The sequence below is a fragment of the Molothrus ater genome, chromosome 4, assembly GCF_012460135.2.
Source record: "Molothrus ater isolate BHLD 08-10-18 breed brown headed cowbird chromosome 4, BPBGC_Mater_1.1, whole genome shotgun sequence".
Classification (NCBI taxonomy): Eukaryota; Metazoa; Chordata; class Aves; order Passeriformes; family Icteridae; genus Molothrus; species Molothrus ater.
The window spans coordinates 33,199,201-33,710,824 of record NC_050481.2 but is presented as its reverse complement, the minus strand read 5'-3'; the positions used below and the strand labels follow the sequence as shown (position 1 = coordinate 33,710,824).

Genomic DNA, 511,624 nt, shown 5'->3' with positions numbered 1-511,624 from the left:
GGAAGCTGAGGGGCTTTGTACACTCTTTGCATATAGATCCTGCAAGTAGGTAGGCAGCTGCAGATTCTGCAGATTCCGCTCCGTGCTCACACGGCAGAACTGTTTAGTGACGTTGCTGTTGTGGTTTAACTCCAGGCAGCCACTCACTCACTCACTCCCCCAACAGTAGGATTGGGAACAAAATCAGAAGGCTAAAAGGCAGAGAACTCATGGGTTGAGATTAAGGCAGTTTAACAGGGAAAGCAGAAGCTGCATACACAAGCAAAGCAAATCAAGGAATGAATTCACTGCTTCCCATGGGAAGGCAGGTGTTTGGCCATCCAGGAGAGCAGGGCCCCATCACATGTAAGGGTTACTTGGGCAAACAAACACCATCACTCCAAATATCCTCCCCTTCCTCCTTCTTCTCCCCACTTTATATGCTGAGCATGATGTCACATGGCGTGGGATGTCCCTTTGGTCAGTTGGGGTCACCTGTCCTGGCTGTGTCTCCTTCCAACTTCCCATGCACCCTCAAATTCCCCACTAGCCTGGCCATAGAGAGCAGAAACGGCCTTGGCTCTGTGCAATCCCTGCTCAGCAATAACAAGAACACCTCTGTTATCAACTCTGTTCAGCACAGATCCAAAACACAACCCCATACCAGTCACTGTGAAGAAAATTAACTCTACCCCAGCCGAAACCAGTACAAACATTTATTCTTAACATTAAACATTTCCAACCTGTGACTTCTCTCATTTTCTTGCAGTGTTGTTTTGGCTTCAGAGACAAATGTTCAACATTAGTTCAGTTAATTTCTGTGATGCAGAGCATGAGAAAGAAACAACTAGGGCAAGGTTCAGGGTTTTTTTTCTGAAAATTATATCTTTGTAGTTCAGTAATTTCAAGAAGAATAGAAGCAAAAACAACTTCATCCAAAATACATTATGTAGTTATGACAAAACAACCTGTATCTCTAACCATGAGAAAACACATCCTTTAAATACAATGCCTAGATTTTTATGGGATTCTGCTTGATCCAATACCTCTTCTTAGAAAAGAACTTTCAGAGAAAAAATTTATTTATATATGTCTGTGGGTGTATGTATGTAGTTTTGAAAGGAAATGGGGTATGTATCTTATCTATGATGAAACAGCTGTCATTTTTGTTTATGCTGCAGCAATTCAAATTACTGCATTTACTGAGAAAATTCCCTGTCATGTTTCAGGCTGTTCCTGTAATAATTCTTAGCACTTTCCCACTTGTTTTAGTGAGTTACAAAGATTGTGGCCAATGCTTACTTAGGATCACACGGTTCTTCAGATCTATTGACACTAGAAATACTTTACTCATACAGAAACCCCATACTATCCATCAATGAATTGCATCCAGTGAAAATGAAGTTATGCTAGCAGAGCTCTGCTTGCTAACAAGATAGTCCCACAAGTTACACAGCCCTACAAAGAGAATAACAATGCTGGTAAAAGTCAATGTGACTGCATACATACCTGGTGATTTTTTAGCATGTTTAAGGGATCATGCTCTATGCTGACATGGTCACCTTAGAAGAAATCTGGTTTAGGTTTAGCCACAGAGGACACTGATATAAGTTCTTACTTATTTTTAAATGACAAATATAGGTTAGGAAGACATCTCCAAGAAAGGACAAAATATAAGGTGGTAAGAACATTTGCTCTTGTTTAAGATGTTAGAAGTCATCATTCCTGAAGGATTTGGGTGAGGACATGCTATGAGGCTGGGATTCTCTCATGAACAGGGGAGAGGAAAGGAAGGGCTCTGGAACTAAATACTTAAGTACCTCTCAGTACTCCTATTACTTCAAACAGAAAAATAATGTGCTTCTTCACTTGTTAGCTTTTAGATTATCCATTATATTTGTATCCTACTGAATTGAGTTGAGAGTAAATTATGTACAAAAATCTATGTAAAGATAAGTATGCATTTATCCAAAATACATGGGGGCACACCTGCATTTTTTTCCCATGCATTTCACCCTCAATAACTCAACCATCCAGCAGCAGACCTTTACGCAATCCAGGCACCTGTATCTAAACAAATCAACAAGGACCTTTGTGGAATTCATGGAAGGACTTGAGTTCAACACAGACACCAGCTACTACTACATTCTTTTGTCTAAGACACCAGCACTAATATCAGCATTAATCCAGCATTGCCTAATCTTAAAAAGCCTCACTCTAGTGGAAGACATTCCTTTTTCTTGCTTCAGAAGCATGGAATATTTAAAGTTTCAGGGAACCATTGAGCTAAGGACATCAATGCAGTTGAGAAGAATTACACTGAAACGTAATGTGAAAAGGAAATGCAAGAAAGTGCATGCAGCAGAATGAGAAAGAGACCAGATTGCAGAGAATATGTACTGGAGAGTAGGCAGAGAGAGAAAAAATAAAACATGTAAATTGGGATTGTGAAATAAGGAATAGCAAAGCAGCTGCTATTGAAGAGAAATTGTACTGTGACCAAAATCAGTGAAATACAATTAAGCATGGATTAAAATATTTTGTCTTTTCTAGCATTTATTTTCTTATGTGAACAATTGCTGAAGCACTAAGAGTAACACATACTTAATGAAAATAGGTGAAGGGATAAGATTTATTCTGTAAAATTCATGGACCTTATAATGATGATGATAAAAATTAGTAACTATGAACTGTTTTTTTCAGTGTTCAAAACCAGATATAGTGTAATTTCTAAAAGGACTTGATATGATACACAGTCTAGTAAACAGATCTAATCCTATTTCTGGAAAAGAAGGCCACATAAAAAGCAAATGATATGACACTTTTGAATTCGACTTGATGGAGAAGCCAAGTCCCTCTGGTCAGTGCTGTGCTCCTTCTAGATTACAGCTTCCAAAGGAAGTCCTAGCTGAAATAAGAGTTACAAATGGAAGCAAATGTAGGTCATAGCCATGATTCATATTTGAACTGCAAACTACAAAGATTCCAAGTAGATATCTTGTTGAGTAGATCTAAAGCCCAATGCTGCAAAGCTATATATATTTCACATATAGTGTATTCCTGAGATAACTGTGAAAGAGATGGAGCAACTCCTGCTCTCATATCTGCAGACTTGTGTTGTTTCCTGTATACTGAATAATGCAGTCAGGTCTCTATACTGAGTGGGTTCCATTCACCAAACCAGAAGAAAGCCCATTAAAAATTACCAGATTTCACCTTGTAGCCACATTACCACTTAGACATGATGCAAAGGCAGCAGCAGAAACCTGCAGCAAGGATGTTTTGGGAAAAGTTGGACCATCCCAATCAGGTATGTGCAAAGCTGATGAGGAGTTTCACCCTTAACACAGAATTATAAGTTACTGAAATAAGTTATGCACCATTTTTGTGTACAGCCTACATCAGAAAAAAAAAAAATTGCAACACTTAGTTTTTAGCAAACAATGCATCATAAGCAGTCATTGGAGGTTTTTCCTGATTATTTTACTTTGTAAGAGTGTAGAAAAGACTTTTGTTTATTGTTGTGTTCTGTCATACCTGTTTAACTCGTCAAAACATTGTTTACTTGAAAATGAAGCAAAAGTCATTTTCTTCATAGATAATAACTGTAAGGTACCTATTACATGCAAGCCCATCAAAGTCTCTGTCCTTCTCCTCCATCATGTTCCCACTCGAACAGCAATGTTGTGAGATAGTGCTAACCAGGTCAATCAACCAACACACCCCTTTCTCAGAAGAAAACGGTTACAGCTCATAAATTAAAATCACACTTAAACAACTGATGTACTGCCATCTAGTGCTTCCTGAATGCACGACGAGACAGAGAGATAGACTCGTTTAGGTAGCCCTGGGTATCCAGGATTGGCCAAATGCAAACCGATAGTAAAATCATCACTTTCCTCCAATCGTGCTCATTGTGAGCTTACCTAAGAGCAGTAATTGGGAGCAATTTACACTGTGAAAAGCAGCATAGTATGCTAAAGTAATCAACCTGATTATTTACTGCTTCATATCTATATAAACAAGACAGGAGGAGCAGTATTTGCAGAGTCTGCATCATTTGAGGGGACATTCAGTGAAAATGAAAAATGCTGCAGACTCGGAAAAAGCAAGCGGGATATATCTCACACATTGTACAGATTCTTTTGTTGTACAAAGAGGCAATGAAAACAAAGACATTAAAATACTAAAATGTTATATTCAGGGAGGTATAGCAATTACAATCACATAGGTCTAGTTACTGCACATAATTTTGCAGAGAGGTTGTTTATAGAAAGTGAAAAGCATATCATGCTGCTGTTCCAGAAATTTAGTTTATCTTCATTTGGAATAACCTTTTCTGTGTAAGAGAGACTAGAAGTATTTATACTTCTAGTATTTATAAGCATATATTCATTGTTTAATAAAATGGCTCAGGATCAGTACTTGTAGCTATACAGAATGTCTATTAAAATTGGACTCCTAGTAAACTGAAAAAAAATAAGGGGAAATTTAAGTCAAAGATAAAGATATGAAAAGGTTTAGTCCAATAATTCTGGTATAAGGAGGTACTCACAGAATAAGTAGCTTATTATGGTGTTTCTGGAGTGGAATTTTCACTGGTATCAAGGATAGTCCCTTGCCAGTATTTCTATGCAAAAGAAGATTGGGATCTGGATTAATATACTGAGGTAAAAAAATAGGTAACTTCAGAACTTAAAATATTCAAAAGAATATTTGTTGCAATGTTAATATTTAACCATACAGCCTAAAAAGTTAGTTTACACAAACTAGTTCTTGACAAGTTAATTTTAAGATTTTCAGACAAACTATACAGAAAACTGAGAAAAAAAAACAGTGGGAAAAAAAATAAACTGATTTTTCCTTGAAATTTTATCTTCTCTCTTTATTTCAATTTTATCAGTAGTTTTCCCAAGGTAATTATCTCAAACATACCTCATTTTTAAGGAAATCACCCTAGAGAGTATATAATCTAAACTGAAATATTTTTAGAAAAAGCTCTCTGTTTCCCTTTATATAGTTCAAATAAATGCTTGCCATATTGTGATCGCTTTATAACAGAATGTAAACAGAAATGTGATTTTGAAAAATCAGAAGAAAATGAAAAAATTAGTCTGCAGAGGGAGTACTTTTCACCCTGCAAATTAGGCATTTGCTTAAGTGCTAAACCATTTAAAACTCAAACTCATCTTTAGCACAAAGTAAGATACATTGTGATAGTTAATTCTGAACTTTTATACTTCTAGTGTGTATTTCTAGAAGTAGATATGAAATTGAAAAGTTGTGTCCTTTCTTTTACCCCAATTTATTTGCTTTTTAACATATCTAGGAAATCAGTAATTTTTTTTAAGTAATCAAGAGTGCCCGTTCTGTTTTTCACACTTTTTCTCTTTGCTATTATTTCGCTCTTTGTCTCATCTGCATAAAGCAGTCCAAATTCTTTCTCTCTACAGCCATATTATCTACCCTTTTTCATCAGTCCTAACTCTGGAATTCATTATGGACATTTTGCAAGATCATTTTGCAAAATCATTTGTACTAATAGATTAGCTGAAGTAACCCCTGGCCACACTAAGCCTCCAGCATTCAAATTTGTATATTAATCTGTGAAAGACTGAAAGAGTTTTTATCAATACCAGTGAAACGCTCTTCTCTTCTCAATAGCTTGCATTTAGAGGCCACAGAATTTTTAATGGACATTTTACTTAGGAAGCAAAATCTGCATAGCAAGTGGCAGTTTTTGATTACATGATTACCATGCATAAATAGCCCCGTGCTGCTCAACACAAAAAGTTGACACTTACATGATGTGAAAATTTGAAGCTATACATGGAGTGAAAGTTCCTTTGTATTAACATATTCAGCAGTGAACTGTTTTTTTAACCTCCACAGGACCCAAAAAATTTACAGGAGCTTGAAATAAAGTCAGTACTTCTGAAGTGTCTGCAATATGAGGCTAGAATATAGACTGCACATACTACAGTATGGCTTTCAGGATTATTACAGCCAATTCATGCAAATAAAATTTTCTACTATTATTTTTACCTTTTCACTTCCCATTTGTATTTTAAGTAATGTTGGGATCTGTCACAACCCCATATTCTCAGAGCAGAGACTGTATTCTTTACATAGAACTGAATACAGTTTAAGTACTAATTGTAGTATGAAAAAAGAAACAGTAATGATAATTATATCTTATAGCTGAATGTGAAGAAGTTTGTGAGCTCAATCCTGTTTCCATTCATGCCAAATTTTACATGGAACTGAGAGGAAGAAAAGTAGATATTACGTCTCTTTGTGAGGATACAGTTGTGACAGCCAGTCCCCAAATATTGTAATTATTACTGATATGGCAAAGGTAATGCCTAAGAAGAGCATTTACTCCTGTGCATCTAATGCCTAAGTAGAGCTTTCTCTAAGGGCAGCATAGCATTGTTGGGCCATACTATATCTTTTTATCTTAGCCTTAGCAGATACTTTCATCATTACTGATGGTGTTGCAGTGGAAATAATTTAGGACCAGGCCGTATCGTTGTCTGTTTTAGACTGCCCAGCATTAGATCATGCTTCAGGAGCCAGACTTGCAAGTTTGTGTACACTTAAATTACAATGTCTGCAAAATTTGATGGAAAATGGAACAGGAATGGAGCAGAAGAGAATGTTACTTTATTAAAACCTATCTTCATCACTAAAACCTCTCACTATAAAAAATACTGTGAATCTAGTAATTAAAATGATAGATCAAAACCAAAACAAAGATTGAGTGATCTGGGAAGAACAAGAGCAGACTACTACTATAGAGATTACATACATGTTTTACATAAACCAGTTGAAACTGGCAATCACATACTTCTGAATATGTTAACTGGTGTTGTATGCAGTAAATATTTATGCACTTCAAATATTTAAACTTGCAATTTTTTCCCTAACTGCACTCTTCAATAGTCCATTGAGAACTCTTCATTTCCCATTCAGTATAAACAATGTTTGCAATTATATATAAAGTTATAGCTATTCAAATGAGTGATAATAAATGTAAACTTACTGGGGCATTAGGATTTTAAAATTACAGCTAGAAGAATAGAAGAATTAGTTCTTTTGATTTTATCTTAAACACTTGTCTGATGGCATGTCTTACACACACTACATATATGTATGCAAATTGTGGCCTCACTTCACTGTCACTGAAAACTTTTGCTTGCTGATCAGTAGGATCTGGGTTCTTGTCAGGAATGAAAAAAAAAAGAGGAAGCACAATAAGGAGGAGGGAAAAGGAACATTTAGGCTGATAAACCGGAACAGAGCATGCTCTTATCACAGGAGCTGGACTTTATCTGAGTCAAACCAGCAAGTTTAAAGCTTCTTTTTAATTTAAGATAGTTGTCCAGTTCATTAAATGTGTGTATCTGTATTAAACAAGAACAAATGAATGCAAGTGATGAATGTAAATGCTCCAGGTGGGAGGTTTCAGTTGAGAATTTTTTTCTAGAAAAAGCCAGGAAAAGTCACAGAAACTGAGATAAAAAACTTGGAACTTCTTCTCTGAAGAAGCTCATACCTCAAGAGCAGTTTTCACCCCTTGGCACTTCAACATGCTTTCAAGAGAGATAGAGCCACTGCAGCTGTTCAGGGTGACAGTCCTGGCTTCTCTTGAATCGTACACATAGAACAATTACAACCTGGAGAGGATACAATCTTACTTGTCTTTCAGTCCCCTCTAACAGCTTTGATACTGTTCAGAGTCCTCACTAGCATTAACTGAAGCTTAAGGGAGGCTCATAAAGAACAAACAGAAGGTTAAGAAACATTAGCAGAGGAAGAGAGCACATAGATAACAAATACGATACTTTGGAAGTTCATACTTTGCACATGCTTGAACAGTGTGTCATTCTAATCCTTCTCATTTCAGAGAGGCTAGCAAAAATTACCAAATAATAACTGAAGCGTAACTAAGTGGTTGAGGAGTATGCAGAATACACAAGGCTGTCAATGCCAATAAGACAGAGATCCATAAGGGAGTAGCCTGGACACTGTCAGTGGCCACAGTCTGTCTCAGTGTGATCACAAAGGGTTAGAAAATGAAATTACCAAGCACACGTTTTAAAGAAAATGTGTTTCTTCTCAAAATATACAACAGGGCCAAAAATAACTTAGAAAATGTATAAAGTGCCTCATGAATGCTAAAACTTTTCGTGATCCGAAGGGGCAACCAGATCCACTGGAAACAGTAACTAGCTGCATAAGCGCCATGCTTTCCCGCAAGACCAATCGGAGGTGAGAAAACACTCTTCACTGCAAGCTGGCACCAGCACTAGACTGCCTTTACCCCACACTTCGGCCAACCACCTGCTACTGGGGCACTTTCCCCTCCCAGCGCTGCCTCCCGAGCCGTGGCCCCGCAGGGACACCAGCCCGGAGCCTGCTCTAAGTGGTCTCCGTTTGGAATTCAGGCGCGGGCTGAGAGAGAACTGCACCGAGCACGGCCACGGGGCAGCGCCGCACCCCAGGGCGGGCTGGGGGCACGCACCTGTACCGGAGCGGCGGGCCGAGAGCTCAGCCCGAGACCGAGACCGAGACCGAGACCGAGACCGAGACCGAGACCGAGACCGAGACCGAGACCGAGACCCAGACCGAGACCCAGACCGAGACCGAGACCCAGACCCGGCCCCAGACCCGGCCCCAGACCCTCCGCCGGCCGGGCCGCGCCCTGGGGCGGTGCTGGCGCGGCGCGGGCCCAATGGCGGCCGGGGGCGCTGCTGGCGGGGCGGGGCGGGGCGGGGCGGCGGCGCTGCCCGTGGCCGGCCCGTGGCGGCAGGGCCGCACCGGGGGCGCCCATTAAACACCGCCGGGGCGGCTGTGGTGGGAGGCGGCCATGGCGCTGACGGCGGGGAGGCGGCGGCAGGACCTGGACAACGTGAGCGCGGCGGGCGGGAGTGGGGCCGCGGCCGCGGGTACCCCGCCCGGGTGAGCGGCCGGGCTGCCGCTGAGGGTGGGCACCGCCAGGCGAGCGCCTTGTGTTCCGTGCCGTCTCTTCCTTCCGCCTCCTCTTGGCTGTTTTCCGTCCGGGAGCCCGAGGCTTTATCTGTTTCTTCCGGGGCCATCCGCCGGCCCAGGCGTGTCCCCAGGAGCCCTGTCCGGAGGGCGGAGGCCGCCGCGGCCCCTCGCTCCCCGCGTTGTGCCTCCCCAGCCGGGCTTGAAATATCCCCGAGGCATTTGGGCCTGAGCTTGTTTTTAATCGAGGTTTTTAGCCTCTAATCGGGGCTGCTCGTGTGGTTCCTTCAGGTTTTCTGGGTTATTTTTCCACAGGCGGATCCTGTCTGTGCCATCTCTGGATTATGTGTTGTTGACTGGCATGACCACGGCGTTTCTGTGTTTGTTTGAATATTTGTCCCCGCCCCAGCTGGAAGCCTGCGTGGGCAAGGCTTGCTGGCTGTGGCTTGTTCCTGCCTGCCCTCCTCCTCCTGCTGGCGCTGGGCTGCTGTGGAAGCGGTCACATGCTGGAAGTGGATCAGGGAGCCAGGAGGCCAAAGCTTTAACCTGTACTCAGCAGCAGTGCCAAGCAAGTCTAGATTTAAGGCTTTTTGGCTTTTGATAACTGTGGCTTTGGCTCATCTTAATGAAATAAAACCAGTGTTTCCTCCAGTAAGGAAGGACACTTACTGGATTTTCTTTGTCATATTGACTGCATGGGATCATCATGTTCCATGGTTTAATTCCCCTCCTCTCCATGTTGTCTGTAATAAAATCTTTTTTAATAGATTATGTAATCTAGTGCTTCCTAATGCTAGCTGTATTTTAGGGTACAAAGATGAACTGTAGCCAGTCTTGTGAGAAAGTAGCATGGTCAAAGCTCTGATAAAGCTTTGTCTGTGAAGGAGTGCCCTGATCCGTCATGGAAATGAGGGAATGGTGAAATGCAGAAATGGTGAATCGTTTGTTCCCATGAGACAAAGGTTGTTGTCCTAAGAATTGCTGGGTTTGTGGGAGATGCGAGCTGTTAACCCCACTATTGATTCTGTGATCATAAAATGGTTTGGGTTCAAGGTTCTTTAAAGATCTATTTCCAACCCCCCCCTGCCATGGGCAGGGACACTTTCCACTAGACCAGCTTGTTCAAAGCCCCCGCTTGGCCTTGAACACTTCTAGGAATGGGCCATCTTAGCTTCACTAGGCAACTGTTCCAGTGTCTCTCCACCCTCATAGTAATTGATTTTTTACTGATGTGAGGTCTAAAGAATTAGTTGAGATGCCTTGGCTGCTGGAGTGTTGGTCCTTGCTCTCAGAGCTTAAAGTTACACCTGGCCTGTGAAAATAGGCAAAGGAGGGCTAGAAGGCATCTTTGCTCTCATGCTTCTGGATTTTATATCTGTGCCATAAGAGGAGTGCCATTTGTAAACATTTAGGTGTGCAGTCATTTTACCAGGCAGGTATTTCAGTAGGGGTCATTTTCAGTCAAAGACTGGGCTAATTAAAAGGTGTTAAATAGCTGAGGCTGGTCTGTTCACACTCCTCTGTGGCAGGGCAGGTGTAGTGTTCACAGTTCTAAAATAAAACTGATTGTTGACTGAAATAACTCTTGATGACGATTTCCTTCACTGTAGGCAGTTGTCTGCAGGTGAAATAACTCTGAGGAGACAATCACATTGTCCTCATTGACATGAGGTATAAACCTAGGTGTAATCCCTCTCTTCCCATGCTAGTGTCTAGAAGGATGGCATGTTTCATTTGTATTGAGGCTTATGCTGCTTTTTCTCATGGCAGAGGGTCCTCAGTTTATAGAAAAGTCCTCAGTTTATTAATCAGTAAATGGCCTAGTCAAACATGGCACATCAGAAGTCTGGAGTGGGATAGGGTTTGCCCTTGTCTTCTTGTTCTGGGCTGTGGTTGGTATTATGAAGAACAGCAGTCAAAACTTGAGTGGAAATCTTGAGCTGTTTTATCTTCTGAGGCAAGGGATGTAACAGGATGCTTAGGGAGAAACTCTATCAGTTTTGGCCATCATAGTACCTCGTGTATGTTCCACTTAATATGTATTGAATGACCTTGTCCTGGCCTGAAAGGAGGAGGGATGATTAGCTGCTGGGCAAGTTCTTTGTCCAAAGTTTATCCCTCCACTCATGCTTAGTTTTACCTTCTACTTAGTAAAAGACACTATATTTGAGCTGATTGTGAAGTCAAATAACTAATGCTTGGCTCTAACGTGGCACAGGCAGGCTGCATTCTCTCTAGTGTAGGTGAGAATGTCTTGCTCAGCACTTGGTAGCACCTTCTTCCCTCTGTGAGCTGCTGCTTCTTTCCTGCCTGAGTTCAGCTCTGTTACTGGTGCTGGTGTTTGGGCATGTCAGTAGGATCAGAGGGTTTTGCAGTACCTGTATAAAGCATGTGAGAGAGACTTTGTCACCTTTTCCCCATCAGTATACTGATGCTTCTGACATCTCAGGGTTGAAGCTCAGGTACTTGTAATACATTTTAAAAACTGAAATTCCTGAAGGCTAAGTGTGATACTAGAAAGTGGATTAGTGTTGAATTCCTCAGGGATGTGAGTTCTCACATAAAGATGGGATGAGAGTTTACCTGGAGTGTAAGAGCTTTTTGGGGATATTAACCTAGTGGGGTTTTTCCCCCTCAAGGCTTGATTTGCTAAGAGGAAATTCCTGAACCTTGGTACTTTACTTTTAGAGCTTACCTGTTGCTATTGTTTGCCTTCCCCTTCTGTTCCAGGGCTCCTTGGAAATAACACAGAGTTTGGAAGATGATCCTCTACTGGATGCACCACTCATTTCATCTCATACATTGCATTCCCAGTTGAGGCCAAGATTTCATGCTATCCCAGCAGTTCTCCTTGCCAATTTCCTGTTGTTAATACATGTAAGTTTAAGAAGCATGATTTCCCTAAGATACTTGCTATCTCTCTTCTGAATCCTTCAGAATCCACTGTTCATGTGACAGATTCTGATGATATAACAGTGAATTGCATACACTGGCTGTTCTTCCAAACCAATGAGGTCCACTTTGCCAATCAATTTTGATGGTGTATATGCTATTAAATACATTCTGCCTTCTTGTTGTTGTTGCTGCCTTGTTGTTGGTGCTGTGATACGTCTTGTTAGGAGGAAGGGCATTTTAAATAGTAGCTCTTCTATGCTGTTGGAAATGTAATTTAAAAATTATATTATTGCTGTTTGTAATTTAAAAATAATATTAAATTACAATATTATTGTAATTTAAAAATAATGTTATTTTAAAATAATATATTGAAGTGCTATGCTAGTTATAGAGGGCTGAGATAATTTTCATGCTGTGCCTTCTGAGAGCAAACCTAATTTCAGAGAGAAGGTAACTAAACAATTAAAGCTGGACTTGGTTAGGGGGTGTTGGATAGTAGTGGATGGAGAAAGAAAGTAATCCGAATGTTACTTCCTGCTCTCACTTCTGGAGGTTAAGAGCAAAAAGCACAAATAGATACTGGTCAGTATCTAGGCATTTATGGAGGCTGGTAGACAGAAGCAGAGTCCTGCCTAGTAATGAGTTTTTCCTTGATAAGCTGAAGAGGCTTGTTGTTCCTTGTGAGTATGTGGCGACCAGATATGAAGAAGGAAGGCTGAAGAGCTCTGAGCCTAAGATCTGGCTGAAATGTCACTCTCATGTGTTTTAGGGACATGGGTTAGTGATGGATATGGTAGTTTTAAGTAAAGGGTGGACTTGGTGATCTTAAGTGTTTTTTCCAACCTAGATTCTATAATTCTATAGTACCAGTGACACAAGCTGTTTTACAGCTTCATTAGATCTCAAACACAAAATGCAATGCCCAGTGCTCTTGAAAACATGATCTCTGCCAGGACTTTGAAAGCACATACCAGCCTCTAAGGTCTCTCTTTGAGCAGTTGTTCAATGTGCTTTAGCCTTCTAATTTTAAGAGTAGCTGTTTTGTGGGCCTTGTAGTAGTATCAAGAAATGCTCCTCCTACTACCATAACTAATGCAGCCAAATGTCAGTCACCCAGATCCTAGGAAACTGCTGCTTATTATCCTCCTACTTTTCCCTCTCTCCTGTAAATGGAGAGAAGGTGGTTAGGTGAAATGGGAAAACTTCTGTGGCATCTGTCCACATGTATTTTTACAGGTTAAGTCTTGCTGCTGAACCTGCTTCAGTGACCAGTTGGTCCTTGGAGCAAAATGGAGAAGTATCCTTTTCTGTTGGCAAAACAGCATTGTAATTGCTACCTTGAGTGGCACTGTCTCTCTCACTGAAAAGATGGATGGGCAAAAGCAAGCTTATTGGATATCCTTCCCCTGTGCTTCTGTAAATGTGCATTAATCTTGTGGAATGTGGAGAGACGCCAGGGTTCTGATGCACAGCCTGCCAAAGGGGTAAATGTCCTGGAGAAGTTAAGCCATCATGGTATTATGTGGGAGAGCTGTAATGCATCTCTAAAGCAATTTTTTTATAACTTGGAGTATTTCTTTCCCACCTTCCTGTGCCAAGAAATGGAGTTAGGTAGCAAAATAGCTGCTGTGATGCAGCTGCCTAGTTAGATACAATTCTGGAAAGTGGATAGGATGTGCTGGACTGTGGTAGGACTGGGTTTTTGAGTGCCTTTCCTTTTGCCAAGCCTTGCTTTTCTGAAGGCTTCCCATCAAGAGACTGGAAAGCAATGTGAAGTGTACAGGCTAGAAATAATTTAATTATATTAATCCTTTCTTTCCTTTATCTTCTCTGTGTGTGCACATACACAAAATTGAACTTAAATACTACTCTTTATAAGAATAACTTTTTGTATGTAAAAATATGTATGGGGTGAAACACCTATTATTAAACTGCCCAACAATGCAAGCAAAACATATTTAATAAATACCACTCTAATTGCCTGCTTCCTGTTTCCTCTTGTATACACTGCTGTAGTAGTTTAGTAGAGATGCAATGCCAGGTCATTCCTGCTTGCATCAGTTTAACAGAGCCATTTTCTTTACTGAAATTTATTCTTAACACCTGGAAGGAGCAGAACTAATTGTATCACTATTGTAAAATGGCAAACCAAACAGCAAACAGATCAAATAAAATAGCTGAATTATTCTTAACTTTGTAAGAAAAGAAGATGGTAAAAGAATAGATTAAACAAATGATAAACCTGCCTCTTAATTTAACTTCTTAATCCAGCAACTTAACCTATCTCAAGATAATATGGTATTTAATTTGTATTTGAAGTAATGGTCTTATGGATAATGTAGGGTACACTCCTATTTTGGTTTGAGTTTCTTTCCTTCCACCTTCTATTCTATCTGTCCTCTGTAAAGTCTTTTTTAGGTATTGACAATTGTGTGGAAATTATTCCCCTTTCTTGCTCCCTTCCCAATTACCTAACTCTGGTCACAGCCTGAGCCAGCTAAGGGCAGCTTGTCTCAAGAGTAATTAAATGGTTCTGAAAAGTTAATTTCTGTGAAGAGTGTTGCTTGAGGAAAGTACAAAAATAGGAATTATAAGTTCAAGAGGGTTAAAAGGGGGTAGTGGGATCTTAAATACTCATAGAACTAAGTAGGGAGACCAAGGCAGCAAAGGAAAATTGGGTGCTTTCATCTGTCTTCAGTTCTGATGTGCTGCTTCTGTCTGTTATGGCATGCAGAACATCTGACACTTTTTTTTAAGCTAAGTGTATTAGAAATCATTTGTAGACTTGAGATAAATTGATTTTGTGTTTTGTATATTAGTAGCTCTCCATTTATTTCTGTATTGGTTGGAGTTGTTCTTCTTTACAGTTCTGTTTTAAAAATATTTCTGTTCTGTAGAATGAACCAGGATGAGAAAGTGTAATATTGTTCTTGTTCATTGAATGATCACAGTAGAGAAAATATTTTCTGTGACAAGAACTGTATAAATATTAAGAAAGCCCTGTGTGTATACATACACTACAGGTAATATGCATCCTCAGCTTTGCTTTCTAATTGGGCAAAATATTGCTAATGTTCACTGCTGATGCTGAAAATTTGGAAAGGAATCTAGAAGTCAGGAAAAGTTATGGCATAATGGCAGTAGTCTGAAGGATAGTATATACACAGTCTGGCTATATATGCACTCTGACAATCTGTCTGTTTTTTCTGACATAAGTAAAAAGGTAAAATGGAAAAATATGATGGTAAATATACTAAGGAATGATTACCAGTTGGCAAAAATGCCTACCCAGTGCTAATAATTCGCTTTAAGTTACTCTGATGATTTACTTTTCTAAAGTCAATGTGGAGATGATCTTCAGTGGCTGTAGGAAAGCGTTGATTTTCACTTAGGAAATGTCAATTTCCAGAAATGTCAGTTTCAGGAAATATAGAGTGTACCGATAAGATAATACTGCTCTGTGGGACAGGCTCTTCAGTGTAATTGAATGAGTCTAAAAAGATGTGATTTCTCTTTTCTAGGAGCATAAATCAAGTTTTCTTTAAAGTAAAAAGGCATAGTAAGGAGGGTCCAGAAATAAAATAAATTCACTACGAAGACTCAAGGAACAGTGAAATTGATTCAGTAAAAATTCTTGGATGGGTGACAATTACCAGCTCTGTTCTGCTGGAGGCTGCTTGCCCTGCTGGAATTCAATCTTACTACTTAGCAATTTCAGTCATCTGTATGTTCCCAGAGTGACATGTAGTGGTTGTAGCAAGTGTCTAATGTTTTATATGTTACCTCAACTCTAATAAAATCAATTCAGAAAGTAATGCATAATGAATTAACTACATAATCCTGGTTTTGTGTTTCAGGGTTTTTTTCATATATATAGCTAAATGTTGACTTTAAAGATTTTTCTCTCTTCCTTTCTCTTCCAGGTTGCTTTTGTTGTTCTAGCATTTTTAGCAGCTATGTTTTGTTCTTACCCCAATCCAAACCAAGATAAGTGCCCTGGAAACTACACTCACCCACTTAAAGTGCAGACTGTTATAATAATTGCAAAAGTAGTTCTGTGGGTTCTGCATGCCTGTTTTGAACGATACGTGCAGCACCACCACAGCAGAGTCAGAAGAAGAGGTTACTTCTCCATATATCGATCAACAAGGCATCTGAAAAGGCTTCCACTGCTGATACATGCCACAGGTGAAGTGAACTTGGGTTTTTTTCCATCTAAAGCTTTAAGCTGTTGACACAATAAAAGACTGAGCAGGTTATATATGATTGTGTATTCTATATTATGAACTTTTATGAACCTGCCTATGAGCACTTAGAAATTATCCTTTAGTCAGATGATCCTCTGTACTAATCTTTCTGGTCTGCCAGGTGCAGGTTGTAGTGCAAAAATGCTCACGACTGTGAGTTGAGTAAAACTGTTGAGTAAAACATTTAGTCATTAGCGTTTAGTCTTCAGCCATGGAGTGTTCAGCCAGCAAGGTCTGTGTTTGACTGCTAGTGATTTGATTTGCATATTCATTTGTCTGGTTGGATATGTGGTAAGCCTTCTAGTCCTTTCAGGAAGTGTGCTACTCTTCTCTTTTCAAGCTCAGCAATCCACATAGAAACAGATGATTTGCTTGTTGCCCAACAGCTCTCTGAATTCAGTGAAATAACCAATTTTCTGACCTTCACACCGGATGTGTAACATTCAGCTTTGTATCTGACTACCTTTCTCTACTCTCTATGGACAAAAGGTTGTGTATAGAAGTGATTTAACTATATTTTTAAGTTACATCTCTGGCAAGTTTAGCTGTAAAGTGTTGGTGCACCTAACTGGTGAAGCTTTTCTACAAATCACTTGCAAATCTGAAATCCATCTAACTTAAGGGGATTTTCCCTACAAATAGCAGTGGAAAAGGGCAGAGCAATGCCTTCTACAGTATTTTTGCCTCATATAATCCCACCTCCCTCCTGGAGTAGATCTTTTTTTCACCAGAATTAATAAGTGAATATGTTCTATACAGGAATCTAGCTTTCTTTCCTCACAGTCTCTAAAAGAGGTAGTCAGCTTGATAAATGTGCAACACTTCAGGTTCTGGCCGCTAGATAGAGCTCTGAAGATGCAGAAGTGTTTGGAGTGCAGTGACAAAAGCAGGCTACAGGAGGCTTAATGATGTAAAAGGATTATTTCTGCTTGTTGCAGCATAATTGGCAATGCTTTGCCCTGCTTTCAGTCTTAGATGGAGCCCACTTCTCCCCTACTAGACAAACTCTGGGCATTTATGAATGTTCAGATGCAGTCAGGTGTGTGCTGTAGAATTTTGATCATCTGTTGTTCAGAAGGTAGTTCTTCCATTATTGCAAGCTTCCTGCCATGGTAATGACTGCTGATACCACTTCCTTCACTTGACTGATGCAGCAGGAAAGAGAACTGCACAGTTCCCCAGTTACATTAATGGTCTTTATAAATTTAGTTCTTTATCCAGACACTGGTCTGACACATTTTTACAGGAAGGAAGAAAACACTTCACACTCAGTATCAGAAAAGATTTTTAGACCTGTAACTCAGTATTTTTTCTCCTTGACTAATTGTACTAATTTCAATTAAACTTTCAGTTATGTTCAAGTATTAAGATAATAGCAAGTGGAAGCCTATGCAAGTTGGCTTTGAAAAGAAGGTATTAAGGTTTTTGGGTTTTTTTGCTCTGTTAGCCTAATTTAAATATATTTTAAATCCACTACTTGAAGGAAAATACTCCCTCATTTTCAGCTGACTTACATGATCTCTTAGGAATTGAAAGAATGAGTAAGATGAATAGCATCAAATTCAGAAACACTTTAGGCCCATGTACTTATTTTAGGTATTTCTAGTGTGTTTCTTCCACTCTTGTTTTTTAAATCAGAACAATCTATAAGAAAACCCTAATTGTCTACCATTACAAGCACGTTCTGAAATGAAACCTCATTTTGCTACCAGCAGGTATAAGCTTGCATGTTAAGGAAATTAGCTGAAGGGGCAAGCATGGTATGAAATGGAAAAGCATTACTGAAGTGTTGCAGCCTAATGCAGATACTGGGCATGAGAAAGCATTAATTAATTTTCAATAGCTAATAAAATTAGTAAATCTTTAAAATATAACATTTGTTTTCTAGGTAATACAGCCTTGCTCTTGATTCTGTCGGTGCAGCATTCCTTTCCTGATCACAGCAGAGTGTACCTGTATCTTATCCTGGGAGTCCTGAGCCTGGAGATGATTAGTTCCCTGACATGCTTAGTGATTTACACAGGTGAGAGAGGCAAGCTTAGCCTTCTTGTGTGACATTCATTATAGCTGGTACTCAACTGTTTGTTTGCCCTCACCAGTAGTTCACTTGTGGTACCCTGAGGCATTTAACTACCATTATAAATACAAAACGATTCTGTGCTTGTAGAAGGAGAACTAAGGCAAATCCAAAACAAATTGGGAAAGGTTGTCAGGCTTGATTTGGTTCCAAGGGCTGCTAAATAAAAGCTCCATGTTATCTCAAAGCTGTTAATCCAGTGAAGTGGTGATAAATGCCTAATTAATTCAAAAAGTGTCCCGTGAACAGGTTTGTCTGTTTATCAGTGTTTCTCAAATGCATGCACCACAAGCTGTGAAGCAGTAAGAGCTAGCTGGCTTTGTCAGAACTGTGTCTGAGATTTACATGTGGGGTTGGCATATCTGATTGTGTGATTGTGCCTTTTCCAGCCTCTTCCTCTTTCCCTGGTCCCACCCCAAAGGCTTCAGTTTCTCTTTGACACTAAAATTGAATTCCTTCTAATGAATATTTAAAAGAATGCATGGGTTTTGGAAGCTGTGATCATATCTAAACACTGTAGTTCTTTATAAAACTGTGAGGCTTTGCTTTGTGCTGTCACTGTTGTCTGCTTCAGGTTTGGTATAACTTAGGAAGACTTGATAAAACACTTGCCTTTAAACTTCTCAAAACTATCTAAAATGCTGATAAATTACTGCTTAAAAAAAAAAAAAACAAACTTTGGTGTGTTCATAGTAATGCAATGGCACACAGAGAAATACTGCCAAGTAGCTTGTTCATCTGGGAAATAAAACCTATTCTGACTCTCCTGCAAAAGCATCAAAAATGTGCCAAGTAATCCAGTCCCAGCCCTGAACTATGTCTTTGTCTTCCAAGTGTCAGAAGCCTGAATGCTGCAGGCTTGTCAGGCTTTCCCCTCAATGGCCCAGCATGGCTCAAATAGACTGACTGTCCTCTGGAAGAATAAAGGCAGTGATGAGGGAAAGCAATCATGGCAGTGCTGGAAAACTATTCCAAGAATGCTGGAGATCATCCCTTCTTTGCATACGCATACTTTCCTGGGAAACTCGGGAAATAAGAGATAAATTGTAAAACTTTAATAGAATGTCAGGAATTCCAGAGAAATGCTGTTTCTAGCCCTGAGGCCTCCTGGAGCTCAAAGAACTGCATTGTGTGACTCTCACCTTGACCAAAAAGGATAGGTGCAAGAAAGATGACCTGCATAGTGGTAAGGTCTGAGCTTGTGCTTCTCTAAAAACTCTCAAACTATTTTTCTGCTTATTTGTCACCAAAAGGGTATTGTTTCCTGACTTGTACTTATGCCAGTTCCTGTGACCTTCAAATTCATTAACCATGTTTGTGCTATCACTGTTGGTTTGTAAGGTTGTCTGCTTTAGGTTTGGTGTAACTTACAACGATTTGATAAAACACTTGCCTTTAAACTTTGCAAAACTATCTAATATGTTGATAAATAGATGCATATACAAGGAAGTTGTGAGGTGCAGTGTTGTGCTTTGCAGCTCAAAGAGGCTTGGAGAAGGGCAGTGTGTTCTACCAACAGCTGCGTTATCTCTTGAGCAGCCCAAAATCAACGTAAAATTCATTCTCTAAAGCTTGCTGTACAAAGCTAGGGTTAATTTTTATGTGACTTTACACATGTTGCAAGATGAGGAAGACTTCCAGTCACCCTAAGTTGCTTTTTCCAGTGGGTAATGTAGTTTGTTTTCTTGTTTTCCATACCAATGCTTGTTGAAGTAAGCTGAGAGACTGCTTGCATGTCTGTCTTATCTGTACTGGTGGGTTTTAAGGTAACATTTAAACAACATTTAAAATTTCAACTTTTAAAATTTCAACATTTTAATATCAAGTTAAGGCTGTACTGAGGCAAAACAAATGTATCTGGACAATTTTGAAAATACCCTGAGAATCTGTAGTAATAATGATATTCAGATGGGTTTTTTCTCTTAGAGCAGAGTATGTGACGGGTGGAAGCATGAAGCTTCTTTAATGGGATAGTTTTAAGGGCAGCTGTCTGCTGAGGTTTAGAATTCCCCTCTTCAAGGCAAGCATTTAGCAGATACTCCTAAGATAGTATCAGCTGAGCAACAATGGGGAGACTAAATTTACACTAAAAACTACTGGCCCACCCTTTTTTGTATTAGTTTTGTATAATTTTGGAGAGAAGGCAGCACCGTTTTACATATTGTTTCTTCATAGTGAGGTACTTATTTAATTATGAGAATGAGACATAAATGCTTATCTGTAGAAGGTTCATGTACCTGACTTATTTTCTGTTAAATAATTCTGTCTCATAAATCAGGAATGCCTGACTGTAATTCTAGGTACTTCTCTTGCTTGTTGGACCTGTTTATGAATTGTATGATAGACAATGTCCTGTGAAGGACTACTGCCTTCCTTAAAATTATCTCCATGCAGCAGTGTGTATATATAGCTGTAGGATGCAGAGAGATTCAGAAATCTACAAGGAATTGCTGTGATTGACCTATAATAGACTTGACATATATAAATCGTTCAAGTGAGGTAAAAGTGCATGGAATGAAGTACGATACAGACAGCTCTAAATGTCAGCTTACTATTCTAAGTTTTTTACTGCTAGGATAGGGAGTAAAGCTTTAAATGACTTACTAAATATATGTATTTAATTACTTTCTCACATACTTCTAATATCACTTGAATAAAAGACCAACATTCCCACAAATAACATGTTGAGAATTCCACGTCCATTCCTTTGTGGTTTTATTTGTAGAGAAATACCATCACAGAAATAACTAACCTTTGAGCCTAACTCGTAGTTAACCTCTGGAGGGTCTTAGCATTGTTTTAGCAGGGTGGCCTGTAATAAACCCCATCACAGTACTGACTTGTAAGGACACTCCTCTGTTACCGTGGTATGGATTTCTCACAGAGCTGCACTGTAATGGTTTTTGTGGCATTAGATGCATTGTTTCACAAGCAGCCCTAACTGCACAGTCCCAAATGCATACTCTGGATATTTTGATATTTTCTCTGAATCAGTATCTGACATTGAATGGCTTTAAATATTTTCAGCTTCCTTTTCGAAATAATGCAGAGGGTGCCTACAACTTTTCCCACCCATACATCTGTTAAATTTAGCCTTAAACTTTATTCACAGGTGCCCAGGAATGACTTCTGGGTTTGATAGCCAAGGCTGCTTGGTTCACAATGGCTTTCTGTAGCAAGTCTGCCCTCGTCTGAGCAGGCAAACAAGCTGCTGCTTCACTGCAGCTACTCTAGTTAAAGTGGTATTTATTGAAGAGCTTAAGCTGTAAGTTCTGAACCAGCTACCAGTACAAAACTTACAATTTTTTATGGCATGTTACTTAGTTCTCTCTATGTTCTCTCCTGAACTTGGAGACTGAATCTTGGTACCCTGTAAAAGGCAACTAAGGTTTCACTCTCTCTTAGGTGGCAGATTAAACTTTGCAGATGTTAGGCAGTATGCTCAAGCTTCCCCATTCAGGTCTGCTTTTGCTTTCCCATTTCTCAAATTCCATTATTGTCTTTTTGTCTTTCCATCTCCTATCTTACAATAATCTTAGGATCATCTGTTACAGATTGTTATAACTTGGACTCTGGTGTTAAAGCTTCTTTTTTTTTCCCACTTTCCAACTAATTTATAAAGCTTTCTTGCAGTGAAAGTAAGCAACTTCAATCGTGCCAAGCCAAGACCTGACATAATTGAAGAAGAAAAGATGTATGCCTACCCTAGTCAAATTACCTCAGAAGTTGGATTCAGGTAAGAATTCTGTATTCATGTTGTGCTATGTTCAGCCGTGGTATATAGGTAACATGAATGGAATTGCATGATTTCCTGTAGACTTCCATGCAATCTTAAACTTGTCAGTTAAACCAGATGTGGGAATAACAGTTCTGAAGGAACTATGCATAAGCCTCCCATTTTAGATGCACAGATGAGATGCAGCAGTCTTGTACTTCCTCCATAGTAAATGACAATTTACTATGGTACAGAAATCCTCAAACATAAGGATGGAGGTGATTTGACCATTTATGGCTGGTTACATTAATCTTTAATATAAATAGCTGTGCTTAATCTAGTTTAGTTAATTTTATATGGGGTTTAAGGAAAGATACTGTTGTCTTACACTGTTACTTAAAGCAGGCCTACAGAAGCCTAGCTGCTTCAGCTAGTTTTTTCAGGGAAGGAGATATATTGTGGGCAGTTGATAGACAAAGAAGAAAACTGAGCAGCTCTGTTCTGTGCCAGAAGTTGGACATGATGTTTTAGCAATGGATTTGAAATGCATTTTGAGTTTCGGAAGGAACTTTTAAGGTGTGGAGGGCACTTAAGGAGTAAAGAAGGTCTCAGTGAGAGTAGAAGCTATCCAACAGTAACTGAGACTGTCCCAGGCACTGAGACTTATTTTTCATTTGTTCTTTGTGTACCTGCCACCTGCTCAATCATTTTCCAGTTGCTGAAATCAGCCTGGTATGGCTTAAAAACTAGTAATTGAAAATTATCATGGATTTCTGTAAAAGAATTGGAGATTTTCTAATATACTATGACTTGCTTCTATATGTGCTGCCTTCCTGAAAGGTTGACTAATGAGAGATGACTAATACTTTGGGACTTTCCCTGGTATCACAAATGCAGCATGCACATGCTTTTATGGAAGTTGGAAGTAGGTGTCCAGGATACAGGAAGGATTTAGAATTGTCTTGAATTTTGATACCATGTCTGGCTTCCATTTTGATATAAAAACCATGGTGATTGCATGGTGGACCTCATTTCTTTCTCATTCATCTTCTCCCCTGAGAAATTCTGAAATGCCCAGGGAATGTGTCTGCAACAATGACCAGCTGAGGAAAAGACTGTGCTCATTTTTGATTAAAGAGTGCAAACTTCCTGTGAGAACTGATTGCAAAACCGTTATTTTAATTTAGCTCTATACAACTCTGACTCTCTTTCCCTTGGGAGTTAACATCTATTGAAAAGTGAATCCTGTCAGCCCTTCAGTTGACCTTGTTATAAGAATGTTTTTTGAATATCATGACCTCTGCAACCTAAGCTACTGATCAGGAGCCTTCAGTTGGCAGTGCATGTTACTGGTTAATGTTGCAAGTTTTCTGTTTACAAAACTTGTGTGCTTTACTTTGCCCAGTTTATCTACAGTAGGTTTTTAATTGGACCTAAGCTTTCTTCCACTCAATATCCTTCTCAACAATTTCTAAGAACTATGAAATGGGCAGTGTTCCTCTACAAAACGCTGTAAGGCTGAGGAACAACTTTCTCAGCACTAAGAGGCTCACAAGTGTACTAGGAGGGCAGATTCTCAAGTCAGCTGAGAAAAAATATGTAAGGAAAGAGTCGGCTACACTCAGGTATTGGTACTTCATCTTGCTGTATCTTAAAAATTCCTAATTAGATTTGACAAAATTCTCTACTTTTCCCCCCTCAATTAAGGGAGCTTTATTTAAATGTTTCAGTGTTTCTATTTGAGTCAAAATGAGAGATATCTGAAAACTGGATATATTTTAAGGGAGGACAGTAGTTGTACACGAGGTTGTGGATCTGAAGTAGCACAACTTTTTGGTACTGATGCTGTCATGGTATGTGACAGATATTGCTGTATATAGTAGCATAAAATGTATGCTACTCCAGGTTAATCAATTTCTATCTTAAACAGCTTATGATCTCCCACAGCTGAACAACAACATTATGCCTGCTCAAAACAAGCTTCCTAATGTGTGTGGGAAAGGTCCCATATTCCTTACTACAATTCTAGCATATTGTCTGTCTTGGTTCCTTAAACAGTAAGATCCTCACTCTGTAACTGTCTAGCAGGAAATATGTAACTCAGTTGTGTATACATGGCATGAAGTTCAGCCAGACTTTCACTTCCTACCTTCTCATGCAAAATAGAGTTAGACATATTGGTGTTGTAGATTGCCTCTTCCCTCAAAAATTAGTTGATCCCAGTAAAAGTGAAACTAAAGGAAACAACAAGTATGTGTTAATTAGCTCTGATATTTCACATATTAGAAGGCTGCTGTCATTTACTGAAACCCATATTTACTTTTGTTCCTTCAAGGGAAAATTCCAGTTTAGAAGAGATAGTTGAGAAGCAAGGAGATGTAATAGAGTATCTTCAGCGACACAATGCACTGCTCAGCAAGAGACTGTTGGCGTTAACATCTCAGCAAATCAAAACTTAACAGCATTTGGGAAACTCCTGCTGGAGCTCTGGAGGGGAATGTGAAGTAATGTAATGTCCAGACTGGTTTGTACAGATGTGACTCTTCAATCATCTTTCACAGTTTGAAGTACAAGTTAAGCTGGAAGGATAAGGTCTGCATACATTATAAACCTATTACGACTGGACACTCTGTCTCTTCAAATCATCAGTTCTGGAAAAAAGTTCTGCAGCTTCAAAGATTTTAAAATTCCTCATAAGTTAAAGTTGGACCTGAGTTAATGGTTTAACTTTGCCCAGTTGTTGCTATTATTTTGTACTGCTATGTAACCATTAAGCTTCAGGCTACCAAAGTATTTTATATTTCTGGAATACAAATTTGTTCTCTAGAAAAATCTGACTTTCCAAGGGATGTATATGCAGTTTCTATTGCTGAAGCTGAGACTAGATGTGTTCTGTCACTGATTCCCTTTACTTCCAGGGATAGAGGTGGATTACTTCCAATACAGGTACTTGTTTTCTAGATGTCTTCTTTTCTCCTTTGTCAGGTAAGTGGAGAAATTTGGTATCTAACTTGGGATTATAAAAACGTGGTGGGTGCCCTAAAACCGTAAATGTCACATACAAGTTCATGGTACAAAAACCATGCCGTGATAAGCAATTGTTCAGAATTCTGGCTTTAAAGCTCTTAAGAGGGATCCTCAGGGCTGATGACTATCCCATTACCACAAGATTGTGTTAGTAACAAGACTCCTACTCTGCCATCTGAACTAACAAAGCAAAAATACTTGAGCACGAGCTTTTCCATTGATCTGGTAACTAACTTGTGTTGAATGCTTTTAAAGATGCCGTCAAAAATGCTTGTTACATACTTGCTCTTCACTTTGGCCCTTCAAGGAAGTCAGCATTTTGATTCAAAAGTTGAAGTGGTGTATGTGGGGAAGTGGAAAGCAGCAGAAGACAGAAAGGTCTTTTAGAAGTTGAAGAAACAAGAATTCTTGGTTTTAATTTATGGTGAATTAAGGCTGGTGAAAGAAACTTTTTTTTTCTGGGTACTATTTTTGTCTACCAATGTAGACAAAGAATTATTTTAGAAGCCAATACCTCTCTGGGGATAGGATAATCACTAATCAAAACTGGGAAGAAGACTCTTAAGAGGAGTGGTCTTGTAGTTTAATATAAGAAAGGAAAATTAATTCATCCTACTTTGGTGTTAGGGCACAACTTTAAAAGTACCTAGACAGTTTAGTGTGCAACAAATATGGGGGTTGTCTCATTCAAAGGAAAACAAACATTGGAGGCTTTGCTGCTATCCAACATTAGACTGTTCTTCTTAGCTGTTGTTTCTTGAAAATGCAGCCAGAATTTTATAGTATACATGTATGGAATAAAGTTATTTGTTTTTAGAACTCAGGTTTTGATGTGACTCTGTATGTCAATTTATATAATTTCTATGAAAAGCAGTAAAATGTGACTGTGAAATTCATGCACAATAAATGCAACCAAGGAAGAGTGTGAATTCTGTTATTTCCAAGCTCTTGTACATCTGGTTCCAACAGGCAATCTGTGCAGACTTTTCTGTTATGCTGAAGTTCTCACAGCAGTGTTGGCACGTAAAACTAGTCATACAAGGATAGCTGTACACTTGTTTTGGAACTTTAAGTTTAGTTTTATTCCCCTTTCTGAGTAATGTTTCTTTCCATCATGCTTCAGACTTCCTCTGCCACTCGTGTTTCTTTCCAATGTTGAGAAGGATGCTGCATAGTCAGAACAGCTTTCCTTTGTCCTTCATTACTCAAACCTTCCTCTTCTCTCTGACTGCTCAAGGTAAACCTTGGATTAACCAGTAGTGTTGCTTTCTGTGGAACATGGTAGCTGGAAAAAAAGGCAAGTATGGCTTGCTGTGCACACACATGTACATCTTCTGCCCTTTAAATATTACCTTTCCTAAGTACACAAGTGATAACAAATGATAACAACCACCCACCTCTTGCCCCAGTTTTATATCTTTATCATACTCCCAACTCTATCTTATTTTCTTAGTATCTTTAAGCTTTTTCTTTGCGCAGGGTGGAGGCTTTTGACATTTGTATGGGCTCCAACCAGAAGCTGGTAATCTTTACTACCCACCCTGCACACTTGAACCTCTGGCCATGGCAGAGCTACAGTGAATTGTCAAGTAGGAGCTGCTGCTGTGTGTGGCAGCCCCAAGTCCCTTGTCTGCAGCAGATGGGCCAAGGCCAGCCTTGTTTGGAGGCAGAAATACTCCCCAGCCCCCAGGTTCCCCTGTGCTGCCTGCCCCAGTACATGGTGTGGTGTTGCTGGGTTCTGTGGGCCTGGGCATCAGAACCTGTGTTCTGGTTCTGTGGGCACCTGCCTCCTGGCCGCCACAGTGGCCAAGCTTACTGCTCTGCAGAAGGTGCTCAGGGGACCTGTGTGCCATTGGCTGCTTGATAGGCCTCATGGAAGGGGTGAATAGCTGCTGCTGTGCCAGGGAGATGAAGCTCAGCTGTGACCTTGCTGTGTCTGACATTCCACAGTGCTAAATTGAACTCCTAATTGTGCTGGATCTGCTCTATCCTGTGTAGCAGACACCTCTCTGCTGCTGCAAGGCTGGGTGCTGGGCTGGCCAGTGCTGTCCATGCCCAGTGTGGCAGCCTGGGTGCCTGTCCCTGCAGTGCCAGCACCTGCTCCTGGGCTGGATTGTACTGTCTGAAGTGAAATCCACGGTATGCTGTGCATGCAACAAGCACTGGAGCATTGGGCCCAAGTTTCAGGGGGGCAAAAAGGTGCTGCTTTGTGAGCACAGGGGTTTGCACGTGCTCTGCTGCAAAGCAGTGCTTTGCTAACCACCAACACAGCCCTGCTCTGGTGAGGTGTGGCAAAGCCACAAAGCTGTTACTCTGAGCAGCTGAAGTGATACTCTTTATGTAACTGCAACTGCTGAAATCCATTGGTATTTGCAGGTTTGGTAAGAGCTACCTGATTACAACTGAGGCAGCAGGAAGATAACAAATGGGAAGGAATGTTTCCTAATCTATGCTAAAACTGTACCTTAAAATAAAAATTAAAATAATGTATCATAATTTTATCCTCCTTTATATTATTCAGTGCTACTCCAGTAGCTTTTTATTTCTGTAGAAAACAAATACATATGGTTTTTAGGTCTGAGAAAAGAAGTATTTTGTGCCACCTGAGGAATATATTGGGTTGCCTGAAAAAATGTTCCCATTGTGAGGTTTTAATAATTTTTAGATGAAATGCTGAACTGTGCTAAATATTCTGTTCACAGGAAAGAAAAGATGTGATGATCTCTTGTGATGCATATCTTGCATGAGGGAAAACTCTCAATCGGTATTTCTATTTTGTCTTTCTGAATTGCTCATTGTGGATATTCTATATAAACACTTCAGTATTTCACTCCTTGAGGGAAATCACTGATTGTAAAAGATTTTAACAGGGTTTTTCTGCTATAAGGTTCTACACTAACATGTAAGTAACTAACATGGATTTAAGCAGGCTTGATCTACGGGAAGTCCTTAATCTAAAAAACAAGGTTGCAGCAAGGACCAGAGACTTGGGCAGACAGCAATCTGAACAGGTAACTCAAGACATGGAAAAGCAGCTTCAGCCTTGGAATGAGTTAGGCTTTCTTTGTAAAAGCCATGTTGCCCTGTTTGTGCTGTTGGAGTGTTTCCTGCTTCACACAAATATTTTGCAGCTGATCACTAGCAAGAAAGAGAAAGGCCAGTAGAAGAGCAAGTAGTGAGAGGTCAATGGGCTAATTGTACTCTGATAGCCAACATTTGAAACTTGTTTGCCATACCAATGTTTCTCCTGATAGATGTCAATTTAAATATTTTGTGACCCTTGGCAAAATTTGGCTTTGTGTAGACACTGAGATATTTATAGCATGCGTATGTGGCGTAAGGGAAATATTTCCAGTCTTTATTCTCCTATAATTTCCTTTTTTCCATACTGGAAAGGGAAGAGGTGAATTGTTTATTATCCTTTGGGAACATGCTAAACTGTTGTTTCTCACCGAAGCCTTGCATTTACCTCCGTTTCCTGCTGACCTGCTATTACCAGACTTAATGAAATGTACTTTCAAATTAAGTTTTCATTTTTCCCATATTACAACTATCTACAAGACAAGGAGTTAATTCAATGTTTTAGAAACTCACGTTTTGCCTTCCAGAATTTGAGGTCTTACTCTATCTTGGGATCAAGTCTTGCTAGATTACATCCATGCAAACATCAGTTCTGACTTTGAATAGAGAGCAATTTGTACCGGTGCAAGCTGCCTTCAAATGTACACTGGTATATGCACAGGGAGAGATCAGTCAGTTTGGCTGTTGCAGCACTGTGTCCAAATTATTCAAATTTAAAGATGTGATCACACTGTTATCATGCAAAGCCATTCTTCCCACAAGCCTTATGTTTTGCACATCAAATGGAAACAGATAGTCTCAACAAAGTCAAATGCAAATCTAACTTGAACCAGAATTTTGCATTTTTAGAAAGACAGAAGATGTCACAGAAAATTTTTCCATTATTAGTTATCATTTATTTGTGTCAGAAATTGAGTGAAAAATTTTCAAACACTGATTCAGGGAAAATAGGCAAGTTCTCAATTTTCTTTAGATGCACTGCCTTTGACAGCTGAAGAATACAGACTTTGAGGAGTGTACAAAATTTATTTCAAATAAGATATTATATGAAATGCATACTATCTTTTTACAAAATATACAATCAACCAGCTAGTTGATAAACATATCTATTGAAGCTCACAATTAATGCATTTTTCAAAGCAGATTTGATGGTATCAGAATGCCTTTAAAGAACAGATACTACAGATACTTAGAATAATTTTGTAGACTGACAGCGGGCATCCTAGGGTGCTGTTTTGTTTTTACTTCTGTAAAGGAACATGTATTTATAGCTTTTTGATAGATAAATCATGTATTTTTTTACCATTTTAGCAAAGTTAATTGAATAATTGTGGTTATATAAAAGATCCAGTGCCACAATAGATCCATATACTCATTCATAAGACTGTAAAATAGCTACTCTTCACCTTTCTTGCTTTCCCATACTCTTTACCTGTAGTTCTAAACAGAGTTAGCCAAGGATATATATCAAAACCAAGTTAAAAAATAATTTAAAAAAATATATAAGTGGTAGAATACCTATTTGGGAAACTGCTTTTTTTTTTTTTTTTTCAAGATTTCAAAGGTTTACCTGCAGGACTGCTTGTTGTTTTAGATAAGTTTGACCACCTTAGTATGATGGTTTTACACAACTCCAGAACTGGGTCTGAAGTTACATTTTATTTTTTTTTTTTTTTCATGGAGAGAAATTTGTAACTCCTGGTAAACTCTGCCAGTATTAATTCAAGTAAAGTTTCAGGTTCTTAGAGATAAGGGGTTACATATACACACACTGATTAGAAAGTTTCAGCTATCCAGTTTTTTTGATTGCTGTTCTTTCAATTATTAGAAACTATGTGTTGTAAGAAAAAAATAGTAATACCAGATTTAAACCACAGCACTTCTGATCTTTGATCATCTTCATGTATTTTGTAAAAAATGTTGGCATTTCAAGTCTAATGCAATGACTTAAAAATATGGGTATGTTTTATTTTCAGGTTGTTTTAGTTATGCTAATGAAAGGGCTACCACCTTATCCTTTATATCCTTTATATCCTTCTGCTAATATAGAAGGCATATGTGAAGCATGTATTTTTAAGACCAAAACTCAGACTAAAAGCGCAATGTGTTCTTGACCTCCAGTGCTGAAAAGAACAGCCTGTTTTCTGTTTGAAGTCTTCATTCATTGTAGTGCTATGTTCAAATATCCCATTCATTTAAATTACAGGAATAGAGTGCTATGCAACACTAGGGCTGACCAAACAAAGGATGCTTTTCAATGGTCTATTTTTATGCTCTATTTATAATACTGTAGCTGGTATTTTAGGAAAACTACTATTAAGCAAATAGCTCTGTAGTACTGAATTTTCAAGCATGTTTAAACTGTCTGGTTTGGCAGCCCACTTTAAGAAAACAAGTGATGGGCTTTGCAGTAACAGCTCATTAGACAGGAGGATGGGCTTGACCTTAAGGCCTGGCTTGAGAGATCTGAGTTATCAGTTTTGCATGACCCTTGGCTAATCTCTTATCTCGGTGTGCTTCAATTCTCTCTCTAGAATGAGGGATAACACTCTCTTTGCTTTCTTATATTGTAAACTCTTTCTATGCTTTCTATACATGAAGCCAGTAGGACCACTGGTGTGATGCTGGCTTTGGTGCTATTACAGTAAAGCATTCTATGTTATTATAAAGGTAGTTCCATAAAAATGTAATGTTAGATGTTAAAACATAAATGTATATATTATTAAATATAAAATTATAAACAAAAAATGGACTTTCAGAATTCCATACTGGAGTCTGATACTATTTCATCCTAAACACAGCCTGAACTGAGTAGTCAACAGCACTTTCAATTTCACTCAGTCTGAATATTATGTATCACCAAGAGTGGCCTTGGACAGATCCTTCCTTCTTACTGCCACTGGAAATCTAGCTCAGATCAAAATCTACCTGATATTTGATTTGATCTTTAACTTTCACTAGTGATTGTGAAAGCCAAATCATTTGCAGGGAATGATTCCACCAGGTAAGTTCATGTACGTCCCCCATCACCCACTTCCCCCCCTCTGCCACTTTTTAGGGTGTGAGACAGGCGCCTTTAGTCCAGGTCCAGTGCAATGTGACAGACAGGACTGCTGAAGATGGCACTGTGGTGGCTGTCAGGTCAGCTGTTGATGATCTGCACTTTTGGCAAACTTCTCTTATGGTTTAACTGTTGCTCCTTTAAAACACTGAAAAGTCCAGTATGAAGTTGCTGGGGGGAAAAAGAAAAAAGGAGATTAAATATTAATGAGAGATTTAGTAGTCTAAATAAGTTTTGTACAAAACAGAATACATTATTTGTGAAACAAATGGATGAAATGTGGAATAATACTTCTTAATTTGGAAATTTCAGCTAGAAAGTTGAAGAAAAAAAAAGACAAAAGCAAGAAGGCTGCTAATATAAAATTTTCTTCCTTTTTTTGTCCCGTGCTTTGTGTTTGGAACTGATGAAAAATCAAATTCAATCTACTAATTTCAAATGCTGCAAGAGGCTGCTGTGCTCATTTAGTTTCCAACCACTAGTTGAAATTCAGGCTTAAGGCTGCATCCTGTTTGCATCTGCAAATGGCTCTATCCATATGTACAACTCCACTGAGATCAATAAGATTACTCATGTGAGTCAAGCAACCCAGGCATGTCAATATTTGCTGAATTTGGACTAAAACTGGAAGGGAATGTAAACATAGGTGGTAAATCTACTTAAGATAAAGGATAGCACCCACAATGACTGAAGTTTAGAGAGTTGGTTCAGGTGCCTGTCTCCCCTAACTCCCAGGTAGAGGTTTACTGAGTTCTTTATAAAGTGGAAGGATCTTCAGCTACATGTCTACAAAATTTATTGAGAATTAGTAAGTACACTGTTTTGTTTGGTCATTGACTTTTGTTACAAGAAATCAGCTCCCCAAAGAAAAGGAGATAACATTGAAAATACCTTTTATCTTCATATTCTGTGAGGAAAGGAATTCCCCACAGAATATGGGGGGTGTATGCAGCTACTGCAGTCTCAAGCAAAATGCATTCATTATATGAGGCTTCAGAGCACATTACAGAAAGTGTAGGTGCTTTCTACACAATTTCCAGACATGGATGTTGAATGGGAGGAAATGTACTCTTCTTAGGAACTGAAGCAAATAATTCTGAATTGATTCTCGAAGCAACTGGGCCTAAATTCCTCTGTCCCTCTGTCCATTCAGTCTCTGCCTGCTGAGTGAATCGATACAATGCTTATCTTTTTAGGTTCAAGCTTAAACTGATGATGTAGTATCATTTAATCTGTCTCTTGTTTAAATGTAGCAGTGAGACATGGCACTCAGTAGTAAAGCATCCTTCTGGCATGTCCTTTCTACTTGCATCTCAATTCTGCCACTCTTTATGCAGCCCATCTGAGATTCACTTTAAGATACAGCAATCTTTCTTTTCAACCTTACAAACTTGCCAGTTTGCCATCCCATATGCACATTCCATGTGTTTATGGGCCAGCCCTATAGAGTGGAATGGTACCCTTTTTGCATGGCTGTTTTGGGAGTGGTGTAGGTTCTTTTCACCAGGGCAGTTTATGCATTGACAAGCTGTTTGGTATAGGGCTGTTAAGAGTTTTACTTCAGCCTCCTTTTCACTGTTAACCTCTTAGTAAATCAAAACAGCTTGGCTCCAGTGTGCAGATTCTGCCACCGTTTATTTGGGATGCTGACATGCCTGGGGCTACAACATTATTTTAATATATAATGAGTTTCAAAGATGCAATGACTGCATGTTTTATTCATTCTTAAATTGCAAAGAGAGCCCGGTTTCCTTTTGATGCCTACCCTATTAGCATATGCTACCTGTGTGCTTCTGCAGTCACTTAGTATTTGAATGTATCTGCCCTCATCGGCTATAAAGCATTAATGTTTTGCACTTGTATAGCCTTTCATCCAAGGAGCTGAAAGTCTTTTGCTGACAATGATTAAGAATTACAGTCCCCTTTGAAGTGGGTTGAGTGCTGCTACCTTCATGTTACTGACGGGCAGAGTGAGGTGGCTTTGCCCTGCATCCAGCACGGGGGAAGTGTCAGCGCTTGCAGCCCGGAGCATCCTCTGCTAGAGCCGCTTTACCCCGCCTTTGCACCAGTGACACTCTGTCCCGCAACTTTGCCAACAGCCTCGGAGGGCAGCGTTCGGCCCGATTAGCGGGATCAGATGTTTTTCACTGCCTCAAGAAGGCATTTGGCAGGGGGGGTGGCCTGGGAGGGGGACAAAGCGGCAGCGATCGGCGGGACCCGCGCCCCAGCCCCGGGACAGCGACCGCAACTTTGCCAACTCCCAAGCCCCGTTTGCGAACCAAGCGAGGGGAGCCCGTGTGCAGCCACGCCTCGCGCACTGCTCCAAAGCAGGAGCGCACTCCCAGAGGGGCTCCCTCCCTGCGGCCCCACACGCGCGGGTTTACCTGGCCGCGCTCCGGCGGGGCTCAGGGGAAGGGCACCCTGGAGTGGAGCGGCATGCAGCGCCGGTGGGAGCAGCCGTGCCGGTGCAGCTTCCTGCGCAGCGCCAGGTTGGCTGCGGACACAGAGAGGGACGGGAGGGAGAGAGGGAAGCGAGGCGTGAGAGGGACCGTCGGCAGTGCCTCTCCCCGGGACGGGCCGGCCCCGGCGCTCCCCGGTGCTTCCCGGTGCCCGTGGCCGTGCCCTCCCGTGCCGCCGGTGTTTCGCCGGTAGCAAGTCTGCAACACTTGCCCACCTTGGGTCCCTATTTATCTCTGTTCCTCCTCCGCACCATCCCACCTCCGCTAAAGTTGCCAGACTCCTGGGATAGGCGAAGCATCCTCTCCCGCTGCCGCTAGAAGTAGGGATGAAGCGCAGAGATGGATGCGCCAGGTCCAAACCCGTCCCGGAGGTCACAAACCGCGTGTGGGACGCGGCCGGACGAACACGCCGGAGGTGCCCGTGGCAGGCACGAACCCCCAGCTCCCTGCCCGGCACAAGCATCACGCTGAGGCATGGCCTACCTGGCCGCTGTCCGCTGGCTGGGAGGAGGCTCGCCAGGAGCACCGCCACGATCCAAAGCAGCAGCTGGAGCCTCATGTCTGCAGTCAAGGCGGAGGTGTGTGTGTATGTGTGTGCGTGTGAGTGCTGGCGAGGAAATGCCCGCAGAGCCGCCCGCGGGGCCGTGAGGGGCCGGCAGCGCCCGCAGCCCCAGCGCTCACATGCCCGTGACAGGCCGGGCAGCCAGGCCCAGCCCTGGCGGGGTTAATGATCAGGCAGCGACGAGGCTCCCGGGCTGCGCTGCGCTCCGGGCCTCCCTCCCTTCCCTTCTCCCTTTCTCCCTTTTTCTGTCACTCCCCCTTATTTTCCATAAGCAAATAGCGCAGGAATGAAAAGCCCGTGTAAACAGCAGCTCCTGTCAATGCGTAGGGGCGAGGAGCCTCTCGAACAATGCGGCCACTCCACTTTAAATTCAGCCCGGCCAGGAAAAAAACATATGTAAAACAAGCCCCGATGTTCCCTCCCCCATTTGCAACTGTTTAAACTTTGCATTGCCCATATTGGTCCCACATGCAGACACCAATGGCAGGGGCAGGAAATGCCCCCCCGACCTTTGTTCCCCCTCCCCGAAAGCGGGGGCAGGGAAGCCCCCCAAGCATGGCCCTTGTCCCAGCTCAAATGCTCTCTCTCTTCTCCAAAATACCTGCGAAGTTGTGGCCATTCAAAGTGAAACTGGCAGTACTTAAGGCTAATGGGTGTCTTTTGTATCGTCAACTATTTTTAAAGGATCAGAATATTCAGAAATTAATTTGTGATTTTTTTTTTTTTTTACCGTGTAGGGTAAAATAGATATATCTGTTCTAGCAGTGCCAGTTTGAGACCAGCAGTTTTGAATGGGACATCCATTTGCATAGCCCACCTGTACATTGCATTATATTTATACTTGATTGTGATGAGAGCTCGCTTTAGCAAGCCACTGAAACCAACTGGTGCAGATACCCATGCCTGAAGAGAAAAAAGGCGAAACCTGTGGAATTTGGGAGCAGCACTGATGGCTTTGAAATCTAATGAATTACTGGCATCAGTTGAAATTCGACTGGTCCTTTTCTTTTTTCCAACTTGCTGATTTCTTGTGATGAAGTAGCACCTAGTTATTTGGAAAAGCAAACCATTAAAATTTGTTCCTTTCTGGGAAAAATTTCTGTTCTAAAACATGCAGGAAAGAGTACATTTTTATATAAGATAAGCAAAGCACTACTATTATTACTAGGTAATTGTTATTGAAAGTTGGATAAAGTTGTTATTTGCCTATTTCCTAAAAGAGTGGAATATATAGTTGGTTTGTTGGGGAGGGTTTTTTTGATTTTTTTGGGAGTTTTTTTGTTGTTTTGCTTTGTTTTGTTGATTTGTTTTGTTTTAATTCAGTCACCCGTGTATTGCTTTCCCTTATCAAGGGCTTTCCCATTTTGTTTAAAAACCTGTTTAACTCAATAGTGCATGCTACTCCCTCCTGGTAGAGTTATACATCATTACTTGATTTGTCTAGGTAAAGTATGCCCCTATCAATTAAAAGACAAATTTCAGCTTGAATACATGGAGGAAATGGTTATTAAATATTGTTTTAAAATTATACCAAGACTACTGAGGAAGGTGTCTCAGACAAAACAGAAAAACAAAAGGAAAATCCTCTGCTGGTTGATCTGATTTATCTGTTAGAGGAGACACATCCCCCTGTTCTTTAGAGCTTGGTGGTCATTAAGTTTTCTCTTTGTGATTTCTGGCCTTTAAAGTGAACTATTTTTTAACATTATTGCTACTAGCTCAGCTGAAATCAGGGTCCTGTGGTGGCAGGGTCAGAATTTTCTTAAGGGGGTTATAAATTCAAGTACAAATGTGGTGGAGTAGGAGAGGAGTGCTGTGCCCAGATTACCCAACAAATTTGTAACACAGCCAGGGTTACATCCTCAGTATCCTAAATGTCATTCTGTCTCCACTAGGACAGGTTTAAGGGTGTGTTCTCTTGCCCACCATGAATGAGAACACACTGGCCACCTCATTCATACAGCCCTGCAAATGACCATCACTTTCATTCAGCAGGTGAGGTTCAGGCTCATAACCTTAAGGTGGAAAGTAGTATAGACTTCAAAGTGATAGGGACTCTGCAGAAAGCTAAAAGGCAGAGAGAATGCATAGACTATTGCCAGTCCCTCGGGCTACCCAGGCCTCTTCTGCACCTGAATGTGGTGAAGTTTACAGACGTTCTGAGGTCACATTAAATTTAGGGGACTTGAGATAGATGCAATCATTAAGTGCAATATTTATTGTTTTGTTTTTTCCCAGTTTTGTATACTATAATCTTTTAATTCCACTGCTAGCTCTGTGACAAAGTTTACAAATGTTTATTTGACTAATAAAATCCAAGTCACTATAACATGAGCATGACAGTGTTATGATAATTTTCATGTAAGATACAAGTAATAATTCTATGCTTCCCCACTGAAAAAATTTCTAAAATGTAATACCGCCCCACTCTAGAGTTTGTAGTTCTTTTGCAAGCAGTTTTCCTTCAGGTACTTACTTTCATGTGCTACTTGAAATTAGGCAAATAACAACTCGGTAGAATTTAGTGATGTAATAGTTCTGCCTTTTTCACAGTGTTTGCTGGTGGGGTTTGTGCTGGCTTGAGAGGAGAGAGAATGTAAAGTGCGTAGGAAAGCTGCAAGTCTGTAGAGAACACTTTATGAGCTAGAAGAATTGGTTATTGGAATCAAAAGCTTTCCTTCTCTTATAATCTGGAAGGAACATAATAAAGGAATGATGATTTCAGCATTTATTATCTATATCATTGCTGCTTCTCCAACAGACATTTTCTTCCCTATTTCCTCCTTGATAGGATCAAATAGTCAGATTATCTGTTTACATCCAGAAAGTGAAAAAAATAGTTAGCATATTACAGAAACAATTTTGAAAGTGTTGAATAGGAAGTGCCTTTCCTGAATATCAAACATTACCTGTAAGTAACACAAAATATTATCTTTTGCTTAACACATTTCAGTAAGTACTGTATCACTTCACTGGTTATTAATTGTTCTGGGTGACACTTTCAGTACAGTTGCTGCTACAGTCTTATTTGGGGAAAAGATTTTGAAAACATGGTGCCATTTCTAATAATAATATTGGAAGAAATAAGGGAAAAGTGGCTGAGGGAATATCAGATCATTTTGTGACATATAGAAGAGTAAAAAATACCTCAATAATGAAAGAGCAAGTCACTGGAAGAACAAAAGATGAAATAAATGTGAGAAAGCAGTAAAATGCACAGTATTAAGAAATAGAATAAGCTTGGATGATTACAACAGAACAGAAAGATACTTGGGCACCTCCTAGTATGAAGTAAGAGATTAATTAGCATTCCCTATTGCTCTGCTGTTCAGAAATTGAATACTACCTTTGGTTTGAAGGCCAACACATAATTATCAATTCTAGCATTTATCGTTAATATTTAAAAACAGTTTTCAAATACTATCAGTATAAAATGTTAAGTGATGATTCTAAAGTACAGAAATTAATTGCTATATATGTCAATACTGGTTTCAATCCTGGTATCTCAGATAACCCTTGGATAATAACTCTTCCCCTCTTAGAAGCCTGTAAAAATACGTAGATCATTGTGGGTCTCCAGTGTTTCATAAGAAACCATGCTGAATGCTCAGCAGTGATAGTCACTGATAATAAGTGAAAATTCTTGTTTATTTTGACTTGAAGCTGTCAGATAAGATAAAACACCAGAGTTTTTAGTCAGATTTTTTAACTTGGTTTTCCCCAAATTGATCCATCCTGCTGATCCAGGGGAATTATTTCACTAACCAGACAAGATCTGGGATAAACACATTTATGGGTCAAAAGAATTTTGTGAAGCATATCTTCAAGTCAAATTGCAAGTGTCACGAGGGAAAGTTCTCAGGTTTTCCTTGCTCCTTTCTATTACATTGCAAGATGGTAAGTGGGCTATGCAAAAACCAAAATTTTAAAAATGCAAAAAGATCATGTGAGTAACCACTTGAAAGAAAAAAGTTGGCCAAGAAATGCTCACAGGGATAAATTTTGAAATGTTGTTTAGGTGTCTGTGATTTTTTTTTTTAACCACAAATTTCACTGGGATTATTATCTCATGGTTTTATAGGGTCTATGTGCCTACCATGAATATAAAGGATGTTTTTTCTTCAGCCCAGGGTACAGCACCAGATGCCAAATACCATGTTTGCCTTCTTCGTTGACTGTAATCATGAAGACTACTTTTTCTAGGCAAAACTCATTAGCTCAAAAATTATGATTTCAGGAGAAAATTATGCACTCTGTCCTGAATTTTATCTGCTCTTGGAAATGAAAATCTACCCAGAAACAAAACTCTATTCCTCCTGTTTACCTTTTTATGGTTTTTTCTGGAGGAAAAAAAATCCACTTCCCTCCCTATTAGTGCTCACTGCCTTTCCTGCCTGAGGGGAGACAGTGCTCTGGAAGAAAACGGTAGTCAGCAAGCAGAAGGAATGTGCACTAGTAATCTGACACTGGAGACAGATGTGCTCAAGGAAAGGAAATGGGGATGGCTCAGACCAGGCTGAACCTTGCATAACTTTTTTTTTAATGTTTTCTATGTGTGTTGCAGAGATGCACTACCTAGAAAGTACATTTTCTTTAATTTTAATCTGGGAAGAAAGTATGCTGTGTTCCTGCCATCATTTCTAGGTTCTTACTGCAATATAAGCCATAATTACAATTATTAGAATAATGATAGAAGTAAAACATGCTCTGGTAGCCTTAGTCTGTCTTACTTCTGTGACCCTACAATCTGTACGGCTGATTTTTTAAAATACAATGAAATACCAGCCCTGCTCCTAAATAATCATGAATTATGAAGTTCCTCCTAGAGGGACAATTTCATCAGAGACAATTTTTTCATTTTTCAAAAGACAATTTCATCAGTTACCTACTGAACTGTATTGATGAATTTTCTTTTTTACTTAAGGAAAATACATTTTTATGAGCTTCAAGGCACACTTATTTTTCTGTTTCCTTCCATCTCTTAGAAGTAAATTTGATTCTAAGATTCATCTAGGAAATACATACGCATATTTCTTCCTAATAGGAAAACAAAGAGGTCAGCTCTGGAGCAGCAGTGCCTGTGATCCCCACCAGTGTGACCGCATGTTCCATTTCAGGCAGCCCATTTGGGATCAGATTCTTCTCTGGCACTGGCCATAATTTCAGAGCTTTTTAATTTAAAGAGTCATTTATATTGTCTTGAATAAATGATGTTCAAGAAAAACCCCACAATTCTTGCAAAGCACAAGATTCTACAATAAATTTTTATTTGCTGGTTGACTTTCAAATATCTAACCCCCTTGCATATCCAGACCCTTCATGCCCTAGGTTTCAGCAGGGAAAGTATTTTTAAAAGTATGTTTTTCATGTTATTAAGAAAACTCTGAGAAGTTATCACGTAAATAAAGCAAATATATTTGTACTTTTCTCTGCAGCTAGAACACACACATGTAGGAAAAAGAGATGCTTACTGTAGTATTTAACATTGAAGTTACTGTTTATATTTACTAGGGAAATTTCAGGAAGGAAATACAGACATATTTTTGTCCTAAACTCCAGGTTTTAGAGCTTCGCATGCAGTCAGGAAATTATTAGTCTTACTTAAAGCTATCCATTTAGTTGTACAAATTTCTGTAAGCTTTTCAGACAGAAAGAGTTAACTTCCCGGAGATAATTTGCTACATAACTGATCTTCTGTTTTGGATTTGGGCAGCCACTAGCCACAGTAAAATTTTAATGCAGGAGGTGTTAGGACAGGCTTGGCAAATTTCTGTAAAGATTGGTTGAGTGATTACTTGAAAGGGAATTTCAAATTAATCTCCAGCTTTTTGCATATTTATACTTTTTACTTCAGGTAGTAAATTTAGGTTGCAGCTTTAGCAGATCCTTTTTCTATGTTGCTTGCATGTTAGCATTAGGGATATGGTGTCTCATGAAGCAGCTCTGTAGCAAGAGTGAGGACAAGTTCCCATCAGGGAGTCTAGTGTGATGTAATGTTTTAATATCCCACAGTTGTCACCATTAATGTTAACCCCCTGCAAGCCTGGTCACCAACTTGAAACCAGGTGAAATGTGTGCTTTATGTAAGGGTTTTCTTACTAGGGTTTGGACCTGTTTAGTACAGTCCTCTGAACTTTGCCTCCTGGCAAAAAGATTGCAGATCTGCCTTGCTCTTTATCAGTGTCTGGGCTGTAACACTGCCTTTTCAATGTTTCCTATCTGAATTATTTCTTTATCTGCTGTGATCAGGAAGGTCAGCCTTGCTGTGGCCAACACAGCTGGTGAGAGGTGCAAAAGAAGAGAAGGTATCTATGATTTCTCTGCTTTTCTGACCATCAATCTGAAAAGAAGGAATTGCAAGCTTATGTTCAAATAAAATATATGAACACAAGAAAAATAATGGAGGCAAGAAAGTCAAGCTTATATTTAGGGAAATGTGGACTTTCATTGAATTCCTATGTTGTTTGTGTGGGAAAGACTAATGTTTTCTGATTGCATTATATATAGTTTTGCTTATTTGAAAAGTTTTGTGGTGTTTACTCTTAGGATAACAGCATCTATGTAATAACTAGCCTTTTTGCTGGCTGTTCTAGATGTTGCATGCTTCTAACTAATAACAGATTTTTCAAAGTATAAGCTTTACAATGTAGACTTGTGAGATCTTTCTATGCCAGCACCTTTTTTTTTGATTACATAGGCTCGCTGACTGTGTAATGTGCTGTGGTAACAAGTCTGCCAAACTGAAGAGATTGCCTTGGAGAAGATCTCAGTGCTTTAACCTGCTGCACTTGCTGGGTGCCTGCTGTGATCAGTGCTCACTCTGGATCTCACACACTAATGATCTTACCTTTTCTCCCCCTGTTGAAGCTGCACTGATAGGAAAGGTGGGAAATTTTGAGGAAAAAAGCCTACTACAAGACAGAGCACTGTAATCTGTCACCCCCTGTACTAATCCAGTAAGGTGATTACTGGCTGTACAGCACTTATAGCTATACCAAAAAAGGTCCTGGCTGGTTTTTTTTTTTTTTTGGTAGAAAAGTTCTTTATCAATGGAAAGACCAAAGACTAAATTAGCAGGGATGATGTAATGGAAATACGTGCAAAACCTGACAGTAGGTACAGGATATGGCAAAAGAATATCCTTTAGAAGCTGAAGCAGCAAAGCATTGGTCTTGCTTCTCTAATGTATATATATTAAATAATAATAATGTCTAGCATGAATAAAAGGCACAAAGCTCAAAAGTTAATTTTGTTGATCTCAATGTTTACCACAAGAATTATTGTGTTAAACCCTCAAAGAAGATCTTAAGACTACAGACTCATCAAAGTTTTGTAATAGATACCGTGCTCCCTTAAAAATAGCTGAATCCAGGAAACAAAACAGCAGCCCAAACCATCAACCCTCAGACAAAATACATGCTTCATGGAAGAGAGGTTATGTTAGGTTATGTGCATAACTTAGCTGTTGTCAGGAAGTGCAGTTCATGAGATGTGTTGCATCATTGACTTAGAAACCCTCAGTTGAAATTGGCAGTGTTTTTATTTGCTTTCAAGGCTAGTAAATATTTTCAGCTTGCAAATGTATACAAAATAGTAATAAGTGTCTGTTACCAGAGACCCTGATGAACATTCCTTTTGAAATGTGCTATTTAACAAAATATGTTGTTCTGTCTCTATTCAACTTTTTTCTCATTGCAGCATTTCAATCTGTTAAAAGCACAAAGATGCAGAGGTGAAGATGCTAATGTATCAGATCTGCAAAATTTTGTTCATTTTGAACAGTCCTTCCATTATGTAATAATTGCTAATTTCCCCCCTTTTTTTTAGTATGGTTTGATGGAGGTTTTGTTTGTTTGTTTGTAGGATTTTGTTGTTGGTTTTTGTCATTGTTGTTTTGCTTGTTTGTTTGTCTTTGTGGTGGATTTTTTTGGGTCTTTTTTTTGGTTGGTTGGGTTTTTTTACTTTTTTCTTTTTGTTTTTAATGGGCCACCAAGGTGAGTAGTAGATTACTAGCACCAGATATACTTGGAGCCAAAGTGATTTGTACCTTGTAGTTGAATAAATTGTCTTAATGGTTTTCTGGCATGATACATGGATAGAAAAATCACAGTGTGAATGTCATGCTTCAAGCATATATTGTGATGCTGATAGGTAGTAAATCAGGTTTTTAATTTTCACAAAATATAAAGGAAAGTTTCCTTTGGCCAGTCCATAGCCCTTCCCAGCAAGCAGCATGTGGTAGCTGTGCAGTGTCCTGTCTGTCAGAGCTGTGTGGGGCTGCTTTAGCAAAAGTGGCCACAAATGTGTGCCACCACTGTCCAGGCATCTCATGCAGCCTTTTCCTAGCTGTCTTCACTCTTGGAAGGATCAGGATGGAGAATACCAGCTGAATGAATTAGTTTTGTGTCCGCAGTGTCTTGCTTCTGCTTTCTTGAGAGGCCCTTTGGTTTTCCATCTGTTGTGTGTGGTTGTACAGCTCTCACAGAGTGTGGAAAGGGTATTGTGGCCTGAAGACTGGGAGAAGCTGAGAACCGGCTACAAGCTCCACAGCTTGTTCTGGCAGACAGAAAATGTCATGTGGGCTGTTCCTTGGATAACTTGCAGATGGCATTTCAACTGGAAATCCCAGTGAAGAATGGTTTTATAGAATGAGCTTCTTCACAAGGCTCTTATCACTGCAGGGGTTTACCCATGGCAGGTCTCAATGTGCTAATCCAGGTAACCATAGCAGTGTAACAGTGAAATAACCATGCTCCTGAGTGTTTGCTCACGTCCTCTGATGAGTTTACAACTGTTCCTAGGGCCATGGTGCTGCCATGGTGACAGGGGTAGCCTTCCTGAGCTAACTGATTTAAGGCTGTCATTCAACTGGTACTAATTTCAGCCTGAAACCCCAAAATTAAATACTATCTACTTAGAGAAATAAAAAATAAATAGCGTGAAGAGTATCTACATTAAGGTATAAGTGCATTCACTTGAAGATCAGCAGCTTACATCTGTTGTCCATCACTGGCATGTAGCAAAATAAATAGACCATGATCTACCCTTGTATGATACTTCACATTTCTCTATAGCAACAGCAGGGTTTTCTGGTTCTAAATACTTACAATACAGTACTAGGCATATGGAAACTGTTTCAGAATTCAAACAGAAATTGACTGCAGTCACCTTTGTAAGGCACCAACAAATTTGCTATTCCTTGTCCTGTTTTTCAAAGGATTAATATGTATTTACTTGGACCTTTATCATAGTATAATCCCAGATGGCCACTAAGCCCACACACAGCTCCCTCACGCTCCCATGGCTGGATGTGGGAGAGGATCTAAAGAGTAAAAGTGAGAGAATTTATAGGTTGAGATAAAGACAGTTTAATAGGTAAAGCAAAAGCTGGGCATGCAAGCAAAGCAAAGCTAGGAATTCATTCACTACTTCCCATGGACAGGCAGGTATTCAGTAATTCCCAGGAAAGCTGAGCTCCATCACACATAATGGTTACTTGGGAATACAAATATCATCACTCCAAGTGTCCCACTGTCCTTCTTCCTTGAGCTGTATATGCTGAGCATGATGGCTTATGGTCTGGAATACCCCTTTGGTCACTGGGGGTCAGCTGTCCCAGCTGTGTCCCCTCCCAGCTCCTTGAGCACCCTCAGCCTCCTTGCTGGTGGGGTGGGATGAGGTGCAGAAACGGCCTTGGATCTGTGCAAGCTCTGCTCAGAAGTAACAAAAACATCTCTGAATTATCAACACTCTGTTCAGTACAAATCCAAAACACAGCCCCACACCAGCTCGTTTGAAGAAAATGAACTCTACCCCAGCCTAAACCAATCCAATCTTTTATTTGAATCTCAACAGCAACAAAATTGGTTCACAGTTTTATAGATGAAGAAAATACTGTATAATTTTCTCAGTGTGTGTCAGTAGTAATCTTAGGTAATGGTAAGGTAAGGTAACCTTTCTACTGCAGATATATTCTTTCCTGTTTGGTTTGTATGAGAAGACCTGAGAAGAACCCAAATAAAAATTCAAGGTTTATTAAACTCTAAATTACATTTAAATGACTTATGGTGTCATATTTATAGAACTGTGACTACACCTTTTATATAGAATTTTTGTAGGGATTTTAAATAGATCTCAGAGATTTACAGCTGTCTTCTTGAAATACATTATTTTCAGGGTTTGTTGCAGTTGTTACACATTAACTTACAGTGTGCTAACAGCTAAGTAAATGTTTGGCAGCTGATCAGAAGCCCTAAATGAGGTCATAACATATGGAGAGGTGCTGAGAGGTTACAAGTCCTGTGTGTCTCAATTAATACTGTAGCTAGTAAGCATTCTTTGCAGCTCATAGGCTCTGATCCAGCAGTGTGCTGGTGTGGAAGTGGATATTTAAGCCAACAACCCAATAAGTAGATCTGTCAGCTTCACTGAGGGTGCTCATATACTTGGAAGTATGTTCAGGAATGAGTTCTTTGCAGGGTCAATGTATCTTGGAATAAATATTTGTTGGGAAAGTTTCAGTACAACACGCTGAAAAACTTGAAAAACATCCTTTTCCTGAATGCTACGTTGCATCTCATCAGTGCATGTGAGCAGCAATAGATTTCCTTTATGAGAGTGTTATTTTCTATCTGATTGCAGCTCATTTAAGCATAAATACATTTAATGTACTCTTGCTTTATCCTTACCTGGAAGCTATCATTGTAGCTGACACGATGAAAGCACAACTGTAGTAGTTTAGGCTAATAGGCATATTTCTTATGATGTCAGGCTTTATTGAAAGGCAGCTATTCAGCCCAGTATTTCAGAGGGATTAGTTTATGTTCCTTTCACATCATCTCTTATTGTTTTGGTATCATTTGGATTGATGGATTGACCATATTGCAGTGTTTGCTAACTGACATAAGTACAAATGCATAAAAAAGGAAGCATCTTCATTTATTTTTCCTATAAAATACTTAGGTATTCTATAGGACAACATTGTCTGAAGTATTTCATTGTAAGCAGAGAATATCTCAGTCTTTGCAGTTTGCAGTGGAAAGCTGGTGACCAATTCTTAAGATAGAGCAAACCTAAGAGAAATGAAAATGTAATTTGTATTTGGACATTTGTATGAGATGCCTCTCTGACTGTTGTAGAGACAACAAAAAAAACTGCTAAAAACACAGAAAAGGAGAAGTATTTTCTTGAATTTTTGCTGTCATAGTATCAGTTAATTCAGAGTTTCATTATCTCTTCTGTTATCAAACAGGAAATCCTTTCTTTGCTTTTACTGCCCCTGAAAGGTAGCCTTATCAACCAACCATTCTTCACATGTGGCTCCCCAAACTTTTTTCCACTTCTAGTATCTCACAGAGCGATTAGCTCTGACAGAAGCATGCAGAGCCAGCCTGTGTTTAGCACTTGTACACAACACTGGGTATTTTATTTGTGTGAAGATAGAAAAGATTAGTCTTGACTCACTGAGGCTGGTTAAAGTAGTGGCCTGATTTTCAGTTTGTTCGGGATCCCACTTACTGAAAATATAATCATTACTCAGAAGGGACCTTGCCTTCAGAGAGGTCAGAGCTGTGTTAACACTATCAGTTTTATTGTAGTGATCTACCTATGGTATTAGCTATAAAAAACCTACTTACCTGAAGATACACATCTTGAACTGTAATGATTTTGAGAATGTGGTTCAGTTTTTGTTGGGTTTTGAGTTTGGTTTGGGGTGTTTTTCTGGTGGTGGTGGTGGTTTTCTTGAGGTGGTGTCTTTTTGGTGACAGGAAAAAAATTGTCTTAAATGTAGGGTACTCTTTGAGTCCCTTTTTTCATAGATCTTATTCCAACTGAGATTTTGTTTCGTCATGAAGATCCAGAAAATGTTTTGAGGGTTTTTTTAAATATTATTGTTTTTTTAAACCAAATTTAAGAAAATTTCCATTGACTTAAAAGTGATTTTTTTCCAACAATATAATTTAAATGAAAATCTCAGTAACCTTTATTCATAACTAATTTCTCCCTGAATCAATACATAGATATAATCCTATACTAAATAGCAACCATGAGCAGTGGAGACTTGAAGGATGAAGATGAAGCTAAATCCTCATAATAATTTCCTCAGGGGTTTTAATAGGTAATGCTTATATTTTTTTTAGTCTGTTTTATCTCCCTCCTTCACGTAGAAAAGCCAGCAGAAATAGAAAATCAATCAAATGTGAGATAGACCTTATAGTTATTGACTGCATTAAGACTGTCCCTTTACCTGAAGGAATATGTGGTATTGTGATTTTACCAATAAATACATATTCTACTTTATACTTGAAAATTGCAAAGTATCTTATTTCTGTAAGATAGCATAGTTGTGCACCCGTTATCTTGGCATTTAAGAACCAGCTTGTTACGGATTTCAAACAAACAGCAAAGCTCCAATTCTTTTCTTGATTTCCCCCACTCTCCTTGGTGCTCTCGTTGTCTATCCATATGCCCAGTGGGTATATTCAGATAGGATAACAAGTTTGCTTCTTGTTTATCCTGTAGATGTTTCCAGGTGATGAAAGGAGACCTTTTGAAAATTGCATGTTCCTTTCTTTTTTCTGTAGTGATGAAAAGCACACCATGATGCTGACAGAGACTGCTTTTGTCTCGTTGACATGTACGCATAATTTATACAGCCTTATAAATCTTGGCTTTATGGGACCATGTGTCTTATAAATGAGATGAAGGGTGTCTCTTTCACAATGGGTTTGTCAAAGCTGAGGGAGAGCTGAGGTTGTTCTCTCTCTCTAACCTCTTGGCCACCCCTTGGTAAAATAGCATAGCTTTAGAGTTAATGGACTAATTGCATGTACAGCAAACATCTTCATTTTCAAAGTCAGTGCAAGCTGACAGCTGTATTGTCCTGTATTAAAAAAAATAGAAAAAATAACCAAAAAGGTGGTATTTCAGAGAAAATAAATGGAGAGGAAAACACTAATAGGGTAACCTATACAGGAAAGCATAATATCTTCAACAGAGCTTTGAAAGGCCTCGTCTGTGTTCATATCTGTTATCATATTTATCGAAGATTATGGGCATAGTAGATATGAGACAATTATATCCCTTCTAAAATATTTAAGAACTTTTTAGAAAGTTCTTAAGTAAGAAACTTTTAGAAAGTTCTTAGAAAGTATCCATTTCTTGATAATTTTTTTAGGTAGTTTTGATCCCTAGTATTTTGGAACTGTTCTTCCCAAAACTAGCTATAATATTTTAATTTTGATTTTATTCAGATAAATTTAGATCAACTTAACAAACATTCACTGAGGAGACAAAATTTGTACAAATGACAATGTATTTTTTCCCCTCTATTTTTCTGGAAAACTGAAAGAACTGGGGTATCCATTTGTTTTAGTATTTCACAGTTTTCTTTTTCTTTTGTCCAGAATTATCTTTAACAAAACTGGGAGATCCTAGCATAGCATATTGAGGAGAGTTTCCCAGTTAATTAAAGACAACTGTTTTCAATTCAAAATGTATATATTTATTTTTATATTAAAAGAGATTTGACATTAATATGTTCAATTTCCCTCTGAACATATACACACTGAAAAACATAGTAAAAGATTTGTCCAGTATTCTTTACTAAATCATCAAAAAACTGCTAGAGGTCAGCTACCTACAAAAAAGTAAACATAAGTGAATATTTGATGTCCTGTGTAAATGGAAAGTTAGAAAGAAACAAAAACATTAAATACAGGTCTTCTATTGAGAAGAAAATACTCCAAACCTAATTAAGTAGTCAAATTCTAATTATGTATTAAAGGTGAAGATTAATTGGAAAAAAGACACCTTTGATTCCTTTTTCTCTATCGGCTTTTAAAAATCAGTTTGCTATAGTACTGCTTCAATTGGCTTGAATTACTCACACAGAGCTAGAGAATATGTTCATCTGTGATCCTTGTTTATATGCAGGAATTGTGCCAATTTAATTCATTTAGATTCTGCTGTAAATTGTCACTGCTTTTTATAACAATAACAGATGATTTAATGTTTTCTCATAACATCTTAATACCAATTAGTTACTAATTTTTCTAATGCAATTCCATGTGTTTTGCATTAGATTATACTTTGATGGTTTTTTTGTTGGTCCTTGGCTGCACAAACCCAAAAAGCTCTCATTTTTAGAAGGTGCAACAAATTCTTTAAGAACTCTACCTCTTGACTGCAGTGGTCCATCTAGTCCTAAGTTCATCAGAAGTTTATCCTGAATCTGGAAGATGAATAAGTAGGAAACAAGTGATCAATGTAAAAGTTTTGTGTGTATAAAAAGGAGAGTGCCTGAAAATATTCAGTGAGCATCATACTTACTCTGGTGTAGCAGTTATGCAAGCTGGGACAAAGACAGCTGAGGAGGTTTTTATACTGTGACAAAACCTCACTCAGAGCAAGAGCTCCCATCAAGGTCAAAATTTCTGATATTAGCAGCCTAATACATCTTCAGCTTAATATTTTATTACTGGATATTGAAATGTGGCTCCTAACCTCTCTAGGTAGATGCAGTGCTGCTCTGTAAGTAAATGATATTAGAGAGGCTGGTGCAGCTGCTTGGGTCGGTCCTTCATACAGCTCACCTGGGGCTGCTTACACCTCCAGCCACCGGGCTGAAGTGCCCTCCGGGAAAGAGGTAAGGGAGTTCAAACTTCCCTGGCTTCCAGACGAGCGCATTCTCTCTTGAATAGATAAGGCCTCTGCCTAATCTGTCCTCACTATCTCTAATTCAAGTCTCTCCTGTTACAGATTTTTCGCAAAGTACTCTTTGCTGCCTCCTTCGTTGTCCTTTTTTGCTTGCTGTTTCTGAACTGCTCCAGGCAACAGTAAGATAACAGTAAAATGTAGGCATTGGTAAATTTTAGCAGTATCTGCTGAACAGCCCTCTAAACAGCTCCTACAAAGTGGTTTCTAAGTACCTGAGATATTAAAAATTTGTGGGGGAAACTGCTGTATAAAGCAGCCTTGCCAATATTGCCATCATCCATGCCAATATGTGAAATGCATTCTCTGAAATTTTTTTTCAAGTATGGTGGGAATTTGTGGCTGTGTTGTGAACTTTTCTATATGTGTCTGATTGGATGTTTTAAACTTTGAATTTTCAGTCTAAGCATTTTTTTTGGTGGTGGCTGGCAGATAAGAAGAAGAAAAAAAAAAAGAATTGTGAGAACAAATTGTATTTACAGGTTTTTAGACTTTTAGTTAACCAGAATAGAATACAATAGTTCTGCATGCTGTCTTCTCTATATTTTATCTGACTGGACACAGGCCTGAAATGTTTTGGATGCTTTTATTCCTACTCCACACAACTGGTATGTATTGGAGAACACAGTTTAATATAGAGATATATGAGTCTATTAGTAAACACAAAATTGGGATGGGAGCTTGTTGTCATGCAAATGAATATAAAAACTAAATTTCTACCACCAAGTGGTTTTCAATATATTTAATATATGCTTGAGTAGTCAAAGAAATAGTGATACATGAGAAAAAAACCCATTTGTAATGTAAAACATTATACATTAGTATAATGACTGGATATTTTAAGGAGATGAAAAATGTTAAAATGCACAGCCAGAAGGGCAGAGCAGAAGTAAAACTTATTTCAGAATAATCTGTGATCATTTGTTCAGGAATAACTGGACATAACTGTTACAGTCCAGCAGTTGTGGTCTTTAACACAGAAAAGAGAGGCTTTTTCAGCTTGTGGTATGCAAACAAATGACAAGATGTTGGAAATACTGTTTTGTTGTAAAACAAAGGACAACACCAGTTGATAAACTGTATTAGGATCCTTTGAGGACTTGCCCCAGATAGTCACTTAATGATCCCCAGCCATGAAAAAAAAACCCAAAAGAAACCTGAGCTAGTGAGAAAATAAAGTCACCCTAAGGTCTGGAAGTCTACAATTCCAAGTCTATGTACACCAGCACACCAGAATAAGCCAGAGAATCAAGAGCAGAATTCTAGTTAATCCCATTTTTTGGTTACTGTTTCATCATGAATTGTTACATTCTCATCATTGAGGTGATGGAAGGCATTGAAGCAAAACACTATGACCTATTTTTTTTTTCTGTTTCTGGAGCACTGTGATTATCTTAGATTCCTTTTTAAAATATTGTTAATAATTCCCATAAGCAATGCATATATATACTTTGTGAATATGCACGGAGACAATGTCTTTATCCTGAAATTTTTGGTCTGTTACAACTAGAAGTTGCAGTTCAGCATGTTTAAAAATTCAATGTCTTTAAGGCAACCCTTAAAAACTCATTAGGTTCACAAATAAATGATTCTTTGAACTGAATGTTTGCAAATGGAAGAGGTATAAAATAACCTGTTTGTAGCAAAGAGAAGTAGAACTTGGCTAAAAGTAAAATGCATACATTTTCAGAAGTACCTCAGTAAGTGCTGAATCACTCAGACACTGAACTATATTTTGTCCCTGCAGACAGTCTATAAGCATCACTTTTTGGTAAAAGTCACTGCATTAAATTTTTTAAAATGTAATTACATATTCTCTATTTTACATCCTACCAAACTTTTTGTGGTTGATTTTGCTTGTTGTTGGTTTTTAGGGATTTTTTAAATGTTCAACATAGACAACCAGTTCAGACTAAAGAACAATAGTAGATGAAAGTCAATGACACTTCAAAAAGAGTCTAAAGGTAGGAAAACGATTTCAACCAAGAAAGTTAACCACTGAAAATCTAAGACTTCTGGAAATCAGCACACTTTCAGTTATGGAGGTGCAATATTGTCATTGCTATAAGAAATGTCCAGCTATGGTTGCTCTCAGCTTCCTTTCAGTGAGCTGTCCTTGCTCAGTAAGGCACCTATGGCATATATTCAAGGGCTGGTTGCTGAAGAGAAATCAGCTTAAGCACTTTCTTAACACCTATCTTGTATGAGGCCTTTCAGTCTGGGTTTGCATTTACTGACCTGGCTTCCTTTGCAAGGTTTTGGCCAGTCCTAATTCCCTCAAAGTTAAGGAGGTGTTGTATGAACTTGTCAAAGTCAAGCAGGTGATGCAGGTTCTTGTGGAAGACCTCTTAAGGTCTGTGCACCATTCAGGTGGTCACTCTCCTGGTTAGTAATCCTTTCAAGTAAGGGAGCAGAGTTCTGTGAAAAGAAACAGTGACAGAGGAGCTTAAATTGGGAAAGCTGTGTCACAGACTGCATGAGCCTTAACTCCTTTCTGAGCAAAGAAGGGACTGGTCAGTGTGTTTGTTATCTACAGCCAGCTAAGCAAATAAGTAATAATGCTTTAGTGGGACCACCTGTCACCAAAACACCAAAAGCTACCTTCCTGAAATAGTACTGCTTTTTAGATAGTCACCTGAACAAAACCAAGTACTTTAAAAGCAAACCACACACAAATATGAATTGCTCACAGTGGGAGGCATGGACAACTACTTTCTGTACAACAGGGTCATTGATAAAGGCACATAATGTAAGAAAACTGGTTGAGAGTTCCATTCATATTCCCCTTGCACTTTTTATGTCCTTTCCTACTAACAAAATCAGTAAAAGATACTTGGGAAGAGGAAGAGAAGTGTAATAAAAATATTTTGAATGCAAAAGACAAAAAAATTGATGAAATGAGGTAACTACATAGGCTTTTTTTTTTTTTGCCAAAATAAGGGGAAAATAAATAATAAAAAAAATTAGAGATTTTGGTGACTGCTAAAGAATGAAGGGATGATTTACTTTCTTCAAGCACTGAGCTTCCTATGCTATTAATGAGCAGCAGTGGATGCTGATGTCTACACCAGATGTTCCTGACCATGTACAATGTGTCCATAAATTGCTTTTTGGGAGGGATATTGTATCTTCTTCTGCCTCAATTTTTCTTTCTTTTTATAGAGATTTTTTTCTTCTGCTAGAATTTCTTCCTCCATGTTTTCTAGTATTGCTGAGTGTGTATTCTTGGACTTGTTTGGTTTTGTTCATGTGACAAAAAAAGAAGCTATTGTACTTGCTGGTGGTGCCTTCTGGCAGTGTCAGCAAGGAAATGTTATGCCTGGCTGAAATTCACTTATGAATAGCACACCAAAGTGGCACAAAATTTTTCCTCTACATGTATTTAAAGGCAACTGTTTAGCCAAGGATGGTAGTACAAAATATTTCACTGAGGCCTTTAACTAAAAAAGAATTCCAAGAACTTAGGGATACAGATTATGAGCCAAGTTGGGAAGAAAAAGTCTTAAAGAATCATATCAAGAGTCATTTAAGTGACAAAATTTGAAAGAAAGGTAGTTCTTTTACTAAGCAATTAAAAGAGCTTCAATATAACAGCTCCTTTTATAGTACAAGATCAGGAGTAACTGATTAAAGAGATACAATTGAGTAAAACCTGATCAAAATCTATTTCTTTCTTGCTTTTTTGCTTTTTTCTTCATTGTGTATTTTTCTTCCTTTACTAATCTCTCTATCTATGATTCTTTCTATATTTTTCTCTTACTCTTCCTCTGTTTTCCTCGTTTTGTGTCCCTAACTCTAACCCTCCTTCCAGATCCCATTCTTTTAGTCAGGCCCTTGTCTTCTTACCATTTTCTGTGACTGGTTCCAGTGTGCCAAGGCGACAGAGACTACAGGGATACCAGCTTATGTCATCTCCAGTAATTCAGCTTCAGGTCTTAAAAGGAGAAGTAAACCCAAATCTGTAACTTTGTGTCAGTTTTGGGCATGTGGCTGGGCAGAGGTTTGTTCTTCATTTGGTGTTCATTTTTTAAGTTCAAGTGTTATCATTCAGAGATAAGCAGTGTTGAATCTATCAGGGAGGAGGGGAGCTTAAAGAATGTTCAGGAAGAGCCAGCTTTGGAGTTTTTGTTTTGAACTCAAGTAATCTTTGACTTTTTGCTTTCAAGTTTACAACCAAAAAGTGCTCAAACACAAAAAACAGTTTAAATCAAATAAATGCTGACTGAAAGCTAGTTACATAAATTTCTACTAATTTTCTTCTAAACCATAAATTAATCAGATGTAATTTATTACAATTTGAAACATCTTAATAAATATGGTAGTTGTAACAACTCTAAAACTTATGATTTTTTTTCTTATACAAAAAATACAGAAATTAATTTGCTTTCACTACCATTTTGGATCTTAAAAGCATAAGGTTACTATCATTTAAACTATGCAACTAGTGTTAACTCAGGGATCTGAATGCTTTTCCGAGGCAGGGGTAGAAAAAAAAGATGCTGTTAAAAGAGGGAAGTATTTTCCTGTAGAAAGTTAGAGATTCATAGGTGGTCACAGAGCCTCTGAGGGGGATTGAGATGGGTAGCTTTGACATCTACAACTACAAATGTATCTGACTGAAGACATCAAGTCTGAAAAGGAATTTCTGCATGTGCATGCATAAGTGGTTCAGCACATTACAATGTCAATAGAGCTGTTCTTAAACAGGTGGTAATGGGCAATTTTAAAAGGAGCTAGATGTTCTGGGATGGTAAATGTGTAGTGCAGAAAAAAACATGAGTATTTGCTGTAAAGAAAGCTTTGTTTCAAATACCAAAAATCTAACACTAGAAGTTATAAATCTTGCATACAATAATTCAGGGAATGGCAAGAAAATCCATGCATTTTACTTAAGAGCTCTAAAAAAATACATTTGCAAGACTGGAGTAGTAATTAAAGGCTGATAAAATTATATAAAAGTGTCATTTTGGCAAAGTAAATATTTTATATTAAATATATAACAAATCAAAAAACCACTGCAGTCTTTCAAATCAGCCCTGGGAATAGTGAAAATTTTAGTTAATGATAAATAAGATACATCCTTGTTGATTGGAAGGGGAGGAGGAGCAAAAAGTGGAAAGGAAGAGGAAGAAGAGGGGGAAGGAAGAGGGGACGAATTACGGGGTGCCCAAAAGTACTGACCCACATCATGACCCTTAATACCTTTGTAAATATGTTTTTGTTACCTTCGTGTTCCTTGCAAGCAGCCCCCAACATGCTGTGCTGTGCCATTAGCGCTGCACTTTCATCTCTGTGGGCCCAGAGCAACAACATCACAGAATTTATATCTGTATCACTGTTCCTCAGGTCTGCTAATCTTCCTCAGCAGGGCTGTAAATAGCACCACTCAGATTCCCTTTCAAATAAAAAACTCAATGAAAAAGAGAGAGGGAAGATCTGCAAATAACCCCTCCCAAGGCCATGACCTCCTCCATCTCCATCTGTCAGGACCAGAGCAGGTAGATAAGGGGGTTTGCTAGGAAAGCACCCTTTCTGAGTGACCACATGTTAAATCAACCTGCAGATGAAGCTTTGACAGGTGCTGATAGGAAGGGCTGGCAGAGGCCACGTGAGAGCTGTGTGGTACTTATCCATTATTCTCCTGCTTCCCGAGGGTATTTGGAGAAAGCAGAAAAGATTAAAATCTTCCATCTCTGTAAGAAGTTATTCATTCCTCTCTCACTGAGGTCTGTTCAGCTCTTCTGAAGCATTATATTGTTCTGAAGCAATATTTCACTCCAAATCTTTTGCTTGAGAAAAGAAAGACACAGGGACATGCAGCTAACATTTGAAGAGCTATATTTTTATCAATTATAATTCCAGTTATTATTTTAGGCTTGCATCCAGGTGTAAATTGCTAACATTTTATGCAGTTTTCACAGAACAGATAGTTAAATGTTACATCTAATAAATCAAAGATAAAATTATTAAATTTATAACTTCATTTCTTTGATGTACAGTACAAAATTTTCTATATGTTTTTATGCTATATTGAGCCAATATGACCTTTATCACAGTCATCATCCCATTACTAATACGAGCAACGTGGGTAGTAATAAAGGAAATTTCTTATCAACAAACTCTGCCATCCAGAAAAAATGTCACATTTTACATCTGTTTCACTCAGTTGAAGAGATCATACCTTGGAATCTGATATATTATGTCTTTGTAGAAAACTTTTATGAAGAAGGTTATGGGTAGATTAAAAACATAGGAAATATACATCAAAGAGTAATCTTAAAGTCTAAATTCACAGTAGTAGCCCAAATGGAATATGCAAATAGAGTTTTAAGCTTCCAGCATGACTGCTTCCAGGACTAATTTGAATTCAATGCTTTAGAGTCAGAACATGTGAAGCAGAGTAAAATGTCAAATTTTAGGGCTGAGTACTTTCCTGAATTCTAACAAAACAAGTAAGAATATTAAACTTCAAGTTTTTGTGCCACAGCACTAGTTTGTACATTCATAAAATTGTACCCTCTCCAAGCACTTGCTCAATTTGGGATTTTTATCAGGAGTGCACTTTTAAAGTGGATATCCCAGTCATTCTGAATTAGTGTACTTAGTGTCATGAAGAGGTATCAGAAATTGCTAACTGGATTCTTTTTGATCTAATTGTGAATTGAAGATGAGTACAATAGATGCAGTCCAATTGTTAAAGGGTGTTCCATCCACAGAAGCTGATTATCAACTAGTCTGAGTAAACACACCTGAAATACAGAGTTTGGATGTTGCATTCTTGGTACAAACGTTTGCTCTACAAGCTTTCTCCTGTGGGACTGTACTACTTGCTTATGCAGAGATAACTTCAGCCTTCTGAGTTAGAACTTGGTCTTTTTGCAGTCAGCCTGGCTGTTGGGATTTAAAGATAAAGTGGGCATACTCCCTTACAGTCCATGGCAGCTCATGAGTGAGCCTCAAAGAAAATTAGAGAATAACAAGGAGCCCAAGTACATTGTAGAATGAGATAAGAAAATCCAAGACAGGATATATATATATATATATATTTAATACAGTACTCATTTTGTGATTGGTCTGTCTTGAACAATCTCAAAAAATTGTACAGGTTGTAAAGTTTGAGCTAAAGTTTGGCCCATATGTGCATATATTGCATGGCTTCAGTATCACTTTGAGTACTTTGAGTGTTACTAGGAAAGCAATGAGAATACATCTTGAATTTCTTAATTAAAAAAAATAAGTGAATGCTATTTTAGCACTTTTATATGACCTTTTTTGACTATATAACCATATAGCCCCATGAATTTACATCTGTCAATTATCTTTTAATAAATACAAGATTTACATGTAACATATAAAATGGAGAAAAAGACTACAGTGTGTAGCTAAATCTTCCAAATCTTCTCACTCAGACCAACATACAAAGTTTGGTTCTTAGCTGAATTAGAGATACTATTTATGTCTATCTGCTTTCTTCTTTTGTGGCTTTTCCTTCTGTGTTCAATTACAACGTCATCTTTGAAGATGTTATTGCTGGAATTAATTACTTTGCCATATACCAGAGCAGTGGCATCCTGAATTTGTTACATCAAAGGATATTGGCTGAGAAGACAAATAATTAAATGACCCGTAACACAGGTAAATGATACTCCTGGGATCAAAGGGATCCCCTAGGAATACCGTGTGCTGCTTGGTGCAGCCAGTCATGGAAAATGTCCTTGCAAGGGCTGTAGTGAGGTAGCTTTTGTCAGTCCTTCAAAGTAAGGGATTTCCAAACAGGATCTTCCTGTTTGTTTTCCTTGTTTGCCACTTGTTCAGAAAATAGGAAGATGAATGTCAGACTTGGTCAAATATCAATTCATATGACATGGGTACTTAGTACTTGGGGGCCAGGCTTCTGAGCCATTTCCAGTGAAGTGGAAGACAGTCAACAGTAGTCTGTCATGTAAATGGGTGGGGATTGCTGACTAAAAATTTTTTGGTGCAAGAGGTATTACCTTTAAATCTTAAATTAAGCCATTGGTTTTAGTCCTATAAATTCTATACTGCTGCAGTGATAATCTGGTATGATAAATTACACACAATTTCATGTAAAACAATTGCTCACACAACTTTTTTCTTATTCTTAGTGTTTTTTTATTACCTCATTACCTTATTTTTATTACCTTTAAGCTCATGGCTTAGATCTGCACTTTTGGTGACGTACTTTCCATTGCTTTCCAAAATTAACTTTTTAAACTAATGGTACTCTTTTTTTTTTTGCTTCTTACTGTTAAAAACCAACTAAAACTCAATAAGGAGGACAACAGTCAGGAGGAACTAGATTTCTCTGTCAGTGCAGAAATAGTACACTAAGGAGCAGTAACCACTAAATTTTAAAACAAGAAAAAAATTACTGTACCTCTATGGTGTCTCTTGGAAAGGATTTCTTGCCCTGTGGAGAAGTCACTCTTATGGGAATTTTTGATAAAATACTAATTTACTTCAGCCCTGAGGATGTGGCCATTAAGCTGAACAAGTCACTTCCAAAATTACAGGTCCTCTTCTCTAAGTAGTGCCATGAACAGGAATGGGCTAGTAAATCCAAGTTCTTCCCTAACTGAATTCAGCTGTAAACATTTTCTGACTTCAACAAAATCAGATTCACATTAATGAAAGACTTACCTTAAACCAGGATCTTTACTTGGGTCCACTACAGCTGGAAAACTTTGCCATGTGTCACACAAGTAATGGTTTTAATATGGCAGGAGAAGGAGGATATTTGGGAAGAGCAGAAATTGCCTGCAGGGAAGTTTACAGCTTCAGTGTGGTAGATGACATATTTTGTCCTCTTACAGAGCAAAATGCCTTTTACAGCAGCATATTTAGAACAGCATCTTCAAATTGTGCATAGTAACAGAAGACAGCACAGAATTTTAATCAGGCAAAGTGCAACTGCATGTTCCTAATAAAACATCTGCCTCTTTACTGTGTATGCATAGCTGCTTCCTGTTTCTTAATATTAGACAAGTAATTAGGTGAGGATTCTATGGTACATTCGATGTTCCAATGTTTATACCTACAAATCATTAAAATTAGGTTTGTTATGACTGGACATTAATATAAGAAGTGATTTTATCTCCATATTTGGGATTTGCCAATGTGTCCGTGAAAGACTCATCTTTGCCTGTATAAGAAGGCTGAGTTGGTTTACAATGAAAAGTTTTTCAAGTGATACAGCTCCTGTGTCGACATTCTTATTTCAAAGTGGTTTCTGTACTGTTCATCTTAAATGGGTTTGCAATCAGACTCTTAACTAAGTGTATGATGATCTGTTCAGAGGATCTCTTCATCTGGAGAGAAGTTTCTTTGTAGTATTTAATCCTAATTTTTGTCTTAAGAGAGTCTCCAAGATGAAGCTGAAAATCATCTCCGTCATCTCCATAATGTCGGCTTCTCTTTGCAATAGCCGTTTAGTGACAAGAAGGGCACAGTATTTTTTCACACTTAAAACTCTTTTCATTGAATTCATGTCCCATTATGCTGTCCCCTTTTAAAGTGGAATTTTACATGTTCTTAAAGCCATGACTCACTTAGCATGTAAAACAGGAACACAGGCCACTGAAAACATGGATTGAGATTTTAAAAGAATAATTTAATACTATAATTTCATTAGTACACATGACATTTTCTAATACATTTACTGTACTGGGTGGTTGGTCCCGTACAGCTTTTATTAGTTAAAAGAAAATTCTCTTTAGTTTTTCCCAGAATGTATGCAAAAGCTTGCACTGTAATTCTCAAGAAGGACTGTACATTCATGCTTCCAAGTCATGATTCTAAGTGCCCTCTTATCTTTGTGTCAACACTGAAGTTTTCTTTCCCGATGTATCTCCCTAAAAACATGAGTTGTTTTGAATGAGAACATTGGATGAGAAACAGTGGTTTCTTTTTAATCAAAATAACTAATTTGTAGATTAAATGTCATCAAAACAGTAATTAAAAATTAATTAAACCCCAAATAAACTAGGTTTACAGATAAATACACTTTACTGTAGTTCTTAAATAAAAAGAATTAGAATATGTATGTGTTAGGTTCATTCATCCTAGAATGACTTGAAATCAACTCATGCCAAAGGTCTATTAGAGCAGTTTCTCTTAGAAAGTTTTGTTTACATAGAGATCTCCCATTAAGTATGTTTATATGACATCTTAATGAAGAGAAAAACAATTATTTCTTTTGTTATGTTTTATGTCCAGACTTACTGAAGTAGTTTTGGGTTGGAGGAAATTATTAAAAGAGCGGGCCTTTAAAACATTATTTGCCTGGTCTGTGGGTGGTTTATTCAGTATGTTGTTTAGGTTTTTTGATTACATATTTGCAAAAATAATTTGGTGTTTACACAAGGCAGATGGTATTTGCAGCAAACACTATTTCAATAATTTAAAAATTTTGCTACTTTATATAAAACTTTATGTTTTATTTTTTCACTAGTTTGACCATGTTTTCAATACCAGTGGCATTTAATGAGCTCTAGAAAAGTTAAATCAAAAAAACAAGCCAATGAAATAATGAAGACAAACCTGAACTTGTCTTAACAATGGTGTGTATGCTAGCAGAGACAGTTTCAGGGATTGTTGTTACCAAGACATTTAACACAGTGTAAAGCACTTTTTTTTTTTTTTTAATTGAGAAAACTTAGCTATAATAAAGCAGTTTAGTATTTCAACTGCTATTTAGGCTATGGAAAAAGTATTATAATACAATAATTCTATGAGCAACTTCCCTTGAAAGACAATGACTCCCAATGAGGTCCTGCAAATACCACAGACATTTCCATGCGCAAGTGCAAAATGGAGTCTTATTTCTGAATGGTGGCTTTCTTCCAGTTCAGATTTAAAGAGGCACCAGCTGCTGAGATGTCTTTGCTTGATATAAAACCAGGGGAATATTGTTTTTTACTATGGGAGGCTTTGACAAGGGCTATGCTCGACAAGGATTCCTGGGAGTGTCTACTATTGCCAAAAAGCAATTGTAACATAGATATCAGTTTTGTTAGCGAATTGATTTGTTTTGCAAAAGAATTTTTGTTCTAGTATACACATCAGACTTTGGCTGACCAATGATGTCTTAAGAAAATACATGTATTCTTCCAGAAAGTGGCTCTAGCATTTACTTGGTCATGGATTATTGAGCAGATTGATTATTTTTTAAATTAGTGGTTAACATCAGAAGAAGGTATTCTCTTTACTTTCCTGAAGAACACTGACAATCTGAAAGCGCCATAATTAGGCTGCTCAGCTATTGCCATCTGAAGCTTTGGGTCAGGGTCAAATTTGTGATATTTAGGGTCAACAGGGTCAATTTCATGATATTTTTATTCATGTCACTGTGGTGAGGAAAATAATTACTTCTTTCCTCTGCATATTACACCTTGTAGCCCAGCCCAGAGCTCTTCCAGTCATCTCCTAGTATGCAAAGGGGAGTTTTCTAACAATTAGTCCATGAGCTACTTTGTCCTTCCCTTTGCTTCTTTTTGCATGCGGATGGAAGAAGCAGTGTGGGTGTAGCACTGGTTGAGACCTAAGGGAATGAATAGGATCCAAAAACTGCAGAAATGCTTTGTCCATAAGGCAAGAAGGATCAGTTCCAACCTCCGCCTTAGAAGTTCAGCAGATCTTCTGGACTTCAGGGAGGAAGAGGTATTGCTTCATTAGTTATATCTGCTCTGTGAAGAAACTGAGGACTTCAGTACCAAGGCTGACTGAGGCACTCTGCAAAAGCAGTAAATCAACCTGATTTTTGTAAGGCACTCTATTTCTAAGTATTTAAAACCAAAGGCAATACTTGGATGTAGATGCCATGGTACTGGAGAAATTAAAAAAAACACATTTGCCTGGTACTTTTTAGTCAGCCTGAGCAGCTTCTAATGCTAATGCAAGCTAAATAACTATTATAATAATATTGTTTTATTGTAAAAAATTATCTTTGAATTCTGATATTCTGTTGACTGAATAGGTAGAAAAGTAAATACACTGCTGTTAAATATTCTATATAAATGACTGAAAAGTGGTGAAGAAACAAAAAATAACTTCTGAATGCAAGTTTCTCCTTTGGGAATTTAGAGCAGATGTGCTCTGTAAAATAAGCCCTGGTACTTTTATGAAGGCCATGAAGTGGGGCTGTAAAAAGGCGCTGAAGCAGCTTCATGGGTTGTGGTTCATTAACTCTAATTGTCACGTCTGGATCCCATCTGATGGATGACCAGGTCCTTCCTTTCTCACATCCGCTTTCTCACTGTCTTCAGGTGACCGGCATCCACAGATACCTCTTTCACAAGTGTTTCCAACAGTGGAGTTGGGTCATTTTCTAAACTACTTCAGTCATATTTGAATGCTTCTTTTTCTTGTTGGATTTTCTCCTTTTCTTGTTTTCTTCCTGTGTGTAGGTTTCCTCTGGCAAGAATAAAGCCACCATTAATGAAAAGCATTTTAGATGTTGAGGCATTATGTTACAGAAAGGTTTTCCTAATTGACAAGACTTTTTCTGAAGGTCACTAAGTTTTTACACACATTGAAAATGGAGAATGTAAAAAAGCCTTATCAAGCACCATGTGCCTTCTGATTTCAGGCTTGCTGTAAGGGAGTGAAGAAGCAATGTTTTACATACCGCCCACGTAAGACAACCACATAATTTATAGTGTGGGGCCATCTGTGTATTTCCCAAGTTCTGGGTTTTTTATTAGAATTAGCTCTGAGCCAAAAGCAGAACATTAACTCTAAGGGAGAAGAAAAGATGTGAAATAAGTAAAGAATGTTCCTCCCTTTACTTCACGCTATTTGTGACTGAAAATTGTGTCATGATTGTTTGCAAGAGGAAGGAAAATCAGTTAATTGAGTTAATGAAATAAACTAAAGTAATTAATGCTTTCAGACCAATGTCAAATAGCATTTCTTTAGCAGTGAATATATTTCATTTGTACATAGAACTATCTGTTTTCCCCACTAAAAATAGCCGAAAATTTTCAGAACTTGGAAATTTTTTGGCAAGTCTAATTCCAAAGCATAACCAAAACCTCATGTCATGGTAACAGAAAGAATAATCTTTCATTATTATAGGAGATCACAATTTGGATTTCAGTGCAGTTTAAGAACTTAAAATAAGTAAATAAATAATGATGTGGTTTTAAGGGATAATTTCATTAGCATGATTGGTAGAAGGAAATTTTCTGAAATCAAGAAATCAAGAAAAAAGATCTGTAAATCTGAACAGATTTTCTGAGTTTACAAAATCAAAGTCTAACATTTCATAAGGTTGTACTTTCTTGGCTGTTAATATTGTCGTAAGTATTCAAACCATCTTTAATTTATAACCCTGATAAACTGTGCCAAAAAAATCAATAAACTTTAAGCATGTGAAAGAGTTGAAACACTTCATATATTACTTTTAAATGTATCAATTAGCTACATGTATAAACATTGTTTATACATGTAGCTAAAGTTTTGAAAATAAATCTTACAAATCCACTTCACAATTAATAGCACACTAATAACTTTCTAGAACTTGCCAATATTAAATATCTGTAAGTGGGTTTTTTTTTGAGTACATTCAATTTTTTGTTAATGATTTTTTCCTCCTCAGAATGCCACCATCCTAGGGTATGTCTATCAGTACTGTCTGATACTGATTTTTCAAAATACTTTCAGCATTTATATTTCTTTTAAAGTATTTCCTGTATTTTAAAATAGGAAGAAATATCACAGATAAACTGAGTATCCAATTTCCCACTTCTGTTAACTTGTTAAAAGTTCACTTCAGTTATTGATAAATGCACTTGCTGTCAATGTAATTTATAAGTGTTACCACAGTATTATTCACTTTTTTGGGGTGTATTACCTGAGCAGATTTTTAATGCTTTTAGTTACAATCCTAAAAAAATATAATATGCCTAACAAAATAAAACCAGCCTCTCTTACCTCTATTTCAGTATATCTTGTGACTTTTATTAAAAGAACTTTTTGTTTTCTAAAACAGTCTGGTTCCACTCTACAGTATAAAGTCCCTACTTCACTCTGGGCTCTGTATACTTATTTAATTATTTTACAGCTCCACTTTTTCATTATTTATTGCAAGTTGGGATCAAACTAATCCTGGTTCAGCCATGGCATGCTAAGCTCATTAATTTTTAAGTCTGCAGTTTTCTCCAAAGTGTCCGTGTGCCAGAGGGCATTAAACAGAGATGAAAGCTGGTGGCTTATTCAACAGCATCTCTGGTCTTTAGTCTCACCATACTTTTGTATTTTTACTGCCTGAAAATTGACTTTTTTTTCTCCTGCATTTTATCTATACGTAAGGATCTTGATGACTGTTTTCACACTGCAATATTTAAACTTCAGCCTGTTGTGGGCCTTTTGAATTTTCTTTAATAACATAAGGAAATGAGAGGTTCTTAAATGTACACATAAATTATTTTTGTGCAGAGGTCTCACTTCTTCAATCTCCAGTGTTAACTTATTTCTTTGGTTTCCACTTTTCCTATGGGAAGCTCTACTACTCTGCTTCACTTTACTGTTTCATATGCATCTCAGTCATGTTTTCAGATGTTTGACCTTTACTAGTTGAAGAAAAAAGAATATAGTTTCTGCTTTGATAGCATTCAAACCCTGAAATTTATCATTAGGGAGTTACTCAATTTCCAGCTCTTTTCCATTGGACCACCTCTAGTGGTTTTAAAATTGCAGTCATTGCATAGGCTTAACATTCTTTGATATCTGATCTATACAATCTGCCATCAAAGAAAACAAGGCAAACATATATATTTGACCTGTTGCATAAATTTGCAGCAAGGAAAAATATTATATTTCCTGAGAAGACTGTTAGTGCCTTTAGATGCTGTGACATCTAGTTTGAATTTCTTTCTTTTCTTTTTTTTTTTTGTTATTCTCTCCTCTCCATCTACTTCTCTGTACTTTCTCCATGACTGATTTGTCCTGAAGTCCTTAGGCATCTGTGTTCTTGCCTTTAAAGGATGCACTTTTGTTTTTGCAGCCTTCCAAAGAACAGTTATTCAACACTCAAAGTATTTGTCTAACCTGTTCTTTAATTATGTCCTCCTATATTTGAACTGTTACTAGATGGAGGCCTTTGCTCTGGCCTTGGTAGCACACCCTTTTAGAGTTATTCTGTCTGGATGGCTCACAAGTCTCATTTGTCTTGTTTATACTGTGGCCTGAATCAAACACTGCCGATTTATGTGAGCAAAACAAGCTCCAGATGAGCCATCCTACCTGCTCGTGTACAAAGGGAGTGCTTGGGGTTGCCTGATCACTGCTAACTTCCAATGCCTCTGTTATTAATTGTCTCACAATGTTTCCATTTTTTATAAAATATTTTTGATATGAAGAGGTCACTGAAAAACAGCTATGCTTTCACCTTAAGTTTGCCTGTTTATGCCTTATTACTTTTAATTCTGCCTCACTGAGGGCTAGTATTTTCTCTTTCTGTTTCACCTCCTGATCCTTAGGTTATCTTCCATTGAAATCACAATAGCAATCTCTTAGTGTTGTTGTTGATTTGGGTTTTTTTACAACTTTGTCAGCTTCCCCCAGGTTGAAAAGTTTTCTTGAGGTTCTGGAAGTCAGGAGCATCCTTTTACATGGAGCAGAGAGCACAGAAATCTTTAACTTAGAGGTTAGTGGATTCCTCCCTCTATTTCAGTGCAAGTTGCACGAAATTCAACCATAATGAAGAAATATATTGCTTTTTATTTAAAATATTTTCATATTTTAAAAACATGTTTTATAAGTAATTTTTTTCTACTTAACCTTAGGTATCAGTCTTAGTAGCATAATTATCTAGAAGGAGAGAGATTTTATTTTTAAGCAACGCAACAAAGCTTATCTTTGTAATAAACCAGTCTGAGGACAGATCCATCACTTTTTTGCAAAAATCTGCCCCCACCTTTTCTTCACATTCCATCACCCACAAACAAAATGTCTCTCAAATTGAAGGCTGTAGAGTGAAGAATACAGGAGACTAAAGAAAACAAATTTTATTTTGAGATATGTTAGCAAGATTCCAGCTGGGTCTGGCAAAAGCCTGCCTAAGGTCACTTATCTGTGTTTCTACAATTGTCTCTCCTTCACAGGTGCAGTTAAGCACTGGCCTGAGAGAGCTGTGTGGGGTCAGTGGAGACAAGGGCAGAGTTCAGAAAAATAGAGAATAGAACATGGAAGCTAAGCAGACGCATCAACTAATTTCAAATTTCACTCACATTTCAAACGTTTCTAGCTCCAAGATGAGTCTGAGTGCATGCTCACACTTGTGGCTTTGCCATCTTTGAAGAATGTTCTAGGGCACAAAACCAGCAGAACTCCCTGAGATTGGTGAGCCCTTCCTTTCTATATTCTTTTAGATATGAATGCTCCCACAGGCAGAGAACTACTTGTAAAACATAGTCCTCAAAAAGTCTTTTCTAGAGACCACTTACATATATGGGGTGCAAGAGTATCATATTTTTAAGGGGAAAATAGAATTAGTAGACAGAGAACAGGAGCTGGTGGAGTAATCTTATTTATTGCCTTCTTTGAACCCAAACTGTTATTTTTTTAATCTGAGAAGGACTACTTAACCTCTCTCGGCACTTACTTTGTTATAGATATTATATATATATATATATCAACAATGTTTACCTCCCAGGGAAAGAAAAACTGTTGTATACTTCTGAGTTTAGTAAGAATGTCATCCAATCCATGAGTGTTACTCAACATTTCAAAAGCAATCCTATGACAGCAATATGGACTGAATTTAGTCCTAAAATAATATATGCCAGTTCCTTAGGGATTCCTGGGAAAGTCTTAGTCTTCACTCTTACTCCCACATTATTAGATTGAAAACAGAGCTGTTTTTTTCTTTCTTTTTTATCCTCCCCTGTAGGGCTTTTCAAAGGTGACTTATTTTCACTGAGTTTTGCCACTGAAGGGAGTTATTGAACTTTAAACTTTATATGCTGGGAGGCAAAGGACTGACAGGAAAGCACCCTGGCAATATTTTTGTATGTGGGAAGACTTGCCGTAGGCCTATTAGGTTTCTCAAAAAGTTTTCTCAAAGAAAAAAAAACAACAAAAAACCCAAACCAACAAAAAACAAGACAATAAAACTATCTTGCTCATAAAGACCTCGACCCCTTGGATTTGGTGTTTGATGTTGATACTACTGTCTTTAAATACCTCAGTTTTGTTTTGATCAGCACATGGCATCTCATGGTCCACTTATCATGGCTTTTTTGAGTTGAAATCATGAATTCAATCTGCACTTGAAGGAGCAGTAGCAGATGATGTTTATGAATGAAAACATCTCCCTGGTCCTTACACTGAGTGAATGGGAGGCAGGGAGGAAAAGCACTTGTTGCTATAGGGTGTTCTTCTTGCCAGCCAAATTATAGAATTTTCACTTTCATCCACCTCTTCCTCTTCTGGCCTGTAGACCATTAAGTACTTTCACACTCCTAGCAACTAAAATTGTTTATAAAATACCTTCAAAGGAGTCGCTATAATTATTTCAGATTAAATACATTCTTTTATTTAATTATTCAGCAATTACCTGCAAGTTTTCACCTCTAGGACCATGCCTGTGTTGCCATACAGATGGTTGTGCTTCAGCATTTCCTGTAGTTCCATCCAGCCAAGGTGCTACTGTCATTAAATCTGTACACCATAGGTGGCCCTATACAGATTTTTTCATCAGAGTACAAGGCCCTATATTTTCATTACACAGTGATAGTCTGGTTTTAGTAGTACATCTGAAAATTCTGCTGTAAGCTATATTCTTTCCCCCAGACCCCCATGATTCTTAAAAGAAATTTATATATGATACAGAGAAGAATATTAAATATAAAAATCCTCCCACAGGATTTAATTCTCTACAATTTTAAAATACTTCACTTTAAATAAAATTTGGAACAGAATTATATCATCTCCCACTTTCAGTGTCTTCTGAGCTGAAGAAGAGCTGAATATTTGGGTTACTTATATTTTTAGAATGTTCTCCTCTTGCATTGATCTTCTATTAGGTGTAACAATAGCCTTAATACATGGTTGCTATTTTGTCTTTAGGGCTAAAAGTTGTTTCTTTGAGCCTAAATCACACACAAATATTACTGATTTGTGAAAGGGATATTCAGATCAACACAAGCTGTCTCTCAACTTGAGAAATTGTAAAATGTATCCCAGGCTTTTTAAAAACTACTTCAAATGGAAATTCATAAGGAACCTTTAAATTATAAAGCAAGAAATGAGGAAAAGCTGGAATGTGCCTCCATCTTCTCATATATCTAAGGATGCCATTGCTACTTCCTTGATGCTCTGATAATATTTTTAGGTGACACATGTTGTGATTGTGGTCACACATAAACATGGTTCTGAAGAGATTCTGATTCTGAAGCCCAAGTGAGTCTTTCCCACTGTGAACGTCATTTCTAAGTACTGCAAGCAGTAAAAGGAACATATGGTACATACTAAGGGATCTTAAGTGTTGTGGTGATTTCATTCAATTTAAAAACCTTGATTAAAATATCTGCTGTGACACCCAAGTAGTACTTCTGAAGTCCATAATGCAGTGTAAAAAGCAGCAGAGTTTAAAGCAGTTACTGAAAAATACCTTTCTTTTTTTAGTACAGTATCAAACAGGGTGGTAAGGAGCTCACATTTATGGCTGATTTTAAACCCAGGAATATAAATTCCAAATTCTCTTTCATCAAATGAACTGAAATTTTACTGTAATCTCACTTAAGTAGGTAGAATACTTCTGAATAATTTATAATAGAAATAAACTTTTGACCTCTTATTAAAGAGATACTCAAAATATTTCAAAGAGTTTTCACAGGGCAAGATCAAACACTAATGACAGAAGGAACATAGGTGTTAAAGGAAAGTGCTGATTGTAGCAAAGCTTGAAAAATACTAATTACATTATTCTAAGCATCTTATTAATCTTTAATAAGATGTGAAATTAACCTGAGAACAGTTAGGCAGCAGAGAAAAAAAATCTTTAAGTGACTGTGTAATCTCACAGTCTTTAATGTTATTAAATATGCCAATGGGGTGAACAAAAAGCCCCAAGCTAAAGAGCCTAAATCTGACTATTTTACTGGTTTAGAATTTGAAAATATTGACCTCTAGAGCAGAATGCATCAAGCATGTGAATTGTGCTTTTGGAATGTGCATGGAATGAAACTGGTACTAAGTTGTCAAATCAATGCAGGCCACTAAGGACTGTCCCAAGGATGGTGAAAGGTATCTCTTTGTGACTAATGTAAGGTTAAATGTTAATTCTCCAGGTTTCCTCCTGCAGATCTAACACTGTTGTTATGTGCTTTAATTTTCCCTAATAAGAATGGATGCATGGCCAAGGCTCTTTATTCCTGAAATTGTGCTTTGTAGGTAACATACAGGTGAAGTTTGATTCAGCTGGGAATGAAAAAGTGTAGAAAACTTTATCATGTCATGCAAAGTTTTTTTTTATTCAAAATTATTCAGGAATTCCTAGTAATCAGTTACAAAAAAAATGTGTTACGTGATTAGATATTTCCTTTTGTATGATATTTTATTCTCCAGTGTAATCAGATTTATTGACTAGTAGGAAACAATGTTACTCTCTTTCTTGCAGTTCTCAGGACTTGCCCATACTCATTTCATTCTGTGAAATAGTGGCTGATGTACAACATTTATTTTTCCCTTTGGTGTGATTTTGAAGGTTTTAGCTGATGTAATTTTCCTAGACATAACCTGTTATTTGTAAATGTATGATCACTAAGTTTGCTTAGTGAGCCTTTATTTTTATAAGAAAATAGAGCCTTTATTTTTATAAGAAAAAGAAACAGAAGGGGCTTTGTCTACAAATTTGTGTGCTTGAAGCATTCTGTATGAATCCATGGCCTCACAAGGCTCACCAGCAGTGTGTAAACAAAAGAAATTATCTATAGAGAAATCATGGAAATATTAAACTTTTCTAATACACAACATACCAAAAATATTAGAAGTTGAACATCAGAGGATGCATTTCGTGTGTGCATTTACTGTTTGTACTTCTCACTGCTTAGTATGGCAGCACTCAAATCATTATAAGTGTAGTCTTCAAAGTCAGGTCAGACACCTCAGTCTGACACTTTTAGGGTCACTATTCTTAAACATGGAAAATTTTAATATAAGTAAATTTTTAAAATAGTGGTTTAGTGTAGGCAATACTTCATTTCCATTATATGTATATAGGTTTCTTTGTGTGGTTTTTTTTTTTTTGGTTGGTTGGTTGGTTGATTTTTCCTTTAAAAAAGAATATAGATAAGGAGAAATAAATTTTTTGGGTATCTTCCTTGCTGTCTTACCATTTGGATTATGCTGTGTAAGTGGAGAAAAACAGTAAATTTCTTCCACTGAAATTCAATTAGTGCATATGAAGTTGAATTTCCCTGAGGCAAAAATCTGCTAAGTAAATAGAAGAACTCCCTTGCTGCACCTGTGTTTGGAATAGCTTGTCATACAATGGAGATATGAATGGCAAAACAGGCATTTTAATCTTCAGACTTGAGATTTCAATTCTAGCAGACACTGCTGAAAGCAAAGCTTCCAGGGATTCATGAATTGTTTCTGGTCTTTGCAAGATAATTCTCCTCCAAGTAGCAGAGCTAGTGGCTCACAGTGACTAGACATCTCCCTCCAGTGGGAGATTTATTGCATAGACTCTGCTTGGAACTGTTCTTCTCATGACTGTCTGTTCTTGGCAGCAAATGCATCACAAATTCTTAAAATCTCGCTCTCTTTTACCTTTTCACAATAAATCTGTCATCTTTTATATTCCTTAGAACAAAACTCTGTGAAGCACATTGCACTTTGCCTCAAGGAGCTGTTGTTTGGTTCCTGACAGGGATACTGGTCAAATAGGGAAAAGAATTAAAGTCAAGGCTTACCTCCTACACAGAAGAAAGGATCCTAGAAAATCAGAAGACTGCTTTCTCACAGCTATTCCTTATATAAAAGGCACTGGGCCATGAAAATTATGTTCCATGGAAGTTGTGACAGTGGCTTTAGCCTCTTCTAAAAGGGCAGCAGGAAACACGTGCTGCAGCCTCCATCAGAACATCACACCACTACAGATTTCCAAATTTTACTTCAATCCATGTCCTGCAGATTGTGCCAGATGCCAGCCTGTTGGCATCTAACTGTAAAGAACAACGTGTAATGCCAGCAAAAAAAGCTTTAGAACACAGGCAATGGGTATATTCTTGATTTTACATTTAGGCTTTCTGTAAGCTTCTGTACTACTTCCAGTAGCTACTGTTATGCATAACGATGCATGCCTTATTTTAAATTTAGTTTTCTGAGTTAAGTTTCCTTATGACAAACCTAGTGAAACATTCCTGCATTTTCCCAGAATGTTCTTCTACTTGTTCAGTGCCCTTCCTCAAGCATCTCAGTTGTCATGTTATGAGGACTTTCTCTTACTTCCACCCCAGTTAATGAATAAATGCTCTCAGATTTCTTATTTTTCTTCCCTGAACAAAGAACATTGTTCCAAATATTCTCCTTCTCTTTTTCAGGTAGATACAGACTCTTGAAGGATGACATTCTTTACATTTGCATGAGTTACTGCATTTGCTCAAAGGTAGAATAATCTTATAGAACATACCCTCATTTTTCTGAGGGAGGAAAAAAACACTTATCTTCTAATAGAAGGTAAGCATACTTCTCACTTCCTAATTACTCTATTTGATATGTCTAGTTTGCCACACTTAGCCATGCACACTCCTCTTTCCCAGTCCCTTTTCTCCACTGAAGTGGCAAATCTGAGCACTGGCTTTTGAGCTAGAACAGGAATAGCTGATTTGCACTGTATTCCCCGCTATAGAGTTCCATGATAAAATACTGTAATATGTGGTGAGATTGGTTTTTTAGAACAATTTCCCTCAAAGCTTGCCTTAGAAGCTTGAGAAATACAGGATAATATTTCAATTTCTCATTTCCCTAACCTAAATAAATATCTGAAAAATACACACTATGTTTGGTGTTGTGGGAAAAGCAAATGATGTGCGAAGTTCTGGCCACAGGAGAAAATAAAACAAGCACAGCCATATTCCCCCAAAAAAGTACAACTATCTCCTCTTAAATAACTGAACTGGAATATAAATTAGAATCCTCCTGTAGCCCTCCTTGTCTGTTCAGATAACATGCAAGAGGGAAATCAAAGGATACTTCTTCCAGCTGTGAGTAGAATGTACTGGCCCAGTGCTGTATGAGTGTGCTAAAAGGCTGAGGAAGGACAGCACCCCATTGAAACACATTTCACTTAGCTCTTCTAACCAGGAATCTGTCAATGTTAGTGCAAAGAGGGTGTAGGGTTTTCATTCTCCTGCTGCCACTGTAACTTAGGCAAAAGGCTTTTTGTATATTCCCTGCTTGCTGGTCTTTCCTCTAAATGGAGATTTTGAAAAACATCGTAGGAGAAAGGCATAAACATGGTTACAAAGCTCTGGTATTGCAGAAGGACTTAGCCTGAATTCAGGGGGTTATTTAACTAGAATAGTAAGCATGAATTGTTCTCACGACAGTTCTGTCCAAAATCATTGCATACAAAGTTCTTTGAATATAGCTCTATTTAGGAAAGTGAGAACTAGGCCTGCTGAGGGAACATCAAGGTTTTTGAGATATTTGGCATCTATGAGCTCTTAAATCAAGATTCTGCTCTTATACAGTGCTCAGCAGAAGATTCAGCTTTCTCTTTGAAAGTGTGGTTGTGCTGATATAAACAGGTCAAGTGAGGAGTTTGCATGTGGTTTTGACACTAAGGAGGTGCTGTCACAAGCAGTTACTCTACAACTCTGTAGTGAGTTATTGTGAAAGCTGAGGACAAGAAAGGGGACCTAACTTGTCTTTGCTCAATAGCAGGCATAAGTTAAAAATCAATATGCTTCTGTTAACTTTCTTTTTTGATCTCATAAGACATATCTCAGCTATAGACTGGTGAAACAGGGTCTCATTTCCAAGCTCCTGCCTCTGCAGAATTTGTTGGTTGCCACAAGGACTGCATGCCTTGCAGCACATGCTTCCCCCATCCTCCTCTTGCCATGTCAGTACAACAGACTTCTCCCAGGAAAAACTGCTTGTGTCCACGCAGTCTGAATGAGGTCAGTTCTCATGGCAACCACACTTTATGCACAGAAATGTGCATTGTTTTCAGGCACTTTCCCCTTCTGTGTAGTAATGATGTAAGATCTGAGGGAGCAGAAGAGCAAGAAAGAAACCTAATTGACATGCAGGCGGCAAGCGCTGCGATACTTCCTTACCTTTCATGCTGTTAGCTATTGTTTCACAGGTTACTAGGCAGGCCGGAGTTTTGCAATATGAGACATACATTAAGAGCACTCCATTAGGGTTGCTCAAAAAATGTCCATAAAATAAATATCTTATTTTCGGCAGAAATTGAGATAACACAGGATTAGTTTCTGTCAGATATGGCAGAAACCAACAGCTATATTGCTGTGTGCCTCAGAAGTTTATTGCAGTCTCTTTCTCCCTACCTCCTTTCCTTCCCCCCTTCTCCAGTTTGAGGAAGCTTGGCAGGGGTAGGGTGATCCAATGGGAGGCTGGGAAGAAGAGAGGAACTCCTTTACTGGTAGGGATGGCCAGAGCTCCCTGCTCCCACTCCACTCCAGCAGCCTCGCTGATACTCCTGCCATCAAGAGATTAGATGGCATGAAGGTGGCTGTGACAGCACTACTGTGACACGGGAATTCTCTGCCGATGGTGTAAGGCTATGTTAAATCTTCTTTATAGAACTAGCAGGGGATGTGGTTGGGGTTTTATTCAGATTTCAAAATCTTTTGAAAGGGAGAAAGACACCCCCGCCCGTTCTTTTAACGGCATTTTCACTCTCCTAAAAGGCAGCAAATTCTTGGCTTCAGCCTCATGAAAACAAACATTTACCTTGATTACAAGAACATCCTTAGTTTTGCCAGCCTAAGCACTTTATAACTCCTCAGACCATGAAGCAGAACTGCTGCCAGGAGAAAATCCTCCCCTGCTGAGAGCAGAGGTTGCTCACAGCGCTGATCTCGGCTGTGCGGCACAGCTCCGGCCAAGTGGGCAGACCCGGCTCTAAAGAGTCTCCTTCTCAGACCTTACACAATTTCTATGCTAGTGACTTTTACTGATGCCTTAAGCAATTACTCTCTGCCCCTTCGAATGGTATTTCTAAAGCTGGTGTCGGGTACTGTAAGTCTATCAGCAAGATAAACCACAAAACATGTAGTTAGAGTATTAGTTAGTAAAACCTGTTAAGTACTGCATTGATTTTAGATCATTACCTTCTTTGTTGTCATGGGAGTCACTGTAGATAGAAGCCAGGGTAAACAAGGTGAAAATGACAAAAGCCAGCAAGATGAAAGCTACTTCAAGGTTTGTGAAGGGCAGCTCCATGAACTGCTACTGCTTCGCCTAGGAAAAGAGTGTAAAAGCGTTTACTCATCTGACTGGCTGTGGGAATGACTGCTCTCAATGGAGCAGTTAAGTCTTTACTCAGGAGGATACTAGATCCTGGTCAAACTGGTTAAGTCACTTCGCTGGGCAAAAGGGAAACAATGCTGCTGGCTCATACAAGAATGTAAGCCCAAACCTTTTGCCGAGGATTCAGAATGCGCTGTTGCTCTAGGGGACACTTTGAGCAGCTGCACTTAACTGTATGTGCAAATACATCTATATGCTATATTTATTTTTATATGTTTTTGTGTGCAAGGTATTTAATAACAGAAACATACCTGGACTCTGAAAGAATATTAAACCCCATTTATTAAAACAAAAATTATCTATAATGATGTGTAGGAAAGCATAGATTTTTCTTAATAGAAAAACTGCCGGAATATACCTCCCCCCCTTGCCTTCTGTGTAGTGGAAAGTTTAAAATGTATGAGAGGAAGTCCGAACATTACCACCAAATTGCTAATCAAATTCCAGTCAATAGTCCAGGAATTCTGAAGTCAGTGGAAGTTTAAAGTGCTCAGTTGCCCATATGATTTAGCTCTAAAAACACTCTCCCAGAAATCTTAAAACCAAGGAGTCCGATACAGTTTTACAGAATTTTGTGGGGGAGGGGGAAATAAAAAAAAGAGAAAAAAAAGACAACGACTTGAGCAGTAAGTAAAGAGAAGCTGGCACTTACTGACTGCCAGCGATTTGCGTACATATTCCATTGGGTTCTCGTCAAAAGCGTCCCAGTTCTATGAAAGGGACCGAGTTAATCACCCGAAGCTGGGAGGACCTAAAACGTAACGTGATTCCCTGATGCTTTCCAGCCGCTGCCTTGCTCTCCGCAGGTACAGCCCACTTCAGACCAGAGGGCTGTGAAAGTGGCAGGAGAGGCACAGCTCCACAGGACACTTGTTTCTCCTGTACCTGCCTCCAGGATGCTGGCATGTGAAAGCAAAGTGAAAGCACAGAAATTGTAGCAATGCCTTTGGGGCAGGCAAGACTGAAGATTGCACCTTGTAAATCGTGTTGGATTTTAAGCCCTAGTGAAATATTAACATGATTGTAAACAAGACTAACAAGTATAAGAAAGAAACCCAGCTCAGAAAATGTATCAGCTTTGAAATTCAGGTCTCTACTGATATAAGCAATAATTATTAGAATGATATCACTATGTCAGCAAAACCCAAACCCGCATAGGTTCAATTTATATGAAAAAATCCCTTTGAAGGACCTTTCTGGTCAATCTGTGAGGTTTTTCCCTTTTGAGCCTTGGTTTGAAAAACACAAACACTGTTTATACAAACTAAACTATAAAGCATAAGCCACCTTGGATTGCATTAGCTACATGTAAATTAAAAGGGATCTCTAAACTGTATTTTTTAATATTCTGATTATTCTATTTAAAAATATAAAATATTTTGACATTGCTCTTTCTGATCTTTTGTATAGTGATCTAAGCAGGAATATTTCCATTGCAGGAAAAGGAATGATGCTTATGAAAACCCATGTCAATACATAAGAATAGATCATATAAAATAGAACCACTCTTAAATTGTGGACATGATTTAAACATTGTCACATCCAATGTGTCTTTTGCTGGATCACCTTGCAACAAATGTTTCATTAGCATTCATTATTATAAATAATTATTTCATTAGCATTGATTATTATAAAATCTCTCTTTATTATTTCTAGTAGTGAAATAGTAGTTGCACATACTCAGCTTCTTTGTCTACATGATGGTTGTCCCATTTTATTAAATAAACTAAGGATTAGCTGTTTCAGCCAGAGGAAAACTTACATCTTGAAACTTACACCACATTGAAAAATCTTTGATTGACTGTATTTATACTTTCTTGCTCTTTGTAACAGATATTTATATATCTGCCTGAAATTAGATGTGAATTCAAAATTTACAGCTTTTCCCATAAAGAGAGTCAAATTCTTCCACTTCCCTTATCTCAATAAAGCTGCTGAATCTTTCACGCTCTGCTTAACGGATAGAGATAAATTTATGTGCAGTTAAAGAAGGGGCCTGTTTCCTGAAATCATGCTACAGTTGATGAGAGGTTTTTTTATATAATAGCTTGCAATTTCTTTAAGCAAAACGGATGTATTTTGTATTGCTGGGGATATGTGTAATACATTCATTTACATAAATGAATATTTTACCTGTACGTCATTAAATAGTTAAATATCAGTCTGTTGTGGGTTAATCCCAGCCAGCAGCCAAGCCCCAAGCAGTTGCTTCCTCACTTTACCATCAGTGGGACTGGGAATAGAGCCAGAAGGATAAAAGGTAGAAAATTCACTGAGATTAAGACAGTTTAACAGGAAAAGCAAAAGCAGCACACATAAGCAAAGCAAAACAAGGAATGAATTCACTGCTTCCCAGGGCAGGCAGGTGTTCAGCCATGTCCAGGAGAGCAGGGCCCCACCACAGGTAACAGTGACCTGGGGAGACAGGCGCCACCACTCCAAATATCCTCTCCTTCCCCCCCTTTTATATACTAAGTATGATGTCACATGGCATGGGATAGCCCCTTTGGTCAGCTGGGATCACCCATCCTGGCTGTTATAAATTAGCGTAATTTGCTTACTTAAAGCTGCTGGAGGACCTGAGGAGCTGCTTCTTCAGGGAATTATAACCCGATCAGTCATATGCTGTAGAAATAAAGGAGATATTTTATTTAAAACTTCTTAGCTATTTGTGCAGCATAGGTATGTGCCTGCTCATTAGCTCCAGAGTGAACTGAAACAGAAAAAAAATAAATTAGATGGTGTGAGAAAAGTGAGAGAAGGGATGTGGAAGAAACAGCCAGAGAAGTACCAGTAGAAAAAAGTTGCCAAATGAATAAATTACAACATGTATAGAGTGTGTATGTCAAAGAGAACACAGCCTTTGGACTTACATATCTGTAGCTTCCTAGTTTTCTCAGTATATCCTAAGTTCATAATGGGTATCGTCTAGATTCTCATTTGTTGACTCTGCTCATTTTGTTTCCTTGTGTTTTAATCTTATCAAGGCACAACTTAAGTCAGTTATGTTAGCTGTGAGGAATGCAATAAGGTATAACTTTAATATGGTATACTGAAAAATAGCCAGTGCCATGTGAAGTAAGACATTTATTCACTTCATAGGATCTATCTTTATTAAAAATTATGTATAAATGGTATTATAGAGATAAATTTGGCTTTCTCCCCAGGCCTTGCTCCTCCTATGGTTAATGATTTGGGAAAGCTCCACTGAGAGCATACATCCTTCTTTGTTATCTCAGTAAAGAAGTGAGCCAACATTGTTAGTGGATCAGCAAGGAACATAAAAAAGCTCTTGGTAAATAATAATAATAAAAAAATAATGATAAAGGCAGTTGTATAGTCATAATGCTATTACAGAAATAATGTTGATGTTTCTCTAAGTCTGCCTTTTTCTTAGCTATGTTTGCAGCTAGACTGTGTTCAGTTCAGGGGCATTTTCTATTTGTAGAAATTGCCAGTGACAGTAGTTTTTCTAGCTACCCTTTTGTGGATTTTTTGTTGGGTTGGTTTATTGGTTTTCTTTTGGTTTGGTGTTTTTTTGTTGTTGTTGTTTAGGTCGGTTGATTGGTTTGGGTTTTTTGTTCTCTGGATGTTGTGGCCAATGTCTTTAATATTAAATAACCTGTGTGACTTTGCTGTCCACGTGTTCCATGTTTTTGCCTGCCTAAGGAACTAGCACAGTTTAAAAAGTGAAAGATCCTGCTGTATTTTGTATTTGTTTCTGTGATATTGATGACTTCGTCACAGCAGTGGAATGAAATTTTGTTTGTAAAACTGAACCTAAGCTGCTGATTTACAGGAACAATTCTAAATATGAGTGATTATTTTTATTATTTTTTGTTAATAACAACTTGAAATCCTCATAGGTCAGAATGCAGATGAGTTCAATGTAAAATTTGGTTACTTTTGTTCTGTCTCATGTGACAGCTGTACATGTAGTGCTAAGCACATCTTTATAATTTCTTTCATAATGCTTGAAGATATTTTCTGTGCAAGAATATAACAATGAATAATTGATACATATTCTATCACAAAGGAAAGACATGTTCAGTGTGAAACGTGAACATGTGGCAAAACTTCTGGAGTGGGGGCAGGGCTTCCCTTTAACCAGCATAGGCTTGAAATTGTTGGGGTTTAAGCCATTTGAAAGAAAAGATTTGTCAAAATGGAGTTTATGAGTTTCTATATCCCATTGACAGTCACATATTACATAAAAATTTGGGAGGAGCTTGTACATGCAGAGGATAGAACAGCTCAGGGCATCTCAGCTCCAGAGGCCAGGAGGGTGCAGCCCATCCCTGTGCATTTCTTTCCAGAGCACCTCGTGGTAAGCCGGTGCCAAACTGAGACTGTCATCATAGCCTGGGATGTTCTGCTGGTTTTACTCCAGGAAGAGTCAGTCTGCCAAGCTCTGCAACAAATATGTGTGCAGGGGGAAGGGAAGGGTTTCTTTGCCCTCTGTAACACATAAAATTGTAATATTGTAATAGTATATGTTTTAACCAAAGTGAACAGTGGGACTGTTACTTTGTGTGCTGTTATATTGAATTTGTAGGGAGTGGTATTTCCAAAAGTATGTATACCAAATATTATTTCCTTTAAAATACTATGAACAAAATAGCAGATAGAAGACATCTCTTTCAGGGAAACTTTATCTTTCAAACTTAATTAGGGTTAATTGTCAGACTTTTCCCTTTTTTTTTTTAATTGGCACTAGCAACAAGGATATATAAATATGTTATTATTTGGCAAAATAATAACTTTAGATTAAATGAACTATCGGGAAAGAATGGACTAAAAATGTTAATCAAAATGCTATTAAAACACAATATTTTGCCTTCACTCAGAATCTTAACTTGAAAAAAAGTGGCTAAAAATGTTTTCAAAATCTCTTGGTTTTATGTTGTTTCTTTTTCCCTTTTAGCAATGACTAGAAAAACTGCCCATATGTCTAAGCATCTGGATGGCTCTACTTCAGTGGAGGTTCTTAGTGACTCAGACAGCTTTTCTAAAGAAGATTTTTGATAAGCTGAATTGTGAGATGCAGGATATACCAACAACTGAAACTCAGCAATTTGCCCATTGTGATATTGTTGAAGCATCCTCTCTCCAGTGTCCATTTCCTTGGTCTAGCTTTTTTTAGGGTGTATGTATCATCCTTAGCCCAGTACAATAGTCACATGCTTTCCACTGAACAGCAGGACTGCAGCTCACCCTCTGCCCCTCCCTTGATTAGAGGTGAATTGCATGTGCAGCAGAGCCTGGGTAGGGCTTCGGTTTGTCCCTTTTCTCCGTAGACATGTTGTTGCACATTTCTCTTTAGAAAATTTGTATTAAATACGTGATTCTAGCTTGTTCCTTGGGCAAAACTTTATATGCTCTAGTGTAGTACACACGATCTCTTGGACTTCAGTAGAGTGACTGAACTGAAAAATTTGCAACTGCATAAGGACAGCTTTCTGAATTCCCTTCAAGATCCTTTTTGTTGGGATTTTAGGTTTATATTTTCTTTTTTAATAGAGAGAGTGAACTGAGGCCATATCAGAAAGTATGCATATCCTATCTTGTGAGATATTAGCAGCCATAAAGGGGAACTACAAAATTTTCCATTCCATGTCACTGCTAATTACTCAATCCTTTCAATATAAAAGTTAAAGAAGACAGAATTATTACCTCATTTCTCAGTATAGGGCACTTCCAGCTTAAGTTGTATGAAATGAAGTTGTGGTGGGGTGGGCAGTTGGCTTTGTCTCCCCAGCAAGTAGCAATAGGCCAAGGGGAAATGGCCTCAAATTGCACCAGGGGAAGTTCAAGTTAGTTATTAGGGAAAATGTTTTCACTGGAAGAGTGATTAAATATTGAAACAAGCTCTCCAGGGAACTGGCGGAATGACCATCTTTGGAAGTGCTCAAAACTATGCGTAGACGTAGCACTCGATTATATGGTTTAGTGGCCGTGGTGCTGTTTGGTAAAGGATGGACCCAATGGCCTTGAAGGTCTTTTTCAACCACAGTGATTCTGTGAATCTGTAATAAGAGCTGGTGTTCATCATTTTATGGGAAGCATGACTCACTTTCCAGTAAACATTTTTTTTTCAACATAACTCATCTGGATATGAAGTTTTATGGCCCGTACTATCAACAGATAATCTTTACTTTGCCAAACCAGGTGATTGCCTCTCTACTGACATGACTAGAAAGATTATGTTTAATTTTCCATGGCCAGATTACTTATTTGTGCAGTACATCTTGTCTCTTCAGTGGTTTCCTGTTTAAAGCCACAGCTAAAATGAAGTTAGGACTTGGTAACAGCAAGTTGCACTTGGGTTCCTTTTTTACCATTTCTGTTTTCTCACAGTTGTTTAAAATTTGATTTTGTCTCACTAAGATTTGGAACTGAGAACACTTCACAGCATGAAGAGCTCTGCAAGTATTTAACCACTTGGAATACACATTTATGGATCCATGTGCATATTCACAAGCATATCCATATGCAAAGCAAGTGATGGGTGTGTAGTACATAAAAACAATAAATGAGTTAGTAAGATGATGTGTGTCAGCTTTCAAGCTCATTGTATCACTAAAATAATGAAGTAGAAAAAAAAAAGCCTTGAAGGTGATTTTTCTTTAGAATTAGAGGCTGAGGTTCAGTTTGACTCATCTGCTTATCTCAGGGGTGTGGAGAAGATGTAAAGTAGCTGGATATGGCCAGTAATGAAGCCTTCTATGCTGTCAAAATGCAGTGGAAATAACATATCTAATTCCATTATTTGAATAACCAATAATGGGATATTCATACTGTTTTGATATTACAGTCCGACAATGATTTCTTCAGTTGAATCCCTCCTTTATAAAAACATTGTTATACCTGTCAACACTTTGATACCTTGTAACTAGCTCCAGTTCTGTAAAAGTTTAAAGGAAAAATTTTGGAAACTTGTTTTATGCCTTGTACCATCTGGATTCTGTAGATTTCACCTTTCTGACTATTTTAATGGTGGTGTTTTGCTGGTAAATGAATATGAAGGGGACATTGTAATTTATCTGCTTCTCTGGGTGCTTAAAATATACAAGGATATGAATTAACATGCTGGATTATCAACTCTCCTTCATTTATTGCCATTATCCTAGGAACAATAGGTAAAGTAATATTTGACATAAACATGTACTTTATAGTTTTCTCAGAATGTTAAAGTCTGTAATTCCTGGTATAACTCAGTCTTGTGTTTTATCCATATTTTGGTACCTCAAAAGGAAGTCAGTCTGCCATTTCCCCCAGCTAAAAGTTTCCTCCTATATCAGTCAATGGCACTTGAATACAAATACATGGTATTTGTTTCTAAGGAGTTTGGGACAGCCTATCACTTTGGACTCCTTGCTAAGCTAGGCATCCTAATGTTAATATGCACATTGAAATCAGTGAAGTAAAAAGAGAAGCAGCACTAATTATTTTCATATTCCAGTTTCCCTTTCTTACCTCTTTATATTGCATATAGCCTGTTGTGACCAAAATGCTTGCCCAAGGTCTTCCTGGAGTGAAACTTTGCTGCCATAAGAAACATGATTGAGATAGCTGGGCTTCAGATTGGCTCCTCTTTTAGCTCTGCTGTGGAATCTCAGATGGCAAATTTGTTTGGAGGTGTTTGCCCTCTTTTGCATCTGAGCAGATCCTACATATCCTACATACCTTGTACAAAAATACATAGCTGTTGATGTTTTATGGAAAAATTACTACAGCCAAGTACACTTCCAAGGCATTTTTTAGAAAAATCTGTTTCCATTTGACCCACTTTATGGATAATTCTTGGTGCAGTCATAAATTTGTAGCTATAGCTATAGAAAGTGATACCAAATAAGCCTCAAGAAGGAGTGGTAGTAGGATATATATGTTGGAGGAATAAACACCTTCATATTTCTGTTGTGAGAAATAACTATCTGGATCTGATGAAAGCTGTTCTTTTCCTTGAAGACAGCGTAGTCCCAGTGTTAGCTCATTTGAGGGAGGCAAATCGATAATGACACAATGTAAGGACACTTACATTTCACGCAGCCAGCTATTAAATTTAGATATTATTTTAAAAACACACTATGGTATGCAAAGCTTCTTGACACTGACTACTTCATTCAAGTTACTCTGAGCTGCCTGTATGCATCTTTTCAGTCTGGCTTTCATACTAATACCTTAGAGTTTACATCACATGCAGTACCTATAATTGCAAATGACCAAGTCAGAATTGAAAGGGATAATAAACTTTGTATTCCTGCAGTATTGACAGGCCCTAATCAGCTGAAAGAGCAGCGTGTATTCGAGTAACCTTCTGCCTGCAGTATGTAATTTCCATTTTCAATTAGTTTACATTTCAGGCAGCGGGTGAAATTTGGTTTTGCAGATGTCTACTAGAGATCTAGTTTTATTTCTTGGTTTTGACCTCTGAGAGGAGAAAGTATGTAATACTAGAAGAAATGTTTATTTAGGAGTCTCAAGTTTCCTCATGCTCACAGACATTACTGATTTTGTTTTCCATTATATTTACTTAGGGAATTAAATTAACTTAAACCAATATAGCAATATTTTTCCATTTGCTGAAATCAGAAAATGGTATTTAATTATTTTTAAAGGGGAAAGAGACAATTTGGTATTAATTAAAGGATGTATTTATTGAAAACTTAGTAGAAATCATTTGGGTAGGTGTATGAAAAGATAATTGAATTTAAAGAGAAGCAGTTGTTTAAGACCTCTGTCCATACATAGACACTTTGGAAAAATTCTAAACAAAGATACTGTCATTAATAAACCTTCATAACTACAATTTTACATATTTATTAAAACATTAATGTTATTGATAGCAGGCTGTTTTAATTTACAGCCTTCTGACTTTAATGATCAGATTTTTATTTATATTAGATAATTATTTAATAAAGGTAGAGGACTCTCATAAATTCTTGTAAAAATCCATATTTATGTGAACAGTCATGTCATTGCATGTGTTTTTCTTCCTAGCTTCCATGTTCTCTGCATTTTTGAATAGTTAGGAGGATTGTACACATCTCCAACTTCCAGGACACAATCCACTGAGATTCCCTAACTGCTTATTGAAGCATTTGCACTCATAAAGTAATGGTCCAGTCTAATGTCTCAGAATTAATCCAACTTCAGTACAATATCACAAGAGGGAGCCCTTGTTAACTCCAAAAATTCGCTACCTGATTTTGCAGAGCTGCATGAATCACTTTCCAAGAGAAATGTGGGTTCTGTGCACTTGTAATGAAAATATCACTAGAAGAGAACCTTCTAAGACAGGTTATATACAAACTGATTTTTACATATGAAAAAAGCCAGGAAATTATGGTTGAGCATATAAATAGCATATGAATTTGAATTGTGATTTTGAAATTGCTACATTTTCTATTTTTGGATAGCAAGGGACATGAAGCTAGAGCTATTATCACTGGTTTATTTTAAAGACTGTTACTTTTATTCTTGTGAAAATTCAATATTCCTCTGTTGTCACTTGCAAACTATCAATGGGCATCTAATCTGTCAGTTTAAGGTATTAATACATTCTTAATTACATTTCTTAAAAAAAAATTAATTATTTTTTTCCCTATTTTAGGCAATGCTTTGTAGGCAAAGTATCTAGTCTGGTTTAAGTTCAATTGTTTGGCTTTGAGTGAAAAAATTTTAGGTCTTACAGTGTTATGGTGCTATCATGGTGAAATTCTATATGATGACTGGAGAATAACCTGAAAATAGAAAAAGATAGATAGTTTTAATATGCATGTTTCCTAAACATGTGTATCTAACCACTTTAATAAAAGAGGTCTTATACTAAAGATTTCAGGTCGAACCCAGGCTAAATTAGTAACAATTCTGTGTCTCCTCTCTGTCTGTCAGTAATATTTCCTCACCATTGAAGAAACGCTATTTTTCTTCAGGAACTTAAGGTGAGATTCCTAAAGGAAAGAGTGCTTTATCTTTTTGAATATTTTAATGCACTGTCTGTGTAAAAATGAACAGAATGACAGGGAAAAAAAAGGAAATATTCTCCATAAGTCCAGAGTTTTGGTGGTTGTCATTGTTTGTCTGTTTGTTTTCGATAACATTTCATTTAGGGTATCTGATGAAATTATTTTCTTACCTAGACACATTTCAAAATCACTGTAATGGTGAATGGAACAAAATGTTGGTGCAAAAATAATTGATAATGGAGCACACTGGCACAGTCTGAAACTGATGCATTGCAGCAACTCCTGAGAAGACATTATGCTGCTTTTTTCTCTGTTTGAGGAAATGATGATGTTAATATGGCTACAGCCTACAATATAAATTTAAATAAATTGAAGTGTTACCCTGTATATACAGTAGAAAATTTAGTTTTAAAACATTGATGACATAGCAACTTCATTTTTCTTTTCACACTTTCACACAATACAAGCAAGTTTAGTGTTGACTTTAGTATTAAACATTCATTTTGAGGCAATGAGATTTAGTGATAGAATTTCTTTTGCTATTTATGGGAGATCATGCGGTTAACCCCTGTTCAGGTGTCATGATTAATTCACTTTTGTCTTTCTGAAAGGATCATTTTTATTCTAGGAGAGTTAAAGACTACAATTCATTGAATTGAAAAGAAAAGAAATTACAGGTGACTTCGCTTAGGGATAAAAAAACATTTTGAGAAAAAAATTGTTTTGACATTTTCAAGGAAAAGCTGAAGCCAAGTAAATATTAAATAATAGACAATTTTAGCTAAGCTTCTTGTGTGCAATTTTGTATTTTCTCCTTCTTTTCCAGAAAACATGTACATTTCCCCACCAGTTTTTTTAAGATAGCACTGTTTGGATGTAGAATATGATTCTTTGAGGTGATTGTTTGAGGTTGAATAGCAAAATTAAAATTCTTTCAGCTAATTTTTTTGAATTCTCCTCAATGACAAATTTATTACAAAGATATAGAGCAGAGACAGATATGGACTAGGCATGTGCTACTGGTAAATCTTTTGCTTCTTCCCTCCCTTTCTCAGGCATGGATTTTGTAATGTGCATGACTTTTCCACCGAAGATTTGCATGCTTTGGAACCCAAACATTACCTAAGTGTCTACTTCCCTGGTTTCAGATGGGATAAAGCTGATTTTCCTTCTAGTAGCTGGCACAGTGCTGTGTTTTGGATATAGGATGAGAATAATGTTGATAACACACTGCTGTTCTAGTTGGCACTGAGCAGTGCTTACTCTAAGTCAAGGATTTTTCAGCTTTTCACACTGCCCTGCCAGCAGAGCGGGTGGGGGACACAAGAAGCCGGGAGGGGGCACAGCCAAGACCCCCAGTGACTAAAGGCATATTCTAGATCATATGTCATTGTTCTGAATGATAAAACTGGGGGGAATTGGCCAGGAGTTGGGGGCTGCCTGCTCATTGGTCAGCAGGTGGTGAAGAATTGTGTTGTGCATCACTAATTTTGCATATTCTTTCATCACTCGTATTATTTTCATATCCTTTTCTGTTCCGCTACGTTGCCTTTCTCTCAATACACGAGTTTTATCTTTTTTTTTTTTCCAATTCTTTCCTGCCTTGCACTGTGGGGAGTGAGTGAGCGAGCAGCTGTGTGGTGATTGACTCCCTGCTGGATTAAACTGCACCAGCAGATTCAGTAGAGCACAGGCTGGCTTTTAGCTGTATTTTATGTCTTCTTACCAAGAGGGACAGAGACTGCCCTAACTCCACTGGAGGGCCATATCCATCAGACATGGTTTGTTCATAGCACAGGCTGAATGGAGCAGGGACAAGTCCTCCTTTCCTCAGCACCAGGCAACTGGGAGCAGCTCTGTCACCAAGCAAAGCAGTGACTGGGGGGGACTCATTGAGGAAGTGGGTCTCAGCCATCCTCCGTTTGGCTCAATGGCCCTGTGGCCTTCTTGTCTGGAAGTTTATGATTGAAAAATATATATGAGGGAAACTGGCTCTGTGTGCTCAAATCGAGCTCATGATGTCAGAAGCTGGGCTATGCACTGTAACAGAGGAGAGCTGTTTGCCTTGGCTCACAGGATTTGATGGGAACCATGCAGAAGGACAGGAGGACTCACACAATCTGTGCCTCTGACTCAGCTTCTTTCTCCACTAGAGAAATGTAAACTTGAGCAGGAGGAATCAAGAGGTTGAGCTGATAACTTCTAAGCTGCCTAAGCTCTCTGCTTATCTCTTACTCCCACATGACATGATGGTATTTAAAGGAACAGAGGTCTGTGGTATTTTCAGGGTCCCCTGTGGCAGGAAGGAAATGATGACTCTATGATGACTCTGACTCCATGTTCTTAGAAGGCTAATTTATTATTTTATGTACTTCTATTATATTAAAGAATGCTATACTAAAACTATACTAAAGAATAGAGAAAGGATACCTACAGAAGGCTTAACAAGATACTAATTAAAACCCCGTGACTCTCCAGAGCCTTGACACAGCTGGCTGTGATTGGTCATTAAGTAAAAAATTCACATGTTGGATAAACAATGTCCAACCACATTCCAAAGCAGCAAAACACAAGAAGCAATCAGATAATTATTGTTTTCATTTTTCTCTGAGGCTTCTCAGCTTCCTAGGAGAAGAAATCCTGGCAAAGGGATTTTTTCAGAAAATATGACAGTGACATTAGTCTACACTGTGTTCTTAAAAGTTACCAATATTTTTCATGAAGGGTACAAATTTTTAATTTGCTGCAATTGCTGGAGTAATGAAACCATACTATGCTATCTTATGTGCACAAGAAAAAAGAGAATGAAAAGTGGTGAGGTTCCTAACAGAAATATTTTATATTTCTTCTTTATATCTGTGCCTCTGTGAAGGAATTCTGCATGTGTGGGAGATGACAGAAGTATAATATAGATGTTCAGCTGAAGAGCCATGACCAAACAAAAGGAACATCACAGAAATAAAATACAAAGATTAATAGTAGCAGAAGGATGGAAAGGTCTAACTATTGTTATTATAGTTAAACATGAAACATTTTTCTCTCAGGTTTCTGTTTTCTGAAGACAGGGATGGTAACTCATTCCCTAGCCACTGTCACACTGGATAAAATGTTCTTTTTATCAACTTCAGATCCAGCCAGTATATCTCTTGTAAACTTGCTTCTTATTTGTGCTCTGCACAAAATTATTTTCCAAAAGAATGACTTCTGGGAAGATCAAGTAGGAGTTGCTTTTTTGCAAGCAAGTATCAATTCAGCTATCTTTTTGTAAGCTAGTTCAAAGTCATACTGTGAAAAGCATTCCTTTAGAAAACTTAATTTTTCTTTGGATAAAGACAGTAGTTCAAATTTTAAATGAGGTGGCTTGAACAGGCTTACAAAGTACTCGTCAGAAAAAGGCAGAATTAGCAACACTGTAGGCCATCTTTTCCATTTGATTTCATTTGTGAATTCCATGTTGTGTATTTACCTGAAATGATGGAGTAAGTTAGATTTGTCCCAAAAGCTGTTGATTAAAACTCTTCCAAAATACATACATATAAGCCATACATTTCAGTTTATTTTTGGAAAATTGTTTCCAGTTTTATGAGCACATCAACTCCAACAGAGGAGCCTGAATAGTGTCTCAGTATTCCTATGTAAATCAGAAGGCCATGCCACAAAATTCTATCATTTGGTTGCATATGGTAGCTGGTAAAACAATTCAGATTAAATAAATTTTTTACTTTTCTTAAATTTTTTCTTGGTTTTACTAATACAGATTTTTCAACCTTCCTAATTTTTACTATTACACAAAGACATGAAACTTCTCTAACACTGATTAATTTAATTGAAGGATTACAAGCACCTTAGGCACCAGAGAGAGATTTCAATCTCTTAAACTCTTTGGATGCTTAGTTCTATTTGATTTTATGGCCTCTACCACTGCAATACCATTCACATCCCATACTAATGTAGCTCCAATTATCTGATTCATTACAAAAGGGGGATTCTAGTAGCTGAGGATGAAACTCTTAACTCTGTAAACAGAAAAGTAAATTTAAAATTTTTCATGCCACCATGTTCAGTTGTATTTTCACTGTAGATTCCAACTATAGGAAAGCAGACAATCTTTATCACAATAAAGATAATGGCTGCCATTTCAGGCTCAACATGAGGCAGGCCTATAGAAAAGTCTTTTTGTTTCTTGAAAAATGGGAAGTCAAAATGACATTTACTGTATAATCTTTTAAAAAATTTTATATTTGGGGAGGATTACAAAAATGAGTCTTAAGAAGTGGTACCTAAGCTTTTACACTAATCTCCAATGATAAATGTATGTTACCATGTCAGGTCTAAATGGCAGGGTGCACATTGCCAGGTGATCCTTATACCCCATGGTAAATAGAACTCTAAGAGATGATCTTAAAACTCTCCTCTGGCACTAAAATATGAGTCTCTAAATTATATATGAGTCTCTAAATCTCCCTCAAAATGTCATGAGCATCTGACTGTACCCACCATCTACTAGTGGAACAGAAATACATTGTATACCTAGGCTTAGATATCAAAAGAAATGCACACAATAGAACAGAACATAATTTCTTTCATTTGATTCTCCCCAAATTGTGACTGTAGCAACTCAGAACTTCTCCTTCTAGTGAGTATGCTCAAATGTCTCTGGTTTCCAAAACACTGTTTTAAAAATAAATAGTAAGGGGGAAAAAAGGAATAAAGATCTGTTGAGTAAGACATTAAACAAAAAATGATTGAGGATAAATCTCCCTGCCCACTGAGTCCCTGCAAGTTGGTGCTTGTCCTCAGTCCAGCAGCTTTTCAGTGGCTTCATGAGCTGCACAACCCTCACACAATGCTCCATAGGTGTTAGAGAGAGCTTCTTTGCACTTATTCTGGTTTGTGAGTCTTTTCCCTGCCAAAATTAAGCCTATTTCCTGTCAGGAGGATCCCAGGCCCAGCTCTTGTTGCAGGTACCCATTCGTCTCTGCTCCACATGCCAGAAGTGTCTCCAAGTTGTGTGTACTTTTTGTTTGGTTGTCTTGTTGAGTAACCCTGTTAATATATTGGGTACTACACAGAAATCAATTGAATTATTGCACAACAAGATGGATTCTGTAGATACCGGTGTGAGATTTGAAAAAAACATTTAGAAAACTGTAAATTCAGTTATTCCATATCCTGTGATTACCTAGAAAGGAAGGTACATAGATTAGGTAGGTTAAGGCCAAATGAATGGTTAAAGTATTTAATTCCTTAACTGAGATAATATCTTAGCCACTCTTTTAAATGTACAAGGACAAATGTAGCACTTTTGGCAATTGAAGAGGAGTTATCTCTTCCTTAACAGGAATCATAGCAGAAAATAATGCTTTTCGACAGATGACAAAGGGCTTCTGAGAGACAAATACAGAACATAGTCCAGATTCCTTCCAACCATTTAAAAAAGGAAAAAAAAGAAAATCTCTGTAAGAGAGAAACTTTCAGTATTATATTCTCTTTCTACCTAACATAAGGGAGGGGGTATGCACAACCTTCCCCTTTCAGCATTTTCTTTGCTGTTTGTGTCAAATCATTCAAAGAAACAGAAAAAAACCACATGAAACACCTTTCAGAAGAAAAGATACTTTAAATCTTGTATTGTGCTGATTCTTTTCCTTGATTTACTTTTCCCATCTGCCTCTAAAGGTTTGGGACAATCCTAGCATGTAAGAGGTCAACTTTGGAAACATTTCTAACTCTAATGCACCTGGATGCTCGTTGTTACCATGGAAGCACATAAAACCATTGACTGAGAATATCAGCAGTTAGCAGTGCAACTACCAGCCCAACACGATAGTTAGATAAAACAGCCAGTAAAACCAAACAGCAACGCTGTGTGATGCTGCAATAACTGATATCTGATTTCCCCCCTTTGTCTCAGGTGCTGTAACAGGTTTCAGGGAGTTTTTTCAAACTGAAAAATTATCTCTTGCAAAGTCAGTTGTTGTAAGTAGTGGCCCTTTGCTTCTGAGGACATATGGTCCTGTCTTCCACGGAACTCCTAATTCCTGATGGTAGCCTGGATTATGTAATCTGAGGTCAGATTAAAGGAGCAGTGAAGATGTTGTTACTGTACCATATAGACACCACCAGAATCCTTCTTGGGTTCTTGTCAATACCGAAATGCTAAACAAAACAGATGTGTGGGGTGTTGGGGTTGAGATATCTGAGGACAGGTAAATACATATGTTGTAACAAAATAGTTTTAGATTGTGTTGTGCACATGTACAGGCAAACATGACCCAAGCCACACAGACACTATGGTTAATATAAGCACCTGGTCTTGAGAGGTGAAAATATTTTATTAAGATTAGTGATGGTTTTCAGGGTTTTTCAGGGCAGGAATCCAAGGTAGGCACATCTGGATTTCTTCATTAAACCCTGAGTGAGGTTAGTGCTAGGAGGTCATTATGGTGTGCCATAATTTATGTTTTAGTATGACTTTGCTGTCTTGAACAGTTAATTCAAAATTTATCAGTAAAAAAATCTCTGAGGAAAGCAATATTGGAAAGAGGAAATTGAATAAAGTAGAAGAAAAGAAGTTTGAATTTTAAATAAAGACACTCTCATACTGCTGTCTTAGCTTCTCATTTCTTGTTTGTAAGATAATGAAGATGTCAAAACTTTCCCTTAAAGATAAAATGTTCTTTCTTTCTCATAGAAGTTATAAAAATGTCAAGAAAAATCAGAAACTGCTCAGAGCCCATAAAATAGGACCTGTTATAAACTCCTTGACACATTTATGAAGAGAATTATTTATTTAAAATATTTATTTTGGCTCTAACAGACCAGTTTTTACTCTGCATGTGATATTATAGCTATTTTTTGACGATTTCTCCCCTAGCCTCGGATAGTAAGGTTCGGAAAAGCAGCTAACTTTTACCAATGGGCAGCTTTTAGAAACAGGAATTCAGTGACCTGAGCAGGTCAGGATTTCATATCACAACATGCTGCTAACATGGTAATGGTACAGTGTAAAATGAGATTTCCCCCAGCTGCAGATTCAACCTCTAAATTATTCTCCATCTGAGTTGACACTTGTGTTGGGTTGGAACACAGCTAGATGCCAGGATGTCCACCAAATCTGTTCTGGTTCTCCCCTTCCTAGTTGGACAAGGGAATAAAAATACAATGAAAGGCTCAAGCTGAGATAAGGGCACTCACCAATGATTGTTATGAGTAAAGCAGACTTGACTTGAGGAAATAAGGTTAATTTATTACCAACCAAATCAGAGTAGGGTAATGAGAAACAAAACCAAATCTGGCAAACACCTTCCCCTCAGCCTTGTCTTCTTCCAAGACTTCACTCACAATTTCTCCATCTCCTCCTCATCAGTGGTGCAGGGGGATAGTGAATAGGGGCTGCAGTCAGTTCATCACACACTGTCTCCTCTGCTCCTTCCTCCTCAAGCAGTCCTCACACTCCTACCCTGTTCCAGCATGAGGTCTCTCCCACAGGAGACAGTCCCCTACAAACCTCTCAAACACAAGTCCTTCCCACAGGATTCTCCACAGATTGCTTCAGCATTGGTCTCTTCCAGGAACAGGCTGCTCCAGCATGTAACACCACGGGCTGCAAGGGCACAGCTGCCTCACCAGGAGCTGCAGAGGAATCTCTGCTCTGGCACCTGGAACTCCTCCTGCCTCTCCTTATTCACTGACATCAGCGCCTGCAGGGCTGTTTCATTCCTCTCTTCACTGGCTCAAAGTGCCATTTGTGCTGCTTGCTTCCCCCTCCTTAGATCTGTTATCCCATTGTTGATGGGCCCAGCCTTGGCCAGCAGTGGGTCCATCTTGGAACTGGCTGCCATTCCAAGGGGAACCTTCCGGCAGTTTCTCACAGAAGCCACCCCTGTAGCCCCCCTGCTACCAAACTCATGCCACATAAACCCCATAGAACTCTTTTGGTTTTAAGCTAGCCAGCTGATACCTCTTTAGCTGTTAGGTTTCTCATTAAGCTGGATTTTATTAACAGTGTCTCATCACCTCTGGGAGATTCTGTTCTGAGACCACTTTTAATTGTTTGGGATGTGTAAGTGGAACATCAGTGACATCCTGTGGCAGCACACAGACAAGCTGTGTTCTGGACACCTTGAGGGATGAGTTTCATGAATTTGCCTCTAGTTTCTTATGATTTGGTTCAATGTCTGCTTCTGGAGAGCTCAGCCACATTTTGGCAGATTAATGTTTTCTGGCTTAAATAGTAGGCGAGCAAGCTGTTACTGCACCATACTTTAACAAAGAGTAAAGGATGAACAAGACCAATCTCAATTATCACATACCAACTCAAAGAATAAGTCATTTCACATATAGTGTTATCCTGGGGGATTTTTTTTTAATACTTGAGCAGAATTTACTAGAATTGTCAAACAATACAGAAATGAGTTTCATGGGAGTGTGTAGAAGAAATTATGAGCTATATTAAAGCTAAAACATTATTTGGCAATACCATTTTCACAATATTTTTTGTTTATTTTTTTTAAGGTGACAGAGACTTGAATGTAGAGTATGATAGTGTGTTATTTGAAAAAGTGCTACTTTCTATGTCCTTCACCAGACCATGGAGGCTATTGTAAACATTATAAATCAGTCATTGAAATTATCTTCTAAAATAAGAAAGGCACAAAAAATGTGGCACCAAGCATTCAGGTATGTACCCTGTTGTGTCTGCCTTTGAAGAAGAACTGATTATCGACCATGCAACTAAAATGCAGTTATGCTGCCTTGTTTTCATAAGGAGATGTATCAGTATGGACAGTAATGTCCATAGTGCAGGTAGCAAGTCAGGACTATCAAATTTTCTTTCTCAATAATTTAATCTGAATATTGTCACTTGGACTTGATTTCTCTACTTTCATTATGAATTATTTTAAAATATTTTTAATTCTGTAAGAGTAAGTAAAAACAAAGTGGAATATGCCTGGTTATTTTCCTCCTAAATTGTTCTATTTTCTGCAAATAGGGAAATATAACACATTCATTGTACTATGCCCAAATACTTTATTTTCAGTTTTTATAACTACATATTTATCAATATATAAATTTATCAATACTACTGTTGTCATTACATCGCAAAGGTTCCATATCGTTGTCTCCTTAGTGCTAGAGTTTCATACCTCCTTGATGTTTCTTATGGGCAGCTCCTCTAGGCCCAGACTCTTCTTTCTTCTCGCAGCAGCCAACTGACTCCAGTTCCCCTCAACCAACCAATCCACCCTTTTGTAACACTCTTCTTCTCATTGGTTACAGCTGTGGCCTTTAAAGTCAGGCCTGCTCCTAATCTTTAATAATTGGCCCAGCTGCAACTCTTTAGGGGGTAAGATTACTTTCTATACTACCTGTATTTATTTCTATTCTATCCCCCTACATACTACAGCAAATTCAGACGGAGTAAGATTAATATTTCTTTTTATTTCGTTAAAGAACACCTACTGCTTAATTGAGACAATGCAAGTTTTTAATATCAACATAAACAAGGAGAAATCCTCTGACATCAACACTAGATTAATGAAAGTGAGACTTAGAGTTAGAAGAAAACAGAGAACACTATTTAACTAGCATAATTTTTTCTTCAGGAACAGTGTTCTAGCTCAGAAACAGTTTGTTCAACAGAAAAGATCAAGGGATATTCCTGGTACCTAGAGGCTGTTTCTCCTCTCAGTGATGGAAAATGGCTTCCACACATCATGCACTAAATATTCTCTTTCCAGGGGGATCTCAATAATTCAAAGTTTTTGCTGTTCCAGTTGGGAGAAAAAAATAAAAATATATAGTTTTACGATGATCAAAAAGTGGGTAAACTAGACTATTTTTATGTTGCCAGAACCTCTTGCAGACTCTAAAATAATGTGTAAGATACTTCATAGGTTAATAAAATGTTTAGAATAAATTGTGCTGTGTTGGCAAAAAACCTGTTTGGCTGACATTTTTCTTACTGTGCTTGCACGTGGCAATGATGCAAACAGTGACGTTTGAGTGGGAAAAAAATAAAACTGGTGAATTGAATATAAATTAGTATCTTTTTAGATATGAGAGTATCAGAACAGAGATAAAGAAAAAAGCCTGCCTAGGAAGGGAAGAGTAAGAATGAAACACATGTTTTTTCTGTTCACTGTTTATATTGCAAAAACAAGTAGAAGGCAAATCTAAGGAACCAGCTCCATTTTGCTAGAGAGGTTCAAGCTGATACAAAAGATGGCTGCAGCGTGGAAGATAACTAACAGAATGTGATCACAAAAATGGACAGAATAATTCTACAATACCTTTTTAATATGAGCGGCACCATAAAGGAAATAAGCCCAAGGAAATTACTTTCCGATTTCTCAAGAGAATTCATGGTCAGATTTGTTCCATGTGTTAGGAAGATAAACTCTTTCTGTGACAAATTACTGTTTCTGTTTATAAGAAAGGGATGCAGTCAGAAGAAAAATTCTGTGTTACAGCTGCATTTGACAGGCTCCTTGTTTTACTCAGATTTATTTGGAAGAGTGAGGAAATAATACCTGATAAATCCATCCAAACATGATATTATGATAGTAGGATCCAGAAGGGAAAAATAGAAACAAAATCTAAACAAAACCTCCAAGCAACAATCAAGTATGATGCAGAGGGTGGTAGAAGTTTTTTTCAGGGAGTGAGAAGTTCATAAAAATATTTACTAAAATCATTATGCATCTGTATTTATTTCACTAAACCAAGGAAGTACCTTTTTATTTTCTTGCATGTAAGGGGAAAATCTTTGAAACACACCTGTCACATCTGCTTTCCCAACTGATTTATATCTTTTACTACAAATGCTTAGCTTCTGATATTGTAAATTTTAGACTGTCACGGTAATTTCCCTGTTTTTTTGGTCCTCTACCCTCTGCTGAACCAACCTATATATATTTATATATATACATATATGCAAAAGTTAATTTTGAAGGGTTCATTATCAATACAGCTTTGTTGCTCACTATATAAGAATTCAACTTCTAGAATTTGTATCTCCTATTTTGCCAGAGAGGTTGCCCAGAGATGCTGTGGACTCCCCATCCCTGGAGATGTTTGGGGCCAAGCTGGATGAGCATCTGAGCAATCCAGTCTAGTAAAAGTGTCCCTGCCTATGGCAGGGTTGGAACTAGAGAACATTTAAGTCACCTTAAAACCAAACCATTATGTGATTCTGTATATTTTTTTTAAATTCCCACATTTTTTCAGGTTCAGAGCATGACTTCCAAAATCCATTTTTGAACATTTTGAAACACTTTGTTTCTGCAGCCATGAGTTCCTTTGGACCTTGTGACAAAAGACTGGTATTGGTCATTTCTTCATAGAAAGCATTAAACTTCCTTACTGACACAGCAGAATTGAATTCCCTACATTTTCCTAGGTGAATTCTTTACAGCTGTTACTCATGAGGGCACCTCACTATATATATACAAGTGGAAACCACATTTTAACTCTTTGCTTTTTTTTAGGTGTATTTATATTTTTCCGATGAGTGCTGTCAATCTGTTTCTGATATGTAGATTGTCACAGCCAGAAGTGCTCCTGTCCTCTGTTCCAACAATATGAAAGCTGTGATATCAGAGCCATTTTTATTCAAAGTTTGTTATAATGAGGCTTAATCTAGGTGAATTATTGGTGTTACCACAGCATTCTGGAAAACATGACTGTGGAAGATGTTTTCAGCCTGAAACTCTTTCTGTTAATTGTGGTGGTTCTGCAATCACGTTCATCTCTCTAGAGGTGCAATTTCTTGGAGACTATGAAATTTGGCCTTATTAAATACACCTGCCATGAAGTTAGCTGGAGGTGTGAAAAAAACAGCAAAATCCCATTTGAATCTTCCTATGCCATGTCTTAAGTAATCAAAGGCAAATCATCACACCTGGGATGTAAGAAGAATATTTTGCTTCCAGTAGATGCTCTTCAGGTAAGAAAAAAAACCCTCTGGATATTTAATAGCACAGTGTCATGTGATTTTTGCATTATCCAGGTTCTACCCTCATGTTTAGACATGGGCTGTCAAAGTTATTTTATAAGCTTGAAGTATAGTACAGGCAAATATTTGCACTTTGTAAAAATAATGACAGACTCTTTGTCCTGAAAATTGGCAAATATTCCTTATATATATAAATTCCAGCTTCTGAGGTGTTGTGACCTATTTCTGCTAATCTTGAGAGATAGTGTCCCTACAGGGATAGTCTCCCTGTGGGTAAAAGAAAATACTTTTGTTTGTATATAGTCAATTAGATGGCTGAAAAATAGAGGTCAGAGTGAATTGGAAAGCAACTATAAACTCTTTGAGAAGTCTCTTGATTTATACTTGATTATGGCTCCTTTCTTTCAAAGATTTAAGTAGATAATGGATTGGACAACTTGTTTTCATTTTAATCCACCTAGCTTCCATCTGTTTGTGCGTATTTTTGGTGAAAGATCATTTCTTTGCACGAATCTGTAAAACTACTGCTCTGCTGTATTTCATAAGCCTGACATTTAAGGGATTATTCTGCAAATTACTTTCTTCCTTCTAATGTTAAGTCTTTCAAAAATAGCCTTTCAGTCTAAAAATAACCTTTTTGAAACATATTCATCAAAAATGTGTTGAATGTTAGAAGAATGATTGCAATAGTGAACAAGCTCTTGTTCAAGAATGTAAGTGCTGAGCAAGATTTCTATCAAAGTTGTTTCTTCTGATAGCTGTGGCAAATCCTGGTATTGAACACTTGAAAACAGGGAGGTGTATTCCCTTTTTTTTCCCTTTACTCATCTCCTTAAGTTTCACTAGAGAGAAGGCCCTCTTATCATGCTGCCAAAAGGAAGAAAAGAGCAAAACAGGTGAGAAAGAAAGTTTTACTTGATAAAAACACCATGGTATGTTAATGGTTTAGTGCAAAACAGGTCCTGTAAGTAGCCTGAACTAGGAAGAGAGGCGCATGAGATGCTTAGCTTTGGAAGCAGGAAGGGCAGAGGCTAGATGTCCAGATTCAGAGATGGAAAGGAGAGGTGCTGAGACTGGAGTAAGGAATCAGCAAAGGAAAACATGTTCAGAAAGGCCAGAGTCTGGGCTAAAAGCAGTAGAAAGGCTCATTACTGCATTCAGTATTCACATCCAAAATCCATAGTATGTACCCTGAATTTTCAGTTGTCATTTATTTGCTCCAAGAGAGTATTTTATTATATAAAGAAGTAGTTCCCCATCTCCTTTTTATGACTGGTTTATAGTAAATAGTCAACTACTGTAAAACCAATAAAATTGACTACTATTACAAGTTGTTGGATTAAGTAGGAAAGGTCTGTGCAGTGTTTTAAAAGCTACAAAGTAGTAGTAATGAAACATAGAAACATATAGATGTCAATGTGATACTCGAAAGAATCTGAACTTTCAGTATAGTGCTTTGCAACATACATGACTGAGGACAAACTTCTTTTAAAGAACACATCAAGACTGCAAAGTCAAACACTGGAAAGCTTTGAAATGCAGAACCCAGCATGAATGTTTATTTTCCTCTCCCACTTTAATTACAATTACATAGCTTCTCCTCAAGTATCCTTCCCTCCTTTACTGGTAGGAAGGTTGCATCTGATTATAATTCATAGCTGCCTTTGTGAAAAGAAAATGTGCACTAAATCACACATTTATTGCAGAAAAGGTATACTATCATCTTACTGCAAAAGTTCCATACCTTCTTGGTGAGCTCTCATGGGCAGCTCTTCACAGCACCGACACCTTTTTCTTCACAGTACAGGTAACAAACTCCCTTTTCACCCAGCTAACCCACTCTTTTATAGCACTCATCTTCTTATTGGACACAGCTGTGGCCTATTAAGGGCTTAAACCATTTAAAATAACTTTCCTCTGCTTAGCATGAGCCCTATTCTCGTCCCATCAAAGCATGGCAAAATCTTGACAACTTCAGCGTCATCAAGAGTAAGATCTGCATATGGCTTTAAAACCCATATTAGTACTATCTTGAACCTATATGGCATAAAGATTCCCCAGATCCCACAGAGCTTTTCTGAAAAAAACCTGTTTTTAAATACAAGTTTGAACAGGACCATATGATACATAAGCTGCAGAGCTGAATAGAACAGAACTTTATGTGGTCGTGCTAGTATAATGGTGTTCACAGCTTGCAATTTGCAGCAGATACTGCTACTCCAATAAATAAACAGTGCTTTTCTCTTCAGAGAGTACAGCATCAGCACAGAACAGGAGGCTGCCACACAGTCCTCCTGCAAGCTGCAGGGATGCTGCCGCTGAACAAATCCAGGAGCCACAGGTACCTCGGTAGTCGTGCTGTGAGCAGGGGCATTGCCTCTCAGCCAGGATCATCCATCTACACCTGCCATCATCTCCTCAGGAACCACAGTGCATTTGAAAGATCATGATTTTGTGGTGCAATATATTCGGAGAAGATGAAAATTCCTAATGCTCTGCAAAACTTTGAGGGAAATGTATGTGGTGACTTTCACTGAGAAAGAGAGGTTTAGTGTCTCAGCTAAAATAAAATGGTGAAAAGTAATAGAAAAATCTCATAGAAGGAATCTCCCAAGTTTAATAGTTTTTCAGTATAAATAGAATTTTGGCGGGATTGCAGAAGGGAAGTGTAAATTTCTTAAACTTTCTAGTATATTAACACTCAATTTTTTTTCTATTTATCCATCATATGAAGAGATGAAATATAGGTATACGAACCCAGCCACTTCATAAGTGTGTGTATACATATAAAAATGAAAAAAAAAGATAAGTATATACATATATGGCCAAGTATTAAGTAAAAGTTTGATGTAGTGTGAAATCATAAATAAGAGACAAAATAAAAAGTAACTGGTCAAAATATTCATTTAATGACTTTGGTTGTTTACAATACCCATGAAAACACATTCAGGGTTAAAATTTCTGGAGTCAGATTAGAACTCCTCTGCCCTTGTTTTATTTTGTTCTGTGGCAGATTTTCCAAATGCAGAGCATGGAAACAGAAAGGGATGATTATCTATACTGATGACTTGGACCTATCAAGGTGCAGACACAGGGATTTTCTATGGGATGAACCTGACAGATAAAACTGTTTCAGTTTCCACTGCAGGCTCTCTTTCAGGGAGTTGTAATGACTTTGAAATAACAGGGACTTTGGGTAGAGTTTTCAAAACAAGGTATTATTTATTGATCTTTAGGAACATAATAAGCCTGGAAGATGGTTGAATAAGAAAAGCTGATGTATGAATTGTCTGAATTAAATTGCAGCAGGTTGGCTAATATTAAGTATATTTGAGCAACCAGCAGTGGGATTTAGAGACATCTTTTTCTCTGCTGCACATTGCTGCACACTGACTTCCTGTTTGGAACTTTGTATAAATCCATCTCTTTTGAGCATGTTTTATCTATCTCAAGGTCTTTTCCAGAAGGTTTTTTAAGATTCTGATGAGGAATTTTAAAGATGATCAGACTGTTTTACACAATTGATCCAGATGGGATATAAAAATCTCATGGTAAATATTCTTTTTGGCAAGCTGGATAGCACACACTTTAAATAGTCACTGCTAGTTTTCTGCATAATCTAATCTTCAGATTAAATTCTGGAGTGCAACATTTGGATTCACAGAGCTAGCTGAACAGAAACATTCATCACACTAGTTTGAATTCAAACCATCTTATAGAAAAAAATAATAACTATTATTCACTCAGAGTCCTAATCCTGTTCCTCACTGAGCTGAGACATAGCCCTGAGAAAAACTTTTCATAGAAGATATGTGGAGTGTAGGGGGATAGAATATAAGAAAATAAAGATAGTGTAGAAAGTAATCTTACCCCTAAGGAGTTGCAGCTGGGCCAATTATCAAAGATTAGGAACAGGTGTGACTTTAACAGGCCACAGCTGTAACCAATGAGAAGAAGAGTGCTATAAAAGAGTGGGGTGGCTGGGTGAGAAGAGAACTGGAGTCAGTTGGCTGCTTTGTGAAGAAGAAAGAGTCAGTGCTTGGAGGAGCAGCCCACGAGAGACACCAAGAAGGTATGAAACTTTTGTGGTAGGAGGCAACACTATGGAACCCCTGCAATAAGATGATAACAGTGGAGAGGACATGCTTGTGTTATTGCTTTGGTGGATCTTTCTGAATCAGTTATCTCCATGGGGTCAGATTGTCTAACTAATGGCATTACAGCCTAGCTTTGCATCCTGCTTCCTTTCCTTGGGAAGCTGGGAACAACATTTCACTGTAGCAGTGTATTTCTGAGCCTGAGAAGGAGGCAGATACGTCTGCGTTAAAGTAAGAATTACTTTGAAAAAATTAAGTCTCATATCTTAATGGATTTTAGTGTCAGAATCATATTAATGACTGAATAGTGAGACATTTAGTTCACAGAGTGACTTGAAATCACCTTGGTAAGGAAAATGATTTTTATATGCTTTTTTTGAGAGAGAGAATCCCTAACATGAAAAAGCAACAACTAGCAACAGAGTAGTAAAGCATCAGTTAAAACTTTCCTTAGAAAAAGGCTGAGAGAAACTTACTGAAAAAACAAATATTGCTGTTGGCTCAAACTTGTCCCAGAGGACTCTGGCTAAAATAACAGAGCTGTTTAATTATTCTGAAATTGATTTATACACAGATTTATGCAGCTGGGAATTTTGCAGGGCTCTGCACCATGACAAGTAGTTGAATTCTGAGGAATTATTTCTCTATAACTAGCTTTCTGAAAGAATTGGGTTAATTTCTCCTCAGTCTTAAATACATGTTTATACACGTATATCTAATATTTGAGATTTAATTCCCATTTTTAAAATGGAAGACCAGAAATATTTGGAAAATGCTTTCAGTAACATGGTGTGACTCTTGAGGTGTCCCGTGCAGGGCCAAGAGTTGGACTTGATGTGGGTCCCTTCTAACTCAGCATATTCTGTGACCAGAATCAAATCAAATTTGAAGAGTTGATGTCCTTTATTTTTTACTGTATTACTGTAATGAACTATATCTTCATCCCTAAAGTTAAAACAGAAATATGTTTTTACCATATAAACTAGGATAGAATAATCTTGTTATGTGTAACATGATCCTACCTTTTATATTTAACATATCCTGCAATAAATTGCCATCAAAATCTGTAAAAATTAGCTTGTAATGAAGAGCAGCTTTCATGAGTAGGTTAATTCTAAGTGTAAGCATACACTGATCCATAGTCAGTAGAGCTTTTTCTCTGCAAGCCCAACACTTAAGTCTGTTAAGTTCAACACACACCTCAGCAGCAGTTTGCTTAAAAATACACAGGTGGAAGACAGACCAACAAAGGTCAAACAAATTGAAGCTCTTCAACTGAGGCGTTAAGGACAAGAAAATAAATGTTGCTCTTCAATATGGCAGCAAAGTAAAGCAATGTAGAGAAGCCAAGATTATCCAAAAGGGCACCTGTGGTGGGTTGCTCTTATGTCAGTGCATAGCTTGTTTTCACATTATACTTAGTTGATCAATAACATAAGACCTACAAACCGTTACAGTGTATTTAATGGATTATATAATGCTGAAAACACCACAGTTTTGCATAAAAAATGTTAGCTATAATGCCAGAGCAATGAAGAATTAGAAGTTGACCGGGCATATCTTAGAATACAAATGAAAAGAGATTACTTATTACAAATCCTATCAATAATACAACACTATTTAAGTCAATTTCAGGGACAATGTTTAATTAATTAAAAAGAACACTTGGTTATCTTGAGAAATGAATAGACTTAGGGTTTGACCTGTATAATCATAACTAATTGTTTTGACAACCCATAATGTCACCAGAGGAACACAGTATGTTTATGCTCATCACATTTAATAGATGAAGATGTATGTGGCCATTCATTTGGAGTTGTATTATTCCTTCATTTTGATTATCATTTTCCCAAGTACCATTCAAATTTGACGCATACAGACTTTAATGTGCACATCTGTGGTAGTGAATATAATTTATGTAAAAGTCATAGAAGGTGAGTTTGGTTTAAATACTGAATACATTACCTGAACAACCCCAGGAGACATTAATAGAGTATTTAACAGAAGCATGGTTTGGTAAGCAGAGGAGAATCTGCCTTGTCTATTTCCTCTTCTTTTGAATGCAGAGAATAGTCTGTTCTTACAAAACTTGAAACATAAATCTTGGCACACTGTTACAGAAAAAGGGATCATTCACTGTGCATTTGATTGAAGTAGCCCTCCTGTTATCTCTTGTGTGAAATCCCTTATATCCACTCAGATATAAACACATTAGTTTAGTCTGCATCTATCCTGCTAGACAGAAAAAAGGTGACAACAAAAAGAAAAGAAAGCAACAGAGAAGGTACAGAAGTCTAAAGCAAAATCTGAAATCGAGCTGAGGACCATCCTGCTCTATCTGTTACCACTAGCATTTTTATTAGTCCCCTACACACTCTTCTCTCTCTCTCTCTTTTTTAACTTGACTGCTCCCTTAGGTATCTATTACCCTTCCATAGTCTCTGCATCTCTATCCTGCCTCCTCTACCCATCTTGGTCATTGCTCTTCTCTCATTCATACTCATAGCCTATTTCCCTGTCCACTCCCCTCATTCCTTCCTGTCTCTTTTTTACACCAATCTTTCCCTGCCTTCCTGGTATCACCAACCTATGCTGCCCACTCTATTTCCAACTGCTCTTTTCTGTTGCCTCTCAGTTTTCTCATTTCCTTTTCTTCCTGGACTTTGTACTTTCTTCCTCACTCTGATTTTTCATTCTCTGTTTTTTGTATTGTGTCTTTATTGCTTGTCTAACTTCTTCATCAAGTTTCTGCCTGCTATCTTCCTTTTACCTCCTCTATCAACCCTTTTTGTTTTTATTCCCTGTTGCCCTACCATTCTCTACCAATAACCATGCTGCTCATTTTCCTCTTTTCCCTGTTATCTTCGTTCTTTAGTAGAAAACATCATTGAAATAAAGGGCAGTTTTTATCAGCACAGTTATGTTGCAGACCTGGTCTGCTCTGTAATACAGTAATTTCCATTTCAGTGTATGTAGCCTTTTACTACTAATTCCTTTGAAGTGTGAAATCTATTGTTCTGCTAAAATATTGGAATAATGCATTGTGGGGGGAAAAACCTATCTGTAATGAAATTTTAACTCTCTAAATCAACATCACAATGTCAGACAGGTATGTAAATAATGAGCTATTTGTACTACCTGTCACTCTACCTTATCTAGAAAATAATTCAGTAGTTCTTACACACAATTGTGCCTGGTATGTATTATGATGTGTGATAACTGTAAAACATTATCAGTGTCAGGAACTGTGCATACTTACATCATTTTTCACTTTAATGGAGCTGAAAGTGCTGAGAGCAAAGCCTCACAACTGATGCAAATCTTGTGATTAACACGAAGTTTGAAGGATGCTGTGCATAGGAGAGTCTGCCCAGCCTTGTTTCAGAGCCTTGTTTCTGTAAGCATCTGAAAATGAGAAGGAAAAAATATCTTTAGTGTTTTGGAATTGATTAGGCCTGTATCCAGCTGGTTGCAGGGGTTCTTTGTGTGCATTAAAACTGAGCATTCAGAGAATGATAAATACATTGCAGGAGTTTGCTAAATATTTGTTGTAACTACATTTTCTTTCCTTCTATTTAAAAAACTCACCCTAAGCTAGACATTCTGACTCATTTTATATGTTCACAGAGACTAAGAGGTTCCTGCGTTCTTGGAACATATGCTCAAACAGTTTTATCATCTACCCCTGGTTTTCTTCTTTCCCATGTCCATTTGATTACAAAAGTTGTCTATGCTAGGAAACCTAGTTAAACAGGCCACGGGAAATTATAATACCAACTTTCAAACTGTAACTACATAGTTAGGAAGAGATCTTTATGTCAGCCTGTGCAAAGAATACAGGCTAACTTGGGTCATTTTGCATTTTAACATGAGATGAAGTAATAAGGAGAGGAGTTTGTGCTGTGGAAGGATGTGCCTGGATGAATTCCACATCCACTCGCTGGCATGGGCTGCAAAGCCCGCTCCACATTTCCTCTCCTCCACACTTGCTGGATGCAGTTACTTTTCTCCAACGTGCACCCATAAGAAAAAGACTGATCAGGATGTGAAGAGGTAATGCAACATCAGGGCTGCAGATTTCTGCTCAAATTTAACAGTAAGCTAAATGTTGAGTGGAATGGCAGAACAGCATTCCCACATGTTGTCATCTGGTGCAGGTCATCTCTTCTTGCACTGCCCATTTTAGCTGTCCATTTAGAAATGTCCAAATAGAATCTCAGGAATGCTGTATCTCAGGGGATATGTGGCATACATGCAGAATCTTGGAAACGCCACATATCCCAGGGAGCCAGGATGGAGCTGGTCCAAAATGCTCTAAATCCTGTGAGGTTTTTTAGGTGCATTCTAATACTGATTTATAGAGGTAATTAGAAAGTAATTATACAGTACTTTAAGCATCCTGATTGGATTTCTTCCATCATCCTAACTACAGTGCTAAAGGTATAAGCAAGCCAAAGAATCTAACCTGGAAAAAGATAATAGACAGGATATTGAAATTATAGTTCTCCTGAACAGCAACAGAAATTGTTGGCTTCAGTAAGACAATTTAATCCACACTCCTTATTTTGAAATACACTTCTAAGCTTGTCTGTGGCCTTCAATTAGAAAAGTTGAAATATTTACTGTGCCAAAATTATTCAACAAAAAATTTTCTCTTAAACTTCTTTCTATTATAATGGGAATGTAACTTGTGCAAGCTCTCTACAGAGGTGTATTAAAACGAAATTTTCTGATATATGAAGCATTTTTGAGATTTTGAAGACTTGTTGATTTGCCTTCATGCTCTTTCTCAAGAGAGATAAGAATGTCATTTTACATGAATGAAATTAGTGACATGGCAGGTTCCCAGTATCTCAGCTACCTATGGAAGAATCAGAGTGGAGAAAAGATTTATGGAATTTACTGGAACACATTTGGGCCTTTAGTGTAAGGGTAGCTTGTGAACAAAAAAAATTATTTTTTGGAATTAGTATTTTGTTTCCCAAGGTCTAGTCTTGATTCTAGCCTGCCTTTACTTGAGTAGGTGTGTAATCCTTTTCCTGTAGGTATGCAATCCTGCTTGGCCCAAGACAGTGAGGAACTTGCGGAGTGCACAGGGTCATTCTTCTTTCCCTTTAAGTATCTTGTGTCTTTTTTTGCCTCCAGTCCAACAAAGCTCCATGAGAATACTTCTGTAGATAACTAGTGTAAGTTTGAGTGTCATTGTTTTAATTTTTACAAGATGGGCTTTTTCAAAAAAATACTTGAGTCAGATCTTTTTCACGCTGTTTTCACACTCATGCAGCAAAATTAAACTGTCACAAAATGTTTCTCTGCTTTCCCTGCTCTGAAATGGAGGACTACATCTATTTCTCCTTTCATCTGTTGTAAAGATACAAAACGCCCTGAGGTTCAATATAGAGATTTAAAACCATAAGGAGTTTCCTGTGAGCTCAGAAGTGGTTCTTATGTGTGTGAATATATGCATGCATGTGTGTAGGTGCATCCTGTGAGAAATGAACCTGAAGGAAAAAATCTTAGCCTGGGATTTTCTGGGTTAGCATCTGCTTTGCACAAAAGGGCTGTTTTATGCACCATATTTCTTGTTTTACCCAGATGCCTGTATGAGTTCCCATGCTCCCTGTGGAACAAGGTTGTGATGTCAGTCAGTTCCTTGTCAGTAAAAACTCATCACCTCACATTTTCACCTTCTTTTGCAATCCTGCCCTCGTGTTTTTCAAGTGCCTTCTGCTATGCACTAGATAACACACAGCATTAAAGGCAATCATTTTGAACTCAATGACTTCTTCCTACCATTCTGCTCTGCTTGAGATAGGAGACAGAACTGTTTTCATATTTTTCTGACTTATTGTCAGCTGAAGTTGAAGTTATTATTGGCACCTCAGTAAATGTACAAATGTCACTGCTCTATTCTCTTTGAACACACAAAGAACCAAAAACTAGATATCCTGGGAGCAATACTTTTGTTTGTACCTATTTAGAGTGATTAAGAATTAGGATGGTTGGCTTAAGTAACACTAATTAGGAAAAATGTGTGTGAAAAGTCATCTACTGTTTTTTTCATCTATGCAGGATGAACTCTGCTTTCCATGATGAATCATTATGTTGCTTTGCAATTTTTTTCCCATATCTCACAAGATCCCACGCAAGCTTTAAAAAACTCACCAAGAAGAAAAAAAAGCCAATTTAAATAACATACCCAAGGCTTATTTTCCTCCTCCATTTGCTATGAAATCCCAGCAAAAACATTATGTATGAGCAGTTTTCTATAGATCTTCTGCTAACTAGCTGTTAAACAAGAGGATGAAATTCCCAAGGATGAGAACATGCAAATACCCTAAAGAAACTACTTTTTTCTGAGGGATTTTATGAAGTTCAAGGGAACTTTCTAAAGTTCCAAAGTACTTTGAGACAGAATATCTTCTTGAAGTATCCATGCTGCTGCTAGGCAGCAATCATAAATTGCAGAAGGCATAGATTTTCAGTTCTCACACCATTTTTATGTCTGACAGAATAACTCTATCTCTTATATCTTGTTGCTACCCAAGAAGATTTACTGAGGTGAAAAGCATTGTATCCTTACTGAAAGAACACAGAATGCACTTACTATATATATGTCCTATCTAAAGCAGTTTATATTTTTGCAGGAAGCTTATACAGAGTATTTTGTCCTGACTTGAGTGATAAATTTTTGCAAGTTCTCAGGAATAATGAACTGGGAAATGTATTTTCCCTGCAAGGCTCTAATATTTTTTTAGCAGGTGGTTTCAGGATTCTATAAATAATACACATTTTTAGCAGGTATAAAGCAGTTTTGGAGACTGACTGCTAATGGCAAGCTAATCCATGCACCAAAAGAAGAGGCAAAAAAATCCTACCTACTTTTTCCCTAGACTTATAGCATTGTGATATTTTGCCAGAGGGTCAGGAAACAGTTTGGACCACAGTGCCTTAGAATATAAGCATGCCTTAGAATTTTAATGCCTTAGAATAGGGATATGTGCCTTGGATAATCATAATTTTGATGACAATAATCTGCACCAAGATAAGTTTCTAGGAAAGAATTGGTTAATCCCCTTGTGCATTGCAATATGCTATGAATAAAATTATTGTTCCCCACTGTACCTACTCCTGCCCTTTTCCTGTCCCAGTAAAGGTGACTAGAACAATACATTTTGGGAGGTAAAAATAACTAGGACTAACTTTTGATTAAAATGTACTGTTTATAGCTTGTGTTGGCATTGAGGTAGTTAATACAGTTAACTCACAAATAAGAACTGTGACTTTTTTGATTAAACTGTTTTATCTGAAAAAGTGAAGGGAGATATTTCCCTACATTTTGCAAGTTTTCCTACTGTCTTTTCCAAGCAAATAAACATCTCTTGTCTAGGAGCAAATCCTCTTGTGTAGCAGCTATTTAGCATGAACTAAAAAGAAATAGAGAAAAGTCATTGACCAAGAAAATAAAAGTTTTTTTAGCTTTACTACAGTTGTCTTAACTACTAATGTAGATCTGTCACCATCTCTGGAGGTATTTAAAAGTTGTGTAGAGCTGGTGCTTAGGGACAGTATAGTGGTGGTCTTGGCAGTATTGTTTATGGTTGTACTTGATTTCCAAGGTCTTCTAAAACCTAAACGATCCTATGGTTGTGTAGAACTTCTTTCAATAAATATTTTGTTTGTTTTTTTCTCTGCATGCACCCCCAAAAATCACTCAGTTGCTGCGATTAAAATGCAGCATTTTAATTTTTATGTCTTCTTCAACACCTGCTTGCTTTCATTGCCAAAAATACATATTTTGTTATATGAAGCACAATTTTATAGGAAATGCTTAAAAAAAGCTAAATGCCAAAATGGTCTTGAAGGGAGGACAGTTTTTCAGCTAGACAAATGTGCTTTCTGTATTTTTCCATGTACCTCTCTTCTGGAAAATGAGAATGTTAAGCAGCAGTAAGAAAAAGGCCATATGGAATAGCTGCCTTGAGAATTAGTCTTGAATAGTTTTGCCCCGATGAGGTCTTTCTTCAATACATCAACAAAATGCATTTTCCCTGAGGCAGTTGCTTTTCACCAAATGATGCATTTCAGGAAGTAATATCTGCTTGGTTGCAACTTTATGATTTGGGGAGTAGGATGTTAGTAGGTAGGCTACAGAATTGTCCAAAATTAATTTTTATAAATATGGTTAATAAGGCAGCTTTTTGAATTTCAGACACAGTCCAAGAAAAAGCATATAAAATTTGGATGATTAAATAATTTTTTCATATTTACTAAACTGCACTCTGCACACATTACTCCAACATAAGTTATAGTGAGATGAAGCCAAAGATAGATCTTTACAAGCAAGTTATTGCTTGAAGAATGATGTGAAATAGTCCCTGAAAAAAAAACCTACCTGGCCTTATAAATATCTTATAATCGAAACATAAATAGATTTTAATACTTCTAGTAAAACTCAGGCTGCATTTCAAATGGCATATTTTACTGTGTCCCAAAAGAGGCTCTGGCTGACAGAGGTAATTAATACAGGTTTGCTCAAAGCAACATGAGGTAGTCCTGATGTTTTAATTTATAAATGTCTTAATTTTATAGCATAAACCAGATGCAATGGTGGCTTTACTTACAACCAATTACTTGCAAGTAATCTCTTTTTGATCTCTCATGCTTTTCTTCTTCCATATGCACACTTTTCCCCTTACTTGCCTTTTCCACCAAATTAATGCCAATTCTATCCCAGGCATGACCTCTGTTTCTATTCTTCTAGCAATTCCACCTTCCTGCATGCAGCTAGAAATTCCCACACCACATCACAACCAACACCTAAGAACAGTCAGGATGTTTCTGAACTTTCTTGGTTTAGGTGATTGGTTTATCAAACAAAGATGCTTGATTAGTCTGCCATAATATAGTAATGAAAAAGTGATGCAATATTTAATCCTTTTTTCCTATTTACTTTTATATCTAAAATTAATGCTACTGCACACAATATATCTGAGATTTGACTACTACTAAGGTCACATTCCAAGACATGCAGCTGTCTGGATCACATTTCCTTTTTCAGCTATAATGTCTATGCTTGTTGTTCATTAGTTCTATACCTAGTTCCTGATTTGGTAGATTTATTGTTAGCCTTAATAGATGATTTCAAATTACAGTGGATTCATTTATTGTCTTGAAATGGAGAGTCTATGGTGTAGTCAGGAGACATAAAATCCTCTTCAGTTTGATTTTACTGTATTATAATTTTGTTTTCAGCGTCATTAAACTATTTGCCCTTACACCTTTGACACTTCATTGGACACCATCATCCCTATGAAAAACTGATGTGAAGTTTTCATTTCAATCCAAATCAAAAACCTCAATTAACTTCAGGTTCTAGGCTGTCTTTACTGAAAAATGCCCCAGTTCTTTTTTTATTATTTTCTTTAGTAAATTGACCATTTTCTTTTGGCATTTCTCACACAGTCCAATTGAGCTTTTTCTATAGTTATTTTCACTTTTCATGTTCAGCCTTCATGTCACACCCCTTTTTACTTTTTTTAGTGTTCTTTTTTCCTTTACAATACATTTCACTGTCTGTTTGTTGAGATTTTCAGTCTTCATTTAAACAATTTTTGGTTTTTAAAATTTATACTTTGCAAATGGAGATGTTTAACTGGTAATTTTTTTCACTCTTTACTAGTGTTGATGATCCCATACATCTTTTCAATATAGTGCAAAGTTCTCTTTGACTACGTACATTCTTGAAATGAAGCGTTTTCTCTCTCTTTCTCCATGGCTTAATGGCAAAACAGGATGTCAGTATAAGAGCCAGGGAACAATATATATGTTTGTATATTTTCAGGTGTAGTAGGAATATAAAACAAATAACTGAAGAATGTGTATTTTCCAGATGCATAGTAGTGGGTAAAAAGATTAAAATTATTAAAAAATAACTTTGTCTTCATTACTTCAGTAACTGCTTGCTTTTTTTTTTTTTTCCCATGAATAATATATTGATGATACTTGACACCATCATGGGAGAGAAAATTCAAATGCTTTAGATCTATAAAATTTGTTCTGTTCTACAAGTGCCCAGAAAAGTATTAACACTGAGTACTATTATTACTCTGCATGTTGACACTAGGAATCTTTTACCTCCCCTAGGTCCAAACAACTTACAAATAATGTAATGAAATTACTTAATCATTTGCCACTGAAATAAAGATAATGGAGACACACCAGGGAATTTTTAGTATTAATGTCTGGGCTTGGATCAGGAGTGTGCTTTTGATATGCATCTCTTGCTCATTCTCCCCCGTTCAGCCTTGGCTCACATCTTACAGCAATCTTGGACCACATGCAGTGAACCTCTTTGGGAAAAAATCAAACTGGAAGTTGTGATCTGTGAGTGCATGCAAGCACTCCAGCTACAAGTGGGCATGCAATTCATTGCATGATGTCCAAGATAAAGCAGCTCTGGTGTGCAGAGAGCACAGACCTCAGCTCTTCAGCTCCACTGCTCTCTTCCTACTGGCCTGTATTACCAACTAAGGTAGGCAGAGCTGCTGATCCTTTGGAAATCAGAAGTACAAGGCTTAGTTTAAAAAATTCATGAAGGAGATGTTTTATAGGAGACTAAAATGCTCAGTGTTACCCTCATGGCCATATTTCTGTTCTTCCAGAACACTAAGCAGTTTTCTAAGGAGTGCTATAGGACTTCCAGAATCATTACTTTAATTCTGGTCTTGTATGAGAAAAATGAAACTTTTCCCTATTCAGTTGAATAAAAACATTGACCACTGAAGTATTCTGTATATCTGCAGTATTTTCAACATTGGATTTAATGGGCAGACACCAGTATTTAATTTTATGTTTTTCAAGTAAAAATGCTTTTTCAAATTCTTCAGGTCAGAGAAAGTGTAGAAGTGAATAGAAGAAGGTAAGTGCAGGAAGGGAAACGAAATCTGTAAGTGATATGTTATGTTTAAAACAATCCCTGCATTCTAAATTCTCTGTAGCAATGTATTAGCTTGAAAATGGAATCTTAGAAACTGTCTAATCATCAAATTAAGTTAGTTAATTGAATTAAATTGCATGATAGTCCAGTTATAAATGGATGCAGACCAGTACCATCCCCTCTGAAAGGCATTTGAAGCCTGAATACAAATATTTGCAGTTCTGTATTAACTGAAGTGTGAGGTAAGTACAAAAATCCAGTAAAAACATGGTCAGGAACAGAAAGATTTATTTTTTATATAAGATATTTTCTAGATTACCAGCTTTATTCTTTTCTAAATGAAGGATTGGCAGCCAGGAAATATTGCCTGAACTTGAAAGAGTACACAGATTCTTTCACAGCCTAGGTGAAATCTTGATTATATTGCTATCTTGTCCACATTATTCACCTATGTCTGCATCAGTGGCATGCATGCTGTGAAAAAAAAATCGCCACAGACTAGAACTGTGACCTGTTGCAGGGAATAGATTGCTTTCTGAATTTTTGAGATGTATTACTTTGGGGAAATTCTATGACATTATTGACTGACCTTCTGTAGGACTACTGAGAAATGTACTGCAAGATCAAAGCAAATTAACTTTTATACTTTGATTGAAGCTTTTAATTCTTCAGAATAATTTGCCCTTTGATTGGGAGTTGTGCTTTTCTTTCTGTCATGGGTTTCTTAGGTTTACTAGTAATGGCTGAAAAAAGTGTACAAAAAAACCTTGTGAAGTTGCAGCGATTATTTACAATATAAGGTCTTCAGTGATTATTTACAAAGCCTTCAATTGTCCAAATGTACGCATAGTGTAATATTTATCATTTCTGTTGCTCCTCTGAATGATCAACCATCTTCCTTACTGACCACCATTTATCAATGATCCTCCACTTAATTTTTGCAAACTTCTAGATAATGAAAAGCAGGTTTTAAACTTCCAGGATGAAACACAGCACAGTCAAGGCCTCCCACTGCCATTATGGGGCAAAGGTGAGTTGGACAGCATGCCCATGGAGCTGCCCAGGCAGGGAGCAGCTGCCAGAGAACATGGGGATCTCCAAGGGAGTATTTGTGGATGGGAGAGGCTGTTTGGCATAGCTGGAGGGTCGGTGGGAGACAGGGTGTGTGGAGGGAAAGCTGGAGGCCTGTGACTTGTGATGGAACAGGGGCAGCTGCCTGTCTGCCCACAGACCTGGGCCTGCAGGGTGGGCTTGGGGACAGCCAAGGGCCAGGGGTGCTGGAAAGGCATGTCGAGATTGGAGCTGTGCACCAACACAGGGAGCCCTCACTCCTGGTTGTAGGACTGGGACCTGGACCTGCAGGGGACCTATGGTCCTCTGTAGCCCTGACCATGTCATCCTCAGAGGTATTTTTCTGGGCAGGGGCTCAGACCCAGCACTCTGAACAGTGCTGCCAAGGTTTGCAGCACTCGGACTTCATTCTCCTCTGTGTCTGTGGGCACCAATGATAGTGCCTGGGGAGAGCTCAGGCTTACCAAGAGTGACTGTAAAGGTCTGGGGAATGCAGAGAGCTTGGGGGGGAATCTGTTTTGTTCAGCCTGGAGAAGAGGAGGCTTTGGGGGGAGGAGTAACACCTAATAGCAATTGCCTGGACAACAAGGAGGCCATCATGATGGAGCCAGGCCCCTCACAGCTGGGCAAGGTGGGAGGATGTGAGATCAGACTGTAAATTGAACTTGGGTAGAATAGATAGAAAACCTATCCCCTCATGGTGAAAAGTCAAGCATTGGAATCAGTTGGCACAGAGGTTGTGCAGTCTCTGCTCTCAGAAGATTTCAAGACCTGAATGTGTAGAGAAAGCCCTGAGCAAAGCTGTCTGACCATGTAGTTCACCCTTTGTGAGCAGAAGGTTGGACTGGAGAGGTCCTGAGGATCCTTCCAACCTTGCAAGCCTAGGATTGATTCATGATCCTATGCACTGTGTAGGAGTAAAAGCTAAAATAAAATTTCTGAAATGCAACAGGATAGAGATGATCTGGTATGCCAAGTGCTGTTAGCTTAATCTGTCGTGTGTTGTCATATCACAATGAGCCATAATGCAATATGACTAAAGCAATCCAAAGGTACCTACAAGTCACCTCCCAAGGTGACAGATTTGAAGGAAAGTATGAAAACCTGATTGGTTTTCTGCCAAGTGAAAAGCACCTTTAAATAGTATCACCTATTCTAAACACTTTAAGAATATATTTACTGTGATAAAGAGTTAAGGCTGTAAGCTTTTGTGTTTTCTGCAGGATTTAAGTTGCAGCCCTCCCCAGTGCTGGTTTAGCTACTATGGACCTTCTGTCACCAAAATTTCTGCTCAGCTATTAAGGATGTTTTTAGCTGAGTGTTTTGTTCTGGCAGCAAAAAAGAGACACTTCTCACAAAGTAAAAGGTTTCTCCCAACTCTGTGAGCAGCAAAGCATTACATAGGTCAATATTTGGGCTCCTGATGGGAAAAAAAGCCCCACCCAATTTCCCTGGTTTTACAGGAATAGTTTGCTTTTAGTGTTCCTGTTGAATCAGTATTGTTCTGTCACCAGAGTTGCAAAGAACAGACCCAGTACACCACCTGAAAGTTATCATAAATATGTAGTGTTGAATTTTTTTTTCTTGCACTAAATAAAAGTTAAGAAGATGAATTCAGGTTCCACATTCATGTTTAATTTTGCTTTGTTTGGGGAACTGAAATCCTGAGCAACCTAGTAGAGTTTGTGTGTCACTTTTGGGATCTGTGAGGACCAGTTTAAGACCAAAGCATGGAATTTTGATGTACGGATGATTTAAGCTTACCTCTAGATAGACTAGAGTGCGCATATCTGCCTAAATGATAAATTCAACAGCTACAAACCAACTGGCCAGTTACAGTGTATGCTCACAGCATGCCCACCTTCTTCTTTTCATTAAATGAATGGGAGAGACTGGATTTAAAAGATGTAAAGATCTTCTGTGCCCGTCCCTTATGGACAATGGAAATTGAGTTTTTGTGCATTCTTGAATGAGTAAAGGGCTAATCAAAATATTCCATGGTCTTGTGTGTTTCTAGATGGTAGAACAAACTAACTGAAGTTACCATGAGTTATGATAACATGGAACTTACCCCAGTAAGTTTTACTTTTTGTGATGGTAGATGGATGTATGTATCACCTGCATATTATAACTCAGATATAATAGAGAAATTACCCAGATAGGGTTATGCATACAGTAGTCAGACTTATCTGTTTCTTCAGGAAATAGTTTAGTTGATTTAGAGAATCATCAAGGGCCCTATATAGGCATGCTGTAACCCAAGCACTCAGAGGTTTACTCCAGAGTGTTAGCTAAAACAATTAGTGTACACATAGTTTTCTTGTATGTATGGGCAGAAGATAGTATAAGAGTCCTGGAAGTTTTCCAAGCTACTTGTGCTCAGAATTTTATTCACTCTTTACTGATTCCACTATACATATTTTAAACACCCAAAACAGGAACTTGTAGTTATTTAACCTCCCTTGATTTCTAAGTTTCTAGGGAGTGCCTTACTCAGAAATTCAGATTGGACTTAGCAAGAACATGCCATACATTATATAGGTATGATGGGTGTGCGGGATATATATGTTTTTCTTACTTTTGGAATTCCAGTAGTCTCATGTAATTCTTTGACAATCTCAGACCACCCAGTCCCCTTTCACAAAACCACATGAATAAAAAATATTATTACTCAGTAGTTGTTTAGTGTAATCACCAGAAATGTTAATATTTTCTTCTTTCCTAGATAGCTGTAACATGCTAGGAAGACCAGCTATTTTTGTGACTTGAATGTCTAAACTGGCTGGATCATTAATAAAATGTAAGGTCACCATAGACTCCACTTCTATGTTTCTCCTTCAGTTAGATGTGCATTAATTTTTCAAAGAGTGGTTAAGAAACCATATGTGCTTATTGATTTACAAGACTTTATTTTAATATTTATAGAGATATGCAGAGACGTTCACATAATATTATTCAGAGAAATTGATAACTTGGCATTTGTTTTGCATTTTACTCAATCAAAAAAGTTACTTAGAGAATTGCTTAAAAAATTTTTGGACATGAAATGGTGGGTTAAAAATATTTTCCTACTGCTGGGCATGTGATAGACAATTTCAGAGATAGCATGGCTGATGACATATGCATATACACATTACTATGGCAGACACAGTTACTAAGGCATAGGTGTGATGGCTTTTGCCAGTACTTCACATAGCAATCAGAAGATGTACTGGAAAAGGATTTGGTATCCAGCATGTAAGTGCCCATGCTCCATGGATTACTGTCTAGTACTTGGGGTTTACGGCATTTTTACTGTGTATTATGGGATGGCAGCAGAGTAGTGAAGGAAATAGGATGACCCAGGGATTAGTCATCAACCATGGTGTTTTTTTAACTCTATCTCATTCATTTGTTTATTGTTTAATTCTCTCAAAAAATTAATCCCAAGAAAACACCTAATACTTTGCCAGCAATTGGTTATGTTTTAGTTAAAATGAAATTAAAAATGCAGGATGCTATTTAGCCATCCAAGTGTTTTATTTAGTGAGTGGCTCCACCTGTGGTAAAATGGTGTTTCTAATGGACAGTCCTATGCTCCTGAACATTTGGAAAATCAGAACGTGATGCAGCTTGTGGCTAAAAGAGTATGCCACAATTTCTGCTGGAGTCCCTTGTTCATTTAGAGCAACAGCTCTGTCCTGTGACAGCTGGTGACTGTGCTCTGAAATCTCAAAATCACATTAGGCCTTAGTCAGTGGCCAACCTGTTGGGACAGTACAAGGCAAAAATGGTTGTCCTACAGTTGTGCCCTCCACTGTGATGCACAGAAATAGGAATCTGAAAAATGTGCAGGGCTTGAGGGATATAAAGCAGCAAATCTCCCCTAGGGTACATAATCAATTTTTCCTCTCCTCCCTGTTCTCTCTTTTAGTACTGACCAGAACAGAATGCTTTTAAATCACTCTGTCAATCCTGACAAATACTGGAGTTGGTCTGTCAATGTTAACATTGACTGGGAAAGGATTTGATGCTTGCAATGTCATGAACACTAGATTTCTTGCAAATATATAATCAAGAAAGGTTTTTCCAAAACTGTGTATTCACATTAGTGAACACGAAGTGTTCTGATTAAAGCCAGTTTAGAATGACACTGAAGAAATACTTTCAAAGAACCCTGAAAACATTGGACATGCTGTTGTTATGACACTGGAAGGGGAAATTTAAGTCTCTCAAATCCCTACATTTTTGCTCCTAAAACTTCCTGAATGCATGCAAATCTTGATACAGAGCTATATGATTATTAACAACTTGAAGAAAACTGTAGGCCATTTTTAAAGTTTGTATTTGGAAAGCATTAGGGGAGGAGAATTTTGCATATTCTTGAGGCAGTATATGAGGTTTGTTCAGTAAATGTTGTCATTATTATGAAGGAGAGTGTGAGATTTTAATCACTAAAATTCCTGAACAATATAGCTGAAAACTGTAAAGAGGAGGAGGACAAGAATACTGCGGGACACTTGAAGAAGGGTCATTGTTTGAAATATTTTCTATAACACTAAAAACATGGTACTTCTCAACTCTTCCACTCCTAAAGCCCATAGTTCATGAAAGCATTATTTTAACTTTGAGTTAATTAAAGATTTTAATTTCTTGTTTATTTGTGATCCTTTTAAGTCCTTATAAGTTGTAAGATTTGCTTTACTGAAAAGTTATATTGCTTCTTGATGACTCCATGTGATAGAAAGAAACTAGGCTGGCTAGTTTCTAGCTGAAACTAGCCTAGCTGAAGTCTCAATTTAACTGCTAAAATCCAAAAGTCTTTGTAAAAGAACCTGTCAAAAAGACATCTTCACATTTTTTTCTTGTTACGAAATGCAAACAGAAAATATCTGTGGGTGTTTAAATGGAGGATTTATCAGGATTTACTTTTTAGTTAAAAGCAGAACAAGGACCTCAGAGGGAAAAAATAACTGCTAGGATGCCTACACAGGGATTACCAGAGTTAAGGTACTCTGAATAAACATTTTAAGAATAAATTTCCCATTTTTCAGGTAAGTGTGGTTATCATATTGTCCTGTTGGCTTTTTTCCTAATGAAGGGGTTTTGGAAGGGCACTCTTGTTTTGGTGTGGAACAAATTATAAATCGGCTCAGCTGGACTTAAGAAAAAGGTTCTGTACTTTGACTGTAACTCCTCACTGAAAAATACCCAATGCCTGAGCTGCCCCTGTGCACCCTGGAGGCCTTTCAGTGCACCTTGACTCAGATGTTTCCAGCACTCCTCTTTTCCCTTTCAGCCCACACCTGAGATGCTGGGAGTCCCCTGCTTCCATGTTCCCTGTGCTGTTACTGGGCAGAGCTGGGCTGATGAAAGCTGTTCTCTGGCTAGTGGCCATCAGGCCAGCCAGTGACTGCAATCTCAGGGCTCAGGCAGTGCCTCCCCAGGCTGTGCCATGCCCTGATGGCAAGTGCCCAAATTTCAATCTTTTGCAGTTGAAGCACTAACAGTGAACTTTATGAAATTTGTGGGAAACCAGAATTGGTGGGACCTCTGGACCTGATGAAATTTGAATGTGACTGGTCAGTGGATTTAACAGGTTTGTGGATTTTTATGAAAAACGTTTCTGAGATGTTTCCAAGCAAAATGTTTGGGATCAAGTAAGATATCTTTGCCAATTAAGATGATTAGGGGATTGGAGCATCTCTCTTATGAGGACAGACTGAGAAAGCTGGGCCTGTTCAGCCTCAAAAAGAGACAACTGAGAGGAGACCTCATCAATGTCTGTCAGGGTCTGAAGAGGGCTGCCAAGACGATGGACCAGGCTCTGCTTGGTAGGGCCAAGCAATAGGACAAGAGGCAGTTGGCAGAAACTGATGCATAGAAAGTTCCACCTGGACATAAGGAACAACTTCTTTATTATGTGGGTGACCGAGCACTGGAGCAGGTTGCCCAGAGAGGCTGTGGAGTCTCCCTCACTGGAGATAATCAAGAACTGTCTGTATGTAATCCTGTGCCATGTGCTCTGGATGACCCTGCTTGAGTAGGGAGGCTGGACCACATGACAGACTGTGGTCCCTTCCAACCTGAGCCATTCTGTGATTCTATGGTCCTGCCTCTTGTTTATGCTAACAATAAATGTGAAATGGTCACAGCTGAAGAGCTGATGAAAGAGCAGGCATGGTTCTTCACACACGTATGCACTAACATTCAGTTTGTGGGGGAAGCTTGCTGTGTTGGGAGGAGGAAAGAGGAAATACTGTTTTCCAGTGTGTAGGCTTGTAGCACCTGAAAAGCAACAGTTTATTGTAAAGGGTGATTCAATGGACCTTCTCTAGAGCAGTAGCCATGGAAACCCCTTTGCACTGGACTAGTAGCTCTAAAAATTGTGAGAGCTGAATGAATTTATACAGGACATTTGTATGCGTTTGCTAAATACATGAAGATTTCATTTCATGTTTCAAAATTAAGTTTCTAGTATTAGTATTTAAACACAGTCAATCATATAAATATAGGGACATAATGTATTTTTAATCTTATAAATCTAGCTCTAACACTCTTTTTCCAGCAATGTATATTCTGGTATTTGTTAAGTCAGACTCTGTTATTAACTGAATCTGCATTCAATCTGTCAAGCAATTGAAAAAGGAATCCAACTTATAATTTTCTCAACCCACTTGTCTGCGTATGACTCCTTGTGAAACTGTCTCAGGATGTTACTTACTGGCAGTCACCATTCAGTATTGTCCACGACTTCTGTAATGTGAAGCCCTTATTCATCCTTATGAACCCCTGCCATATGAAAAGAAAATTACATTACCATTGATGCATGCAGCCAACCTGCATAAAATCTGCCTTATTCCTGATTACTAGAGCTGTCATTAAAAAAGGAGCCATGAAGTGAATGAACAGAAAGAAGTTTTATTTCTCCTACTGTTGTAAATGTAGTGTGAACAAGGGACCAGAAATTTTCTGAATGTATTTGTTCTGATAATCCATTTCTTTTACATTCTATTTCTAGGGTTTTCTGCTTTGTGCAGGAGGTAATCAGCAAAACACTTCTGTATTTTGTTTAATACTGCTCCAACTGAATTTTGTTTAATAATCTCCAGTCCTTGAGATAGGATTGTTATTTTTGAGACATTTTTAATCTTTTATTCTCCTAGGGCTAAAGAATCTTTAACACACAACAACCTTTATCATCCAAAAGTAATTTATATTTAGCAGGAATATTTAATTACTTTATTGCTTAAAAAATAAAACCCCAAATCAAATACAGTGATTTATGCCTAATCTGCCTGAAAATTTTGCTTGTTCCCTCTTATGAGCTAGACAACAACCACTGTTTGAAATTCTTAGTTTCTGATTCATTTTTTATTTTCCTAACAGTCTTCAATGGTTTCTACTGTAATCAAGAAATATAAAACAATTGAAAATATTTAACGGTGGAAACCCCTTTAGTTAGAGGTAAAAAAATGGAACTTTCAGAATTTTTCATCTTGCATCTGAAGTAAATATCTAACAAAGCTTTTAACTTCAGATAATTTTTCTATACTTATGTAATATCTCATTTATGTTTCTATTTTACTTCCATGGAAATGTCGATGTTTTGCCTTCAGAAAGGTGCGTTCCCCACTTGTGCATTCAAGTGATAGTTTCATGGAGCGATGATTTGGAAATGTAAGATTGCAGTTGTCAGCAGAAATAAAAAGTCAGTTTTTGTTTTGTGAAGCAGGATTTTGAGGGCTAAAGATGTCTGGGGTGGATATCAGGCTGTGTTTCCTTGTTTGTTAGAGCTTATGTAATGTGAATTCACTTGCTTTGGCTGCTCCTTAGATGCTCTGTGTGACAGTGATGTTGATCGTAAAACCTTCCAGGATATATAGGAGAGGAAAATGGCCAGGGAGGCATGCAGAAAGCTTCTGCTGATTGTGCTCCTTCACCAGTCAGCATCTGTTAAAAATAAATCAGCCCAAAAAAAAGCAAACTTGAAATGGGATTCTAAGTCATAAACAAACTAATCTGTTTGTGTGTGCTCATGTGCATACCAAGTAGGGATACCAAGTTCTCCTTGAATCTGAAAAACACCATGAATTGGCATGCACAGGAAGTTGACAAGTAATTCTTTTAGCTGATATTTGTCTTACAATAGCATAGAAGACTCCCACATAGGAATTACTGGCGGATAATACAATGGAATTACTATCCAAGCATTTTATGGACTAAGTACCAGCTTGTGGGATAGCTCCATACCTCCTGAATTAGAAATTCTGCATAGAAAGCTTTGTGCTAATAAAAAGCATATGCATGTAGGGTCTGTGGCTTTGCATGTGATAAAAGTCAAATCCATCCTCCACGTGTCCCACCTGCATATCAGGGCCTGACAGGATTGTCCTACAGGACCACCAACATGGCATGTTTGCTTCAAATTTGGACTGTAACAGCTCCTGTGACCACAGTAGCTATAATTATGCTGCTTTTATTTTGAGTTTTTGTTGCAGGAAGCTGCAATATACTTGAGTGTGTATTGTGGTAATGCAAGTCACATTTTCTTAGCATCAAAATTATTTACGTATTCCTTTTTGACCTAACCTGGCTTTGCTTTTTATTGCATGCGAATGAGACATTTTGATGTAAAGCATGGTAATACATTGGAGAGGCTATGCTGAATAAACTATTTTACATAGAGTTAAACCCCAGCAGGTTTAAGGCTTTTGTCACTTTGGTTTTGATAAAAAATAATTATGTATGTCTTCCTTGATTTTTCTGTCACAATGAAGAACATAGATCTTGAATTTGCTAGCTGGACCCTTTAGTCAGACTGTGTCAAAGATTTTATTTACCACTGTGATTGAAAACTCTTTCTTTTCTGCCTTAGGGCTTCTGTGCATAATTTTGACAACTTGCTCTTTGTTAAACAAATTGTGTCCATCTTTAAAACTGCTGTTTTCCTTATTTACTTGCAAGGCTTGAATATCCAGCTCCAAGAGGAAAGGAAAAGCCACATGAAAGAAAAATGCCAAGGTAATTTAAAACCAAAGGGAAGAGGTTTATCTTTTCCAGGTCTTTAAAAGCTTTGCTCTGCACTCGTGTTTTGCTTTTCAGCTACAGCCCTTTGTGTTTCCTTTGGGCTGTGTTGTGCAATATTCTCAGTGCTCTACCTCATGTTCCACTTGTTTCCACCAAAGCAAGAGGAAATCATTGTGTTTCATATGCATATAATTTCAAATCCATCAGATAAGCTCCTTATTTAGTGGGCTTTCTCACCACTTTCTCTCCTTGCTCAGGACTCCTTGTCTGCCTCATTGCAAAGTTTCCAGTGAAGCTAAGAGTAATATTTTTGATCCTAAAAAATCTTACTTGGCCTGGAACCCCATGCACAGGGTTCTGTATACTGACATTTGTATAATTAATGAGTAACTGGGTGGTTATTCTGTGGTGAAAACTGAGGAAAATAAGTGTATAATGATCCTTAAGTTGAGATATTTGAGAAAGCATTGATTTATGCACTGACCTTTCATGGATTTTATTGGAGAATTCCCTTTTGAAGTAAGGATGTGTTCCTGAACCGGGGTGGCTCCTGTTCTGAAATTGTTCAAGATCTGGCAACCTGCAGCACCGGTGATATATTGAGTTATCTGTAAAAAGAAGATAGGTTGGCTACAACAAGTATTCTCAGTCACAAATTAGCCGTGGCTTGTGTGAGCTAGTTCACTGTATATTTGAGAGCACAAGCATTGCATAGTAAATTAGCTTGTATGGAGATGTAATCTGCCACAGACTTCCTGCTTCTGATGCCCAAACCTGTGGTTTAGGTATGCTCCCTGTAAGTCCTTGTCCTTCAAGCTGTACTTCAAAAGCAGTTTAATGGGGAGGCATTTGTGGGAGGCCAAAAATGCAGAAGAAGTGTTCTTTGAGGAAGCAATTTGGTGTTTTTTATTGCATCTTTTTGGTAGTGTTCCTGTCTTATGAAAGATCTGAAACAACATTGCATGGTAATCGGATTTGGTTTTGTAGCTAAGAAATGATTTCAAGATGTTAGATCACTCTTGGAATTTTAAACATAAATTTTGAAACATAAATAAAACTGAAATCAGTATAAGGGAGAACCAACAGTTAAATGGCAATAACAACTTTCCTCTGTTTATTGGAGTAACACTAGAAAGTATATAATGAATTTTATATACATCCAGAACTAGTAGCATCAAAGATCATTCTGTGTATGAATGGTGATACAGAATGTATCACCTTGTCTTAAAAATGCGCTAACAAAAGGAAGTAAGTGCAGAAGGCAGCTGTAGAAGTAGTGCAACTCTTCTTCCTTTTGCCAGATAACAATGCATGGAAACTTAAGAGACTGACTCAAAGGCAAATACTTGAACAGAGTGCTGCTGATTATGAAAGTTTTTAAAGTCTGTGCTTAAAATTGCCACTTTCCCTTAGGCATGTACCTGTCAAATTCTAAACCTATTGAGGAGTATATTATAAACCAATAAAAACCTGTAATTCTCTTTCATTTTGCAGTTTTCCTCTAAGACTAATTTTTTATAAAGACTAAATATATAATATATATAATTCATAAAGACAAAAACTAATATTATGCTATATATATTAAAACTAATAAAACCTAAATATTTTTCTGTTGAAGGAGAAGGTATAGGAAAGAAAATGAAGGCATCAGTGATACTAGGTACAGTCTTAGAAAAACTTATTTTAAGCTTTACTACCTTTAAAGTACCATCAAATTAGAACCCATATCTTGATGTTCACACCATGAACCAAAATATCCTATCCTTGCATCATCAGAGTGATCTCAAGAAGCTCTAGAATTTTCTGTAACCTGAGTCTGCTCATGCAGTTATATTCAGGTGTTTCCTTATTTCTCTGCATGTCTGAGTGCGTGTGTGCATGCTCATGAATGTTTCTCAGTTTTTCATCCTGGTGTCAGCTCTAAGAAAATTTTAAGAGCTAATACCTGCTCTTGTGGAAAAGAAAGCTTTTCTGTTTTTTTTCCCCTAGTTCAAGTGAAAATTTCACATTAATATTGGATGAAATTCTGAATATGTTGTTTTAGTTTATTTTCCTCTTCTCATAGTCACTATTTGGTACCCCCTGCATTATCTAACTGCATGCACTGAATCTTCTTCTCATTGCTATTTATCACTGTTGATTTATTAGAAGAAATTCAAGGTTAGTCATTAGCAAACACAGCCATACTTTCTTGCTGATACAGAATGTAGTTTTCAGCAGTGGGAGGAAAATTCCCTGACAGAATTGTCTGCTCTTTGAATGCTGCCCATAGAGAGGCAAGAAGGAGAGAGAGATTCTCTGAACAAAAGAAGCAAATCTGCTTTGACAGCTGCCAGTGCAGCAGTGCAGACCACACCACTTCAAAGCAGTGATGCTCTCTCCCATCAGCGTCACTATCGGTGCTGCTGGGCTTTCTCTGGTCACTCTGCAGGGATAGGATAAGTACCTGAATTCTCAAGTATTTTATATTATTCTCATTTCTCCTGGCTCAGGTGAAGACATGGTGCAGAACTGTTATCTGCAGTCCTCCCTCACTGACAGAGGCAGGTAAATTTGTAAGCCTGGTCTGTCAGCTCGTGATAAAGACTGTCTCTGGGCAGGCAAATAAATGACAGGACATGAACACTAATAATGAAAACATTTTTAACCAATATAGCTGATGTCAATAATAATCTATATTCAGCTATCTAATAGAAAACATTATTTTTACTGTGAAATAGTCGTAATTTCTATTCTTCCCTTTTCTGCCTTGTGTGAGGAGAAGAAATGTTTACTGGCAATTAATTCTTTGACTGACTCTCACAGTCTTCATAGTTGTGTAAGGTAAGAAACTACAACACAAGCTGCCAAAATTGTGCAGTGAGCCATGTCTACTGGCTCTTTATGTCCTTGTAGTGAAGTTATCAAGGCAGAAATGAAAAACAACCTAATGTCTTCTGAGGTGCAAACACTGCAATAGGTTCACATTACGTCACTGTCATGCTTATGAAATATAAGAGAGACACAGAGCATTTGTCTCTTTCATCAACTAACTCAGCTCTCTCAACATTGCTGGTGGCATGAAAGCAGGTTGAAAAAGAAAAAGGAAAAAGAGCTATGACTGAATTTTAACTATCTGTGTGGCTGAGCCTATTTCTGATCTTTGCCAGGCCCTGGTATTTTCCAGTATACTTTTTCAGTATTTTAAACACTGTTGTGGATGGGTTGGTTATCCCAGAAAACAGAGAGCAATATGGAGAGGCAAAAATAAGGGAGGGCAAGGCTCTGATTCAGAGTTTGTTATTACTATGTATACATATGTAAAAGCGGGGTAGGTTTAACTGGCATATTTACTCAGACTGCAGAGGGCAAAAATGACACTCATTCTTCTTGTGACAATGGCTAAGGAAATCCAAGGTGATCTGAATTACCTTCTGTGAGATATGCTAGTAAGTAGAATAAATATTTAAAAATCCACACATCACTGCACGCAATGTAAACAGAATCTTGGGTTGGAAGGGACCTTTAAAGGCCATCTCTTGTCCAATGTCCCTACAATGAGCAGGAACATCTTCAACTGGAACAGGTTGCTCAGAGCTCCATCCAGCCTGACCTTGAAGTAAATATGAATAATGTGAACAGCTTGAAATTGTCAGTACCTAGTGTCTTTCACTGTAGTGATAGGCTGCATAGCAAGGCTCTTCTGCTTGGTGCTTGAGACTCTCATGCTACCAGAGTTTGTAAATCTCAGTTTGTAAATATCAGTTTGTAAATCTCCATGTATCAGCTTGCACTGGATCCACCAGTATATCCTTGTTTTGCATGTGGGCTTTGGTATTCCTGCACCATGTTCCTCCCACCCTTTCAGTTCTAGTGTTAGTGGCAACACCTTCTGTCTGTGTACACACTAAATCAATATATGTCTCTACAACCAAGAGGCTGACAGGAAAATGTAACTACACTTGACAGAGCCTTCCTGTGTTCCACTGCTCAGAGGTGTTACTTGGAATATGGACCATAGTTAATTTTTTGTTTGATGTTAATAATGACTTGGAAATAGATTGTCACATGCAATTTATTATAAACAAAAATGTTTTTTCCAGTGTTAGTGTTATCCATGTTTTCTAGATCATGAACATAGGAAAAAATATTTGATAAGGAAAAAGAGAGTGGTTTCCTGTAGAAAAATGGAATATCTAAGGCAAAGCTTTTTCTTAGCTTGATCTGAGGGGTACAGTGCAGTTTGTTTCTGTATAAAATGGTTGTGTTTTTGTTGTGGTTTAAGTGTGTTTTGAATTGGGTTTAATATATGACACTCAGTTCAGAGTTGTGCTGTATGTAATATCAAAGTGACCTCTCTGTGCAGGAATACTGCCTGCTTATTGTAACACACCTGGGACTCTCTTGGGGCTTAGAAAATATTTTGCATTTCTGGATTTATTCTTTCAAGAAAGTTAGCATTTTTCTGCACTTCGCATGCTTAAATGTGTAGAAAGAATATTTAGTGTTTCATGTGTAACATAAATAGCATGTATTGTTAGTAGATATCAGGATAGTGTGATACAGATTACAATGGAAACTGAAAAGTTATACCTTGATGCTCCTTTTTTTGCCTTGGGATTCAGGAGATGTAGGTAAGCTTGGGGTTTTTTTGTTTGGGCTTTTGTTTTTCTGTTTTTTCTATTTCATATATTATCTGTGTGCCTGAGTGCTGCTTTTGAATCCAGGACTTGTTTTAATACCACCAAGATAAATGCAAGTGTTCATGTTACCCTGGCAGGGCTTTGTGCTTAAGCTTTTTATCTGTGAAACAAAGATGTTGAATAATGGCTCACCTTGTCGGCATTATAAGGACAAATTCTCTAGACTTTGTGAGGTAGAGGTACAGGGATAACTTCAGGTTTTGGTTTGTAAGCATTTTTTAATGTTATGTATAATGAAAAGTTGTTTGTCTTAAACTGTGTTCTTTGGGGAAAATATTAGTGGTTAAGAGCACAGAGACAATCTTCATTTACATCACCCTTGTATTAAAATTCCAAGGAATCTGCAGCTACAAAGTGTACCATGATTATTCACTGTGCTGTGATCAAAACATAGACTTGGGACCAGGCACACAAGATGTGCTGGCAGGGTGTGTGATTAAACACAGGAACAGAGATGGGGTAGGTCTGAATTGCCTCTGGTCAGCTGTCATCAGGGACAACTCTCAGTCCTTCCCCAAGCATAGTTATCTGTGCTACCTCTTTCTTGGGACCAAAAGGGTACAATGGATTGTTTTAGCTTCAGCAAATATGCCATGCAAAGCTCCCCACTGAGACTGCACTAAGTGTATTTAGAGTACATTTCCAGCTGTGTGTTTTGATTACTATTGACTGAATCACAAACCTCACGTGGTTAGTGGCTGAGGCAGGCTTATCATGGAAAGTGATAATCTTTGGATTGTGCCCCACAGTACAGACACAAATAAACCCTCCCTTCACCCCATCACATGTGCAATTTCCATGAATATATATTTTTATCTTTCTAGACTTTCTGCATCTTGACATATGAAGAGAGAACACAAATCTCATCTCTGAAAATTGTATGCCAAGAGAAACAGCAATACACTCTACCTCCTGTTTCTAGCCCAAGTTTGCCATGATTATTTCAAAAGATCAGATTCATCCAGAAAACAAAATAGAGATCTATCTTGTGAGGAAAAGAAAACATCATCAGTTTTCTTTCAAAGCAAAGGACAGCATAAGAGTTAAGTCACAACTGCATTTTCTTACTTGTTTAGAGCTTTCATTTTCACTATTTAGATTCCTTTCTATGGTAGTAGAACGTTACTGTTCATTAATCAAATTCTAGTTGTGGCTGTGGTACAATTACTCAGTAGCTGGAGATAAAATAATTGCATATTTCTGATTTTCCTAATTTGTTAGAGCACTTTTGGCAGTTACTGTTAGCTGAGCAAGAGCTGTGTTCTCAGAAATTATTCACTGGGGTATATTCCAGTTACAAAGCTGCAGTTCTGGGTCATCTAAAGGGTGTGCTGAAAGGAAGTGAGGGAAGCGTATGAAAGTTGCTGCTGAAAAAAAAACTTACCGAACCAAAATTAATGTGGTGTTCAGAAGAAGGATTTTTTTAATGTCTAGCTTCAAACATTACTTTCCCATGGATCAATGACTGTTTTCATGATATCTCATGAAATAACATCAGCTATTTTTTGTTTATTATTTCATAAAAAGAATTACTTCACAGAAATACTGAAATTAATTTTATGAGGCACCCTATTTTTTCAATTTGTAAACTTTACTGAACAATATTGATATTAAAATTATATAAATCCAATTTCATTAATCTACTAAAATGTGGAGATCACCTCTCTTATTTGTGTAAAAAATTCTGTTAATCATTAGTAAGATTTTGCTGTGAATTTGATGATATATATTAGGTGTATGTATCAAATATGGAAAGGATCCTCCAGAGAAAGGATCTATGAACCTTCCTCTCCAAAGATTTCATAATGCTGACAAAACAGGTTTTTTGTTATTTTATAGTTTTTTTGTTTGTTTGTTTTTCTTTTATTTTCTCCCTGGATCCTCATTTGAAATAGGTTATATCAGTGTTACGATTACTTGATAACTTTTAGAGCCAGATTTTAAGGAGTACAAGATTCTAGAAATCTTTGCTTTTAAGAATGTGAAGGCAGAAGGACTTAAAAATTCCTGCAAAAGAAATTCTATACTTGTGTAAATAATTCTGACTGCTTGTTTGCTAAAGGAGAACCACTATAAAGTTTCATTTCTTTCACTTTGCTGTCTATTTTCATAGCTGTAACTTGTTGCTAACTCCCTTTGTGTGGCAACATCTTCTTTTTGTGGTACAGGAAGAAAATAATTTGCTACAGTTGAAAAGCATCTTAAAACACTGTACAAACTTCCAGCTTCACATAGAACTCTGTGCATTAAGCAGTTACATCAGATTTTAATCTTTGTCCCTTGCCATGACTTCTGAGGAAATGGCAATAATTCATGCCCAGTGTGCCATGCCATTCAGTGGAGTGCAGAACATCTGATAATTCTCTTTCTGTGTTCTGCATGGATATATTCTGAATAGATATTGCAGTAAGATTAGTGGCCTTATTACTGCAATCCACACATGATGATTGCTGTGCTTCCTTCTTTCGTAGAGCTGTCCGCAATTTTCACAAGTCCTTTGGAAGTGCCTGAATATAGTGTAATATTCATGAGGTAAGGCAATTTTAGTTACTACATCTGTAGTATGAAAGAGAAGTTCTTTATTTGGAGAACTAAAAAACTGGTGTTTGTGTTGGGCAAGATGTTTTCTCCAAAGAAGTTTGATTTCAATCTCGATATCCTAAAAAACAAACTCTCTGGGATTTTGAGGTGATTCCCAAAGTCTCACTCAACCACTTGTTGAGGAAATAAATATTGATTCCAAAACAGTGCATAAATACTTGTAAGGAAAATGTGAGTGGGGTATTGCACAGATTGGAAAGCACTGAATGCAAGCACAGAATCTGGAGGACTCTAAATTTGGGTGATCATGTGAATTATTTTATTCAAAAATGTGCAGCTCCTGCTGCACTTTGTGGATCAGCATACCTTGCTGATCTGTATTATTTTGCCCTAAACCGCACCAAAAGAAACAGATTCTAAAACTAGAATGTTTTTAAGTAATGTACTAATGTGGAAATATCAGTTTTGCAGGCTGAAGGTCCTAGGTCTTACTTGTGATATGAATACTTGAAAAAAGTAAGATCCTCATGATAGTATCCTCTCTTGTTTCAGATCCTAAAGATTTCTAGACAAATGATACTACATCTATAAAAATTTTGTGCTTCACTTATGCAAATACTTTATGCATTTGTTGCATTAAAAAGGCATGGACGTTACAAAGGTATTTGAAGATAGCTCATATTAGGTTGATTTCACAGGTTCTAATGCAATTACTGAAGGTTTGTCTTTGACAGAACTTATGCTAATTCTTTGTGCTGTTTCTTTTTTGCCCCGTGTGGCTATCACATTCAGATTTATTCAAAGCAGTTTTTTTCTCCCCTTCACTTACAGTGAGTGAGTTTACAGGTTTTGCAACTTGACTTTTATAGAGATATTAACAACTGGACATATTTATTACCACTGTTGGCACTGTGTAGGAATTTTGGAAGCAAAACTTTGTGTATGCATTTCTGTCTTATATTTTTACATAGATTCCCCTTCAGTTTGGAGGGAAGAATATTCTTGTAAAGTCTCAGGCTCTGCTACAATCTTTGCCTTTAAATTCTTTAAAGAAGTATTACTGAACAAACTTCAATTAGTCTACATGGATGAAAGACAAGTGACAGCTTCCAGCAACGATCTAGGATATATGATAATTATGCTGTATATTTTATCCAGTAATACTAAGGCTGTATAACTCAGTAAGTATTGTAACAGGAATAAGATCAAGCCATTTCTTTCTGGCCCAAAGCAGAGCAAAAATCAAGCAAATATTTACATTCTCATGTTCTTTTTCTACAAGACAAAAATTATTATTTTTTCATAAACAAGAAAAAAATGTTCTTTTTTGACAAATATCTGGTGTCCTATATGTACTTTTAAAAACAGCTTCCAGATTACCATATAACATAAAAAGTCAAGTTTATTTAAACTAGCAAAGCAGTTCATCACAGTAAGAAAGAATGCTTGTAAGGAATATTAAAAGCAAGACAATTTTCAAAACAACCTTTATGAAAAGTTCGTACCAAAAGCATACCAAAACACACCTGGATTCCCTGGATCCTGTTGAACTGATTGAGACAGCTCTGAGGGATCCTAAAAAGGAATGAGATTTTTTTTTTCTCCGATATAATGGATGAGATAGAAACAAAGGAGGGAGAAGAAGCTTACAAGCGGGAAGCATTCCTTCTTGACAGGAGTCAGGCTGTCTGAGAGCCAGCATTCAGGCTTCTATCTTAAATGCCCTGGTGTCTTGGGAATGCAAGACATGGCAAAACCTGGCATTTCCTGTGTTTTTCTGTTCTCACAGATAAGACACTCTTCTGTGAGGAATTCCATCTCCTGTATATTTCCTGCTTGGGAGATGTGATCTAAATGTCTGTACAAAAAATAAGTGCTGTAGATATCCACATGCACTGAATGCACAAGATGAACTGGAATAATTTTTTAAACTAATCTAAGATAATGTCTGGACATCTTTGTATCTGGTCTGCTAACAAAAGCTTTAGAGTCTAATGCAATGGTTTTGATTCTGTTCCCATTTGTTGTTTGTCACACTAGGTTTATGACACCCTTGGCATACACATTACCATCAGTTAAGTAAATTTTTTTCTTACACAGATGTAACATAGTTCAATCTTCATTTTCATGGTCTCATTTTTAAGGGATTATCTATCCCCGTGCTGATTCAGTTATCTGAAGACCCCTGTGTTGAGGCCATTATGGATAACAAGTGTGCTTTCATCTGTTGAATCAAGTCCTTCTCAACCCATATTTAGTAGGAAAATCATAGGCAGAGATCAGAGCAACAAACTATAGCAAGTGTCATTTAGTAACAAAGCCAGAAAGAAATTTCAGCAATTAAAGCTAGAGGTGTACAACACTAAAACCCTCACAGTAAAACATCACTTGGTTCTTCAGCCTGCTGAAAAGCAGGGTTATATTTCACTTGTCTTTGAGAAGAAATTAAAATATTTATCTTTATTTATTTGGATATTAATGGACATAGGGCACTGACAAAAATGCCTCTTTCTATTAGAATTTTAAAATTCATACAGGTAACAGATCATGAAGTGCATTCCCTTGATGTGTAGATTTATGGTAAGGAAAACATATAAATGATATCTTACATGGCTAGTGGTCTTTTTCTTTTTTTTTTTTTTTGAAAGCACCTACTATATTTAATGTCTTTGACTGTTCATTGTTCTTTTAGGTTAATGTTTTTTAGAACAACCACAGTTAGACTGTTGGCATCTACACTCCAAGTTCCATGTAGCATGGGTGAACAATTTTCAGCTAGTGCTTAGGTAATTTTTTTTTTTTTACTTGCCAAATGGTCCTACTTTGATTTTAGTTAGCTATTTGGCAGAGAGATTTTATCAGCTATGAACCTACCATCATAACTTGTGTCAGTAATGAAAGGCTTGCCAGGGCTTTAATACAACTGATTCCTGTATTTTAGAATTTACTGGATGGCAGCTGTCCTAAAGGATGTTCCAGAATCTTGCAAGGGAATTATTTTGATTTGCCATCTTGGCTTAGTGCAGATGATGCTTACTATGTGGGAACTGGCAGATGTATGTGAGAAGGCATAACTTGGCTTGCCAAACAGTTTAGAGCTCTTTACTGGCTAGAGATACAGGATGTCTGTGTGTGCCACCCAGCCTAGAAACCAGGCTAGAAATCAGATAGTGCCCTTAGGAGCAGTCTATGTATGACACAAGTGGATTTCATTCAGATAAACCTGTTGTTCACTTCAAAAACCTTTGATCAGTTTTCATTCCTGGCTTAAAATGGTATTACCAGAGACTTTGGAGTAGGATGGATTTATTATAAATGTTTTTGTTGTTAATTTTGTTGTTAACGGGGAGATAAACATCTCTTAGATATTGATCTGGAGATGGACAAGATTTCCAGAATGTGATGTTATCAAGTTAATTTCCAGATCCTTCAGTAGTCTTGGGCTATGAGTTTTCTCATATTATGAGCAATTTTACCTAGAAGTCCCTTCTGGCAAAGTGCTTACAAGTAGTTAATATTTAAATACACATCCTCCAGCGTATTTAACACCTTTGGAAGGTAGTGGGCCAGAGTGTTCCATCCAGGCATCCCTTCTTTGTGTGCAAATGACTGGTAGTATCTGCATCACTATGAAACAATTTTGGCTGCAATGAGCCAATTTGTAACCACCTCATTATACAGCATTTTTGTCTCAACTTCCATGAAGTTATTCCTACATGTTGGATTGGGGGCTAAGATATTAGTCTACGTGGCTTGGGCAGAAGAGAGGGAGGTGTTACCAGTGCTGCTATCAACTACCACATTCTACTGCTTAGATCTGCACTACCATTTTGGCCAAATCTATCTGGAAATACGTTCAACTTTGGCAGATGGAAGCTGATGCATTCTCAGCTCTGCTGCAGATACTCATGGTGGGAATTTCATCCTTGACCAAATATTTGTCAAAAACAGTCTGGCAAAAATGAGGAATTCTAAGCAAACAATAGGTCAAAAAGTCCCTATGATTTTGGGAATGGGAAGGCTGTTTTTTGCTTTTTACTAGAAGATGTAAAATTTGTAACCAAATGCACATTTGGTTTTACAGCCATGCATGGTAGCATTCCAATTTAATATTGCAGTCACCGAAGATTAAGTTTGAAGTTGACGCGAAATAAACACTCTTGGGTTATATGCAGACTCCTATTAAAAAAACCCATTTATTAAAATATACATTTTATTAATTCTTTAAGAGTGACCATAGGAGACAAGGAGTACCTTCCAACATTCCCTATTCCTTGAATTTTTCATACAGCTGAAATAGAAAGTTTTTCCCTACTTATCAAAAGAATACAAAATTCAAATTTCTGACATGTTTCAAGAGAAACGAACCACAGAAACAATAGTTGTTTTGTATAAATTTGTTATGTTATTGCTTTAAAATTATGTGATATTCATGCAGGAGTGATTTTTATTTTGAGGTCGGATAGAACAGCTGCTGCAACAAAGTTTAATTTGGTTTCGCATGTAGCATTTGGTTTCATGTGTAGCATTTGGTTTTACATGTAGCATTTTTAAAGTCTTCTACACTAATAGTATGGAGTTATAAAAGTGCTTGAAAACCAAAGTTATCGCTTAGCTTGTAAACAGCTCAACTGGCAAAGTGTTTTGAAGATACCTCACTTGATATAACCATCAAGCTCAAGATTGAACTTAGGTTCCAGCCCACCATGGGTTCATGAGACATCAAATAAAGTACAAGGTACAAAAGTTGGCTTTTAGAGGATTTAACATATAGGTCAAGAGCTGAAGGTCTGAAGTTGTTGGAGGACAGAAATAATCTGTGTCTGTGGGTTAGAAAGTCATAATAGTACTCTTCTTTTCTTGGGTGTATATTAATAATTTGCCACTCAGTATCACTACTGTCAGTGTTCTGGCTGCAAATTTTCTGTCAACTTGCATAAAGAGAAACCAAGGAAAAGTTCCTAAACAGCTTCTCTTCCACCAGCTGCAATATGCATTGGGTTGAAGAATTTTTTTCCTCATAAAGATACATGGTGGTGGCTATAAAATCCTGGCAACTTTATGTGAGTTAGACCATTGCATTTAACACATGCAGCATCTGCCTTCCTTTGCCTTGGATAAGAGCATTCAACAACTGTGTTTTCTAGTTGTGTATGCCATGTATTGTTTTTTCAGAAGGGGTACTTAAAGATAGTTTGTATTTCCCAAGATGGTCTGTACCATCAGAAAACCAGCTGTCAGCATTGATCATAATTCTGGTGAGGTTTGTTATGTTGGTGGCTTTTTTTTTTAAACTCTGATAAAATGTCAGTAGTGATGCATATCCTGAGTAAGCTGGCTGTATGAGTATATGCACCTATGTATCTATTTCTCTCAAGAATGCCTTGCAAGAAAAAGATTTTCTGTCATCTGTGGTTGCTCAGCAAAATTGTCAGAGGGTCGCGCGAAGTTGGTTACAAATTACTTAAAAGTAAATAATATAAAGGTTGCAGAATCCAATCAGTAAATGTCAAAACCTAAGGACCAGTTTGAAATGAGATAAATAAAGTTAATTACCAACCTCATTAATTCAGGTGATTTTAGGAGGATTGTCTCCATGGCGATGCAGTTTGCGAATAATTATTATGATTAATAGATTTGATGAAAATACAATGTTTTGCCTACTTTTATTGGCTACTGCAGTAGTGGTGTCACTCTGTGGTTTTAAACTGATCTGTGGGTTAACCGTCAAGCAATTAATAATTCTCTTAGGTATTTATCACTTTTATTAGATTCAAGACTTTTAAATGAAAACAAAATCTCACCAGTTTCAAGGGAAAAGAAGGTAGTACAAAACTTTTGCCATGGTGTCCACTGAGTTTTCAAAGCTCGGGTAACATTATGACAGGGAGAACAGAGAAGCACGTTGAGGAGTGGTGGGGTTGTGTTTGACATGAAATACAGCTGAATGACTGTCACATGGCTGACAATCTGATGGGTTGGTTTAGGATTTTTCTAGTTACCTTGATATCCTCTTTATTCTTTTCATTACTGCCTGAAATCCTAGTTCTGGCAGTATCAAAAGCACTGGATGCTAACCTTGTATGCCTGTGCTTTGGGGATAAAGCTGGCTGTACTTCAGCAAGAAATCCAGTAATGATGGCCTCTCTGTGGAGACTGATGGAGTGTCTGTCTGTCATTCTGTGACCCTCTGCATTCTCTCTGAATGACAGCCCTTTGTTCATCCTCTCTGCTAGAGTCATTCCCAAGGGAAAACCCTTGCACACTCACACCCACACTATAGTGGGCTAAAAAAGGGAAGAACAAGGACAGAGCGGTAGCCTCAAGAGTCTTGTGCCATCACTTGATTATGTGATTATGCTAGAGGGGGAAAAAAAGGATTAAATGTGATTCTGTAGCCAAAACGATCCTTCTACTCCTCCATACCATCTGCATCATCTGAGAGCCAGGCTGTTTTGAGTTACAGAAATTTGAATTAACTATCACAGATAGTACTTGTTTTGAGCCTTCTAAATTGTGACAAAATTTCTCACTTTAGCAGGCAAAAATGATAAAAAGAAGCACAAATATCTGGCTTCCAATATGTCAAAGAAAGGGAGCAAATACTCTGCTAGGATTTCAGTTGGTTGAAATGAAAATAGTAAATTCATTGGAGTAGTCAATATTTTTTGTAGGAATTTTTTCTCACAGCCCATGTATTTGTCTCATTCAACTCTTGCTAGTAAAGGTAAACAAGATGATATGAAGTCATTTGCCCAGATGGGGATAATATTTACTTAATGTAGAGTAATCTTCTGAGTTAACTATCAGCAGTAGGTACCTGCATGCATGTGTGTTCCTCCTTTAAAAAAAGAAAAGATGGCTGCGCATTTTAACACATTTAATGTGGTCTTGGGTTTTTGGTGTTTTTTTGTTTGTTTGTTTGTTTTTGTATTGCCAGATGTTTACACTGGCTGGACTGACTGGGGCTTTTTTTTGGTGTTGGGGCCGTTGTGGTTATTTGCAGCCTTGGGGAATCCTCTCCCTCTTTCCCTCCACATTGCATTCCCCATCCCCCTCCCCCACAGGCTCAATGTCATTCATTGCATTTTTATGTATGTTTTATATATATATATATATATATATGCATACAAAAAGATGAAGCCATGGGTCTGTGGAATGGTACTGTGAAATTTCTTCCTGTTTTTTTTTTTTCCCCCTGAAAAATGCCATTAAAATAAGTATTTTTAAAAGGTTTAATCTTGCCCTGTTCCAATCTCAGAAATTATCTTGTGGTGGAAAATATTTTGGGGTATTATCACAGGACAAGCTTTCAAACAAGAACTTTTTGCAGGTGTCCTCCTGTACTTGTGGAGTTTCATAAAGTCATGATTAGTCCAATAAGAGAACACATATTTAGTTTGGTGTCATATGTTGCAGAGATTTGAATATAACAAGGAATTGTGTTTTAAACAGAATATGAGTGCCCATGACAGTAGCCAGCACAAGCCAAGTAGAGCATTAATGAATATAAGTGATGGCAGTGATATAATATAATGGCAGCAGTACTGATCACTGATAAGAATTGGAAAGTAATGGCTGCTTTTCACATTACAGAATGTAAAAGGTGCTCTTAAAGCTCTGCATAGGCAATGGCAGTCCTTAAAATATCTCTGTTTAAGATGTATCTGGAAGCAGAGATATTTCTGTCCATGTGGCAGTAACTATCAGTCCTAGACTGTATAGTCCAAGAAGGAAAAAAAAAAAAAACTATCAAATTTTCTGTAGGGAACTCTGAGTTAGAAAATCTGTTATCTAAAGAGAATGACTAAAGAAAACAGACTAGTTTGACATAGGGCCCTCTATAACCCTCTATACAGTGATCTCCTACATATAATAGTAAGTAAGGGAAATGGAGCCTATAGAATATTGTTTCTAAAGTAACACCTTGAAAAGTTCCCTCTGTGATACTTGGAGTACTTTCATGAAAAGGTATCTAGTAGATAGGTAGGTAGATGCAAACTCTGGATGTCATAGGCTGTAATATACTCCAGAAGAGTGCTAAAGACTAATCAGAAGTCTGATGTATTCTAAATTATTTTATAATGTGATAAATCATCCCCAGTTTCCCTGCAGAATGCTACTATCCTAATTAGGCAATTTAATACAAGAGACTAAATTTATTCACATCTGGTTCAGCTGCTAAAAATGTAACTGAGATCTTTTGATGACTGGGAAAATATTCTGGCTGTTTACAGGAGGATCTGATTCACTTCAGTCTCTCCAAAACATAAATACTTTTTGAATATGAGAAATATCACAACCTCATTCTGTGTCTAGAAAACTTTAATCAATGTCTAAAAATTAGGTTAAGAAGTATAACTAAAAATGTGCTAATTGCCAAATGGATGCCATGTAAAAATATGAAGTGACTTTTTCTGAGGGAGAAGGTGAACTGTAACTTTGGTTGAACACCTACAGGGTACTCAGGTGTTCAAGGATACAGCTGGAGATCATGATAACATTTCTGCTGGACTTTAATCCTTTTCTCTTGCCACTGTCTGTGTTATGCTGTGATACAGATTAGCTACAAATCAATGTTGAGGCTGAAAATTCGTGTTAGTGTGTGTACACATGGTTTAGGTACCAAGGGGACTGCACTGTTATGATGGCAGTCATTGCACCGTGGAACTGAAGCACAGTGTGGAAGACAGAGGCAAAAATGCTCTAACTCTTGACATATTTTCATCTGGGTAGAAGCAGCCAAGGAAAAAACTCAAAAGACTATTTTAGCATTCATATCTCCCATCCCACATTCCTTCAGAATGTTGGGTAGAGAGCCACAGTGTTGGAAAAGTAATCTCTGCAATAGCTGAGGTATAAAACTTTGCATATAGCAAAACCTTGCAGTCCAACATTCTGATCTGTAGTGAAATAAAATATTATTTGCATTGGTACAAATATTTGGCAGTGTAAAAGATGTCTATAACACTAAAAAAAAAGATAAAAATCCAGCAAATTGAGTTCAAGATGGTATGATGATATCAGCGTTTGATGTAATGAGCAAAAATAAAGTGCCTATAGCATTAGCAATCCAGATACTCTAATAGAAATCCCAGAAATATAACAGTATTTATAATTGATTTTATTATATTACTAGATAAAAATCTATTAATACATCTATATACTGATACTTATACATATTTAACAATAATGTATTTATATTCATAATTATTTTTATATCTAGAAGAAATACATTGCTTAAAATCTGTAATAAAGGAAAACATCTGAAAATGCAACATGCAAAAAAAAAAGCTTTTGTTGAATTTAGAAACAATAAAGAAAAGTGGAAATTAATAATCTCATAATCATGCTATTTTCCACCTATTATGCTCTCCATAATGACTGTGATGAGCACTTATAATATTCCAGTGTCCAGAAGCCAGTCTGAGCAGACTGGATTTATCCATCACCATTTTGTGGTTCATTAGATTTTTATATACTGTAGTAGCCAATAAGGAAGCATTGGGAACTCTTCTAGGAGTCATATCAGTGCTTTGTTAGTCTAATGGCCACCTTTCAGCCTTACGCTTACTTGTTAAAGAAAAAAAAAAAATCCTTATTCTCTGTGGAGTAATGAAAGAAAAAAACCTCTTATCTTTACGACGTTGTATTTTGTTTTTTTTCCAATAGTATATTATCTTCTGACTGAAACGTACAGAAAATTGTGGCTGGCTGGAATTCTACATGTCCAGGTTATGGCCTTAAATATAATGGGCATTCACGTAATTGACATGTTGATATGAAACTATCAGAGACAAACTTACATCGAGAAATGTGAGTGGCATTATAAAAGTCGCTATTCTTGATGCACAGTTAATGGTATTACAACTCACTGAGAAAACATTCACAAGTGAGATGCTCACTGTCTGTGAGCACTGTGCACACCTTCATTGGAAAGGAAATGGATGATTCCCCTTCAGCAAACTACCGTGGGGTGCATGATCCTCCCTGCTTCCCCCTTCTCTACCTCTGGGCTGCTCTGCTCTTCCTCCCCAGTTTCAATAACCTGTTATCAGGCCTTGTGCAAGAGTTTGGTGGTGTTGATCATATGGGGAGCTCCTGCAAGGCTGAGGTGCCAGCAGCACTGACAGTAGCAGGACAGCAGTACGTGCTGCTTGGACAAAATGGGACAGGAGAGGAGGAATGGTGGAAGTCATCCCCTGAGAGCTTTGGAACATTCCTTTTCTGAATTGGAAGGGACCACAGTGGGTCATGTAGGGTCATGTAGAAGGGTTATCCCAGCGCAGAAGGCACAGCACTGCATCCAGCTGGTTCTTGAATATCTCCAGTGAGGGAGACTCCACAACATTTCTGGGCAATTTGTTCCAGTGCTCGCTCACCCCCATAGTAAAGAAGTTCTTCCTCATGTTCAGATGGAACTTCCTGTGCATCAATTTCTGCCCATTGCCTCTTGTTCCATTGCTCAGCACCACTGAGCAGGGCATGTGCCATCCTCTTGCCAGCCTCTCTTCAGACACTGATAGGCATCAGTGACGTCTCCCTTCAGCTGTCTCTTTTTGAGGCTGAACAGGCCCAGTTCTCTCAGGCTTTCCTCATAAGAGAGATGCTCCAGTTCCGTAACCACCCTCATTGCCCTCCCTGGACCTGCTCCAGAAGCTCCATATCCCTCTTTTACTGAGGAGCCCAGAAGTGCACACAGCACTCCAGATGTGGTGTCATTATGGCTGAGCTGAGCGGGATCCCCTGACTGATCAGTCACCTGAGAGGAGCTGTACAGGTCCTAGAATGAACTCTGGCTCAGAGTCTTTTGGACTCTGAATGGGCACTCTCTCCCCCCAACTCCTAAGTATGTGACAATGTCCACTACCATTTGTTAAAAGTAATTTTGAACAGGAAATAACCATTCTGAAATCCCCTTTCCCTAGTTTTTTTTCTTTCCAGTGCTTTGGAAAAAGAAAACCTGGACTAGCAATTCCCTTCATTCTAGGGAAAATTGTGAAAGAAAACCAGGCAAAAAATTTAAAGGCTTTAAATATTGAGTTCCGCTCTGAAATCCAAATATCAGAGTAAAAACTCTGGAGAACAGCAGTTTCCACCCAGTGCATCCCTAGTGTACTTTTTGCCCTTAAAATTCACCTTAATTTTGCAAGCATAATTAAATGTTATTATCTCTCTGAAAAATCTAATCTTTAAATAATCTTTGCTTAGGTTTACTGAAATTGTCAGTGACATAGTGCTGAAATACTTAAATAGGGAGTAAGAGTTTTGCACACATGCCTCACAGTATATTCTATCAAATAGGAGAAAGATAATCATGATGATTAGTCATGTCTGGGTACAGCATTTTTCTGATAGCTAATCATGTCAGAAATATTTCACCATGACTTGAGTATAACTGTCAACTATAATTTCCATTTTGCTTCATGTATTTTCCTCTGAAACAGTGATATAACCATTTCATCTCTTTATTTGGCCAACTCTGAAGAACCCCCATGGATACCAAGAGGTATCACAAAGTGCTTTAAATTCATCTTTGCATCCAAAGAGTGAAGATCATTCTGGTGGCAGATCAAAACAGCATTGCTCTGATATTTTCTCTCACAATGGATGAAAAGTTGCTCTCTTTACTTCACTGCAGTTCACCTCTTTGACTGAGTTTCACTGGAAAAATTGTGAATAGCAACACAGAAACCCCCAAGTTTTTATAGAAATAGCATAGAGTGTAACAGCCTTCTGCTTCTTTTAATATGGGGTCTGTCTCTCACTGCCAACATACAGGCTTATAAACGTTATTCATTCATATGTGTTTTGACTATTCTGTTAGAGAATTTTTTTCTGATGATGCTCATTTTAACCTTCTGAACTTATCTTTCTAGCCAGCATAGGTATAACATTTTGTTCCAGATGAGTTTTCACCACATCATTTGATTTTGCTGAAAGTGCCTGTAAGATTAAAGCCAAAGGTACCATTTGTCTTTAAACAAACACACATGCACACCTCAGGATTTTGTTTTACAGGTGAAGATTTCACTTCCCATCGACAGGAGGTTTTCTTACTTATTTTGCTGTTTTCTATTCAGAAGCTAACACTTAATACTGGTAGTTAGATACTGTAATTCTGGATAATGTCTGTTTTCTTGGTGAGATGGGTCATATTTGGCAGGCCTGTGCATGGGTTAATGTTGACTGTAGAATGCAGTTGCTTACCTACCTATGCCTGTCAAACAATTAATGAATATTTAATAGTGTTTTAACAGGTGTGAAATGTTCTGTAAAACAGTACATTTTCCATTCTATATGATGGGAGTGATTCCCACTACATACTGTTGAAATATTGCCATCTGCATCATGCAAAGAATATACCACACTTGAAACTGGTGTCAGAATTAGTTGTGCTGTACTGCTTAACTTCCCAAACCTCAAGATGCTGCTCTTATTACTAAGCTTCCTACAGTGAGATTGATGCTCTGGAGCCTTTTAACAGCCAGGCACCTGCACTTGTGTTCCTGATGCCAGGCCAACTGAGAGCACAGGCAGAATTCAACACCAAGTATCAACCTCTTTAATTCTCTGTGTGCAATGTCTTCAGACCATGCTGAAGATTTTCTTTGCCTTTTCTCAGCCCCTTTTTTACCACAGATTTTAGCTCTCTTTTTTGCCTCAGCTCCCACTTCTCCTGTGTTTATCATTAATGTAGTACTACCTTACAAAAAATGGAAATATAATCAAAATATTTATATATATATATATATATATATATATATATGTGGAGTAACAGACACTTAAGACTATTTCCTGTGCCAAGACAATGCTACTTTTCAGGAATTCACCCTACTTTTTGAGACTATGCTGCAATACTCCTGGTTGTATTCTCATTCTCTGAGCTGTCTTCCCAATTTTCCTAGATATGTTATTTTCTTCTGTAAGTATACAATCCTCTTTGGCAAAATGATACTTATAGTATTATATGCAGACCATTATACAGCCTTGTTACAAATTTGCCAGTTTTTGTTTATAATTAAAGGCATTTACATTTAACACCATTGAAAACTGAGCTCCTACAAAGCTCACATACCAGTTCACTTATAGACATAGCATCCAAATAGAATAAATCATACAAATTGCCCCACTTCTAATCTTCAGAAAAGAATTTAATGTAAAATGTAGCTCAAAAAGAATGTGAGGTGCCTCTGGTTCTCTCTCTAAATGTTTTACTTTCTTATTTTCAAAGATCATGAGCAGGCTTTTTATTTCAAAGTAAAACTTAGGAATTTAAATTTGACTATGTGCTGCATATCAAACAGCAATGTAACACTTGCTAATTTCTCGCATGTTGGAAGATTTGTACAGTTTTCCACTGCTCTTAAGTTGCAAGTATTTGCATTACAAATAATGCACTGAAAGCACACTAAGCAAGAGCTTCTCAGAACAGAGACCCTTCAAAATGCAGTTTTACAAAGGGAATTAATTGGCTTTTGTCACTACTGTGTTCTACAATATGAAGACACATTGCTAGAGAGGATTGAAAGGGTCAAGGAAGTTTTCCTTCACAGGCAAAGCATTATGTTTCTCTGACCATAGATGATGCTTTCCTTATTGATAAGATTTAATTCAGATCTTCAGGAGGTGGCAGTTTTGCTTTAATTTAACATGAGACATTTGAAATCACTTCCTAGAAAACAACCATGGTTTGGCAATTACATGGATAAGTAAAAAGACAGTTGCTGCCTCTGTAATTGAACCAATATAGTAGTTGTCAGTTTTCATGCTTTCAACTGTTTTCTTTTTAGATCTGCAAAAAGGAAGCTCATGTTTTTCAAAATGTGGCCTTGAGTTATGCACATTTTGATTCAGAAATATACTAATTTGAATCGTTCCCTATGGTGTAATCTCTTTGTGCAATATACTGAAAGCAACAAGTAGTTGCTTTCTATAGATTTGATTGTTTATATTTACAAGAAATAATGCTACAAAAAAGTTTCAAACAAACAAAAGTGCAAATATTTTTACCAAGAATCTTATTTGCATACAATTACATGCCAGTTCCTTTCAAAAAGATGTCTTTTATGAGGCAGTGTTACTTTTCAGCATCAATAATTTCTTAGCTCATTTAATAGATTGTGTTCCACTCAAAAAATATAGAAAAGTGTCCAGTTAGAGTAGCATATTATCAGATTTTTTCCTTAGGCTTCTTCACTAGAAGAGAAATAGCATAATATCCATATTTAATAAATGATTGACCTAAATGTTTACAAGATAGAAATTTCATGCTGTGCATTCACTTATTTGTATAACCCCCTGGCCTTTTTAATCAATACATGGTATGGCCATTTGGAATCCAAGGAGATTTCTTGATTTAGATTTGCAGTCCAGCTTTTTATATTTACCACTTGTGATAATCCTGGTTTATTCAGGCACATTTAGGTAGCATTTGGCAAGGTGAGAAACGTGTGGAGCACATAAGGTATCTCTCAGATGGGGTAAGTACAGTAGTTTTCTGGACCTCCTGTGGTAAATTTTCAGACTTGCTACAGAGCTGCCTTTAGCTGGTGGTGAATTGATCAGGCTGATTGAGAAAACCATGAGCTGGACCCCTCAGTTATCTTGCATCTGGCTCAAGAAAGGCTGGACAATGGGATGCTGTCTAGAGGGAAATGGAGGTCTCACAGCCCAGTGTTGGTTCAGTGAGGCACAGTGGAGCACCCATGGCTCGGTACCAGCCACTGGCCTCGCCCTTCCTTCATCCTGAAAAGCAAGACTTGTTCCAAATCTGATCCTTTAAGAAGACAGGGATGTGCACAAAGACTCTGGTGAGGCAGCCTTTACAGATGTCTCAGTGAGTGGAGGAGGACCAAAGTGTTTATTTTACCTCTTATATCAGCTATAAATTCAGACTTAAAGTAACCAAGACCATCACTAAGGCCTATCTGCATATTGAATTTCACACCCTTCCCAGTGCAAACAAGGAATAAAATAAGACATGTAAAACATGTTTGACCAAAGTCATCAAACCCCACCTATACCATGCGGTTGTTCCATCCAGTTGGGAAGGGCCAAAAAAATCTGTAGTAGAAAAAGAAGGGAGGTTGCAGGGCAAAAAAGCGAGATGAGGAAATGTCTGTTTTCTCAGGATCAGTAGGACTCAGGACTGTGTCTGTCCTCCTCCACTGTAGGAACACCTTTAGGTGAGCTTTGCATATCAATGGCATTGGAGTAGACCTGGGAATATTCATTTATACATATATAGCACAATAGATGACTGTTACTATACCTCCCACTACAATACATATTAGCACTCTATAAAATGTAGTGCAATAGAATATAAGAAAATGAAGATAGTGTAGAAAGTAATATCACCCCTAAGGAGTTGCAGCTGGGCCAATTAGCAAAGATTAGGATCAGGCCTGACTTTAACAGGCCACAGCTGTAACCAATGAGAAGAAGAGTGCTATAAAAGAGTGGGGTGGCTGGGTGGGAAGGGAACTGGAGTTAGTTGGCTGCTTTGTGAAGAAGAAAGAGTCAGTGCTCTAAGGAGGTGCCCACGAGAAACATCAAGAAGGTGTGAAACTTTTGCGATAGGAGACAACAGTATGGAACCCCTGCAGTAAGATGACAACAATTGGATTCTTTCCCCCCCCCCCCCCTCTAATTAGCACATTTATCACTAGCAATCCTGAATCTGCTTTCCTGTTTCTTCAATAAACCATTCCTTTTTATGAATCTAGAGGGTGTAAGTTCTTACTGACCTTAGCCAGACCAGTGCCAGATTGGTAAAATGCATGTGCAGGTTTTGGCTGGGGTAGAGTTAAGTGCATGTGCAGGTTTGGCTGGGTTTTCTTCACAGTAGCTGGTTAGGGGCTGTGTTTTGGGTTTTTTCTGGAAACACTGTTGATAGTATGCACATGTTTTTGGTTATACTGAGCAGGGCTTGTACCGATCCAAGGCCCTTTCTGCTTCTTGTACTGTCCACCAGTAGGGGGTTGGTGTGCACAAGATGATGGGAGAGGACACATTTGGGACAGCTGACCCCATCTGACCAAAGGGATATTCCATACCATATGGCATCATGCTCAGGCTATAAACACAGGAAAAGAAGGATGGAAGAGGGAGAGGTTCGAAATGATAGTTTTTGTCCTCTCCAGTAATCGTTACACAATGGGAAATGGAGAATGAATTGCTTGTTTTGCTTACATGCCCAGCTTTTGCTTGACCTTAAATTGCCTTTATCTCAACCCACAGGTTTTCCTACTTTCCAGGTCTCTCTCTCATCCCACTGGTGAGGGAGTGAGCAAGTGGCTGTGTGGTGCTTGCTTGCCTGCTGGGACTGAGCCACAACACCACACTGTTTGTTAATCAGCACTTGTGCAACTTCTTACTGAACTCATCCAGGCTGATAAAGTAGAATTGACCAAAAATAGAAATGAAGCCAAGCCACATGCAGCCCTTCTCATGTCTGAGCACAGCTGGAATGCTCAGGGGTTTATTTTCTGGCAGAATTTAGCAGCCTTAATGCAGCAAGTCCCCTGGGTGCACTTTAGAGTGTCTGTTGTAACAGAGGGACTACTGGGCTACATAAACTGCTGTGGCCCACCCTGCACAGTGGGAAGGCTGATGTTTCCCATCAGCTAAATGTCTTTTCCCCAGGGTTTATGGCTTCAGTTATTCAGAAATTTTGATATGAAATGTGAAATGCAAAGCATTAGGAAAACTGCTTATGCCTAATGTAAAGAACATTTAATCAGTCTAATTAGTCAAAAAAAAAAAAAAACAGTCTTTGTTTAAAAAAACAGAAAAAAGAGAAAAAACCCCCAACAATCCAGTATTTGGAGGTTCAAAAAGGATCCTTTCTTGTAAATGAAGGAATCTGATTGACAAATATGGGTAGTGTAACCAGAAATTAAATTAGTTTAAGATTCAGAGAACAGATTCAATCATCTCAGACAGTCCACAGGCTGAAAATACCCGTGATATTTTGTAATGAAGGGTTTGTTAAACATCTGGTCTTTCTTTTTAATATTAGTGCTCATGTTGTTATATTATGGTATCTTAGCGCTGTTCTTGACAAAATGTAGGTGGTGCAAATGGATAATAACGTTGTAAGTTAGTAACAATTTAGTTGGAAGGTAGGGAAATAAATCGGCAAAGCAAAAAATACAGCTAACGTTAACTTTTCAAAATAAAAAAATGTTCATCTTGGGTTTGAATCATGATTGAACCTGTTCTTATACTTTTTAAAAAAACAACTGTTTTCTATTCACCAGTTTTACACAAAAGGGAAAAAGATTTTCTGTGATGAAGTGTAGAAAATCTTCCATATTATTAATTGAATTTATAGTACATTAAAGGGAAGATGTTCTAATGAAAATCATTTATTTGCTTTGAAGCTAGTGTTCAAGCTGATACTGGAAATAGATGGCAATAAACAGGGAAAACTTATCACTTTATCACTTTATTCATGAAAGAACTAATTTATCTTAGCAATTAGTAATTTCAGGGGGTGGTTGTAACTCATATATCTTAAAGTAGTTTTATTTAAATATAAATTGGTTGGAGGACGATAAGAGCTTTTTTCTCCACACTATTATATCCCTTATTCATAGTTAATATACAAACATAGGAATTTGGTTTTTTCTTACTTTCTTTTTGAGCAGACTTTGGAATTGACACAGGGTTTTGACATAAAAATGGCCAATTTCAGCTAAAAAGAACTGTTGTGAGTTGATCCCAGCAGCAGCTGGGCATCCACACAGCTGTTCACTTCCCCAATCCCAGCAGTGGGTGGGGAGGAAGAAGGAAGAGGAAACTCAATAAAACTCCTGGGTCAAAATACAATCAGTTAAATAAGAGCCTTACCAAGAGTTATAAGTTCTTCCTAACAAGATTGTGGTACTGGTCCCCAGCTGGACTGTGCTCTGAAGTTTTGTGGTAGCTGTACTATCATTCCTGAATTTTTAAAACTTAAGAAGCGTTGTAAGTGAAAAAACAGCTCTTGATTTTAGATATAGATTAATGACAAGGCATTTATTTTGATATTGTTTTCCATAAGGGGGCAAGAGAGAGTTTCTGTGAGGCTTGTAAGACAGCATATGAAGTGGAGGCTGGAAATAAAGTGCTGGACATTGCTTGCATGCCAAGAGATCAGCTATACATTTTCCAAATGAAACGTGAACTTAACTGGCACTTCTGACATTAATTTTTTTTTCCTTATCATGTACCTCATAGAATGGAGCAGCATGGACGTGCTTGAAGCAAAGTTCAGCATAAAGAACAAAGACAAACGTACAGAATAAAGTCTAGAACTGTAAATCAAAACTCTTCTCTCCTTCTCATGCCCCTTAAATTCTGATACTTTAAATGCTTGCCTTTTTTTTCTACTTTTAAGATCACAGGCTAAAAAGAATATCACCCCACTGAAAACAGTTTGCCTTACCTCCAGCAAAGATCGCGATAGTAAGTGACCCTCTTACTTGAGTGTTGATACAGCTCATCCTTTTCAACACAAATGCTGTGAGTGGGGAATTATTTTAAGTGGAAAGGAGAGCCTGGGGTTCAAGGCTTGCCCCCAGATACAGCAATTCAAACTTGCTTTTCAACATGGTCAGAGGCAACTTTGGGCTGAGACACTTCTTAGCACTGGATTTGAAGTACAGCAATTCTCTAGTCTCTCGTTGGGGGACAGTGAAATCCCAGACTGTGACTTCTGCCTCTAGAGCTGTTCTATGTATCAGACACGTGAATAAAATGTGTGCTTGAGCCTGGCATCAAGATTCTGTGGTTTACAGCAGTTTGGTAATCAGATGATTCATGTCAGCATTTGTTTTATTACTAAATCTCTGTTGTTTCAGTTTAATTGTAGATCTGTTGAGTTTTGGTTTTAAATTTTTCATCCAAGTTTCAGTTTCATTATAGGCCAGTTTAACATCAACAATAAAACTTCCTCTGCAGACAGGAGAGGTAGGAATTTTGTGTGAAGAAGCTATGCTCTGGCCAGGCTGCACAACAACCCACCTACTTCTGTTTGGATTTAAACCATAGCTCTCATGCTGGATTCCTCATCCAGTGGTTTTCCAAGACAGAATGAGCTCTGTCCTCAGGAATTTATTTTGGAGCATGCAAAAAAGGCATGTGTTTCATCTTTGCCTGTGAAAATGAAGTTCTCCCTCTGCTCATTATCTGAACAAGAAGCTCTCATCTTCTTGGGCTATTATATACTACATGTGTTAAGCATGGAAATGCATTCTTACCAGCCTTTACTGGACGCATGGAGAGCAGTTTTACTTTTGCATCTTATAGAAAGCAAATGAGATTGACTAAAAGTACAGTACTGTATGCATAATTCTTATTTTCCTTATTATTTGTGTGCCTTGTTTTGATTTTGTAGAGTGTTTTCTGCTAAAGGACTGTGGTATTAAATATTACTCAAGGTAAATACAGATTTGAGAAAATGCTTTAACATTGGAATATAGTTTATCTGAAAAGTTCCCACATAGTTTAACACTGTTTTGGTTTTTTTTAATGACTGTAGAAGCTCCCACTCCTTATAAAATGCTCGTTACATTAATTTTGGGGTCTGTTAGACAACTGATTTCCCCCATCAAAACAAAGGAAATACTCCTGGGAACATGAGACAGTTTCTGAAAATCAGTATCTGTGCATATCAGTTGCCATGCAAACTAGTACTATCGTACTCTGACAAAATCAACAAGCAATTAACTAATTAGTGTTTGTTTCTCAATATGTATGAAGCACGAGGACAGGAAGAAAACTGGCTACAAAACATTCAAAACAGCATGTGCTATGTAATAGAAAACACGCTTTAAAAGGTCTACTAGTCCAGAGAAAGAAAAATGCTTTAATTCATGCCATGGCTAACTCTTTCAGGTTTGTTTCTACACAGCCCTTTTCAGAGAAAAACTGATTTTATTAATCCTTCTGTCATTTGCTCTTTATACTTTTTGTCATAATGTTATTCGCATATCAGTTTTTTTCTCCATATACTTTCAGTAATTCTCCAAGATGAAGCTTCCCTTTGTTGTATATGCTTCAGGCAATAATAAAACTAAATATACTTAAATTAGATTAAATATATTAATTGAACATTATATTAAATATAATTAAATTAAATTTCTCAAATTAGATCTTTTTGGTGAGAATGGTACGCATGGAAGTTGCTTACTGTGAGAGAGCAGCTATATTTCTGCTCATTAGTAATATATTTGGTGGAAAGAAGATTCAAAATTTCCCCTACACACATAGGTGATGGATTGGCATGTCTTTTAAATTAGAGTTCTGTTGGGCATAGGCTTAGTTTTGCATGCCCAAGAGTAATTATATGTAAACACCCCACCACAGTGAAATTGTGAACAGAAATGCAATGAGCATTAACAAGTAAACACTCTATGCAGTTTTAAAAAGTTTTAACCTTGTAGTGTGGAACATAGAACCATGATGGATGAACTGGATCCAATATGCTGTCATATTAAACAAAAGAAAAAAACAAAAAAACAAAAGAGAAAATACTTATGGGAAAGTATGGATGCAGTGATACATGTTTTTAACTGATACACATGAATTATAGTTCCCTTTGAATCAACTGAAGAAAAAGAATAGTTGTGGTTCTAAGAAGCACAAATTATGTATCTGCATCTTTTGAGTTGACTGTTTCTTTATAGAATGTATCTTTTGATGACTTTTTGAATTATCATTAATACATTAAGAAAAAACTGTAGAACTTTAAACTGAGTCTAACTTTGGATCCCATTAAAAACCATATCTTTCTGTCTGAGCCCTATTTCCTAGAAAATGTAAGAGTTACTGCTCTTTCCCACAATTCTGCAAGATGGGTAATAGCTCTGCTCTTACATCACCTTTTTTGTAACCTGCTGTTCACAATGCCTTCCACATCATTAATCTCAACAACTTTTTGGGACCTGGATTCTGGAGCAGGTTCTCTTCTAAGGAGCCTTCCTGTGGTGAGTAAATAAGTTAAAAGATCTCAGTGTACTCCAACAGGTTTTTGACTTGGGGAGGAAAGGAAAGGTTGAAGAAAATGTTTCCTCAAAAGCAGTAACTCACATCCTTTAGTAATTTCTAATGATTGGAATGAAGAGGGAAATGGACTTGTATACAGTGAGGATATGTTTTGTGTTCTCTGCATGAATTATTAACTATAATGATACTTCTAAGAATACCTACAATGTTGCCAAAATAACAATAAAAATGCCTTATTAAAGAAGCTACAAAATTGAACAGTGAAATATTTATTTGAGGATTGTTGCTCTAGCTTTCAAAGACTTGAATGTAAACCAATTCAAATATGTGAAAAATTCAACATCCTCCCAGTGGTCTTCAATAAAATTCAGGTGTGGTAGACCAAGTAATTAAAGCATGAAGATGCTGCTCACATAATCTTTATTCCATTCTGTTTGAGCAATGCTTTCTATGTCCAGAAGTATTAGTCTCCCAGTCTTTGATCTACAGGGACAAAAACACCTTTGAAAGAGTAAAATACAATAGCCACTGCCCAAATGGGTCTGTTCACCTTTTTCTACCAAAAACTTTTGCTTGCCCCTCAAATCCTAAGGACTTTCACCACTGCTGGAACACCATGTGCCATTGAATAATCTTTCTCTCAGCTGCTGAGGTTATCTGTTTCCATGTGGGCATGGAAATGGAGTGAGGATTGATGTGTTCTACTTGAGAAGAGGGTTTTGGTTGGTTTGTTTGTTTTTACTGAGTTGTATAAGTCGGCAAAGTTGGAAACTACTGGACAGTAATTTTCCTGAGGGTTTTGACTTCCTCTTTGATTAACTGTCAGTGTGTATTGAAATAATACGTATTTGTAGTGGCTAACAGTGGGACTGTGAGAAAGAACATTCACACAGCTTCTTTTCTAAAACCTGGATTCTTGTTATGTGATATTTGTATTACCCAGAAGATGCTGTGTGTCTGCACAAAATTGAACCTAAAACGAGGAAGATAATTTTTTTTGTCAGCCATGTACCTAAATCTTAATAAGGCACTAGATCTCTTGGGGACTTAGTGAACAAAGGTTTCTCCTGGGTACAAACACCTTCCAAGCTTGAACTTTGTTTTCAGGACTTTGGAGAAAAGGAAGAATGCAAAAGATTGGGGATCTATGTTATCTATTTTTCATGAAAACAAACTGTTACTAACTTATTCCTCTAAGGAATAAAGCACTAAGGTAATGATAATAGCAATTATAGAGTCATTAAGAACATCAGAAGTGACAGCTACAGCAAAATTGTTTTGAAAGCTAACCAGTTTTTAACTAGGTAATGCCAGTACATGCTTGTCCCTATAAGCAAAGCCTGATATATGAATGTTGGTTTGTGGGTATCCAAAGCCACAGATGCCGTATTTAGACTTTGTGAAATAACTCCTCTGTCAGTGCATTCTGTGTAAAATAAAGCTACATTTCATCAGTCTTAATAACCAGCACAACTCAATTACAGCTTTTGTTTTGATTTATAGGGTGATCCTATAGCATTTGTTCTTTAGCATGAGAGTATGTAGTTTCATAGAGTTACTTGTGTGAGTGATATTGCAGCAATCAAAGCAATGAATGTGTGGCAGGTTCACTCTTCAGATAAATTGTTATTATAGATTTTTTTATAGGTTTCATTGTGGTTTGAAAATTATTGTCTTCCACTGCCTAAACAGTGGATGAGTCTTGTCAAGTGTGGGAAGAAAACTGATCTTTACACATTAATGCTCACTACAGGCAGACCTCAATGAAAATACACATCTGAGCATATTTAAATGAGTTATTGACTGACCTTTCCTTTCTTTTCTGTATCAAAACAGATAACTTCGGTAGGGAGTGCTTTTTCATGTAGTATTGTGTTGTCAAGCTTGGTTACATTTTCACCCCCATGTAAAGATGGATGCCATACTTTTAAAATTAAGACTTGAACCTCAATTATATTTAATCAATTTGGAAGAAATTGATGAATTGATTTTCAAGACCCCCATCCATAGAATATCCTGAATTGGAAGGGATCCTAAAGATCATCGAGTCCAGCTCCTGGCCCAGGACATACAATATTGTAATAATTATATCTAAAATAGTCATAGTAACATGAAACAAAAAGTGATTCCTGATATATCTTTCAGTTCTGGAGTTGTGAGCAAGTCAGACCTACGAATTCTGGGTGATTAGGCTACTAGGCTTCAATAAGTTATATAAGTTATTAGGCTTCAATTATTACCTTTCTTAAAATGAAATGAAAACAAGGTATAAAGGAAAATATTACTCAAGTTATCTGATATACATGAAAGACTGAAGGGGTTTCTGTTGCCAAAAAGATCCTTTTAACTAAGGAAATCAAATCTAATGAGAATCCAGCAATTTCTAGTATTGAATCATAATGAAATGCAGTCAAAGAGACAATTTGGCTCCTGTAGATCTAATAGTATTCAAGTTAAGAGAAAGGAAAACATCACAATCTGTGAATGCAGCAGCATTCAACAGTTTAAATAAGAACAGCCCACTGCCAGGGTAGTTAAACCTACCTACTTTATGGGATATTTATGCATCTTCAGCTCAAGTACAAATGTGAAAACTAGAAACCAACGAAGTGAACTACTCCAGAGGTGTGTAGCCCATCTATTCACAGGACAGTAATTCCAAATTAAATAAAGTTCAGTGGCCAGAATTATACCGTGGAATTGGTCTTCCACATCTGAATGAGTGGGAAACTGGAGTATCCAAATAGAGACTTAATCCTGATAATGAAAGTGCCTGAGAGAGCAAGGTAGATATGACATTTGCAGATGAAATTTGGGCATGTAAGCGTTTAGCAGCTCCAGCATAATGACAGCCTATAACGACTTATGAAGGTCCTGTAGAGCATTAATTTATTGTCTCAACAAAAGAACTGCTGTTGATGAATTCTAGAATAAGATGTGGTTGTAAAACACACTTTTTATAGGGACTGGAAATACTTGCTCTGATTTAATATGAAGAATGAAACCAATAGAGCTGCTGTGGTAGTCTACAGTTCAGCATTAGAGAATACACAAGCTGCCACATCCTTGATAGTTCGGGTGTGGGACAATGCCTCCTTCCCCATGCATGGATGGCAACGTGGGCCAAGGGCTGTCTGGAATGATGACCTAGATGTCTTGTTGGTATGCATATCTGATTGTAAATCATTCTCTTTTACTCCTGAATAGTGGAGCCCATGGCCTCCTGAGCTGCTCTGCATGGTGGTGTGCTGTAGAACAGGAACTCCCCTTGAGCACAAATGACTCCCAAGGTGCTCCTTGAGGCTGAGGGATTCCTTGCTGCAACAGAGTCTTGGTAAGGGATTATTAGTGTGCTAAACTTCTTAGAAATCTTAGCTAAGTGATAAAAAGGATAAATTGTGCATATACAATCCTTTAGTCATAAATCGCTGACCAAGTCTGGGATTAGCAGTGGATCCATCTGCACCTAGACTCCATAAAGGCATTTGGAACTCAAAGGGGTCCCTTCTGAACCTCATGACCCAACAGAAGGGTCTCAGCTTTGTCTGAGCCTGTCCTCTATGCAGGAAATAATCCAGCTTGCTGTTGAATCTTGTTCAACCACTGCCACATTTATTACTGAACTTCATTAACTCTGTTTCAAATCAGTGCATTCAGAAATCCTGATAATTAAAACTTTCTACTTATACAAAAAATAAAATGACGGACTAGACAATACCCCTCAATCTGTTGCATTAATTGAGGCCACTCTTCTGAATCATAGTTCAACTCTGCTAAATATGATGTAGAGGAGAAACAACACCATGGGCAAAAATCAGTACAGGATATTTGATATCTACCTTACCAAGAAACCAAGACATGAAAACACCAGTAGCTTTGATAATACCTCATTTATCCTTTCTATTAGATCATAAGTGTTGCTCAGGAACAGAACATTCATCCTGGATTGTCATGATAACTAATTTTTTTTTCAGTTTTGTAAAATCTGTTCATTTTTATTTGCTGTTTATTTTCTTTGTGAAGAAAAGAAACATTAGGATGTGTATTATAGAGTGAAAGTTCACAAGATGGAAAACAGCACACCAAAGTGTGCTTACCTCATAGCAATGTTTTGCTCAGTCTCTTTTTATAAAATAAATTTTAGTACTTGTTTTTGGTGGGAGGCAGCTTTTTTATACCTTTTTGCTGAAATGTTCAGTGTTTTCATAGAGTGAGCTACCAAAACACCATTATATTTGCAATCTGGCAGTAAAAGCTCAGAGAAGAAAACACTTGGTGTAATATTTGTAATGAGAATTCTGGAAGGAGAGCAGAGAACAAACTGGCAGCAGAGGGCTAAGGAGGTCTCATGCCTTCTTAAATGGGAGCAACAGATATTCCACACACTGGTTAGTGGGGAGCCAGTGCAACATCTTCACATCACGTGTAGAACATGAAGATATGTAGGTCTGAGTTAAAGTCATATGAGAGGCAATTTGAAGTGCAGTGCTTGTAGGCACAGTATTTCAAGGATAAAAGAGGAGGGCAGCTAGCAGGAGACGTGATATTTCACGCTCATGATTCTACATTACCAAGACAGTTTTCCTGTTAGAAAATCCTTACATATGTGGATTTATGTGTGATGTGTTCCAGTAGTAAGTTAATATTCATACTGTATCCTCTTATTGAAATGCTTTTCAAATTGCTTATAAGGACACTTCAGCAGGTAACACCTTCACCTATAGAACTACATGAGGTACAGGTTTTATATTAGCACAACAAAGATGACTCAGTCCTCTTCAGAGCGGACCTTGAATTACTACACGTCAAATATTTCCTTACAGCCAGATATCCTCTAGTCCTCAGTTTGAAGTGACTTATTTCTCAACAAAGCAATGGTTTTTTGCATTTTGGCCCTTAGGCTCTCAGCAGACATTTGTAGAATGAGGGAAAACAAATGTCTGGGTTATACAAAGTTAATAAAACCAGATGCTATTAAGAGCTCACTGTATCACTATTCCATGTAGCAACATGAGCACCGGTTTATATTGTTTCAAGAAAAGGGAAAAGGAAGGAGTTAGTGTTAGGATGAAACAGAAAAAAACCCACATAACTGGACATAACATTTAGAAAATTTATTTATGAAAAAGATGATTAATTAATTCTTTGTATTAAAAACACATTGTGTAGAGATGTCTCTATTCCAAGAAGACTTGTGAAGAAACCCATCAATCCCTCACAGGCATAGGGCTATGATGGTGATCACACACATGAGGACAGCACTTGCATAATTTGTCAAAGTAAAACTCGCTCATTAATGATCAGTAATCAAGGTCAAAGTGAGAAACCAGAGTTATGCCTTAATATTATCATCCAGGTAATTGGACATTGCCTGTTAACATGGTGAGCTCAGGCAATGGGCAATATGCTTTTCTGTTGGTGAATGTGTAGCAGGAAACATGACATGAATTTGGATGTGCAACAGCTCTACCTTTCTGCCTTCTCTTGTACCTCCTTCTTCTTCTGAATACATGTAAACTCACGCTTTAAAGACCCTCAGCATGGCAAACAGCAGGCTAGGTGAGCAATCCAGTAAAGCTGGAATAAGTGGCTGGCTTCTAGGTTGAGAGTTTTTAGTTTAACAAACACCTTTTTCCTGGTCTCGGGGATACGGATTTCTAGCACTGTTTCACTGTGTTTAGCTTTTATCCCAAGTCCAGTGAGACCTTCAACATGAACAAATGACAATTTTTTTATTTAATCTTGAAGAAAATCTTCAATGCAAAAGTAATTACAATGGAAATGAGACTTTATTTTTCTAAAAGCAAATTCTAAATTTTTCTAAATTACAAAGTAATGAAAATGATGATGTTGCAGAGTTGTTGTATGTTCACTAAACATCAGGATGACTTTTTCTGTCTTTTTATCTGTTATCTCTGTGACTAACATGCTTGTCCAATCTAAACGTTAAATTTCAATTCCTTTTTCTGCCTGAAGGGATTAAAAGCTGTGTTTCTCATTTTAGCCTAACTATACCAGGGTGTGGTCAGCTCTGAGAAAGCATTAGCTTACTCCTTCCCATTTTGAGATGTTCTCCTGGAAAGTAGACCTGGTTACAAAGACAGCTGTTTTCAACTCAGTGAAACAAGAATAAATGGAAATCAAGAGGACTCTAAATCTTTGCCTGTGGGGTAACTGCTTCACTCTCTGTATTTTGGAGCTGGCTTGAGTTAGTGTTGCCATATCTCTGCTAGAGGGTTTCTCCCTCATTTTCTCTCCTCCAGACTGAGCTCAGCCCCTGCTACTCTTGTGAGGACAGCAGTGATTGGTGACAGCTGGAGAAGGGGGTATACATAAAAATTTATTGAACATCCAGATTTGTTGGCACTCTAATAACTAAACTGATCTTGCTCACCACATCAGTCATATATTTATTAATGCTGGGAGGCTTGGGAATACCTGAAAGAAGAGTCACTTTTGGTGAGCACATCTTACTGGGCTGTGAACTGGCAGCATACCATATTCTGCGAGTATGGCAACAGCTCTCACCATGGTGTTTGTTATTTTCACACCATGGAGTTTGTTATTTTTTAAAAGAAGAATGTTTTTGTTGCTGTCTTTCATTTCATGAATCAAGCCTTTTGAGATCTGACTCAAATTTATTACTATCTTTGGGAAAGCTAATGGCATATTGTTATGTAAATTTGAATTCTATTGCAAAAATTGTAATTAACTGCTCATTGTAACTTTTCCTACTTCAATTCCATAATTTTATATTTTACCTTAAATAATGTGCACGCCATGATTTATTCTTTCTTCTCTTTTGCTTACCACGTCCTCATAGAAACATAGAAAATGTTTGTAAATACAGTATTAATTTTAACATTTGAAAGGATTAAACCAGAAAAGTTTACTCTTGTATTTAAACTCTATGGTTCTGAACTCATAGAACTGCTTTCAGGACCTTCTTCTGCACAAATTATTCCTCAACTTTAATATCTCTTTAAAACTCTATATACACTGGCTTCAAATAGACAGCATATTGATGTCCAAGGAGAAAATTCTAGGTATGGTAACCAAAGAAGTCAGACATGTTTGGTCATAATCAATTACTCTGGTGTGTGGTTCTTGGTTGTTTTAGCCATATGGAATCACAGCAGCTGTAGTTACAGAGTTGCTAATGCACTTAAGATTTGAAGGAGCCTAAAAATTTTGCTAGAGAAAGCTGCAGCACCCTGTAAACAAGTATTTCTACTGCTGTTAAGTGATACAGGAGCAGCAATTGCAACTCCAACTGACAGACTGATGCTCTGCTTTCCTGAGGCATTCACTCTGAAGAAACTGCTCTGCAATGGCAAACTGAGCTCATCTTTTTATATTAACTTCTCTGAATTAATTGCCTACTATGCATCTTCTCTTTGGTGCACATCTTCTTTCCAGTTAAACATTACTGTTCAAATGTCAGCCTGCCCCTTGGTTTTCAGTTGGTAGCAGCCTCATTATTCACTCAGTATCAATTATCTGTGTAAGTTTGAGGTGTTTTTTGTCTTTTAAATTTTGTGTTCCACTGGACTCGTGAGATCAGTAGCCTTTACTAGACTGGCCTTTACTACCTGACCAATCTACTTAGGCAGAGCAATGAGCAAAGGTTTCAAACTACTGCTCCTGCCTGGGACTTCGGGGTCCTAGGTGGGTGGAAGCCTTTTGTGGAAGGAGAGTCTACATTCCTGCATATGTGTTCTTACTGTGATGCAGTTTTATCAAAAATCATTCTGCAGGTAACAAGAAACAACACCCAAATACTTTCTTTGGAAGGGAGGAAGGGATGAAATTTTGATGTGGTAAGCAGGCATGAAAGTGTGTTAAGATGGTGAGGCAAAACAGCAGTAATTGAGGCTGCTCTAACTCCATTTTCAATTTTATTTTCAGAATAAAGAAATTGTTGTTAGAAGCCTGAATAGGTGAAATCTCAGTAAGGAAAAAAAAATGAATAAGGCAAGATAAAAATTACAACGAGCGAATGTACCTGTGTATGGCTGAGAATTAAGAGAATTTTTAAACTAGTGCCAGAAGGTGAGAGAATTTTGAGCAGTTTTTTTTTCCCTTTTAATTATTTATCAGAAAAGAAGAAATACATAACAAGCAGACATAACTTTAGAAAACCTCTCACATTTTGATCTGCAGGTCATAAATCATGACCCAGAAAAAGAGAAAAAGTAGTTTAATCTGCTTGAGAGAGCTCCATAACACAGAGGTATCTGCTTAATGTTTTGATAATGATGAAGGTGATGCTTGTTTACACACCTGCCCTTACAGAAGGACTTGATGGTCTTCAATCTTTATAGTGGACCTGTCTGGAGAAGCCTGAGGTTTGTACTACCACTCCCTCCACACTGCAGCTCAGGCTGAGATTTTCTTTAATTTCAAGATGTGTCAATTGAGTACAGCTAGTTTAAAAAAAAAAAAAAGTCTTTGTGTCCTATTTCTGCTCTTTCTGTCTCCTAAGACATTGAAGCATTATTATAATCAACCTGGAATGGTTGATTTAATGATGACGCCTGTATCAAGATATGTAAATAGCCAGATGTATTGTGGAAATTTGGTCTGTACTGATTGTTTCATTTTGTTTTATTTTGACAACCCCACTCTGGACTGCTGCCTCAGCACCTTAGTTTGTTAGCTGTCTAATAGGTTCAAACTCAGACTTCTTTTCAAACGTGAAATGAGAATCGGGGCACAGCGTGGATTCTAAGCAATGGAGATACATGTTGTCCTGTGCCCCCTCCCGTCCCCCGCCCGATTCTCCGCGCTGAACCAAAGGCTGAGAGATGCCATTTCTGCACAGCTCTTCCAGGGGAAGGGGAGACCACTCCGCTTTTTAATGCGGAGAGAAATAAACACGCAAATAAGCCCTTTGCCTCCCCTCGCCCGGGGATTCCACCGGGCGAGGGGAGGCACCGTTTCTATACTCGCAACAAACTGATATTTAAGGAAAAGCAGAAAGCGGGAGAGAGTCGAGGAGGGGGCGGATGCTCCGCCGTGGCACGCTCCGATGGCGCGGCTGCCCCGCACGCTGCGGTTCTGCTGCGGTTCTGCTGCGGTTCCGCCGCGGCCCGAGCGGGTCCGGAGCGGTACCGGGGGCGCGGCGCCGCCGCTGTCCGCACGGGGGGCGTGGCCTCGGGGTGACGTCATGGGGCGTGTCGGGGGCGTGTCGCGGCGGCGGTGCCGCGCCGGGCGGGCGCGGGATGGGGCGGGGGGCGCGGCCGGACCCGCCGGGCCGGCAGCCGGCTGGCTCCCTGCGGCACCCGGGCTCGCCCCGACACCGGTGAGAGCGGGGGCGGCTCCTCTCGGCTCCGGCCGGCTTGGCACCTGCGGGGTCCCGGCGGGGACGGGCGCTGCCCTTTTTTTCTTTTTAATTTTCTTTTTTTAAAATAATTTCTTTTTTTTTTTTTTTTTTGGTGGATTTGCTTTGGTTGTTCGTTTGTTTGGTTTGTTGATTTTTTTTTTGTGTTGTTCTTGTTGTTTCGGGGTTTTTCGCGGGAGAAGCGCATCGCGGGAGACGGCGCTGCTGCCGCCGTCCCCTCGGCTGGTGCCGGCTGCGGGCACCGGGTAAAGGTTCCCGGCTGCTCCGTGGGGCTGGCGCTTGGACAGCAGCGGCCCCGGCTAGCCCGGTCTCTCAGGGGCGATTTCACACCCTCCTTCACTTGGCACCACCCTAAATGCCGCTTTAAGGATCAGGGATTTCCGAGTAAGTGTGGCATGTCGCGACAAGAGGGAACCCAGGTTAGAAAACCCTGGCATGGGAGCGCATGCCAACTTGGTCTTTGTTTGTAATCGTGTTTTAAGTAATTTCTTGTTTAGGTGATGCTCGGTGTGTGTGAAGGAGGATAGAAGTACCAGTCCTTGCAAAACGAGACAGTAAAAGCTGTGGAAATGTGTAGGGAGTTCAGGTTCCCACCGCTGTTGGCATATCTTGCTGAGACTATCTAGACAAGGTTCCTCTTCATCTGGCAGTTCTCACTTTTCCTCTATCCCATGCATTTTGTCCAGACTTCTTGAGAGCACAAGCGTCAAATGCCTTCTCTCACTTCTTCCCCGTCTTATTCTTTCTTGTATTTGCAAGTTGTGGCCAGGAACGAATTGAGAAGAAGGAAATGCAATCTTACTCTTTAATGCAATTTAAATTGTCTTCATTGCCTAGCAGAAAGGTAATGAACTGCCTCGTGTTTCTCCTTCTCAGTTTTAAATCCTGCAAAGTTCATTTATCTTAGTGTGTATGGAGATGTGTAAATCTGATAGTTATTGTTGTGTGTTTTCTTAAATCCCTCTGACTGTGCATGGACTGAAGTAAGTAGACAAACCGATGTACTACCTGAGAGTATGAGCTTATCTTGCAAAGCATTTCCTTTTTAATACTGATCAGCTAATATGTACTCTGCCACAGCACTTCATTAAAAAGTTGGGAGCTAATTAGCTGTTTCTTACAGCTAGAGTTCCCGATTTTAATTAGAGTTCCTGTCTTTAAGTTTAAACTGATTAAAGCAATGCCAAAGCCAGTCTGGTTATTTTCAGTGTTTGTTTTAAAAAAAAGGGGAAAATGAGTAATTTTAAGCTCTTTGTACTTCATGTTGAAAAACAAACACTTCTGTTTGGGGTTCTGTTCCTGATTTTGTAGGGTGTGGGGGATGAGATGATTATGTTTATCTTGTATTAGAGCGAGGAAATAAACTAACTAATGGCAATGAAACTCACATGTTTGTTGTTCAGGGTCGTTGGTTTCAATGGGAAAATCACAATTTGAGAAGGAAGCTCGAATGTGTTAACTAAAGATGTGGATAACGTGTGAGTACTCAGGTGGATTTCTCAGTGCTCCAGCCATGTATAGGGCTCTGTTTGGTGATTCCTGTGATGGTGACAGCTCTGCTGCTGTCAAATGTTAGTGACCAAAAGTCTCATCCAAACTTACATAAAGCTGTCATGGTGGTTAAATATCATCCTCCATTATGTCCTCTGTTAATCTCATGTGTATACTTCAGACTTCATTCTGCTGAAGAACAGTTACTAGCCTTTGACTTAAAAAAAAAAGAAGGGTCAATCTATGGCTCATACATGAGTACCCTGCTATATTTTAGACAACATTTTAAAACCCTGTTAGGGGCTTGAGAGATTTGCAAATTAGTAATTCCTGAGGGAGTTGTTATGCTGGTAAGACTTCCAGTGTCTTTATTCTGAATATTTCACAGCATTCTTGACACCCTCTTTAAGGGAAGAGTTTAATATTTGTTGTACACTGCTAAGCACTTGTGACAAGATTTAGTAATGGGTGCTTTAAAGTACAAAAAATGAAGTTCTGGAAAATGCAAAGCTAAATGAATGACACCCTTTTAAGGTGCATGGATGGGGCAAACTTGAGTGCTCAGAACTCTCCTGTAGACTGACAGCTGACCTTGACTTTAACTCTATGAACTTGTTTGCTTTTGGTATTTGGCCGAGTCAGCACTGTGATAATACTTGTGTTATGACAGGAAGTTTTCTTCTCTCTTCTGACATTTAAAGGATATTGCTGTTATTATTATTCCATAGGGACTGAATTCTGTGCAAAAAAACTCAAATTAACACGAAAGATTGTTTGCAAAATCTTTGGTGTTAATTTGCCATCACTAGATATTTGCATTCAAGATACTTGACTGCCCTGGTGTCAGGTATGCTGCCATTGGAACCTTGTAGTCAAATCTCTAGGTAATTGTGACCAAATTTTCCATATTATGATTTTCCATATGTTTGTTAACGACAGAGCACATGAACTAATATGATGCCAGCATGGATAATGAGGTGAACCATCATCTGTGTTTTTATATTTGATGTGGGATGTTGATATGTGGCTGCTGCAGTTTTTAATGTTCTCAGAATAACTGTCTGACTTAGACAATTGGCTTTTCTCTTGTGGGCGAAGCAAGTTTCCTTACTAGGAATACCTATTTGCAAAATTTAAAGCATTTCATAAATTTTTAGAAGACTTCACTGACTAGACAGCTATCTATACAACCTAAGAACAAAATGCCCCAAACATGTGTTGTTACATGGAAGTATGGAATCATGGAGGGATTTGGGTTGGAAGGGATCTTATATTTCATGTAGTTTAAAACCCTCTGCCATGGTGATGGACATCATGGGAATTGGAAGTGTCCTTTAGTCTGTGTAGTCTTACAGCTAGGAGTAGATTCATCTGCTGGTAGTCTTTTCCCAAGCCATATGCACCTCCTTGTAATTTTGGTTCTCTTCTCCCTTTTCAGTTCTCTTTGGTTTCTGCTGCCACAGCCATGCTGCTGCCAGATGCCTGTTTGCTGTTTTTGCTGCCTGTTTGCATTGCTGCCCTTACCCTTTCTAGTTTTTCAGTTTTGATTTTGTTTGGAGTTTTTTTGTACGTATGTAATACATTTCTTAGTCCAGTAGATGTGCTGGTTGTGTTCCTGCCCATGGCATGGGGTTGGAACTAGAGGATGCATATCATTCCAACCTAGCTCATTCTGTGATTCAGTGTAGCATACAAGACAATGAAATTATATGCTTTGACTTGAAAAAAAAGTTAGGATCTGTAAAGAGAAACATCTTGTTATATGAAATTAAATCCAGAACAGTCTCATCATCTTAATAGCAGTGCAAATTCAAATAAGGACTTAATAGAGGAACTTAAACCTTTAATGTGATGAGAATAACCTTGTTAATTATCAGGGTTAATGAGGTGCATTTCTTTGAAGTGAACGGAGTGATCACAGGCCAGAAAAAAAGATCTCTCGTCTGCTGGGTAGTATTTTTCCAATTCATTGGTAATTGAAAAGGAGATTTTTGTTCCAGGCAAGTGTGTGATATTACAGCAATTTATATCAGACTCTTCAGAAAAGAGGGATAAACACCTATTTAAAAAGTAGACTTAATGATACAGTTAAAGCAATAATGAGTAGTAAGCTAACTTTAGGTTATTTTCTGTGCCATTTTGATGGTTCAATGCCTTTCCCCCCAAAAAATTCATTGGCAGCCAGGCATACACTGAAACTTAAATCTCACAGAGTTTCATAATTTAGAAATAGTGGGGAGTTTGATAATATTGAATTATTCAGTGTAATTTCATTGCTCCTTTGGGTATTTCCATACAGCTTATAACTTTTCTTATATGGAATGATTTTTGGGATGCAGAGGCACTAAAGGTGCTTGGGGTGATTGTACTGCCACAGTGCTCTCCTCTTGGTTTTGGGACAGGTGTACAAGACACGTCTTGTTCTGTATTGTGAGGCTTTCACAGTGCTGAGCTGTGGATGGCTGTAAAGTTAATTTCAGACTACGTGACTATTGAAAAACAAAGTTTCTAATTTTGCAGTGAAGATGATAATATATTTATGGCTCTGTTATAATCTTATAAAATGAATGTTTTTTCATGGGGTGTGTGGTTTTCAAGGCGTTGAAAGCTTTCTAGTACCTCGTGTCCTCGTTTTTAGGAAGACTTCTAATGTTCCTGCCTGGATTTTGTCCCATTAAGTTTGCTTGTCCATTACGAGATTTCTTCACAAGAATGACTTCTGGAACTGACCCATCTATACCTGTCCCTCTGGTGTGTGAGCCTGCCTGCTTTGGGGCAGTGGTGGGAGGTACAGCACAGTGGGAAACCTCAGCTTGTCAGCTGCTACCCTGTACTGGCTTGGGTGAACCCTTTATGCTTTGGGGTGAGGTAGAACTTCATCTTAGTCACATCTGAGTGCATTTTTGCAAAGGCAAACTGCATGATATCAAGATTGACTTTGTTTCATTGGTAGCAGCATGGTTGTGCTTTGTTGACAAAGAATGGTAGTCCAAACCCTCAGATTTCAGTAGAATAAAATACATAACTTAAGTCTGGAAGGTCAGGAAGGGTTTGATGTACTGGGAATGTTTCTCCAGTTGCCCACCAGCAACTGAAATCCAAGTTTGGTCCATTTGTACCTCCAAGTCGACTTTCAGGTAGACAAAATTAAATGTCAAACGTGGTTTCTGCAAAAATGCTATGTTCAATTTGATTGTATCAAAATAGTGGGCAGTGTACTTCAAAAACTACTTTAGAACACTGAGAAGTTTAATTACTTCTAACCTATTCAGCAGGAGAGTTTCCCAGTCTGAAAACCAGAGGCTTGTTTCATTTGCCATTTGGAACAACATTTGTCCTTGCCTGTTTATCTTCATTGCTAAATGAAGTTCTTTAAACAAGGTAGTGGTCACTGACTGATTTCCTTTAAGGCTTTCTGGTTTTCTTATAGGAACAGTTTCTCTATTTTTTTTACATCTTTAGAAGTGTTACAATTAACTGCTCCCTCGTATTACGTTATTTTTTTTACTTCACGCTGTGTTACACAGCTCTTGGGGGGCACCCACTGCAGAAGGGAAATGGCACCAAGTTCTGCAGGAACTTGTAGAAATGTAATCCTTGTGGCATTCTATGGTTAGATCTGCCTCAGAGGAAACGCAGGGGGCAGCTTCTGTGCCTGTCAGAGTTCTTTTGGTTACGCTGGGTCATTGAGTGAAAGTGCTTTTGACGTCAGTAGCTCACTAATCCCAGTTTTCCAGTTTCTGCCTGTTGGCTCTCTAAAGCAGAGAAGACATTCCAAACAAAAGCACAGTGAGGGAGAACCAGGCCATCTTTGCTATTATGGGAGCAGCTTCCTTGGCCTCCATGGAGTGGAGCTGACACTGTGATGGTTTGTTGACTGCAGGTCTCATAGAAGATAGGTTTCTCTCTCCTTTTCCCAGGGTTGTCTTCTCTGAAGTCTTTTCCAGGTGGAAAAAAAAAAACTACTAATGATGTTAAGGAACAAAGGACTTGTTTAGCATGGAGGAAAAGTTTGAAGCAGAAGCCAATTATTAATAACTTGCTTCAGAAGTTAAACTGATCTAATATGACCCAAGTTAAACACATACCTAACCTAAGGGATAAAATTTTGGCATGAGATAAGGTAGTAATAAAATAGGGACTATCTTAAGATTTCTAACCAGTAGGGAAGTGAACTTTTGGAGCTATTTTCTGCCAGGACAGGGGTGTGCATGTGTTACATGCTTTCTAAAACTTCCTCATTATAGGAAGCAGAGTGAGGGTCAGGCATTGGTCTCTTCTCTTTGGATGACAGAGACCTGGAGGAATGGCTTACAGCTGTGTCAGAGGAGGTTTAGGTTGGATATTAGTGTAGTGGGATAGAATATAAGAAAGTAAAGATAGTGTAGAAAGTAATCTCACCCCTAAGGAGTTGCAGCTGGGTCAATTAGCAAAGATTAGGATCAGGCCTGACTTTAACAGGCCACAGCTGTAACCAATGAGAAGAAGAGTGCTATAAAAGAGTGGGGTGGCTGGTTGGGAAGGGAACTGGAGTCAGTTGGCTGCTTTGTGAAGAAGAAGAGTCAGTGCTCTGAGGGGCTGCCCACGAGAAGCAGCAAGAAGGTATGGAACTTTTGTGATAGGAGTCAACAGTATGGAACCCTTGCAGTAAGATGACAGTGTATTAGGAGAAGATGTTTTCACCCAGATGGTGGTTGGACACTGGAATATGCTTCCCAGGAAAGCTCTCCCAGCCCCAAGCCTGCCAGGGCTTTTAGGCACACAGTGTGACTCTTGGGGTGTCCTGTGCAGAGACAGAAGTTGGACTCCATCATCCTGATGGGTCCCTTCCACTTCAGGATATTCTATGATTCTATGTGGCCAAAGTTTTGTTTGGTGTAAGACATTGTAGGACTTATTTAAGTGTGATGAAAGGAGACTGGAAGAATAACATGGAATGCAGCTTTAATCCTGGTGTTTTGCTGGAAACTGTGAGTTGGTACCTTTTTCTGTAGCACAAGGGTGGGCTGAGCTCCAGATCTCTGATTTTTGGGGTTGGCTGAGTACAGAGGCAGCTACTGACTGGAGTAAAGGAGGAAAAGCCCTTGCTCAGAGGCAGGCTGAAGAGTGGAATTCTGCATGCTAGCACAAAGCAGTATGTCACAGGATGAAATCTAATCATGCTTCCCTGGTGTTGGGTCATCATCAGGAAGAAATTATTATGCTTCCCAAGGGAAGACCCTCTACTTCAACATTTCTAGTACGTGAAACTGGCATCAGTTCTTGCTGTGTAATCTATGAATGCAGGCACACTGCTCTCCTGGCCTCTGGTGACAAATGTGCTACTTTACCTCATGGCTGCTTTAGGCTCAGAGGGTCTGTGCTGCTTCTTTGGAGAGAAACCTAAAGCACAGCTTCTGAGTGCTGACTTCAAAAGGTGTCCACTGTCTCCTCGCAGTGGTGTGACCTATTTAAGGTCTCTCTGCCAAGCGCAGCCAAGCACAGGTCAGCTGATGCTACCGAGTTGTTTCTCTGGTGAGTACTAATAATTTCAGTGTCCTGTAGAAAATTTATTTATGTATGACAGTATCAAATTGTCCTTGTCTATGCTGGCTCTCTGTGTGGGTAAATGGCCATTAAAGAGCCAGCTGATGGGTATGGGTTTTTGTGGAGATAGATGCTTTTCCATAAAGCTGAGAAACATAACTCAAGAGGATTGAAAATGTTTACTGTGAAATTTCCTTGTTTGTGTAGTACTTCCTTAGAAATCAAACAGTAACATCAGTGCCTTAGGTTAGTGGAAGTCCCTAAAAGATGATATGAGGTGTTGGCTGGAAGATGGCATACCTGCAAAAAGGCCAAATTAATTCCACCTTCAAAAGTTTCTCAAATGCTGTTCTTCACAGCTGGTGGGATGCAGTATTCTGTGGAGCTGGGAGGGACTGACTGTCCACTGGAGGCAAAATGCATCAAAAAGATAAAAGCTTTTTGATAAAGTCCTGCTAGAGTGAAGAACTTAATTCAACCCTGAAATTTTATAAGGATATGCTGAAGTTGGTAAGGTGGGCAACTTAAGGTAGAGCAAAGCCTGAGAAATTAAATTCTGTCATTTTTCTGTTCTTCTGGAACCTCACAGAGGGGAGGAGGAAACAGGATCTAGATAAACTGAGTGCTTTCTTGCTAAGTTTCTTACATGAACAGTCCCTTGCACTTTGTGAGTAACTTTTTTTCCTTTTGTTTTTTTGTGCCTTTGAGCAGCATTCATAGTAATAGTCTGCTTATTCTATTCTGTCCTCCTGTGAAAAAGTCCTAATGCAAACCCTGTTCAGTCTGTAAGTGTTTGAAAATAGCTGTGTTTAATTTAACTATGAACAAGAGGACTTCAAATGCATGTGTTTTGCTTTGAAAGAGAGTGGAAGGCAATGTAACACAGAAGGAGTTTGGCAAGCAGAAAGAATGCTGAAAAGAAGTGGCAGAATGTGCAAGGGGCAGATTTTATCCCTACTGAAAGGGTGGTTGAGGAATTTAAAGAGGAAGGGTAAAAAAATGTGGAGGGGAAGACAGAGGTAAGGTTTTTGGAAATGGAGAAAGATCTAAGCAAGCTAAAGGAAAACCAACTGCTAAAATCTGTGATGGTATGGGGTAGAAGTGAAAAGGAGGAGAGAAAATATTTATAAGAAGAGAAGATGGATGTAAGTGGGTGAAATGACCAGAGTGGAAAAAGGAATAAAATGGAAATATGGAATGAAGGATGACAATCATTGTGTGTGGAACAGGAAAAGAAAATTTGTTTTAAATATGTGCTGTGTTGAAATTTTCAAAACACTTTTCTTCCCTTCTGCTAAGGGAAAATGTCAGGCTGGTTCTGCAGGCTGAGGGAGGTGAGACTGCCACAGGTCCATGCCCCAGTTCCAGCCAGCAGCCAGGCAGGGCACACCCTCCCAGTACACAGGCACAGGGGATGGGCTCCCACGCCTGCTCCATGTGCTGCCCTGCACACAGCTGTTCCCGTGGCCCAGCTCAGCCTGGCACCTTCAGCCACTCACCCCAGTCTCTCTGCTGGTTGGCAGTCAGAAGTTGCTGCACTCACACCCCTGTGCACATATGCAGAGTGAGCAGAGCCAGAAAAGAGCTGGAAAGCGTTTAATAAGCATACAGGACAGACTAAGCTGATCAGGGCAGTGCACAACCAGGCAGTTGAACCAGCAACCAGAATGTTTGCATGCAACTGGCCCTTTTTATCCACTTACTCCTCTGTTACCTCATGCTTGCTCTTTCCCAAATCCTTTAAATCCATTCCTGCCTTTGGTTTCCCCTGTAAACATTTCATAGCAAGTCCTGTGCAATCCCCAAATGCCCCTCCCTTACATCCTGTAGTATGTCCCACATCTGTGATCACTCATGATGGGTTTCAAAGCTGAACAGTGTGACTGAGGTCCTCCTTGAAGCTGCCCTGAGAAGAGTCTGGATGGGGCCTCCCCCCTTTCATTCAAGTCCCTTAATTTGTGTCCCTGCCTTTTTTCCATGCTTTTTTGTCCCCTAATTTGTGCCATTCTGCAGCCCTGTGGTCCTCTGGCCTCGTTGAGAGAGCCCCTTAATGGGCTGATTGCTCTTGTGGTGGGCCTGGAAGAAGATGGGCAAAGTGTAATTTGTGCTTCCCCACTTGCCACTGTCTCACTGTGCTCTGTTGTTGGGTGTAAATGAGCTTTTATCATATAGTCTTAACCATATAAAACCATCTTCATTTGCTATGGAAATTTTAAAGAGTAAAATTGGGATGAAAATGCTTTGTTAAATAACATATAGGAATGAAAAAAATGTAATGTTATAAAGCACATGCTTCTTGCCTCCTTGTTTGGCTTTATGCTGTGGAATGCTAAATATAATGCATGACCTGTGAAATCTAGTCAAGTTAAATGTTTGTTTTAAAACTTGAAAGGGTATATTGTTTAGCTAAAGGGACTAGTCAGTAGCTGTGAGCTACAGCACGGGTTACAACACTACTTAAACATCTGTGAGGAATCCAGGTAAAGGTAGTTGTTACAAAACAAATCTGAGGAAGTGCTTTTGATTGCCTGTGGTGATGTTGCACCTAATGGAATAGAACTAATTTTTTTCCCCAGAATTGCCACCAGCATTCCTGAATATGCCTTTCAGAGCTTAGATGACTTCTAAAGTCTATACTATAATTACTTCTTTTTGAACCATGATTAAACATATGTGTGTTCTGAAAAGCTACCATTAAGATACACTTGAGTTCATGAAAGAATGATTGTGTTCCTCATTGCAACAGGATTTTTCAGTGCCTTAGGACTGAAGACAGGCACAGAGGAACTGTCAAGCTGAGTTAAACCCTGTGAAGAATATTGGGGACAGGAGCACAAAGTTCATCAGAGGTGTTTCCCAGAGTGGGAATGGGAAACACTAAAAGTCTAGGTTTGTCTAAAACCTTAATTGAGTGCCATGTTTTGCACCAAGTGATTCCTCTTGCCTACAGGAAAAGGAATAGATATATGGAAATTAACATGGAGCTTGAGTGCAGATTGGCTGTGAAGTGAGGTGTCTAACTAATTAGGCATTAACAGGGAATTGTGCTTTTTTTCTTTAAAGGGGCAAAAACTAATCCAAGGAACTGCAGGATTATGGTTTTGACGTCAGTGTTAATCAAGTTCTTAAACTGCTTTTGTAGGAAGGGATATTTCTGTGCATAATGGTAAAAGAATATTAGAAAAAGGCATTAGGAGTTTACCAAGGAGAGTGGTACTATAGGGAAATGTGACAGATCAAAGGTGCCTTTGCCTCAGCTGTGCTTATATAGCTGTTTTCATCTCTAAACTCTAAATAAGATAAATTTTATTTTTAAGAAACAAAATACACTGTCAACCTTTTTTGTCTTGCACCATTATTTTGAAGCTTGACTTCTTTGGCAAGATGAATTTTTTAGAGTAAGTACTCTGTAAATGTGTAGAGATAATCACAAGGAAAGTATTACCTGGAATTTGCTATCCTATCAGTATAATAATACTGATAGGAGAGCAAATAAGCATGTGTATAAATTCTAGAAATTGGAGTAGGGTTTCTAATCAATAGAATAACCTCCCAATTGAAGGAATTCAATATATCAAGCCGTATCTTACTGCATTAAAATAACGTCTAGGAGATTTCTGAGGAAGGTTCCATAAAGATAATAAGATGCCTGTCAGAGTAAGAAACTAAATTCATGGAGCATGGGCACTACTTTCTATAGTTGTTTTCCTAAAACAATGTTAAAAAAAAGTGAATGCACCAATATCATGAAAGTATATTTGACAGCAGGTGTGTGTCTCTCTCCATGGTGGTATGGAGAAAGGTTTTTCAAACAGAAGCAACCAGTTTCAACAACTACAACAAAGTGAAAACAATTGGGACATAGTGGCATTTTCCCTATGCAGGTGATTTCAACACGTAGAAATTTTAAATTGCTAAAAAAGCTAGAAAGGAGTTTTCTTGGATAAAAGTTCTGAAATAGATAGTTGAAATGATAGTTGAAGAGTGTGGTGTGCTAAATTATGAATACCCTTCTTTTACTCTTTTACTAATCATCTATTTAAAGTAAGTTTGTCTTGATATATGACATTGGTCATTGTTACTTACACTTTGCTGGGCTTTAAACTCCCTCTGTGATGTCTGTCAGCCTTTTGAGTAGAAATTTTTGAAGGTTTTAGCAAGGTTAGAGAGCTGAGCTGGCCGGCGGAAGATAACTGTCAAATGCTTTTGCAAACTCACAGACTCTGATGCTTCAGTCTAGGGGCCTTGAAATAAAATAGATTGATTCTTGTCCAAGGAATGATTTTCTCCCCTTCCTCAGAAGATTTATTTGCTTGTGGAAAATAGTAGACCTCAAAAACACCTGTTCTTGTGCTAGGAAGACTTAGACATTATTGGCTGAAGCTTCTGTAACATTTAATGGCTGGACCAAAAGAGGATTACTCTGAAATCACAAATGTGAGTCGTTCAGGCTGTGGGAGATGAGGGTGTGAGCAGCCAAACTGATACTGCCTGCTCCTCAGGAGCTCTGGGGGAGAAAGCTGCTTGGAAGTAAAAGTCCTGAGGAAGCAAAACAAGGAGGAGAAGATGATATGGAAGGGAACAAACCCAAAGAGATGCATGCTTGAAACCTGAGAAGTCAGGTTGTACAATGGGGAGGTGATATTCACAGTCTAGGCTAGAAAAGTGTGGTGCTAAGAAATAAAATAAGAAATAATCTGGCAGGATGTGAGTCAGATGAGGATACTAATGAGAGAGGGAGGACAAGGAGCTGGTTAAGAAGAACAGCACCTCCTCTGTGATTTGAGATGTGAAGGCAGACAGGCAGGTGTGCCCAGCTGAAGCCAGGCTGAGGTGCTAGTGTGACAACAGTGTAGACAAAATGTCCATTTGATTTGAGTTCTCGATCACAGGGGTAGTAACACCTTGGCACTGTTCCCTAATATGGCTATTACAGCAGACCCCATTTACTCTGCAGTTTCTTTGGTGTATGTATGTATTACAGCTGCATATAATACCTTTTTCTATACTTTTCTGTCCTCTTTCCATAGAACCATTGCTCAGAATTCTAATGTGCTGGGGATAAATCAGAGATGTATGACATTTTTATCTGTAGAGCTCTAACCTGCATGCTGAATGCACAATGGGGGAAAGTGTTTTTTGTAGGGTTTGTTTTGTAGGGTGTGTTTTGTGTGTTTGTTAGGCAGCTAAATGTTACCCTGGAGATATGGCTTACATGGCTTATGGCTTCTTTACCCACATAGATCATGTTTGAAGCTGGAGCTAGTTTTTTATAAGATCTTATTTCTTTTTATCAATATTTTCTATTTTTCTAGATTTTATTTATTTATTTATTTATTTATTTATTTATTTATTATTTATTTGAAGATGAATATTTTTGTGGTGTCATTCTCTCCTTTTCTGCCCAATCTGGAAATCAGGAACTAATCTGTAGAAGAACTGGATGATTGCTTCTGAAGCCAAAGGCCTTTTAGTGCTTGCTTGCTGTCGAGACCATACCAGCTCTACCTGCTAGTGTCTGGGGATATTTCTGAGCCAGGTGTCCTGTCTATGTTTAGTAACATTCAGTATTATTCAGGAAATAATGTTATATTACAATAAGTACCTTTTGGTTTAGCAGGTTCAAAAAGAGAATTCTGCTCTCACCTGTAATAATTTAGCCCCAGATCCATCTTCCTACTTAAATATTGCTGGGGAGTAGTGCAAAGCTTACTCCAGCTCCCTTTCTGCTTCACTCTGTGCTGTTGTGCTCTGTGCAGGACTGCAGCTGTACGAGTTCTGCTGTTTTTCCCTTGGAGCAGTCATTCCAGAGCTGGAAGTTGGTCCATGCTTTGCTGCTGTGTTGGCTGTGCAGTTCCATCATGGTGCTTCATGCTTTACAGTAGCTGCAGTTCCTTGTGCAAGTGTCACAGTTCTTGCTGCATTAATTCCAACGTGCAGAGGCAACGCAGGCGCTTTACTGGAAACGGAAAAACAAAAAAACAGTTTCTTTGTTCTTTTCCAGATATTGCTTTTCCATTTCACTTTTAGTTAAATAAGAATTGAAGCCTGTTTTGGATCTCTAAATTACAGGTTTTTGCCCCACCATCTCTACAATAGTATTGTTGTAGTGTAGAAAACTTCATTACTGCAAGGCCACTCTTCTGTGCTGACAACCTTGTAAGAATTGTGACAGGCCATGTTGCTTTTTATGCTAATAATAGGATAGTTTCTCTGTTTCATGAAGGAACAAACAAAATAAGAGACATCTGAGAACATGATCATTAAAATTCTGAGGGAAAGGTTTCCTTTCTCAATGCTAAAAAAATAAAAATGGGAATAGAAATGCTGTTCAAAGTGTAATTATTATCCTGTGTGTTATGTGGATCTTGGGATAATTTAAATCACTTGCCAAGGGGGGAATGCCAGGAAATAAAACAGATGATGGCTTGCAAAATTGACAGACAAAGTAGGCAACTTCTGGTAGTGTTTAAGTGGTAGTATTCTGGGAGAGCAGCAGTAAACCTGACAGGATCCCTCATCTTCACAGAAAGTCAAATGGAGTCACTGTTAACATCTCAACACCTAAAAGTTGCTCATAGTTAAGACCTTTTATCTTTATTGCTTTGCAACACAAAGAGATTCATATTTTTTTGTGATGACAAAGTATGTTATAGAAATAAATTAATTTATAGTAAGTTGTTGTGGAAAAGCATATCCTGGACTTTCTCAAGCTACTTGTAAAGTAATTTAAGGGAAATTTTTGAAAATAATTGAATAAGATTATGGGAAAGAGAATATAGGGATAATGTGAGCTTATTTGCCTAGGCTACAAGATGAAACAAGATGCATCTTCCCTAATCAGGCGCATTTAATTTAGAATTCATGTTCTTTTTTCCCTTTGATATTGCCAACCCCTCTTCCCCTTCCCAACTGCAATTATTCACATCTCATGCATCTTTTTTCTCCCCTTGGTAGGATGATTTCTGCAGCGTGTGTTGCATAAAATAGTGTTAAGCGATGCTTATTATAAGCCAGGAAGCTTAATGAAATATTTACATGAACACTTAACTAAGAGACATAACTTTTAAGATTTAAGGGACCACCTGCTCAGCAACTGAAATAGAGCAATGCTGTTTTCAAAACCAGTTAGTTATTCATGGCCAAGGAAGCATCCTGGGTAGAGCTCCCAGAAAGCTGTTTTCTCATCCCATTAATTCTTCTAAGACTTAAAAACCCTCAACCAAACAACAAGCAATCCTCAGAAAAACTTGATGAATCATAAGGCTTGCAGAGAAAAAAGAAGAATGGAGGTAGGGAGGAGAAGAAAGAGGAAGAGAACCTGGTGAAGATTTAGAGTTTTAACATCCAAGAGTGCATTCTCTTAACAAGGTCAAATCTTTCAGGTCTCTGCCTTATTTTAATACCTGGCTAGTTTAACACATTTCCCTCCTCCCCATGTTCAGAGCTGTCTGTGCTCTGCCTTAAGTCCAGAAGCTATATAATGCTCTGTTACTTTAAGCATGACTTAATTGTTGGTTCTTTTTCACAGGCCTGATGAGATGAAACACAGCTAGTGCTGGTTCTGGAGCAGTTTGGGTGTACTTGTCTATGCAGATGTCTTTTGCGTAATGGAGAGGCACGTGCTGAAGTGAAGTAAACCTCAGCCATTGCTGTGATCAGAAATATCACTGGTTTAACTGCTGGAATTTTTCTCCCAGCTGCAGAAATCTAGGAGTAGACAGGCATATCAAAATATTTGTGACTATATCTGTTCCAGCAAGGACTTTATCTGAGTGAAAAATATGCATGTTTCAAGTATAAAATCAGATAGCAATTAAATGCAACATTTTGCCTTGCAGGGGTGAGGGTTCCTTGTCAAACACAGTTGCTACACTTCCATTTTTGCATTTTAAATGGTTATCAAGTTTGTTCAGTCTGTGACAGGGGCATAGCCTATCCTCTGTGCTTCTATCTAGAATGAGATGAGATACATGGAGTTACAAGTCAATGGTGTCTCCACAGCTTTCCTAAAACACATACCTGTTTCTTTGTAAGTTCACCTGCTCAGACAGACAACCAGTGAGGAGAAGATTGCAAAGGAGCCTCAAAATCTGAATAGTCATATAAGTATAATGAATTCAAAGAATTAAATATCCAGATATACACCATTGACAAATCTACTGTTAAGTAGTAGGTGCGGGATTACAAACAAACATACAAATTACCTTCACTTGTACTAGCCATTTTGGTTGTGAAATGAACATTTTTTTTTTCCCCCTGACAAAATGAAAGTAATTGTTCTCAACTAGACCTGGGAGGGTTGGTCTTTCTCATAGGCAGGAAACATAAAATAACTTCATAGTAGATAATATATTTTTAATGCTGAAACAACAAAGAACATGTTTTCTTTTTTTTTCGTTTAGGTGACAATTATACCTTCTGTCATACAGCTACTGTGTCAGTACCACATATAACAGAAATTATAGGATGGTAGGTAACAAATGGGGCAAGGGTGTGATACTCCACAGGAGTGTACAAGTCTCAGTCAGTGCTATAAGTGGTTACTTTCTCTTGGTAGAGAAATGTAGCATCCTCACCAGACAAACACCTACCTCAGCTTTGAGTCTGGAAGAAACACACACAAGCACCTCAGGACATGATTTGAATGTTTCCCGTCTCAAACTTTGTAGTGATAGAAAGTGAATATTCCGCCACAGCTCTCATTATTACAATGTTAAGCAGGATTTGGTTTTGACAGTGTTAAAGTTGAGCTAAGTGACTGATTATTTTTGGCATAATATTCAGACTGTTAGAAATCAAGCCATTTTCTCTGGCTTTCAGTCCACATTTTAAGCTGAAGCTTTGTGGTTTGTCCTGTGACAAATGTTATAAGGATTGCAGAACTGCCGGGTACTGCAAATACTTGAAAATGACAGAGGCCATTTCAGGATGCAAAATGTGACAATTGTGAGCATTTCTGCCTGGAAATATTGCTTGATTCCCACTAGGGAATGTTCTGTAACAAAAAGAATGCCTTGAATAGTTTTATGTTTAGGTTGGAAATATTTTGATTGACACCATACCTTGTAAAGGAAGTAAATAGAAATGGTTAACTTAAAACTTTTTTGAAAGGCCTAACTAGAAGTGGTCTAATCCGCTTTCTGCACATCAATGTTTATTTTCTTATGAGAGGATTTTGGAATCAATTTGATGTTCATTGAGACTTACCTACTTGTGCCTTCATTTTCTATTTCATCTTTCTCCAATTACTTTGGAAAACATCTTCCTTCATAGTAAGTCCTCTTTCCTAATTTTCTTAGTTATGTACTGTATAGTAGAGAATTGTATTTGTTGAGAACTTGAGTTCTCAGTGGAAAGCATTAAGCCTCTTAGCTGTAGGAAGTATGTGCAGTTGCTAAACAGTTGTTGCACAGATGCCAAAACCATTTTCTTTACTGAAGAGGAGGATTCAGTACCTGCATATCTGTCTTGATATTGTGGAAAGTTCTGAGCACATGGTGTACTCTCTGGTCCATGGCCAAAATCAAGACAGAGGAGACAAATGCTCTAAAGGCAGGAAGTAAAAGTATTATGAGGAAAAAATTTCCTTTATGAAGAAAAATGTAAGCTATTATCCATAAAGATACTGTATGTTGGTATTTAATTATCCTTTGGAACCTTCCCATATGGTACCTTGTCATTATGAAAGACTAAAATCTATGATTTACTGGATAATGGGGAATGGTCTTTGCTGATGGCCATTTAGAAAACAGAATTTAAACAAACCTGCACAGGACACCCCCAAGAATCACATCATGTACCTGAGAGCATTGTCCAGATACTTTTGATACTCATCAGCTTTTGGCTTCATTGCTGTGATTGCCAGGAACAACAATTGTGGCTGTTTGTGATGACTTGGCTTAACTTTGTTAATATTTTCTGGAGAGCTGTAAAAGCAATATTAGGGTTGGTATGAATGAAGTAGAAATAATGTCTTTAACAACAGAAACAGCAAAGGGTTAAAAAAAAGGCTGGTGGTAATGAAGATCAGCTCTTCAAGAATGCAGCTCAGGGGACAGCATTGTCCGGAGTAAGACTGAGGAGTGCTTATGTCAAGACCAGGATGCCTGCTGTCTGAAAGAGCTGATAATTTGTCAGTGAAAACTTATTATGTGCTAATACTTCTCTTACATGCCCAACAAATTAAGGAAAACAGCCTGGCTTAAGGTTTATGGAGACTGAGATAAGTAAGGTTCTGGTGTGGAGGACCACAATGGCTCCTAGAATCTATGTAGGTCTGTAGTTTATTGTTGCCATTTGAGAAGAAACCTAGAAAGTGCAATAGAAGAAAGGCAGTCCTCCAATAGTGAGGACTTGGTAGCTGGTGCCCCTTGTCCTTTTTGTCACATGCAGGTGATCCTGGCAAGACCACTTGGACAGATGTGTCACTTGTGTGTAGGTGAGTTTGGGATTGGGAATGAATGAAATTTCTGGAAGGATGAGCATGAGTGGGATATTTTCAAGATCTGATGTAGATTTTTGCTGCAGTAACTTCCCCTATTACCAGTTTCATGCTGACGTGAAACCACTGTCCAGTTATAGACTGGAACAGCCTTCAATTTAATTGTCAACGTGAGAACTGTTGGTAGTGTTAGAAGGTGTCAAAGGAAGAAACATGTTGAACTAATTTACAGTTTAGAAAAATCTTCCGTATCACCAGAGTGCTAAAATTTAAACCATAAATGAAGAATGGGTCAGAAGGGAAGGAAAAAGACTGGACAGTGTTTATTACTAAACTTCACATATTACTTAGACAATTTCTTTTTAATATAAATATTTTTATTTTTTCACGTACATATATATCTCAACATTATCAATAATAGTAAATTAAGAAAAATTAATTTTAATACAAGCATTTTTGGATGGGTGTACAGGATCTTTAAAGGTACCAGCATCTTTTGATGTCATTAAGAAACCTGGGGAGTGCAGGAGGCAGTTTGACCTTTTTTTATCCTTGGCTATTTCAGCACTGATGTGTGGCATTATCACTGTCGGGTTCCCTTTTTTCTTAAAAGATGTGTTATCACTGCTGTTACCTTCAGGGGAGATAATAAGTAGAAAATGCAGAGAACAAATAGGAGGCAGCAAGAGGAAACTATTTTTATATAAAGAGTTCAGGCAGTTACGTCAGGTACAAGCTTGTAAGCAAGAGGTATTTTGCCAGAGCCAGAAGATTATCTGTGTGGTATGTGCTGTAATTTTGGGAACTGCCTTTTCAGACTGAGAAATGTAGGCATCAAGATGAGCATTTGTAGTTCAGTGCTTGAGCACATGTTACATTCGGTGTGTGTCGGAGTGAGCGCAGCACACCAGTGGGAAAGACTGCATAGGGGACAGACAGACTGCCTAGCAGTTCTGTTTGGGTTGTTTGTGGGATGTAGTGCAGTTTACATGTTCTGTTTGGATCTTTTTTTAATGTTCAGTAGACTGTAAAATGGTACTTTTTGTGCCTGGAACCACGTTGTTTTCCAAGGCCTTGTCTGTAGTGTAATTAACTCCCGAGAGTGAAGGTGGGGAGGGAAATTCTTGGATGTGTTACTTGGTAAGAGCTATGCACACCTGTATGGAGAGCAAAAGGAGAAACAGCAAAGTACCTGATTGCTTCCATGTGTCCCTACTGCTTTGCTAGGGAAGAAAAATACTATTAAAACAAACCTCCAAACTTCCCTTATCTTGTTCTCTTGGAAGTCTTTAAAGTAATGATGGCATTTTGTTTTTTGGGAAAAAAATCATAATTCATTAAACTTCATGGATAATGATACTTGGTTTCTCAGTGTTTTTTTAAGATGTCTTTTCCTACATGTTGATGTAGCAAACCTGTGGCTTGCTCTGTTTGCTCTTTTTGAAATTGCACAACTGGAGTCCATGCAGTAATTTCACTATAATAATACATTTTTGGATTTAATTGGTATAGAGATGGTTTGGATTTCTTAATTTCTAAGGGGGAGGGCAACTGAATCAATGAGCTGGGAGTAGCAAGAGAATAATGCCTTATTTCATGCTGATAGAAGTGAAACTCTTGTCTTTAATTTGCCTGTTGAAAGAAGTGGTGTGTTAGAAGCCTTGACCTTTGACTTGAACCTAGAACTAAAGTCTGTGTAATGACAAAGCTGTGAGAAATGAAAGGTTATACAAAATGTGATGAGTTTTTTAACTGCTCAAGAACGTGTACTCTAATTCCCTACTGATTTGCCCAGCCAAAGCAGCTTTGCTGTCACTGTTCACTGAACACCATTATACTTTTACTCATCTGCATGCAAATATAAAAAATCTAAAAGCAGAATATGGAAACAGTCCAGCCTAAACAAACAGTATATTTGATTCCTTAGGAAATATGTCAGTTTGGGTCAAAAATGTTATAAGCCTGAATCAATTCAGTAATAGCTGACCTTGGCTGTATGATTTTACTTCCTGTTTCTTAGCAACAGGAAACTTTTCTGCAGGATGGTTGTTTAATATCCTCATCTGTTTTAGAAGCTTTTATACCTAAAGAGGAACAGATGGTCTAAGGAAATGTTATTTGTTGCAATCAAGATAGGGAATATCTATGGATTCTTTGTTTTTTCTCATTTTATTGTCCTGCACTTATATATAGTATTTCTTTGATGGTTTCAAAAAAACTTCTTTTAGGATCAAAGAATAAAGGAGTCTTCAGATCCTACAGGTTTCTATTTTTTTTTTTGGTGCATGATGCAGGAAAGCATCATGCATAAAAATGTTTGCTCTTACATCTGTGTGTTTCTAATACAAAGTGAGAAAATTCCTATAATTGTGTTCCTGTAAGTGTTGAATTGTACTTGAATGAATGAAGAAAGCACTATCTACAATGAGATTTTGTTCACTGGCACTTGCCTACTCTCCCACTCTCAAATCTATCATGTGAATTGGCTTCCTTTCTCCTTTTTGATAGATTCCAAAGGTTCTTTATACTGCAGTGTAAAGAGTCTTTTTTGAAAGGTTACTTCTATATGACTTAGTGTTCACATAAATATAATGAATCTGTAGCTTTCAAGCACTGTGTTGGGGCTATTGAGGGCCTGATGAAGAAATGATCTGGTTGGTTTTTCTATGGTGTCAAATTCCTTACTTCCAAAGAAGCAGGTTGAATGCTTGTAGGAGATTGGACAATCTAGATATTTTCTACATTAATTTAAAATTAGTATAGAAACCTTGATTATGATGCCTTTATTACAGCCACCTGTAAAGGATCGGTAACAAGACCTTTCCTCTTCTAATTCTTTCCCAAAGTGCTATGTAGTTCTTTTCCTTCCTTGTTCCTGAAGATCTCATGCAAATAAAAGTACCTTCCCTACATTGCTTAGTTACTGTCTTAAGAATCATCCTGTAATGATGCTCATAAATACCTGACAATGAAAGTGTCTGATTTTCTGTGATTTTGGTTTCTCATGGAGACATTTTTGACATGCAAATTCCAGTTAGAAGGGAGAGAGCTTTTAGCTGCAAAGTGGGATATGAGGTTCTCTCATCATGGAAACTCTTGCCATCTTTTGCCCCTGTTGTGATATTTGTATGTTTTTGTCGTAGTTGTCATCCAGATCACTGGGAGGGGGCATGGCTGAGACATTGTGTTATTCGATACCATCCTACATTGTGGTGAGGGGTGGGGAAAGAGAAGGAAATGCATGGATTGTGGTTGGGAGCAAGTGTGGTGGGTGGAGTGGTTGGGGTGGGGTGCTGCCATGTCATGTCAGGTCAGGTTTTGCTGAAATGTTTGCATGTGACCAGAGGCTCACCTGACTGGCAGCTAAAACCTTTTGAGACATCTTGCAGCTCTAGAGTTGGAGTTGAGAATTGAAGACACAAAAAGGTAAAGATTATGGGTTGAAATACAAACAATTTACTGAAAATAACAAGATAGGAAAATAAATAGCAGCAGCAACAATACAATTAGCAAAAGCGTGCAAAGAGAGGGAGATTTATATGCAGAAATGCTCACCAAAGCCTGACAAGATGTGCTCTATCCACAGCCAGTGGCAGCACGCCCCATGCTTGCTCCCAGCTGGAAACCTTTCTTCCCTTTCCCTTGCCCCTGGCCATAACATAACATGGCATTGAACAACACAGTGTCTTGGCCGTGCCCCCTCCCACTGATTTGGGCTGCCACTAGGACCCTGGTGTGCTTCCTTATTTTAAGAGTTAGCCTAGAAATACTTCTGCTTGCACCTTTTCCTTGTTACAAGAGAAGACAATGTCATCTTTGTTTAGTTCCACTTAAGTTTTTCTGACTGCTCACATTTTCACATGAAGTATTTAGAAATGAAACTGAAGTGTGGAACTTAACAGCCTCTTTTTCACCTTCAGAGAGTAGCTCTTCCATTTTGTTGTGCCTCTTTTACTGGTATTTTAATTAATTGGTTGGGCTGAATGGGCTGAAATCTGGAGGTTTATGTTTTGACGCAATGACACCCTATCCTCTCCCTTACTCCCAGATTTGACATAAAAACTAATTTGAAGACTAAAACAGGCTTGCTCTCTAAAAACATCAAAACTCTTTGCTTAGGAATGTTTGTGCATCCCAGTGAGACCTTCCATGCAGTGAGTCTGTTCTAAGTCATACATCTGGATGGCATGCTCAGTCCAGAGAAGAAAGAGGTATGTTTTGAAAAATCTTTGATGGCTGCAGGGAGTCTCCCAAGAGAAGCACAAAAGAAGGCAAGACAAGGTGAAAGTTGGAAATATTTTGTTTCCTTTTTTTTTCTTCTTTCTGTCATATTTCCCATTATCTTTCAAAAGGAATGATAGTAAAAGAGAAGAGAGCATGACTTTTAATATGTACCTAATTTAATGTTAAAACTAAGTTATGGTTCCTGAAATCTTTCATGGAAAATGACCCTGTGTAGCTGCCTGAATAAGTGAAATGCCTATTACGTTATCTTGCTTTTCTGTGGTTTTGGCTTTGTGAGAGTTTGCTCATTAATGAGAGAAAAGGTAGTGAATCTCTAGACTCTGTTATTATATCTGACTTATGCAGGAATTTCAGCCCTTCATCAACAAATGGTTGGTATATTCTGGTCTTTGTACAACTAGAAAGATCAGTCTAAGAAGGAAGAACTCTTCAGTCTTAATAGAGTATTGTCACAAAGCACATATGTGAAATTGAAAGCACTGAAAAAGTAAAAATTAAAGGGTTTTTTTAGGAAAAAGGTGTCTCCTATTTTTTCTTTTTTTTTTTTTCCAGGAAAAAAGCACCCCCTGTTGCTTTCCCCCCCCCTTAATTAAAGCTTTTATGAATTTTTTATTGTGTACTATTTAAGCACATCTGGATAGTAGAAATGGTAGAGAATGCCTGCTCATCTGTGATGTTCATTAATAGACCACCATATTGTTTAACCAAATCTCAATAGTTGCTGAAGGAGTTAAGGATTTTGAGAGACTCAAGTCACATAGTAGTTGAGAATTTAATTTGATCTCTGTGAGCATTGGTAGAACCACCTACTAATGAAATAAAGTCTATAATTGTCTTTTTCAAAAATGATTTGTTGCCAGGACAGGTGTGGTAGGGTTTGGGTTTGTTTTTTTTTCTAATTTTTAAGTAAGGCAGCAAATTTGAGCTGTTTTGAAAGACTTGACAAAAGGTCTGAGTGAACTCAAGTTCTGAGCTATGTAGGAGGACAAAGTCACATCACTAAACCTGTCCAACACAGATTACTACTTAGTCTTGCATCCATCTCTACTCGTGTGTCTTTTTCTGAGGCACGAGTCTTTCATTGGCATGAGGTGACCATTTCACTGTGACAAGTGATGTACAGGCTCTCACCTGTTGGTTCACTGAATTTTAGTTCCTCCTTTTCCTTTCCTGTTCCACCTTTTCCTGGTCTTGCTGAGTCAATAAAAAGAACAACCAGAAAAGCCCATCAACAAGCAAACAAAAAAAACCTGAAAAACCCCACAACCCCCACCCCTCAAACAGAACACAACCCAACCAAGTACAGCTCCCTGTAAGAAAAGAAAATAAACCTTAAGAGCTTATTAGAAGTTTTGCCCTTTGGCATTATGACAAATTCAAAATTAAGAGAGAGCTATTGCATTACGTTTATATCAATGCATAAACTCAAAAACACCAGATCAAAATGCTAAAGTAAGGGAGAACATGGATTGCTATCACAATCTAGAGCACAGCTAGTATCTAGAGCACAGTATTTTTCTTTTCATGCATTATATTTCTCTTTAAACATGTTAATTCCTAAGGTGACCCATTCTTTCTTTGCTTATTTTAGATTTCATAGTCAGGAATATAACCTACTCCCACTGCCCTCTATAAAAATAGCCTGATGGTGTCACAGTTGACTTTTTAGTTTGAAAAGCTGAATACCATATGTAATCCATTGTAATGTAACTCATTTGTCACATCCACTCTGACTAACATACCTTGGCATCTGTTAATGGGGTCTTGGTAGATATGATCATTAATGGAATTTAGGATTCTTAATTCATGTTTCGTTTTTCTGTATCAAGCAGACAAAGCTTAGGTTGGTTTTGTCCAGAAGAGCAAATCTAATAATAGTAATATCAACAGTTATGAAAAAAAAGCCCACTTTATTGATGCAGGTAAATTTCTTTTTCTGAATTTGTATTTGTGATTTGTCTTAAAAACCACATGTGGCAATGTAAATCTGCAAGCATTTGATTTTCTACAGATGTCTGTGAGCAAGGCTGTCAGGTATTGATAAGCAGCATTTTCCTGCTATAAAATTAGATCATAATGTTGGTAGCGTATGGTGATCTGTTGGAAAGAAGTTTTATAATCCAAGAGCCCTCAAAAGCCTGTCTGGAGAATGTTGTAAATTAAGTAAATGTACCTGTGTTGTCCACTGCTGCCTATACTTTCAAACCTTCTGCAGCACACAAATGTGAACGCAGCATGTCTGTCAAACTCTGTAAAATAAACATGCTTGTTAAAGTTTTTTTTAGTTTTCACACATCCTATTCTAGGTCTGAGAAAACAGTCTGAGGCATTTGTAGCAGCTCATTAGGCTTTTCAGAACCAATGAGACACTGTACACCCTTGTTTTCACCCCTGCATGAGATAAAATAGGTTGTTGGCTATAAATAACTAACAGAGGAAAAGAGTCACCACAATTCTTCCAGTCTAAACCAAAAAAAACCCCAACCCCCTTAATCTTAACCATCAAACCTTGTGATTTATCTTAATGGCTTATTCTTCAATTACTTGCCTTGAGGTTTTTTTTCTTCCTTGGGAGGATAGCAAATCCAGTGCATCTGACAACTTTTTTTACTTCAGTTTTTATTTTACAACAGTTGCTCAGATATCTTCCATGAACTCCCACAACAGTAAAAATGCTTTAAATTTTTTAAATATGTCAGAATTCACACATACCCACGTAGAAACTTGGAGTATGGTGTGTCATCTAATCATTCTTCTCAGTTTCGCTCCATCTTCCTAAGGATTTTTTCTCTCTCCTTTCACTTTTGAGTGAATATTGATGGGAGAGATAGGAAGATAAATGATTCTTGACTTGTAGCAGTTGATCTGTGGCTCTCCTGGGATATTAGCCAGTACTGAATTTGTCATAGTTTTCACATAAAAAATACAAAAGAACCCAAACAAATCTTGAGAAAATTTGGGACAGTCCAAAATTTTAACAACTTTTTTCTCATAGCATTATGAAGTGCTTTTTGACACCTGTACTATATATGAGAAACATATATGAAGAAATATCACAGAATCATTCAAGTGGAAGGGCATCCAACAGCCAAACTCCACCCCAGCATCTTGCTCACCCCCATCTTCTGTGGGAGGAAATAGATGGGTTGAGATAATGACAGTTTAACAGGAAAAGCAAAAGCATGACGCTTAAGCAAAGCAAAATAAAAACAATAATTGACTAATTTGTGTAGGCAGGCAGGTGTCCAACTGCTTCTTGGGAAGCAGGGTCTCTGCATGCTTTGTGAGTGCCATAACCATGACTATTCCCCCTCTTTCTGGCTTCCCCTGAGCTTTTATATCTGAGCATGACTCCATACGGTATGGTCTGCGTGTGACAGCTGTCCTGCTCGTGTCCTCTCAGCCTCTAGCTTACCCTTGGCAGACTGACTGTGCTGGCACAGCTCAGCAATAGGGAGAACACTGGTGTGTTACCAACACTATTTCAGCCACAAATAAAAACCAGAACATCCTAAGGGCTGCCCTGAAAAAAACTAATTCCATCTCAACCAGACCCAATGCAATCCTTATTCCATACCATTTCTGTATCATCTGGAATTGGTCTGTCTTCCTGCCTGCTTGGACTAGGGATGGCTTTGAAGGTATGTGGGTTACTCTGGGCCTTGCCTGCTTGTTCTGGATTTTTTCAGGAGTGAATATTCCTCAGTTTTTCTGGGCAACCTGTTTCAGGTTTTGATCATCTTTACTATGAATTTATTTTTTTTCCTTTTATCTAATCTGAATTTCCCTTGCTTCAGTTTATATTCGTTGCTTCTTACCTTTTTGCTGTGCAATTTCCAGCAACTCTGGCTCTGTTTTTAAATAGTTGGGTATAGTGCCATGATCTCCCCTTAGATTTTCCTGTAGAGGTTGAAGAGACACAGTTCTCTCAGGTCCTCCTTGTACAGCTCATACTCCAGCCCCAAACCATCTTGTTGGCTTTCCATAAAAGATGTGAACCAGTATGTCATATACCAGGGAGCATAAAGTGAAATACAGTATTCAAGATGTAGGCTGGCAGGTGTGGATTAGAATAATAATAATTTCCCTTTACTTGCTGGTTCTTCTGTAGTGAGTGCAGCCTAGTGTGCCCTTAGCATTCAGTTTCTGCAAGGGTGCATTTTTGACTTACATTCAAATTGTCCATCAGACCCTGCATGTCCTCTTGTGCAGGGCTGGTTTCTGCTGTTAGCTCCCATGCTGGACTGTTGTATGGGGCTTTTCTATCACAGTTACAGTATTGTGCATTGGTTTTTGCTGTTTTTTCTCAAGGTTTGGCAGCCTATTTCTCAGGTCAGTTGCGATCTCCCTGAAGCACAGCCATTTACCCTGGTGTGTGAACCCCTCCCCTCAATCACCAGTGAACTTGATGAGATGCATTCATCCCGTCATCTATCTGTCCATCCCATCATCACCCATTATGAAGGTGTTAAATAGAGAATTATGTAATCACAGAATATCTCAAATTGGAAGAGACTCATAAGAACCATCATGTTCAACTCCCAGCTCCTCACAGGATTGTCTAAAACTAAACCATATGACTATGACATCTTTATATGCTTCTTGAGCTCTGCCAGACTTGGGTCCCTGGAGAGCCTGTTACAGTGATGGATCACCCTCTCAGTGAAGAACCTTTTCCTAATGTCCAGTCTGAAGTTACCCTGATGCTGCTTCATTCCATTTCTTCGTGTCCTGTCACTGCTCACCCGAAAGGAGATGATTTTGAAGGATGGTTTTCATCTTGTGCTCATAGGGTCAACAAATTGAAGAGATTGTGGGGAAGTTGATGGTTGAGGCCTGCAGACTGTAATTTGTGTTGCTGCTAGAATTCAGTCTGTTACAAAGCAAATGGTGACTTAAAGTTTCAAATGTCACTTGGGTTTCATTTGTAATTCTATGGTTAGAATTTCTAAGCTGTCAGTACTTACTCTTTTGGTAGATATTGAACAATGGGGAAAGGGCTTAATGATAGTTATGTGGAGGAAATATAATAATACTAGTAGGAGGAAAAAGGAGGCTGTGAAAACCTGACAACAATGTAACATTTCCCTGGGACAAGGGAATATTTTAGGTTTTTGGATATATTTCTCATTTGTAACCCAAGCACTGGCAAATCTCAGTGTTTAGAATAATTCTGGTGCATTTCTTTTATTCATTTTTTCCAGCTTCCACAGAGGTAAAAGCATTTCTGCAAAATACCTAGGCTTTACCTGAATGGATTCAATGTATACCTGGATAAGATAACAAGAGATAGCACTTGTTTTGCTGATTCCAAATAGGATAAAACAATAGATAAGATGGCTACAGTAAAATACTTGCAAGATTTAATTTCCTAAATGTTACATTCATTTTGAGCTAATCAATGGCAAAATCCACTAAGCTTTGGGGATGCTCTTTTAAGTGCTACTTTCTGTTTTTCATGCTGGTTTTTTTTTTCCTTTTTGCTTACCTTTATATACCAGTACAGAAAACATTGTTTGAAATTTCTTCAATGTTTTTATTAAGTTATATATAAGTATTTTTCCTTCTGTAAGTTCTATCATTTAAGCAGTAATATTGGATGTATTTAATGACTTAGCTGGTCTTTGAAATAACAAGTATAACAAAAAATTGATCAGTAGAGAGGTGGTATTTCTTTATTCTGAAAATTGGTTATTGTATATTTCAACACTTCGTCATTTGTAGTTCATGTTTATTCATCTCATTCCCTTTTTGTAATTTCGGTTCCTAAAGCAGACTGGCTTTTTCTCTTAGTAGTTCAAGCAGTTTTTCAGTAGATTTTCTCTTCTCTCAGCCTCTTGGAGAACCTTACTGAAGGCATCAAGAGAGATATTTTTTTTCAGAAGTACCAAAGCTGAATAGAAGCACAGAGGTGTAGTCACACAGCTTGTGGTCATTGGGAGTGGGGCTGTGGCCGAGCCTCATCCCCAGGGGGCTGCAGCTGTGAGCAGCAGGTGAGCAGCATTGACAGCAATGAGCCATGGAGTGCCCAGGGGCACTGACCAACCACCAAAGGGAGCAGAGGGCACACAGGTGCAGTGCATCAACGTGAGGGTATAGAAGGTTGGGCTGAAGAACAAGAAGGGCAGACACTTGCAGCCTTTTGGAGTGGAATGGTGTTACCTGTGTATGGGCAGATGCTAGAAGCCTTCAGATGAGGTATGGTGTTACTCTGTTTGGGTGAATGTTTAAAGCCTTCTGAAATTGTAAGGTGATAATCTGTGTATTGTGGTCCTCTCAACTGTGACACAGAGGCAGTTTAAAATTGATGGGCATTTTCCTAAATCAAGATAATTTTGATGCTCGCTTGACTTCTGTTTCTAATATATGGCTGAAAATTCCACAAAGACTTGGTTAGCATAAGTGCTATATAATGAGTGGAATTCTTGGGAAGAATTAATACTGGTAGATATTTTGTAGAGTCTACAAGATTTTTGTAGCAGAAGCTTAACTAAGTAGGAAGTAGTGGAAAGATTTTCAGCCAAAATGTTATCTGTAAATGTCTCAATATTTCATTACTTGCTGTGAAATACCTTCATGGGAATCTGTTGAATACAGTGTTGCTATTTTTAGTTAACTTAAGGATATTTTGCACTCTGAGATAAAACACTCATTTTAATTTTGAGTTACATAGCTGTGAAATGTAAGGTTTACTGTTCGTGGGGATATTTTGCTTTCCTTAGAAATGGTTTAGAATCTCAACACTAAGTCATGATTGGCCTGATGTGTTCTTTCATTGCTGTCATGGAGCAAATGGGAAGAGCACACGTTGGCTTTGACGTCACCCCGCTCGAGCACAAGCTTGAGGAACATCTGCTCTTAAGGCTGTTGATCGCTGTGACACTTCATTGAAAGATTGAGAACTTTTTTCTCCCCACCTTATTTTTAAACTAGAAATGTCTTCTTAAAGCTACAAATTACCACATTGTAGCAATAGCATTAAGTTGCTGCATGCAATTCATTTTTGATATAATTTGGTTTTTGAATGGTTGGTCAGTGAATACTGTAATCATGCTTCAAATGCTTGGTGAATGATCAGAAACTTTCATGCCTCCCTTGCATATGCATCCTAAATTATTGAGTAAATATCTTTCTGGTCCATCTGTTGCTAAATGACTGCTGAGTCTGAGAATTCAGAATTTAGCAGAAGCGCACGTAAAAAATAATGATATCATGTATTTTTGTTTACGTATGTACAACGTTTTTGACTCAAAAAACTACCAGCTACCGATTTTTGACTCAAAAAACTACCAGCTTTTCCAAAATCTTGTAAATTTGATGTAAGCTTTATTTTCTGAAAGCTTGTCACAATCTTTAGGTGTTTCCCTGTATTGCCACTATCTTTTCATTAAACACCTAAATTGGGAGGGGAAGGGAAAAACCCCCACAACCTCATGACAAAGAAAACCTGCAAAAACCTTTCCAGGTCTAGTTAGGTTTTTTTCTTGTCTTTGTTCTGTACTTATTTCTTTTCTTACATGCTTTCAGAAGTGAAAACTATTGCACTTTAGATTTTTCTTTCCCTTCTGTCTTGAGCCTCTACCTTGCAGTCTGTTAAGTTATAGAGTACAAGCTTGTTTCCTCACTGTGTAATTTCCATTCCCCAACATTTTATTGGCTTTTCATTGGTACCGTTAGGCTTTATTCCACTTTCTTCTGTGTTTTTTCCTCAGGATGGAGTTACTTTATTTATTCAAAGTTATTTGGTGCCTTTAGTTATGAAACCATACATCTTTTGTTCAGTAAATGTATCAAATGTTTTTCCTGTGTGGAATTTTTTTTTTTTTCTTTATGCTTAATATATTGTAGGATTTTCTGCAAAGAAAATTCTTTCTTGTTTGTTCTTTGTCTGTTGGGAAACATTTCAATGACTCCCTTCACACTTCCTAGCTTTCCGAGCACTTGTGCCAAAGCCTGCTGTAATTTCTGTGAAGAGCACTATTTGAATATAGAGTTGTCAAACATATGACTAATCTTTGCTTGCAACATTTCTGTTGTGTCTTGGCATTCAGACAGACTTAATTTTCATATGCATCTAACACTGTATATCCAACTCTGCAGTATTGTTAATTTGCAGCAACCTTGATTTTGGAATAGTTTGGATTTCCTGTTTGTAAAACTCATAACACAGTTGTCTGACTTGTATTGTTTAATTTTTTTTTTTGCCTCTGCCTCCTAGGTAACTTTATCAAGTACGGTTTCCCAAAATCTCAATGTTGCAGTTTGAATACCTGGACATGTTTTGCATGTGTTTTTCACAACATTAGGCAGTGTGAAGCATAAAATCATGCAAAGCAAAATGAAATAAGTATACTCCAGTATTCACCAGAATGATTCCACCAGATTTGGGAAAAGGGCAGGGCTTTGAAGAAAGTTATCTATCTTTGGGATTGCAAAAGAATTTGAAGGCTGATGTTCATGTAAATGGAAGATGCCTATTTACCTTCCCAACTGCAAGCTCCTGAACTTATTCATATATACTGCTAGAAAATACTGATATAATACCTGAGTTTCACATAATTATGTAAGCCATTTGCTTTATTAGAAAACTGAAATGCATTTTTACCAGTTGAGAAATTGTAGTCCGTTCCCTCAGAAACGCTTAATTAATTTCTCCAGATATGTAGCAGCTCTCCTTCCCCTCTGAAGATGAATATTCACTGCTGCTTTAGGGGTGACAAGGTATATTTTAGGTGGATTACCTAGAGGCAGGGAACTCTACCGGGAGGGGATGGGATTTTTGTCTCCAAGATATATCTAGGGGGAAAGTTACTGTTGTTGCTCTGATTAGTAGCATTCACAATGCTTTTTGATATAACCAGAAAAAAACAAGGTTTAGTTTAGGTGAATTTAGGAATACCTTCCTGAGTAAAATGAAATATGAATACTTTTCTCCCAATTAAAAGTACACTTTGAGGTAATTTTGAATTTGTTTTTAATCATAGATAACCTGTAGAGTGCAAGCTCAAGTAGAAAACTTTTATAAGCCATGTGTCCCATTATGTTTTGAGCATCCCCAAGGATAGAGACTCCACAACCAGCCTGGATTTTGCTGTATTTCAGTTTGTCTGTTGAACTTGGGACTGGTCACAACTGACAAGAGCCTGCTTCTGTCTTCTTTAGTTCCCGGCATCACATTTGTAGATGGATTGAATCCCTGAGCCTTCTTTTCACCAGGCTGAACAATAACAGCTCTTTCAGCCTCTCCCAAAATGAGTGGGTTTTAAACCAGTCCTGTCAGGTCTTAAGATAATCCTGAACAAACTCTACAGTAAGTGACTCTGAGAGTTACAGAAGAAAGGGGCCATGACCCTTAATTTGGGTGATGGGAGGATATGAAGGTGTAATGTGTAAACATAAGGTAGGACTTTTGAGAAGATGCTCTGCTACTGCATGCACTGATGCACTGACTTTTCTTCAGTTCAGCCTGGAGTGTGCTTGAGATCTCCGGTATGTAAATAAATTCAAGTAAGAATTTGAGCAAAAGGATTGCACTTTTTGTTAAGTTACAGTTGAAGCTCTGTGAAATAGAAAAAAGTATAATCTGGTCTTTGTGGAGCTAGTTTATTTACTTCAAAGGCGGGAAAAAAGAAGAATAAAAATTGGTCCATCCAGCTCTTTTATTTTTTCTTTAAATTGTGTGTGTTGTTATTTCAAACATCCTTTTTTTTTTTTTTTCCATTGTGTATTTGTTTGTTCTATGAGTGGCTTGTATTTTTAATATTGTAATGTAGTTTCTGGTTAGATAACAGTCTGCTTTTTGGCTTTGGTTAAAAGTTGCTTAAAATTCCAGTTTGGAATGACCACTTGTAAAGTATGTAACAGGCAAATTAGGCTGTATCCAATTCCCATCCTTATTCAATGGCTTCTGTAGGGTTTCTTTTTGGTCACAGTATTCATGAGGTTTGACTTCTTCATTCAATTCCAAAATACCATTGGAAAACTTATCTTTTTTTATACTCTAAGACATTCAAGCTTCTTGGCAATGTTAATACAGTGAGAATTAAATGGAAGTCCTCTGCCTTCGTGTACTTAATGGTGTGTTCTAAGCAGACCAAAAAAAAACCACCAAAAGCTGCATTCTGGGGAAGATCAAGTATTATATTATATTATATAATATATTTGACACTCTACCATGCTGCATGACTCTCCCTCTTTCACCTGTATTTCTGTAAAGCTTTCTGGTAAATAGTATATTGATTTTACCTTATGGGAACAAAGTGCATGAATGGCTGTAGAGTGCTTCAGCCCTGTCCCATATGAACATCTCTTCTGTAACAATCTGTTGTAAAATAATGCAGTTATACTTGATCCTCTGTATACTGTCCAAGGAAAAGGTCGAAACCTCTTTAATATTCTTTCTTTTTATGCTGCAATAAATCAATTTATTAATTTTGTGAACATTTAAAATTTCTTTTATTTGCCTTTTTCCTTTCTTTTCCCTCCCCCTCACATCTTCCTTGTCAGTGTTGAAACATGAAGAACATAAAGTTGGTAAAATTTGGGTGGGTGATGGAGTGGAGAGTAAGATCCTGCGCAAGAGTGCATCAATAGTAGCAAGCTGTCTTTCCTTGCCCAAAGTTTGCTAGAAACTTGACCTGAGGTGTGTTTGTCTATTTCAACTGTCTTGAAAAATACACTTTCATAGTCTCAAGACTCCAATAATATGTGGGAGTAGTTCTGTGCATTATGTGCATGGAGGTACCTTGCCTGATTTTTAGTCATGTTTAACCCAAAAACCCCACTAATCTCTTTGGTTGCTTTGCTAGTGAAAGGAGGCTTAGAGTTGAGGAAGATGGCAGTGCTTTCTGCCAAAGAGTTATTTTGTATTTTCTGTTACAGACAGTGATTCCCTTAGAGTTGAGAGAAACTCTTTAAAACTGTTCTGTGGATAGAGCAAACCAAGGAGATGAAATAATGCACTCTTGCCCTTTAATATAATCTAACAAGAAGCTCTCTGCAGGCAATATATTGTGTTCATATAATCAGTGCATGGAGCTGTGGAAGAATAAATTGCTGTCTGATTACCTAATGCTACAGAAGGAGAACACAGAGACATGAAGAGCTTATTCTTCTAATTTACCTTGTGTTTTTGGATGGAAAACCTGCTGTACTTGTTACCAGTACGTGATAGTTCAGAACAGAGGAAAATTCTCTTGGTATGATGACTTATTGTTATCCACCAGTTAATTCAAAATGGGAAATTTTTAGAGGTCAGTGAACTGTCAGGGACAATATGCTTTTTTAGGGTATAATTGTGTTGACTAGTTGTTGTTTGCCACCACCAAATCTATGTTCAGCATTTTTTTTTTCTATTCAATCCTGTTCCAATTTATTTTGTTTGGCCACGCTGCTTTCCACAAAGAAGTTGTCTCCTTGTTGAAGGAAGGAATAGTTTATAGAGAACATGTGAAGCTCCAGAAGCTGCTGAAAAAACCTACTGTGTGAGTTAAAAAATCCTCATGCCCTGTGTAGCCAAGCAGTTTTTCAGTATCCAAGTGTTTGATACATCTCAGTTTGATTCCTTTTTTCTTGTGTCTGTAGCTTTGTATTTTTGAAATGCTGTTGTAGGCGAAAGAAATTCTTACCAATTGATTTCTAAACATTTTTAAATACTAAAATTAGAGGCTTTCTGATGTATGTATAAATTAGATTTCAAGTTGGTTTCAAGCTGGTGTATAGTTTTCAGGAGATAAAGTAGTAATATTTTTCAGAACTTTTGAGTATTAGTGGGTTAGCAGAAACCACATATCTAGCTTTGGTATTTAATTTAGAATTTGTCTTTCTGCAGACTTTTTATGTTAATGGGCAGTCTCATTCAAAAATTAGTTCAGAACAGGCACTTATCTTTAAACCTAAGGTTTGGGAAGAGCCTGTCTTTCAACTCTTCATATGTAGATGGGTTGTTTCTGAGTCTCTTCTGCATCACTGGGAGGAAAATCAGGCGTCTGATTGCCTCAAGTGGAGGAAGGGGTAGGGAAGAGGCGAAAGCACCACTGAACTCTGTGGGTATTGGTAATTAGGTGGGCAGCAGACTCTGCCTGGGGCAGTGCTCACAGCTGATGAATCACAGACACACCGAGAGGGGCAGGTACTTCTGGGGGGCCCAAGGGCAGCCTCAGTCGAACATGAGAGGCCAGAGAAGGTGCTCTTCCAGGCGAGTTTTGTGTGTCCTCTTTGGATGGAGTTATGAAGCCTCCCTGAGAGAGTTCTGTGAACTCTCAGCTGTCTGGCAAGGAGGAGGTTAACTGCTACTAATCATCAGATTTGCAACAAAAACAAAGAACAGTGTGATTTGCTCCACTGTGTTTAGCCTTGAAGGGCTGTTTAGAAGAAGTTGTGTTTTCATTCTGTTAACTGTTGCATTTCCTAGAACAAGACCAGGTAATTACATGGAAGAGTAACTTTATCATAGAGGTTCCCCATGACACAATAAAGTAGCTGTCCTGCTGCTTTGCTTTTGTTATATTTCTAGTCTTCTGTGCTTTTTGGTTGCCATGCCTAGCCTAGACTGGCGGTGCTTGTCCTATTCCAAGTTATTTCCAGTAGTTGGGGATGACTGGTAAGATTCCAGTCTCCATACAGTTGCCTTATTCTGCTTTACACAATTCACATACACTCAGGTATGAAATTCAGTCAACTAGGTGTGGATTACTCCTGATTTCTTGGTGTGATAAATAACATAAGTTAGAACTTGCTGTCAGGAGCCTCTGTTACGTGACCAGTGTGAAATGTTTGTCTAAATAAAGTTATAGAGCCCTTCACAGCTGTTGTGTGTACTGGTAGAAGAGTGTTCTTGCTGTGTTCAGTAATAAAGCAGTGAAAGTCAGGCACATGTGACTGCACAAATCAGCTACTGCACAGTTGTGAACATAGATAAAACTTGGTACAACAACGTGTCAGCCCATAATGGAGCACTTCAAGGGCTCAATAAATCTACATGGGTTAGTGGCTTTGATAAACCAGCATGATGCTTCTTTGAATTCACATCTTTTAAGCTGAGTTGCCCAATTTTTATGCCTATTTGAGAAACATCAGTGTCTGCCTCCTGTTGAAACTGTACTTGAAAGGTACAGTAAATTCTCTGGAACAGAAAATACCAAGTGTTTCAGGTTGCTGCTTAATGGTAACAGCAGCAAAAATTGTTAGAATTCCTGATCTATATATATCTACACATCTAGATATATAGAGATCAGGAATTCTATATATATAGATATCTATATTATCTACATATCGATATCTATCTACATATTACAGGGTTTTTTGGTTTGGGTTTTTTTTTCTGGTTTCTTGGAATTTGTCATTTGTGATAGTCAGCTCTCAATGTAATTCTCACAGCCTCTGTGGAGTGGTTTGTATTAAAAAAGTGGTTTATTAGAGCACTGTAATCAGCTGGCTAAAGTGTTCACAGGGATTGGCTGGCCTGTTTTAGCTTACTTACTGGTAGGAACTGTCTGGTTTAGCTATTAAACAAATATATGCAGACTTAGAAGTTGCAGTTCTCTAGGAATCCCTTTATAGGTAAGCAGATATTCTCTTAAGAATAAAAATATTGTGGGAAAGGATTGGGAAGACACTTGGAAATTTTACTTTCTGGATGGCTATGTGTAAGATGCTGGTAAATGAAAAAAGTCCATTTCTCCATCTTCCTATTTGGGCAGCCATTAACAATGGAAAGGTTTGGATTTTTTTTTTTTTTAATAGAAAAAACAAATGCTAGGGGTCTGTCTCTCTTTTCAGTAGTATCAAACATGTCTAAGGATTCAATTTCCTTTCTTCTCCACTGATAAACTTTATTCAAAGAATTGGTTCTTTCTGAGCCAACAAAGGTCCTGTGAAATAGGTGCTTGTAGCCTTGATTACTCCATCAGCCCTATTATTCATCTCTGGACATGTTGAGATGGATTCTGTAGCTAGCTCCATATTCAGCTGCGGGAACTCTTTTCTGTCCTGTCTCCTGCTGTTCTTCATGGGCACTGCTGTTGCCTCAGAATGTCACAAATCCCCTATTGCAGTCACTAGGGAAAAATAAAAGTATTTATGGAAAATTCCAGTGACTTTTTAGAGGCTTCAGGTTGATAGTCAGTTTTAGACAATATTCCTAGGGACTGTAAATGGCATCCTTTGTGTTTGTTTGTTCTTGGCAGGCAGGGGCAGGTAGCACCAGTATTAACCTAGCAGCATTTCAGCCGTATGTACTGCAATTTGTGAGTGCCACAGAACAGTGTTAGGACATGCTTAGACTCATTGAGAAGACTTACAGCTGTAAGCCATGAATTCTTTAGTGTAATGACTTTTTCTTTAGAATTATTTTGTTACTTGGAAACATCCCAAAGTAACCATAATGCATTGTTTTTTGTAATAATCCGGTTTGCCATTAAAATTGGAGTGTTCAAAAGGTGTTTAAAAAAAAAACAAACAAACAACACAGTATCTAAAAAGAATTGAAAACTGGAAGAACTGTTTTTGGACTGAAAATGTTCCAGTAATTTAGTAGTATTTTATTCCAAATTAATGTGATTTTATTTATCATCATGTGAGAAGAGGATTCTGAGGAATATGGCTTTAGAGACATTGATTTTGACACATCCAAATCAAATCAGTAAGTTGGCTGACACCCTGGTCTTCCCTATGGAGGTAGGAGCAACTAGAAGCCTTTGGAGCCTCATTTTAAAGTACTTTAGAGAAGTTGTGCAGAGAGAAAAATGTGACAGGATTATACCACAGAAATCCATTTGTTATCTCCTTGGACTGAGTGTGGAAAGTGGATGGCAGGCAAGGCAAGCTAATGAAAAACTTCTAAAAACTATAGCTGGGGAAGCAGCTGAAGGGAGGAGTTTTGGATGAAACACAGAAAGCAAGCCAGGTGGAAAATGTCTTTTTCAGGAGGGGCTGACAGAGAGGGATGAGTATTTTAGCAGAAAGAATGATAAAGGAGGATAGACTTACAAGCAGTAGAGTTTAGTGAGAGTGTTTGCAGAGGAAGAAAGAAAGGTGATGAAAGATGAGACAGCCTGAGGAATTGGGTAGTGCTGTCATGGAAGATGGCGGAGTTGCCTCCAGAGAATGTGTAGATGGAAATATTTAAGATTTCAAATAAATATTACATGCTTAGGCAGCTGACAGAAATCCCTGATTTTTATTTTTGGCACTACTGCCTCTGGGGAAAACTGCTAAAAAGTTCATGCTGAGCATTCTCTTGATGAACTGTGCTGCAGAAAGATGCTGGTAAACTTTCAAGCTTCTGACCTATAACTGAGCACAGATAACCTGTTTTTCAGAGCATTCAGTCAGTGGGGGAACTGATTCTTCTGCCATTTTAACTGCATGTGCTAAAAATATTAACTCTATTGCTATACAGTTCAGTAGCTAGAATCAAAACAGTAATGACATCAGATCCAGGATAAATATTGTTTGTTTATACCACTGGAAGCAGTAGAGTGACTTGAAGTTGCCAGGCTGTCTGGTCCTATTTTGCCTAACAGTTCCTTACATCCACAGATATTCCCCCTCCTTGTAAATATTCTTTCTTTTTGTCTGGTTTCACTTGATTGTTGTGCCTGACTCTTAGCTCTATGTTGTTCTGTATAGAATTCAGTGGAGGTGTACAGTAAGATACCAATATGTGTTTATCACCTTGCACAAGGTCAATTTTGTTCTCTCTATTATTGAAACTATACATAAAACCCAGTTAGCACTTGTAAGTTTTATTAGTATTTATAAACTAGATACTTTCTCACCACAAGCTTTAAAATTCTAAGCCTAGACTTGGTCATCTCTTTAAAAAACAGCTATGGACAACTGAGCAATTTGCATACCTGTCTGGATGTTCTATGGAAGAAAAATGAGAAGTAAATGAAGCAACAAAAAATTAATTCAGGAAAACTGGGGTTTTTTTGTTATGAAATGAAAAATGATAGTTTTCAGGAAAAAAATTTATAACCTTCTAAATTTAAGTATGATAGTTTTTAAACAAAGAGATAGTTGGATATGATGAACTGATGTGTAAAATTTATAATGCACACAATATTTTTTTAGGGCAGCGGCTTGCAATTTGTTTCAGATATTTTGATTTTTGAAAAATCTCTACACTGTTATGCAAAAGTTTTTGATAGAAGTTCTTGTGAAAATATGCTTAACTAATAGCAACTGAATCTGAGCATGCATACTGCAAGTTAATCAGTTATTTTCATCAATAGAAACAGGGAGAAGAAGTGAGCCTGCATCCCAGTCATGAATTTTGTTATCTTTTTAAGGTCCTGCAACTGGCCAGCGTCTGCCATTTTCAAGTTCTGCAAAATGTGCTTTTTGAATTTTTGGTACCTGATAAATTCCATTTGTATATTTTCTATATACCCTCATATAATGATGATTGTATTTAAAACATTGCGAAGTTGGAAGGTCTAATAAAGATTAGGAAAGTAGGAATGTGCATAATAGCGATTTTTAATTTCCATGACATATGTAATTCAAAATGATCTAGAGTTCAGTTGTAATATCAGTCTAATTCAAATAGAGTAGATTAATATTAGTAAATTTTGCATCAAGTAATAATGCCAAGGGAATGATTGATGTTGCAAATTGGAAGTGTGGGCTGTTAATTGCTGATTGTCTAGCTCCTGAGGTGAACATTAAGTATGTATTGAAAAAATGTATTTGTAAGTCTATCCTAAGAGCAGAGATCACTTGAAATTGAGGCTGTTTCTTTACAAATTAGGCAACTTACATTCTTCAAGTTTCTGCTTTGTGAAATATTTATGAGTGCCTCTTAAAGACAGGAATCAAAATCTTGCTTTTGTTCTAGCTAGTTAATCTTGATAATGCCCTCAGGCTCATGGTGTGATCCTTGGGGTGTCCTCTGTAGGGCCCGGAGTGGGACTCTATCATCCTGATGGATCCCTTCCAACCCAGCATATTCTGTGATTCTGTTCTGTAAGGAAAAAAAATGGATATTTACAGGCCATTTTAATCTAAAGGATTCAAGTGATAGAGACTTTTTGATAAGAGGAGTGATGGTAAAAGAAGATACTGATACAAATAGAAGGCTGTAGTGTATTTGAGAAAGCATATCTAAAAATCTGTTGTAGGGGCAAAACAAAGCAAAATAAGCTGGAAGAATGTTACATCATGTAATTTTTTTAATAGTGAAAGTGATGAATTTATATACTGTAGAAAGTGGTATATTTGAGGAATGTTTGATTTTTCTGAATTGCATCCAGAGGGCCATTATGCATAAAAAAGAAATGAATTTTTCCTGTGAGAATATTAAATACCTATGAATTCTGCATAAACTATGATTACCAAGACTGCCATTCTAAAATAATGATAATTGCATATGCAAATCCAGATAGCCTTTGGGATAAGGTTCAAACAGATGACTTTTTCAAGATGGTTACAATTTGGATTTTGTTTTCATCTATGTATCAAACCATCACTTTAATGACAAGTTTCACTTGGCAGAGATGCTTCATCAGATCTAGTAGTGAGATGCTTGTTTCAAAAAACGAAGTGCTTTGTCTTTTAAAGACATTCCCGTGTGAGTTGAATATTGGTTACTATGAGGCACATTCTGTATATGTCTATAAATGAATTTGGAGAAGTATATTCAAAGCTCATCAATTTTCAGCTAGTTTAACTGAGGTGGGAAATTTTTCCAAGCATGTTCTACTAATCACTTGGCTTCCTAGGAAAACCTGACATTTAATATAGTTAGTACTTTATGGAGGTAAATTCCTGTTCCATCTTCCTTTTGTGTGTCTGTGCCCATAAAACATTAAAGACTTCTGAGTGTTGTAAATGGCCATTCTGATAAGGATACTATTTATGACTTCTTTGAGAATAAATTACAATGTTTCTAAAATTGATGGGAGACTGCATACTGGTGTAGTTGTAGATTAACTGAAATATATGTTTGGCTGCTTTTTCATTATTGAGCTTTGTTGTGTTTCATTTGGAGGGCCAGTCAACTCATTTCAAGATTACAATAATGAAAACAAATCACAGTAAGCCTTGATATATGCCATCTCCTAAATTTGCACCGAAGACTAGAGCTGAATTATTCAGGTGTTTTGAAGGTAATGAAGTTAGTGTGTGGTCTCATTCATATTAGTATTATAATGAGATGCTGTATACACTCACAGAAGGCAAATAGCAGGAGTATAAATGTTTACAGCAACACCATCACTTTCAATTTTGATTCTCCAGCTCAAATTGTTTAGTTTTTTCACTGAAGGAAATTAATTCAATTGCTGGTCCATAACAGTTCTATTTCATTTGTAGGTAAGGTATTTAGAAGACACAAGAAATTATCTTGGCATATAGGATTGTATTTTGATTTCACTGACTAACAAAACTGATATTTTTTAGCCTCTGGAGGGAAAAACACTGTATGAAAGAAAATATTTTAGTCATTGAACAATGTTGTTGTGATAGAGTTTTTACTTTTTACAGTCATTCTTTTCAGAGTAACTTAAAACCTGCTTGTGTGTGTGTTGCCATGATAAACATCTTCAAGATAACCCATGTTTTAAAAGAGTGTTTGGTATTTGTTTGGCATTGTTCCTTTTTCCAAGGGACAATGCTAGCCAGGTAAAATAATGGGTTGTTTAAGAGCTTAAACAAAATGTGTCTGAAAAATTTTCCTGTTTCTCAAGTATTAAGAGACAGTTAGTAATGAAAATTTACGAGAGTAAATTTTGTGTTTACTGTTGCTGTCATGCCTCTAAACCCAGTAACTTTTATCTATACTTTGTGTTGCACACATTCCCAGCCCCTCCTCCCCCAGTACAGAGAGTATGTGTTCACTTTTTTTTTTTAACTCAAAGGACACACTACAAATCTTTGCTATTAAGAGATGAGGGCATAGCACAGTGGAACACATACCATGGTAGCGCTGGGTTTGGTGGCAATGCTGCTGGCACAATTCAAACCTCAGTAAATTTTGCCAAATGTTGTTGGTTGAGTGAACCTCTGCTCTGGGCTTAGGGTGGGAATTATTTCTGCCTTATGATTTGTGTTCCTGTAATACAGAAGCTTTGAAGAAAAATGATTTTGAAAAGTCATGACAAAGAACATCTATAGTGTGGTTTCAGGATGGTTGGGGTGCTGTGAGTGAATTGTGAAGGGCTTCAAAATATTTGACCATTTATTCCTCATGGATAATTTCTTCTGGGGAATTGATGATGTACCTTCAAAGTAGGATGACTACATACCTACTGTATTGTAGATATGGCTGACAGGTGTGAGGGAATACTACCAGGAAAAGGGTTTCTGCTTCTGGCATGTGATGAAAAAGTCATGGCAAACTGGGATATAGTGGCTCTTTCAAATGTGGGCAAGTATGTATATTTTAAATGGAATACATGTAATGCTGTGACAAATTCTGTTTTAATATTCATAGTATCACTTATGTAATTAATTGTTTTAAGTGCAGTTAAAATATGTAAAAATCTGTGACTTGGTATTTGAGGAAAAACATTACTTGGAGGAAGAAAATGGGATAAAGTAGGTAGCAAAGGCTAGTTTTTGCATGGCAATATTAAATGTGAGTATGTTATCTAACTGTCAAAGGTTTTCATCAGTCTAGAATCAAAATTAAGTTTTGTCAAGTTGGAAATTGAGAAGGAAACAAAAAGGATGAATCAAAAACTTACTCTGCCCAAGAAATGGTCTATTTTAGCATCAACAATAGTCTACTTAAGGTATTGCTTGACTTCATTCCACTGAATCATAATGTGCTCATGAAGTAAGTGAGTCTCCATTAATGACTCACTTGGGTACTTTGTGAAAGCAGCTGATTTTCATGGTGGCATTGTAGGCATATTCTCCACATGTTCATAGCTTGTGTTGCTCAACCAGCAAGAGTGGACAGATTTTAAATTCTTACCAAGGAGTTGAAAGTAGGAGACATTACGAATACTGGTGTGTTATTGATTTAGGTCCTCTAATTTTGTTATTTTCTTACAAAATCATGTTTTCTTCATCCTTTATTGCAGTTCTGAATTTTGGATTGAAGTACACTGTATATGAAGCCTGTGTGCTCGCTTTATTTGTACAATAATATAAAAATTCTCGATTATAGAGGCATCTCCCAACTTGCAAAATATGTCTTCCCAAAAGATTGGATGTTAGGTGAGTTAACACATCTGGAATTGAATTGCATCTGCCCTACTGCCTTTGTTCAGTTCATTTGACATCACAGAGATGTGTGGTAGAGGTTTAGCTTCTTGCAGTAACAAGTAGACGTTTTGTAGAGTTTCTGTAATGATTAGTGAGGTTCTTTTATTTGAGATGGCTGAAGGCAAAAGTGTTGAGTATAATCACGTAAAGGGAATTAAACTTTTCTACTGTAATTAATATTCCAACCCATGAAACAGAAATTTCTGCTCTTCCAATGCTTGGGTTTAGAGCAGCTGTCTCCAAAGAGTGAAAAACCAGAGGAAACATCCATCCACTCTTGCTGGAGTGTGTGCCTTAGTGACACTGCCTCCATTTGTCATTTGGTCCCAGGAGAACTGACAGCCATAGCAGTCACAGCAGGGCTGTGAATTAAAGCTTCTGACCACCCGCTCACCGTAATTTTTATCTCTGTGTGGTTCCCAGGCTATGTGCAGGATGAAACAGGACCTGAACAAAGAACAAAAGCAGATTTTGGGGCCATGCAGTCTTTATCTAAGAGGGGACTTTCCTAAAGTCCCTCATAGCTGTACCAGTGTATGGAATGCTGTAAAAGCTAGAAAGCTGGATAAAAAATTTAAATCTTGACCATTACTCAAGCATTCCAATTTGATTTACGTGTAAATATGACCTTTGAACAAGAGGTCAACAAGAAATATGTTTAAAAATATTGGAGATGAAAAGTCCCATTCTGCCATGAATTGCCTACATATAAAACCTTTTTAAAATGGTAAATTTCCTTTCCATATGAAACTGATAACTAAAAAAAATAACTTGAGGTTATTTAAACTAATTTTTTAGCAAATCTGACTCAGAACATTTTCCTAATATTTTCTGTTTTTAAGTGTGCATGTTGTTAGTTTTTTTGATTGATGTTCCTACTTAGAGTATATACAACAATAGGAATACTCTTAAGAGGTTTTTCAGTATTTGATAAGCGTATGTCTGTCAGTATCTGAAGTGAGGTTGACAAGGGGATATTTCCAGGCTCTGCTCAGTGGTGCTGAGCAATAGGAAAAGAGGCAATGGGCAGAGACTGATGCCCAGGAAATTCCTCCTGAACATGAGGAAGAACTTCTTTACTGTGGAGTGACCAAGCACTGGAACAGGTTGTCTAAATAGGCTGTGGAGTCTCCCTCACTGGAGATATTCCAGAACTGTCTGGATGCAATCCTGTGCCTTGTGCTGTGGGATGACCCTGCATGAGCAGGGCATTCAAACAAAGTGATGCCCTGTGCTTGCTTCCAGCATTACCCATTCTGTGGTCCTGTGACTTGCACAGTTTTCTGACAGAATTATGTGTTTTGGAAGGAGGAGTTTCATCTTTTCCCATAAAAATGTATGCTGGATTATCAGTAGATTGTTCATCTTCTACTTCAGTTTCTAACATGTTGAGAAGTCTTGGTGCTTCTAGTGTTTCTGATTAGTTCTGTGTAATAGAATTATATCAGCCCTCAGTTCTGAGAAGGTGGCAATCCATGGCTAGCAGGAATAGGACATTATCATCTCTCTAATAACATTTTCTATTTTTTTTGTGAAGAATGTTTCTTGATTCATATTCACAAGCTGTTTGTTATGTTTCAAACATGAAAATTGCTAGTGGGTGGCATACTCTCTCTTATTGTGCATGTGTATCAGAAATAATCTGTCATCTGATTTAAACTTCAATTTAGTCAGCAGAGCATCTCAATTTGTAGAAAATTGGACTCCATTATAAAACACAATTGTGATAGGATTATGTTTTTATGGTAATGCATGTAATTTTTTGCTCTTATTATCATGCAACAGATTTAGAGTAATGTTTTGACTTACTCCTTTAAAAATGCTTTGGAGTATGAACATTATAACATTAGTCTTATGTGGTTTATTTTCTCTTTTTTTTTTTAACTTTAGGGAGGCATACATCAGCCTGACTTTCATGGATAACATTATAAGGAGTTTTCAAAAGGTATTTGGTTCTATGAGACAAGTAAATAAGGGATAGAACATTATTTACCATAATCTTGTATTTTGCCTCATGCACTTGGGTGATAGCTTGTCTCTGAGCAGATTAAGTGCTAAAGTTGTGAATACACAGTAGTTAAATCAAACAACCTTCCTTTCCTGGGAGGAACTTCATAACACTTTTGCAAATACTGAGCTATAACAGCAATTCCAATTTCATAAAAACTTCTAGTTGAACCTACTGGCCAAATTCATGTAATCTCTGGGAGGCTGAATTCTGTCATTTTGGATTTTCTCTTCTTTCTTGAAACAGGAGGACTTGTGCTGGTCAGCAAATTCTTCTGTTGCAGAAGTGTAAGGTCTGAATCTCTTGTGGCTCTTGGTCAACTGACAGTTCCCCAGCAAAAGGGAGAGCTTCTTTCTATCCAGAAATGTACTTGATAAGGGATGACAATCCTAGGAGACCTCTCTGCTATTTGTAATTATCAATTTTAATTTGTATGCCCAATCTATTCTATGATTAGAACACAAGAGATACTCACATACTCAAAATTGCATGTAGCTTAGGTTTTTTTTAAGAGGATAGGAACAGTATGCATTACTTTCCTGACAGAAGAAAAATAATATTGTGTTTTTGGAAATGCAAAAATATCCTGAGTCAGGATATTTTATCCTGAGTTATTCAGTAGACAGCTATGAAAAAGTGTGTCTGTGTAGCACATGCATTCAGTGTCACCCCATGTTTTTGTTTTATTACAATGGGATACAGTCCAGACTAGGACTTTCAAATCTCAAAACTTAATTTTTAGTGTGATTTGTAAATGCTTTGTTCTCAATACTGTTACTAGAAGATAATCAGGGAATTTCAAATTATTAAAAAAAAATAAAAGTAACTGAGTTTGAAACAGTGATTATTTGAGCCACTGACAAATTTACTTTTTCTTCTATATATGGGGAACAGGGGGAACTTCAGGAGTTTTGTATGGACAAAACTTAAGTCTGATTTATGCAAATTCATTCTTAAAATTGTATGTTAATTATTTTCCATAGTTGTTGGCACCTTCAGAGTTGTTGCTGATATTCATGCAGTTCTGTGTATTGTCCTAAAGTTGGTGGGTGAATGACTAAATTATGTGAAATGTTGTGGTCTTTAATCTTCATAGAGCAAAATCTGTGATGTTGTTGATAAGGCTATTCATTTATTTGGAGTTTTTTTCATGATGTGGAGTAGTTCAAGCAGATCCGTATGTGAGCTCTGCTCATCCTGGAGGGCAATGCTGCTTTGTCACCCTGCTTTGTCATTACCTTGTGAAGGTGGGAGATCAGATAGGACTCTTGAGAAATGTACAGTGTGATGGTAACATTGTACACGGGGGCATCATCAGTAGGGGAGAACAGTTGTCAAGTTTGGGGTTTTTTTAATAGTAGCATTTTTTGAATTATTTGACAGACAGAAAGGGAAGCTACTGCTAAACTGTTTCTCAGAAAACTCTTTTCTTTGTTCTAAAGACTAAACTTTAAATTCAGGTTTAATCATTTTCTTGATTGTTTTTAATCTTTCTTCTTAATATGTGCTTTTCAGAATACAGTCCCAGAGAATACTTTTGGTAGGGATTCAGTATTGTTGTTGTCCTTCCCTTTACAATCCACAAGTATGTCTGCATTTTCAGCTTACCTCGCAATTAACATTACTGGTCTTTTTCTGTTTATAGAATGTTTATTCTCTCAAAAATGCTTCATTCTGTTCTTTGCTATAATAAATGTTGCTTCTACCAGATAGCAAAGTGAATGGACACAAGGAGTGAGATCTTTACTGAGATAGCTAAAATTAATTTTAGATTAGCAGAGGTGAGCCACATAATGGGGTGCAATGCATGCCTTTTGTACTGCAGTGAAGCATTTGGGCAGTATGATGTTGGAGCCATTTTCTTGCTCAGTAATTTACTTAATTATCAAGTCTCTCCTTCTTTAACAAAGTGAAACTCTGATTTTCTTTGCCAAAAGGAAACTCAGATTTTTGTTGCCAATCTTTTTTTTATTAGCTTGCAATAATTAAATTTATACAGGTTGTTCTGTTCAGATATTCTGCCTTTTTTGTAAGTCCAATTATTTATCGCTTCATTGCTTTGCAAGTTTTTCCTGCTGTAAGCATTTTTCCCAAACAAGGAGATGTAACTACTGCCTTAATAATGTCTTTCAGTGTAATGGATTATAAAAGATTCTGAAGAAATTGGTACAAGGAAAGTTATAATTCTTTGTGCTATTTTTCTTTGCTTATTTAATGACAGCTTTTCCTGCAGAATAGACAGTCTTTTATGTCCTTCTACAGCTTTATCATGTGACTGCCTTGCTATGAGCATATTTCTTGATAAATTCTCAATATTAGGGAACAGCCTTTGGTCTAGAATAAAGGACTAAAGACTGCATAAATGGCAAGCCAATTTACTGAGGATTTTTCCTTGTCTACATCCTGCCTTTTTAACCCAAATATGATTTTTTTTTTTTTGTCATAGGCATTTCATTTTGTGGTTTTGAATTGAATTTCTTCTGAGGCTTCTCTGCCTTCATGATGCCAGGACCTTAAAAAAAAGGTATAGGAAACCAACCCAGAGCAGTAGTAGCAACAACAAAAATAAAGCCAGGAACAGAGAAAGTTTTCTGTCTGTAAACTTTGCAAACTAAATGAAAGATGAACTGATAAATACAGACAGGTAAGAATGAACAAAGACAGGATGAAAATATTGATATAAAGAGGGGTCAAAAATTGGTTCAGGTATTTGTTGCAACCTTTTACATTCTCTTATTCTTAGTGTGGTTTTATTTGCTCAGTAAAGCATGTAGCATTAAATGAAATCTGTTTTGCATTTACACAAGAGAGATCTGGTGCTTATAGGAAAAAATATCTCCCAGGGGAAGGACTATGTCTTCAAACCTTTTGGTTTTCCTCCTAAGGTCGTATCATTCATGGTTCACTTGTGCTCAAATCATTCTAATGCCTCTTTCTTCTAATTTCACTTGTTTTTTGGAGAATATGGATCAAGGTAAAAAGACATCACTGTGATCATACAGACTGTGACAATGAGGAGGAAGAAGCCTGAACTGAGAGTGAAGCGTGCATGAAAGTGGTTCTCAGCTGAGCATTTACTGAATCATAGGAAATCAAAGTCTGTTGGAAAGGATTTCGGGTTATCCAGATTTCGGGTTAACCTTGGGGTGGCCTAAACCCCTGAAAGAGTGGGGCTATGGCCATCCCTGGGTCAGATCTCTCAGGGCTCTGGTCTTGGACGCTTCCAAGTATGTGGAGACTCCATAGCCTCCATGAACAACAAATCAAGAGCAGCACTACTTTTCTAGGGAAATGTTGACTCAGTAATATTCAGCCTGAAGCTCTCAAATGTCAGTTTGTGGCTGTTTCCCCTTGCTTAATTCTCAGCTAAATTCTCAGCTGTCTGCCACTGCTGAGAATTTGGCTTCCTTGTCTTTATGGTTCCCCTTCCCATCAGCTTGCCCCTCTAGCCTGCCAATCACCACACTGAATAAGGCCAGCATCCTCAACCTCTCCTCATGTCATGGTCCCCTGACCATTGTGACAGTCCTCTGCTGGCCCTCTCCACACTGCTCTTGTGAGGCTGCATAAACCAGCTCTGTAGGATGTCAGTCTCATCACTGCAAAGTGCAGGATGGCGATAAATTGTTCCTTGGGCCCTGTTTAATGATGCTCAGGGTGCAGTTTGCCTCATTCATGACAAGAGGGTACTGCTGGCCATTCCTCAGTCATTCACCTCAGTGTCCTCTGTAAGTGCTGAGGCCTTGACTGCTGGTCTGCACTGCAGAGTGCTGAAGGTGTAAAACTGAGTACTGTCTGTGTTAAATTTCATGAGGTACATGATGCCCAGTTCTCAAGTTTGCTGAGGTTTCTCTCAGTTGGAGTTCTGCTGCTTGTGTCAGCCATTTCATCTGCTTCAGTGTCATCCACAGGTTTGCTAAGGATACAGTCTTACAGATCCTTTACAGATCTGTATATAGTGTTATACAATGATTTTAAAGGATGTAAGAGACCAGCAAGAGCAAAAAGATGATAATTTCAGCATTAATATAGTGTGACTTTGATGAGACCTATTGAGATTGCCTTCTGAGTGTACAGGAGAATAGCTGCTACTACTTTTTTCCAGACACTGAACTTTTCAAAAATTAGCCTGGGTCTGCTTAAGAAAATGTTTATTGTAGGGAAGATGCTAAAGATCCTGTTTCCTATTAATAGGTTCTGATATGGTTTATTGTGTTTCAGAGAAACACAAACTAAGTCTTGGGAAAGTATTCCTTGGTGAGATCTGTCCCAAAGAGCTCACTAATCTTCAGAGCCACCCCTAAGTCCTGTTTTCTCTGATTTATGCTCTACCCAGTCTAGATAGCCATGTTCTTGCTATTCTGCCTCAATTTCCCTATGTTTTTTTAACTCTTACCATTTCCAGAAGCTTGATGAGTAACACAGTCCACTAGGACAATGAAGGATGTGATTAACATGGGCTTGTCTTCTCAAGTTCAGGAGGCAGTTCAGTGTTCGCTTGCAAGTCAGACAAATTGTGCTTCCAAGTTGTTATATGAAATGAGGGTCTTCAGTCTTCTAGTAGTTTTAAAAATGGGAGTGGTTGCCCCTATTCAACAGTATGGATTCATGGGTGCATAAAGCAACTTGCTGCACTCTTGAGGAATGTGCCTAAATTTGTAGATGTTAAGATGTAAAACTGCACTCCTGCCCCTCTTGATATTTTAAATAGAGTGAGGTAAATGAATTAAGAATTATGTTGAAGTTATTTTATAATTTCAGAAATAGGAAGTCTGTTAAATCTTTTCAAACTTGGTCAGGTGCCCTTGAGTTAGCATTATGTTCTCATGTTCTCTTCCATTAAAATGTGTTAAAACTTACAGCTGACAATGTAATGGTAATTTAGCAGTTACCATGCAGGTAAGAATCTTGTTTTCAAGCTTAAATTTTAAACCTGTGAAAACTCAAGAAAAGAAGTAGTTATCTATACAACTTTTCAACATTTCAGCCCTATTTCTGAGTGGAGGCTATTCTATGATGGTCAGAATAGGATAATTAAGTAACCAATATGTATTTGCACTGTAATTGTTGAAATGAAAGAACTTTTTCTGTTGGCTATCATTGAAGCATTTAGCTCTCAGTGGGGGGGAATTAGTAGCTAGTTGTGTACCAGAGGTACAACTTTTGATTGCCAGAGTACTTGTGAAACAAGCCTGCGTTTCACATCTTTTCTTGACAAAGGCGATGCCTTCAGAGTAGATGCCAATTGGAGTACTTTTGTTATAAACGATTGAAATTCTAGTGTAAGCTACATAGATTGTTACCTTCCTCAGAAACTTGAATTATTATTTTCTGTTCCTGTGTAGCTTTAAATGTTTGCAAATTAACTGCACTTTTCTTCTAGTGAAGCACTGTCATTTGTTCTCTTTTTCTGATGCAGGGCCAGAATTTTCTCTGCAGGCTCACTTGCTATCAGCTGGCTTAACAAAAATGGTCTCTTCAAACTTTTCTTCTTTATAAAACATTTTATTTGTTTTTCTATGTTAGTCCTTCAGTGGCATTATAGTATAAATTGTTGTAGTGCCACAGCAGACAGTGAGCAGATGAAAGTTTTGAGTGTGTGCAGTTAATTAGATGAAATGTATTTTGACAGACACCTAGTAATTAGACTTTAAAATTGATTTTCTTTTTTGCATTTAATTATGTTTTATTTCAGCTCTTTGCTGAGAAGCTTTTCATTAGCTGTTAGGAGGTTGTTTCTGAATTCCACTGACTTTCATGAAGTGATGTAAGTAATTATGAGCTTATATGTGCAAAGCTGTCAGTGTGTTTTTTCTGAAATTTTTTTCAGGTTTAGGATGCTACATGTTTATGGAGTGACTGGTTTTAAGAGCCATTTTAAGCACAGGGAAGAAATTGAGATAACATGTGTAGCTAACCATGCTGCTCTACTATGATTTATGCTGCCAGTGCTATTTGGCACATGACTTGGGTTGAAATAAATAAAGAAATATAGTAAGTGTTCTACTACATCCACCTTAAGTTAGAGTAAACCCTTCCACTGAAGTATAATACTTAAATGTGTTTCCTAAGTTAGACAAAATTGTTTTATAGGGGAGATCAATAAACTTCTGTTGTTGCTGTTCCTTTTCCTTCCCAAATTCTTTTGTGAACTTGGTACCGAAGCTGTTCAGTTACAATAATGGCATAATTTTTCCTACTTAATGCACTTTATTTAAAACCAAAAAACCGTACTGTGTGTAGGACTTGCTCTTATTACCTGCTTTCCCTTAACTCCTGACCTGAAAATCACCTGCGTGAAGACTATTTTTACTCTGAAAGAATTGATTTATAAGCCTGTTCTCAGACAACATGTATCTTCCCATGTTGTTTCCCAGAAAGTGTTGTGGGATGTTTATCTTAATTTCCTCTCTCAAGCTGCAGCGTAGCTTTTGAGAATGTGAGTTTTCTTCTGTGAGTACACACTGTGTAATATTTTACTATATTGATGGATAAATGAGAGAGACAAAATAGGAGGTATGTAGCAAAGCTTTTAACCTTGAACTCATTCCTAGAAATTCCAAGTTTTCTTGCACACTTACTCTGTCAGCGTCATTAAGCTCACGTGTATGGTTTAGCCTGGCTTTATGCTTTTGTGAACACTAAACACAAATGGAAATTTGATGACTAATGGATTAAAAGATAGTTAAGGAGCTACATGCTAAACTACTTCTTCACTCTAACCAGCCTCCTGCCCATCTTCTCTCTCCACTTCACTTTGGAGCACTGAAGGACCAGTGCTCATGAGACTTGTCTCTCATGCCTCAGGCTCTTGTGTTGGATCAGCTGGCTTTTCTGCTGTGATCCAAATCTTTTTGTCATGTCTTTCATGTGTACTTTTTGTTTTTTTTAATTTTTTGATCAGAAATTGTAGTAGTTAGAGTATATAATAAATTTAAGGTTTGAGATAATTGGAAAAACTCTTTTAGTAGATCTTAGAGCAAAACAAAACAAATTGCCTGTAAATGCACAGTATTTCTTTTGAGTTGCTGTGGGAGCTGAGCAAAAGGACTGGTAAAGAGCAGTGCTGGCAGAGAAACAGCTCTTCTGGGGAGTGAAAGTAATGCTAGGCTTTACTTAAAAAACTGCCTGAAAATCTTTCTGAGATTTTTGTAGTGAGCTTGTCCTGAACAAGCTGAATCAGTGAAGCTGGAAAAATCCTCATCATGTTTCTATTTCTAGGGAAGAATGAGCACAGAATATGTTGTCTGGGCCCTAATGCCTGCATGGAGGTGAAAACCTGTGACATTGTTAAAATATCCCAACACAGAGATTTGAGTGTTAGTACTGCTCTTGATATTGGTGAGGTGGTTTTTTGTTTGTTTGTTGAGGTTTTTTTTGTTTGAGTTTTTTGTTTGTTGGTTGATTTACTTTGTTTTGGTTTTGTTTTCTTCTGGGACCCCAAGTAATTTGTTTGGTTATATGAAGTGCTCATTTTGAGAGTTTTGGTCAGTAATTTTTGGGGTTTTTTTCTTGTTGTTGTGTTTTGTCCTCTCTGATAGTTATTTCTTTTTGTTACTCATATCCAGACACAAAACCAGTATAGCAATGGGAGACACTTCTATGTGTACATGTGGTAATAACCTACATTTGTTTCTTCATTATTTTTTCACCATTTTTGACTCTGTCACTGGGGGAAACCTGAGCCAAATAAAGGAAGTGCACAGAAAACATACTTCATTGTACACTTAGAAATCAGCAACCTTTTTGTGACAGACATGTTATGAGCACCAGGATTGCATCTATGTCAGGGTTTCTTGAGATACTGTCCTTGCTGACATATCTCAGTTCTGATAGGAGAGAGGTAATTCAGATGTTAGCCATTGAAAAATAGAACACAGTTGATGACATCATAGTATTGTTGTCATAACCAATGCATTTACAGCATTTATTCAGTAAACCCTCAGTTTTGTGTAGGTCAACACTGTTATTTTTATATAAAAATGCAAATTAGAAGAATGTAACTAGGAAAATAATAAAGACATAGCTGCCGACAGGAGACGTTGTTATCTGACAGTATATATCACCTAACTGTAAGGGTAAGATAGGTGTGTGATTTAATTTAGGCCCTTAGATGTCAAATTTTTCCAGTTTTTGTTGCAACAGGAACAGAAAGCCATGACAAAATTACTCGAAAGCTGGCAGCCACATGAGGCTGACATAAACGTTCATTTTTCAAGCACAATAGTCTTTGAAGAAATACACCAATGCAACCAATTTTGCATTTGCTTTTCCTTGAAACAAACAGAAATTTCATGGAGACAGTTTGTCTCTGTTTCTACCTTCTGCATAAAAGCAGTTTTACAGCTTGCCGTATTTCTTAATTAGATTTTAGAACTAAGATCTTTGCCAGCCATTCTTTCTTTTCCACATTCTGTGTTTCAGCAAAACAAGGTACTATCTGAATTTTTGCTGACAAATGTTTTCAAGAGTAAAACCACCAGATGCTACTGTATGTCTTGATAGGTAACATTTAGGAATGTGATAAAAGAGCAAGCAATATGTTTCTAAAAGAAAAAGCTCTGGATGGGGTTGTATTTAGTGTGTACCTTTGATTTCTGAGTTACTACTCAGACTTTTTTCTTTACCTGTTTTTATTTTTTTAATCCACCAAGGTGTATGATTCTTTCTACCTTAATCTGGGATTAACTTTAGCTTTTCAATGAATCAAGTTTTTGTTGTTTTGTTGTTTCTGAAAGCTGCTCTCAGCCTGTTTCTCTACCTCAGTTTCCTTTTACCTTTTAATAAATTATTTCTTAAGGAGTGATGTCTGCTGGCACTGTTTTCAGTGTGGTCTCTTTCAGTGAGGGACATGATTGTCTCTGGGATTTAATTCTTTTAGCAGTTCTATCTTCTTTTTAATAGGCTACCTCATTTCTATGTCCTTTTCCTTTTGTAAGTCACGTACAGCTGTGGTGGATTTTTTGGCTTTTTTAACTCCTGTAGGGGTATTGAGTCTGAATGCATTATTAGTGTGCCTTTCAATAGAAAAAAATTGAACAAGATCCTGCACACACTCTGGGACTGTGTCTCTAATGGTTTCCCTAACCAGCTCTCCATGAAATGATTATTGTAGTGCTGAAAGTTTCATCTTTGCTTTGTGTCCCAGTATGGTGCTTGCCTGATACTCCTGGGTATCTGCCATTACAATTGTGTTTCCTTCCCTCATTGCCTCTCTGATTTCTCTTAGTGCATCATTGGTGGTCAGTGCTGTCAGTCCATGAAGGCAGTTGCTAATACAAAGCTGCCTTGAGCTCTTACACTTGAATCCAGGAACACTGAAATGCTCCTTCTTATAAAAAAATTGGTCAAAGGCAGACTACTCCCCTGGACTCTCACTGAGGACAGCTGAGGGCTGAGATTTTCTACTTAGAACACTTCATTCTACCTAATACCCTTTTGTCTACCATTGAGAGACAAATGTATCAAGCTCCAAGCCTTTTATAACTGGTCCACAAGATCTGGCATTTCACAGGAACAGGACATAATTGCAGAATACTTCAAGTGTGTCCTTATTCCTTCTTGATTATTCCTTTATCTGAATATGAGCTCATGCTTTGGTGGGGAAAAAATGTACATGCTGTGGGCATCTCCAGAGCTCTTCTCTACTATAATCATGTGTTTGTTGGTTTTTATCATGATGCTGGCATAGTACAGATATCCAAAGGGTATACAAGGTAAGAGTGAATTGCATCACTAATTGAAATTAACAGGAATCCCTGTCTCTTTTTATTCAGCCATCTGTTGGCCTCCATGCTCTGGTTAACTCTGCATGTATTTGTTCAGAGTGTTGTCCATTCAGATTGCTGTAGTATGGTTAGTAATAATTGACTGGTATTTTAATGCTAATCTGCACTATTCAGCTCCTGGGTCCAACTGCTTATTGTGGAACAGATAGAGAATCAATGGTGATTTTTCACCACCTCTCCCCTGGATTATACGTACTACATTGTAGCTATTTGAATAAAAAAATTTACACAGTTCTAAGAATATGATGCTATTATTCTGCTGTCAGCTACTGACTCTCAATATAGGGTTTTTGTAATGGAATAGAACACTTTTTTTTGGGAGCCTGGTACTTTTCATAGCTTTTGTTGTTTAGCCTCAGTTTAAAGTGATAGTATTTATAGCAACAGCAAAAGAAATTCAAATAATCTATTTTGCTAAGAAACTTCCCTCTTTCATATGTAGGTAGAATTTTACCTATAATTAAAATCAGCTCTTTGGCATATTTTTTTCCCCTTGGTGGAATTCACAAGGTTTAATCATAAAAATATTTTTCCCATCTAGATTTGTAGATGAGTTTTATGAAGTGCTGGTTAGTAAATACGTAATTCAGGAAGAAGTCTGTTGAATTAATATTACTTGGAATTAGACAGCTAATTCTACTTATTGTGCTGATAAGTTGTCACATTGAATGGTAGAATTGTTTTGCTGTCTTCCATGGGGGAAAAGTAATCTTAAAATAAGACAGAGGAACACTGATTTTATGTATAAGATCTTTGAGTCTTTGTTATATGATAAATGAAAACAGTAATACTTGGCTTTTATGTGGTCCTTTATCAGTAGTTTTGATAACAAGGAGATTTAGCTATTAAGTGATTATAATAACATAATCCAACTGTAGGCAAACCACAGATGGAAATACCCTTGTTAGAGTGAGAAGAACCAGGTGGGACAGAGGGAGGAAGGGAAATTTCAGAATTTTGTCAGTAGTCTGTGTAATATTAAATATATTTCTTGATTTACATTTTTATTCCATGTAGTTGCATGGCTGAATTTTGACTTCATAGCTCTAAAGTATATTATTCCTAGTAGATTAAGAGAATTCTAGGAATGAGGAATGCAACAAAGCAGCAGTAAGTTCTGTGTGGAACAGTGACATTGCTTGCAAGTCAGGCTTGTTTTCACAGAAATGTTATAACAAACTGAAGTTTTGGCATTACAAATAATCATGGAGTGGGAAAATTTGTTAAAGATGTAAGGATATATGGTGAAACTTGGACAGTTTAAACTTGTCATAGAATGATGAACAACTAATTTCTCCTGTTATAGTTATGGTTTGCTGCTGGTATAGTTAGGTACTGCTGCTATTATGGAATATCTGTTTGATGCGCCTGAAACTTGTACAGACAGAAGAAAAATTTCTAGAGCTAAAACTAAAGCTGGAACTTCTATTTTTTGTATTTTAAATCTTTATAGTTACTTTTATAATAATTACATGGTTTTATTTTCAAAAGGATATCACATTCTGTTATTGGACTGTTTCAAATGCTAAAACTCTGCCCAAGTAGTATGCATTTGAGTATGATAAGTGTTCCTGCATTTTCCCAGGGCAGGGGTGTTATTCATAACTTTCTGAATACTGATGAGTTAAATACTGATTTATTGTTTAGTGGAATGAGGAAATATTTTGGTTATTTTCTTTTCAAATATTTACTTCAGTAAAAAATGATGGAAAAATAGATATTAAAGGTATAAAATACACTTAGTAAGCTGTAATTTGCACTTTCATGAGTATGGCAAAAAGTACCTTGTATATAGTTTGTTACACTGTAAATTCCTCACTGTTTCAGCTACATACTTTTTAGCAGGTTTTTTTATAGCCTAATAAATATCAACATACAAAAGCTTTCTTTGGCATCCCATTTATTCTTTGTTCTAACCTCAGACTATTATTTCTAATAATTGTTATGTCCTGAATAACACACCATGTTTCTTTGTATAGAAGGAAATAATAATTTTCTTCTATAATAATTTCTCTTTCTTCTTTAAGATAGGGGATTTTTTTGGGCTACTTCCTTTTATCGTTTTCTGATGACTAAAGAACTAAGTTCTTGCTTCATTTATTAATTAGTGAAACTCTGAGAAGCTAAAGATACCTACTATGTGGGTCCTGTAGTGAAATACCATCATTACTTATGGAGGCTTTTGGGGGCTCACGTTGGACGTGTTGGTTATTTGGTGCTGGATTCACCCTGCTTGCATTTCAAGTTGTGGTTGTGAAATAGAAGGCTTTTGGAAGGTGTATCCTATTTAAGGAGGATTTTCTCTTCGTGAATATACTACAGTTAAAAAAAAAAAAAATGAGATTGTGGACTTCCAGTAGTAATAATCTGTCCCTGAATCATTGGGCTAATCACATGCATGCAATGGTTTTGGATGCTGGTGCAATAGCATTTGTGGAAGAGCAGAATTTTTCACTGGCAAAGCTTGAATTTTTTCATAATTGTATGTCTTCTGGGAAATTTTTTCACGACTTGAAAAACAGCTGAGGTCTCCTCTAGCCTAGGTGCTTTGTACAAGTCTGAATGGTAGGGCTAAAGGAACCTTGGATCATGAACTATCTATTTATTGCAAGAAAGCAGATTTTATTTTTCTGAATTAGCCCTTTACCGTGAACCTTTGTTTTAAACAACCCTCAGCACTTTAATAACCTGAGCAACAAGCTCCCTCAGCAGGTTGCTCTCCAACCAATTTGACATGATTGTTACAAAATCATCGAATCACATAACCATATAGCTTCACTTTCTTTTATTCTGAAATGTAAAGTCAAAATCTACATCCCCAAACTGAGACTATTTCATAGCATAAATTTTTTTTCTTTAGTTGATAAGTGCAATGGTAAATATGTGAGTAAAGTAATAGGCCACCATGCTTTTGGAAAGCAATTAAAAAAAATCTCTGTGTAAGTATTTTACTCTTCTGTGAACATTGTAACCCTCTATTAAAACCAAAAAGCATAACTGTTCCCTGAAACAGCACATGAGATTTGCAGTTACTTTGAGAACTATTGATTTTAAAGTTCTCGAGGAGTGCCTGTAATCAGCATGGCTGATGGCTTGTTAATTAGACTAGTCCTGGGAGAATTTGGCTCCCCACACAGTATGTTTATGAATCTAATCAACCAGGCAGTGAAAAAAACAATTATAGATACTATCTTTATTTTTTTATTCACAAAGGAGCAAGAATTGCAATACTGGAGCTCTTGCTTCTGTGATAATTAAAACATGGATCTGAATGAATAGAAATAAAAAAATGAATAAAAAAAATACTGCTGTGAAGAAGTCTATTCATCACAAAGAGAGGAACTTGGGAGCAAATAGAAGCAGTAGAAGGACATAAACTCTTGGACCGTGCCATAAAATCCAAGCTACCTGCTGCACTAGTGTGCATCAAATTTAATTTTTTGCTGGGGGAGGGGTTTCTCAAGGTACAACAGCTCTTATATCAGAGATTTTGGTTTTGTTGTGGCAGGTCAGTCAGTCTGTTGTCTAGATTAAAAGAAGATAAATATTGTCTATATCAATTCATGTCCTTGGATTTGTCTTGTTTCTCATTGACAAATGTGTTACGAATTTGTCATTAGTGTTCCTTTGTGCTTTAAATGATTTGTAGTGCAAATACCTAGAAACAGTAGTTAGATTCAACATTACCCAGACTTCTTATTTCTTCCATTTGTTTTTTTAATCGGTTAATTTTTCATTCACCATCCATTTCTGACTCCCAAGATTTCGAGCCCTGTGCTTGCTATTCCAGCTGCATTGGCAATTGGATGGTGTGTTGTATTCTGTGAGCACCTCGCTATAGTAGTTGGGGATGTTAGTCTGCCTGTGGATAGCATCTGTCTGGGGTTTAATTATTGCCTTTTCTTTCCTTAAGGAAGAGGTTTGTGCATGGATTTTTTTTCTTGTCCTTGATAGAAAAGACTTGGGTTTGGTTTTGCACTACAGTTATGTGGAAAGGTTTAAGTTCATTAAATGCCTTTGAGAGAGTTCTGATGAGCCTAGGTAGGTCAGAAGCTAGAGGCTTTTGCAACTAGAAAACTTTGGTTTTGCACAAGTAAATATATCCCATGGGGGAGGCAGTTCTACTTCACTTATGGAGTGGAGTAGTTCTGTTCTTTTATTCCAGCCTCTTTTACAGCCTTGTAGCTCTCTTTAGGCTAGACCACTCACTGGTTGCCTAAAGCTGTGGACTGAAACCTGGCACTCAGTAGTATTCTGGCAGAGCAGAAGAGACAAAATGTTCATCCTTATAGACATCATTTACCTTAGTGTAAATAGCCATAATCCACCTATGAATCTTGCCTATGAGTGGTTTTCTATTCTGTATATGTATATATAAATTACTAATAAATCAGTAAAAGCAGAGCAGTAGGAATTTATGTCAGAAGGTCACCTGGGGCTTTCAAATGTGAAGGTATTTATTACCTTTTTCCCTGGTTTACATCTTCTGGTTTCCCTTTCCTGATTTAGCAGTGATTTATGTGAGGGGCTATTGGCAGTTTTGGGAAGGGCCCACCAGAACATCAGTTGTGGTTATATTAAACTCTTTGCCAAATTCAAAGCAGTTTAATAGTTACATGCTGTCATTCTTTTTCTGGATTACATGAAAAGAATTTGGGTGAAATAAGGATTTTCCTCATAATAGTTGGAGAGAGACTTCAGAGTTGGTTACTGTGAGGAAAAGTATTTAGGGTTAACTAAAAGACACCTAGTGGCAGCTCTGAGAATTAGAGGTATTTTCTTAATTTGACAAGATCTACCAATATATGGTGTTAGGTAAGATGCAGCCAAAGGATCATGAAAAAGACATCCATGAGGACATGATTCCCTGCCATGCTTGCTCATGCCTGCTCTTGTTGATTGGACTCTCTCCTGGAGGGCAGAAGCATGTTTTTGTACACAGACTGCAGAGGCCTTTCTGATTGGCACTCTGGGTAGCTTTGCTTTAGTGCTAGCTATGTTAGTAGGTAGGATGTTGTGGTTTTTTTGGTTTTTTTTTTTTTTGGTTTTTTGGGTGTTTTTGGGGTTTTTTTTTGTTTGTTTGCTGGGTTTGGTTGTTGGTTTTCTTTTCCTTTTCTGAAGGATCTACTTTGTTTTTTCTCTGAGGCTTTACATCACAGCAGGGACCTGGAAGATGATGATAGTTTTCTTTCTCAATTTGGTTCCATTTTAAGTGAACTGTAATAGAAGGACCATTTTCAGCCTTTACAGATGACGTGGAAAATATGCTTGATGATGTATCTTGGGGATATTTCCCTAAGTGCAGTACAGTGATTGAGTTTTGAGATGATGAGCTTCGAGTTGCAGAACTTGATGTCTGAAGTAATTAATGACAAAAAAATGGGATCCTTAAGTGTATTTTAGCCAGCATGTAGTGCTTCAATGAGGCAGAATGTATTGGAAAAACATGCATAAGCAGCAGAGAACAAATGCTGTTTTGATGGCAAAAAGGAATCTACATAAGTATGTTTCTCATATGAACTTTACCTCAAATCATTCCAAATTAGTACATCTGTTGAGTTGTTATCTACCTGATCACTTAAGAATCTGCACAGATGTGTGATGGTTGCTCTGTGCAGTTTGTTTGCAGTTTATGACCTGCTCTGTATCTGCTTCTCCTGAAAGGGACATAGCTGGAGCATGGTAGAAGAGGGCTGCCATCCTTCAGATGCTAAGAAATGTTTTTTGAAGAAATCTTGGCGATGAAGGGGTGACTGTTCCTTGCCAGCAAGCAGCTCCCTATTTTTGCCTGGAGAATGGCTTTGTTAGGCTGGGTGGAGCGGGGAGTCAGAGACTCACTCAGCTGCTAGAAAGGCTAAAAAAAGGCAGTAAGATGGGCTTTGGAGGAGCAGTCTGGCTTCTGCGAGTTCGGTTTTTAAAGATGGTTAGAAAGATTCTGGAGGATTGAAAAAGAACTGCCTGGAGTTTGTTACAAACCAGACTCTGCTGGAATTTCAGGCTTGATTTGAGACTAGTACCCAGAAACTTGCAGTGCAGGGATGGGAGAGATGACTATGTGCAAAACTTCATTCTGGTTACCCTTTAGAACCAAATTCCTTACTCCAAGATTTCATTTTGCATTCAAATTTATTTGCAAGAAAAAGGTGCTGCATCAATTTATCAGAATTTACTGTAATTGATGAATTAAGTTGATGACTAAAGTAGTAGTGCAGAAAATCCACTGAATGCATTTGGGATTGTGGTAAATTTGAGTGACCGTTGCAGTGTGCAGCAACTCACAGAAGAAGCAGAAGCAAATTCCAGCTGCTGTTTAAATTACAGAACTTGCCTTTCTTATCTTTTTTTATCCCCCTCCTTAAGATCTTAGCACCCTTTTTCAATTGTATCCAAAAATGCTTTTGGTCCTGTGGCAGTTTTTAAATTAAGATTTTTCTTAACACTAGCCATTCACTCTAGGAATTTAGGGTATACATGTTGTCTGGAAAAGTATGTTGCACAATTTTTCTAGACCAATTTTAGTATTGTGGTTTGGTTTAATTAATGTCAGGGTATAATACTGCACTCTCCCTAGCGGAGAAGAGAGGTAATGCAGTGGAGATTTTGTGAATATAGTATCCAGAATTGTGGGCTGAAAATGTTGAGTGAGGCTGGTACCGGTCAGACGGTGCCTTGAGTGTTTCTCCTGTTCCAGAAATTGCATTGCCTGAGGCATGAACTTAAATGTTTTGCTCCAAGTTCAGGACAGCATTTTCATTGTATTGCATCTTAGATATGCAGGAGCTGTGGTTGTACTTCCTCTAGCTTGTTAAGTAAGACTTTGTTAATTTAGCAAAGCGACACACTACGAGAGGCAGTGTCCTAAATGCTGCTTCAGGGTGGCACCATCTGGGATAGCAAATCTTATTTCCTCCTTAAAGAAATCATAGTACAGAAGCAAAAGGCTGTGTTATGACATCTCTCTTACTTCTAAGTCATCCTCAGAATATTTTATTGTCACGAGGAAGCAAGTACCAGATTCTCTGTGACCTAGTGAAGTTTATGCACCCTGTAACTGGTTGCGTACCTTTCACCCTGTGTTATACTTTCTTTTGGTTTCTGCAGATGTAGATTCATAAACAGTTGCAACTCAGTAATAGCTCAAAAATCCTCTATTTTTTTTCTTCTGCTTTTACTTCCTTCCTTGGTTTTAGGAAAAGGGTCATCTTAGCAGCCTCCTGTTAACTAAGCTTGGAAGACGTTTAGGTTTAAATGAACTCCGCATAAAAAAAATAAGCTAGTGATGATTTTAATTTAGGAAAAAATTCTAGCTGGATATGTAGGTGGGAAAGATTGTTTCAGGGCAAGGTAAAATGACTCCCTGTTGCTGTGTTAGGAATGAAGGTCTGTAATAGAAGCCAGCATTTGGGGACAGGAAGGTAGGTATGTGTAGTACTTCTTCCTCATGACAGCTTGCTGAATATCACTTGACAACTAGGTACTATAAATTCTCAAATTCATGAACTGAGAGAACTTTGTTTTCTTCAGTTAAGTACTAATTTAAATGATAGATTAATATTCTATTCACAAAGTGTTGAAATAGAACATAAAAGAAGGTTATGGATGAGTTGACATAACATTTAAATTGTAAAACAGTTGTCTGATAAGTATGAAATGCAAAATGAGAGATACAGCTCACTTCATAGAGAATTTCAAACTTGGAGAATTTTTTTTCATATTTTGAGTGATATGCAATGCCTATTTTGTATGGTGAATGAGGATGGCAGGGATTTAGATTTATTAATGGCAAAATCTATGAGGACTTGAAAAACAGATGGTACTTTGAAAAATCTGCACAATGAAATCCAAGTGTTCACATTATGAAAAAATAATACTGTAAGGCAATTGAAAAAAATCACAGAACACTCATTCCTGTAAATACTTTTTCCTAGTTTAAGATTTTTTTTTATTTTTTCAAATAATTGAGCACTAATGTTGCTGATCAATATGAGAATAATTACTTTCAAAGCAACAGACAGACATAATGAGAATGTAGTGGTTTAGTTCTGCATGCAGTTGACTCTATGCAAGAACATAGTGTGGATCATAACAGAACACTGTGCAGACACTCTTAACTCTCAGTGTGGGTGAGAAGCCTCACCTGGGTTCCCTATTTTAAAACCAGAAATGTTTGTTCTTAAGAGACTCACAGAATAGTTGAGTTTGGAAGAGACTGCAGGGCTGTATCAAGTCAAATTTTGAGTTTATACAAAAATGAAGACTCCGCAATCCACCTTGGTGACATTTTTGCAGTGTTTGCCCAATGTGACAATAAGAAAGGCTTTCTTGATGTTTCACTGCAATTTCCTGTATTTGTTTGTGTCCTGTTCCCTCTGTCCTGTGACTTACTGGTCACCACTGGCAAACCCAAGTCTCTCTCTTTCTTTGGTGTGTCCCATCCCTGAGACATCTCTTCGCCATGCTGAGTGCCTTTATCTCTGTCAGCTTCTCATAAAAAAAGATGATTTTGTCCCTTAATCATCTTTGTTGCCCTTCACTGAATTTCCTTCACTGTGCTCTTTTTTACTAGGGAGCTTGAGGCTGGAGTGAGCCTTCCAGATGTTTGTCACTGGTACTGAACAGAGGGAAAGAAGCACCAGTTTTGACCTCCTGGAGAGGCCAAGTTGCTCTGAGCCATCTTTGATGTTAGGGCACACTGCTGGCTCATGGTCAGCTTGTGTACCAGGACTGTCAGGTCCCACTTGGCAAAGCTGCTTCCCTGTGATTTGGCCCCCAGTCCATACTGGTGCCTGGTGTTCCTCCACAAGAACAGGACTTTGCACTTCCTCTTGGTTGCATTTCATGTCTTTTGCTCTTTTCTCAGCCTGTCAAGGTTCCTCTTAATAGCAGAACAACCCTCTGAGGTATTGACTGCTTCTGGTTTTGCACTGTCTGTGAACTTGCTGAAGGGGCACTCTGTCTCACCTTGCAACTTACTGATGGAGGTATTGAACAATATTGGCTCTCCTGTTGACTCCTGGGGTGTGTCTTTGATGACTGGCCTACAGCTGGACTTGGTGCTTCTGATCCACAGTGCTCTGAGCTGTACACTGTGGACAGTTTTCATTGTTGATCACTCTTGATTTTAGATGGAAAATTTGATTAATACTAGCTGTTGGTGTGAGCAAGGATTTTTAAATATACATGGAAATGCAGTAGTCTGTGCACAGACACCAATAATTAATCTAAAAAGTCAATCAACAAGTACAGAAATCTGTTTTCCTGATTTCTGAGGTTCATGGGAAGCATTAACATCTACTTCATCCAGCTCAAGATAATCCACCGATTTTCCAGTGTCCTCTCGTTTTCATGTCAGGACATAGTAGAAAGACAAGAACCCTTCTTCTAGTTGCTCTGTCTGCATGGGGAAACCTGAGATCAGCGGGGTTAGTGTCAGCAGAAGAGTAATTTAAAAAAATCTGGTGACATTATAAGTGAGAAAGATGCCAAAGATGCCAAGCAGGGAAATAAATGCATCTATGGCAAAGTGCTGGGCTGTCACAGATGGCTTTTAGTCATTGTTATTCTAAGGTTAAAGCCAGTGCAGAATCTTCAAGTGTGTTCATAGAAGAGTGGAGTTTTGAGAGATAAGGAACAGGGTGATGCTGCTTTGCATATGAAAGATCACAGGATGAATATGAAAATAACCTTCTCTCACATTTGATCCTTAGTGTTAACTGTTGAGCTAGAGATGCTCTGTGACAAAAATTTCTGATTTAAAAGTTTTATGTATGCTAATAAGTGGATGGGTATGATGTTTTCATAATTCCATTAGGTCCCTTTCCCTGTTAGTATCATATTCATGTAATCCGTATGGGTTCTTTTCATCTCATCAGGTTCTCTTTTGATTTGGGGTGTAGGAAACACAAAAGTTGAGTGGCATGTAAGGCATCTGATCTAACAGAATAGAACAAACTGAATGGGATGTAGTTTATTATAATTTATTAAAAGAAAGTATTGCAAGTTATTCAATCTTTACCTTATATTTATTGTGGCAATCCCATATTTGGAAGGTAGGACAGTTTCCATAATCATGTGTGTGCTTTTCATCTGCAGGAAAAGTGGGGAGAAGAGGTTTTTCTTTGGAAGCTTCTAGCAGGGTCCAAGGTCTGCTTCTTGGAGAGATGTAATTTGTACCTGAATTTTATATATCAGTCAATAGTAATCTGTATCATGTTAAAGATTTCAAACACAGCACAGAATTCCTCTAAGAAGAGTTCTTTATATTCCTATTCCTTAAGGGCTGTGGAACCTCATGCAGAAACCCAATATATCTGCTTTTGTTTATGATGAGACTAGTTAAGTGACTTATCTGTTAAGGTCATGACATGGTTTGCTTTTGCCATCTGTCAAGCTCAAGAGAAAGGTTTCTGATTGTGTCTTTTGTGTTCGTGGTAGCTGTGATGAAAGTATCTATGGAAGGTTTATCCATAAATGCTTTAACTCGGGTCCTGTTTACTAACTTCTGGTTTAGGAATTTTAAAGGATTTTTCTTTGTCATTTTTGGAATTTGGAAAGAGGATACCTGATTCCACTTGGGACACCTTCCTTATTTAAAACTTTTTGAATCATAATGAAAATTGCACATTGAAATTCTTAGAATATATTTAATGACTTTTTCTGTGATTCTGGTTCCTATACCTTCATTCACTTCCTATATTCTCATTGTGGCTGAAAGTTTGCAAATACAATATACAGTCTTCAAAAAGAGAGATTTGTTTGAAAGTGCCTTGGCACTTGCCAGTGTTTTAGTGAAAATTCATGGCAAAATTTCTGCACAAACCTTGAAATATTTTGCAAACTTTGAGCCTTTGGGGATTTATTGAATGTGAGGTCACCACTCACAGTGTGGTCATGCAAAATGGTAACTATGGCAACTGCAGATGCTGGAATGGAGAGTAAGCGGGGAGGTTTATGTGAAAGAAGTGATATCCTTGGACATAGAAAACATCTCTAGAGAGCCTCCTCAGATGGAGGTGACATATGGGCATTTTTATGGTGTGAAGTTCCTTTGTTTTCTACTGCCAAACAAAATAAAACTTCCAATGACCAGTTCTCTTCCAAGTTTATTTTAATAGGTACTTCAGGTTTTAAAGATAGGTTTGGCTTGTATTTCCTCATAACTTAAAACTTCTGGATTATTCTTAGCTCTTGAAATCCAGGAAAAACCAAAGCTATGAAAATATGCACCCTAAAATTTTGGTGTCTCTCTTAATTTAATGAGAAAAGGAAGGAAAAATGGCTTTTGAATTTTGACAAAAAATTTTATGGAGTAATTGTAGGTGAATGTTAAAGTTACCTAAACAGGCACATACACAGACAATGCTGTGCAGTATTTTGATTTAAAGCCTGTGGGAACAGAAAATTATTGGTGTTTTTCAAGGCATTCTAAGCTGTGTTACTTGCAAAAGCTTTCATTGGATTCTGCAACACTTGCAAGTCTGCTGGGAGCACCTACACGTCTTTATGCTCTATGCAATCTCCAGCTTTTCTGATTTGTTGTGGTTGCAGCTTTTGGTTGGTTGGTTTTTGGTTTTGTTTTGGGGCTCTTTTGGTAATTTTATTTTTCTGAATACTGTTCAGGGCTGAATTTGATTTCCTGTGATTTTTACCATCAGTGCTGCTTCCTGTTATGAGTTTTTGCATCAGAAGACTGGGTGGAAAAAGGAAAGGACCTGCATATCTTCTCCAAAGATTGCAGTTCATAGAGTATTCTACCAATATACACAGAAGTACTTTGTTCTGTAGCTGATTGGATGAAATTGTGCAGTCACTGCTAATGACAAAGAGTCTCTTGTCAAAATGTTCTGTCTTTCTCGGTATGCTCATAGTGTTTTGAAGTAAAGGTGAGCCTCTGTCAGTTCTTCTTTGAAAGGCAGAACCAAGAATACTTGGAAAGAAGTATTCTATGCATTTTTCTTTGAGAGTTGAACTCCTGGAAACTGTTAGTGTTGTTTACGCTGTGACTTCTAGAAAGTGCTGTCATTCTGATGTAGATCAGGGCTAGGCTGATGATCACAGAATCCTTGGACAAGCTAGGTGTAGGAACCATGATGATGTGACTTTGTCCTCTGCTGTAGTGACAGGGAAAGCATGACCTTTAATCCTCTCTTGTGTCGTCCTTGTCATTAAATATACATGGGGTGAAATCTTTGCTCTAGTGAAATGGCAGTTGTGCTGTTAACTTCAGTGAAGTCAGGGCTTTACAAGTTGTGTAATATAGGGAAAAAGCAGAAAGTTTAGATTCAGATAACTCATGAAGTTTATTTTTTTAAATTCTATTGAATGCAAGTATGAGTTCATTTTGCAATTTTTGTGATCTCTTAAAAGTAATCCTGCAGTCTTTCTTTACCCTATACAACCACAGCCTTGCCATTCTTTCTTGATGCTTGTTACAAGAAGGGCTATGGCAGGATATGAAGCTAGAATGCAGAAATAAAATGCCATTATGGATAATTTTCTCTTATTAGGGGATATCCTCCCCTTCCCCAGCCCAAATATGCACACTCTTGCCATGGCAGATTTTTATCTTTGAATCATGTTTGATTCTAATATAATGCAGAAGCAAATGGAATTTGAGCAATCAGCAGAGGATGAACTAACAGTAAAATAGCTGAGGAGGCAATGAAAATTTTCAGTTAAGGAATATGGTATCCAGTGCAAAGACTCAAGGAATTTATTTTTAAATTAATGGTTAGTGGAATAGGTTCCAACACTTTCAAAATCCAGCTGTGGAGTATATACCAATTGCTTGCAGAAAATGTGCCTCCTCTTGGTTACCAAGTGTACCTTCTTGTAATTAGGATTCAAGCAAGCAGTGACATTGACATTAGTTTAGTTTATCTGTAAGCCAGTGCCAGGACTGAGCTGGCATTTGAAGGTGTTTAGTGCTGTTGTGACTAAAAACAACACACAAATAGGATGCAGGATAGAGCTTATCCTAGTCTTCTGAACTATCTGGTTTGAGGAAATAGTTTGTAATTCCTGATGGTAACCTAATTTTAAAATTAATTTTGAATTTATCTTTTGATGTCCTTTTAATCTTTTGGTTTCTTTTGCTGTTGTGTATAAAGCATAGATATGCAGAAATTGCTTTTAAAAGAAATGCTTGTCACCAACAATCTTTTTCTTAATCACGATTTTTTTTTTCATCTTTGGCTTTGATTATGGTAGTATTGAATCCCAGATTGAAACCAGCTAATGGATTTTGCAGAGAAAAAGCATAGTTACTATGGCTACACAGCACCCTGAAAGCGTAAAAGGACAAAGCATAAATGAACATGGTCCTGGCTGCTTAGCCATTTGCAGAATAGATTGTAATAACTTAAAGTCTTTATTATAGCCTTTCAGATTTTCAGAAAAAGCAGGATGTTAGTCCTCTAAGAATTTTTACTTTATTTTTAGACTAAATAATAACTTTTGAAGTAGCATATTTGAAAAATATTTTGCAAAACATGCTTTGCTTGTAGCCAGTTCATCAGACATGTACCACAGGCTGTAGCATGTGATGAAATTTACTATTACTGGTCATTTCATCACTGATGTTTTTACTGTGGTATTTTAAAATGAGTCAAAATCGAATCCTCCTATGGACAGGTAAACACAAATATGTGTGGTTTGATGAAAACTTAATGTTTTTTTTTGTAGCTTTCACTGTAAGTTTGGCTGAAATATTTTTAACTTTGATTTTCTTACCAACCAGGGAAACCAACCTACATATTTAAGAGAAGCACTTTGTGTAGAGTAAAGAATAATAAAACACATTCATGTGTTTTCACATTCATGTTAGGCTTATACAATTAAGGATTGAATTAGCAGTTTTTAGGATGACCCTAGTGACTGATGGAATCAGTTCTACTACCTGTCTTTGCTTGGAAAATAAAATGCATGAGAATCAAAAACGTGTCACTCATAAATCCACAGGCTTATTTCAATGGCCTAGTTAAAATGCAGAATAAAAGTTTTTAGAGTGGAATGATAAAATGCATTTATTGTTCATGTCAGTACAGGGATAATTGTGGGCAATGTACTTTGGCTGTTGGATAGTAAACCACAGGAAAGGTAGCAGCTGAGCATACAGGTGGTTTTGTAAAGGCATATTTATCTGCTCTTATTTGCAGACAGAGGGCCCTTGTTATTTGTATTTTGGTTTATCCCTCCAGCAATATTTGCATATATTCATGAAGTGGACTGACTTGGTGCATACGCAACAGACCAGCTGAATTCTACTCCTGTTGTAGATCTGCCCTGTGCTCTGTAGAAATGCCACATTTTGCTTCCTTAGTCCATGGTGTCATTTGTGTCTAAAACATGTAAAGAAGCCTTTCTAACTAAAAATAGCAGAATCATTGTACAGAATTTCACCATAGAGACCAGAAATCTAGGCTAATCTGCAAAACATGTTTGGGCCAAATTCCAAGGTGAGCAGATGACTGTGCCTGGAAAACCCAAGAATAACCCAAGGAAATTATAGGGAAAGGTAGAGTGATTTCATTCCAGCTGGCAACTGAGTGTCAGGCAGCCACTCACCCACTCCCTGCCACTACCCTCCAGTGGGGAGGAGAATCAGGAAAAAAAAGTAGGGTTTACGGATTAAGGGTTTGTGAGTTTAATAATTGAAACAAAATAATATATAAATAATCCTAATTATACTGATAGTAATGAAAAAGAGGGAGAGGACTGATTCTATGAAGAAAACCCAAGAGAGACAAGTGATGCGCACTGCAACTTCTCACCCCCTGCTCATGGATGCCCAGCCCTTCTGAAAGCAGTGATCAGCCCCTTCCAGCCAGCTTCCCCCAGTTTATATGCTGGGTGTGACATTCTGGGGTACGGAATATCCCTTTGGCCATTTGGGGTCAGCTGTCCCAGCTGTGCTCCCTCACAGCTTCATGTGCCACCTCCTCACTGGCAGAGCCTGAGGCAGTGAGAAGTCCTTGATTTGGGGTGAGCACTGCTGGGCAGCAACCAAAACCAGGAGCGTGTCAGAAGCATTATCCCTGCACTGAATCCAGAACACAGCACTGTGCCAGCTACTAGGGACACTGTTAACTTGATCCCAGCCATAGCCAGGACAGGAGGGGATGCTGATGGGAAATTATTGTGGGAATTTAATCCTTTTTTTACTGTGGATCTGAGATTGCTCAATTGTAGTAGTTCTTGAAGTAGCTGTAGGCTATAAACTACCATAAACTAAAGTGTTGTGGTGTAGGAATGATCCAGAATGTCTGATTATTTTTCAGATCTCCACAGGGCTCGTACCTAGCTGATCTTGGTTTTGGTCAGACAAATCTAAAATAAAAGATATCAGACTGAGAAATTCAGTAGGCTAGTTTTCCTAATCTGAACATTTCTTCTTTAATGTGCACCTTGAACAACACTTTTGTTGCAATTTCACACAGAATCAGTGTGCTCAGGACTAAGGTGATATTTACTGAAGAGTTTGGGATTTTTTGATGGTTACTTTAAGAGAGTTTTTCAGAAGAACATCACTTAAAAATATATGTTTCTTCCATGTCTTAATTCAGGGAGAACAGGTTCTCAAGATAGAATCCCAGGTAAAATATGAGTTACTTTCATGGAATCGATGTTACTAGTTTATCTTGAATGAGAATGTATTGAGAAATTTTTCTCTTTATTTACATTTCTTTGGTCATTATAAATATAAGGATGTAAAAATTAGAGGGGGCTGGCTAGTAATATATTCTAGGTGATGATGTCTATCAGAAGTTGTCCCACAGTAAGCAGCCATTGTGGTTTTTTCATTCCAAAATCACATTTCAACATATTATTTCCTTATTCTTTAAAATTTTTGCACAATTTGTTTTGCTACGTGCAAAGTAATGATTTCGAAATTTTAATTAAGTAAAGACTACCATCATATTGACAGGGTTTTTAAATAACCTGTATCTCCCACCTTGCTTTAGATGATTTAAATGTAATGCTCTTGAAAAATGAAATTATTAAAACAACAAAATAAAAAATAAATGCCTGAAGAGAGGAGCTTATTCATGGGTACTTATTTCATTCATGTGGGTTTTTTTTTGCTTGAAGAAGTACTCCATTTATTGTTTACTTAAATACTGCAGAAAAATATGCTGTTTGAATTCAGGAGTGGATCAGTTAGAAGGGCTTTGACAGAAGACTGAGACTGTGTGATATTTGGTGTTGCCATGGGAAACTGCTTTGCAAGAACATTTGGATAGCAGATGGACCAAGATAAATAAAACAGATACAGGTATTGAATAGAGATTGTTTAATGCTCTGTGAAAAAATAGGAAAACAGGAACTTAAATCTATATAACATAGTTCTTTGATTTGCCCTTTTTTAAATGTGTATGCTGTTTGATATGAGTAGTTCCACAATGAAAGTTTCCTATAAATTTTGTTTCCAAGAAATCAGAGAAAATGCCAGGTTTATCTGCCTCATCTTCTGTATAATGGGAAATCAGTGGTGTCCTTACTTTATGCCATAATCTACTGCTGTTTTGGGCTAGTCTCTGAAGTTGCATTTAAGTACACAAACACTATGAAATGAAAAAATCTTTGTATTTAAGATGTTATAATTTTGTTGGCTTCACATGAAGCTACTGGCAGCTCTTCTATAACCTTATAAACCAGCTTTCATCCTTGATTTAAGAAATAAAAAAATATAAGACTCATACTCTGTTTAAGAGCTGGAATGTCTTTGTAATCATGTTTGGTTACACACAAGTTTGTTTCCATAGCAACATGAACACAAAAGATGCCCATGTGACTGTCTACATATAGCATGCCTTTTTATGAGTACCTGTGTGCAGAAATACACTGTATTTCTGTTTAACTTGTATTCTTTGTTTTGCCTGGCGACCAATATATAGCAATAATAGATAGGTCATTAGAAAACTTGAAATTTAAATAGTAATCATATCTTTTCAACAACTCAAATTCAAACTTGCATAAGGAAAAAACTTATGGAAAAATAAAAGCTTTATCTGATCCCTTGAAGATGTATGATTGATCCAAGGGGTTTTTTTCCCCTCTGAGTAATATGTTGATTATAGAGTATTTCTTTGGATTTTGTACAGTCTATTTGTGCTTGTGTTCTTCATGACTTATAAAACTTATTCCACAGGTTGATGTCTCCACATGAGTGGAACAATTCTTTGGGAGATGCTGTCATAAATCTATTAATGCTTATGTAGGTGTTGGTGTTTGCATTTAGTATAATATGCCATGAAATTCTATTCCACTGAACACCATGCAGGTGATTCACATTTTTAGAGTGCATGTTAGCCAACTATTTTGAGTGGTCAGAGCAAAGTTTGTTTACTTTTCAGTATATCTTTCCATTAGGAGAGGAAATATATTTGATGCATTTGTTGTTAATCAATTTTAAATATTGGATGTGAATACTTACCTGAAGTTCTATGTTTATTTATGTTCTTCTTTCTCATGAGAAACTAGGAGTGTTAGCAGCAGGAATTATTGGGGAAAATTTTTATCTTTCACAATGACAGAATCACAGAATTGTTAGGGTTGAAAGCGACCTCTGGAGATCATCTGGTCCAACCCCTGTGCCAAGGCAGAGTCAGCTAGAGCAGCTTACACAGAAACACATCCAGCTGGGCTTTGAATATCTGCAGACAGAGAGACAATTAATTGGATCAGAGCATCTGAATTTCTCCTGTTGCTTTTAATCTATGGTTTTAAAATCTTGCCATCGATATCCAGGAGTCCAAAAGACATGTTGACATTCATTAGCGTCAGGGTTCCTGTGTATTTCTAGCTTTCAGCTATAACCTTTTAAAGCCTTTTATGCTAGCTGTATTGTACTAGTATTGTACTACAGCTAGTGTATTTACACTAGCTGATTGTACTTTTTATTCCCCCATGCATTGTGGAGAAGAGATTTCATGGGTGATTAATTTAACCTCTTTTCAATTTATTTTAAGTGAGTCCAGTTAAATAAATTGCTTTCCAGAATCATAGAAATGTTGTGGTTGGGAGATCTCTGAGACTGGCTAGTCCTTTGGTCAGAGCAGGGTCACGGGGTCACCTAGCACACATTGCCCAGGACTGTGCCCAGTGGGCTTTTGAATATCTGCAAGGATGGAGGTGCATCTTGGGCATCCTGTGCCATTGGTTGACCACCCCCATAGAAAAAAAAAATCATTATGTTATTTAAATGGGATATCTTGTGTTTAATTTGTGCCTGCTGTCTCTTGTCCTTTCACTTGATACCACTGAGAAAAGTTCTGCCTTCCTTATTCTGCCACTGATAGGTGTCTGTAAGTGTAGGACAGATCCTGTTGAGCCTTCTCTTCTCAAGGCCCCCACCTCTCACAGCCTCTCCTCATACAAAAAGTGCTCCAATCCTTTACTTACCTCCTTTAGCTGGCCTTGCTGCAGTAACTCTTTGTCTCTCTTGGGCCCAGTTCTGGGCTGGCCACTGCAGCATTCAGGATGGCTGAGCAGTGCTGAGCAGAGGGGAGGGATGTTCTCCCTCAGTGTGCTGGTGATGCTCTTCCTCGTGCAGTGAGGGTTGCTGTGGAGCTTCTTTGCTGCAAGAGCACACTGCTGGCTCACAGCCAGCTTGTTGTCCCTCAGGTCCTTTTCTGCCAGCATCCATGGATTATTCCTGCCAAGTGCAGCACTTCACCTTTTCCCTGTACTGAAGCTCATGAGGTCACTCTTGGCCCATTCCTCAGCCTGTCAAGGTTTTTCTGAATGCCAGGACAACCTGCCATGTATCAGCTACTCTTAGTTTTGTATTATCCATGAATTCTGTCTCAACTTGTGAGTTATTGATGAGTTGCTGAGCAGTATTGGCTTTTGTATTGACACTTGGTGTGTGCCTTTGATGACTGTCCTCCAGTGAACTTGGTGGTGCTGATCCACAACCTTTTTTGGCCAGCAATTCAGTCACTTTTCTGTTTGCCTTACTCTCCATTCATCTGTTTTGTGTTTCATCAGTTTTTCAGGCAGAAGACAATGCAAGGCTGTGACAGAAACATTATTAAAGTCAAGATAAGCAATGTTCAGTGTTCTGTCCTTGTCCACTGGATCAGCTTTCTCATTGTGAAAGGCTATCAGGTTGATCAGGCACAATTTCCCCTCCATGTATTCATGCTTACCATGTCCAAATACATTCTTATCCCTCCTCTGTTTTGCAATGGCTTTCAGGTTTATTTTCTCCATTCCTTTCCTAGGAGTTGAGGTGAGGCTGGGACTAAGTTCTTGAAAGTGGAGGTGATATTTATTCTCTTCCAGTTCTCAGAGTTTCTTCCCCTCACCTTGATCTCTGTTATCCTTTTTGATCTTTCAGTGTTTGAGTGCTCTCACAATGACATCAGCCAACCCTCGATATGTGTGGTGCATCTCATTATGGCCCATGGATCTGTGTGTGTCCATTTGGTTTAAATGCTTCCTAACCTGTCTCTCCTCCACTGAGAGGAAATCTGCCTTGCTCTAGGCTTTCCTATGGTTTTCAGGGACCTGAGATAGCTGAGGGATGGTTTTATCAGTAAAGAGTGAGATGAACAGGGCATTTAGTGTATTGGCCTTCTTCATAGCTTTTGTGACAGTCTCCATCAGGAGATATCTTTTCATTATATCTTGTGACAGGGAGACCATTGCCCATAGCCTTCCTTATGCTGCACAGCACCAGCTGAAACTACCCATGTCTGTGATCCCAGTAAAGTTGAAATTCTTCTACTGCATGCAGACCTCTTAATTTGTCCTGTTTGCTCTGCTGTGTGCATTAGCAAACAGGCTGTTTGAAGAGGCACAAAAGCATGATTTTTCCCCAGAAAAGATAGAATACCTTTACCATAATTCTGCCTGGAAGGCATTTCCCTATCTACATGTACACAGTTGGGGTGGGACCCCTACAGCCCTGGTTTTTTGCTTACAAATTTCTTCCTGTTGACATTACCCCATACTCTTTGCTTGCCAGCCTGGCACTTTACTTCCTCTCTTGATTGCTGCTCATGCTTTCCTACTCCTGCTATTCCTAGTTTGAATTCTCATTACTGGATTGGCCAGCCTGTTGTCAAAATGTTTTTCTCCGCTTATGTGGACAACCATCCTCTGTCCTTGTAGAATATCCCGTGATTGTTTAAAATCTAAAGCCCCATAGCCCACACCAGCTGCGCAACAAATTCTTATGGGATCTGTTACTTCCTTTTTCACCCTTCTGCCTTTCTGGAAAGATTGAGGGGAAAACTGCCTGGAGTCTCCATGCACTTGACCCCAACCCCCCCACATAATCAGCAGCATAATCAATGCTCAGTGCTTTCTTCATTGCCTCTGGTGTAATTTTTGGTGCTCGTATGGAGGAGCAGCACAGGATCATAGTCTGCAGCAGCCCTTTGCAATGTCCTGACCTGAGTCTCCAGCAGGCTGCAAACCTCCCCAAGCAGCAGCTGTGGGATTCACCTCCCCTCAGCAGGGAGCTTCCTGCTGCAAATGCCCACCAGAGGTGTCTCTGCACCTCCATTCTTTTGCTGGCTAACGTCCCTTGTAGGACAGCGCTTGTATTTGCTATTCTTATGAGAAACTATTTCAGTTAAGTGTTTTATGTATTTTACTCTTTGTTTTGTGAACAAATATGTATAAAAACATTGCTGGAGAACTAATCACACATTTTGGCTTTTTTTTGTTTTGTTTTATTAAGCTTTGTTTATTTTTGAATGTTATCCTACCAATGCCATATGGGTTAGCTGGCTATGCAAAGGCTTTTTGCACCAGTGTGATGAATAGAGGAAAGATCATGTGTGGTTTCCCTGTGCTCAGGAAGGTCAAGGAGTGATCTCAAATCAGTCTGAAAGTCTACAGAAAGATAATGGATATCAGTATTTGGTACAGGATTTGATGAAAATTATTTAAGATTACCTTTCAAGTCCAGAATTTTTACTTTAGGTTATGCCTTTTGGAAGACACCAGCCTACAAAGTTCTCCCAAACCTTGCTTCGTAACCTGTTTTAAGGCAATGAAATAAACACTATTTTAACATTGCAACTGGTTTCATGTGTGTCTTGTTTCTATTTCTTCTAGGAAATGAACCCAGGAAGTAATGTGAAAGGTCATGTGAAGCTCTGTCATAGCAGAAACTTTCTAAAAGATTGCTTTACCTGTAAGTTCTTCTTTTCTGTTGTTAAATGTTATACTGTGGTGGGAAAAAAAGACTTTATTTTAGCATTTTGACTTGCAGCTTAATTGTGAAGAAAACCTTTCCAAGTGCATTATGTGGTAACATGTGCTATTATTCACTTTCTCTATTTTAGTAAAGCCCAAACAAACATTTTACTCTAAGTAAATAACTAAATCTCCCATTTTCTGTAAAACCTGTTAAGGTTTAGAGTCCAACAAGCAAGATTTTCGTGCTGTTTCATTACAGATTTTGCATCCACTGGGATGCATTCTAAACTGCAATTACTTGTTTTTCAGAAATTATTTTAAAAGTAAAGGGTAAAAATTATTCAAACTTGTATGAGAGTGTGAAACTACCACTAAAAGCTCTTTGCAAAGATTTCATATGCAGGTGCCTGCTGTGACTGAGACATCTTTGGGATTCAGAGTTATTAAGTTATATGATAGTGCCCTTTACAATTGTGTCACTTGTAGCAAAGAATTTTCTTCAAGCTAAAATGAACTCATTTAATTTTGTATGTATTTCACAACAAACTCCACCTATGAATTTAAACTGTGGCTTTCATCCTGAGTCTAATTATCTACATCAAAATATTTAAATTGGGAGATGTGAACTTGCTCTCCTAGCAAAATTGCAAGAAAAATATTAAAAGATCCATTTTACACAAGGAACCAAAACCATTAAGCTTGATTTTTGACAGATTCATGTGGGTTGTGTCAGAGCTTAGAACAGAATACAGAAGTTCTTAGTCCCTGTCAAAAGATATAATTTGAAAATATGTAAATATGCCAAAAAAGTATAGCCTGAAGGAGATTGGGAGTTTGCAAGCTACAATTTCAGCAATGTGTTAATTTTTTCCCTTTTGTATGTAATTATCATAGTTGAACTATGCATCACCTAGATAGCAAGTTCTTGAAAATTATAAGGGGGAAAGCACTACTGAAAAACGTTTCAAAACTGATAAGTAGGGGTTTAATCCTTTAAAAGTAATAATTTCAGATTATTTTTGTTATCTAGCACTCTATTTTAAAGTAGCAGCAACGCCTGTACAAGGGCAGCATAGGTAATTTAGTTTGACATAAAATCTTCAACCTAATAAAAGCTTGCAAACACTAGCCCTCCACGTTTCAAGCTCCTTATGAAGCTTCAGAAAACCTGCTCATATTTATTTGATTTTCTTCAAAATGTGCTTCTTTGTCTCTTTACCACTCTGATGTAACTTGAGACAACCATAAAATAAGTACCAATATAAGCAAATCTGTTAGAAATTAAAATCTGAATTCTGCACTTTGGGTTGTAAAGTAGAAACAGAATGTCTTTGTTATGTAAATATTCACAAAGTACTGGTGCAGCTTCAGCAATTGACCTGTGTTATCCTAAGTTCATTAAAATTACTCCAACATTGGAGCATTTATTTAGGTTTGTTGAAGAATCCAGATGGGCTATTTCAGGATAATTCAAGGAGACTTCTACAATTAGTCAAGGAAGAGAGAAGAAAAAGTGCTCCTCTGATAATGCTGTCTTAATAACTGAATTAGTCAGATTTTCAGTATTATTTGAGAGGTTTAATTACTTAGCATTAGTCAGGTGGATTTGCAGTATCATAACAGTAGCCTTAAAAGAACACAAATGATAAGAGATAAGATTGAGGTAGAATAGGCTAAATTATTTCAGTTTTGTCTTCTCTTTCAATTAATTGCTCTTGTTATTTTCTTCATATCTCCCTGAGAGATCCTAGTATTTTATTTTTATATGTGTGCATGTGGGTGGATGTGTATCCATTAGAGATATTTATATTCAGTGAAGATAAGACAACAGTTGGGACAAAAGTGCTTGGAAGTGACTTTGAAAAATCATAGGTGAGAACATGGAGAAAAGTCCCTGACAGGATGCAAATGCTAAGTGTTGTATTGCACACTGAGCAATAAAGTACATTTACAGCTTCCCAGACAAAAAATGCATTGTTTGAAATGCTGCAAACATGCTGGTTTTAATAGTGTGACTGCATTTGAGGACAAAATAGCAGAAAAGTGTATTTTTTCCTGATCTAAAATATTTGAAACATTGTCTATTACTGTATATAGAGAATTCTGAAGTCTGGTTAAAGAGCTGGCAATATCCAATAATATTTCTTACTGTAGACTGCAATTGATTTTGTAATTCATATACTCAACCATTGTATTGGTGTAAACAGAAAAAAACATCATAGGGAGGAAAGGGATGTTGTTGTTGTTATTATAATTATTTTATGAGTACAGGTTGCTACAAGACAGAGAAATCTAGCATTTTTAACCATTACATAGTTCTAACTTATTTGTCTTTTTGCTAGAAATAATTCCATACTTCTAATTTTTATATGGATTAGAAGCTTCTCTGTTATACATTTAATGAACCTGCCAGTATTCTGAATTAATTAACTAGTATTGTAAGATTGGCTGTCATGATGTACAGACAAGCAACAACATAACTCATTGAGATTTGTAGATTGTGACAGCAATTAAGTATGAACAGTTTTGTAATTGTTATATTTTAATTTCAAAAGGAGTTTCCATGTATTATTTCTATTAATATTAGCTGGCTGACAAATCATAGCATCATAAAATGGTTTGGGTTGGAAGAGACCATAAAGGTCATCCCATTCCAGTTCCCCTGCCAGAGACAGCTTCCACTGGACCAGGTTTCTCAGAGCCCCATCCAACCTGGGCTTGAACACCTCCAGGGATGGGGCAGCCACAGCTTCTCTGTGCAACCTGTTCCAGTGCCTTCCTAGCTCTGAAGAAAGAATTTCTTCCTAACATCCAATCAAAATCTCCCCTCTTTTAGTTTAAAACTCTTCCCACTTGTCTTATTTCCCACTTGTGTAAAAAGTTACTCTTCCTCTCTTTTATAAGCTCCCTTTAAGTACTGAAAAGCCACAAATAAATAAGAATCTTTTTCTACCTTCCCCCTGCAATTGGATTCTTCTATGTTCAGCTAGTCACAATCAAAGTAATATTTCAGTCCCGTGCCTAAAGATCAAAATTATACACATCATATGTTCTGTGTAAAATAAGGAGTAGCACAAAGTCAACTGCTGTATGTTTATAGAAGAACTGGAAGTTCTAAATATGAACCAGAAGTTCTTAATATGATAGCCATTCACCTTGACAGAAATGTAAGAGTAGAAATATTCTGTTTGCACAATAAATTATTCCCATTTAGGAAAGGCATGTTTGTTGATGCACAGCATCAAGTGTTCCTCATTTTCTTTGAGTAATTCCCTTTGAGAAGGGAATCTTTGAGAACTTAGCTTTTTCTCCTATTCTTCTCATGCCCTCTCGGGGAAAAAATACATATGGAATACCTTCTCTTCATTCACAGCTACAAGGTTGGGTCAATTATATGGAGATCCTGGTGAGAGTCCAGTGAAAGTGCAGCAAAAGAAAAGACTAAAAAAAACCCCAAAAGACACTACCAAAATCAGTAGTAAGAATTGAAGTACTGTCTATGGAAACCGGTGAACACTAACACAGGCTTTTTTTGCTGTAGAAAATTCCAGTACCTTAAGAGCACATTAATTTTCAAGGAGTGTCATGCACAGCTCTAATTAAGGTTTCACTGATCACCAGGGAGTGAATCTTCCCTGCTCTCCCTATGCCTACCTCTTGTCATTCTGAACTGAACTTAGATTTGAAATTTAATATCAGGTGTTAGCTGGCATATGTGTTCATGTCAGCTTCTGTCATTACATTCAGGGAAATACAAGTTTTAATTGTAGCATTTCTGCATACTATAAGCATCTTCCTGATCATAAGTGTGTACAAACCTAAATTGCAGAGTAAGGAGAATAGAATTATTGCAAAGGTCTTTCATGTTTTGCTTCATTACTTATTATGTAGATTTTTTTAATAAGGGGTATACTGAGGAATATAAATAGATATATCTGAAATGATGACAACAAGAAATACAACAGCTGTCCCTGTTGTTGCTTGTTAATTTGCTGTGCTGAGGTGTAATTTCATGCTTTGTTAAAATCAGACCTATTAACTATGATTTGCTGAAGGTGAAATAAGGGGACAGGCTCCATGAAGTTTCTTTGTTTTAAAAAGTATGTGGTACCTAATATTCACTGAAAGTAGTGGTCAGGGAAAAGCGTCCTGTAAGTTAAATATGTTGACACAGTAAAGAGCATTGATTAAACTAAACCATAATATTTTATTCTTTACAGTCAATATACAGTTAATATTTTCTCTAGGCATAAACTTCCTAAATCTCAGGTCAAAATGCATGTGTAGACAGCAAGATGGTGCTGTAGATATCAACACAGGTGCACAGACAGCATTCGTAGTCCACCAGGCATGGCTTCGTTAGCTGCTGAACTTAAGGAAAGCAGGAGAGTTCTCTGAGATGCCTTAAAAATTAAGAGTTTGGTGGGTCCTCATGACCTAAGCAGTGCTAAAGTTGAAAAAGAGCTGATGGGGAAAAAAACACAAACAAAAGAAAAAAAATATTGGAAAGAATTCTCAGGAAGGGAAGATAAGATAGTCTGTTTCAATAAATAAAAAAATTGAGGTCCAGGGGGAGGAAAGAAAGAAAATGATACAAGATGTGAGTACCTCTGAACAATAGTTGTTATTTTTGATTGGTTTAAAGTTTTTCAAATTCAGTAGAAGAAACTTATTAGTTTATTTTCAGTGTTGTGCAAATATATATTAATTCTATATATTTTATCATTAGTAGGTTTCTGGGTAATTATGTGTAGGTTTAGAGAATGGATGGGTAAAGTTATAAATGTTTTGATTCCCTCATTTGGCACAGTGTGGGTACAGTATATGCTTCCAAATAGTGCAACAAGATTTGGCTTCTCAGCCTCTCTCAAGACTGAATTTGCATCTATTCCTCTTGACTGTCTTGACCATGCTGCAGAAGTAGCTTGGGAGGAAAGGAATGAGCTTTGATGTGTAGCCTGTCATTTTTAGCCTGCTTGTTACACTCATTGAATATTACTCCACACTTAGTCCTTTGACAGGAAAGGTTACCTGGGAATGAGAGCCCATGAAATTTTTTTTCTGAGTCTGCAAGTAATTGTCCTGCAAAGAATAATGCACTTTAGAATGAGATTCTTAATGATACCAGAAAAAGTACAAAGAAAATTCTTTATTTTAACAAATTTAACAAATACACCAGTTTTAGGTGAGATGTGGTATTATGTTGTATGTCTACATCTCATATTATCTGGCTTCAAGTAGAAAACTTTATTCAGCTTCCCAGCAGACAAAAGGCTCAACTCCAGTACCAATAATTTACAGTGTGGAAAGGTTGTGTTGTCACAGAGGTGCAAGGGGGGCGTCAGGACCTCCAGAGTGCCCACAGAAGCACACTTCTTTCTGGGGAGCTCCTTTGGACCCACTGAACGCAGAGCACTCCTGAGAAACCTCACATTGGTAGAGAAGCAACTTCCATTTATTTCCTTCATGTTGCCTAAAAATTGATGACAACAACACTGAGTGTTGTGTCTTCCTCCTCTGAAGGCAGGTTTTAGGTGATTGTCTCAGGAAATGTCATTCTGCGGGATTACTCTTGTTTTAGACCACTGATAGTGTTGGAAGGACTGTCATGATTGTGGCCTTCTTGTGCCTTCCACGGAGCTAGAGGATAATTATTGATTAATGTAATGGACCAAAGACAGCTCTGTTTTTATGGGCTGATTCATGTGAGAATGGGTTAAGGATTCACTGTTTCCTGGAAAAAAATGTGTAAGCTCTTGCCTCTAAACTTGAATGGGAGAGGCAAATTCATACTTCTGTAATTACTTTGATTGCAGTTTCTTGTTGTAGTCTATTTCAGGTAAACCTACACTGCATGAATCATAAGAAATTGCTAGCTAGAAAATAGTTAGAATGTCAAGAGGTGCTTTGCTCCTCAATTAACTAGTTTAGCATTAATGTCAGGTCTGTGTAGCTGCAAGATTGAGCTGTTTTTGTTTCCTTTTTTAAATCATGTGTGCATTGTGAGAGCATTGACTTCCAGCTGTGCAGTAATCTCTGATAGCTTGTTTGTATGTTTTAGATTTTATATGATTTTTGTACCCCCCACTCTTCAAGATACCCTCTTTGTACAGCTCTTGGTTTGTGGCTGTGACTATTAGCAGAGGGTTTGTTTAACAGAAGACAACCTGAAGAGTGACATTAGAAATTACTGTCAAACAGACAGGGAGGCAGTAGGAATACTGATGTGTTTCTGCTTTTGTGATCAATCAGTGAAAAAGCCTATATTCTAAAAGTAAATAAACAAGCAAAACTTGTCTGCTTGTGTTGCTATCTGCAGCTTTCTGTTGTCTAGGAGCTGGGGGGGCATCAGCAGCTTGTGGGTTTTTTTGGTTGAATAGCCTAGCAGTGTACATAATTTGCATCATACAGAGCTGGCTAGAAGATCTTGAGAAAACAAGGTTTTGTGCACTATTGCCACCTCTCATTACTATTGCATACGTGTTGCTGCAATCCTTGGCCTTTCCATGTTCAATTGTCTTGTTATTAGTGATACAATTGGAAAAATAGTCCTGATAGGTGGTACTTTTTGTGTATAAATAGCTAAAACTCACAGTTGCAACTGTAGTTAAGGCTATAATTTCTTAGCAGGTACACCCTGCAACATGTCTTGGTCATCTTGTTAGAGGTTGGAGACATGGCTGGACTTAGAGGTGTGTGTGATTCCTCATGTGTGTGGGGATTTCCTGCTGAGCCATCTGGCACTGCAAAAGTCAGAGAGGAATGATGAGTATTAATGTTATATTCATTTGGAAAATACCGTTCCTGGAATGTTTTGCAGAAGTCATTCCTGCTAAAGTGAAAACTTCCTTTGATAAACTCATTTGTGTTAAGTGTCCAGAAAGTTAATTCCTGAGGCTGTTAGCACTGACAGCACTAATTTTCTCTGTTGATTTCAGAGCATGAAATTTGTCCAGACATCTAGCTTTGCAGAGGCGAGTTGTTGCTTTGGAAAGTAGACTGTACACACTTTATATGGCTAAGGGTTAGATTGTGTATATACACTATTTCTCCAGTGTATATACATCAAAGAAACAGGATAGCAACAACTTCCATTTTGAAATAAACTTGGCTTTCATATTGAAATGATCCCTTGAAGAGGTGAGAGCAGTGTGCATGTTAAAGAAGTAGATTAATTATCTATAATGACTCACTTTGGCTCAGTTGACAGTGGGCAGGAAGATCCTGGAGTGACCCTTACAGCCTGGGTTCCCTGGGTGCTCCCATCAGGAGTGTCTCCTGGTTCCTCCAGCTCAGTAACAGGCTGGCTGCCATCTACTCACACACGAACAGCTGAGCCTTCTCCTGTGGTGGAGGAGCCCAGCTGTAGCACTGGAAGGCTGGGGCTGAGGAGGGCTCTGCCCTCACGTGTACTGACTTGGCAGTGGCAGTGCTGGTGTGTCAGACTGGAGCTGTCTTTGTGTGAGGTGATATAATGAAGACATTTCCTGAGAGCTGACAAAATCTAACTGCATTGCTCACAAAGGGAGATTGAAAGCTGATGTTCAGCTCTTGGGAAAGCAAAATCACAGCAATTCTTTTCTGACCATAGACTGAGATTTTTTTTGTTTTGGAAGAGATTGAGTATCTTTTAAATTATGTTGCTTTTTTTTTCTTTTTTCCCCCTAAGTAAATCATACTGTATTTTAATGGAGCTAAATATACAAAATAGAGAAGACCTATGCATAAGCAGAATTATGAGACAAAAATATATAAAAGGAAGCTATTATTATTTTTTTTTCCTGGAAGACTTCTCTGATGCGCAATGTTTTTAATTGTGCACATAAATAAGTTTTCAAAGATGCCACCATGAATAAGAATTTTGTTCTATTTGGGAAATGCATTTAAGTACAGCTATGCTACTCCTACTAGTATTGTTATTATTAAGTGAACGATGGTGTGTTGAACACTTTGAAGCAGACAGATGTCAACTCATCTAGAGAGATGTATTCTTAACCAGTAAAAACTAAAAATTATCTTATTAGCTCTTATAAGTCTCATCTGAGACCTAAATTTGTATTTTGCTAATGTATACGATAAACAATTTCATCAACAAAGTGTCTAAGCATCTTCTGATTCTTAATGTAATTATGACTTTAACTAAAGCTGTAATCTGACTTAACTAAGCTGTACTGATTTTAGGCTATGAGAATGCCAGCCTTTTACAATTCATGAAATGTATTCCTTACAATTTCATTTAATAGGGTCTTGCTTCCTGTTTCTGACCTACTTCTTCTGTGCATCTTTTATTACTTTATTCACTTTTCTTCTTCATCCTTCATCTCCTCCAGCTGGCTGATCTGTCTTTTTCATCAATATTTTTGCAGGTGGAAGTTTTGTAGATTTCATACTGCTTAAGTGAACCTGCTGGGTGGGAGTCTCATAGTGACTGTTCATGACCTTGCAGCATTGTTAGGCTGCACCTATGTAAGTGTATAAATGTGTGTAGATATGTGTGTGTGTATATATATATTCTTACTTGATGTTAGAATAAGCCATAGCAATAGTCTCCTTTGCTTGTTGCAGGAAAAATACCCCAATACCCATGCTTAGATGTTTTCAGAATTGTTATCCCTGAATGGAAGAAGAGGTGGTATTTACAGACCTAGGTTGAGCACTGGTAATATTGCAAGGAGTGTGAGGTGGAAAGGGTTGCAATCATTCTTTGAAATAAGAGAATTTTTATCCTTTCTATTGTTTTTAACAAATGTAATTTTATGTTAATACAGCCTGAAAGTTTTAATTTTATTTAGACTGGGTTTCTAATTTTCTAGACATGGCACACATATAAAGAAATATTTTTTCCTGTAGGAGTGCCTGACATCTAAATATACAAAGAACATGTGGGTTGAAAATAGAGTTTTACAGTAGTAGCTTTTTTCTTTAAACACAGCTGAGTAGTTCTGTCCTTTATCCCCTATTTTCTGGTTGAAAGTTGCCTGTCAAGAAGCTGACAAGGAAAGTCACTTAAAACAAACAAACAAAAACAAACAAAAGAGGAGTGTTGGTGAAATGGAGAAATTGCACCCGTAGCTGAGCAGACAGCATAGAAAGCAGATGCTCCTGCCTGCGTCATGCCCGTAGTCATCCTCTGCCTTGAGTAAACTGGGCTCTGCAATTCAGAGAAGGGCAGCTCTCAGCTTTTTGTTACTCATGTGCTACCAGGGACTCATGCTCAGGCAACAATGGGAAATTTCAACGCTTTTCTAAAGCAAACAGTTCCAAAAATTGCAACTGTAGGGCACTTGATCTAAAAAGGGATTTGTACCTGCTATTAATTGGATCCAGGGTGGGCTGCACAGTGTGCAGCAGTAAGGGAAAATTTTTCCTTTGCGTCACAAATGCAATGAAACTCTTGACCCAGTGCCACTAATAGCTGTGGCTTAGTTGACACAGTCTTGTAGCTTTTTTAAGCTAGTGGGACTGCAACAGCTCAGGGCTGTGGGAAGTATTTCATTCTTAGCTGAGTAATAGGAGAGAACAAAACTGCTTCATTCATTGCTTTGTGTCTTACAGACAGCAGCTTTTTAGTCTTTCTGGTAAATGAACGTTACAGTATTGTAATTATAGGTCTTATTCTGTTTTGTGTCACTTCAGTTTTCCTTACTGCCAGCGAAGGAAAATCATCTAGCAAGGGGTCATTTTTAACTGCGTTTTCTATCTGAAATGAGAATTTCGCTGAGATAAGAAAGCTCTGCGTTTCGATTAAGTTGGTTTAAGTTTACTGCTTAAGCTGGAAAAGTCCAGTGGGATGAGATTTAGGTGATAAAATACCTTGTCAGGCAGCTGAAGAATATAGGAGGGAGGGAGCAAAAGCCAAGTAGGAGGAAATTCTACAATCTGTTTATGAGATAGAATATTATTCTAAGGTAAATTATTCTTAAAATACTAGTATCTACAAAGTGTTTATCAATACACAATGTTAGAAAAAAGGGCCTCAATAATTTTTATGAATATTTTAAGGTACAGACTTTGTTCAAGGTGCTTTGAGACTCATCCTTCTGGGAACCATGGAAATGGTACCTTTGCAAGATTCCCTGAAGGAATTTTTAAAATCTCCCTCCAAAAATGTTTGGCTAAAATGGAGATTCTGCTAACTTCAGAAAATACTAAGTTTCTGCTTCAAAAATATTTTCTGTTTCTAGATTTCTCTTATTTTAATCTAAACCAATTTGTTAATGTCATGAAGCATGTTTGATATCCAGTGTATCTTTTTTCTGGTAATTCTCTCTGAAGAAGCAAAGGACAAATCAAGAAAATTTTCAAAGATATTCAGTGTAGATTAAATTCATCACTAGAGTGAAAAGGATAGTTTTTTAATAAGATCATAGTAGATTTTCTGGCAGTGATTTTGCTCCTGTGTTTAATGGTTGCTTTTAAATCCCAGAAGCAGATAGGTGGGAGTGGTTTCACATCTTGGAGGTGTTACAGTATAATCCTGACTTTCAGATCTGGGATATCTTTGCTGCTTAGAGGATGGGAGATGAAGACTCTTACTTTCATGAAGCTGAGCTTTATGAAATTGGGTTTTCCTTTGCAGAGTATAAATGGCATGGGAGCTGTTGCTAGTGTTTGGAAGTCACTCCCAGGGAGTCTTAAACTGTTGCACTATAAAAATGTGTCTGACAATTGATAATGTAATGGTAATCAGTAAGATGCTCAGCAGTACAAAGTAAACTTTTAATCAGTATGTGATGTGAAGAAACTACATTTATTTATAGTGCAAGGGGGATGGGTAGTAAATCTTATTTCAATCCTGAAAATGAATTTATTAGATGTTTTTCATCAGGAAATTGACAAATCTGACCCTTTGTTAATTTAGGCTCTTAATAACTACTTCTGACTCTCTTAAAAAATGCAGTTTTTCAGTGAGAAAAACAAGAAAAAAGTTACTTATATCTGAAAATATTCCTGGAAAAGATTACTTCAGAAAGTGTACTAGAGAGCAATTGTAACTTTTTTCCCTGATTGTTTTTGATTGCTATGGGCAAATGATGAAAAATCACGCTCACCAAAGGTGAAATAGCTGTGTGGAGGAGGTGGGCACTCTCAAGTGCTTAGTGGAACTTAAAAGAACTATAACTGGTATTGGATCTTCTTAGGCTGGATTTTCTTCCAGTGGTTAAGTAGGAGTGTGATTACAGAACAAGTGCTTTTCATGGTATCCTCACGTTTCTTGGGACTTAACTCCAAAAAGTACTACTTTTATGTGGTATTGGTAAAAATTCAGTTTTTTATTGAAGCCTGAAAGAAGAGATAAATCAAATAGCACATTACATTTAATCTTATCTTCCAAAGCAAGGCATGCAGGCAGAGGTAAGATAAAAGTACGATCAAATTAATCTTGCAATGTTTAGAAAGCTGGTAGTGGGAGTAACACAAATATAGAATTAAATCTGTGGAAGAGGTGTGTTAATTTATAAGGAATATTATTATAATAATCTTCAGAAATACATAGGGAGAGTTGCAATGATAAGCCTGGGAGTTTATGTTGGAGGGTGCTTTTCCTTTAGGAAATAATTTTATTGACTTTTTTCTCCTGCATGTGCCCTGCTCAATTAACCACTCTTAGATGTTGAGATTCATGGAAAAGTAACAGACAAAATTACCTCCTGCTCTCCTGATTCCTTGGTCAATAAGCAAAAATCTGAATAAGTTTATTTCAGTATTGCTTTTCAAAAATGTTCTCAAGTTTGAAAGTAAGCATTGGATCCTTCAGAACAGGAAGTTGAGGGATTTGTTTTCTGAACTGCTACAATTTAAAATGAGAAAACTGTATTGTGATAATAAACTCTAAGTTAGTATGGCAATATCCATCCAAGTATAATAACTGATTACAGAAGTAGGTAAGCATCGTAATGCCGAACTGTATTTGACTGGAAATTAATATCTTTGAACTAGTTATGTGACTCTGCTTTTGGTATACTTTCACAATTTTAAGATTCAATTGCAAAGTTAGTCCTTTTGTTTTTTTTTGGTCTTTAGTTTAATAAGACTTTGACGTTCTTATCTGGATAAAACAAAGATGGATGAATAAAAGTCTTGTGCTTGTTTAGAAGAATGCTGTATCACAGATTTCTAAACTTAATTATCTTTATTTAATCTGAAATACATTCCATGTTTGTTAAAGAAATAACTTTTTCTGATTTCATTAGCTTCTCAGGTATGTAGAGTTTCAGCCAGGGAATGTGCTTTGTTTTGAACTCAGTGACCCCTGTAAAGATGTTTAATTAACTTTTGCCAATGTCAATATAGTTCTATTATACTCAGCAGGCTGGATGAGCTCCCTCTGGTGGCTCATTTACATTGAGGTTCTGTTCTTCATAGCTGTTTACTCAGGAAAACAAGGCTGCTGACCCCAGCTATCAGTCAGGCATCAGTTCCTTCTGGGCTTACACTTTAATTGAAAAACATCAATAATTTCCTTACAGAATGAAACCAAAGGCATTTAAATGCACAGGACGTTCAATTCGTTAGCAAAATAGATAAAGAGCTACTGGGTAACAAAGTAAGCAAATACGACCAAATTACTTCCTTCTAAGTCAAAATCACACAATAGGTGGATGGCAGTAATTTAGCAGTGTCACCCACTTAGAATAGTGCTTATTTTTAAACTTAGGAAAAATTTTGTTATATTAAACAAAATATTTAGACCTTGACCATGAAATTGTTGAGTTTAGTATTAGCATGGAGGAAGTAGGGTAGAAAGTAAGATCACAAACATGGGCTTCAGGAGAGCAAATTTTGGCCTCTTAAGGGATATTCTTGGAAGAACCCCATGGGAACAGGCCCTGCAGGAAAGAGGAGTCTGACAGATTTGGCTGATATTCAAAGATCACTTCCTCTAGGCTCAAGAATGATGCATCCCAATGAGCAAAGTTGGGCATAGGCAGCAAGAGATATGTATGGATGAATAACTCCTGTTATTCAACTCCTTGAGCTTAGGCCCGAGCCTAAGCAGAGAACACAGAAGCCATGGAAACAGGGTCAGGCTGCTTGAATGAATATAGAGAGGTTATCGAAGTAGAAATGAGACAAGGAAAGTCAAGGCCCATCTGAAATTAAATCTGGCCAAGGATGTCAGGGAAAGCAAAAAGGGCTTCTTCAAATACATCAATAATAAAAGGAAAAATAAGGGTAATGTGGGCCTGTTACTAAATGGATGGGGGGCGCTGGTAACAGAGGACACAGAGGAGGCTGAGTTACAGAATTCCAGCTTTCCATGGGCCTTCACTGGCAAGACCAGCCCTCTGGAATGTCTGACTCAGGAGACTGGGATAAAGGCATGTTGTAAGAAGGATTTTCCCTTAGTCAAGGAGGATTGGGATAGAGAACACCTAGTGGTGAAGACTTGACATCCACAAGTCCGTGGGCCCTGATGGTTGCATCTGTGAGTGCTGAGAGAGCTGGACGGCATAGCTAGACTGCTCTTGATCGTCTTTGAAAGGTCTTGGTGATGAGGAGAGGAGCCTGAGGATTAGAAAAAAACACGTCACCCCAGTCTTCCTAGAGGGCAAGAAGGAGGACCCAAGGAACTGCTGGACAATCAGCCCCACCTCATTCCCTGATAACATGATGGAACACTCATCCTGGGGCCATCTCCACCCACATGGAGGAAAAGGAGGTGTCAGGAGTAGTCAGCGTGGATTCACTAGAGGTAAATCAAAGATGGTGAAGGGACTGGAGCATCTGTCTTATAAGAAAAAGCTGAGGGAGCTGGACCTGTAAAGCCTCAACAAAAGACAGTTGAGAGTAGACCTCATCAATGTCCGTCAGTATCTGAAGAGAGGTTGCCAAGAGAGTGGAGCCAAGCTCTGCTCAGTGGTGCTGAACCACAGGACAAGAGGCAATGGGCAGAAACTGATGCACTGAACACAGGGAAGAACTTCTTTACTGTGTGAGTGACTAGAACAGGTTGCCCAGAGAAGGTGCAGAGTCTCCCTCACTGAAGATACTCAAGAACTGTCTGGGCTCATGTTGATGAGCCTGCCTGAGCATGGAGGTTGGACCAGATGACCCACTGTGGTCCCTTCCAACCTTTCCATTCTATGATACTGTGAAGAAAATCAACCAAGAAGGTGAAATCTGTGGTTTTAAAGTGGGTTAATCCTGTAGATGAACTGCGAGTTAAAATGAATCTGGATATCAAAATTCATTTAAGCTATTTCATACCATATAGAGAAGCATAATCTCACATTTTATAGTCATCTTAAAATTAAGAAGCCAGGGGAATTTCTGGGTCAAAACCACCAGCAAATTTAAAATGAGTTTTCCACCTCTGTAATGTTAGTTTCTACAGATACTTTCTAATTTCATGCTGCTGTAATTTAATGACATCCTTATCATCCTGGCATTGAGACCTCCTCTCTCTGAAGCAGTGAGAGAAGTTTTGAAGACAGACAAGATGCAAATTGGACATAAGGTTGAATAATTGTTCGATAGAGAAGTTTTTTAAAGTTAAGTTATTGTCAATAAAGCAGGTTACAGAATAAAATACTCAAAAATCAGAAATTACAGTTTTTGAAATATGAGTATTTAGACAAAGATAAAATTTTGCTTGGAGAAGGAGAAAGGGGTCACAGCAGATGAGATTAGGAGAGATATAGCAATGTTTATAAGGAGATCAGATAGCCATGTGAAATAAAGGGAAAAATAGAGTATAATCAAGAATAGACACCTGTAGGAAGTTGAGAAGAAATATTTTTAAAAAGTGGTTTGAATATTTGTGTGTTTAAATTATGTCTTACATTTTTTTATATTAAACATTCTAGCAGCTGAGATTCACAGAACAAATAATTGAGCATGGCTTATCAAGCATGGCAAATCTCTAAATTGAAAGTCTGTACACTTTCAATATTCACACAAATGGATTTTTAATTTTTTGATCACAAATTGTTAATCTGTCTTTTTTTCTTCGTCAAATAACAGTTGAGAACACAGTTTGTCGCATAATACTGTGTGCCTGAATATCTGCATTAAAAATAAACAATCCTGGTCTTCCAGTATAATTATATGTGACTAGTAACAGGAGCAGGTGGGTTAGGAAATAATTTTCTTTTATGCAGGTTTTTTTGAACAGTTTCCCACTGTGTTCAAATTCAGGATCTCTTTGACATTGGTAATCAGACTATGAAAAAAAGAAGGTCTAGTTTTTGAGGAAAATTACTGGTGTACTTGGTACAGGACTAAGAAGAATTGAAATAACTTAGTTGGTGCTCCCTGGGGCGATGTTTATGTTTTTGCTGATGATAACTATCATTTTCCAGTTATCCTTTCATAAAGGAATATGCTGATCCAGACTGATCCTTAAATCAGTCTGTGCTCCTGGCTGCTGCCCAATTTCTTTTTCCTGTTCTACCAGTGCTGTAACTGGGTTGCTTGTACTGTTGAACTTCATTCTGTTTCTCATGCTCTCATCTAGAAGGTTGTCTAAGTCTTCCAGGATTGTGCCCCCATCCTCCTGTGCTGACTGACAGCTGTTTTTATACTTTGTAATACTTTGAAGTAGTTTTGTTTCGTATCCCCATATTTTTCCCAAATGGTTTATCCCAGACTGTACCCCCCTCCCTTTACCTGTGTTATCCCTCTCCTGGGATGAGATCATCCCCAAACCCCCACCCTGGCTCTCTGTCAATCACTCAGCATCCCATCCCCTCCATCCAGAAGTTTCGGTCCAGGTCTGTCGAGTGATTAGCCAGAGGCAGGGAGTCAGCCCCCCAAGCCTTGCCCCATACGCTGTCCTAAATGTCTATCCCCCAGCATCCATCCCTTAGGGTCACTCATTGGTTGGTAAAATGTTACCTACTTTTGGTTTCCACCTCCCTTTAAATGGAACCTTGGCCCATCTCCCGGGGCTCTCGGCAGGAGGCCCCTGAGGTGCAGGAGCTCCTTTGGGACTCCTAATAAAACCTTGGATTGACCTCTGCCAAGAGTCGGCCCTTTCTCTTCTACTGATGTCTCTGGTGTCTCTTGTGCTGCACAGGCGCCCAGCCCAGGTGCCCTCAGTACCCTCGGGGCACAGAGAGTGTCTCACCCCAGCCCAGGTGCCCTCAGCACCCTCGGGGCACACACAGAGAGTGTCTCCATGCCAGCCCAGGTGCCCTCAGCACCCTCGGGGCACACACAGACAGTGTCTCCCCGCCAGCCCAGGTGCCCTCAGCACCCTCGGGGCACACACAGACAGTGTCTCCCCGCCAGCCCAGGTGCCCTCAGCACCCTCGGGGCACACACAGACAGTGTCTCCCCGCCAGCCCAGGTGCCCTCAGCACCCTCGGGGCACACACAGAGCCCTCGGGGCACACACAGAGAGTGTCTCCCCCCAGCCCAGGTGCCCTCAGCACCCTCGGGGCACAGAGAGTGTCTCCCTGCTGCCAGCCCAGGTGCCCTCAGCACCCTCGGGGCACACACAGAGAGTGTCTCCCCCCAGCCCAGGTGCCCTCAGCACCCTCGGGGCACACACACAGAGTGTCTCCCCGCTGTCAGCCCAGGTGCTCTCAGCACCCTCGGGGCACACACACAGAGTGTCCCCCTGCCAGCCCAGGTGCCCTCAGCACCCTCGGGGCACACACACAGAGTGTCTCCCCGCTGTCGGCCGACTCGGGACTGGCCCAGGGCTCCTGAGAGGCTCGCAGAGGGACCGAGACAGCTGGCTTTGAAAGCTGGCCAAGACCTTGAGTCCGTTCTTACTAAGCAGTGCTGGAACTCTTTAAGATTAATGGATTCGGGTTTGCAGCATTTAACCCAAAATTGAACACTGCTTGCTAAATTTTGATGCTTCTGTCATAAAGACTGTGAACCACTTTATGTTAGAGAGCTATTCAAATCCCTTTTTTGTGTATGTCCTTTAGAACTGGGAAATAATATTTTGTGTGGCAGTGTCTTTATTTACCTTTTACTCTGAAGAGGCACATGGACAATACCATTTAAATTTTGTGTGCTGGTGGAAATGAGCAGCTAGGCAGCATGGTGTGCAGATTACTTTCTCTACTACAAATGCAGGAACACAATTTTATGTATTATAAATACATATATCAATATATATTGTTATGAAATTATACTGTCTTTACTTTGCTAAAAGTCAGAAACATTTGTAAGCAGAGGGGTGCCTGAAAGTTCTTTGTGAAGGTAGATTTTCCTCACATCTGAACTACAGAGGTAATAGGACCTCCTAGTACATGTGGGCATTCACACAAATTGGGTATTGCAAGTTAGAATAAACATAATAGAAATCTTGTCTGTGTAGTGAATAGCTAAGTGTCACTGTAGTATAAATAATTTCTTCAGTGGACATTTTAACAACATAATTTCAGTTCTTTTTTGTGTAAATTGGTTAAATACATAGTCTGCCCATTCTGCCTAAAAGTTGTTAATTTACTTTTTCTGATCATTTTTATAAGTTTAGTTACATTTAAACAAAAATTGTAAATGAGCTGTTCAAGTTACTGGCAGTTTTTAGAACTTTACAAGTCTTCCCTTGTTCCCTGTTTCATGGGGACACTCTAGTCTGATGAGGGAATAGTATGCTTGGTTTAATTTAAATAAAGTAAGCTTAATGCAAACATTACACTGAAGGTATCTGTGAAGGTCTTTGTGTTTGGCGGTGAAAATCAGTTGGTTTTACTTCTCTTTGCTTGGACATAGCATAGCTAATTGATTTTAATAGCTGGGGACAACATTTTATCTGTTTTATCACCATTCTGTCATTTCATATCTCACTGATGAATTTAAGTTTTGGCTGGGTAAACTTTTATTTGAGGTACCAGTCATATTTTAATTCAGTCTCAGCTATTACTTTTTGATCTTTAACTCGATTTTTGACTTTTACCATTCCATGACCTTGGATTTTCAGATGTTTTAGAAACATTCTAAGATGTTCTACTTAGGTAATATATCTGCACAGAATATACAAGTGGCAAATAGATTCCTCTGTGTTTGCACTGACTTCTGTTAGTCTCTCAGTGGAGGGGAAGATTACCTGTGCTTAGTGATGCTGTTGATGAAATGATGTGTAATAACGTCCAATATCCTGTGAATGGCAACGTAGGAAAAATATCCAAAGATATTAGTTTGAAATTTTCAGTTGATTGCCTCCTTAATACCTTTAATACACCTCTATTGCTCTAATGCACCGTATTACATCGTGTGGTACTTCTCAGCAGTTCAGTCAATTGCAAAGCTGAAGGAGGCAAGGCAAAAAGCTGCCAAAACCTCCCTAAGGATCTAGTAACATGATGGCTGCATTCCAGTCTGTACCAACTTCATGGGGCATTTAAAAGGCAAATTCTAATACGGTATCTCACAGCCATTCATTCTTATTTGTGAAGAATGCAAATTCTATTCAAGTTTTTAAAATAACTTTTAAAATTTTCTTCTGCTGAGGACTTACTTGAACATGACTTCTGCTGAAAACTTGCATTCCTGATGCTCCTCCATGTGAAGCCAGCACACAGTGCAGAACAGTATTTAAGACATACTTATTCAGATAGCAGAGAACAACAGGTTTTCCCATTCCCATCTGGAATCTGCTGCTTTGGAATATTTGTGCTTGGCCAAAGATGTGTTTCATGATTTCCCTAATTCCATGACTAACTTTGTACTCCTGTAGGCTTAAGGCTTGAGAGAAAATCTAAAGGAATTTTTCATTTATCTGACAACTTTATTTGGTTCTAGTGTCAGCTTCAGGATGCTTTGGAAGCCCAAGGGATTGGTTTACAGCAGTCCTATTTGGTGTGCATTAGACTACTGCTCATTGCACTTTTAATTTAGGTTAGCTTCTGCTGGATGAAGTGACTGTACTCATGCCAGTTGATTACCTCCTAGTATCCATCTGCTTCCAGAGCTGCTGTAGAGTTCAGACTTTTGTCTCTGTACCTAAGTTGTGATTATGAGAGAAGCAATACCTGTTGGTAAAAGGAGCATACCATGCACAGTGTTTCTAACTCTGTTTAATTTTTGGGGAAAGTGAAAGCCATTCCTAAATCTCAAGACTATAGACTATTTGTCTATACCTTTTCGTATATTGTGTATTCGTAGTTAGTGTGTCTTTTTTACAAATAATGTGAAGTCCAAACAACCACCTTCTAAGTATTTTATGTCCACGATATTACTTCAATACAGCTTTTTGCTGAAAGATCATATAAAAGCTGAAGTACATCTTATCCAAACATGATTTTGTGTGAGTAAAAAAGAGCTAGAATTATCTGTTTCTGATAGTGTTATTTATGCAGGTAAACTTAGGGTTTTTTTCAATTCAAGAGTCTTGTACAAATTTTTCTGTAAGCAATGGCAGGGCTATTATATATAAGCAGAGCTATTGTATACAAGCTGCCAGTGAGCTTCTGGTACACTAGTACATTGTTTCCTTGCAATTGTATTACAAAATAATTGTATTGCTGTCTTTCATTCTCTCATTGGCACTTGCATCACCATGGCTGAACCAGTAACCATAGCTGATCAGATTGTCTTCATAGTTCAAAGCAGTGGTCTTGTGTAAATGGGTATGCTGAGAAGATGATGTGCTCCTTATGAAATTAAACTAAAAACATAGTGTGTGTGTATGTAGGGTTATAATTCTGATCCCTTTTTGCTGTTAGATTGTTATGGAAGTGGCTCTAGGCATGTTTTGTGCAGGGAATGTATGGGTCCTGAGTACCAAGGGGAATGTTTTGGGCGACTGAAAATAAAGATTTGGATTCCTTGGCTTTTCTGAATTGGGATTAGTAGGGTTTTGAGCAATAAGCAAGAGGAGAGAGGAATGGTAGTTCTCTTTTCTGTAGTTACTTGCTTCAAGACCTGTGAATTGTATTAATGAAAATCAATTACTAACGCACACCCAACACATACTCCTTTTCTCTGCCAATGTCACTTTCGCCTGCTCCAGGTGAGCAGTTCTCTTTTGTTATTGTTGCCCTCCTGAGGTTGAAACCCTATCATGCTGCTTTGCACAGCAGCTTCATACTTCACTGAGCAGCTGGCGCACTGTCCTTCAGGTGAGGCATGGCTCTGAAATTACGACTCTTTGGGTGGTACATTTGCCAAAATTAGTGTTCTTTAAATAGGACACCACAGCCTGTTCACCATGGAGGATGAGTGGGAGTAGATACATTTTCTAACAAGAAGGGTTGTGTGTGTATATATTAAATTACTTTGTTTATAACTTAGGGACTCTGGGAGCTAAAAACAATTGTAAATTGAAATCAATAGTTTTGTTTAAGATGTGCTCTGGTGTTCTGAGATCATAGGTGTATTAATACCTGTGCAAAAGTTTTATGTTTTATAATTCTATCAGAGTAAACTTGAAAAAGCAAAGACAGAAAACTGAACTTAATGCTAATGAAAAATGATCCCAGCCACACCTCTACCACTGACTTTTACAATATGCATCTGGATATGTCCTGTATTTTCTAACAGCTTCCTTACTATGGAGCAGTGGTGATCTCTGTATTTCTGGGTATAGCAGCATGAGGCTTGGTTGTTCTGCCACTTAGGCTGGGAAGAGCCATGTTCAGCATATGTACAGGGAAGGCAATTGCACGTGAATTTGAAGTCTCCCCATGGTTAAGAAATGTAATTAGTGAAATAGTTAAGCAGAATGCAAGCATGGAGCTACCTAATGTTAAAATATAGCCCTTGTTTGGAACTAGGGAGTTTTGTTATATACATATTGATGTCATAGGTTCACTGTGGGGGAAGAAAGGGGCCATGCATCATTTTAGAAAGAACTGAGTACATCACGCCCTGTAAGGTCTTTATTCTGGCTAAAACAGATGGGATTAAAGAGATTGCTGGTTAACCCAGAAATCTCTGATTTAAATCTCAAGTATATATGATTTCAAATGCAGAATTATTGGCACAGTATCAAAAGGTAGGTTGACTTTTTTAAGCTTTACTAGACATGAAAGCACATTTACAGGAAGGTTCCATTTTAATACCAGAAACCTTCTACTTTTCTATCAATATTTTTATCAAAGAGGTAAGTGATTATCATGACAAAGCAGAGTCAGGTTTAGGAGTTCTTAATCTGGTTGTGCCTCAGAGGAAGGAGAAGAGTTTTTCTGTAGCTTTAAAACATTCTATTGAACTAAAAAGGAATTTCCTTTGCATTATCATCAAGTTAAAATTGAAGTAAAACTTTACTAGCCTAGTATATAACATTTCTTGTCTTTGAATATTTCTGGAATGAATTTTTGGTTTACCAATGTCTTGGTGAAGCTGGAGCTTGTCTTTTTTTTTCCTTTATATTCAGAATCTCCCTGTGTATATGGAAAGTTATTTAAACTTACATTCAAACTGATTTTGGAATATTGGAAATTAAAAATGGAATTACCATGTAAAATATAACAAAAAATGTGTAAAAGGAAACGTGTAAATGTCAATAGACTTAATTTTACTCTTTGTAAATCTGTTCCATGACTATAGATATATAGAATATATATGTTATAAAGATGTGCACCTATACTCAAATCTTGCAGCATCTCTAAACTCCTAGCACAGATTATATTTCTTTGTTAATGCATCGATGAACTCTTCTCTTACAGCCTGTCAATATACCTTAGTTTAAATCAGTGATGTAAAACCAGGATGTCAACCTGAACCAGATCTCAATTTATCTCAGGCTAGTCCCTTGTAAGCTCTATTAACTTAGACGGAGAAATAGTAACTAAAGTAGTGGAGTAGTGAATCAACAGTATTTTAAATCCTCCCCACTGGCTTTGTAAGAGAATCCAGGCTGTTTATAATGCTATTATTTCTTGTCAGAATTCTAAGTGCTGTTCTGTACAGCTGGAAATAAAGATGATGTATTTCAGGGCTTAGGTAATATTTTTTTTTCTTTAATTGACAGCATATTAAAACACTGTTGGTGCCTGTTGGGGGATTTTTTTTCTTATTCCTGCATTATTTATGCAGAATAATTTATACAGCTAAGAACTTGGCTTCTGATCTAATAATTTCTTTACTGTTTTTAATCAAAACCAGTTTTCCTGGCATTCCTAATACTTATGAAGAATAATAATTATTTTAAGAAGTAGAAACAACAGGAGTTTCCTTTCTTCAAATCCATTTTTGTAATACAACACCTGTGACTTTGTTCTGCTGTTTTGCATTTTAAGGTGAGGGGAGATGCTGAAACATTTTTCCTGAGTGTTTTGCTCCACAGTGACTGAGAGCAGTGAAGCTGTTGGGAGGGAGAAGCTCACATAAGTGACATTCTCAGGGTGTGTGTGACTACTGTAAAGGCACGTGTGTGTCTGCCTCTGCTCATCCTGCAGAGCTGGCTTCTGGGCAAGTCTCGGGAAAAGAGGAGCGCAGCAAAGGGTTAACTTTTTACTATCAACCTCAGGAAGGCACATTTGCAATCCTTCCCAGTCTTGTCTTCCTTTTTACACCTCGATTGCTCACTGCTACTCCTCACTTCAAGGCAGATCCCTTGACCTAAGCAGATTATTGTAGACGCATGAAGGACACAGCAAGCTCTCCTGTGCTTTTAAAGGAGGAGATTTTGCCTCCAAAATAGGACACTAAGCTTTTCAGCCTTCTGCTGCTGCACCTAGCGGGCACGAGGCAGTGTCTGGGGGTGCTCAGTGGGCTCCTGTGGAATCGGATGGGAGACAAAAGCAGAAGTGGCAGCTGCTGCAAATGTGGGAGCCGGTGCCGTTAGCGGGAAGCGATCGCTAACCAGGGCCTGTGAGACCTGGGTTTCCTTGGTTTCCATGACAGTTATTAGGTAACACAGAAATTGAATTGTCTCCCACAGTGCTCTTGGGGGATAGTGGTATGGCGGGGTGCTCCAGGGACACAGACTTGCAGCAACTCATCACTCTAAGCATGTGAAACTCCCTGGATTGTTGTGCCTCACTTCTTTGTTTGCTGTGTCTCGCCTGTGTTTGCAATTTGCTCTGCTTTGTTGATTTTTTTTTTTTCTTTTGATGGAAGACCCTGGCTTCACCGTTTCTCAAATAATATTTTCCCCTTTTTATTTAGAGCTGAGCTTGGCAAAGAGAGGATATGAACAATTATACAGGTGGGCTACTCGGGGGGAGTGAAGATATAAGGCATCCAAACAGGTACTGGCAACGTGCAGCTCTGTAAGAATGCCACTCCAGCAGATTTCTGTAGTGCCAGCGCGGGAGACTGCCAGCAATGGGAGAAGTTCAATGGGCACAAACAAAGAGAAGAGCAAGGAGGTGGAGGTAAGAGGAAGGTTTCAGTTTGCTGGGACAGGGTGATGTGCCTGTGGTAGGCAGTGGGTTTGGATGTGGGATGCAGGATGCGGCGTGGCTGGAGCGCTGCAGAGCGCTCAGGGGTGCAGCTGTAGCACACTGCAGGGGATGCTGTGAGAGCAGCGCCTCAGCCTTGCAGGGACAGGGAGCCTGCTTCAAAAGTCAGATAAATTGCTGAAGAGAGTTACAAACTGCATCGGGGGTTTTAATGCTTTCATTTAAATGAGTGCAGCCTGCTTGTACTGGCAGTTATTGTTCCCTGTAAGCTGTCAAGTAGCAGTTTCTTTACAATAGGTTGGATGGAAAAGTAGTTTTAGTAAAATTGCTGTCTTTGTTTAAAACCAACAAAAATACCGTACTAAAGCCTGTTTTTCTAATGTGAGCGTCCTGGTATAAGGACACTCACATTAGGCATAAGCTTAGTCTTTTTACCATTTAAAAGGCAGCAGTGTTTTGTTTTTTATCTCTTGACTTTCTTTGATTTGTAAACATACACAAGTGTTGTTTCATCAGTAAAAACTGTATCCTGTTATCTCCCAGTTAAAAAGAAACTGTAGGTTCATATTACGTTAATGGTTAGTACAAAAAGAAATACAGAAAATCTGTGCAATTTTAATGGTGTTTTTACCTGTAGGAATCTCTTTTGCCCTGTATAGGTTAAGTATGCATTGTGCAAGCCCAAAAAAAAAAGCATTCCTTACAAACCCAAAACATAAGTAGTCTGTTGATAGATATAGCAGTAAATGTATGTAACATAGACATCTGCTTTTTACAGACATGTTTCTCTGTCTCTGTGCTTTTCTTTTCCTATTGCTGTATGGAAACCAAGGAACTATTGCGAAAACAAACACGATGTCTTTTAAGTGTTGTCTGAGAGACTGTGACAAACTGTGTCCCTGAAAGAAGTCTTTCTTCTGGTGGATTGTGTGGCATAGTTTTCCAGAAATTGTTAAGTTCAACAGGTGGTTGATATTCATCATAAGAGGTCTGTGAGACTGTGGACAAGTATTGTTTGGGGTTTTTTTTATTTTTTATTTTTTAAATTAAAGATAATATTTTTTCTTAATATTTGGCTATGACAAGTTCACTGAAAATGATTATTCTGTTTTTTGTTTAAGCACTTTGGTATAAGTAGCATCCTTCCTTGGAAGTAGTCTCCAGTTGTTAACTGGTAGCACAGTCATAAGAGTCATAATATTTTGGGATTTCTGTCCTGAAATGGAAAATTTTGGTTTGGTTTTTTCTTCCATAAATTGGTTCAACGTGAAGGTTCAGGTGAAAACCATTCTGTGTATTAAGGCTCAGGGTGTGAAAAGCAAAAATATATCATGTTACCTGGCTTAAATTGTCCTCTTGAATTCTTGTTTTAATTTGATCCTTCAGTTAACTGAAGAATACATGCAATATTCATACAGGAGTCAGATAAATGTGAGACTTAGTGGGGAGGGGGAATTGTAGAGAATCTGAGTTGTGAGAATCATCTCATGCACTTTGCTGTTTTGTTTTTTTTTTTTCCCTGTGAGGGCTGGGCTGGGTCATTTCAGCAAGACTCCAGTATCTCAGAAAACAGTTTCTTCTTGAATGTTGTGGAAGTTATGTATCAGAAAAGAGTAAAATGACATGTATAACTAAGTTCATTAAAGTTCTCTTCTAAACTTAATAGAAAAAGTACCAAACACCAACCCTACAAAACTCCAAACCAAACTTAAAGTACATCTCTATACTCACTGAAATGTATTTGCCAAACTGCTCTCTGCTGGTCAGAGCCTAATCATTCTGCTCAAACTGCTGCTTATCCTATAAGGCTTATGGCTGGAATTCATACAGTGTAAAAACTCCCTAGTGCTATTGATGGAGATAGTAGTCCAAGCACTGAAAACTGCTTTCCCTAAAATATGTACTTATGTAAATTGTGATGATGTTCAGGTTTGTTTTGTGGGTGTAATTTGAGAGTAGTGAACCAGCTTTTTTATTGTCTAGACAGAGATTGCTCAGACGTATGTAGATGGTGGTCTACCCCTGCATGGTATGGTTCTCACAAAGGGAAACTCCCCTAGCTGGTCCTCAGTGTTTGTATTCGTGAGGGTCTTCTGGGTTCATGGTATTCTGATATTGTTTCTGCAAGTACCTGCTTCCTCTGTCTTTCCATCAGCAGGCTTTTTGAGGTGGAAGCTAAGTAAAGTAGTTAAATGGGCTTCTAGCTGAGAGCATCAAGCTGGTTCAGGAAGACATGGAAAAAAGAAATGTCCAAAAGGTCTTCCAGTTGCTAGGGTTAACTACTGTTAGGATTGTATGCCAGATCCTGTTATTGCTGAAGAATTTTATGTTATGTTCATACAACAGCATTAAAATTTATGAAGAAGAATTCATCTTCTGTCTAATTGCAGAGCTGGATGCAGTGGACTGTTTCAAAGTTCATGGTGAATTCGTAAATCTGCCTTAGTCATGCACAACTGAGGTTCTTAATGATGAAACTCGTTCTATAATGCTTTTCTGTGATTGTTGGATGCTCATACACATGCTTTATCTGAAAGTTTTAATATGTGTCTGCACACACTTACAGATGATTGCCTAACACTGATCTATCAGTAAGGATGTTGAGTGCAGTATCACTTCAGAGCCCCAAGTGCCCACAGTGGACCTCTGGCCAATATTGGGAGTAGAGGTGTGATAACAATGCCTACAGGGAGTGTTTGCAGGCAGACTTTCTCTGCGGTGTCCTTTGTGGAAGTAAAAACTTTAGTGCAGGCCATTCCTGCAGTCCTTCAGTGATTTGCCTCAATAATAATTAGCAGAAGATGTAGCTAACAATGGAATTTGCATCAAATTTAGCTATAGAGCCTCTTTAAATGTAGCCTAAAGATGGAGTAGGTTTTTTTCCATAATGAAGCAGTGAAGATGCTTAGATGTTGAATAACCTGTTGCAGCAGCTGTACACTATATTTCCATACACAGGTATAATCTTCTGCTAGTTTCTTTCTCTGATTTTAGGAAAGTTCACCAGTCATTATTGCCACTGGCTTTGCCCCAAACATTTAAGTGTACAAACTGTCTTTCTTACTCTTTTACTAATGCAGTTGGAAAAGTTTGTTGCAGAAATGAAGACTAAAGTATAAAGTGCATTCACAACATGATGTGGGCTTTTTTTTTTTAATTAAATAGTTAATTCAGCTTTCTTCGATATTTGAGAAATATCTTAAGTTTATAATGAAGTGTGGAATTGGGTTTCTGTGACAGAGAAAAACCCTTGGGTGTCTGTTTTCAGTAGAGTTTACTAAGAGAACTGTTGTTCAAAGTGAATTAAATCAGTAACCTAAAGATCAAATTATGTCATCAGGACTCCAAAATTAGTTAGTTTTTTTAATACATAGGTTTCAGTGTCCTGGGACCAATGTCATGGTGACATACGACCCCCATTTTATATGTATGTAATATTTCAACAGTTACTTTGAACATCTGGTTGATTTTCTCTGCTGTAATAAAAAAGGTAAAAGAAATGTATATGTTTCCTAAAGAACATGGTTGAGGAAATGCCTACTCTGGCTCATAATTTTATTATTTTGTTGTGAATATACACTGTGAAGTTCATAAAGTAGTCTCAGTTTACATTGGCTTTTGTACAGGCATGAATTATTCTAAAGTAAGTTAAATACAGAAAGAAAATTTCATCCAGTGAGAAAACTGGACAGGCCAAGTGAGTGAAAACACTCACACTAACGAAGAGTTTGCAAGGGTCATTGGATAAACTGCCATGACTACTGTGGAAAGCCAGACTTGAATGTTGTACACTTAGAGTGGTAGGAGCAAGTATGTAAAAGTCAAAAATGTTGTGGTAGAGAAGACATTTCTTGATGCCAAACTAAATGTGTACATACTGCACCTCTTCAGCCTGAGCAGTTTTCAATACATGGTACTGAAAATTTATGAGTTACCTGCAGGTAAAAATTTCAGAGTAGAAAATAACCTAAATGAAGAATGCAGTGGCAGGTGTCAGTCAATCTTGATTCGGTTACTTTCAAAACTTTGATTTAAATAAAAGAGCCCCAACCAAATAACCTTTGTAGTATGGTTTTTGGACACATTCAGATGCTAGTATAACTTGCTTGTTATAGAGATGAGTCTTACTCTGTTGCCCCAAAACCTAACCCAATATCCTAAAGAAGTTACGAAGTTTGATAGTCTGTAGTTAACAAGTAACAAATTAGCCATGCTATTGTTGATTTATTTTTAGTTTTGATTTTTTGCTCATAACTGGTAAATGGTTTTCTTATGCCTACTGTGTTTCTCTGATCTTAATATTCTGGCAGAGGTGATGATGACTATCATCACCTGAAGTTCACAAAATGCAATAAATTGCAGGGAGGAATCCTCACTCCACTGTGTATTGTACTTTGGCATGAAATTTAGTTCTGCACCCTGCACAGTTCTGTGCTTTGAAGGAAACTTGGGACCTCTCTGTTCTTCAGCAGAGTTTTCATATTCTGCCTTCTCAGAAGCAATAAGACAGAACAAGACCTGTTACCTTGGAGGCTTTAAATGCTACCTGGGAAATACTTGGCATTTATGAAGGAGTATAGTAAATTGAATTTGAACTTGGTTTTTCTGTACAGTTTGTACCTTAAAGGAAAAAAAAGAATATGTTGCTTGAAATTATGTACACTCATTTATTGTGTAGAGCATGCATTTTTTGGTAAGGAGATCTTCAAGTCAGAATTGAGACTGAAACCTAAGGGGTCTTGTGAATGGCACTTGTGAGTAACTGCTAATGTTTATTTTAAGCACTAGACTAGAGTAACTGCTAATGTTTGCCTTAAAGCTTGTAAGTAGTTTAGGAGAAATTGACAGGTTTTTTAAAGGAGGAAGCAGTACCTAAATGTTATTGATGGGAATTAATTGTTTTACATTTATCTGTGTTATCTCACTTATTACCTACTTAATTTTAAGTAGATGTAATGATAGACAAAATATGTTTCAAGGCTTAGACTTCCTTACATGCTATAAAGAAAGTGCTTTTACATTTCTTTTAAAAGATTTTCATGGCAGTTGTGAAGTACATACTGAGATAATTGATACTTGAAACATCTGTAATTAAGGAAAAAAGGCAAAGGCCTTACATATTGATGTTGTTTTATTGTCTTACAGCCTTAAGTCAAGTGATGTATTGGGTTTTGTTGTGGGTTTTTTTGTCTGGTTGTTTTGTTTTTGGGATTTTGCCTTTACATAGGGAAGTGTAATCTTTAGTGTACTTAAATTTGTTGGTGGCTTTGGTCACTTTATCAAAGGTTGAGAATAGGGCAACTCCTAATATGTGACAATTTCATTTATACCAGTACTAATAAAATTGCTTAAGGCATATAATGCAAGGAATAAAAGTCTTAGAATTGCAAGATATTGGTGAAATAATTCATAAGCCAGATAGATGGTTTTGGTTTTGTGGCTGATTATCTCACATTCTAAAAATTTCTTAGGTAAATTTCTAACTTAACAGATAGAGATGGTCATTCATTACCTAAAATACACTGGGATTTTTTTTCTACAGGAAGGGTAGGGATGTTTCTTTTCAATGACAGCTGACTGGGAAGAGTCATGTAATTCCAGTCTTGTTAGGAGGTATGATTTTTAACTCAGCAAGAAATGTGGGGGTGGGAGAATGGGGAGGGGAAGCTCTGGCATATGAATCAGATTACTGATGTGTTCTGACATGTATTGCTTTCCTTTCATAGTTTTTCTTAATGTAAAGCTCATGTTGAACATGATATCATACACAATTTATGACAAAATTGCTAATACTGTTTATCATCAATATTATATGGTATTTCTTCTTTTCTTGACATGACCATTGTTTGTACTTCAGTGCTATGTTTGCATGGAAATCCAACTGCATCTGCAGTTGAAGAGACTTCCTAGTGAAATTTGTCTGTATATTTGTGGTGATAGATTGCTTCTGTGATCAATGGTTGAAGTGCTCCCAAAGTACACCCATAAATCAGCCTGTGGCGTGCTTAGTTATCTTTAGGATGCTTTAGAAAATTGTTTATCAGTAAGTCTTATCGTCCTTGTTTGGGAATTGTTACTCTTTTGGTCTGCCATGTGGGGCTTATGACAAGCAATTTCATGACAGTGAAAGAAATGGGAAAAGTTAACATGCTGGGTTTGTTATAATAATTTTGAGACATTATTTCTTTTTTATATTTCTGTGAATAAAAACATTACTGTGCTACCAGTAAGAAAATAAGAGATTCCTTGCTGTGCTTTTATTAGCATGCTTTGCGATAATGCAATTCTTTATAGGCTGCTTTTCCTGATAAGATCACGCAAAGGCTACTGGCTGCATGGTCATTTTTTTTTGATCAAGTTTGTTATGAAAAGTCCGTAAAAGCATATTTCTCCAATTTGCTGTGTATTGACTAAGCATCCAATATTAATATTGATTTAAAAATTGATCTTTTCACTGATGAAGGATTTGAAGCTCAAGATTCCATATTGGAGTAGCCTTCTGCCTCTTTATGTTTGTAGCCAGTGCTTACAATCTGCTGGCATGTGTCTTTTGTTGCTGCTGAAGTCTGACTACAAGTTTTATGAAGAAAGCTTTTATAATTCCTTATATCTCTGGAACTCCCAGTTCAAATAAATTGAATTGGGCTTGTGTGTGTAGTTCCCCCCCGCCCCCAGTCTAAAACGTCTCTGAGAATAAAATATTAGGCTTCAGATTTTATTTAATTTGGATTTCTCTCTAAAGTTAATCTGACTTTTTACAGAGGAAGACTTTCCATATTAAAATTAATTGTAGAATTTTCCTGCTAAATGGTGTTTTTTAAAAATAAATGCAAAACCCCAAGAATCCAAAACCATGAACACGAAAGTATTCCATCTTTAATTGATGGTTGTTTTGTCTTCAGCTGTAAGCTTCTATACTTTAGTTTAATGACTTCCTTGGGTCCTGATTTATCTTGAAGCAATGTCTGTAACTGAGACAGTTTGCAGAATGTGTTGTAGTGTCTAAACCTGGTAGCTGAATAGGGTACCAGGAACTGGATACAGTTCAGGAAGCTGAAAAACAGATTATTTTCTCTAGATACCTTTCACAATATGAACAGTTCTGTGAGCTGTTTGCCCTGGTGGAGATGCTTTTCTTCTGGGGGGTTGGTGTGTTACAAATAAAGTTCAAGTACAAGTTATTGAAGGCGTCAGCAGAGTCTGTGTCCCAAGACTCATTTTAGAGAAGTATTTTTGAATTTAGTCAGCATTTTTAAAAATAGCTTCCATGGTCACATACACCCCAGCATATTTTGTTCTGTTTAAAGATGACTCTCAGGCATTGAAATCTGGTTGTTGGCAACTATTTGATTAGTTAAGAAACAATACAATAGAGGCTCAAATTGCTTGAATAAACTGCCAGCATTGCAAAACTGATGCTAGCCTAATAGGTTCCTCCAGTTTCATCTGCATCTAGCTATCTGAACAAGAAATTTTAAAATCCTGTGTATTCAGGCATATAGAATTCTATAAAATTATTACTAGTAATACTAAAATCGCTTTTATTGACAGTAATATTTAGTTCTTCTTCATAACCATGAACAAAATAATGCTGAGTTTGGTATGATTTTTTTTTTCTAAGGCAGAGAACACTTGCCTAACTTGAGGGTCTTTCTCAAAGACACTGCGAATGTTCATCAATCTTACCATGAAAGGGAAAGATTATTTTCTGTCTAGTTGAGACACTTTCAGCTCATATCACCAGCTCTGGAAGCTTCCTGGCTTCAGAATCATAAGCTTATTAGAAATACAGTTCTATTTTCTGCAATGTGCACATGTGTAAACTACTCAAATTGCAGGAGGCTTGTTGATTCTTGTTCTTTAAAATGAGGTGCTTATTGCAGATCTGCTGAATTCTGTACTTAGAGATGAAGGCATTGTTCTGCCACAGCAGAGATCACCTAGGGTTTGTCACAGCCCCTGGCCTTCTCTCTGCTGCAAAGGCTTTTCCTATGTCTAGAAACAATTTTCATAAAATACACACATCTCTTACCTCCTATTTATATGTATGTTTGTAACTTTATGATTTTGAGGTTTTCTTCTTTGTCTTTTTTTCCCTGTTTTGTTTGGTTTTGTTTTCAATAAAAAGGCAAGATTTTGTATTGGAGAGTGTAATTTGACAGTGTCACCTTACTTTTAATGGGAGTACAAACATCAGCAGGTTTACATTTCAGGGTGGCATAATTTGACTTTGATAAGAAGATGGAGGTTGGCTCTCAGCCTACTTTGAAGTATCAGTAGATCTTTCAACTCTTCTCCTGGACTTTGAATATGTGAGATTCAGGACTTCATTTCTGTATCAGTGCTGCCTTTTAAAATTGTGGCAGCAGGAGCAGTATGTGTAGACAGTGGAAGCATTTCCTTGTTCAGATTAGGTTTCTTAGGACTATCCATGTTGTGGAATGAAATTTTTCAGTAGTTAGCATGTCTGTACCTTCACTGATCTCAGTTATTAGCCAAGTGTGTTCAGCTATGCAGTCACAGGATTTTGTGAATATAGGAGGTTGAATTATTTTAGTGTCAATAATAAGGAAACTGTCTCCTGGAGTGATTAGGTGTATGTCTTAACCCCTTGACATGTGATCCTAAGGAAACCCTTTTAGTTTACTCACTAAATATATTTGAGATTATAGCTGTATTTTACAGTACCATCATGCTGGAAAAGTTCAAAGTAGTTACAGACATGTCTTATTGACTTTAAAGAAATGCTTGTCTTATTAGAGAGATTTGTTGTCTTGTGGCAGCCCAAATAGAAACCCCCCACACTGTAATTTCTCTTAAAATAATCATGCTTGCAGATGCTTAAAGGGAGGCTTTTCCATCCTGTACTCTACCATTACTGCAGTAGCCTGTTGCAATGGCTTTGTTGTCGTGAGAGGGATAAAGATGCAGCAAACACTTCCCCTCTTAGTACTCCCTGTGCTTCTGGGCAAGAAATCAGGAACCTTAATGTCAGTATAGGACACAAATGTCAAGTATTCAGTGCAAGAACAAAATGAAGTGAGGGTAAGAGTCTCACAGCAATGCCATGTTAGTATCTGTAAGTTTTAGCTATTCCTTCCCTTTTACTTCAGACACTCTTTCTTTGAGAGGGAAACAAAATCCTTCTGATCACTTGACTTTTCCAGTGGTAGGCAAGACATTAACACAGGGCAAATGGTTAATTGGTCAAACCTTGTGAAAGTAGGTGAAATTTCACCTGTGTTGGTGAAATACATGTTTGCTTTTTGGCAGTGAACCCTGCAGTGCTGGTGAGTAGGCACCAGGATGTCTGAGTATGCTGTATCACATGCTGGGTGCAGCTGGAGAGTGCTGTGGTTTGGCAGTGTACATGGCCCAGAGAGGAGTCAGTTGGGTAACTGTGAACACTGTGTGCATGGAATGACACTGAATCTGCAATTTTCTGAGCACTTCCAGACTTCTGCTCTGAATACAAGAGCTCAGACACAGGTGGGAATGTGAATTGGTTTTCCTGAATTGACAGTGCTGTCTCACTGTTACAGATGGGCAGTGACAGGAATGCCTGTTAAGACCCTCTAATGCTGCTGCAGTCTCCTCCAGTGAGGAAAGGAGGTCACAGCGTGCACAGGGCAGTGCTGCTGCGAGCTCAGCCTATCCACATGCTGTGCCTGAAATCTGTTTCAAGTCTCATTAGTGAGGAATGGCCGCTGTAGCCCCTGTCTGCAGGTAGTGTGCAGGTTTGGCCCTCCTGAGCCACTGAATGCTGGTTTGCTGACAGTCCTCTTCACAGGATCCATGGGCAACCATTTAATGCAGAAAATAGCGTAATTTTTGATGGAAGTTTTTCTGCTGTATTTCTTCCTGCTCCCTTTATTATCTATGAATGCTGTTCTTTGACAATTTGATGGACTACATTTGATGGACACCTTGCAGTGCTCTGACTTTGGTTCTAATTCCAGATGTAATTTTCTGTGCTTTCATTTTTCTCCTCTGAAGTGTGGCACTGCTCCTTCTGCTTTCATAGAACATTATGAAATCCCCCAGTGAAGTCCATTTTCTCAGGGATGTGGATGTGTTGTGTAGTTTCCTGTGGGTGGATCCTGCAGGTAAAAAGTTTCCATGGAAACAATAAGCCCTTACACTTTTACCGTTCCCACATAATCATGGAAGTTCTGTGCATACGACACAGTTTGGATCTACCTATTTCTTATGTGGAGACTCCATGTTTTTGCCATTTTAAGCTTTGTTTAAAAAACAAATGTTAGTCACTTATCTCTTGTGCATGTCTTGAGTGTAGTTGAGAATTTGGACTACTTGTTTCACTGTCCATTTAAAATTTCTGAATATTAACGCACAAGAACAAAAATCATAAATTATAAAACATTGGAAGACTAATAGTAGATAAAGTTGAGAAGGTTAAAAGGTGATACCAAATGTGCAAGGAGTTAAAAAGAAACCTTTTAAAAAGATGGTGAACTGGAACATCATCATTCAGAATTGCCTTCTTCAAAACATTTCAAATGCAAGGAAAAGCCAAACCGTTCAGAATACCTTTTGCATATTTTCACAGACTGTAGTATCAAACTTTTTCTCTGCAATCTTAAATGCAAGGCAATGGTTTGTAAGAGAGATTTGGCATTCTTGCTTAATAATACAACTCTAAGAACGCATTGCTCTTTTTTTACTTCCAGAGATTTCATGGTTTCTGCATCTGCCACCAGCTAACCTGGACAGAAGATTTTGAGTTCATTTAAGATCTTAATATAGAACTCTCTACTTTTGAATTGCTGCTGTCCAGCTGTTTTAGGAGAAATATGACAGAATCAGTTTTCTCTCTGAAGCTAATGTAACCTTTATTGTCAAACAGCTAAGCTTAAACAAATAGATTATGGCATGACTGGGAACAGCTACTCTGCTGTCACACTTCACAACACTGCTGTGACACAAGTGACCGACCTGCTCTTTAAAACTTTGAGGTATCACTTTTGTGTCTGTTCTGAAAAATGGTAAACCTGCAGCATTTTGCTAAACACAATTTATTGTGAATTAGGGAAAAAATTTAAACATCTGATCATTGGGTTGTTGATTCATATAATGTTTTTTGCTGAAATGATTACCCCAGTTAATATAGATGTCTCTGTGTGGTAACGTAACATACAGATAGGATGAGTGCAGGTGAAGTGTGTCTGACTGATGTTAAACTAAGCTCTTCAATGTGACATCTGCTTTGTTGTTGTTTGTTTTTTTTTTCCTTTGGAAACCCTACATTAAGACTTGATACTCTCTGGTGTGCAGGAGCATATTCTGTTTGCCATTCACTTTCTGGCAGAATAGTGTTTGGCACTGAGTAGAATCAGAAGGGTAGAATGTTAAAGGTACAAATGCTGTACCTCTGCTACTAGTGGACTATTACTCTGCTCAAAATAGAACAAATAAATAACATACTTGATAGTAATAAATACTATTTATTTAGTAGTCAAAGTAGACTAAGCCTTGAAATCAAAAATTTTGACTGCAAAATAGGTTTTATGTCTTCTTACATTACTGATAATGAAAATTTTACTGAAAATAATAATGTAATATTATGTGTCACCTAAGTTTAAGTGGCATTCTAAGCCATAATAGCATGTCTGAGTTCTTACATCTGCAGTGCAAATAACTGTTCCTAATTTTATGCTACTTCAGTTTAATGAGAGAAAAACCCAATGATATTTCTTTGGTCTTTACTCTGCCTGAATTGCTGCTAAAATATTTAATGTTGAACTATCACTTCAGATGTAGTTTGTAGAAGCAGATTCACTTGCTCTCCTTCCCATGATGAAGAAGAAGAAACCAACTTTTATTACTATTCATCTATATGTTTTCTTTCATTATTTGCTTTACATGTTGGTCTATGTGCGGGGGTCTTCTCAGTTGTTAATTGTGCTGTCTTTTATGGTCTAAGTTGGCTGCTGAAGCTATGTTCAATATATTATCTCAATAATTAGCCATTTTTTAAACAAAGATTTTTTGGGGTCATGTGGTGTTTGGAGGTTTTTGTTTGTATGTTTTGGTTGGTTTGGTTTTAGTTTTTTTTTTCTTTTTCACATGATGGGCTTTGGCTGTTTTGCATCATTGGTAGCTTTGCTTTATCTAATGGGCTTGTTTATTTCTGCTTATTGAGTACTGTATGTAGGAGTCATTTTGGTTTAAAAATTGGTTCTATAAGGAATGGTAAATCTGTTCTATGCCAGTGTATGGATTGTTTTCCTGTCTCTTCCAGCAATTTGTAGGGTGTTGTTTTTCATGGCAGTTCCAAAGAGGGTTTTTATGCCTCATGCAGCTACCTATGATATAATTTCTCTAAAATTGTAACAAATTGAAGCCATCAGATATGGGCTGAAAGTACTGTTAAGATAATCATGAAAAGTATTTACTTGTGATTGACATAGAATCAAGTTTTGAAAAACTTGAACCTTGGGCAAAGACTTGCCCAAATTTACTCCTTTTTTAATGAAAAGGGCTGGTTTTGAAAAAGGTGGAGGAAGTGTGGTAGTTTCAGGGTAAAGAACACATCTATTTTATGCACAAAGCAACAGGGAACGTTTAGCTGGCATCCTCATAAAGTCAGTTACATTTGGTATGATGTTAGGGCCACCAAAAACCAAGTTATAAAACATTGGTCTTCACTTCTGCACCCGAAAATACATGTCTGAATAGCAATTATTTGTCATGCATGTAAAATTGTGGATATAAAAACTGCAGAGCGTGTCACTAGGAAAATCAATTCTAAACACTTTGTGCACTGAGTAGATGCTCCATAAAATTTATATACACAAAAGGAAATAAATACATGGACTGTAAAGACCTGTGCAGCACAAATACCAACTGTAGTTTTGTGGATTTTTTTTTTTCTGTGTAAGAACTACGGGTTTAAAGGAAAAGAAGGTATCAAAAAATCTCCGCTTCTCAGAGCTGAGCAGCTGGTAGAAGGTACCTCTTGACAAAGCTAGCCACACTGCTCCTGTTATTACTATGAATTTGTACAATTTTCATGACTGAGAGCAGCAGTCAGCAACTGGAAGATGCCAGGTGTATGTGCCTGCAAGTCTGTAGTCTGACTTCTGTGTGCAGGAGTCTGGCATGCCTCAGGGGATATAGTAGTACTCTGACATAATTACTTTTCCCCGGTGTAAAGGGCATCTGAAGCTATTTCTGTAATTACATTTGAACTTTTTTGGGGTATTGTTTGTTTTAATAGGGAACTTTATTGAAGAAAGACTGAAATTATGCATAAAAGAAGAAGCGATAACTCGTTAAATAATTAAAGATGGATTGAAAACTCCCATTTCAAACAGAAAAAAATATTGACATTCATGATCAAGCATTTATAATATCTGTATTATTTTTACCTAGTGTATGTGGATTTGATGAGTGGGAAATTGTTTTCAAATATTTCTGAGCATCAATAATTAATCTTTGTGCATTCTCTTAAGTATTGTTCGTGATCGCATAAAGTCAATACCTATTTTCTTATATGACATTTAGAAATGAAGCCTAGTGATGCATATTGTTTTCTTAGCTTTCAAATTTTGGAGTAGTTGTTAAATGCAGAGCTGTATTACAGCATGAGGTGTTTGCAGAATTTTCAGCTAATACTAAATGCCACCTAATCAGTGTCAGATATGTTTTAATTCGCTCAACTTTAAATACAAAACATATTATTTTAATTTAATAAATTAAAACATTATTTGATGATCCAGTAGGTCCCACCTCTCGGTAATATATTTAAAATTTGGTGATGGCAAAATGTATTTAACCTGAGTGATTTTTGAAGTACATGTTATTGCATTTTGAGGTCCCCCAGAGTGCAAATTCAATTGTTATTTCTTAGTGGTATTATTGTGGATTTAAAGTAAGAAAGTTCTGCACATAAAATAGAAGCTTCTAGAGGGGAAAAAAGAGTGTTTTCCCAGGGGAATATAGGTTGGTACCTGCAAGAACAAGAGTGTAGCATGGCATATAAGTATTTGGTAAAAAAATGTATACTAAATTGCAAACCAGAATGGTGTAGTGGGTTGACAGCAATTTCTGTTTAAGATTTGTTTTCTATGAAATTGGCAGGTACTGTAAGGATGCACACCCTGACCAAGTCTCCTGCCCCTCTGGCCCAGCTGAGTGGCACCAGAGGTTGGGGGCAGAAGGGTAGTTGCTCCAAAGGGCCCATGTGCTCAGTCCTAGCTTGCAGCTGGCTTGAGTGGCCAGCTGTTCCACATCAGACTCAGCCTTCTGCATGGTTTGTGGCACCCATACAGGGCATCTCATTGACAGGCACCTTTCTCCATTTTTATTAGTTCCTTATGTGGGTGATCACATTAAGACGCCAATTGTTTCGTTGTTGTATGGCCCCAACTAATCTCTTTGAGTTTTTCCCGTGCATCTGAGGGCAATTCGTGGTTGTTTCCTGGGTTTCTCTGACTCTTTGGCCTCTCACCATTAAGACATTAAAACAACATAAAGTTGTATGTCTGCCTTATTTTCTTTCTTCACATAGCTGGGAAACAAGATAGACCCTCTCATTTGGAAGAGATTTGGTTCAGCCTTCCCCATGCCGTTTACATGTGTCATCAGGGACAACTATATTTATTTTTTCGACTTTTCATCTAATTAGTGGGCAAACCTATGGCTCAGACACTTTTTTATCTGAATGACGCCTTCAAGTAAGCTTCACCCCATGACACACTCATATATGTATGTATGTACAAGTGTTTCTTCAGGAAGCTTGCTAAGGTAACAAATTGGCAGTATTCAGTTTATGTTGTTCAACACTTCATTGTGGAGGTGTTTTTTGTGCTAAAAGTCTTGCTAAACTTTGTCTCTTTGGCCCAAATGCTCTGTGCTCTCAGTTGAAAAGGTTCAGAAGAGATGGAACAGGAATGTCCATGAATAAAACTAGGAAAATTACTTACTTTGATCATGATAAAGATTTAAAATGAAAGCATAATTGAAGTTTCTAGTCTTTGCTTACCTTTTGTTGATAGTATTTGCTACGTAAACCTGCTAAAATAACAACAAAAAATTGCTGCAATGAAAAAAAGAAGTTACTGGTTTCCCTTCTGCAAGTATTAATTTCAAAAAACCCTGCCTTTCAGAATACCTTAAGAATGCACTCTAATTATGGCTTAACTTCTACTTTTTTTTAGTTTCATCATACAGTGGTAAAAAATTAATTTTGAAGTTGATTATAATGTGATTTTTCTTGTGTTTTGAAGTTTCCTGAATAGGAAATATGCAAGATGAATTTGCATAGTAAACAACTCAAGGTGTATTTTCTTTACTTTTATTTTTTTCCAGTATGATTCCTGCAACATCTGACATTATTTGTCTTTTTGATTCTTTTATCAAACATTCAAATTTGGTAGTTGTCTTTTTGCCATAATTTAATATTGAAATAAGTTGTGTTTGACATGTGGTGACTTACAGCTGTTAAGATAATACTGTTGTTTAAATTGTTGCATGAGCTACAAACTGTTGAGTGATTTATGTGCTATCCTTACTTCCCTCCCATTCAATTGAAATAAGTCACATACCAAAATTTGGTCTCTAAAAGTTCATCTGTTCAGTTCTTGGTTTAATTTCAGTGTATTGGCTGTTCTGTAATTAATTTCACTGTATTGGCTATTCTGATAGTGCAGGTAGTGCTGCTAAGTCAAAATGTTGATATTTACTGTGTGAAGTATACATTAGTGGTTAATAAAGCAACACCCATCTACCTGCAATTGGTTTATGGAGAGATATTATTTGTGTAACTTTGCTGGCATAGGTCTCTCCTTTGAAGTGCTCTTATAGCCGACTGTAGTTTGACAGCTTTTGTTTCTGCAGTGAGGCCCTTCATTTTCTGTTTTGTCTAATAATACAGTTTAATTCTGGTTTCTAACACAGAGTAGTTTTAGAATTTTTCTGACCAAATAACACAAGAGCATTAGTTTAATTGAATTTTGAGGGTTGGTACTTCAAACATCTATCATCTGGGAGATATAAAAGATATTGAACTAGCATAAATTGTATCTAATTCCCCCATCCTTTGTCTCCTTTCTCCTTTTAGAAGAGGCTGTAGCAGAAGGCTAAAAGCCAGCTAACATTTGGTGTTATACACATTTTATTTTTTTTTCCTTAGTAAAATCAGATGAAGATGTAGTAAATCCAGCCCATTAAAATTCCGAGTGTGCAGATCATTGCACAGGTTTTGTTTTTGCTTCAGCAGACACCCTGTTGTTTTACCCAAAAGTGTACAGTATTTTATATTCTTGAGTAGTCATTTGGAAATACTATGTGAGTTTAAATTTGAGCAAGACTTCTGTCTTGCTCTCCACAGTTTGTTATTTGAAGACTTTCAACATCATCTGCTTCCAAAATGCAAAAGACCATGATGCCATTTAAGAGTGAACAATAAAACTATAGTTGGACAGGTAAACCAGCAAAATTTACAGCCCTATTAAACTGCAACACATTTGAGAGGCTGATAGAGATTTTTATTGTCACGCACTAGGAATGTAACACTGTAATCCTTACAGCAGTTCCTTACCATGAATCAGAATTGCAATAAATGAAGACAGAATACAGTTTGGGTAGTTTTGAGTGCCTTTGAATATTATTTGAAAAAATACAAAACTGATAGTTCTCTAGAAAGCTTTAAGTCTTTAAACTAGACCGTAATAAACTTCCTGCTCATCTGCACAAAGAGTATGATTTCTGAGATCCCTTGAGTCCTTTTCAAGTAGCACTTATGATAATGCTGATCCTACAAACATTTCCTCTGTATTCCTTTTTTCATAATCACTTTTCATAACTACAGTGACACAAAGATAAATATAAACGGGTCTTGCTGAGAAACTTAGAGGAAATTAATGAAGAATTAGGGAAAAAACAGTGCAACAACAATAAAGAAATAATTTAGGGAGAGTTGGATCCATTATTGCAGGACGATTTTGCAATTTTGTATATCTTCCTTTTAGAAAGATCTGTTATTTCGTCTTACATGTAAATGTGTATTTATATGAAGACAATCCAAAGTCTTTCTACTAAATAGACGCTTAGTGAGTTTGTTTCTTGTACCTGTTCTTTATAAGGAGTTTTATTTTCTATTAAAAATTCAAATGCTCTTATACATCAAGGTTGAAGTCAAGCCATGTTGCTGCTAAAACATTCAGTTACTTACTTACTGTATTAATTAAAAGGATTAAAATCATACAAGTTCACTGTTTGTTAAAATAATGTTTCAGCTGAGAAAAGCAATGGTTTCAAGTTCAAGAATATTATGTTTCTTCACAAAAGGTTAAAGTCCTGTTATGAAGTAATTGTTATAAAAGCAGTATCATAATTAGCTCTTTTGAAAAGTGGTGAATCCTAAAACAATTTGCAAGATTCCTTTCTTTTCCCCTACACATAAAGGAGTAAGTTTATTGATCAATATCTTCAGGAAGCAGTGGCGGCAGGAATGCCTTCCTTCCCTATTGATCAGCAGGGGAATTTCATTTTAGTGAAGCAGATGAATGGAATCTTCAGTAATTCCTGAAGTATCAGTGTAAGCAATCAGCAGAAATCAGAAAAAAAACATTTCTTAATTTTTTTTTGTTGCTGCTGTTTGGGTTTAGTTTGTTTTCATTTTGAGTTAGTAGTTTTAATACACAGTAATTCCTTTTCTCATTAATATCTCATCTTCAGTAAATACTGATTAAAACATAGCAATTGCTATGTTACTGTTACATTAAATATAGCAAGTATGACACATTTTTAACAGCTTTGTTATTATGCCTTAAGCATTCCTGCTTATAAAGTGCACTTTTACCCATGTTTCATCCTTCATGGGACTGTACTCATTATTCATTGTTGCTTCTAATGTACCCGTGAAAGCAGCTCTTTTTTTCTGCTCAAAATGAAGTGTATGGCTGTTTATGATGGTGTGAACATGGAGTCCACATGGAATGAAGTAAAAGAGGAGAAAAATGCTTGCCCAACCTGTACAGAATGCAACTTCTTTGGCCTCACCAGAATCACCAAAGTCCAGACTTGGAAAATCTGAAGTTTGGGCCAGAGTTGTGACAGTTATTTTGCCATCTTATATGCAGGATGTGATGTGATCCCAAAATCTAGAACCAGGTTAAGGTAATATAATAACACAAAAATAAGAGGAGTAAATAGGACCTGCAGCAGTGAAGATGAAAGGGTGTAATTTCAATGTCCATTGCTCAGTTAAGTCACTGCACCTAATTTTCAGGAACTGATGAGGGTTAAGCTCAAATGAGCCAAATATTTTAATGTGGTGCCAAAACACCTTTAAGTTCTATGATATGCATTTAGGTACTAAATCCCTTTCAAAATCTGTGGGTTTGGCATAGTGATAATTATTTGGAGAGACTTCTATTATTATGTGAAAGCATGACTTAGTAGTTGTGTTTTCTTTCCCTTTTTAGAAAGTAATGAAGTGAATTCAGCAGATAAGTTCTCCAAATCTAACAGAGCTCAAGATATACTTATCTTCCTATTTGATAGAATTTAACAACCAGGAAGTGTAAACAGAGTGAATAATTAAGGAAAGAGTAATGCTTAAAAGGATATTAAGTTCTCCATTTCTATGTTACTCTGAAATATATTTGCCTCTTTGTTGAAGAAGTAGTTAAGGATGTGGATTGTATATTGAAGGGATTTTTTATAAGCAGGAAAACCAGCAAAAATCTACTCTAATTGGTCTGTGGTAGTATATTTCCAAGAAACTAGATTAGAGATAATTATCTTGGGAGGTTAGGCAACCCTCTTATCCCCATTAGTGTACTTACATAATATATGTTTTAATACCATCTCACAGTAAGGCTACTGGTAAACCATAGGAGATATGTAGATTTGCTACTCTTTCTCTAAGGCACACAAGAGATATCACTGTTCCTGGAGATATGGTTTTCTTTCTTGTCCTCTTTTGGATATAGCTCATTATGGGCATTTGTCATTTTCCAGCAAGCTTGGCCTTGGGTGTGTGTTTGTTCTAAAGGAAAGAAAAAGGTGATTGTGAACAGCTGAGTGTTTCTCCCTTCCTTGCAAGGGGGTTGTGCAATGGATGATACGTGGTTGATTTGATGGTAGAAATCAGCAGTAGGAGGAGGATATTCCTTATTTTCTATGCTTTTTTTCTGCTTGTGAAGGAAGGGGAAAAGCTGTGCAACACCTGATATACCTGAGAGTGGTACTGAATGTGTAAAGTTCCATGCAAATTGCAAAATTTCTGTATGATGTTACCATTGTAACAGCATAAATATTGTTATTGATGTAAACATATTAATAAAAGAGCCCATTAAGTTTTAGGATTCAAGAAACCCCTCCTTAAATCCTGTGAGTGCAGCTCTTACTAGTTGTTTTAAAAAGGAAAACATTTTGTCCATGCCCCTGTGCATGGAGAAACACTGTCAGAAATGTGTGAACTTCTTGAAATATCTTTCAGTGGCTCAGTGGAAGATTTTTCTTCTATTTTTATTTCTCTGTGGTTCAACACTGTCAGTTTTAGTGATCTGACAAACACAAGGGCTTTGCAAGTGCTGTCTCCCTTTGTTTCAGCTTTCTTGCTAGGATATAACCTATTTAGAAGCTTCTGTTTCAGGAGGTTTTTTGGTTTGTTTGTTTGGTTTTTTTTCCCTTGGGTTTTGGTTTATTTTCATGTTCAAATCATGAATTAAATTTCTTGTATAAAATAAAAGTATAAAAACCAATACCCAACATTGGCATTCAGGTTTAGAATTTCTTTGTTTCTTGTATGCATTTGAGATTGAATATTTTCCTGTAAGGTATACACTTACTGATATGGCCAATGGCCAAAATAGTGATAAAGAGGCTATTAGGATGAATCGTGTTGATCTGATGAGGGCTGACTAATAAAATCAGTTTTGATTTAAAAAGCAGCAACAACAAAATCCACAACAACAAAAATAAACAAGCATTAACAAAAAAAAAAAAAGCTATGTTTTCTGTTGACACATTTTGCACTAAATTTGCACTAAATTTCTGTTGACACATTTTGCACTATTTCCACTCCAGCTTTGGGCATCTATTTGAAAAGCAAGTATTGGACATGCAGCCTTTGTGTTGGGTACAGTAGGTACTTACTCTTCTTAGAGAAGGTTTTCTCCCCTCCTGAGCTCTGTGTGAGCTGAAGTTATTTTGAGCAGTCTGGATTGGCACAAGGTAAATCATTAATATTAATGCCTTTGCAACTTTTGCATTTAAAACTTCATGGGTCCTTCTGGGGAGCAGTGCTGAAATCCAAGATCTTGATTTTACCATGATAATCTTGAGCTTTGCATTTGTTACAGATTGTGTGTGCTTATTTAGGAAGTAGGCAAATTCTTGCAGAGTTGGACTGAACTTCTAAAACCATCTTGCCTTTCTGAACTTCCCTGATAGGTCATACTATAGACATATCCTAGTGATAGCAACAGCTGTTGGTGGTACTAGAAATTACAGGAGAATTGTTTCACGTCACTAACTTTGCCAAAAAGTCTGTCCTCTTTACATGCACAGAGCTCTACCAGAGTTAACCAAAGATGATGTGAGTCAACAAAAATCATCCTCAAAGGGGATTGCATATTTTCTCAGTTTGTGTAATTTCAGTCGAAGGTCTGTGGGACCTTTTGTTTGACAGACCCCTGGATGTTGTATTGAATTCCAAGTTGTGGCTTTATAAAATAACACTTCTTTTTTTTTCAAACCAGATATCCAGGTATTGGATCAAGTTTTCTGTGTTTGGAGCTATTGCATTCAATGCTTCAGAATACAATTGTGTTTTTGTGTGTATGGTTGCAGCTCTCAGAGGACCTTCCAAATGAAACATTTGGTGCACTGATGCTAAGATTTTATGTGAGCATTGCTTCCCTTGGTTTCAGTATTTGCTTTGTTTTTAAAACATGTTAAAAAAAAATCAGAAACAGTATAGGATGTGATCTTAAGGAAATAAATCATTCACCAATGCATCTGTTTTTGAAGGTTTGGAGTTTTATAAAAGGCAGGATGGAGTTAAAAATATGTTAGGCAATTTAAGCAGTACTTTTGGTAGTTTTCAATAATAGTAAGATAATGAGAATAAGCATAGAAGCACAGAATGGCCTGGGTTGGAAGGGACTGTAGAGATCATCTTGTTGCAACCCCCTGCCATGGGCAGGGACGTCACCCACTAGACCAGGTTGTTCAGAGACCCATCCAGCCTGGGCTTGAACACCTCCAGGGATGAGGAGTCCACAACTTCTCTGGGTTACCTGTGCCCCAGTGTTTCACCCTCCTCACAGGAAAGAATTTCTTTCTAATACCTAATCTAAACCCACTCTTTTTCAATCCCCTTTCTCTTGTCACAGTGAATAATCTCTCTCCATCTCTTCAGTAGACCCCCTTCAGGTTCTGGAAGGCTGCAATTAGGTTACCCTGAAGCCTTCTTTTTGCCAGGCTGAACAATCCCAAATCTCTTAGACTTTTACCATACAATTTCTGGAGAACTGGATTTTCAGAAGAGGGGGAAAATATTATGTGAAAGGCTAATATGATCCAAAAAAATTTTGAATAACTTTTTGAAGAATTTATTTGCAGCTATAAGTTTTGCTTTTTTGTTTGGATGAATAAGCTATATAGCAGTTGTGATGGTGATAATTTTATCTCTGTATATTTGTCATCTTTAATTCCCCCCATTGACATTCATCACTGTGTGGAAGCAATGTAGAATTATCCTGTTGTAAATAGAGAACATACAAAACAACCTCCACAAATATGTGAAAATTTTACTCTAAATAAAGTGCTATAGTACTCAAGTACAACAGTTTGCAGTACTTGCTGTGCCTCTCAGACAATTGCTTAGCTTTCCCTATGAGGCCAGTATGGATAGGAGCAGCTTTACAGGTGCACAGGTCAGCTGCACAGCTCACCTGCAGTTGTTCCTACATGTATAGGGATGACTGCATTGGTAGGTTTTCCAGTCTGTACTTGACTTCACCCCTACCTATTACCCATAATGCAATCATCTATCACACGATCATTTATTGTTATTTCACAGATCTCTCATTTCAGCTCCAAGTGTTCTTTAATTGGACTGAGTTTTGCACTTAGACCCAAGTTACTTAATTTTTATTCATGTCTAATTACTTTCAATTGCACAGGAAAAAACAGGAGATGGTACAAATGAGTAGGCTGGATTCTGGTTTTAGTGTGCAATTAATATTTCTTTATTAAATTCCAAACACTTTTATCTGTGGGGAGAAGAGTAGAATTGCAAAGATATGAAGAGAGAGCATTCTGTAATATGCTGTGTATTTTTGGATTAGACATTAAATGATAGGAATTTCTCTTCAAAGCCTAGGCTGATTTGTTAACATCTGCATTTGGAAAATTTATGTAGTATTCAGTACTTCATAGCAAACACTGAAAAAGAAGTGCTGAACCTGCAGCACCATTTTTATTTCCTCTAATCAGAAACAAATTGCAGTATAACTGAACTTTGTGCTGTGTTTATTTAGTGATATGTAACTAGGAACTTGCCATCTGAATGCTTTCAGTAGTGAACTATCTCAAGGGGAGGATTCAATAGTGAACTATCTCAAGTATGAGATTTTTGAAAAGTCACTTTCGCTGTGGGATTGGCTTGCTGCTGTCAGCATGCCAAATTTGAAACCAGATTGAAAGTTTTGAGTGTGTTACAGATCCTATTTTCAGCAATCTTCATCTAGTGCTGAGAAAATATGAAATAAATCCTGTGCAGAGAGGGATAGAGGAACACCATGGAAGGCATCCACTAAATTGAACACTAAGTGGAAAAGCACACACCTCTACATTTTCGGACAAGTTTTGTCGCTTCCCTCCTCAGTTTAATATTACTTCATTCCTTACAAAATATTTGGTAACATTTTATCCATCTGAAAATCCCTGAAGTACTAAATTGGATTTGTAATTCAAGTATTTATAAAAATTTGCCTCCCAGAAGTGAGTATCCTATTGCTAAATGTGCCTGGGAAACAGGGTTCTCTTTAGCCCTGGTTATTTTTTTCTTACTTCAAACTCCTACCTGTCACTGTGCACCAACAGAAATGTTACATTTTTTTCCCTTTGTCATTGTGCTGTGCCCACCCAGAAGACTTGGTTTCTTCCTTCCTAACATACATGTGGACATAGTCATGACTGTAAGGAAGGACATAGCTCATGCAAAAGGGAGAAATAGGTCTGATTACATATATATTATTCCTGACGGTTCCTCATTCTTTTACAGCTAGGCCTGTTGGCTAAGTATTTATTTTACAGGCCAGATTTCAACTTGTTTTTCATTTCTAATCTAAGTTTGTCCTCACCAAAGATGTGCTTTCTTGCAGAATCTCACCTTCGCTCCACTGGTTTTGAACTTATAAAAAAATATACCTCAAGGAGCTGTATTTCATTACTTTAGGGGTTTAAAACTTAAGTTTAAGGATTTCAAGAGAATGATGGGTACGTATTGAGTATCAGCTCAAAAGCTTCATGTTTCAAAAAACCAACACTACCTTAGAAAAGAGAGACGTTTACAATTAAATGCTCTCTGAATCACAGCTTTAGCTAATAATTTTGTTATTATATTGTCTGAGTTATCCCACAACAAGTGTTATATTTTAGGTTGTTTGTTGATTTCTGTGTCAGCAATAGTGTGGCCAGCAGGACCACGGCAGTGACTGTCCCCCTGTGCTTGGCACTGGTGAGGCCACGCCTCAAATCCTGTGTCCAGTTCTGGAGCCCTCACTACAGGAAGGAGATTGAGAGGCTGGAGCATGACCAGAGAAGGGTGACAGGGCTGGTGAAGGGTCTGAGCACAAATTTTGGGAGGAGCAACTGAGGGAGCAGGGGGTGTGTAGTCTGGAGAAAAGGAGGCTTGGGGAGAGCCTGGGAAGAAGCTGCAATGAGGTGAAGTTTGATCTCGTCTCCCAAGTATTGCATGACAGAACCAGTGGAAATTGCCTCAAGTTGCACCAGGGGAGGTTTACATTGGATATTAGGAAAAAAACATCTTTCCTGAAAGGCTGATCAAACACTGGAAGAGGCTGCCCAGCAAAGGGGCAAGTCACCCTCCCTGGAGGTATTTAAAGCAGGGGACATGTAGATGTGGTGCTTGGGCACCTGATTTAGTGGCAAACTTGACAGTGCTGGGTTAATGGTTGGATTTTATGATCTCTGAGGGTTTTCCAACTTAAATGATTTTATGATTCTGTGACTATCAATCAACATCACAACTTGTAAGACTGATGGTTCTTCTAATACTTAGAATGCTATGCCTTCTACTGCGTGTTTGCTTCCAGTCCTTTTAAAAGAGAGGTTTACCCTGCATCAGGCAAACTGGACTTGCTGAGTCCTGTGGTTATAGCAGATAGAATATCAAATTGCTTGCTCAAAACTGTGATCAGGCAAGAAGTTTAGTGACCCCTTGTGATACAAGTTCCTTCAAATTCTTTAACATACATTATACAAATGCAATTATTTTTTTGGTTAAAATTTGTGATTCTTCAAATCTCATTGAAGTACTCTCAATTGCCATTATGGTAGAGAGGCCAAGTGACTTTTAAAAATCAGCATTATCTATTTTTGACGTTTGAAATAAAGAAGGTGTGCCAATGAGAGGCTATCAAGCTGACCCATTAATGGCTAAAACACTAGTAGAAATGCCAATTCACACAAAATTATGAATGCAATCCTTTCCCCTTAAAAAGATTGTGATTGAAAACATATTTTTTTAAATGAGCTGAAATTGAGTGTTATGACAGGAGAAGGTGCATTTATATGGGTGTATTAGTCTGCTTGTGAAAAAGTGATGTTCTCAGAAGATTATAATATATGCTATTATTTGATCACTACAAAAAAAAATTAAACCATGGATATATTGTCCTGGAAACTAGTGTTTCTTCAAGTCTTCTGTGGGATTTTTTTTTAAATTTCAGTACAGAACAGTAAACTTTCTTAAAAATTATTGCCTATTGCTTGTCTTAAAAATTATTGATGCTAAAGATTATTCAGATTTGTTACTTTCTTCATTTCTCCTGCTAAACTGAGAAAAATCTTGATAAACTTTACTGTAGGGGGATTTTTTCCTTTCTTTTTTAATTTCTGGAGCAGATGTTTGTCTTCTATGTGAGACATAAATTGCAGGATGTGGTAAAGGTGATGAAGTTTACACTTTTCATTTCCTTCAAAAGTTGCTGTAAAATCACCAGCTGTGTTCCCATGGGTTTATCAGTCAATTGCCCTACTCATGCAATCCTTGAAATTTAGGGAATGACAGATTTCACTGAGTCAGTTCTTGAAACAAATAATTTATTTTTGCTTAATTAGGTGAAATATAATTGTGAAATATGACATGTCTGTTTTTTCCAAACTCTTAGAAATCCTTAAATAATTAAGCCCATATGTTCCTTACTCTGTGCAACACTGTTAAGATAGAACAAAGACAGTTAAAAATTCAGGGATCTAGTGCAACTAGATAGCTGAGGAAGATGCATAATGTTATCACCAAGGGTTGTCACCAAGTTTTCCACCTAGAGTGAGGGGCTAACAGGATTTGAAAGCCACAAAACCTTAGATTTATACTGGTGAGTGAAGGATTCCTGACAACTTGGGTCACATCTTCTAATGGCACATTGTACATTGGCAGGGGCAAAGCTGTTGGCACATAGAACTCCAGGTCTATCAGCCCTCTTAAGGTCTGTAAATTATGTATAGCACTGCCTTAGCCACTGGTTATGGTAGGCTTGGAAAGGATATGAATGTTATTGTGAGGCAGTTTTTATTCTCCTTCTTTGTAATATAAAATACCATGTGTTGCAGAGGTGAAAAACAAAGCCACATATCTATGAAAGACCTCACAAATTAAGTTTATGGATGTCACAAGTTTAAAATGAGTGCTTAACATTAATGAAAAAGTCATAAAAGAATAAATGTCAGTATATTTTTTTCCAGTAAAAGAGCCAAAGAGGGAGAATACTTCAGGGAGGAAATTTTCCTTCCTAATTCTCATTCCATCCAGTCCCAGTAAAGGTTGCTTATAGCATAAATCCTGAAGAAGTAATTATTAGGAGCATTTTCCCTTAAAAGGTGTACAGGTAGGCACCTGTATTTCATAAGAATCAGAACAATAAGCGAAGCTTAATTCTAAGCTGTCACCTAAGTGATTTCTGGGAAGTTTTAAAACTAAAGTATGCTAACTTAGACAGGAAGCAATCAGTTTTTCATTGGAATCAAAACACAGATACAGGAATGCTTGGGCATCCTTTCACAAAATCTTCTGGTGCCTCAAATTTCAGATATGTCTTGCTCAGGTGCAGTGTGGCCCCAGCTGTCTTCACATCTTCTTGCTGTGGTTTTGCTAACAAGCCTTCACATGTGGTAACTCCTTCACAGTGTGGTAACTCCTGAGTTACCACTACCACAGGGCAGTGCTCCTGTGGCTCTTCAGAAGCCAGCTTGTGGGTGGTGTTAGTTAATAACCATTTCACACCTAAACTGCTTCCAGGCCTTAGACCTATGTCTGCAGTCCTATGACACATCAGCAAAGTAGGTGTTTGGAGCCAGGCTGGGTCTGTCTGTGACTGTATCAGAGGTACAAGTAACTTGTAAACCTATATGGTGAGGGACATGTGGGTAAAGGAGACTTTCTTCTGAGTGTTAATTGATGCCATACTAAAACCTGAAGGAGGAAATCAAAATTCATCTTTTGAAGAAGGACCTGGACAATGTAGTAAACATGGTTTCATGTAATGGGGTTTTCTTCTGCTCTCTGTGATTATTTTCCACTTTGAGTATGAAGTAATGCAAGGAAAAGCAGCATATGATAACAATGAAATTATGGTGCATGTATAATAATCTGTTATAATTTCGGTGTTTTTCTCTGCTTATTATTTGCTTTGTCAGCCTCAGCAACTTTCCTCAAGCAAGAATTCCTAATGCTTAAAACAGGAAAACCCTACTGTAAAACCTTGAACATCTCTTCACAACAGAAATAGCTCCTATATTCCTGTTTCAGCGTATTGTTGCTCAACAGACACACGTTTTTGTCTGACACAGAACTTTGCATAATGCCTATGATTACTTACTTAAATATCTTTTTCAGGAAGGTATGACCTAAAGTTCTTTGAGAGTCCAATTTCTATTCCTTGTTCATTATACTGTTGACTTTCCACCAAGAACTGGAAAGGATCAAAGAAGCAGGATTTACCTTTTTAGTATTCTGCCCATACATCCTTATTACCTTATGGTTATCTGTTTCATTTTAGATTTAGCTCATTCAGAAGGTGCCTGGCTTAATTATTCTGAAGACCATCAATGCTGTTTTTTCTAAAGGTAGTGACAGCACGAATTGCTTAGGCAACCTTCACTTCTTGTGTGAAGCCAAAGAGTCAAGGCCAGCTTTCATCTCTGTGGGAGTTCTAGCTGATCAAAACCCTATGATGCAATAGGCCAGAATAAATTAAAATTTACTTGTAGCTTCTGTTCATTGTGAATATAGTTATGCCTCGCTATTAGTAATCAGTACTGTCAAGCAAAACTATTTCAAATATTCAAAGTGAAACCAATCTTCTGTTAATCTGAGATTCCCCATTATAAAACAGACAGTAAGCAGAGTTTATTGGTACCTTAATATCAATAAACCTGTGAAAAACTAGATTTTGCAACATAAATATTTAGATATACTGTATCTTCAGATATGTCTGAAATATAGATCTGTGACAGCAATAGGTCTGTGTTGACTCATTATGCAATATTTTTATCATAATTATTTTGTTGGAATTACGTTCCAACAGCAATTCTTGATATGAAGTGTCAGAAGTGTTTGGACAAAACTCTCAGGCACATGGTGTGAGTTGGGGTAGTTCCTGTGCGGGGCTGGAGATGAACTCAATGATCCTTATGGGTCCCTTCCAACTCAGTATAATCTGTGATTCTGTGATATGATCAGTGCAATATCTACTGGACAGGTTTTTAGTGATAACAATGTATTACTGCTGTAAGTAACTCAGAAATGTCTAAAAGATCCTAATTGATTTCTCTCCAAGAACTACTATTTTTAGCTAAACAGTCACAAACTAGAAGAATGGAGAAATGGCAAAAAAGTGGGGCACAGTTGCTGGGAATAAGGGTCTAGTATCTTGCTTGTCACCTAGCAGGCAATCTTGGTTTGGTTTTACCAATCTCTAAATATGAAAAGTGTGCAGTCTGGTACTCCAGCATGGGAGCACTGCAGTGGCAAATGAAAAAAGAGAGTGTAATTTTCACACTTTTGATGCCTCTTCATAGCTGTACTGAGCTTATATGAAGCAAAATGTATTTTAATTCCCAGTATTGTTTCTGTTCCAGGACTTCTTTGTTACTGTTGTAAATTTAAGGACTGTAGGTTTCTTTCTGTAAAACTGTATGGAAATCCTTCTGTAGTACAACTTCAACTCTGCTGAAAACCAATTTTGATCTGGCACCTTCATTCTATACTGCAGTCATGGGCTTTTACTTGCTGGGAAAAAGAACTTTTTGGGATGAAATTTTACATAAATGATAACAGAAATATGTGTTTCTTTCTGTCTTATGATAGAGCTTATCTTTAAATGTCATTTTTAAAGAGAAGCAAAAAATTGAAATTATATGTTTTACTTGATATTATGATCTTAGACATCAGCTGGAGGTATATTTTTTGTGAAAATATATTTTTTGTTACAGTGCAGGAAACTTAAGGCATTAAAAGTGAATAATATTTGTATTAACAACAACTGATAATTCTCTATGCAAACTGGACTCCCATGGGTTGCCAGTAAAGACTTAAGTAAATGCTTGTGCAGGGAATTAATGTATTTTGTGTCTGAGAATAGCCTGCCCCACCCTGACCACACCATATCGTAGTGTGGCTTTGTGTTGGCACAGATAAATGGATTGTCATTGTAAACATGCCAGTGCCTCTCCTCTGATGGTCTGGGGACATCCTGATGCTTCAAAATGTGACATAGCTTCAGCACGGACATGAGATGAGCAAGACTGTCCTTCACCGATTGCGTGTTGGGTTGTAAGATTCCTGAGGTGCCTTATTGCATGCTCAGTGCATGTTTCATGTTTCCAGTTTTCACATCACAGATGAGTGTGTCCGCCCCACTGTTTGAGTATCTTGTTTGCACTTTCCTATTTATCTTTTGCTTCTTCCCACCGACTTCTACCCAATTATCAGGGGTCTGACCTGGATTTCTTATACCCCAGATATTGCCTAAGCTGAGAGGGAGGTTGGGCTCTTCCTTTTGTGCTTGGAGACTCTTAAAATGAGTACTTCAGTAGCAACAATAATAGTCTGTATGTAATAATTTTCACCAGTACATTTCTTTTCCCCTTAAGAACTTCTTGAAATGCTCCCTGGTTTGTGGGTGGCTGGCCTGCGGTTAAATACACTTTTTACTTTAAAAGTTAGTTTTTCTCTGCTTAGCTTTCTAATTAAGTGTTAAGGTTGAATGTAGGCCAACTACCTACATGTGCTTTTGCATTCATCTCTGTTTTCCATTATTTTGTGTTTCCTGGAGCATGCTTATTTTCTGTGGAGCTATATATAATCCTTAATAAAATCTTAGCCATTGAGTTAGTGCTTGCTAAGTGTGTGTTCTCAATCTCAAGAGAATGGAATGGCTTTGGGAAGTCCAGCTAGCTTGTTGAGCTTTGTAGCATGGCATCTATTTCAAAGTTGTAAACAAGCCCTGTATAATGTAGTGAAAATTATCTTTCAAGATGTATGATTTTGTAGATGTGCTTTTCTAAATGCTAAATTAATTTTATAAGTGTGTTGGTTCTACTATCTTGCCAGAATTGTATTGGTGGAACTTTTATTTATTAACTCTTTCAAAAAATATTTCTAGTTTATTTATTTTTCTGAAGAGGATAAAAAATAAGCACTAGAATGGAAGGTTACTTGCTTGTTTACTTAAAATGAGAAAGATTCATGCAAAAAGACTGTGATTAGAGACACACATATATATGAAAATGAATGGTATAACAGAGAGCTAAGTGTCAAAATAATACAAACCTTAATGGGACCTTAAAGAAATAAAAATGTCATTGAATAAGAATTCAATGTAAAACATCTAAATTTCTAAATGAATAAAATTTGAATTCAAAGAATTGAGAAGCCAAAGAAAGAAGGTATAACCTGTGTACCAGCTCAAGAAGCTATTTTATATTGGGGAAGTGCTATATATTCAAGTGATTTAAACAAAAAGTACACATTGATTAGTGCCAAAGGCAGAAGAAGCCAGAGTTGGTAAATGAAAAAAGAGAAATTTTCAGAAAACAGGGACCAGAATCGTGCACTGCTGCGGGGGGAGGAAGCTGAAAAAACAGCCAGCCAGGGCAAATACTTATGCACAAGGCAAATTCTGTCAGTGAATTACATCAAGGCCATGGAAGGCCTTGATTCCAGATCTTGTTGATTCAAAAACATGGTTACCCTTGAGGAGGCATTTAGTACAGGTCACAGAATCCCAGAATGCTTTGGGTTGGAAGGGACCTTAAAGATCACCTGCTTCCAGCCTCCCTGCCACAGGCAGAAAATCTTCCTCTGGACCAGATTACTCAGCCTCATCCAGGCTGACCTTCAACACTCCCAGGTATAGGACATCACAACCTCTCTGGACATCTGGTTCCAGTGCCTCACCATCCCCACAGCAGTGAATTTTTTTCCAATATCTAATCTAACTTACCCTCCTTCAGCTTAAGGCCATTACTGTTTATTGTATCAGTACACACTCTTTTTAAAAGTTCCTTTCCAGCTCTCTTATAAGCTCCCATTAGGTACTGGAAGGTTGCCCCAAGATCTCCTTTGAGGCTTCTCCAGGCTGAGCTGCCCCAACTCTCTGAGCCTGTCTGCATGGGAGAGGTGCTCCAGCCATATGATCACCTGAGCCTGTTCTAACAGACTCACATCTTTCCTGTGTTGGAGGCTCCCAAGCTGGGCGCAGCCTTCCAGGTGGGTCTCACAAGGGCAGGGCAGAGGGGCAGAATCCCCTCCCTTGGCCTGCTGGTCACACTGATCCAGATACAGCCCAAGATGTGGTTGCTTTCTGGACTGCCAGTGCATTTTACCAGGTCGTGTCGAGCTTTTTTGTCCACCAGCATCCCCAAGTCCTTTTCTCTAGGGCTTCTCTCAATCCATTCTCTGCTCAGCCTTTGTTTTTGCTTGGGGTTGTCCCAACACTCCCAAGTGCAAGGTGCAGGACCTTGCACTTGACCTTGTTGAATGTGAGGTTCACACGGGCCCACCTCAAGCCTGACAAGGTCCCTCTGGATGGCATCCCTTCCCTCCAGTGTGTTGACACAACTACACACCTTGGTGGTGTTGTCAAACTTGCTGAGGTTGCCCTCAATCCCAGTGTCCATGTCTGAGCTATGTGTTGCAATTGCATTGTTATCACTGCTGTAAGGTATCTTAGGAAAGCTGAGACTTGTCTCTGTTCTACCCCTGCTGTAGAAGGGACAAATAATTGGAAGCTGTCATGAGGGCAAGGCTCGTGGCTTAGCTATGGAGCTGCTCTTCAGTGCAGCAGCTGAGCAGGTTTTGGAGCAGGACCTTTGCATGGGACTGCATGAACAGCTGCTGCACAGCTGTGCCAGGCCACACTGCACACCTGCATGGGCATCTCTGTGCCATGCTGTGCTGCATACTCCTGTCTCAGTGTCAGGACCAGGGTTCAGTGTAGCCTAGTAGAAAGCAGTGTGAGTGATAGCAAAGTCAGGGGAGGGCTGTCAGGGGTAGAGATCAAACCTTCAGGATGAGACTCAGTTGCCTGAGCTGCTGCACCACAGCCACCCCAGAATTAGAAATCTTAGTGTTTACCCAGTCACTAAAGGGAGCCAGGGAGCAATGCTCTGCAATCAAGCATTGTGTTTGTTTTCTGCTGTACACTTCAAGATTTCAGTAATCTTGCCAATGTCATCTTCCTTCAAGGTTCTTTGGAAAGACTTGCAAGAGGTTGGATACCTAAAGTGTGCTTAATATTATAAAAAAGTAGAAGAGTGAAACTAATGTTGTGTCTAGTTTTACACTTTAATTAGCAAGCACAACAAATACCACATCTTTAATATTTTAAAAATGGTTTGTGAGGACTGGCATATTATAACTGTGATGTGCATATGGGCTGTGTGAATCTTACCTCACTGACAGCTGTGTGAGTTGTGCTTTTAACTGCACGTTCTGCATTGCTTTTATCTCACAAAGAAGCACCCCCCAGTTTTCTCCATGGAAAAAAATTAGTAAACCATTATGGTCTGGAATTGTAATAAATTAGGTCCAGGCTTAATTTGAAACTATTGGAAGACACTTTTGAGAATCCCACTAATTTAAGTTTAGAGGGCCATGATGGTGTTCATCCAATCTTCTTGCACCTTTCTAGATTTATTATCTATTCAGCAAAACTTTTCTGTTTATTTCCCAACTACAAACATAAAAACTAGAAGGACTAGATAATCCTTGAACTTTTTTTTTCCCTTACTCAATTTGTCAAGGTTATTTTTTGACAGCAACCAGAGCAACAGGAATAATTGTTTACAATAATTATGCCACCATTATTATTGTCTAATGAGAGCCCCATTTTAAAAAAACATTTCAGCTATTTGAGTCATACTTTTGGTCTCATGCATTCACTTCTAAGTCCTACTTTTGTAATTTGTTTTCTGGAAATTTTGGTTAAAAACTATCAAAGTAATATTATTCAAATATTTATTCATATAATTATTAGCTTTTAGGTTAATGTAGTCTTTACTTATGTAAGGGACTAGTTATTTAAGCTGTTACCAGTAACTGCAGTATTAGGCCAGTAGGCCAGTAATTATTTATAACTTAAATCCATTTATCCTGAAGAAACCCTGAATAGGCCATCTGTCATGGCTTTCTACTAGCAGAGGTCAGATCAGAAATCATGATCACAGTATCCACTAGAAGGGAGTTGCATATTTCAGTTAGTTTTGGGGTGAACAGCTATTTAATGGGCTTATTTAATCTTTATTAAAAAGGATTCCAAATCTTCTCCTTTGGTAAATCTGTCACAAATTTTCCTGACACATTTGGCTCTTCTGTCAGCTTGTTAAGTGGTATACCCTTGATGACAACAAAAGTCTTCAAAATATTTAGCAGAATATTCTTGATTATAATGCATGCAACTTCAGTAAGTGTTCTAAATACCTTCCAACAGAATATCAATTTTTACCTTCCTACTAATTATAATTCAGGTCTTTAGTTTTTAGAAGAAAATAGTTGCACTTCAGTATCCAGAGGTGACCCTGAATTTTCTACCAACTAGCATTCAGATTAACTATTTCATGATATTGGTAAGTCAGAGAATACTTCCAGGTTCATATTGGTGGATATGACTGCAATTCTCACTAATCACAGAATGGTTTGTGTTGGAAGGGCCCTTAAAGATCCAACCCAACTCCCATGGGCAGGGACACCTTTACTAGACTAGGTTGTTCAGAGCCCCATCCAACCTGGCCTTCAGCACTTCCAGGGATGGGATATCTGCACTTTATCTGGGAAACCTGTTCCAGTGCCTCACCACCCTCACAATAAAGAGTTCCTCTTAATATCTAATTTAAACCTCCTCTCCTTCAGTTTGAAGCTATTCCCCCTTGTCCTGTAACTACATGTACTTGTAAAAAAGTCCTCTCCATTTTTCCTGTAGTCTTTCAGGTACAGGAAGACTGTCACCCTTACCAGAAGTAAATTTCTTGCAAACACTGATTATTAACAATGGCAACCAGAAACCAATTCAACGATTAGGTTTTATAAAACTATATCGTAGAATATGAGAGCAAATGTCTAATGCTAATGATGGCTGAAGTTACCCTAAAAGAGGTGCTGAAAACAATATGAAGTGAGGTAAGAAAAATTGGCGAGACCAGCCGAGATAAAGGTGCAGTTGTCTGTTCTGCCCTGGAGTTGTTACAGATTGTGTTACAAAGAGCAACGATACCTAAGGAAGAGGATAAGCCCTTCTTCCCAGCAGTGATTACCACTGTCGAGTGTGGGTTCTGTATGACTGACCTCTCACAGGAGCACTATCTGGACTGCTCACAAGCAAGAGCTTTCTGTGTTTAGGGCTGTCACAGAAGATTGTTTATAGCTGCCCAGAACTTTGTATTTGAAGAAAAAGTTCTGTTAAAAATGCTACTCTGACAAAGGGGAGATAGTTCTGGTGGACCAAGCATGGTCTTAAGTGCATTTTGGTGTGTATACATCTGGTATTGCAATGAAATCTGATTTTCTCTTTTTTCTTAAAAGTTAACTTAAATTCACTTTCAATGATCTATCCTTTGATACAGTGGTGTTTCATGGTTAAATTTTGTCTTTTAGGTATTTAACCTTTATTGAGCTTTAAAAAAAAAGGTTACTTCTCTGTCTTCTTATTGTACTTCATTAGTTCTGCCTGATGCAAAGTGGATTTGATTTTACGGCATAAATATACTCCTCTTTTTCTGTAAATAAATCACATAAGGATGGGAAGAAACCTTAAGAAATAACTTTTAATTTTTCATAAGCAGAATAAAGTCCATTAAAGACTTATTGTAACTTCTTATGCCCTGTTCATTTGGATAATTGCATGCATAACTTCATGAGGTGGTTAATGCTTTAGCTTCATGTGGATTTTTGCATTTTAACATTTTCTGCTATTTCTGTATCTTCCCTGAAGACTTTTCATCTGCCAAGTGCTGGATATGGTTTATCAGGTGTATTTACCAGTCATGTCTTTATTGTTGCTTGAAGCTTTGATTTAAGCTGCTTGGCAGTCATGTATGGCTAAATATATGCAAACTCACAAAGCAAAAACATGTACTTTGTTCTTGTTCTCAACTCCATGTTCGTATCCAGGCTGTTGTCCTTCCTGCTTGGGAGTCTGATGCATCTGAAATTTACATGGAGAGGTCCTCAGGGAGGGGTTAGGCACCCTTTCACTGCTCATCTGTAGCAGTAGCAAATACAATTCCATTGCTTTTTGAAGGTCTGAGGAAAATTCAACAGAGGTGTTTAGCCTTGGATGAGCAAAGCATTCACTTGAAGAGTAGCTGTGATATTGACAGCAAAGTCATATTTGAGGATGGAATAGAGGTTGCTTATGAAAGTAGTTCAAAAACTGCATCAGCAAATCCAGATGTTTATGCAGTATCTAAATGTATAAAAGGTGGGGGTTTCTTAAACATTAAATCAGTTGCCATAAATATACATTTCTCAACATTTTCTTCTTGAAGTCTTCACAAATGCAAAATGGCATAATTACAATGCAAAAAAATTTACCATGGGGAAAAAACCCTACTGGTGTTTTTCTAAAGAGCCTTGAGTGATTTAAAATTGCTTTCTGCTTTACAAAAGAGATGCTCTTCCTTGTAGGGGAAAAAAAGGAGTTGGACTATGAAGGCAAACATACTCACAGATTTTAAATTGTAAATTAAAGTTTTAAATTAAATTAGTAGCCCAAAAGACTATGTTCTTTGAAAACATTTAGAGCTTTCTTGTCATGCTTTGGACATAGTAGTTATGGGGTGGTTAAACAAAGCAATATTAGCTGCAATAATTTTTGTACCAGTCATCTTAAATTTATTTATTTTCAGTGATTGAATTGTTGGAATCAGTAAGTGAAATATGCATCCTTAGTTGTGACAAAAAAGAATCAAAGTCTTAAAGGACTAAGGACAACTTAAAATACATATTAGCAGTATAAGAGAAAAGAACAAATCCACAAAGGCTGGATTTAGTTAGAAATAATTATATGGTTAATTATGGTACAGGACCATCAAAGTAATTTCTTTAAAGAAAATTGCTTAGATAATGTAGGTATTAATTTAAGAATATGCTGTATTTGGCAGTTTGCAAACTTAAACTATTCTGGAAAACTTGGTTATAATATAAGGTTGAATACTCTAGAGAGGGGTCCTGATTCTGCAGTGATGTTTTGAAAGAGCTGCATAGCTAAGTTAAATGACAGCTCTATTTTGTCTTTACAGGTAGGGAAAGGGATTTAGATGTGCATAATTGAGTTTACTGTTCCAGTAGTGCCCTAGAAGCACTTCTGAAAACAGTCATTAATAAAGATGACATGTTTGAATTTAGAATCTTGCATGCACCTAATGCAGGGGTCTCTGATTTTGTATATCCAGTAGCTATACAAGAAAGCTGGTACCATTATAGTCTTGATTGGTGCCATCATTCTAGGTGTCAACTTAATGATTCTGGTGCATGTGTGCTTGTTTTCTGTTGGTCTCTGCATTGCTTTTAATGAGGCTAGAACATTAAGTATTTTATTAGGTATTATACAGGTACTTTAGTTAGTTGGTTGCTGCAGGTAGCAGTCAGGAAAATAAGACTTCTCTAGCTTGATGGCCTTTCATGCTATTTTAATTCCATGCTGGACTCAAAAAATTAGTCCTCTGTTTGGGGGGCAGTCCCTCAGCACTTCTGATTATATAAATTTTTACAGCTAATGATCACATATGAATGTGGAAAGTAATTTTTTCCCCCTGAATTAAAAGAAGCACTGGCGAATCACCACAGCACTGAGTTATTACACCAAAGCACTGAAATGAAAAACGGTACTTTTGCAGCTGTTGACACAATCACATATATTCTAATAAGAATCTATTTATTTTTTTAATATAGAAGTAATTTTAAAACCTGAGGTTGAGCTTATTTGTAGAAAGTTTTAGTGTCATTATGTTGTTATGCTATGGCTAACATATGCTATGTTATGTTATGAATTGTCTCTGTGAAACACAGCAGTCATAAGATAATAACTGGCTGGTTAAGAACAGCCAATGGCTTACTTGTGACACAGAAACTGTCAGAGATTTCTATTGCATCCAGCCCTTCAATTAATGGTTTTATCCAAATTAGAATAATTGATTAGAAGTCACAGCTTGGTAAGACTCAGACATGAGATACATGATGAATAACAGTGACTGTATTTATCTTAGCAGAGCTCAGCAGTCAAGGCTGTTTGTATTTCAGTATTCCTGTAGCTCTGCTCCTGGAATATTTTGATGGTCTGCCAAATCATGCAGCTGGACAAATACCATCACTTTGATTACTGTTGGGAATCTTTGAACACAGAGAACAAAACTTAGCTTAGATAAAGAACAGTGTGTTTTGTGTTCAATTTCCTGCTGTTCTGTGATAGCAGTTAGATTCTGGTAAGGACTAAAAATCATAACTTTGTTACCTGAATCTGACTATGCTCCTGAATTAAGCATGTAATTTCTTTTGTCTTGCTATATTTGTGATTTTTTTTAGCAATATTATGCTTTTATTTCAAACAAGTGGCTGATTTTTAATACCTCATCCTTAACCTCCCTTTTTTTTTAGCATTGATATTGTACAAGATGGACAATAATTGTGTGTCCCTTTGCTTGGCTAATTTAAAAGTAAAAATTTTCTCACCTTAAAAATATGAATAAAGTAATTCTTCTATTTTTTAAACAAATCTAGAGATGATGAATTAAGATTGTTTTCAGGAAATTTATTTGTGGTGGTTCTTCAGGTGTATGAGCAAAAGCAAAATCCTTTCAGTTATGATATGGACAGTGGCAGTCATTTGGATTGCTCAGGCCAAAAAAGAAGAATTGGAAATCTTCCAAAGGGTTCTGCACACCAAGGAGACCAGAATAGGAGTGTACCTGTATTCAAATGATTTCTTGTGTTCATGGATACAGGCAGTATAGAAAGGATTGATTGATCTCTTACTGAGCATGATTTTGTATCTCACATTAAGATTCCAAGGGACAAAAACATTGAAAAAGAATTAGTTAATCTGTAGTCTCACTCACCTAATCATCTCCAGTGCAATAAAGCTAAGGCTAATTTCCATTTATTCCTTTCAGTTCCACAAGGTTATGTGGGGAATTCAGCTTTGTGCATTTCATACTTTGAAAACTATCTATTAATGGTTAAGTGTGGAAATGGTAGAGCTGTCATTATTCAGAAGGGGGTTGCATTTTGTCAGACTCAGAACGTGGAAAGATAAAATCTGCTGTAAATACATGCATAATTTGTGTCCTGCATGGAGATGTATTGCAGAAAAAACAAACTTAAGTTACAAGTGCATAATATTCAGTGACACTGCATAGTGCCATGGGAGGTCTTCAGCATTATTGTATTTTTTTTTCCATTATTTTCCAGTTTTATTCAGTCTAGTGCTACCCTTATTTGGAGTATTAGGCATTCAGTCTTGTAGGTTGATCTTCCTGTTTATTATGTTTCATGATTCAGAAATAACAGAATAACACATTTTAAATTACAATATGTTATAAACAACCAGATTAGAAATTGCTTCAGATGTTTAGAATAAAATTGTTCTAAGTTGTTTTTTGTAATTAATTAGCCAAGTTTTGCACTGATTACCTCCATTGCCAACTTCACTTGGGAAGAAACAGATTGTGAGACTTTAAACATACTTATGAAGGTTTCTTACACTTAATAGCATGCTGCACTAGTGCTGCATTTCCAGAATGTGGTCGTGTTACTTACAAGGTATTTTGTTATTGTTTCAAACTAGAAGTAAATTCAGAGGCAATGTGTAGTTGGCACAGAGCATTTATTTCTGGTGTGCCTGCATTAGTTTTTGCTATTTACAACACATCCTAGCATAGCACTTCAAGATGAGCCAGGTATTCTGGAGTTTCTGGGCATGGGTACATACAGGTTTGTGTGTTTTCACAATGCTAATTTGTATCTAGTATCTGCTGCTGATTTAGGGCTATTTCTCCTTATTTCATTGAATGTGGGGGTTTGTATCCAAATGCTATGTAGTTTTTGGGATGGTGCTAGTCTCAGAGGTATTCTGTAATAAAATCCCTTTAAAATAAAACTTTTAAATTTAAAGTTACAACTTGAGGAAGATTTAACATGGAGAGAAGGCACTGTAATTGCTAACACTAAAATAGTATTAATGCATGTAAGGTGCACTGAAAATGCATGACTCTTTTCTAACCTTTATTGTTTAGCACTTGGGAATAATTTAGAAAAACATGGTCTTTTAAAAATATGTTTTATTAGCTTGTTCAGATAGAACTTAAAAAGCTGTTTTTAAAGGCATGCATCCAGAGACATGCACACAATGAATTCAAAGTGTCAATGTTTCAGGGAATCTAAATTATTTTCAGAATTTCAGAAATTGAGAAGGGATAAGTGGAAGGAGAAAATGTTGGGCTGGTGCCAAGCGATAGCTCGTAACCCTCACAGACTTCCAAACAGCACAAGAACACCCGAGGTCTCAGGTGATGCTTCACATAACTCTACTTTGGTGAGTGAAAAGTTGCATTTTGTGACAGTGGCATGCTCAGAACTTGAGAGGTGTTAAATTTATTTTTAAAATTGTACTGTTTGCCATTGCTTGCATTTCCTCCGTGTGCGAAACCCTTTGATATAACATCTGTTTGCTCTTTCAGTTTGCTTTCTTTTTGTCTCTTATGTAATGCATGGTTCATTCTGGCTTGCATGCTGTGTCTATAAACCAGTGTTGATGTTTTGTGAATGGTGAAGTCTTTAAGCAGGAGATGACCGAGTATGGGTCACTTATATTCTTTGTGATCCTAATCAGTGCAATGGCATTTGGTCTCTGATGAAAACATCTGGACGTTATCTAAAGGCACCTCATTTAATCCTTGTTCCTGCCTGTAACAGGAACAAAGTATCATGTGTCTAAACTTGTGTCAGACAGCTGGATTTTAAAATTATCTTTATATATTAAACAGGCTGTTCCAAGAGATGGTTGAATTTCTGCATGTAAAGCTATTGATAGTAGATGTTCAGGCAATGTAAAGTTGACAGTTTACATGGTGGAGTTAAAATGTATCATGTGAAACTGAATAAAGTTACTCATTGATAAGAATTTTAATCCTGCAGTTTTTGTTCATTGAAATAAAGCCACTTACATCAGTAGACCTGGCCAGGTGAGTAAGAACTGGTATTTGTATGTAAAGGCTTCTAACTGCCCTGTCTCTAAGAGCAAAAATTGTCTACTTGTCTGCTTGTTTTAATTCAACTGACATTTTCAGGCTACAGCAAGACTGAATATTAGAAACATATCCAGTTCAATATGCCTGCTCCAATTTCATTAATGAGTGGTAAATAGGCACTATATTTCCCTATCCTAAGAAACAGGAGTGATCAGGAAATACTGCCCTGCAGTTCTTGAAACATGGACAGGGTGACATCTAAGCTAAAAGGTGAATAAGTGTTCCTAACCACTGAAGAAATGTGGTACTCCAAATGAAGAGACAGTGGTCTGCTTGAAAGCTGTTGAAGTTTTGGTGAAATAAAACCCCTAATTAATGTGGCAAAATTATCACGTTCAGTGGTAAATGATATAGAATGTAAGTTTCCGCTATAGAAGAGAACGCAAAAAGACAGCAGTAAAAGCTGCAAAATTTATAGTTTTTTTATATATATTGTAGAACATTGTTATAGCTCACTTTCCTCTAGAATATTTTACTTTCAGAGAAATAAAAGGAAATTAAAAATCAATGATTCTATGAAAAAAGATGCCAAGTATATTATCCCCACATTTAATTACTATTTCTATTTTATTTTTAAATTTTATTTAATTGCTTTTACTATTTAGCTATTAATAGGAAGTGGAGTTAGCTATTACGGAATTGGGATATGTGGAAATTTGCATATTTTGATTTCTGCTTGACTGCTATTCAACACTTAATTTGTTTTGATATTCATGAGATAAGCATTCCAATCTACCAGATGGGATTTAGAAATGATGAACTGGATATACAGTTCAAAACTGGTGAATCCATAGACTTAGCATCTTTTAACCCTATTAATATTAAAACTTGTTCAAAAATAAGCTTGCATGTAGACTGAAGTGTGTGAGAAAGCCAGAAAAATAAATTACTGGGGACAATACTGTGTGTCTTTTAATATCATGATTGGCTGTAGAAGAATAATCTTTACAATAGGAAATAAAACAGTGATGTCTCTTGAGGCCTGCCAAGCTTTCCTTTTCATTTTCTTTGCTTCCCACTCTCTTAACCATGACTTTTTCTATCCCTCACGTATGAAGAAAATCATATTCAGTATAAGTTTTTGCTGGCAATGTCTTTCCAACTTGCAGGATATTGACTGAAAATCCTTTTTTCACTTGTGAACATTTTTAATCTGAAATTTTGTTTGAAATCAATTTTGATTTTGCTTAGTAGTCATTACCTTTTCAATATTGAAAAATTTTCTGGCTGGTCTTGAGTGAAGATACAGAGTTTAGCACTAGAAACTGAAAAATAATGAAACAGCAGAAAATAAAGAATATAGCAAATCGTTCTAAGTGTACAAAGCCACTTCCAATGAGCTATTCAAGCTCATTCTTTCTGAATTAAACTTCATTTTTCAGTGCATTGCAGCTCCTCTGTAGACCTGATTCCCTCAGTATGGGTTTATTTGGTGAGTTTTGTGCCCATGTGAGTCTGTGTTATGAAGACACAGCTCTTTGCTTCCTTATTCTGTAGGTGACAAGTCTGGGTTTGGAAGGAAGCAAAGTGGAATGTAGACTGCATCTTTTTTTGACCTCTGCCATATGCTTTTGTGTACACTTCTGATGCAGCAGAATGTCTTCTTTATTTCAGAATTTCAGCTAAGGCATTGAAAAGTACTTTCCATTTAAAACTAAACCCCAAACTGGGCATTTCACAATGCTGCTTTTCCAAAGGAAAATGATCTGAAAATGGCAAGCAACTCTCCTTAATTTTTTCACAGCATCCTATAATACCAGGATGGAAGGAATCTCAAGGATCATCTGGTCCAGCCTTCCTTGCATAAGCGCCATATAGACAAGATGGCACAGCACCCTGTCCTGCTCAGTCTTAAAAATATCCTGTGTTGGGGGATCCAGCACCTTTCCTTTGGGGATTATTTCAATGGCTCATTATTCTCATTGCAGAACATTTTCCTCTTGTGTCTAATCAGAGTGTGCCCGGAGTTTGCCCAACTTGTACTCGTTACTTGTATTTTGCTTCTAACTCCTTCTAAAAGGGAGTCTTCAGCTTCTTTCTAGCCACCCTTGAAATCCTGGAATGTGATGATAATGTATATCTCTCCTAAGCTTTCCTTTCTCAAGGCTGAACAAACCCAGTTCTCTCAGCCTTTCCTTGTGTGGCAGGCTTCCCAGTCCACTTTTATGGAAAGAAATATTTTTCTCTCTGTGAAAAACAGAAGGGAGCTTGCAGAGCGGGAAGCAGGTTATGATCATTAAGAAATTGCTTTTTTCATGAAGCAAGTAAATGGAACACTGCACAGCAGTGGAGAAAAAATACAGAAGAATTAAGCTTATGAAAACACTGGAATGTATTTAAAGAGTTTAATAAAAGAAGTTGCACCATTTCATTTTATTTGATGTTATAGCTTCATCCAAATAAAAATCTGAAATATTTTAGCAGAATTCAACTAAGGCATCTTGGAAACATTTTTCTGTTACTGTTGTCAACTTAATTATAATAATACTCCCAAGCTTTATCGCCTTAGTCTACTTTATTTGAAGATTAAAACCTTGCATTCAGTTTTAGATGACACTCTAGCTTCTTGGTTCTGAGCACACCTTGAAAATTTTGAATCATTCTGTCATCAAAGGAGGCATAAGTTCTCAAAAAATACTGTTTAATATTGTAGGTATTGGATTTGGTGCGTTGTATTGATAGTTTCAGATTCACAGTGAGTAAATCTTTTTTTTTTATACTTAAAACAATTTCATATAGTCATTTAACTTGCTGTAGTAGAATATAAACTTGGAATTGACTTTGCTTCTCTGATAGCTAGAGATCATCTCTTTATCAAGCTGAATTTATTATCAGTTTGTTTCTGTATACATTGTTTCTAAACTTTGAAGACCCATCCTTTGTAATGCTCATCATATTTTGAGAGACCTGTAATACAACATTCCCTTTTTGTCATACTTTCCATGTCCCCATAAGTGTCTTAAAAGTTCTTGCCTATTCCTGCTCCAGTTTGAGCAGGAATGACCAGTTATGCACAGTATTCCAGATTAAGCTTTCTGTTCCTAACAATTGTAACATTATTGCCTGTCCAGTAGCACATTTATCATACTGCATAGATTTAGCATCACTTTATTGATACTTTTTTGTAGCTATTATTTTAGTTTTGAGATGAAACCTCTAGACTATGTTGAATTATAATACATGAAAACTGAATAAATTAAAATTATTAATGTTATTCTATCCTTTCTATTCACCAGGCAATATGCAAACTCATCCCTTTTTCATTTTTCCCTTTCTCTGATGTTTCTAGAATTGGGGAAAGAATAGTAATGTTTTTTCCTTTATTTGAAAAGAATCTAGATCTTGAAAACTCATAATTTTGTGCAATAGTATTTTTTGTCTTCTGAAAAGATAATGGATATAATTGATAATAAGAAATTTAAAATTATTTCTTCATTAATCACTCTGTGCTGACAGTATCTATTTATACTGTGATTCTGTAAGCATATGTATATGTGGTGGGATCAAATGATTTTGATGTGAATGTGTAAATATGTATTAACATTGATTAAGCAATTTGCCTAGAAGCAGTTCTGTGTCCAACTGTTTTTGCAGAGTGTCTAGTGTTTCTCTGGGTCCTAGTTCAAAATCTGAGCATTATTATAATTTATGTTCTCACTTGTTATTTGCAGCCTCTTCTGCACAGGGCATGGGCTGGTCCTTAATTCAGTGCATCGTGTGAAACACATGGATTTAATGGCACAAGAGCACGTACTTAGTGCTGAATTGTAGCCATTAGTATAAACTGCTTTTCCCTGTTGTATTCCCAACCAGAATTATAGGTGAATATATGTGGAACTATAGTCAGCTGAGTAACTAGGAAATTTGTTTTTCTATAGGCAAATGAAATTTAGAAGTCATGAAAAATAATCAAACATCTGATTTAACCCTTAGGCAGGATTTCTTTTTATGTGAGCAAATGATGCCATCTGCTTCTCCAAGAGAAAGTAAAACGTGATTATGAATGATCTGTTTGATATAGGAAGATCCCATGTTGCCACATATGATTTTGACTAAGCAAGCTAATAGTAGAAAATAGTCATTCTGAAATATAATTAAACAGACAAGGAAAAGTGGGTGGCTTTGGGGGTTTTTTGCTGTTCACCCTGACAGACAGCTCAGCCCCCCACAGCTGCTTTCTCACTTGATCAATGGGATGGGGAAGAGAAGCAGAGGGGAAAGGTGAGAAAGATAAGAGGGTTGAGATAAAGACAGTTTAATAGGCAAGGCAAAAGCCACACATGAAAGCAAAGAAAGGAATTTATCTATCCCTGCTTCCCATGGGCAGTCAGATGTTCAGCCATCTCCAGGAAAGTCAGGCTCCATCATGTGTAATGGTTACTTGGGAAGAAAAATGCCCCTCTGAATGTTTCTGCTTCCTCCTCCTCCTCCTCCTCCTTTCAGATTTATATGCTGAACATGACACCACAGACCATGATTTATCCCTTTGGTCACTTTGGATCAGCCCACCTGGCTATGTCCCCTCCCAACTCCTTGTGCAACCCCAGTCTCCTCGCTGGTGGGGTGGTGTAAGGAGCAGGAATGTTCTTGGATGTAAGCCTTGCTTAGCAAAAACTGAAACAACCCTGAGTTACTAACACTGTTTCCTGCAAAAACTGAGAACATAGCCCCATGTGAGCTGTGATGATGAAATTTAACTCTATTCCAGCCAGAACCAGTACAGGTTTTCCTCCAGTGATAATAAAGTGAGTATCTGGGATTTAACGGTAAGTTTTGCTAACTATGTGAGAGTTCTAATAGTGTAAGAAAGATTTATCACTAGATGTTCTTTAAAGGTCCCATCTAACCCTAACCATTCTTTATATCTGGGATCTTTATCTAAACACCCAAACTTAATTTTAGAATAAGAAAGAGTTCTTCATCTGAGTTTGAAGTGTTTGGCTGCCTGATTTTCATCAAGATAATGTAATTCCTTGAAAATCTTTGAAATAGGGTACATCTAAGTTTCCTTTTATACTGCAAGCCTTGAACTGTTAATCTGACAGGGAGTGATGGGATGTTTAAGATCTGTATTTTAATTTGTTATAAGAAAACCACGTAATTTAAAACTCAATAACTAGATGTGAGAAAAGAGTAATTATCTAAGAATATGGAGTTGTGTTCTTCTGAATTATCATCTTATTTCTATAACTATTAAGTAGATTTTAGGACTAAGACTCCAGAACCAGCTAGGAAATCCACAATACCATACCTAAAAAGGTCTCTATAAACTGATTTTAAAAAATATAGTAGTAACATTAATATAATAGCCCAACAATGTGTACATGTGAGTAAAACTATGGAAGAGAGATTATGCAGAGAAATCTAATTTTAAAAGGTGTAGAATTGTTCACCAGTATAATAAATTATATGATTTCCCTAAGTATCTGTTCATGGTAAAGTTAAGAAAACTGCTCCTTGTACTGTGGGTGTTCCACATCCTTCTGCACAGTGCAGCATGCTGCCCAGCAGGGCAATTGTTTTAACAATTTATTTTAACAATGTACTGCTTTACAATTTCCAGGATCAGCCTAAGCTGGCAGTGGCCTCAGGAGCCATGCCACCCCAGGCCAATCTTGTTGATTTTCCTTATATTTAAAGCCAATTAGCAGTTGTAACCTTGGTTACCATCACCTTCTACGTTCTCACCATGAATGTGGTAGTGAGGATGTTAAGGTGTTAAGAGCTCATTTGTGCTCCTTTTCTATGCTTTCATAAACAATTAGAGCAGGGTGGATGTAGGCAGAAGCTTTTGGGTAAGTCTCCACCATTGTCACTTCATTATTTATGACTGACAAAGATATGGTCAAGTTTTTACGTATGTGACCAGTGATTTCAGTTAGACTTCCCCTATGGCAGGCTTAAAATGACAATCCTTACTTCAAGAATTTTCATTTTGCCTTCTCTAACCAAAACCAGAGGCTACATAGAAAATTAATAGTATTTTGAATTTGTATGCACAAAAATAACTTTAGTATTGGAGGAAAAAAGAAAAGCTTATCTGAATGCTGGATTCAATAAGGCAGTAAGGTTGTAATATTGTCATTATCATTATTAATATTATTGTTATTATACTGCTATATTTTATTTGACTTTATAACTGAAATTATATTTCAGGTTTTTTAGCTATTAGGTTTCTGCATTTATCATCAGTGAAATTAGCAATAGAATATTTTTCTCTAGATAAAATTACTATAAAAAGACATTGACATAAAATGTGTTAAATGTCTGTGTAACTGTTTGAATAGGTTGTATTCAGCTCTTTATTTTCCCCAGAATATTTCATGCATCTAGTGTCTCACAGCAACATGTGCTCACAAAATTGCTTCAAATCTATTTCATGTAAATTATTTATAATTTGTTTCCTTTTTGTATAATTGAAGCTGTCATTAATATTTCACTTAGGGAAAAGGAGCATCATTTTAATGTAGAATTTAACACCTATTAATTTTTTAGCTTTGAAGATGAGAGCTATGTCTGACTACGTTAGACTGTTTCCCATAACTTTTGACTGAAAGTCCAATAAATTATTTATCTAGAAGTTTTTCATATGTTCATAAAGATCTTATATTTCAAGTATGTAAAACTTCAGGTTATGTGGTGTAGCATTACAGATACTGAAACAAGAGGGAATTGCCAGATCATCATTTAGTTTCTGTCTGGCAAATGAGTTCTTGAAAATGAGAAAATCAGACAGGGCCAAGTAATTAACCTAAGTTTTTTATAAGGTGAAATTGAGTTATTCTCATTCTAGCTCAGTGAAGCCTTCAGTCCCATCATTAAGTGAACACACACCGTAGTGGGGAAGTCAAGATGATAGGAAGCATCAGAGTTATTGCCATTATTGCCAGAGTAATACCAGCCAGGAAAGCTATGAAAGCATATCATGTTAGGAAAAAAAAAGGAAAAAAGGTGGTGGTGGAAGATGATAATGCACTTTATCTTGTTAAAAATCTCAAGGTAACACTTTAATTTAAGTGCAAGTTTATTTATACTCCTATTCCTCAGGTTCCCTAGTATTTTTATGACATTTTGCTGTCCCATACCACTTGAATTACAAGATCCAGCAACAGCTTAAGGATAATCTCTCTACTGTGCTGACTACTGCAGTTTGTGTAACTCAATGCTGTAAACAGAAATATGTATGCATAATTTGTTTAAATAGTCTATACTGATACCATTTGCAGGCTTGCAAATATGTGAATATGTGCGTGTAAGTTTGTGTAGTGTGTAAATATATGTGTGTGTGTATTTCAACCCTACTAGTTTAAATTTTACCTAATCATTTAAGTTTCTGCAACAGGATTCATTCTCACTCTGAAGTGGTTTGCAAAGTAATGATTGCTGCAAAATATATTCTTAAGAGGAAAATAGGATTGTACGTGCACACCTAGAAGCCATTTCCTGCATTCATACCAGTACGTAAGTGTTGTTACAGACAGGGGTGAAAGAAGAAAGTTGCACAGCTACAGGGAGCTGTGCATCTCCATATATGCATCCCTGATGTATTCTTCTGCTTTGCTCTCCTCAGTAAAAGTCTTCCCAACACTGAATTGGTTGGGTGTTGGTTTTGTGTCCTAGAGGCTGCACAGTGCAGCACATCTCTGCAGCTGTGCTCCCACTGCACTGCTGTGCTAGAGCCTCGTGGATCCATGTCAGCACACATTCAGCAGCACTGTGCTCCAGCCAGGCTGGGGGCTGGCTTTCCTGCAGATCATGAGCCTGCACATGTCAGGGCTGTCATGTGAGCACCTAGCCTGGCTAGGCACAGCCTGAGTCCTCACGGCAGCTCTCCGTCCTTCTTCCTTTTATCGCATAGAGGTGTCTGTAGCATAGAAGATAAAGTAGGGCCTCTTGAAATCTGCAACATGTGCGATTTCCCTTTCTTTGTGACTTTGATGGAGAAATGAGGTGGAATAGGGTCTGGGGAGATATCATACCTTCAAATTAAATATAACCTTTATGAGCAGATTCTTCCAAAAATATGGTCTGGGAAGTCTCTGAAATTGAATGTCCCTGTTTTGTACTGTCAGTGTCACTGAACACTTGCCACTGCAGCTGGAATTGTGGTATTCCCTTTAAACAAAAAACGGCAACAGAAAGTGCAGGAGAGGAAAGGAATCATAATTATTGTGTAGGTTAAAGCACTAGCTCTGTATGTGTAACTTCCATGTAACTTTGTGAAAGTAATTTCTACTATATTATTTCAGCCTCATTAATATGAACTAATGAACACTTGAGATGAAATTCAACTTAAAATAGTAAGGTGCTTCAATCCTCTAGAGACAAAGGGGTTAGACTTATCCTGGTTGATAGTAGAAGGATTTAATAACTTTGGGTAATTAATACAAGGAAGGAGGAGAAAATATAGCAAGGACCTAGTTTTTTCCTCAGGATGAATCAACAGACAGGCTGCAGTTTAGTGTTTGATCCACAGGAGATGGAGATAACTGGATGAACCAGGCACCCTGCTGCAATTTCAGAGGTGTTCAAATATTTGTCTTAGAAATGCCAGTCCTATCAATTTCATTAACATGGGTATGTGGTCAGAGATGGCTGTATGTGAATGCTGACCATAATCACTTGCGTTGACTCTGCTGACTGAGAAAAAACTGCTTGTGACCTTGTTAGGCTAATTACCTCTGGGGTTAATCTGTTATTCCCTCCCCCTGGCCCTTGCATAAAGTATGAGATGGGAGTAATAGGATAAGGTTAAGAAGGGGAAATTTAAACTGAAGGTGAAGACTATAATCTTGGCAATAACATGACTTAGGCTGCTGTGTGATTTTATCTTGGGGGTTACATAAATCCCATGTCTGTGGTACTTGAAATTTGGAATGGAATGGAAATGGAAATATTTGCTATGATTTTTTTTTTGCTTTTTTTCTGTCTCTGATTTTCTGTCCATGTAGGTTCCTTTTCTAAAGGAAATATTTTCCTCTTTCTAAAGGAAATATTTGCTAGGATACTAAACAGGAGTCCTGAAAAGACTTTGTTTTGTTTGTTTGAAGATTAGGATTCTAAACTGTGTATGAAAAAAACACATTAAAATGTCTTTTTTGAAAAGGTAGTTGGCTATAAAATATTTGAATTGAAAATGACAGATTATGTCATTTTTCTATGAACTTCTATTCCTTCCACAGAAATTTGGTAGCTTGTAGAAATTTTGCCTCCCTTTTTTTCCTGTGTTAAAGAAAGGAAAAAAATCAAAAATGTGAAGGAAAAAATACTGGGAGAAAAAATAAAATTGACGGACATAGAAGATTGTATTAATTCCATGCAATCCCATTTTACTCTTCCTGGATATTATTTGGCTCCTCACATTGCCTTAAGTCCCAGAGAAGAATCTGTTGTAGGGCTATCTCTACTGTCAGTCCATAATTGGCATTTTTAGTATAGCCATTGGAGTAAATATGTAACAGAAATATGTAAATAAAGGGGAAAGCTATATTGTGGGATAAAAAGTTGTTGTAGATAAAGCTCATTTGCTGTACAGGCCATGAATTTGAACTTGTGTTCTTCTTGGAGAAAGAACCTCCCAAACAAGCAAACAAAAGGAAAACCCCCAAAACCAAGATATCTGCAGGCTTGTTACCTTTTGTAGTTCATAGAGAACCTCTTGAGTACAGGCTCTGGCTTTAGTAAATTTGAAGGCAGGCAGAATAAACTTAGGTGTAGTGAAATTTATGGTAATGAGGTCATTGAGCAGAGGTGCATTGATGCTGCTCCATCTAATTACAAACTCACAGTAGAGGAAGACAGCAACAGCAGTGCAGGTGCTTCTGAGAGCTCCCAGGGTGCTCTGTCAGTAGTGGGGTGCATCAAAACTGTATCTATATTATATATATTATATTTTACCTATTTGATGCTGAAATAATTGAATTAATTTTTGTATTATGGAAACTTGTGTTTATTGAATTGTGTTTGATGTTTGTTTTCTCTGGGTAATAATATTCCAGAATGTGTTAATTGCTTCATGTAATCTTTGTAATCTGTAAATACTAATGCTTATGAAATGTTAATAAGAACTGATAAAAACAAAATGCAGAAAAATGAGCTATTCAATTAATCAATTTAAATTATAATTGCATGAATAATTACTAAATTGTCAAAACATGAGTTATGTGCATTGAACTACAGTAGTATGGGATAGGTTGAGTATTTTATGTAGACTAAGTATGATTTCCCTTCAGTTTTGTTGTTGTGGGTTAAGGCCATTTTGTTTAGAACTGGGATTATGAAATGCTGAAGGTCTCATCTTGTGAATAGCCAGTTCAAGACACTCATGTGATTTTTAAAGAAATGCTAATGTCCCAGAACCATAAATGCCTAATGGTGCTCCCTATCTGAAAATCCTGGTCTGTAATCAAAAGGGGTGTTTTCAAATGGGTAAAGATAAATTTTGGGTTTAAGTCATTATTTTGGGATTTCAGTAAAAATGGTTGTCCTTTCAGGGAACCAGTAGAAGTTATATGTTTAGAATGTGTGAACATCTCAGAGTTGATGTTACTGATATCAAGGTCCTACAGTGAATTTTTTTTTAAATAATGGGAGGGTGAATCAGATAGGATTTAAAAAAACATTATTATTTAAAGGAGAGAGAAAATGGAATGAAGAAGTTAATAGAGGAAAAAAAGGGAAAAAAGTGAATACTGTATTGTAAATACTGACAGATGTCAACTCCACTTTCATAAGTATCTTGTACCATTCTGACTTCATTTGTTCTCTTTAGAAAGTTTGTTTTCTTCCCAATGCTTTATCTCACCCTATTCATAGTTCACCTTGGCTCCTGTAGTAAGCAATATCAATTAGCTGAATATTCACTGTGTTGACACTTCCAGCTAAATGCAGTTTTCGTGTTCTATGGGTGCCTACACTTTTGGCATGCAAGTATGTTTAAAATACAGTGTAAAAGTTTTTTTGAGATATTTATCACTAATCCGTTGTTTTTGAAGGTCTGTTCTAAGCAAACCAAAGTTTTTATTTGCACCATCATTGACAGGAATCGCAAACAGTCATCTTGCTCTACTTTAGTCATTGTAACATTCATTTTTCCTGCGTGAATCTTGTATGTTGATCATGTTTCTTTCTCAAAAGAGACTTAGAGAACATACAGGATGACATAATTAAAGTAAATGTGCATTTTGGAAATCTTTTTCCCATGGATGCAAAAAGTGATTAAATTACTAATAAATAAAAGAATTCTGCAAAGTGGAACATTAAAACTTTCTTTAAATGCTGTAAGTGGCCTAAAAGTTTTTTGTTTAACATAGACAACAAGTTTTCAAGTAATACATCTTCATTTATAGGGTTGAATCAAGAAATTTTAACTACAGTATCATCCATGAAAGCATGGTCTCTTCTTCTTTAAAAGAAAAAAAAATTCATCTTTTTACATGAGTTTTCTTAGTGAGGTCAGGTATGAAAGATTTTTCAACTCAGTGTTCAGAGTTTGAAGAACCATTTGCAAAGAGATAGGCTTTTGACAGTATGGGATGCAGTAACACAAGTTAATGCTTTGGTCAGTCAGTGCCTGACATGGAAAATGCACTGCTCATCAGATGCATAAGGTGTGCAATTTCTGTAGCAGTTTTGCATATTTATTTTCAATTCAAAGTGGTTGGTAAAGCAATTGGTTTCTTGCAGGTAAAAATAAATAACTGAAAGCAACTTGGTTTTGTTACATGAGAAAATTCTACAAGGTTTGGCTATCTGTATTTATTTTTGGGAGACAATTAACCACATACAGGCCAGTCAGAATGGGGTCTGTGCATACCTGTGCATTCTTGCATTCCAGAGTGACCAGCAAATTGTCTGCATTAAAATGTGGTGTGGAGTCCAGCATGTGCTTGAATTAAACAACAGTAAAAAAAATCACTACAAGGAAAGAGCCTCTTTCATTTTTTGAATCTTTTATTTTTTGTCATCTAGAGATCATAGCATTAGGAATTTTGTTTCTAGGGGCTATTGTCTGGAGGTTTTGTGTTCTATTTTACTTTTTTTTTTAATTACATGGTGCAGGTAAACTCTTCCTTTATCAAAATATATATAAAGGTGGACGAATATCTGAGAATTTTGTTTTCTGTTAGCTCATAGGGGATCAGACCAAGTCCACTTTTTCACATTTGAAATGGTGTAGTGGGTTGGATGAGACCTGACCTGTATGTTCTATATTGAGAGGTTGAATTTTTCTGATTACAAGTTTTTATTTTGCTTTAATACAGATTGCCACCTGCAGAGAAATGAGGTAAAAAACATTCTGAAATGTTTGCAGACTTGCAGCAATAACTCTCTGGTAAAGTAAATATAATTTTTAACTTAAACTGTTAGAACTTCTCTTAAAAACCTAATGTATTTACTTGAATTAAATGAGGCAATGCACTTTTGAGTATTTTTATACATTATTTTATTAGATGCAGTTTAAAGGCAAAGATAAATGGAGTAGACTCCATGGGATAAACTCTACTGTGGCTGTGTGTATAATAATAAGCAAAATATATTTATTTTAAGTCATTATTGCTAAAAACAAAGCAAGACAGTTCTCCAATGCAGCTTAGTAGCTTCTGGTTTTCACTGCAGGTGGTAGAGTGTCTACTTTGATTCACAGTATTTTTTTTTTTCCAAATAACTCAAACACATTACCTACAAAATAACATCTGTGTTACCACAGAATTCTCAGTGGTGGTGTAGACAACTCTGTTCAGACAAGCTGAGCACTTCTTTAGGGCTTTCTGCAAACTACCACAATCTCAGGTTTAGTGTTTAGACCCCTTGAAATCTGAAAAATTATATAAACAAAAACTTGACACAAGAAAATCAAGAATCAGTAACTTGTGGCACACATGAATGATGTAAATTTTTGCAGTTTCTGTTTTAGTTATTTCCTAAACCTCCCATTTGCCTTGAACTGATTGCAGACACCAAGAAAGGTAATTGCTTTAAGATTTATTGGCTGAGTTTACATTATTGCATTAGCCACCTCAGGCTGCTTCAAGGACATTACTACTGCTAGTATTACTTTTGTTATTGCTATTGTAATTATTTACACAAAACAAGAAATCAGAATATTTGCAGTATTTTTTCAATAATATAAAATTTATAAATACTTTGGGAAAGGATGAATATTTCCATATCAGACATGAGAATGAAATTACTGCTGAGTTTTCTGTGCCATGAGAAAGAATGAGGAGAGAAAATACATTTTCCTGTTTTTTTTTCCAAATGGGTTGTGCGAGGAGAATTATATATGTGATACTGAAAACCAGGGGGTTTACATGTTCACTCCTTTCCCCTTCAGACCCAATATTAAATGAAGCCCAAGACTCAAGACTAAGAAATGACTGCTTTTAAATACATTATTTAGAAAGCGGAGAGTGAAAATTTAATGTATTCCCATGCATTTGACCTGTAGGTTATCTTTAAAACAATATTAAAAAATTAGATTCAGCAGGATGTCTGTGAATAACATGTCTGCTCAAGAAAGCTTATTAGTTTTCTCTAATAGCCTTTCAGTCACTGCCTCTGGATTTGGATGTCCTGAGATTGTTATATTAATGGAAACAGTGTAGTTGAAACTGCTTTATAATCCTCACTAGAACCTATGCCATCAACAGATATCTGTGATGAAACTTTCCACAATCGTGAAGCTGTTTTTGACATTCATGCAAATGCTTTTTTTCTTGGAAACATATATTTTTGTATTGAGTTCTGTAAAGCTCACCTTTTGAACAAAACCATGGCTTTTGCTTTGTGTTGTAAGAAGTAAATTTATTGTTAATAGAAGTTGAGTCATTGTTGAGTTCCTTTGCTTAGGTAAGTTTTTAAAAAATTTAGTTGAAGTCGAGGTTTAAGATTTCAGAATTGTGTTCTAAGCTCTTCTTTGGAATAGTAAAAAATAAAACCTTTCAAACACTTCAAACTTGAAAATCACATTCAGAATATTCTACATTGCCCTTCCTGATTTCCCATTGTTCCCCATACCATCATTTCCCACCCAGGCTCAGCTGTGCACATCTGTCTTCTCCAGATCTAAAGGTCTTTTCTATTAGGAGGGAATTATTGTAGCATTTGGTTTTCAAATTTCAAAGCCTCAGCAAAGGACAGCACAGATATCTTTGTGGGAAGAGGGGAAGGTTTTGAACACCATTTTCTACTATTTTACCTTTCATTTTATCGACTGTGTATAATTTTTCAATAAATTTAAAGTCAAAGCTTAAATACTAAACATTAGAAATATTTTTGTTCTGATTTAAAAAATCTTGTCTAATTTTCAGATTAGAACAGATTTGGGCAAAACCAGTTTCATGCCTGAAAATCCACTGTAGAAGGTTCAGTAATGAAAGATGCATGACTGATTTTGATAGAGCACCCAACTCTTTCTACCTGAGTATTCCTCTTGGTTACAAGATGGTAATCATATTAATACTTGGTGAGCTGAGATAAGAAATCTAACCAAATGTTCATTTTAGTGCTGTAGAAGGGCACCTTTTTCAATGGATAAGGTATGTAGACATGTTCGTAACAATACTCCTTTGCCATGTGTTGTTTAAAGTGTGTCTCTAAAATATAAAGCTGCATGTGAACTGAGGGATGAGAAAAGCTAAATATACTTGGACTTGCTGGAAGTACTTTAATCTTATTTTTTTTTAATTCCTTTTCTCTATTCCATTTGTCTCACTCCATGCAGTAGCAATGAGCACATCAACAAAGGAAATTAACTTTTCATACTGCCGTGAGCTGTGATCTTGTCAGATCTTGTGGGATAAGCCAACCTGGGCCTAATCAGTATTTTAGAGATCTGCAAGGAGAAAAAGTGTAGGTCTGCAAAACAGATTGCTCCTCTGTTGTTCAAATTTATTTTCTTTTTTCCCCAGGAAATTTTATTCTTGTGTAGTTTTTAATTTATCTTTTTCAGGTGCCTTGTTTTGAAAATGCAAATCATGAGACTTCACCATTTATCACTCAATTCCTGGACAGCAATGACATTACCTCTTGTTATACTGAGTAGTTAATGGAGCTTTCAAATAAACATATCAGAGTATAAAATATGAAGTAGCATACAAATATGTTTGTAATTCATATTAAGTTTACTTCTTGCTATAGCTACAAGCATAATATTTTCATATGAGGCTGAGTATGATACAAAATAAGGCATACATTGTATTTTGGTATTAAAAGATGCTTCAATATGGCAGAAGTTGATATTATTCACTGTGCTCCTAAAAGTGAAATATTGTGCTGCTATTGGAATTGTTGTGTATTGTTCTGTTTTGTCCAAGTGTTGAACAGTGAGAAAGCAATAATGAAATTCAAATGTGGGCACTTAGATCTTACTCCATCCAAAAAAGATGGACATAAAAATAGTCATGTCTCCTTCAAAAGCAACTGATGTCTTTAGAAGAATACAAATGTCAACATTTCTGTGACGTGCTTCCCAAAACTTAAGAGGGGATAACACAGGGCATTAACACAGCCCGTGATAAAAGTATTTACTTTCATTAATTTCATCAGTTGCATGCCTTTAATATCTATAGAACATTAAATTTTAAAATTGACCAATTTCTCTGGCAGAATTCCAGATTTAATTACTGGATTGTGTGAAGAACTGCTGCTTGTTATTGTTAATGAAATCCCTGGGCTCCTACTGAGATGCATATTGAAATAAATTATCAAATTTTTCATGGATTTAGAAAGAGTGCCCTTTATGCCTCTTTCATAGGCCATATTAAAAAAATTGCAAGAGTCCCTGAGGCTTGGCAAGTCTTTGCTGTTTCTGTACAATTTTGAGACTGCTGTGTAATTTTTTCAAAGGAAAAAATCATTGTCACTTACTGATACTATCTCCAAATTTTGCATTCCACCCCTTTGACAGTCAAAATTAAAGAAATTAAACTCAGAGTCTTTGAAATACCTGGGGTTTTTTTTTTTGAAAAAATGTGAAATACCTTCAAAACAATTTCAAGCAGAATGCTGCTCCTAATTTCATGTTTCCCTGCAGCAGATTCCCAAATAACCAGAGCAGGAGGAAATCTGTCAGCAAATTCATTGGTGCTGAAATTCCATATGAATGAAAGAGTAGGAGGTGACATGAACTGCTCCCCTTCAGCAGATCCCACTGTTGGCTGCAGCCTTGGTGCTGTGCCTGGTCACTTCAGGAATGAGAGGCCAGGATATTAATGAATAATCAGATTGCTCATCTGGGATTCCCACCCAGATGTGTGTGTTTGGCCTTCACAGAGGTTGGGCTTGTGTCACTTCCACCATTCTTTGCAAGGGGGAAGAGAACAGCAGCTTTTCCTGGGCTGCTGACTTGATGGTTGAGGGATTTGAGGAAGGAGGTGGAAGTTCAGTGTAAATAAAAACTGCTGACTTTTTTTTCCCCTCCCTTTAATTTTTTTTTAGTATCAAAGTACTGAATGAGTTTGGGGAATGATTTTGGATTAAAATTTAACCAAGAATTTTTGGTTTTTGAAAATGTTTAGGCAGAAAGGTTCTTGGAGTTAGAATCTCTGGAGGAGTCTTTGTCCTTGATTATCACTTCTTGTGAACCTTTCTCTGAACCACATGCAGGAAGAAGTTAAATTAATAATTTTGTTCCCAGGCTAGTTCTTGGTACTCAGGCAGTAGAGTCTCTCACATCAGGCATAATCAAAGGTGAAACTAAAAGGTTCATGATTCTATTTGAAGACAGATCTTCTATGATATGTGTGTACAAAAAGCATCACTAAAAGACTCATCCTGTCATCTTGTATCTGTAAATTCAGCAGGTCAGAATAGTCTTATGTGTTTCAAAAGTAATTGATGTGTCTCACATAACCTGATTTTGAGATGCCTCAGCATTGTGTATTGCTTACAGAGTACTAGATTCTTTGGCATTGCCTGGAACACTTAGCTAGAAGTCAAATTTTTATTTTGGTATGGGACAGAATAATTTATACAGACTCTCTGCAATACCCATGCACTGTAACAGTTGCTGGGAGTTTAACTTTCCAAAGTCTGATCTAAATCTTAGTTTGATTTCAAAGTAGTTATTTTTATACCTTACATATTTATATGGAAAGTAGTCTTTCAATTTTCTTCATGATTTAGGCAAACAGGTGATTTACCATGCAAACATGGAAAAGGCTTTATATTCAACAGCTTTACTGGAGTCACGTGTTGTCATTGAAAGCTCTCTCACTGGAAAACAATAATTAACATTTTTGATGTGATTTTAATGTGATGAAAAGCTGAAAGGGTGGTGATCATGATGTGCAGCTGTGCAGGGAGAAAGGACTGAATGCAGGCTCTATGTGAAAGCAGCAGAGTATTGTCAGACTACTTCTGAATCCAGGGCTGCAGGTGACCTCTTCAGTTTACATACATTTAAACTAAATTATTCCCTACTTAGAGGCATGATTTTTTTTTTCTTGTTAGCTAAACTTGCATAGGCAATTAATATAATATCACAGGGAAGAGTTTTTCAATGATTCCATGTTTTATCTTGTTTTTTTCTGCCTCTTCTTACTTGTGGAGTCCATTAATTAGTACTTGCACTTAAAAGCATATTTTTTATTTATGCCTTTCATAAATTATGTGAATATTATTTTGGTATCTTTTAGCAGCAGCCTCAGAATATTTTAAAACGAAGGGTTTTAAGTGGTATAATAGCAATGACATGTTCGGGTTTTGTGTTAAGCACTTCTGAAACGTTCAACCTGTTTTTGGAATAGCTTGGGTCTTGATAGGTTAGGAGGAATATTAAATGTGCTTTCTGCTCTTCTCTGTTCCACAGGCACTAGGATGTATAAATGCAAGTACTTAATTAAAAAAAGTTGATTTTCAATAATGTTATACTTCTGTGATAAATTCTTTTATATTTTATCGTTTTGTTGTATGTTTACTATGCCAAAGTGTGCCAGGTTTCGTAACTTCCAAGTTAAGATGTCAAGGTTCTTGTTAAGCATAATACTACTTCTTTCAGGTATGCACTAAGAGATTATCAAAAACCTATTAATTCCAGTAATTTAGTGAGCTAAAAAAAAAAGACACTAAGTTCTTGATAGATTGCTAAATATGAACATATGCTGTGTTGTTTGTGTATGTTAAAATGTCAGCACTGAATTACAAGTAGTGCTACATCCAGCCATATGATCAAATACTTGAAGTTAATGTAATACTTCAGTGGTTTAAAAATAACACCCTAAATAAACTACTTGGGTATACTTTGCTTTTCTTTTCCACTACTCAATTAGTTGAAAACAAGCTAAGATGCAAATTTTACATTGCTTACATGTAGTGCTAAATTTTCAATTCTCCCATGGCACCAGCAAGATTATCTATCCCAAATTCCCAAATTTATCCATGAGCTAAAGAAATAATTTTGCCGTATTATATCATGCTTTTTAAAGTTCAGTCAGCACAGGAATTCAAGGGCAGAGTGATTTAAGTACATTTTTGAAAAAAGCAAGTTTTGAAAAAGAAAACTTATGGTTTTGCATGAAGGTAAACAAAACCTTTTACAAAAGAAAAAAAAAAGCTAGGAAAATATAAAGATAAAAATTAACTTTTAAAATTAGTATTTTTACTTTAATAGCTCTAAGCATGCTTGCACTGTTAGGGTAGGGATTAGGATATGTCCAGAGTCAGTAATTTTTTTTTTTCTTAAACAGAAATGGACTTTAAAATATATCTCAGAGTTTTCAGGTTGTGTTCCTGCCTTCTGACAGTGGGCTGGTGCAGGACTCACTATGAGCACTGGTAGCAGCATTCACCAGGGGCATGAGTGTATCATCAGGCACTTTCCGTTATTCTAATGTGTCTTTCCAGTATTCCAATGGCTTCATAGCAATTTTGTGTCTGTCTAGCCATGTGGGGGTTCAGTTTACTAGAGAAATAAAAGAAACCAATGATAAGCAATTCACATCATTCAAACTGAAGCTTTACACTCCATATGTAGATTTGCATTAAAGCCTTTGATGTTGTTACCAAACTGAAAGGAAATTTTAGATGTTATTTTCTGTATTATAAATCAAGCCTGAGTGAATCAGTGGTGGCACCATTGCACTTGGTTGATAAGATAAGCAGAATGCCATGCATAGAGAGGAGATAATGCACTAATGGACAAATCTTCACGTGTCCTGCATTGCAATCTGCACCATAGCAAGGCAGTGTGTATCAGCAGAGTCAGTTCCAGAGCTGCAGGTGTGTAACCAAGATTCTCTTAAAAAGGGAAAAATATCAGCCTTTCTGGATCCCCTTCATTTAGGGAAGAATAAAATGGTTGGGTTTTTCTTTTAAATTTCTTACCTCATCATGTACTGCAGAGTCATTGCAGTCTCACATCAGCTGCAAGTATTGAAACACATGTCATTGGGTGAACTTCTTTATTTGTCAGAGACTGTAATTTTGGAATTCTGCTGGGTTAAAGGAGTGCTGTGAAACATGGTTTGATTTGGAAAGTAAAATTAACTTTGATGCTTATAACATTGCACTGGTGTCACAAGTTAAGTGAGTTTCTTGTTTCATTTCTGGTTTAGGTTGGGGGTAATCAGAGTTCTAACAGCGTGGCAGATTTCAATTTTTTTAATTGAGTGCTCAACATTGAACCCAAATCAAATGAGGAAATCCAATATTATATCCTATTACCAGAGCTGAACAGAATAAACAGAGGTGAGAGTTTAGATGTTCACCAGTATCTTAAGGCACAGGGTTTATGGTATAGCTCGCAACTTAGTATGTTTTCTATCAATATACTAGTGAAATACATGGTGTTACAAAATCAAAGCCAATGTATTTTGGTGTTTGCATTGTTTATTAAATTTGTTTGTGAAGTGGTACAGACTCTGGAACAGTTTGTGTTTATAATTTCATGTCAAATGGCTGACAGTTGAGGAATCATCTGTGAAGTACAGAAATGCTGCAGGGGAAGAAGAAACTTTTCCCCATAAACAAAATACATCTTTTTTATTAATGAATGAATGTGCTCTAGTGAAGTCTCCTTTACAGAGGTTTTTCTGCCTAATTTTTTTCCTATAGGTTGAATTGAAACTTGTGCTCCTTCAAAGTATTAAAGTAATAGCAAGATGTAAAATTCATTACAAAACATTGGGAGTCAGTCTGGTTGGCGATATTGACTCAAATAGTGGTATTTAAAAAAGAGCAGTCCAGAATTTAGTTTACTTTTATACCTTTTAATAATAGCTTCTGAGAGTAAGATTTAAATAATTGAATTAACTGTCACTTTCAAAAGAAGAGGGAAACAAGCATTCATAGAGTTATAAAATTTTAATGGAAACATCTTGCAAGGTTGTGTCATAGCTGGGGATAATGATTGGTTGGCATAGAGAATATTTTGAATAAAAATGTTTATATGTATAAGAATAGTTTTGTTGGCAATTATTCTAAAGAAAAATTGACAAAATGCCTATTTGTTACAAATACTAGTGATCACTTTTAAAATTTAACAGGAAATTTCTGTACAAGGCAACAAATATTTAGCTAAAAAGTACCTAAACTCTCAATGTTCATTTGAGTGGATATTCACAAATAGAGTTTTGTTGGAGTCTTTAGAGTGTGAAAGGCAGAATGAAAAGTCAGAAATGTGTTTGAGAACGAAAGGTAACAATGAATGGGAATAACCTGTGGATGGACAAAGGGAAATGCCAGATTAGAGAAACCCAAATCCTTTCTGTGGCTATTAAGGTTCTTGAGCAGTTTTGAAAACACTGAGGAGATACAGAGTCAGGGATTATGTGTTTGTTAATTGTTTTGAAACTGGCTAACTAAAAAAAGTGGTAAGTTCTGTTGATCCTAAAGGATTATTCAGTGGACAGGAAATCATAACTTATAAAAGAAATAACTATTAATCTCAGGTTTAATTTAGTACTAGATTTCTATCTTGAATACAGTATGTAATTTTGCATCATGTTCCTGAAGAATGCCCTTAGCAAAATACCTAGGGTTAAAAAATGTGTGTTTCTTGCTGAAAATTGAGTTCTTCTTGGAAATGAGGAATTGTTCAGGGGAGTAAAGAACTTAAGTTCTCAATTAGAAATTAGTTGCTTTTGAAGATAGTGAAGCTGAAAGTTCAGGAAGGAGCTTCCATGAGCTTTACATGATATAAAAAACTTTACGTGATACAAAAAGTAAAAAAAAAAACCAAACTATTACAAAGCTAGTTAGGTTTTTGTTTGTTTCTTTATTTTGTTTTACCACTGCAAATACTGAAAGTTAGAGATGGCAATTTAAAATAGGTTTTATAGCATCCAAAATAAACACTTTCAGAAAGTTGGTCGGTGTGCTGTTATGCATTCCTCAGGAGAATCTTCTGCAGGATTAAAATCTATATTCTTAGAAACTATAAATGTGAGAACTGATAAATATGAGAGTAAATCACAGGAATGAGACTATGTAAATCAATATTAAGGCCTGGACAAAAATTCTGGAACACTATACATTTGTCTAGATTTCAGAAATTTCAACTCAAAAAGATTTAGTTTATATTTTGAGGTTTGAGCCTAATCTTGAGCCTAATCTTCAAGGCCTGGGGGGAGAAAAAAAACGAAAAAGTAGCAAAATTTGAAATAGCATTCAGCTCAATGAAAGATAAGGATAGATTGCTGAGCAGTGAGGAAAGACCATGCACATACTGGATGTCATAGCAGACTGGTTTAGAAGTATTATAACTTTCTCATAATGCAGGATTTTCTGTTATGATCTGATTAACAATGTCAAGTTGCTACTCATCAGGGGTAAGGATGGAAAAACTTAGGGTTCCAGAAAGGGAAAGCTGACTAATGAGCTATAATTCAGTTCCTAGAAGAACAAGTTGTGAGGTACTTTATAGAATGCATGATTTAATTTAATGGTTGGGCTGAATGATCATTTTGTCAGTACCAAAATGTGAAGGACTTTCCATGCTTTATGTGGAGTTAATCTTCTCTTTCTTTCCCACAAACAAAGTTAAACTTGAGGGCAAGAGGCTGCAAAGACAGTTAATATTTGTCCATGTTGTTGATAGTTCCCTTTCTTTTCCTAAAGTCCCTGAGTCTGTATGTCCTTCCTTCCTTAAATGTTTCCTCTGAAATATCTTTTCATCTTAAGGGCTTGTGGGGCTATGAATTAAGTTTCTAGGACCATTAGAGGTATTTAGGACTAATAAAGATCAGCTTTTTCTTTTATTTGTATTTTATCGTGTTCTTATTTCTTGCTTTTTCATTCAGTTCCTCCTAGTTTTCTGTACAATACTGAGTGCAGTGTCTAATGAAATTTTATAGCACTAATCCACTCAGCAGGGTTTTCAGTATAATTATTCTCCAGAGTCACAACATGAGGCATGGATATCATAACTCTTCTCCCTTTCCCCTCCATCTCTCTTCGCTGGCATCATATGAAATTTTATTCCCACATTGCTATTTAGCATCTGGCTTCATTTATCAAGTGTATCTGGAATCTTTACTAAATTCACCAAAGAGCTTTTTAAAAAAGAAGCTGAAGTATTTAAATAAACTTTTCTGAAACTTTTGTTAGATGAGTTAAGGACATTAAAAAAGGAAGGATTTACTAGTATGCTACACAATAGTTTTCTCTATGGCCTATTAAATTAGAATGAGAAGGAAAACTACTATTCTTGATTATCCTGCCCATTAGCAAGGTACTTAGTGAGTGGATATAGGTTCTGATGATGATTCTCCTTAATCTCATGTAGAAGTGATCTCTAAATTCACGTTAGTTCAGAACTATATTGGGGTGTTCAGCAAAGTTTTTCAAAGCATACCATGATGAAAAAAAACTTGCTCACGTCCAACAACAACAACAAAAAATCTCTTCAGAATAGGATGAAACTAAGATTTCTTGATTAGCTTAATTGATAAACTATTTCACAGGAAGCTTAGAACATAATAGAGGAAAAGGCAATGGGTGGTTAATGGTAAGCAGGAAAATAGTTTTTCGTAGTGGCCAAGGTGAATTTGCAAAGGTAAGACTAAGGGAAAGGCAGAGAACCTTTGAGAGGAAAGCACCTGTTTTGCCTTTTTTTTGCCTTTTTTTTTTCTAAGTAAAAAGTATGTTGTATTGTGGAATTTCTGTACAGCAGTTGTTACAGCAGAGCTATCAGACTACAGTACATTTTAAGTGTATATTTAATAAATATGAATCTTGTTATAATTAATTCATTGAATTAACTGAAAAAGATTTTAATGGCGGTTCTGTTTCGTGTTATTTTCATCGCTAAAAATATCACGAGCCATTTCTTGTATTTGTCATTATTTACTCTTTATGCTTTTTAAAGTACCTAGGAGTAAAAGAGGAGGGTGAATTGACCTTAATTTACTTGAGTTTTTTTAGTTGCCAAATATACAAGCTTGTTGTCATGGAGATCAGGGCACAGCTCAGCCTGATTCAGTGCCAGTAAAGGGAGCACCTCAGTGGATTATCAGGTAAATAAATGTTTGACTCTATTAAATAAGTAAATAAGTTACAGGTATTGGAACACATTTATTTTAGGATGCAGGTGAAGTTACTAATATCCCACTATCCTCAAATTCAAGTAAGCACTTGTAAAAACACAGCTTTGCCTTCACTGCTCCGATTCCATGTCACAGATTCTTAGCACCACAAAAGAACTTGTACCAGCTGTAGCCCTTGGAGAAGTGCACAGTAAAAACTGAACTGAGAAGCTGATGTAAATATGAACTCAAAGCTGCATCCACAAGGGCGCTCAGAGAGCAGGAATGAATTGCAGAAATGATCTGGAGTGGTATAAAAGTATCTGTTCTTTTTATGTTTAAAGTGGAACAGTAGATTCTTGGTACTGACTGAGCATCTCAGAGGCAGGATGGGGATTTCTTCCTTGGATCTTACACATCCTGTAGCTGATTCAGGCTCCTGGTGCTAATTTTTGCTGTGACACCACTGAGGTTCTGACAGCAAGGCCATGTTAAGTGTTTTTTTTACTGGAAGTATTCCCTAACATTTCTGCAGGTAGGAGCCAAACTCACTTGCTCTCTCCTTACACTGTGGAGATTCTTACTGAGCAGCTCAAATACAGCCTTGAGAAGGGAAGAAGATCTAGCTGTGCTATTTCTTCTTTCCAGTTACTTGCAGAGGCAGTTGAACCATGTGAATATATCACAGTCAGAGAGTGACCCCAGGGGGATGGTGTTATCTGTTGTATGAGAAGAGCTGGGACATTTACACAACTTCTCTCCCACATGGATCTCCTTACACAAAGAGCTGTTATTCTTTGCCTTATAGATCCTCTACATCACAGAGGCTTAACATATTTTACCTGTGTAGCACTTAATCTTCTGCTTTTATCTGAGCCTTCTGAGCACATTTTAATCCAATTTCCCTGAAGCATAATGCAGGGAAGGAGGTGATCTCACTTCATGCTCACTGTGAGTAGTGCAGGCTGAGAGACTTTAATGGCTGAGACGTTCATATTCACGAGGACTGTCCTTGTGACTCTCTTTTGCAAATAATGGGAAGGGGCCTCCACTGTCCTGGCCAACTAAATCATGTGTGCATTACTTTTAAAAGAGAAATTATATCAGAGCTGGTATTGGGGATTATATTTTCATCTTTTATCACTAGTGAAGTTTCTCCATGTAATCACAGTATGAAGTTATATTCATCAGCCTGCTAATTGGCACCATTTTCAGAAGTTCTGTCAGTTTGTCTTATCTTTCCTCCTCAGTTTGTCTCTAATATGGATGGGTAAGCTGAGTTATGTGCTGTAGTGCTTGCATGTATCACAGTTCAGTGGTTTTAGCACATCTATTTTCTTTGAATGCAAAAGGTTAATTTCATTTCAGTGTAGGTTCAATCTGGATACTGACCTTTACAACTGGAAAAACAGATAGAATCATAGTTTAATTAACCTTCCAACTAGGACACATATTTGAAGCATACTCAAGAAGCTGCATGTTTTAAATACTACTGGGAGTCACATGGGAGTAGTGGATCACTGGTATCCAGAAACATTATCACTGTCCTGAATTAGACAAAAGGAGAGGTTTATTACTGAAGTGGTGGAGCACACAGCTGAGCTTGGAAAGGACTAAGGTAAACTGAAAACAGAATATTGAAAGTACATCTTCATGCTTTGTCTTTATTATGAAATAGGAACAGCAAAGAAGATACTGAAACTGTCTGATTGTCTATTGATATTTTCTGTAACCTGTCCTCTTTTCCAGCTCATTATTGTAGTTTTCCATGGCCCTTTTAAGATAAAACAGAAACATGTTTTTTGGAATTAGGTTTTGTTGCTATTTTTAAAGAAACTGAATTCTGGAAGCAAGTATAGGAAAAAAGATATAGATTTAATCCCTTTACTTTGTTTTCTGGTTGATCATTTCTAATCAGTTAAGTGCTTAATAAAAATATCAGGACGTAAAACTGAATCCTTAATCCTTCCTCTGAGGCTCTTCTCTATAATACTTTCTTCTCTAGAATCTCACATTGTGAAAGCTTTGTTTTGCTTGTTTGTAGTAATAATTGACAAGATTATTCTTTCTGTACAATGGAAGAAAGTTCATTTGGAGCTAAAGATGGTTTTTTAAACCTAAAAGAAAATTACCTGAATACCATCTACATTTTTATATTTGTATAAGTCGATGTTTGCCAGCACTGGGAGGTGAGGTTTCCAAAAATCTGAAAGGTTACATGGTGCTGAGGTTGTTGTATGAGCATCAGATTGCAAATTGTGGACCAATACCTGAGATGAATGAGCCAAATCTTCAGTGGAGAAGTCTCCACTTGACCCTGAGTAAGTCAGCAGTTAAATACCTGCTTCAGATAGAAGTGGCAGAATACTGTGTATTTTCTTAAAATGGTATAACTGTGCTTGAATATAGACTGCTGGAAATCTGGAAATGTACTGAAGATTGAAAATTTAGAGCATTTATTACAGTGAGATCTATTGAAATGTGAGGAAGTATGGTATTTATTATTATTATTATTATATTTAGAAAATGACGCTAGAGATTTGGCTGTAATGTTATTTCACTTAGTAGTGACTAAGCAAGGCAGGATTCTTTGGTGAGAAAGCACAGAAGAGAATAGAATGAAATCACGCATGTTTCATTATTGCTTGCAGTAATGGAAAAAATGAAGAGCATAAGGTTGTAATTAAAATGTTTCATGAATAAGAGACTGGGTAATTTCAGTGACGTTTTTAGGAGCTACAGCCCTGAAGACAGACACACATAAATGCATAGAATATTGTGGGCAAATACTCAAGTCAATTACAGTGTCAGGATGTTACTCCCAACACATTAGTCTAAATTCTGTGTGGTAATTAACAGATATTAATAAAATAAATGTAGTCTATTCCATATTCTGGTAAGTAGTTATTTATAGCCACCCTGGGAAAGTTTGAATTATTGTCTGTCCTAATTGTGCCAGGGACTTTTTTATTAGGCATGAAGATCTGACTGGGAGGAATTAATAACTGCCTGCAAAGTCTCAGCATTACAGTTAATCAGGTATCTTAGAAGCAGAGCTGCTTCTTATATTTTGGTGTTATTTTTCTCTCTGTTCATTTGTCACATCTAAAATCAGAAATTGTGCTCTCAACATTAAAATCTTCTCTTGCTAGTGTAACATTTTGTCTACACCAGGACAGTGTCATTATTACCGGTTTTTCAAAACCTTCCTCCACCGTATCCCCTTGGTGTTCCTCTTTAGATCTAAAAGATTTCTGTTTATAACACAAAGTCTGCTGAGAAGCAGTCAGTAAATGCTGTGCTGTACATGCCCACCCCTCAACACATCTTTGAGTCTAAATGTAGGTCACGTCTGTCTGTAGAAACCTTCTCTCATGAATATGTATAACTTACTTGGCAAGTTTGCTAACAACAGGTGTATTCTGTGTTCCTCACTTTTTTTTACTTGCATTATTTTATGTGGAAAATAGAACCAACTTTCAGCCTTTTAATTAAACATTAAGGTAGCTATAAAGGAAAAGAGGCAAAAATCTTTTGTATAAGTTTCCTTCCATCCCCTGACTGAATAAATAAATATATAGTATTAGTTAGGGCTTGTGAGTTCTAAGAATAAACTCAATTTAGTTGTAATTTCCACAGCATCCTTTCATTGATGAATATAATAAATATTTTGGAAAGCAGAGGGGCAAAAAAAATGCTGTCCTAAAATATTGTTGAGGTAGCTATAACAAGGATCAAGCATTGGGACAGTCTGTCCAGGGAAGTGTTTGAATCGCCATCCCTGGAGTTATTTAAAAGGTACGTGGGTGTGGTGCTTGTGGATGTGATTTAGTGGTAGATCTGGCAGTGCTGGGTTAACTTGGTGAATTTAGAGGTCTTTTCAAACAAATCTATGATTCTGTGTTTTATGAAGGATGGGTTGAAGTACATAGAAAATTTGAGGTAACTTCAGTGTTAGTTCTAAAACAGAGAAGTGGCTGTAGAGACTCATTTTAACTTGAAGCTGTCTTTCTTCCAATTTTACCTTCTGTGAATATATATATAACTCTTTTACTGTGAATATATATATAACTCTGGGAGCTTTCATGTAGAGCTTTGTTGAAAATAATTGTATAGAAATTTTGTTATTCAGGCCCTAAAGTTGATATTTTGCTTTGACGGTTAAAGAGACATGAATTGCAATCTTCACATTTATGTTGAAAATTACAAACTACACAATAACTAATTTGATTATATTAAATGATAAGCCAAATTCTGCTTAATTATTTATTAACATGATATCACATTAAGATGAATTTAGGGATTTCCAGAAGAAATAGGAAAGTTGCTAATGATTATATCTATGGAATCTATGTACATCTTGGATTAAACTGGCATAAAATTTCCTCATGTTCTTACATTTTTTATTTTCAGGTTGTGATTGTAAGGTTTCAGACATGTTAAGCCCATAGCACCAAGATTTACAGGGCCTGCTGGTACAAAATAAATTACTCAGCTGGTGACATTTATGATTTTTTTGTCCACATTCAGAAGTGGAAGTCCTGGCCACCAATGTGCAACATAAAGACATAAAACTTTAATTAGATAGCAGATATGAAAGGGGTGATATTGAAAATAGAGAACATAATCAAGTAATGTTTTATAGCTCTGTTGTAATTGAGGCACTTTGACTTTGTGTATTTAATTAAACTTTTATCCTTTGATAAACACTTGGCTGTTAGAAAACTACTTGACCATCCGGAGACTTTCATCACTGGTTCTAATTGACTGGAATCCAGGAGGTCACAAAAACACAGACTGCAAAGTGATCCCTGAATTCCAGCTTCTGAAATGCATTAGTTGGTCTTTTCAGTTTAAAAATCAGCATATTTTCATGCTTAACAAAGATAAATTAGAATGCATACCATCCTATGAAATAAAATCAAATTACATGGTCCATGCACCGCATCTACTTTCTTGTAAAGAACTTAAAAACTCTTGGCTGAAACTTATACTGACCACCAGGAGTGTTCTTACACTAGAGAACTGCAGAGACTAGATTTTTGGGAGCATTCACACTGATAATGGAACAAATATTTTCAGTTCAGCATGGCAATGAACAGCCTTCTCTTCAGATTTGCTGATCTTATGGAGGAGCAAAGTTGCATCTTGTACTGGGCAGTTAGGAAAATAAATACAGTGCCTAGTGTATTGAAGGAGACCAGAGGAACAGTTGATTGGCTCAAAACAACCAGATGGAAAGTGTCTTATTCCATCAGAGTGGTCTAAAGTTTGCAAGAAAAAGTTGTTCTGAACCTCCTGAGAATGCTGTTGTTTTTCCTGCAAAATTCCCACAGTAAATCCAACCACTTCCTACTAAATCCACTGAGCAGATTGGGGATTACAATGTACTGAAGTACACTGAAAAGACAGAATATGAAAAGACAGATCTTTATTGATTAAGGATGGAAATGCCTAAATACATCATCTGTAAATGTTAGTAATGTGTAAATAATAGACCCATTTGATTTAAGAGTGCTACAGTGGAATTTATTGTGTTGCATTTCTGTTCATCCTAGAGAGAGACAAAATGATAGCTTGATGTCAAAGTGAGGAGGATTCTATTTCACTTTCTTCTATATGTCAAATCCATTTAAAAAGAGTAATATGGTGTGAAAATAAGTGATAATTAAGGAAATTAGGGAGTTGATTTATTTCTTGTCTGAAACCAAGATATGTACAGTGACATATCTTGGTTGACGTGCAGTGACCCTTCACACCTGTCCAGAAGTAATAAAACTTAAGCTGGACTGCTAGTCTTACATTAGAAAAACGGATTGACAAATTAAAGCCTGCAGGCTGTTAATTGCATTTGTGTTTTAGCAGGAGAAAAAAAAAGAGGGCATGGTGTTTCTCTTCATTTTCTATAGCTGAGAAATGTCAAGAAAAAGAAATATAAAACATTTTCAGTTTTTCAAGGTAAGATATCTTTATTAACCACACCCAACCATGAAACCCCCATAGCATGTTTCCAGTATTATATAAATGTAAATCAAGTGTTTGTGCAATCATGCAGGTTGTTGCCAGGTAATTTAAAAATGAGCAAACAGGTAGTAGAAGGTGGTTTTGACATGTGGAAATCTATCTCAAATTCTATGGCTTACCTGTTTTAGCTAAAGTGCTCTGATTAACATAGTGGGATGGTAGAAATTAAACAGGATGTAGTTAGACATTGACACAATAATAATTAAAAGTGCTGTGTTTTTTCTGCAGAGAAGTAACTTGGCAAATAGCAGGGGGAAAGAAAAACATTCATAAGAAGTTTGGAGGCCAAGCTGTGTTTCTAAATGTGACAAGTAAATCTACAGGCACTATGTGTCAGAAAAGTTGGAGCCTTGTATTGAGTGTCAGTAAGTGCACAGTTCTCTGGTGAAAAACTTCACAGTGATGAATTCATGCAATTGCTCACCCTCCCTGTAGGTTTCTCTTTTGTGTTTAAGAGCAAGCTTTTTAAAATGCCTATATGCATAGATAAAACATTTTTAAGAGAAGTGGAGAAAACTCTTTATAGGGTTCCATATTTTGACAAAACAGGGGAAACATTTTTCCATGTTTATTTTTTCATTCCTTCTCTTTCTTTTCCCTTATATTTGCCTTTTTCTTTTTTTCCCTAAATTTATTTTTCTTTTTTTCCCTAAATTTATTTTTCTTTTTTTCCCTAAATTTATTTATTTTCATATTTTCTTCAGTTGTAATTAATATTATCCCTCTGCATTTTTTATATAGTACCCTTTGTGAATAGTATTCCATACATCTTGGTAATGCCAGGGTACATCATTAGAGCGCTGACTAGCAGTTTATAGATTTTTTTTTTTTTTTAGTCTTCCTTGCTTTTTCTCTGTGACATGTTAATAAAAAAATGGGTAAGCTTCACTTGTCCAGTATCTGTCTTTGCAGATTTTAATTTTTAGCTATGTGGTCAGCTTTGGATAAAACAGGCAGCTAGGGTATAATCTCAAGAGCACAGGCAGCTAATTTTACTAGATGTTCCATGCAGTGCTGTGCTTAATGCATGATGTTCACCACACGGTTCCTGAGTCAACAAGAGCAGATACTATTTTAGATGTGTCTTTTTACATACTAAGTATTTTAGAATGCCTTATTATAGAGAACAACCTTGGGTTATATACTTGTGATTTTTCTTAAGGTTAAAGTATTGTCAGTCAGTGATGGATTCAGTGAGTGAATATCTATTTAGAGAATGAAAACAATCGTGTGGAACTAGGGGGGCTTTAGAGTATGTTAACCTAGAAAGTGGTTAGGATATTGTTGTCCATAGTCTCTGATAGATTGTGTCATTTAAGCTGGGTGGTATGAGACGGGTTTGTTTTGGAGTAAGGAGTGCCACAAACTTCTCTGTCAGTGGGTTCAGTCTGATGTCTTGCCCTGGGCCAAGGAAGCAGAAAGATCCACTGTGCCCATCTATTGCCTGCTTATTGCCCAAGTCTGTCCTTAGCAACACAGGGTTTCACCTCCTGGTAGAGCTAAGTGGAGACATTAGTCAGATTGGGCTGCACTGTATTGAATAGTGCAAATACTGGTACTTCTTGTTGGCACTTGTTTCTGTGAACACCAAAACCTATTTGAATTATCAACACTGTTTCCAGCACAGTCCAAACCACAGTCCCATACCAGCTAGTGTGAAGAAAATTTTCCTAGCCAAAATGAGCACTAACCTCATTCTCATTTGTAGTAGGACTTGCCAAAAATGATTTTCCAATAAAAGCCTCTGACTAGATTCTTACCTCATGATCAGTCAAGGGCAGCTACGTGACACACATTGTCTGTTAACTGATTTGTGTTGAACAAATTCCCAGCTTCATGGTTATTTAATTTCTAATTTTGGCGAGGATTTCTAGGAACTTTTCATTTTTGCTACATGTGGCAGAACAAATTAAAATCTGGCCCTTTTTGTGATCTGAGAAAGGGATTTCACTGACATCAGTTGAGTGTTTAGCATAGTGTTTTCTGACTGCATTCTGTGCATGCCTGTGCTTTGTTTCAAGGCTGATTCAATGCTGAGTTTTTCCTTTTTTTTTGTAATGGTGCATTTGTTCCCATTTGAAAACAGCTTTGACCTTGGATATCTGTGCAACATAGAGAAAGTAACTGAATGCTGAAATGTGGAAGATCTGTGTGTAATTGCAGGTAAAAGCATCACTGTGAAAGCCTTAACAGGTCAGGTATTGACTCAACTTGGCCTGTGATGGAAAGTGCCCTGAGCCTCATTAAAGTGTGATTAGCATTTTCAACTCAAAAAGATGGTGGATCAGATTCTGATGTATTTATCATGCTCATTAGCAGCTTTCCCTGAAAAAAACCCTGACACACTGAGACTGATATGGAGATAGGAATCTAGCACACTAGAGATACCAGAGTAAGAAGCAGCCATAAGTAACACAGCAATATGTCTGTGCCATGCAGTTGGTGGCATTGTAGATTTTTGTTTAGAGGATAAAATGCTGAAAAAGAGGATAACTTCATAAAAGGTTTCACTCCAAACCTTATTACAGTGGAAGTAGCAGTGTAAACATTTTATGGTCTTATGTGCTGCAAATCTGGCAGCAGGGATTTCTTAGTTGCACAGGGCCTAAGAGAGGTAAAGCACCTGTACATTATTCTGAGGTAAAGTTACCTAGTAGGCCATGAAGAGATGGGTTCCTTGATCATTGCTATGTACTCTCCTACCCATATATAAATGTGGCCAATATAAAACTTCTAAGGTAATTAAACTAATTTTTTTATGTCACACTGGAATATGTAGTCTCTTTCCACAGATGACAGTCAGAGAGGAATTTTGAAATGCTTCAGCATCCTCAGAACCCTTTTTGTGATAATTAGCTGGTTTTGCACAGTTGTGCTTTGCAACAGAGACCTTCAGTCTGTTTAGATTCATTTTCTCCTTCTGCCTTTCCCCTAGTGCCTTTGTAGGTGATTTGACATTAATGTTGAACTTCTCAGTGAAGTTAAAATGTCTTAGAATAAGCTAGTAATTTGTTTACAAAGAAGGGAGATAGATTTTCTTACATTTTCAAATATAGATTTGACTACCAATAATTTTATGCTTGGCGATTTAGTGGTAGGATTAATTTATAAGAGGAATTATATGTCTGACTGTTGAATATTTGAAAATATGAAAATATAGATAAAATATGTAGCAGCACAGAGAATAATTGCATTAAAAATAAAAGGTAACTGTCAGCTGATGATAGGCTTTTTTCTCAGTATTATTTAAGAGCTAAAATCTGCTTTGACTTCCTTTCAGAACATAAATTCCCCACATCAAACCTGGATAGGAATTGCCAGTTACTCTGAAATTGTTAGGATGTTATCACCAGCAGCTGACTTCCCTCCCTCTCCTTCCTATGGAGAAAGGCTGTCCAAGTCCATGCTGACCAAGAGTCAGGGTATATGCTCTGTCAGTAGTAACATTGCCATTACCTTCTTGGCATAAATAATTTTAAAGGAACAGTATTATGCTTGTATTTGGTTTAAAAACATAGACCCCCAACAGGAGAAACTGAAGTAGTTTTTTAGTAATGTAGCAATAGCCACACCATAGGAGACAGTGTTATCCTGGCTCTGGCTGTTTGCAGTAGCAGAGAACTAGTAGACAGTAACTGCATTTACACATTAATTTATACAAATAGATCAAGAGATAGTTATTTCTTTTTAGATGTTTTATTTATATATATGTGATGCAGTATATATGAATAATACAAATGGTAATATTCTGTGTATTTTGTTGATATTTTAATTAATAGTTACTGTTGTCTGTACTTTGTTATTTTAATTAAAGGTTGCCTCTGTGGCACAGTCTTTAATATTCACAGTGAGCTTTTTTTCCTGTCGCTTGGCACTTTGAATCTAGCAGTTCTGTCATATTGAAAAAATTCTGGGTTCCAGTAAAATTATGCATGATGCCCAGTAATTACAGTGTGTTTATGTCTTAGATAATTATGGGCATTGTGTTTTTGTTTAACAGTTAAAGCAAATGTTGCCTGGTTTGTGATTTTTTCTTTTCATTTTCATGTTGAGATACTGAAACAATTGTATCCAGTCTGTACATTAGTTTTAATAATGTCAGCTTCTGCTCTTTCAGCAACTGATGTTCCTACTTAAGATCATCTACATATGTGATAGCTCAGGTCATAAAGGGAAAGCAATTTCTATTCAGAATTCTAGAAGTGAAAAGGTGCTGAGAAGAGGCTCCTGTGCAGATCCAGTGAGGGGCTACCATGTGGAAAGGCACTTCAGGCAAGCAAAACTGTTTGGCCTGTGTTGTACTTACATTTAGGAGGCATTTATTTTTGTAACAAGTTGTGGCATGATGGATATCTGTCATTGCAGTCATGCGTGGAACTCCAAGGCTAAGGGCTGTGTACAGATAATGCGAAGCAGCACTTGGCACCGCTGGCATGCAAAACTTAGAGTCCACAAAAATAAAACTAAGACAAAATATTTTGTAAAAGGAGTTTTTTGGGAGGTGGGTTGGTTTTATTTGTGTGAGAAAAGCAGTTGCTTGAGATTCTCCTGTGAACTGAGATATTCTGCTTAATTCTTGATGCTTTTGTGCTCACTTCAGGGAGATGAAGTGCAATTCATTAACAATGTGCTTGGGTCAGCCCCAGTGATCCTCATAGGCAGAGCAAAACAAGGGGCAGCTAAGGAGAGAAAGCAGACAAATGGATTAGTTTAAAATGTGCTGTGCTGCCCAGCAAGACTTAAAATCGTTAACCATGCCTATGAATATTTATATGTGAGCCAGAAAGCAGCTAGCTAATTTCCTACTTTCCTCTTTATAACGAGAGCCTGAACTGTTCACAGCAGTATTTTAGAAATTTTTTATTACTAACCTCTTCCTCTGCCCAGTCAGGGTTTTATTCTCTTACTTTAAAAACAAAAATGTGTTTGTAAGCAGCGCAAGTCACATTTGCAAATAAAAAAAAAAGAAAAAGAAGCTGTATCTAAGTATTAGAAAGTTTAATGGGTTTAGATTTAAGATGGTCCCTGAAAATAATGTCACTTCAAAAACCCAGTTTTGGGCTGAAATGAAGTTTTGGGAGGTAGTTTACTATTGTAAAAAAACAGATTTTGCACTTATTTTTAATTATTTTAATTACTATTTGCATACAGATTTTTTTTGTTTTTATATGGTGGGACAGGTATATGGAAAATTCCTCCCAAAGCACTTTCATGAACATGTCATAATCTGAACTTTTGTGGTATTAGTTCCCCTTTGTCTTCCTGCCAGAATTTACATTGAAGGCTGAATTACATTTTCAATTATTTCCTTAGAAGTGATCTTGGTAAAACCTAATTCTTAGGAAATTTACAAACACAAACTGATTTTTCTTGATATCCAAGTAGAATAGTTCAAGGACCTTATTTTTATGCCAAAACATTTTAGAAAAGATACCTGATAAGTGTTTGCAGGCTGTAGCCTTGGATAGAAGAGATGAGCTATTGGTGGTACAGGACATCTAGTAATAAGGAAAGGCATTTCAGTGTGGTATTCATATATAAGACAACCCAAAAAGCTGGTGCCTGTCCAGGAGGAGTCTTAGGAGGAGCTGTTTTGCTATTTTGTTGACTGGATGAAAACACAGTTTAAGAATTTTATTGAGAGATATCTCTGAATATCTTGTTTTCACTTTGCTCAAGGGCCAGGACTGTGTGTGTGTGTGAATTTAGAAAACTCAGTCCCAGAAATGAAAAATGCTCTTTACAGACATTAAATAATTCCTGCTGAGATGTGTAATTCTAAAAGGTGAATGCTATTTTCTTTGAAATAATCTGATTCAAAGATTAAGGAAATTGAATCTGATTTCCTTGATGCACAAAAATATGTATAAATATTTGAATATATATATGTCTTTGGTTAAAACCTTTGGTTATGTCTTGCCTCTGCTGTGCAGTGCTGTGGCCTCACCTAGAGTCCTGTGTGCAGTTTTGGGGACTCCAATATAAAAAAGATAGTAAGGCATTAGAGAGTGTCCAAAGGAGAGCCTCAAGGATGGTGAAGGGCCTTGAGGAGAAGCCATATGAGGAGTGGCTGAGGTCACTTGGTCTGTTCAGCCTGGAGGAGACTGAGGGGAGACCTCACTGCCGTTACAGCTTCCTTGTGAGAAGAAGAGGAGGGGCAGGCATTGATCTCTCCTCTGTGGTGACTGGTGACAGGACCTGAGGGAATGGTCTGATGCTGTGTCAGGAGACATTTGGGTTCAATATCAGGAAAAGATTCCTCACCCAGAGGGTGATCAGACACTGCAACAGCTCCCCAGGGAAGTGGTCACAGCACCAGCCTGACAGAGTTCAAGAAGCATTTAGACAATGCTGTCACGTTCATGGTGTGACTCTTGGGATGTCCTGTGCAGGTCCAGGACTTGGGCTTGATGATCCTTGTGGGTCCCTTCCAACTCAGCATATTCTATGTTTCGTTGTTAACTCTTAAAATGTAAATTAGTATTGAATCCCTGCAAAAAAAAAAAAAAAAATCTTACTGTTTAACAAGCTTGTAGGGAAAGCATTCTGCATTTCCTCTTCACCAAGTTATAACAGAAATCAATTATTCTTAAAAATGTGAGTTCTTTGTAAACATAAATCATTAAAACAGAAGCACACAGACACTCTTTAATGACACATTTCAAAAGTGATTTTGCCATAACTTTCCTATTCTGTTCTTTTGTTGTATGAATAGTCGTGCAAGTTGAATAGGAACTTCAATGAGGAATTCTGTATTTGATTTATGTGCTGTAATTTAGTGCAACACTTTTTGTTCTATTTATATTGTGGTTTTCATGATAAATCACCTTGAAATGCCTGAACCTAGCAGTGATGATTAAATTTATTTCTTTTTTGTTCCAAAATTCAGTATATGAGCAGTACTTTGCCAACTGTGGATGCTGTGAATTTTCAGTTGGAGAGTCAGAATCTTGTTGTATCCCAAGTGAAGGAGATAATGTGCCAGAGAGAAGGATGAATCATGTAAAAAGCCTGGAGAGTTGTAGTCAAGAAACAGATTTTGAAAATCAATCTTGAATGATGGATTGTTGAAAGAAAAGAAGTTAGAGTTCCAGGGTTCTCTGTGCTATCAGAAAATACAATGTATTTTTAGTCCAAGGGATGGACAATAATGGCTGCATGCTTTTAGTAGAGAGTTTCTCAGCTGTGATCCCTGTTCATAATTTCTAACCACAAAATGGGAACTAATTTCATGGGTCCATAACTTCTATTTTTTTGAGGTCAAAGCAGAGCTACTCTAAATGATGTAACCAGAATATCCAAAGTGTATTTTCTATGGACATAAATGCAGACATTCAGAACTGTATATATTTAAGGTCATTGAGAAAGGATAAGCAATTATGAATTTATTACCAAAGCTACAGTGGATAATATACCACAGAAGTAATATTTGAATCACAGGATACTTCAGGTCAGGAAGGATCATCTACTCTGCATCCTTGGTCAAAGTGGGCCCAGCCTCAAGGACAAAATGTAAGAAATGAATGCATAACTTGAAGAATTTATTTTTTCTAAATTGTTCTTAAAATAAAATAAAAAGAGTAACAAGCAAACCTGAAGGTTGTTAAGTCCTGAGATTTAGTTTCTATGATAGAATAAAATGTAGAGTGCTGTGTGGTCAGGGAACTCAGCATAGCTTTTGATGACAAATGTCCATTGTGCTACTTAGTGGTAGTGAAGATAAAGTAGAAAGAGAAATAATTCAGGATATTTATGTTTGCAGTCCAAAAAAATGTGATGGTGCTGAGGGATGGAATAAAAACATAAGCCATCTAGAGTCTGGAGGAAGAAAGATACATAGGTATATGAAGCACATAGTTTTAAAACTTTTTTTCATATGGATGTGCTTACTGGGATTGAGAGCAAAGTGATTTTTTTACTACAAAAATGACAAATAAAAGTGGAGTTTTTTGTTCTAGATGTTTGCTGATGAGTTGCCTGATGTTTCTTTTTGGTCATTTTTGCCTATACAAAACTGTTCTGTGCCACAAAGTATTGGGGAAGTACTAATTTCTAGACTAGACACGCATTAATTGAGGAGGAAATTTAGTCTTTGGTAGCTGGCACCTTTTGTATTTTTCTGTAGTTTAATTGAATACATGTTGAGGAGAGATGGGTCATAGTCAAGTTGAAAGCCTCTTGTGTGCATGTATGTGTTTGCATGATGCATGAATTGCAAATAAAGCTGCAGAAGCAAAAGCTCTGCTTTGGGTTTTGTCACCCTGATCCTCCAAGCAGATTATCTGACAGACTTACGCACATGATACCTAGTTCAGCTCCTTCTGGGTAAAAATCAGGCTTGATGAATGATGTGAATGTTTCACTTGAGTGTTTGAACCTACACCCTCAAGTGCTGAGTAAAATATTTTCATGATTCTCTTAAGATACATGGATTTACTAAGGGGATGAGCCCTGTTTCTGAAATATCTTACCTTTTCAGTGTGAAGCTGAATCAATTGCCAGGGAAGTGTAAATACTGAAGAAATTTTTTTAACCCCTTCTCCACTCCCTCCTTTGAGTTGCTAAAAAAAAACCCCCACAACAACCATGTGCTGTAGAAATGTAGCTCTTTGCCATCCACTTTATTCATGCACTTGAGCCTGTGGTGTTGTTTGTGTGTGTGTGTTTGCAGGAGTGAGAGGGGATGGAGGAGTAGATGTTAAACTGAACTGTATCTTTGCATGGTCACAATTTGTTTTTCTCAGAACATATCTGTCCAGGAAGTCATCTAGTACTGCTAATTTGCCTAAAGAATAAATTCTACTTTTTTTTCAAGCAGGCATATGTTCAGTGTAAGTGGGAAATTTTTGTCATTGAACATTTGTTTTCATACAGAAGTACCAGTTTTCATGAGAAGCTCTGATGTTTCCTTAAGCTTTGACTCAAAATGTTTTTTCTGAAAAACTGCAAAATAAACCAACAATAATTAAATGCTAGCAATAATTTCTTACGGAACTTTTTAAAAACTTCTATTCATGTAATTTGTAAAACTGTTGTGATGGTTTATTTCTTGAACTGTCTTCCATTGTGCAGTCAGTAGCCAAACTGAAGAAAAAGAGAGGAAGAGAACCTCTGTGCATTCACAATCACAGAAAAGATTAGGTAAAATCCAAATTACATAACTTTTTTTCATCTTTTAATTTTGTTTTCCAGAATGACAAATCCCCAGGGCGTTCCGCAAGTCGATCAAGTAATATTTCAAAGGTATGTGAAATCTATTTCTTTTTCTGGAATTTAAAGAAAACGAGGTAATTAAATATAAAACAGTACTTTAATCCATTATATTCATTATGTAGTATTTTATTTATTCATAAAAATCAGATTTTAAGTTTTGCTGCTGAACATTATGGTTACCCTGTAAACTCCATCATACTATTAGTCATTACTGTAAAATATGTAATAACAATACTAAGAAAATAAATTAATGCACTTTTTTCACCTCTTTTCCCCAGGTGTTTAATCTTACCTTAGCACTTCAGCTTAAGATAAAATTACTATTTTCTTTTTCTCCTCCTGCCCTACCCAAATAATGACAGGTGTAATATGCAAAGGTATAAATCTGTATTCATTTCAGGCTGAATTCTGAATTCCTTTCACAGAGATATATGGTTCACTGAAGCCAGGGCTTTACATCTACATAATTTTTGCTTTTTAGGAAAGAGAAGGGAAACTTTAGGAAAGGCAAAATGTGATTTTTACCGAAGTTCTTTGGTTTTAACCCCCTTTTTCTGTATTTTTTGGTTCAGATGTGGCTGAAATTTATGCCAAAAAGCCGGGATGTACAGGAGGTAAAAGATAAAACACTTTTTTTTTTTTTTTTAATCCAGGCCTAAACATCTGCCATGTATTATGTTTGGTTTTAAATATTTTGCATTTAGGGCAAGCACTGTATCCTTAAACCTCTTCACAAAATATTTTTGTCTTTGGGGTACCCACTGTAAAAATTTTTTCTTCTCAGAGCATAAAACAAAAAAAGACAATAAACCCCAAATGTGATTTTAAGTTAAAATACTAGTTCCATGTTAGGTTCTTCTCTCTTATGTTTAGAAGGGAAAAAGATGTAGAATATATCCAGACTGCTGTAGGATATGGCTGAAACTCTTCCAGGCTTACTGCCTATCCTTAGAAATCATATAGCTATATGCTTACAAACTTGATCACCAGGAATTGTATTAATTATTTTAATTACTATTTTTAAATGCATGTATCTAGCAATAGTTACTGTAAACCTATTATGAATTGATATTACTTTCTCTGCTTTTTTTGAAGACAGGTGCCTGGGTTGCACTGTGACAAAGCATAAATACTTTCACTGACATGAGACACGTGCTGGTTACTAACATTTGTTTTGAAGTGATTTCTGCTGAAATCAGTATAGTTGCTTATTAGAGAGGGATATTTGCACTGGCTTTAGTTGCAAGCTAAAATCCCAATTTTTCAGTCATGCACTTTATCTTTTTCTGATGTATATAGCATCATGCATTGTTTTGAATCAATTTTTTTTTCTGAAGCTGCCTGCCAGTGAAGTTATTCAAATGCTGAAAGACATTTGATTGGAATTCCAGTTTTGTTTGTTGTATCACTTAGAATGCTTTTTTTCTAAAACAGGTTTTTATATATGTGTGTATACATAGAAAAGCAAACATCTGACTTTGCAGGTTAATATTGCATGGCAGAAAGTGATAGTAAAAAATACTATACCTCAGAACAAGATTGAAAGCTTCTAGGCCAGATAAACTGCATGCCAAAGGCAAGATCTGAGTTCTGTGCAATGTCAGATCTTGCACACAACAAAAATTTCAATGGGCAGAAAAATTAGATAGTCTTTATGTAAAGCTATAAATTAGTGTCATCAAGACACTGTCTTTGACTGTTCTCGTTTGCCTGTATATGAAAGTTAAAAAGGATCAAATGGAATTACATTTTAATTTGTGTATTTCACCCTTAGCTGGATGTAGAGCTCCTGCCCCAGAACAGATACCACTGGATTTTGTACTAACCTCTTTGTGAAATGAAATACAGCATAGATTCTGTAAATGCAGATTCATATTTCATAATGCTCTTAAATTGTTTATTTGGAGAGGACACCTGAGGTTTGCAGTGTATGCTTGGGCAATTTTGCATGCTAGGTACATGAATTTTAAGTCTGAATTTTGTGGTATTACAGATTAAACTGAATTGTTGAACACTGAAGATGTCTTATCTAGTTATAATGAGAAGAAATGGTTTTGATTTGGTATTTTACAGATACTGGTTAGTATATATCTATTCAGTCAAGAGATTTTACAATCAAACATTCCCAAGACAGGTGGATGTGTGTGTATGTGGAAATCAACACCTAAATTTTATCAATCACTTTTGCAGTCTGTTGAGAGTGTAGAAGTTTAGCATTTTGAAAGGACTTTTCTTATTGCATGTAATTTTCTGTCAAGGATTTCAGTGACAGACTATTTAAGGCAAATGGAAGAACAGAACTTAAAATATTTGACTGACAGCTGTGGCTCTCTTCAGTGAACAGCAACCTAAGAATTTGTTCATTCACCTCAGCTTTTTATTTATTTATGTCAAGAAAACTGCCTTGAAACTCCAAAAGCAACTGTATCTGATAGTTTCCCAATCAGAGACAATTAGGAAAATGTATCAGTGCCTAATTTTTGCTGCACTTCTGGTAATAACCTAGATTTTTCCTGTGCAATCAATAAATAAATAATCTTTTTGTGTTCTGCCCTGCTAGCACTTAATTAGATATGATTAGTAATTTAATAACTAGATTATTAACTCATATTTTGGACTCATCAGTATTTCACATTATCTTGTATTGACAAAGTGTTGCCCTACTTAGTAGTTATGGCTTTCAAAACCTATCTACATAAAGAAACCTATACACATAAAGAAAAATAGGAAACACTTGGAAATGTGAGTTATGAACCAGCTGTCAAGATTTTAAATTATTACTATATTTTTAAGCATTAGGCTTTTTTTCCCACCTATTTCTTCTGTTGCTGGCAGCAGAAGGAACTTAATTATTCTTTGTAGGAGATAGTATTGTGCAATGTTCTGGATTTCAGAGTTGCTATTATCCTATCTGCATGTGTTTAAAATCTAAGTAAATTAAAAACTTGACCTTGATCATTACCTATTTGCCATTGCTTAGTTTTCTGTGCAATGTAACTTCTTTGATTAAAATTCTTATGTCTTCCCAAATAGATGTATAATTTAAGAGGAAGGGTAGTCAGGGAAGGATCTGGTGGATTCATTGTTTTCTGTTGTGGGGAACCTGTGGAACAAATTTTGTGTCTGAGTTACAGTCTGTAGACTTTATGCTCTATACGTATTTCTGAGGCAGCTTGGTTATGTTAAAATGCTTTCTGGAGGAAATGTTTCTAAAACACTGTAATTATCTTTCTGTATGTTAATTATGATTCAAGAGCTCATTAGAGAAGGATACTATCTCAGCAGCAAGATCTAAAATTCTCTGATGGGAACCTTGGGCTTATTTTTCAGTGCAGAGAAAATCAGGCTTGGAGCAAATTGCCTGAATTTTGATTTGCCTCAATTACTTCTCAAAAGCCTGGAGCAGGTGTTAGAACACTTTTTATTTACAAGTCTCTGAAGCTTCCATCTAATAAAACTGTGTTGAGTTACATCAGGAAGTAAGGTGCTTGTTTTGGAATATTCTGTGTGATAATATTCACGTCTCATTTAGTATATGAATAGCAATAGGGGAAAGAAAGAAGGAAATAATTGTTTTTACTCTATGTTAGCAATTTCTGATTTCTTTTGTCAGGTGGGGTTCCTCCCAATAAGATACAAATGGAAACCAAAAGGCACCAGGATGCCAATCTAGATGAAAAATTTATTGTTTCTAATGTATTGATTGTTGATTTGAATCACTCAGTTTGTGACTTTGAAAGAAATTTCACAAACTGGGCATCAAATTCTGTACTATTTATAATATTTCTAATAATAATAGTAATAGTATAATGTAGTAATACAATATTTATAATAGTTATAAATTACCATTTAATCTCTTCCATTAAAATTGAATAATCTTTTAAATGGGTTTTGATATTATCAGCTATTTCATCCTCTCTGTGTATGAGGTGATTGTATGAACAGACCTATGTTGCAATTTGGATGGTTTGCCCAGCTTGAAGCAGAACTCACTATTACACACAGTAAGTGTTTGTAATGTCCAAACATCACCATGTCTAAGGCGGTGACACCAACAGAGAGCACATAGTATCTCCTGGTAGGTTTCATGGTGAAAAAAACATAAAGGAATTTCAATGTTCTTTTTAAAGAAGTTCTTACCATGGACTTTGTTTGCCAGAACTAGGATTGCAGCATTCCAAGATAATCTGTTTCATGACTGAATCCTAAAGACCAGTTGCGTGACCCCTTATGTTTTGCTACAGGCAGCTACAACGCTCCAAGTTGATCCATAGTTCTTACTGTTCTTGGCCAATTTCATGCTAATCACAAGTGAAAATTCTCTTCCAGATTGGTGGCTGCTTTTTTTCAAGGAACCACAAAGCTCCATCCCTTCCAAGTGTAGGTTCTAGATTATTGTAGTGAGTAACTGAGGGAAAACTTAGGGCTTTCAGAAAAGAAAACAAATCGAGAAAAAAAAAGTCCTCGCTCTTGTAAAGCATAAAATGTCAGCCTTCATAAGTGCTTTTACAGTACATAATATGATGTATACAAAACTGGCATTAAAATATGAGTATAAATGTTACATTAGTCATCAAATCATTCTTCTTGCTCATAAACAGAATCATTTTCATGAAAGCTGAAGACTAACCTAGCACTTAGATCTCATTTATTGAAAACAACAGTGCAAAGTAAACAAGTTAGTGAAAAGATTTTCTTCATCAGAACAGAATTCATTTTGAACACAAAAAAAAGAGGCAGAAAACCAAAGACTAGAAGGAGATCCATTGCATAGTAGCTGTTTCTGCACTTTTTAAAACTCGTAGCTATGAATGTTTGATTTCTATGTATAGGGAATACTTTGTGGTTTGTCCATACAATTTATTCTTTGTTTACAATAAGCTTAACAAAAGGCATGGCAGCAGAATTTACCTAAGTCTGCCTGAAAATTGAACTGAAAGAAATTGCATGCTTATATGATAGTATTAAATACACAGGGACAACCAACAGAAAATAGTTCATATCTTGACACATCCAGATAAAACTGCATATATGTGTGGAATGTGTTGTGCCACAATTTTTATGTTTTTATAAAAGCTCACTCAGTGTGTAATGCCCACATATAATTTTAATTTCTGTTATCACAGAATTCAGTCCTATCCTGTGATAGCCAATATCATACAGAAGAAGCTTTGATTTGTTTTTAGTAAATGGAGTATGCAAGTTACTGCATATGCTTATTATATATAATTAATTATTTCCATAATTATAAATAGAATTATGATTCATAACATACCTGGTACATATATACTCTGGAAGTCTTTGCATGGCATTTGTTTTTTCACCATGGCATTCAGAAGCACATTTCGCCTATTTGTCCCATAAACAAATTCAGTAAAGCAAACTTTGTTTCTACACTGGTAAAAAACTAGGGGAGTCATGCAGTTTTATGTTTATTGCTCTTCATAAAAATACAATATCTCTTGTTTTTCACAATGATGCATTCTCAGGGTTTCACTTCTTTTGTTTAGTCATTTCAATATTCTTACTACAACTCTTTTGCTTGGGCATATTTAGGCTTCTCTCCTCCCTTAGGGCTGGAATAAACAGACATCAAATACACACCAGAATGTGGTTGTTCAAACATAAGAATGGTATCCTCACAGATGGGATTTTATCCAGTCTGTCTCCTGCACAGTCCACCAGACCCAAGGAGGAACATGGTGGGTGTGTGCACTCACATGCACTTGTGAGAGCATGGCAGGAATGTCATCTGAGTGAAAGCTGTTTAGGTTATAGGAATGTTTTGAGGGTTTCAGTCTTGCAGATAGAGGGATGTGTGAAAGCAGATGCCCTCTTTGGAATAGAAATTCTAAGTGGCTCTCTGAGTACTGCCTACCTTTAGAAATAAAGTGCCGCAAAATCCAGTAACAAAGAAAATGCAGGTTTTGTGCTTCACCTTTCCTATAGGCTAAATTTCCATTTAGCTCCCTCTAGACAGTCAAAAGCTGCTGATCTCATGGCTCTGCACCTTTTGAATAAAACCTGGCACATCCTTTCTTCCAATTACCTATATTTTTTTAAAGAAATATGAAATATTTTTATTAAGAAAGTGATAGTGACTTTAAAGATGCATCCTTAAAGAGACTCATGAATGAAAAATACTGTGTGGCTATGATACAAAGGCTTTTGCATACTATAATCCATTTGATAATTCAAAGCTTAGTTAGCCATGCTTCTATGCCTATAGAAAAAGTGGGTTTTTTAGTTGAACCTGTACCATGAAACTCAAGATTAACATAGATTAGTAAGGCAGGATAAAACAACTTAAAAAAGATGATTGAATTTACAAGTTAAAGCTGTAATTACTCGTTTGCTTCATTTTTTAAATGATAGTACGGATTTGCCATTTACAATTTTGATTTTAGATTTCAAACCACTTTATAACATAATCATACTGACTTTTAGAGGTGCTGAATGGTGTTATTTGGCAGAATCCGAAGGATTTTTCTGCTCCTTCCTTGTGTGTTACTTTTCCCTTAATTCCTTCTCTTCAGAGGCAGGTGAAAGGAGGGGAAGGAGGAAAGGAGAGAAAGAAAAGGTTTAGAGAAGAATTATGCAAGGAGTTACTGAAAAAGAAAATCTGTGAAAGATAATTTAACAGAAATTCAGTTACCAATTAATGTAACAGTTGCTGTAAAGACATCAATCAGATTAAAACAACTTTGAAATCTGAGCACAAAGCAAGAACTCTATCATGAAGAAACAAATAAAGAAAAGAAAAACATAACAGCCAAACAAACCAAAATGCAGAAACCCCCTCTCCCAAACCCATGCACACATTTTAGATGCCATCAAGACTGAGCTTGTAAAATAACACCCACCTTGGGTCATCTTCATCATGTTTTGGAACTTTTTAGACCTGAGGAGATGTCCACATAAAAGTTCATAAAGGTGGATGTTTTCTGCAGAATGTTATGTTGTTTACAAAGCAGAAATTTTCAGATTAAAATACACAGACTGGGTCTCCTGCTGAGCTTATAGCCAGACAAACTGCTCTGATCTTCTGAGGGAACCATTCTTTGTGTGCTGTTTTTCAAATAGGATGGAGTTTCAGCTTTTTAACTATAATGGCTGGTGGGATCTGGAGTACTCTGTGATGCATCACTGCTACTAGAGAAAACTCAGCAGGGGAATAAAAGCATTAGACATGTTCCCTGTCTGCCCTATCACCCATCAATTGCCTGCAGCTTTCTTCTTCAGCATTGTTGTAAGTTGACCAGCTTTTGGAAATGCTTCTCTTCAGAAGAGAGACAGGAGAGGATTCATTAGCCTTCCTGGTGATAGCTGTGAGGCCATTTTATATAATCTGTCCATTACATCTTCTGGTTTTTCAATTTAAAGCTTCACTCCCTTAGTATGTGATTCTTTGCACTTCTGGAATCTGCTTTTACTCAGCTTTTCTGTTAAGCTGAAGCAGATCCCTTCTGTGTTCTTAGGAAGAGCACAACTTGACTCATGTTCTTGCCGTAGTTTCAACATGCAGGTTAAGCAATAGATGGCCTCTAAGGACCTTTTTTCCCCCATTTTATTTTATTTTATTTTAACCTTAATTTTAATTTTATTTTAATTTTATTTTAATTTTATTTTATTTTATGGAAACTTCTACCAGATCCTGAACACTTAAGTAAAGGTAGCCTTGATTTGAAATTCTTACTGTTTTCACCAGTTGTACTTATTTCTGTACCCCATTTCTGTCTTTGCTGGTTTTCTAACACAGACACATGTGTGTGACACTGAAGTCCCTTTTTGTTGGGTAAGTGATTATCATCTCACTTATCCTGAAAACTCTGTATTTATCAGTATTCTGCTTGAAAAGCACACTGCCAACATACCAAAAATAATTATGGATGAGTGCCCTGTCATGTCTGTTAATTGAATTGCAAATCCTTGACAAGAGAGTTCATCCAAACTGGCCGAGACAGCAGAAGGTGGTGACTGGGGAATCTCTCTCTCCTAACAATCTTTTTGAAATGCCAAACCTGATCAGCTGGAGTTGGCATTATCCCTTAGACCTCTTCCTTGTACTGATGGCATAGAGAAATGAGCTGCCTTGCTTATAAATTAATTGAGAGACAGCTTTATTTTGAATTACGACATTTAATTCTGCTACTGATGTAATTTGTTATGATAAAATTAGTACAGTTCTTGTTTAGTTTTCCCATTCCAGTGAGCTGTACAATATACCTGTCTGAAGAAGACATTCATTCAGGGAATACTATTAAAAAAAAATTGTTATTCAGCCTCCTGGGTGGAATTGGAGTCCTCAGCATCACTTTGATCCCTCTATTCACTAAATACAATATCTCAGAATATTCGGTGTGCTGTATAGCAAAATAGCAATGGGATGGCAATTACAGCAATAAGATCTGTCTGCTTGAGACTGTTTCCAGCATCTGCTGCATATGCATTCCCAAAAGAGCTGGACTGATAAGACATGAGCAGAATATATTCAAATTATCATGTTCTGGTTTGTCAGATATGCCTTGAAAATACACAATTTTCTCTGTAAACACACTACCCTATAAGCACCTTTAGATATCTTTGCTCTCAGAATGAATTTAAGAGATATTATTATTTAAATTTTTAAAATTAGTTTGGGATGTATGGCTTGTAAAAGAGATGGCAAAGAGGGAATATTGCCAAAAGAATTGGGGTAAACCTAGAGGCAGTGCTGGTAGCAGAAAGCAGATACAGTTACTGCTGTCAGAACAGGGTAGGATGAAAAAGTGAAGGGGTTTGGGGGTAGAGGTCTGGACTAGGCATCCAACTGAGTTGAAATTTACAGGTTCTTAAAAACAGCTCATCTAGCTGTGAATTCTTAAATTCATTTAACATGTGGTAGCAAGGACAGACCTGACATTAGCAGGTCCTTCCACTCCTATTTAATTTACAAAGACTGGACCTATTTACAAAATAAGGGTCTCCATTTTCTGTGAGGGACACAAATCAACAGAAAATTAATATCAGAAGCATTAACCTTTTTGGTTTTAGAATTCGCTCCATCACTTCATTTTTTTTTTCCATCAAAAAACACTTCTAAGATTCAGCTGGATGGGACATGTTGTCCACACTGTGCTTTTGCCAAGAAAGGTTAGAATGGGTGATCTTTGAGGTTCCATCCAACCTGGAATTCTATGAATCTATGATTTTACCATGAAAAGCTAATTAAAGGTAGATAAATGCATATCAATTTAAATAATATAGATTAAAAATTGTGTTACAAAGTTGTAGAAATTAAATTAATTATATTTGATCACAGGTAAGAATCTGATTGTCATGCTTTGTTTTTGAAGACTTAAATGGTGCATTGGCTTTTTGCCTGCCAGTTGTCATGTTTGCTCCAATAGGGCTTAGATAAATAAGCAAAAAGCATTCACTTTGTAAAAGATATTTATGTAAATTGGTTTTGAAGGAAATAAACTTTCCTATGAGTTACGTACAACTAAACATAGCATCATGCCTGCACAGGGTAACTAGAAAGTAAATTTGACTGAGCAGGGCTGAAACAGTCCAGACCTCTTGACAGTTGAAAGTGAAATGTACGATTTAAGTAGTCAAGCTGATAATGTAAACTTATTTTAAAATAATTAGATTTCTGCTGGTCTGCAGTTCCAAATCATAAGTGTAAAAGCTTTTCAAGGAGCTTGTTTCATTTTGGCTTTATTTCAGCTCACTTAAGAACTGTCTAGCTGGCTTCCTGCTTTAATAGCTGCTGAAAGTTTCTTGAACTTGTGCAGACCTACTGTATGGTTGCTGGGCCAGCTTAGTCATATCCCTTCAAAGGGTATTGCTTGTGGCAAGGTGATGTAAAAATTCCTTTTACTGCATGGAGTTGACCTGACCACCATTTAAGACCAGGCCAAACCCCTGTAGTACAGAGATCCCAAAAGAAGCAATGTTAACAGTCCTGGAGCTGTGAGGGGGAAAAAAGAAATGAGCGCATCATGAGGCATGAATCCAGGATTCCTCACTCAACTCTGGGGCTGGGTTTCTTCACCAGTCTTTCCACTGGGACTTAGTCTGGAGGGATGTTTCTTCATGCAGCAGCAGCATGTCACCCAATAACATTAGTTATTGGTGCTGATGTCTGCATCTTTCCTCATTAAGTAGCTTAAGACATGCCTAATTACCAAATGCTAATCGCAGAGGCTGAGATGGAAGGAGATTATATACCCAACCATGCATCTAACATATGTTTCCAATATGTATGTAAGAAACACTCATACTCTGTCCCAATGCATATAATTGAAATACTGCTTTTGTAGAAAAGGAGATATGGAATACAATTTTTCTCACAGATACTTGTCCTTTTCTTCCAGCATGACACTGCATGTATACACATTAATGTTCCTCCTTTGATGGTGAATCCAGACATGGCAAAAACCTACAACACAAGGATTGTGTCAATTTATCAATTTAATTGCTCATTTTGGCTTAGTTGTTGTATATCTGATTTTCATTCATGGAACTAGAAGTAAAGAATTAGTAATATTGTTGGTGGTTTTGGTGTACTTTTGCAATATTAATCAACAGGTAAAAATGGTTACTTGAATTCCAGGAGCTAGAAGAATGTTTTCATGCAAAAGCACTATTCCTAAGTCTCAGCTGGTACCCATATAAAAGCAAAAATCTACATAGGGGTGACTGATGTTTCCAAAAGATGTATGCATTAAATAGAATGGATATTGACAACCTCGGCTAAAAGTGAAGTGTTGGCAGGTACTTGCTGTTTATAATTATTTTGCTTGTACTACTAATTTTCCAACACCTTTTTAACACCACAAAAATGTCTGTGGAAGTCGAGCTAGAAATAATTTCAATTATCTGACTGAGTTTGGTTTGCTAGTACAAAACATTTGGATAACAGGCTTTACATCTTTATTTGATTTGTGCTTTGTGCTCTTTCTTAATAGTCATCCTTCCCTTGCATCTGGTCCTTGATCTTGTGGAATTGTGAGGCTTGTAGTATTTTGTCTGCATTTGGAAGTGGTGATCACAATGGGCTGGATGGGGTTGCACAGTAAAAGCCAATACCCCTGATCAGCTGCAGGAAGGTCACAGCCTTAAGAGTGATGTGTATTGAACCCACTTCCCACAATACTGTGTCTTGTGAGGGATCCTGAAGAATCACAATGCCTTGGATTTACATTTGGATTCCACACAGTTCTGCTGTCAGTAGATAGCAAGGCAGATTGAAATGGTTTGCTGTTAACACCATCATAGTATGTTTTCAGTGAAAGTATTGGGTAACTGAATCTGCAATTTGTAGCAACAACCTTATGAGCAAAATGTCACATACTAAACATTTTTATATCTCTTCTGCTGTTTGAGAATGTGATCAGCTCTGTAGAGATGCAGCCTGCACTTTGAATTTTTCTGGCTCATCTCATTTTAACATTTTCAGCTCTTCTAGAAGATCTGATTGCCTTCAAAACCTTTTAAAACACACTCTATTCTTCCTGCTGTTTCATCAGTCCACTCAACCTAAGTTAGCTTTGGGTTCTTCTTCACTCAATGTATCGCAGATGCACTTCACGTGATTTGGAAAGGCATTATCATAGTTGGTTGACTGCACAAAAGAAAACCAGACATTTTCCCTTCAGACATTTACAGTAGAACCAAATGAAAATTCAAATGCTAAAAGCTGCTTCCTCAAACAGTGACAAAAAGTAGTCATGAGCGAATAAGAGCTCAGACACTTCAGTCGTACTTAGTTCCACAAATTGGTTTCACTTTTGTTCAAGCTTCCTGTATTTTGCCAGCTTCTATGTGTTCAACAGCACACTATGAACAGCAGAAATAGTTGTTTTAATATTGTGATCATGTGGCAAAGCAGTAAAATATCTGCAATGTATTTCATGGACAAAGATTCCAAACTGTCTAACTTATTTCAACAGGCAAGCAGTCCTACAACAGGAACAGCTCCCAGGAGTCAATCTCGGTTATCTGTCTGCCCCTCCACTCAGGACATTTGTAGGTATGTGCTGAGAAAAATATACTCTCATCTGGCTGATACTTGTTAGTTGCTTTTATTAGATATTATGTAGCTATGTAGCTCTTGCTTCTGCTTAACTTTATTCATAATTGACATAGACTTTAGTTTTCTTTTGATCTCTGTTTTGGTTTTGTTTTTGTGTTTTAGTCTCATGTTTTTGTATTAAAATTCATGTTCTCATTCTCATTCTTTTTTTTTTGTCTGTGTGATTTCTCTTTCCACCCACCCTTCCCATTTCCATCCCTTTCCTTTGCTTACTGCTTTGTCTAGATCTACTACCTTGCATGATTTGTCAGAAGATGAGCTTGAGCATGCAACCCCTGTCATGGTGCTGGCCCCTCCTAATAGGGAGCCGGGTAGTAAGAAGCTCATAAAACGAAGGTTTAGGCGGAAAAAAGAGACTGGAGACAATGGTGAGCACACAGAAAAGCAAGGAAAGGGGAGAAACTGTAGATTGCATCCTGAGCCTCCGAGATCCAGCTGGAATGCATCTGATTCATCATCATCTTCGGATGAGAGTCAGTGGGCTCAAGCTAGGAGGAGAGCAAGAGAAAAGGCCAGGATGGCCAGGAGAGGGAGAAGAAATAATAGATCATGCAGTAACCAGGATGGGTCCTCAAACAGTAATGCTGTTGAACTTGTCACCTTGGGGACAATGGGAAAAGAGAAACAAGAGGTGTCTGACCCTGAGAATCCTACTTTAAATCACCGCCGAAGGATTTCAAGGCTTAAGGAATCACAGTCTTCAGCATCATCTCAGGAAGCAAAGATTTCCTCAAGAAAATGTGGGAAAAGCAAAGGGAAAAGCTCCCACAGAGACCGGCAGCCTGCGCCTTTCCTTAGACACACGAAGGACTCCTTTGCAGAGGCAGGCTCTGGCAGCGATGCTCTGGCAGCCCCAGATCATGGAGCACCTGCTGGGGCAGGGCCCACTGTGCCTCATGCTGCTCAGAAGCTTCCAGTGTTGTATGATGACTGGTCTGATGATTTAGAAGTATGCAGGTTAGTCCCTAATAAGAAGGATTTAGCATTCTTAAGAGGAGTTTCTCCCTGCCACGGTCTGAGTGCCTTTCCCTTGACTGCTTTCTGTCACCATTTCTCAGTAATAAACTAGGCTAGGCGGGCCACAGGAAATAACAGAGCCTTTGCTACAGAGAAGTTAGCATATCTCAATGTGAAGAGATACTTCCCTTATTTAAAAAGAGTAATCTTACAAAGGAGTCAAATGTTTGTCTTTGCTCCATGAAGATGGACCCACTCTGTCCTCTGGCAGAGTATTGGGTTTTTTAAATCTCCAGCCAGAGGCAGGAGAATGGAGCAGGATGCCAGATAGCTCAATACAGTGGGATATGGAACTATTCCTCCTTAAGTGATCAGTTCAAATCCAGCTTTGGTCTCCCTATATAATCTTTCAATAACTTATAAGAAATTAAGTTATGGTCTTAGAGTTGCCATTACCTCAGGAAGCCAGTGGATGGTGCCTGGAGAACATTGTCTCTAGCAGGGCATGATTTGTCTGTGATTTTGCACTGCCAAACACTTCCACACTGTGAATGTGTATGGGCTGTTTGTTCAGTCACCACTCTTAAGGATTGGAATGATACAAAAGAGTGATTGGGCAGAATAAGCAGTAAAATAAGTTTTGGGAAAGAAAAGGCAACGCCAAGAGTTCTCCTTAGTTCAGAAGTTCAGGCCTCTGGCAATCTGATGCCCTGGTGTGAAGCATGCAACCAGAAGGTGAGCATTTTACCCTGGAAATGAGATGAAGCTAGCCACTTCTGGGCTAACATCCAAATCTGGAGTACACAGCTGGGAACACTTGAGTTACTTACTTCAGTGGTAAAGAAAAATGCACCATCCCGTAAGCCTAACAGAACTGAAACAAGTATTTCCTTTTTTCTCCCTCACCAAGCTTGTGAGCCAGCACTGGCTCTCATCTACAAAGTGGAAATCAAGCTTAGTTTCTTCATATGGTAACCCAAAACTTCTCACTTTTCTTTGCTGGGAAGAATTTGTGTGGAAATGTAAACAGAGCATGAGGAAGTTCATGATGCCACATCATACAGTCTCACAGTATGCTTTAACTTAGTGAAACATTGCAAAGATCTTATTTCTGAAAAGAAAAAAGGTAATATGCAGGTATTTTGTGGGTTTTTTTGCAGCAGAAGATATAAGCCATGACTAACACAGCTAGGGCTATGCACTCCTTTTTATACTTACCAAGCAAAACCACACTTTTCCACTGTCTATCCATTGTCTGTCTTAGTAATTTAAAGTTCTTCAAAGTCCAGCTGTGTTTGTGCATGAGTTTATGTATTAGGACCAGGGTTGGGTTCTCTCTGCCTTATGGAAATGCAAAGAAACAGCAACAGTGATAAACCACGTTATTGAAATTTATCTACAGGGCATGATGCAGAGATGCACACAGGTAACTACAACAACTTCAGTGTTGTTTTCTATTTCTGAACTACTCATATTGAAGATCCAGTGTAGTACACACAGTACATAGCTAACAGGTCATTTGATAATTGTTAAGAGTATGAGTTACCCAAAACCTGAGAAAAGCCACTTCAGCATGGGTCTTCACAATGGACTTCATCATACTGTAGTAAAAATTACACAAATAAATAAATAAAGGTGTGTGTGAGTATATAGATATACACGTACACACTATATATATATATATATATATATATATATATATATATATATGTATCTCTCTCTATATATATATATGTCTATGTGTATATATATATGTGTGTGTATATCTCTCTCTCTATATATATATATGTATCTATATAAAGTTCTATAAATGCATTATGTAGATTAGTCCTAGCTGTTGCCCAAGTTGCCAAACTTAGAATTTGCTTTCAGATGAAAAGTGAATCCCAGTCTTTTATTTGTCTTCTCAAACCACTGAATTTTATTATAATTTTTCAGGCACTTTTTGCAAGACTTGGAGTTTGGTTCAAGGATGGACGTTTTGGATGTGCATGCAGACTTTTCAGCCAGGCTCTTATTTAGTTGAGGAAAGTTGAAAAATTTTGATAGGTTGTGCCCTTAGGCTCAGTATCTGTGGAGATGTTCTTTGAACAACCAGCATTAAACTTAATATGATTGATGATGAGACCTGTTCTGCAAAATTTCTCAAGCCAGTCAGAAACACATTTTTCTATGTCAGGGATAATACTATTTTTTGTTGTTGTCATTATCAGATGTATCATAATGACTGTAATACATCTAGGAAAAACAGCAAAATCAAAAGCCTGTTAATTTTTTATAGCTGATAAGTTGTCTTACTTAATCAGTTTGTAGACAGCTGAAGAAAAAGGAAGACATGTTTTTACTACCAATTCAGCACACTCTGCAGTTTCTATTTCTTGGGACATGTCCATGCACGTCATTGATTTGTGATCTGTGGTATGTTTTCTTTTTAAAATTCACAACCTCCAATCTGAAACAAAACCCAAATAAATAATTGTATGTCAGTGTAGATGTGCACATATACTCCCCATTTTTCTGCATGAGATATAGAAAAAAGAGGGCGGTTTTGTTTATGCCAAGACTAGGTTAGCATAGTCACTGGTTGTGATGTGGAAATTTTTTTTTCCTGGGGGGTTTCTTCAAGCTTTTCATCCTAGCTATTCATATATTTTAGTTGATATAGCAGCACTGGCTGAGAGGAATGGTCCTCACCTAAATGGTGTTGTGTGGAAATAGCAGAGGAACGGGGATCATAAACGTCTCTTGGCAACAGTTATTTTGTCTTTCAGTTTCTGAGTAGGCAACTTTTTTCCTTCATTTCCTCATGGATTGCTGACAATTTCTTCACTCTGCGTTTATCAGCATGAGCTGGAATGTGACAGTGCACACTCAATTCCAGTATAAGCACATTTTAGATAAAGTACAGTACCATTGTGCAATATGTTCTTCAGCTAGTCTAAGGGGAACCTCTTGGTCATTTCAGGGAATTATTTGCCCTTCTAGTGTCACTGATTCTTTCCAAACTGCTGAAAAAATGTCATGGCATCAATCCTGACCTTTACAGTCTCTTCCCTGGACAACTATTTTCTCCTGAAGTCCATTAGGAGGCAAGGTTCCTTCTTCTGAGATACAACAAAAGTTCTGGCTGTGCTACGTTGTTTTGGCACCTAATTTAATTTTTTCTTTTTTTAAAGATTGACGGGTTAGGCTTTCTAAATCATACAGTTAGACTCCTTTTCCTAAGTTGCTCTGTTCCTGGGATTTTCTTCATATATACCTTATCGAGGAATTTGCCATGGCTTGAGGCACAGCCTCAGAAATAGCTTTCTTTGGTCTGCATGTGGATAATCTCCCCAAAGGGAACAGCTGTGTATGGGGTATGACAAAGTGAATGGATTGTGAGAAGTTGGTCCCATGGATTTTCACATGGAAATCACTAAGAAAAGAAAATTGAGTAGTTGATATTACCATAGTGGATCATAAGTGCTTTGTGTATTGATTATGAATATATCTTGTGGTATTTTTATTATTGATGATATAGTTGAAAGATATTTTCTGTTTAACTAGTTAGGGTTTTGGTGTACAATCTTTTTGTACTGCTGATTCAGTCATTTCAGCAAAAACACATGCACTTAAATAAAGTGGAGTTTCTTACTTTGAAAAAAAGAGGCTTACTGGAAGTCAAGTTTTGATTTTGTTGAATGAACTCATACCTGACTGCAGAAAGTCATTCAAATGGCAGGCTCTCATTTGAGCAGTAGGGCACAACAGTAGGGAAGGGGAGAAGTAAAGAAGATTATGAGGTTGACTCATGATATCTGCAGAGTATATTTCAAGCATAATTTTTAAAAAACAGTTTTTAAAATCTGGTGCATTAATTATAAGGCCATTAAAAACTTAGGAAAATACTAATATGGGCATTTTTCTGTGTTAGCACAATCATAGATGGGAAGAAATAGTATATACTGCACCTGACAAGAGGCAATATGATTATGTAGTTTTCTCTTGTGAAATCAAGTGTTTCAGCAGGGTTTTTCTTTTCTTAGTATTATTTTGTAGGACATGTAAAAAAATGTGTTTTTCATGAAATGACTTACATTCTGAAATATTCAGGTAGAAGAGTGCTCATGAGATCAGAAGACAGAAAGGGGGTTGATAGGAAATAAGTCCTTGAGCAAGAAAAAACAGAAAGTTGAAGATAGATATATAGAAGATAGATATATAGGTTCAAATTCTACCACTGAATTTTAACACTCATTCTAAATACTTATGCTGAAACCTTGATGTTGGATTCAGTTAAGAAACTGTAATGCAGAACATGTAGACTTGAAGTACCATCTAGAGCCTTCTAAAATCACCATAAAATGGAAGGTGCTCTACTTCCAGACTGTGGTGTTTGACTGGAGAGTTTTTAGCCTGTTTCTCCCTGGGATATTCGTGTGTACCTTGTGATCTCAGCATGTTAGGAGCTAAGTCTCTGAATCTTGTCCTGCATGTAGATTCCTCACCCCTTTCTCAAAAAAACCCACAAACCTGTGACTGCTGCTTACTTTCCTGTTCAGAGCTTTATTTTTTGCAAAGTGACTTTTTGATAGGGATCTCCTGCTTTTTGAGGAATCTCCTCATCTGCCTGATGGTCTGGTGGTTCATCAGTCTTTGGAGCAATATGAAATTCTGGTTAATTCTATTATCTGCCTGATGGTTCAAATCCCCATCTGTCACCTCTTCAGCCATCTGGTTCTGCAGTCTCTTTTGGAAGCTCTCCATGCTTCACAAGGATGCAAGGAGAGCCAAAGTAAGGCAAGTATGTCTTTGTTGTGATTAGGCTCATTTGTCTGGGGGAGAACTGAGTCCTTCTTTCTGCTTGTTTCTTTCAGAACTTATTATTTTTAATGGAAATAAGTGAAATGGCACAGCCTACTGTTAGAAAGTTATCCTTGGTTTTAAAGGTCCCATTATTAAATACTTAAAGCTTGCATATTTTTTGTATGGAGTTCAGTTCCTTAAAGCCTTGATTTTCACTAGGTGGGTGGGAGGAAATCTATATCCTGTTTTGAGATGTAGTCCCTAGTTCTTTGAACTTGTTCAGTGCAGTAAATCTTGTCAGACATGTATCTTGCACTAACCATGCATCTGAGGCAGCAATTACTTGTAACTCTTTAGATATCCTATTTATCACCTATAAAGAAAGATTAATAGAAAGACAAGAAATGTCCACAAAATAAAATATTTATGTGCTTTCACTAATGTTGTTTGCTCTTGGGGCTCTTACAAATTCTCATCACTTTTGCAGAAATGAAAAGAAAGCTTTATGAGCTAGGCCCTTAAGAAATTCCACTAGTGTGGTGCAACATTTTAAAAATGGTTTTTCCTCTAGTCAGGTAAAGACAGCTGACTGTATAGCATAATGGAAGGGCAGGAGTGACAGGGAGAAGACCTACAAATGGATTACATTTGTTGTGGAGAATTAATGTGCCTCATTCACACCATGTTTAAATGGAGAGGAAGACTAATTTGTCATTTAGATTACTTTGTGATTTAAAAGTGGAAAGAATGGAAATGAGATTTAAAAAAAGAAAAGCCTGTAAAATGAAAGCAAGAGAAACATGGCACTCTATAGCTTATTGCAAGGTGAACATATTCCGTGAATTTAACCTTTTTTTTTTTTCCCAAGTGATGAACCATGCATAAGCAGAGTTCCATATTTTTGTGGATTTTGTGAATGAAAATTACTTGCTGTGAGTTCTTCATAAAGCTGTTTTATTTTAGATTCTAACTGTCTAAAAGTACTATAAGGAATTTATAAATTGGCAAAAGAGAAAATGACCTTTTTTGGACAGAATAGTTTTCCTAAGAAAAAATCAAACAGTAGTGACAGCAATTTTGTGCATCCTTTTGCAATTCTTGGAAATTGGATCCTTTTGGTCCAATTAAGATAACCTAGGAGCTCATGGCATTTCATGCTGGCAGCTAATAATCCCTACAGCCAAAAATCAAATCCAGGGATTCACTTGCTCCAACATTTTTCAGCTCTGCTGTTTCTTCCTGACTAAGCTCTCTTTAGCAACAGTGAGATACAGTGATGAGATGTACCCATCAAACAGAGTAAAAATTTTTCTTTGCCTAACCATTATGAGTTCATATGTGCTTTCCAGTGAAGGGCAAGATTTTCAAGAATATCTCACAAAAAAAATATTTCTGGAATATGTATTATTTTTCTTGAGCATATTTATATGGAGAAAATATTTCTCTCTTTTATTAAGGAAATGTGTTAAAAGTTCCAAAGTATTTCTCTTGTACCGGTGTTCTTCCATCTTCAAAAAAAATGACAGTGTGGTTATTAGGCATCTGTGTTATTAGTTCAGTTTGCCTATAAATTGCATCACAGCTGGTGTAAGCATGCCACAGTCACCAGGCTGTAGCTCCTCCTAATTTGGTGAGTGAAGGGGCCTCCATTAGTTCAGATAAGGAGCCTGCTTTTGAGGCAAATCTGATCAACCTTACTTTTGCCATGGCTTGGACCACACTGAGAATTTGTCTCAGAGTGTATTCCTGGTCCAGTCTAAAATCAGTTTCAAATGAAAGGAACACCACCAGGATGAGTCTGGTGTAGATACCCCAGGTTTTAGCACTAGCTACTTTCTTAAAAGAGATTTGTTACAATTTCACTGTAATGCTTGCTGGACATAGCTGTACAGCTCCCAGAAAATTATGGAACAATACAAGTTTTACATAATTACATAATTTATAGCCCTTAAACATTATTGCACATCATTATCAGTATGCCCATGCCCCCATATATATTTCTATTTTTTAAAGCTCAGAGGCGTTCCCCTACATTTTACATTTGTTAATGAGGGTAAAATTTGACCTTCTGTATTTTCAAGGAAGTCTGTAAAAGCTTCTGTAGCTAAACCCTTGGTCTATGTTCAATGGCCAAAAACAACGTTAATAGTTTTACCAGGTACTGAGGTAGGGAGGGCAATTGCAAATATGGGATCCACAGAGAGTTCTGGTGATGCAGAATTACTGTAAACACTTTCCCTCCAGCACTGCTCCTGGTGACAAGGTTCTCAATGTGGCTTGCAGCAGAAGAAGGGACTTGCTGAATGATTCTTATTCTTCATCACTTTCCTTTGGCAGTAGTCATCCATGGGAATCAGCTGGGTAGATGCTGTCCCAGAGGAGCACTTGCTGGCAGGGTAGGAGTGGAGCACTAAATCCCACAGGACTCCTGCAGAATAAGTGTGTTTTCCACTTCACTACAAAGACACAGGGATCAGCCTATTTGCTTAATTTCCAAAGAGTCAGGTGGATTAGTGGATGACAGGTTAGGGAAACTGATGGGTTTCCAGTGAGGATGATGATTAGCAGCTATTCTTTCATGAGAGTAAAACTGTTAATTGCACGTGAAGAAAAAGCTACAAATCTGTTGGAATCTGCCTGTATCTCCTGCAATAAGCAGCTTAGATGCTAACCATCTAGATTGCAATTTCAATTGCTATCATTTTGCCAGAATAAATAACTGTTGGGAAAACCTGAAAGCTTTCCAGGTGATTTCCTTGTTCTATACTGATTTTAGACCCTTTAAACTGAGATTATGTTTGTCTGTAGGGAAAATGGAAATGTTTGTCTATATGGAAGGCAACAAGTCTTAATTTGATGACAAATGATGGTCAGGCATCCAAGATAACTCTATCTGATTTTCTGAAAATCAGCCAAAATCCAATGACCTTAGGAATGCCTGCAAGTTGTAGACTGGTTTCATACTTCCCTTTCTGCATTTTATCTTTTGCAATGAATAGGACCATGGAAAACATCGGAAAGCAATTAATAGTCATGGGATTGAAGACAGTATGACGACACTAAATTCTGAGGATGCCTCACTTCTGAGTGCTTTCTTTAGCTGCATCTCATCATTTTGATCCAATAAGAAATTCCTTTTGTTTATATATATACGTGGTGGCAATACGTTTTGTAAGGAACATACAAGAGCTCTGCAACAGTTTTTATATGAATTATGAAAAATCTTTCACAAATATTGATTTTTTTTCAGTTTTAACATTATTATTTTTTTCTGATACATACTTTCCTTAATTTGTTGCATTATATACATGAACCTGCTGTTTAAAGACATCCTTCAAAGAATTTTTTTGCTTTTCATTTTTCCTCTCATGTATGCACAGTGTTAGCATTAATTTCTGTGTGTGGTACATCTGTTTGCTGAAGGTTATAGAAAAAATTTTGTGCTAGAAAAATATATGCTGGGTAATTAAAATAATATAAACGAAAAACTTATGCATAGGGATGACAGCACTGTCAGAGTATTGTTTCATAAGGATTCACAGTGAGTTTTATTGAAAGAAATATAGATATTCTCGGATCTCAGTGTGTAGAGATATGTTTGTGGGTGCATACAAATACACACACAAAATTTTGTGTATCACAATCAGAAGATCATCTAATGGCTTACGTATCTCTGGTATACACATGATTCATAGAGCAAAAGCTCCTCTAGACTCTTGTGCTCATTTTTTCCCTGGAAAAGAAAGGTCCTGTTCATAGACAAGAACCCTTAAAGCTGTCAGAAAAAAAATAGTCAAAGGTATTTCTCTATAATAAAGGCGATTTATCTACTAAAGGACTAAAAATTTGAGAAGAGTATGTAAATTCTGTAGGTGTGTCTGACCAGCTAAAACTGAAGCTATTAACAATGATCAGTGCTGTGCTACAAAATGTAAATAAATCAGTATAGATTTAGCAATTATATATATTTATCTTTATCATAGAGAGTAGTTTTGGATTTTTTTTCCATTGAGTTAATTTCTAAAGTATGTGCGCAAATTTTATTCTCAGAACAAGTTCAGTGAGCTAAATAATCAATTTGATGCATGAATGTTTCAAACAGTTGTGATCATTGACGACAGGAAACTAGAATGAAAGTTCTCCACCTCCAGCTTGGTTCAGACATGGTTCAGATATGTCTGTGCTTTGTATCCATGCTTCCATTCTGTTTGCACAACAAACTTCTCAAAGCCATCATTAGCAGTTAACTTTCTCTGTTTTGTGATAATTATGATGTACATTAGAGATGAACACATCAAAGAGAAAAGAGGCGCAAAATTGTGGTTTAACTCTAATGGCTGAGGAAGACAGAGCAAGTTACCTGCTCCAAGTCTTTAAAAGATGTTTCAGCATTTAGCCAACAGTCTGTTACCACAGGTGTTGGGCACCAAAAATCTTTAGACTGTCACTATGAGTTTAGGTACACAGTCATCTTTTAAGCTAATTTCTTCTGGGTAAACAAATAACAAAGAGTTAAATTGCACTGAAGAGACCAAAGAGCATTCAAGCTAATGAAAGCCATGCCTTTGGTCATTTTCTCTGGACTTTAATTCCTAGTGAAGTTTGTTTTAATTCTCATTACGTATTTCATAGTTATAAAACTAGAAGAGGCCATTAGAATATTTAGTTTGAGCTTATTCCTACTGTGAGTTCTTAGTGTCACCCTGTTGTTTGTACAATTGGCTTGTGATTTATGTACAAAAGGAAAGCCCAAATAGAATGTATAATGCATATCGAGTTTTTCTATAGAAGTATTTCTACTAAGGATTATTTGTATTCATTTCAAATTTGCAGTGTCACTTTATTTGAAGATCCCAGTGGAATTTTAGGTTTGTATTTTAGCTCTGAAAACAATTTTAAACAATCTTGGCAGTAGTAGAAAAAAAGCTATTGGGTCCATAGCTTAGTTGTCTAATTTCTAAATAGTTTAAATGCTAAGGCCGTAAAATAAATTATGTATGGCTGGAATTTAAATGAACAAAGAATGTTGGTCTTCCTTTTGGGAATAGTTTTAATTTAAAAAGAGAATTATGTTTTTTATGTAACTCTCAGTTGGGAATGCATTTGTTAGAAAAATAACTATTCAGTGTTTTGAAAATATAGTTCTGTTTAAGCTAAGAGGCTCACCATATAGGCAATTCCCATCTAAGAACTAAGATACTGATGCACCTAACTCAGCTGGATTACTAAAGACAAGACTGTAAATTGAGTTCCTGTAAAATGTGTCTCAAAAAATGAACATGTGCAAGAAGGAAGTTGTGGGTAATTTGTTCTCCACTGCTGTGGGGCACGCAGTCCTGTGCAAGCACCACTGCAGAAATTGAAACGTGGCTTTTGTGGACCAGGTATTCAGAGCTTCATTTATCTGTTGGAGTTTTTTGGTCTCTTTATTTCTGTATGTCCAGCAAAGCCGCTTTGTTCAGATTTCCCATTATCATAGATAGATTTTTCTCATGGCTCTGGGCTGCACTGTAGAAGAATAGTGGAGCTGCCAGATTTGATCTGTAGATCTTTCATGTAGAGACATTGGAATTCCCTGCTCCCTTCCTTATAGTCTTGGTAACCTCAGAGCTGTGCAGTAGCCATTCTTTCCTGGGATATCTTTGTCAGGTTGCCTCCTGACATACCTCAGGAACTCCTGCTCTTCCCAGTAGGAAGACAACCTTATCCTGAAGCTCTCCTACCCCAGAGGTGTTGTGCAGTCACAGATTTCTCTGTAAAAGGGTGAGTTATTCCTCAGATGTGTTCAGACACTTCTGCATCTGCACCATCTGAGGGTGCCGTTCCTAAGTAATAAGTTTTATTTGTGTGACAACAGGATCTGTGCTGCTACTGCTACTTCTTTATTTTGAAATAGCATTTCTCAGGCTTCAGATTTTTATTTTTAACTTTTTTTTTCTTTTTTCTTTTTTTTTTTCTTTTTCACTTGCATGACAGCTTGACATTAAATGCACTCATTAGACCTTGGGTGCTTTGTTGTGTTTTTCTAGGCTGGGGGATGGGAGGGAATTACTCTTCATTGAGGTGAACCTCCTTAACTTCAGGTGTTTGGTTAAGCCTTCTGCTCTTTGTAAAGCTTTCTCTGCCTTCAAAGAGATGCTTGCCAATAAATCTGACATTGTTTTTGATGGGTGAATATTTTCCTGATGTGATCATGAGGTTGTTTAGAAGAGGGGAAAATCAGCAGGACATCTGGACATGTGTCACAGAAGAAGCCCTTTAGATGATGATGTTAGAACACTGATCACTTGATGCAAAACCGTAACATGAAAAGCTCTGTATCCCATCATAAGGTAAAACAGTTCTGGGCAAACCTCTATCTTAGGGTCTGCTTACAGAGTGGTTTTTGTTTTCTCAGATAATGCAGCTGTCTGCCTAAGAGAGACAGTGAGGAATACAAAAAATTACCATGACTTTTCAAACCTGTCTCCTAAAAAGTGTGCGTGTGTGTACACGCTGTGCCATAAGCATGACTCCAGAGTACTCAAAACAGTTCTCTGATTCTTTAACTGTGTAACTCCAGAGAAATATCCTATAAACTTTTTTTACTTCACATGCTGGATATTTTCAGCTTGGGTTAGATTTCTCTACCTTTGAGGGATTTATTGCCATTGCTTACAGACCGAGAACTATTCTGCTCTGGTATTTGTCTTAAAGGTTTTGCCATGCATAAAAGGGAAAAGCTGTTACTTCTATTGATTCACCCTCAGACCACATAGCAAATTCAAAGAGAAATAATAACTAAGTGACGAGAAGCTGCTAAATGGCAGAAAGAAACAAGGAGTATGTTCCTGGGCCTTCATCTGAAAGGTCATATACCTAGCACCTTTTGAATGTCAAGCCTGAAGATGAGAAAGCAGGGTAAATAAGCCAGTGCCTTTGCACTGCTGGTTGGCAGGTTGGCTGACTCTCTCTTGCTGTCCTTCCTGTCAGGATCTGTCACTGTGAGGGAGATGATGAAAGCCCCCTCATCACGCCGTGCCGCTGCACGGGCACCCTGCGCTTTGTTCACCAGGCCTGCCTGCACCAGTGGATCAAGAGCTCGGACACGCGCTGCTGCGAGCTCTGCAAGTACGACTTCATCATGGAGACCAAGCTCAAGCCCCTCCGCAAGGTAGGCTGCTCTGGAGTTTGATTATCCTCAGGGGTCAGAGCTCCAGGATGGCTGTGCAAATTGCCAGCACAGTTAAAGAAACATCTGTCCAGAATGGCTTTGTATTTGCTGCTGGAAATCAGTCACGGTGATTTTATTCTTACATATAAGCTGGTTAATTTTCAGCAGCAGGGAATTTGACTAAAGACTCGCTTTCTTCACACATACATATAAATGCACAAATAATAGTCTTTTGGTTTAGATTTTCTATCGTCAGCTTTTTGTAATGAATTCATCTGCGTATTTTTAAGCCAGAAAGAAATATTTTCATATTTTGCTCCTGATTAACACAGTCCAGTTTACCCAGCAATTTTTACATGAAGCCCATAACTTCTGGTTGAGAATGATGCTTATACCCATGTGGAGACAGCAGTTATGAAGTAACACAGTCAATTTAGCTGCATCTGTTGTAGCTGTGACACTCATGGGCAAATTAATCACTTCTGCTTTAAAATTAGTTAATGGAATTGAAAAGACAGGGTGACTTTGCATCCTGAATGTCAAATGTGTGTTATCTGCACTCATCTGTTTTCTAAGATAAATCAATAAAATGCTACACAGATTGTCAGTATAGGGAAGGTGAAGAATTTATTAAACATATGTGGGTTTTGTTTTCTTTGGAGTGGATAGTTTCTCTTTGAATTTGTATTTTAAAATGTTCTTATTCTTCTGGAGTCTTGTTGAATCTTTGAAGTTTGGGTCAATCTGGAGCTGGGCAAGTTTTGATTTAAAATAAATTTCTACATGAAAAACATGTACCAACTATTGCTTTGGAGTAGCATATGCCTATATAGTAGTGTTCTAAAGGCAAACGACATTTTGTTTTTGTTGGCCTTACACAGGTAGCAGTAGTTCAGAGAAAGGAGAATCAATGGAATTACTTCACACTTCCCATTCAGAGGAATTTTCTATTAAGTCCCTGGTGATAAACCACTTCTGAAGAGAGAATTCGGGGTAATTTGGAAAGCAAAGCTTGTAATAGGGAAAGACAGTTCTCAAATGCCAAGTAGATCTGGCCATGTACACTAGAAATTGAAACAAAAAAAAAAGATGGCTAAAAACTCAATTATATTGACTCCAGTTTTAGTAATTACATATAGATTTTAACTAATGTGACAGGATGAGATAATTGTGTATAAACCCCCTGCCTGTTGCATATCTTTGGGGTTTTTTTCAGTTTATATGTTTCTATTTTCAAACCAAATTGTTTTAATATCTAACAAGTACTCTCACAACAGTTACTTTTCTAGAGAGAATATACAGATATTGGTATTTTTAACAAAAGTATTTTCCTGGTTTTGTTAGATAATACAGCATCTTTTATAAAAGGGAAACAAAATTTGTCGCAACCAAGGAGAAAAGGAGTGAAAAATGTGCATAACTTGATATCAGATGTAGGCACTTTTAACTCTGTGTGGTCAGCGCCACATCTCCTCCCCCTTTTAGAGTGGTAATGTAATTCCTACAAGTCTGCAATTTCTTAATTGAATGATTGTCACCTTATTCAGCTTATCATTGGTTCTCAGGTATGGTTTAGATTTCTGCATAGAAAAGATTCACCTCTTCTTTCAGGCAGGATATTTTTGTTTCTGCTCAAAGCACTACTCAAAAGTAGTTTATCTGCCTGGCAGTCTGTGCTGGCAACGTTCCTCCCTTCAAATGCAATGCTAACAAATATTTGTTTGTGTAGAATGGACCCAGCTTCTAACTATTAATCCTTTTCAGAAACCAAAGCTCCCAAAGATTTAAAAGTTAAAATTAGTTGTCCTTTGGCATTTATAGCATTCAACTGTGACACCCTTTATGTGTTACATTTAATTAAACATGTGATCCTTACTAAGTGTGAGCACTATCATCACCATTGTTCACAAATTTATGAAACACTTAACAGTTTATGAGAACCTGTTTTGGAAACCAAGTGTTTTGACAGCTGTAGCAAAGCCAAGGTAAGGGAGGAAAAAGTGATCATGAGACCTGCCATATGAGTAGAGCTGACTTGCAAATTTCCACCCAAACGTCCTTTATAAAAATCACTGAAACTGTTTTGTTTAGGATTTTTTTTGTCAGAACTTATATATTTTGCAGAAGTGGAAAGTCCCAATTAAAGACTGTCAAATTTCTTGGCAGCTTTTATGAAGCCCAGAATCTCAGTTTTGGGGTGTTCCTTGGGGAGCCCATGTTTTCAAAAGACTGGCACAGAGAGTGGTGACCAAAGTACTGTGGGACAGGCAGCTCCTAACACTAAAGCTCGGCACAATCCTGTCTCCTTGATGCAGGATCTGAAAAACACTACTGGCTCTGGGATTTCCAGACCTTGAAAGCTTTGGGTTTTGCTAAAGCTTGGTTCTGTACTAGACCTCAGGAACCTTCAGTCCCCTAAGTCTGGCCTGTCAGCAGTGAATCAAAATTTCCGAATTTCTGGAATCCTCTTGGCATGATGACAGGGACATTATGTATCTGAAAACAACACAATTCTTGTCAACTTTGTTGGATGCCGACTGTAACAGCAAAATTCACCCCAAAAAAGTTATTAATTTTGCTAAGCTTTGAGGAATTCTGAAAACAGATTACTTTTCCATGCTTCCTAAACAGAAGAGCATATATTTTGTTTCAAGAAAGGAGTGCTTATTTAATTCCATAAGAGACTAATTTCTAAAAAAAAAACAAAGGAAATTATTTTTCCTAAAGTGAGTTTCTGTCCAGCTTCAGATGATGCAATTTCCATGGCCATTAAACCTGGATTTGAAGTGACATTCTACAAGTGGAAGGGTCACATCTTACCAGTTCTGACTTTTTGTTTTTTAATCTCTCTCATCACTTATTATACAACATTTTAAAATTTGGTTCCTGTCTGTGCATTGTTTCATTATGATGAATTTTGTCATAACGTCTTTGTAAAATTCCTACTGCTGGCCTCCTGAAGGGAAAAAAAATTACAGACTATCAAACTTCATTACAGCAATCTATAGTTTTGCATTTTGCAGAATCACAAAAGCATGATTTGAATATAAAACAAACTATTTAATTCAAAAATTAATTACCATCTTTATTTATACCTCAGCCCTTCATGCACCTTCAATGTTTCATAACAGATTTTTTTGTCAAAGTCTAAGGTTTTATAGCACAATCATTTTGGAATATCATGCCATATCTGTTAGCACCCATTAGTGACAATGTAGAATATACAAAGTTAACATAAATTAAGATAGTCAGTATTAAATCAATAAGTTTATGCCAATGTGTGACAGTTATTTAATTAGAGAATCCCTGAAAGCATCAGACATCAAATAAAACTCAGTTTAATCATTTTAGTGAGTCTTTGCATTGAGGTAATCCTTTTAAGCATTGATCAACAGACATTGCAAGTGTTCCATATATTTGGACAGGTCTAATTACTTCAGCTCAAGATAAATATAGAGATTAAATATTAAGCATTGCTTAGTGTTTCTGGTTTATTTCTCATGGTCTCTGTTACATCTGTCTGTCATTATAAATAATACAGTTACATTTGTAGATGCCTCTCAGCATCTGCAATCCATGATGCAGAATTTAAAAGGTGACTTTATCACAGAGGGAATTAGGGAGTGGTAAGAAGCTTGCATGAGTTCCTTATTGAGCTCTATCAGGTAATAGGTTAAACCTGAGAAAAACACTTCTTCTTTAAAAAAGATGCAATCCTAGATATTAACACCTGCATTTCATATCTCCTGAATTTGGTGTTTGAAGACTAGTAGAAACAGGAATTGAATGAAAATACAGTGAGAATGAAATGGATTAAAGGGTCAAATTAAAAGGAGCTTTAAACACAAAAATGTCTTTAAATGGAGATTCTCAACAGTGCCTTGCTATACTTCAGAATACTTTTCATATTTGAATTTTGCTATCTATTTAAGATGTCTAGTATCTGATGAGATGTCTTACTTTGATGCATCATCTCAACAGGTTATTGTGTGTTGTCAGAGATGTCTATTTTCTCTCCCAGTTGTATTTTTGAAATGATTTACAAATAAAGTCTTATTTATGTGAGGCATGAGCAATATTTCTCATTGTTACCGTGTGGTTGCTCTTGGTCATTAAGGAAGCGCAAGTCAATTTTTTTGTTTACAGAAGCTTTATGTAGCAGCTGAGGTTAATTTTCTTTCTGATAGAAAGAGTATCTGAATTTATGCCTTTTAAAAATAGAGCACTCAGAATGTTCTTTTAGTACAGAGTGATATGTTTCTCTTAAATTAAACAGAAGCAAAGTAAATGCTGATCATGAAATAAACTTGATCTTATTTATTTTGAATGTGCACATATATCTTCTAAGTGTTTATCTCTCTTGTATTCTGAATTTGCTTATATGCTGATATAAAAAAACTCATAGCATGCCTAAAACATTTACTGATGGCAAAATATGTTAAGGGTGTTTTTTACTTTTGATTCAATAGTAGCCTGGGAATTCATATTTACATTTCTTTTTTAAGAGTATGGTGATCGCTGCCAAAAGTCATAGAACCTGCAGTGAAATTTCTGTGATATTCTGCTCTGAAATCAAAAGTTCTGGCTGTTAGAAACTACTTTTGCCAGAGTAAACTCTCAGGTCCAGATATGACCAGAAGAGCCTCACAAGAAAAAGCCCCAAACTTTTGGGCAGTCATTGCCACACTGCTTGCTGTTCAATTCTTACTGCCCTGTGCTGTGAGGTATGAACCACTTGCCTTTGTCGGTGGTTTTCTAATAATGCTCGTGATAAGAAGTGGTATCAAATTGCACAGGACTTGCTGTGGGACTAGTTCCCTTTTCACCCAATTGGATGAATATTTTGCAGTCCTCAACACAAAGGAGCTCCTGCGTTTTTCTTTGATTTCTGGTGCAGCTACATAGTGTCGTCAAGGCAACCTGCTCCACTGTTATCTTTCTTCCAGTGAACTGTCTCAAACCATCAGTAGCCTCAAATAATTGCCTGCAATATGTAGGGTCAGACACTTCACCAGTATGCACAAAGGCACAAAGCTATTACTTTCTTGTTGGCTATCATGTCATTATAGCAAATAACTTTGGGCTCAAGGGACAATGTGTATATTAAAGCTTTGTAAAGTAAAAATGATTCTATAGCATTTATATCCTATTGTGATGCCTTGGGGATGCAAGGGACTGCTTTATTCAGACAGTTGTATTCCTAATTTTTGAGGATAATAGAGCATTACTGCTAATTTATCTGTATATAGACAGCATGCTGGGCTTCATAGAATAATGCTGTCTTGCATTTTCTGCCACAAGAACAAACTAGAGCTTAGCTTTCTTATGGTGGTAGAGTTTGTGCTAGCCTGCCATTCCCATATGTCTTTCTCTTCCATTCAGAACACAGCTTTATTCACAGAGCTATCCCAGTTCCCACAGACTTCTCACAGAAGATTTTTGTGCATCTTGCCTTGAAACCATAATAACATACCCCTAGACTTGCTAAAAGCCATCTTGCTGTGATACTTTGCTGGGACACCCCCATGTGCAGCATCCTTCCTGGAGGTAGAGCAAGATGTTTGTACAGTTATTGCTTTGAACTTGCATTCTTTTAAGAAGCAAATGGAAAATATTATAGTAGAAAATTAAATGAAAACTGTGTCCTCTGCTAATTAAATGCCAGTAACCAAATTGGCTACTTTGCTGCTCAGCAGCATTTGCAAAAGCAAAGGGAATTTGGGAGGTTGTTCAGCTCTGGGTATTAGTAGTGTTATCCACTATTGCACAGACCCATGAACATGAGCTCTGGGAGGTACAATTCTTCTGTGCTTTCTGAGGCTGAAATAAACAGTTTGATCTGAGTTGTTTTACAGATGCAACTTGCATCAAAAGATTCAATTCCCATTTTATTTAGAGAGCCCTACTCAATCCTGCAGTTCATCAGTCTCTCTCGTATTTTTTAAGAACTTGGGGCCTTCTTTTATTTTTTTTTTATTTCAGGCCTTTCAGTGTTTTGTTTTACAGCTTGACCTCATCAATAGTTATAACCAAGGAAGGACTGGGAGGTTGAAGCATTGAAAATAATTAAGAGAATCTCTTGCTTTACAAATAAAGAAAGTGTAAATGGAATGTAAATGTATAGCTAGTAATATGAAATTAAAGAGCATAGTCAACCCAAGCGTTGACCTAAACCAGTCATTGTCTTTCACTGAGTTTTTTGAAAATGCTATTTTTACTGTTTAATTTTGAAGTTAGGCACTTTACCAGCTCCCATGGAAGAGGATTGCTATTCATGATCTGATTAATGCAGGTAGTTATCTGTCACATAATTAACATGTACAATTTTACAGTTGTTGCCTGCCTCAAATTTGTTTTGCCTGGGACCTATTGATGTGAGAATGATCTGTTCACAGGTTGATGCTTGCTTGTTGGTGGAATGCATACTAAAAATGGGTTTTCTTTTGAAAAATTATGATTTGATGTTCTTTAGAACACAGAAATTCCAGTAGTGGATCTAAATTATGACCAAATGGGATAACTTTTACTTTACTCAGGTTTGGTGGATTTTGTTAATTTAATTTTATTCCTGTAGCATTTTATTAAAATTATTGGGGAAAAAATAGAGTTTCGTGTTTTTTTCAGAATTAATAGCTCCCCTCAGCTCTTTACTAGAGCACTATGCTGTAGTTTTATTTTAATTACTATAGCTTTCATCAGCACAACTTTCCTCTATTTTATTTTTATTTAATTGGATCAAAAGAATCTCTCTTGTGGGAAAATTAAAGGACAGAGAAGGCAACTGTAGCTATTCATTGGAAAGTCAGTATTCTTCCTAAAGCCGTATTTATTGATAATTAAAAGCATCAGCTCCTTTTTTTAATCTTTGTTATGTGGAAATTCAGACATATGTGTAGACACCCGCAAAAAAAGGATATGTCCAGGTATGTTTAAACAACAATGTATTTAAAAATACCAGGGTTTTGGCAAGTGAAGAAATTTAAACCAAACCACGTCTTTGGGTTTGTCTGAAGTTTGAACAATTGTAACTGATTCTCAGCAGGCTGTGCAATTTGAAATAGAGGAAATTAAGCACTGATGAATACTGGAGAGAATGCAATTGAAGTAAAGACTAGCAAAACTGTAATCATATTCTACAACTTGTTTTAGGTTCCTAAAGCAACAGATCTTTAGAGAAATTTCCTGCAATTGACATGACTGAAGAACTAAAGGAAGTGGAGAGGGTCACAAAACCATGTAATAGGATGTTGGTCTCCAGCATGTTGCTATATCAGTTTTTCTAATTTTTCTCCTTTTCCAATTTCTACCATGCTATTAGAGCCTTCTGTCCATGTCCATCCCACTATAAGCACTCAGATGTGCAAAAAAATCCTACTTGATATTCAAAGACAGAGACTCAGGCACAGTCTGCTGGGAGATGGTTTGTTGTGGCTCCTGTAGTGGAGAAAGGACTTGTGGCTGCTTTGACCCCAACAGAATCCATCTCAAATCCACCACTGAGCCTATGTCATGGCTGCTTTTATACTGCCCCTAGAATACACACCACAAAATGCAGCAGCCCTACCTGCTTTGGTCAGAAAGGGAAATTTCAGCGTAACTGGTGTTGCAGGAAAATTATGGTCTGTGCTCTTGTAGTGTGGCAGTTTGACTGATTTTTTTATGGTTTTCTTTGTATGTGTATGTGTCTAAGTTTTTTGAGGGCTGGACTGTGATTTAAAGGTATTTGCTACTTAGTGACTGGAGCAAATATCATGCCTTCAATTAGATATGCTGCTCTTTTGGAAATACAGAGTAGGCAGAGGCAGGAGTCGACAACTGCAAAGAGAACAAAAGTGGCAGACTAGATCCTTTTGATAGAATGATCATGGAAATACTGTAGGGAGAGCAGACAACAGTAGCATCTGTTTCTGTTCTTGACTAACTGTGATAAAAGTTAATGGAGACATAGACCCTACCCCTTTTATCCCTGTTTCTTTATGGGTTACCAACATATAGCTTCTTTTTTGTTTTTTTGAGTAATAAAGTCATGTTAAAGCCCAGATACCTGAAGTAAATATTTTCTAGAGTTGTAGATGTGTGCCTCTTGTTTGTAGTACCAGATACTCCCCATAGTTTTACAGTAGGGTGGTAGTTCACTCCTGATCAGTGGTTTAATGTTTTACCTGCAGTTTCTCTTCCAGGATTATTTTTTAGATAAGGTAGCTGAAGTGTACTGTGCATGGAGATAGTGATCTTTTTATTACAGCTCTTACAAAGCAAGAAAAGAAAAAGTAATTGTGAATGAGGAGTTCATGATAGCACTGAAGGCTGTATTGAACAAAAGATGGGTTAATGTCTTTTCAGCCTTCAAAGAAGATGCTTGGAAAGTAAACACTTGGTCATGTACTTCTGCGTTCTATATATTGATGTAAAGCAAATTCCAGCAGATGGGAGCTAGAAAGAGGCTCCCAATATGGAGAGATTATTCTGTAATTACTTCCCATGGGATTTCTTGCACATCTCTCCAAAGCGTCTGGTGTTGGCCTCTATCCGAGACAGAGCACTGGATGAGAGGGACATGAGGTCCTCTATTTCCAAAGCATAGGTGTTGTGTTTTGTTTTGTGGTTTTTTTGGGTTTGTTTTGTTGTTGTTGTTGTTGTTGTTTTTTGGGTTTTTTTGTTTGTTTGGTTTGGTGTTTTTATGTTTTTATTGGGTGTTTTTTGTTAGTCTTTGTTGGGATGTTTAGGATGCAGGTACTGAAGTTCTTCTAGCTGGTAAATGAAAAGTATTCTCAATACCACTTTCACATTGCAAAAACAGCTACTTCATTTTAGAAATTATATTCTTGAATTGCTTAATTTCTACACTTCTCTTTTACATTTTTTAAGGGTTTGCTAATTGATGTCATACACAGCAAAACATTGCATAAGCTTGTGAAGAGTGCATACTGATTATATCACTTAAGTCTGTTCTAATTGTCACAAAAAATAAATAAGGTGCCATCTTGGTTATGATAAAACTGAATTATTAGTTCTTTGCAGATAATAGTCTTAAGGTGTTCATCAAAGTGAGGTTTTTCATTAGGTATTTCTTTTATTACTCTAGGTATGCATATCATACAAAAGTGAAGTAAGTATGTTTGTTTTTAGAAATGTACCCATTTCTGGTTCAGTTTAAAATTTTTAATAGGTGTTTTAAATATACTACAGCCATTCTTTTGAATTCCAGACAGGTTTGTTTAGTATCTCTTAGGGACAGAAATAGATTTTGAGCAAACTTCAGACAGATTTGCCAGACAATAATCTCTGCTGGAACACCTAATGAGATAACGAGATGGAGGTAAAGTTGTGCATAGACAGGGACATATGATCCACCAGGTGACATGGGATTTTAAAAATTCATTTCATTTCCCTGTTCAGCAATTAACATAGCAGGGGTCTAATTATGGTCTTCTAGTCTTTATCTTTACAAGAGTTTCTTCTCTGGGATACATCTTTTGAAAAAAGGCAATGACAAATATGTTTTCTGTATTTTCTGTGATCCTGCTCAGTTCTTCCTACTCTCTGGATGTATTTGGGGAAAAGAACACAGTGTAGGTGTTTTCCTGGTCCAAACCTTTCTCTTGTCAGCCATCAGACCTGGCTCATTCTCTTGGACTGTCTGAGGGGCACTTCTCATGTTGGAGCAGGATGTGGGGACACATGCCTTGTCCTTTAAGACACCATCCCCACGGTACAGGCTGCAACCACATGTTGTTTGGATGGCACAGAGAGGCCCAGAATGCTTTTATTCAAATAACAAGGTTTGAAGTCTTATCTCTTACGAACACTTCCAATTTCTCTGGGGCTATTTTGTTCTCCCAACATGAGTGGAGCCCTGTTGTCCTTTATTACTATTATTTCTTCCTCTTCCACCCACTGCACAAATTCCATTCCACAAACTACCATGGCAGCTGCCTTTCCTCCAGCTGGTAAGTTGATAGCAGTGAGCAGCTCACTGTGGAGCGTGAGCCACTTAGTACTGCAACAAGTGACCAGAAAACTCTCCCTAACATAAATAACTTGGAGCTACACGTTCACACTGTTGACATATCTTCACTGCTCGGCTCACTTCAGCATACACCACACCAGGTCTTTTTCATAAGTGCTGGCTAAATCCTTTGGGTTGAGTTTCAGATAAGAAAGACCTTTTTCTGTAGGTTTTTTAGTCTGTGTGCAGAGTGCAGTTTCTACAACAGCTCTAGTAAGTAATTTTAGCCTCTATTTTGCAGGCAAAATTACTTTAAGATAAAGGTTGACTGAAAGTACTTTTTCAGACTGTAGAAAGAATTCAGAAAATATTGCATCATGACTTTAGCTCTAGGTGAGAGCAGAAATCCTTCCAGCTGTGGTTGTTGCTTACATTATACATAGGCATTTTTTTCCGCTAAATAATGGATAGGGAGAAAAATGTCACAAAAAATGTTTAATATTAGCAATATTCCCCCCATACCAGCTTCCTCTGTCAGACCTCCTTACATGCAATTTTTAAAACAGGGTTCTTGAAAATACCCGGGGGTTAAAAAGTCCAGGCATTCATCATATGTTGCGAAGCAGCCCATTAACTTCACCTTCAATATTTGGCATCCTCGGTGCTGAGCCCCTGCAGCAGAGAGTCCTTCAGCTGTAGAGGTGTCAGTCTGCAAACCTGCAGCAGAGCTGCAGTTGCCTCTGGACATCGGTGTAGACAAAAATCTGTAGTCAGTGTGACAGAATATTACCCTGGACAGGAGGCAACACGTGGGCACAGAGTAGTGGGTGGGAGCAGGCAGGCAGCAAATCTACAATGCAGAGGGGGGGAAAGGAAACACAGGCAGCAGAGTTTGCTAAGTGCCATTGAGAGCTGTGGAGACAGCTTTTGTGTGAGCAGTGTGGAGCTTTCGGTTCTGCATTGGCCATCATGAAACCGCTTTGCAAAAATCGTAATGTATGGGAGGGAATTAGCATTGCAGATTTGCTTCTCTTTAGCTGAGAGGCTGTGTTGGTATGTAGGACATGAAGCAGCATTCCCACACCCACAAGGAGTGTTTTCAGAAGATACTAAAGAAAATATCTGTAATTGCTTGTTGCAATATTGATTAATCAAGCTTTTATTAGAAGTGGCATGCAGGGAGGCAGATTTTTTTTGTCCTTTAAAATAAATATGAGAGATTTTCTCAAACTACTTTACAGGAAAGGGAAGTGGTTGGCTACACATGATTTAAAGTTCCCTGTATGTTTTAGGGTTTGGTGGGTTTTTTAAATTATTTTTTTTTTTATTTCCCCAGAAGACTCATGACTACATTTTGTAATTACAAGAGTGGGATTTGAAATCAGTAACCACTCTCTTGAAGTTTCTGAGTGAAATTTTCTTTAGGAAACAAAAGCAATACATGAGGTAGAAACCTAGAACAGGGTACAGTTTTACAGCTGCCACTTTAAAGATTATTCCAAACTTCTCAGGCAGTAAAGTATAGGAATTCCAACTGAGATGAACGTTGTGTCTAAGAAGCAGCTGTAAGTAGTAGCTGGGGTGGGACGAGTGTTTCTGATCACATTCACAGCCCAGCTTCTTCCCGTTCTTGGTGGGATTCTGTGAGTCAGGCAGTCTCTTACCACCCTCCAGTGGTTTTCAGAGCACAGTGCAAGCGACACGCTCGGAAAGTTTATTCAGAGAATAAAAAGGGGGCTGGGGATATTCCAAGCTTTCTGCTGGGGACACATTTGGATTTTTGGTACACTTTGGATTTGTTTGGTGACTTGTTTAAAAGAGCTTTTGGTTCCGGTTAGATGTTACAAAGTGTTCTAGCACACCTGTTCTGTGAAGCATTATGCTATTCCTGTGGTTGCTTGCATTTGCAGGACATTAAACCATCTGCATTTGTGATGATTTCCACTCTGTGTTTGTATTGCTGCCAGGATTACAGAACCTGTGGGTGTGACAATTGGCTGTACAACGGTGAAGGGTTGTTTTGTGTGGGGCTGGGCAAAAGCTACAGTTTTTCTATTAATTTAGTGACACAATAATTTGCAAGCCATTATAAATGTCTCCTCTAGTTGTTACCATTTATTTCTGTCATTACAGATCTAAAGCACCTTAGGAGCATTAAGATCTAAATTTCCAAAGAAAATTGCATCTGTGTACTTGATTTTGTGCTGTTTTTCTGTTCTTGGTAGCATCTGATATTCTATCCATTGCATGTTGCAGTGTCATCAACCTGATTGCTGTATTTTCTTGGAGATCACTGATGAAGATAATAAAACATGACACAATTTATTTTTATCTTTCTATTATGAATGTGGAAAGCCATGAAAACTGCAGGAGCTTCAAAACACAGCAGGGATGAATTTATCAGAGGTTAAGGAGACATTAATGCTCTGTGTGACATGAAAGGTAGCACCTGCCAAATTCCCCACATGACTTTAGGCTGTATCAAGTCCTGGACTATAAAGCACAAGTAAAAGGGGCTGATGCTTTCATTGCTCATTACATTGTTGTCTCGTCCTTTGTTACAGATTTTCAAGCAATTTTTATTTCACATAACTGTGCTTTTGTCCAAGCAAGTCTATGCTAAAGCTAACAGTTAATTTTTTGATAGAAGCCTATTGCAAAAATCCTAAAATTGGGAATTGCACTTTTCTGCTCCAGGACAACATAAATTGCTGGCTACTAACATCACTCATCTAGTAGAGCATGACTCATCTAGTCACAAAGTACTCTCTGTTCAGCCAATCTAAAATACGTGAGTAGGATGGGGAAGTTACATCAGCTGCCACTGGGATCACCAGAAGTACAGCACAAAGTTTAATGGCTTTTTTTCTTTTGAGTTCAGCTTATCATCACCATAGTTGAGAGAATTATGACTCCAGCAAGGGCAGGGCAAAACAAAAGAGCAGCTTTGGAGCCCACTAAGAGCTGTAAAATGTTCCCAGGTACCTGTCCATGACAGACAGAGTCTCTCCTTGGGTCTTATTCCTTTCCTGTATCCCAAACTGGGAGTACAAGATATTCTGCAGTCTCCTAGTCCCTTAATCACCTATGCCCTGGTGACCTCTCCAGTGTCTTGGCAGCCACCTTCTGCCTGGTGGGGTAATGTGTGTGGATAGAATAGACAGACAGGCAGGGCAGGCAGTCTTGTGGGAGAAGAAAAGGGGGCAGCTGGAGGAAGCAGAGTCCAATAGGCCTTGGCTTGCCTTCTGGCTGGATTTGATGAGATGTTACCAAAAAGGCCTACTTCAGCCAATTTCTGCTGGCTTCCTCTCTACTTTTCTTGTAAATCTCAGCAGAACTCTGTGAGCTGGAACCTTTATTTACCTATCCTGCCTGTTGGTTGGTTGATTTTGGCTGGGTTTTTCCCACCTACAAAATGTTTAAATTTAGACTAATGGGACCAGCATTTGCCTTTGGCTGGGCATTCAGATGAACACAAAGCATTTTGAGTGTGTTAGAGAGTAAAATGGCTATGAAGAGACTGCATATATATAGTCAATGACAATGAAAACTTTGCAGAGAGTCTTCTCTCCAACAGACCAAATAGTGTAGCATCAAAGTTGAGATAACAGACAAAATCTGTTTAAGAACAAATCGTTCTTCATTGTGTTCTATGTTATCTCTCACAAAGCGTCCACAGGTAAGTGAAGAGTTAAGGTAAAACCCTTTCTTCCATCTGGACAAAGACAAGGGTTCTTTCTTTGGAAAGAAAGTCTGTTAGAAGACTTGAATTTTCACTGCAAAAAAATGAAAATCTCCAGGTCAAAGGCTGTGTAACCTGGTGGCTGTAATGATATAATAGTCTGATAATGCCACATACTGTCCGGTCTGACCACTGAATATTAGCTACACGAACTATAATGAGTATAAAGTTTGGGGGATTGTTATTTAAAAGAAAACCAAAACAAATCTTTTTTTAAATCTCCCCTTTTTGCCATACAAAACCCAGTAAGCTTTGCTTTCACTCAAAAGTACAAAGATCAGAAACTGAAACGAGGTCTCAGCTAATAAATAAGCCGATGGCTCTGACTCTTTGTATATTACTCAGGAAATGTTTACATTTTTCTAAACAATTATTTATGCTTTGTGTTCATGAAGCATGGGAGAAGTGATTCTTGAGAGACCCCACCGGGACTGCTGCATCCAGCTCTGGGGTGCCCACTGAGGTCATGTTGGAGAGAGCCCAGAAGAGGCCACACAAAATGATCAGAGGGCTGGAGCACCTCTCCTATGAGGAATAGCTAACAGTTGAGGTTGTTCAGCCTGGAGAAAAGAAGGCCTTGAGACCTTGTTGTGGCCTTGCAGTACCTAAATGGGGCCTGTAAGAAAGATGGAGCAAACTTTTTAGCAGGGCTTCTTAACAGTAGTACAAGGGGTAATGATTTTAAACAAAAAAAAGGGTGTCTCTAGACTACATTTAGAAGAAACTGCTCATGATGAGAATGGTGAAACAGTGGAACAGATTGCCCAGGGAAGTGGTAGGTGCCCCATCCTGGGAAACATTATGGTCAGGCTGGATAGGGCTCTGAGCAGGCTGGTCTAATTGCAGATGTGCCTGCTCATTGCAGGGGGGTTGGACAGGATGAGCCTTACGGTTCCTTCCAACTCAAAATATTCTATGATTCATAGAATGTTAGCAAGGGCTAGAAAATGGTCTAGAGATTGTGTTCTGAAGCAACAGCTCTGAAACATGCAAGACTTAACTGCCATTAAAGACTGAAGCTTATTTGGCCTGGTATGTCCTGCTCTACAAGCAGGAAGAAGTATTTCTGAGAGTTATTCCCCTTGGTGACACAGCACTGACCCTCGTGAGGTTTTAATGCTGTTGTGATCCTTCAAAATGTAATGTGACTGCAGAGAGCATTCACAGTTGAATGGCTATGTTGGTTCAGGTTAAAGGCTAAACATCTAGCTTGGATGGCATGTCCAGCCTTAAGGAATTTAGAAAAAAATTTAATTGCCTGGAAACAAAATTTTTAAAAATCCCGAATAGTGAAAACAGCTAATAAAACCAAAACAATCCAAAAACCTAAACAAGGAAAACCAAGACAAACTCAGAGCTTGGCAGTAAATATGCAGCATGGCAGTGCTCTGCAGAGGCTGTGGTTGCTGTCCTAGCCGGAGCAGGTGGCAGCAGTGCTGTGGCACCGAGCTGAGTGCAGCTCGCTCCGGTGTTCACAGAGCCACAGGGAGGTGGCACTCGCGTCTCATGCTTTGTACTGCTTTCCTTCCCCAGCTGCCTGTACTGGCTCCAAGATTATCCATCAGAATCGAGGCATTTTGCTTTTAAGTGCTCTATTCTTTCATCTGTTGTCAAAGGCAAATGTTTTAGGGGAGAAGGGTTTTGTTTTGAGGACGTGCTGTGAAAAAAGCCCATGTCACAAGTGAGATAAAAAAAAATCGCCTCAAGAGCTGCATTGTTCAATTGCAGAGAATAGCCTATCTCATCTTAAAATAGCCTTAACTTAAGCCAGGATTTAGCACCATAATTCAGAAACACGTGCCTGAAAGATTCCCCTTGCATTACTGAGGTTATTTGGCTGCTAATGTATATGGTCATTTCCATGTAATCCTCTTTTCAAGTTTATTGAACTTAATCCTCAATGCAGTTGAACTTCCTGTGCTTTTATTTTATAGCAAGACTGTTACATAGTTGCATTCCTATAATTTTAATACATATTACAAACAGATGTTTGGGCTTTTTCTTCTCTCACCACCAGAAATGCAAATTTAAAGTATATATTAATCTTTTTACCTGTCTATTAACATGTTATGGCTGTACTGTAATGAAATTACTTAAGATAACATTCACAAGCAGACAGAAACAAAACAGTATTCTTCATTCCTCTGAATCTATGAAAATGAGATCATTGTGAATTTAACAGGGACAATGCACACACTCCTGTAATGCATATTACCAAAACTAAAGGATTTGTTAATTTTATTACTGCTTGTGGTTTTGTTAGAAAGAGCCACAATGGCCTAATCAGTTTGATGTAAAATTTTACTAGTCAGATTGTTTTAATTACTTTTTTTTTTTAATTTCAGTGGGAGAAATTACAGATGACAACAAGTGAGAGGAGAAAAATTGTGTGTTCAGTCACATTCCATATAATTGCAATTACCTGTGTTGTTTGGTCATTGTATGTTTTAATTGACAGAACTGCTGAAGAAATTAAACAAGGCAATGACAACGGTAAGTATCTTTTATCTTCTTCAGTGCTGCTGATAATGCAGTGCCTGCCTTTGAAAGGCAGCTCTGTAACCAGTCACATTCTGTTCTTAAATAAGAGCTCACATGCCTACACCAGAGGCTTTAATGCAGAAGTTCTGAATGCATCAGTATGAAAATCTTACCTTATGCCCCAGCAGAGAGAACTCTACATCATGTAATCATTACAACAGCTTAACTGGCCTGCCAGTTAATCTCCTGGGTTAATCTCCCATTATCTAGGTAATTCTAAAGCTCAGGCAAAAAGATGAGTCAAGTTCAAACAGCTCAGTGCAAGTTCAGGTCCTTAAATAGCAATTTATTTATATTAATCTCTTGAACCTTGATAGGAAGTAAAGTATGATAGAGCCTCTTCATTAACAACCTTCCTAATACGAACTTCCAAGAGACTGTTTTCCAGTTGTGTTAGTCCTTCATGTGGGATTTTAGTAGCATGGAAAGCCATTCCTGTATCCTTTCAAATTTCACTGTCAATGTCCATGTTGCAGCTGTATTTATTGGTTATGCACTGGAACAGAGAAGTCATGGAGTCTCCCTCTACTGAGATACTGAAAATCCAACTGGACATGTGTAACAAAATGCATGCTTAATGTCAGTAGGATCCATACTTAGCATATATGGAAAATATATCCTAAATTTAACTACTGTTTTCCATTACAAATCTAAGTTTGCTCTTAAATTCAGTCTTAAATGTGATCATAATGATAAAAAGCTTTTGAGTTTTGATCTGAATTGAATTTAAGCACCCTAGAGGAACAAAGGTCTCCAGCTTTTTGTTATATTCCAAAGTTAACATGGAAAACAAAACAGGTGGAGCATTATGCCTTGCTAGTTAGATAAATATTTGATGATATTCCTGATGCTTGCCTTTCTTTCCTTAGAGGAAAATAAGGAACAAGCCTCAGTAAGTCACAGATGAATACACACTACAAAGTCTTGTTTTGCTTTCTTTTGAAATGGGTAACCTTGCTTTTTATCTCAAAAAACCTGGCCCAGAGGACAGGACTAGGGATGGCTTTGAATTTCTGTTTATGAATACAACTACATCACCCTACTCATTACAAGGGGGAAGCTATTTCTGTAGATTAGGTGAATTTACATAACAAAACCAGCTAACAGGGATTTTTGTTGTTACACACAATGCATAAGAATCGTGTTAATTATTCCTGGTAGGCTTAAAAAGTATTTACAATTTGTATAGCATTCAGTATTTGCCAAATGTAATGGTTGATTCTTTACACTAAAAAAATGGACAAAGATATGCCCTGGAGCTACTTAAAACACGAAGAGGTGTGAAGAGGATGCTTTTGCTCCAAAATTTGCTTGTTGCAGGGGAGAGTACTTTTACAAAAGCGAACATGTATTTGTGGGGAATAAGAAGGACATATATGTAGTTTGCTTTCTTCCCCATTTTCTCTCTTTAAATGGGAACTGCCAAGACAAAGACAAGTAAGCACTGGAGAAAAAACACTTTATAAACATATTTTGAGATGGAGAAAAATTGAAACCCTGAATAATACTAGTATTGTTTGTTAATATTCTATTTTAAAAATCCTATTTAAAATATGGATGTCTCAAATTATTTAAGAGGTTGGGAGTTTTCTTCTCTTTAGCAAAGTATATGATGCAAACCCTTTAATTGCTAAACCTGACACTGGTTTATAGAAAAGCGAATTTAAAATATATTTAAAATATTGTAAAATTTATATGGCACCAGTGGTAGGGAATCAAATTGCACATAAATTTATTCTGCTTGAATAAGCAGGTCTAGATTCAGCGGATGTTTCTACTAGTAAAGCTCAGGTCTGAAAACATGGCAATCTTGGAAAAAAATGATATACAAAATTATATACTCTCTGTCCCATACCAGTTAATAAAAAAAGATGCTCCCTGTATTACTGCAGAAGCAGCAGCAGCCTATATTTAATGTTAAAAGGTGAAAAAAATCCTGAAAAAAGATTTTAAGAATGGCATTGATTTATTTAACCAAATGGTGGTCCAATCATTTAAAAGTAGGAAGTAGGAAGCGGTTTCCTATTCCATGGGCAGTTTTTTGGCTAGCGCATCTATTTTGCAGAGCCACAACTGCTGCAATAGCATGCACATACCTGGGCATTCTTAGCCAGTGGCTTCTTTTCAGTATACATTACTGAAACAATGTTTGATATTAAATGTATAACATAAACTTTCTATTTCAAAGGTGTCCTCGAATGGCCGTTCTGGACAAAACTCGTTGTGGTGGCCATTGGATTCACAGGAGGCCTGGTCTTCATGTATGTGCAGTGTAAGGTTTACGTCCAGCTGTGGCGCAGGTTGAAAGCCTACAACAGAGTGATCTTTGTTCAGAACTGCCCAGACACCATCAAAAAACTGGAGGAGAAAAGCTCTCCATGCACTCAGCCCTCGGAGCTAAAGGACGCGGTGGTGGTGCCAGTAGCACAGACAGGTACAAACTCTCAGCCGGCGGCGGAAGAGGCGACGTCGGAGGTCATGCCAGTTTGACACGGACAGCACTGCTTCTTCCTCGCAGAGTGAGCCGTAGTGTCTGCTACACTACAAATGCTATGAGAAAGTAGAAATGACTGCATTTTTTCAGTTGAAGAAGACCCCAACCGAACGACAAAAAAAAATACCCCATACAAAAACCAAAACCATACAAGAAAAATGGATCCAGCAAAGCAACTTGTTACTGTAAGGAATGTGACCGTTCGTGATGTAATTTCGCAACTAGTCAGCAAGTGTAGTGAAAGTGGAAGTGTAGAAAGTGCAATAGAGAACAGGTTTAACAGACAATGCCAAACTTATGTAACAAATGTACTTTTGGTTTTTTTCCTAACTGGGCTGGCTGGGAAAGTAGGAAACAGAAGTGATACAATGATTTTGTTTACAGAAGACACAAAACCTTTCATCTGTTTACTACTAGAAGTTGTATCTTTTCAAAGTTACACTTCAAAGGGTACCAATCCAAGTAATATGCATTAAGAGAATCAAAGTACAGAGAGCTGTATTGCAGCACTCCCTCTCTAAGCCTCGTACAGTAACACCTTCATGTGACTGTAGTGGAGCCTGAATGTTTGGGCAGCTGTGTCAACTATGGATATTTGAACCAGTTGTTTTTAACTATGGCTGGATTTTTGAAAAGTAAGCAGTTCCAACCAATATAAACTCACATCTCCATAAGCTGCAGATAGTTTTTTTTAAATGTCAAGGAAGTAAGGAAGGAGATAATATGTAGATATGCATTTAGAAGAGCAGCTCCGCTGTTTATTTTACTTTATAGGAGTGAATTAGGCATAAATTGGATACACAAGGTATTGAGGCAGAATTGTAAGTGAAAAAAAAGCAGTTTAATGCAGAATTACACAGAAGTAAATTGTCTGTTATCAAAGGTCTGAAAAAGGATGACATTCTGAAGATGGAAGCTACTTTTGATTTTATTTTTTAAGATTCATGGTACAGAAAGGTAGATGTAATAGACCATACCTACCTACATATCTTAGGAGAAGATTAGTTTTTATCTCCTTGTTCTAAAAAGCTAGTTTTTATCTTCCTGACTGAAAAAAAACCAGATCAATGGTTTCCTTCTGTACAGGTAAACTTAAGGTGTTAGAGATTCGACAGTTGAGTTGTTAATTTCATGTTTTGAGCACTGGCATATAAAAATGAAGTGTGAATAGCATTAAAAGGTGCAATAGATAAATGAATGTAGATATAATCCTGTGTCCAACAGGATGAATTATGTATAAGGAACCAATTTTGTGATTCACTTTGCAAAACTGTGGTGTTTACTATAAGGACATAAGAGCAAGTATTGACTCAGAGTAGTTATGTACTGGTGTGCACAAGTCTGGGGCCTGAACATAATGTGTATTTTAAAAAGAAGTTGAAGTTCTTTTTTTAATCTTGTATTTAGTAAAGGAGGAAAAGCAAAAAAGGAAATAAAGAACCAGAGTAATGAGGACAGGAGAGTAGAGATTCACTTAAAGGAGGGGTATCTGCCACAATTACAAGTGAACTGGAGTTCTACAGAAGCCTTGAAGTTTCTACTGGTAAATTTTCTCTTTGTACACTCAAATATTTACAGTGAAATAACAGGCTCATGCCATTCTTACAAATACCCAGGCTTTAGGGCCTAAGATGTATTGGAATTTATATACTAGGTATTCCTTTGTGATGTTTACTGGCTTAAGGCTCAGGGAATACTAGCAGTGTTAGCAAGAAATGTGTCTTTAATCAGATCATTATATTATTTTGTACTGGAATTGCTCTTGTAATTTGGCTGTGACTAAGTGATGGTTATCTGGCTAGACAGGATACAAAACCTTGGTGCTTTAATGGGTCCTTAATATATGTCAATATTTGCTGTCAGTTACTCCAGGTGAGTTGGATTAATGTTGAAGTTTTTTCATGTAATGTGCACACACTTTTTATATAAAATAATTTCCCAACTATACAACTGCAACTTCCAATTGTAGCAGCTTTTTATTTGAAACGACATACAAGAGAACCAAATCATTTCTCCATTTAAAATTGTGGAGGAGATTTCAGAAGGTCTTCAGAGCATGATGACATGACTAAGGAATGTCTAGTAACTGCACATGCTTAAGATAGTCTGCAATGGCATGGTTTTCAAAAGCTACTCGTTAAAAGGTAACTCATGATTTCTGATGTCAGACACATAAAATTACCAACTGCATCTGAATGTTTGGAAGGATGTTTACAATAAACCTCAGCAACATTTACTGACAAGGAACATTATTATGAAAGATAATTAAGAGCTTTCTGAAATAATAGTTTCTTACTAAGTGAAAGTAACCCTGCTTCTTTAGCCAGCTTGTTCTTTGACTGCGGTTGCATCATGACCCATTGAAAGTACTTTATCCTCTATTTTGTCAGCTTACTGGGGAGTAATTTGCATTGGGTTTTTTTCCTTGAAGAAGTATAAAATTCACCTAGAAGAAGAGAATACCTGAAGATTCTGAAAGCAGAACTGTAGCATCCAACAAGATTTTACATTTTTAAAAACACACTGAAGAGTCAGCAACAGAAAAGACAATGTGAAAACTTTTATACCAATGCCTTCAACTTCAACACTGTTCTGGCACTCAACCATATATGCAACTGAGTTTACAGTAAATTAAATAAAAGAAAGCAGAAAGACTTCAGTTGAAATTCCTCCTCTCCCTTGGAAATACTGAATGTGGACAGCAGGAAGAAAATGGGACACTGTCTGCTGAGATGGACAATGAGACAAGTCACCAGCAAGAGACATTTCAGCTGGCTTGAAGCAGCCTTTAACCTTTTAAAGCATTACTGTGTTAACCTGTGCATCCCTTTCTCTTCTTAGATGCACTGGATTTTCTAGAGCTTTCAGGAATTTCATGCAGGATTGGAATTAGTTTCTGAAGCAGGGTGCAACCTCTTCAAGAGGGCAAGGAGCTATTCACACCACCATGCCTTGGATTCTGGTCTTCGGTAATAAGGAAAGTACATGGACAGAGAAACTAGACAGATCCTTATCAACCAATGCTTTTTCATTCCCAAACAAAGTACAATTTTCTGTATTAATTTATTAACCACAATATTCTATCCTGGAAAAAAAACTCACCAAAACCACACAACTAAACAGAACAGTATACTGAAGGTTTTAAGATGAAGTCTAAAGACTTTTTAATGAAGATACCATCTCAAATAAAGAACCATATCAAACTCCTGTGTAGCCGCCAGAGTGCAGCTCTGGCAAATATGCTGACAATAGAATTTGGCCTGGCTAAACCCACAAGGGTAGAACCTGGCTCTGAGCTGCCATTAGCAAGAACAGCTTGTTCAACCTAAGTTTTAATAAAGGTAGGTAGAAGTAATTTGGTGTCAGGTCAGATCTGGAAGTTTGATCAAGATAATCCTGTATTCACTCCTGTGAACATGCACATTTCTTTTCCTGTATTTAAGTTACAAGCATTATAATGTTTATTTCAAACTGGCATAAACATACCACTTTTGACTATCAGTAGCATTACAAAGATTCTTGACTAGTCCAGTTGTGCCATTCACACACTGCTCTATCTGAAGGTAGTGTTTATTTTTGTTGTGTAGAAAAAATAATTGCCCATCTCCAGAACAAACAGTTTATAATTTCCAATAATGCAATGAAACTTACTCTGATGAAAGTATTTTACTGTGTATAATATTCGGAACTACAAGTTTGTGTTATTTGTTTAACTCCCTCTCTTTTGCAAAAGAAAAAGTGTATGTTTTTGTGGGTGAATGTGTACTGGAAGACAGAAGGTAAGGGAAACAAAAGTAATGTATCTGCTTAATGTTGTGAAAAAATGTATTTGTATTAAACAAATTACTCAAAGTACTGCAGTATTCTACATTTGTCACCTTGTTACCTAGAGCATCACATGCTGAACATGGATTGGCAATGCTGAACATGGATTGGCAAGACCACACTCTTGCAAGAAAGGTGAAAAATATAACTCAGTTGCTTACTTAGTACTGATAAACCTGCTAAGATGCAAGGGGCTACTTCTGGGTACCCCACCTTGGCAGAATGCTCAGGAAAATACTTCATAGTGCAAAAACACTTGAAAAGACTTATAGTTGCTTAACTTGCAGGCTTTAGCCCTATAAAGAAGCCTAGAAAGCAACTGGTTTTGCATCCATAGAGTAATGGACAACTAGTACTGGGTTTCAACTCCAGGGAGGTAAAAGGACAAAACTTGCCTAAAGAAAGCAATGCCTTGGTACAAACTGTTACACTGATTTTGTAATGTCCAACACATGAAAGCTTTAAATATGGACTGGACAGTTAAATACTTTAAAGCTAATCCCAGCTCAGATTATCAGCATGGATCCTGTTCCTTTTTTGTATTATTTTATACTTTGATTTGGTGGGGTTTTCTCCTTTTTGAAAACCCTAAAGACATTTTCTTAATGAAAAGGAATATTGCATGTCTACATTATAAAAAAAGCCTGTGCATTTTGTGAAGTATAAAACCAAACAAAAAAAAATATTACCTTGATTAAAACAGAATGTTCCAACCAAGGTCCAAATTTAGTTTTCTACAGTTCTACCTACTCCATATCTTTCTTGTAGATGGTCAGCTGTGGAGAGAGTGAGCTAAGTTTCAAAATACCACAATTCTAGCTGGAATCATATGGCTGATGATTGGGAAGAATATATGTTCAAAACACAGAAGTAATGTTCTACAAATTTCATTCTGTACATCCAAGGCTAGCCACTTGTTCACTTTCTTAAAGCTGCTCTAACTAGCTCACTATGTAAATCCAAATGGATTTCACAAATCCCTGCAAGATACAGAAGAAACAGCATAAAAAAAGAAGTTACTGTAGTAAAGATATATTAATTTTCATTTATTAGCATATGGAAAAGTGGAACCAATTTTGGTTTCATAATTAAGAGAGTAGAGGTATAGGTCCCTAACCTTTTTGCTTTGCACACAAGAGTTTGAATCTCTTGATGAAAGGCACCATCAGAACATGAAGCAGGGTTCTGTTTAGTTTGATGTCTATATACACACTTCCCAGCCAATAAAATATTAAGGCTGTTCTGCATGAGCTTTCCTAAAAGTCAAAGAAATTATCAAAGAACTTGGCAAAAACATTGATGTACACATTTCCAGTACCTATGACACAGAGCTCAGAAAAGAACCTTGACTGATAGCAGAATGATTCCAGACTGCTGGAGAACGTGGACCCTAGGACAAACATGCACTTTTGCTACTTGCAAATACCTTTAACTGATAGTAATTGAATTACAGGACTTTTTTTTAACACATAGAAGATAATATATATGAAAATAAAGTAATCAGCACTATTTCAAATAAAGAAGATAGGTCACAGTAATTTTTAAGTGTGTTAAGTAAATCACTAATAATTTGAGGAGATACTTCTATAATGAAACATGGACCATTACATGTGTGTGTAAATGCCTGGGAACATGGTGAATGACACAGTCAACATATTTTAAAAATGGCTCACAAACAGCATAGAAGTGAAAAGTGAAGTAGCAGGATTAAGATGGGGTCTTAAATCAGATAAGGACAAACCCCAGTGTTAATGGCTCACAGAAGAAAGACTGCTACTTAGAGGAGCTCAGAAGATACAGCCAAAAGAACAAATCAGTCTGGAAGTTAAGGCAAAGGCTTTAATGAATCTTCAAGTGCCACTTACCTCTAGGTTTGCTACCAAATTTTGAGAGCTGGGGAAAAAGAATATTTCATTAAAAAGTGTGGATGAGATTTTTTTGAGCACTTCGTATCTTAGCAATGGGCATCATCCCTTTATCAGTTTCCAAATCAGCATGGTACTGTCTTGGTTAATTGTGTTAACTTGAATAAGAGCTGATATTAGTAGGATCCTTCCTTTTTTATTTAGCAATATTGTTATCACTAAATTTATTATTTAGCAATTCTGTTTTTAAAGTAATGCTGTCATTTTAGTCTAATAACTTGATTCGTTTTATTTTTCCTTTGTAACAGGTAACTAGTTACATATTAAACCCTCCATTTTAATAAAAGTGGACAGTCAAGGCTTAGGGAACTTGATTACAGCACCATTATGGTGTCTCACCATCAGCTTATTTTCAGTTTCATTAGAGGAACTCTGCACAGGACCATGGCAGGTGATTTTAAGACAGCAGCTTAAACTGCAGAGCATAAATCACAACACCTCATTAGCAAAGTCTCTGACCTTCATGAAACTTCTTTTGGGGAAGTCTGGAAATCAGCTATAATGAATTTTGCTCTTGAAAGAGCTAGAAGATAGATAATTTATGCATTGTATCATGCTGAGACTGACCAAACAAGCCAATTTGATGTAATTCTGCTCTGCAAGCATTTTATTGCCCTTCATTAGAAAACTAACCTAGAAGGTTCCTTAAGCACAGACCTTTTTCTGCTAAGAAAAAGAAAGGGGTTTTTGTGCTACCCTTTCATATCTGCCAGGTGTCTAGCAAACCCTAGTTTTAAAAAAAGTTAAACTCCAATATACACATTTTTGGTCCCAGACTTTGTCCTCACATGTGGCAGTGTCATCACAGAGATGAGTAAATATGTTATTGCATTGAAAGGCAAACTAACAAACAAAGAATCATTATACTCTATAAGTATATCCCCTTACAAATGGCTTAATTTGTTTCCAATACTAAGGATTTGTAAATTAATTTACATTTACTGTATACAAGCAGCTTTGAGAATGTCACTATCTTCTGTTTGGTTTTGATTTTTCTTTTTTTAAAATAACATTTGCTTTGTTAACATGAAAGGAAAAAAAAACATTTCTACTGGACCTAAAATCAGCTGGTTCTTTCCAGCTGAGACCGTCAATAGGGTATGTTTCACAACTAACAAGTCAGCTGCTACTCACAGTCTGAATGTAATTCAGCCACTTCCTCAGAGAAACCTTAGCTCTCCAATGCTGGATGAAGTAAAAGTATAACGTAGTAAGAACATTGCAACAAACTGGAAAGTACACTAAAAAACCCCAAAGTTCTTATATGAAAGTGGCTTTATGTGTAAAAATATTACTTTTTTGTTTGAAATGTTGTATCTTTGAGCCACGATACTTAATGAAATAATAATTTTAACTATTACAGCTTTGAGCTGAAAACTAAAAAAACACAGGAACATTGCAAAACAGTACTCAACAAATTAGAATGAAAGAAATCTTGCCTAAAATTAATCCTTTACCTGGAAAAATGCCCTGTAAATTACAGATAATATGAACAGAGGATTTAGCATTAAAATCTGAAGTCCTTGGCTACAAAAGAACAATTTCAAGGTATTCTCCACAGCAAGTTTGTAAGAACAGAGAACATCAGTGTTACCAGCATCTACTTTCTAAATTTTAAAGAAAAAGAATAACAATTCAGAACTTCTGAGAGCATTAGTCTTTTTCCACCTGTAGGAAACTCATTAACATACAACACTCTAACAGCTGGTTATAATGCATGATTGGATTATGAAATTAACTGAAGAGATTCCAGATTGTCTCAGTAACACATGTGAGGCAAAAAACTCTCTCTACATCGCCCCTGCCCCCACTCCAGGCCTGTCAGGACAAAAAACTCTCAGCACAAAAATTATAAATAAATAAATACATGGCTTTGGGGATTTTTGTTCCCCCTGCCATGTTAATATTATGCAACAACTCATCTGATGAATTGGTCTTGTACATCATCAGTTTAGGCCTGGATTATTTTAAATTCAAATATGAATACCTGACAGCTACGTATGATTTTTTCTGATAATTCAATGTAAAAAGTTCACATGCAGACACTGTTCTTTTTTCATTACTTGTGCAGTAGTTTAACAAGACAGTTTAAAAGCCAGCTAAACAAGCAATTACTATATGGAGTTCAAGGAAGAAAATTCAAAAAGTCAGTAAGATCTGATCTACAATCATGTTGTAGTCTAAATGAAAAATGTTTAAAAAAAGACTTAATTTCACACATTAACCAGATTTTTATAATGTCTTATTACTGAATTGTTTCCAGGAATATAGAACATCTCATTCTTCATAACTGCATGAAAGTCTTTTTGAAGCACTCACCAGGATGGCAGACTAATATACTGTAATTGCTATGACACCTCCCAGTTATCGAGTTATCTGCTCATTTTCCTTCCATATTTTACAGTGTCATGGGAGAGTGACTCAATGTTTCTACTTGCAATTTCAAACCTCAGACTTTGTATACAAGCAAAAATTCAAAATTAATTTCCAAAAGGCAAAATCTGTCAAAGTACTGAAACAACCACATAGACAAGTTCAGTTCAATCCAATTATTCTGGCTCAGCTTCTACCACAGTTTACCACCTCAAGTTTTATAAATCAAAACAAGATAAATTCCACCACACAGCTCAATTTAACAAAGATATAAAAATACCAAAGGCCTGCCATGAATTTCAGCACACTGATCTCTCAAACACAAAGCAGTGATGTGATGGCCTGGAGATGTGGCTGGTGTCAGAGGCCAAGACCTCTAGGCAGGTTTAAGACTTGCAGTTCACCTGAAGATGAATTACATTACCCACCCATGCTCCAAGTCTGTTAAAAGTTAGTCAGATTTCTTCTTTAGAATCATTTAAGGAGGACAGCTGTTAGTTCTATATAACATAAACAGATTGGTTTCCTATAACATGAAAGGATAGCACAAGACTATTTGTAAAGAGGGCAGAACTTAATGTACACATTAACAGATTTAACACTCATCAGTAACTCTTGCTGCACAGCTATGAAAATACACACCTGGATGTCTGTAAAAGAACTCTAGGAAATTCACACAACTATTTACTATGACAAAGACTTGATTGTTTAGCACACAGAAGAGTACTAGGGATCATGTACTAGAAAAATCATCCACCAGGAATAATTATTTCCACATAATCAACAGGCATTTGAGCTGTGCCTACTACCATGTGTACAAACAGTTCAGCTGAACTGTGACTTCTGTGCCCAGACAACCTAACATGCACTGAGATCTCCTACTTAATGCCTGCTGTGATATTATCCCGAGTTCTGCCCTTGCCCTTTTGCCTTCTTTTATTCATTTTACAGCTTTTAAAGTGATAATCTGCTAAGAACATTCCTGAAAGACACATTTAAAAGCATCTAAAGAGTTGCTTCATAAAGCAAGCCTACTGTTGAAAAGTCCTGAGTGGCTTCAATTCAACTCTCAACAAAAGGGTTAGAGAAAAAATGTGGACTGAGATATATTTAAATACAGACTGCAGGGACTTTGGCTTTATCTGAATTCTGCAATACAGATTGCTGAGGACAGTAACTCTTTAAAATTCTCTTGACAAAACATAAAATACTCAGTATCTTATTGAAGCATTTCCAGATCTCTATGATCCTGACAGAGATTCTCAAAGAAAAGGTACAAAGAGAAGAGTTCCTCATGTTTAACAGATTATTGCAATTACCACAAAAAGGTAAGGATTCTGACCACAAAATATTCCAGTCTGAACCTAGACAGAAAAGGTACTTGGCTAGTTGGGGGATTTCAAAACATAAACTTACATGATTAAGGTTATAAGTATTTATTTATAGTCAAAAAATTGTATCCAGTAATATAAAGCTTTACCCAGTAACATTGTATACTCTTCACTGTAGGTAAACAGATAAAAAAGCAACTAACAAAGCCTTTAGAAATATAGTTAAATTTTATTTTTGTTTGCAGTGAAAATTAAAATAGATTTCTTGTCATTCCCTTCACTATTTCAGCTCTTGGATCAGCTGGTGCTCATCAGGGCCCACCTCTTCTTCTTCATTCAAGTCTTCTTTTGCTTCTGCGTCTGTCACCTCAGGGTGACTGCAGGCAGCATCCCTAGCAGAAAGCTTTTTCATTTTGATGTTTGGCAGTTTCCTCAGATCACCATCCCATTCTCTTAAAGAGAAAAAATAGGTAATGAAAACCAGTTGCCAACAGAAAGGAAGGAATGGCAGAGTTAATTCACATTTCCTCAGAAGATGCTAACTCAAGTGAGGCTGCTTTTCTAAGTTATCTTCTGTCCCACTGTGGTATGAATGAGCAACAAAGATTTCACCTGATTTTGTACACTACAGAAGCTGTAATTCCTCTATGAAGAAATAAGTACTTTCAGATGTGATATTCTGAAACAAAAATATATGATTCACTTTATTCCCAAAGATTAACTCTACCCTCAGTCACTTTTGGCCACCTGCTTTTAGGTTTGTCTCATTCAATTTGCAGTCTGGTAAGCAACAGAAAAACAGGTCAGAAGAGTTTCTTCATCTGGAGGCTTGATTTGCATATGTGACATCACATGTACATAAGTCCCTGGTGATTTATGGTAAATGTTAACTTGTTTTATGACTGACTTCAAGAGAACACAAAAGGTTAGTAACATTAAATCATATGGTGAGTGTATTATTGCAAAAGGCTGCATGAAGGAGAATGGGTTGCTTTAAATATAAGTCAAACCCAGTACTCACTTAATAGAATGCTTTCTTGATTATAGTAAGTGCACTTCATGGATAGTTTTTCTCGAGGGCAGAGACAGTATTTGCCAATTATAAGATACGTTTTTCCTTTACTAAGGCAATACAACAGTACTTCTATCTGATGTCCCTGTTGAAGAAGTCAATTGCATATTTATAAATACAGCAGTTTCTCTTTGGAATTTCTGGCTTTATTCCAACATCCTGTAAATATGACTTCTGGCTACATAACATCTCTGCGAGTCAGTGATATAGCATTCCTTGCAACATAAGCATTCCTAAGTTTTTTTTTTTTTTTTCTTCCTTTAAAGTATTTCACTTGATAGAGCTGTCAGCAAAAATGCTCGCTCCATCTACTATCAGGACATACCAACATGCTGGCCCAGATGAGCCAGCAGCAAGTTTCACAGCTCCCAGATCTTTTAACTGGATGCAAGTTGTAAATTCATTTAAGATTTTTAACTAGTTTATACACACATACCAACACTACTGTGAACAGCTGAAGTCAAAATTTTTGGTCAAATACTATCTGAGTCAATATTATTATTAAGTATTGGTCAAGTTATTATTATTATTAATTTTTGGTCAAATATTATCTGAGTCAAATAATATTGAGAAAAAAGAGTTACTTAAGTTACAGAAATGGCATTCTAACTGTCGAATCTAAAACTTCCAATGTTCTAATTAATAACTGGCACAGGTGGTCAGCTTGTAACAACTAAGAAATGCCAAAATAGCAGTACCATACCTACTCTGCTCTTTCAAATGACAAATTCCTTGGCAGTTTTGCGTAAGTTCCTTTTTTTATGAAAAATGACTTACAACAGGTGAACTTCAGAAACACTATTTTGCATAAACAGATTATTAGTAATAATAAAAAACCTACCTGAAAAATTTAAGATGCTTTCTGTTCATAATGTCTGGGATTTCTAATGGGAAAGAAATTAAATTCTGTTAGATGTGTTACATTATTCAAGTGAGTCTCACTTCAAAGGGAGAAATGTGAGCTAAATGGCCTCTAACCAAAATAGCTACATACCTCCCTTCCATTGCAACCAAACTGTTCTAAAAGAAACCTGCCATACATATATACAAATAATAAAATAAATAAAAATAATAATACAAATAACTAAAGCAATGATACATATCTGTATTACCTTTGCTAGTAAAAAGGAAGGCAAATATTTTGTATTGGGACCTGTGGAACAGACCATTTTGCTTTCTTCCTTCCAGAGTAGCTAAAATCTTCCTACTAAAGTGTAATTTATAAATTTAGGCAGATTTTTACATAGGATGCCAAAGCTCTTTTGCCTCCCTTCTCTGTCCTTCTTTTCTTGGTCAGTCCTGGAGTGTTACAAGCAGCCTGTTAACATCACCACTAATTTACGGAGATTGATACCTTAGGAGCCTTGACATCTTCCCACAGTATAAAACACCTCATTACTGTCTATGAATTGTACAGATTTCACAGCCAGCAAGCTTCTCACCAAGACAGATGTTTTCTACCTTTCTAACATTAAATCCGCTTTATTTTAGCTCTTAAAATTGTGACATTTCGGCAACTTTTATATTGTCCTTGAGCAAACAGTTTTACTTTTGTTCATCGATCAATTTCCTCAAGTTTTAGTGTAATAAATAAAATCATGCTATCAATGCAGGACTATGGGTGATTTTGCTACTACAAAACATAGGATGATGATACCTGTGCTGTTTATCTTTGTGGCCAGACAATCCTTACTATGCAGAAAACTACTCCTTCCTTTCATACTTGGTCATACTTGGTACATGAAGTTACCAACTGAAGAACAATAATATATGTGAAATGTTTTGATAACAATTACAGTGATTTCTGCAGACTGTTCCTCAGTAAACAGATGAGGTGATACTGCTCACAGCTGAGCAAGCCAACACAAAGAAACATTTACCTAGTGCTTTCTGAACTGCAGTCATGGCAGCACAGTGGCAAATGCTGGAACATCCCAGCTCCCACAAGGGAAAGAAGTTCTTCCCTTCTCCCAGGTATTTTACAAGGGGCAATCAGTGCTACTCCATTTGCCCCTAGTAGTGCATGTAGTGATGTAAACAGTGAGTTTGGCAGAAGTGGCACCATGCTGAGATTTGTATTTTTTCCTTTGATAAAAGCACTGATTCAACATACCGTTCAGTGTTCTTGTCAGAGAAACCAGGACTACGTGACAAGAGTTTCAAATTAAGTCCTTTCATTTGTTTTCCTTTTTTTTGGAAAACATATAATAGGTTTAAGTTATGCAGACCTTTTCCAAAGAGAATATTCTAACAGTCTTATCTAGCCTATCATTCAGGGCTCACCAACATCATGAGAAAGCAGGCACTCAGAGGAAATTCTGTGACAAACCAAGATTTGGCACTGAATTCATCTTTGTTGCTTTGGCAGTGGCAAAATTTTTAAGCTACAGTTACATGTGTGTTTACAATATGTTACACAATAAAAACTACTGAGTTGCAAGATTAAGAATAGTGCTGCACATAGAAATAAATTATATACTGCACAGTAACTGATTTTCTAAATTATGCTCTATTAGTAACACTTGTCTAACTCAGCTGCATCTCCTTAGCATGCACCAATGTCATGGTTTTTGCTGCTGCTTGTGAACTTCTTCATTTGCTTTAAAATGTTAAGTCATAGGAGCATGTTTTTCTGAACTAAAGACAGAAAAAAATGTAAGAGAGAAATACAGAACAAGAATTAGTAGGAAAGAAATGAAGACAGTATTTTGGGGAGTAGATTATTGTCTGGCATTTCTAAGACAAAGTATTCAACAATTTATGCATTTAGCAAAACAGCAGTGAAAGATGGTAAGCAAACATTTTCTAATGTTTCTGACCCTTTCAGATAGTTTTACTTTTCTCTCTTGTGAGGATGAACAAACAGCCTGTTAAAAAGAAGGAAACTGTAGATGCTCTTTAGGCAAAAAATTATTCAGTTATACAATAATGATCACTACGGAAAACAGCAGCTAACGAATAGTACAGAAGTTACATTAGCAGATAAATGGAAATGATACAGCCTTCATCTGAATTAAATTGATTTCCCTGTAATGTGAAGCCTGCAGAACTAATTAATAAAACTAGTGTATTTAGTTTTAAAAGCCACTTTCCCCCAAGATAAGTATTATGCATGATAGAACATGTAAGGTAATTAGAAGCAAATTATCAAAAATGGATGGTGTTCGAATGAAATAATTATGATGCTTTTCCACTGAAAGCATACTAACTCTGGATTACAAATAAATAAATAAGTATCTAGCATTGCCTTTCAATAGCTTTGCTATAAACATGTAATACCAGATTAAACAGAAAACCCAAATACACAAAAATGAAAAGAAGAGGAAGAAAACTGCAGTAAAACTACTGTAGATGTATTTAAGGAGTAAGTGACAAGGAGCTGCTAAACCTCAACAACATCACTGATACTGTTCCCTCTATAGCTACTGTTTAAAAAAAGACTACAATTTATTATATTTCAGGATGTCTACCACTTTTGTAAACAAATTCTTATATTTTGTAAAGGGTTAGTTTTTCATTTACATATATCCTTGACAGGACAAGAGGAAATGTCCTCAAGCTACACCCAGGGAAGGTTCATATTGGATGTTAGGACAGATGTTTTTTCACTTAAAGGATGGTTAAGCATTGGAATGAGCTGCCCAAGGAAGTGATGGAGGAATCAGCAGCCCGGGAAGTGTCCAAGAAATGACTGGATGTGGCACTTAGAGCTATGGTCTAGTTGACATGGTAGTGTTTGGTCAAAGGTTGGATTTAATGATCCTGGAAGTCTTTTCCAACTTAATTGATTCTATGATATAAACAGACTGCATCAAAGGTTAGTAGACTTCCCTAAATGAAAAGAATACATACTATGCAGTCTCTTCATAGCAAATGCACATGCATACAAGAAATAACTGGGTTCAAGAATGGGGGGGGGGGGGGAAAACCCAACAAATCTAAGTCAGTTATAATAGCTCCACTCACTAAAGCTTCTAGGATTAATAATGAGCTAGAGGCATAAAAGCACTGTTTCCAGCTGATTTCCATTTATGCCCAATCTCTAATTACAGTATTTAGTTGCTATAGTACTTAGCAGCAACTATTTTCTCTGAATGAACACTGTCCTAGACAGAGAGCAAAACCTGCAACAGCTGCGATAACAAATAATGAATGATTTTAAAGTGTATTTAATATGTGAAGTTGCACTGTGCTCTCTGAATGCTTTACTTACTAATTCTATAATAACCTCAAATTTTGCCTACAATATTTCTAGCTTATTCATGATTTTTATGTTGTGGTTGTGTATTTGACATCTTTTTCTCTAGCCTTACTGCCTTTTTTTGTCAGCTTTCCACTAAGCACTAAGGACAAAAAGAACTAAAATTTAAAAGCAAAAAAACAAAAAGAACACATTCTACAATTAAGCTGTTTGATGACAATCACAGAATCTATTTTCCTATTACTTTTTCCCTCTCCTTCTAAGACATCAAAGATGATGCATGTGGTCATACAGATATTCTTAAATTCCTCTGCCTCTGCACTGGCAAAATTTTAAAGTCATTAATTTTCTTGATTTGTACAATACATATCAGGGTGTGCTGATTTTGGCCAGGGTAGAGTTAATTTTCTTCACAGTAGTTAGCACAGGGCTGCATTTTAGATTAGCTGGAAATGGTGTTGATGAAAACAGGATGTTTTCATTATTCCTGAGCTGGGCTTGCACAGATAAGACTCTTTCTGCTCCTCAGCCCAGCCCACCAGTGAGGAGGCTGAGGGTGCACAAGGAGCTGGGAGGGAACACAGCTGCGACAGCTGACCAGGGAATATGACACACAACCCAAACCTTGCTGTGCTTTGAACCCTAACTACAGGATAATGTAGATTTTTCATGTTTTCCACAAATTATTTTACTATTAGAAGGATCAATTATGTCTGGATAATAATTTAGCATTAAAGCCAAGTTTACCACTCAGCTTCAACCTGTACATTATTGGTTAAAGCAAAATACAAACACTGCTTGACTATCCCCAAACAACTCTTTTCTTCTTGCACTTTCATGATCCCTTTTTCTTTCTTATTTCACCAAACTATTGCTGCTTCACTTCAGCCTAGTTCCAGCCATCAAATGAAGGTCAAACCAGCTGCTGTACAGAATTCAAGGCAGGTGCATTAAAAGCTCACTTTAGTTTGAAAAATAGGCTATATATGCCTGGACTGAAAAGACAGTACCAACAAATATGCAGAAAGAAAGGCAAAAGTAGAATATGTGAGTCAGATCTCCACCATCTTTTTTTCTCCTTTTCTTTACCGTGGCCCTCCTCCCAAATAACTCTGTAAGGCACAAGCACCTAGCACTTAGGAATTTCTTTGAAGAGAAAAATAAGGACAATGCCTAGAAAGTTTGCTTAGATTCTGGCCTTGTGAGCAGGTGTGAGGACTGAATTCTTTCTGATACTTTTACATACCTATTCCATAGCCCTCATAGAGTTGTCTTTCACGTTCTATTGTCTGCTTGATGACAGTTTCCCGTGAACCATGCTGTCTTCCTTGTCTGCCTTTAATACTGTTTTGTAATTCAATCTGCTCCAATTCAGCATTGAATCGACACATATAACTGAAAGAAATAAAATCCATAAAAGCTAGATGCAGTCATACAAAAAAATTGCAAAACATAATTACTCTGATAAATTATTTTACTAATTGTATTTATTTTCTAATTTATTTTATTTATTGGAGCCTCAAGGAGTAAGTAGTATGAAATCTGCATGTTCAGGTGTCACAGAATAACCCAACAAGCAAATGCATGTGATTACTACTGTCCAAATCATTTCAAGTCCTCTACGCACTACAAAACTAGGGATATACTTAAATAATTAAAAAAAAAAGAAACTACAAAACGACTTATTTGAGTAATTCTTGTATGACTATATACATCTCTCAATATTTGTCACTGGCAACAAAATCAACTACTTAATATTATAATTAGCAATATATAGAAGTCCTCCTCTGAGTCATCATCACATTATTTTTAAAGAAAAGTCAAGCTTTTTAATCTTGTTTTTAACACCAGTCTTACTTTTCAATTAGTTCACCAGCTTCCTTCTTTGTGTACTCGATTTTACTGGGATCAAGGTGACTTTGAAACCATTGCAGTTTTTCTCCTACAAGAATAAACTGAACATTAATGGTTACACCACCACTGTAGCATCAACACATATTAAAGTTTCTCAAAGTTTTTTAAGCCCCCCCCACCCCCTGCCATTTTTCAAGATTTTGAATGGTATCAGAGACTCTGATACTGTGGGTACCAAGTATGAAGGCAGCTGTAATAGAAACATTTCCACATCATTTCAGAATTATTTTATACCTCCCTTACATGAAAAAAAAAAAAGTTAGACTTTGTTTTACTGGAAATTAACTAAAATATCTCTATATCAATTACTTAGGAAGGAAACTTAGAAAGGGGGAAAAAACCAACACAGTGGCTGAGTAAGAGTTCTGGTTGTCACATCTGTTTTTAAACAGATTAAACTGAAAAGCTGCAGGATCAATCATATGGAAGAGAAAAATATTTCAGGATGTGTCTCCAAGTTTTGAATTTATTTGCTAACACAATGTGTCTTTTAAGCTACATATATCATCTTCTTCTACAAGCAATTGTAAAAAGCTTGGAGAACAAAAACAATAAATTTGTGTACAGATGTACAAAACACTCCTTTGGTCTATATTGCCCTGCTGTTGTGTACATTGACTGAGCCCCAAATTAAATCCTGTATATATTAAGTGGACATGTCAGGTATTTCAGTATTTCAACCAAGTCTAATTGATGATTGCAGAATCAGATTATAGAAAAAGAAGCTCTAACTGGATGTCTAAAAAGTTGATAAAACTCAGAATCTCTACTAAGAAACTGAATACGGTACTCAGTAATAGAAGTTTCTGCTTACCGATAATACTTAGACGCAAAGCTTTGTCAGTCTTCAACCTAGCAGAGAAAAACCAGATGTGTTAGCCAGGAATGAGTCCCATATAAACAATGACCTTCATTTTATTCTCAAAAAGTTGGGTTTTTTTCAGTCACAATGAAAGTCAAGGTATAATTTCAAATAGAAATATTTGACAACTTCCAAATAATGTAAATTTTTTTCTGTTTCATCCAAAAGATCTACTTTCTGGTAAAATTACTAGCTGAAATTTGTCCAGTTTACCTATTAAGCTAAAAAGTTTCTTGGAAGAAAAAAAGATGCACTATTTTTCTCAGAGCACAACAAAAGGAATTACACCAAAGAGCTGCATTGTCACAATTTCCTTAAGTATTTCTGATATTCTTGTGGTATGTTTAATGAGTTGGCAGATTTCACTGCACTGCATTCTTGCAAATCAAGCATGCAATGTGAAAAATACCATTCTGTTACCTTAAAGCTTGTCATAATTAAAGTTTGTGCTTAGTGAACAGTAAATTAATATGTTAAGAAACCAAAATTAACAACTTCATTAAGGAACTCCCCAGCTCTGTCTCACAGTACTTTTAAGTCCACTTGAATCTCTGGCAGGATACTCAAAAGCCTTCTGTACTCTATGAGGTGTGGGTATACAGTTCTATTTGGGATTAATTTTCGTCCTAATTAGGAGTTCTCAAAAAAGAGACGTTCTCTAGCAGGAACGCCTAAGCCTCATACTCTTTTGTCCTGAAGGTGTCAGATTCAATCTGCATCAAAGGATCTTGCAATGTTCTGTTGTATCCAGAAAGGAAAACAAGACATTATTGGGGTAAGTATGAAATTTTTCACTGGAAAATATATCCCAGCCATGAATATTCAGTGTATATATTCAAGGACATCTGATAAATTGACTTCTTCTTATTAAATAGAAAAATTGGTAATGGATTAAGTAAATCATAAAGGCTATAATTGACAAATAATAAATAATGCTAAAATTCATCACAGTTCAAAGCTATTGTGCTCCTTTATTAAATTCCTTTTACTCTGTAAAATTTAAGGAGCATTTTAGAGCTAACTGAAGTAACTGAGAGCACAGAAGTCTGTCACCTACCACAAAAACTGGAATCAAAAGATAAACCCTTACTTTTCCAGAGACAAACATACTTGCATCACTTGTCCACAAACCTACATTATTAAATAACAATTCAATTTTTCAAGAAGCATTTCATCCTTTGAAGACTCCCTAAAAGCCATGTACAAGCAAATACACAGCATGTATGAACTGCTAAGAATTCCACTAATGTAGTGGGATAGAATATAAGAAAATAAAGATAGTGCAGGAAGTAATCTCACCCCTAAGGAGTTGCAGCTGGGCCAATTATCAAAGATTAGGAACAGGCCTGACTTTAACAGGGCACAGCTGTAACCAATGAGAAGAAGAGTGCTATAAAAGAGTGGGGTGGCTGGGTGGGAAGGGAACTGGAGTTAGTTGGCTGTTTTGTGAAGAAGAAAGAGTCAGTGCTTGGAGAAGCAGCCCATGAGGGAAACACCAAGAAGGTTTAACACTTTTGTGATAAGGAGACAACAGTATGGAACCCTTGCAGTAAGATGACAACGCACTAATACATTAAAGAAATTTCTACTTCTATAGATACCCCAGCATGTGTAGAAGAAGCCTTCAATAAAAGCTGGGCAGGCTTTTATCCTCAGAGGACTTACAGCAGGGAGCTTTGGATGCTAACAGCATCCAAGAAAAGGACGCATACTTCCCTTAGTGGAACTCCACACCATCAATCCCTGCTGGGAACCCTGCAAGGCAACGCTGCCAGACGAGTCTGTCTGCAGAGCTTTGCCATGGAGCAAATAACAACGGCATCTAAGAAAGCTGCCTAAACAGGATCATTTCACACATCTACATTCTAAAACACTAGAAACTGCCATCTGCACCTGCTAAGGGCCACTAAATCATTTATCAAAGCAGTGAAGTACAGAACCACCATTTCTTCTGGATTAAAAACCTTCAGTCTCCTGGTGCACACAACTAATTTCAGTATGAGAAATAATGAATGATCGGCTTGGATGTTGGCGTACTGTACTTTTTATAAAAACCTCACCTCAGTGGCTGCTAGAAGACAATAGCATTAGCAGGGAGGCTAATCAAATCAGGTGAGTCAAAGAAACTTCCTCTCCTCTCCCTCGACACAATGAGTAATAGCTTTTGCTCAGGAAGGAGAGGTAAGGTCAGGGATGCAGTCTTGTGGCAGGCAGTTGTTTCTTGATGATTTTCTTCTTCACCCACCTTCCAGAAATCCTCTGCTTAGGTAATGATTATTAATAAGAATGATTAGTTGTTTTCTTGATGTTTACTAAGTACTTTAAAAGTCAATTCTACATGTTCCTTTAGCAGCTCTTTATCTCAGATATTTTATTCAACTGTTTTTCTCTAAATACTAACAATGAATAAGTATTTTCCAAATGAGATTATAAACTCAGTATTTTTCCCTGATAATATCCGTAAGTGCAAATGCCATCTATGGGTCTGAAAAAAAAGATAGGCTTTTCAGAATAAATAATTTTAAAAGCTAACAGTCTATCAGGTCCTCATAAGGAATCTGCAAGAGTATGTCACAAAGCATCACTGCCACAAGCAATTCAAGTAGAATCACAGTGGATCAAGAGAGATTAGGAAGTTAGGGGAAAACCTCAGAAAAAGCACACAGTGTTCTACCAGGAAACATTTTAAGATTGCTTACTCCCAAAGGGTCACTTCACGCCCCATCACTGTAAAAACTCCTTAGATGTCATATTTCAGAGCATGTCAGTATTAGACTGGCTTATCTGTAATGAAAATGCACTGACTACTAAGAAATTGATCATGCATGCTCAATAGAAAGGGTCCACTTTGACTCAGGAGGGAAAACAACAGGAATAAAAAAAAAGTGCAGCTACATTAGCTTTAGCTACCAAAACCAGATATGTTTTCCTGCAACTGCAGAAATACCTGACTGCTGTTAGTACATGACTACTACCAAAGTTTCATTAATTTCTCACTACGGTCAGGTTTCCTAAAGTGTAGAAAAGTTAGTGTTCTACTACTGCCAGTGAAGCAGCTATTGCTGTCTCATAAAAACATCCATGTAATAATTTAACAGAGCAAACAAGCTGCCTAAAGGAATAAGAATTCACATGTAGATTAAGAGAGAATAAACTGGTAGTAATACACTGGAAGCTGTCGCTGCTCATTAGACCTTGAAGAGAATTCAGAGGAGATGGACGCAGGCAAGGAAAAAGTGTGATTGAAGTGAACAAGATGATTTAAGATTGTAGCCAATTTTCTAAAAGCATTCGGTTTGTCTCCTCTTATTATGGTTAAGATTAGTCTTTTGTAGTGCAGTCACAGTTTCTGGACAGTAAGCTTATAACTGCTGTCATATTTCCTTATGAATGCTTGCAGTGAAGAGTGGACAATGGAGCCCACAAAAGACTTCTGCAACTTAATGCAGAATTTCTCCCTCATTTTTCCCAATGCTGCATTTTAAATTTTCAAATTCCTTGTGGATAATGTCTACCCTTTTTTACTATCTCATTTGGGCAAAAGATACTGCAATATGCATCTCACAACTTAATGCAATTTTCCTTTCTTTATAAAATAAACAGGAACAATCACAGTAGTTATTTCCTTCCCTCCATCCTATAGGAAAGTTAATAAGCAAATAGAAGCCTAAACTGTCTCCAGACAAGCACCAAAGGGAAAAAAAAGCCAACAAAACCCAACCAAACCCAAACAAGCAAAACAAAATAAACAAACCACACAAACCCAAAAACATTGACTTCTATAAAAGATATTCTCACCCTCCAGTAACACACCACTCAAGGGTTTCCTACACCCTACACCGTTGTGTTAAATAGTAATTAACAGATAAAATGTACATATGTTCGAAAAGATATTACTGCACAAATTTAGCCAGCCACAATTAAAGCATCCTCTGGCAAGGAAATCCACAGCTTAAGAAAATAGTACAGATGACCTCTATGGACTTCCTACATTCACTGAATACTCTAATCCCGTTTTTCCATTCTGCAGAAGTGCACTAGCCTGTACAGAGCAATTATCCTCTTTACTCAGACCTAGTGAGATCACATTGAGAACTCCATTTCTAGTTTTGTGTCCTATTCATACTTCAGACAACTTTACACAATAACAAGCATGGTCAAAAAAATGCCAGATTTGTAGACTGGACTAAGGAAGAAAATTCTGTAGAGATTACAAGGCAGCTTCTATTTACCACTAAATGCTGTACTAACCTTCCACCAGAGAACAGGGCTGTCATTCAATAGAAGCAATTTGGAAAATTGTTTAAAGACATTTAATAGACCTGCAGAAGCAATGCAGAAGAATAAAACTGGTGTGAGCTATTTCTTTTTCCCTAGAGTGTAGGAGTGGAAAGCTTTCCTCCATTCACAGCATCAGAAATTTGTCTTGTCTTTTTCAGAGCTATGCAAAATTCAAGCCTCACCATTATATTACAGAAACTGAAAGCTAAGTAATTACAACAAAAAAGTTCAACACGTGTTTAATTCCCAATATTTAAAAAAAATCCTGAGAACTTACCAAGCTGATAGTAAAAATAGAAATTCAAAAGAAATTGGAATTCTTAATAAGTCTCTTAAAAACACTAAGGGGGAAAAAAAATCATTTTCATGTCTTTCAAATTAAATTGCTCTTCAAGCCAAGACAATACAAAAATAGAACATAGAGAATTGGAGGATGTTTTTAGTGCAACTGATTTGTAGAAACCACAACAAAAGTGATCTATCTACAAAATACAGAATGTTAGTTAACTGTTCAGGCCCCAGAAGTGTAAGATGTAGAAATCTTATTTATAAGATATAAAGATACAAAATATAAGATCATTTTGCTATCACAATATGCTGTGGATGGTCAAAACTGACACACTATTCTTGGTGGAATGGTTTTCCTATGCAAAATGAAAGGTTACATCTTTTACAATCAGCCTAGATTGAAATAGCAAGGATAGGGCTTCTTCAAACACATCAGTGACCGAAGGAAAACTAAAGCTAATGTAGGGCTCTTACTGAATTGAGGGGCACCCTGGCAACAGAGGAGACACGAGGCAGAAATACCAAACGCCTTCTTTGCACGGGTCTTGACTGCCAAGAGCAGCCCTCAGGAATCTCTGACCAGGGCTTAGGAATGTCAGAAGGGAAGACTTTCCCTTGGCCAAGGAGGATTGGGCTAGAGAACACCCAGGAAAGCTTGACATCCACAAAGCCATGGGCCCTGAGGGATGCATCCATGAGTGCCAAGGAAGCTGGCAGACACCATGGCTAAACCACTCACAATTATCTTTGAAAGGTTGTGGAGATGACGAGAGGAGCCTGAGGACTGGAAGAAAACAAATGTCACCCTGGTCTTCCAAGATGGCAAGAAGAAGAACCCAGGGAACTACTGGCCAGTCAGCCCCACCTAAACCACTGCAAAGGCGACAGAGCACCTCATTCTGGAGGCCATCTCTATCCACATGCACAACAGGGAGGTGATCAGGAGTAGTCAGCATGGATTTACTAAAGGCAAGTCATGTTTGACCAACCTGATAGCCTTCTATGATGAAACAACAGCCTGAATGGATGAGGGGAAAGCAGTGGATATTGTCTATCTCAATTTCAGCACGGCCTTTGAATGTTTTGCTGTTGCAAGAGGAAAGAGGAAGAAAATGTAGCACTCCAAGAAGAAACATCACACTGTTGTCCCTATCAGCGTAACCACACCAGACTGTCACTAAAAGACTCAGTGTGCCACGTCACAATGAATAACCAGTAAGTATTGCTCCCTCACTAAGTTTTCTTGTGCATGTTTTTCTGTATGGTGAAGTCACGAATGCCCGCACTAAGAATCAAGTAAGATGAAGTCATCTTTTGTGACTAAGAACTGTGAGCATTTTTTATGACACAAGGCGAGAGAGCTAAGGGACAAAGTGGTCAATTTAGCAGTAGAAAAATAATCTGCAATAAAAAATTACTATCAATAGTCAGAGAGCACAGAAAAAAATACAAAACAGCAGGGAAAACCTCTCTCACATTAAGAATCTGCCCAATCAACACATGCTGCTTGTGAATTCTTGCAGCAGCCCTGCTGGAGGCTACATGACCCCACTGTGGCAGCAAAGGCCCCCCTCCTAGGGAAAGAACGGTGCAACTGCTACGGATAAGGTTGTACATCAGTCCCAACAATAAAACTGCACAGTCCCTGGACCAGGAGGTTCCAATTTAACAGCTTCAGACAAATGAGTATTTGGGCTCAGCTCACATGGTCCATCCAGACGCTACAATTTATACAGCATTATCTAGTTTATGTAGTGCTATATTATACTTAGACTGAAAATGCTTTAAGCTAGCTTAGTAACTTCCTAAATAAACATATTTATGCATAACAACAAGCAAGCTTAGACAATGTAATTTAAAGGCCAGCATTCACCAGCTGTCTTTTCTCTCTGTGAGAGGGGGAGGTAAAGCTTAAAAGCATGGAACAGCACAAAACCACCAAAGAGGAGTTAACTATACAGTTTTATTCAGAAGTCTGTCTTCTGCAGGAAGGTTTCTGGGTTTTCCTTTCTATTAACTCAGCATTTTAGCAGAAGCAGCTAGACCCCAAGCAGGATCCTTACTGAACTTGAAGTAAAGCCAAACTAGGTGACTCACCTTCATGTGAAATCACCAGCATCATGCTATTCAGATTATCAAAGGCAAGAAATCTAACTTGTAAGGACAGCACTCAAAGTAAAGCAGCAGAACTACACACTTGGTATAACCTGATTTAATGGATGTAAACCTGTCACTTCACATGGCCCAGCAGCAGTGGCAAGTTATACAGGCCTTTCTTTTTTCTTGTGGTTATATCAGCCTAACAGTCCATGTCCACTACCACAAATAAAAAGTATCATTTGTGATGTTATTCTTTGATCTGTACAGAGGTTTTGCAGTCAACTTACTTTTCTTTCTTTTCCTGTTTGTGTACTTCCCTTGCAAGCTGTGCAGCTTTTCTGCTGTAGGGATGGATAACTTTTTTCTCTTGCTTCCCTCCTTGAGGTTTTCTTAACTTTGGCTGAAAAGACATCAAAGATACTACACACTAACAAGGCTGAGTAAAACATCAAAGGGGAAGAAGTACACACCATGGTAAAGACTGAAAAGGTCATGCACTGGTATCTAAGAAAGCCCTTAACTTTCAGTAACATGTTATCAATTTCACCCACTTCAATAACAAAATTACTTGAAGCCAGTACATGCTGTAACAAAACCACTAGAGCACAGGAAATGCTGTAAGAAATCGTACCTAGTGACTACTGTCAGAATACTTACTTTGTAGAACTCTGCAGCTAGGAAACTAATATTAGCTGTACCTTTGCAGAAAAATGTCCCCATTCAAGCTCTTATCTGGGTTTCTGACAAGAGCCTCGTGTAATTTGTACAATGTAATAAAAGCGATTTTCTTGTTCCTCCCCAGAGATCAGTGGAATGCTTCACACCAGGGAGCTGCCAGAGGCTTCCCTTCTGTACCCCTTCATACTGCACAGAGAGGGAATACAGCTCACAAAGTTCCAGAGTGTGGTAATACTGCTCTAAATCATGCTACTTCCTGGTAAGAAAATGTTTGAACAGAACCGAATAGCTTTATGAAATAATGTGCTAGTTAACTGCACCCAAAAGAAACACCTTAAAGCAAGGGGGCTTTCCTACATCACAATAAATGGGCATCAGTAAACGCAGAATATAGTACATCCAATTCTCTGCGATAACATCAGTGCTTAGGGCTGCGAAAAAAAAAAGATGTTGTGAAAGACATGGCTAAAGACACGGCTACTTCGAACACCTCGGGAATTCTCAGGCGGCGGCACCTCCCACCTGCTCCACAGGCGGACCGCGCCTCCCCCCGGCCTGCCAGGGGGCCCAGAAGGACGCGAACCCCCCGGGAGGAAACGCAGCAGTTTCTATGTGCAAGGTCGGTTCACCGCCGGTACCGGCCCAGAAGGTCGCGAACCCCACCCCGGAGCCAATGCAGCAGTTTTTATGTGCAGGGTCGGCTCACCGCCGGTACCGGCCCACAGGGCCAGCACACCAGCGGGCTCGCCTCCCCAGGGACGCGGCGGGGCCGCTTCCGGAGGGAATGAAGGGGCCAGGAACACCGCGTCCCCAGAAGCGCAGGCTGCCGGAGCCGTACCCCTACCCCAACCCCTATTCCTATCACTGTCCCTGTTCCCGACCCTATTCCCATCCCCAGCCCGGCACACGCACCATGGCGAGCGAGCCTCCTTCCGGCGCCGCGGTGCAGCAGCCTCAGCGTTCCGGGCGGGCGCGCGGCCGGCGCGGCGGCCGTTCCGCGGCTGTTGGTAGCTGAAATTAATGGGGCTGCTGGTGCCCGTGAGGTTGAGATAAAAGAAAAAGTAGAAGTAGTGCAAGAACCTGGTGATCATTATGATGGAGAAATTCCAGAACTGGAATTCCACAACTTTGCCAATGCAAAGAAAGAGCCTTGCTGAGCTGAAGAAAACGGAGCAAAGTGAGCATCCTGTGTGAGGAAACCAGGCTCTCCCTTGGTGAGGGAAAGAAACAACCTCTGGAATGTCCAAAATCAAAACTTAAAGTTACCACAGAGTGTAACTCACAGACATCACCAAAACAGAAAAAGAGCCTCATCTCTGGCAGCAATGCTCCTGTGGCACCTCCAAGCAGATCAGCACCTACACCAGGGGCCTATAAAAAAGCACTTGTGACTGTTCAGCTCCAGCATGCCAGGCTCAAAGGAGACACTATCTTTAGGTCTTAGTACTTCTTGCTGTTCAGATGCTGATGAATCTTATACTATATAAAGAAGCATATTAATTTTAAAGATCGTCCTAAACAGCAAGCACACAAATATTTTACTAAAATACATATATATAAGGAAAGTGGGATTATCTAAAGCAAAGTCTTCATTCAGCTTATATTGGAACATTGGCTGTTTGTGCACTTGCAATAAAACTGTTTCATAGATCTACAGGAGTGCTACAGATGGCAGTGAGAGTAGCAATTTTGGATTTTAATCTGATAATTTAGGATGTAGCAGTCACAGACAGGAAACTGAGCATGGAATTTTAAATAGTCCATTCAAGTAAATAGATTTAGAGTTATACTGTCAAACAGCACAGGAATCATAGTTGCAAACTGGGGAATAGCTCTGTTTTAATACTGTTCAAAACTGCTGGGGACCAGCAGCTCACATTTAACTGAGGGATGCCAAAGGAAGTCAGGCAATAAGGTAAAATGGCTGTGAAAATAATTTGACTATGGGGCCCACTCATGAATACAAATGGAAGATGAAAAAAGTAACTTGTAGATTCTTTCTTCATTTGGATGAACAGCTTGGAGGCTTTGGAGCATGCATGCCAGGGAATGTCAATAGGCATGGCCCTCCCATCAAAATCCCACAGAGAAACTGCTGTGGTCTCCATCTAGCTTTCATTTCACAGAGAAATGCTGGGTGGGAAGCAGATGTACAACTGGCTTCACTTCTGAGCTGCAGGACATGGTTGGGGCAGAAGTTGGAGCTGAAAGACACCCACAGTAAGTTTTTAATGGGAACTGTAAGAAAGAAACACAGACTCTGTAGACACTTAAATTTAATGGGCAGCTCTGAGGAGCCTTTCAGCTGGTCTTCTGCCACTGACTGTAATGAGACCTCTGGGTGATGATGCATTTAATCTGATCACCTAGCTACAAACCAAAAAGTGTTCCATATAAATGTGCATTGCTTTCTAGTCTGGTATTGTTCTTTAAATAGCTTGTAATCTGGAAAATCTTTTTCTTGCTTTTTAGTACTTCACTGAATCCGTCTACAAAGGATCTTTTGCAAAATGTCTTGACAGCTGTGAGGAGTAATTGCTGTGTAAGTTCTCCTAAGTCATGTATTTATCCTGTGGGGGAGGAGTAGATACAGACAGAAGAATCCAAATTTGGCATGTTAATAACTGGATCTTAATTTGCATTTTTTGCATTAATTTTACTGATGCTATTACAAATGCATTAATGAAAATAAAGGGATATCTGGCTGTGAGAGTAGTCTTTCTTACAGTGTTCAGTAATAAACAATAAAGTTGCAAAATAAAGTAGGTTTATCAAATACAGTTTAATTCTTTCACCCCTGAACTGATTTGCTATTAAATTCTAGTTATTACTAAATATTATTATGTTAAATATTATAAAGCAGTGACTACAGTGTGGTACTTAGGATACAGTAGACATAGAATTCTAAGAAGGAGGCTCCATTATAATGACAATAGCATGTGTCAGCTTTTCAGAAATTCTGACATTTCCATGTCATGAATTGGACCAATTGGCATAGGACTTAGACTGATTTCTGAATATTCTTTAAAATCTCATTCACAGTTTTATAACTGCATTAATAAGAATGGAATTTAAAATTGTGTTTAGCTTAGTTGTAATAAAATACAAATTTCCTGAGTTCAAGGGAATCAGCTAAAGGTTAAAGCAATTAACAGCTGTATTTAGAAACAAGTAATGAGCAAGGAAAACTATCAGTGAGGGGATGGTGGGCAGTCAGTCTCACCCTCTGCCAAAGTCTGAATGCATTTGTAGTAGGGCTTTAGTGGAGAGACATATGTAGAGTTTCTTGAGTATATTACATGTTAGCAATAAGACCTAGCAGTAGAGTAGAAATAGAAAATTGCAGTTATGCTTGCAATTGTTTAGTGTATTTTTTAAGCTAATATCTCTTAGGTGATTTTTGCATGTGCTATTATCTTAATGGATACAGGATATAGAACCCTGGTTCACTTAATGTATATTTATTGCAAACTTCCTCATTAATTATATGTTCCTAGGAATTCTAGTCTCTTTCTACATATGCAGAGGTCAGATCTTCTCAAGTAATAATGATATGAAGGAAACTGTATTGTTTAAATATAAATAAATTGGGTAAGAATTATAAAGTACTGAAAATTATACATGACCTGTGTTATTTTTAAATCAGCCTTTAGGAGAATAATTCAGCTGACAATTGAGCTCATTGTTGTCACAGTTAGGTGACTGCCTGAGCTTCAGCAAATCTGAGGATGCATTCATTGGTTTAAAGACAGACCCTAATATTTGCTGTATCCTGAGTTCATAAATAGAATGCCATTTGCTTTTAATTTAGTCAGGCTTATGCTTTGATGTTAAATTCCCATCAATTCAATGCCATTGTTTATGTCCACAGTTTACAGACTGTGAATATGAGTGGCTGAGGTAATATTTCTATAATTACAAATTAAACTACTCAAGAAAGCTTTAAATAAAGCCAAGTTTTAAAACCTGTGCTGCCGACTTTCTAGCATTTGTCTGAAATTTTCCTTACATTTCTTATATTCAGTAGATTTGGGTTTACTTATGCTATTGATACTGATGCATTTTGCACTGATATCTTAATTTTTCTGCTGACAAACTAAGAAAACGTGTGATAGAAGTACCTATTTTTATAACTCACTTTTCCTACATGGTTTACAATAACTTCTAATCTATATTGCACAAGAAACTACTAAAAACACCTACTAGATGCTCCTCTGCTTATGTTGCAGGTTGCCTATTTCTGCACTTTCTGTTTTTTCTAAATGCTTCTATTATTGTATTTCTTTTAATCTCTCCATTCTAATTACACTTAAGCTCTTCCTAATGGATTCCTGCTGCTAATCAGAATATCAGAAGACCACTTAGTCCTTTTGACAGAGCCTCTTTTATCCATCTCTTTAACCTTTTTAAATGAGAGCTCTGTCTGCTTCATTTGTTTCGATTTTGCAGAGGCTCTCTTACAATGCTTCACCTTTTGCAAGTCCGTGGTAACACAGGAGCTGTGTAGCATACTCTGCAAGTTTCCAGCTTCAAGATATCAACTGCAGAAGTATCTACCTTTAAGAGTTTCTGGAGAAAAGAATGAGAAATGGGCCTACAGAGTAGCAGTATAACATGCTGTCACTGTGTAGCATGGCACCTTCAGCAAAGAAAAGAAAATCTTTTGTACTAGATCCATTAAATGCTCTGTTTTGCAGACACCTTTCTGGACCAAATTATTCCAGTCAGGGTGCATCCAAGTGTGTCAATACACAAAAATTTTCAACAGATTCTCTGGAACCCACAGTTTCCTTGAGTCTGTGGTTTGCTCAGTAGATAATGCTCAGATAAAATGATCAAAAGTTCAGTGTGGGGTGGCTGTGTCTGGGCAACATGCCTCAAGCTTAGGGAATAAATTTTTCTGTCCCTGCCTAGACTTTTGTTTACCTGTCTGGGCATCCATTTGAAGAATTTCTCCTTATAACCATTCAAATATACCCATTTGTGAAGTTGCAACCAAAATTCACGATTTTATTCTTGTGAGACTTTATTACAACTTTTTTCTTCAATAATGAATTGAATGTAATCTCTGGTAAATTCATCAGACCCATCCTTGATATATCAGGATATTTTCATTATACATACACTAAGAATGGAAAAATAAGGATGAAATTCTCTGACAATACAAAGATGGTTACTGAGTTAGCCTAAAAAAAATCCTGGTACTGTGTGAAACAGAAAAACATGAAAAGATTGAAATCTCGATGCTTTCATTAAAATTTGAGTGACAGTGTATAATTTTTTAATCTATCTGTCTCATTTGAGTGGTCTCTTTCCTTCTTGTCCTTTTCAATCTTCAGGCCCTGTGGCTGCAGCAGTTGAGGCTATTACATGAACATGTTGTATAATATTTTAGATGAGCTGACTCCAGAAATTCAATCTTGTCTGGGATTTCATCAGGTCTCAGGAGGTTTTCCTCAGCTCCTCTAGCAGGCATATTGTGTTGTCAGGTGCCTACAAATAATCAGGCGAGGCTACAAATAATTTCTGATTTTGTTGTTCATACTAATTTTTAATTCCTGTTTTTTTCAAACTCGGAATAGACTCTCTCATTACTGCTGGCAAAACATGTCACAGTGTTATGCAAACTTCAAATGTACATGAATTCAACTCTCTGATATATTCAGTTTAAAAGCATGCAATCCCCATAAATTCTGCAGCAACATAGCACATTTTGCCTCTCCTACAATGTTTTTGTGTTTTTTTCTGTAGATATTCTGCATACTTCTGAATTTCAAACCAAGTCTGCAAGAGTGATCTAGGCATAGTCTAGATAAGCATGTTCAAGTTTACTGCTATATACCTGTATCTGAAACTACATTATTTTAGATTTGGTTTGACTTTTTTGGCTGATTGCCTAGCTTTCCTCATTAAATAAATATAACTTCTCCTTGTAAACCTTCTACAATCCTAATAATTCCAATTATCTCCTTAGTGCCTTTAATGTTTTCTGTTTTTCTTCCTATGATTTCATTAGTGCCTATTTAAAGGAATTAACCTTTAGGAAAAAGAGGAAAATAAAGATGAGCTTGGATTGTTTTCAGCTTTTGGTGTATGTAATTGGTAGAGTTTGGATCATTTCATCCCCTGCAAACTGTAAAAAATCTCTAAAACCACTTAGACTGAGAAGTACCTCAACCCATATTCAATAGTGTGTTTATTCCTTGAAAAAATCATATCCTACTGAATAGTAACATTTCTTTTGGCAGAGGAGCCTCAATCATGTAAATGGGGGATTAGTAGCTCCTTATTAATAATATTTAGAAAATAAAAAAATATCATATTATTATTGATTATATTGTAAGAAACACTGGGAGCACAGACTTAACAATTAGTGAGAGATAAATCATTACTGAATGTTATTAGTGTAAAAGCCATCACTGTGTGCCATAGTGACTGCTGTGTAATGAAATTCTGTTGTGTGAAACTGAAATTGTCTCAAGGCAAAGACCTTCAGTGACCTCTCTGTAATTCAATAGCATGGAATCATGGTGATGAAGTCCTGTAAAACTCTGCTTCCATGTTCAGAGCTGTTCCTGAGTAGCTCTGAAGTGGTATAACTGCACCCATCCAGCAAAGGCAATTTTCCCACTGGCTATGACCTGACACAGCAAATGTGATGACATCTTTTGCAAGGTGGGTACCGTACTCTTTGGATATTAAGAATTAACTTGGGAAAAAAACCTCAGTGGACTTAAAATTGTTGTGTAGCTTCTGGTATTTAAAACAGGAAAAAAAGAAATTATATTTGAATATAAACACTTCCCCAGTATTACAATACAGGTGTACTGAATGATATGCCTAATAGGCTATGGCTCTGATCTTTGGTGTTGTTATTAATCATTATTTCCCTTCCCTGAATGAAACTAATTATGAAATTGTGAATCTCAAACCAAAAAAAAAAGTTTCTGGAATAAAAAGTAGGAAAAGATAATTCTTTACAAAATAAAGGATCTTATTTATAAAAACAATTTTAAATAATTTAAGATCATTTTAACTCACAGAATGTCTTTATATTAAATAACATTACATTCTAGAAAATCAGATTCTGATACTTGTCACACAAATTGGGCCTCTGTGTCCTCTTGCTCACTGCTGCAGAGACTTGGAAGCTATTTTGGAGGGACTCTGGAAAAACCATGTTCCCTGCCCCAGAGTCCCTGTTGTAGTGCTCATGAGCAATTGTGTCTCCAGCTTTATTTCCTGCCATGGTAAGTAAAAGGTTACGTATTTGGTGGCTTGTTGTTTATTTTTGGTGGCTAAATGGCCTTCCAGGCTGCAAGCTCAGATGCATTCATGTTGGTATTGAATTCCACAGTATCCCAACTCTAATCTGTATGGCCAGACTAGGAACCCAGAAGCTCTTGGTTTATCCCTGGTGGGAGAAAGGCAAAACTTTGCAACAGAAAGTCTGCTCCAAAAGGCTCTCCAGCCAGACTTTCAGCTTTTATAAGCTGGTACTTCTGTGTGTGAAATAAGATTTAACATTACTTTTCCTTAGGGACAGCATTCATTGAAGCCAGTATTTCAAGTTACAGCTCTTGAGGATTCAGGTCTTTATTATTTGTCATGTAATATGGCATGCATGGGAAACATAATTCTCCTGCTTGGGCTAAAGAAAAATGAAAAGCACCATTATTTTTTAAATAAAGTACCTCTGCATAAAACTGTACCGAAATAACTAAATAATTTCTGCATTTTCTAGTAATTCCAAAATGTCTTGAGTTTTAAACAAACTAAAGGCAGCTACTGGTGACAGTATTTCCTTAGGGAATATAATTATGGTTTCAAGATGCTAGTTTCTCTACCTTGCCTTTTGCTTTTGAATGAGAGGAGAGGGAAAAATAATGAAAACTGGGGTTAAGAAACAACTAAAACAACATTAACTGAAGTGACCATAACTGAAATAATATGAAGGCACTTATATGTCTAGAGTACAGAACCATTTTTGCATGTCACAGTCACTGGGAGAGCACAGGAAACTGAAAAGTCCTTGACCTAAAGTAAGCACTACTTAGCAACAACTAAAACACCAGTGTGTCCTCAATATTCTTCTCATAGGAAATATAAAACACAGACTGTACCAGCAACTAGGAAGAAAATGAGCTCTTATCCTTGACAAATCGAGGACAGTATCTACTCCTTATTCCAAACCATTTACATCATGCCTATATCCTACACTTCCCAATACATCCCAGTTAACCACCATCATCTTTCTGGTTATTTGAGATATCTATCTATCTATCTGTCCATCTAATCTATCTAATCTATCTATCTATCCTCTACATATATAGAAATATATACAGATATCATGCCCTTAGTCTATGGACCATCCCTATAAAAGTTGATTGACTTGGTTCAGTCCTTGACTTTGAGTTCCAACCTCCATTACAATATTTCAGGGCAGAAAAGCTGGTGTGTGCTGGTGGATTGCTGCATACTGAAGCCAGTTCTGGTTCCAACCCTGCCGTGCTTGTGCAGTTGCACCAAAATTCATTTTTCTTCTGGGTCACTCTAATGAGAATTTTGGTAATTGAATGATGTCTTCTGGAGCTGTGCAAAAATGTTACTGACAATTGCTGCATTGTATCATGGTGTGCTACAAGTGGAAGTTACAAGCGATTATGTAGTGCTGAATCTGGAGCCACCTTTGACAAAACTCTTATTCCTCCCCATACAAAAATCCTGCCCCCAACCATATTTAAAACCCATTCATCTATAGGTGTTTCCCAGTGTTTGGATCACAGAGGGCTGGTTTGTATGGCTGACAGAATACTGTCCAGTAACAACATGCATGGAAATAGATGTGGAGGGATAGAATGTAAGAGAATAGTGCAGAAGGCAGTCTGACCCCTGAGGAGTTGCAGCTGTACCAATCACCAAAGATTAGGAACAGCCCTGCCCTTAACAGGCCACAGCTGTGTCCAATAAGAAGACGAGTGCCACAAAAGAGTGGGTTAGCTGGGTGAGGAGAGAGCTGGAGTTTGTTGGCTGTGCTGTGAAGGAGTTAGTGCTGTGAGGGGCTGCCCATGAGCAATCACTGGGAAGGTATGGAATTTTTGCAATAAGATCACAACAAATAGAGGGCTATGGGGAACTGAAAGAGTGAAGTTTATCCCATTCAGAAATCTTAATGTCCCCCATGGTGATAGGTAATCTGTAATCTATTTTAGATATGACTGTGTGTCTTCATGAGGTTGAAATATAACCCATAGGAAAGGGTCCATAGGCACTATCCTTTATTGTCTGTAAGTCTCCTTACATCAGGCAACTATGGGAGACTTTACTGGAAGTATCTGGAAGTGCTGGCAATTTACCCAAGGTTTTAAGGGTCTGCTGCTGTCAGGTACAAACAATCCACAGAAAGGCCCTACAGTAAATTTGCCAGGAGATTTGCAAATAATCTTGTAACTCCCTGCAAATGATGTTTGAGTCTTGCAACTAAATTCATGCCTAGGAACTTGTAGCTGAAATTTGTTATTTGTTTACAAAATCACTTTTTTGAAGCTACATTGTCTGTTTGATTCCTGGTGTGTCAAGAAAACAGAAGACCACGTATCTTCAAACTATATTTGCTTTCTATTTTTCACATATAGGAAAGAAATATAACCTTGACTCCCATAAATCTAGCTGGGCTGTTATGCATAACAATTATGTAAGTTAGAGCTGTAGAACAAGTCTGGCTTGAAACTTTGTCAGCTTTGAAATTCATCCCAAGGTTGTGAACAACATACCCGTCTTGGAGTGCCCTCCATTCAATGACTGAGGTCTATATGTGTACTTAGCTGTACTCTTGTCCCCAAGAAATCCTGAAGTACTTCATCATGCTGGGCATCATCATTTTATTTGCTTTACTGACAAAAGAACAGAGGCAGTAGTCTTCAGTTATTCACAGCATCAGTTTACACTGTGTTCAGAATAAAATTCAGAGCTCCTGAGAAAGAAGCATTTATTGTGAAATCTGCCTTGTGTGTCTGAATGTCTCCCAAACGCAAAGTTTTTTGTGAAACATATTAATTGTATATTTCTTGGTGATTTTTCAATAAAACAACCAGATCTGGTAGTTTGACTCAGCGTTCCGTGTCTGCTTAGGTAGATGGAAGTGCACAATCTACTCAAGTCACAACAATTATTAAATATTGTTGTTAAATAATGAGTTGTGTGGGCAAGTATAGACATACATAGATGAATTCGAATTTCACTTTTTTTTTTTTTTTTTTTTTTGCCCTGATTAGTATGGCCAGTTACCTTGGCTGACCCTTCCCTCCTGTTACTATTCCATTAGGAGCTATTACTCCTAATGAGCTTCTGGAAATAATTTCATTTGTATAGGCAGAAAAGCAAACCAGATAAATTAGTCAGACTGTACATTTGGTATCACAAAAAACAAGAAGAAAAACAGTTAATCTGATTTTTTTTCAATTTTTTTTCCCCAGAGATAATTGGAAGAGTTTCAAAATGACATGTGCCATTCTGCAGTCTCAATTAGTTTATAGTGAAACAATGCCAGAGCAGGAAGATACAGTTTCATTGCATGACATCATGTGAAATCTAGGAGCTAGATTAACTGATATTCTTATTTCTAAAGATTTTTTTAAAAAATTACAACACAATAGAACTTGAGTGACTTCAAGAGGAGCATTTCTTTGCTTTCTGAGGCTTCGGTGTTAAATCCTATTGCATGCATTTTACTTCTCTGTGCCTGAGAGGGTCATGGAACAGATACTTCTAGAAGCTCTGCTTATGCCCATGGAAGACAGGGAGGTGATTGGAGGCATCCAGCATGGCTTCACCAAGGAATTAGCTCTCCTTGTTAGGCTTTCAACTTGATTCTGCTGTCACCTTCAGCTACTCCTGACTTAGCAGCTGCTGAGTAGGCATAATCAATACAGAGGACTCATGCTGAAGTGCATGAACATTGCTGTTTGTTGTACACATGTCAGCAGAATGTCTTGTGGGCTTTGTGACTTCGTGTGGCTCCTGGCTTTTGAAGAGGCACAACAGCCAATAGCAAGTGCTCAGGGAGGCTTTTCTCTGCATTTAGCTCCCATGGTCATAGTGATCATTAGATTTTGTATTTATATTACTGAAAAAGGTATTTATGCTTATATTTTTCTAGCAGATGGTTAGGAGAAGCATTTTCTTACATCATGAGAATCATGTTTCTTAGAAAACAGGGAGGTGACATCTCTGCAGGCAGAGCTGTTAGAAGGAGATAGACAAAAGCTTTTTTTTTATAACAGAGGAATATTCTTTAAAAACAGATGCTAAATAAGTTAAAAGAGAAGTTTTGCCCTATTTGGCAGGGGAAGCTGGTCATATTTTGTTGCATCTGTTAAATAAAATTCTGTTGAAACAACTTACCAGCATAATTTCAGGAGTTTCTGCTGATAATAATGAGCATAAAAGTATTGCAGGTGTTTTACTCTAAATAGAGAGAAAACATAACTTTACCATCTTAGAAAAGAATTTCTCTAATGTTTCACACAATGTTATGCAAGTTCAATAATTGCCTAATAGTTTTTTGGTTTTTCATATTTTATCTTCTTTCAAAAATCTATAGTGCAAAAATAAGGATATTTGAGAAGGTGTTGATTTTATCATCTTTGATAGATCACAATGTTTTCATTTTCAGACTTCACAAAGAAAGTCTCTTCCTAAATGTGACAATTTCTATCAAGAAGAACTGGTTTAATTTGGAAAAGTCTGATGTTTTGAAAAGCAGTTTTCTATTTTGCGGGCATTTGCTGCTTTCATTATGAAATTTTTCTTCCCATTCATCTGATGATACTTCAAATAATAACCCATTTATCCACAGCTATTACCATCCACTATTTCAAAAGAAAAATTTAAGAAGGGTTACCTAAGGATGGGGAAAAAGTAGACACTTTATAAGAAAAGCTTTAAAGCATGCTATGAGCCACATTTTACGGTTGCAATTTTTGTGAACTAATAGCAAACAGATTTTGAACAATTAGAATATGGCCAAAATCAGAGGTGGTAGAGGGGAAGTCTGCAAGTCCATAATAAAATGAGTACTGGCCTAACTAGGAACATGGGAGGGGGGTAGCATTGCCATATGTAACCTGAATGGGCATTTGGGCCAAGGTTGGTGTTGCAGCATACGGGTGAGTGCAAGGAGGCAGGAGAGATTTACGGCTTCCTTAAATCACCAAGAAATACCTGTCACAATAAATTTTAAATGAAAAGGCATTTCCATGCCCACTATGGCATGCTTCAGCTTTGTTCTTGATGCTCTGTTGAGCAATTTAGTTAGACAGATGCATTGCTACCCAGGAAGATGCATTTCTTTGAGGGGAATGGGGAGACAAGCTGAAGCTCTCCCTGATGTTACTTGATGCTTTACACTGGGGTACAGTAATTGGAAGAATCAGTTAGAAATGCCTGTCCACTGGGAAGTGAAGGTCTTGGTATAAAGAAAAACCATCGTCTCCTGCAAGAGGCTCACTCTTTGAAAAACCATTTGTGCTATTTTTCTTCTGTAATGAAGCAATTTTGTAGAAACATTGAGCTGTCTTGTCTCATACACACTTGATTGCTTTTTGTGTGAACTTTCAAAACTATGTTTTAGCAGGTTCTTTGATAAAGATTTTTTTTCCTCTCCACTTCCATGTATCTTTAGGTAGTTTAAGATTTTTAATGGTTAGTGATAGATCTAAAACTTCTTCAAAAATATCCAAGAGATCTATTCGTATAATCCCTATTTTAAAGCCTGGCTTGCAGTGCCTAATGCTTCCTAAAATAGAATTACTGGACATCAAACTTCAAATATTTTATATTAGAAAGGCAATACCTCAATCTAATGCAGAAATAGATTGATGATAGAAATGAGAATTTTTTATAAATTTCTTTAGCCAGTTCTTGCATTGGCATCCAGTTATACCAGTTTCTACAAGAAAAAGATGCTCTTAATGATATACTTTTGTGCCCTATTTTTACTTTAGAACAAGAATTATTTTAGTGAGTTAAATTTTAAATCCTTGGGAGACCTTGTTAGGCAGGTACCATGAGCAGCATAGCTGTTTGTTTATGACAGTATCTGCCTAATTGTTATCTTCAGTTAATTGGTTCAGAGGAACTGAACTGGTAAATGCACACAAAAATAATTTGTTATCACCACTACAGTTTTTGTTTTGATCATTTGTCATTAGCCTTCGGTAAACATTGTATCAGAAAGTATTAGACTTGGTGGGGGATTTTTGTAACATGTGTTGTCTTAAAACTTCAGCTGTTTCAGGTGGCATTTTATAGTCATTTATAAATGGATCAGACCAGGGACCGGTGTGGCTTAGAACCTCCAAGTGGCAGTCAGAGAATATTTAATTCATGCATTGGGTTTTTTTCAACTAATTTACAACTGAGCCTGTGATCTCATGATTAAGTACTTATCACTTAGCAGGTGTAAAAAGGGCTTTGTGTAAAAGTGCTTTTGTGTTGTCATTAAGTGATGCAGTTCACAAAGATTTTGACCTTTGCAATACTTTTGACAATAAATTTACAGATTAATTATGATTTGTATTAATAGTGTCCCTTTACAGTCTGCAGTTTCTGTTTATGTGAGAGCCCATTTCTATAAGTTTCATTGAAAGGAATAACTAGGGGTTTCTACTAACTTTTCAGGAACACTGTCTTTTTATGCAGTTCGCCAACTTACCTTTTTTTGCTAGAAATGTATTTATTAATTAGAGATAATTTTCTCTTCTGCTCTGTATAAATGCAGATGATCGGCATGATCCGTGTGACTGTAGATGAAAGCATACCATTAATTTAAAGGACCACTTGGCACAATATTTGCCACACCCTAATTGATTAAAAATAATCATCTCATATAATCCCTTCTAAAATAGCACACCTCATTAGTTTACTGAATGAGATAGTTCCTTCTCTAATTCAGCAAACTCATAACTAAGTCACTTCCTCTTTTTTTTTTTTCTTTTTTACTTGCTGTCTAGGTGAGCTGGTACTCCCACTGGCTTACCCAAAATAATTTTACTAGATTAAATTAACTGGAATGGAACCAGGTTTCTTGGCTGTACTTAGAAATTTTGCATTAGGTATCTGAGGAGCTGTGTCTTGTTCTCTGATATCCTGTATCACCTTCCATGCCTTGCTCTTGCAGTCTGGTGTGGGGACATGACAAGAAGGTGAGCTCATACCTGGGAAGTGCTCCCAGGTATTTCTGCTTGGATGTAGTACAGCAACAGAGAGAAAGAGGACACAACTTCTCCAGTGCCTCAAAAACATGGAAAAATGGAAGTTAACATGTGCACTCTGCTTTACCTGCTTGTGAAGCATGTGAGTCAAGAGTGTAAGAGCAGCTTCAAAAAAGCAAGTGGCAGCCGGCAGAGCCCTTCTGTTTCTTCTCAACTCCTTGATGGAGGCCAGCAAGAAACATGTTTGCTCTTTCAGGTTTTTCTATGGCTTATTTTGCCCCTGATTACAGGGGTGTCTGCAGAGCATTTAGCACTTCTGAAAACTTGCCCCAACTGAGGTGTATTGATTTAGGGTCCTCGTAGCTCCTATGATAATTTGGGAATTATTCAGTATTATCAGTGATCTATTACTTTTTTGATACAGCAAAGCCGATCAATGGCTGAGAGCAAGTTCTTGAGTTCTCTCACATAGTGATATAAATCCTCAGACTGATCTTTTTAGCTTTGCACAATACACGTCCCAGTTTCCATTTTAGAGTACAAATGCTCTGAGGTGGTTTGCTTTGTACAGCATTTCACTGTAATTATTCAGTTCCAGACAAGCAATGAGCCCTCTGCCTACTGGTGTCATTTGACCTTACCCTTAATAACGCAGAATTTCAGAGACCAAAATATATTTGTTTATTTAAGGAAAAGACTAGGGTAGAGAAAAAAATTTAAAAAGGGCATTGAAAAATGAAAAAAAAAAAAGGCAATCTTAAAAGTAATCTTAAAGTCATTTCATACAAAAGTGTTTTCCTAGCTGTCAGTTTGAATCTTTACAGCACGTTTCAGCCATAGCAGCCTAGGAATCAAATTGGCCAGCACTAGTCTGCCTTCAAACATTACTTCTCCCAGTTGACACTTATGTCTTGTTGCTACAGTGGATTCTAGCTTGTAGCTGAAGCTAGAAATAGCAGGGTTAATGTGCTTTGTTGCTCTAAAAGAAACAGAGGAGATGAGATCTTGTATTAGATCATCTGAAATGGGAACCCAAGCTACATATTTATATAAAAGTATGTCCTTTTAATAAGGAGGCCTTACTGTATTTCAGCTCTTTGACATCTACAAGAGATAGCAGGGCTAGTGCAGGCTGAACTGGGAGTGTTTGTCTCTGAAGTCATGGAAGGCTCTTCCACATATTAACTCACTGCTCATGTTTTCCTTCTTGCTAAGGAAAACAACTGTGTACTAGCTAAAAATTAGAACTCCCCTTTTCGAGCAGAAAAATTTACCTTGTCAAATGCTTTTTTTTTATAACTGATTGAAAATTGCCTATCATAAAAGTTATCCAGTGTGTAACAGTTTCAGTGTATACGGCTTTTCTGACTCACTACACTGACTACACACCACACCTAAACCAGCCATGTGTCAACATTAAGAGCAAAGTACATATATTAAACTCCTTGTTTTCTGAACATTTCTTCCACTAGCAGTTGCTACACAGCCAACCTCTGCCATCTCTATGCAAACTCTTCAAATAAGGCAACACAATTTATGCTAGTGCACCCATCAACCTCTGTGGGTTGCTTTCAATGTGGATAAAGCTTGGCTTTCAGCTGAGATTACTTTGATGCAAATAATCAGTGAGCTCATTTTAGGCTGTCTGGGCCATCATTGCTCCCCAGAAAAACCCTTGTGAACATGGTGTGTGGAGTCCTCTGCTCCCCAAGGCATGGGGGTGTGATCACAGCTCTAATGCTTCAGTGCCACAGCAATGGAAGGGTGTTTGTTGCCTCTGTGTATTCTGAAGCTTGAAGGTCTCAAAGCTCCTAAGCTTTGCTTTAAGTATGTGTATGCATTCTTATTATGTCAAGATTACTTAAACTGCCTTTGCAGCCTACTGATGCTATTTAGACAGTAAGCTGAACCCAAGCATGTCTGGTAGTTCCTTGACCTAGTCTGATTTGAATTTAAAATATTTTGAACTCAAAATTCTCCTCAGGCCTCAAAAGTCATGGGAATAGAGATACACAACGTTCTTAAAATTGATACAGTAAGTCAGACTAAGATAAGCAGAAGTGCAAGTGAGAGAGACAGTGTTTCAACCTGAGTGCTTGTGACAGGGAAAGGGGAGAGCACTGCAAGCCAAATTCATGTTACGAGTATAGGTATTAAGGAAAGTACAAAATTTAATACCAGCAACTACAGACACGGAAGGGATATTGTGTTTAATATATGCTCCTCCCTTTTCTGAATAATGTGGGCAGGCTACCTCATTCAGGTGCTAGGAATGAAGGGGAATGCCTAGAAAAAGATTCAGTTGTGGTAGCATGAAAGAATAACTTGTGCACCCGGCAGGGGCTGTCTCTGGTTGATTACACAGGAGAAAAGAAATATGCTCTTGCCTAGAGCCTTCCTCTCCACTCCCATCTCAGAGGATCCCAGGGCTCCCTTTAGGTGCCTCAGGGTCTTCAGACTTTGCTCACTCATTCATTCCCTGTCTGGGGAGTGACTCTGTGCACACAACCTTCTCAAAACCTATCACTAACAAACAAATCTTTAAAGTTTCATTTAAAACATTCCAGACGGGTGTCAGCCTTAGCCATGCAAAATTTGTACTGATGTGAAAGTATATTGATGGTAGTATTTCTTTTCATAGAAGTTAGATAGAAGTTTTTTGAGAAGTATTTTCCTTGACTTTCTGCTTCACTTTATAAGGTGGTATTTGGAAAATAAAGTCTTTGTTTTGTGACTTTTTTAACTTAAGAAAAGTATTAATAAATAAAAACCTTAAGTGTACATTATAAGTGTTATCTTTTACAGCTGGAGCATCTGTCTCAGAATCTCTGGTTGGCAAGCAGCAGCTAGAGGGAGATAAAATTTGTTCACCAGGAGAGGGCTCTCACAGTCTTCTGTTATTACTGAACTTGGGAGCAGAAAGACCAGAAGGTGAAGCTACAGAAAAAGTCATGCAAGACCTGCTTAAATCACGTTATGTCCACCAGTGTGCTACAGATACTATAAATGTTAATTTTAAATAAATAATGCGGGTTATACTTGTGCTTTTATTAAAAAAAAAAAGACAAATAAGGATGCTGTTGCAGCTTAGCTCTATTTCTTCCTTTGTATGGCTGTGGTTAAACAGCACTAAAATATTATAGAAATCAACTTTCTGTACAGCACCACCAACATGCAGATTAACACTACTATTGGCTTTGCCAAGAAAATCCCACTAATGTGTGGGACCCTTCCTGTTGGGATGCTTAGTGTGGTTTAAACACTGTTATGAAAGCAGGAGTTAATGTTTCAGAGAGGAAAAAGGATTTTTTTTTATATTGTTTATTTGTTTTTTGCCATCCTTCAAATAACATTATGTATCATGAAGAATAAATTTATAGTGATACAAACATAGAATCAGCCTGGCTGTCTCTCCTCTTAATATACCTCCTATTTGTTAAAAATGAATGTATAAAATCTTTATATGAATGCTGTTGCATAAACAGAATAACACAGATGCTGTCTTTATTTCTGTTGTAAGCAAGCAACAGCAAGGTTATTTGCATTTCTAGCAATAGTTGAATGAACTCTGCTTTTTAGTTCTTGTTTACCATCGTAAATTATGGGTTTGCTGTAAGCATTCTCATGAAATCCATGCAAGGAAAGGAGAAATCAGTTTGCTATAGTGCTTGAAGTACTATAACCAAAGAAAATAAACCATTATCAATTTGTTTTGCGTTATTTACATGAAAGCCTTTTCCATTCTAGGTTGTTTGGGGTTTTTCTGGGTTTTTTGGGGTTTTTTTTGGTTTGTTTGTTTGTTTGTTTTTGTTTGGGGCTTTTTTTGTGTCTTGTTTTTGTTGGTCATTAAATTCCTAGTATAACCTTGTCTTTTGTCGATGTCCCTTCTTAAGGCACAGACTGGAAGTTGTATTTCAGCAAACAACCACCAAAGCATGGAAAAAAACCTTTACCTTTCAAGTATTTGAACAAGTGCCAATAAGATGCAGTATTCCTATATTCCTATAGCTTTTAGGGATATCTTGATCTAATCAACCTCTCATTTTGACAGATGTAAAGAATTTTTTTCTATTTCTGTTCTCTTGAAACATTTTCATGGTAGTAATTCAACAGAATCATTAATCAGGATCAGACTTGTGCTATGTAATGGGATGTGCTGATTTTGGCTGGGGTAGAGTCAATTTTCTTCCCAGTGGCTGGTATGGGGCTGTGTTTTGGATTTGTGCTCAACAGAGTTGATAACACAGAGATTGCTGAGCAGGGATTGCACAGAGCCAAGGCCGTTTCTGCTTTTCATAGTGCCATGCTGGGGAGGAGACTGGGGGTGCATGGGAGGCTGGGAGGGGACACAGCCAGGACAGGTGACCCCAACTGACCCAAGGGATATTTCAGACCAAATGACATCATGCTCAGTGTACAAACTGGGGGGAACATTTGGAGTGATGCTGCTTGTTCTTCCAAATCACCAATACATGTGATGGGGCCCTGCTCTTCTGGAGATGGCTGACCACCTGCCTGCCATGGGTAGCAGTGAATTAATTCCTTCATTTGCTTTGCTTGTGTATATGGCTTTTGTTTTCCCTATTAAAAGGTCTTCGTCTCTGTCTGTGAGTTTCCTACCTTTTACCCTTCTGATTTTCTCCCCAGGTTCACTGGTGTGGGAGTGAGCAGCAGCTGTGTGATTCTTGGCTGCTGGCTGGGTTAAACTTCTGCAGGGAACAATAAAAATGGAGTGAATAGCTTAAAAACAAAGGGTAGTTTGGTGCTGGAGCTGTGTTACAAGGTGAAGTTGCTTCGGTCAGAGCACATATCAGGTATGTATGAAATATAAGACTCTAAGGACTTACAATAAATTTATCTTAAAATAATCAAAACTGCATATCCAAATATCTACTTGTTTATTATTTTCCCATACAATTAGTAAGACTCCACGATCCTGGATGTGTTGAAGTAATTATCTAGTCCTGCATAGACAGATTTTTTCATTCCACTTCATCTCTGTGAAGTGATTCCTTGTTCCCTCTCTAGCAGTCTCACACAGGTGTCTTCCACAACTTTCTGGAAGGTCTCCAGTTTTAGACTATTTCAGATCAAGAGGAAAAACAAGTACCACAGAGTTTTCAGTCTCATTCACTGCTTTTTTCATCCATCTCTCCTGTGAAAGGAACAACATTTGAGGGCCCCTGCTGACTGCAGGTGTGATGATGTTCGAGGGGGAGATTGGTGTTACATGCTCCTGAGAGCTCTGGGGAAATAACTAATTTTTCTGACATAAAGGGCCTTGCAGCAGCTTTTCTGAAGAACAGAGCCCCACAAAACCAGTAAGATACAAGCTGTGCCCTGAATAAGCTTCAGTCCCTGAATGGTTTTAAGGAGCAATCTCAAGTAGAGCATATTGCAATTTAATTCTGCAGAAGGAATGAGGTTCTGAATTTCACCCGTTGTGATGTGCAGTGTGGATCAGATGAGGCTATGCTGTCTGAAATGTGTTCTCATACTCCAGGATATTAATTGAGAGAATGTATCATTGAGGCTTCAGACAATTACCTTTATGAGATGTGCCTTGGAACTGATGGAGTCTTAAAAAATACATAATTGTTTTGCCTGGTTTTGGTCCCAGTAGTTACATAAAAATAAGTTTAATTTTTCTGCAGTAAACAACTTGCACTTCTCCTAGTTGTGCTAACATCACAAAAAAGAAAGGGAAAAACAAAACAGAACAAAAACCAACACAAAACCAGCAGAAAGTAAAAGTTTAGCTTATATTCTGACCTCTTGTGCAGCTTCTTAATCCTTTGGCCAAGAAGTCAAAATCCTTATGAATGCTAAATGAACCCCAATTTGGTGGAAAGCCTCATACATCCAAGGAAATTACTAGCAGTTAAAATAGAGTATGATTACCACCTTCTTCAACGTAAGAAAATCTGGATGAAAATCTGGTAGAAAGAGGCACTAAAATTACTTGTAGTAGGGATGATTTTATTTATCTCCTAGTTTATATGTTTTTCTCTCAACAACAACAAAAAAAATAGATTTATAGTTAAACTTATAATTAACAGTCTTGTGGTCTGTCATAAAATGGGTTTTCTGTCTTTGTGGTTCCAGCTGAGTCTGAAGAGATGAACAACTGCTTGAGTATTACAAAGTTACTTCTCTGGGGAAACTTTGCACCAGAAGTGTCTTTAAAATAATTTTGTTCACAGGGACAGTAATAAATGTTTCCTGCTCGAAAAATGTCCAATTAATCTCCAAGTGATACAGATATGATCCTTTTCCTGCTAAGACAAAGGAAGTATTTGATGAACTGGATGTAAGAGCAGGAACAACTTACTTTAGTCTCAAATGTCAAATCTCTATTCTAAAAACTTCCCAGAGGATTACTTTTAAGTCTTATTATTAAAAGGATCATCTTAATGTGACTACAAGGGCAAAATGAAGCATTCATACTTGTTCAAATGAGCTGAATTTGGATTGTAGCAATATTTTGTTTTACGATATTTCCTAAGATTAGCATGTAATGAAGTAATTTTATTACTTTAAAAATGTTTACAATATTTTCTCTTCAAACGGAAACAAGCTTAATAAAAGTCTTACTTTTACAGTCCTATTAGTTTCATCACAATGGTGCCACTTGTGATCTTAATTCATTGCTCAGCTCTTAAAAACACAATGTGACCACATCTGCAGTTATAGTCTTTCTGAGGAAATCAGAATTTAAGACTTTTTACCCAGGACAAGCTGTATCAGGGTATCAGGCTTTTTTTTTCTTTTTTTTTTTTTTTTTTTTCTTTTAACTGAGATGGAGTTTAATAAGAGGACAGGAAATCATGATAACCTGGTAGAGCACATATTTCTAGTATCCCTGGGCTTGAGAGATTTAAAAATAGATGCTGTGGTAAGATTCACTGGCCCAAGTGTATGCTCTAGTATGATGACACAGATTGTCTTAATGGCACAGCATGATGCACTCTGAGTGATCTCAGCAAACCTATCTTTATCAAATGGTTGGGAAGGAAAACGGTTTTGTGTTAAAGGAAAATTTTGAGAGGGGTAATTTTGAAGGCATTTAAACCCATACTCACTTATTAGTTGTTACTTCCTGAGACTCAAGAATTTACAATAGGCTTCTGGGTCACCTGTGGGATTAGTAATGTTCAGTGCTACTGCCACACACTAACTGTTCATGACAGGTGCTTGAGAAGGGTCTGGCTTTGATGCATTACTTTTTCAATTGGCAGAATGTGGGTAAGTAGTGTTAGTGTGGATCTGCTTTTAGTTCTCTTTCTCTCTTTTGTTTATCTTTCTGGAAAAGTTACTTCAGCTGAATATGAACATTAACAGCTCTACCTACTCTCAGTGTAAGGGCAAGCTTCAAGCAATATACCTTTGAGAAAGGTGTATATATTTTTGGATCGAAATAAAGCAACTGCAGGAGTCTTCATTACATATTGCATGTAAAAGGCTCTAGGAAAAAAAGAATATGGGAGATTTGTATTAAACTGTATATGAAAAAAACCCCATGAAATAAAAGAACAAGAAACCTGACCTCAGAGACCACATATGGTCAAAAACAGTTCAAAAATTCACTTAATTGTCTTTAAAATCATGAGGTTCATGATTTTACACCATTATTCCAGTCATGTGGGGGCAAAAAGGGAGTGACGTGTCCAGGACAAGAGTCCTGCCACTGCCCCAAGGCAGTTCCAGACTGTACAAATGTATTTTCTGGAGATGACTTATAAATGCAAATAGTATAGGCATAATTTAGCCTTCAGCAGAATAAAAGGTTAAATTCCTGAACCCAACTGTATTTATGAAAGCCAACTTTCTGGAGACTGTGATGTTTAATACTGTTTGTCTTTTATGCTGCAGAGGGATATTGGGACTACTGTGAAAATCTATTGATGTATATGTTTTTTTTTCCAAAAGTGCAATAATAGCTGACAGACCCCTATGGATAGTGGATAGCAGAAGTTTGTTTTTTTTAATTTGTTATTATTTTCACAGCAGAACTGGATCCTAACTCAGCATGATTGGAAGTGAGCACTTTTCTTCCTGCCTATGCTCCTCTCCTTGGTTCTTACACACCTGCAGATCAATGGATTATTTTTCCCCTTTTCCCAGGTGTTCATAATTCAGAGAAGGAAAAATTTGGTCGTGAGAACTTCCAGGCTTTAGGAACAGGACAACCAGCTGCTGTGGTTTTCCTGTCCCACTGACCTGCCTGGGACAGAGTTGCCCCCAGAAGGATTCTGTGCTGCCTGCTGGGGCTGCAGCTGCTCCAGGCCCATGGCAGGCCATGCCCAGCTCTCCCAGACTCTGTTGCCATGGCATTCTGGGCAACCACAGGGGCTCCAACCCCTTCACCACAACCTCACTAAATAGACTCCAGTGTCAGCCCGTGCAGACCTCCTCTCAGCCATGGTCACTGCCCTGGCTGGCTCAGGAGTGACCTGTACGTGCCAGGGCATCTGTTTCTTCTCTGCTGAAAGAGAAGGGGCAAAGCTGAGTTTTAATCTTTGACATTTGCAAAAAGTCAACTTTGTAAATGATATTTTGTAGAACTAGAAAACCCAATTTGTTATATGAGTCTTCCTAAGAATTAACATTCATCATACACAAAGACCATCTGTCTGAAAGCCTTTTTTTTCTTTTTTTTATTAATCGAGAGGAATTACTCTACCATTAGAATCCATTCTTCTAACTCCAGTGGATACATAGCTCTGCAGCTGCTGTTTCCTGATTGCATTTAGTGGATGCTATCAGAACAAAGTCCTATCTTCCCATTTATTTAGATTTTTAGTTACAGAAGGAGTAGACTTTAGCTAACCAAAGGACTTGGTTATATGTGCTACTTGAAAATCCATTTTAATGTGCTTTGTTTTCCAGGAAGCGTGCATTATCTATATCTGTACCTGCACATGTACCTGTCTACATATAAGAATGATAAAATGTCATTGGATATTGTGGTGAGATAACATTTTCCCAACACTTATTGGAAACAACATCACACTGCCCATCACTGCTGGGTGTGAAGCTCCAGGAGCATTCACTGCAGCCAGGTGAGGCCTAGTAAAGAAGCAAGGGGTAAATATCCTTGTGTTTAGAATTTTTTTTTTAATGTTCAAGACTGGGAAAATATTAAATGGATGGTTCAGTTGTTTCTTATCCCTTTCATGGAAGTCACTCCTTTGGGAATTGCCTAATGCCTGGTTTCACTTGCTACTGCTCCTGTCTGCTTCATAGGTATTCCTTGCTGCTACTGGGATCAAGCTACACTGTCTGTTGAAGTAGAAAAAGTAGAAAAGTTGTTTTAATTTTATTTAACATTTCAGAGGAAAGAGAGGGATATTTTGGAAATTTCCAAATAGAATGCTAATGATTGCTTTATAAATAAAAAGAAAACACACATTCTCCCACTATTGCTTTAAAAAAAGATGACAGATTTATATGGCACGGGACTAAAGAAGTTCAATAGCTGTCTTGATTTAATTCTCTGTTGCCAAATTACAATTTGTTGTGCTTTGATCAGTGTAAAGAGCAGGGAGCACAATTATTGACTTCATACAGGCAAATAGATATAAATCTAAAATCTCCAGTGTACAGACTAATCTTTGTGCAACTCAGAAACTAGACCTTGTTACAGTCCTAGCATGATTCTGTTTGCCATACAGAGTGAGTAGAATTTGCTCTGGAAAGAATAATTACTGAATAAATATTTAATTTATATATAAATAACAATTGGCAATGTAGGAGTTAAATATAGTTAAAATTCTGAAAGAATGGAAGGAATAGAAAATAAACAGCAAGTCGGAAGGAAGATACAATAAATTGAAAAAGAAATTAAGTTAGGAGGAATATTTCAAACTGAAACAATGTGACTGCTTTCTTTTCCTTTTATACTATTTGGCTATATCACATGATATAAATAAAATTAAATCTTACAATGATGCAAAAATTTGTGGACAGAAAGAGGGCAAAAGCTGCAGTAGCTTCTTTAGGATGACATAATTGTGTTCTGACTGTAGATTTAACTTTTTCCTAAATTTTTAAAGTACTTAAAACATTTTAAAAGGTATTTTAATATCTATTGTTCCAGCAGTATCTATTCTGTACCATTTATACTCTATTAAGTGACATATTATAGGGTTTTAGAAGATAATAATCTGCAAAATGCAATAGTCAATGCCCAGGAAGAAATTATTAAAGTATATCACTACTGAAAACAAAGAACAATGGGTTAATGGGAACTAGAGGTTAGAAAAATTCTTTAAGGAGAGAAGCTATTACCCACTGGCATGTAATAAACTCCTTAGCAGATAATGTCTTGGGGAGGAAAGGTCTCAGAATTATAACACTGTGGTAAAAAATAAGCTGATGGTTCTTCAAAACAAGAACTGCTTTCACTTTAAAGACTGTCTGGAAAGGACATATCTTGAGGGAAAAAAATGCACAATGACTGTTTCCAACCACCCATTTATAAAAATAATAACTTTGTTTCTCAGTCTGTAGAAGCTATATACAAAAGCCTACTGGATAAAAAATCTTAGTGGAGAAAAGGAAATAATCAGCAGCTACAACTGGGGAGAGGTGTTACAGCTTAAAACTCAAAGCAAAGGCTTTGTATATTTACTGAATCCTGAGGGCAGAGATGGATTATTAAATTAATCTGGGACAGGTAATTATATATAAATATAGACTTTGCATTTGTGCTGTGAAATACAATATGACTTAAGGAAGGTACCTGTGATTTAAATTTGGAAGCAAACATACTAGTCTGGTGAAAAGGAGAGAGAGGAGATGCAGAAAACGTGTGTGTGTATGTGTGTATTTGTGTGTTTGCACACATAGAATGACAGAATGGGAAGGTTGGAAGGGACCACAGTGGGTCACATCTGGTCCAGCGTCCCTGCTCAAGCAGGGCCATCCCAGAGCACAAGGCACAGGATTGCTGTCCAGACAGTTCTTGAGTATCTCCAGTGAGAGAGACTCCACAGCCTCTCTGGGCAACCTGCTCCAGGGTGTGCTCACCCACACAGTAAAGAAGTTCTTCCTCACGTTCAGGTAGAACTTTCTGTGCATCAGTTTCTGCCCACTGCCTCTTGTCCTATTGTTCAGCACCACCAAGCAGAGCCTGGAAACATCCCTGTAGCACCCTCCTTTTAGACACTGACAGACATTGATGAGTTCCTATCTCAGTTGTCTCTTTTTGAGACTGAACAGTCCCAGCTCCCTCAGCCTGTCCTTGTAAAAGAGATGCTCCAGTCTGGTCATCATTTTTGTTGTGCTCCACTGGATCCATTCCACAAGCTCCATCTCTCTTTGTCTTGAGGAGCCCAGAACTGGACACAGCACTCCAGATGTGGCCTCACCAGAGCTGAGCAGAGGAGCAGCTGGAATGTTCTTCCTAATGCACCCCAGGACACTGTTGGCCTCTTGGCCACAAGGACACTGTTGGCTCATGGACAGCTTGGTGTCCACCAGGATTCCCAGGCCCCTCTCTGCAGAGCTGCTTTCAGCAGGTCACCCCCAGCCTGTCCTGGTGCAGGGACAGGTTATTTCTCCCCAGGGGCAGGACCCTACACTTGCCTTTGATGAATTTAAAAGTAATCCACTCTGCCCCTCCCCGTCCATCTGTCAAGGCACACATGCACATGTTTATTTGAAAGCTGTTGTACCTTTCCAAAGCAAGTGGGTTAGTTATAATGAAGTGTAGTGAGTTTTGCATTTTGGTAAAGGAAGAGAAAAATTCCTGATGTCTTTCCATTTCCTTTTTCTTTCCTCTATCATTTGCTTAGATAATGAAGGCTTACTCTGATCAGAAATGTGTTGTATTTTCAGGGGTGTCATCACTGTGAGAATAAAGACATAACTATAGATAAATTCAGGCTGGATGAAAATGACATAAAATGACAAGCCAGAGTGAAAATTGTCTGAGGAAATCAGAGGTAGGTTGTATTGGATAAATACAGTGAGATGGAAACAGTCAAGGCAAGAACAATGACCCTCAAACCCATTCCAGGGAATAAGGCAACCAAGGAATAAGCAGCAAAGCATCTTGCAAAGATATTGCAAACTATGAGTCAAAGAGCTAAGGAAAAATATTTTCCTAATAACACCCAGAGAGATTTAATTATATTAGAAAGCAGTCAAAGCTGGCACTGAAATAATCTCAACAATAATTATTTAGTAAATGTTATGTATTTTATTATAGTTTTATGACAGTTAATACTGATATGTCTAAGTAGTCTGTCTCACATTTATTACTCATTATATATTCTGTATAATTCCAAAGTACAGGTTGCCAACAATTTGGGTAATGAAAATGGTATTCTGGTTTTGTACACTGAGCATGATTTCCTTGATGTAACAGATAAAATAATATTATAACATATGCATATATTTCTGCCCAATGCAAGAAATATGTGCAGCCATAGAACTATCCATCCACAAAAAAATGCTACTAATCACAACCAACTCACACTAACTAAACTAAACTAATTGAGCTTTTACAGCTATGCACACCACTAGGCTTGAAAGCCATACTTGTTTGTTTTACTTTATCTTAGGGCACATAAAATCATGGTATTTGGCAGCATGAAATAAGGGACATTAAATCAGCTTTTATGCTGTTGTTAAGAAACCCATAGAGAATGGGATTCAAGCAGCAGGACATCATACCCAACAAATGGCATATGCAATATACTAATTTAAAGTGCCTGTTGGAAATGAGAGTGGCATTAAAATCTGTGACAATGTGGAAAAGGTGAAGAGGCATCCAGCTGAAGCCAAAAACTAGTATTAGCACTGTCAGTCTGCAGAAAACCCTCCTTGATCTTGTCTTAATTCTGATGATGGATTGGGATACTGTAATCATGTTCTGGATCTCTGTGTTTTCTTCTGGTTTCATTTCAAAACAGATAGGGATCCCAGGGATGAATTTACTGGAGGAAAAAAGCTGGCTTTTTTCTGTGTCAGAGGTTTCTGGGAGATCTCTGGAATGAGTATCCTGATGATGCCTTGAAATAGCTGGCATCACACTTGAAGTCTTTCTACTGTATCTTCTGTGGTGCCTTCTGCCAAAGGCACAGCTCCACCTGGAATATCTGGAGGGTTGAACCTGTGTGCCAGCACTCTTAGAGGGATGAAGAGTTAGGTTTATCATCTCCTTTTCTTCAAACTTGTTTTCCTTGTTTGACAGCCTAGCACCTATGCTCCTGCAGACGCTGGTGTGGCTGGCGGTCAGGCACGCCAGCGGCAGGATGTACTGCATGAACAGCAAGGCTATCGTGAAGGCGATCCTGTAGGAATCAGAAGGCCAGGACTCGATGCACAGCAGCCTGTTCTCCAGTCCCTCTAAATTCAGAGTTTTGCTGAGGTCCACGGTTTTATGGAAAACTGGCAGAGGGGAGCAAATTGTGAAGCCAAAGGCCCAAATGATCACTATTAAGAAATAGCCTTGTTTTGCTGTGAGATTGCTGGAGAGGGGATACTTTATCATACGGTACCTGACTGCAGCAATAGATATTAACATCAAAGTTGAAACTAGGACTGAGGCACACTGGAGGAAGGGCATTACATGGCACATGACAGTGCCAAACATCCATTGGTCAAGCAGGACAGATGTCAGTGTGAAAGGTGAACAAAACAGCACAACCAAGATGTCAGAAAAGGCCAAGTTTCCAATGAGAATGTTTATTACTGTCTTCTGCTTGCACTTTAGTAGGGCCATTAGTATAAGTAGATTTCCCACAAAGCCAGCCAGACTTATAAGTGTGTACAGCCCAATGAGAAAGTACTGCATGTCATCAACGCTACTCTTATAGTCTTCCCAGGCAGAAAAATTCTTTGTTGCAGCAGAAGTGTTCTTGCTACGTGTGCTGTTGTTACGGTCTTTGAATTCTAAATCCATTTTACAGTCCTGCTTGGAACGAGAAAGGCATTAATTAGCATCTGAAGAAATTATGATATTGCTGTTAATCAGAATGTAAAAATACATAAATGTACCTTTTACCTCAATGCAAATAAATTACTATTGATGTTAGTCTACTGTGAGGCAGATAATTTCAGGTCAATATGAATTAGCTAAGTAGGTTTTATCATTTGGTGTTCAGCACTGCTAGGCCTCCTACCTAGATGCTCACGTGGGAGAATGACAGTTTACAGGTCTGCATTATGATGCTGCCTTTTAACTGTGTTCTGCTGCAGAACATATTGTCAGGCTTTCCACGAGGGAACAGTTAGCTACAAAAGCAATACACCTCGAGTCGGTGAGATTACTCATGTGAATAACAGCCCATTGATATGAGTAAGGAAATTACAGTCACCATCTGGGCAGATGGCTAATCATTATATCATTGCAAATTATAAAGAAGGTACCTGAAAATGCATATGCTAACAACTGCAGTAGTACTTCTTACCTTGCTAGTAGACAACTAACACAAAATAGGTGAGAGCTTTCAAAAAGGATCAGGAAATCCACTGTCAGTAATCCAAGATGGAATTCCTGATGTGATGTGTGTAGAAAACATCTTCTACTAAGTGCTGAATATAGTTTAACTGTGCTCAAGCAGAAAGGAAAATTAAAAAACACCTAAAGTAATTGGTTGTAATATAGAGAGGACAGTGTTAACTGAAAGCAAACTCCACACAGCCATTTGAAAATTCAGTGAACTGCTACTTATTCAGCACAGAATCATCTAGGGTTAAACCTAGCTCAGCACAAAGTTATTCTGCCTACTGAATCTTCACATATTAGTCTTCATTTTAGAACAAAGAGAAAGACATGAGAATTCAGTTCAAACCTCCATTTATCTTAAACACTTGCATGTACTAGAGTTTCAAAGTCAAAATTCCCCAGAGTGCCAACGTCCTGTACAAAACTGCTTAATGTTTAGAAATCTTGCATAAGAGAAAACAAAAAAGGTCTACAAACCCAAAGCTTATGTCAATACAGCAGAAGGCTGTATCTGTCACCTGAAAAAGGCAGGGCTCTTCAAGACTGTAGCATTCCTTAGTGAGCTCTACCATGCTGACATTTTCAAAGTGCAATAATATTATTTGGCTCCCTCGACACATGCAGATGTGCTCCTTCCTTCACATCATGTGTGTTCCTATCATTATGGTTTGAGCCAAAGGGCAGCTCAAACCTTAAAACAACCTGAGAGCGTTCACTCACTGTATTGTGATGTGAAGGTCCTCCAAGTAAGAGTAGAAATATATATATGAAAAGATCTTGCAGGTAATATGTTGGAAAGAGGTGAAAAGAAGTCAGCCTTCCCAATTTGCCTCAATGTTAAAGTGCTTTTTAACAGCTAAAACTGAATTAAGAAATGAATACATGAAATTAGATAACCAAAATATTACAATTCTGTGTATATGAGCAGAGAGGCATTAATGCATATTATTTCTGTTCAGTTTCTTCTAGTCTTTAATGATATGGTGGAAAACCATATAACAGACAAGTAGTGATATCTGAGTCTACATTTGCCTCTAGACCAACTTGAATGGAGCAGACTAGAGATTTGGTAAGTGATCTAATCTCTCTATTTCTACATTGATACAATCAGAAGTTTTAATTTTGATTTCTCTTTATACAACTCTAAGCTCATTAAGTAAATAGTTTTTTATTTAATTTTTCTGAGCTAATTTCTGAGTTGCTACTAACTAACTGAAAATGGTATGTGCACCACAGTGACTTTCCAAATCTGCTGAAATTTCTGCTACATAACTTTTTCTGCCCTGATAAAGTAAAATAATGCTATGAATAAGACCAAGGAACAAAATTTTATGTAGTGTTATGTTGTAACGTGTTTAATAAATTAATGTTTACTAAATTCTTCTTGAAGGTTTAAGTGAAAAATTATTGCCAGTTTCTGTGGATTTTTACACCTCCACATAAAGCTCTTGCAGTATGGATTTAGCAGAAGGGTTCATTGTGTTTTTAATACAAATTGTGTCTTTAAAAACAAAAAGCAAATATGGTGGTTTTCTGAAGCAGACATATTTTGTTGGGATGCATCAGTACTGAGGAAGTCCATCATGGGCTTACCAGCTCTATTCCTTCTGTGCTATGGCTGCCCTCTAACTCAGGTGACAGACAAACTCTTCCCTACCACATGTCTTCATTTCCATGAGGAAGGAGCACTGGAAGAAGTCACAACAGGACCTCTTCAAACCCTGGCTGGACACCTAGGGCACCAAAAATGTCTGTGGAGCATAGAAACCCCTTATACACCATCTTCCTGTAGTCACAATTTCAGAGTGACAGCAAAACAGAGAGGGGAGGAATAACAGTATAATCTACTGGTTTCAACAGACAACTGCTGTGCTGACACAGGTTCCCTTTGCAAAATGCCCAAAGAGAATTTTATTTTAATTTTGGATGTGTAAAAAGAAAGCAGGCTTTCCCCCCTAATTTCAAAATATGCTAAGTAGATCTCTTGCTCTCTGGGGTTTTTCTCCTGCTCAAAAAGAAACCAGTTGTTGTCAGTCTGAGTGCCAGCAGCAGTAAAGATGCAAACAGAAGTTTTCCTCCCATATCATTGATCTCTAGTCCCCAAACTCATCTTAGCATGCCACTGATTTCACAGGGCTATGTGCACTTATTGGCATTCATCTTCCTGCTTTGTTTTAACAGCTGTTCCTGTTCTCAGAGATTGGCTCACCCTCCCTTATGTTGGTTGGTCAATCCTGGTGCAGCACGTGGCTGTAACTTTCAGGGAAATGGAAATTCCTGGAAATCCCATTGTGGAAAACAGAATTAAGTAATACAGCCCCTTTTCAAAACCTTCGCCTCATATTTGAAGTGTATTTCTAAACTAAATGCGCGATAGTGCCAGGGTGGCTTGCACCTGTTTTCAAAACTCAGATTTAGTTAATCTGAAGGTACCTGCTGGAGGTTTTCTAGCTGTCAGCTCCAAATGTTGGATCACTTTCACCTCCTGCATCTATCAGTCAAGCAAACGAGGTCTCCGTTCTGTAATGCTGGTCTGGACATCGCACATTCCTGACTGTGCTCAGCTACACCTGTGGGAGCTCTGCATGGGCTTGCCCAGGTCTCCTGTAGTTTCACTGGAATGCTTGAGGCAGGAGGCTAGGCTGCTCAAGGAAGTAGAAACTGCAGTTTTGTGACAGGATCCAAGGTGGATTCGAATATTTACTGTAAGAGTCAAATGATTGCAGTTAGCATTTAGCTTAGTTAGAGGCACCAGATAATCTGTGCTAATTTAAAATTATTAACATCTTATACTTAACATCATTTTTTCATTCCCTAAATCATATTTTAGGACAGTTAATAGGCTGGATATTTCTATTTCTCTATATATTTAAAGGGAAATTTTCAAGAGCACAAAAGTTAGGCAGGCAACCATCATCCTCTAAAGGCAATTGTTTTTTCCAGAAATGTTCTTTCAATTAGATGAGATACTTATATTAAGGTTTATTCATGGATAAGAGCTTATATCCCACAATATTAATACCTATTAAGTTATCTCTGACTGGCTGGCCCTTGTACAGTCCAGTCAGTTTAATCCCTGCAACAGGGCAATTAACCTTTATAGCTGTGAACAATTTACAGTCTTGGATGACCTTTCTCTATGTTCAAAGAAGAAAAAAAAAACAACCAAAAAAACCCTGCAAAAAATCCCAGAAACAACCCCCCCCTGAACTCCATGATGAAAACATACAGGGAGGAAGCACATTGTGTAAATTTGTAAGTACAACTTTTCTGCCCTCATAATACTGGAGAAATATCAAGACTGCACAGAAGAAGTCAGTGAAGGTTTTTAAGCATCCACACAGATGTAAATAGTTAATATGAGTGGCCGTTACTGCATGACCACCAAAGCTTTAGGAAAGCACTGAGCTGTGTTGTTACATCCTGAGAAATAATACCCTCACATCAATACAGACTGAGATAACATCTGAGACAAAATCTGAAACCGCTCAAGTGTTGCGTTCACTACACAAGCTAAGGATAAAAAGCTGCTGATTCTCATGTTCTAGTTCATAATGTGCAACAGCAAAAACTAGCCCGAGAACCTGGAAGAATTCAACAGATTGAAATTACTTCAGAAGTTAAAAAAAACCCCGATTTTTCCACACATTAATGGTATGCGTTTTTCTCTGAATCAACAAAAGAACTACAACATTATCCCGGAAAACTTCCCAAATTACGCCAAAGCCCACTAATAAGATTGTATGTCCAGCTCCAAGGAAATGCTATGGAACATAATGGGCTATTCGCTGGCCAGAACAGAAAACTTGAAACGCCTGGCTACATTTTTTTCCAGGGAGCACAGCAACTCCTGGCTCGCAAATCACCAAACCACCCCAAAATGGGAACGACTGATATTTTTGCCCTTCCACGCCTCCCTTGGGAACCACTCTGCACCGCTCCGCGTCCGAAACCGCGCGCCCCTTCTCAGCCCGAGCCCCGGGCGCCCCGCGGCCGCCGCGACACCGCCGTCCGCGGCAGGGCTGGTGCGCTCCCTCATCCCCGCGACACCGCCACCCGCGGCAGGGCTGGTGCGCTCCCTCATCCCCGCGACACCGCCGTCCGCGGCAGGGCTGGCTGCGCTCCCTCATCCCCGCGACACCGCCACCCGCGGCAGGGCTGCTGCGCTCCCTCATCCCCGCGCACTTGGTGCCAGGGCGGGGCCCCGCGCAAACTTGCGCGGCCGCCCGGCGAGGGGAGGGGAGCTGAGCTGAGCAGAACCGACCTGAGCCGAGCCGAGGCGAGCTGAGCCGAACGAGCCCACCGCGGCGGCTCCGCGCCCGCCCTGCGTTACCTGCGCGCGTGTCCCGCTGCGGGCGCCCCGCGGCGAGGAGGGGCCGCGGGGGCGGCGCGGGCGCGGCGAGGCGGCGGCTCCGGTCCGCACTCACGGCTCCGGTCCGCGCTCACCGCTCCGGTCCGCACTCACGGCTCCGGTCCGCGCTCACCGGCTCCGGTCCGCGCTCAGCGCTCCGGTCCGCACTCACGGCTCCGGTCCGCGCTCACGGCTCCGGTCCGCGCTCACGGCTCCGGTCCGCGCTCACGGCTGCGGTCCGCGTTCACGGCTCCGGTCCGCGCTCACGGCTCCGGTCCGCACTCACGGCTCCGGTCCGCACTCACGGCTCCGGCACGGGCGGGCGGAGCGCGGCTCCGAGGAAGCGGAGGGAGGCGCGCAGCCCCCAGGGCTGGCGGCGCATCTTACGGGGTCGGGTCCCGGGGCTGGGGATGCCGCCGTCCGTGCCGCGCCCGCCGCCCGCTCGGCTGAGCTGGGGCTGGGGCTGCAGCGGGGGTGCATTTCGGGAGGCCGCTGCAGGCAGCCCTGGAGCCCGGTATTTCAGCGCCGCGCGGTGTGACAATCAGAGTTTCCATGGAAATGCAGCGAGACGGTAAATACACCTCGCGCTCGCCGGTGCTGAGGGGATGCGCTCAGTGCCTCACCCGGCACTCAGGGCGCGGCGTTTTGCGGAGGTGAAACGCGCTGCGAGTATCGGGACGCAGCGAGGCGCGAGTACAGACAGGCAATCGCAGAGAGCTGGTCAGAGCTCCCCTCGCTTCGACTGGAGCAGGGCTCCGCAGGATTTTATCCCTGCTACTCAAGTACCCTTTAATGTTTATTTTAGAACAGGTGGAAGGCAATGGTTTTCCCCCAAGCAGTTTTCCTCGCTGAGCTGAGTTCGGTTTTTACAGAGCAAAATATCTGAAGGGTGGTTTTAATTTTATCTGAACAATCAGTGAGAAAGCAGGGCATTTTCTTATGTGAGCAATATTTTAAAGCCTAAAAGCTGTTGGGTACGTCATAGTACAAAGCATGAAAAGACAAACTCTGCTACTCTCACCAGCTGTTATCTTCTAGCACAAGAAGAATCATTGATCATAGTCCTGTTACAGAGCTACAGCAGAACTCAGTGACATGCGGGTCCCTGGGACCACAAGTGGCAGAATCTGACACAGAAATGTAATGACTTTCCCGTTTGCTAAGGTGCTACTTTGACAGTTGACATTAACACAGCACTGCAGAAAAGCTGTCCCTATAATTAGGCTCTGAAAGACTGTACCACATAAAGACAAAACAACTGGATTAATCATATTGTAAAATAACCTTTGAAAAGTCCATGTAGGTTCCTTATTTAACTTGGGTATTGTGAAAATACTCATTGAGCCATTCAGGAACAAATAATCTTCATCTTCAGGAGATGAGCTCAGGATGGTAAAGAAGATTTCATCCTCTCTTCTTTTGAAGATTTCATCCCATCTTCTTTTGCCTGCTTCTGCATAATTCACCACCCACTGCTGGTGAATCACTGCATGTGCAAGGGGAGCACAGGGAGCTGCCAGGTGGAAGTGACGTGCCAATCCATCTCATGGTATTAACACAACCCTCCTGTTCGTCACAATGGAGAACAGAATTAATCCTTTTTAGGCCTGAGTAGCTGTTCTTAGCATTTTTGACCATCTTCCCACCTAACACTGATGGCTTTGAAGCCTTTCACGCGAATTTTTGACCTATAGATAGAAACCCACTATGGCTCTAACACATGATGGCCACATGAACACGTTCCCTATTTCTCTTGTTCCAGGAGAGCTTCCAACATTGCTGGCCCCACTGCTTGAAGTGAAAGGTCTCTCCTGGAAAAAGTGAAGTTTTAAAGACACTACATCTTTCTATGGAAACTGCTGGCTACAGCAGACTGATAGTGTGTTTTACAAGTAGTCTAAATTTGCTGGCAGAGCCCAGTGGGAAATTAAAGTTTCTTATATTGCACAAGTGTGATTTATGTGGGATGCCATTGTACCTTCATAAAGGTGCAAACAGCCTACCATCGTGCTAAGCCATTTCTAAGGTCACCTAGTACAGTTTCCCAAGGAGCCTCCAGAAAATTTATACATCTTAGCAGGAGTAGTCAGTAAGACAAGTATTCCCTCCTCAAAGCAATTCTCTCTAAGAAGAAAATATTCTACTTTTTTTTTGTTTATTGTCTTATTTTAAAAGGATTCATCAGCCTGTAATGTATTGTACAGGTGTGAGATTATTTGTTTTATTCCCCACAGACCTGTAAATAACACCACATTTTCCTCAACTGTGTCTGTACATTTCATCCCTGATACTTGCACACATCAGAGACAACTGCTATCCAGATCATTATAATTTTTCCTTTTCCACTGTTTGTGTACCTCTGTCTTGTCAGTAATACTACTGAATAATGAAATCAATAATCTAGAGATAGAAAAGGTATGGCCATTAGAGATATCAAATGTCAGGAGTGACAGCAGATCACAGTACAGGTTCCCTAGAGACCAGCTACCATATCATTGTTGAAACCACAAAGGAGTCCTCGAGGAAGTAAGAGATGGTGATGATGAAAGGTACCTCCTCTGGGGGAGCTGGGGAAAAAATGGTGCCTCAGAGAGAGAAGGCTGGGATTCCTGAGTCAGAAGCATACAAGAGAAAACTCTGTGTCTATATGAATTCAAATTAGTTTTGTCATGTTTCTTACTGCAGTCCCAAGTGTATCTTTCTTTTGGGGGAATCATTCCAATATCCTAGAAAATTTTGCCTCTAAAGGCAAACTGTGGAAGATATGAAGACTCAAATCCCTAATGGAAATCCGTGAGAACTGATAAATGCCTCAAAACCAAAGGTCTAAAGCACCTAATATCCAGTTCCTCAGCATGCAGTCAATCATAAAAGTCAAAGTTTGTCATGAGACAAAGTCTAATGTTATTGTAAAGTCTGCTACCAATCCACAGGCAAAACAGTTTAAGCGGTCGGACATAGCTGCTACAGAATTTGAGAGATTTTGTGAGATACATATAAAGCATTTGTGTTGGTTAAAATTCTTCACCCAACCACTTCATGCCCAGAAAAATTCTAATAAAACACTAGGAAAAATACCACCAATGTCTCGCTTCTGTGAGGTCCATCCCTTCCACAGATTCTTAGCTTGCATAAAGCAGCAAGCCTAGGACTTCCGAGAAGGTGGCAGTGGTTGAGATGTCTGTGCAATGAAAGGCAGGACACCCGAGGGCTAGCTAATAAAATACTTCCAAGACTGAGCCTGTAATTAATAAGTTTTGCTTCCTAACGTGCCATCACATTTTTTGGCTGGTGTTATACACATTGACCTGTCTGAATGTTCACTTGTGGGGCCTATTTCTGCTTCATCTGAAGCCAGATGAGAGCTTTTGTATGAGTGTATAGGAGTTTGAATCCTGAATAGACACCATGGGGTGCCCATAGCAGAAAACATGACTAAGTATTTTAGCCAGGTGGGCATAATTTAGGTTATAGCTCAAGCAGCCTTTAAGCAATACTTCATGTGATCAGGATAGATTTTCATTAGTCAGCTTGGCTGTATTGTTGAAAATGGAACTGTAGCAGCAAGACTGTCAGCAGAGATGAACCACATAATCATTCATGCAGCTGTTTTGGGTTTGTGACATTAGCAGTCAAATGAAGTATTGTTATGTTTGGTGTCAGATGCAGTTATGTCAGAATAAACATGTTCTTAGCCAAAGAGAGAATTTGCTGCAATTCAAATTACACTCAACAGCAAAAGGCCTATTTAGTCTACTGATGACAGACTTTTGCCCCAAGGACCATGAGTTCCCTTATCTTTGAACAGAGTAGTGTGAAATGAAATTATTTCAATGGCACTGATGTTCATTATTAAAATATAAAACCAATAAAAAATAAAGTTAAAAAAACCCTTCAGAGAGTGTTTCCATTTATTTCCATAGTGGTGACTTCAGTTTGTTTTATACAGAACAGAAGAGACAAATGATCCTCCTGGTGTTCTTTCACTTACTGGATTTTAAATTTTATGGAGGGATTGCATTGGCTGAACACACAAAGATACATTACAATAAAAACAACAGCCTCATTTTATGAAATGTTTTCTGAGTTTTGCAGTGAGAAAAAATTTTAATGGATTTAAATCTTAGTCTATTTTTTCTATATGTTTTTTAAAAAACATCTCGTTCCCTTCTCAATGGTTTTGCTTCAAAGCATTTCTGTATTCTTTTACTCAAGCTGTTCTATTTCCTTAATTGAAATCCTTGTGTTCTGTTTATTGTACTTACTCTCTTTTTGCAATGTCATGCCTTCACACAAACAAACACATGCATACAAACAAAGTCATCCAATCCAGGGTGCCTTTGATGTACTGAAAAATTTATTCCCTGGAAGAGGATAATCTTTAACACAATGGTTATCTTGCTACTCCAGTGTTCTCATGTCCTGAGAGTCATCATCAATAAAATAAGAGTTGTGAGGAATTATTTGACATCTTTGTGAGCTTGGGGCTCCAGATGGAGACCATCAGCTTGGTGTTGAGACTGGAGATGCACAGAATAGCCAGGACCTGCTAATGCCAGATTTTCCCACGGAGCATATCCGATGCACAAAATGTATTTTATTCACAATGGAATAATGGAAAGTTTGAAAAGAATCAGCATCTGTTTATTAATTTAGAGTGATTATTTTTTACTGTTCACATGTATTAGTGCTCACATGCATGTGAAATGCTTCAGAGAAGACTGATATAGCTCCAACTGATTTAGTCATCTGAGGTGAACACACAACAGTTATGATGAAGCAGAAAGCTTGTAGCAAGGCTGGGGTTATAGTGTCTGTGCACATATATATATATATACATATATATATATGTGTGTGTGTGTGTATTTAAGTAAATACACTTGTATGGAACATGTGTTTGAGAGACTCAGGGACCAAGGCAGTGCTTTCCTTCCATCTGTCTGCAGTGTGAGTAATCCCATGGATATTTGTTGTTATCACTGTGAGTTCAGGTCACTGAGTGATATGTAGGCTCTATTTTTGATCTTTTGTAGGTAATTATTATATTTGCATGGTATAACAGAGGCATTGTGAGGTTTGCTTTGCCATGTTTATGCAATGTTTGAAATTCCTATATGTATTGACCATTAAAAAGTGAAGTATTATGAATCACTTAATTTGCTACTGAAATGGAGATCCTCATGACTAACGACAAAATGGAGAAGAAAGATCATATGTATCTGAAAATTCAGACATTTCTGAAAAATTGGCATTTAGTAAATGAATGGCTCTGTGGTACATCATTTAAATCTAAATCTAGAATAGGATGGTGAGAAACAAAGGCAAAATTCAAAACTCTCTACATCTCTGTCTTCCCAAGCTCAACATCACTCTTGTCTCCCAACTGCTCTATATTCCCACCTCTCTGAGTGGTGCAGGGGGACAGGGAATGGGAGTTCTGGTCAGTTCATCACCCTTTTTCTCTGCCTCTCCTCTCTTGTCATGATGTTCCCCTGCTCCATCACGGGTTCTTCCCATGGGTTTCAGTCCTTCAGGAACAGACGGTTCCTGTGTGGCTCCTCTGTGGACCACAGCATGGATATCTGCTCCTACCATGATCCTGCATGAGCTGTCAGGGAGCAACTTTCATCACCAAGGTTCTCACCACAGGCTGTGGCGGGGAGGAATCTCTGCTCTGGCCAGCAGTGGGTGCATTTTGGAGTCAGATGAAAATGATTCGGGTCAACGTGGGTGTACTCTTTTCACAAAAGCCACCCCTGCAGCTCTCCAGCTTGCCATGTAAACTCAGGTCTCTTATTCTGAACTGGTCTTAAAAAGGTATCTCTGCCTTGGATACCTGTTAGCAGAGCACAACAATTTTGTATCACATAATGCCCATTATAATTTTTAAATAGCTGCCTTGACCATATGGGTAAGAACATTACAAGGAAGTAGTGAGAACATTCTGGCGTTAAAAAAAACCCAAACAACAAAGCGTTTACTCTGCCTAGCAATACATCTATTGCCCTTAAAAATATCTTTATAGGACAGTGTGGATATATCATTCCACATCCAAAGCAATGAGAAGCCTCAGTTGTACATGTCCAAGAGTGTCACTGCTTCAGACAGAAATATGCTCTTTATGAGACCTTCAGCTTGGATCCCTGCCTGAGCGTACCCACTTTTGCTCTGCTCAAAGGCACATATGCTAATGACCTACATAGGACTGGAGTTCTTGAGAGGCATTGTATACAGCCTGCACTTTCCTTCTGGCTGCTGCTCTTAAAATGTCAGCAGCACCACAGCTACTGGCTTATAGCAGCCTTGCAGTGTGCCTGCAGTTGTCTTTCTTTCATCGAGGACTGCAATTACAATGCAGTTGAGCCAAGTGCCTGTAAATACAGTGCAAACATCAGCCTTATGCTGGGTTCTGAAATCTTCCTGTGTGGCTTCTTCTACAAAAAATTGTAACAATCAATGATTCTGCGCAACTAATTTTTTTAACTATAATTAGGCTGGTTTCTCAGTTGAGAGTTATTCATGACACAACAGTGTTGCCATATAATAGATGCATGCCTGTGGGTAAGAATGTGAGAGCATGCAACTCCTTACACAGGAAAATTCAATCTGGGACCTTGGACAAATTAGGGAACTTCTGTTTTCCAATAAATACAAAATCCTGTTACAGTCTGCAGTTTTTGTCAAGGCATTTTCAAAGTGTTTCTTACATTCGTCTGGGTAACTTCTCACAGACTTCCCAATTTACTGTGTCTTTTATGCCCATTGAAGAGGATCAGGGCAGTGCTTTTTGTGAGCGAGACAGCAAGATGTTTCAGGAACTTGACATTTCTTATTCGTCCAGTCATTGCTATTCATGATAAATGCAGAGTAGAAGTTAGCTGTACTGGTTTAAAAAACCAAACCCAAACTTTGTAACTTGCTCCTTATGCTGAAAATTGCTTCCTCGTCTCCTTTCTAACAGGACTTCTAATAGGAGTTTCTATTTCCATCTTTAGTTTGGCCACAAGATGGCAATAACTTGCAGAAAAAATGAAACAGGCAGACCGATTTGAAACTGTCTCCCTTCCTGAGCTTTTCCCAGCGCTCTGCCCCCAGCCCCCCTCTTTTGTTTCAATATTTAATTGCATTTCTTTCGGAATTACTAGGCAACCCACCCCCAGATGTGCAGTTTAAAGGTGATGTGCTTGCAATGTGGTTTTCAGGATCTACTCCGTAGAGCACCATCATGTGATACTGGGGTAAGGTGGAGTTCAGCTTTAAGGGGGAGTCTCCAGCCTTCCTCACCAATCTTTAGGATCTGACTGGAGAAATACCAAAGGATCCTTCTCCTTTCCCTGCTCCTTCTCCATCCAGCCTCCTGGGCCAGCCCCTGAGCAGACCAAAGACGGGCAGAGCAGTTGCAAGGTGAGTTTCCCCCGTGGTTGCTTTTCCATGACTCTGGGTGCTTGTGTGCCAGTAAGGCTGGTGTTTGCTTGCTGTCTTAGGTGCAAGTGACAATATCCAAGGGAGGATTAGGTTCCAGGTAGAACTTCTGAGCAGCTGGGTGAACCTTCAGCTTGGGCTGATAGCATTTTGCTCTTGCTTTTGAACAGCTCCGATAGTTTTGCTGTACATTTCCATTCACCTCACACCACATTATTTCACCCTTTTTGTCTGCTGGTGCTAAACTTTTGCCCAAAATCTCTCATGGAGAGTCGGGAGGGTGTGCTTGTGTGTGACTGCAATCACCCAGAGGGGTCTGCAGGGCTATGGGTTTTCCCCATGCCAAGCCATCACTCAGAGTGGGGAGGGATCACCTTCCTGACTTAGGAGACAAGGAACAGTGCAGCTGTCTGGGAGATTGAACTTTATGTCCCTCTGTTGTCTGGTCCATTTTGCAGAAGAACAGGAAAGAAGGACTCCTCATCACTTGGCAGTGGTGGGCTGCCTCCTAGATACACTCTTGCACACATCAGAGAGGTTGCATCTCTGCTAAGGGAAAAATGAGGGGAGAAGGAACAGTAAGTAGCATGTTCTGGTTTTGGGTTTGATATTTAATAAATAAGCAAGAGTAGAGCTTGGCTAAGGGAGCAGAAAAACCAAGAGCATGAAACCCTGGACACCTTAGTGCTGGGGGCAGTTTGGTCCTGGCTGGTGAAAGAACCTGCCCAGTTCCCTCCTTGCAGGACATGGCTCCTTGCCTTCATTCTTCATGGCTCTTACCATCATTCTATCAAGTCACCGGGCTGGAGTGCCCACCTTGTGCCATACAAGTGGTGGTGGGGTTCATCATTAAATCCAGGTGTTGATTTTCAGACTATGATAAAGTTACACTGTGGGAATTGAGGAGCCCTGGCTGTCCACATGAGCCACACACTTTACATTTGGGTAAAGCACTTCTGGCTGTGACAGAAGTGATGCTTCAAGGAATCTTGGGGTAGAAATTTCTTTATTAGACCTTAAAACAGATTTGTTGGACTAGGAGATCTGATAAATTTAGTTAGCAGAATGTCTGAGAGGTAATACTCAGGTGCATACCTAGATAGCTTGAAAATCAGAGTAGTCAAACAGACAGAGAAGCCTTTTGTCTGAAATCACTGCTGTTAACTCTCACAGTAAAATGCCACTCAGAGGCAAGCTCCATTGCCTGTCACAGTTTCATGTAGCCTTGTGCTGATTGAAAGAGCCAGAAGAGCCAGCAGGGGTTAGCTCCTGACAGCAGCGACAAGGCATTGGCTTGGTCATCCTTTGGCTGACCCTCAGGAGGAGCTGCAGCTGCAAGCCCAGCCCTCACCCTCTGCCCTAGGGAGGAGGCAGCCCCAGCTCTGGTGCCCAGCATGAGGCTGTTAAAAGGGTGTCTGCCACCAGTAAGAGACAAAGACAACTCTTCTCCAGAGACTTACACAGCACAGAGATTTATATCGAGTATCATTTAAGAACAAAAGCTCACCTATTCAGGGTAACTTCTATTGAAGTACGTTTTAGTGGGCAATGTTTTTACAGCTTTTCTGATAAATGCCACATGAAGTCACATTTGAAACCCACTTGTGTGAATTTTAAGTGGCATTACTTCCATTACCATAACCTAAGGTTAAGTGAGCAATAAATTTAGCTCACAGGAGTGGGCAGAGAGAAAGTTCCAGACCCAATGTGGAATGCAGAGTCACTAGTGATGCCCAGAGTCAGTGGCACTAATGGCAAGTTGAAGTAAGGGTGTGTCAGGTTATCAATTAATTGATTTTTAATTGTGTATCAATTAATTTGATTTAATTTTTTATTTGCCTTCTGAACACGTATGCTTGATTTTCAGATTTTTAAAAGCCAAGGCCTTGCAAAGGGGTGGTTATTTAAGCATGCTTATTTCCCTTGCATGGCTAAAGAAATTTTCTGTTTAAAATTTGCCGAGTTTTGTCTTTTGTCCTGTATTCTTCTTTCTTTGCTGCACAACCCTGCTAGCTAAGATTAAGGTGTTCAGAGTTCCTAATTTACCTTTGACTCAGTGCCAGCGCTGCTGAGGGCACTTGGCCACTCAACATCAAGTATATGTATTTCGGAAAAAAAAAAAAAAGAAAAGCAAAAAAAAGCAGCAATTGAGTCATTTTTCCACCCGTCACATTAGTCAGATGGGCTTTCCCCTCCTCCTCATGTGACGCCTGGATATAATTTCATTTAGAGCAGTTTAAGAAAGCAGACGTTTGCAGATTAAACTTGTGAAAAGGAGATGTAAAACATAAAGTGGAGGCTGCGCTGGTGGGAAGGCTGAAATTGCTTCCCGGCTGGCTCTCTCGTGCGACTCGTGCCGGCGGGAACGGCCGGGCAGGGTCGTGGCTCGTGTCCCCGCTGGCCGTCCCGCTCCTCGCTCCTGCCCGCCGCCTCTGCGCAGCCCCGCGGAGGGAGCCGGGCGCGGAGCGCGGGGAGCGGCGGGCGCGGGCGGCTCCGCTGCCGCGGGACACGGGAGCGCCGCTCTCGGCCCGGGGCAGGCGCTGTGCCCGGCGGTGACCGGCCCCGCTGCTTCCCTTCTCCCCAGGTGCGGCGAGGGAGATGCGGCGCTGAGACTGAGGAGCGGGCTCGGCCCAGGCTCCGCTGCGGGGCCGGCGGGCGCGTCCTGAGCTCGGAGCGCTCTGGATGAACGCGGCGGCGAAGGTCGGCGGCGAGTTGGAAACAACATGAATACCTCGGTTCTCTCCCCACTGGGAAATATTTCCGGTCACCTGAATTTTTCGGAGATGAACTCACAGATCTTGCAGTTTGAGGACGAAGATTGCCACGTGCCTTTGGCCATGGTCTTCACTTTGGCCTTGGCTTATGGGACTGTGATAATTCTGGGGGTCTCTGGGAATCTGGCCTTGATTGTCATTATTTTAAAACAAAAGGAGATGCGCAATGTTACCAACATCCTCATTGTCAACCTGTCGTTTTCTGACCTCCTAGTGACCATCATGTGTCTTCCCTTTACCTTTGTGTACACTTTAATGGACCACTGGATTTTTGGGGAGGCCATGTGCAAGCTGAACCCTTTTGTACAATGTGCCTCCATCACTGTCTCGGTCTTTTCTTTAGTCCTCATTGCCATTGAGCGCCATCAGCTGATCATCAATCCCCGCGGCTGGAGGCCCAACAATAGACATGCCTACATGGGGATTGCTGCCATATGGATTTTAGCCACAGCTTCCTCCTTGCCTTTCCTGATCTACCACGTATTGACAGATGAGCCCTTCAGAAATGTAACATTTGATGAATATAAGGACAAATATGTGTGCTTGGACCTGTTCCCCTGGGACACTGCCAGGCTTTCTTATACAACAACGCTTTTGGTGATTCAGTACTTTGGACCACTTTGTTTTATATTTATTTGCTACCTGAAGGTAAGATAGAATGCTCTTGCAATATGTACTTCATTCTACCTGATGCTTGTTTATTCTTGCAAAGATGACAGTGGTAGGTTAATTTATCCCATGTGTTTCTCTTTGTTGAATTTCCTGCAGATATACATACGGTTAAAAAAAAGGAACAACATGATGGACAAGATGAGAGACAGTAAGTACAGATCCTCTGAAACCAAAAGGATCAACATCATGCTGATATCAATAGTGGTCGCATTTGCAGTTTGCTGGCTGCCTCTCACCATCTTCAATATCGTGTTTGATTGGAATCATGAAATTCTGCCTGTTGCTACCTGCAGCCACAACCTGTTGTTCCTGATTTGCCACCTCACTGCCATGATCTCCACCTGTGTGAATCCCATCTTCTACGGATTTCTCAATAAGAACTTCCAAAGGGACCTGCAGTTTTTTTTTCATTTTTGTCACTTCCACTCCCGTGAGGAGGATTATGAGACTATAGCCATGTCCACCATGCACACTGATGTTTCAAAAACCTCTTTAAGGCAGGCAAGCCCCATCACATTTAAAAAAATAAATAGTGATGACGATGAAAAAATATAAAGAAGTAATAGAAATTCTACACCAAACTGCAAGAAGTGTGATTGCAGGTGAAGTGTGTCCAAGGACAAGCACAATTACATAACAAGAACAAAAAGAGTAATGTTTTTCTTTCTTTTCCAAGGAACTTTGATTGTTGTCACTTTGAAATTATGCGCTGTGAATTTTGCCCCTTTTACAGCTTTAATGTTCACAGAAGTTATATCTGAATTTTATTTTAAGATATAGTCAGATCTGCTACTACCTATGGTTTTCATCAGCTGTTTTTGTTCTGTTTTCTTTGTACAGTTCTGTGCTTCAGCACAAAGGTTTACTTATTGATTTTTTTTCAAAGAAGTAGTTTTGAGGAGTGTCCATTTAAGACCATTAGAAACAATATGAACCACAGGGGCACTGTCATTACAGACAATATCCACCAAAGAATAAAATTAGGGAATTTTGATTCGAAGAGGACTTTTTTTTTTAAATTAATTTTTGATCAACATTAAAATCCTGTAGAATCAGTGTAGGTTTGCAAAAAAGAATAATGTGAAACCTATAGAGTATGTTTATATGGGGGCATACAGTTGTCTGATTCAAAGAGGCAATTTGGGCTGTAATCACTTAGTTTCAAAGACAGGATTAAGAAAGAAATTCTGTTCTCATTTACAAGAATAAAACCCTACAGTAATTCCACAGAGCACAATGGGATAACTGATGCTTCAGCACAGCAAATGAAAACATAAATGGCGATTCAGTCCCAAATGATTACAGCTGGTTTTAATAACGCAGGCTTTTTAATTTAAAAAATCCAAACCCCATTTTTATCTGGCGTCAGTGAGAGGAGTTACTGTTACTGGGATGAAATGCACCATCTGTTCTGAGCCTGTGAACCATGTAAATTCTCCTTGAGACCTACGTCCAGAATCTAGAGGGAGATAGGACTGCTTGCTGTCTGGGCAAGGTGCAATTCCATCCTCACAGGTGACAGAGAAATTCAGGTCTGGTATTAAAAAGTAAGATTGAGCCACCTGAATCTTTTCATAGTAATTAGTGTTGATCTCTATAAATTATGTACAGCCTCATAATACTTTGTGTTCAGGTGCAATTGCATAAACCTGGACAATCTCCAAAGGCAAAGGATGGTTTAATCAAGACCTGCAAAATTTAAAAGAAGGGTATGAATATAGGTTGGGTGTAATTGTTATGTTTAGCTTCCAAACTCACAGTTCCCACAGTTGGCTGAAGTGTGGAAACATTTGCCAAATATACACAATAGACCTCTGTTACTGCTTAAAATATATATCCTCTTATTAAACAAAATATTCGTGGCTAGATCCCAGTTGAGGGAAACCATATAAATGGACTGCTGTAAATGAAATTACAATAATATCAGCCAGCTGAGGTTCTGTGTCATACAGTGTACTTTGCTATATTATCAATGTCTTTTTGAATAATCGGCTTTTAAAAATACAATATAAACCCTACTTTCCTTCAGCAAGGTCAATTTAAATCATTCTGGCAGACAAGAGGGTCTTTAAAATGGATATAAATGTAAATGCAACATAAATGGAAATCTGATGTGATATATTTCTAAGCAAAAATATCTCAGGATGTTATGGTGAATTTCATATGTTCTAAATTTGGCATAGATAAATGCCTAAGAAATTAAAATTATTTGGCTTGCCAGTATTTAAAAGTGAAACACCGTGCCTTGTGCTGTCTTATAAATAGTGTAGAATATTAAAGTAGCAATGTGTTCTTGTGCATTAAAATTCCATGTATTTCTCTACTGGAAGATAATTTAATTTAGAAAGAGTTTTCTGTGCTTGAGAACAGAGGCAGAATGTAGAAAATTAATTATAAGACAGAAGGTTCTTTCAGAGCTTTGGCCTTTTGTATTTTATGAGATTTCCTTTTTTTTGTGCTTGTCCATGGAATGTGTTGTTAATAACTTGACAGGGGTTTCCCGAAATTATTTCTCTCTCACGTTGCAACAATTTTCATATTTCAAAGGATGTGTATTTTCCCAATGAGATACAATGTACAAAAACAGCCATGGGTTTTTTTTTATTAAGATTGTCACAGTGCGTTTTTCCCATTACAAAAAGTCACCGTGAATTTTATGGCTTTTTTCCTCCTTTTTTTTTTTTTTTAAAGCCCTTTCTTTCAATGTAGCGCAAAAAGAAAATTCACTCAGTTGAGAAATTTTCCAGTTACTTTGCTGCAAATTGTTGACCAAGCTGAATTAGGTGCTTATACAGAGTAGGTGTAGAGGAACTTTAGAGGAGCCTGCTGGTGCTCTCTGCTTCACCTGCTTCGAACCAGATGTGTGTGTGTCCTAAGATTTAGAGGTCTCCAATGGGATAGCAACCTAATTCTTCCTATGCCAACATTTCTCCTGCATGAGGTACAGCCTTAAATCATGCAGCCCACCTGGCAGTGTGCCATACTATCTCCTGAGAATGCATGTCAGGTGTTTTTTGCCCCAGCACCTGATCAACAGGGTGAACTGTAAATGGGAGCATTCTTCCTGCTCATCCTTGTTGAGCTCAGGAGTCATTTTGCCTGTGCACTGCTGTCCTGGGATCAGGCTTCTCATGTTTCCTGACTTCCCTGCAAGAAGCCTTTCTGAGCCTCTGCTGAACACACAGGTTAGTGCTTTGTCACACAAATAGCACAGGGCAAACTCCCTGTAATGACAGTGGAAATGAACACAATGTAAGGACTGTTCTGCAGGAAAATGCATTTGGAGAATTTCAGAGGCAAAATTATGGCTCTTCTGAAGAATTTGTTATGAGGACAGAGATAAAAGTCATCTCTCTGAGGTGCTGACCTAACATCTGCAGGGTGTAGCTCAGATCTACTGAGAGCAGTATTTTTGTCTTTGGTTTCATGACTTGATGCTGGAGCTCTCCAAAGCTTTCCCCTGCCAACAGCCAGCTACAATACTGATCCTCTTTTTCATTTTCAGAGCTTCAGCATGGCTTCTCCTCTATATGCTAAATTTCTTTACAGGATAAGGTGACAGGTTTCATGTTTCACTATAATTTTTCAATCATTCTGGATTGATATTTATTTCTTCTACGTGCTGTTATGTCAAACGTCCCACACTTCAGCACATGTTGATTCCTGTCTCAAAAGCCTGAAGATCCCTTTTATTCTTTCAGACTTGTAGAAAAGTTTTACTGACAGAAAAACAGAACAGTGAGTGATCTATAATGTATCTTATTATTTGTGTGTCATACATTTCATGTCAAATTTCCAGCCTTAAATGACAAATATAACTATTTAATAAGCATCAGTATTTGCTTCATTTGTCAGTTATTTTAGCATCTTAAACGTCACTTTGATTGACCACAAACATTTCTGCATAATCTAAATAAACCAGCATATTTGTATACCATGTTAATAAATATGTCTGTGTTCCCATTTTGCTTTTGTTCCCCCAAAAATGGTTGTGTCATTGTTACTATGTACAGTAATTCACGACTTTCACATCAACATTAAAAAAGGATAATAAGAAAGGAAGTGATTAATTGACAATAAAACCTGCCTTTGGTAGGCTAAGAGAGGACTGGAAAGTTAAAAATCTATATGCATATAATCTACCATGTCATTATGACCACATAAAGAGAAAAGATTTAAAGCAGGAAAAGAAATCAACATGACAGAACCCCCCAAGGGACTTGAGCTGATGCTGACTGCATCTTATCACTGATGAAGGTGTGAATGGCTAAGGGCTCATATATTCTGACTCTGTGGTCTTGCACTACAGTACCAGCTATTATTAATGGATCCCAAAGGGAAAATTTTTTGCTGATTCATATCCAGACTGTAAATCAGTATATGTTTCAATTCAGGCCTGCATATCAAATTCTCATTTTGACCTCAGAGTAATGTTCTCAGATCAATGAAACTGAGAACTTAAAGTTGACCATTTGCCTAAATGGTTACTACTAAATAATACTGCATTGCTGGCTGGAAGCTTATACTCTTCCCTAAAAATAAGATTTTGGGTATTAGCTTCTTAAAGGAATAAGTGAATGACACATAGTTGTTTGTTTGTTTGCTTTTTTCTGGATCCTTCTCTGTTTTTTTTTTTTTTTCTGGGCCTCATAATGCTTCAGTTTAATGCTTTCCTTCCTACTTCTTTGTATCAAAGAACTTACCAAAGCAGTGCATAGAGAATGAAGACAATAAGGAGATTTTCTATCTCCTCTTCTTTAAAGCATACAAAACAGTAGGAAACATGAGCTTAAATACCATCTCTGTATGCAACAGATTAAATTAATTCAGTTGAGTGGAAAGGGAAGAGGAATAGTAATTATAACCAAATGATACATTTTGTTGACAGTCATTTCTCAGTTGAAGGATATATACAGCTCCAATATCTACCATGCCTTCTTCATTCTTGTGTTATTTAATATGTGGTACCTGCTTCCCCAAGTTATTACTAATTAGCCAAGCCATTACTAAAGTTGATGTGAAAGAAAATTCTTCTATACACGTTTTGCAGAATTTCAAATGCTTGAGTATAACATACAAGATGAAAAAATGTGATCAGCTTTGGCTCTTACACTTTAATTAACCTGTGGTCAGAAATCACTTCTATTCAGTATTTCTGCCCATGCATAAACAGTGTTAATGGTCTGATTGAAGTCGATATTTCAAATATTCAGGAGTGCATTCACAAGGACTAACTTCAGCTTTCTTTCCCAGTCTCTGAGGCACTCACCCCTACACTACTCTGGTACTATGCATTACCAAAATGTCTTTCCCTCAGCTGTCTATACAGCTGCTAAGTGGCAGGACTGCCATCTTCCAGGGCAGCACTGGGCCTGGTGACTACTGCCTCCCTTCCTCCATCTTCCATGGAGCTTCTGCTCTCACTTTGTGTTTCATCCCCTTGCTAGCTGCTTTCTGAGGAAGATTTCTGAGGAAGTAGAAATTTGTACTCTGATTTTGTAAAGTGCCTGAGTATATGATAAAATTCAGTTCTATTCAGGACAGTGCTTTAAATAGTTTCTTTCATTAAAATTATCTTCTGGCATGTGTTTAATAGGCAAGTTTCTCAAAATTTAGAAGTATATAATTTACAAAGCCTATGTAGAAAGTATGTCCATACAGAACATCCAGCTCATTGCAGCAAAACTGCCAGCACACACTGTCTTGTGTTTTCCAAACAGCTGAATTGATGATCTGGTTATTTATCATAGGTCAGGCTTAGTTGCAAGAATTTGCCCCAGATGAAAAGATGTTTGAAAGTGCTGCACAGGAGATACTCTGCATGGTTAACTAGCTTGCTACAAATTATGCAACATTTCAGATATACCAGGAAATAGAGTTTGAAAGAGAGACAAAAAGCAGAACAACTAGATGAAGTCTTGATGCCTTCTGTCAGACACAAAAAGATGCAAAGGGAGAATCAAATATTTATTTATTTTGGGGGGCCAACAGACTGACAGGTAAATGTTTTTTTTGAGCAAAGTGGTGGTCAAAGAAGTATATATGACAAACAGGTTCTCTGCTCCCACTTCCAGAAAAAGAATATGGACCTTTATAAATGACTCTGAAAACATATTTTTTTAATACTCTTTAGCTTGGATTAATCTAAATTGCTTTTTGAAAAAAAAAGGAAATGAATTGGGTTTGGCACAATTGAAAAATAACAGCTTTTCATTGCACCCACCTACTGCACATGAGTCCATTTGCTTCTTCTGCACAAGATGGAGAAGGTTTGTTTATGGCAGGAGGAGTAACCTGATCAACGAAGCCCTCCTTGTCTCTCTTGGCTCATATCCACACTGAGACTGTGCTGCTACTTTTCCCTTTGTAATCTTCCCCCTGCCCCAGCCTCTCCCAAGCTATGAAACTCTCCCAAGTTTTTATTATGCTGTTTATGTTGTTTCTTAATAAAAGCTGTCTGTGAAAACGTGTCCTTGAAAGATCCCATTCAATGTGTGCTTGAACATATGGGTGAGAGGCCATACAGAGCTTGTAGAAATGTGACTGACAATGTGAAGATGTTTCAGGCAATAGAGAAGTTGAAAATGTAGTTGTTGCATACTGTTATTCAGCCCTTTTCATTTAAAACTGTTTTTATAATATTAATTCATGTAATCTAAATGTCAGCTTAGCTTACACATCTAGAGGAAACTCTCTCTTGGTGATCAGCCACCACAGACGTTCAGCGAGAGGAGACACTGGGTAACACACTTGTATCCTTACTTAGCCTTACGGCCTCTCACTTGCCTATAAGCTTCTCATTATTTGTACTACACTTGAAGACATATATGGAAAAGTTTTCACTTCTTTCCCTTGAAGACTAGTAAAAGTTGTATAATTAAGAGATTTAAGAGATGGGACTGGATTACCTTCTCTGATTTTTATTTCCATTATTATTATGACTGTAAAGTTCAAGGCTCTTCAATTAAGCTTTGACTTATTATCAGTTTGGGCACAGTGGTTGTCACCTGGATGTCAGTCACCATTGCTGATATGCCTGTAGTTAGGCAGGTGCTGAAGTAAAAGCCTTAAAATGGAGGGTTAATGAAAAGCCTCCCATTGACTTAAATCAGCTTTGGGTGAAAGTACTTTTAAGTGATACTAAGGTGCAATGCATGTCTGAACATCTGCATTTTTCCAAGGGCACAAATTAAAAAGTCATCTTCAGCTGCTTCTTATAGTATGGTTATCCTATTAAGTTCTTCTGTGAGTTTTACTCTGATGTATTTTCTTGACACAATTACAAGTTAAATGTGTCCACTGGGCTGCCTGGCTTACTGATTTAAACCAATTTGCTACACAGAAAATTGAAAAGGGTACTAGCAATTCATCACTAGCAAAAGTGTGGGCTTTTTTTTTGATGATGATGATGATGATGATGATTACTACTACTGCTGCTTTTTTCACCTAATTAAAAAAAAAAAAAAAAGAAACCCAAAAAAGATCACTAACAGCCAGACAGTATAGGTTATTTTACATTTGAAATTCACTTCAGCCAGTAAGGAATCTCAGCCTGTAGCACAGGCTGTGCATTTACCTGGTAGAGGTGCACCTTAAGCAGGAACCTAAGGAGTCATGAATAAAACCACTGCAAGACATTGCTTATAAACAAATATCTTCAGAATTAGAAAAGGGCACATTTAAGTCAACATACAGAAACTTGAATTCAAATATTAATTATTTTTGTAGTGGAATTTATACTTTCAGATAACCAAGTGACTTCATGAAATTATAAAGCCTGAGCCTGGTCTCATTCATATTAGTCAAATGTTGCAGAAACATCTCTGATATTGTTCAGAAGTTTATGGAGTGGATAAGCCAGGTAGATGAGATCAGTCTCTGAAGCTACAGATTGTTTTTTAACCTCATAGATTTTATCTTGCCTAGGTTTAGAGTAACATAAGGAAATTAAATACCTTGGCTTTTGAATTCCTTGATGATTTTCTCTCAGTCCTGACAGATTTGCTGAAGCTTTCTGAGAGTGAAATGGTATTGGCTAAGCTGAGTACCTGTTATTTAAATAAGGTTGTTCTTTTAAGCAGGACATACACATTATAGGTGTTAGTATCTGAAGTCTTAAATTCTACACAGTAGAATATAGAGATATATGTTTACTATCATTATTTATAGAAGCACATTAAAGTTCTGACTTCAAGTGAATTTTATCATTTTACATGAAACCTTTAACCTTTAGCAGTTCTTATGTTTAGACCATGCTGGTAGAATAAACAAACCAAGCGGTGCTGACTGTGGAATTTGTTCTAGCAAGAGGGTTTTTGTTTCTTTGCCCCTGGGACCCTGCCTGAGGATCAGCACCTGCATGGGAGACATGGGTTATAACTCACTAAGTGAGGCAAAGGTAAATTTGCCAGCAGGGTCTCTGACTTCCTAAGAAGGGCTTTAAACAGGGAGGGATGTGAAATGAAGACCATGAAGCAGCCTGTGAGGGAGTGAGGCACAGAGCTGTCTAGCAGAGGGCCTAGATGGTGTGAGTGAAGGCAAACACAACCATAATAAAGAGCTTCAATGACCTTAAGCATTTTCAGGAAGCAAGGAAGTGCCTACAAGACCCCAAATTGGGAAAAATTTCCCAATCCTTTCTGGGAAATGACAGGTCCAAGTGTCTCTGAAGTGCCTGTACACAAATGTGTGCAGAATGGGGAATAAATGTGAGTAAGCAGAGAAATGCATGGGATTGCAGGGCTATGGTCTTGTTGGGATCATGGCAATGTAGTGGGATGGCTCCCATTACTGCAGTAATGCAGTGGGGGGATACAGGCCCTTTAGGAAGGACAGGATAGGAAGACAAAGAGCTGGAGTTGCTTTAGAGCTCCATTTTGGGAGAGAGCAGTTAGAGTATATGGAGCCCTTCTGAAGATGGATGAGGAGCCTGCTAAGAACTTTCAAAGGATTAAACACCAAACCAGCATGGATGACATTGTAGGGAGTGTCTGCTACAGGCTGCCTGCTCAGGGAAGCAGTAGATGATGCCAGAAGAAGCCTCATGTTCACAGACAGGTCCCGATCCTTGTGGTGGACTTTAACCACCCTGATAAAAATGCCAGACATTGACATTTAGAAATCCAGGAAGTTCCTGAAAAGAACTGATGAAAATCCTGATAGAGATGACAGAGAAATCAGTGAGAAGATCTGATGTACATCACACTTGCAAATAAGGAAGAGCTTATCAGGGATGTGACAACTGAAGGCAGTATTGGCTTCAGTGACAGTGGAGTTTAGACTCCTAAAAGAACAGAGCAAAGCAAACAGCAAGATCACAGCCCTGAACATTAGGAGAGCAGATTTTGGCCTCTTCATGGATCTGCCTGAAAGAGTTCCCATAGGATAAGGCTATGGAGGGAAGAGGGGACCAGGCTGGCTGTTTGATATTCAAGGATTATCTCTTCAAAGCTCAAGAACAGTCCATCCCAATGAGCAGGAAGTTAAGCAAGGATACCACAAGGCCTGTGTGGATGAGCAAGGAGCTCCTAGGAGCACTCGACCATGAAAAGCAAGCATACAGAAGGGGGGAAAAGTTATAGGTATCAGAAGGGGAACATAGAAACAATTCTTGAGATGCAATGATAGGATTAGGAAGGGCAAAGCTACTAAGTGGGATAGGGGCCTAGTGTCACAGGACATTGAAGAGGCTGAGGTACTGAATTCTTTCTTTTCTTTGTCTTCGTCTTCATTAGTATGACCAACCCTCAGAAATCCCAGGACCTGGAGACGAGAGGGAAAAGCAAGAACAAGGAAGGCATACCCTTTGTAGTAAAGGATCAAGTTAGGGAATACTTAAATTACTTGACATAAATAAATCCATTGGATCTGGATGCAGCATTCCTTCACAGTTCTTGAACTGTGAAGGAATGCTGATCCTGAAAACCATTGATCCTGAAAACCATTTCCAGGTTCATGAAGGACAGGAAAGTGATCAGGAGTAGTCAGCATGGGTTCTTAAATGGGAAGTCATACTTAACCAACCTGATAGCCTTCTATGAAGATGATTATTTTACCAAGCAAACTACAAGCAAGGTAGATGAGGGGAGAGCAGTGGATATTGTCTACCTTGACTTCAGTAAGTGCATATTTAAGTTTGAACAGCAGCCCCATTCTCTGAAAAAGCCTTTTTACTTTGCAAATGTTTCAATGCTGGCACACTGTCATGTGTTGCTTTTATTAACCCCATCAAGGAAGATCCAAGTAACCTTTCATATAGAAGAACTGCCATTTACTTCACTCTATTGACCAAATTTGGTGTAGTAAGCTTTTAGACAGACCTTTTAAACTGTATTCGAGTTATACTGTTAGAAAAGCACTGAATGTAGCAGTAGCTTGGTGCACTTGTACTCTTGTACTCTTACAAGTTTGGGGGAGATTTGGGATCTATGCAAGGTAAAAGCATTTTTATCAATACTCAGTAGGGAAAAGAATGGAAGAGCCACACTTACCTGCTACATTTGGCAGCAGCCACCCAGGAACGTTATCAATAGATAGGGCATCAAGCATGCTCTTATGTCTGAGCTAGGCAGTGCAGCATGGCTCAACAGTTATGGAGCACAACCAAGAGCTGTGGTAATGCAGTTTTAGTCTCTATGGAAATAAGAGGGGAGAGTGGAGGCAAATTTGCTGGCCAAGAAGAGGCCATGGAGACATGGAATCTGAATGTTAATAATTTTGGTATTTTGAATAACCTGTAGTAGGAAATGTAGGACAATTATCAGTTCCTAGGCTAAGCTTTAGTACATGTGTTTGTCAAAGTTTGTGTTTGGAGCATTTTTATTTTTTAAATAAAACAGAATTATTTGAATAGTAAAATCCAGTTTAGCATGATTCCTGTGTTAGATACATAACTTGTTATTGAAGTGCTGATAGTACAAATTATTCTTTTGCCACTCTAAGAGCTGGATGAATTTGAAAGAGTTCTGATTGCTCTAAAATGCTTTGCTTACTAGGTACGATACATTTTTTTTAAAAAGCTACAGATGAAGCAATGATTCTGATGATGATTTATGCCATGTTACTAGTTTAAAATTAAAAACACAAGTGTTAATCATACATTTTAATTAAAAATTGGTGCTAACCCTGTCACACAAGATACTGCCCTTTGATTTCTTGGATGGCTTTCTTAGAAATGCGGTGCTGTTTGTACAATGACCATGATTACAGTTAGGAAAAAATAAAAAAAAGAGCCAGACAAAACCTCTCTGCTCAGAACATATATTTTTATATGATTTCTTAAACCATATCCTCTCCTTCAAACACCACTCCAACCTGTGTTTTTTGTTCAGGGTAGCACAGGGAGAGTTTTGATGCCTTAAAAATCTCACTGAAGACTTCTGCTGTTACTGACCCAATCTGAAAGCTATGCTGATTTTTCAGTGCTCTCTGGAAGCAGATCCCTGCTAAGAGGAGTACTTAATTATACTTCAGAGTATTCTGCTACTGTGCCCTATAGTTAGTCAGAATTCAAGATCATATGAAGCTGCTTTGATTCTACAGAAGCTGAGATAAACATGTTCTTTATGCAATGCTATTTAAAAACACCTTTTCTACAGTGCTGTTTCCAGTACAACAGGAAGACAAGTTCCAAGCGAGCCTGGGTTTGAGAAGCTCAATCTCTGCTTCCTTTAAGAGCTCTGTTTGCAGCTCTTTACACTGACCCTCTGTATTCTCATTGCAAGCAGCCACTGCTGGGACCCCTGGAGTGGCAATGACACAGACCTCCTGTAGGTATGGTACAGCATTAAGCAATCCCTCTCCCCACCTTTCTCTCTTCCCACGCCTATGCATCACCAGCACTTGTCAGACTAAAAGGTAAACTGAGCTGTGGCATAGATCCAGCTTAAGAACAATAAACCTAACAATAAAGAAGGGATTTGAATGGGGGAATTGGTCCCATTTGTCAGCTGGTTACACAAACACTTGTTCTGGTGTGAAGGCAGAGGTTGGTGGGAGGAATGAGTGAATGTCTAAAGATGGGAATGCACAGTGCTTGGGCTGGCATGGCCATGTAAATATATTAGTCAAACTGCATCCTAACTTTTTAATAAGGAAAATACTTCTTAATCCATCGGTGTTAGCTCTGACCTGCTATGAGGTCAACTATTTTGGGTGGTCCCCATTTGTGAGCCACTGGTTCTGCCAAACAAAAAGGCTTGGTTGGACTTTGTCTAGATCCTGAGTACTTGCCCTTTAAAGGAGCCTTCTCTTGTCTTAGGATTTAAGCTTTGCATTCTGACAACCATTTTTGCTTTTCCATATAGAAACACCTTTAATGCACACTGTGCTTAGAGGCTGTTAGCTCTTTTGCAAGAAAAATAACAATAATGGAATATGCATTTTCTAGTAAACTCTAGAACCAAGTGCAGTGATTTGCAGTGTGAGTCTCTGGATTCCAAAACCTGGTCTTTCTGTGGGGTTTCTTTTTTTGTTCTCTTCACCTGGAAAATGTGTGGAAGACAGATTGTTGCAGGGCTGCATCCAATGAAAAAAGAAAGGTTTGTGCAATTGAGTGAAAACTGAATTCAAGAAACTGCTGTGGTCAAGATTCCATTGATTCTATGTTTCTATGACTAGGCTAAGCAATGTCACTAGCCCTTATACATGAGCTTTCTCCAAGCATATTCTGGCATGCCAGGAGGTTCAAACTGTCTTGCTAAAATCAATCACTTTTACCAGCAATTACTGTGTTGAATCACTGTGAACTTTAATTTTCAATTCACTTTCAAAGTTTGAACTTAGAAGGAATTGCCTTCATTCAGCTAAACTTGACTTATGAAATCATATATGACTCAGCCTGTATGCTCCCATGTAAAGAGCTCAGAGACTGATATTTGATACTCATAAAATGAGAGAGCTTATTTACTGCGTTCACTGAAGCGCATTTGCATCAAATATTTAAATTTGAACAGCAGCATTTTTTGAAAGAAAGGAATAATAACTAAGATGTGAAATGTGAAATTGTTTTAACCAAGGTTTTAACTGACTCCCTAAGGTATAGATGTGCACTTTATATTAATATCCAGTCTGGAGATCTTTTAACTGAATGTATTAGCAAATGTATTTCTGGTTTCCACATTACAACATTTGCATATAAATGTGTAATAAATGCATATAAACCCATTTGTTAGACATACTGGAAAGATTACTTTGAATAAAGTGACTGAATTAAAAATCTAGAGGTTTTTAGAATACAGTAACTTCTTGACTTTTCCAAACTTTCACAGTAAAATATAACTTGACTTTGATATAGTGTATTCTGTCACATTTCTAAAAAGAAATGGCTATAGCCTGGTATTTTGACTAATTGTTACAGTGACTGACAAGGGTGTTGGCCAACCAAATATCTCCCAAAGCTGCAGCCACCTCACTGGTCAGGACCTGAAGGGCTGTGGGGTTCAAGCCAATGAAAGCATCCAGACCGGGACTTTCAAATGCCCTATATAATGGAGGTCTTGGGAAAGAAAAGCTCTCTGAGCCACGCAGACATTGGGTTGAGTGGTTTGTGTTTCCTCTGCCTCTCCCCTCACATGTGACCTGACAACTCAGCCTTTTCCTCAGTAAGTTTGCTTTCATAATATGGATATAAAATCTGGGACATAAGGATGGAGTTCCTCTCTGGGTTCACTATGAAGTTTGCCAGAGGAAAGGGTAGTAGGAGGTGCTGATTTTCCTTTGTGTTCCAGGCCTATTGGTATTTTGCTAACACTGGCATACTCCTGGGTGTTCTCATTTTATTCTGTGGAGTTTTGTTTCATGATTTTCCTTCTGCTCTGTTCCTTTTTAAAAAATATATTACTCTTTCTGCCCAGCCTTTCAGATGATCTTACTAGCTCTCTCACTTAAAACATGAAAAGAATTTGATGGCCAGTTTTCTAAAATCTAAGATTCTTGTTACAATCATGGAAGGTAACTGTGTCTGAATCATAGAGTATATGAAATAAACCCAACATACTATAACATAACTTTTTAACAGTAGAAATTGATTGTCATCACTAGCCATTCATATCACAATCTTAGGTTTTTCCCTGCTGATCCCCTTTAGCAGCTTGTTAGAATAGCTTTGAATTTCTAATTTGTGATGCTTGGAGTTTTAAATGTAATACAAGGTTACATTTGATCGACTCAGTATTAAATATCAGGGCCCTGCTGTGAAGCCTACAGAAATCCATAGGAAAAAACATTCATTGCAATATAATATGTGCATTCTTTACTGCATTGAACATTCATGGAGTTGCTGCATATCAGCTATGCATGTTCTTGTATCCTGATTATTTTAGAAAGCCTGCTCAGAATTTTGCTACCCCTTTTCAATGACAATTAGTGCACAGCCCTGTAGATTCCTGGATTCAGGGTTTTGGAAAAAATCTTCAGCTGCCTTCCCCTAGACAGAACTGGGAAGCTGGGAGGGTTTAATCCGCTGAGAAATATAAGCAATAATTCCAGCTGATTAAAAAGCTGCTTAAGAGACTTATAGGTCTTTCTAACTTGAAGAATCTTATATATATATATGTGTGTGATGTAATGGACAGAATGTTGTGGACTGTTCTCCAAGGGACAGGGTATCTACACAGACAGTCTGCCTTTGAAAGAAAATCTTTCTTCATGAACCTGAAAATCTTTCTTCATGAACCTGCTCTTTTGGAAAATCTTTCTTCATGAACCTGAAAGAAATACTTCTATATCCAAGTAAGGTCAATCTGCTAGGGCAAGTGCTTGTAATGAAGTCCCATTACAACAGTTCTGTCCAAAAGAAGGCAAAAGAAAATCAAAAGTCAATGAAGGTGAAAAACAGTAAGAAGCTGGTAGAGAACTGGGGATAAAAAAAGTAGCTTTGGCAACAAAGTTACTGATTTAGTGCCAATGTTCTTTTTGACTGTGGGTTAGAGAGAGAAACAACATTTGCAGCTATCTCCCTTCCAGGCACCAGATTGCTAAGGGAGGCAACAAAGCTTGCAAATGCTTTGGTAAAGTTCCAGTGTGGTGAATGGATCAGGAAAATGTGTGATAGCTTCACTGAACACTGAAATTGGAGTTGAAATAATAGCATATTTATTTTTTTTTCAAGATAAAAAAGAAAAGTTAATTCAGGGAAATACATGGTTTGGGTTATATGTGAACACCAGTTTTGGACTTTGCAAAAAAAAAGTATACTGTTCAAATTTATAAAAAGTTTTAAAATATTTTTTCTCATAATCTTGATAAAATTAGCTGTGAAATTCTATTGTGAGATAAGAAAATTACATACTGCCATTAAATGTTCAAAATTATTAGATTCAGCTTTTTCTTCTAATAAAATGTAACATTTTGATAAGACTATGAAATTAAGCACTAAGAGGCATCTAAAATCCTCTCCTCCCCTCTGGAAGAAAACCCCATGTTGGCTGAAAGAAGTAAAAATTTATTAATTACATGGTTCCAAATATATGACATTTTTGGGGGTTTTGGTATTTGGTAAAGTACCACTGATAGAACTTCCCCAGTTCTTCCACACTCATAACATCCTAGATGTTCCATGTGACTTCACAATAAATTACAACCCTTTTAATGTAATTGAAAACCATTTGTCTTCTTCCATAATTTTCTAAGGTCCCTTTACAATAATTCTATAGAGTATGGGACTGGAGGATTAGAAAAGGATATGAAGTGTATGTAACAACTTTTTACCTTCTCTTCCTAAAGAGGTAGTAACACAAGTGAAAAACTGCATAACTGGAGGCACTGCAAAGGAAAAATAGTAGGGAAGCTTGGGAACATAACTTGTAGACCAGATTCATTTTAGAAACTGTAATAATGCTTCTTGCTTTAAAAAGTAAGTTTGCAAATTGCCTAAGATCAGTATGACTTCAGAAAAAAACAGAACAGAAGTCATGTATCTTCACTTTTTAAAAACATAAGATGAATACTGGAGAAATTCATTAATCCCTTGCAACTGATATTTCTCTTGTCAGTAAATTAACTCCTATCTTTGTACATTTTTCCACATTAGTTCTCACCACACACAGAGGTCACATTCTTTCCTGCGATTTTTCACAAAAATACCAAAGTACAGTATCTACTGTACTTATTCTCTGGTACTATGTGTATTAGAGTGTTTATTTGAGGAAGAATAAGCAGAGAGATGTGTGGGTGATAGCTTTGTTATTGTAGAAAGACTAAGCTTGAGAAATAAGCAGTAGTCACTATGGCAATGAACTTAAATCACCATGTACCAATGTGAAGTTTTTAAAATTCAATTTTTCTTTTTTTCCTTTTTTTATTAGATGTAACATACAAACAATGAAGGAACAAGTGACTGTTGATTTACAGTCCAATTGTTCTAACTACATCAAGCTCCATGCACAGATCCTGGGGTGCTGGAAAATGAAGAAAAACTGAAACAGAAGGGGCAAGAGAAAAAAATGAGAGGAAGGAATGAGAAAGAATAAATTCATGATACTTTATCAGTCTTTCCTGACAATACTACTTTTATCTTTGTATAAGCTTTAAATTAAATTTTTTCAGCAGATACTTAACAACTGACTTCACTTTGCAGAAATTAAATGCACTTTTCTTCTCATGGCTTAGTTTCAGGCATAGGACTGAATGTCATAACTCATCCACCGAACGCTGGGACAGTCTGTTTGGGCTCTTCATAGGACTACTTGTAAGCCTTCAGCTATTTAATAAAGTATTCAGTTGGATGAAAGCAACTGACAGGATGTATACAAAACATGCATCTTCTGTCTTAAAAGCTGAGCTATAGTAATAATGAGTTTTTAGTGGGACAACAGTATCAATCAGTAGTCAGTAAAATAAAGGTGATGATATGATTTTATGTACCTTCATAAATGCATATGTCCGAATGTGTGGATTTAGACAGAGATTAGATAGAGAGATAGACAGATATACACATACCCAATGTTATAGGAGAGTTCTTCTTGTTTTCTTTTACATTGATAACTATGAATGCCTAACCATGCATAACCCTGCAAAGCAATGCTGTACACAGATGCTCTCTGATTGATTACACTGCCACTGTAAAAATTTCCCAAGATCCATTTTCAAACCGTAACAATTCTTATCACTTACTCTTTTAGGAAGCTAAATGCACTTCAGATCCAAGGCTAGCTTACTGCATCTCATTTACATTTGACCATGCCTATTGCTAGCATTTATATTTGTTAAACACTGAAAAAACCTGCAGTATAAGATTGCTAAAAATGCAGCTTCCCAAGCTGTTGTGCTTTCCTCTTGGCTCTTTTGGGGCCATACAATACTAGAAGAGACCACCTGAGATATCCATTCAAGCCCTCTGCCTTAGCAGAGTTGTTCTTTGTTGTACATGTGAGCCTTCCTGTTGATTTGATAGGAACAAATTTCTGTGGCTGCTATAAATTGAACAGTTTAGTCAAAAGCACTAGAGATATTCCAAAGCAGCTACGAGATAACACATTCCTTTTGTATTACTAACAATTTAATTTCTGTATGTCAGCCAAAAAGAAAAAACCGCTTAGATTAAGCATTATGAGCATTGTGGCTCATTCCAACAGGTGACATAAATCCTCAGTTTTACAATACTAGAAGCTCTTCCTTAATTTTTTTAATGGAGAGAGAGAACCAGACTATGCTGAATATGTATACGTGTGTGGAATGAAATATAACAGACTGAAGAAAATATGAACTTTTCAGTCCATTCCTGAATTTTTGATGCTGACAAATGGTGATTTGTCTTTGTTCCCAATGCAACTCTTACAACATTTTGCAAGATCAAGCTCTAATAAAATATAACATAGCAATTAGTAACCACATTGACAGTGAGCTGCTGGAAGGCATTTAGATGCCACAGTAATGCTATAATCAGCACTCAAAAAGAACAGCTATAAAGAATGTATAATTTAGTTAAATTGAGGAAAGCACATATTTTTATGGTATTACTTTCTGCTTAGACTTAAATGATTATTTATAGAATCAGGACTGTCAGTTACTAAAATAAATAAATGTAACCTGTCCTTCATCTCCTTTGTTTCCCTGGCTACTGTGTGTGCAGTGCGTCAGTAAGGACAGTAATATCTGCATGTCCAACCTACTGCCTTCTTCCCTCTTATCTCCTTTTTTTGTGGACCCACAGGTGATATTTTCCTTTTTTTCCACTGAACTACTGTTTTCTTTATACTGACAAGATGCCATTAGGTAACAGGGAAGCTGGTGGCTGAGCGTGGTGAAAATGATTTGTCACAAGTCCATTGGCCCCATTTAGGGAAAATTTATTTCTCTGCTTATCAGTGCAGAATTCAAGTGGCCAATATTTGTTCACTAAATTTTTAAAATGGAAAATAAGTTATTGATCTGATGATGACCACCAGGAACTTTTCTGAATCAAAACCCACCAAATAAATATTTTGCATCAGTTATGAGAGAATGACACAGTGTAAAAAAATCTAAGTAAAATAGCCATTGCTTTTCTTTTAAGGTTACAATTCCTGTTTCTTGTTATTTACCATAATGACTTAGATTGTTTCCTCACAAATCTTTTGTTACTTATAGGTACCCACACGTCCACAAAGCCCTTTGAACTGAAAGCAGCAAGAGGTTCATTGCAGGCTGAGTAACGTGAATCCTTTATTGATGATGGTTTTGGGGCAAATAGCTCATAGACTGATATGGGAAGTAGCAAACTGATGGGTTGTCAGGGTTTAAAGAGAGTTGAGATTTTGATCTAAGAATTCATACTTTTTCTGTTTTCCTTAATAAAACTAAATTTAATGTAAATTCCAATTGGTTAGAGTACTCAAATGGTAAATCCAAAATCTTAAATTTTTAGATTCATGAATGTATTAACTAACATTCAGGTAGTAAAGGTTAGGAAATCATGCTCTCAGTAATATAATGTGAAAAAAACCAAAACATCCCCCACTACTTCCACAGGGATTTTTTTCCTACTTTATGACTTTTCTGAAAGCTTGAATAACTCATAGGAAAGAGCAAAGCAGAATTTATGGAGATAATGTAACTGTCTTACCTGTCTCCTCATAAATAGATTGCATTCATCTTCGCTTCCCTCTCCTTGATTACATTTCATGTTTGAAATTATTATTATCCTAAATTATTTCCTGTTTGAAATACAGATTTTTCAGTCCAGTCTGGCTTGCATCTCACTGAGGTGCCTAATTCCTTTTATACTGGAAGAAATTACTTGAAAAACTTGTGTTTTCTAAGCCCAGACTGATTCATACATAAGAAAACCTCTAGACAAGATTATTTTTCACCATGCAACACGAGGTATGAAAGTGGTACAAGGTCTGAAGACCATAGAAATTAAGTCTCTCAGCACCTAAAATCCTCCTATTAATCCCACAGGAAAAGGCCTTCAGCACATCAGGATCTATATCTAAGTACTCAGTATTTCAGAAGAAAAAGTAAGGCTTTTAGGTGCTCAAAGACTGCATTTTGCCTGATCACCCCAACTGGGACTGTAACCGGTGCAGCTGAAGAGCCCACTGGACAACAATCCAAGGAAGGGGTTTCCCTTCCAATGAAAACAAGACTTTTGGTGCAGGGCTAAAATAATTTTCAAACATTTAGTTCATTTACCTACTTTTACTCTTCATCCTTTTGCTGAAAACTAACTGCTTTCTATTCAAACCAAATGCTACAGTAAATCTCAGTACTACTCGCCATTTTTGCTGTTCAGAGTAATTGGTTATAACAGCACAGCAAAATAAAAATATGCAGCACATGCAGCCCTGTCTGTCACACCCCTAGGCTAACATCAGAGCGGGTTAAGGTGCGACATAAATCAGCCCAGAAGTAGAGTTACGGAAATTTATGCCTCCAAGGCAACTTTTTTCTTGTTTCCACATGTAGAGGGATAAAAAGAGCCCAAGGAGAACGAGTCTGGAACAACACATGTTTGCCTGGCTGAGTCAGGGTGCCTCAGAAGAGGAGCAGGCAGCCTTGACACAGATGCATAAGATTCTTGTGTTCCCTTGCAAAGTGTCAGTAGCTCCAACTCAGTCTTGCGCAAGACCAAAAATAGTTCTCAGTGATAACTGCCAGGAAAACTCCAGGTTATCTTTAACTCCTAATGGAGTGGGACCTAAATATTTTATTAAACAGTATGTGTTTGTGGAGTCATATGAAACTCCTGATACCTTGCTTTTTAAAAACAAAGCTTTTCTTCTCCAGGCATGTTTGACTTCCCATCAATAAGCATTTTTGCTCACTTGGTTTCTTATTAGTGTTTCTACCATCCTAGTGGAAAAAAATGTCATAAGACTGTTTTCTTATGCTAAGTTAATATACTGGTTTTGTAGACTGGGGGATGCTTTCTCAGCAGGGAAATAATTATTCTGAAAACAATGGATTTTTCTCAATGGCATCTAAATCTTCATAAGATACCCAGAGCTTCAAGCCAAACCATCCACAGCATGAGTTTGACTCTCTTTCACCAGTGATTGTGTTGATAACAATGCATTAAAAATTATCCTTATTCTACTAATAGGTGTATAATGTACAATTAGATCTATCCAAAAGCTAGCACAGGTAGTGTGCTGAAATAAGCCCTTCATGCACAATGCCCATCTATGTGCAGGTGGACGCTGCATTTCTCAGGGAGAAAGGCTCTGTGGTGCTCTGTCACCTGTTCCAGCAGCTCTGAAGCATGGCATGGACTAGGGCTGTGCCATCACTTGCACCTTTTTGACTCCATGAGCTGTGCTGTACACCGGCTGATAAAACAAGTCAGAAATTGTTATTCTAGGCAACATGGAGCAAAGAGGGACTTTCAATTATTTCGCCTCAGTTTTTGTAAGTGCAAATAAATGATGGAAGTCTGTAATGCAGCACTTAGCATTTTCCTTTCTAAGAGCTACTTCTGATTTCAATCCTGCCTCAGTCATTTAGCTTTAGGATGCTTCAATGCCATTAACTGAAATGAGATAGGTTACATTAGGCAAAAAGATTGCAGCAGTTTTCAGGAAAAAGCATGCTAAAATTCCATTAACTTGCCAGAATTGAACTTCTCTGTTGAACTCTAACTCTTCAAAGCTTCCTCTTGATGTGCTTTTATAAATGCAAGACTCTGGCTATGGTGTTTTAAATAATACTCATTTAGAGCTTTAGATTTAGTTTATAAGTATTTTATTGGGAATATTTCCATTTATCAGTCATATATGTTATTGCTTAATATGATTATTTAATGTGGTATTTAAGAGATGCTACTGACTATAACTTCCATAAATTTCCTAAATCCAGCTGTTTTCATCACTGCAAAACTTCTGTTATTTTTTTACCTCTGAGTTTGACTGCTGTAGCTGCTGGAATTAATGAACAGAAGCAGGAATATTTTAAATCCTAAATTACGACCATCCATTATTGTAAAAACATTTTTATGTGTGCGATAAGTATTGCAACAATATTTTTTTACTCAGATCGGAAATAAGGTCAGGGAATAACTTTGGAGACTGCACTTTGCAAGAAGAAATTACTTTAATGGTAAAAATAATTTTAATAACTATTCTTATTTTGTTTCTACTTTCACCTTCTTAAATAATTCTAATAGATTAGAATAATGTATTTTTTCTTTGGAAAAAAAACCCTAAAATAACCTTTAATTATTCTAAAATTTTACTTCTATTTCATTATTCTACAAACTTCTGCCTTCTTCACTCAACTCCTTTTTCAAAGAAAGCTCAGGGCACTGTAACTCTATTAAAAACATAGCATGTGCAATTCTCTTCTTTTAGACTGTATTTTGAGTAAGACTTTTCTACAAGTAGGTAATTATTTTCTTAAAAGAGTCTAAAATCAATATTTTGATATTGATATGTCTCAAATGTACTGATTATTTTATAAAGAAAAAAAATGAGAGTGAAATAAATTGATTTTCAGGGCCCTGAGTTGCACAAAGAAATCTTATTTCATGTAAAAAATATGTCCCTGAGTACTTCAATTAACCATGCCCAGATAGGAATTGAAGCGGACCATTAATTTAGTTTAGTTTTATGTTATTTTAATCATGTCAAATTGATAAAAAATACAAATAAATTCCATATTATTTCTCATTCTATGGTTGTAAAGTCCACACTTACTCTGATGCAACCAGCACATAGAACAATATAAAAGCATTCAAGTTTTTTTAATCTCTGAGAGCAAGCTGTTGCTTTTAAAAAAGTTTAGCCTCATAGTTTGTGGAAGTCTGGAGTTCATGATTAACATGACTAAGTATCTAGTTAGTTTTGCAAAATGATTTTAACACAGGATGGTGTACACTTCTAAGTGGTAGAAAGCAGAAAAGCTTTTAATATTATGTGTAATATATATCTGTACAAAATTGTTAACTGGACTGTACTGATTGTTGATTTTATTTCTATCAGGGTTTTTAAGTACCTTTCATCCCTAAAAGTCATTGGTGTTCTGATGTGTGGCTACAGAAAATGAGAATTTTTTTACTATGGAATCATATGCCTTACTCTGCAGTAATTTAATCAAAGGGAATTCACCTTTTAGACTGGGTCTGAGAAAATTTGTCTGAAGTCATCTGGAATAGTCTAGCAAGTATATATGGCCAAAGTACCATAGAGATAGTAATCTCCACACAGAGGAGAACTTTCTGAGCTACAGTTGTCTCATTTCTTTCTGCTCTTTAATCCTACAACAGAGATTAAGATACCTCCATCTGATTGTTGCCTATTGAAACTGATATCTGTCATCACGTGTCCCTAGAAAGTCCCCTCTGTGTTTCTTATCATTATGGTATAAAAGTACAGTAGAAAAACAATGCATATACAATACAACAGCAAATAATAGTGTTATTGATAGAAAATGTGCAGTAAGAACTTTCTGAGGGTTACAAAATACCCTATAGACACAGCTAGTAGCAATCAACATAATTTATCACATAGAAGAGTTCCTCTTTACCCTTTCTAACTGTTTTCATGTTGTAGATTTTTTCCAGGTTGGATGTCAGTGTAACATTTGGAAGCATTATTCTCTTTGTATTACTTTAAATGACTGACAGGTATTGATAGATCCTGGCTGGGGAGGGTTTATTTAGGTTGGGAGGAGGATTGTTTGTTTGTTTGCTTGGTTTGGTTTGGGTTTCTTGTTTTTTTAATATATACGTTCGTAATTTTACAGCAAAGATGCCTCTAGAAGAGCTGATCATGTATCCATGGGATTGTGGTGATATAAATCACAAGTGTCAAGCAATGCAATGCTTTTTCTCTAAACAAAGCAGAAATGTTGCATGTAGAATATTTTCTCCAAACATATCTCTGAGGAGACTCTCCCAGGCTTTGAGATCTTACATCTCAGCAATACTGAATCCTGTCAAGGAGATCCACTGTGAATGCTAATGTTTCAAGTCCTGCTTATCCTTACAATATGTCATGCTAGTCCTTGCAGCATCTGCAGTGCAGCAGTCGTCTTCAGCAATTAAAAAATACCTTCGTCTCTGTCTTGTGAGTTCCTCAAGCCTAGAATTGAAGAAGCCTTACTCCTTTCTATTCGAAGATAGTCGACAGGCTTCAAATCCTGCTTAATTAATAGATATCACTTCAAATGAGGTATATCATCAGAATAAGAAAAAATATTCTGAAAATTATGCAGCTTATGTCTGCCTGAGAAGGGGAATGTTTCTCTCCACTAGTCCTTCAAAATGTTTTTCAAGTTTGATGACGGTGGTGTCAAAGTTGCACAAAGATCTCTACGGGGTGCCGCTGATGATGAGACACACAGCTCACTGCTGTTTGTAAAGCACTGCTGGCTGGTCTGTGCACAGGCTTCTGAGAGCCTTGTGTGGACACTGCAGGAAAAACTGATGAACACAGATCCAGTCAAGAATCTAAGGACCTAACTTTTGAGGAAGAACAGCTTTGGTCTACCTTTACTTTCAGAAAGGAATGCTGTTGGCCAAACAACATACTGGTATTTCAGCATGCACCTATTGGAAATGTATAATGAGTTTCCTTGTTTTGTGCTTCTTTGCAGGAACAAATGTCATTTTGAACTCAGAAACTGAATGACAGGCATTTAATGATTGCAGTAATATGAGCATACCTCAGTCTGAAGTGTTATAGTGATAAAGGCAGTTTGTGTTAAATTTTATGACACACTGCAAACTTTCCATTGTTGATCATGAAAAAGAACAATTAAATAATATGTAGAACAATTTTATTTGTGTAACAAATTGCCCATTTTGTCTTTCTAGCATGGCTTTATAGTGATGATAATTTCTATTCAAAGACTAATTGGATCACATGTGGGTGTGGAGGTTTTTTTGTTCAAGCTCTGTGTAAATATTTTTTTGTCATAAAGACTCCTGCAGCACTGATAGGAAGGTTCACTGATACTGTGAGAAATGGGATAAGACAAAACACATGTTTTTTCATGCAGAAACCTCAAAACTAGGAGCATATATTTTAAGGTTTGGCTTCTCTGATTATTGAATAATGGGAAACAATGGTTTCTGCAGATGTTCCAATATGTCTACATTTTTTTGAAAATTCAGTTTTAGCTCATTATTTAATTATCTGGAAAAAAATTGGTTCATACAGTTCTGGTATTAATTTTATATTATGAAGAAATAAAATTTTGGATGAGTATTCTCTCAATTTAGGCCATAATGAAACACAGCTTTCTGTGGCAGTTCATGTTACTATTACCATTGGACACAACCTCAGGTAGCTTCAAAATCTTTTACCTGACTACATTTATTGCAAGCAATTAAAACTGATTATTTATAAAATATATTTAAGGGAAAAAACATATGCTGCCTTTAAGTATTTCCAAGCCTACAGAAACAGAAAAGGACAATGGATGACTGCATATACCAAATAGTTGCTAAAATACAATGAAACATTTCTCTAAAAAGGGTTTTACCTTAGCTGAAGTGTATGCAGTGTTTCTTATGTAAAAAAAGAGCCCCATCATGCTAAATCCTGACATCCATGGCGCTCCACAGTCACCTGTCTCTTCCCAGTATCTCTGATAGCATCCTACTAGCTAACCTGAATTTTGTATTTTAACCAATAATAGGACCAGCTGAATAATACAATCCCTGCCACTCTAGTGGAGGCAATAGCCTCCCTCAAGGAGCATGCAGATGAGGAGGACCAGTCTTCGTCTTTTGCAGGTATTTTCATTTAACTACCACATTTCTCTTCTTGATGATAGTAAAAGGTAAAGGGAGGTAGGAAGTATGCCATGATTTTGAAGGGAACACTGAGAGAAGAAACTTCAAGGCTGTCCTTACTCCTGCCTGTGTGAGCTCCACAATGGAGACAAGGCAGACAGAATATCAGAAAAGACAAAAGTCCTCTATGCTTCTCTCTGGCACACTGCTGGAGCAGCCAGCAGTATTTCCCATTTGGGTAACCCAGCACATTTTTGTGTAATGAAAGGAGGAGGCAGGTCTACTGCAGTGGCTACCTAGGTCAACCCCATTTTGAAAGAAACCTGAAAATCTGAAAATTCAACCTAATTAAAGCATTCTGGGAGTGGCTGCTGGGTCAACAGTTCCTCTTACGCTATCATTAGGATCCAATTTAGTTTATGGGTTATAATATGATACTGTATGCTATATCACAAACTGATACTATAGTCTATATAATATCATATTATTGGATATAATACTTCCCATAAATTTCAGGCTTCACCTAAGTGTTTGAAGTATGACTCCATATCTATGTGTAATTTAGCAATTTGTTATGTCCAGTGTCTTCTACTGACATGAAATATCAGTGTCATCAATTCTTAGAATAACACATATATTTATGTTTTCAAGGCTTTATTTACTCATTTGTTTCATTAGAAAACCAATATTCTCTTTCATAAGGCCAAAGATCAGTCCTTTTCTCAAGGGCTCTCCATGAGTCATTCTACTCAGGAATAATTTCTCCGGTATCTAAAATGTCATTCATTTCTTCTTATCTCTGAATTGACCATGAGTAAATGACTACACACTGTCTGTGCACTGTGCAGTGTTAAATGTGTTATCAAAACATTTTTCATCTTGAACAACGTGATTCTCTGAGGACACAGCTCCATCAGCAAGGCCTGTTTATAGCCTCAAGTGCTCGAAATTTCACAATGAGAGGCAAAGGGCAAGGCTCAGGCATATGTTGTGGCAACTGCACAGAAATCATCAGGTTATGCTGTTTCCAGGAGTGAGAGGAAGAATAGGGGATATGTCAAAATTGTACCAACAGCAATGGATGATTATCTCAGAATTAGCTTAGAATTCACGGGACCCTGTTTTCTCTTGCACTAATGGAAAACTAGGATGTGAAAACACAAAACTGCTGAGGCTTAACTTCTTGAATGCAAGCTGACATACAAGACTGAATTCTAAGTTTCTGTTGGTGAGTATTATAGGAACCAAGATATTACTCCCTTTTCATAGTCAAAAATGAGGAGCAGAGCTCTATCTTTCTTAAATGTCTCTAACCTTCCACTTTCCATATTGCTTTAGGCCATTGTTTATATCTCTCTTTGCAAATGCACAGCTAAACCAGCTTGAAGTGGAAACCTTAGGGGACAACATCTACAACTGCTTCAGATTAGACTTTACAGGCAAGTCACTTTACCTGTTTCAAACACCCTTGTGCCCCTCCTCCCTTCTACCACTTTCCAACCACCTCCTCTCTCCCTATGAAATAATTTTTAATATCAAAATAAAGAAAAACACACACATTTGATTTTTTAAGGACTTGTCCAAAGTCACAAAAGAAACTTTCTGAATTTAAAGCCTCTATTATATTAAGTAAGTTAGGATTTAAGGGATTACAATAACATTTTCTCAGGTCATGAAAATGAGGTATTTATCCCATTTTCACTGTAGTTATACAAGAGAAAATGCAACACACCTGCAAAACTAAAAAAAAAAATAATCTCTCTGAATTTGGATTAGTTTCAAATAACATAACAAAACTGAAATAATTTTATTCACTATTTCACAGTACCTTCTAGTGAAATTAAACTGTTTGACAGTTTGAGAAATAAACAAGTAGCATGTTTATTCCAGTGAGCTCTAGTCAAGGGAGAATTTGCATTTTTAAACAGAAGTTACAGCTCACAGCTGGATTTTTCTACAGTTGTTGCGCCTTTATGAATTCATGTGAATGGAAGCTTGCTTAGGTCCACTGTAGTACTTTCAGTTACACGTGGCCCTTCTCAGCCCCACCACGTAGTCAGAGGAAAAAGGGCTGAAATTGTCAGTAAGATGTTAACTGTCTCAGCAACTTGCAAAATTCACCCCTATTAACTTTCCGTATCAGTCAGGTTGCACCGTACATCTCAGCTTTGCTTCTGTGCTGCTCTTAGGTGTCCTCTACAAAACTGTATGATTTTAACCCATTCACACTATAGGCTTTCCATACTGCAACTGAAAGATGAGCTATTAAAAAATCTGATAAAAACCACCACTCTTACAAAAAAAAGCTCCCCTGACAGAAAATTCCTGAACAAAAAATATAAAAAATTCAAACTTGTGCTTGAAACAAACTAACTGGTGACTTCCAAAAGAATCCTGAGAAGGCAAAGAAACCTAAAACATAGAGCAATCAAAAAATATAATAGTGGGGACAAATTAAATGCAAATGTGAAGTGCAGTTTTGATGGCATGAGTTAAAGGAGACTTGCAAATTGCTTTGCCATTTGCTGAGGAATGAATATTCTTCTTGGAAAAGGTAGGCACAAGGCCATTTTCCAGTTTTTAACAGTAATGGCAATCTCTGGTACATGTATTGAATGGGAACTATCTGTTGGTTCTTTTAACTTCCAATACTGAAAGAATGAGACAATACGAACAAGGAATTTCAGTTTCAATTTCTGTCATGCTCAATGGACTCTGACAAGGACAGACAGCCAGGCTGGTACTACCAGCCTTCCTACCAACTGATCAGGAAGAAGTCTGAATGCTTCTTGACGCTGGACAGAAGGCAAGGGACCTGCAGGCATGCATGAGGTTTGTATTTCAGGCCTGGGAAGCCAAATTAATCTATACTGCAGTGATTTTATTAAAAAAAAAAATCAAACAAAAAAAACACAGACACCACAGGCAGACTGCACTCACAAGTACAAACAAGAAAGGGAATTCCAGAAGAGAGAGACCAACCTGGACAGCCAGAGACATCGGTCCAGGCCTCCCAGACAGGCTGATGGAGGCCAGAGTTCTCAACATATTGTCTCAAGAGGCCACTGCTGGGGTAAGTCCTGATTATGGGCCTGTTGTACAGGGTACGGGACCAGCTGGCAGAAGGCACAGGTGAACAGTGCCCTCCTCTACAGGAACAAGGGCTTGGGGTGAGCTCAGATTCCCCCTCAAGTGACAGGAGAGGGACTGTCACTCCTTACAGAGCCATCACTCTCCCCACATAGCCAAAGGAGCAACGAGGCAAATGGTCCCCAAACCTCCAACCTCACCTTGTTTACAGGGAGATCCCCCAGGTCTGAGCAAAAAAGAGGAACAACAGGCCCCTCCACGGGGATGCTCATATGGGATTGAACCCTGTGCCCAGAGCACCTCTCTTCTTCTGCCCGTCGCCACTGTTTCTAATCCACCCTTCTTCCCTCACTCTCTTCCCGCACTCTTCCCAGTCATTCTTGCTTCTTTTTGCTTCTCCACAGCTTGTGCCTTTCCTCCTTGCTTCCTGTACTTCCTTCCTTGGCAGTGGCTCTTGCTGCTGAGGCAAGAGATCCAGCACAGGTTAGCAGTCTTGTAACTTGGCTGAGACTCTAGACATAGGTTTTAGGGCATGAAAGGGGAAGCCCTGTAAACAGGGACAGGCACCTCTGTGCAGAACTTTGCTCTCAGCGTGTTTTACCATGTAATTCTTTTCCCCACTCAAGGATTGTAAGTTGTTTTGTTTTTTTTTTTCATGGTTCCATTAATATATAGATTATTTAGTTATCACATACATTATATGTCTTATTCCAACAACCTTTCCTGTTTAAAATATTGTTTAAAAATGTAAAAATCCATGTCCCAAGGACTGTGTGACTGTCATTGACTTTTCTTTTTATAACCTGGTCCAAACCTGCATTCATTACTCTCCATTGACTTGTATGGCAGCTTTTCATGTAGAGCAAAAATAATTCCTAAAGCAAAGAGGGTTTTCAAATATTTCCTGCTAAAATAGTAAATTTTTGCTTCTACTTCAGGATATTGTTGCACAAGATTGTTTCCTCACTTACTATTGTATGGAAAGACTCACTCCACTCTCTAGCTCATTCTTATCTCAGCTTTTCCCACCTAATCTCTAACTCATTCTCACTCGTACCTTTCTCTGGTCCTCTTGTAGTGAGTCAGTCTGCTTTCCCTATGGAACCCCTGAGGATGAAATGAGTCTTTTGAAGGCCCTTTCAGTTGTTTTTCTTTTCAGAACACTTACAATTTCCCAGTAAATTCTCACTCTCCTTGGCCACCACAGTAGCCATTTGGGGAACTCAGCTACATCTCAGGCCTTAGTCTACTTTTTTTTTCCTTTTTTTTTTTTTTTTTTTAGCTAGTTTACTGGTTCCCAAATCAGATTTCTTTCTTGCTGGGTGCTACTGTATATGTAAGCTCAGGTAATTCAATGCTTTTCCACAAAATCAAAGCTAGTTTCCCTTAGTCTTCCCCTCCTCAAGTCTACTGCTGTTTAGCAACTCTGTCGTTTTCCACCAAAACACACTGTTACTACTTCTGAAGTACTTGTACCCACCTAACTGAAATGCCCATATGAGGGTAAACCTCTTTTTGCTTCTGAAATCTTCAGAAGTTCATATCTGGGATACCTCAGCATTTCCAAATAGAACATTCTGTTGTCCCTCAGATGAACTTTGATGCATCCAATCTGAGACTTCATAACCTCTCCCATGAATTAGCTCCTGTTTTACTAACCAAAACTATTTATTCTTCTTTCTGAGTCATATTATCACTTCTAACCAAATCCTATACTGTTTCTTCAGGTATTTGTGGATGCTTAGCACACTCCTAAATTTCACTATCTTGAGGTATTTCAGTATTTCCTACCTGTGTTCTCTTAAAATATCTGGGTGCCCTCTACCCTCAAGAACCTCCAGTGTTCCCTCTGAGATACCTGTTTTTCTCCTAAAAAATGGTCTGTAACCTTGATGTACCTCAGTGTTTCATCCCAAAAATCTCCACCACCCAGTTCGTTTTGTGCTGGGTTGCGTCGGGTCCCCTCCATGCACCGCTCCTTCTGCAGGAAACTTGCGACAAACCTCACTCAAAGCTTTCATCACCACTGCTTGCCTTTCCCACCTAAATTATTCCCTGGAGTCTCACACCTCTCTCCCAGGCCCTCTTAAGGGCCTCAGTGTTTCCCATAGAACAGCCCCCGCTCTCCCCAGAGACAGTGCAGCCCATCCCACCCACCTGAAGAATCGCAGTGCTCACAAGGTATCTGAGCGCTCTCTGCCTCTGAGGTGACTCAGCATTTTGTCCTACAATCCAGCACATTTTACCCAAATACCTCCTTTGTTCCTCTTGGAAAACTCACACAAAAGGGTCTTGTGGACTTACTGAATTTTGAATGCTAGAATATTAAGCAATTCTGCCTGTGGCACTGCAAAATGAATGCCTGTCGAGGTACCTACACACACCCTGCCCTGTTGTAGACTTCAGAGGCATATTGGAACATCTGTATAAAATACAGCCAAGAGTCTACATTGGCCTGTAAGATTAACTCTAAAACTTGTCTGCATCCTCTGTAAAAAAGCCTCAGGATGGTTGTTCCAAATTGCCAGCTCGCCCACAGAGGGGTCATGGCTAACCTGAAGTCAATTACACGTGGAGAACTGTAACATATTCTGAGAAGTGCTGGAGGAAAATGTTCCACTGAAGAAACTTTATCCATAAATCACTCTGCAGGAAAATAGGCCTGTAGATTTGCAAAAACCCAGAACAAAAACCCCATCTTCTATTATGAAATAGCAAACTGCTTGTTATGATCTGATTATTATGATTGTTAGAGAGATGGCTTCACCAGAATTAAGGTGCAAATTACTCCGTATGCCAAAGTCAACAGTAAATGTGACGTAGAGACATAGAAACAAATAGAAAAGAGAGAGGGGTGGAGATAAAGAGAGTGAGAGTCATCATCCCTGTGGATGCAGTGATGTCCTATCAGTCCTCTTCTTCTGGTACTCTTGGTGGGGTGGGGTGTCCCTCAAACAAACCATAGAGTTCAATGGATTAATATAGGCTCAGGTATATGTGGGAACCCTGTGGAGGGAATTTTACACTGTCTTTTGCAACAGACTCTGGATCTGTTGCAACAGTTGGGGATCACGTGCAGTCCTCTTCTGGAAGGCCTCAGAAACGAGTCTGAGGGGAACTTGGGGGTGTGTGGAGGGATAGAATGTAAGAGAATAGTGCAGAAGGCACTCTGACCCCTGAGGAGTTGCAGCTGTACCAATCACCAAAGATTAGGAACAGGCCTGCCCTTAATAGGCCACAGCTGTGTCCAATAAGAAGATGAGTGCTACAAAAGAGTGGGTTAGCTGGTGGAGAAGAGAGCTGGAGTTTGTTGGTTGTGCTGTGAAGAAGAAGGAGTCAGTGCTGTGAGGAGCTCCACACGAGAAATCAATGAGAAGGTATGGGAGCTTTGCAATAAGATGACAACGGTCTTGATAGTTTATGACCCTGAGGGGAACTTGGGGGGTGTTTGATAGTTTATGACCCTTTGTAAGACATGAAAGCTGTCTCTTATGTGACTGTCCTCTGTAGGTGCCCCCCTCCAGAGGCAGGGGAGTTTTACAGCTGAGCCAGCTGAGTTTGTTGTGTAAGGGAGGATTCTTGCCAGGGCTCTGCTCCTTACCTGGCCTGTAGCCTCCAGTGATGGGTGTTCACCCCCTCTGTCTTATGCAAACCAGAGGTTTCACCACCACACACCCAAAACCTCTCCTCCTCTTTTGGGGAGAAGAGCGTGCAAACCTAGCCTCAGCAAATATGAGTCTCTGGGCTATGGTCAGCCCCAGCTGGACTCAGCCAGAGATGATTTTCAGCACAGCTGCAAGGTTTGGCTTTCCTTGTGGCTATTCTCTTCTCCCCCGGCTTTATATACTCCTCCTTAGAACTGAGATAATTGGACAATATCTTATCTCAAGTTCTGGTATCAGGAAGCATATTCTGGGGGAGGGAGGTGGCTTTGGTGGTCACAGAAGAGCAGTTCTTTCTTTGCACAGTTTCCTGCAGTGGGCAAAGCCCTTCCGTGATTTTAACAATGTTTGAGCCATTAACCATTTCAGTCTTTCACACTCCTGAAAGATAAGAGAGATATGGGGTTAAGCAAGTGCCTCTGATCATATCAACACTTCTGATGGCAAATAGATAAAAAATCTTATTTATGGAGGTCAAGAAGCTGATTGCATTCTTTGAGGGCTCAGAATGTAAAATATTAGAAGTAGATATTAATGTTCTTGGTCTAACCCATTTTCTGTGGCATTGAGGAATATTGAATTTACACAGAAAGAAAAAAAGTTGAGTTTTCTTACTGTAACAATAGAAAATACTGGTACGGATGTCAGTGAATGTAACATTTTACCGATCTGTTTTTGTGGAAATTCCTCGTATTTATGTTTAGCCTAAGTATGAGTTTTCTGTTGGAAACCAGATCAACCATTAGGAACAATGAATCCCCCCATTCCATTGTAGAACGTTTAGAAGGATTTGGATCTCCTGTTCATATAAGTGGTCAGGAGACAACTGAATTTCCAGTCCACCACTGATTGAAAACTCCATGCTGGGCTGTGAGCAGGCTAAGAATTGCTTGCTAACTTCCTTGTTACTTGCTAATTCCTTATTACTTGGCCTTTTATTTTCAGCTGCATGCCAGTGAATATGTGACTGAAGTATATCTTTTGATTTGATGGACGCTGAGAAGATTTCTCAGCAAGCTTTTTGTATCTCTTAAGCAGGAAGCAAAGTATTAGAAAAATCTGAAAAGTGTATTAATAGATAAATCTTCAAAAGGTGAATAGCTAGTAAAAATTTATCTAGGATGCATTTAAACTAAATGGAGATCACAAAATTAAGCACTTTATCTGTGAAAATACTTTAATGAGAACAAATAACTGTAATTGGTGGAATTGTCTTCTGAACATGCTTCAGATAGGACTGTACCATCTGGAGTTACCAGCAATTTGATGAAATGCCAAATTTCTAGTTTTGAATTTGCTGTTACTACTGTAATCTATTTGATATATTCTTTATTTCAGATTCATGACTAACATCACAATGTGCTTTTTGCAGAACAAAAACTGCCTAACAAAACCACCTAGCTATTTCTATTTTTGGTATTCCTATCTTATAATTATGAAGCATCTAGGAATATCAAGCAGAGAAGTCGCTGCATTATCTAAACAAGCTCTTTTGCAACATGGTATTTTTGTTAATATTGTTAATGATCCTGGCTGGCATCACAAATGATACCAGCTCTGAGAAATATGGTTTATTAAATACATAATTCAAATATACAAAGACAAATCACAGAGTAATTTTACTATGCTGTGTAACAACAGGTGACAAAGAAGGAATTGAGTGAAGATTACATGAATGTAAAAATGAAGTAGTAAAGCAAAGAAAAGGCATGTTTCTGGTTTAGAAATTGTCCTTCCAAGCACCTTTGTGTTTGAGTTTCTTGTTTATGTATAAGCTGCTAGGAGTAAAATAAAAATATATAATATATATGACATATAGAAATAGATTTTATTTAGATAAAAAAGAGATAAGCACTCAAATAGTCTAGTTGCAAAATTGCTGCTTTTTCTTCTCTGTTCAAATTTACTCAGTCTTGGGAGTAGCTTTGATTTTTAAAAATTGTCACTACTATGGCTATGTGGGCCACTAACAAATATTCTACTACTGGATCATTATCTCCCTAAATACTCTAATATTTCTCCATTCTGCTGTTGTATATTATTTTTTCCCAAATAATTTTTTAGGTAGCTTAGTTTGTCAACAAACTGGGGTTTCGTGTGTCATTGTGACATACATCATAATGTCATAGTCTAAATTGCCTTCTCTTTCACAATTACTGCTTCTCTTTCTGCCTTTACCAGTAGCAAGACTTTCCCCTTGTTACCATGGGCACTGTCTTGTTCTGCTGTTTGATGTTCTAGCATCCCAAGTCCAGTGGTTTTTTCTATGGAAGTAATTGCCCTTTCCTGCTTTCCTTTATCTCAATCATTTTAGGCAGAAGATACAAGGAAGCAAGTGAGGAAATGGCTTCACTTATAAACTTCACATTCTGAATTTTCTCTTCCTTTTTAAATGCAACTGAATTTCCTTCCTCTACTCTGACACTGAGCAAAGAGGATAGTTACCTAAGAAGGCTAAAGATCAGGGGCACACAGCTGCCTTTCCTTTGTGTATGTCTATATATTTGGTGTATTCAGCTTTGTGAGAATAAGGAGCTAAATCTCTCACAATAAAGAGGCAGATCCAGATGACTGGAAAACAACTGAGCACCTGTAGAATGTGTTTTCCTTATTGATATTATATTTATGACTATATGTCATGCATATAATATGGTATATTTTTAATCTATACATATGATATATAGGTGATATTAATATTAATTGAGCTATCCAGTAGACAAATCCAGTCTTCTCTTCTACCAGAAACAGCCATGATGGTTGAAAGTTCTAGAGCATCACTTTCTGGCCACAGGCTGAAGAAAGTCTTTCTCCCTGATGCAATTCAACTCTTATTATTTACCAAGGAGTTAATCACAGGGTTTGAAATAATACATCCTGTCTCTCTAATGTTTTGCTTATGTTTTCTTCCTCTACTCCAACTTCTTTTTTTCTTATAACAGTCTGGTTTGGGATCACCTTTTTCCTCACTTCTTTTTTCTTCTTGCCCCCAAAGAAAACAAGGCAAAGTGGTCTAGTTCCTAACATCTGTCTAAGGATGATCTTGGATAGCAGCAGCACACATTGGTTTGCAGTGAACACATCACTTTTGAGTGGGAGGGACTGAATGTCTAGTGAAGTTTTGCTTCCTTTTCCACACTCTCCCAGAATTACTATTTCTGATGGAAGTATGCCGGTTCATATGGTTCATTACCTTATTATCCATAAAATAAGGTAATGACAGTACTGACATCCATGTGGAAGACAGAGTCTTAAAACCTCTACATTCTCAACAGCAGCTTGATAGAAAACAGAATCTGAAATAAAAATTGATGGCCTAACCTTCCAGCTTTAGACTCATTGCATAGTGGATGAGGATAAATCTGTTCAGTTGCAACTTTTGCAGCACATGACCTTTTTTCTTAGTTTAATCAATAAAGCAACCAATACTACAGTTTACTCAGAATTCATTTTTAAAAAGAAAATCAATTTTTCTATGCCATATCTCCAAAATTCAGAAAGCTTACCTCAGATACCAACTAACAAGTGGAATTTTGAGATAATTTAATCTAAGCAATCATAATAAAAAACTCTTATTAAAGGACATACAATAATTCCTGAAATAAACTTAAATGCAATCTGAATGTACAGGATGAGCTTGTAGCACACTTTTTTTTGGTGATAATCATCCACTAATTATCTTCATTAAAAATGCAACGGAATGCAAATGCTATATACCTTTTTTCAATAAAAATATTTAGTGTTTTAAGTGCCATACTGTCATTGAAATTAGCCTTTTGACTAGAAAAAGTAAAGCATTTCTTAAAAGGATTAAATTAATTTCTTAAAAGGATTTTTTATTGTTGGATTTTATATTGTTGGATATTTATTCCTGTAGGTCTCTTGGGAAAATTCTGCACATAAAAAAGAGTAAATACAGCATGCAGCCACATGTAGTACATCTGTCTCTTGGGCAATGTCAAGACAATTGTGTACATACTAATAAGCTAATTGAGAAGTCTCTAAGTGTGTGCAACACCTCAGAGCATCCCTTCTGTATGTCACTTAGTGAACCCAGGCAATTCACTAAGAGAGTTCCTGTGCCCTAGCCAATGCCTCATGAGTCCTGTGTGTTAGGATGTCTCAGGAGAATCAGGAACTACTGCTCTGAGAGAACACAAAACCATCTCTGTTTAGACAAAAGATGCATATCCTGTCTGCAACAAAAGATGACAATGCTGATCTGAAAGAAAAGTGTAATTAACAAAGCTAGCATAGGTGCTCCTAGTCTGCAGCAATCTGTTGGCTAGGAATTTTCTGCAGGCAGCAATGTTATCTTTATAATTATTAAAGGCTTTGGGTATCCAAAACATTCTGTGGGTAGAAGTGCCATAGCTCAGTCTTCTATGCTGTGTGAAGGAATATCTTTCTCTTTTTTTCATTTTGACCTGCCACTTGAAGGTTTTAGTGTTTTAATGTTTTAAGCCTCTTGTCATTGCCAAGTGTTGTTCTTATTCATATTCCTCCTAAATCTCTGTGACAGTACATCTGGATTGTCTTTTTGCAGACTGAGGAAGGCTGTCTATTAGTACAGAATCTTCCCTACATTTCTTCCAGTTCTGCTGTATCAGTTCTGACATAAGGAATGCATACGGTATTCAAGATACAGAAGCATAGTAAATTTATTCTGCAGCACAATATTTTTATGTTCTCTATTTTTTTTCTCCTTTTCTTTCTCCTTCTGTCTTTGTCTTTTTTCCCTTTTTTTTTTTTTTTTGGATTAGTACAGAGCAGCCAGCTACTGGTTTCATAAACCTATTATAATCATAAGGTGTTTTTCAAAATTTGTAGTAAACACCTAAGGATCTATTTTAGTATCTGTAAAGCTAGAACTGTTTTGTCTCACATGTTTGATTTTATAGATTTTGTTTCTGACATTTTCCTGCCTTCTATCACCCAAGCACTCAATCTTTGTGTTCATCCACAATTATTCAATCACCCATATGTTTCCTACTGTTATTTTTGTAAAGGTTAGCACATTTTGCCGCCTCATTTCTTTCCAGACTTCTTGTGACAATAGATAAAACAAAGTTTTCATATGAAGTTTGTCCATGTCCATATATGTCCATCCTCATTTGAGCAAAGAAGTATTATAGGCAGATTAAGTATGTTAGCTCTTTTACATATTCCAAATTAATTTAAAAAATAAATCTGCAAATAGACCAGAGATCTGAATTCAGAAGCTCCCATAGAGTTTATGGACTCATGGTTCAGGATGAAAATAATAATAACAATATGGATTACTTTTACCAGCTAAATAAGTGGGGACTGAATACTGGCACTGCTGATCCCATTTGCACAGTACCTCTCCTGTTGCCTGGTCAGAACTGAGGTAATTTCTGTAACAAATGGCCACTCAGTGGACAGGGAGAAAGGTTTTGATCATTTCATAAGGTCTGTTTTACTTTCTGAGGCACTGTAGTAGCATTGCTTTTCATCTTATTGTACAGTTCATCAAACAAAAAGAAATATTTTTCCATTTTGTGATGTGGACTTTTTTCTAGTCCTTCTGGACCAACCATGATTCACATGATTGTCTGAGATTGCAGGAGAACACAGTTGTGTTCCTTGGTTCTCAAAGAGCCTATCAACAACAATAAATTGCTACAAAAGAGAAGGATTAAGTGAAAGGAAAGGAAAAAGGAAAGGATACATGGCATAAGAGAAGCCCTGGGACAGATGGAGGGGCAGCACAAAACACTACTTCCCTGAATGGGAACTGGAATGTAGGAGGAAAGTCAGAGGCAAAGAATTTAGGACAGCCCTGTGCAATATATATTCATTTTAGTTTATCTTACCACTTTAGATCATTTCAGCATTTTGGGTACAACTTATGTATGCGATGTGAATGTTCTTGCTTTTTCTGATGACTGCTTTCAGAATAATCACTGAGTAAGTGATTTCAACTGTGTTTATGCTTTATTGGTGATGTTATGAGAAGATGTCATCTACAAGATTTTCCAGCTCACAGGCACTGTAATTTCTCCCAAGAATAAGATCATATTTCATCAGACAGGTTTTCAGAATTACCGTTTTCTACAGACACAGTTTTATTTTTGAGGTTTGGAACTGACTTGCAGATCTCACAAGGGACAGTGTGACGCACATCTTACCTATCAGTGAGGAATCAGTAACAGGAGTGGAGCACCAAGGCAATGTGCTTTCAGTAGCCATTTTTAATAGGCAGGCATGCTTGCATTTCCTGAAATATTTTTAGTTTTTGTAAGTTTCAGGTGTTGGAAACTTTTTTGTTGATTTGATTTTTTAAGAGTACAGAGAATTACAATTAATCCAAAAGCTTAATTGATTCCCTGTGGTTCAATCTGAAGGCAATGGAAAGATTAAACCAATGTATTTTGTGGAAGGAACTCCCTGAGTACCAGATGAACTATGTAGGCCAAATGAGCATGGATAAAATTTTTGAGGACATAATGATTTCCCAAAAGCTATTCAATGGTCTTAATATGCAACTTTCTCACCTGCTGATCTCCTAGGTCTTCTTCTTACCCTATGCTAGTGCTTTCTTCAAACTCCAAAGAAGTGTCTCCTTATGGTTTTCCACGCAAACCAGTTTTTGTTTCAAAGGGACTTCTTAGAATTTTTCGTACTTCTTCTGATATCCTGTTTCTTAACACTTATCTTTTGGAAAAAATAAATCCAATACAAACCAACTAATGTTCCTCATGAGTACGAGGAGGTAAAACTTTGTTTCATTCATGTCTGCAAGGACAGAAAGGCTGGCACAATGAACACTCAGAAAATGAGAACTGGAGAAAAGGTCAAAACACCTCTTACTGGCAGTGACAGTTTATGCTGGATTGAAGTTATCCAAATACGATATAAGAAATACAGTCTGAGATGTGAAGTGTGCAGAAATCTACGGCAAAACATCTGAATAAAGTGACAATTATGACATGAGTGGATTAAAAATTGCAATCTTTAATTTGTTCACTGATTTTGTGTTTAATGTCTGTCGTGTATTGACACTTTAATGACTGCCTGTCTACCCAAAACATTATTGCAAGCATGGGAAGAATGTTATGCTGTGCAGATAAGATGAGATGGATTGGTTGAGAGCATATATCAGGACAGAAGGAGAGGCCTTCCTAGCTCTGGACAGTTGGTAAAGAAGTCTGAGAGCTATAAAAACTTCACCCAGGGTTGTGGAAGACATGCCTGAACCATGATAATCAGATAAAAATCCAGTTCACTAAAACTTCTTCTATTTCTTATATAGAGGTCATTACAGGGAAGCCACACTCAAATTTACTGGAGTTACTCTCTCCAAATGTGAATCCCTACAAACTCCAAAATACAAAAAATACACTGACTATGCAGACAGTTGAAATTTCTGAGTTATTTATACATACCAGAATAAATCACATTTATAGATGCAGCTTGGAATCCAGTTGCTTTTCTAACTAATCAAAATATGGTTATATTGGTATAAGTCAAAATACTGAGTGAAATAAACTAGAAAAAGAATGCAGTAGACTCCAGTGATAAATAGATGTCATTGATAAATGAGCTGTACAAACTCTTAGAATAATTGGAGGTGAACTTCTCCATTGTCCTGTGAAGGGATTTGGAATGCTACTGTTGAAATTGGTTGTGGGCAGCTCAGTCATAGAAAGATTACTGGCTATATTTGGAAAGATAAACTAAGATAATAATATGGTAAATACATTTGTACTTTTTTTCCACATTTAAAAATGTATTTTTGGGAAAAAAATTTCTAAGAAAAAGGAAATAGATTTTTTTCTTTTCCTCTAGTTATAAACTGCCCAACTCTTTATATGAAGAAAGAACTAAGAAATTTGTGTAATTTAACTCTGTACAATCATTTTAAGCTTTGAAATGAGTAAAACATTTTGTACTGTAGCTATTTTAATCTCATTTCTGTACTAGATATCTCAGCTGTGCAAGCTACAATATTGATTCATCTGGGTGGAATGAAATATGACTAGCAAGAGGGATACAGAAAATTCTGTTGATCTGATTTCTTTTCCCTGACACTGTTCCTGACCATGAATACTTTAGCTTCTAATAGTTCAGCTGAAGAGTGGAAAAAAAAAGGCTCTGGGATCAGAGCAGTAGCTTCAAAGCTGTTACAAATTTTAAGCCCATGGTTTCCCTATTGTGGTGGTACAACTCCCTTTTTTCCTCTATGCCGCTCCAGAATCTCACAGAATCACAAAACAACTTGAGTTGGAAGGAACCCACAAGGATCATTGAATCCAACTTCTGGCCCTGCACAGGACCCCCCCAAGAGTCACATATGTGCTGGAGACCATTGTCTAAATCTCTGCCAGGCTGGTGCTGTGACCACTTCCCTGGGGAGCCTGCTCCAGTGCCCAACCACCCTCAGGGAGAGGAACCTCTTCCTAATAGCCAAACTAAAAACTCTCCTGACACAGCTTCAGGCCATTCCCTTGGCTCCTGTCACTGGTCACTACAGAGAAAAGATCTGTACCTGCCCCTCTGCCTTCTGCTTGTGAGGATGCTGTAGACCATGATGAGGTCTCCTTACAGTCTCCACCAGGCTGAACAGACCAAGTGACCTCAGCTGCTCCTCATACAGCTTCACCTCCAGACCCTCCACCATCTTCGCTGCCCTCCTTTGGACACTCTCCATAAGTTGCTTTATATCCTTCTTATTTTGTGGTGCCCAAAACTGCACACAGGACTCAAGGTGAGGCCACCCCAGCTCAGAGCAGAGAGGGACAATCCCCTTCCTTGCCTGGCTGGGGATACTGTGCCTGATGCCCCACAGGACACAGCTGGCCCCCCTGGCTGCCGGGGCACTGCTGACTCGTGTTCAAATTGCCAGTTGATCCAGACTGCCAGATCCCTTTCCATGGTGCTGCTCTGCAGCCTCTTGTTCCCTAGTTTGTACATACATACAGGGTTTTCCTATCCCAGGTGGAGAATCCAGAACTTGTGTTCCTTAAACTTCATACAGTTGGCGATTGCCCAGCCCTCTAATTTGTCGGTATCTCTGCAGGACCTCTCTGACTTTGAGGGAGTCAATAGTTTCTTCCATTTTAATATCATGGGCAAACTTAAGACTCCTTAGAGTCCTGTGCCTACTTGTCTGTGCAGACACTGAAGAGCCCTGACCCTACAATGGCACCCTGAAGAGCCCCTTCAGTGACAGGTCACCAACCAGATGTCACCCCATTCACTATGAACCTTTGCACCCAACCCAGGAGCCAGTTGCTCACCCTTTGTAGGGTATGTTTATCCAGGTGTGTGCTGGACATCTTGTCCAGAGGGATCCTATGAGAGACAGCATTGAAAGCTTTATGGATATCAAAAAATATTATATCAATTGGCTTACCAGCTGCTTATACTGCTTACAGTACAGTGATATAGTGATATCACTGTGTATAGTCATTAGCACATGGAAGCATAAAATATATAAATGGTAAAGATCACAGTGAATAGCACTTGTTTTCATATTTAAAATATATAAAGAAACATGACTTCCTTTCTTATTTGTACCTTTTCCTCCCAAGACATAATAGGCAGCACACTGAAACCCCCAACTTATTTTCTGCATTCAAGTCCGGAAGAGATACCATGATGAAACTATTTTTTTTTAACAGACTCCCTTATTGCATCCAAAGAAATGCAATAAAAGATTGCAATAATAGTTTGAGTGCCATCCCTTTAGCTTTAAAAGTGCAATGGGAGCAATTATGTACACTTGTCTTAGCAGCAAAGATGAAGAAATAAATGTAGGAAACAACAGCTCCAGAGAGCTTCATCAAAGACTGGAGGCAGAAAACAGGGCTTGCAGTACCTTTTATCCCAGCCTTGACAGATGACGTCAGATTCCAGTCCCAGCAGTGACATTTCCTCACTGCTCAGACCTTGAAAACATGCATTGGAACTACCGTGATTCAAGTGTTCATCTCTGAAATGTTTCTTTTCCTAGAACATCTCTTTGCTCATGCTGTTACACTGCAGGTTATTTACTTCACGCCTTTGCTGAGTGGATGACAACGTTTACTCTGCATCAAGCCTTTCAATATCCTCGTTCTAAGAGCAATGCTATTTTACATATTAAGGGCTAAGCAGCATCATTCAGGTGAAATAAAGTGTCTTCCTTCCTTGTTTGAAAGATGCTGCCAGTTCTGCACAAACACAGAGAAAACTGTCATAACACAATCTATGTGCCAGAGTAAAGCTATAAAACACTTACTAAAATACCTTAAAATGCAGGAAAGACATAGTTCATAAGACAGTTGAAGAATTTTACTTGCATAAATGCAACATAGAGACCTGAATATCTTTTTACACTTATAAGTGATGTGTATTTAGCAAATAATTAATTTTCATTCAACTAATTCCATCCTACATAATGGCATTAATTATTTTACCTTTTATTAGGAAAGGTTTTGGCTGATGCAAGGGCTTTGTCTGCTTTGGGGAAATTATTCCCTTCTCAGTCACACTGATCAACTTTTTCACACGAGCTCACACATCTTGTTTTATAGTCTATTTCAGATATATCTGACAAAACAAATGAATAAATAAAAAAAAAAAATCCCAGACTAATAATAAACTGTCCTTGCTTAGTTTTAAAATGAAACCTGGTTTTGCAGAATTGGATTTTAGTGGGATTCTGCATCTATTCATTGTTTAATTGGATACATATTTCATTTCTGTCACTTAGGGATTAAAATATATTTGCCAGTGAGATTCAATAGAAACCGATTTTATAATTGTTCAATATTTAATCTCCAAGCAATTGACAACTAATTGTTGTTGACAACTAATTGCATGATTTTCTAAAGATCTCTTTTGTTAAGAGCTCGCAGTACAGGTCAGTAATATTCAGAGCGTGCTTCCCACGCACACTCTTCTCAGGATCCCAATGCTGCCTCTGAAGGTGAAGATGATTCCTACCCTAGGTGTTCTGGGCAATTGTGCAGTGAGAGTTTACTGCTGCTCTTTACATGTACAGCCCATAAAGGCTCCTTGTTTATGACGGTGCAAAACCGTCAAATGCCCATAACACACCTGTTCTGCTTGACCTATATGTAATTGTAGGCAACTGAAAAAAAGTACTGATGAAATAAATTTGTATTATATACAAATTTGGATGACTTGCCTACTAAATTAAATTCTGCTGGTTGCATCTGCTGTGTCATAATGGAGAGTGGAACAACCAGAGAATGAATCTTCTGCCATCAGATGCTCCCTTCAGCCTGTGTGGGGTACTAGTGAAGCACTCTTGTGACAGTGGGTTCAATGTAGCCTTGACATTCTGGACAAGAATAAAATGGTTTTGGTGCCATTTGAGCTGTGGGCCATACAGTTTTCTCAGAGATGGAGGGGAAGGTTATTAGCTGGAAAACATCATTCTCTGCTCTCATCAGATATTTAAGTCCCAGTTCTCTCTGGCACTTGCAGCATTATCACATGCAACTTTTTCAAGTATTTATCTATTTTTACCTACTTCTCCTCCTCAGGCCTATGCTGTACTCTGTTGCCTGGCAATGAAGACCATTTGGAATCCAAGGGACAGTGTGATGTGGTCAGGGACACACAGCGTTGGCCCAGGAGTAGAGTTGTCAAACCACACTTTAGAGGCTGGGTTAAAGGGACTTGTCACCCTAACAGTGACCTCCTGATGCTGTGCATCTTTAGAACATCTTCTGGCATTTTCCACAGATAAATTGTGCTAAAGAGAGAACATGGTGCTTTGTCTGCTATGTTACCCTTGTGAGGAAAAGCTTTATCTGTGTGACACCAAGCACACAGAGTAGTCACACAGACACACACTCGAGTTTGTTCTCTCCTATGGGTCAGGGACACCACATTTGGAACATCCTGGGATGCAGAGTCCTTCCCCATCCCCACAGAGTTGTGTGAGACAGACACCACAAAAAACCTCAAGCTCCAAAACTGTAAAGTATTTATGGTGAACTCAGAACATAAACAGACATTTATGTTTTGAAGACTTTGGCATTATTATACAATCAATATCATTATGCAGTCACTACGTCAGAATACTACAAATTACTATTAGTACAGTACTTTGATATTATTTTTTAAAATTTATTTTTAGTTTTAATTACATGATTCTGTGTGTTGTCAGCACATTTATAAAATGGAAAAACTGATCCCTCGCAGCAGGTCCTCAGCAAGAGCAGCCATAAGCTTCAGCTTTGTGTTTCAAGCAGGCCCCACAGACACCAAGGCCGGGTCTGGGATTTACCCCACCCGAAGGTGTCCTGGATGCCCGAGGCCCGATCCCCCACAGCGGTGCCCTGATCCTCCAGGGCCGCTCCCGCTCCTCTCCCGGTCCCGCCTCGCTTCGGCGCACGCGCCCGGGGGCGGCTCCCGGCGGCCGGAAGTGGCGCGCGCCGGGGGCGGTCCTGCGGCCCGCGTGGCGCGAGAATGGAGGGGCGGCTGGGCAAGCCGGCCGTGGAGCCCCGCGGGCAGCGGGAAGTGGCGGAGCAGCTGGAGAGCCCGGCCGTGGGGCCGGGAGGGCAGCGGGAAGTGGTGGAGCAGCTGGAGAACCCGGCTTTGGGGCCAGGAGGGCAGCGGGAAGTGATGGAGGAGACGGAGTGCCTGGCTGTGGAGTCGGGAGGGCAGCGAGAGGTGGTGGAGCAGCTGGAGGACCCGGTTTTGGGGCCTGCCGGGCAGCGGGAAGTGGTGAAGCAGATGGAGACCCCAGCCGTGGGACCGGGCGGGCAGCTAGGGAATCCGGCTTTGGGGCCAGGCGGGCAGCGGGAAGTGGTGGAGGAGACGGAGTGCCTGGCCATGGGGCCTGGCGGGCAGCGAGAGGTGGTGGAGCAGCTGGAGGACCTGGCCGTGGAGCTGGGAGAGCAGCTGGGGAATCCGACTTTGGGGCCGGGAGGGCAGCGGGAAATGGGGGAGCAGCTGGAGAGCCCGGCTTTGGGGCCCGGAGGGCAGCGGGAAGTGGTGGAGGAGACGGAGTGCCTGGCTGTGGAGTCGGGAGGGCAGCGAGAGGTGGTGGAGCAGCTGGAGAACCCGGCTTTGGGGCCTGCCGGGCAGCGGGAAGTGGTGGAGCAGCTGGAGAGCCTGGTCGTGGAGCCGGACAGGCAGCGGGAGAACCTGGCCGAGGAGCCGGGCGGGCAGCGGGTAGTGGTGGAGCAGATGGAGAACCCAGCTTTGGGGCCGGGCGGGCAGCGGGAAGTGGTGGAGGAGACGGAGTGCCTGGCCGTGGGGCCTGGCGGGCAGCGAGAGGTGGTAGAGCAGCTGGAGGACCTGGCCATGGAGCTGGGAGGGCAGCTGGGGAATCCGATTTTGGGGCCGGGTGGGCAGCGGGAAATGGGGGAGCAGCTCGAGAACCCGGCTTTGGGGCCGGGCGGGCAGCAGGAACTGGTGGAGGAGATGGAGAGCCTGGCCGTGGGGCCGGGAGGGCAGCGAGAGGTGGTGGAGCAGCTGGAGAACCCGGCCGTGGAGCCGGGCGGGCAGCGGGCGGCCGAGCAGGAGATGGTGCAGAGCCCTGCGGAGGGCGGCGGGGAAGTCCAGGCCCCTCTGCCCCCAGCCGCGGGACCGCGCCGCTCGCCGCCGCCCGCCTGGCCCCGCTCTCCCGTTGCCGCCGAGCTCTCGTCGGACTCGGACAGGTGGGTTCAGCCCCGGCGCTCGCCCCGGGTCGCCCCTTGCTCACCGAGGCCTCGGGCGGCTGTTGCTGTGGCTGAGCGCCCGGGAGCCCGGTGTGCCTGCCCGCCGCCTCCCCCCGCCCCGGTGTTTCACCCTCTGGAGCTTGCTCCTTCCCATCAAAGGTGTAATTTTTCAGTTACATTTTTGCCAGGAATCAGTTAAATTAGGTCTCCGCAACAGCGCTGTAAAGATGTAGGATTTAACGAAAGCATGAGTTTGGTGGTTGTGGCCTGGAGAGCGTGGGCCGCCCCACAGAATGCACCTGCGGCTCTTGGGACAGGACACCCGCGGTATTACTGCTGAAAAACCTCATTGTAGGACTCAGGGTGGGGAGTCTGCACACTGTACTAGGTCCTCTGATGTTGGCATCTCAGTGGAAAAGCTCATTCTCAAGTTTTTTTTCTTTTTTAATGGTTCCATCTTCTACTCGCTGCATCTGTGCTTTGATGTTCAGTGTAGTTGGTGAAAGGTAACTGGTTAAATGTGGGCTCTGTTGCAGCGTTAGAAGTCTGCACACTTTGGTTGTTGCAGTAAGTCTTGTGTTTTCTTATTTGGCCGGTGCAGCAGGATGGCCGTGTGCTTCTTTTGACTAGAGGAGGCTAAAATGAAGTCTAAGAATCTCCTCTTAAGGTACAAGGCTTTATTAACAATTGATTGATTCAAGTTTGACTTCAGAAGTACTCTTGTTGGTTCAAAGTTTTCCTTGAATATCATGAAGCGATGGAGAGTGAAATTCCTGACTTTCAGGGGCTTCACCCGTGTCTAGTGTTTTTTACTTCCAAAATCTGTTGTGCTGATGAACCCTAAAGATGAAATTTTCATAACTTACCTGTCTTGCTTGTATCTTTGTTTTGTTTTTTCTTTAACTCCCTCCATGGAACAGTCTTTTAGTCTGATTTTTTTTTCTTTCTGCTATATTGATGTTCCTGTCTGTACGGGTCTGTATTGAACCTTTTCAAAAGGTTTATTTGGAGAGGTGCTCTTATTGTCATTACTAGGATCAATTGCTCCACATTTTTTTCTTCCACCAGCCCTTGAAGAACTTAAACTTTTGCTAAATGAACATGTTCATATGAATAAGGACTGGTTTCTTACTCCACTCTTTACTTGAAATATTAAGAGTCTAGGACAATAAAGATCTCTTACACATGTGGCAGTGAGAAATACTGAATTACTCTGTGAATATTTACCAGGGGATTTGGGCAGGACATGAATTAGAAAACTAATCCATTTTATTTGCAAAAATTCAGTTTTTTCCCCTTCATTGTGCAAGATGCATTGCTTGAAATAAATATTTTCTTAACTTTCACTCAGCATTATGCTAATGTTGGGATTTACAAGAGCAGTGACTGTGAGAAGGCAGTATTGTAACTCCTATGTTTCTTTTTTTATTCAGTGATTCAGATTCAGATAGTTCATCAAGCACACTCTTCTCTTCATCTTCGTCTTCAGCAGTATCTGATGAAGATGATCATCCAAATGAGAAGGATAACAGATCTTACTGTCTTAGGACAAAGGATGAGTTGCCTATTGATGTAAGTACAATGCGGTTTTTTTTAAACCCTTTCCTACTAACCCAACTAAAAATTTATATTTTAAGTCAGTTCTCCTGTGTCAAGGTGGGGATAGAATCAGAATAATAAAAGAGAAACTCCAGGGCTGAGCTAGACACAGTTTAGTAGGTAAAGCAAAAGCTACCCACACAAGCAAAGCAAACCCAGAAATTAATTTACCACATTGCATGGACAGGCAGGTGCTCTGTCATCCCCAGCAAAGCTGGGCTCTATGTGTGACTGTTGCTTGGGCACACAAACACCGTCACTGGCAATGTCCCTCATTCTCCTTTTCCACCCAGCTTTGTATGCTGAGCATGATGTTACATGATATGGAATGTTCCTTTGGTCTGTCTGTGCAAGTCACCTATGCTGGCTGTGCCCCTCCCAACTCCTTTTTGCACCTCCTCACTGATGGGGTGGCATGAGAGGCAGAAAAGGCCTGGCCTCTGTGTAAGGCCTGCTCAGCAATAATAAAAACATCTCTATATTGTTAACAATATTTCCAGCACAGATCCGAAACACAACCCCATAACAGCCACTATGAAGAAAATGGAGTTTTGTGCAGTAAAACCCACCACAGTTAATAGCATAGAAAGTCATGTTTTTTGGGTATATGTATTAAGGAGTGTTAGTGGAACTGTTTCAGAAATCTCTTGCTTTGAAACAAGGATTGGCAGATAGTGTATATAATGTGGCAGAAGGCACCATTTCGAGATACAGGATCAGAATTTTACTTTCCTGCTTGTTGTTGGCCTTTGAATTCTCTTCCAGAAGTGACTCAGTTAAGTCTTAGCAGTGAACTTGATTTAATGTTGGAAAAGTCACTGGCCGGTAGAAGGGTGTGGTGTTTTTATCTGAATTCATGTTTGCATTTAATGGTATAACGTTTGGAAGAGTCTTGGCCTATTTGATCTTTGCATTGCTCTCTAAGTCTTTGCCAAACACTTTAGTTAGAGTGAAGATTATCAGGTGAGGTGTTGATAAACCAGGATAAGATTCTTCTGTTTGTGTGGGATTTTATTTCTAGTTGTGGTCTTTAAAAGTGCAGTTCAGTGCTAGGATCAGGGTGTTGAATTTGAAGATAAGTTGCAGATAATTTGAAGATAAGCTTACTCTAGTTGTCTTGTATTTCATAAAGTCTTTGCTGAATTCATAGCAGCATGGTATATACATAGAAATCTTAGTTCATGGGTAAATTGGAGGTAGATGATGAACTTGGTGTTAATTAGTCTTTGATAGTAGATTTTGATCCTTATGGGCAAAAGACTAATTTGAATATGGTGCAGTACTCATTTTTGTATCTGAAGTTTGGCTTTTTGTGTTCTCTCTGATATCTAGTACCAAATCTCTTTGTATAGGTTGTTGTGATGTTTACATCTTCTATAAGGGTCCAAGTCATGATATAAATGGACAGACTCCATTTTGTTAAATCAGATGATACACATCTGGTGTATTTTATGCTATATTGCCTCTTCCTGTGTATGTTTTTCTTCTAGCATGCATTGAATGTTGTTACAAGTGGTCTTATTTTTTGATTTCTCATTGTTTAATTATTGTGTTGTACATCCAGCTTGGATGAAAAGCCTGTCAATTGTTGGCTTTCTCCATTTTAATAAAACTGGCTTCTGCTGTAGTTGTGATGGAAATACATAGTAAATATGTAGTGTCTCTGTAGGAGAGATTGCCTCAAAAGTGGTGGTCCCCCAAGATGAGTTCATTTAGAATGATTCTGAAAGAGACAAATCAAACTACATTTTTAAAAAATAAATCTTCAAAATGCCAGGGGATTTTTTCAAACTGTCAAATTTCTGCAGTGATAAAGTGGTAAGTGCCTTTGTGTGATATTATATGCTAAACATTGACTTGATGTTTGCAGAAATTGCCTCCTGTTGAAGACTTATCAATAATTCTTCCAGATAATGTTGAACTGAAGCTCTTTGGGACAGTTTCCAGCGTCATTGAGCAGCTAGGTAGGCAAGATATGTTTGCTTTGTTTTTAATTATTATAATTTCTGTATATCTCTGCATGACTTAGCTGTTCCTTCAAAGTGTCAGCCCTGCAGTGTCCTATTTCTGGGGGTAGCAGGTTGCTGAATTGGAATTTGAACTAACAGTGATGTTTGTGTTGAATTACCTTTTATTTGGCTTATATACATGTGTTTCTATGTGACTTCCCTGTTTAATTTTTTTAATTCAAACCCATTTTTTTCTACTGTGTATTATGGTTTTTATATTGCTACTGCCCACAGTTAGTGTATTTAAGTGTTTTAAGAAAATCTTCCAGTTGTAGGTGGTATTTTTGAATAACCGCTGAATAGATAGCAGCTGTATAACTGAAAGCACAGATGCAGTACAGTGCAGTCCCAAGTGCTTGCTTGTTAATAGATGAGGACAGGAAAAAGACTTGTTTCTTCAACAGTGCAAGTTCGTTTGTTGATTTATTTATATCTTTATTCATTCCACTTCTGGCACCTTGAGCAAATGAAAGCTGTCATTGTCAGCAGTCAGAGGATGGTGTGACTAACATGATTTATGGATGGAGGGTAAGCTTAATGGGATTGAGATACAGAATGGATGTAGGTTTAACTGCAGGCATAGAGATTTAGGGATCTTTTTGGATCTGTGTGGGACCTCAGTATTTGATAAATGAAATCAAAGTTTTGCTGAAGCTCATATTATTAAAACATCCACAGTATGTTTGTATATAAGCTATTTCAAGTGTTCATTCTGCTTGAACTGCATTCCAAGCAGTTTGCTTATGAAAATTAGAAATTAAGTTCAATTTTGAGGTTAAAGTATTTAGGCTGAATGTAATACAAAAGAAAGTATGCAACTTTGGTATTAATTTTTCTTCTAAAAGACTTCAGGTAATGCAGGCAATTCCTCTACATTATTTTATTGTAGTGAGATTTAATTTCATTAATTTGCAGGAAGCTGGGAGGAGGGTGTGGAAGATAGTAATCTGGTTCTTTTCCAATTTGCCCTTTTTTGCTTATTGATAATAATGGGAATTTCAAGAAGGCTCTCTTCAGCTAAAACGGTAGTTTGAAAACAAGTTTTAAAAACAAGTTGAATCATACTTGCTATTATTCTTACTTTTGGTTTAAAATGTGAAGGTATAAACAAAACTGTTTTAAAGACTGCAGTTTTGAAATCCATCCTTAATTCTAACCCTCACTGGTGAGTATAATGTTTTCAAATACCAGTTTACTGGTAAGTGAATTCTTCAGGTTGCATCCTACTTTATGTATGGTACATGTATAAAGTGTTGAATTACATTTGTTGGTGAAAGTTAGAAAACAAGGTAATAGTCATAATGAAATAAAACCATATGAATAGTGTAAGCCTCCAGGACAGCTGTGATTATTTTCTTGCTTTAACTACCTTGCTTTATGAATTTTCTTTCTCTTTACATTTTAGTTTCTTTTCAGTTCTTCTGAAAACAGGCATCAATTTCAGTTGATTTGTGGCTATATTAGGGATGTCAGCTAATTGGGGATTTTTTTTTTGATTTTTGAACTAAATTGATACCTCTGGTATACCAGGTTTGTGTCTAGTCTGAGGGGAGTTATTTCTCATTTGCAAGCCACTAATATTATTCTGACACAACAGTCAGTATTCTTTTTCTGTCCCTTTGATGTCCCTTAGAATCTCTGCTGTTCTCTGTAGCAAGCTTCCAAGTTCATCTGTGTGCAGTGAGTGAGTGATACTTTTAAGTGGATGTTTCATCCTGTGAGGTACATTTGAGGCTAGAGCAGTGTTGGTTCATGCTTGCTGTGCAGTAGCTAAAAGCAAAATGACAGTACTTTCTCTGAACTTCTGTGCAGTGTATCAGAATTTAACAAAACTTGTGCTGTGTTTTGCTTCAAGGTACTTAAAGAGAAGAGAAAAAATCCCTGTGTGGGTTGGGACCTGGAAAGTAAACAGCTTTGGTGTACATGAGGAACTTTCCCTGGGGCTGTACTTTGGGCCCTGCAAGAGTAGAAGCTGATAATTTAGGATGGGTTGGGGTAGGGGAAGCTGTAAGTCAAATAGGCTGGAGGTGGTAATGTTTCTCCTGTTTCATGAGACTAGTGCACTGTACATTTTCAGAGTATATTTTCCTCAGCCTACTGCAGGCTGGGAGCTATGTGTGGTGAATCAAGTTGAGAACATTATCTGAGAGGTTTTGATGTGTTGTTTTTGTGTATTTTGTGTAGGATTTTTTTTTGTGTGAATGTTTGGGGATTTTTGTTTTTTTGTTTTGTTTGTTTTTTTTGGGTTTTTTTTTGGTTTTTTTTTTTTTTTTTTGCTAAGGTGTATTTCTCATGAGGCTTAAACAACACATTAGGTACTTTCACTGTATATTTTATCTTAAAGGTAGGCACAAAAAAATTGATTTCGCAAATTCTTTTGAAATTCAGTGAACTATTAAGCTGGTGGAATTGTCATTTCCTTGTTTGGCACGTTAAGTCTTTTGCAGATTGCCGTAGTAGCAGTATCTTTTAGTTCGGTGATATGTTGATTGCTGAAAGTCCTTTTATGTAAGTTTAGGAGTAATGATCTTGAGCTTTTTTTGGAGTGACACTGTGTACTTGAGTGACTATTTGCTGATGGACAATCATTGAGAAAGCTTAACTGAGCATTCTGTTGTTTTACAGGTAGAGAAGTTCAATCATCATTAGGCACAAATATTGTATGAGATGTCTAGGCATTAAATTGCAGAATAGCTAACAGATTGGGTATATGCATTTATAAACACCATCAGTTGCTGCTGTAACTGAACTGCCAGAAAGCTTTTGTGGTCTGGTGTGATTCTTAGGACTCTCTTTACCCCAGAGAACAATAATTCTGTAAGCAATATAAGCATTGGAGAAGGGGTGTGTGATTCTAAGTACTTTTACACATGTCAAAGAATATTTGGTTGCAGCTCTACAAACTGAAGTAGACAAGTAGTGGTGTGGTTTGTTAAGTTTTACTGTAGTTAACTACATGCTGTTGAAACATAAAGTTCTAATTAATTTTTTTATTTCTGTTTTAGTAATAATCGAATCACTGAAAGGCCTGCCTCCAGTAAATGAGGAAAGCATAATTTTTAAAGAAGATCGGCAAGCAGTAGGAAAGGTGGGTGTAAAATAAGAACTTGTTATTCTAATATAAAATTGAAAGTGTACTTTAGTGCTCCAGAAGGTAGAGTTGAAGTCTACTAAGTGAAAGAGAATGCTTCCTTGATATATAGTTTCTCTCTGTGCTTTTGACTCTTGCTATATTGATCTGTTTTTTTAATCTCAAGAATTCCTAACCTGGAATTAATTGCATCCTTGCAGAATTACAGTATCTGGTGAGTTTCCAGTGTTTCAGAGGGCTTGTGGAGAGGAAGAGATAGTTTTCAGATGTATGATATCTTGGAATGACTGGGTATGTGCTCTTTTACTGCCAGATAGGGGCAGTGGTTAGAGTGAAGTTTTACGAAAAATGGGGAATGTTTTCTTCTATGCTGTGCTGTTCTGATTTAAGGCCAGTGAAGAATGTTTGCTGAGAGGGTTGTTGTACTGAATCTTGCGTTTTCTGTAGAAGGAAAGCCATTATCCACAGTGGTTACTACTGAAATATCTCTAAATGCTAGATGTGAGTGGAGCAAACAGTGCAGATGTCTGTAAAACATGGCAGAATTCTCAGGTCTCTATGGAATTGGGGAACAAGCAGTAACTGTTGTAAAGGCATCTTGTTAAGATGAACTTGGAGGAAAAAATGATCAGGAGATTGTTCCAAGGGTTATGAGACTTGAAAGCATAACAGACACAAAAAAACCAGAGATTTGACAAAAGGAAGGATTACTGAGGATATGAGAACTTACTGTTCCACATCATAAAAAACAGTAGTTGGGGAAATACACTGTCAAACAAAATTCGGTAATAAAAAAAAGTGTGAAAGGAACTTCTGTTTGCTGCTGCATTTTGAAAATATATTGGACTTCTTAAATATCAGTCTACAATGAAATTAGTTACTCCTAATCTACTTGTAGTTTACTTAAACATTTTAATTTTATTTCTTTCAGATATTTGAGGTATTTGGTCCTGTTTCACATCCTTTTTATGTGATAAGATTTAACAGCTCTGAGCATATCAAAGAGAAAGGTATTAATGTGCAAGATAGCATGTATTTTGCTCCATCAGTAGAGGACTTCACCCAGTATATATTTGCAGAAAAACTAAAACAGTGAGTCTGATTTATTTTCTAATCTGGTTATATTTTTTTTAATATAGCTAAAAATGTTGCATTAAAGTTGAGACTTCAGTGAGAAACTCTAAGCTTAACACTTTTAACTTTGTTTCCTTGAGGTATTCTCAACTATGTTGTGATAACAAGACTGTACTATTTTGCCGTTGAGAGCAATGAAGAGTAGCTGTAAACTGCAAGCCTTTAAAGTGCTGTAATTACTAAAGTTTAGCTTATTCTACTTAAAATACTAAGCTTGCTTTCTTTTTCTGCTGTTAACTGAAATACCACAACCAGAAAAGACATTGATACTTCCTCCATACCCCCTGACACACATATTCATAAATATAAAAGAGTTTTTCAAGATGAACTTTCCAGATTTTCTTGTTCTTTAGATTCCTGTATAGTTTCAGAACTGATAATTTGTTTGCATTCTGAACAAGTTTGTATTAATTTACTATTTTTATTTCATATTATAAGGCTGGAATTGAAAGGTAATTATCAATAAATCTATTTCACAATTAGAGGATAACAATTCTAGATAAAAATTACCCTCTAAATTTGCAAGAGAGGAGGGATTTGAGTGATGATGTAGTATGAGTTTCAGAAACTTCTCAGCAGTGTTTGTGTATCCCAGTCTGACTGAGGAAAGTAGCATGCTTAAATAGGACTTGATGCCATTTAGAGGAACGTGTATTCAAAGATACAGACTAAAAAATAAAACATAATAAATGACAGCTGGATATTAATGTTCTAATTATTGATGAGCAATCATCTGAAATAACTGTAGGTTAGCTATCTTTTGTCATACAAGTGACTTAGTTTCTGTTTTCTTAGGATTAGTTCTCAGGGTTGGTTAATTGTTTGCATTCATTACAGCTGCGCCAGTATTCATACTGAATAGTTCTTTTCTTTAGTCAGACCTGCAGGAGTCTTTTTTTTTTAACTTCCTCATTTCTGTGCAAGCAGCAAGCATATTTTCTTCCCTTCAGTGAGGACCAAAATAGATCACTTTCTTGCTCTGATGCTTGTTTGTTTTTCTGCAGCATTTTGATGCCAGCTGGTCTTTGATTTGCGCTATTAAACTTTGCTGCTTAGCACAGTAAAGTGCACAGACTCTAATCATCTGCTTGCTGCATCAATAACCGTGTGCTGTACTCAGCATCTGAGATGGGAGACTTGTGTTTTACTTTGTTTCATGCTTTGGAAATAGTTTGGGAAACCATTTTTCATTTGGTAGTACTTCATTGTCATAGGTGATAAAAACCTGAAACCTGGGTAAGATACTTGAGACTTCCATGGCTTACCAGCACAGCTGAACAGTGCTTCAGACATTGTTTCTTGTCTTGATTAGCATGAGTAGTATGACTTAAGTTACAGTACACTAAAACAATAATTTATTTCTGGGTTTTGTCAGTCCAATTACTTAAGCTTGTGTGAAGCATTTGGTTCTATTGACTGAAGCTGCCTTTTCATGAAATAGAAATTCTTCATCCATTTTTAATGAAAACTGATTTCTGAATTGTGCTGTAATGCTGTATGAAGACACTTCAATGCTATAAGAATGTGACATTAATAGTAGAAAAGTCAAGCATTGGTCAGTGATCCACTAGAAGACTTTTGCACCTTAGTAGATGGCGTTTGATAACCAATAATTTTTATTTTCTGCTTTTTCTTAGTTTGACTGTGTGCAGACCAGATTGTGGAGTATTACAGGCTTAAAGTTTCAAAACTGTGATGGTTCTTTGAAAAGGAAAGGAATCAAGATTAAGATCTGAAAGAAACACTGAGTTTGAAGCTTTTTCTGAAATCTGAAATGCAATCTGCTTGCATTGTACAAAGTTGCAGCGCTATGAATAAGCCTTACACTTCATAGCAAAAAAGTAAAAGTGTAGTGTAAAACTTTCTGAATGCAAAATAATTTGTTGCTAAAGATAGGCTTGTGTTGTATTGCCTGAAACCCAGTTCTAAAAAAGCTCATGTATTTTCATGATTCCTCTGAATTACCTTTTGTTAGACTTCAAGGTCTTACAGTATATAACTTCACAAGTCAAAAGAATTACTATATTGTTCTTTGCAGAAGATATTAAATACCTCGGAGCATGAAAAGCAGTTTTTGTTTTCTGAAATGAGGAAGGCTGCTTTGGAACAGTGAGATAAGCTGCCTGACCTTGAATGATTTAAAGTTTGCAGTCAGTGATGTTACATATTGCTGAATGACCGTAGGTCTTGGCAATTCCTGTGAGCTTTGCTACTTCTGGCAGGCATGTGTTGCTCAAAAATAACAAGATGAAAGGAAGAAGCAGTTCAGTTCATATTAATAAAATAACTTTTCTGCAGCTGAGAAATAACTTTAGTATAGAGTCCTTATGTTGCTCCCTGTAATGTCTTCTTCTAATTGAAGTTTAAAATATCTTCCTTGCCTTCCTTTTTACTCATAATCTCAAAAGGACATGTAGAGGTTGAACTTCAATTTTATAGTTAGGGATATAGTTAGGCACAAGGTACCTCCAGATGACTTGCCAGTGCTCTCATGGGTGGGACTAAGCACCTCTGAAGTACAGGCTGTTGATGCCAAAGGCTATGTAGTTTTTTGTAGTTACTGCTACTTGATTGTTGCTGACTTGATGGATACAAAAAAAGCTCTTGGTTATTAGAGCAATGACTGAAGGCATTTTACACTGAACACTTAGATGGTTTTAGCTGTGTGGTTCTATTTTTCAAGTAAAAATTTTCAGTATTACACTGTTTTATACAGTTTTTCTGCAAAGATAGGGATTGTACCTTGATATTTCAGACCAAAACACATAAAATTTAAGAGCAGCATGGAAAAAACCTTGACTACAGAGAATGTAATTTAAATATGTTTCACAAATTCTTTGCTAATCAAAGAAATTACTTGATCTTTAGTGAAGGACTTTGCAGTGGGTTAAAGAAATTAGACTAATCCAAATTTATTTGGTGTTTATCAGGCAAGACAATTGAGTTTTTGTGTCTTTAAATGTTTTTTTGCCTTGCAATTTAATTTTATGTTTACAAAAAAATAAAAGGTGAAACCTAGTTGTCTAGCTAACACTGTCTTAATAAGATTGTAAGCCGAGCACTGAGGGTCTTTTGGTTCTGAATTTACTTTGCTGTAGTTATACTGAAAGCCTGTGTCCCACTGAATGAGTTCATGTGACCTACTGAATGAGTAGGTTCTTTTTAACTAAAGGTACATTTTCTGAAACTAGAAGAATAAGAATACTTGTGATTGTAGTCAACAGTTAGCATAAGAAATTTGCAGTGAACTACCTCAGTTCAGGTTTAAAGCAATTAAGGTTCAAAAGGATTTGTTTAGAGAATATGGTCTAAAATTTAGTATTGGGATGTTTGAAATGTTCAGTCATCACTTGAAGTAGGAAGATTTTTCAAGAGTAGTGAAGCCCTGAGTTGACCTAGATACTACTGTTTGCTTACAAACAATATTAAAAACTAAGTAACTCTTTGGAAAGAGGAAGCTCCTGTTCTGGGAGACCTGATACCTTATAGAAGATGCTAGCCTTCATCTGTCTGGATTGTCTAATTAGTGTTTTGTGTTGTTTTTTTTTTCTTCTTTCAGGGAAAAAGGTTCAGATGCATCTTGGAAGAATGACCAAGAACCACCACCTGAAGTAACTATAGAGGGTTTTGGGGTTTTTTTGTTTATTGTTTCTACACAAGTCATATGTCAAAAATACTCTGTGCAGAGCAAGTAATTAGCAAGGTTATCTTTTTATGGAGAACAAAACTTGAATGTACCTCTTCATTGAAACTAAGGGTCATAGAACTTAAAAAGGTCTCATAGTGAGTGTAGAGAGTACTACCTGTCTCTCTGCTTGCTATTTGCAGTTGGCAGAAATGTGTATCTTCAGTTCCTCTAGTCCTTCAAGAACATATTTGACAACCTGAATGTTTAGCTTTGGGTAGCAGTGCTTTTACTTTCCCTAATAATTTTGCTTCTGCTCGGGAATTTTTTTCTCTGCTATTCTTTCACTGCAGCTTTGTCTTCAATTTGCCATAAGCAATTGCTTGTCTTTAAAGGCTTACTAGTACTCTGCAAACTTACTACTTGTACATTTGAGCTGTCTGTTCTTCAAAATTAATTTGACATCTCTGTTGGCATTCTTTAAATGCTTCATAGTAAGCTTACCCTACAGTTTGCTGTTATAAAATAAAGTTCCATGAGAGAAGATGGGCTTCTTCCCTAAAATGGCTGTCATACAGGATCATGCAGAATTAGGAGCTCCTTGTGACCATTGACATCATTTGCTATAGGATCTGTAAATAGTTCTTCAGTGACTTTCTGTTAGTGGTCCTTAACTCCACTCTAGCTATAATTCTGTGAAAATTCAATAAGAATCACAAGGTTGATAGTTTTACTGAGTTGTTTTACATCACAACAGTTGAGTCACTTTTCCTTGCAATTTTTACTTTAAACATATACAAAGTAACTGAAATTCCTAGAAGCCTTGTGTCTACCGTAGTATTCTAAAGAGATCTGTCTGCTTGTTTTGAATCTTCCAAATGCTTGCCTTTTTAGCATAATTCTGTACTATGTAATACATGCTTCCCACTCTGTAATTTGGTAGGAAAGGTGTGTTCTGTGGGATTTGGGGTTTTTTTTGGTAGGGGGTAATGGTATTTGTTTGGTTTTGTTTCTCCAGTGTTCTAACTGATTTTTAGGATGGAATGGAATAGACTGTTTCAGTTGGAAGGAACCTACAGCAGTCAGGGCTGACAAGGGCTGAAGCATAAGCTGAAGTGTGTTGTGGAAAGCATTGTCCAAATGCCTCTTAAATACTGATAGGCTTAGGGTGTCAGCCACCTCTTTAACAAGTCTCTTGACGACTTGCAGTGTTTGACGACCCTCTCAGTAAAAAATTTCTTTGTTATTTCCAGTCTGAACCTCCTTGGTACAGCTTTGGACCTTCCTACTCATCCTATTACTGCGTACCAGGTAGAAGAGATCAGCACCTCTCTCTCCCCTTCCTCAGGAAGCTGTAGAGAGCAATGAGGTTGCCTCTCAGCCTCCTTATCACCAAATGAGGCAAGTCCGGGGTTCTTAACTGGTCTCTGCAGGACATGCCTTCCAGTGCTGTCACCAGCTTGGTTTCCTTCCTCTGGATGCAACCAAGGACTTTGACATTCTTGATGTGTGGGGCCCAGAACTGCACACACCACTCAGGATGAGGCTCCCCAAGGCTGAATGCAGTGGGACAGTCACTTCTGTTGGTTGTCTGCTCTTTCTGTGCTTGATGCACCCCAGGATGGGGTTTTGCTCTCTGGTTTCCAGGGCACACCCTGCTGACCCGCACTGAGCTGCTGCTGACCAGCACCCCCAGATCCCTCTTGGCAGGGTTGCTCTCCAGCCATTCCTCTCCTGATTTACACTTGAGCCTGGTGTTACCTCACTGTAGGTGGGCAGTATTTGGACTGATTAGATTTCATTCCATTAATCATTGCCCAGGGCCTCAATCCACCTAGATCCTTCTGCAAGGCTTCCTGTCCCTCAAGAGAGTCAATGGCAGTTTGGTATCAGCAGACTTGATCATGCAGCTTCTAAATGCTGTGTCCAGATCATAGATCAGTATGTTAAACAAAACTGGCCCTGGAACTGAGCCCTGAGGAACTGTGGCCTTCAGGCACTTCTTCACCCATTGCACCATGCCCCTGCTCATCCACCTCTGGACAGTTTGTCCAGAAGGATGCTGTTAGGGACTGTATTAAATTTTTCATTCACAGTCCTTATCCCAGGATGGTTGTTCTGGCTTGAAGGAGAGATGTTGTGACATGATCTTTTCTGGGCTCAAAGATGGGTCCTGTAAGGATGTATCAGTCTGTCAACTTGGAATGTTGCTTTTTCCACAGTAGTGAATAAGGATGATGCATTTTGAGATATAGTTTTTTGTTTCCTGTAAATGAAACAGAGCTGTGTAGCGCTAACTTCTCTCAAAGAATGCTTGTCTGTCAGTTCTGACTGTAAATTGCCTTCCTTTCTTGTAGAGACATAATCTCACAGAGAATCATAATCTGAGAATTAAAAGTATTGTGTAAGAATTGGACTGTAGGTTTGTTATCCATAGAGCTTTGAAAGACAATACTTAGGGACCTCTGTCTTGCTTTCATTCAGCAGTTTTCTTGTGGTGATGATATCAGATGGGCTTATTGGCTAATTTTGAGCTCTTCTGTTTTTCATGCTTTAAAAGCTGTTCAGGAGATAAGCTTGTAGATATGTCATTTGAGTGTGTAGGAACCAATGAAATTTTATTGGCCAAGTACAGTTAGTCAAATCTGCAGATACAGATTCATTGCCTTTTCCAAAGTTTGTTTTTTTTTCTTAAAGATTTTCCTTAATTTAAATTTGTTGTACCTCACTATAGGAACGAACAAAGGAAGCTTGAAAAAAAAGTCAGTGATGAGAAGGGTGGGCACTCTTCTGACTGTGTGCTGTTTGGGAAAAAACCCACATCTAACATCTTGTAATCCTCAATTAGAATAATCTTTGGTTAGTTCTAGCAGTTACAGTTTATACCATGCTATCCCAAGCTGTGACAGTTGATTAGCTGATCGAAAGTAGCTTTTGCTGTGAAGGTAATAGCTGCTGATAGGGGTGCAGATCAAATTTTATGCTACTGATGCTTGAAATTGTCTCTTAGGGGCAGACCCTTTTAGAGACTGCAGATTGCAGCCAGCAATCTGATTTCTTGCCAGCCCCTGTAGTAAGCTATGTGCAATTTTTAGAGTCACTTCTTTTTGTGATAGTGTGAAGCTTTGTTTTTGTATGAATGTTAAATTAATCCATGGTAGGCTTTTCTTACTTGCTACTTTTAGTTATATGGTAATCATTCCTTTTTGGCAGGCTCCTAACTAGCCCAGCTTATTTGTGGAGTCACTTATACAATCTCTCCTAGCTTTGTCTTCGGGCTCAGAGGATGACTAAATGTGGTCTGTATGCTGCAAGATAACCATAGTTATCAGCAGCAGATAACCATAGTTTTTCTGTGGGGTGACTTCTTTGGGATGTTACATGGAAATTAAAGAGCAGTAAAAGGTGTCCATTATTTGCTCAAATAATTTGAGCATAGTATGTTCAAATTGCTGTTCATTATTTCTGCACTACTGGAGTATAGTATACTGGAGTTCTTAGAAAAAACAGGAGTTAGTGAAAGATTTTACTTCATGATATACATCATCTTGCTGTAGTTCTTATAGCTTTTTTGAATGTCATCTAGTTATGTAGTAGAAGAAATAGTTGTATTCAAAATTAACTTTATGAGGCTTTTTAAGCACTGTTTTGGTGCAGTGTTTTTGAGATCCGTGCTCTGTGTATATGATAGAAGTAAGCAGCATAGCCCCTACTTTTAGAATTGGGAAGGGGGGTTAGGAACAAATCCTACCCCTTTTAAGTTGTATGAGTGAGCTGCTTTTCAGGGAACTAATTAATGCTGACAGATTTCTTCCCTGTCCCTGATAACTTACCCTCAGTCATGTAAGTTAGGATTCAAAAGGTAGCAAAACCTTGTGTAACAAGAAGAAAACGTTGCAGGGACGTTGAATCTGTTGTAAATGACAACATTCCTCAAAGCTGAAAATTTCTTTGGAATAACATTGCTATTTGAAATTCAACAGGAAATGTTATTAAATATACTGCAGAAAATTCCAGTGTAATATCAGTTTTAGAGTAGAGATTTTATAATGTAGTTTTAATGCTGAATTATGTATTACTTGCCAAAGTAATTTTTATTTATTTTAAAAATTCATTTTTTAATTCATTTTATCTGCAGTTAATCTTTGAAAGCTTTTTCCTGGCAGCTTCTTTTCAGCCAGCTCCTTTTCTTTTCTTACTAACATCTAGGCAATCAAACATTTGTGTTCAGCTCTGGAATGTTGCTCTTTTCAGGAAAATTAGAAAGGATAACTGAGTCATGCATCAATTGTGTTATGACTAATTTTTGGAGTGTTAACTTTTTTCTTGTGCTGAGAAGCTAGCTGGTTTTTTTGTTTTTTTTACTAGGTTTTGGATTTCAGTGATGATGAAGAAGAAAGAGAGGCAAAACAGAAGAAAAGAAAACCTCAAAGTCAAGGAAGGAAGAAAGTCCGATCAGAAACCCTTCCACCAAGTGAGTGAATGCTTTTGTCTGTTAATCTAAGTTTGGAATGCCCATTTATAACTGTCTTAGTGATTGAGTTTTTCTATAGTTAACACTTTTGGTACTTTTTTAACTTACATTTGAGTTTGTGGCTACATTCCATGTTTATTATTTTATAACTAAAATTAAGTTTTATTCTGTTGAAGTGGAAGCCCTGTGGAAGGGAGGTGGTATAGCAGCAGAGCCATTGTCAGGGGAAAGTGAAAGGCTCTTAGAACAGCGTTGGTTGACGCACAGTGAGGATTCTGAACAGATGCCACCATTTGGTTGGGGTTCAGCTAAAGCCTTTGAGTGCTGGGAGACGACAGAGGAAGGCTGTGTGCAGTTTTTGGAAATCCACTTCTTTGCAATCAAGGGAGGAGATACAGGTCTTGGATGGAGAATTTACTCCTCTGTCTAAAATGAAGCTCTTCCTCACCCATGACATACAGATACTCTTCTAAATAACTCTTACTTTTGTAACCTGCTGAGAACCTTTCTGTTTACGTAATGCAGTCATTCGATGACCAAAGCTGTATAGATTTTCATAATTTAAATAGCTGTCTTTACTCTCCATTCTCCTGCTGCTGTTGTATCTGTTCCTGGTGCATGCTTGCAGCTGTGCTCTGTTTACCATAATCAAATTTTGTCGTCTCTCATGCCTCTCCTGAAAAAACTGTGATTTTTTGATTGCCATTTTGGTTGAATAATTTATATTGCATTCCTCTTTTTCTGTTCTCACTGATCTGCTTTGGGTGCATGCTTTTTATACCTCTCCCTTTAAATATGACTCTCATCCCTTACCCTCTTCTACTGCTTACTTACCAGATTGCTTCAGCTATCTGCAGCATGGTGCCTCTCCCATTGAATTTCTCAGACTCCTGTGACTTTTCTGCTCTTCCTTTGTAAAGCTAATATGCATTGTGCCCTGCTGAAACCCTTTTCTCTTGATCTGGGAGATCAGTAGGTGTCCTTTAATACTTTTTGTGAAGTACAATCCTCCCTTGTATCAATCAAATAAAGCCACAATCTTTCTTGGACTGGCTTTTGCCCTATGGTTTTGACAGTTTTTTTTTTTCTCCTTAAGACATGGATCTGAATTTTGCTGCACTCTCTCTTCATTACTGAAGGTTATTTTTTCTGCTAGTCCAGCATATGTGTGTTTTCCACCACATCCTTGGTCTGCCAGTTTATTGCAGACCTGCCTTTGCCTTGGGCTTCTTGAGTCTGTTGCTGGATGTTACTGTTCCTATGGCTGTTCCATAACTGAGAACACAGCAGGAGGAACTGCAGCACTCTTGTCAAGGAAGACAGGTTTTGATTTGCTCTGGGTTTTTTGTAAATAATATGGCACAGATTGAAGTTGTGTGCAATTTGTTTTGGCTGTAGAATTCAAGAGCAATGATATGTCACAAATTGAGGCATAAAGTTGGTCTCAGATAAAGAATTATGTGAGTGTATTAAAATTGTCTCTTGTTAGAGTATTTGATGAAAGAACAAAAATACTTATTCAAGTACTTCAGTGCTTCCAAGAGGCCTGCTTGTACAAAAGGAATCTTAACTCCTAATCTCCCATGAAAATGTGTAGAAGTTCTGGTATCCAACTACCTTTCCAGACTAAAAAACATTTTCACCTTTGAAAAGCTATGTAGTCAGGTGCCAAGGATGAGGTTCACACAGGCTTTTAAATTTCACTGATTTTATGTGGTGTTATATTCCTGAATACCTTGTTGCTCCCAGACCTAAAATCCTTCTGAGGGTTTAAGTTCTGCAGCTTTTTGAATATCTTAACAGCTCTTTGGAGCATTTTTAGTATTTCCGTGCTTTGCATTTTATCGTCGTAATCCCATTAAAATTTCTATGATATTTATATAAAGGGGCAATATATTTGTTATGAACATTAAATATATGTTTAGAGTGAGTTGTGCAAAGAAGAATTTGTCTTAAAAAGATGAATGCTGAAAGCTAATTGGCTAGAGGGCAGAGACTGTGGTTTTTCTGATAAGTTATAAGTCTTTTTTCTGATAAGAAAATAAGTTAATTTTATTAATGTGAGTTGGAATAATTTCTTGTGTCTTGTGTCTATGCTGTAATACCAAATTGGGATTGAAGGCTGGATACCCCTTCAGTGTAATGCAGTGTTGATTTATCTTTAGTTTTAAAATGTGTTGTTCTAAAATCTTGTTTTAAAAGCTTCCAAAATACTCAAAATTTGCATGTTCCATTTATACAAATGAAAAGTCTGGAGGGAAAGAAGATGAAATTTCTTTTTTAAAGACTGAGTTTGCAACTCTCAGGATCATCCTTTTGATATTACTTCTATCAATCAAGATTAGTTACTGAACAGTAGATTTGCTGCTGTTATTTTATTCTTCATGTATTAGTTGCCAGTATTATTTGTTGATAAGATTGCTTTACAAATTTCTTTGACTTCAGCTTGAAAGATTTGTGAAGACTAAGCCTGATCTTTCCAAAATAATATTACAGCTGTGTGTGGGGGGTTCTTCTATTTGTTTATTCTTTAGGTGAGAATAAAGAACTTCATCACTCAGTGCAACAGCCTGCTTCAAGTTACTCGAGAGGATACCGTGGCAGAGGGTTCTCCAGGGATCTGTTTCCTCCTCCATCAGGCCCTCGAGGGTTTTTCAGATCACAAGTAAGACCACCACCACTGTACTTTTCAGACTGGAGGATGAACCAGGAACCACCAGTGTTCCCACCACCTCACAGAAGAGAAAACCCAATGATGCAACAGTATGGCTTTCCTCCTCCAGATTTTGGTTATGTCAGTGATTGGCATCAATTCCCCCCTCCGCCTTCAAATATGAATATGATGTGGACAGGCCCAAACACGTACAATTCATCCTGCTCGTTTCTGCCAC

At 37.8% G+C, this 511,624-nt stretch overlaps 7 protein-coding genes across 20 annotated transcripts in view; 4 read left to right on the top strand and 3 right to left on the bottom strand.

Annotated features, from left to right (window-relative positions):
- Nucleotides 1-8,781: 8,781 nt before the first annotated feature.
- Nucleotides 8,782-25,860, top strand: TMEM192 (transmembrane protein 192). The gene is made up of 6 exons (XM_036382718.1): nucleotides 8,782-8,893; nucleotides 11,701-11,847; nucleotides 15,789-16,053; nucleotides 18,001-18,135; nucleotides 21,823-21,925; nucleotides 24,240-25,860. The coding sequence occupies exons 1-6, from the start codon at nucleotides 8,852-8,854 to the stop codon at nucleotides 24,361-24,363; spliced, it is 816 nt and encodes a 271-aa protein (XP_036238611.1). The 5' UTR covers nucleotides 8,782-8,851; the 3' UTR covers nucleotides 24,364-25,860.
- A 3,025-nt stretch (nucleotides 25,861-28,885) lies between these two features.
- On the bottom strand, nucleotides 28,886-34,256 carry APELA (apelin receptor early endogenous ligand). The gene is made up of 3 exons (XM_036383156.1): nucleotides 34,016-34,256; nucleotides 33,458-33,567; nucleotides 28,886-31,244 (listed from the first exon to the last, which is right to left on the bottom strand). Exons 1-2 carry the CDS (start codon nucleotides 34,089-34,091, stop codon nucleotides 33,479-33,481), a joined length of 165 nt encoding a protein of 54 aa, XP_036239049.1. The 5' UTR covers nucleotides 34,092-34,256; the 3' UTR covers nucleotides 28,886-31,244; nucleotides 33,458-33,478.
- Nucleotides 34,257-157,933: 123,677 nt separating this feature from the next.
- Nucleotides 157,934-382,365, top strand: MARCHF1 (membrane associated ring-CH-type finger 1). Of its 3 annotated transcripts, XM_054514578.1 has the most exons (9): nucleotides 157,934-158,327; nucleotides 232,735-232,813; nucleotides 295,248-295,387; nucleotides 334,784-334,834; nucleotides 346,744-346,823; nucleotides 347,112-347,843; nucleotides 359,604-359,784; nucleotides 375,821-375,968; nucleotides 378,205-382,365. In XM_054514578.1, the coding sequence occupies exons 3-9, from the start codon at nucleotides 295,286-295,288 to the stop codon at nucleotides 378,504-378,506; spliced, it is 1,596 nt and encodes a 531-aa protein (XP_054370553.1). In that variant the 5' UTR covers nucleotides 157,934-158,327; nucleotides 232,735-232,813; nucleotides 295,248-295,285; the 3' UTR covers nucleotides 378,507-382,365. The 3 variants fall into 3 exon arrangements, with proteins under 3 accessions (XP_054370553.1, XP_036237678.1, XP_054370552.1); XM_036381785.2 differs by lacking the exons at nucleotides 157,934-158,327; nucleotides 232,735-232,813; nucleotides 347,112-347,843 and adding an exon at nucleotides 255,966-256,046; XM_054514577.1 differs by lacking the exons at nucleotides 157,934-158,327; nucleotides 232,735-232,813; nucleotides 295,248-295,387; nucleotides 334,784-334,834; nucleotides 347,112-347,843 and having other exon boundaries at nucleotides 346,633-346,823.
- Nucleotides 382,366-388,173: 5,808 nt separating this feature from the next.
- Nucleotides 388,174-413,169, bottom strand: TMA16 (translation machinery associated 16 homolog). 3 transcript variants are annotated; one of them, XM_036381790.2, is made up of 7 exons: nucleotides 413,134-413,169; nucleotides 402,970-403,082; nucleotides 395,966-396,003; nucleotides 395,095-395,179; nucleotides 394,484-394,632; nucleotides 389,878-389,920; nucleotides 388,174-388,416 (listed from the first exon to the last, which is right to left on the bottom strand). In XM_036381790.2, the coding sequence occupies exons 1-7, from the start codon at nucleotides 413,152-413,154 to the stop codon at nucleotides 388,245-388,247; spliced, it is 621 nt and encodes a 206-aa protein (XP_036237683.1). In that variant the 5' UTR covers nucleotides 413,155-413,169; the 3' UTR covers nucleotides 388,174-388,244. The 3 variants fall into 3 exon arrangements, with proteins under 3 accessions (XP_036237683.1, XP_036237684.1, XP_036237682.1); XM_036381791.2 differs by lacking the exon at nucleotides 413,134-413,169 and adding an exon at nucleotides 404,273-404,323; XM_036381789.2 differs by lacking the exon at nucleotides 413,134-413,169 and adding an exon at nucleotides 403,340-403,844.
- Nucleotides 413,170-429,496: 16,327 nt separating this feature from the next.
- Nucleotides 429,497-436,979, bottom strand: NPY5R (neuropeptide Y receptor Y5). 9 transcript variants are annotated; one of them, XM_036381779.2, is made up of 4 exons: nucleotides 436,770-436,979; nucleotides 434,465-434,734; nucleotides 433,625-433,764; nucleotides 429,497-431,494 (listed from the first exon to the last, which is right to left on the bottom strand). In XM_036381779.2, the coding sequence occupies exon 4, from the start codon at nucleotides 431,483-431,485 to the stop codon at nucleotides 430,154-430,156; it is 1,332 nt and encodes a 443-aa protein (XP_036237672.1). In that variant the 5' UTR covers nucleotides 431,486-431,494; nucleotides 433,625-433,764; nucleotides 434,465-434,734; nucleotides 436,770-436,979; the 3' UTR covers nucleotides 429,497-430,153. The 9 variants fall into 9 exon arrangements, with proteins under 9 accessions (XP_036237672.1, XP_036237671.1, XP_054370550.1 ...); XM_036381778.2 differs by lacking the exon at nucleotides 436,770-436,979 and adding an exon at nucleotides 436,365-436,467; XM_054514575.1 differs by lacking the exon at nucleotides 436,770-436,979 and adding an exon at nucleotides 436,296-436,465 and having other exon boundaries at nucleotides 429,497-431,497.
- A 6,665-nt stretch (nucleotides 436,980-443,644) lies between these two features.
- NPY1R (neuropeptide Y receptor Y1) lies at nucleotides 443,645-453,720 on the top strand. Its single transcript, XM_036382659.1, has 3 exons — nucleotides 443,645-443,786; nucleotides 446,389-447,226; nucleotides 447,347-453,720. The coding sequence occupies exons 2-3, from the start codon at nucleotides 446,528-446,530 to the stop codon at nucleotides 447,803-447,805; spliced, it is 1,158 nt and encodes a 385-aa protein (XP_036238552.1). The 5' UTR covers nucleotides 443,645-443,786; nucleotides 446,389-446,527; the 3' UTR covers nucleotides 447,806-453,720.
- Nucleotides 453,721-491,604: 37,884 nt separating this feature from the next.
- Nucleotides 491,605-511,624, top strand: part of NAF1 (nuclear assembly factor 1 ribonucleoprotein) — a 24,975-nt gene continuing 4,955 nt past the window's right edge. The window contains exons 1-9 of one of the 2 annotated variants that reach the window (XM_036382592.1): nucleotides 491,605-492,801; nucleotides 494,235-494,373; nucleotides 496,271-496,364; nucleotides 499,415-499,497; nucleotides 500,432-500,592; nucleotides 504,194-504,245; nucleotides 508,628-508,733; nucleotides 511,268-511,398; nucleotides 511,517-511,624. The exon at nucleotides 511,517-511,624 is cut by the window's right edge and continues 58 nt beyond it. In XM_036382592.1, coding sequence (XP_036238485.1) covers nucleotides 491,606-492,801; nucleotides 494,235-494,373; nucleotides 496,271-496,364; nucleotides 499,415-499,497; nucleotides 500,432-500,592; nucleotides 504,194-504,245; nucleotides 508,628-508,733; nucleotides 511,268-511,398; nucleotides 511,517-511,570 — 2,016 coding nt within the window. In that variant the 5' untranslated portion in view covers nucleotide 491,605 and the 3' untranslated portion in view covers nucleotides 511,571-511,624. Of the gene's footprint in view, nucleotides 492,802-494,234; nucleotides 494,374-496,270; nucleotides 496,365-499,414; nucleotides 499,498-500,431; nucleotides 500,593-504,193; nucleotides 504,246-508,627; nucleotides 508,734-511,267 lie in introns of both variants that reach the window. The other variant, XM_036382591.1, reaches the window with a different exon arrangement.

Coding starts and splice junctions, on each gene's coding strand:
- TMEM192 (XM_036382718.1), top strand. CDS start 8,852: ATGGCGCTGACGGCGGGGAGGCGGCGGCAGGACCTGGACAAC. Junction 16,054..18,000: donor ACTGCTGATACATGCCACAG/GTGAAGTGAACT, acceptor TTTGTTTTCTAG/GTAATACAGCCTTGCTCTTG. Junction 18,136..21,822: donor ATGCTTAGTGATTTACACAG/GTGAGAGAGGCA, acceptor GCTTTCTTGCAG/TGAAAGTAAGCAACTTCAAT.
- APELA (XM_036383156.1), bottom strand. CDS start 34,091: ATGAGGCTCCAGCTGCTGCTTTGGATCGTGGCGGTGCTCCTGGCGAGC. Junction 33,568..34,015: donor AGCCAGCGGACAGCGGCCAG/GTAGGCCATGCC, acceptor CTGTGTCCGCAG/CCAACCTGGCGCTGCGCAGG.
- TMA16 (XM_036381789.2), bottom strand. CDS start 403,402: ATGGGGACATTTTTCTGCAAAGGTACAGCTAATATTAGTTTCCTAGCT. Junction 403,083..403,339: donor TAGCTGCAGAGTTCTACAAA/GTAAGTATTCTG, acceptor ATGTCTTTTCAG/CCAAAGTTAAGAAAACCTCA. Junction 394,633..395,094: donor GCTGGTGAACTAATTGAAAA/GTAAGACTGGTG, acceptor TATTTCTTTCAG/TTATATGTGTCGATTCAATG.
- NPY1R (XM_036382659.1), top strand. CDS start 446,528: ATGAATACCTCGGTTCTCTCCCCACTGGGAAATATTTCCGGTCACCTG. Junction 447,227..447,346: donor TATTTATTTGCTACCTGAAG/GTAAGATAGAAT, acceptor AATTTCCTGCAG/ATATACATACGGTTAAAAAA.
- NPY5R (XM_036381779.2), bottom strand. CDS start 431,485: ATGGATTTAGAATTCAAAGACCGTAACAACAGCACACGTAGCAAGAAC.
- MARCHF1 (XM_054514578.1), top strand. CDS start 295,286: ATGTTGGGCTGGTGCCAAGCGATAGCTCGTAACCCTCACAGACTTCCA. Junction 347,844..359,603: donor GATGATTTAGAAGTATGCAG/GTTAGTCCCTAA, acceptor CCTTCCTGTCAG/GATCTGTCACTGTGAGGGAG. Junction 375,969..378,204: donor TAAACAAGGCAATGACAACG/GTAAGTATCTTT, acceptor TCTATTTCAAAG/GTGTCCTCGAATGGCCGTTC.